This window comes from Homo sapiens, chromosome 9 (assembly GCF_000001405.40).
Source record: "Homo sapiens chromosome 9, GRCh38.p14 Primary Assembly".
In the NCBI taxonomy this organism is placed as follows: Eukaryota; Metazoa; Chordata; class Mammalia; order Primates; family Hominidae; genus Homo; species Homo sapiens.
The window spans coordinates 114,108,448-114,545,234 of NC_000009.12; the positions used below are offsets into that span (position 1 = coordinate 114,108,448).

Below are 436,787 nucleotides of genomic sequence, written 5' to 3' on the forward strand. Positions count from 1 at the left end.
AGCTTGGGACTCGAGGCCATTTGGGCTCTTGCTCCTGCTGATCCCTCCGGCTGTGGTCTCCACCACCCTGCACCCCTACCTCCCGCGCTCCAGTCCCCAAAGCTTTGCTTCCATCCTCTGCTTGTGCCGGTGGTTCTCCCTCTTTCAGGAGTGCTGTCTTCCACTGGGTGGACTCGTCCTGCAAGCTTTCCCTAGAACGCCTTCCCTGCCACCCCCTACCCGCCAGGACAGGTCAGAGCCCGCCTCTGAGTCCCCACAGTCTCCCGGGCTCCCCTCCGTTGCAGCACTGATCACACTGGGCTTCTCTCTTCCTGTCTGCTGGGCAGCAGAGACTGTGGATGCTTCATCCCTGAGGTCTATGAGCCAGCGCAGGGCCCAGCACACACTGGGAGCTTAGCAAACATGGGTGGAAGGAAAGAAAGGAGCCAGGAAGGAGGCAGGGGTGCTGGTGAGAGGCCTGCTGGGCGCTTCTCTGTGTCCTTCCTCAGCCTCCATCTCTCTTCCCTCCCTTCCTCTGGGGGCTAACAAAAAACACTCAACTCCATGATGCGAGGATTCATTTAGGGACTCATTTGTCATGGAGATCATCAGCTCCTGTCACAAAGCTGCTCTCAAATGCACCCAGAAACAGGGTGACATTCTTCTCGCTTGGGCCAAGCTGGCCTCTCAGACCAAACTGTCCGATGCAAATCTAGAATCCCCAGAGGGTGGAGGCCAGGCTCTACTAGGCCCAGGTGAGCCCCCGTGTCGCTGCTCTCTGCTCTTTCCAGCACCCCAGCAGCACATTACACAGGAGGGCTTATGGCCATTTTTCAGCTAGAGACTGAAGTCTTGGTGGGAAGAGGCAGAGCCCAGTCTGGGGCTCACCCTGCAAGGCAGCGTGGCACAGTACTGAGGTGGAGCGGAGATGAGAAAGAAGGTCTGTGAGGAAGGAGGTTCTTCTTATATCACATGACAATCATCTATCATTGCTCCACTTGTACCCCACGCAGAGGAAAAGCCAGATGGGTCCAGGGCCTGTTGTGAAATTTTTGCCAACAGAGCTTGCTGTCCATCTATAATTAAAACATGAGTGGAGGCCATAGGACTCATTACATTTCCCAAAATTCTCCATGCAGAGATCATTGAATTCACTTCTGTCTGGCTCACTACTGCATTTTACAGATGGGAAAACGAAAGGAGGCCAGTACAGGCTGGGGCAGCAGTTGCATTCGTGGGAGAGCCGAGACTCTAGGGAGAGATGGAGAGCCATAGAAACCCATTGGTGCCCCTGGGCCACCACTCTTTCCTCTAACTGCCTGCCCCCGCCACCCCCACCCCAGAGGATACTAAAGTCAGGCTTTCCACTAGACGAGGAGCTTTTTTTTTTTTTTCCTTTCTTTCTTTCTTTTTCTTGAGACAAAGTCTCACTCTATTGCCTAGGCTAGAGTGCAATGGCGTGATTTTGGCTCACTACAACCTCCGCCTCTTGGGTTCAAGTGATTCTTCTGCCTCAGCCTCCCAAGTAGCTGGGATTACAGGCATCCACCACCATGCCCGGCTAATTTTTTGTACTTTTAGTAGAAACAGTGTTTCATCATGTTGGTCAGGCTGGTCTTGAACTCCTGACCTCAGGTAATCCACTCGCCTCAGCCTCTTAAAGTGCTGGGATTACAGGCATGAGCCAATGAGCTTTTTGAGCGTGAGGATCACATCCCAATGCCCAGAACAGGGCCTGATGCAGAGCCGCATCCTCTAAATGTCTGTTTGGTGATGGGATGATGGTCCAACAAGAGGAAATGAAACATCCTAAAGCCTGGTTTTGTCTTTTAGTAAAGACAAGCCTCTATGGATGGTTGGGAAATCAAAAGACTCCAGGGTTGTTGAAACTCCCTGTCATTTCCAGGATCTAGCTCTTCTTCTAGGAATATACATAGCTTTCCCCTGAGTCAATGTCTGCCTACCATTCGCCCGGGAATGACTTACCTATGAACTGGATATTTTCCTCTAAAAATGGTAAGTCACTATGTAAAAATGTCAAGGGCCATTAAAGTCCATCTCTTGCACAATGATGCCTTCATGTATCTGGAACCTTCTGGGTCAGAGGATGGGAATTAATATTTATTGAACAATGGGCACTTCTTTACTTCATTTTAACTAATAGTCAAAGTCTGGGCCTGACACCATGATTGTCCTCATTTTACAGATGAGGAAACGGGCTCAGAGATGTTCAGTAACTTGCCCTAAGTCCAGAACCACTTTGGGCAGGTAGGCAAGTGGCAGAGCGGGGATCTTTCTCTTGCCAGTCCCTAGCTTCCATCCTCTCCTTTCTGCAGCCTGCTTCCTTGATCTGTTTTGCAAAGCTGAACTTCTTGGATAACTGAAGTTGAACTTTTAAATAGACAACTTGCCTTAGTTTAACCATCTCTGTTGAAACATGTTTCCATACCATCTTGCACACTGCCCTGCCTTCTTCACTGGGAGACCCTGAGTGATGCTTTAAGCCAGTGGATCTCTACCCTGGTGTCAGAATCACCTGGATACCCTAGCCCCAGCCACAGAGAGTCTCATTAATTGAGGTGGGGTAGGGGCATGTGCATTTTTTAACCACTCCAGGTGATTCCCTTCTTTCTTTCTTTCTTTCCTTTCTTTCTTTCTTTCTTTCCTTCTTTCTTTCTTTCCTTCCTTCTTCCTTCCTTTTTCTTTCTTTCTGTCTCTTTCTTTTTCTTTCTCTCTCTCTCTCTTTCTTTCTTTCTTTCTCTCTCTCTCTCTCTTTCTTGCTTTCTTTTTTGACAGAGTCTTGCCCTGTTGCCCAGGCTGGAGTGCAGTTACACAATTGCGGCTCACTGCAACCTCCACCTCCCAGGTTCAAGCGATTCTTCTGCCTCAGCCTCCTGAGTAGCCGGAACCACAGGTGCGTGCCACCACGCCCAGCTAATTTTTGTAGTTTTTAGTAGAGACGGGGTTTCGCCATGTTGTCCAGGCTGATCTTGAACTCCTGACCTCATGATCCACCCGCCTCGGCCTCCCAAAGTGCTGGGATTACAGGTGTGAGCCACCACAGCCAGCTTCTTTCTTTCTTTCTTTCTTTCTTTCTTTCTTTCTTTCTTTCTTTCGTCTCTCTGTCTCTCTTTCTTTCTTTTTTGTTTCCTTTCTCTCTTTCTCTCTCCCTTTCTTTCTTTTTGACAGAGTCTCACTCTGTTGCCCAGGCTAGAGTGCAATGGCACAATCTTGGCTCACTGCAACCTCTGCCTCTTGGGTTCAAGTGATTCTCCTGCCTCAGCCTCCCAAGTAGCTGGGATTACAGGCATGCATCACCATGCCCGGCTAAATTTTTGTATTTTTAGTAGGGATAGGGTTTCATCATGTTGGTCAGGCTGGTCTTGAACTCCTGACCTCAGGTGATCCACTGGCCTCAGCCTCTTAAAGTGCTGGGATTACAGGTGAGAGCCAATGAGCTTTTTGAGTGTGAGGATCACATCCCAATGCCCAGAACACTGTGCTAGGATTACAGGTGTGAGCCGCCACGCCCAGCCCACTCCAGGTGACTCTAATGCACAGCCAGGATTGACAACCTTGGCTTTTCGCTTTTCTTGATGTCCAAAGTCATTAACCCAGCATATGTATTGGGATAGCTTCTGATAGAGTAATTTCCTGGGTCCTGTGGGCATTTTTTTTTTTTTTTGAGATAGGGTCTCGGTCTTATGCCCAGGCTAAAGTGCAGTGGTGCAATCATGGCGTACTACAGCCTCAACCTCCTGGGCTCAAGTGATTCTCCCACCTCAGCCTCCCAAGTATCTGGGACTACAGGCGTGTGCCACCATGCCCAGCTAATTTTTGTATTTTTTGTAGAAACAGGGTTTTGCTGTCTTGCCCAGGCCAGTCTGCAACTCCTGGGCTCAAGTGATCCACCCACCTTGGCCCCCCAAAGTACTGGGATTACAGGCATGAGCCACTGTTCTGGCCCCTGTGGTTATTTTGAGGATTGTGTGTGTGTCCTTCCAGTTTGTCCACCCTTCTCTTGGGACCAAACTTCCTGATGAGCCATTTCACTGAGGTTCCTGGAATCCCTCTTTTCATTGCTAGCTTGGAATTCACCGAGAAAACATGAGCCAAATAGAGTGAGCTGCCTACAAGCCCTGCCTGAGGGGCCCTTGGGATCCTTTAAGAGTTTTCCAGACCTTTTCTCTCTCCTAGGTTTTTCCACCCAGATGCTGATGACCCACTGTGTTGTTTGGTTGTGAATACAGATGCATCCTCTTCCAAGAAGCCCTGCTGGATTGGGGCTGGGAGCCCTCCTCTGAGGACCAGCAGCCTCCTGCACCAACCAGCCCTATGACCTTACCCATTTGGTGGTGGGGAGAAGGTGTCCACATCTGTCTGCCTCATAGAACTCTAAGCTCTCTGAAGGCAGGGGCAAGATAATCTGATAAACCGAATAGGTTTTCTGGGCATGTCTGTGAAACTGAACAACAACAGCAGCAGCTGGAACTGAATTTTCCTGGGAGCCCAGGATAGGAACTAGACTCCTGACCAGAAAGCAAGGGATGGAGAGTCCAGGAGAGCTTCCTGGAAGAGGTGGCATTGGGACAGGCTTGAAAAGATGGGCAGGAATTGGGACAGGCAGAGGAGAAGAAGGGAAGCATTTCAGGCAAAAGGGAACAGCAGAGGTGAGACAAGTGGAAGGGTGAACTATAGTTTAGTGGGGTGGAAGGCTGGGAAGAATGGGGGGATCATACTCCAAGCCTTCAGAGGACAGAATCCCAGGGTACAGTCCTGGCTAAAAACTGATTTCTACTCCGTCTTCTGGATGAGCAGAACGTGGGGATGCTCCCTCCTTCAGGCTTTTCCTGGGAAGCCCCACCCGCCTTATCTGCATGGAGGACACCAAGTTCCCAGGGCTGGATGAGTGCCAGCCCCGGCTGCTGACTTGCCGCTCTGGCAGCTAAGGAGCTGGAACGTGGAGCTGGGACTTCCACATAAGTCCAGCATCCAAGTCCTCAAAGTTGGTCCCTCCGGAGCAGCGGGAAGCACGTCTCCCAAGCTGGAGTCACTATTCCTTGCTCTGTTGCCCAAGAGAACCCTGCAACATGCACCCAGAGCCTCAGTGTTGTCATAGGTACATGAGGAGGAGTGTGGGCTAGAGGCATCAAAAGCCCTGCCTGCTCCAGGGACCTGGGATTTCTGAGAGCAAATGCTGCCTCTGCCTCCCTGGGGGGAGACACAGCCACCCCCTCCCCCAACACCAGATGAGACTCTCATCAATCCCAAGACCGAGTCCTATCCGGCTTAGGTGGATTGATTAGCACCACTTTCTAGGGCTTTGTACCCTTCATTTCTTCTTGCCAGCTCCATCTACCTAGACCCCTCTCTTTTCCAGTTCTCAGAAACTGGACCCTCTCTTTTCTCCCCAGAATTAAAGGGGTGCTGGATTCTCTTAGTCTTGCCTCCCTCCCTTGGCACATATGCCCACTTTGGTACTACTACTACTATGACCTCTACTAGTATTGCTGCCACTGTCTTCTCGTAGTCCTTCTAGTCCTTTACTACGACCCTGCCAATGCTTCTACTATTACTGCTGGCACTTCTTACTATGACCACCACAACCAGTACTTCTACTACTATTGCTTCTACTGCCTCTACTGCATCCCCCGACAAATCTCATCTTGAATTGTAATCCCCATGTGTCAAGAGAGGGACCTGGTGGGAGCTGATTGGATAATAGGGGCAGTTCCCCCCACACTCTTCTCCTGATAGTGAGTGAGTTCTCATGAGATTTGATGGTTTTAAAGTGTGGCACTTCCCCTTTGCTCACTCTCCCTCTCTCCTGCCATCTTGTGAAGGTGGTGCTTGCTTCCCTTTCGCCTTCCACATGATTATAAGTATCCGGAGTCCTCCCCAGACATGAGGAACTGTGAGTCAATTAAACCTCTTTTGTTTATAAATTACCCAGTCCCAGGTAGTCTCTTTATAGCAGTATGAAAATGGTCTAAAACATAGTACTTCTTACTCTATTACCACCAGTATTTCTACTGCAGTACTGCCACCAGGATTGCTTCTCTTGTTATTTATACTACTACCACTTTGCTACTACCGTAATGATGACTACATACTATTTGCAGCTACTGCTAATAGCAGCAAACGTTATGAATCACACACAATGGGCCAAAGACTGAGCTAAGCACCCTGTGTCAATTGATACAATTTAAACCATGGCAACAGACATCTGTGGTGTAATATTATTGACAAAAAGAGTCAAACTCTGTAAAATGTTTATTTTATTATTAAAAATTATTATGAAATTGAAAATTATTATTAAAAAGAGATTTATTCTGAGCCAAATAAGAGTGACCATGGCCCATGACACAGCCCTCACTCAGGAGGCCCTGAGAACACGGGCCCAAGGTGGTTGAGTGCAGCTTAGTATTATACATTTTAGGGAGACATGAGACATCAATCAAATACATTTAAGATATACATTGGTTCAGTCTAGAAAGGCGGGACAACTTGAAGCAGAGTGCATGTGGGGGCTCCCAGGTTTATAGGTAGAATAAAAAAATTTCTGATTGGTAATTGGTTAAAAGAGTTATTATCAATAGAAAGGAATGTCTGAGTTATGATAAAAGGTTGTGAAGACCAAAGTTTTATCATGCAGATGAAGCCTCCAGGCAGCAGGCTTCAGAAAGAATACATTGTAAGTGTTCCTTATCAGACTTCAGGTCTGCGTTGATGTTAAATAGGGGTCAGCTTTTCCTGAATCCCAAAAGGGAGGAGGGCTACTGAGGCATGTCTGACCTCTGCTTCCCATTATGGCCTGAACCAGTCTTTCAGGTGAACTTTGGAGTGCCTTGACCCAGAGGAGGGAGTCCAGCTGGTTGGAGGGCAGGGGGCTTAGAATTTTATTTTTGGTTCACAATATCCTCCCTCCTTTATTGATGGGGAAACTGAGCTTTGCAGAGGCTAAGTAACCTGCCCAAATTCATAGAGACAGTAAAAGACTGAACCAAGACCTCAACCAGCCACCTAACGACAGGGACCAAGTCTGAGATCTAGAACCTTTCTCCTTTGTCCTTTGTCTACCTTCAAGAGTATATCCTTGTCTTCTCTTCAGTCCTCTGGAAAGAATTACTTGAAGTCAAAGAAGGAAAGGGGGCCTACCTCTACAGATGTCTAGAATGCTGTGAGCAATGTACATAGTAGGTGTTCAACACATACTGTTTGAATAAATTGGATTCTAATGATAACCTTTTGAGGTAGGAACAAGGATCTTGATGTTGCAGTTGGGGACACTGAGATTTTCAGAAACGCTGTGGTCTAGCTAAGAGGTGAAGTTGGGACCAGATGCTAGAATTCAGTCCTTTCATGACCTCGAATACAAAGTGAACTGTCCGACCCGACCACAAAGTCTTCTGTGTGCATTGTACGTCACGGTTTGCAAAGCTCACACATCTGTTATTTAATTCTCACAACAGCCCTCAGAGGGGGTGATCGGTTCCACTGTAATGATAAGGAAAACCAGATTCAGAATGCTAAGGCAGCTTTGGAAGGGCTCATGGAGAGGCAGCAGCAAATCCAGGATTGAACCAACTCCTCCCTACTAACCCAAGGGTGGGAGCCTCCCAGCGAAGACTCCAAGAAGTCTCTCTTGGGACAGCCCACCGCCACTCCCTGTCCAGCCACCTCAGCCCCTAGGGTGGGCAAGCCCATGGCCCCAAGGGGTGGAGAGAACCGGTTATTTCCAGCCTGGTACTTAAGGGCTGGCCAGGGAGGAGGGAGGAGGGTGTGAGCCGGCTGGCAGGCTCTGTGCTCCCAAGAGGGTCTGGCCTTTGGCTGCTGAGAACTGGGCAGGGGGTCAGGAACTCCTGTCCAAGCCACCCAGGCCAGCTGAAGCTGGGCAGGTGTCCCAGGAGAGGGCAGGCCACTCCCTCCCCAAAAAGGCAGGAGTATGCAGCCAATATGCACACAGGCGGCTCATTCAGCCCCTGCAGCTCCTTGGCCCTGCCCTGGGCCGTGGCCCCCAGGCTGAGGCACTGCCCCTGCTGTTCTCGGGAGATGGAAACAGACAGCAGTTCTGATCAGGACCTGTGGGTCAGTGAAGAGCAAACACATCCTGCTCTGAGCACCGATTGGGTGCCATCCATCCTCTGCAGCTCTGTAAGGTGGAAATTCCCGCCTCCCACGGTTCCTCTCCCACTTGTGTGTGGAATGCGATCACCACGCTGCCTCCCTTTCAAAGCGCCCAGTGTTTCCTAACTCAGGACCTTTGCACATGCTGTCCCTATGCTGGGGGTACCTTTCCTTTGGCTTCTCACGTGACTGGCTCCTTTGTCTTCAGGTCTGACTGTAAAAGGTCACCTTTCAGTGGCATCTTCCCTAGCTCCCCTCACTCATAATTTTCCCCACCTCCCATGCACACACCTTGTCTCTGTCACCCTCCTCTACTTTCTCCTCAGCATTCTTATTTATTTATTTATTTATTTATTTATTTATTTATTTATTGAGATGGAGTCATCTTGCTCTGTCACCAGGCAGGAGTGCAGTGGCGTGATCTCAGCTCACTGAAACCTCCGCTTCCCGGGATCAAGTGATTCTCCTACCTCAGCCTCCCGAGTAGCTGGGATTACAGACACGTGCCACCACGCCCAGCTAATTTTTGTATTTTTAGTAGAGATGGGGTTTCACCATGTTGGCCAGGATGGTCTCGATCTCTTGACCTTGTGATCCCCTCTCCTCGGCCTCCCAAAGTTCTGGGATTACAGGTGTGAGCCATCGCGCCCTGCCCATATTTATTTTTTATTGATTTTTGTTTGTCTCTCTCCCCATAGGAATAAAGAATCTATTTTATGAACTATCAGGTCCCCAAGGTCCAGCAGAGGGCTTGACACATAGAATCAACATTTATTGAATGAATAGATGGAAGGGAAGTGAAGGCTCTTGTCCACCTTGTCCATGTTCTCATTGTTAAAGAAGGCATCACCAACATTGAAACTCGGGTCTGTCCGTCTCTAAAGAGGCCCCCATTTCACCTGTGGGTGTGCTCAGTGAGGACACCATCTTCCCTGCAGTGATTTTTTTTCTCTGCCCCAAAGGCACGTTCTTTATACATGGGGCATGGTGTCTCCTCCAACTTCCCATCACACGTCCTCCCGCCTCTGCTTGCATATCTCCAAAAGACAGGGAGCTCACCCCATCCACTGCAATATTAGAAAGTCCCTTCCAAGACTCTACGACCTTCAGAACAATGGAACGGGCAGTTCTTCACAATGTTCTCAAATGCTGAAGAGGAAGAATTGCTGTCGTTAGCACAAGGCTGTGGACTTGGACAATACACTTTTCTGTTTATTCATTGATTTTCTGAGCCCCAACCATGGGCCAGGGCTGTGGTGTCGAACTAGAGAGCAAAAGAGCCTTGGTGGCCGCCTTCTCGATGATGTGTCAGGTCCACTGTGGCCTTTGGGCCCTAGAGTGGTGGTGGCAGGGGGGTGATGGAGGAGGCATGTGGAGTGGATCAGATGCTTCTTGAAGTCGATAGTGCACACAAGTCACCCAGGGATCTTACTAGGATGCAAATTCAGGGACAACAAATCTGGGTAGAGGTTCTATGTTTCTCCTAAGCTCTCGGGGGATGGTGATACCACTGGTGCATGGACCACACTTTGAGTAGCAAGGTAGAGACTCAACTGACAAAAGAAGACAGTGAAGCCTAGAGCAAGTCAGGGACTTGCCTCGGGTCACTGGTCAGGCAGCAGGAGCTGAGAAGGGACGGCCTACCTCCGCGGGCCAGGGCTCTGGAATTCGTGGGGCAGGCTGGGCTGAGTATGCCTTTGTGAGGCATGGCATACCTGGACTCACCCGAGCTGCCCGTCCCTGCCCATGAATAGTGGGCCTCTTTCCTTCCTGCATAAGGCTTGGCGGGCGCAAGCCCACGGCCGCCCCCTCCCCTGCACACACACTTACACACACTCACACACCCCTGCCGGCTCAGCTGCCCTCCCTGTTTGGGGAAAGTCAACAAGAGCATTTGAAAAGTCTTTCTGTGTGGAGAATCTGTTTGTATAGGGGGAGGAAACGGAGAGCTGGCCAATAGGTAGAAATATTAATGAAGCTTGTTATAAAGGGCCCATTCACGGCTCTCCGAGTAAATAGGGCTCTTGTCGGGCTGCCACGTTATCTGCCAAGTTCAAGAATGTGGTTTGAAAAAATAGAATTTAAAGGGGTGAGGTGGAGCCTTCAATGGCTGGCCTGCTGGAGCTGGAGCCAACTCCAGGAGGAGCCTGTGCTGTGGGGGGCTGTGGCTGGGGACACTGGAGGTGCTGGGTCTTGTGGTGAAGGCTGCCTGGGAAGAGGGGCTGGTGAGGAGCCGCTGGAGTTCCGACTTAGAGAGAATTCCTGTCCACCGGTGTGGAATGCCCCGTGCCATTCCTTCCTCCCCTTGGTGCCTGGCACAGGGCTTGCAGATCCTCTGCTTAGCCCCCCAACCCAGTCTACCTTAACTCTCCTGCCTGGGGATTTGCCTCTTGGGATGTTGGTGGAGGGGATCTCTATATGGTAGGAGGAGGGCTTTGTAGTAATTCTTAGCCATAATGCTGTGCTATTCCACAAACCTCAGCCATCTTCTCCCACGCCCTTACGAGGTCCTACTTTATACATTCTTACCAGATGCTACATAAGAAAGAGCATAAGAGACTGAGATGTTTGACTCAGAGAAGGAAAGTGACCAGCTCAAGGTCACTCAGCAAGTGTGTAGCAGAACTGGGACTTGCTTCAACCAGTTTCCTGTTGGGTCATTGTTCCCGGCACTGAAGATAGTGCCTGGCCTGAGGGGCTGTCTTGTCATTTCACATGTACAGTGTCTTACTTTTAGCCCTGGACTTAAAGCAACTTATAAGCAAGGACCGTGTCTTATGCTTAGTTTTCCCCTGGCCAGCTGTGTGGTCTTGGACAGGTGACTTTGCCTCTCTGAGCCTCAGCTTCACCATTTGTAAAATGGGGTCATTGAGACCAAGCCCTCCTTTCCAGAAGACTCAGTGAGAGGATGTTGGTGAAGTGCCCAGTGCTATGCCAGGCCCTCGGTGGGTGGCCCAGGAACAGTGGCTGAGGGCACTTCTTTTTCTGTTCCAGCCCACAGTGCAAGGGTAGAGACTCCAGGAAGACTGTCTCCTTTACACTTGGACCCTAGAAGGCTGGTCTGTGCTGAGGGTCATAAGAAGCTGGTAAATTGAGAATCAGGGGTTTCTGCCACCCATGGCATTAGGCGGCAGAGATACATGTGTGTGTGAACTATCACGAGGGTCTGTCAAACAGGCCCTGCAGGAAGCCCAGGCAAGCCCGGGTGACCTTTCATCCTTTCCCCCAGAGAGCTGCACAGAATACACCTCTGTCAGACAAGGGTTAACCTGGGTGGGAGGGAATATTTACACTGGCTTTTCTTTGCAAATAAAAGTTGGTGGCTGGGTGGGGGTGGGGGGGTGGGGAGGGTCGGGGGGTGTCCCATAAAACAAAAAGGAAATAATCTATGCAAAAACTAAATGGAAACGTGTTTTAAAAGACTCTACCAAGAGCTTGCTGAGTGACCCTGAACAGTGGGGACTTAGGGAAAAGTTGACAGCATCCCCTTTAAGAAGAAGTGGTGTAGCATAGGTAGGGCCATGAGCACAGGCTTTGGGGCTCACAGACCGAGGTTAGAATGTGGGCTCTGCTCTTCTCTGGCTATGTGACCTTGAGCAAATCGTGGACCTCTCTGGGCTTCCATTTCTTTGATTTGTACAAGAAAAGAGAAGAGAGGGTTAAAGTATGTGAAGGTCCCTGGCACTTCATGGATGCTCATTAAATGTCAATTTCCTTTCCTTTCTGGGCCTCTTGGCAGGTCGAGGGGAAGTGTCTGACAGGTCTCACCAGCCAGACTGGAGAGAGACACAGCTCTGCAGGTCTCAGTGCCTGCACACCAGCTCAGTAGCCTGATGCTGACTATGCCCCTAGAGCCCTTTACAGTTTGTAAGGCATTCACCTACTTGCCGTTAAAGCCTCCCAAGAATCCCATAAGGTGGTCATGGCAGCATTTACTACCTTATGGTGCTGTGACTGGGAAAGGGTAAGGGACAAGAACCCAGTGCTCTGGGGCGGGGCCCAAGTCTGTCTTCATTCCTTCATTCCTTTAGCAAATATTGATTGAGGACTTGTTATGTCCAGGCACTATGCCAAGCATGGGAGATACATAATGAATAAAAATCGACACAGATGGGTGGTTGATGGATGGGTGGATGGGTGGATGCTGGTCAGATTATGGGTGGGTAGATGGATAGATAGATGGATGATGAATGGATGGGTGAATGGATAGATGAATGGATGATGGGTAGATGGCTGGCTGGCTGGATAGATAGATGATGGATGGATGGGTTGATGGATGGATGGATGATGGATGGTAGATGGATAATGGATAGGTTGATGAATAGATGGGTGGATAGATAGATGGATAGATGGTTAAATGATGGATAGGCAGATAAATAAATGAATGGATGATGGATAGATGGGTAAATGGATGGATGGATGGATGGATGGTGGATGGGTGGCTATGTAGATGAATAAGTGAGCGAAAGAAGGATGACAAGTCCCTTGAGGACAGAGCCCTGGTCTATTCTTTCCACCACTGGGTCCCCAATACTGAGGATGGTGCCTGATACAGAGGGATTAACACTTGCCATATGAGTGTCTTCTTTGGTTGAGTAGACTCAAGAACCAGGCTGCCTGGGAGTCTGAGACCCAACTCTGCAACTTCGTAGCTGTGTGGTCAAGAAGAAGTTACTCAATCTTAAGTGTCCTCAGTTTCCTCATCTACAAAATGAGGTTGACAATACTTTATAGGTTGTTGTGAGGATTAAATGAGTTAATACATGGACATCCCTTAGATCAGAGCTGTGCCTGGTGCACACCAAGTCCCACGTAAGCATTGGCCACATTGATCATTTTTATGGTTTCACATCTGTGCTCCCTCCCGTCTCCTGAAAAAGATAATAAATCCTCTTAAGGCAGGGCTCTGGGCTCTGGGTGCCCTGCCTACTATGCCTCCTAGTAAAAATATGTGTTGACTCTGTGGCTTCAGAGAAAGGAAGATCTTAAATCCAAAGCAGGGGCAAAAAAACTCCAGGGTACACATTCCACTGGGGCCAAGGGCACAGCTGGCCCCTGACTGAGGGAGGCAGGATGGCAGGACAGTCAGAGCCTTGGGCTGGGAGAGGAAAGGTTGCATTTCCATGCTGGCCCTGGCATGGGCCTCCTCCTGGGGCCCAGGCTTCTTTGAGCTTGGGTCTCCGCAGCTCCACATTGACAGAGATAGTCTCCCATGAACCATTCAAGTTACAGACTGAGGAAACACAAATCAGGCTATCTTCGGCTCCTCATCCTCAATTTTCCCTTCTTTGAACAGATTTTTCCGGATCGGAAAAACTGAGCCTTTGCTAGCCTTGGAACACACATGCTCTCTCTCTCCAGGATGAAATGCTGTGTCAGCGTCAGCTAGTGGTTGAGGATGGCACCAGATGGAGCGCTCATTAACGCCCCCGAGCAGCAGCTCAGGGTCCCCCCGGGTCACCTCCCCAGAGTACACAGGCTCAGCTTTCTCTCTGGGGCCGCCGACAGTCCCACCTTGTCCTACCCCTGCGATTTACAGGAGTCAGTGGTTGACACAAGTTCCCACCCAGCGTGGGCTCGTGGGCCCGTGGGCTCAGCTGGACGCCAAGAACCACAGAAACAGCTCCCACCCGCCTACCCCCTCACTCTGCAAGTGACTCATTGGGGTTTGGAGTGGGCCACCCTAGGGGTGGCTCCTTGTTGGAATAAGACAGTCACCCTCTAACAGAGCAGGCAAAGATGGCATGCCAAACCCCTTGCTTGGCAAGGTTTCTGACCAGAGGGCACCAAGGCATCTCCTTCCAGCCAAGGAATGGCAGGCACTCGATTGGTCATGGCCCTCTGGGAGCCTGGAGCCCAGATCCCCGGGTTCAGAGCGGGAGACAGAGACACAGCCAGAGAGGGAAGTTGATGAGGTCACAGTCACACAGCAAGTCAATAGCAGAGCTAGAACCCTGCAGACCAGGTTCATGGACATCTCATGCTCCCCTAAGGCTCTGCTGCTGAAGAAACCCAGGCTGGTCTTCTGGGTGCCAGATGAGACTCCTGGACATCTGGTCTTCAAGGCAGATTGCTGGGTCTTCCAGGCTTCCAGGCAAGCCAATGAGGTCCCTTGTGTATGACAGAAAGAGAAAGGGATGTGGTGTAAGAGAAAGGCTGGGCTTTATAGTTGGGCACAATGGGCTTTATAGTTGGACACAACTGGGTCTGCCAGTTACTAACAGGATAAACACAGACAGGTTACTTTAATCTCCCTGAGCCTCAGCTTTCTCATCTGTACGATGGGGTAACTTATCACCTCTACATGTTGGATTGTTGGGAGGATTGCAGATATCAAGTGTCTGAGGCAGAGTAGGCTCTTCATAATAGCAGCTACAGCAATGGCGAGGACTTCTGCTCTAACTGGCCGGAGCAGCTTGAGTGGAGGGGGTGGCTGGGACAGGATGCAGGCCTTTCAGGAGCTGGAGCACCATCCTGTAAGCACAGACAGAAGAGCCCTAGGGCTGAAAAATGGGTGGCCTGCCCGGGTCATCAACTTGCTAGGGAATAACTGGGCAAGTCTTGCAGTTCTCCAGGACTCAACAATGGGGTGTTGGGACGGAGGAGCTTACCGCTGCAAATTTCATGTTGGCCTAGCTGGCAGAACAAGGACTGCACCCATGCTGGGGCTGCTCCCTGTCTAAACAGATATTGCTGGAGGAGGTGGAGACTCCAAGTGGGGCATACAGGCAGGAGGTGGTGGGAGGAAAGGAGCTGGCTAAGCTGGGATGGGCCTGGCAGAGCAGGGGCTACTGCCTCAGGCTTCTGGGCTGATTACCCAAAAGTTAGTGAAGGTCTAGTACCTTCAGACAAGGCCCAGATGCTCAGGACCAAGGGTCTTTTGCAGTAGCAAGGAGACCGCTTCAGCGCCTCCCTGTAATGCTGGGAGTCCTGGGCTGCCACCACCCTGGTTTGGGGTTCAGACTTGCTTCTTTGGGTGAGGCCCAAGCAGGCCTATCAGTTCTCCAGGAAGAAGGGAACACACGGAGAGGCCCTGGCTCTGTGGGCCAGGCTGTCACAGTCTCTCTGCCCAACAATTAAGCCTGCACCTCTGCATAAGCACCTTCCTAAAGTGCAGCTCCACGTCTGCCCTCTCCTCAGCCCTAAAACCTCCCATGGCTCCCCAGGGCCTGGAACCAACTTCATATCCTGGGTGTCTGTGACTTATGGAGGCATTTCAGAGGGTCCCAGAAGCCTTGACCTGGGTGCCAAACATTAGGCATGCACATTTGTCTGGGGTGAGTTCCGTGGTTTCATCAGATTCACGTGCAAAACCTCCACCCCATGGGCTGAAGTCCACACTCTTGATTGGCATTCAAGGCCCTCCCCAAGCTGGCCTCAGCCTGGATTCCTGGTCTCAGCACCTGCCTCTTCTCATGCCTCTCCCTACCCTACCCCATTCACAGACCTGGGGTTCAGCCTAAATGATCCCCTTGTACTTGCTCACACTGATCCCCCCTTCCCCTTCACTCTTCCAGGAAGTTTTCCCTGACTGCTTCTCCTTCTTCCAAACACATAACATCATCCGGGCACCCCGTTTGCAGTCTTTCTCACAACCACCCTCCCTTCAGCACCCCATTGCTTTCACTGGGCACAAACCTTTCTATCTCTTGCCTGGACCCTCACAGTAGCCTCATGTCCACTCACTCTGCTGCCCCCACCCCCACCCTACCCCTGGCTACTTGGCCAACCTCCCAGCCCTGCTTGTGTCACTCTCTTACCCTGGGGTCCCTTATCTCCTCCCAGGGAATCTGGGTGATAGGGCAGAGGGGAGAGAGGAGGAGGCAGAGGAGGGGGAGGAGGGAGAGGAAGGGAGAGGACAAAAGACAGAAACAGGGAGGGAGAGAGGGACCTCGGAAAGGAGAGAGAAATAGAGTCAGAGCCACAGAGAGGCAGAAACAGAAAAAGGTGTGGAAAGAGAGGATGACAGGAGGAGGGGGAAACAGGGAGACAGGATATAGAGGCAAGGGGAACTAGAGAGGGATGCAGACAGGAAAAGACAGCGGGATGCAGAGAAAGGCAGACAGGGAGAGGGCAGAGAAACAGAGACCACCAGAGATGATCAGGATGCAAACACAGAGACTGCTGACAGAGAGGGCCAGAGCAGGCTTTGGGCAGAGCTAGAAAAGAAGACTGAGGCTGGGATGGCCTCCACCTCCCCCAGGGAAATTTCTCTCCAGTGCCTCCCATCCCGGGAGCCCTAGCCCTCCTCTCCTTCTCTGAGCAATTGATCCTCCCCAGGGCCCAGACCATGGGCAAGGAAGCAGGGCCTGGTACCCGATCCTGCTTCCTGGTGGCTCCCTGCCCTCCCCACTCTGGAGGCTCTGGCCTGGCTCCTTGTCCAAGACAAGGCTCCAGGAATCCCCATCACCGTCTCCCCACCCCCTAAGAAGTGATTTGGGCCAGGTCAGTGGGCATAAGGAGTCACAGAGATTTAGAATTAGGGACCTCCAGGTTCAGAAAGTCCAAATGGCTGCCAGATAAGCTGTGTGATACTGACCCAGGACTTTAACCTCTCTGAGCCTCTAGGGACGTGGAAGGAAGATTCGGTGTTGTCTGGGAGGGACATTGAGAGAGCTTGTGTTACACCCTCAACCTGCCCGCTCCCATCTCCCAATACTTTCCCAATCCCAGTCGTGCTTGAAGCCGATCTCATTTCACCATATCAATGACCACTGCTCTGGAAAGTGGGAGAAGAAAGGGCTGGGGTGAAATCTCTGGCCATTTAGCTAGGGCGCACACGGCCCAGGGCCTATCTCAGGTTCCAGCTTCACCTCTGCATTGGCCTCCGCCTCTGCTTCTGGGAGATGGGAGTTAAGTTACCTGTCAACAGACGGAGCCTGTTTAACTGTTTTTCGCCTGGGAGGATGGCCTGGTCCTGCAAAGCCAGGGTCTTATTGAGAACCCTGGCTGGGGTACGGAAGAACAACAGATGTGGCCATGGTGATGATAACCATGGCTGAGCTCGCTCCGCTGTACTCTGCCCAAGCACTCTGCTTAGCATTGCGCATCCTGATCTCAGTAACAGACTGTGTGAGATAGTACACGGATCCCCCTCCCCCAACCCACAGTTAGGGAAACTGAGGCTCAGGGCCAGTCAATGGTGGTACCAGGATTCAATTCCAGGCAGCCTGACTTCAGAGCACTCATATCCCATTAAAGGATATAAGAAGAGTGACACTGGTATTGGTGCCCATCCTGGCAACCTTCCTGTGGATCCAGCCCAGTCCCGGGCACTGGGAGGCAGGAATCAGCAGCCCGACCCTAGAGGTGCTCACCACCCAGTGGGAGAGAAGAGAGTCACCCAGTGGGCAGAGGATCCACCCCTCAATGAGCTCCTTCTGCAGGTCAGGCTCTGGGGAGTGCGCACAAGTGCAGGCTCAGGCACTGCACTGCCTGGGTTTGAATCACGGTACGTGGCTTTTCAACTGTGTAACCTTCAGCAAGTTACTTAACCTCTCTGGGCCTCCATTTCCTCATCTGTAAAATGCTCCCTAAAGTTGTCATGAGGATGAAATGCACTGACTCTTAGTGGTCTTAGAGCTATGCCTGGCCCATGCCGAGGGCTTAGGTGAGTCACCCACAGCGTCTTCATCAGCCCTTTTTGGAGATCTCTTTAATTATCCTAGCAATTCTCTAAGGATGCTATGATAATCCCCATATCACAGATGAGGAAACTGAGGCTCAGAAAGGTAAAATGACTTGAGAGTCAGGTAAAAGGCAGAGCCAAGATTTGAACCCAAGACCACAGAAACAAGATCCTATATTCTTAATGATTTTTGTTGTGTAACAGAGAAAAAACTTTTTCTTTCTTTCTTCCTTCCTTTTTTCTTCTCCTTCCTTCCTTCCTCCCTCCCTCTCCTCTTTCTTTCCTTCCTTCCTTTCTCTTTCTTTCTTTCTTTCTCTCTCTCTCCTTCTTTCTCTCTCTCTTTTTCTTTCATTTTGCTCTCACTTTCTTTCTCTCTCTTTCTTTCTATACATATTTATTGAGCTTCTTCTACACACCAGGCCCTGTGCTGGGGCTGGAATCCTTGGCCTCCCCAGGAAGGACCTGAGTTCCCCTTACAGACCCTGAGGACTAGAGCAAGGTTTTCTCCTGCTCTTTCCTGACTGGCTGAACCTGGGGCTGCCTCCTCCCACTTCCTCAGCTGTAGCTGCTAAGGGAAGAAAGCTTTGATTGGGCCCCGAATGGTGGGCGGCTGGGCAGGTCTGGGGGTATCCGGTTCCGGAGACAGGCGCCCCTGTGAACACTGCCTCCCTGTTCCCCACTGGCTCTATTTTTCTTAATGCGAAAGTGCGCTGGTGGAGCCCTCGCGTAATTAGGTAAGACTTCATCTAGTGGAGCCGGTGAAAGGACGTCTGTGAGGAAGGGCTGGTGACAGGGGATGCAGAAAGAGAGCCGACCCAATTCCCAGGAATCAGAGGCCACTACCAAGGTCTGCCTGGGCCGTGGGCACCTGGCTGGGACACAGGCATCAGGGCCCCAGACCTGGTGGGGCCAGAGTGAGAAGTGCGTGTGAGCACCAGTCCTCGGGTGGTGGGAAGGGGAGTGGAGAGGGGTTGCCAAGTCCTCCAATGATCATCAGTCGCCAGCCCTCTACTCAGACCCGCCTTCCTTCAGGAGCCCTCTCAGGCCATGTTCTGTGCCCTCAGCTGGGTTCCCATAGCCCCTAGAGCCTGCATCACTTGTCATACGGATTGGAATTGCCTGGTATCTGCCTGCCCCCTTCTCACCTCTGGGCTCTGCTCTTGCTGTTTTCTCTCCTTGGCACTCTCTGCTTGCTTTCCCTCACTTTGCCCAGGCGCTTTTCGAATGTTACTTCCTCAGAGTCTTCCCTGACCACCCTAGCTAGATTAGCCTCATGGTGACTTTTAAAACATGGCTCTGAATTCTCTGACCTTCCTCCTATCAAGAGGTGGGGTCTCTGTCCCTTCCCTTTGGATCTGGGTGGGCTGTGACTGTTTTGACAGTGTGCTATGGAAGGGACACTGGGACATCTGAGGCTGTGTCATAGAAGGCCATGGAACATCTGTGGTTTTGGCTGGGACACTTGTTCTCAGAGCTCTGAACCACCCCATGGCAAAACTAACCACTCTGAAGCTGCCATTTTGTGAGGAAGCCCAAGCTACACAGAGAGGTCATGTGTAGGTGCTGTGGTCACTGTGCTGGCTGGGCTCATTTTTCAGTTATCCCAGCCAACAGACTGGCATGCCATATTAGCTTCCCAGGGCTACTATAAAAAATTTCCACAACCCTAGTGACTTAAAACAACACAAGCTTATTCTCAGACAGTTCTGAAAGTTGGAAGTCCAAAAGGAGTCTTACTGGGCTGAAATCAAGGAGCCAGCAGGGAGAATTTATTTCCTTGCCTGTTCTAGCTCCTGCAGGCCTCCTGCATTCTTTGGCTCACAGCCTCCTCCTCCATCTTCATAGCCAACAGAGTGGCATCTCCTGATTTCTCTCTGTCTATGACCTCTGCTTCTGTCATTAGCTGTTTTTCTGACTTCCCTGCCTGTTTCTTTCCCTTCTAAGGACTCTCAGGATGACTTCAGCTCTATACAGGGGATCCAGGATAATCTCCCCACCTCAAAATCCTTAATTTAATCATATCGCAAATCCTTTTTGCTGCATAAGGTAGCATATTTCATGGGTTTCAGGGATTTGACTGTGGACATCTGTGTAGTGGGGAGGGCATTATTCTATTTACTGCATGCGAATGAAGACACCTCCAAGTGATTCTAGCCCCAGCTGTCCCAGTCATCCACAGCCATTTGAGTCTGCCCAGTTGAGGCCCCAGACATCATGGAGCTGAGACGAGCCCTTCCACTGTGCCCTGCCCAAATTCCTGACCCATAGAATCTATGAGCATAGAACTGGCTGTTGTGTTGTGCTCCTCAATTCACAATTTTTTTTTATATAGCAATTGGCAATGTTAACAAGCCCCATATTTCTCTTCATATTGAATCCACTTAGCCTGCTTTGTTTTTCTTCATGGTACTTATAAAATTACATTATACATTTATGGGATTCCTTTATTTTCTGTCTCCAACTAGAATGTAAGGTCAGGGCAATCAATACTTGTTGCTGTATTCTTCTTCTTCTTCTTTTTTTTTTTTTTTTTAGACAGAGTCTCGCTCCGTCGCCTAGGCTGGGGTGTAGTGGCACAATCTCAGCTCACTGCAACCTGTGCCTCCCAGGTTCAAGCAATTCTCCTGCCTCAGCCTCCTGAATAGCTGGGACTACAGATGCATGCCACCACGTCCTGCTAATTTTTTGTGTTTTAGTAGAGATGGGGTTTCACTGTGTTTCCCTGGTCACAAACTCCTGAGCTCAGGCAATCTGCCTGCCTTGGCCTCACAAAATGCTGGGATTACAGGTGTGAGCCACTGTGCCCAGCCACTTGTTGCTATATTCTAACCAGGCATATTAGTCCATTCTTGCATTGCTATAAAGAACTACCTGAGACTGGGTAAAGAAAAGCAGTTTCATTGGCTCCTGGTTCTGCAGGTTATACAGGAAGCACGGATGGGGAGACCTCAGGAAACTTACAATCATGGCGGAAGGCGAAGAGGAAGGAGGCACATCTTACATGGCCGGAGCAAGAAAGAGAGCGAACAGGGAGGTGCTACGCACTTTTAAACAACCAGGTCCCATGAGAATTCACTATCACAAGAAACAGCAAGGGGGAAATCAACCCCCATGATCCAATCATCTCCCACCAGGACCCTCCTCCAACACTGGGGATTACAATTTGCCGTGAGATTTGAGCAGGGACACAAATCCAAACCCTATCACCAGGCCTGGCAGATATTTGTTCAATGAATAAACTCGTGTCTCCTCCATCAGGCTGTAAGCTCCCCGAGGTTAAAAACAGGTCTGTCTTGACAATCCCTGGTTCCCCAGAACACTGGCCAAGTAACAACACTGAGCAGGGACTCAGTACATGTTAAACAAGTGACTCTCTTACCTTCATTTACCCCACACCTCCCTGAGAATCATGAATTCAGGGGGACTTGGAAGGTACATCTGAGTTCATCTTTCCAGGAGTCACACACTTAAATGCCTCGGGGTCAGCTAGGAGCATAGGTACAAACTAGGTCATGACCTTGTAAGGCACTTGGGAGTGCTGAGGCCTGTGGCCAACTAACTGGTGGGCATGTTTGGATAATCAATTAAAACACATCTCTTTTGGTTATTCTTTTCTTCCTCTCTGGTCTCCCTGTATTAGTTGGTGTTCTCCAGAGAGACAGAGCCAAAAGGATATGTATATCCTATATGTGTGTAACACACACACACACACACACACATATATAGAGAAATTTATGCGGCATTGGCTCACACAATTAGGAAATCCAGGGGAGCTGATGGTGTAAATCCCAGTTCGAAGGCGAGAAAAGATGAGCAGCTTAAGTAGTGAGGGAGAGGAAAAGGTGGTGGGAGCATGGGTGGGAAATTCCTCCTTCCTACAGGTTTTGTTCTATTCAGATCCTCAACTGATTGAATGATGCCCACCTACATTGGGGAAGGGGATATACTTTACTGAATCCACTGACTTAAATGCTAATCTCACCTGGAAACACCCCAGAGACACACCCAGAAAGCAAGTTTAATCTGGGCACCCCGTGGCCCAGTCAAGTAGACACATACATTGAAACACCACACCCTCTATCCACCCTCTGCCCTTCGTCCCCTTCTCTGTGCCCCAGAGGGCTGTCCTCTCCAGGTGGGACTGCCGGACTTGGCTTCGTTGCCCCGATTCCTGAATGGATTTGGCTTACGGGAGACACTGGCCAATCCAAAGGTAGGAAAGGAGTGAGGTCAGGGTATTTGCTTCCTCTCTTTCCTGCTGTGGCTTTGGTAATGACTGCTCTCCTGAGGCCACAGGTCCTGTCGGGCACCCCCTTCCATGGCTCTTTCTCTTGCCTGGCCCCAGTAACACATTTCCTTACCTTGTCCCTCCACACTACAGTCACTAGCTCCAGGGTGCTTTACCAGCCCTGGTTGGTTCCCATAACCCCGCCCATTGTAGATGCCTTGCTTTAAATATTTCCGCTGAAAAGTTTTTATTATTATCAATAGTAGTAGCATCTTTATTTATAAGCTACTTGGTCATTTTTCCTGGAGCATTAAATGCTCTTTCAGCTGACCCCTTTGGAGTATGCTGTCTCCTGCCAGAATCCTGAGTGTGACAAACATTTGTAGACCTCATTTGGCCCTGGATTCTGGTCCAGTTCCCTAACCAGGCCAGAAGTTTCCCCTCCAGTCTCTGCCAGGGACATTGATTTCTGCTTGCCCCCTTCCCCCTCCAGTACTGGTTGTTTACCACCTCCCATTTTCACTCTTTCGTTGTTTGGCCCTCTTTCTCAGCATAAGTGGAAATCTCCCTCCAGAGGTTCCTCTTAAGGCCCCCCGACCCCATGGACTATCTTATACAGGGGTGATGGTTAACACTCCCCCATTGAGAGGATGGTTTCAGCTCAAATGCCCCTGGGACTTCACCTGGACCTTGGACCTCCCATCTCTGCCAGTCCCAACTTCCTATCTAGACTTACAATAGTTTGTCCATATCCACTGATTTTGTTCCTGGGCATTGGTATCCAAGGGTCCAGGCAGAGATCAAAAGGTGGATGATGGCCGGGCATGGTGGCTTGCCCCTGTAATCCCAGCACTTTGGGAGGCTGAGGCGGGAGAATCGCTTGAGCCCTAGAGTTCAAGACAATACTGAACAACATAGTGAGATCCTGTATCTGCAAAAAAAAGAAAAAGAAAAAATTTAATTAGCCAGGCATGCACACCTACAGTCCCAGTTACTCATGTGGCTGAGCTGGGAGGATTGTTTGAGCCCAGGAGGTAGAGGCTGCATGAGCTGTGGTCATGCCACTGCACTCCAGCCTGGCTATAAAGTGAGACCCTGGCTTTAAGAAAAAAAAAAAAAAAAGGTGGATGAGACAATTCTGCCCTTGGTCCGGGCTGTGGTTTCTGGTAATAGTAACTGAGTCAGGTTTCCATGAGACAGATTTCATGATCTTTGGTGACAACTTTCTAATGCACTTGACTTCAATCAGTGTAATCAATGAGTTCCCCACACCAGATCTTCCTCACATATTCCCCCACTACCAGAATCCCATCACTGTCCGCGTTGCTCTGCCATGACCCAGTCAAAGGGAATGGGTGCAGCTCTGGCTCTGTTCCCCTTTCTGGGTTCTGGAGAGTCCCTGTCATACCTATTTTTCTTCTTTTGAAAAAATGAGACTTTTAGATTGGGTGGTTAAAAAGAAAAAAGCCAATGACTGACTGATATCCTCTATACGTGAGCCTTCTTTTCATAGCACTTTATCAGCAGTTGTAAGTTTCTATTTATATGTTGATTATCCCACAAAAGTCCCTCTTCCTACTAAGCCATGAGGCTCCACCAGGCTAGAAGCCTTGGTATCCTCGGGGTGTGGCACATCATCTGACAATGCTGGGTGCTCAGTAAATTTTGGTTAAGTGAGTGACTGCCTGGAGGAATTAAACAACACCCTCCTCAGCTCAGCATTGAGTAGACAGCTCCCCAGATCACCAGGGGACTCTGTTCTGGCCCCCTGCCCAAACTGAGACACTCAAGAACTTCCTTTGGGGGAAAAAAAAGTATTTTTTTCCTGGTGGCCTGCCTAGCTGCCAGGCCCCCTTAAATGCCCCAAGAATATTCCTTCGAGGCTGCGCTGGTAGAACAGCCCAGAATTCTTTGAGGAGCTACATTGGGTTGCCTTTTTTTCCCTGCTGCCTCCTAATATTAACCTGGCGCTGGGCCCCTGGCCCCCACGCAGTGATGGGAGGCCCTGGATGGAGCCAGCTAACGGATCCATCTGGAAATAGAAAAATAATCCCAACACTAGCGGTTTTGTCTGGCGCCCTAGTGGGGTGTGGAGCAGGGCTGTGAAAGGGGCTTTGAGGGCCAGCCGGGGAGGGCTGTGGACGCCTCTGCCCCCAGCACTGGCTGGGTACCTGTGCCCAGTCCCCCAAGACAAGGGGCAAACCTGCGGGGAGAGGGGCCTGTGTCACAGCTGACTGCGAGATGCCTAGACTAGCCAGTGTTCTAACCCGGCCTTGAAGCTGCGTGACCTTGAGCGAGTGGCTCAGCTTTTCTAGGCCACATTGCCCCTATGTTCATAATGGGGGTTATAAGGCCTGTGCCTTGGAATTGATGTGACAGTTAAATAACATATGGTAGCTAACAGAGCACCTAACATGGCACCTGGGGCTAGAACAAGGGCTAAGCAAATATGCTATGGCAGTGACTATTATTTCTGACTTCGGGAGATGTGGCTGATAAACCACAGGGGGACCTTGGGCAATCCCATTGGGCCTCCATCTTCCCATATGGGTGGCAGGAAGTGGCCCAGGTCCCTCCAGTCCCAAAAGCCAGTGAGGCAAGGTCAGCAGCTGCTTATCTGCCCCAAGGAGAGAAGGAGATGCCTTATCCTCTGGGGAGCCTGCCGTGTGGCTAGAACCCAGACAGATCACTCAGAAGCGCGTGGAAGCTCCCAGGGGCCTGTTGCCAGCATCTCAGAAGAGTCTCTGAGCATCCTCGGGCCTCTCCTGGTGCTGCTCATTACTTCTGTATTTCCAGGGGGCTGAGCAGAGGAGGCGGGGCTGGGAGGAAGGGGTTCTTTCCAGAGACTCAAAGGGCCCAGGATGGAGGTCCCTTTTCTGGGTTCCGGAGAGTCACTGTCTGGAAAGGGGCCTCAGGCTGGCTCCCCACAGCTCTGCTGCCTGCTCTATGCACAGAAACCTGCGAGGGGAGGAGCCCTGGGTCTGAGGTCCTGTATCCACCATGCTTTGTGTGTCTTTAGGCTAGTTATGTCCTTCCTTGTTGAAGTTTCCCATTCATCCATTCAGCAAATATGTCTTGAGTGTCACCTCTACTCCAGGCTCTGTCCTTGTCATTACAAATGTAAACAAATGGCATAATGTTTATGCTCCTTGGGGACAGGAAGATTACTGTGACTGGTAACTTTTCATGACAAAGGAGAACATCCAGGATGATTTCTAGATTTCTGTCTTGTAAAATGGTTATGCCAGAAGGTGGGAGGGACACCCTGGAGAGGGAGCACGTTTAGGGTATGAGGAGATGACAGTTTCAGTCTTGGACAGGTTGAGTTTGATGTATCCAGAGGACAGCTGTGGAGGACCAAGGGGAGTTGGATGGAGGGGCATGAAGCTCATGGGAGATGACTGTGCCAGAGATAGAGCATGGGACAGAAGAAGGGCCTGCCTGGGCTCACTATCCCAGTTTCTCCACATCCCTCTGTGGTGGTGACAATGATGATGATGATAAGAATGGTGATGAAGGCAATGGTGATGCTGGTGGTAATAATGACAATGATAATGATGATGACAACTGGCATGTATTGATGGCTTCCTTCGTGCCAGACATGCCCCATACCAAGTGGTTTCCATGCCACCTTCCATTTAATGATCAAAACAGCCCTGAGGAGTCAGCCTTAGTACCCCTATTTTCAGAAAGAATTGAAGCTGAGCGGTGGTCATCTTTGGCTGAGTTTCCTAGAAACAAAGACAGAGAGAGAGAGAGAGAGAGAGAGAGAGAGAGAGAGAGAGAGAGAGAGAGAGACTGAGATTCAGATGTGTGGGATTTAAGGTCTTGCTCTGTTGCCCAGGCTGGAATGCAGTGGTGCAATCATGGCTCACTGCAGCCTCAACCTCCTGGGCTCATGTGATCCCCCGACTCAGCCACCTGCGTAGCTGGGACTACAAGTGTGAGTCACCATACCCAGCTAATTTTTGTATTTTTTTGTAGAGATGGGGTTTTGCCATGTTGCCCAGGCTAATCTTGAACTCCTGGCCTCAAGGGATCCAAAGTGCTGGGATTACAGGCATGACCCACCACGTGTGGGATTTGTTGACACAATCCGGGAAGGGTGAGGGCAGCAAAGGGGAGCAGGAGAGGGAAGGGGACAGGCGAGAGGTGAGTCTGTGGCATGAGCTGCACAGCAGGCACAGCCAGGCCTCTGATCCCCACCCCAGGCACTGGCCTCTCAAGGCATCCCCTGGAGACCAGCAGCCACACATCCACTTTGGCATGGGTGCACACAGGTACAGGGAGCAGCATCCTAGTGAGAGAATCTGCCACGTTCCCAAAGCTATGGAGGGCTGAAGCCTAAAAGACAGAGCTTGGGGTAGCCTTGCTCAGGCTGATCCTAGCAGGTATTCAGGAGATATTTGTTAAATGGAGCCTGGAACTTTCTAGGAGTCCTGACCTAAGGGGTCTCTTTGTCTTGCTTGTCCCAGAGCTTGGGATCTTCGAATCTCTGGCTGGGATGCACCCCAGAAAAAACACTTCCAGTCTGCTGGGTCTCCAGCTTCTCTCCCTGTGTTGCCTGGGCCATAGCCCAGTCCTCTGTCACGGGAGTCCTGAGTGGCTGCCTGAGGTGGGGCGTGGAGACTGTGCCTGAAGGGGAGGGGCTGTCAGGACAAGAAGCCAGAGGCAGGGGCAGCTGGACAGACTCTTCCAAGGCCTGGGAACACCCTCACCCCTAGCTGCTGAAGGGAAAGGGTCTCATTCACAGGTGTAATGTCCAAGGTCCCCTGGCTGGTGAGCGCTAACCAGGCTCTCAGCGTCTGAGGGCCTCTGAGGGGCTGTGAGGGTCATTGCTGGTCTGGCTGAGTGTGAAGAGCACTCCTGGCTAGAGGGGTGTCTCCCATCTCCTCTCTGGGCCTGTGCTTGGAGTGTCTGAGAGTGTGTGTGTGAGAATATGAGTGTGAGAGTGTGTGAGTGTGCATGTGTGTGTGAGAATGTATGTGTGTGTGTATGAGAATGTGTGTGTGTATTAGAATGTGTGTGTGTGTGTGTATGAGAATGTGTGTGTGTATGAGAATGTATGTGTGAGTGTGTGTGCACACACACACACGTGTGTTCTCTCTCTCTCTTTGGTCCATGCCTCTCTCCATTTCTCCTTCAGTCTCTTCTCCCTTTCAAAGCTATCTTTCTCCCAGCCCCATTCCGTATTACTCCTCTTTCTCTCTTTCTCCATCTTCCTCTTTTCTTCTCCATGATTCTGTCTCCTTATCTCTGTCTTCTCTCTCTCTCCTGTTTCCCTTTCTGCTTCCATCTCTTTCTCAAATTCTGTCTCTCTCTGTCTTTATCTCTCAGTTACTCTGTCTCTTTCTTTCCTTCTTTCCCATTACTGCTGATGCTGTGTGACTGGGCAACTTGGGCTTCAGGCAGGGACTAGTGACACTAGTCATAGGGCTATAAAGGTCTGATAGGGCTGGATCACAGGGACCTTTGTGGCTATGGGGTAGCGAGGCCTTGAGAGCAGCCCTCCAGGCTCTGCAGCCTTGGTTCCTTGGCTGCCCTCCTTGCCAGGCAATGCTGATTCTCCTCCAGAGGGCCAGGCTACATTTGCATGTGTGTGTGCATGTTGGGGGCTTATGTGTGTGAGGGGAGAGGCTACCAAGCTGGACCCTGCAGCTGGGAAAAAAAGAGCCAAGAGATGCAGCCGCTTCCAATGGATGTGTGCTCCACCCCATCCCCAGCCATCTTGGAGCTGTGATTCCAGACCAAACTCCACTTAAGACAACAGCCCTTGGTCTACTCTATTAAAGATGGCAGGAGGGACTCAACAAAGACCAAAGTCAAGGATGGTACCAGACAGCCAGTTGGAGATAGATATGCAGTTATGGGCATCAGGCAATCAGGACCAACAGTACAGGAGGGGAAAGCCTTTGTACCATCCCGACTGATGCACTTATTCACAGATGGAGCCAAGCCCAGAGAGGGAACTTGCTGAAGGTCACATAGTGAATTATGGCAAACCCAGGGACAGAAGCCAGTGCTCCCAACTCTGTTTTGCACAGCTGGCAGAACCTGTCTCCCACCCCTCACCTCCCACTCCTCGGAAGGTGTGGCTTTCTCTCTCCCTAGCAGTTTCAGGCCCCTTCCTAAGGCTGCAGGCAGAGCCCTGGGGATGGCTGAGCTAGTCAATCCTCCCCAAATGCCATCTCCTTTCCAGACCCCACCCTGCCAATATTGCCACACCCAGCTATTTACTTATTAATTTTGGGGGTTCTCACTCTGTCACCCAGGCTGGAGTGCAGTGGTGCAATCATGGCTTACTGTAGCCTTGACCTCCCAGGATCAAGAAATCCTCCTACCTCAGCCTCCCAAGTAGCGGGGACTACAGACACATGCCCACCATGCATGGCTAATTTCTAAATATTTTTAAGAGATGAGGGTCTCACTGTGTTGCCCAGGCTGGTCTCAAACTCCTGAGCTCAAGCAATCCTCCCACCTTGGCCTCCCAAAGTGCTGGGATTACAGGCATGAACCACTGCACCTGGCTACACTCAACTTTAATTTCCCCAAGGGCCCCAGTGCTCAGATCTTATTACCTCCTTGTTGACCCCACAACCTATCCCTCTGCTGATACAGTTTGGATGTCACCTCCAAATCTCATTATAAGTCTCATGTAATCCCCAGCATTGGAGGTGGGGCTTCGTGGGAGGTGTTTGGGTCACAGGGGCATATCTTTCATGGCTCGGTGTGTCCTCACGATAGTGAGTGAGTTCCCACCAGTTCTGGTTGTTTATAAGTATGTGACACCTCACTCCCAACTCTCTCTCTTGCTCCTGCTTTCGCCATGGCTTGTGCCTGCTCCCGCTTTGCCTTCTGCCAGAGTAAAAGCTTCCTGAGGTCTCCCTGGAAGCTGAGCAGATGCTGGCGTCATGATTCCTGTACAGCCTGCAGAACCGTGAGCCAATTAAACCTCTGTTCTTTATAGATGGCCCAGTCTTTGGCATTTCTTTATAGCAACGCAAGAAGGGCGTAACACATATGCCGTGCCCCATTCCTCCAGGGCCCAACTTGTGTCATTGTCAGCAGGGAGCCAGGCAGCTACTCCAAGAACTCGCCCAAGATCATGTGCAAATCACTGTGTATGGGGTGATGATTGTGGGTGCTCATCTGTATGCTGCTTCCTGCATCCCCAGTGCCAGCGGGTGGTCAGCCCTTTAGATGTTCTGGTTGCTGGAGTGGAAAGGGCTGAAAGCCGGAGCTGTGTGATGTTAAGTCTTTTGTGTGCTCAGTGAGAAGATGGGGGTCCCAGAGGGGAAGAAGAGAGGCCGAGCACCTCTGAAGCAAGGAGAAGAGGAAAGGGGGCAGGTCCTTAGATTTGTGGGGAACACGTAAAACCTCAGGGGAGGAGGGGATGCTCCATGGTGTTCCTAGGCAGGCTAGACCCAACATATTTATGTTCCAGCTTCAGTAGAGCTTCCAATGTCCGAGGCATGTCACCAGGTCACTGGACATAAAGGGACATCTGGCCCAATGAGCACCTCAGGGGCCACAGATGGGGGCAGAAGGACAGAGAGACTTCTAAGAACGTGGTATACTGCATAAGACCCCAGGACTTTTGCATAACCAGGGTAGGGGCTGTAAGGGCGTCTCCATACTGACCAAGATGAATTTCCTACCAGCATGGTGATAAGTAAACTCAAAGTGGAATGTTTAGCTTATCCGAAGGAAGTAAAGGAAGGTCATATTTCATGTACCCTGAGTTGTGGGCTGAGATTTAGCTCTCGGGCATGGTGAATATATGGATAAGACAACGAAAAAAAGAATGGAGAGTCCCTGTCTCCCCTGTAGCACATTAGAGTCTTTCCAGAGACCTTCACCTAAAGGAGCACCTCCTATACATGGGATTTCCAACAGAGGTAGGCCATGGGCTATTTTGAGGCCGAAAGGGCCTCTGAATCACCCAGATATGGCTATTCTGGTGCTCATTGGGTCCATCAGGATGAAAACGGTAAGGACTGAGTCCAGGGACAAGCCCACCTTCTCTGCTTTCTTGGATTCTGAGTTCCCTGGGGGGCCATTACACCCCAAGGGGACATATTTACTGCCTCCTTTCTCCTGGCCCATGGGAGTGGATGCTGATAGAGAGAGGCTGAGGCATTGGTGCCAGCTGCTGCAGCATCCCGGCCCACACCTGGTGACGCGGGCTGTGGGGAGCTGCTCAGGGCTAGGTGAGGGCCAAGTGAGTATCTGGCCAAAAAAGTCAGGAGGTGAGCTGGGCTCTGGGAGCCTTGGGCCATGGACTGCTGCCCATCATAGCTGGAGGAGCGGTCAGCTGGCCACACGGGGCTCCTCCACACGTAATCCCTGCCGGGAATGAACGCCCCCTTGTGCAAGATCCTTGTCTGCCTTGAAATAGGTCACAGAGTTGAAGGATCACAGAAATCCTAGCCTCAGAAGCATGGAATCATAGAAGCTGAAAATCAGCACCAGGCAGGATTCCAGGTTTTCTGAGCTTCTGAGCTCTGGCATCAAAAGGCATTAGAAGTCTAGCACTTTTGGCATAAAATTTTATGGCTCAAGTGATCTAGGAACCACAGACGCCATAGAACCTTGTACTTGGATGACCCTTGAAGATTCTCAAGTCAGATCGACACCCCGATGCAACATTCCCTTTTAGAAATTTCCAGAAGGTAGAGCAAGGAGGTTATAGCAAGGAAGGACAGGACACAGGAGGTTTCTGTGTGGGATGATTTTAGGAGTTCTGGGTCAAGATTCCTGACCCCGAATGTCTTTGTCAGCGGCTATCACTGAAATTCCTCCGTCGGCTGTTCTTCCTTTGGATCTTGCAAATCCATTAATCTCCAAGGATCTGCTGGGCCATAAACCCCTCCCTGGGTCAGCAGTGCTCTCAGGGCCTCTTCTGCGTGGCCTTGATGAGCAGAGCAACTCAAGATCCAGATGGCAATGCCAGGCCTCTTCCCAGCCCCCATCCTGGGGGCCCTCTCCCTGCCCCCAGCACCATCTCCCACCCCCCAGGGCCATCTCAGGGTCCTCCCTTCCTTTGCCTTGACCACCCAGCTCTGGGCAGGAAACCAGCCGCCTGGGAGAGGCTATTCCAACAGTTCTGAGGCTGGCCGTGGTGGTACAGTGTGGTCCTACCTCTAATCCCACCACCGCCTGGGGGCAGGCGGCATGGGCAGCAGCCTATAATTTGGGGGTGAGAGATGGGACACCCAGGTCAGCTTTGACCACAGGGTCCCCAGAGGAAGGGAGGGGTCCAGGGTCTTGGAGAATCAAAGCCTTCCTCTCAACTCCCTTGGTAATCATGAAGATGAAAATATTTATGGACAATTTTCCTCACTCTGGGGACAGGCTGAGCATAGAACACGGCTTTTTTTCCCCCTGGCTATGGCTGATCTCTCAGGATGGCAGGAGCTGGGACAAACACAGGTTGTTTACCAGGTCTACAGAAGCCCCAGAGAGACACGGCCACATACAGTTTCCCCTTTTTTAACAGGGACGTGAGCCTCTGGAAAGATGCCCAGAGGAACAAGGGTGAGTTTCTATCCAATGTTAGCTTAATTCTTGATGGGATTGAAGGGATTTTTTTTTTCTCCCTGAGAGATGGGGCGAGTGTGTTTTGGTGAATAACATGTTTCCCATAATTTGTCTTTTGAAAACACAAGGAAATTTGCGTATGTGGCTGAAACAGCCTGGACAGAGAGCCTTCTGGAGAGGCTGGTCCTTCATTTCCTCACCGTGTCAAGCTGCTCGAACTCAATAAACACTTGTTGACTGAATGAATGGGTCATAGAAATGGTAAGCTGGAGCTGGAAGGAAGGCCCCGTGGAGATTCTCTGGGCCAAACTACTCAGGTTTCAGGCAGGGAAACTGAGGCCCAAAGAGGAGAAAGGGACGGAGACTGCGTACAAGTACAGATGTATACAATTATAGATTACACCTTAGAATGAAGATAAGGGCAATAATGATAGTAATAAAAGTCTTTTTCTGAGTATTGGGTGTTTTCCAATTTACCAAAAGCTTTTTCACTGGCCAGACTTCCAGTAAGACTGTGGAGGAGGCAAGAGAAAGATTAGAATTATCTGCCTTATGGACCAGGAGAGAGAAGCTCAAAGATGTCAAGCAATCTGTCCGCTCAGCCAGAAAGGGGTGATGTGAGGTTCAGCAAACAAACCAGGCTGTTTTCCATCACTCCACAGACAGACACCCATCCTGTGAAATTCACTCCCCACCCTGAAAGGAGGGACCTACCTAAGCCTGAGTTTAAATCCCAGCTCTAACACATATGAGCTGTTGAAAGAGCTCACTGCACCCATTTAAGCCTCAGTTTTCCTAGCTGCCATATGGGGCTTGTACTCCGCATCTATCTCCATGGCCTCATGAACTGGCATGAGAATAGCATTCGAGAATGGATATGAACCCTCCTTGGAAATTGTCAAGCAGGGGTCGGGGGTCCTGATGCTAGAATGATGATGTGTTAGTGGATCCCTCTGTCCATCCAAGGGAGACAGTGTTTCAATTCCAGCTCTTGAGATAAAAATAGCTTTAAGGGAGGATGGGGGGAGCTCCCTAGGATATCTGGGCAGGGTAAAAATAATCCTCAAGAACAGCTGGCTCCTTTCCTCCACTTTGGTATTCACCCGCAGTCTTCTGATCTCTTATTTGGTTTCCCAAGTCGACCTACCATCCCAGGCAAACAATCCTCCTTGTTCTGGGGCCAGGCAGTGGCAAATATATTCCAAGCTCCGGGAGTAGAGGCTTTGGAAGCAAGAAATATGGGTCCCATCCCAGTTCTGTTTACAACTCACTGTGTGGCTCTAGGCAAGTCATTCTGAGTCCTTTTCCCACAGGCCTCGTCTTCCTCAGTGCAGGGCTGGCCAGTAGAACTTTCTGCGAGGATGGAAAGGTTCTATATCTGTACTGTATGCACGGTAGCTACCAGGACTATTGAGTACTTATAATGTGGCTAGTGCAACTAGGAAACTTAATTTCTATTACTTTTTAATTTTCAGGAATTGAAATTTAAGTAGCTACATGAGACTAGTGGCTACTATATTGAACAATGCAAGTCCTTAATATAAGGATGAGAAAAACACCTGCCCCCTCGTCCTGGGATGAGAAGGACCCCTAATGTGTGCATAGAGCTTGGCAGATGAGAGATGCTCACTGCTTCTTCACTTCCTTCTCCTCTCCTGACTCCTCCAAATGAGATGAGTGTCTTTGAGTGGAAGAATTTCCCTTTAGAGACATTCAACTCCCCTGTGGACACTGGCTGGAGAAGTGGATGAGTGGTAGGGGGAGAGACCCTGGGAGCTTCTGTGATGGACAGGCTCGGAGAGCAGAGGACAAGGCCAGCTCAGAGAAGGACAAAAATGACTGCATCTGCCAAATCCCACCTCTATTTTTGGTGTTTACAGGCACTAGTGCTGGAAAGGGGCCCATCTTCGAAATTCCTTTTCTTTGCATAGAGTGGTTAAGATCATGGGCTCTAGAATCAGATGGTTCTAGGTTAGTGTTTCAGTTCCATTAGTTACCAGCTGTGAGACCTTGGGCAGGTTGCCAGCTTCTCTGCTACTCATCTGTAAAAGAAGCAGAATAATGTCTACATCTGAGGATTTTGTGAGTAATCAATGAGCTAATATGTGCAAAGCTCTTTACAGGAGACCCGGCAGATATCAAGTGCTTAAAAAACAGATGCCACGGCCAATCTTATGTAAACAGAGCCTCTTAACGTCCACGCCCATGCAGACCAGAGTCCAGTGAGATGTCTGCAAAGCCCATGATTCCACATCTCCAGACAATCTCTTTTTTGGTGGTCTTCAGAGTGAGGCAGTGACCACACACAGAAACAAGTCCTGGTATCCTCAGACGGCAGCTGACCCATCAAATTTGACACTTGGAAGCCATCCTGAAGTTTCTAGTGCTTGGATCTCCTTTCCATTGCCCTTGCCAAATGGAAATCTCCTAGGACTCATCCAGAGGCAGGAGCTCTGAGGCCTGGGGGCTCAGGGATGGCTGCCTCTCTGCGACTTCTCACCCCTGGTCCTGGTGGAGTCTCCACTTTCCAGACTCATTTTCCCTTCATTGTTTCCCCAGGCTGGAGGCGTCTGCAGATCAGCCCTGGTCAAAATGCCCAGCACAGGAGCTGGCTTCCATAGGTCAGGGGCAGAGTAATCTTTGCTGAACTGGAAGAGCTAAAACTCAAAAACTAACACCTGTCCCTGGTTAATAGCCAAGGATGACTTTCATCAGTGTGTCTTATTTTGTGGGCAAAGAAACTGGGTGATTGGTTCATCCATCTGCTCATCCACTTCCTCACTGGACAATAGTTACTAAGCACCTACTGTGTGCCAAGTCCTAGGAACACAAAAATGGATTCCTGTCCTTAAACTTCACAAGTTGGTGGGGGAGACAGCTATACTGAAATTAATTGTAACAGTGTGATATGGGCTATTAGGTCAGGACTAGGATGAGAAGAGGTGAATAAGACACTTACCTCAGGGTCAAATTCAGTGTGGTGCCAAAATCCAAAATCTCAGTAAACAAGATAAATAATATTTTAATACCGTTTTTTTTTTTTTGAGACGGAGTTTCACTCTTGTGCCCCAGGCTGGAGTGCGATGGTGCAATCTCGGCTCACTGCAACCTCCGCCTCCCAGGTTCAAGCGATTCTTCTGCCTTGGCCTCCCAAGGAGCTGGGATTATATGCGCGCGCCACCACATCTGGCTAATTTTTTGTATTTTTGGTAGAGACGGGGTTTCACCATGTTGGACAGGCTGGTCTCAAACTCCTGACCTCAGGTTATCCACCCCGCTCAGCCTCCCAAAGTGCTGGGATTATAGGCATGAGCCACCGCGCCCAGCCGAGATCAAACTTTTAAATGAAGACAGGATCAGTGTTATTAATTTTTCCTTTTGCTTCAGGCTCCAACATGGCTTGGCATGGCACTGTATTATGAGGGCTGTATGGGGGTGTGGCTGCTGTGAGACAGAAAAGACATCTGATCCAGTCAGTGATGTGCTGGAATTGGCCCAGACCAGCTGGCACGCCTCTTCCCAAATTTACTCTCAAAGACTGCATGTTGTCAGCTCAAAATTGGCCACGATGGGCATCTTTACACCATGGAAATTGGCAGATGCTAAAAATAAGGACTTTTTCCCTCCCTTTTCAGAAAGTTGGCTGTTAAATATTTACCAACACACTGCTATATGCAGCCTGCAGTGGGGTGGGATGAGGCAGGTGTGGGGGATTTAAGAAAGGTTCCCCAGAGGAGATACTTTCTGACTCTTGCAGAATAAAAATCTAGAAAAGGAGAGAAAAAACATCCCCCCTACCCTAGCCAAAGAAGGAAATTAATATGCAAAGCACCAGAGGAATGGGAAAACCTGTATTTTATTTAAGAAACTGCAAGGAGCTGAGTGTAGCTGGAATGTGTGATGCTGTGGAAGAAGGAAGTTTTGAGGAGGCCACGGCACCAAATCATGACCCCAAATTGAGCAAGATCTGGGTCTATGCTCAAGGGATTCGACTGTAGATCCAGTGGAGAAGGAGGGAGGGAGCTGCTTCTGAATTGTCCACAGTACTGGCCTAGGTAAGAGATGGAAGTGTGAGCTAATAAATGTTTTTAGAAGGAGTTTCGCTCTTGTTGCCCAGGCTAGAGTGCAATGGCTCAATCTTAACTCACCGCAACCTTCGCCTCCCAGGTTCAAGCGATTCTCCGGCCTCAGCCTCCCGAGTAGCTGGGACTACAGGCATGCGCCAGTATGCCTGGCTAATTTTGTATTTTTGGTAGAGACGGGGTTTCTCCATGTTGGTCAGGCTGGTCTCAAACTCCCGACCTCAGGTGATCCGCCTGCCTCGGCCTCCCAAAGTGCTGGGATTACAGGCGTGAGCCACTGTGCCCAGGTGCTAATAAATGCTTAATACCAGGGTCTCTGGGGGGAAAAGAGCCCTAATTAATAGCATTTGCTAATTTCTGAGGTGTAAATACTCCCATCACAGCCTGTTTGAAGCTACCTTGGTGAGGTCACTAAACACCAAGTTGAGAAGAGGTGCTTGGTAGCGTGTCATTATATTGAATTTCCACCCCCACACTTACAGTAGATGTAAATAACTTCAAGCCTATAGAAAACAGTAAAATATAGTAAAATAACTTGAAAGAGATGAGTTTGGGGTATGTATCACTTTTACTTTTAATATAACTGACCTAATTGTAAGTTTACACAATTAAAGTTTTAATAATGGCTTGTTTAACAGCAGCTCACACGATTCTTGAAAATTTAGCCGTCTGTCCTCTTGAGCTTATTCCAGGTTTCTCCCCCTGGGAGAAGGGATTTTGGTCCATTTCTATGGAAGTGCTGGGGGCTCTCAGATGTCCTGGGCTTCATTTTACTAACCCGAGGGACTAGAGCAGGTTTACCATGAAGTCCTAAGGATCCCACACATCCAAGACTCTGGGTGGCTTCCTGGGATAAGGCAGCAGTCCCCAGGACACCAAAGTTAAGAGCAAATGCTTCTCAGAGAGATTTTCATCCAGGAAAAAGAACAGTGTGATGCCAGCTTTGGCATAATATTTCATGTCCTCATCAGCTGTTCACTTCAAGAATGCTGTTTTATTCGGAAGCCACTGGCACCTAAACCATCTGAGAAAACAATAATAACGATAGTAGTAATAAATACAACCTATATTTATTTGACTTTTTCCATGCACTAGACACTGTTCTAACTGCTTCATATATAATAGCTTACTTAATCGTCAAATCCTAGGCACAAGGTAGATATTATTATTAAGATACCAATGTAAAAGATGAGGATGCTATTATTATCATCACAATTCAAAAGGTGGAGAAACTTGGGTACAAAGAGTTAAACAGCACACCCAAGACCATAGAGCCAGAGATGGAAACTGGGATTTGCACCAGGTAGCCTGCTATTAGCTACTATCCACATGGACCACAAGGGCGGCAAGAGAGAAGGAAAGTGCTTTTGCAGTCCAAGGCAACCAGAGGAGACCCCATTAGCTTGAGGGGCATATTGTGCCAAGATCAGCTGGATTTGACCTGATAGCTCACCTCCCAGGGACTGGTGAAGTTGGGAGAAATGAATAGTTACCATGGACGTGCATGTCAGTTCCCCCAATTTTGTAGGTGAGGCAAAGGCTCAGAGAGGTAAAGGGAGTCTGTTTCTCAAGGTCCTATGGCTACTATAAGGTGGTGCTGTGTGTCAACTTGGCCGCACCCTGCAACCAGCCTCAGGCAATGGGCTTCATATGAAATCATAACCCCTCCTAGATATCTGGATAGGTGAGACCCCAAATAGGAATCTGGTTGCAGAAATACCCCTCAATGATACATTAGCCAATCTAAGAGGGAGAGGAGTGGTATTGCCCACCTCTGATTACCTATTAGAGCATTTGTTGTCATCTCTCTTTCTAAAAATTTTTTAAAAAAATATTTTGAGACAGAGTCTTGTGCTGTCACCCAGGCTGGAGTGCAGTGGTGTGATCTCGGCTCACTGCAATCTCCGCCTCCCAGGTTCAAGCGTTTCTCCTGCCTCAGCCTTCTGAGCAGCTGGAATTACAGGCATGCACCACCATTGCCTGGCTAACTTTTGTATTTTTAGTAGAGACGGGGTTTCACCATGTTGGCAGGCTGGTCTCGAACTCCTCACCTCAAGTGATCCACCTTCCTCAGCCTCCCAAAGTGCTGGGATTACAGGCGTGAGCCACTGCACTCAGCCTGTCATCTCCCATTTGCTTGTATAAACGCCTGAGGCTGTGGTAGGATCCTGCCCTAAGGATAGCAATTAGGGCTTGGCTGCAAGGAAGGCCCACAGGACTCAAAATGACAATGTGTACACACCTACAGTTCTTTCAGGAAAAGGGTACAACATTGCAACTGCATTAACGTAAGAATCTGCTTCACAGCTAAAGACCACCTCATAGCAAGGGGTCTGGAGAGGCCAGGCGTGAGCCCGCATTGTCCTCCCCTTGAAAGGCCATACCAATATGCACTTCCTCTCTCAGATCAGAAGCACAGACGTGAGTATGGAATACCTAGAACCCAGGAGCCCCACATGGGAGTCTCACCTGAAGTTTTTCATTCCTGTTTGGTCATTTGAGGTATATTCTTGCTACGAAACCAGCGCCAGTGGCAGTTCCCTCCAGGGGTCTCACGAAGGCCAGGTACAAATTGTTAGTCCCTTGTTATTAGAAAACAATGCTGACAAGTTGGCACGAACCACCCTGAAACTCCTCTAAGCAACACTATTTATCTGTATGTTTCATGCCTTAACAAGGTCATGCAGTCACAGACCCTTAAGCCACATATTCAATAAGCATTAATCCAGATAGGCGAAAAGGATAGATGATACTTAATAAGGACTCCACTCGGGGACAAAACTTTACTGCACCAGAGAAGGCACATGAGAAAATCTTAGGAGTTTCTAATGGTCATCAGCTCAGTGTGAATGTTGTGGTGTGGTCGTCAAAAAAGCTAACATGCACTCAGGTTGCATTAACAGGAGCATAGATTATATATGGGAGGAGGTGATAGTCTTGCTCAACTCTGTGCTAGCCAGATGCCACCCAAACCCTCGAGCTTTGCTGTGGTCACTTGGCAGTAGTTGGGTACTGACTGCAATGCGCTTGGAGGAGACAATGATGGAAGATATGAAAGGGGTACCAGATGAGGAGTGATTAGCGGAAGTGAGAATGCTGGGACTGGAAAAAGGAGGGCTTGTGGGGAAGGCAAGGGTGTTACTTTCAGAGAGTGACTGGAGCCACACAGTCAGGCTTCAGCTGATTCCAGAGTTGCATTTCTCGATAGTCACTGTAAAAGGAGCTCTAGCATGATAACAGTTGGAGATGCATCTGAAAAGCTCTTTGCAGAAATGGCTTCTTGGATGGGAGGCATAGTGGGGTGTGTGTGTGTGGCTCCTCTGTCCTCATTTTGTGACAAGGGGAAGCATCCAACTTTTCCTGGAACTACCCGCAAGCAGTAGTGTATCACATTGCGTGGTCTGGGCATGGGGTAATGAGGCAGCCAAGATCTTGGAGTGCAGATTGCAGCTAGAGGAGGGAGAATGATGTCTCTCTAACACAGTTGACTCTCCAATGTGGCTGACAGCAGATTTGCCACATAAGAGTTGACTGACCACATCATGGAACCAACCAGGCACTGGACTGGGTGAATTTTCAACTCTGAAATTCACTTAGTGGTTCCGTCACCGGCTGTCGCTGACTGGCTACTCCTTGCATTGTGAAGGGAATTCATCCCCTGCTTATGCGCGTGCGTGCACACACACACTCCCATACACACACACACGCACACACACACACACACACACACACACACAGGAGTCTTGGTATAGTGTAATGAACACTGGACTTAGGGCCACAGTTCTAGTCCCAGTTTTGTCACCTTGCTGCTGGCTGAACTTGGGCAAGACCCTTTGTTTTGGATTTGGTTTATTCATCTCTAAATCAGAGATGCAGATATCTGTCTTGTCAACCTGATGGGGTTGTTGCATGGCAACCCAAAATGCTAAATGTGACATTGTTTCAGCCATGAATGGAGGAAGGGATTATTATTTTATTATCACTGTCATTGCGATCCCCTGGTCTGTTTGGTACAGACCAAAGTTTTTGTTCCATTGATATATAAGCTAGGATGCTTTCAGCTGCCAGTGGGGAAAAGCTCAACTAAAAGTGGCATCAACAATGAGGGACACTTGTTTTGAAAAAGGTCAGTCCAACAGTGCCTAATTCAGCATCTCAATAATGTTTTTAAGAATCCCATTCTTTCTTTCCTTTTTTTTTTTTTTTTTTTTTTTTAAGATGGAGTCTCGCTCTCTTGCCCAGGCTGGAATACAGTGGCGCAATCTCATCTCACTGCAACCTCTACCTCCTGAGTTCAGGCGATTCTCCTGCCTTGGCCTCTCAGGCAGCTGGGATTACAGGCGTGCACCACCACGCCCAGCTAATTTTTGTATTTTTGGTAGAGACGGAGTTTCACCATGTTGGCCAGGCTGGTATCGAACTTTTGACCTCAAGTGTTCCCCCCACCTCAGCCTCCCAAAGTGCTGGGATTACAGGCGTGAGCCACTGCACCCAGCCAGGATCCCATTCTTTCTGCCTTTCCTCTTGGCCACCCTCAGTCTGTTGGCCATGGACCTAGGGCTTGTCACCTCATAGTGGCAAGATGACTGCAGCCTCTCCACACAGTACAATCTCATCCCCCAAAGTCCAAAGGGCAGAAAGGGACATGTCGCTGGTCTGTGTCCACTTGTAAAGGTGGGGAAAACTTTCTCAGAAGGCCTCAGCATATGCAATTCTTCTCATATCTCAGTGGCCCGACTGTGTCTAGTGTCCATGACCAAGCCACTCACTGGCCAGAGGAAGGAGGCCACCATGCTAGGCTTTGTTCAAATAGGGTTCAACCCTTGGGGTTTGGGAGGGACACGGTCTCCACTGAAGGACAAAGAGGTTGGATGAAGATGAAACTCTGTTAGCAAGGACACAACAACAGTGTCCGCCCCTGTTGCAGGGATGTCCTTGGATGATGGTCAACCCACCCCCAGCTCTGCCTCTCTTCCCTCCCTCCTTCCTTCCCTGATTCTTCCCTCCCTTCTTTCCTTTGTCCATCTAAGATTTACTGAGGGGTTCTATGGACATAAGACATAGCCGTAGCCTTGCAGGGCTCCCTGTTGTATAGGTGTGTGGTGTACCAGGCAGGATGGGGGCTGGCATGGCAGAGCGGAGGGAACACCGAGACAGGACTCCAGTGAAGAAGAGCAGGAAGGGCATTTCTAGGCGGAGGTGGCCACAGGAGCCAAGGCCTGAAATCATCAGTTGCTTTCATCCCCACCCTGGGCTGCTGGGGGTGGCCCAGAACTCATCACTAATGGCTTGTCTGGTATAGCCAATGGTTCCGGACACATTACCGGGCAGAGGCCAGAGACCTTAACTTGCCACAGTGCTCACATCTGGAAAATGGATCTAATTCTTCCAAGGATGACTAACTGTGCTGAAGGCTGGAGAGACAGGTTTGACCCTCTGCGGTTAGACACAAAGGTGGGGGGCCCTGCTTCTTCACACCAGCCCCACCATTAACTTTGTGTGGCTTTGAGAAAATCATGAATGCTATCTCTGAGACTCAGTTTCCCCACCTGTAAAATGAGGAATTTGGGCTAGGCAGCTCCATAGGTTCCTCCAGGTCTGAAAAGTCTCACGGGGCCCCACATCTGGGTCAGTGTTGGCCACCATAAGTGGGCTTTGGATCTCACAGCCCTTTGCCACTTGGCCTAGCCCTTGGGAAATAAACCCAGAGAGGGGAAGAGGCAGAAGGGCCCAGATGGTGGGACCATGTGCCTAGAAGGTGCTGCCCTCCCAATGGTGGCCTGGGAGCTTCTTTGACCTCTGCCCTTATTCCTTCTGGTAGAGTGATTGTGTTTGGAATTTTGGCAGCCACCAGGCCAGAGTGACGTAGTCCTGCAGGCAGAACCCAGGCCCTAGGAGACCAGTGGGCCATGAGGACAGCCAGCACTGACTCCAGCCACCTGCCCTGGGGAGAGAAATGGGCCCACATTGCCTGGAGGGGGTGAGAGAGACACTATTAGAATCTGCCTCACTCCAGCCTGGAATTCAGTTCATTTTACCAAAATGCTTTGTCCTGGGTGTTAGGAATACCGCCATGAGCAGGGCAGAGCAGCTCCTGCCCTCAGGGAATGTAAGGTCTACATTTAACCAAGGAATTACAGGAATGAAAAGTCAGTGGGGACCCATTCTTGCCTTCCCATGGTTCTTCTGCTGAACGTGACTCACTCGCTCATTTCTTTCCCCCCATTCTTTCTGTCCTGCTTAAACATCACCTCCTCAGAGAAGGTGATATTTAAATAAAATAGCCCCTATTTAAATAAAATGGCCCCACTCATCATTCTGCCACTCCACGCCCTGCTTAGAGGTCTTCATAGCACTCATTACAACCTGATGTCATATAACAGATTTGTGTATTTCCTCTTCCTCTGTTAAGACAGATGCTTTGTGTGTATGCTCTTCAGTATATCTACAGCACCTAAAATCGGGTCTTCCATATGCTTTGGGTCTGCACGTGCCTAACAAATATCTGTTGGTGGGTGAGGGTCATCATGGAGGAGAGGGAGGAGGTGGCAGCGGGGGTTAACCTGGTCTAATCTGCTGAATTTACTTTCTTTCATGTTTTCATTCAGGCCTTCATTCCGTCATTCGCTCAGCACTTGTGGAGAACTTCCTATGTGCCAGGCACTGTGCTTTGTGTTGTTGTCAGAAGCTAAACAAGGCAGCCGCGTCCAGCAGGGACCACAGCTTGTATTTGCCAGTGGCCAGCTCAGGGCCTGATGCGTGACAGCATCTCCCTACCAGGGAAAGAATGACTCCATGGTTAGACATGTATTGTGTGCGTATCCTTTGCTACACGCAGGGTGGGGCCGCCAAATGAAAGAAAGACCCAGCCTGGTATGCCCACAGCAGTGCAGGGTATTGGAAAGACTGGCAGACTCTAGCTCTTCTCCTAGTGGGAGGAATCTGGTTCTCCTCCAAGCCCTGCAGTACCACTTAAACAGGCTTGATTTGAGGCAGGACTTCCTGACCTGCATTTTTTATCTGTCTTTCTCTTTGCTGGCCTCCTTCCTCAGACCATAGCGCTTCTAGAGCAGAAAACCCAGCCTGGTGCACAGTGGGTCTTCAGAAGCAGCTTGGTGGGTAAACGGACGTGGATTGATACTTGGGGCAGTATGCAACCTCTGTCCTGCAGGTTAAGACTTCCTCTAGGGCCAGGTGCAGTGGCTCATGCCTGTAATCCCAGTACTTTGGGAGGCCAAGGTGGCAGTATTGCTGGAGCCCAGGAGTTCAAGACCAGCCTGGGCAACAAAGTGAGACCCTGTCTCTACCAAAAAACAAAACAAAACAAAACAAAACAAACACTTCATCTAGTGGTTCATTCATAAATATTTTGTGAGCATCTACTGTGTGCCCAACATTAAAGCTATTGCAACCAACAGCTTCTCCTAAGGCAGATGTGCCACAGAGACCGATGGGTCCATGGCTGAGCTGCTTGAGCAGGGAACAAACTATGTGTTCCCTGAAAGTCCCCACCAGGCCAGGAATTCTCATCCTGAGGCATCTACAGAGGCCTGGCAGCCCCTGCCCACCTGGTTCCCAGGCTTACTGCCTTCTGCCCCATAGAAATGGGCCCCTTAGGGCTGTTTGGTGAGTGTGCTGTCCCCTTTGAAGGGTGGGTAATGGCTTGGTGTCTTCCAGATTCAACGTCCATCAGAACAGTTCATGCCCAGTCACTGGCTCTGCGCCAAGAACCTGCCTGGCAGGAAGACTGCTTGTGGGGAGACGGCAGAGGCAGGATACAAGGCCCTTCCTTGGAATTCTCCCCAGTGTCCCTGCCTCCTCTTCTCAGCTGCCCATGAGCTCCTGGAAGGCCATGAGCCTCATTTCCCTCCCGACCTAGCAAAATGCAGTTAGCCCTCAATATTCACATACATAATTGGATTTCTTGTTGAAGGACAGTCTCATGCCTCCAAGCTCAAAGGGCCCACACAGATCATCACGTTTGATGCACCTATTTTACAGATGGGCAGAGTGAGGCTCTGAGAGGGGATGTCCTCAATCCTTTTGGGTTCTCATAGCATTCTCACGGGTCTTTTGGGCTGACCTGGGTGAAGCAGGCAGCATTCCCTGGCACTAAGCCTTGCCTATTCACATTTGTGAGTGAAATTTGGAAAGGCCTTGGTGCTTAGCCACTGACCTGCTGCCTGCCTGACCTTTCAGGAAATGCAGTCCCTTGCCTGGAAATGGCTTTGTGGACAGTGAGTCGTGTGGTATCACCCACACAATACAGTGGGGAGAACTGGACAGTTTCCCCAGTTTCTCACTGGGCCCCACCGCCTCAATCCTCCTTCAAAACCTGCCTGAAATCCAACTCTGTCCTCTTGGTCTTTTTGTGACTCTTTCACCGGAGATGTCCTTCTCCTCTGTGGCTGCACATTTATCCAACACACCCTTTAAGATCCAAATGCCACCTCCTCCTGGGGGCCTTCCTCGGTTTCTTTCCATCCCTTAATCAGCTTCACAATTCAATTGATCTGCATCTCTTTGGTGGCATTTATCACATTCTCCTTATATTATCTTACCTTTATGCAGTTGCAGGGGGTTCTCCATGACATAGTGATGTCTGATGTCTCCCATCCAGACTCTCTTCCCTACCCCAAGTTGCTGTGCGTGTCTCCTGTCCACATTACAAATGCGTGCATGACCAGAAGGCAGGACCATATGGAAATTTTTGTCCCTGCCCCCACAGTGGCAGACCCTTTTCCCCCAGAGTCTTGTACAGGGGTTTGCATACTGTAGGAGTTAAAACAAATAACTTATTTAAATTACCAACGGTTTGAGCATCTATTGTATCCCAGGCTCCATGTGTCAGGCTGGGTGTGGGGACACAGAGATGGATCTGACAATGACAGCGCCATGTGATGTGTGCTGCAATCCCGGTGTAGGGCAGAGCAGCTCACCAGAGTCAGGTGAGCTCTGGCCTGCACCTAGAAGAATAACCAGGTTGTGAACAGGCAGAAAAGGGGCAGAGGGAGAACCTGGGAGGAAACAGTATGGAGAAAGCATCGAAGTAGTCAAGCTTACCTGAGCCTGGGTGCAGGTATCAGAGAGACTGGAGCTCAGGAGGCCGGATCTGAAGCTGGGGAGGCTGCTGAGGATCTGCACAGAACCCCTTAAAGCCTAAGATTTGGATCCTTATGACAAGATGCAGAAGTTTGGAGTTAGGTTACCTGGGTTCAAATCCCACCTCTACCACCTACCCGTTTATGTCAGCTTTCCCATCTGTAAATGGAGAGAAAAAAGCAGGCCTCCCTTAAACCCCAGCACTGTGTGGGTCAGGGTCTGGACTAGGGTGTGGCACATGCAGAGATGCAGCATACCAGGAGATGCCAAGAAAACTCAGCAACGGAGGTAAATTGCCCAAAGCAGTGCCCCAAACCCCTAAGTAATCAAAATAATATTTTAATTTTTTACTTTTAAAATATTTTTAAAAGTATCAAAATTAATGCAAAACCCCACAATGAACAAAATATCTAAAATGTAAATAAAGACAGGGTCTGCATGGTACCAAGTATGCAACTAAAAAAACATCAGTTATGATTGAAGAGGGAGTTCTCAACCTTAGGGGGCCGTGGACTTCTGAAAACCGGAGGAAAGCCCACGGCCCCTCTCCCCTGAAGAATGCACAAACATGCTCAATTTGTGCACAGTTTGGGGGTGTTCCTGCACTCCCTGGGGTTCGTGCACATGGAAGTTAAGAACTCTGGTTCAACATTGGGGGTGCGGGGGTGGCGGGGGTGGTTCCACGCGCCGGCCAGCAGCCTGCCAGTTCCCCAGTCCCGCGACTGGCCTCCCTCCTGGCAGCCATGGGTGCTCTGCCCTCTGCAGGAAGCAGCGCACAGCTATGCAGCTCCCCCAACCCCCCTACCTCCCCTCTCTCGGCTTGGGACTTTTCCTAAAGTTTGTTGAAACCAGACACCTTGCTCGACCGAGCCCGCGTGCAGCCAGGGTTTAAAAGGCCGCCTTCAGCGCCCCCTCCCCGCCCCCAGCGGAGACTTCAAAAGGCCCGGCGGGCGCCGCCGCCCCAGCACCTATGAGCCGCCCCCAGCTCTCGGAGCCCGCGCCGGAGCCCGTGGACGCAGAGCTGCCGAAGTTCGAGCGCAGGCGGACCGGGTCGGCGGCGCAGTCCCGCGCGCCCATGCCCCTCCCGGTGCCGCTGCGCTCCGCGCGCCCGCGCCCCGTTTAGGGAAGGGGACCTCGCCCCCCGCCCCCGCGCCCACGGCTGCGGGGACCCATGAATACAAATGCCGTTAGGCGCCGGAGGAAGGACCGACCGGCCAGCCTCGCACGTAGGGACCCAGTAAGTGCTTGGGGGCTCCTGGAGCGGTGCGAAGTGTTATATGCCTGTGTGTGCGCGCGCCTAAAGGTGTGCGCGTATGGGGAGGTGGGTACACGCGTGAGGAGTGAATGCGTGTGTGCACATGTGCGGTGGGCACTCTCGGAGAACTGTGTGCAAGTGAGGGTGTGCGCGCGTGTGTCCACCCGGGGTGTGTACATGTGTGGGGGCGATATGGCCAGGATAGCGTGCATTTGTGCCTGTGTAAGCATCCGTGTGCATGCTTCTGCGAGTGTAGAGTATCAGCGTGCGCCTGAGCCCAGATATCTGAGGATGCGTTTCGTGTGAACCTAGGAAGGGTGCGTGGCTGTCCCAGAATGGGACCGTGTGTGAGCGTGTGTCTGAGTTTGGGGAAAGGGTGGATACGTGTGGGAGTGTGTGTGTGCACCGGTGAATAAGTGTAACTTTGCTCGTGAACGAGTGGCAAGAGGTGGTAGAGGCGGAGGGAGCTGTGGTCCCAGGGCTGGACTGGAGTTTTGGGTGTGAGAATTTGCCCGGGGGCCAAGGTGTGCAGCTCTTAGCTCCCGGATGGGATCCGAGGGAGTTTTTGTCGATTCTGGGGAGGTGCGTGGTTAGTGGTGGTGGTGGGGTGCGGTTAGATTCCAATTGCTGACAGAAGGGAGAGAGAGGGTGGCAAACCCTTAACAAGCCCACCCTATATGTTCTCCAGGGCGCTCCGAGTCTGGGAGCGCAAACTTTTGGTGGGCGGTGGGGATCACGATACTGGTTGTCGTGGGCGTCTGGACACCAAGTTCTGGTCCTAGCTCCGTCCCTGAAACTGTGGGTTTCTTCCAGGAGTAGAATTTGGCCCTTCTCCCCTACCCCAACCCCCCATTGGAGGACCCCCAGCCTCACCAGTCAGAAGTTCCTAATCTCAGAACGGTGATCAAATCACCGTGAAGCCCTGGGCAGCCCCTTCCTCTCTGTGAATCTGTTTCCCCATCTATACAAGGAGGAGGGGGGCGGGTGTCCCATCGGGGCTGTAGTGGGCCAGCTGAGGCTGTACCCTTGGCTCCGGCCGGCAGGGGGCAGCAGGGGGCAGCAGAGGGCGGCCGGGAGCGGGGAGGAGGGAAGGTGGAGAGCCACCGCGGGCCGAGACTTTAAATCGCCTTCATTTCCCCCAAATCCTTCCTTTTCCTCTCCTCCCCCAGGCCGGCGGGGAGGCAGCTTCCACCGCCCTCCGCGCGCCCTCACCCGGCCTTGCTCTGCCTCCGGGGACCGCCAGCAGCCCGCCTCCAAAAGTTTGATCATCTCTCTCTCTCTTTTTCTTGCTTCTTCTTCCTTTTTGGTGGAAGCAGAAAAGGACCGAGGCAGGGGCGAGCGCGGCGCCCGGACTCCTGGGACCATGGGCCTGGCGCGGGCGCCCGCGGGGCCCCAGCCGCGCTGCCTGCCTGCTCGGGCGCCCCTGGGCGCGGGGCTGCGCTGGGGGCGCGGGGGCCGCGCGCTCTAAGCCGGCCTGGCGCGGCGGGGCGGGGGGCTGGCGGCCCCATGGGGCGCGCCCACACTTGCCCCCCGGGCTCGGGAGCATGAAGTAGGGGCCTGCCATGGGAGCGGGATCGGCGCGGGGGGCCCGAGGCACAGCGGCGGCGGCGGCGGCGCGCGGGGGGTGAGTACGAACTCGGGGACGCCCCCTCCCTAGCTTCCTGCTGCTCCAATCTCGGGGAGGGCCGGGGTTCCCCGCCATGCGGTCGCTTCCAGCGGAACGTCAGCTTCCTGCCCCTTCCTGCGCCCCCGCGAGGCGGGACGCCAAGGGTTAATAGGGGCTGCGCCCCCGGCCGGGCGAGAGTTGGCGAACGCTGCCCGCCCTGCCGCGCCTGGCCCGGCTGCCCGATCCCGTTGGGGCGGGGGCAGAGCCAGCCCGGGGGTCGGGGGTGGGGGTGGGTGGTGGCGCCTGGAGCGGCCGGCGGGGTGCGGAGGGGGGCTTTTTGGATGCTTGGGGGAGGAGGGGGGTCTCCGTTTGGGGCCGTCTCGGTGTGTTCCGGTGTCTCAGTGTCTGCAGGTCCCAAGCCTGTACGTCTCCGTTTCTATCTGTTCTTGTGAAATTGTCCGCAAGTTTCTAGGTCACCAGGTCTCGGGTTCTGCTCCTGTCTCCGTGTCTGTGTGGCTCTGCACGTCCCCGCGTTTCTGGAAATCTCCGCGTGTTTGTGTTAGTCGGCCTGGGTCTGTGTGTCTGTGTTTCCTGCTTCTCGGTTCCTGTCCCTTTCACGTGTGTAAGAGAGAAAAAGTGAGAGCCAGCATGTCAGAGCAGAAAGGGCCCTGGGCGATCACTGTGCGGAACCCCTCAGTGTACAGATCGGGAGACAGGGCCGGAGAGGGGCAGGGACTCTCCCAGGAGCGGCTGCGCGGAGCTGGGGCCCAGAGGCTGGGATTCCCAGCGTGTGGAGTAGGAGTTGTAAGAGAGAGTGAGCCTGTGCTGGAGCCGGCGCAGCGTGTGGGTGTGTGTGGGAGCCAGCAGCATGCAAGCAGCCCGTTGGGGCCTGTGGACGGCGCTCCTCTCTTTCCATCCTGCCCCCAGGACACCAGGACACTCCCCAGAGGCTGTTAGGGCTGTAGCTGGGCCCTGCCCCCTTTGAGCTGGAGTCCGCGGGATGACACCCCCTCCTTTCTTCCCCATGTCTTGGAAAAAGCTGGCTGTTTGCGATTCCCCCGCCCCGCACCCCCTCACCACAACACACACACACACACACACACACACACATACGCGCGCGCGGCACCAGTGAGCACACTGCTGACTCATTTTCTCCAGAAGACCCTGCGCCAGGGTAGATGCCAGCAGTTGGGCAGAAAAGTGGTGCCAGGCGAGCACCCCATGGTGGGGCTCCAGCTGTGGGCAAGTGGGCAGTCAACACTGCTCGGAGGCCCAGTCTCTGCCTTCTCCTGCCTCCCTGCCTCCCTTGACATCACGTTGTCCTGCATCATGTGCGCTCTGGCGCCAGCATACCTCTGCTCTCCAGCATGCCTCTGCTCTCCAGCATGCCTCTGCTCCTGGACCCTTCTGGCCGGACCAAACTCCATGTCATGTCTATGGACACATCCCTGGCCTCTGCCTCCTTCTGTTTCCTCCCTGTACTCAGAACATTCTCCCTCTCCTGTGCCTCCACCAGCGCTGCGGACCCTCAGCAGCCAGCAGCCTCCTGGTGGTCTCTGTCCCTTTCTGAGCACACTCCCCTGTTCTTTGTTGGCATTTTCTCTCCTCCATCTCTGTCCAGGGACCCTCTTGATACCCACATGCCTGGCTTGGCTACGCAGAGTAACATATCCACTGGTGGTAGGGGACAGCAGTGAGACACTCACAGAATCATGTTGGTGGGAGGCAGGCGGCACCACAGGAGGGCCATGAGGCTTGCCATCAGGCAGGCTCGAGTTTGAATCCTAACTCTGCTGTGCCAGCTTGGGTGAGCCACTCTGCTGCTTGTTTTTCTCTTCCACAAAACCGGCACCTTATTCCTAGCTGGCTGGGTTTTGTGAAGATGAACAGGACCATGCTTGTAAAGGGCTTAGAACAGGGCCTGGCATGTAATAAGTGCTCAGTAAACGGCAGCTGGTATTTGTATTATTCCCTTCATGTTGAATGGGTGTGTGAGTCAATGGGAAAGTTCTGGGCTGCATCCTCTCCAGACGATGACCTGTCTGTGTTCCCATGGAGGACGTGGAAGCTGTGAAGAAAGCCCAGGCATAGCCGTCTGGGCACAGGGGGTCTGGCCAGTCCATGGAGGCAGGTGGGACAGGTCCACCCCACTTGATGAGCTGTAGTTCCAGCTAGCTCCCTTTTCAGCTTTTACCCCATGCGTGAACAGCCAAGCCTAGTGTCCACAGGGCCACTTTCCCTGTGTGTTTCTGTGGCCTGGGTCTCAGCTCAGAGCCCTCAGTGACTGTTGAAGCTGGTGTGGGTTTCTAAGATCCTGTGTGTTTCCAGGTAATAAGGATGGAAGAAAACTATCCAAGCAGTCTGCCGGTTCTGGCAGTGTGGTTACCCAGGAGTAGCCCCATTTGGTGCACTGGCAGAGGGCCTTTTGCAAGGGCATAGAAACACCTGGGTTTCCTCTTTGGAGGGCTGTGTGGCCAGACGATGTTTCCATGTGATGTTTCCTCGCGGCTCCCGTTTCGGCTGCCTCCTGGCCTCCCTGGCCTCTGTGCTCTGGTCTTCCTGACATTCTGGAGCCCTGGGTTTGCAGAGACAAGGCCCACAAGACAAGTGGTGAAAACAGAAGTCTGGAAGAACAAAGCCCTGAGCCAGCACAGGCACTAACCATGATTAGCAGTAGCCTAAACAGGATTGGAACGGGAGCAAAAGAATCGGCAGGGCCTCCCTCTGAGAGCCAACTTTCCAGGCCTGGAGCTGACTTAGATGGCTCGTTGGCTCCCTGGGTTGCATCTCTGTTCCTGCTGGTGAAGGCTGGGGCTCGGGTCTCTGGCAAGTAGGAAGTCCCTGCAAGTCTCCAATTTCTGCTCCATGGAGACAAGTCAAATGAAAAGGACTATCTGTTAAGTCATAGACTTGAAGCACTGTGTGACTTCGGGCAAGTAACTTGCCCTCTCTGGGCCTCAGTTACGCATCTTTTCAAAGAAGGGAGAGAGAGGACTAGAATCTGACCCCTAGATGATCTTAAATGGCCTTCTTCCACTCTGACATGCTCTATACTTGGGAAGTTTATGGGTCAAGTGCACACAGAATCCATTTCCAAGAGGGTCAGCTGCATTTGTCAGGGAGAATGAATGGAGGTTGAATACTTCTGTAATAGGCCTTCAGGGCTGAAGTCCTCAAGTTGGAAGCCATGGTGTTAGGAAGCTTAATTGAAGAGAAGATTCTGATTCCATGTCTCCTGTGGACTTCTTCTTCCTGATTTTCAGAGATTACAAGGATTTGCCCTCTAATTCTCTGCAGAGTAGTCATTTTGGTATAGCTGTAGCCAGGGAAACTGACCGAGAAGGACATGTGTCGTTTTTGTACCTTCTCTTCCCCACCTCGCCTTTCTTTATCAGTTTGGGAAACTTCCTAGGAAGTTTGGTATGTGACATAATCCAATGAAGGACTCAAGGAGTGAGGGCAGGTGCCAGACAAGGGCCAGGAAGAGAGGGGGCTGGAAGGAGATGGAACAGAAATAAATGGGATCGCAGGAACACAGGAAGGCAAGGGGTAGTCTCCTCTGAGGAGGCATTCATGGAAAAAATGATTCTAAATTTGGGGACTGCTGAATGACAGAAAGTACAGTCAACTTCTTTATTGCAGGATTTCTCCGAGCCTTTGATATACAGTTGTGCTTTCCGGATTGTCAAGACTGGGATGCAGGGTACAGCTCTTCCCTAATGTATCTGGCCAATTTCCTAGAAAGCATGTCCCTGGTGGGTGTGGGAAATACTACTGAAGAATTATGAGCCCAGACGTTGCCCAGGATGGAAGTACCTGCCTTCCCTGAGCCTTGGTATTCTCCGTTTGTGTAATTAAACAAAGCTGCCTTTTATTTCTCTCCAGGGCTCATGCTATTGCCATTTGCTTCAAGTAAGCAAGTCATGCCAGAAAGGTTGGCCCTGCCCTTCTCCCCAGGCAACCCCAGGGCAGCTTGACACTTTGACCTTTAGTCGTTGCCCATGGTGAGCTGGGGGCCTGGCCCCATGAAAAGGCATTCTCACAACAGTGGCAGCAGATTGGAGAGGATGAAGAGGAAGGACCAAGGATTATCTTGGAGCAATTCTGGAAAAAGTCAGAGTAGGGGAATTAAGGCTTTGGGAAGACACTTTTTAAAGTCTATTTTTTTTTTTTTTTTTGAGGCAGAGTCTCGCTCTGTCGCCCAGGCTGGAGTGCAGTGGCATGAACTTGGCTCACTGCAAGCTCCGCCTCCTGGGTTCACGCCATTCTCCTGCCTCAGCCTCCCAGGTAGCTGGGACTACAGGCGCCCGCCACCACGCCTGGCTAATTTTTTTGTATTTTTGGTAGAGATGGGGTTTCGCTGTGTTAGCCAGGATGGTCTTGATCTCCTGACCTCATGATCCGCCTGCCTCGGCCTCCCAAAGTGCTGGGATTACAGGTGTGAGCCACCGTGCCCGGCCGTTTTTTAAAGTCTAGAGTCCTGTCATATCAGGTGATATTAATTCATCTTATAAAAATATACTGGACACTTCCTGTGTGCCTGCCAGGGGCTGGAAATATAAGCCCGGCATGGTGGCACATGCCTGTAATCTCAGCTACTCGGGAGGCTGAGGTGGGAGGATAGCTTGAGCCCTGGAGTTCAAGTCTAGCCTGGGCAACACTGTGAGACTCTGTCTCAAAAAAAAAAATGAAAAAAAAAAAAAGAGTGAATAAGACAGGCATCCTTGCCCTTTAGAGACTTCGTCTAGACAGGGAAATAGGAGAGTAGACAATGACCACACATGTGAGACCTGCTGTAGTGTGGCATGTGCAGTGAGCTGCGGGAGGTGACACCCAAGCTGGGATCTAATGGATGTGTAGGAACTGACCAGGCAAAGGAGTAGTGTCTACATGATGGGAGTAGCATGTGCAAAAGCCCAGAGCTGGAGAAGGCGTTCAGGGGACCATCACTGGCGTCTGAGTGCTATTTCAGCTGGTTTACATTATGCTGCAAGTAACTGAAGACCCAACTCAAAATAGTTTAAACGATAAGGGGGGTTATTCCCATATCAAGAGGCCTCAAGGAAGAGCAGTACTAGGGTTGGTGAATTCAGCATCCCAACAGTGTCTTCAGACACCCACTATTTTTCTGTTCTGCTATCCTCACGTGCTCATGGGGCTTGTTACCTTATGTGCCCAAAATGACTGCAGCAGCTCCGAGCAGTATGTCCTTACTCAACAACATATAAAGACTTGAAGAAAACCTTCTCTGTCCCTTTGAAATGCTTTCCCAGGGTCCCTAACAGGCATCCCTCACCTCTTATTGGCCTCATTTGGGTCATATATGCATGCCTAAACCAGTCACTGGCATGGCAAATGAAATTCTCGGGATCAACTTAGATTTATCCAGATTCATGTAGGATCCTCTAAGTCCATGCCTACGTGAGCAAGCAGGAAGGAGGGATGCTGTGGGCATGTAATCACCAGTGTCTTCACCATGCCCACAGTGACAGAAGCTGTCGTCTAAGGTGCCCAGGGAGTCTGGGAAGAACCTAGGGTTCCAGTTATCAACCCTGGCAGACAGGTTTCCTAGATTATGTGATTCCACAGAAGCACACTATCCTAGCTTTCCTCTTGGAAATACATCCTGGGCCTGTCTGTCCCAGCCTTAGCCCTCACCACCCACCTGACACAGCTCTCTTGCCTGTGTCCCGCCTGTCTCTGGCCACGTGCCGGCCTCCCCTCTGCCTGCCTGGGGATCAGATACCCCAGGTGGCTTCGGGTGTCACTGGTGGCTGCTCCCACAGGAAGGTGAAATTGTATCATTGCCTTTGCCCATCTTGGCAAAAGCCACAGAGCAGAGCTTTAACCCTTCCTGGCCCTAGAGTGTAGGGACAGTGGGGACCATCTAGGGGAGTATTTTTGTGGCTGGCAGCAGACTGAGCCCTTGCCATGCATGAGCTTATTGAATCCTCATGCCCGGCCTGTGAGATAGGGAATATCAGCCCATGTTGCAGAAGATAAGACAGGCTCAGAGAGGCTGAGCAACTCATTCGGGGTCATACAGCTGATAAGTGACAAGGCCAGGTTTGCACGTGGCTCTGTCTAACTCCCCCTCGTCCCCTCTGTTTTCTTTCTCCCACTTTCCATTAGGATAAAGCCAAGTTGGGAGCTGCCTTCACACAGCACTGGTTCTGGTTAAGGGGTCTCCTCTCTCCTGCCCTGTGTGGGAATTGGTCTCCCAAGCAGTCCAGCCTGGTCTTCCCGCTGACCTTTCACCCCTGGCTCTGCTGCCCATTGGCTGGGGTCTGGGGAAGGGTCTAAAGATCATGAGGCTGTAGTACAGATGGGGAGACTGAGGCCCAGAGAAGGGGAGGGGCTGGCCCCTGGTTGCTCACTGAGTCAGCATCAGATTTTGAGCTGGACCCTAGATGTTCCAATGACCAGGGCAGGGCTTTCTATGCACTGCTTCTTCCCCGTTGACGTTGGCTAATTGATCTGTGAGAAGTGAGGCTGTGTTTGTCTATATAAGCAGGTCCTCACTGAGAGGCTGTGCCTGGAGGCCGGGAAGAGTGGGCTGCTGCTCTGATGGGGTCCTAGAGCCTGTACCTGGCCTCCTGCCTCCCGTGGGCAGGACTGGGGTGAGACTGGGACTGGTTTCCACTCCCAGCTTCCCCAGCCGGATCCGGGTGTGAGGGGTGGAAGCTGATGCCGCCTCTGCTTGTGTCTCCTGGTCTCTAGGGGGTTTCTCTTCTCCTGGATCTTAGTCTCGTTTGCCTGTCACCTGGCCTCCACCCAAGGAGCTCCTGAAGGTAATTCTCTCTTCTCTTTGTCCAGGGGGAGACAAAGGAGAACGGAAGGGGCCTGAGAACTCAGGGGTAGGAGACAGCCGTGCCTGTAATTGGAACTCAATGCCTCAGTTTTCCCATCAGTAGAATGGAGATGATAATTGGCAAATTCTCTTTAGGCTTGAAAGAATGACATTTGAGGCCAGGCTCAAGACTGCAGTCCCAGCGCTTTGGGAGGCCGAGGTGGGTGGATCACGAGGTCAGGAGATCGAGACCATCCTGGCCAACATGGTGAAACCCCATCTCTACTAAAAATACAAAAATTAGCTGGGTGTGGTGGCAGGTGCCTGTAGTCCCAGCTACTCGGGAGGCTGAGGCAGGAGAATCGCTTCAACCCAGGAGGCGGAGGTTGCAGTGTGCCCAGATCACGCCACTGCACTCCAGCCTGGCAAGAGAGCGAGACTCCGTCTCAAAAAAAAAAAGAATCGCATTTGAAGTTTTTGTAAAAGGGTAGGAAGGACTCTGTGCAGAAATGTGGAAGGGTGATTCTTGTGTTCCTTTCTGGGGCAAAATTTGAGTAAGTTACTCCGGTTTTAAGCCTCAGTTGTCCCTGTTTGTCCAATGAGTGCTCTAAGAACTGCTAAAAAAAAAAAAAAGGCATTAAGCATTAACTCTCATGGCCCAAGCCTGGGATCCCATCTTCCTCTTCCCGTGAGATCCTACTTTTCCCTGCTATCCCTGAGGGGCTGTCCAGGGGGCCGGGGCAGCGATGGGCTGGCTTCACATCTGCCCAGGGAAACTGAAACCTCTCCCACATCTGTTTGTCAAGCAGCCGCATGCCTCTGAAAATAGCTGCCCTTCCCCCGCCTTCACGCCCAGCCCGTGTGCTGGGGCAGGCAGCCCGGCACGCCGGGAGTCCCTGTGGCCTGACCTGGCCACTCGGCAGGGATTGGGCCCCTGGGAGGGCAGGGCTGTGCCCGGAAGAGACTTCTGCTGCCCAGCAACATTTTGTGCAAATGTCATATTTTCCAAGCTTGCTGTTTCCCCCACAAAGTAGGTGAACAGCTGTCCAGAGTCCTGAGTCAGTCACTGGGGCGGGGGGCGGGGGGAGAGGCTGGAGCTGTGTGGAGCCAGGTTTATGTAATGAAGGGATCTTGTGGGGGCCAGCTGGCAGGCTCCTTCTATCTTGGCGTTGGGCTGAATTCATTCCCCTGTCCCCCATCTCTTCACCCTTGATGGGGTGCTGGATGTGTCTCCACCCTGCTTTCCGACAAGCCTGGGAGGCCCCAGGCAGAATAGCATCATGGCTAAGCACAAAGACCCCAGAGTCAGGTGGCCTGGGTTCAAACCTTGGCTGTGCCTTTTTTAAGCTGCAAGTTATTCCCTCTGACTCTTCTGAGCCCCCTCTATAAAGTGAGGATAATAAAGAGTACCTGCTCCATAGATTGCTGAGAGAATCAAGTGAGATCATGCCTGTAAAGTATTTGGTATCTAGTAAGTGCTCAACAAGTATTAGTTTTTCTTATTGCTGTTAATTAGTTACCTGAAAAGTTTGGGCAAGAACAGCCCTTTCCTATGCCCTGCAGGGCTCACAGTGGTCTGACTCATAGCAGCTCTGTGCTGGTCACATTTGCCAGGTGTCAGGGCTTGAGACTTTGCCCTTTAGCTGCAGATGGTCTTTGGGGGACACCTGGAGACTGCTGGTTGTCAGCTTAGAAACCCACCCAGTGGATAGGGGAAACCTCACCCATGCTGCCTGGCCCAGCCAGTTGTGACTCTCTTTGGGTGAGTGCAGGTTAGCCCTAAATTCCATGTGTGGAGAAAGATGTGAGCAGGCCTGAGGGGCCCTCCGGGGGTTGTTGAGCAGGGACTAAAGGAAGGACCAAGTGGCTTCCTGCCCTTACCTCTTGTCCAACCAAATGGCTCCTCCCATTCTAAGTCCCAGTCTATAGTGAATAATAGTGAATAGTATTTCATGATAATAAGAGGGTTTCAGTGACTAAAACATATACCACTAAGAGAATCCTTAATCAGTAGTTTATTTTAGCTTAGAACCTGAGGACAGACAGATGGGAGAAAGGATGGGAAAGAGGAGTTTGAAATGAAATGAAAGCCCCTTGGGTCCTAAGGAAGAATAAAGGTCTTAAACTCAAGCCAACCTGAACCAGCAACACAGAGCTATAGAATTCTTAGAACATTGTAACACCTGTGCTATCTCAAGATCTGTTTCTCTTGTCTTACAGGCAGGGAATTGAGGCCCAAGGGTCAGTAAGACACTTAAGCAGAGTTACTCAATGTGGGGCTTGGGTGAAGATGATGAGGAAGATGACCATTTCATCCTCCTAACAACCCTATGGTGTAGGCGCACTTTATAGCCCTGTTTTACAGTGGAGGGAACTGAGGCTCACTGCTGGTCTTCTCAGGCTCTAAATTTTGGCCTTCTGACTCCAGAGTCTGCTATAGAACCATTATAACATGCTGCCAGCACTCAGGTTCTCAATTTCCCCCAGGGAACTGTCCTTCTATCCATTCATCCACCCATTCATCTGCCTATCCATTTACCCATCCATTTATCTATCCATCATCCATCCATCCATCCATCCATTCATCCATCCATCCAATATCCATCCATCCATCCATTCATCTGCCCTTTCATCCACCCATCCATCCATTCATCCATTTATCTATCCATTCACCCATCCATCCATCTATCTACCAATTCATCTACCTATCCATCCATCCATTCATCCACCCACCCATCCATCCATCCATCCAGCCAGCCATTATCCATGCATCCATCTATTCATCTATTCATCCATCCATCCATCCATCCACCCATCCATACATTTATCTGCCTATTCATCTACTATCCATTTATCCATCCATTTATCCATCCATCCATCCATCCATCCATCCATCCATCTACCCTTTCATCCACCCATCCATCCATTCATCCATTTATCTATTCATTCGTCCATTATACATCCATCCATCTACCAATTCATCTACCTATCCATCCATCCATTCATCCACCTACCCATCCATCCAGCCAGCCAGGCATTATTTATCCATCCATCCATCCATCCATCCATCCATCCATCCATCAATCCATCCACCAATTCATCTACCTATCTATCCATCAATTCATCCATCCACCCATACAGCCAGCCAGCCATCATCCATCCATCTATCCATCCATCCATCCATCCATCCCTTCATCTATTCATCCATCCATTCATCCATCCATTTATCCATCCATCCACCAATTCATCTACCTGTCCATCCATTCATTCATCCACCCACCATCCATCCAGCCAGTCATTATCCATCCATTCATCTATCTATCCATCCATCCCTTCATCTATTCATCCATTTATCCATCCATCCGTCCATCCATCTACCTGTTCACCTGCCCATTTATCCATCCATTTATCTATTCATCCATCCATCCATTTTTCTATCCATCCATCCATTCATTTATCCATCCATCCATCTGTCCATCCATCCATCCACCCATCCATCCATCCATCTATTCATCTATTCATCCATCCATCTATACATCCATCTACTCATCTATCCTTTCATGCATCCATGTATCCATCCATCAATCCATCCATCCATCCATCCATCCATCCACCCACCCACCTATCCATTTATCCATTCATCCATCCATCCATTCATCTATCCATCCATCCATCCATCCATCCATCCATCCATCCATCTCCCAGTTGTCAGCTGAGGGCCAAATGCCAAGTGTTGCATTCAGCCCCCAGCACAACCTTTGCAGGGGGTGATAGGGAGAGAGCATTCAGTACTCAGGGCCTATCTTGCTGAGCTTAGGGGAAGGGCCCTGAGGACCTGACCCAGACTCAGATTCCAGAGGCAGCTTTTCCTTCCCTGCTGAGTCAGAGCTCAGGAGCCTGCTTTGCCAACACTGGCAGCTCAGCTGACTGAAGGGGTCTAATGACCTGGGAGGGGAAAGGTCAGGAAGCCTTTCCATAAACACTCTGGAAGCCCTCCTTTTCTTTTGCTCTGGCAAGCCCTGCTGACATAATTATTGGGCGGATGTGACCTGGCCAGACCACAGTCAGATATCCATACGCTTTGCCAGGGGACAGAGGTTGCAGGGATGCTTTGATTGCTTCCTCTCCTCTCCCCAGAGTCCTGTGGGGAGAAGGAGGAGTCAGCGGAAATGCCATCACCCTTCTGATAGCAGATGGCAGCCCCGTAGCCTGCTAGAGACACCTCGGGAGTGGGAAGGGGAATGGGTGGGTCCCTGAGGAGATGGTGAAACCTGTCAGACCCCTAGGACATCTTTACCAAGCTCTGGTGACAGGTCTATTCTTGTCATCCTGGTCCCTCACTTATGGGGCTGCTTCCTGGAGGAGATGGCTTTCCAGGTGGAGAAAAAGGAGTATAACGTGTCATTGTTGGGCAGCCTCTAACACTCTCAGCAACAGCATTTGGTTATTATCATTATTTTTAGTATTAGTTATTATTTGAAAGGGCTTCTTTTGTACCAGGCACTTAAAAATAAATGTATTCATCATGTAATTGTTACATCCTTCTGAGGTTGGGACTGTTACTATCCCATTTAATAGATGGGAAAACTGAGGCACTAAAGTCACAAGATTAGTAAGTGTTAGAGGTAGGATTTGAACTCAGGAAGTTTGGCTCCAGAGTCTGTTTTTTAACCCCAACATGCAAGATTATGCAGCCAGATAAGGGGTCACAATCCCTGCCAGATAGTTCCAACGCTGCCCTCTCAGCCACCACCATGGGGCGGTGTCATTTTTAGATGAATGAACAAAGGACCAGGTAGCTGTGGGTGGACGGTCCACATTGCCTGTGCCCCTTAGGGGGTAGGGGGTGGGGTGGGCTGGAGCAGGCCCTGACTGCGTCCTCTCCCCTTTTCCCTCCCTCTCAGATGTGGACATCCTCCAGCGGCTGGGCCTCAGCTGGACGAAGGCCGGGAGCCCTGCACCCCCGGGAGTCATTCCTTTCCAGTCGGGCTTCATCTTTACGCAGCGGGCCCGGCTCCAGGCTCCCACGGGCACCGTCATTCCTGCCGCCTTGGGCACAGAGCTGGCACTGGTGCTGAGCCTCTGCTCCCACCGGGTGAACCATGCCTTCCTCTTCGCTGTCCGCAGCCAGAAACGCAAGCTGCAGCTGGGCCTGCAGTTCCTCCCCGGCAAGACGGTCGTCCACCTCGGGTCCCGGCGCTCAGTGGCCTTCGACCTCGACATGCACGACGGGCGCTGGCACCACCTGGCCCTCGAGCTCCGAGGCCGCACAGTCACTCTGGTGACTGCCTGCGGGCAGCGCCGGGTGCCTGTCCTGCTGCCTTTCCACAGGGACCCTGCACTCGACCCTGGGGGCTCCTTCCTCTTTGGGAAGATGAACCCGCATGCAGTCCAGTTTGAAGGTGCTCTCTGCCAGTTCAGTATCTACCCTGTGACGCAGGTCGCTCACAATTACTGTACCCACCTGAGGAAGCAGTGTGGACAGGCTGACACGTACCAGTCCCCACTGGGACCTCTCTTCTCCCAAGACTCTGGCAGACCTTTTACCTTCCAGTCCGACCTCGCCCTGCTAGGCCTGGAGAACTTGACCACTGCCACACCAGCCCTGGGGTCACTGCCAGCAGGCAGGGGACCCAGGGGGACTGTGGCACCCGCCACGCCCACCAAGCCCCAAAGGACTAGCCCCACAAACCCTCACCAGCATATGGCGGTGGGAGGCCCAGCCCAAACCCCGCTGCTACCTGCCAAGCTGTCAGCCAGTAACGCACTTGATCCCATGCTCCCAGCCTCTGTTGGCGGCTCTACCAGAACGCCTCGCCCTGCGGCCGCTCAACCATCACAGAAGATCACAGCCACCAAAATCCCCAAAAGCCTCCCTACCAAGCCTTCGGCCCCTTCTACTTCAATTGTGCCCATCAAAAGCCCCCATCCTACCCAGAAAACAGCTCCATCTTCATTTACAAAGTCAGCCCTACCCACTCAGAAGCAAGTGCCACCTACTTCCCGTCCAGTTCCTGCCAGAGTCTCCCGTCCCGCAGAGAAGCCCATCCAGAGGAACCCGGGAATGCCCAGGCCCCCACCGCCCAGCACCCGGCCCCTACCTCCTACCACCAGCTCCTCTAAAAAACCCATTCCCACACTAGCTCGGACTGAGGCCAAGATAACCAGCCATGCCAGTAAGCCGGCCTCTGCCCGCACCAGCACCCACAAACCTCCCCCATTTACTGCTTTATCCTCATCTCCTGCCCCTACTCCTGGTTCTACCAGGAGTACTCGGCCACCAGCCACGATGGTACCTCCAACTTCGGGCACCAGCACTCCCAGAACAGCACCTGCCGTCCCCACTCCTGGCTCAGCTCCCACTGGAAGCAAGAAGCCCATTGGATCGGAAGCCTCAAAGAAAGCCGGACCCAAGAGCAGCCCCCGGAAGCCTGTCCCCCTCAGACCTGGGAAGGCAGCCAGGGATGTCCCCTTGAGCGATCTGACAACCAGGCCTAGCCCCAGACAGCCCCAGCCCAGTCAGCAGACCACCCCGGCCCTGGTATTGGCCCCGGCGCAATTCCTGTCCTCCAGCCCCCGGCCCACGAGCAGTGGCTATTCGATCTTCCACCTGGCAGGATCTACGCCTTTCCCTCTGCTGATGGGGCCTCCGGGACCCAAGGGAGACTGTGGCTTGCCGGTAAGACTGAGTGGGGTCTGCATGCTGCTTGGAGCTCCAGTGGGGGACTGGGGCATTGGTCAAGTGGTTGCCCCTAGTAAAGACAGGAAAAGGAGCAGCTTAGAGCAGGGAGCTGGTTATGGGTACATCCTTGGCTCCAGCCAGGCCCCCGGCTCCTCTGGCTCTGCTAAATGCATCATTGCCCACCCTGCTCCAGATTCATGATCCGCTGGGACAGACTCAAGTCTGGTGGCTACCCCCAGGTGAAGAGCATCCCTGGGCTTTGGTTGGCCCAGGTCCAAGCCCGTTCTTTGCTAACCCAGCTGCAAAGCTCGAACAGCTTAAGGAAGGCCCGTAGCTGACTGGCTCCAGATCATGCAGTGAGTAAGCAGCTTCCAAAGCCCCGTTCTCCCAGCTCATGGAGCAGGGGTCCTTCTGGCCCATCAGCTTGTCTGAGAGTTGCAGACAAAGGTCACACATGGGGAGCTCTGGATATGTTTTGTTTGGCACGTGCAGTGTTCTTTTTTAAAAATCCAATAACTTACTAACATTTTAAAAATGTGAGAGATTTCTTATAAAAAGACTCAGCAACCAACTTCTCTTGGAAAGTGGGAGATGCGATGGTGCTTGAGCCACCCCGTTAGGACAAGTCCACTCCTGTCTGTGCTGGTCCCCACTTCTCCTGACTGAGTCTTCCGACCAGTCCTTTCACCCGTTTATGTTACCTGCCTGCCTGGCACCTGCAGGGGTTTGATTTGTAACCCCCGGTAGGAGTTTGGGGTGCAGAAGGTCAGCGTGGGCCAGAAGGAAGAGGAAGGGAGAAGAAAGAACACGATTTGCAGGATGGTCTCAGGGTCGATGCCTCCGGCTTGCCTGGGACCGTCTCTAGGGGCAACGACCTTCCCACAGCTGGAGGCCAATTCCTCCGGGTGGGGAATGATGGGATGGCGTTTCCAGAAGGCTCAGGGCTCTGCTCTGTTCTCCCGCCTTGGAGATGACCACCGTGTGGTGGCCTCTCTCTCTCCTTCCTGAAGCCGGCTCTCCCACTGGGCTCTGTGTTTGAGGTTAGGGCTCCCTACAATGTGGAGACAGTGGCAGATGCTGGGAATTCCCAGGCCTTCCAAACACACTTAATGAGTTTTAATAATCATTAGGAATAATATTTATCCAGCCTGTCTCCAAGAGGACGGAGAGTCTGCCTTTATTATAACCATATTGTCGAACTTATGGAAACTGTATGCATTGCTTTGCAATTATGTCAACGTTCTGCTCAAGTTCCGTGTTCTGAAATTGGCAGCGTAGAGAGTTGGGAGCCACCACTTTCTTGTGGAAAGAACGAGGAACCCTTTTCACCTCTCCAGCCAACCCAGGCCAACTCTGGCACCAGGTGCCTTGGGGCCCTGACAGCTCAGCTTCCCACGCTGTGTGCGTGCTGGGCTCAATGGCGGTGAGGTCAAAAGGGGAATTGCCCCCTCCTGACATGGTGAGGTCCATGGTCTCAATTCTGGCCACACAGCACAACCCAGCCCTGAGGAGGAGGCCGGCCCTCCCTCCCAAGAATTTGTGTGGTGTGGAGAGAGGAGCGGAGCTGGCCCAGGGCAGATTCTATAGTATCTTGGGTCTGCTGTATGTCTGAGTCAAATACTTTTTCCTGGGGCTTGGGGCTCTGGGTCAGCAGGAAGCGAGGCCTCCTTCCAAATCTCTTTGAAAAAGAGGAGGCACTGAAATGAAACTGGTCAGTCAGTGGTTGCTTGGGGATGACTTAGTTCAACTTTCCTCATTGGGCAGGTGAGGAAATTGCGCTCAGAGAGGGCCAGGACCTGCCCAAGGCCACGCAGCACGGAGGAGGTGGAGTTGAAGTTTACATTCCAGACTGTAGCCTCCAAGACTAGCACGTTCCATCCCACTGCCCTGAGTGTCCACTCTGAGGCTCTGGGACTCAGATCTGGGGGACTGGGGGCTTCAGACAGGAGTCACTACTGTCCCTGGCCTCAAAGGAAGGGCTCAACATCTAAAGAATCTTTTTCTTTTTTTTTTTAGAGACAGGGTCTCACTCTATCACCCAGGCTGCTGTGCAGTGGTGTGATCACAGCTCACTGCATCCTTAATCTCCCAGGCTCAATTCATCCTCCTGCCTCAGCCTCCCAGGTAGCTGGGACTACAGGCACGTGCCACTATGTCCGGCTAATTTTTTCACTTTTTTTGTAGAGTCTGGGTCTCACTATGTTGCCCAGGCTGGTCTTAAACTCCTGGCCTCAAGTGATCCTCCTGCCTCAGCCTCCCAGAGCGCTAGAATGACAGGCTTAAGCCACTGTGCCTGGCCTAAAGAAGCTTCCGATTCGATAACCCATCAAGTTTATGAGCTGCTTCCACAGGCGCGGTGTCTCCTTTAGGACCTCATGAAAACTGGTTGAGGAGGGCAGGCTGTGTGTGTTCATCCCTGCCCCACAGATGATCCAAGAGGGGTTGGAAAGAGATAAAGGACCCCGCCAAAGGCTCCCAGCGTGTTCCTGAAGGAGCTGGGATGCAACTTGTGGTCCCTGACTTCTGGCCAGGGCTGAGGCTCTTTCTGCTCCTTCAGCCCTGACTACTGAGGACAAGGGGAAGACACCAACCTGCCCGGGTGACATCCCTGTCTCAGGCCCCATGCTATCCCCTGTCCCCACCCTAGGAGGAACCCGGAAGCTGGTAGAATCTTTGTCCACTGTGTAGCAGATGGCAACCTGGTCACTTCTTCACCAGATACCAGAATAATGTAATGGAAGAGGCATCTTTGAACGGTGATGAAATGAACTCTCATTCTTTCTGGCCTCTGCTGTCTTCCCTTGACCCCCATATATATCCAGGATCTAAGCCCAGCAGAACAGAAGCTCCAGCTGCCCAGGAGAAGAGCTTAATTGTCCCCCATCCAGGCACATGCAGACTTGGGTTCAAATCCTGACTCCACCCCTTTTAGCTCTGTGACTGATCCATGCTGAGCCTGTTTTTGTAGAACATAAGATGATAATAGCTCCCACCTCTGGTGGGGAGGGTGGCCTGAAAATGTGCGTAAATTTTATTTGCATATAAAGCTGTAGTAGAGGCTGGGCGTGGTGGCTCACACCTATAATCCCAGCACTTTGGGAGGCCGAGGCAGGCGGATCACTTGAGGCCAGGAGTTCGCCAACATGGTGAAACCCTGTCTTTACCAAAAATACAAGAATTAGCCAGGCATGGTGGTGTGCGCCTGTAATCCCAGTTACTTGGGAGGCCGAGGTAGGAGAATCCCTTGAACCTGGGAAGTGGAGGTTGTGATGAGCCGAGATCATGCCACTGCACTCCAGCCTGGGCAACAGAGTAAGACTCTGTCTCAAAAAACAGCTGTAGTAGAAATGAAGTAATTTGGGCTATCTTATCTAGTTTTGCTGAGTGACTTTGAGGAAATTCTTTCCTCTCCCCAGGGCTCAGTCTTCCACTGAAATAGGGTGTTGGGACAGCTCTCCCCTTAGAAATGACTGTGGGACCTTTCAGTGTTTGAGAAAGGTGCAGTGGCTGTGTCTGCATGTGCAAACCTGCTCCTCGGGGTTCAGGGCACGAGAGCAACTGGCAGAGGCAGAGACAGAGTTCTGGGCCCAGGCCTGCCAGGAGTTGTAGCTGCTGAGTGAGGAAGCTCTGTGGGAGCCCCAGGAGGGGGGAACATGGAAAAATTGAGCTTGGCCCTGGGTGAGTTGGGGCGGGGAGGCCGTGGTTCACAGCCCTGCACAGAAGCTGCACAGAAGCCCCACGCCTGAGAGGAGGCGAGTCAAGGCCTTATTTATTCACGATCAGGCCACTGGCATTTGCCCGTGCTTGCACTTTTTGCAAATGTCCCCTCGGGAAGACGCCGCTAAGGGCCTGGCCCACACCACGTGCTCTGTGACTATCTATCTATGAAATGAACAAAAGAATTTGATCCTTACGAAATGCAGGTCGTCCTGACTCCCAGGCGGGGTTCCTTGAGGTTACCCAGAACTCTCCTGCCAGGGAGATGAGGAGGCCATGTGGACTGCAAAAGAACATAGGCTTTGGATTTGGGACAACCTGGATTTGAACCATTCCCTTATTCAGCCATCCATTCATTCTTTGCACAATTGTTAACTGAACGTCCTGTAGATGCCTGGTGCTGTATGACCTTTGGCAAATCACTTAACCTCTCTAAGCCTCAGTTTCTGCCTCTATAAAATGGGGATACGGTGCCACCTACCTTTCCAGGGTCGTTACATGGATTCAGTGAGATGCGGGGGTCGGGGGGAGGGGAGTAAAGCACATATGAAACCTGGGTCCTGGTAGATTGTCATGGCTGTGATTGTGGACTGATGGTGGGTGTTGAGGTGGGGACTTTGGTGCACTGAGAGAACTGGGAGGGTCTGGACATAGTCTCACATTTGCTTGGAGAACTGTGCTATGAAAATACTAACCTGGGGTTAGTCGGTGGAGCAGGGACAGCAGGGAGCCTGAATGGATAAGAGTGTCATGACACATGTCAGCTAGACAGCGGGGGTTTGGGGGAGGACTGCCCCCATTTTTTTTTTTTTGAGACAGAGTCTTGCTCTGTTGCCCAGGCTAGAGTATAGTGGTGCGATCTCAGCTCACTGCAACCTCCGCCTCCTGGGTTCAAGCAATTCTCCTGCCTCAGCCTCCTAAGTACCTGGGATTACAGGCATGTGCCACCATGCCTGGCTAATTTTTTGTATTTTTAGTAGAGACAAGGCTTCACTATGTTAGCCAGGATGGTCTCGATCTCCTGACCTCCAGGCAGGGCCCAGACTCACTGGGGAGAGTTAAAGGAACAGACTATTTACGGAGGGGTGGACAGCATCAAGGGAACCAGCAGAGGCAGGTGAAACACAAGGGGCCTGGAAACTGCAGGAAATTGTTACCACACCCAGACCAGAAGGTCCCAGGGAAAGATGTTCCCAGAACCCAATAAGAGTTAAAACCTTGAGCAGGGGTCTCCTCACAGAAGCAGGGGCCATGGGCGAATACAGCTGCAGCCAAATTATAGCACAGCAGAGAGGGCACAGGGAGAGAAATATACCCTGTCCTCCCTTCTGTGCACTCTCTTCCTGGGGTCTCCCATTGGCCAAACCCAGCTGGAAGCCAGAGGTCAAGGAAGGCCGGGGTATAATCTGTAGAAGTCAGCTTCCCAGGGCACGGCACAGATCTGGGGAGTAAATGGAGAAGAACCAGCATGCATATGCCATCTCAGAATATGGGTATTACATTCCCATTTCACAGCTGGACAAACTAAGGCCCGGAGGCCCAGGGAGATTAAGTAACTTGCTCAAGGTCATACAGAGCTGTACTGATGCCAAGAAGCTCTGTTCCAGCAGGTCCTTCCCAGGACAGAGGCTAGGGAAGTCTGGGTGCCCTGTGTGAATTCTTAGGAATAATCATGAGCTCAGATGGTCAGAGATGGGAGAGCCCTTTGAGGCCCCCTATCTACCCCCAACAGGTTACAGACACAGAGTCGAGGCCTAGAGATCAAAAGGACATTGCTCAGGGTCACATGGTAGGTAGCAGCACACCTAGGATCGGACTTTGGTCTCCTAAACCCCAGGCTTGTAAAACCTCTCATTGCTTGGCAGGCAGAGGCTCTTCCAGCTGGACACAACGGTGGACTTGTTCCGTAGGATGGGGTTCCCCTAGATCTGGCTGTCAGAGGCCAGGACCCTTGGGGGAAGCCCCGAGGGGTCTGCTTGGTTGTTTCCATGGCTCTGTTTGCGTACGCCTGGAGCCCAGGCCTCCTCCACCTCCCCCAGGCAGGCCTGAGCCCCCGCTCTGCTCCCCCTCAGCTCCAGGCCCTCTCAGAGGCCCCGTTGTTTGCAACGCAAAGTGGAAAATCCCACCCCGGCCTCGTGAATCATCCCAGAGTCACCCGCTCAGGCTTCAGGCCCTGGAAAGAAATGGCAGCGTTTTTCCACTGCGGAGAGAACAGGCAGGGTCTCGGATCAGGGGAGAGGGGCCAGGGGGCACCCGTGCTCGCCACGAGCAAAGTGGGCACTGAGTAGGGGAGGGTCCAGCCCGTGGCTAGCACTGGGCAGCCGGCGGTCCCCACCCAGGTTGAAGGTGGAGTGAAGGGATTGGCCAGGCCCGAAGCTGGGGCCGCCCCGTCAAGGAGTCCGCCTGTGGGCTGACATCACCAGGCTGGACCCTGGGTCCTGAGTGGCACTCAGAGTCTGCTCTGCAGATGTGGTGGATGAGGTCAGACTCTATCCTGGATGCCCCTATTTCTGGGGCAGAAGACATGCCAAGAGGGAGTGTCCAGGCCTCTGCAGCTGCAGCCCCACCAGGGTCCATGAAGGAGCTGCACCCACGGAGCCTGTTCCTCCCCGGAGTCCTGGACAAGCCCTTCACCCTGCTGGGTCTTTGCCTTCTCTGTGAGATGGGAAGAATCTCGCTTTTCCTCTTCACTTGATAATGTAGCAGAGGAAATTACCCCCACCTTGGCTTTCCGCAACTCAGGAAATGCCAGTGCCAGGAAGTTTCCAGGATCTTCATTTCACAGATGTCCAGAGAAGAGAAGGGACTTACTCAAGGCCATATACCTAGTTAGAGTCACACTCAACCAAGATTGTGTGGCAGCTGCCCAGGGTAGGAGAACAGGTCCAGTGGTCCTGGGTTTGAATCCAGGCTCTGCCTCTTGTTAGCTGTGTGGCACTGGGCAAGTCACTTTTCCTCTCTGAACCTCTCTCTGGTTTCTTACCTGTTGAAACGGCATGGTATACCTACAGTATGCTTCGTCTCAGCCCCCTGCTTTTTCTTTAATTCTGGGTCCACCTGGGACAGTTGGGTCAAGGAGGGCCTTCTAAGAAGGGACATCTTTTGCTGTCCCCTAGAAACAGATGTGAAGGAGGATGGCTTAAAATTTTGAGTTGAGGACGTTCCAGAAGCTTGCTTCACAGAAATAACAGCTAACATTTTTTTTGAGCATTAATTGGGTGCCAGACACCAGGATTAGCACTTGTTATAGATTATCTGTCGGCTAGGTGCTATTATTAACCTCATTTTACAGTAATAGAAAAAAGGCTTGGAGCCTGGAAATAGCTTTGCTCAAAGCCACCCAGATAGTAGGTGGGTGGGGGGGGGTGCCCTATGTGAACCCAGGCCCGTGGTGTTACACCATACTCTACTGCCCAGAGACAGCTGGAGAGGAGAAGTGGGTAAGACTGGCACCCAGAGTCCAGAACCCACAAAACCAGACAACCCCTCTACCCACCCCTGGAACTCTGCCGCCAATTTGGCCAGAGGTCTCTGGATGCTCAGAGGTAGCTGGGACTTGCCCGAGGTCACAAAACAGACCCTCCTCCTTCTGCTCAGGGCTCTTGCCCAGTGACCTTGGTACCCATATCTGCCTGTCTGGATCTCTCCTCTGATTTTTATTCATGGACGAGCAAGCACGTGGTGTTCACAGGCCAGAACTGTGAGCCGAGACTGCCCAGCATGAGATCTGGATTAATTACCAGCCAAACCAGACTGGGTTTTCAACACCGATTTTAACTCTGGGCAGGAAATCTGGAATCTCATTGATGGTTATTTGAAACAAATGAATTCCCCAGGCCTCACACATCCTCGAAAGCCTGGCTTCCTTCAAAGGCTGCAGGCACAGTTCTTCACATCAGGCGCTTAGTTAATCCTCATTTACTCCTTCGAGGTAAATGCAGTGGTAGCTATTGGACCCATCTTAACGGGGAGCATCTGAGACTCAGATAAGTGGGAGGAACTGCAGGAAGTGTGCAGCTATTAAGTGGTAAAGCCAGGATTTGAACAAAGATCAGCTCATCCTTCAGTAAGTCTGCTCGGCTGCCTCCCTTCCTGTGTAAAGAGAAAAGAGATGAGGACACACAGATGCTCCTTAAATGCTGAGCTTCAGGGTTAGGTTTTTCACTTGTGGGAAATGGGGAGCCCTTAAATGTTGTTGAGCAGGGGAGGGCTTTTGGAAGGTGAATGAGGCTGTGTGGAGGAGGACTGCAGAGGGGAGGGAGGAGAGAGTAGAGGCAGGGAGACCACTGAGGGGGCTGCTGCCGGTTCTTGGGGAGTGGTGATGAAGGCTGGACCATGCTGTGGCCATGGGAACAGATAGAAAATTTGAGTGCCAGTTACATACCAGGCACCGTGTTAACATTTATCATCTCTCATGTCATCCTTGGAATCCCATGGGGAGTGTTTTATTGCCTCCGTTTGTATGGGCACAAGCTGGCTAAAGACTTGTGCATTTTGTCAGCGGCAGGCAGGGATCTGAACCCAGGCATGTCTGATTCAAAAACCCATGCCATGCTCTGTGTGCTGTGCTGCCTGTTTGTGGGGCAGAGATACTTGGTGTGACCTTGGCCAAGTCCCTTCTCTGTTCTGATTCTGCAGAGAATTTGGCTGAGCTCTGAGGTTTCTGGCTGTTTTATTTTATCAAACGTTTGGCTGAGCCCTGGGGATAGGCAGATGACTCATATCCCCTTAGTTCCTTTGAGGAGACTGTCATCTGATGGGAGACACAGGCTTCTAAGCAGATAATTCCCCAAGTAAGATAGCGGTCTTTAAAATAGAGGAAAAGAAGGGACTTTGTCCAACTTGGGGAAGGTTTTCTGGAGAAGGTGACACCCTAAGTTAGCTGGGTGATAAATGATGAGGGCGTCAGTGACTGAATAGTAGCTATGAAAGCCCAAAAGCCCCAAAGAGCATGAATTTCTCAGGGCAGGGACCTCAGGGGACTCCTCCTCTTAGCCGCGGACTATCCATGCCCACAGCTGCAGGCGGGATTGTTGAATGACTGCTTGAGCCCATTCTCTGCTGCCAGTGGGCACTGTCTAATGCTGTCTTCTTGTTTTCTCCTCAGGGTCCCCCTGGGCTACCTGGGCTACCTGGAATCCCTGGTGCACGTGGGCCTCGGGTGAGTTATCTCACACTGTCCTTTGGAACTCTTGGTGGCTCTTTGGCCTGCGTCTCACTGCCCCTGAGGTCTCGGGTTTGCTGTGTGTCCTCAGGTTCTTCCCTCCCCCTCTCTGGCACCCATATTTGGCTTTATCCATTTGGAGTGGACTTAGGGCTCTCAAGGGTGCTATATGGACAGATATGGCATGGAACAGCAATGACCTCTTGTAGGTCTCAGTTGTCCATTGGGGATATCACCCTTTGCAGCCTGGGGTGGGGAAGGGGCTCCAGAAGATCACATCCCTTCGGCTGGTGAGCTTCAGTGTTTGGCCAGGAAAACTGCCTTGGGGAATATATGACCCTTGCATCCCTCTTCCTGTTTCTGCAGGGCTCTCCTGGAGTAGGGGTGCGGACATAGGTACCTGGAGGGGCCATGCGGGGAGGAGTTGAGTTCCTCCTGCTGGAGAGAGGCTGGGGGACAGCTTGGCAGGCTGCGGTGGCTGACTGAGCTAGCCCAAGCCCGAGAGGGAAAATAGCTCCTATGTGATGTGCCTGGCACCTTCTTTTATGCTGCCTTATTTGACCTCTCATGCCCACCCCAAGTTCCCATGGGACAGTGAGATCATTCTCATTTTAGAGATGAGGAAACTGAGTAGGAAATGGCAAAACCAGGACTGGAACCCAGGCTCTTACCCATATACTGGAACCCTTGGAGATCCCCTTAGAGGGAAACCTACCTGCTTCCCTTAGAGGGCTGAGACCAACAGCACCCGGCATCTGTGCCCAGGCTGAATCAGCCTTTCCCACGCTGGGTGCCTGGTGAGGCCCTGGCAGAGGTAGCTGCCTGGGGCATATTTTTAGCTCTGAGCCCAGCGAGTGGTTCTGGTTATGCAATTACCCAAGCCCTAGTTCCCTCCAGACCTGGCCCTGTGCTCCCTGGGCCCAGGGCTCTGGAATCTGCCATCTGAAGCGGCATTTCCTCCTGGCTTCAGAGCCTTCATGAAGCACGTGCCCTCTGGGGACCACATAGATATCACAGACGCTGCTAGCCCATGGGACCTTGCAGCCTGGGACCAGGATGAGGCCGTTGACCTAGGCAGCCTACTCCCTTCCCCAACCTCCTGAGCCCCCAAGCCTCTGCGGTTTTGCTCTGGCTGTCCTCCTTTGTAAACTTGTCCTCCATTCATGTCTAAGAGCAAATGCCACCTTTATTTCTGATGACCACTCCCTTCTTGGAACTCCCGCAGTGGTTCCCCTGTCCCCTCTGGATGGCATGGGCCACTTTCTCAAAGCTCTCATTGACCACTAAACTCTGTTTGCTGAGCCACATGTGCAGGATCTCATTCCACCTTCCCAGCCATTCTGAGAAACAGGTTTCAATCTATTCCCATTTTACAGATGAGGAAACTGAGGCTCAGAAAGGTTTAGTTACTTCAGATAAAGTCAAAGAGAGTAAATGGCAGAGCCAGGATTGAACCCAGGCAGTCTGCCTCCAGAGCCTACCATCTTTTTTTTTTTTTTTTTTTTTTTTTTGCCAGAGTCTCGCTGTGTCTCCCAGGCTGGAGTGCAATGGAGCAATCTGGGCTCACTGCAGCCTCCACCTCCCAGGTTCAAGGGATTCTCCTGCCTCAGCCTCCCAAGTAGCTGGGATTACAAGCACACGCCCCCGGGCCCAGCTATTTTTTCGTATTTTTAGTAGACATGGGGTTTCACCATGTTAGCCAGGCTGGTCTCAAACTGCTGACCTCAAGTGATCCACCTGCCTCGGCCTCCCAAAGTGCTGGGATTATGAGTGTGAGCCACTGCGCCTAGCCCAGAGCCTACCATCTTAAGCATCTATTGTGCTTATTTTTCTGAGTATTCACCTGAGCCCCTCCAGAGATAGGCCTCGGTTACCTCTCTCTCCTACGTGATGCCTGGCAGAGCACCCTGCGTGCTGGAGGTGCTGGGCAAATGATTGGTGAAGAGTTCTAATGTAGGAGTCAAGAATATTTCTACCAAGAAGTTGTGGAATCTTAGGCAAGTCCCTTCTGTCCTTCTAGGCTCAGTTTCCCCATCTATAAAGGCTGGGGTCATGGTAAGGCATTTCTAAGTTTCCACCTAGCTCTGGGTGAATGACTCTCCTGACACGCTTCTAGGCTCTTTGCCTGCACGCCACCCCAACTCTCCCTGCCCGCCGTCCCACCATCATCCTGTTTCTAGACTGGAAATTCCATAGATTATAAAATTCCAAAGATAATAGAATGCTGGATTAAACAATCCCAGCTCCTCTCTGCACAGATGGGGGCTCTGGGGCTTAAGGAGGGGCATTCTTACCTGAGGTCGCCCAAAGCTCTCTGTCTTGCCCCTTCCTACCTCCACATATTCCCCCAGCCCATGGAGGGATGTTGGGGAATCCCAGAGCCTCCCCCACCTGGCTTTCTAGGCTGCAGCATTTATAGAATTGGTCTGCTTGGCTTTCAGTCAACTATGTGCCTCGTTTCTCTGCAATACTGGAGAGGGTTGGGGACGGGGGGGCAGGGAAACAGGAAGCCCCCACCTTCAGAAGCTGCAGATGGGGGAGCTGAGTGCTCTGGCCCACCATCTGTGGGGCAGCTGGGGCACGACTGGGGAGAGGCAGCCGCCCTTGACCTTGTGCAGCCTACGCCTGGCTCTGGTGGAACTGGGTGTCAGGAACCCCTCCTTGAACACTCCCTCCCAACCTCTGTCCAATTCCCACTGAGCTTGTGGTTAGACCTGGTTAGACCCCACAAGCCTGGGCTGGGGTGAACATCGGAGGGTGTTCCAGATTCCTTAGAGACTGCTGGGTCCCAGTCACTTACAGAACAGAGGGAGAGACCGAGGCTGGGGATTATGAGGTGGGGCTCAGAATTGGGACTCAGTCTCGATGCTTCCAGGTTCTGTCGCGTGCCAGGAGACAGTGTTTGGTGGACTGCAGGGGAGGGCAGGAGGGCTGATTATTTTGGAAGGAGGGTCACAAGAGGCACTGAGAAACTCCCCAGGCTCAGTGTGCTCTGGACACTGTTCCTTGCCGGTGCATTCGGAGAAGGGGAGGGTCCCAGTTCAGGCATCAAGGAAGAGAGGAAGAGGGAGGTGCCTTGGTTGGAATGTGACAGGCTGCAGCTGGGAAGCTGGCCTCAGAGAGGGAAGAAGAAAGCAGTTCACACACAGTTAGCCCGATGAATCAAGAGGGACGGGGAAGAGGGCAGTGTGCCTAGAGGCTGGTGGGGTTGGGAGGACCACTGGACCCTTGAGGGTGCCTCTCCTCACCTCCTATGCCCCAGATTATTCCTGCTAGACAAAAACCCTCAAGTATTCCCCGGCTCTTAGGGCTCTATTTATATTACTGTGCTGGAAGACTCTAGGCCAGGGCCCTTGCTGGAGAAAGTGGACATAACAGGACCCAGCTGTTATCGGGGAACTTGGATATGGCCTGGGAAAATCCAGCGCCATGAATAAACTCTGGACTTGAAGCCACCAGGCCCTGGACCCTGATCTCACTTGGCCACAAATCTGCTGTATGACCTTGATCAAGCCTCCTGGACTCTCTGGGTCCAGTGTTCCCAGGTGCTCTGTGGTCTCTGGAAGACCTTGAAAGCTTGGAGCTTGCAGGTGTCTAAGGGTCTGATCACGTGTTGTAGCCACAGGAGAGGTGCACCTTTGTTCACAAGAGGTCAAATACATCCTTCTTGAGCTCTCAACTCCAAAGACTCATACAAAAGTCCAGTTGGGGCCAGCTGCCGTGGCTCACGCCTGTAATCCCAGCACTTCAGAAGGCCAAGGCAGGAGGATTGCTTCAGGCCAGGAATTCGAGACCAGCCTGGGCAGCATAGCAAGACTCCATCTCTATAAAATAATAATAATAAAATAATAAAAATAATAAAATAAAAATAATAATAAAATAATAAAAATTAGTGGCCCATGCTTGGAGTCCCAGCTACTCAGGAGGCTAAGGTGGGAGGATCTCTTGAGCCGAGGAGTTTGAGGCTGCAGTGAGCCATGATCATACCACTACAGTCTAGCCCAGGCGACAGAGCAAGACCCTGCCTCTAAAAAAAAAAGTCCACTTGAGACTGGAGGAGCCCTAGAGGGTTCCCCGGAGGAGATGGCACTTTGAGCCAGGCCTGAAGGATGGATCAGGTTTCAAGCAGAGGAGATGGATGAGAAAAGATGCTGCCAGATGAGGGAACAGCATGGGCAAACGCAACGAGGAGAGAAAGTACCAGATACGTGGGAGGGAAATGCATAGCTAAGTGTGGTTTGAGCCTGAAGAAGCTGGGAAGGGCTGACGGGGCTAGGCTGAGAGATGTGGAGAGGTGGTAAAATTTAGGGGTGAAGGACTTGTGCTCCGAGGTCAAGGTCCAGCTCTGCCTCTTAGCAGCTGGGTGATCTGAGACAGTTACGAACCTCTGTGAACATTGGCATCCTCGTCTTCAAAATAGTAATAACAACACCACCTACCTTCCAGGTTAACAGGATCAAATGAGATGGCACATGGGATGTGCTTCCCACTGGGCCAGGCATGGAGGGTGTACTCCCAAAAGTAGGCTGAGTGGCCACGACAGTGTTGCTAGGGCTTGGCTTGGGGAGAAGATAAACCAGTGGGTGGAGGGAAGGTGCCAGGCATTGCTGTCAGAGGCGAGATGGCCCCTGTTTTTTGTCACCTTTTTTTGTTTTTGTTCCTTGTCTCTTTCAGGGTCCTCCTGGGCCTTATGGAAATCCAGGTCTCCCCGGCCCTCCTGGAGCCAAAGTGAGTATTTGCTGGAGATGTGGCCATGGAGTGGGTGCTGGGGTTGGAGCCATGTTTGCAGTGCTTCCCAGGGGTGCCTGGTGGGAGGGCTTCAGGGGAACTGAGGGGGATTCCCGCCTAAGCCAGGGGCACCCTCTGGGCCCCTTTCCAGGGCTGGGCCCTGTGCCTGGTCCGGAGACACAGTGCTTCCGTCTGGGAGAGACTTGGGAGAGTCGGGCAGTTGGAACCCAGAGCCTTCAGGGGAGTGGGCAGAGAGGTGATTTCTTGCTAAATAGGGAAGGCTGGCCTTGAATGTCAGACTAAGAACATAAGGCTTACCGGGTTGTAAGATGCATCCTGGGGAGGGATGTGGAAAGATGACGTTTTAGAAAGCTCACTGGATGCCCTGAGGAGGATGAATGCGGGGTGGGGAACCAGAGCCAAGGCCGGGAGACCAGGGGTGATATGGGGGAGAAAGGAGGCTAGTCCGGGCCAACTTAGGGGTGTGGGAGGAGGTAGGGTGGAAAGGATGGTGGTGGGTGCAAGGTGAGAGACAGTTACAAACACCAGACAGTTTTTACCTCCCTGATGTTAGCCTTGGGGACTGAACTGGGTCCCAGGAGGAGGAGTAAGATGATGTTGCACGCAGGAACATGTAGCCCGGTCAAGTGATCATTCATGGACAGATATTCTGGAACTCAGGATTGCTCTGAGCTGGAGACAGAGCCAGGGGGAGGCTGGCGCAGAGATGCCACCTCCCCCAGGGAGTCTTCTTGGAATACTCGAATTCACTTTTAATGAGACCTTAGTGGCTGATGCTTTGATGATATGGGAACACCACTTGCTGAGCTCTTCAGTCTGTTCCCGGAGCTCTGGCAGAGGGCAAGGTTGTTGGGGCACTGCATTGGAAGTGAGAAACTCAGAGCACCAAGAGGATTGCCGGAGCCAGCAACATTTAGGTCATGGGAAAAGAAAGTTTGTGGAATGGCTGGAGAGATAGGAGGGGAAGGAAGATGCTAAAGTCCCTGAAGCTAAGAGAACAGTGCCTGTGCCGAAGGAGCTGTGGAGGGGGCAGATGGGCTCCTGACTCAGGGGCCTCCCAGCTCAGCCTGTGTCATCTGTGGGGTAACCAGGTGAAGAGCACCCCCGTGCTTTGGTTGGGCCAGGTCCCGGGTCATTCTTTGATAACCCAGCTGCAGAGGTTGAATGGCTTAAGGGAAGCCCTTAACTGATTGGCTCCAGGCCATGCACAGTGAGCTGCTGAGCAGCCTCTAAAGCCCATCTCTCCTGAGTCATGGAGTAGGGCTCCTTTTGGCCCATCAGCTTGTCTGGGAGCTTTGGACAGAGGTCTCACATGGTAGCCCTGGGCATATGGATCTGTGGTGTCAGAGTCTTGGGGCAGAGCAGAGTGCAGGAGCACTGGCCTCAGCCCCTCTAGATCTGTGACTCTACGTCCAGGGTTGGGCTGGGCTGGGTTCCTTTCCGGAAGGCAGGCAGTGGAGGCCTCAGGTGTCCAGTGCTTAGCAGCTGCCTGGAGGTGCTCTGGGCTTTCACAGGGTGAACACTGATGATAATAACAGCCATATACTGAACCCTTCCTGTGTGCCAGGCACTGTTCATGCGTTTGATGTGGCTTGTCTCATTTGATCACCACAAAGACCTAAAGAGATGGGTGGAGATACCGTACCCATTTACAGATGGGGAAACTGAGGCACGGGTCGAGTAAGACATTGTCTAGGAAATGGCAGTGGAGACTGCCCCCATGGGTCAGGCAGAGAGGCAGGAACTCATTTGGAGAGTTCTGCTTTGCAGAGGCCATGGCACATCAAGATGCCGAGCATCAGCAGCTGTTTTGAATGGCCAGGCTTGCCCCTTCCTGGCCTGCTCTGGGACCAGTGGAGCCTGTCTCCTCCCACCCCCAGACTCACTCCCTGCTCCTGTGGTAGCAGATGCTCCATCAGCCCCTTCTGCTGGCCCTGCTCAGAGCACTGTGGAACCTCAGTACCAGGCCCATGGTAGCCCACCCCAATCTTGCTAACAGATGTGCCATGGTAGGAGGAGGGCCTGCCAGCTGTTTCTCCTCGCATTTTGAACACATCTCTTAGTATGACCACTGAGGCTCCTCCCTAGCAAGTGAGTTCTCCTGCCACCACATGGAGCTGGGAACCATGGACTCAGGGCCTCATGGACAGGACTCCCATTTGCATCTGTGTATAATAGATAAGGATGTGGGTTCTATAAAATACACTGGAATCAGAGGCTGCTTCTCTCATTGGGACTTGCATAAAATGCCAGGGGGAAATGTCATGCCCTTTGCCTGGACACTTGGCCCTGAGGCCAAGGGTGAACAGAGGTGGCCCCAGAGCAGGCTGGTGGGAGGCCCAGTTAACTGGGCCAGGGCCCTAGGCTGATCTGTGGCATGGGCAGGACAAGGTTAAAGCAGAGGCCTTCCCTGGATGGAAGTAATGACTTGGCTGAGATTGGCTGAGAAAGCTGTGTGTCTGCATGAATGGGTGGGACCCTGGGAAGAGGGTCCTAGAGTCCTTACTGTTCAGCAGATCCCCTTTGGGATGGGAGGTGACCTGGTGGGACTGTAGGGCTGGCCTCCCCCAGGGCCTATGCTGTCCCGTCCTCTTCCAGCATGGTGTCTGGGGCCACACATCCATTCATCCTCCTTCAGTCAACAAACGTGTATTGAGCACCCACTACGGGCTGTTGACAGATAAATCAGTCACACTGTCAGGGCTTGCCCTGGGGGCACGGAACTGGATCAGCCCCATGCAGTCATCCCATCAGTGCATCTCCACCTTCAGGTGCTTATGGCCTTGTGGGAAGACGATCCCTCTGCTAGACTCAAGGGTGGGAGAGATGGGTGGTTTGAGGAAGACCAAGAAAGAGAGAAAGCAGAGGTGAGGGACCTCATCCCTCCGGAGGGTGCAGAAGAGTGAAAGTTCAGGAGGCCAAGGGACCTTGCCTAGATCACGGCTGGGCAGTGGGGGGACTGTATTTCAGATCCTTGGGTTTGCCTGCCAGAAGGAGCTTTGTCAGGGTGTCACAGCTGGCACAGGCCAGAGCCAGGCCACACCCCATCTTCCTCCTCCAGAGTCCAAGGCTTTGCCTATCTGCCAGCTACCCACATATCCCATGTTCCAATCCAGCAGGGAAGGGAGCTTGTCAGCTCCAGCACAGAGTTGGATCCAGGACTTTGAGAATGAGGCAGAGAAGCTAGGACCCTGAGAGGATGTGTTTCCGCTTAGAGCGGTGCTGACCCGTGGCAGGTGCTGCAGAAGGGGCAGTTGTCTGCATGTGTGAGGCACTGGGGCTACCAGGGACACAGGCAGGCATGGTCCCTGCCCTTGGGGAGTGTAGAGGTGAGCGAGAAAGCAAAACAAGCCAACCATATTGACAAATGCAGACTTACACCATGATTAGGTCTCTAGGGCTCCATGTGAGAGGCCCGGAGTGCTCGGAGACCCCACGATATGGGGATTGATCTAGTCCGGGAGGTGAGGGACACCTTCTCAGAGGGCAGGAAGGTTGAACCAAGGTCTAAAGTATAGTGGACGACTAGGCAAAGGGGCTGGAGGAGGCTGGTGAGGGCAACAGGCCTGGTAGTTTGCGGTATGATTTTCGGACTTTATCCAAAGAGCAGCTGGAAGACCTGGAAAGGATTTCAGCAGAATTGACATGACTGGATGAGGTCTGCAAACGCCATTTAGGCCATTTGAGAAGCAGAGCTTGGCTGGTGGCCAGATGGAGGGCTGGAGCTGCCCCTGGGGCAGGGTGCTGATGCTGGACCATGGTGGAGTCAGGTGGGATGCAGGTCCTTGGTGCAAATGAGGAGCTCTAGGGCAGAGGTGGGGGTCTCCTTCTGGATAGGGAAGCTAGTGCTCCCCGCCAGTGCTCCCTGCACTGGGCCATGAGGCTCCTGGTTCCACTCTTGAGCAGCCAGCCACCTTGTCTCTGGTCTGGTCCACTTGGTCTGCAGTGAACTAGCCAGGATGATATGGCCCTCAGACACTGGGAAGGAGATGTGGTCAGCAGAGGGCAGGCTCCATGGCCCAGGTGGCTGCTGGCAGAGCTAGTGTGAGCTTTACCTTTCCTCTTCCTCTAATGTTCCTTCCTTTGGGCCAGGCCCTGTGCTGGGCACTTGAGATCAGAGATGGAGTATGCAGGGGGCTTCCAGCCCAGAATATTTTAATCCTTTGTGATTTAGTGCTCATTTGTCTCAGCCCCACCCTGGGCCTCAGCCACCCAAGGAAAATATGGAGAAGTCCAGAAGATGTCAAGAAGAAAGTGAGCTATCTGTAGTGGTCCTGCCCAGTAATAAGCTCTGAGAGCACTTTGAGCAACCTTTGGGCCAGGCCCCGGCCAAGAGCTTTATGTACTTTGCAGGGCAGGTATTATTACCCCCATTTTACAGATGAGGGAATAGGTCCAAGATGCTAAATAACTTGCCCAGTGTCACATTTCTAGTAAGTGGCAGAGCACGCATTCAAACCCTCAACTGTCTGACCTCAAGGTGTCAATCTAGCCCTCAGCTCCACAGCTCTCTGGTCTTCCCTGTGTGTGTCACATATGTGAGTGTGGATCCACTTTGTAGTGGCTGGGTATCTGGCCTTCCTCACTTAACAATTATTGTGAACATTCTCCTGTGTTAGCAACTTGGCATCCATCACATATGATTTAATAGCTTCATGGCATTTTATCAACACTAATATCCCATGCTTTATATAACTTACTCCATTAGTAAAAAAAAATCAGTTCCACTTTAAATTAATATACAAATATTATCTTGATTAACATTACTGTATGTAAATGTTAGAATATCTCCAATTATTTCATTAGGATAAGTTCATCAAAAATAGAATTGCTGATGTGGTCTCAGGAGTCAGTGTGCCCAAGTTTGAATCCTGGCTCTACTGATGCAGGGCAGACAAGCCCCAAATTGGGGATTAGCCTGGGAGGGTTTTTGGCTTCACTCAGGAAAGAATTCAACAGCCAGCTGGTGGTAGAAGAAAACAGCTTTATTGATGTGGCAGTACAGCTCCGTGACTGCTCCGGCACAGCAGGGCTACCCCATAGGCAGTGTGCTGACAGTAACGGTTCAGAGGCAATTCTGCAGTCATATTTATGCCCACCTTTAATTATATGCAAATTAAGAGGCAGAGTATGCAGACATTTCTAGAAAAGTGGTGGTAACTTCCAGGTCATCAGGTCATTGCCATGGAAAGGGGCAGTCACTTTCAGGTTGTCACCTGAGAGGTGATTCTACCTCATGCCTGTTTTAGCTAGTCCTCAATTTGGTCCCAAGTCCAAGCCCTGCCTCCAGAGTCAAGTCTCATCTCCCACCTCACTACCATTTGCTGCTTGTATGACTTTGGGCAAGTTACTTAAAACTTGGAGGGCCTCAGCTTCCACTTCTGTAAAACAAGGATGATCATAGTTCATACCTCATAGGATTGTTCTGAGGATTAAACTGTGTGTGTGTGTATGTGCACACATATATGTGTATTTATATATGTATATGTAGACATATATCAAGACATATACCAAGATATATTTGTATATACATACACAGGCATACATACACATATATACAAATGATTTATAATATGCCTTGCACATGAGAGACATATAAGTGCTTAGCTGTTATTTTATTAGCAATTGCCTTCTAGAAAGGTTAAACTGATTTATGCTGCTGCTAGCATTAAAGGAAGATATTTTTAAAAGAAGATAATTTATTATCATTTTCACTTCATTGATCATCTATGAGATGTATGTTTTTCTTAAATCTCTTTTCCATTTGTACTTCACCACTTATGAGTGGGTTTATTTTGGAAGGTTGGGATGTTGCCATTTGTTATTGGTTTGTAAACATTATTTTGAGGTTATTAAGGCTTCATCCACCTTACAAATATTTTCTAGTTTGTTGTTTGCTTCTTAAGAGTATTCATGATGATTTTCACAAATAGAAATGTTATCCTTTAAAAAAAATAATGTGTCAGATAATCTCAGGAGGGCTCTATTCATCTATAAAATCTGTGGTTCTTTATTTTGCTTTTATACATAGGAATGTTTTTCCCATTTTAAGGTCAGATAGGTATTCATTTATATTCCTTGTAATTTCATAAAATCATTTGTACTCTTAAAAAATTAAAACCATCTGGAATTCATGTTAATGGGGGTGATGGAAATGAAGTTGGGCTCCAGCATTATTTCTCCTCCAACAGTTAACCACTTGTTAAACCATCTTTCCTCCACTGTTTACTCTATGATAGACATGGGTCTAATACAAGCCATTGTATTATGTTTCATTGTTTATTTATTTTTATGCTAGTAAAATACCAATTATATGACATTTACTATCTTTATTCTGTGTATCCTCCTTCTTTTCTTCATTTAAAACATTTCTGGCTATTTATTCTATCAGATGAACCTTATGCCTATCTTAATAATTTCCTTGAAAAAACGCTTGGGATTTTTACTGGAATTGTAATTAAATACATATATTAATTTGTGAAGAATTGCCGTCTTTAAAATATTACATTTTTCTATCTAAAAACATGGCATGTCTTCCTATTTGGTTGAATTTTTACAATGTCTCTTAGTAAACTTTAATGGTTTTTATTACATAAGCCCTGCACATTTCTTATTAGGTTTATACTTAGAAATTTTATATATTTTTTTGCTGTCCTGAATGGAATATTCTCCCCATTATATTTTCTAGATAGCTCTCATCTAGTGAAAATAACTATTGATTTTTGTATTTTTTTACTTTTTGTATTTAATTTATAACCATCCCCTTACTGAATCACCTTATTAATTCTATTAGTATTTCTGTTGGGTCTCCTGGATTTTATAGATAGGCATTCACATTATTTGCAGAAAAGAACATATTGTTGTCTCATTTTCCTCAAAGGTTAGTAGTTCTTATTTATTTTTCCTGCCTTATTGCATTGTCCAGAACTTCTAGACCCATGAAAATAGTCGTACTGATAGTGAGAGGCCTAGTGAAAATTCAGAGACAGTTCTGGGGCAGGAGCCAGATTTGACCCATTCCTATCCCTACCATTGTCTCTTGAGACTCTGTTCACTCATTTGCTCATTTGTGAAACATTTTATGTTGACTTCTCTGGGCCAGGCCCTGTGCCAGATACTGAGACCAAGGATGACATATATAGGAGGCTTCCAGCTCAGAATTTCTCAATATTTATTCATTTATTTGTTTGTTTGAGACAGGGTCTTGGTCTGTCATCCAGGCTGGAGTGCAGTGGTGCTATCATAGCTCACTGCAGCCTTGACCTCCTGGACTCCAGCAGTCCTCCCACCCAGCCTCCCAAGTAGCTGGGACTACAGGTGTGCACCACCACACCCAGCTAAATTTTTTGCTTTTGTGGAGACGGGCTCACTTTGTTGCCCAGGCTGGTCCAGAACTCCTGGGCTCAAGTGATCCTCCTTCCTTGGCCTCTTAAAGTGTTGGGATTACAGGCATGAGCCACCATGCCTGGCCAGAATTTCCAAATCTTTTGTGATTTATTCCTCCCTTGTCTCACCCCATCTCTGGGCCTCAGCCACCCAAGCCTTCTGTTCTATTTCCCAACCCTACCTGCAGGAAAGGTATTCACCATAGTTCCCATTCCTGCTATGTTCTTGGCACTTAAGGCTCCCATCTGTCTTCTAGTACCACCTGGCTCTGTTAACTAATCCAGGCAGAGTCTGCCATTTCACATACAGAGAGGGAAAGTGGCTTGCTCAAGGTCACACAGGCTCTGTCGTGGTCACACAAGCTCATTGGCTGGAGAGCTGGTCTGGCAACAAGATTCTTGTTTCTATGAAGGTGTAAATGGTTAGTTAGACTTTGTATATAACTTATATTTCTTATTGGAAGATTTGCAGGAGCCTGGCTGGGAAGACATATAGTGTGCTCTATCCCAGAAGTCATACCTTCACCTGTCTAGGGGTACCTTGAGCATCCCTTAAGCCGCCACTTCATCTGGTTCCTCCTTGTCTTTTTCCAGCCTCAACTTAGCTGTAACTCCCTTCAAGGATTTACCTCCGTCTAGGTGAAGTTCTCTCCAACTTCTTCCTGTCCTCCACTTACCACCGGATTGTAGTTTTTCATCTGCAGTATATCAAAATGTAAAGAGTTCAGGCTCTGGAACCAGACTGCAAGAACCTAAATCCCACTTTCTTTTTTTTAATTTTTAATTTTTATTTTAAGTTTCGGGCCACATGTGCAGGATGTGTAGGTTTGTTACATAGGGAAACGTGTGCCATGGTGGTTTGTTGCACCTATCAACCCGTCACCTAGGTATTAAGCACAGCATGCATTAACTAATTTTCCTAATGCTCTCCCTACCCCTACTCCCCTGCCACCGACAGGCCCCAGTGTATGTTGTTCATCCCAGTGCGTCCATGTGTTCTCATTGTTCAGCTCCCACTTATGAGTGAGAGCAGGCAGTATTTGGTTTTCTGTTCCTGCATTAGTTTGCTTAGGATAATGGCTTCTTCATCCATGTCCCTGCAAAGGACGTGATCTCATTCCTTTTTATGGCTGCATAGTATTCCGTGATGTATATGTACCACATTTTCTTTATCCAGTCTATCACTGATGCGCATTTAGGTTGATTCCATGTCTTTGCTATTGTAAATAGTGCTGCAATGAATATACAAGTGCATGTATCTTTGTAATAGAATGACTAAATCCAACTTTCTAATTGTATGACCTTGGACAAGTGACTTATTCCTACCGTGCCTTAGCTTCCTCTTCTGTAAAAGGGGGATAGTGATCGTTGCCAACTTATGGATTTGGAGGATTAAATGAGTTAATATGTGTCCAGGGCTTAAGGAGCACACAGTAAATATTAATGCTTATCATCATCACTGGTCTCTCTGGTTTTTCCATCATGGACATGAGTGTGTCTGTTCCCCACCATGGCATTCCCTGTCTTCTGTTCAACTTGAGATTTGGCTTGTAGCATCTGTACTTGTAGGTATCATACTCGGGCAGGCATTGCATCTTGAGCACTGTGCTGGCTGCTGAGAATGCAGAGAGACATCCATGAATAACTAAAATGCCCTGGGTAAGGACCTTGGGCAAGGGAGCAAGTCATCATTTTGGGTCTCAGTTTCCTTTTTTTGTAAGATAACAGAATGGGATACCTGAAGGCCCAGCCCTGAAAGCTTGTTAAGCCCAGCTCCTCTATCAGCTGCAGATCGAGGTGGGCACAGGCTGGCTGAGAAAGAGCTGCTGTCCTTTTTTGGCCATTGGAATCCTCGGTAGCCCTAGGTCTGGCCTTGTACCATGGACATAAAAGGCATTGAGCTGGGCTTCTGAACAGCCCAGGGTGGGAGGGTGTCCGGGAGGAGCAGCTGCAGTGCAAGGTGAATCCCAGAGGTGAGGTTCTGCAGAAGATATGACCTGGAGGGGCCCAGATGGACAGAGTTGGAGTTCTGGGGACCTTCAGCCTGGGGTTGCTGGGGGGATGGGGAGTGTGGGAGAAGCACCCAGGCCTCCCATTTGCAAATGGGGCTTTGAAGTCAGACCTAGCCTGGGGACAGACTCAGCCTTTGTCTCTTCCCTGCCAGGGAAGGCCAGCCCAGGCTGGGACTTGGCCTTCTCTGAACCCACCTTTGTCCTTCCTTGGAACAAATGGGTGCTATGAGGACTAAAGGAGTTGGTGCACAGAGTGGGGCTAGCTCAGTGTCTGCACATAGTAGGTGAGCAGCAAAAGCTCATTCCTTTCCCTTCTGGAGGCACTTTCTAGTTCAGAATGCAGTGATGTCTGGTGGAGGGTGACCGAGTCAGGATTTGGAAAATCTGAGTTCTAATGAAGAAAAGAACTGAGTGGGAATTAATTAAAGTTGCCCAAACCACCCTTCCCATGTGTTATGACCATTATCCCACTGGCTCCTTGCCTGGAAACCTGGGAAGCTGGCGTGTGTTTGTGTGTGTGTGCACGTGTATGTGTGTGCGCATGTGTGGTCCCCACTTTAAAGGTGAGGGAGCTGAGCTCAGGAAGGTGCAGTGACTTGCCTGAGGTCCCACTGTGAGTCTGGCAGGTCCAGGACTTCTGACTCTGGGCCCAGCTGAGGCAGGGAGGGGAGAGGGCTCAAGGTGGGATAGGAATGGGGACAAAGATTAAGAGCTCTTAGAAGGTGACACAGGGTGGACTGACTTTCCACAGGGCTGTTTCCTGAGTCATCTGATCAGGTTTGGCCAAAGGAGAGGAGCCGCAGCCAGGAGCACCCCGTGACAGACATGGCTGGTGAACCTGTGGGCCCTTTTCCCGAGCCCCATGCTCTCAGGAGCCAGGATCTGTGTGACAGGGACTGTCCCCTATGCTAGGCACAAAGAGTGCTTGCCTCTGATGGGGGACTCACTGCTTGTCAGTTTCTCCTCAAGTTACTGCCTGTTCTAACTCAGCAGGAGCCAGGGCATCCTGGAACGCAGGTCTGGGAGTCACCAGTCAGGATTATAATCTCAGCTCTGCCAATGCTTCATCTTGAGGCCCTAGACAGTCCCTTTCCTTCTCCTAGCCTCAGTTTTCCCAAATATATTATGAGAGGAATAATGCTTCCTTTGCCTCACTAGATTGTAGAAATCTAGTGCGGTGAGGGATAGTGCCAACTGTGAAGGGCTGTACACACCTGTAAGTGGCTGTTCGTGCATTGAACCTCATGTAGAGACCCATGAAATGGATATCAACATTCTGGAAAATCAAAAAGTATTGACACGCCTCTTGGACATGTCTCTCAGAAACCCCTGAGAGCCCCAGGGGAACAAGCCAGGAGACAGTCCTGGCCACGTGCACGGGCAGAGACTGGTCACCTGGAGGATGGACGCAGAGCTCTACAAGTAGGATGTGAAGGACACATTCCAGCTGTGAACTGAAGAATGTTTGTGGTTTGGCTAACGATGATTGGAGAAGGGGTTTCTAGGTGTGGGTGACTGCCTGAGCAACAGCCTGGTCGCAGGACAGTGTGGGACATGGCTGGGGCGTGGGCTGTGGTTTGAGGATAGAGCAGAGGGACCCTCTCTGTGGGTTTGGCTGCTGAAAGGAGAGCAGAGTCTAGATAGGGTGCCTGGGACTGGCTGGATTACAGAAGACTTGGGATAGCAGAAGGAGGAACTTGGACTTTGTCACCATGCAGTCAGGGGAAGCTGTGGAAGGTGTTAGAGCAGGGGAGTAGTAGAATTGGAGAAGACCCTCTGGAGGTGTGTGAGTGGGAGGATGGATGGGAAGGCATTTAAGCAAGGGAGCAGGGCTTTGAGCAGAGTTTGTGGGGAGGCAGACATCCTTTCTAGATGACTTGGTGGCCAAAGTGGAATTGTTTTTGTTTCAGGGACAGAAAGGGGACCCAGGGCTCTCACCAGGAAAGGCCCACGATGGGGCAAAGGTAGGTTTCCAGGGACCCCAGTTCTCAGGGAAGAGGGGAGTGGATGATAGTGAAATTGCCACACTTTAAAGCTAGCTGTCCTGCCAGAGGCCATGCATGGCAAAGGCAGGGAGGTGGGAACATCTGGAAGGGTTAGGGTATGGTTTGGTTTTTTCCTTGAAGTCCTTTAGCCTTTCCCAACACCAAACCCACCCAAGGTTATTCCCAGCCACCTTCTTTCCAGAATGCAACCAACAAAACTGACAAAAGATTTCTCCTATGGACACACGCTTGGTGAATGTCCTTTTGCCTAATGTCCTGCATGGCTTTCTGCGGGGTCTGCTAGGTGACTGTGGGCATCCAGAAGTTTCTTGGTAGCACATGGCCAGGAAGCTTCCAATAGACACTCAAAGCCTTTGCTGAGGTTAACTCCAGCAGACGGGTCTGTGGATTTCTAGGAGGCTAGAGATTCAGGGCTCCCTAACTCTGAAGGGCTATGAAACCAGGCTTGCCTGCAGAAGGAAAAACACTTTGGCTAAAGGCCTTCATCCGTCTCTGAAGCATCCACCCCATAAACTGAGCAAGGGACTTGGAGGGAGTGCAGGACAGATGGGAAGAGGGGAGCCCAGAACTCCAAATGAGATTGTCCAGTGTGTCAGTCTTCCAGGCACACACACCCTGGAAGCAATGCCCAGGTCTGCCTGACTTCCTTCTGGACACAGCCCCAGAGCCATCCTGATGGATGGAACACTGCTTCTCAGCCCAGCCTCCTGTGCTTAAAGGCACCTAGAATTGGCTGCTTTCTTTGATTTCCCCAAGACACGAGTTGCTTATTTCTTCACATCCTCACTGCTAGGTGTTTGCACTTAGCACATATTTACTGGGTGACCCAGGGTCCCAGGAGAGTGTTCCCATATACTACCACTTGACCCCCATCATACCCCATGAGCCAGGACAGACGGGCCCAGCTTACAAATGAGAAAACGGAGGCCTAGGCAGGGGTGGCTTGCTGGAGGTCATGCAGCTGATAAGTGGCAAAATGAGATCGGCACCCAGGAGCCCAGGCTTCCCTCCTGCTCCTGTGTGGCCTGTTCTCAGGTCTTGGGGTGGTGGCAGAAATGCCCCCTGCTTGGCCAGTGGCATGCCCAGCAATGGAAGGTGTCTTAGGACTGCAGGGAGAGATGGCTGATTGATATGGGACTGATAAGGCACATGTCCTCTGGAGCATAGTTTTCAAACGTGGTTTTAGTATCGGAACCCATTCTTCAAGTGGTGTCTTCTGCTGAAGCCCAGTATGTAAAATAGATCAGATGGAGCCGCTGAGTTGAGTGGGGAAGGGGCTGGGTACACCACTCACTCTTCTTGCTGGGCAGCCCCCGAGTCTCCTCTGAGGCCTCTACTTCTCTATGAATCTCATTTGGAAACAACCAGCCATTGGAAGTTACCATTCCAATTTGTAGAGTGTAGCAGAGTGTCTCTGCTCCCGTTTTCCTGCCTCACCCACCTTGTCTGTGTCTTCCAGGGTGACATGGGCTTGCCTGGGCTCTCCGGGAATCCAGGACCTCCGGGACGAAAGGTACTGTTTGGTTTTGATGCTTTGCCTTGCGCAGTGGGCCTCCTAGCAAGCCAGGTCTTCAGGCAGAAGAGCTGTGGGCCCACCTGCCTCTCCCCAGCCCCAGCCCAGCTCCCCTGGGCACAGGGTACATGGGTGAGAGGTGAGAGAGCTTTCCAAGGGTTGTGCCTGTTGAGGGCAGGGAATACCTCGGCTCGTAGTAGGTGCCTCCCACCACGGTTAATGAGGTAGCATAGGAAGTATCCTTGGTTTGCTGTCCTTCCTTTTGGGGGCCCAGCCGCTCCCAGGGAGGCCACCTTCAAGAAAGCCTGTGGTGATGGAGTAACCTGTGCTGGCCCTGGCTCCACCACCCACTGTCTGAGAGGCCGTGGGCCTGCGAGTCCTGTCTCTGCCCCTCAGCCTCCTCCTACATGAGATGGAGACAATGATCCCCGTCTCTGACCCTGCACAGTCTGGGGCTGTGTGACCAGGAGCAAGGCCTGGAGCGGAGAAGTTGAGGGAGTGGACCCTGGGGTCAGTTGGACCTGGGTCCTACTCCTGCTTCTGCCATTTCCTGGCTGGGTGACCTTGGGCAAGTCAGTGAGCTCTCAGAGTCTAATATGCGGCCCTCGCTGATGCTCTGCAGGGGAAGGGGAAGGGGAATGATCTGGAGAGGCAGTGGGTTCTCTCTATCTTGCTGGCTGTTGTTATGTCACGCCCATCCCATCCCCATTTCAGCCATGCTGGGGGAGTTACCTGTCCAAACGCCTGTGTGAGGAAAAGACTGGCATTTCCTGGGTAGTGGGTCTGTAACTTACAGTCCCCCTGGATTTCTGTGACTCCTCCAGCCTGTGTCTCCCTTCCTTCAAGACTCTACTCTAGTTGTGCCTACTCCAGGAAGTCCTCCTGGAGCACCCAGCTTCAGGCCATGAGGCTCCTCTCTGCTCAAGAACACTTAAGCTGTCTTGGCTTAGTTATTTTGAGCCACCAGGCATGCCTCACCAACCAGGGTGTGCAAATCTGGTTTATTGCTCTTCCTACTGAGCCTAGCATGAAGCCTGTGCATAGCAGGTGTTCAGGAAATGGGGGGAAGGCAATGCAGACTAAGGATCGATTGCTTTTTCCAAGAAAATCCCCAACCGCTGATGGATTGTCTGGTGAATCCATCGGCCTACCACTGTGTCTTAAGCTTCTGCCCTGGCTCCCAGCTGTGGCCACAGCTGAACTCTCTCTAGGCCATCTGGCTCTCATCTGGACAGCTGGGGTGTCTCCCAGCTCCATCCTGTTCTTGCCTTGAGAGCCCCATGACACAGGGGGCCTTGCAGGACCTCGTTCCCCCATTCCCTTCTCCATGGCCAGAGCAGGCCATACCTTCAACCTGAGAGGCCCACCCCAGAAGCAGTGGCTGTTTGTGAGCTGGGAAACATGGTCCTTTCTGGCTCACAGAACACAGAGGGACTTGCGCTCCCCACTTACTTCCTCTCTGGGCTCTAGCGCTTTCTGATGGATGAGGTGTGAGTGGAAAAGGCTCCTTCCGGTCCCAGCTCATAAAGCAGCCTCGGGTGGTCTTGTTCTGCATGGGGGTGGCAGCCTAGCAGAGGTGGCAGGAGATGGGGAAACCAGACTGGAACCAGCTCCTCCCTGGGGTGCCAGGGCTCCTTGCATTAAGCAGATGTCCGGGGAGGCCAAGGACCCCCAACCAAGAGGAGCCAACTCACCTGAGCAGGGAGAGGCAGCTTCTCCAAGTTAAGGAAAAGCCACTGCGCAGCTGGAAAACTATTTGGCAAAGCCAATTGCTCTGAGCTCCCCTCTGGCCCTGGCCTAGACATGCACAGAAGAGTTTCGTCTGTGGCAGGCTGGCGTCACCCACTTACAGAGGGTGCTGGGCGAAGTGTCGGGGAGCTCAGGTCCCAAGGCAGAGACCCCTGACCAGTGGTGGGGATCAGAGAAGAGAACCACTGCCATGGGCAATGTGCCTGGGGCCACCATTGTAGATGGTCTTTCCTATCACACACATCTTTGGTGACAATAGCAGCCACTTGGCTCTGATCTTGCAGTGTGGCTTTTCTGCATTATTTCTTGTGGGAAACCTTGAGGGGAGAAGGGAAGTGAGTGGATAAGAGGTGAGGTTAGCTTCCTCTTCGTGCTTACCAGCACATTGAATTTTTGTCATTCTGAGGCAACACAGATAATCCTATTTATTCATTTATTTAACAAGAATTATTGAATGCCTATAATGTGCCAGCCACTGAGCTGAATGGACAAAAATCCCTGCCCCACAGGGCCTGCATCCTTGTGGGGGTGTGGGGAGACAGAAGATACAAAGAAAAACAGTAAAAATAAAAGGTACACTATAAGACAGAAAGGGCTATGGAGAAAAATTAGCAAGAGAAAGGGAGTTTTGGTTGGAGGGTGCAGTCTACAGCAGTGGCTCCCAGCTGGGGAGCTCAAGCCCCATCGTGGTGATTCTGGCTCAGCTGGTCTGAGTGGGACTCAGGCATCAGTAGCTCTAAAAGGCCTCCAGGTGTTTCCCACATGCAGTCAAGAATGAGAGGCACCAATTTAATGGAAATACCTTCCATGGGTTTCTAAGCTGCAGGGCTAGGATTCGAACCCAGGTCTTCTGACCCTCAGGCCCTTTCTGTCACCACAAGGCTGATTGAAACAGTTTCTCAAACAAGACAGTGTCCATCTGGTAAAAAAAGAGGCTGCCTGCCCGAGAAGGTTTGTTTCTCTGCCACCGCCTGAGATACTTGTGGAAGGAATTTGCTGGGCCAGTTCCCAAGGTGGGGAAGACACGCAAACCAGGTCAGATAGACCTGGATGGAATCCCCGCTCTGTCCCTCTCCTGCTGTGTGAGCTTGGGCAAGTTGCCTCACCTTGCTGGGCCTCAGCTGCCTCATGAGGTGGTTGGGAGGATTAAATGAGATGTAATATCCCTGCCCTCAGCACAGGGCTGGCACACGGCTGGCACTTTGTATGTATTTGTGTGATGAATAAATAATGATCATGATGATCACGAAGAGAAGCATCTGAAGAAGGTCTTGCCAATCTGGTAGCACTAGTCATTTTGCTAGTTTCCAGCTAACCACCCTCCACTAGCCAAGAAGGCTGCCAGAACTCCATGTGCACCTCCCATGCTTTCTCTCATCTAACCCTCCTGCTTTCTTTCCTGTAGACCAGTAGTTCTCAACTTGGGGTGATTTTGCCCCCCAGGGAACAGTTGGCAGTGTCTGGAGATATTTTTGGCCATTACCTACAACTGGGAGGGAGGTGCTACTGGCTTCTAATGAGTAGAAGCCAGAAATACTGCTAAACATTCTGCAGTGCACGAGATAGCCCTTCCCTCCCATACACATACAAGATGTGTTCAGCCCACAAAGTCAGTGTTGAGAAACCTTGCTGTATAGAAACCCTGGCCCCATCCAATCCCATATACCCTGGGCCTTCCTGCCTCCCTGGCCCCCGCTGTGTAGAAACCCTGGCCCCATCCAATCCCGTGTACCCTGGGCCTTCCTGCCTCCCTGTGTTTGCTTCTGCTGTGCCCTCCCCAGGCATGCCCTCTCCTCCACACTCATCCTCATGTGCCTACTCCTTGGTTCTGTTCTTAGAGAAGAATAGCATCTTCTTCAAGAACGCTCCCCAGCACCTCCAGGCAGAAGTGACGCCTCACTTCCTGACCATTTGGCCTCCCTTCTCGGCCTCTTTGGGCTAGTGGGCAACCCACTAGTGTCAACACATTGCTTAGACTGGACAGTGGACAGAACCCAACCTGTTCATCTTTGTTTCCCACGTGGGGCTTAGCGCAGTGCTGACCACATTCAACTCCCTCGCTCCTCACCTCTGGCAAGCCTCACGAATTGATCTTTCTGGCCAAGTCCTGACACAGCCCCTGAATCTTTCTTACCATACTGCCCCAGATAGACATGATGCATGGAACAAAACTGCTACTCAAATCAAAACCTGACTTGCTTCTCTCCAGCCTGACATCCCCCCAGCTCCCTCCTGTTGCCCCCACCCTGCCCCCTAGCAGGAATGCTGCCTGAGTTGGCCATTATCCGTGGAAGCTGTAATAAAATGGGAGAGCACAGGGGTCATCTGGAAGTGTGTCTGGGGAAATGTGATGGAGGCTGCCTGAGACAATTTCCCACCTTTCTGCTGAACTCCCGGTTCTGCCTGAGTGTGGCACCCCCAATTCCATAGAGTTCCTCTCAAGAAACTTCTCCAGGCTCCCCTGCTTCTGCAGCCCATACCCACTGGCATCCCTCCTATCCCATCCTGTGTCTCCTGTCCAAGTCCTGCTCCTCCCCCAAGCCTCAGTTTACAATGTCACCTCCTCTGGCTGGGTGCATCTATATTCTTCTAGCACTCTTCTTCATTCCACCTAATATGCATTTAATGCCCACATCCCCTTGTAGAAGGTAGAGAGTTTTTTCTGTTCACTGGTGTATCTCTAGTGCCTAACACAAGGTCTTGGTCATTGCTGGGACTCAACAGACATTTGTTTGATGAATGAATAACTGGATGAATGAATGAGCCATGCAGAAAATATACCTTCCTGCCTGGAGCCGTCTCAGGCATCCACGGAGCAGAGTTGGGTGTCAGACACCTGGCTGTGCCATGATGGACTGTGCTTTTTGACTAGCCACAGACTTTGGAATCCTACAATTTCTGAGCCCACAGGACACTTGGAGAGGCCAGCTGGGGAAACTGAGGCCCGGAGAGGCACCTTGTCCAGCATCACATAATAAGACCCTCTACTCTAGGCATGTGTTTCTCACTCTTTGATTCTTTCTGTCCTGCTGATGGCCCAGTCTGGGGTGTGGGCTGCCCGGGAGGTAGCGAAGTTCAGCAGAGATTCATGGAGAGCTAAGCAAGCTTGGTGAGTTTCATGTCAACTACAAGGGGAGCTGAGGCCTTGCACAGGCGGAGGTGGAGCCTCGGTGGACAGCCGATGTCTGAGTACATATGGGTCCCTAGGACCCCCAGGCAAGGACGGGACCCCTCCCCTCCCTGCCCAAAGCCCAGAAAGCAGCCCAGCCAGACGGGGAGACGGTTTGTAGCAACAGTGAGGTGATGTCTGGTTTCTCCTTGCGCATTGTAAGCAATGATTCATCTGGCTCCCAAACCAAAATATAGACCGAGTTCTATTATAAACACAGGTTCTGTGGAGACCCGCCTGCTGGGCAGCCAGAGGCCCCTTGCAGACACCACGTTCCCTGGAGCTCCCCGAAACATTCCCTCTCCCTTAGTGCCAGTCAGGCACCGATCGCAAACTGGAAAGTCACTGCCCACGGGCCCACTTCTTGCGGTCAGCACCCGCCCCATAATTGGCGGGGCGCTGCACAAGATAATGGTTTAGATTCTTGCAGGTCTGGGGCCCTGTCATTTGAAGCTATTTGCTGGCCCCAGCTGGTAAACATTGTTAAGATGCTTCCAGGGAGCATAAGCACCTCCCACCGCCTACCTCCCGCCTTGGCTATGCTCGCTCTTCTGCTCCTGGCCATCCAGGAGAAACTGGGGTGTTCACGGCAATGTTCAAGGCCCTTCAGGGTCCCTTGATCAAGAGATACCTAGAAATTGTATATCCCAATGGGTCTGGAGTCCTAGGGAAAAGTACTGGCTTGGCCATAACTTGCTAGGTAACTTTGGACAAGTCCCTTCCCCTCTCTGAGCTTCAGTTTCTCAGTCCGTCCAGTGAGAAAGGAGATTGTCAAACTAATGGTTTGGGGCTCTTTCAACTCAGTTACTCCAGGGTTTCATGACTGACCTCTGCCTGAATAATGCTGCAATGATGTGAAGCTTTCATCCCAGGGAGGCGCATCTATAAGGGGATCTCTCCTTGAGTGGCTTTGTGGCTCTTCTAGGCAGGTCTTAGGCCTCAATGAGCATGTTTCATCCCATGCTTTTTGATGGCTAAGGATGCGGGATTGGAGTCACAGGCCAGGCGCTGCCCCTAGAAAGCTGTGTGGCCTCAGCAAAGTCTCTTTACCCCTCTGAACATCAGTTTCCTCAACTGGCAAATGTGTATGGTAATTTCTGCCTCCTAGGAGTGATAGCAAGGAGTCCATGAACTGATATGTGAAGGCTTCAGTGCTGAGCCAGGCATAGGGCCTGCCACTGTGCATGCCCGTGATGATCATTCACTTCCATTTAGCTGCATCCTGAGTAAAAGGGTTTACTTGAAATCTTCTCCTGGGATTTCACTGGAGAAATGCCTCTGCTTCCTTTGTGGGGAGGTTTGGGGGCTGAAGAATTGGTTTTCAGCAGAGTTCTTGTGGCTGCAGATGAAGCCACAGGAGCTGGTGATGGCCAAGGGCCCCCTGGACCCCACATTATGGTTCTCTTGGGGTTCTTGCCCTGTTACTCCATTGGATCTTTGCAGGCAGGTAGAATACGGCAGAGTGAGCTTCAGAGAGGATAATTACTCATACAGAGTCACATAACCAAGAGTGCAAGGCTCCATTCAGCTCTTCACTGGGAAAAAGTTTCACTTGTTCTTCCTAATCTGCAAGCTCCAGGTGGAAAAATGATGATCACGGCTGTTAGTTACATCATGTCGCGCTACCTCCCTGCTCGAAGAGCTTCTGTGGTTTTGCATCATATCACCGCCAGCATGCTCTGACCTCCTGCTTCTCCAACCACCGCCATCCTTCACCCTCTCACCCACTCTATTCCAGTCATACAGGCCTTCCTGTGTTCCCTCCAAGCCACTTGAGGGCATTCTTGCCTCAGGGCCTTTGCACTTGCTGTTCCCTCTGCCTGCACTGCCTTTCTCCATGGAGCCAGCCCTGTGTTCATCCCATTCATCTCCTTAGAGCAGCCTTTGCTTGATCCCACCCTCTCTTCACCATCCCTCCCCAATGCCGTGTTCTCTGTCTGTAACTTTACTTCCTTTTCTTCACAGCACTGATCACTACTAGACATTTTCTCTCTGTTTCTGAAAAGATTTTATTTTAATTGTGGTTAAAAAGCATATAACATAAAATTACCATCTTAACCAATTTTAAGTGTACAGTTCGATAGCGTTAGGTACATTCACATTGTTGTGCAATCAATATCCAGAAATGTTTCATCTTGCAAAACTGAAACTGTACCCATTAAGCAACTCCCCATTCCTCTCTCCTTGCAGCCCAGATGTTATTTTTGTTTGCTTTGTTTTTATACCTCCTTAATTAGAATGTAAACTCCTTTAGGGCAAAGGATGTTGTCTGTCTCATTCTTCCTGTGCCTAGAATGGTGCTGGAGCATGAAAACTCGGTAAATGTTTATCGAATGAATGAATGAAAAATGAAGATTATGATAACAGCAGCTAACCTTTTCAGCGCCCTTGAATCCAATGCCAAATACTGCGCTTTACACACTTTCTATCCTGCCATCCCTGCTCCAACTTTGTAGCCCCATGTTATAATTGAGGAAAATGAGATTCTCAGAGGTGAAGTCATTGGCTTTGGGTCACCCAGCCAGCCAGTTAGTACAGTAGTACTGGAATCCAGATGGGTCTGAAACAAGAGGTTGTATGCCCCGGTTTGCCCACTGGGGAAAAGAGTACACGCCCCAGCTAGAAGAATCACACCCAACCTTGTTGCATCAATCTCCATAGGCCCCTGAATCTGAGATACAATCATGTCACTGAGGGCTCTTGAGACATGAATAGGTGCAGAAAGAATGCTTGTAAACTCTCCAGACCTCTTAGATCAAACTGACTCTGCTGTTTATAATAAAGAGTCCCCACTTCCTGGGGGCTGATGGGGGGTGTTGAGTGTGTATGCCTGTGTGTGTCTGTGTAAGTGCATGGAGCTGTACATGTCTGGAGATGTTTGCAAGATTTCCAGCGTGTTCCCAGATGTCAGAAGGATCTGGTAGTGAGTGCCTGTGGCTTGTTAGCAATGGGACTCAGAGTAGGCGTCTTCAGTTCTATGAGACTCAGTGTTCTCTGTAAAATGGAGATGATAGTCGCCCCCGAGCCCAGCTCATCTGACTGTTGGAAGGAGTAGATGAAGTCATCTATTATGCACGTAGTCCTGGGTAAACGGCAGCACATAGAGAGGGTCTACAGGTTTGAGCGTGCATGTGCGCGTGTGTGTATTCTGGTCTTGTGTGTGTATTTTAGACTCTGGAGGAGTCTTCAAATTCTAGGGTTCTAAAACATCATAGCTGAAGAGGACTCAAGAGTTCTAACTCCCTTATCTGAAGTTCAGAGAAGGGTAGGAACCCACCCAAAGTTGCATAATAAGTTAGGGACAGCATCTAAAGCAAGCCCAGAGCTCCCTGCGTAAGAGGGTCTAACATGGATGAGTGTGGCTACCCTGTGCACAATGGAAGCCCCCCATCTGATGGAAGCTTGAAGTCTGAGGTTTCCTTTGGAGACCTTACTCTTATGAAATGGCTCAGGTGATTATACCTGGTGCCACCTGAAAGCACACAGTCAGCTTGGTTCTCTCGACTCAGAGGCCTGGCCTGGACATGCCTTTTGGCCATCAGGACAGAGGGTCAAGGTTGGTACTGGGGCGTTGCCAGAGTCCTTCTCATCAGTATCTGGATGGCCTATCCCTCCCTGGAATAGGAGCTGGGGCCGGTGGGAGAAGGGAAACAACTATTTGGGTTAATAAATGTGGTCAAGGCGTGTGATGGGGGCTTTATGAGAAGGGGCAGGTCTTGAAAGGGGAGGGAATCCCAGCATCCCGTGTGACGTGGTGGCTCAGCACAGTCCAGACCTCAAGTCCTACTCAGTTTACTCCTCCATTGACAAATCCTAGCCCTGAGAGACGGTCTCGCCTTCTCTCTTGATTCAGAAGGAATGGTTGCGATACACCATCTCTTGGTCACAGTTGCTCTGTCCCAGTTCAGCTCACCTACTCTGCCAGAGCAGTGAATGACCCTCCTGATGTCCTCTGGCCTAAGAACCACTGGGAGCAGAGAGAAAACCTTAGGAATATGTGAACCCTCACATGGTATCTGCATCCATCTGGGGAACCTTTACTGAGTGCACACTCCATCCCGGATGCAGTACATACGGTGCTGAACAGGGCAGGCCGGGAGGCTGGGCCCTTGCGATCTCCAGGACCAGATGTGTCCTCCCTGCCTGATGCAGCTTCTTCCCCCTCCAACAGGGACACAAGGGCTATCCTGGACCGGCAGGGCACCCCGGAGAACAGGTGAGGGCCTCAGCCTCAGCCCTGCCCTGGTCGCTCTCCCTCCTCCCAGCCCCTACCTGTCTCTGGCCCCCTCCCTAGATCCTGCTCTGTGAGCCAGCCCCAGAGCCAGGCTGTTTTGCCTCTCACCCTGCTGGAGCCCCCAGCCCACTCCAGTCCACCCCACCTCTCTCGCCCAGCCACATTTGCCCAAAAGAGCCAGAGTCCATGCCAGCCTGATGTTGGCATGAGCCGCACAACGCCAGTTGGAGCCATGAATAGCTGGCCTGTTCCGGGCGATGTTAGGGGATATTATACTCACCGCCACGGGGTTTGCAGGAATTTTGGCCAGCCTGGCCCAAGTGAAACAGCAGCCCTGCCAGCATGGGAGAACCAGCCAGGCCTCCTCAGTAATTTCTTATTCCTGGGCTGCAAGCAGAGGGGGTTTTGTCCCTCAGAGCTGGTCTGACCGGTTTCACAGAGGGGTGGGCTTGGGGGCCCTCCCCTTCCTCCTGTTCCATCTCACATTCCTGCCCCTCTCTTTATTCATTGTCAGCCCCAGTCTCCCAGGGTCCCCCAGACCCAGAGCTGGGCAGGGTCTTTCTTTTCCTTATGTTTCTCTCTGTTCCTTTGCAGGGGCAGCCAGGACCTGAGGGCAGCCCAGGGGCCAAAGGTTACCCTGGCAGGCAGGTGCAGTATATGGCTTCTGGAAGCTCTGTGGCCATGGTGATGTGAAGATGGCCACAGGTGCCCCGAGGCAGAGGGAGGTGGTGGGCTGGGGGCCAAGGAGCTGCACCTGCTGGGTGGACCCTAAGGAGGGGGCTTTCCAGGGGACTGGACCAAGGAAGCCTGTCTTTGCAGGCACAGGATAAGGCTGCATAGTAAGAGGAGGTCTGGTTCTGCGGGGCTGGGGCTCCAGAGGCTCCTCCTACTCAGTCTCCCTCCTACCCACCAGCCACCTCCCTGGGATCCTAGGGCTGTGGGGGTCAGGCCAAAGATCGCTGATCTAACCCCACCCCCATTCTACAAAGAGAGCAGCAGAGGCCCCAAAGAGGCAGGACTTGCCCCAGGATTGGCAGCAGGTAGAGCGTCTCCATATGTCCTTGCCCCTCTGTGTTTTGTGTTTCAGGGGTTACCTGGACCGGTAGGAGATCCCGGCCCCAAAGGCAGCAGGGTAAGTGGTTCCTGGCCAGTGCCACATGGGTGGGGTTCTAGGTGAGCATCACCTGTCCCTCCAGTGGGCTTGATGGGAGGTCAGAGCTATAAGGAGAGCCAAGGCCCTCCCACTTGAGTGCTCCCGGACAACAGAGGGGCAGCAGGAGGGATGGGTGATGGGAGACCCTTGAGCCAGGTAAACTGCTTGGTCCCCATGGCCAAGAAGTCTGGGAAGTAAAGACTCTGCTGGGGGTTTGGCCACAGTCCAGCTGCAAACAGCTAGGCATTTGTTTGCTGTGTCTCCTGGCTCATCCCAAGTTACAAGGGAGCCAGTATGGGCCACTTGAATTGCCTGTCGTCGAATCTTCAGAGGCCTCCCTCCTGCTCCCAAATGAGGGCTGGGGGGAACCACTCTTTGTGGAGGGCACCTGGTGTGGGAATGCTGCCCAAGCCTGCAGCCTGGTGGAGTTTCCAGATCTCCCCTTCCTTCAAGGCCCCCATGGAGCAGACCCCGAGTAGCGATCAGCCTCAGTTGCCTACCTCTACAATGGTCATGATGTCCATTTGTACCTCTAGTCTGGTTATGTCAAGCTGACTTGACAGCTCAGGAGGGGGCCACCAGGTGGGGACTCCCATGTGGGTTGTGGGAAGACAGAGAGGGTTCTGGGTGGACCGAATGGGGTAAATGGAGTTGGAAAGATTTAGAGCTGATGTGGTGGAATCGTTTCTTTTACACACAAAGAAACTGGGTTCATGGCGGGGCCTGGATGGCCCCAGCTTACACTGCACGCCTAAGGCGGATCTGGGATGGGGACCCAAGTCTTCCGAGGCCTGGACTTGCTGCCTCTCAAGGAATGCTCAGGAAGGGGGTCACACAGTCCTCGGTCAGGACAGATCACGTATCCTTTGCTCCTGAGCCAAAGCTATTTATATTTTGGCAGGAGGGAGAGGACAGAACAGTTGCAGTCTCAGCCCTAATCCCTGCAGCTGACTGGTGGCTGTTAGGAGAGTGTGGGGAGGCGGGAGTGGGGGCGGGGAGGTGCATTCCCCAGGAGGTTACTGTGACAGGCAGGGCCTAAGGAGGCTCTTGTCCCAGGGTGCTGTGCCTCTCTTCCTTTATTCTGCTGCTCCCATGGGCCATTCCCCCAGAGGGACCCCCTAAACCCAAGGAGAAAGGTCTTCTCAGTCCAGCCCCAGTCCTGATCTCCTGACCTGCCAGAAGGACAGGCATGTTAATGACATCTGGGGTTGCTCGACTTGCCTGCCAGGCTGGTGGCATCTCAAAGTCACATAGCAGGAGAGGACTGGTCTGGCCCCAGCACTCCTGTCTCTTACAGGCCACACAGCCCTGGGTGGGAAGCCTGGATGAGCAGTGAGTCACTCAAGCTGCCCTTCCAACCCTGCCACCACCAGCCTCATATTTCTGAAGTAGGCAGAGGGCAGGCTTTGGAATCAGGATGACAGGCTTTGAGACCTGCCCTGCCATTAGCTAGCTGTGGGAGCTTGGGCAAGTCACTGGGCCTCTCTGAGCCAATTATTTTCTCACCTGTAAATCTGGGAGATAAGCACTATTTGGAATGGCAGTAAATGGCACTCTTTCAGATTATGGATATTAATCATGCTGGATGCCAACGAGGAGGCTCAGTGGCTTCTTGGCCTTCCAGGGAAGGAGAGATGGTTGTGAGCCTCCATTGGTTGCTTGTTTGAGGAGAGGCAGTATGCAGAGTGGTTAGGAGCCCAGGCCCAGGAGTCAGAAGACTTGAATTTGAATACCAGTTCTACCACATTTCAGCTGTTTGGTCCTAGGCAAGTTGCTTCACCCCTCTGGGCCTAAATGGTCTTACCTCTACAGGGGGCTGAGTAATAATACTTCCTCAGGGCTGGGCGCGGTGGCTCGTGCCTGTAATCCCAGCATTTTGGGAGGCCAAGGCGGGTGGATCACCTGAGGCCAGGAGTTCGAGACCAGCCTGGTCAACATAGCGAAACCCCGTCTCTACTAAAGTAACTACAAAAATTAGCTGGGCGTGGTGGTGCACACCTGTGATCACCTGTGATCAGCTATTCAGGAGACTGAGGCAGGAGAATCGCTTGAACCCGGTAAGCAGAGGTTGCAGTAAGCCACGATCGCACCACTGCACTCCAGCCTGGATGACAGAGCAAGACTCCGTCTCAAAAAATATATATAAATAAAAAAATAATAAAATATAATACTTCCTCGGGGTGTGATAAGGATGGAATAAATGCTTTAATATATGCAAAGCACTGGCAGCAGGCCTGGCCTATCATTCGTGCTCAATAAACATTAGCTTTTGTTAGAGTTATTATTAAATCATTCCACCAAGAGTGGCACGCAGATAGTGGTAGAAGCCCCGGGCGAGGTTACTGCCCTTTAGAAGTTCCCAGGCTAATGAGGACGTGAAGCATGAACACAAATAATGAAGATACAAGGGAGAAAGTGGAGAAGGATGCTACCGAGGTGCAAAAATGGCACTGGGGATGGGGGGGAGAGATTGCTTCCGGCTTGGGGTATCAGGGATGCTTGCCCAAGGAGAGCGCTTATGAGAGCTGGGCTTTGAAGGATTTGGCTCAGAAGTCATGAGGGATGGGAAGGACATGCCTGGTGGAGGGGACAGAGTGAGGAAAGGCTGGGAGGGAGGAAATGAGATGCATCCTAGGGAAGAGCCCCAGAATGGTGACGAGCCCCAGCTGTGGAGTCAGCTGGCCCTGGGTGACCCTTGAACTGATTAGGAATTCCCGAAGAGAATTCACAGCTCCACTACTGACTAGTCGTGTTGCTTTATCTACAGAGCCTCAGTTTCTTTGTCTGTCCAGTGTGGGTGGTGACAATCTGGGGGGTCCTTGTGAGAGTCTAATGTGGTAGCATGCATGTGCCTGGCACAATGTTGGCACTCCGGGTTCGCAGCCGCTGTTAGTTAATGCCAGCACTCAGGCGGCCAGAGGTGGATGTAAGCCCTACATCCAGGACCTTGAAGGCCTAGGAGGAGCCATGGCAGGAGCCACGGGCACCTACCAGCATCCCTGGGGGTGGGCAGGGCTTGGTGCCGTGCTAGCATCTAACCCAGCCGCGAGCTTCCTTCTGCAGGTCCTGGAGCCCTGGCGTGGGGCGGGCCTCCTGCCGGCGAGCGCCTGCGCCCTTCCCTGGCGTGAGGGTATGTGCCTTTGGACTACATCGTGGAAGCCAGCACCATGCAGTCCATGGGCATATACACTTGCCTCAAGGCCTATGTCATCGAGGAGCCACCGGAGCTGCCACTGCCACCAGGGAGGAAGAGGAGGAGCCGGGATGTGGGATGGCAGTGGTGGGTGGGCTGCGGCAGGTTGGGCCAGCCACACCTCACTGCTTGACCGCTCTGACCCCCTTTCTTCTCTTTCCTAGGGCTACATTGGGCTCCCAGGGCTCTTCGGCCTGCCAGGGTCTGATGGAGAACGAGTAAGTTTGCTTCTTTGGTTATTCACCATCCACAGCCACCCCTGCCCAAACAGAGCAGAACCTGCCAGGCACCAGCCTGGGGAAGTCAAGGAATTCCTCCTGGAGGAGGTGCACTTGAGTCGAGTAGGAGTCTGATAAGGGGACAAGTCAAGGCAGATGCATTCCAGGCATAGGGAACAGCATGTGCGAAGTCAGGGATTTACGGTAACTTGGCGAGTTTAACACTCAACACTGCCAAAGTGCTGCGTGAGAGGGTGAGAGTGGTGGGAGTTGAGGCTGGAGAGGACCCTGGGGCAATGTCTTAGGTGCCCAGGACTAAGGTTAGAAAAGGAACTCTGTTCTGAGGGTATGCGGAGCCTCTTGAGGACTTGCAACCAATGAACACCGGGCCCACTTTATAATATAGATCAGGGGTCTGCAAACGGTGGCCCATGGGCCAAATCCAGCCAGTTGTCTGTTTTTGCAAACAGTTTTATTGAACTCAGCCTTGCTCATTTGGTTACATATTGTCAATGCCGCTTTCTCACTACAATGGCAGAGTTGAGTAGGTGTGACAGAGACCGTATGGCCCACAGAGCCAAAGATATTCACTATCTGCCCCTTTCCAGAAACCATCTGCTGATTCCTCTTTTAGACAGATCAGTTGGTTTACTTGAGTAAAATGTGTTGGTTGGGGGTGGGGACAGCAAGAGCAGGTGGCAGGAGTTCCAGCAGCCAGGGGGAGCGGCTGTCTGGGGAAGGTGGTGGGACTGGTTTGGTGGTGGGCAGTGGGTGCTAAGATTTCCTAAGACACCCTGTCCTTCCAGACCAAGTATCTAAGTCAGAGGAGTCCAAAAGATGGTGTGGGAGCTTCTCACAGACCCCTGGCCCAGCCTGGAGGTCCATTAGAAGCCCCTGGGGTGGTGGCCTCGGGATCTTCCTCCCCGCCCCCTCCCAACCTGAGCCCGTATCTATGGGAACTCACTTGTAACCTCCATAAGCTGGGTATAGAGAACCTTAGGACAGCTGGAGCCTGAGCATTTATGAAGCACCTGCTGATTACAGGAACTGGCATTTCTCTGTCTCTTAGGTCACCACAGACCCCGACCCTGCCATCCGTCTGATGTGCATGTCACTGGGGCCGCCACGCAAGTGGCACACATTCCAGGCCCTCTGTGACTTCCTGCCGTGGGTGGCTCTGGGCTGGTTTGGGGCAAGCCTGGCTGTCCCTGCTGGCATCCTGCCCTGACCTCTCCCCTGTCTCTCCCCTGCAGGGCCTGCCTGGCGTTCCTGGCAAGAGGGGCAAGATGGGTATGCCGGTAAAGATTTTCCGTGTCTATTACGCAGACTCTAGCGGGGAACCCCACCTCCCACGGCCACGCTGCCCTGGCCACCTGCTGCCTGGCATCTTCTGCTTCTCCCCCTGCTTTGAGTGTGGGGGCCGCATGTGGGGTTGTCTGGCCACAGGACCTGCTGCTGGCACACGGCGTGACTGGGGCCTGGCTGGGGCTGGGGCTTCCATGGGCTCTGGACCCCTCTGGGGTAGCTCCTGTCTCCCTGTGGGCATCAGTGGCTCTCCAGTGCAGTTCTGTGTCTGGGGGCTTCTGTCTAAGGTATTTGTGTCTGTGGGTCTGCTGTGACCGGGGGACCTTGGCTAGACCAGGTGACTCTGCTCCCATCTCAGGGAACACTCAGTCTCCACATCGTCTTGGTGTCATCCGGCTCTGTCCAGTTTGCTCATGCACACGCAAAGCCAGAGGACAATGGGGTTTATGGGCAGTGCCCACAGCAGGCATGACCGAAAGAGGGGCTCAGCGGTGACCCCCAATTCACCAGCTTTCTCTATGGCTCCCCATCATGGGAGGAAATTGTTTTTCCCTTTGTTTGGACATGTGCAGAACATGGAGAAAGAGCCAAGGCACGGAGAGATTAAGTCACTTGCACGATGAGTAAACAATGCAGCCAGGATTGGAACTCAGTTGGTTTGTTCCCGGTGTCTTTGATCTCAGTGGCTGCTTGAGGCAGCCTCTCAGGGTCCCTAGTTGGCAGTCATATTATAAAAATAGGTTCCCTAGACTCTTCGCCTGGAAGGAAGATCATTCATTCCAATTATTGAGAAGCGGGAAACTGAGGCTCTGAGAGGCAGAATGAGATACCAGGGTCCCTCTGCCACTGCCCTGCAGGTTGACTCCTTGACTTGGAACCATGGTCAGACCAAGTCTGGGCCTCCCATCGCTGGTGGTTGGTGAGGAAGGGAGTATGAAGAGGAGGCCTGGAGCATTCGAGAGTGCTCAGAGGGGCCTCTCCGTGCTTCTGCCACTGATGGGCATGTTAGCTGTTGGAGCGTTTAACCTGGGCCCTCTGGGGGCCAAAGAGGAAAAACAAAGAAAAGAAAAAAGCCTCAAAGAGCTGACAGAGGAGGTCCCTCCACCCCCAACCTAGACCCCTCTGTGGCCCGAACAGGCAGTCTTCTCTAAGGTCCAACACCTGACACCTAGACCTGGGCAAGGAGCAGCACCTGATGCTCCCAGCTTCAGGGCAAGGACCTGGAGTCTGAGAGGGCTGGGCTGGCACATGGGGTTGTCCCTCAAGCCAGCATGACCTCAGGCAAGGAGATTTGTTCATCCAGTGATTATCTGTTCATCCCATGAATATCTGTTGAATGCCTGCTATGGGCCAAGCATTTTGCTTTGTTCTGGCAGAGCAGTGGATAAGACAAAGTTCCCACTCTCTTGGGGCAGACAGACAGATACCCAATCACTGAATGGGGAAATGGAAGAATGAACAATTAAATGAAGGTTAGGTAGTGCTGAATCTAAGAGAGAGTAGGATAGGGAGACAGGGAGTACTTGAGGGTTGGGATCTTGAATAAGTTAGTCCAGAAAGTCTCCCTCGCTTTATGAAGAATCTCAATGAGGTAAGCGTGGAAGCTGTGTGCCTTTCCAGGCAAAGGCCCTGGGGAAGGAGCAGGCTTGGTTCAAATTTTCTGAACCACAGTTTTCTCTTCCGAGAAATGGGGACAATAGTATGGCTCATAAGACCATTGTGCTTGTCACATAGTAAGTGCTCAATAAATAGAGCCGCCCGGAATAAGGTTTCCTGGATGGCTGAGGGGATCTCTGTATTGTGTGACACTAAGCCAATGACTTCACCTTTGCTGGGTCTGGTTTCCCATGGTTTAAGTTGCAGAGTGGGAGGATTTGACTTGCTTAGGCGATCTCAGCTGGGCCCTGCCCCAACACTCAGGCCAGCCTCCAGGGCCACCTTTGGGGGATTTGTTCAGACACATCCTGGGAGCCTTACCAAGGGCCAGGCGTTGCTCCTTTACAGATGAGATCGCTTCTCGGAGAGGTAAATGATTAGGTCAAGGTCACATGGCTGCTCAGTGTCACAGTTGGATTAGAACACAACCAGAGCTTTCAACTCCAGTGCCAGAGTGTAGCTGTTTAGAGCTTGGGGTACGGAGTCTCCTGAGCATGGAAGAGGTAAGACCCATGAAAGCCTGGACATGTTATGGCCTCTTCTCCAACCGGACACAGCAAGGAATGTCAGCAGGGCCATGCCTCAGTTTCCCCCTTCTACTCCATCCTCTGCATCCTCCTCATCTCCCCTCCTGGCGGCCCCTTCATCCACCTTCTCCCTGCCATGTACCTGTGTTCTTCTTGGAGCACAAAGTTACCCTGTTCATGGCCTGGCTGAGAAGGCAGTCCCAGGTTTGAGGTCCCATTATCCTGCCTGTGTGAGATAAGGCCACTCATTCATTCCTCATTCAACCAAAGATTATTTGTTGAATATATTACTCTATGCCAGGCACTAAGGATAACACTGTAGCCAAAACAGACAAAAATCTCTGTTGTCATGAAGCTCAAATTTTAAGGGTAGAGACAATCAATAAACACGATGAATAACCAGAAGAAGGCATGGTTGCCACCCTAAGTCCCCTGCAAGTGAAAGGAAGCAACGAGTATTGAGGCCCTCGGTGTGCATAGTATTTGAACCACATGCGATTCTCCCAGTGAACCTTTAAGGCAAGATCGATTATCCCCATTTTCCAGATGAGAAAACTGAGGCTTAGACTGTCAAAGCCATTTGTCCATAGACACTCTGAGCCTTGCCAGACTGAGAACTTCTGTCTGCTTCCTTGCTTCTTGCCTTTAACTTTCTAAGACTAGGCTCTGATCTTCATGACAGGCGTGTTGTTCCCTGGCACTGGGGTGTCAGATGTGGGTGGAGGGAAACATCTTTTCAGCCCTAGACCTGTGCAATACCCTTGAGAGCCATGAAAATACCCTCAACTCTGTTCCAGCCACCATGGCCAGCAAATCGGCGAGATCTGCATCAGATATGATTTAATGTGTACGTAATGGGACTTCACATCGGCTGAGTCCCTACAGCTTGGTCTCTGTCTCCGCTGGGCCTCTGAGTCTGCCATGCCTCTCAGCCTAAAGACCCTGGACAGTCTTTAGGGCCATCCCTCTGTTGCTGTTGCTCCCAACCCCTTGATCTGTCTGGTAGGGTTGGGGGCTCCTGTCGTGAATGGTTTTTCCTCCTTATCCAAGCTTTAGGCCAGACAGTTTCTAGGCACTTATTAAGAAAAGGAAGTGACAGGGGAATGAGCTGAATTCCTTCATGCCAGATTGCAGCTGGCGTCATTTCTGGCAGGGCTGGTGATGATTTTGCTGTAGTCAGTCTTTCCCCAGCAGGCAAAACCTTGGGCCCGTGCATGCGGCCTCCTCAGTATCCAGTTTGGAAGGGTGATGTGTCAGAGTCTTTTACTAACGGGAGCTGAGGAAGAGACAGTGGAGGTCAAAGCACATCAGAGCTATAGGAACCTTCGTGATGGCCTGGCCCAAACTCTTTTTCAGACAGATAAGCAGACATAGCCCAGGGAGGGCAAGACACTTGCCTAAGATCTCACAGCAAGTTGTTGGCAAAGTCAAGACTTGAATCCAGAACACTTGCTTTCCAGGGCAAGGTACTCTCCACATGGCTCCCTCTTCTCTCTGCTCCCATCTTCAACCTCCAGAGGAAAGCTTGGTCCACAGCTCTCATCCCTCCTCATACCTCCTGCTAAGAGAACGTGTTGTGGTTTTCTGGCGAGGGGTCCAGGTGGAAAATGTTACCAACTTGGCTGGAGCTGAATGGCTTTCTCCTGGCCTGTCCTGGCTTGTTGGGCATGGCTCAGTATCACTCACAGTGAGAGACTGAGCCATGTTTCCCAGCCAAGGGTCTCTACGAGCAGGCTAGGAAGATGCTGCAGTGAGTCCTTCTACCTGTCTTCTCCAAATGTACTTTCAAGCCTGCTGGGATGGCCCTGCAAGGCAGGCCACCATGCACAGCTTTACTCACAGCCCCTGGCCAGGACTGCCAAGGCTGGCCTCATGCAGTGAGTCCGGAGGGAAGACCCTAAAGCTTAGAGCTGGAAGGGCCCAGCCCTGGCACCGACTCCCTGGGGTGTGGTTCAGGGATGACTGGGACCTGCCCAAGGCCGCGCAGTCCTCTGGGAGGAGGCAGGGCTTCTAACACAGTGCATTTGGGCTTCAAGTTCATGGCTCTTTCCAGTTCTCAGATTACAGGCAGCAAGCAGCCAAGTAACAGAGAATTCCTATTTCCAAGTAGGGAAATTGAGGCCAAAGCAGATTAAGGTTCTCAGCTGAGGTGATGCTGTGAGCTGGGGGTGTGGTCTCCAGTGACCCAGATGTGAACCAGAGCTGACCCAGGCTGTTGGTGCCCCTGGAATCCTGGAGAGAACTCTGCCTTCCTATTTTCTCCTTGTCCCCTGAGGCGACTTTTCTTGAGTAGATTTCCTAGTGGATTTCAGGAGGGCAGGGTAAAAACATGTTTAGACCACGAGAGAAAGGGGCTGGGAAAGTTCAGGGGTCTTTCCATGTCAGCACGCTTGGAGCCTGCACACCTAGAAAAGAATATGGCTGCTTCGAGTGCAGCAGGAAGGATGCAGGTTAGACTTAAGCAGGAACTTCCAGGCCTTGGAGAATGTCCACCTGGTAAGAAGTTCTCCAAGATCCTTTTGCGGGCTTCTCCTAGAGGTTATTAAATATTCCCACTCTTGATATAAACCCTAACTAGTGTAGTGATGGCACATTAGAGTTGACCAGGGGCTGCATTAGAAACATCTCACCGTTTCTTCAGCCCAGCCCTGCCAGGTGAGTGGGACAGTGCTGACTGTTTTGCAGGCCAGGGACCTGAGCCTTAGGAGCATGAGGGGGACTTTGGATTCTAGATGTTTCTTGCTTCTCTGCCCCTGTATCCTACCCGCTGGAGCACACGGTTGGGGTGGACACTTCCTGGAGGCAGAAGAGTGGAGGAGATGGCCTTCTGAGTTCTCCTTGGCATCCTGCTTTGGATGTGGTGGCGAGGACCGTCCCTGTCCTCAGCTCTATTCCTCTGAGTTGTTGTGGCCAAGAGAGAATGCAGAGTCTCACTCCTTAGCCTTGTTCTATCTCCTCTTGGGCCTTGTTCTGCTCCAAGTATGAAGTGTTCAGTTCTCCAGAGGGGCCCGACCTGGGAAAGTAGAGAAACCACGTGGCTGGGGCCCTGGCAGGGAGCCAAGCTCATTCCTTGGGCCTGGGGCCAGCCTGCTGCAGCCAGGAGCTCGGGCATGTGGAGGAAGGTCCCTGCTGCTGGCCAGGCTGGGCATGCATGCCATGTGGTCGCCTTACACATGCAGGCATGGCCAGAGAGAGGGAAGCAGATGGGGTTGAAGTGGGGGCTATACATTCCAGCTCAGCAGCCGCCACCCTAAGACCCAGGGAGCTCTGGGGTGACTGCTGGAAATGGCTCTGCCACTTAGTAGCGGAGGGATGAGGCAAGGTAGTGGGTGAGGGGGTCTTGGGTGTGTTCTGGGCTGCAGTCTCCCCATTGGTGTAATGAGGTGGTGAACATCAAGAACGTCTCGGGTCCTTTCATCCTTAGACCATCTGTGATTGTTCCAATCAGAGATTTGTTCCAGCACCTTTAAAGCTCTTTTTTCCAACCACTGTGCTCTTAATTACAAACCCTAGATTCCTAGAGGTCATCTGCTTGACCCCTCCATTGGAAGGGAGATTGAAGATGGAGACAGGGGTTGACTCCCGGAGGCCCTCAGCGTGTCCAAGCAGAACCAGTCCTCAGCATCAATCATGCCATTCCTTTTTGCACATTAGCTCAGGGCTCTAATGAGCCCTCGGAGAGCCTGTAGGCTGGTTCTAGTTCATCTGTTCATTCAGTGTCCAGTTGTAGCTAAGAGAACAGCTTCTGGAGTCACACTGCCTAGGTTCGAATCTCATCTCTGCTATGCCAGGGCTGTGTGACTTTGGAAACATTTCCTAGCCTTTCAGAATCACAGTTTCCTCATCTCAAAAATGCAGCCAATAATAGGACCTGTTGGGTGGTCACGCTGTTGGGGTTTACTGTTGCTATGATTGTTTCATCCCACCATCATCGCCCTCTGGCTAGACTCAGGCTGCATTTTGTCTGCAGAGGTTACTCCCCTCCAGAAACTGACTCAAAATTCTGATGACCGTCTCTCCCTTGCTTATACCTCAGAGACATTCCCTCACATGGCTGAGGCCTCCCATGTGGCAGTGAGGCACCCTCACTGAGGCACCCTTCATGTGGCATCTCAGCTCATCCTCACAGCACTCCCTTTTGGATGGCAAAGAGAACTGAGGCCCCAAGAGGCCTGTGGGTGGTGCAGTCAGGACTGTCTTGGGGCAGGCTGGCCAGCCTGGAATGGCCTCTGAATGCAGACCCATGGGTCTGAGACCTGCCTGGCAGCTGCTGTATGTGAATATATTGGGCATCACAGGGTCCTAAAGGATCCTTAGAGATCACACACCTCCAACCTGAGCAGGACAGAGGGTCAAGTGTGGGGGCCTGCCCAAGGTCAGACAGCCAGCCTAGAGGAGAGCCAGGGCTCATCTGCAGGCCATCTCCATATGCTGGACTTGGAGAACAGGGCAGGACTACAAGTTCTGTCCCTTGTAGGCCATGTGGAGTCAGCCAGGTGCCCAGCCAGACAACATTGCCCTTGTCTCAAGGAGTTGCTTTCCTCTCCTACCAGGTCCTTCTACCCCAAAGTTCAGAGGCCAGAGGTGGGAACTCAATGCCTTCAGAAGGTGCCCTGGCTGGACGCCATGGCTCACACCTGTAATCCCAACACTTTGGGAGGCCAAGGCAGGCAGATCGCTTGAGCCCAGGAGTTCGAGACCAGCTTGGGCAACATGGAGAAACCCCATCTTTACCAAAAATACAAAAATTAGCCAGGTGTAGTGGTGTGCATCTGTAATCCCAGCTACTTGGGAGGCTGAGGCGGCAGGATCACTAGGAGGCAGAGGTTGCAGTGAGCAGTTATCACACCACTGCACTTCAGCCTGGATGACAGAGTGAGACCCTGTATCATGAAAAAAAAAGAAGGATCCCCTGGACACAGCCCACCTGGCTGATTCTTGTCCCAGGAGGTGAGACGATCTACCTTCAGCATGACCAAGAAGAGCTGGTTTAGGTGAGACTGGAATTTACCAGGGGAGACCCTAAAGATGTGGGGGAGGAAGCTTGGGTAAGGTCAGATATGCCCCCACAAAGACATGATCTGGAAACACACACACACCCTCCCCTGCCACACTCCTCTGCCACCCTCTGCAACCAGTTGGACACGCGTTTGAGCAGCTTCTACATACCAGGCTTTGCCCGTGCATAGCTCATATGAACATGCCAAACTCCAGAGGTGGACCTGGGCTCTGCTTGCTTTATGACCTTGGCCATGTGATGTTGCCTAACCGAGTCTCAATTTTCCCATCTGTGAAATGGGACTGATAACTTTTCCCTCAAAGATAGATATCAAATGCAAAATGAAGTCTTGCATGCAAAGTGACTACCTTGGTCTGAATTTCATTATCGTCTTCTCGTTTCCTCCTTTTGGTGTCTGAATGAAGCCACACCTTCTATGGGGTGAATGTCAATCCAAGAGGACTTCCTGGCAGGGGAGAGATTTAAAGGGAGTAGGGCTGCGGGGCAGGGCCAGGCTAAACACCTGGTTACATACACACATTTCAAGGTGTCTTTGCCTAACCAGTAGAGACTTTGGTTTGGGTTTTGTTTGTAGGTTTGGTCTTTTGGGTTTAGTGTACTCACTGGACTCCTCCAGTAGTATTAGAAACCGAAAACAGGATCATCCTCCATGAGGAATGTTTACCATTTGAATCATAGCCCCAGCATTCACTTGGTCAGGAAAACATGTGCTTTGTTTTTTTTTTTTTTTAATTACATTTCCCTGGAAAAACAATGATTTGAATTCAAGGAGGGGAGGAGAACAGGTTTCCCCCAACTCCAAGCTTGAGGACTTTCTTTTCCTTTTGAAGTAGGAATGGAGTTCTGTCCCCGGCCCCCGAAGGCGTCCTTACAGCTGATATTTTTCCAGCTGCCTATCTCCCCAGAGCGTGGAGCGGCCTCCAGAGTGGGGTCAGGGATGGGGCGAGAGGGCCAGACCTGCCTGGGCCGGGCAGCTCAGCATCTCTCTGAGCTGCTGAACACCTATGGAGGCTGTGCTCATGTTCACTGGTGGTGTGACTTTGTGTGACCTTGCCACTTCACTCTTTCACAGCCTCGTTTCCTTTATCTGTCAAATGGGGATCATGAGTTCACTGGGTGGCTTTTGAAGAACGTGCCACAATCAGAGAAGGTCTGAGCTGGGAAATGCAACAGAGGCCTTCTCCTCCTTGACCAGTGGGGAAACAGAGGCTCTTAAAACTGGCATAGATCCAGCTTCCTGCCCCTAGTCTCTGTCTTTCCCATTCCATCAGGACCAGATCTCAGAATAGGGGATTGGCATTTTCATGCTGGGGAGCTGGGTATCATTTTCTTTTCAGAGACTTAGTAGAAAATAAAAGGATCCCTGAGAAATTCTTTATGTTCAGGTGCTTGTCGATGGTAGGGGTGACCTCAGGACCGCACTGTCTGCCCATGACCAAGGAGTGAGACTGCTTGGACATTGTCCTTGTGTCCCCCCTGGGGGTCTGGATCAAAGCCCACCCTGAAGGTGACAACACTAACCTACAGATGTTTGTTCTCTCTCATGCCCTCCAGGGGTTTCCTGGAGTCTTTGGGGAAAGAGGCCCTCCTGGACTGGATGGAAATCCTGTGAGTATTTCAAGTCTTTGGGAACAGGAGCGAGATTCTGAGTGAACACACAGCAGATTTTAGGAGCCCACGCTTTAGGGTCAGACAGACCTGGGTCAAATCCCAGCCCTGTGAAGTACCAGCTGGGCACCCTTGGACAAATTACATGACGTCTCTAAACGCTAGGCTCCTGTCTACTGCGGCTGCACCGTCGCCCCCCTGTAAGAGTCCCCAGCCCACTGAGCCCCTGGGTCCAAAGCTCCAGGCTGCACCCCATTTCCAGGACTTTGGAAGGTTCATGGGTCACTCCCCACTGGAGAGGCCCCAGCTGCTGCCATCTTACACAGCATCAGCAATGTTTATGGGCCGGCAGAGGCATGGGGAAGCAAACGGTCTGCAGGCCGTGTTTGGAGAAAAGGAAGAGCTGAGTTCCAAAGGAATCTCCACCACAGGCATGTTTATAGAGTTTGTAAATAATTAGAGGCCCAGGCTCTGTTCCCCGAGGAGCCAGGTCAGCCTGCCCTGGGGAGCCGAGTCTGTCTTTCCCTTCCCAGCTCCAGGCCCTGGTGGGAGAAGGTGTTCATGGTTCCCCATCTCCCCCTGGGGCTTCCTGCCTGAGCAGCTGTGCCAGCTGTGCCCTCTGCAGTGGTGGCTGCTGCGTTCATAACCAGCACCCGATTAGGCGCTAATTCAGTTCCACAAATGCTCCCTGAGCCTGACCCAGCCAGGCTCCCTTGGGGATTATAGCCTTGACCTCAGAACCCTGCGGACCTGGGTTTGAATTTTGTTGTACCACTTGTCAGGTGTGTGAGCTTGGAAAAATCCATTCACCTCCCTGAATCTCAGTTTCCTTGTCTGCAAATTGGGGGGATCAGAATTCCAGCCTGAGGCCGGGCGCAGTGGCTCACGTCTGTAATCCCAGCACTTTGGGAGGCCGAGGCGGCTAGATCACTTGAGGCCAGGAGTTCAAGACCACCCTGGCCAACATGGCAAAACCCCGTCTCTACTAAAAATACAAAAAATTAGCTGGGCGTGGTGGCAGGCATCTGTAATCCCAGGTACTTGGGAGGCTGATGGGGGAGAATTGCTTGAACCCAGGAGGTGGAGGTTGCAGTGAGCCAAGATCACGCCACTACACTCCAGCCTGGGCAAGAGAGTGAGACTCTGTCTCAAAAAAAAAAAAAAAAAAGAAGCCGTTGTGAGAATGACAGGAGGGCAGCCAAGGTGTTGCCTCATCACACAGGTTCAGTGGGTGAGGCTGTGTAAAATACTGGGTAATCCGGGGTATAGTCCTGCCTTTGAGGAGTTCATGGGCCATTGCCCTCCTCTGTCACACAACAGGCAGTGGGATGGGTGGGATCAGAGAGGTCCCAGGTGCCTCTTTGGAGAAGGGAACAGGGAAGTAACATTTGCATTGGGATGAGGAGATAGGTGGGGAGACATTGCAGGTGGAGGAAGGGGCACCAGCAAAGGCATGGGGTGAGGGGAAACCAGAGCCTCTCCCTCAATACAGCATTTGTTAGATTAACTATTAGCGATATGCAGTATCATTCTGCGAGTTTCCTTGGCGAGCGGCAGGGATGTCTTTATGCTGCTGGCATAGAGGAACAGAAAAGACCTGATGTCCATTTCTTCCTCTCATTTGAAGTGAAGGCTGTTGCTTACTTCTCATTGCTAATTACAATGTCTAGAGCCCTGGAGTTTTATTCTCACTTTTCCATTTTGAACTTGACTCAAACCCTTCCACCTGTCATTTCTCATGTGGGCCATGGAAGATCCATGTTTAAGACGAGAAAACTGAGGTATAGGGGGATAAATCACACACACAGCCTCGTCTCCTGACTCCCAGGCTAGAACTCTTTCCAGTCTCTGGGGGCCCCTGGAAGAAGGAAATGTGAGGGTGTGGGGTGCTGGGGAGGATTCTCCAAGGGCCACAGCACCTCCCGGCTGAGAAAGGGAAGGAGGCTGGCTTAGAGGCTCTCAGCTTGGAGCCCTCATGGCTTTGTCATTTCCTTGCACCTGGCCTTGGGTGAATCACTTAACCTCTGGAGCTTCAGTTTTCCTGTCTGTAAAATGAGCGTGAAATGTCAAGCACCATGCACGTCTGTATGACCTTGATCGCGATTCCGCTCCTTCCTTTATGCTTCCAATGGGAAGATACTGGATTTGGAAGTCCGACCTCCCCATTTGACAGATGTGGAAAGCTGATGGCAGAGAGGGGATGGCTGTGGTCCAAACTCCAGGCCAGGCTCAGGAAAGTCGCTGGAGCCTGTGGTCAGGAATAAGGAGTGTTCAGCTCTGAAAGACCCCACCAGGTGCCTGTGTGGAGGATGACATGGAGGGAGGGGCCCTGGAGGGAGATGGGACAAGTAACCACCTTGGTCTCTCTCTATCTGCAGGGAGAACTGGGCCTGCCAGGCCCCCCTGGAGTCCCCGGCCTCATTGTAAGTACATTGATGCCTGGGGCAGCAGGTGGGTGTTGAGGAGACTCAGGGTGGAGCCAGCGTGTGGGGAGCCAGGAGCAGGCCCTGCAGGGGAGGTTGAAAAGACCCTTCTCTCATCAAACCCCCAGAGGGGCTGGGGGGCCAGGAGAGACCAACCTGGGTGAGGAAGGTGGGTAGGGGAAGGTGGGTAGGGGAGGGCGGGCGGCTGAGGGAGGAGAGCCCTGCTGTGTGGCCTCAGGTGGATCACCTTCTCTGAGCCTGTTTCCTTATTAGTTAAATGAGATGAGCACTTGGAACACAAGATTGCCAAAGCCCTTTCACACCTGCTGCGTGCATGGCCGTTGCTCTGCAAGGAGGTGTGGGCAAGTGGTGATGGCATACTTATTTCACAAGCGAGGTGTTCCAGGTCCAGAGGGAGAAGGTAGCTGGCAGGGTGGTCTTTTGCACTCTTTTCCTCCAAGCAGACTTTGGAGCCAGACCACCTAGGTTCAAGTCACAGACCCACCACATCCTGGCTGTGTGACCTGGGCCAAGCCACTTACCTTCTCTGGGCCTAGTTTCCTCATCTGTGAAATAGAGGTGATAGCAGAATCATCCTGGAGTGGCCATGAGGATTAAAGGAGGCATCATATGTGTAGTCCTTGGCACAGGATCTGGCACCCAGTAAGTGCTAGTGGAAAATATTGTTATAATAATTCTTGTTATTACCTCCTGAAATGCCCAGGACTGAGAGAGGCCTATACACGAGGAGGTGGGAGGCGATCTGACCTGACTCCATCCAGGTGGTGTAGGCCTCGAGGAGTGGTTCTAGCCAAAGCCAGGGCCCCTGCTGCGCTTTCAGTGGAATGAGTGTTAACCTTGGGCCCAGCCGCAGGGGCCAGTGAGAGGTCAGAGCCTGGGAAATGACACTCCAAGTGTCCCCATAATCTGATGCCCCCTCCGCCCTGTCCATTGGGTCATTCCTCATGGGGTTTGAGTTTGGGGGCCCGTGGAGGGACACAAGTAAACTATCTGCTAGCTTGACAAATGAGCTTCCAGCTTTACCACTCCAGCAACTGTACTGAGAAATTCTGCTCAGAGGGAGGCTGGAGGAGGTCCCTGAGGGAGGCAGGGAACCCCATCGCTCAGGGAAGGCCAGTCCTGGGAAGAAGGCCCAGATGTCCCCGTGGCCATCTGTGCCTGCTCAGGTGAGTGGGAGCAGAACCTGGGTGGGGTGGGCAGGAGGTGAGAGCTCTCTGTGTCTGAATCCTGACTTTGCTACCTCCTGACTGAACTTCACCTTGGCCTCACTTCCCTGAGCCTCAGGGATCCCCTCTGTGAAATGGGATCATTGTATCCACTCTTATTAGAACCACAGAAACACACAGTCCATTCCAGTCCAGTGGCTAAGAGAACAGTTTCTGGAACCAGACCACCTAGGTTCAAATCCTAGCTCTACCACTCATGTAATCACAATCCTGAGCAAAATTTTTAACCACCCTATGCCTCGGTTTCTTCATCTGTAAAATGGGAACAATAGTGGTACCTAACTTGGAGGATTGTTGTGAGTGAGGATGTAGATAAATTAATATGTGAAGTGCCTAGTATGTAGTAAGCACTCAAGAAGTACTAGTTATGATAATAATAGCTATTGTTGGTGTTATTATATTACACACACGTGATATTTTACACCTGGTAGCAGCTATCCGGGTTACTGAATTGACAAAAATTTCACAGTCACATTGGAACTTGGTGGGAGAGAGTGCTGCAATTGATAAGTGATGTCTGCCTTGGCTGGGGTTGAGGAAGTGTCAACACATGAGTCATAAATTTGTCATCCCTGATGTCCATTCAGTAGGACTTTGCTGAGCACCTTCTTTGGCACAAGGCATTGACCTAAATGCTTTGGAAAAAGAAATATCTGCCATGGGAATTCGAGAACTCTCTAGAAGTCTTCTAATCTGACCCTCTCTAAGCCCAACAGGAATCCCTTCTGGAGCATCTTGGTCATATGGTGATTAAACTCCAAATTGAACACCTCCAGTGCAAAAAGTCCCTCCCTCTGTGGGAGCCTAGTCCATTCTACAGAGCTCTCTTTGTTTGGAGTTTTCCTGTGGATGGAGCCCGAGTCGTCCTCACTGTCCCTGAGTGAGGCTGTTTGAGGTGTAAAATGGTCTTTGTCTGTGCTTCCCAGGGCTCCTTCTTCAGGCTAAACAATTCCCATCCCAAAGCCTTTCTGAAGGGATGTTTACATATCCTGTCTGTCATCCTTGGCACATGTTCCTATTTGTCATCATCCCAGCGTTCACTAGGTTGGGTCCTGAGAGGAGCAAGAATATTGCTTAGTGGAATAAACACAGATTGTGGGGTTTTGGACTATAGCATCATAGCCCTCCTGGTTCTTTTTTTTTTTTTTTTTTTTTTGAGACAGGGTCTCACTGTGTCTTCCAGGCTGGAGTTCAGTGGTGCAGTCTTGGCTCACTGCAGCCTCTGCCTCTTGGGCTCAAGTGATCCTCCCACCTCAGCCTCCCAAGTAGCTGGGACAACAGGTGTGTACCATGATGCCCAGCTAATTTTAGTATTTTCTTTTTGTAGAGACAGGATTTCGCCACATTGCCCAGGCTGGTCTCCAACTCCTGGGCTCAAGCGATCTGCCCACCTCGACCTCCCAAAGTGCTGGTACCTCCTGGTTCTTTAAAAGGTCATTCTTACCTGTGCTCTCCGCTGCACTCCACTGTTAAGGTTGCCAGATAAAATATGACACCTAGTTAAATTTGAATGTCAGATGCAATATTTAGAACACATTTATACTAAAATGTCACTCATTGTTTATCTGATATTCAAATTTAACTGGGCATCCTGTCTTTTTAATTGTCCAGTCTGGCAACGCTATTTGCAGTGTCTCTTAGGAGAAACCCTTTCGGCAAATGGGAAAACTGAGGCCCTTGGTCAAGGTCACATACCTGGCAGGTGAGGATGGGGGCCATGAATCTCAAGTCCTAGTCCAGGGCACTCCTCTTTTTGCTTCTGAGCAGCCTGCACTGGGGGCAGAGCCCTGGGACTTTCTGCATTTCATGGTACCCCCTTTTCCCAGAGCTGATTTGTTCTGCCTTGTGGTTCCTTCATGCTGTGTCTTTTTTTGGCCACTTTCAGCCTCCTTCCTCAGTTTTTAGATTCTTTTCACTGCCAAGATGAAGTGTCCTCTCTCCTGTAACTGGGGGATCACAGGGCTGGGCCTGAGCCCATCAAATCACCTCTGCTCCCTGAGCAAATGCCTCCTTCCACCCTGGATTTTTGGGAACAGCAGCTTCTGTGCCTGGGGAAAAAAACTGTCTCCCCAAAGAGCTGGAAAGGAAAGGAATTTTCTAACCAGAAGTTAAAGAGGAAGAGGGATTGTGAGTCACCTACGGTTTTCCAGAGGATGTGGGTTTTTAGCTGAGCAAATGGGAATTCCATGTATTGATAATCATTTTAGTGGAAATTCAAATTTATTCAATGCCTCTGTCTAGTCAGTTGAAGCAATTTGCATGCAGACTGAAGCCAAACCTTCCTTCCGTCCCCCGGGTCCCTGCAGCCGGGAGGAAGGGCGTGAGAGGACAAACTAACATTTATTGAGCGTCTGTCTGCTATGTGTGCAACACATGCACTGGGCTGGGGAGGCCTTGCGAAGCCGAGGTCACCAGTTAGAGAGTGGAAGTGTCGGGCTTGTCACCTGGGTCCATATGCCTCAATTCCAGTGAGCCACCGGTGGCTCCCTGCAGCCTCAGAGGTGAGAGGGCCTCCACACAGCCCTCTTTGAGTAACTGAAACCCTTTGGCAGGCCCTCAAGAAAACTGTGCCTGATTCCAGAATCTGCTCAACAAAGACGATTTCTGTCCTTTTTATTCAGAGTGACACAGAGGAAATTTTGGCTCCTCCACAATTTAATGAGACCCAAAGAACATGTGATCTGGCCACAAACCCAGCATGTGAGGGGCAATGGATTTGTCCACCTTATTCTGCCACTAAATGATCACCTGCCTTTGTTTCCTTGTCTGTAAAGCAAAGTTAGATACCCCACCACCTGGCATGCACCAAACCCTCTTGTGCCCAACGCTGTGCCAAGTTTTTAGTTGTCACAACAGCCCTCTGAGGGTAGGAAGTGGGGCCACCAATTTACACTTAAGGAAACTGAGCCTCAGAGAGGGTGAAGCACCTGCCCAAGGTCACACAGCCAATCAGCTGGACCTGGCCTGTCACAGCTCACACTCTCCACTGTTGTACTATATCCCCAGCTCCTCAAGACTTCTGTGCTGAACAGAGATAGCGTGTATGTGACAGCATGGACTGGGCAGTGCCAGGGCTGTTCTGGTGTGACAGATGGTGCTTAGTAAGACCACACAGCAGCCAGAACTGACCACAGCTCCAGGTCCCTGTCCCGAACCCGCCTGGCATTGTTGGCCTTCAAAGGCAGTCCTCAGAGGGATTATAAGTGAGCGTGTTTAGCTTTCTTTTTCACCATCATTAAGCCACTTTTACCAAGCACCTCCTCAGAGCTGTGCCCTGTGCTAGGCACTGGGATCACAGAGGTGAGGTCCTCAGAGCAGGCACCTGCCTTTGGTCTGGGGGCAGCACAGGTGGTGGCCCCATAGGCACACGCAGAAAGGATGGTCAGTGTCAGAAGGGCCCTGAGCGAGAGGCATGGGGCTCTGAGGCCTGACAGCAGGGGCATGACCTGGTCTTGGGGTCAGGGAAGTGATGTTAGTGCTGGAGGCCGAAGGACAAATGGGCATTAACAATGCCAGTGGCGGGCATGGCACTCCGGGTATAGGAAACAGCTTGAGCCAGGGTCGGGGAGATATGTCAGTGGCTAAGTATGTCACAGCTAAGGAGGAAGAGCAGGGCAGGAAGGTGAGATGTGTGAGCAACCATCATGAAGGATGGGCACCAGCCGTTCCCCACATTAGCCTCCGGAGGTCCACTGGCTGGCAGTCAGGGGAGCACAACTCAATTTTTCTGAGTCTCCAACCTGACCTGATGCCCTGTCTCATGTGAGACATAGCAATAGGAAAGGCAACCTTGAGTGTTTTTTTTTTTTTTTTTGGTCAACAGCCAACTCAGGCCTTGTGAGCATGGACTGTGGGGTCAGACAGACAGACAGATGGATGGACAGACCTGGGTTCTGGTCCTGCCTCTGCCCCCTGTTTATTGCTCGATCTCAGGCAGGTTACATCACCTGTCCCTAAGCCTCAGTTTTCCCATCTGTAAAAGGGAGTGGGACTGACAATGGTGCTTACCTCCTGGGGTTACTGTGAGCAGCTGGTGAGGGTCCAAGCCACCAGCATCGTCCCTGGCATGGCAAAGGTGCCCAGAGTGACATTTAGCTATTGCTAAGGAGGGTTCAAAGTGGATAGCGTGCATCTGGCACACAGTGGGCGTTCTTTAAATGGTGACAGACAGGACCGATTGTGTTCTTGGTGGGAGTCAGTGAGACGAAGGGCACAGCGTGTGGTGCGGTGTCTGGGAGCTTAGAGAAAAGTGGAAACAGGTTCCAAATTAAGGGACTTACTCATTATTCTTTTTCATGGGGACATGACATTCTGAGTGGCTCCGGCCAAGCTGGCCTCGAGGGCGTCTGGTACACAGTAGACGGCTGCTCTGCAAGCTGCCCTCGGGGGATGCTGGCCTGGAGTTTTCTTTGTTCCTCCCGGAAATGCTTTTGTAGCCCAATGTGGGGGTCCCACCAACACAGGGGGACCTGTCCTATGCGAGCTGGCACCTTCTCCGGGTGTGGCCTGCAGGCAGGGGTCTCTCTTCCAGATTCCTTCTCCCCTGGGGTTGCCCATGCCCATGGGATGCCCATGGCAGGTCCCTGCCCCCACCACACACAGACCCCTTTGGAGAGCCCTGCTGAGGCAGCGAGTGGGACCTGGGGAGTGGGGTGCTGCGCCGTGACTCCCCGAGGCCCCACAAAGGTGACCATCCTGCCTGCACTGAATTCAGTCCCACACAACAAGCCACTTCAGGCCTGGAGGGAGGAAGAAAGAGCCTGTGTTTCTGAGCTGCTGGCGGCCCCTCTGCCTGCCGCCCTGCCTGGCCCCCGGCAGAGAAAGACTCCTCCAGCAGAGCCCGCCTCTGTTTATTTGTGCATCAGGGGGAACTCTGGGCGGGCCACCCTGGCTGCCTTCGTCCAGGAAAGGAGAGAAGCAGCAGCCAGAGGGGCCTGTGGACATGCAGCTCTCTGCAGAGAGCTGGCCTCCCTTCCAATCCGGCTTCTCTCCCTCCTCTCCAGAGACCACCTCAGAATGGCCTAGAAGCTCTGGAGACAGGCTGCCTAGTGTGAATCCCAGCGGTGCCCCGACTCCGTGATATCGCTGGAGCCCTAACCTCTCAGAGCCTCAGTTTCCTCATCTATGAAATGGGGACAGTAGTAGACTGATCTTCATGGGCTGTGGTGAGGAATTACTGGGTTAAAGCACGTCAAGTGCTTAGCACAGTGCTGGCAACTGGCATTTGCTTATTATTATCACCCGTTAAACTGAGCCCTCACTTTCTCAGTGAGACTGTTTGATGGGACCTGAAAGCAGAATTTCTTTCTCTCTCTTTTTTTTTCAAAGATAGGGTCTCTTTCTGTCGCCCAGGCTGGAGTTCAATGACGCTATCACAGCTCACTGTAACCTTGAACTCCTGGGCTCAAGGGATCCACCTGCTTCAGCCTCCCGAGTAGCTGGTACCACAGGCATGCATCACCATGTCCAGCTAATTTTTAAATATTTTCTGTAGAGATTGAGTCTCCCTATGTTGCCCAGGCTGGTCTTGAACTCCTGGCCTCAAGCAATCCTCCTACTTAGGCTTCCCAAAGTGCTGGGATTATAGGCATGAGCCATGGCGCCACGCTGGGCCTGAAAGCAGAATTTCTTAGCAAAGGCTCAGCTGGGAGGTTTTGTTTAATCCAATCAGATGGGAATCCTAAAGTCCAGAAAGGGGAAGCATTTGCCCAAGATCACACAGGTCAGGATGGGCCAAGGCCAGACTCCAGTTGTTCTGGGGTTGGGAGAGTGAGAATCGGCATCATCTCAGGCAGGCTGAGCTGCCATCTGCAAACTCCATGCCGTCTGTCTGTCTGTCTCTCTCTCTCCTCGGGGGCATTCCATCACATAGTCCCCTTGGCCCTTCCTCCAGGAGCCAGGGAGGAATGTGATTTTTCATTCTCTGCCTGGCCTCCCTCCGAGACGTCTCCAGGCAGCTCCGACAAGAACTCCAGTTCCCATTCTTGAGCCTGGCTACTGGGGCAGCCTTTGTTCCTCCAATGCTTCAGAGCTGTGCCCCCACCTCAGAGCACTTGCCAGGGGCCTCTGTAGAGCCTGATCGGGTAGCAGGAAACAGAGGCCCAGAGAGGTTGGGCACATTGAAACCACACAGCAGCCAGACACTCAGATCAGTCATGGAGGATGGACAAGGGAGAGAGGAGGGTATTTTCAGGGTCTCCCTTTCTCTGAGTGCAGACTTAATGTTATGGTTGTGGCTGAGGGAGTGATGGAGTGGGCAGAAGTGAGATTTGAGGGAGAAAGCGTAGGCTGGTTAAGAGAAAAGTCAGCCGCTTCTTCACTCTGTACCAGGGTTCCTGGACCTTGGCACTACTGACATTTGGGCTGGATGGTTATTCGTGGCGGGGGCTGTTCTGTGCACTGCAGCATGCTCAGCCACATCCCTGGCCTCTGCCTACCAGACGCCAATAGCACCTCTTAAGTTGTGACAACTAAAAATGCCTCCAGACATTGCTAAGTATTTACATGTGAAATCAGTTTCTCCTGGAAACAAGGCTGGCAGGTACACAGTATTGTACGTCCTCACTTGTCACATGAAGAAACCGAGGCATGGAGACATCAAGTTCCTCCAGTTCACACAATGAGTGAGTCCCAGAGGAGAGTGGGATCCAGTGGTCTGCTGTCCACTGGGTGGACAGGGAATGAAAAATCACATTCCTGCCTGGCTCCTGCTGGAAGGGCCACGGGGCCTGTGCAGTGGAATGCCCCTGGGGAGAGAGACAGAGGGACGGTGTGGAGTTTGCAGACGGCAGCTCAGCCTGGCTGAGTGCTTCCCAGAGCCTTCCTTGCAGAGGAAGGAAGGCTTTGGAAAGGACAGGAGGGGCGTCATGGGGACAGCACTCAGCCAGGCTGAGCTGTCATCTGCAAACTGCACACCCGCAAAGAGAACTTGGCTTTCTAGGTCGGGAACTCCATTTTTCTCACCTTGGACCGGCTGATCTGATCTGAAGCTGGGTCTCCAACCTGTGGTCCAGGATCTGCCAGCTGATTATAGTGTCCCACAGGGTCCACCATCAACCCTGGGATTTCTGGGATCAACAGCCTCACTCCTTACTTGCTGCCCTCCTCAGAGAGAGCCAAGCCTCTGGGAAGCAGGAGGTGCCTCCCCTCATGTAGCCAGAGGAGTCAGAACTTCCATTTATGCTGAATTTAACTCTTACAGCAGCTCCGGGGGGACAGATAGAGAGAAAGCATGAGGGTCCAAAATAGTCAAATGAAAAGCCCTTTATCCCTGATACGGGGTAAAGAATCAGATATAGGAGAGAAATATTGAATATGGAAAGGAATGGGGATAGGGAAGGGGCAGCAGTCTAGAAATGAGCTTGGGCAGGGATCTTTATGAAGTTTATTCCAGCACTTTAGTGAAGGTCTCTGGATGAAGAACATTCCAGATTCCAAGATCAATCCTACAGAGTTGCGTCTTTGGAAGCCCAGGCCCAGGGACCTTGGGGATTGTCCCCACCACCCAGGCCAGCCTCCTGTGGGCCACTGCTCACAGCACCCTCTTCTCTTTCTCTCCCCACAGGGTGACTTAGGAGTGTTGGGTCCGATTGGCTACCCGGGACCCAAGGGCATGAAGGTAAGCAAGGGATGTTCCCCCGATTCAGGCCTTGTCCAAGCTGGGCACCCCCGACCCATTTCAGCCCAGAAGGAAGGGTGACCTTAGATGATGCTGGGGGAAGGGAGGATGGCAGGATGCTCAGAGGGGTGCTAGGAGGAAGCTGGGCAGGTCAGGAGCTGTCAGCTCTGGCCTCAGAGCCAGGCATCATCTGTATGTCATTTAGGCCAGACATCCTCCTCTAGCTGAGCATGAGTCTGACAGGGTTCCAGGCCTCAGGGCACCGGAAGTCCAGTGGGGGACATCACCAGGGCCATAGAAACTACCATGGCAAACCAGTGAACTCAGCCCATCCCTGAGTGGGAAGGGCGTGCAGCAGGAAGGCAGGCCAAGACTGCTAGAGCACATCCCAGGGGCGACCAAATTTAACCAACGTGCGTGTGACACGGCTCATTAAGCCCTTCCCTCCCCACCAGTTCCTTCTTCCTCTGGATTTGCCTGCAGTGCTGTGGTGCACTGCCTCTCTCACAGCTCCTTCAGTCCACACCCTTGCCCTGTGAGATTGGAGTCATTTGCCCCCTTTTACAGATGTGAACACTGAGGTTGGGGGATCTAGCACGGGGTCTTGCAGCAAGTCGTGTTTAAGCCAGGGCTCCTGACTTCTGTGGCCTAGAGTCCCATCACAGCTGGCCTTGGGCTTTGTCTTGCAGGGACTGATGGGCAGCGTGGGGGAGCCCGGACTGAAAGGTGATAAGGTGATCTGAATACTCCCTTATTGCACTGTGGTTTCTCTGCATGCCACCCCCCTCTCCGCCCGGAGGCTGCTGCTGATTTCTCGCCAGGTCCACTCCCCTGCACTCTTCCTGCCTCTCCTCTGGCCTCCCCTAAATCTGTGCTCCCTAGCTTCTTCCTGGTCACTCTGGGTGGGGCTCAGGCAGATGGTTCTGGGAGCCCGAAAACCTCAGCAGATAGTGCAGGAGCAGCTGTTGCAGCAAGGAGGGCAGGTATGTCAAGACAGGGCTCTGAATCCAGAGAGCAGAGCTGAGGCCAGCATCTGGGATTTGAAGGCAAAGCCACAGAGCAAGGAGGGTGGCAGTGAGGGCACAGGAGGAAACAAATCTACATAGATCACCCTGGCATGAAATTGGAAACCCCAGAGAGCGTGCCGACTGGAAATGCGACTCTGAGCCCCTGACCCGCTTCTCCTCCTGCTGCCATGGGGGTGGCTGCCCTTGCCATGTATCCTCTGTACAGCCCTGCTGCTGAGCTCTCCCTATCTCACCCTGTGCCAAACCAGAGTTGGAAGTGGGAAGACAGGCCCTGGGGGCCCAGAGCAAAGCAGCATCTGAATACGAGAGACACAGGGCCCAGCACTTGTGCCCTGCTCTGTGGCCATCTTCCTGCCTAGCCTCTTCAGACCTTGGCAAACCAGGACCCCCGAAGGGGGTGCAGGAGGGGTTCAGAGCAACATTCCAAGTATCCATGAGACATCCGAAGGACTGACTGCTGCTCAGCCAGCCCCTCATGTGGTCAGGTGACACCGCACCTGTCTCTAGGTGCCTCTGCTTCCTCCTACACCTGAGTCATAAGGTCAGGTGCCATGCTGGGCGCCATCTGAGTGTACCACATGGATCCACCCATTAATCCTCCTACCCACTATGAAATAAGAAGCTTGCTTGGGCCGGGCACAGTGGCTCATGCCTATAATCCCAGCACTTTGGGAGGCCAAGGCGGGCGGATCATAAGGTCAGGAGTTCGAGACCAGTCTGGCCAATATGGTGAAACCCCGTCTCTACTAAAAATACAAAAATTAGCTGGGCGTGGTCGTGGGTGCCTGTAATCCCAGCTACTTGGGAGGCTGAGGCAGGAGAATCGCTTGAACCTGGGAGGCAGAAGTTGCAGTGAGCCAAGATCGTGCCACTGCACTCCAGCCTGGGCAACAGAGCAAGACTCCCTCTCAAAAAAGAAGCTTGCCTGAGGCCACGCAGCTGGTAAGTAGAAAGTTACCTGGCTCCAGAGACCTCAACTGTGAAGCAGAACTAAGTCAGAAGGTCAGAGCTGGTGAGACTCTGGGAGGTCACATTTCACAGTTCCTACGTCTCACAGATGGAGAAACCAAGACCCAGGGAGAGAAAGAGATTTGCAGGCCCCTGGACTCTTAGAACATTAGAATTGCTGGGTGAAAATGGACATCTCCAGATTGTTTTACTCAAGCCTATCCCTGGGTAGCCAGCTGGGTGCCATGCCAACCCCAGTCCTTTCTCTACCTGTTTCTACCTCTTCCATCTCCTCCTGTCATGCCCAAGCCTCCAGCCACAACCCACCTCTGCCCCCCTTGCCCTGCTGTCTGCTACACCTTTCTGCCAGAGCCCTCCCTCTTTGAAGGGGCTTTCTGATGGAGGCAGGGGGTTCCCCACACCTACCTGTTTATCCCAAGGTTTGAGACATCAGCGCTCTGGAAATGTTGAAGTCATGGACGAGAGAGAAAGGAAGCTGGGGAAAATGAGAGTGTAGGCAGTGAGCTCTTTATAGGCCCCTTTGCAGAGCTGGTCTCAGCTCAGCGTTGCTTCAGGAACATGGAAATAAATGTGTTACATGGAACTCGGCTGGCTTGCTGATGGGAGTTGCCTGGGACATTTAGAGATGTGAAAACTCTGGAAAAAGAAAAAGGAGGAGGAAATTATTTTCATGCCCATAGTTTTTAGGAAAATCAAATGTCTTTAGGGGAAAAAAGAGAGAGAGGGGGAGAAAGAAACCCCTTTTCCTTTGGTGGGGAGGAGCCTTAAGGCTGTGTTCCGATCAGCCACGCACACATCCGTGTCCCCTGGCCCTACCCTGGGATGACAGAGCCATCCCTTCACGTTCCAAGGTTGCTCCTGCCTCAAATCCCAGATTTTCCATGACCCAGCCTGGACTCAGTCCCACTTACAACCGCTTGGCTCCCTCTCTCAGCCTGGAGAAGCATTCTGGAAGCAAAGCTCCTGCTCCGAGCCCAGCTCCCTTCAAATTCATTGTCCTGATTTCCTAGGTGCCTTTTAAACTTTCCTTGTTTTTCTATTTTCACTCCTTTTTTTCACCCCTTCACTCCTCTCTTGGACATTAAAAAAAAAAAAAAAAAAAAAAGTCCTGTGGTTCCCCAAATACCAGGATGTTGTACAGGATTTTCCAAATTGGAAAAACCAAAGTAAGTTGAAAAAAAATTTTTTTTTTAATTCTGACTTTTGTTCTACTAAGGAAGTTCTTTTGTTAGGTCATGGCCTTAGCCATGTGTGGGTTTTCTAAGGTTTTCCATTTTTCCTGGGTTTTTCTCCCCATTCTTCCTCCTGCTCCCAGGGATGTAAATGTTTTCGGAATCCTGGGGCTGACAGAGTGTCAGTAATGTCCAACGTGGAGGGCTGGATAGAGTGAGGCCAGGGCTGTGTGAGGTGGTTTCGGCCCTAAGGGGAAGCAGCTCCCAATCTGGACTGCCTGTTCAGAATATGGCTAAAAACAGGGAGGGAGCAGAAGAGGCCTCCAGCAGCCAGAATCAGTGTCACGAAGCCTGTGCAGTACATCGTGTTAGAAGACAAACACCCAGACTTAAGTCAAGACCAATTTACTTGCTGTTTACACATAGTCTCAACAAGCCAGGAAATCTGATTTCCCATGCTATAGCTGATTAAAATAGTTAATTAGAAGTAGACCGGCCAGGCACAGTGGCTCACGCCTGTAATCCCAGCACGAGGCGGGCAGATCATCTGAGTTCAGGAGTTCAAGACCAGCTTGGGCAACATGGCGAAACCCCATCTTTACTAAAAATACAAAAAAAAAAAAAAAAATTAGCTGGGCGTGGTGGCACGCGCCTGTAGTCCCAGCTACTGGGGAGGCTGAGGTGAGAGAATCACCTGAGTCCGGGAGGTCAAAGCTGCACAGAGCCAAGATTGCACCACTGCTCTCCAACCTGAGCAACTAGAGTGAGACTCCATCTCAAAAAAAAAAAAAAAAAAAATAGACCAAAGCTGCTTGCTGGCACAGAAACTCCCACATGAGGAGGAAGTGACAGCTCAGTCTGATGGTGAAAAATTGAGCAGACACAAACGCTCCGAAACCACGTTGGTGTGGGGGCCCTTGCACACGCTGCCTTCACCCCTGTGTGACAACACCCGTTAATGATGAAGAGGTTGAAGGATCAAACACTTGATTTGCTCTGCATCAGTTCTCCAGGCAAGGCCAGTTGACACTGGGCAGTGGGCAGCTTAGCTTCTGTTAGTGGCATTTTCAGCCATCCGAGCAGCCCCAGGCAAGTCTGCACATTGGCCAGCTCACCCCCCGCCACCGCCTGCTTTCCTCGCCAGGGGCCCGTCCTTTCCTCTCACAAGGCTGCTGCTGGCCGGATCCGACTTGGGAAACAGCCTCGGCACAGCTGTACCTCGCCAGGGGGTCTGTGGGGGAGGCTTCCAGAACCCACGTGGCCTCCATTGTAACCTTCTTTGCTGGTGTGTACTTAGGGTGAACAAGGGGTTCCAGGTGTGTCAGGAGATCCCGGATTCCAAGGAGACAAGGTAATTGCATGAGATTTTCCCCTCCCCCTGCCCCTGCCCCTGCCCTGCTGTTCCCCTGGTCTTGGCTTCCTTCCTAGGGTCCATCATGAGCAAGGACCCACCTGTAAGACGGCTGCCCTCGAAATAATCCAGTCTTCTCCATCCTTGATCCTCTTGTCATCTCTTCCTTGGACTTTACAGTGTGACCTTTTAACTTATTTCTGGGCCCCAGCCTCTTGCTTTCTCTCTTTCTTCTTTACTGCTACCCAGTTGTTCTTCTGAGGGCAAAGCTCTGCTCTCCGCTCACACACCGTCCATGGCTCCCTATTGCTCTCAGAATGACACCCTGGCTCCCTAACCAGACATCAGGACCCCAGTGAGTGCATCTCTCTGATATTCTCCTGCTCCCCGCCTTACAGCTCTGCACTCCAGCCCCACTGAACCGCCTGCCGTGGGCCTCTGTACACACACACACACACAGACTGCTACCCGCCCGGGACCCCCTCCACCCAGCCTCTCCACACCACCCTGCTCAGAGCCCTTTTTCCCCACCTGCTCAGAAAGTGGCCATTTCCCTCTCTAGATGCTCTGAGAGGCATGTCCTCCCCTCACTGGTGGTGCCACCTTTCTCCTCTGATTTTGGGGGACTTGTACTGTGTCCCCTGCCAGACAGTGAGTTCCCTAAGAACAAGGCTCCAGACTGCCCTGATGGAGCTCGGCTCAGGGTCCTGTCCTTGATCATGAATATTTAGGATAAGGTTGAGGGAGTAACTGGCCTTACAAAATGACATATTGACTATGGGATCAAACTGAGGTGGCCTTGACTTCCAGAGCCCAGCTGTGGGCCTGCTGAGACTGGCTCCCCTTTGCCTGTGTCCGGCATCATGTGGCCACATCTGGAACTCTCCCGGCCAGTCAACGAGGCCCAGATGTTGGCCAGCTCTCCCTCTTCCTCTTCCCTCCCTCCTCGCTGGCCTGTCCTGACCCAGCCTTGGTATCTCCGGGTTGTGAACCACAGCAGGCCTGGCTCTTCCCTACTGGACCCTGTCTCCAGAGTTCCCCAGGAGTCAGAGGCACCACAGAGCCTGCGTGCAGCCCCAGGGTCCCTGATTCTTCCTGGTGAGGACAGGGGCTGCTGTTTCATGTTAGCATTTCCTGGGGCCCAGCCTATAGGGGTGTCAGGCAGGTGTGATCCAAGCCAGAGCCCACAGCAGGGAAAGGAAGGAAGGAGCTCATCTTCCTCCAAGGCGGGCGTTCTCTGGGCCTGGGACCAGCAGGAGGACTGGGCGGCTGTTCACCTGGCCATTTCTCTTCCTCACTAACCCCAGCCTGCTCTGGATCTCTTCCAGGGGAGCCAGGGGTTGCCAGGGTTCCCCGGTGCACGGGGGAAGCCAGGGCCTCTGGTAAGTACCTGCTCCTCCAGCACCCCCAAACCTCACACTCTCCAACTGATCGTGTAATGTGGCTGGGGACACCTTCACCTCCAAGACTTCATTTCCTCCTGCAGCAGAGCTCCTGGGGGCAAGCAGGGCAGGGCAGGAATGGGATGTGCTCATTTCACAGATGAGGATACTGTGAGAGGCTCAGTAACTCAGCCAGCTTCAGAGGCAGGCCTCATTTGCCGACAAAGCTCTGATGAGGATCTGGGGTTCCTGATGCCTTGTAAACAATAGTGATGTTATCAGTAACAGCAGTGGCTGTCATTTATTGAGTGTCACTGTGCATCCGACCCTTTCTGAACTGTTTCTTTGAAGGCTGCCAACTACCCCAGGAGTGAGGGAATTAATATTGCTCCCATTTTACAGATGGGCAAACTAAGATTCCGAAAGTTGAAGTGACTTGCCCAGGGTCCCATGGTTAGCAAGTGCAGGAGGCAGAGTTTGAATGGTAGCTCCTTCTAGTTGTCCAGGCAGATTTTATGCACATGCTTCTGAACTTTCCAACCATCCACAACCAGCGGGGGAACGCAGGGGGTTCATGGAAGGTGGGGTCCTCACCCCTGCCTCCCTGCAACCTCTTCTCTTCCACAGGGCAAAGTCGGAGACAAAGGATCCATTGGGTTTCCCGGGCCCCCTGGACCCGAGGTATGTGATGCCCCATTTCTCCGTGTCTGGCTGCTGCTGGGACTCGGTCTTGTCCTTGGGAAACTGAGGCCCAGGGATGGGGAAAGACTTGCTTTAGGTCACACAGGATATGAGAGATGAGGCTGAGAGGAGAAACTCCTAGATCAGCAATCATTTATTTTCCCCTTCTGCTCTTCTGCTCTTACTCAGGGGCTCTCAAAAGTCAACAGGGCCAAAAGGTGGCCTCAGAGTCCTCTGCCAACTTTGTGGCCACCGCAGCTTTGTGATTCATGAAAGCCCTCTGTGCGCCACTGTCTGGTCCCTCACAGGAGCTTCCCACATTCTCCACTCAGAGTTCCCTCTCCAAGCCCTGGAACTTTCCTAGCCACCCACAGCCACTCTGGAACGGTTCAGGGCTCAGAGCTTCCGGGTATGGGGAGCAAGAGGTAAATGCAAAATTCGGGCTTTTGAATGAAGAATGAGAAATAAGGATAGATTTAGCAATTAATATAATAACTCTAGTTGAGTCAGGAGAGAGCCTCAGGGTTTCTGATGTGTGTGATCATTGGCATAGGTAGGCTACACCTGAATGATCAACTCGGAATTCACATGTAATGTTGCGAAGCAAGCTGGCTGGGTTCTTTTTGACGCCCCCGTCTTTAACAGGGGTCTCGTGTCTAGAGAGCTGGGCTGAGCAGGAGCCAGGGCTGCCGTCCCTCTCAGGATCATTGGCACCCAGGCCAACCTCAGTTGGAGCCCCCCACCCACAACTCCCTAGCCTCCAGGTCTTGCTCACCCATGAGGTCTCTGCATCCAAGACAAAAGTGTGGCTCTGTGGATAGGCCGGACCCTGCCAAAGATCACTTCTGCTATCACTCGGATGGATGAGGAAATGTTTCCTAAAAGCTACAAGTTCTGACTTTCCACTCTGTTGACTTTGGCCATGACACAGTCCTATCTTTAGACAAATGGACTTGGCCTCTCCTCCATGGCCCCAATTCCCTCCTCTGGTCGCTGGAAAAAGGCTTTTCTGAGAGTCCAGCTTTCCCAGCATTCTGGCCCGTGAGGGTGGAAGGCATGCTCCCTCACATTTATTAGGCACCTCCTGGTGCCAGGAGGCTGTGCAGTGTCCTCGAGATGAGAACTTGCTGAATCGCCACGACAGCCGCATGAGGGGGATATTACCACCACCAGTTTACAGTTGAAGAAACTGAGTCACAGAGCAGGAAAGTGGCTTCCTCAGGGTTGCTCTGCTATGTAGGAACAAATAAGGTCTGCTTTGGCCCTTTCCTGGGTCCCTGGACAATTTAGCCATCAGCCTCTCCCGTCTTTGTGCTCTGTTTTGATTGGCTGACTCTGTAGCCGAGAGATAGCTCTGCTCAGCTGAAGGGGGAAGCTGATAAGCGCGGAAGCTGATAAGCGCGTCAGCACCCTGCCTGCTTCTTTCCCTGAGACCATGGGAGGGAGCTCCAGCTCTCCAGCACCCGGGTGAATTATCTCTCACTCATCAGTGGGTTATATGCAAGTGAGCATCAGGATTTGCTCAGCATCCCGACTGCTAAGTTCTCACTTAGAGATGGGCCCACCCCAGGCAGACTTCTTTTCCCAGAGTACAGGACCCAAAATCATTTTGGATGCAGATTTTTACTGAGCACTTGCAACTTTGCTGGTTCCATTTAAACTTAAGACTAGCCCTGTAAGGGAGGTGTTACGAGCACCATTTTACAGATGAGGAAGCTGAGGCCCAGAGAGGCTAAGGAACTTGCCCAGGGTCACACAGGAGGAGGGCAGGGCTCTGGGAACTGCGTAACAGGTCTCCAAATTGTGCAAAGACCACTGTGGGGAGAGGGAGTCCCTGTGCTCTGTGGGGCCCTAAGGAGGAGCACGAGGATATTGCAGGGAAGGGAGGTGATTCCGCTCCATGTGGGAAGAACCTTCTATTGTACAGTCATCCCAGGGGAATGGCCCTCACTGGGAAGCAGGGAGCCCCCATGGGTGGAGTGGGGCAGAGTCCAACACATGTGGCCAAGATGTAGGAAGGACTTAAGCTTACGATGACTGGAGCTGAGGTTAATTAAATCAGTGCTTTTCAATGCTTTCAAAGTCACAGCAAACCCAGAAAATCATCCTCTTTGCAGGATTACTGCAGTCAAAAGACAAGACTTCTCAGGGCAAGGCGTGGCTGGCTCTGGGGAGCAATGTCCCCAGACACCCATAATTCTGACCCAGTAGCAGCACCGGATTTGAGAAATAACGACCTTGAGTGTGACCTTCCATGTTACAACCTTAATGCTTTCCTGCACCGTCCGGTGTATTGTCTCAGCAACTCTCTGAGGTGTCAGGGCTGGAACCATGCACCCTGTTTTAGAACTGAGGACTGTGGGATCAAGGTGGTTAACTGACCTGCCTGGGGTCCCATCCCAGCAGGATGAGATGGAAACCCGGTCAGTCTCCCTGCAAGACGCATCCCCGTAGCACTCCCTTCACAGCCCCCGTGGGTGACCCTGCTCTCTGCTTCCCCTCAGGGATTCCCAGGAGACATCGGCCCCCCTGGCGACAATGGCCCAGAAGGCATGAAGGTGAGTACCTGCCCAGGGCAGCTCCAGTTGGAGGAGCAGACAGCTCTGCAGAAACCACAGGGGCTGGCTGCCTGGCTTGGAAGCAGGGGTTGCCTTGCCAGCCTGCGATGGAGATGGAGGTACCGCCTCTGAGACTCCCTTTTTGTTCCCTTCTCCCCAGGGTAAGCCTGGAGCCCGAGGCCTGCCGGGACCCCGTGGGCAGCTGGGGCCCGAGGTGAGACTGTCTGGCCCCCTCCACTGCCCATCCTGGCCTGATTGCAGCCCCCAGCCTGCCCTGTCCTGGGTACTGAAGGCCTTAGCTTGGGCTGGAGCCCCCTCAGCCAGGACACCACCCAGGGCTTCCCCAGACTTACCCACCAGCTCATCCTATACAGCCCTGCCCCGTGCCCCTTCCAGGGACCTTCTCTGCCCTGCTGTCACCTGGCAGGGTGGCTTCCCCGCACCCTCCCTCCTCTGCACCCTCGTCACCCTGGGGTTTTCTTTCCCAGAGCTACTGACAATGCCGTGCTCGTGGTAGCAGTTTATCAGGGCATTAATGAGGGAGTAGGAAGTGTCAGCCCCATTTTACAGATGAGGCCACTGAGGCCCAGAGAGGAAAAGAGACTCAGTCAGGTCTTATGGTTAGTAGCAGGCAGGGCTGCAATGGGAACCCAGGTCTGCTTGAGCCCAAAGCCCATGACATACGTCCTATGCTGTCAACTCTGTGCTTCCTGGGAGTGGCCTTGCTGTCAACTCTGTGCTTCCTGGGAGTGGCCTAGGGGCACCTCCAGAATATTACAATGACTTGCACAATTAGTTAGTGGCAGAGCATCGATTTGCTTATTTATGTGCGCTGGATGAAGTGGGTTGGGAGGGGTCTCTATGGGGCTGTTGGAGCACCAGGTGGGCACTTAATGGGTGGGCCCCTGATTTTGCCCTGTGCACGAGGCCATTCTTAGCCTTCCCATGCCCCACCTACCTTAGCTCAGGCGCCAGGCCCCCGTGACACACAGCCCTGGGCTGAGGGTGCGGGAAGCCCAGATTCACCGCGACCGCAGGCGGGCATCCAGCTGACATGGATCCCTTCTCGGGCTGGCTCTGGGTCTGGCGGGGTCCCAGCACTGGCTCTGGGAGCCACCACGTGGAGCTGCTTTCCTGGAAGCTGGGGAAAAGGAGCTGGGGGGTGTCTCTGGAGGGAGCCCCTTGGTCAGGCCTGGCATGCCAGAAGGAGCCAATTAGGAGGCTGCCTGAGCCTGTGGGGGTGGGGAGCACCTGGAGAGTCTCATGGGCCGGAAGCGGGAAGGAAGGGGAGAGGAGGGAACGGCACCAGCCACATGCTTCTGTCTACACTCACATTACCACTCAAGAAAGCCCTATGTATGCCTGCCACTTGTTCACATCTTCATTCATTCATTCATTCACTCACCAAACACCCCTTAGACACGGCACCATCCCGAGTGATGTTTGGGGGTGGCTGCAAGAAAGAATAAGGCATCACTGCTGACCTCCAGGAACTCAGCTGAAGCCACTTATTATATTTGAGGATGATCTTCTCCAATCTGGGAAACTGAGACACAGTGAGGCTGAGGTCTGCCAGTGAGCAAATGGCAGAACTCAGAGCCTACATCTTTGAGCTGCAGTTTGAGGCTCTGTTCCTCACAGCACACAACGGGGTTTAACTCTCATGCCCAGGGCTTCCATGAAGCCTGGAGTCTCCATTCACTGGAAGTCACTGTGTAGCCTGGCCTCTAGGCCATGGCCAGTGGAGCCTCTGCCCTGGGTGGGGCCAGGCAGGTGGGCCAGGCGTGCTGTTTCCCTTTGTCCAGGAGGGCTCTCCTCTGTCCATCCCTTTCCCTCCATACAGGACAAGATCTCTGCAAGTCCAACTGGATTAACTTTCTCCTTTTTTCCTCTCTCGTGTCTCCCAATTCTAGGGAGATGAGGGACCCATGGGGCCGCCAGGGGCCCCTGGCTTGGAGGTGAGTGTCACTGGCCTGGGGTAGGTGGCATTCATGGGAGCTGAGCCAGCTGTGCACAGGCAGGGCAACATCTGGCCAGTGCTCCAGAGGGAAGTCATCAGTGAGGGCCTTGGACCAGCCAGAGAGAGAACTAGGACAGACCCCAAAGGAGAGAGACAAGAGCCAAGAAACTGACTGTCACTGCCCACCTCCTATGTTCCAGGTGCTTCATGTCAGTATTTATTCTCCTTGATTCTCCCATGACACATGATTGCTTTCCTTGGTTTCATTAGAGAAGAGGCAAACGAGAGTGAAGGCTTTAGCTCGACATCTCACAGCCAGGCAGTGGGGACGCCCTGCCTGGGCCCTCAGCCCGAGCCCTCTGCACTCTTCCAAGCTGCCTTCCCAAAGTCACTTGTCCTACACCCCTTCTTGGTCCCAGCCATTGCATAAACCAGCAGCTCATGAAATTTCTGGTATCCAGAGCTTTTTACACTCTTGAAAATGATGGAGGACCCAAAGGCTTTTGTTTGAGTGGGTTACACCTACTGAGATTAGTAATTAAAACCAAGAGACTTTAAATGTATTTATTCATTCATTGAAGATTAATCATAAACTCATTTCCTGTTGATAAAAATTATATTTTTAGGAGAATTCACGCTATTTTCCATAGCAAAATAATTGAGTGGAAAGAGTGGCATTGTGTTACCATTTTTGCAGATCTCTCTTTAATGTCTGGCTTAATAGAAGTCAGCTGGCTTCTCAACTCCGCTTCTGCATTCAATCCACTGACAATATTGCGCGCCATGCAGCCTCGGGAAGATGCCACTTAACATTCACCAGAGTGAGAGTGACAAAGGCGAATGACATCTTAGTGTTATCATGAAAATCATTTTGACCTCCTGAACCTTCTGAAAGGGCCTCCGGGACCCCTGTAGTCCTCAGGCCACACTTTGAGGACCACTTGCATAAACTGTTCCTTCCCTGCACCCCCCGATCATCTGCCAAGTTCCTTCCTTTCCCTCACTCCCTGAAGGCAGGTGTCATCTTCCTCATTTACAACAAGAAGACCAACCCAGGGATGGGGGAGGCTTCCCTGAGTTCACGCAGCTGGAAACCCTGCCTGTATTCCAGGACAGCTGGCCACCTGGTGGACTCAGGGTTATATGCCCCTGTCCACCAGGGTATGTGGCTCTCTACAGCTGTGGATACCCTGTGCCAGGCCCTTGGAGCCCCTGGACCCCAGCCATGTTGCCCCTGTCCAGCTTCTCCCACTTACCTGTCTCTCTGTTGCAGGGTCAGCCTGGCAGGAAGGGGTTTCCTGGGAGGCCCGGCCTGGATGGCGTGAAGGTGAGGGGACCTGGAGATCCCTGGGGACAAGAGGAAAGAGGGGATCCTACATATCTGGGCCCCAAGTCAAGCCCCAAATCCCATGGCCAGTTGTGAAAAGGGAGAAAAAAATTGGTTCCTGTTTAGAACAAAGTATTGGTAAGGGAGAAAAAAATGGACACAACCTAAGTGTCCAACTGTGGGGGATTGTTCAAGTAGTGGGATATAGTCCAGCCACCCTAGATGGTGTTTCGGGCTATTTTACAAGATGGGAAGATGCCTGAATGTGGGGTGGGGGTGGTGGAGGAAACAGGTTATAAAAGGGAATGCTCAAGTGTGAGCCTGTGGCAGGGGCTGGGTTGCACCGTTTCTGTTTTTTTCTTTCATTTTTTTTTTTTTTTTTTTGAGATGGAGTCTCCCTCTGTTGCCAGGCTGGAGTGCAGTGGTGCAATCTCAGCTCACTGCAACCTCTGCCTCCCAGGTTCAACTGGTCCTCCTGCCTCAGCCTCCCGAGTAGCTGGGACTACAGGTGTGCAGCACCACGCCCAGCTAATTTTTTTGTATTTTTAGTAGAGATGGAGTTTCACCATGTTGACTGGGTGCAGTGGCTCACACCTGTAATCGCAGCACTTTGGGAAGCTAAGGCAGGCGGATCAAGAAGTCAAGAGATCGAAACTATCCTGGCCAACATGGCACCCTGTTTCTTTACGCACAGAGCAGAGGCTAGAAAGTGGACAGGGATTATCTCTGGGTGGTGGGACAATAGGAGATTTTCATTTTCTTCTGTGGGCCTCTATATTTTCCCTATTCTGCATAATAAATAGATAGTACATATATTAACAGGGTTTTTAAAAAATGTTATCAAAAAAGACCTGGCCCAAGATAGGAGAGTAATGGTCCTCAGCCCATGGGCAGCCTCACTTAATAGTTTCCCAAGGACTCCCTTAAGTTGGAGTTTTCCCAGCCATTCTGGGCAAAAGATTGTCGGGTCAAGTTTACAGATGGGCAAACCCACAGGAGGTTAGGACAGAGCCAGGGGGAGCGCAGGTCATCCATATCTCCCTCCCTTCTGGGGAAATGGCCCACTTATCTGTCCTGGCCCCTCTAGTTTTCATGAGGTCCAGGGAGGAGCCGAAGGGGGAGGAGGCTCCACCCAGGCTTGCAGTAAGCCACATCCATGTATGCGCCAAACTACTGGCTAGCCCGAGCCCATGTCCTGCCGTCTGAGGTTTCGGCCTCTCTCCCTCAGATACCAGTTGGGTTTCTGTGGTGGGAGTGGTGACATCGTCTGTGTGGATTTGTCCCACAGATCTGCTGTGGGCCTGAGGAGCAGGAGCCATCTCAGCATGGGACAAAACAGACAGACAAGGCCGAGATAGGCCACCCAATGTGAAAGTGGGACAGAGCCTTGAAGACAAATGAGTCTGATTTCCCTTTTTTATAGCTGGGGAGGCTGAGCCCAGAGCAGAGATGGGACTCACCCCAGCCACCCGTGAGCTGGTGGCAGAGCTCTAGTGTGTTGAGGTCTAGGACCCTGGTGCCCTGACGTCCCATTTCCCTGCTCTTCCTGAGATAGGGCAGCCTGATGCAGTGGGAATGTGCATTCTTGTTTTTTTTTTTTTTTTTTTTTTTTTTTTGACAGTCTCGCTCTTGTCACCCAGACTGGAGTACAGTGGTGCAATCTCGGCTCACTGCAACCTCCACCTCCTGGGTTCAAGCAATTCTCTTGCCTCAGCCTCCCCAGTAGCTGGGATTACAGGCATGCAGCACCACACCCAGCTAATTTTTTGTATTTTTAGTAGAGATGGGGTTTCTCCATGTTGGCCAGGCTGGTCTCGAACTCCTGACCTCAGGTGATTCGCCTGCCTCGGGTTCCCAAAGTGCTGGGATTACAGGCGTGAGCCACCGCACCTGGCCCAGAATGTGCATTTCAACCGGGCAGACCAAGGTTTCGGTTCTAGCCCTACCTCTGGCTCACTGTGTGACCTCAGGCAGGTCACTTCACCTCTCTGGGCCTCATTTTCCACCTCCACAAAATGCAATGGGCTTCTGAAGGACCTAGATGAGACATACACATCCAGGTGCTGAGTAAGCCAAGGCCCCCTCAGAGGGAATGGGTGACTAGAGTCATGTCTGCCTGAGGTTCTGTCCAAGTACCCCTTTGACTCTGCCCATTTGTTGGGGGTCTCCAAGGCCACACACTGGAGATAAGATCCCTGGTTCATCCCCACTAATGGCAGCTAAGGCCAGCAGGCCTGGGACTTCCCCAGGAGGTCTAGACTTTCATCTCCCATCCCAATCCATCCTCCTCTTTGTCTCTTTGCAGGGGGAACCAGGGGATCCTGGTCGGCCGGGGCCTGTGGGAGAGCAGGTTAGTTAGCAACGGTCTCTGAATGAGTGGCTCCATTTATTGGGCCCTTACTCTGTGCCAAGCCCTTTGCCCAGCACCCTCCATGCACCACCTCGTGTAATTCTCAGAACAACTCCAGAGGTAGGTTCAGTCCTCTACCCCTTTCACGAATGTGGACGGTGACCCTCAGAACGGGGAAGTCTGTAAATGAGAAAGCTGTGGATCATAGTCACGACAGCTTTTCCCCACAGCCTGACTCTACACACAGGTTTTTGGTGCATTTGCCCAAAGAGGTTATGTGACTGCTCCCCCAGGACATTAAAACTGGAGGAGCCCTTGGCAGTCGTTGCTCGTGTTCCCATCAGCTTATAGATCAGGAAGCCAAAGGCCAGAGAAGTGTTACCACTTGCCAAGGTCCCTTGGTCTAGGCATCCCTAAATTATATAGAAGATGAAATCCAAACCAGTGGCTCTGGCTGGTTGAGAAGCTGGGTCAAGGTCTGAAGAAGAGAAGAGGTTGCAACTAGTCATTAAAATGAAGGTTTGAGGATCACGACCTTCAATTAAAGTCCAGAGAAACAGCTCTGAGGGATGGGCAGAGGGACAGCTTCAATCCTTCCTGCCCAGCCCTGGGGCCTCCTGAAAGCTTAACCTCTTGGCTCCAAGGTGGAGAGGTGTTCATCTCCTCCACTCCTTTAAATATGGAGCTCATTCCTGGAAGGGGCTTCCTCAATCCGGAAGGACTGATGCTGGGGATGGCCATAGAGGAATTTGGCCGCACCACGAAACCCCGTCAGTGGCGTGAGAGTCACACACGATGGGCTTCCTCACCAGGCCTGCAACATCTGTTGGGGGAAGAAAGGAATTAAAACAGGGGGAGGCCTGGATTTTTGAAATCTTTCCAGTGTCATTCGAGCGCATTCTGTGGGAAGCCCGGGAGTTTGGAGAGGCTGCCGCGGCCTGGATATATTTCCTGATTGGAAAAAAAAAAAAAAGGCAATTTGATCAGCAAATTCAGTTTCATAGTTATGCTAATGGTAGGGCCCTCGGGAAATAGATATGCAGGGTCTTGGAAGTCAGAGCACAAAGATCCTTGGAAATCACTGTATCTAAGAGCCCTAACCATATTTTGTGCCTTGGATTTCTTTGCCAGGCTGGAAAGGCCCAGGGATCCCCTTCTCAGAATAGAGTTTATAAATGCATAAAATTAAAAACAAAGGAAACTGATTATATAGAAATGCAATTATGAAAATATGTTAAAATATAATATATTCATATATATGCTTCTTTGGCAATGCATTAAATAATGAGTTCTAGTAGCAGGTGTAACAGCGGCCTCAATTTTGAAGTAATGCCAAGCCTTAGTGATGTATTTTGAGATCTCTGCAGCAATGATTGTAATGTGCCATGTCACTTTCTGGGACAGTCCCAGGTCCTGGTAGTACTACTGTGGTTTGTTGCCTACACTCATATTCGAGGCAAATGCTAAATTTCAATTAGAGGTTCATGAAAATGAAAGAGTTTTAATTTTTTTCCATTCAAGTTGATATACCCTCTGAGTTCCATTCATAGAGACTGACAGAGACCCCGGGTTTAGAACCCTCAGATTCTAGTCCATGTTGGCAATCTGGGATTTATGGAGGAGAAGCACGTTTGACCAAGATCACCAAGTGGGATAGTGGTAGAACTAGGCCCAGGAGGGGTGGGAACCTTGCCTGGAGCAGCCCAGTCTCATTTGGTCAGCAGAACACCCGGCTTGCTGCCCAGGCAGCTTGGACAGTAGCGGGAAGGAGGCAGAGCTGGAACCCTGTGGCTGCTATAAGGCACATGGAGGTACCATGCCAGCCGTTCCCTTGGCCCCCACCCCATGTGGTCACAGTGAAAGGGGAGGCATTTTCTGTTCACTGCAGGATCAGAGGATCCCTGGGAAAGTTCTGAAGCTCACACCACAGGACCTCCTTGTAATCATAGTACTGGGTCGGTGCAAAAGTAATCACAGTTTTTAGCATTATAATGGCAAAAACTGCGATTACTTTTGCAACAACCCAATAACAGTGACATTTATTAGTCACCTGTTAGGTTCCAGACTCTGTGCCAAATGCTATCTACACAATCGTCTATGGCAGTAGGTATTACTGTCCTCATTTTGCAAATGAGGAAACTGAGGCTCTGGGAAGTTAAGTAACTTGTCCGAGATCTCACAGGCAGTAACATCACTGTCAGAGGCAAGATTGACCCTGAGGTCTGCTGGGTTCCCAATGCCTGCCTCGAGGGCTGAAAACTCTCCGACCTCCTGAGCCCTGGCCTGTCTCTAACAGAGCACAGACTGGCTGCCAGGCCCTGGCCGAGGTGCTGGGAACAGGGCATGGGTCTTGCCTTCAAGACACCCCGTCCAGGGGCAGCCACGCATATAAACACGTCACACTGAGCTGTCTAGTCCAGCTCAGGGTCCATAGCCCTCTCATTCTCAGTTGCATCCCCAGTGCCTAGCATATGAGAGGAGGAAGAAAACTTCCGGTAGCAGACAATGGCCCTTTATCTGTAGGCAATGTGAGGACCAGGCTAGCCTCCTCCCCAAAACTGGGAACTCGGATCCTGCCTGTGCGGTGCCCGCTGTGGGTAACAATGCTGCCTCCTCCCATGCCCGCCTTGCCAGCCCTAGAGGAGCCAGCCATGCCCGCAGCTTTCCAAGCTGCTTCTCCGTTGACCTGCCTGGACTTCTGGGCCTGGCCTCTCTGGACCAGCCTCAAGAACAGGCCTGCCAGGATGTTCTGGGACAGTACCCCGGGGGGGTCCCAGGGGTGCGGGTCGGGGGATGGGGCACTTGCTGTATGGCTCTTATTCATTAGGATCTTGTTTGGTTTCTTGTTAGAGGTTTATGACCCGCTTGCCTTCCAGGACCCAACATCTCATAAATTTAAAGTAGCTATGAAATTTCTGTTTCTCTGGGCCAGTCAGGCAGGGGCCTTTTAACAGAGCAGTTTTTATTCCCTTCATTCGGCATCCTCTAAATGTCTGACTGCTCCCTTGTGGGAAGCCCAGGCCTCTGTCTTACCCCTGTGCCCTTGTAAAATAAATTAAGAGGGGATGGGAAAGAGCGAACATGTATGAAGTACCTCTACGCATCGTGCACCATCTCCCGTATTCGGAACAGTGCCAGGAAGTAGGGAGGTACCTTTATTGTCTCCCATTCTGCAGATGAGGCTCAGAGAGACTGATTTGCCCAGAACCCACACACCTGAAGACTGAATGACAGTTACATAGATAAAGTGCCAGGTACAGGGCTTGGCACACAGGAAGTGCTCAATACGTTGAAGCCGTTGTTATAATATTGCTATCACTTAGAAAATGCTCTAATTAATTTTTAAAAATAAGTTGTTGCAAAAATCAAGTATTTGGTTATTTTCTGTGAAATGTTAGCTGTGACCTTATACCTAGTGCCTCATCCCTCTTACCTTATACTTCAGAAAGTTCTCTGAACCCAGGGAACCAGGGGCAGGTGCAGGATCCACCATGCGTAGTGCCAGCGTGGTGCTGGGATGTACGGGAGATCCGGGCCCTGTTCACAGCCACATGCTTTGGAGGCCTTGGGCTGGAGGGGAAGGTGCGTGGTCTTTGGAGCCACACAACCAGAGCGGACATCCCAGGCTGCAGCAGCAAGACACGTGTGGCCCTCGCTGAAGTGACCACTTTAAAACTGTCTTTAGATAAGAAAGTGTGGATCCCAGAGGTAACCCTCTCATGGTAGTTAACTGACAGCTGGGCCGGCCTTATTGACTGAGTACACAAACTCTGGCCTATTCCTGGCCCAAGGTCTCATTTTACTCTGGCCAGGGTTTGGGGGACAGGGAGCGGATTTTATGGACAAAATCCACTCATCCCTCCATCTTTCCTAATTCACCCAGAACCTCTTGGCTGCAAATCTGGGTTCTTCCAAAGCCACTTCTGCACTCCTGAACCACACAAGGCCCTCCCGGCTCAGTTTGTATTTTCCTTAGCAGGGAAGAAGGTGGGGCCTGAATAAGAAATTGATGGGCCTTCCTAGGTGACCCCTCTAGGCTGTCCACCCTCGCTGCGCGTGTGCGTGTTTGCTTGCTCAGGGAGACGGCAAGGACTGGGGCCACCTAGAAGAACCCCCTGGAACCCAGAGGCAAGTTGTCACCCAGCGGAGTTCAGCAGAGCAGCAGGAGCTGCAGCGTGTGTCTGTGTGTGCACCCTTTCAGAAAAAGGCAAGGAGGCCTTTCAGAAGACAGTAAAGAGGCCTCCGCCTCCCCGATTCCAATCAGTTCTCTTGGCGGAGGCTGTTACGGTATTTCTGTCCCAGCCAGCGGGTTTGTTTCACTCTTTGAAACAGCCCCAGAGCCCCGAAAGATGGGCACAGATGGCCTCTTCCCAGCTCAGCTTAAGCCACCCCCCGCCCAACCCCAGCTCTCCAAACGTGGCAGCCTCCCAGCCTGCTTCTGGCGCGGGAAGAATGTGTGGCGCTCCCAGGGATGTTGGCAGCGGCCCCGCTGCTTGGCTTCAAAATCAGAACCATCTGGTGGAGTGAGGGAAGTCAGAACGGTGCCCAGAGAGAGGCAGCGCTCTCCCCGGCACAACCCCATGCTGGCTGGGTGACCAGGCACGGGTGGGAGACACCTGGGAGATGAGCTTCAGGGGAAGGAGCGGGAGGGCTGGGTCCCCGGATTCACGTTGTTTCTCTTGCTTTCGGGAATGTGTCTCATAGGGATTTATGGGATTCATTGGTCTGGTCGGGGAGCCAGGAATCGTGGGAGAAAAGGTAAGTGGTGTTGAGGGGAAAAGATAAACAATTAGAGCTTGTGTTTTGAAATTGTAAAAAGGTGAAGAGGCCCTTTGACCTGGGGATTTCAGAATACCCTCCCCTAGCCTCTCTCCTGACCTGGCATTCTGAGTCTGCCAAGAGACATTGTTCCCTTTCCTGGCATCCCTTGGGGTTCTATCCCTGCCCTACTGTCATCAGCCTCAAGCACAGTTAGACTTTTGTGTGACAACCAGCAGATGCATGTGACCTGGGCTCCTCACAGCTGCCTACTGGCCCTGCACAGGGGTCGGCGAGAGCAGGGAGGAAAAGACTCATCTTTACAAAGAGGAAAGATGAGGTTGCCTTGCTAAGCCTCTGTTTTAGATGAGATAACAGAGGCTCAAATAGGGGAGGTGACTTACTCCAGGTCACCCAGATAATAAGTGGCAGTGCTGAGATTTGAACCAGGTTCATTGCCAAAGGTTAGCTACACTTTGCTCACTAAGACACTCTGCCTCATGTTGGCTCCCAGCTCCCACCAAGGGCCTTGGAGGCACTTGTCTTCCTTTGTATGGGTTTATCCGATCCCCAGAGCAGGCCCTCTGGGAGAACCAATATTATTCCCATTGAATAGATGGAGGAACTGAGGTCCAGAGGGAGGAAGTATCCCCCGCAAGTCTGGCCCCGCCTAACTCTCCAGGATCCTCTTGTGCCACACTCTATCACTCTATGTGGCCCAGACCCTCGGGCCTCTGCCTTCCTCCTCCTCCTCCTCCCTCGCTTCCCCCTCCTCCTCCTTCCCCTTCTGCTCCTCCTCCTTTTAAATTCAGCTTTTTATCTTGAAATTTTAAATTTAACTTTTTATTTTGAAATAATGACAGATTCACAAGAAGTTGCAAAAAATAGTACCCTTCACCCTGTTTCTTCCAGTGGTAGCATCTTACATAATGATAGCACAACATCAAAGCCAACTCTGGGCTTCTGCTGTTGCTCAAATGACCCATGTCCCTTCTCACCTACAAACCATTGACTGCGCCATTCCCTTAGCCAAATGCTTTCTTCCCATTGCCATCTGCCTCCACCCTTTCTGCCCAGATGCTCTTCATTATCCTTCAGCTCTTGGGTCAAGAGGGACTTCCCGAGGGAAGCTTTCCCTGACCGGCTCTGCCCCCAAGTGGGTCAAGTCCTCCAATAATAACACCTTAGCACCATGACCCCCACCCTCACTGCACTGTGTCTCCTACAACCCTCTGAGTGCCTTGCTCCATGGGAGCAGGGCTGCTCACCATTGTATATTCAGAGTCTCGCAGATAGTGTCAGACACATAGTAGGTGCTCAATAGATATTTGCTGGCTGGGTGGATACAAGAAACAGAGCCTCACGAAAACAGAGCCAAGATTCGAACCCAGAGCACCTACCTTCTGGCTGGAGCTGTCTGCTACACTGCCAACTCTGCCCAGTGTGTCTGGATTGGTCGAGAGGGAATGAGTTATGTCTCTGATTCTCTAGCATCTCATCTAGGTTTGGACAGGGAGTTTGGAGAGTGAAAGACATGCCTTCTCTTGCTGTTTCTGCCTCAGCAAGCCTAGCCCAGGGGATGCCAGGCCTAATAAGGACCAACATGATGTGGGCCAGGATCAAAGGGGACAGTGTAATTAGTGCTTCCTTAATCAGGACCATCCTTGGAGGGAAATTCACTGCGTGGCCCACTACAGGGGATGCTGAGGCCTTCCAGGGCTTGCCAGAGGTCTTGGCTTCCTCTGAGTGAAATCCCAGATCCCCACCTGGGTGATGTGGCCATGAACTAGGCAGGGACCCTCTAGAGACCTTGAGCAAACCCCTACCTCTCTTTGAGCCTCTGGATGGCCCTCTGCACCTGCCTCCCACAGAGCCACCCCACAGCCATAGCCGTGACCTGCCTGCATTGCTGTCTCCATCACAGGGTGATCGTGGCATGATGGGACCCCCAGGCGTGCCTGGACCCAAGGGGTCGATGGTAAGGAGTAAGTCTGCATCCTCTTGCCCTCTCCTGTTGCAGCCTTGAGTGACAGCTCTGCTCTCCTCCATGAACCGCTTACCCCAGACGTTCAGAATGACCAGCTCCCTCTTTGTCCAGGGGGCCTAGCTGCTGTCCTCCTGGCTTTGCACTGGGGCTGAGCCGACCGAGGTGGGACTGAAGGAGGAAGCTTCCATAGCTGATTCCTCCTTTGTCTTCTCTGTCTTGGCAGGGTCATCCTGGAATGCCAGGTGGTATGGGGACCCCTGGAGAGCCTGGACCCCAGGTAAGCAAAGCCCTCGTGATCCCTAAGCTCAAACCACTGTCAGATAAGGGTTAGGTGGCTGGGTGTGGTGGCTCACACCTGTAATCTCAGCACTTCGGGAGGCCGATCACTTGAGGCCAGAGTTCAAGACCAGCCTGACAAACATACCAAAACCTTGTCTCTACGGAAAATACAAAAATTCGCTGGGCGTGGTGACACGCACTTGTAATCCCAGATACTCAGTAGGCTGAGGCATGAGAATCGCTTGAACCCAGAAGGCAGAGGTTGCAGTGAGCCAAGATCGTGCCACTGCACTCTGCCTGGGTGATAGAGCTAGACCCTGTCTCAAAAAAAAGAAAGGAAAAGAAAGAAAGAGACAGAGAAAAAGAAAGAAAGAAAGAAAGAAAGAGAGAGGAAGGGAGGGGAGAAAGAAAGAAGGGAGTGGAGGAAGAAAGAAAGACGAAAGAAAGAAAGAAAAAAGAAAGAGGAAAAAAGACAGAAAGAAGAGGAGAAAAAAGAGGAGGGAGGGAGGGCGGGAGGGGAGGAAGAAAGGAAAGAAAGGAAAAGAAAAGAAAGGAAGGAATGAAGGAAGGAAGGAAGAACAGAAGAACAGAAGAGAAGAGAAGAGGAGAAAAAGAATAAGGGTTAGGAGTTCAAGCCTCAGAATCAGACAGACCTGGGTAGAATCCCAGCTACACCACTTTCTGACTATAATCCTGGGGCAGATCTGACTGTATTCCTGGGGCAGATCATTTAACTTCTCCAAGCCTGAATTTTGCTCATTTGAAAAACAGAAAAAAGAATCATGGTCAGGATAGTGTGATCGTGTGGGTTAAATGGAAGCGTGGGGCTAATGTTCATTACAGAATGGTGTTTGTTCCCTGGAAGCATTTTGGTTATTAGCAGCATTATTGCTTTTGTCCATTCACTCATTCACTCTGTAGTTACTGAGCGATAAGTGCTTGTGGGCAGTTTCAGGAGCTGGGTGAAGGGGCCCAATCTCCACTCACTGCAACCTCCACCTCCTGGGTTCAAGAGATTCTCGTGCCTCAGCCTCCCTAGTAGCTGGGATCACAAGCGTGTGCCACCACACCCAGCTAATTTTTGTATTTTTAGTAGAGATGGGGTTTTGGCAGTTCCAGGAGCTGGGGATGTGGCAGCAAGAAAGGTAGAAAGTGGTCCCTTCCTTTGGAGCATGTAGTCTGGTATGGGGGGGCAGGGTAGATAGAACCCAGTAAGTGATGTCTGTTCTGGAAGAGCAGGCACAAAGATGGGAAATGCTGGACAAACAGGGCTGAGGGTCCTCAGGGGCCTGGGCTTCTCATGATGACTGAGGAAGCAGGGTTGGTGGGAGGCTCTCAAGGCAGAGTGGTGGGAGAGGCTGGGAGAGCTGGGGGAAGGGTGCGGCCAGGAGCACTCAAGTTCAAGAGCCCCTTCTCCTTCCCAGGGGTGATGATGTGCAGGGGGTGGGGGTGGGCTTGCTCTCATTTGGAGCAGGTAGAACTTGCTTCAGATCCCTGTTTCTGCCAATGGAGGATGGAAACTAGGAAAGGGCACTCGCTTCAGCCAAAGCCAGGGGTCAGGGCTGGGAGCCCAGTCCGAGGTGGGCTTGGGGAAGTTGGGGAGGGTGTGGGGGTAGAGGGACCAGCCCAGGCACAGATCCGGAGGTAGGGCTGAGGGGCGATGAGCTCAGGTTGCCTGGGTGTCTCCAAAGTCCAGACTGAGGAGTTCCCTGGGGTCTGATGAGGAAGGGCCCTGAAGCCTTTCATGGTTTGAACCCAGGGGAAGCTCGCATAAACCTGTTCTCTACTGTGATTAGGGAAGCAAGGCCAACTCAGCTCCTACACTTTTTCATGCACCTGCTGTGTGCTAGCATAAGCTCCTCCCTGGAGGTACAAAAATGGTAAGAAAGAGTTCCAGCTCTTAAGACTCTCACTGTCTGGTGGGGCTGTCAAGTATAAACATTCTCTCCATCATTAACAGACTTTTATCGAGCACCTACTCTGTGCCAGGCCATGCCAGGGGCCGAGGAGGTAGAGGGGTGGACTAGTCCAAGGGTGAGAGGCCTGGATATAGGTGACCGTCACCCAGAGGAGAAGGCATCAGCACCAGGGGTCTCTGTCCATCCTCATGATTCTTTGGACAAGTTGGAACGTTCTTGAGGAGCACAGTTGGAAGCAGAAGCCAGCACTCTGGGCTCCCAGTGACATATTTTTGCCCTTTTCATGAGAAGGAGGAAAAGTCACATCTGGCCCAGGGCTGGAGGAGCTGGCAGTGTGGAAGTAGGACTGTTGGGGTAGAAGCAGGGGGTCAGAGGACCAGCATTCTGGTCAGGGGGCTAGCACGGCTGGCCGAGGCACCCAGCTTGGAATGCAAGGGCCCGGCCTCCCTCCCAGTGGTCAGAGATAGAGTGATTGGAGCCCTCAGCATGGGGGGTGCCCAGAGTAGGGCCGAAGCCTGAGTACAAGGATGCTGGGGGTACATCATCGAGTTCTATCCCTGGCACCCCTGCACCTCAGCCGTCCTGGGCCTGTCTCCCCATCTGTCTAGTGGGAGGAGGAAAGCCAGGAAAGGAGTCACTGGGACACAATGGAAGGCCAGCGGGAGATGGGGAAAGAGTGGGGATATTCAGGCCAATACAGAGAAGAAGGTGCAAGCCTCCTCTGAATCCCTTGCCTCCCTGGCTCCACTCACCTCCCCACCCCACCCCATCTCCTCAGTGCTTCCCCCTCTTCAGTGGGTTGGCTCAGGCTTGGTGAAATCAGACGGTCACTTACTGCTGTTTCTGATCCCAAGGTTGCCATGGTCCCCCACTGCTACGGTACAGGGCTGGTCCCTTGGATCTCTTGGGGTTCCTCCTGGCCAGCGACACTGGGGAAGCCGGCTAGCTCGGAGGCCCAGAAAACCACCTTCAGAATCAGATACATGGGGGTGAAATTCTGGCTCCCCGACTTGCCGGCTGCGGGATTGTTGGCAACATTCATAGCTTCTCCGACCCTCAGTTTCCCCATCTGTAAGTCAGCATGATGCCACCTGGAGTATGAGATTGTCATCGGAAATGGTGCAGTGCATGATGTGGTGTCTCACAGCCCTCCTGCATAACTGTGTGCTTCATGAATGGTGATAACTATTTGTTAGAGATGATCATTGCCACTATTATGAGTAAGGCTACTACGATTAAAAGTGACATTTCTGGTGATATTGTTCACACCTGATTGGCATTTTCCCACTTTATCAATCACTTTCACCTCCATGTTGTCCGATAGCACATTGAGATCTATCAAGATTATTATCCCCAGGCCAGGTGCAATGGCTCATGCCTGTAATCCCAGCACTTTGGGAGGCCGAGGCTGGCGGATCACGAGGTCAGGAGATCAAGACCAGCCTGGCTAACACGGTGAAACCCCGTCTCTACTAAAAAACAGAAAAAAATTAGCCGGGCATGGCGGCGGGCACCTGTAGTCCCAGCTACTCGGGAGGCTGAGGCAGGAGAATGGTGTGAACCTGGGAGGCGGAGCTTGCAGTGAGCCAAGATAGCGCCACTGCACTCCAGCCTGGGCGACAGAGCAAGACTCCATCTCAACAAAAAAAGATTATTATCCCCATTATTGGGGGTGGGAGTGAGGCCCTGGGACCTGCCTAGGGTCGCCCTGGGACCTGCCTAGGGTCACCCAGTGACCAGAGTTGGGTCTAGCATTCAATTCTGACCTCCTCCTGCCTTGCGAGAGCAGGCAGCTACCTTTTCCTGAGGACTTTGTCACTTCACCTTCTAGAAACTCTAGGGGGTAAGGACTCTTCTATCCCCATGTTATAGATGACAAAACTGAGGCCCAGTGAGTTGAAGTAACGTGCCTAAGATGGCACAATTAGTAAGTGGCCAAACTGGCATGTGAGCCCGGGTTCTCCAGTGCTACAGCCTGCTCTTTTCAGCACTCTATGCCTTGATGTAGAGACTTGGCTCCCGAAATTTCCCAGCGGTGCATTGCATGCCTTCTGAGCTCTGAGATCACTCTATAAAATGGCCCATTCTCACCCAGTCTTTCTGTTCTCCACCATCCGGGAGTCAGAACTGCCTTTTATGGGGCCAAGCCCGGGTCCACACCCTGCTTGCTCTACTGACGAAGGGTCAGCCTGGGACCCAGCCCCTCACATCAGCCCCTCCACAGCAGCTGTTGGAGGGTCTGCTGGGTGATAGCGGCTGGGTTCACACCCCTCAAAGCCATGGGGAAAGGGAAATGGGAAAGTCAAGAGTTCGCTCTGAGGCACCAGATGGGGCTGGGCCTCTCCCTGGTATTCAGAGGAGGGATGAGACTGGCTCTGCCTTGCAAAAGGAGCACGCCCAGTCTGAGAATTGCTGCGGAGCTGGGAGGCTCCTGGAGCTGGCAGAGGGTCCTGGCTGGCCGGTGGATGAAGTTGCTGCTTGAGGTCTCTCAAGCTGGGCCTGGAATCGGGGTGGGGGCGGGGGAGACATTAGGCAGAGGGGTGGCCTGCTTCCCATCTTCTCCTGTGTTCCCTCCGTTCCCACCCTCTGCCCTCTTCAGTTCATGTGCTCCTTGTTCATTCAGCAGATTCCTGAGTGTCTGTCGTGCACCTGTGCCAGGCCAGGTGCCGAGAATTCCAAGAACTAAACTGGCCCTCTCACCCTGTCTCTCTTGCCCCTCTTGTCGTCTGTTCATCAAAACCAAGATGGCTGCCCATTTGCCCGGGGCTGGGCCTTGCTCCCTTCTCATGCCACCCCACCCACTTCTCTGCCTCTGCCTCCCCTCTCCTTCTCTCTTTCTTGATCCTCTCCCACTCTGCCCTCTCCGCCTCCCAAGCTCACCCCAGGCCTGTGTTCTCAGTTCTTCCTCCTCCTCTTTTCCCTGGGAGAAAATATTCAGGAAAATATTGGGTGTCAGGGTGGAGGTGAGGGACAGAACTTGGGTCACCAGATTCTCCTTTCTGGTGGGGGAGAAAAAGGGAGATGAGGATTTGAGGAGACCTTTTGTCATACATGTCATTGTAGTCTGGATGCAGTGGCTCACACCTGTAATCCCAGCAATTTGGGAGGCTGAGGCAGGAGGATCACTTGAGCCTAGGAGTTTGAGATCAGGCTGGTCAAGATAGTGAGACCCTGTCTCCACAAAAATAAGAAAATTAGCTGGGCATGATGGTGCATGCCTGCAATCCTAGCTACTCAGGAGGCTGAGGCGGGGGGATCACTTGAGCCCGGAGCTCAAGGCTGCACTGCACTCCAGCCCAGGCCACAGAGCGAGATCCTCTCTCAATAAATACATAAATGAATGAATGAATGGCATCGTATCTTCTCATTGTTGATTTTGAGGAAAAGGAGAAGAAAATGTCATGCAGGGGGCCTTATCCCCACTCCCCAGACTCCCAGGAAAGGTCGAGGCCCATCCCCCTATAGCCCAGGGCATTGGCTGTGTTCGAGGCTGTGGCTCGCCTGCTGCTTTCCCCAGTGAGCCAGGTGCCCAGTCCTTCCATGTGGAGGCTGCTGGGGCCCCGGCAGCTTCTGAACATGCCCGTCTGAGGGCTGCAGGCCTTCAAGCTTTGCCCCACACTCCCAGCCCCCCGTGTTGCTCTCACTTCCTAAAAAGGGGCCTCTCCAAACTCTTTCTCCTCTTCCCAGGGTCCTCCAGGATCTCGAGGCCCACCAGGCATGAGGGGAGCAAAGGGACGTCGGGTAAGTCGAGCCCAGCTCCTGGGGGCTGATGCTGGTGGGAGGGGGCACACTTGGAACAGGGCCATCTGCCAGAGACTGCCTGGGCTTTGCCCCTAGCCCAGCTCTGGGATCTGTGACTTTCATAGCACAAGGCAAGGTTCTAGGCTCACCCTGGACCTGTCTCTAGGGGTGGGACCCCACCCCTCTTTCCAACTCATTTCTCAGCCTTGCTATCCACCAGGCACAGTCGGGCTCTCCGGTACTAGTTCTTTGTTCATTCATTTATTCAACCAGCACTTATTTAGCACCTACTGTCTGGCGGACACTGTTGGAGGCTCTACAGGTATAGTGGTGAACAGGACAGACATAACCCCTGCCTGCCCTTGTGAGCCAGTCAACAAGTGAATCAAACCACTTGGCAGATGCAGGTGATAAAATACAGGGTCATCAGCACATGGACTGAGGAAGTATTAGCAGCCTGGAAGCCCAGAGGAGGACCCTACCTGGGCAGGGTACTAAGGAAGGACTTTAGGAGAGGGCAGTGCTTGAGTTGATGCCAGCTTCCTGGCAGGGGACTGGCAGGGGAAGACCTGAAGGTGATACAGGAGGTGGATGCTTAGGTATCCTCAGGGTCAAAAGAGGGACGAGGGAGAGGGATGGGGCTGGGACTTAGCAGGCACCAAGCGAGGCAGGGCCTCAAAAGCCACAGCTATACTCCAAGGGCATTGGGAGGCTGCAGGGGGTTTTAAACAAGGCTTCCCTGAGCAGTCACTGGAAGTAATCGCCAGCACTTAATCTATGCCAGATACTGCCTGTCACACACATTAACTCATTTAATCCTCAACACTACCCTGTCATGAAGGTGCTATTCTCATTCCCATTTTATTATTATTTTATTATTGGATTACTTAACCTTTCTCCCAGAAAGCCTTTGATTCCTGGGATAAACTAGGTGCTATGTGATTCAGCCCAAGCCCTGAACACCTCTGAGCCTCCACTCCACTCCCAGAGAGGCACAGAAAGGTTGAGTCACTTACCTCAAGTTGCACAGCTAAAAAGTGGCAGAGCTGGGATTTGAACCCAGGGAATCTGGCTCATTTGCATACTGAATTCAGCCTTATTTTCAATCACACAGGGAGGGTTGACAGGATGGTCTGCCAGCAATAGGTATACAGGCGTGGGGCCGTGCAGCCTTATTGTAAAGAGAAAGTGAGATGGTGCAGGTGGTGCCGGCAGCCCAGGCCTGATATCCAAGCTCCATACGGGGGGATCTGTGATTATTATTCTCCTCTTGGCTGGATTTCAAGTGGTTTTACAATTTCCCCCAAACCAGATGGCCTGAGCAGCCGGCCTGGAAGAGGGAAGATTAAAAGGCATTCCTGTGGCCCAGCAGGGTCCCTCCGGTGCCCATGTCCTCTGGGTGGGGGGGGGGTCTCTTCAAATGGGCCTTGGGCCAAGGGCAGCCAGGCTCCATCCGGATCCTCTGTACCTCCCCTCCTGCCCCAGGAAGCTGGATTTCCTGGAGGGTGAGCTGCATGGGCCCAGGCCCCCTGCCCTGCCTCAGGCGCGGGGCTCAGGCCCCCTTCAACTCACTGGGCTCCCTTCAACCATCTCCACCACCCCTTCCCAGCAGTGGCTTGAAGAACGTATTCCTGCTTAGGGAAACACAGGCTTCCAACCTCGTCAGTGTCTCCCGGGCTGGGAGGGGAGCATCAGGAACATGAGCCCCTCTCCCCACTGGGTTTGTCAGGAATGCACAACCTATGAGATCGGCCCCCTGGGTCTCCTGCCAAACAGGCTGCCCTTCGCCACCTCCTAGAGGAGGTGACTGAAGGTGGGGAACCTACAGAGGCACCCACCGTGCCTGTGAAAGAGCTTGATTCTGGGCAAGTCCTGATCAGCTCCCGGTTTGCCCTGTGCCCTTAGCAAGGCCTTGTGGCGCTCTGTGCCTCAGTTTCCCCATATGTGCCACGGGGAATGGGCCTGGAGGTCTGAAAGGCCTTGCCTGCTTTCCTGCCTATGTGTAGGACGGGCCCTGCTCCCCACCCCACCGCCCACCCAAGGAAGAATGAGCACTGAGAGTTGATGGCCAGGGGCAAGGGAGGCTCTCATCCTCTGTTCTTGGTGAGGACGCTGACTAGAACCTGGGCCCACCAGCCCCAGTGAAAAGAATGAGGACTCTGGGGTCAGATGGGCCTACGGCAAGTCTCAGCACCCCCGGTTCCCAGCTGTGGAACCCCAGGCCGGTTTCTTAACCTCTCAGAGCCTTTCTCCCACCTGCTCAGGTTAGAGACTTTAATTCCTCCTTCCGAGGGGGTCGTAAGGACCCCAAGATTCCAATGCCTCGGGCCAACTCTTCCCCTGCCTGTGGGTGTTAGAGCTTAGCAGACCTTACCCAAATCCAGGCTCTTCCTCTTGGATCTTAGACCTTGGGCCACTGATTTCCCATCCCTGAGCCTTCACTTCCCCCTCCGTAAAACGGGTTGGCAACAGAACAAAGCTGGTGGGCTGGCTGTGGGGACTCAGTCACTGCCTGAGCACCTTGAACTTGCTGCAGGGTGGCAGCACGTGATGGTGTGTGCTCATTCCCGCTTGTTCATCGGCCCCTTTTTCACAAGAGCTGTGGTTGGCCAGATTTTCTGTCCCAGGCAGGAGCTCCTCCCCACCAAGCCTGATCCCCAGGCCTGGCTGGAGGGCAGTCTCCAGCGTGCCTGCAGACATCTTCCTCGAGGAGCGGATACAAGAGAGCAGACAGGTAGCTCTGATAGAAACCCAAGCTTCCCTCCAGCAGGCGGGGCGGGGGTGGGCCTGCCCAGGTTCATTTAGGGAAGGAGGCAGCAGGACTGGGGAACCTGCGGGATGAACTGTTGAGTGGCCCAGAGCAAGGGTTAGAGTGTGCGGCTGTTCTCGCCCCTCTCCCTGCCCTGTGGGGCTGGGGAGACAGGGTGGCTGGTGGCCCCACTACTGCCTCCTCCTCTCTCTTAAGCCAAGCCAGCTTCTCCCGGGTTCTCTGGTGCTCTGCTGGGATAGTGAGTTCTCTCAGATAAGAGGGATTTTAGATATTGTCTTCTCCAACACCAGGCCCCAGTGTGCAGCCTTCCTGGCAGGATCCTCTGGGTCCTGACCTGTATACCCCCGGTGACGGGGAGCTCACTCCATTTCTGAAAAACAGTGACAGGTAGTGGTGAAAAAAATGGATGTCCAGCTGACTTGGTCTCAAATTCTGGCTCCTCCATTTCCTAGCTGTGTGACCATAGGCAAGTTCACCACCATCCTGAGCCTGTTTCTGTCCCTGTGAAAGGAGGATAACAGCTTTCACTGCTCCTGCGGTGGCTGCTACTGCTCTATTATTATTTGATGACTTAAGCTTTCTCCCAGAAAGCCTTTGATTCCTGGGATAAACAAGGTGCTATGGGCTTCAGGCCAAGCCCTCAACACCTCTGAGCCTCCACTCCCCTCCCAGAGCTATCCCTTTCTAGGGAGGTGTATGTCTCAGCGAGAGACAGAGCCCAGAGCCAGAGATCATCCCTCAGGAGGGTTCAGTTGTCTGCCATCAGCTCAGCCCCTGTCCCAGCTCCCATGACCTGACACGGCCCCACCCCATGTGGCTCCAGCTCCGCCAGGCCTGTGCCCATGAATCACGGGTGTTAAGCCTAATGACGTGGTGTGACAGTGTCCACGTGAGCCTGAGACTGAGGCCCAGAGAGGAGATGGGGCTTTTCGGGGTCACACAGCAAACCAGCAACAGGCTACGGCTAGCACCTGAGCCCCGTAATGCCCACTAGAGATGGCTTGTTTAGGGGTTCATCAAACTGCAGCTTGAATCTGAAAATTCTCAACTGGTTTTACACAGCATAGTGTGAACTGCCTGAGGAAGGGACTGAGCCCAGATTCCCCAAGCCACTCCTGTGTCCCTGCCTCTGGGGAGGCTGCCCCCTCCCCTGGCAGAGCCTGGCAGGGATGGAACTAGCCATTCTTAAGCACTTTCTGCGTGCCAGGCACTGAGCTGCCTGTGGGCATCGCCTCCTGTCTTGAGGGAGAGATTTCTTGTGCCCATTTCAGAAAAAAGAAATGGAGTCTCAGTGAGGAGCAGTCACTTGTCCCCAGACACATTTCCTGAGCAGCCCGGTGCCTAGGGCTGGACCCCACAATGGGCACCAGGCCCTGGGCTTGGGGATGCTGAGGACAGCGTCTCCCAGCTGAGCCTTGGCCTTGCCCGGTGGCTCCCTGTTCCAGGATTATTTGATCAGTGGGGTGCTCTTTAAGGCTGCGGTGTGGGATTGAAGCATAGGGAGCTCCAGGCAGCTGAGAAGTGGAATTTTCACTTTGTTGGCCCAATTATTCATTGAAAATTTCCTTGTTTGATTTTTTTTTTTTTTTTTTGAGATGGAGTCTCGCTCTGTCGCCCAGGGTGGAGTGCAGTGGTGCGATCTCCGCTCACTGCAAGCTCCGCCTCCTGGGTTCAAGCAATTCTCCTACTTCAGCCGCCTGAGTAGCTGGGACTACAGGCACACACCACCATGCCTAGCTAATTTTTGTATTTATAGTAGAGATGGGGTTTCACCATGTTGGTCAGGCTGGTCTTGAACTCCTGACCTCATGATCCGCCCACCTCATCCTCCCAAAGTGCTGGGATTACAGGCGTGAGCCACTGTGCCCAGCCTTCCGCCACTGTGCCCAGCCTTCCTTGTTTGATTTTTAAATGATTTTTCTTCATTTAGTTTTCTTATTCCCCATCCTCTCCCACCTAGACACTTCCCCAGTTCCTTTTATCTGGGGGAGTATTGCGGGCTGATCCCCTGGGCTCCCGGGCCAGGATGGGCTGGCCTCCTCCACAGGACACTCCTGTCCTCCCAACACAGACTGCTTGAGACCCCCTAGAGAACACAGCCTGCTCTGTTTTCCACGGGTTTTTTCCAGGAGAGCCCAGCCCATCTGCGTCTCTGTGGGAGCGGCCCTGGAGGGGACACACGTGGGGCAGTGGGTGGAGCCCACATGGGGGATGAGAGCGGCTAATGTGTTAGGGACCTTAGCTAAGTCACTTCCCTTGGCTGGGCCTTAGTATTCCCATCTGTGCAGGGGGGATGGGGGTGGACTCCACCTGCCCCTGGGGTCTCCCAGCAATCAGGGACCAAGACTCCTGTGTCAGGGGTCAGGCCTGAGCCCAGGGCTCCAGGGAGCAGTAGCCTGACTCCCACTCCCTCGTGCAAAATCCTGCCCTGTTCCTGCCCCCACCTCATGGGCTCTTCCTCTGTGAGCTGGGCTGTATTCGTTGTACGTCTGGCTAGAGATGGGGCTGCTCCACACATCTGGGAAGGACATGCAGGTTCTTCCCAGGTCCTGCTCTGTCAGTTTCCCCTGAGGGCTGTTTCTGCCCCGTGTGTGCTCTGGGAATGGCACATGGCAGCAGAGTCTGAAGAGTTGGCCGTGTGGACGTGGCCACGTGTAACTCAATTGCGGCCCTCAGTCTCCACGTCTGTGAAATGGATTGGCTGGGTGACCCCCAAGGTCTCTCTGAACAGGGCCATTAGTGCCCCAGCCCCCTTCTGGAAGCATCAGCCTCTAGCTGAGTCTACTCATGCTGCGGCCTCTGCAGAGCTGTCTCGAAGGCGCTGCACGAGGGTGACCACCTCAGTGGGGAGTGTGTGGGAAGTGGGAGGAGGAGGGGGCCGGAGCTTGTGCAGGGGAAGGCCCCAGGCTTGGAGCAGCCCCGCCCTCCTGGTTCTCCGCCCGAGGGAGACCCCTGCTGTCCGGTGTGCTAGTCCCTTTTTCCTATTCCAGGGCCCCCGAGGACCGGACGGACCAGCTGGGGAGCAAGGGTCCAGGGGCCTGAAGGTACCGACCCCTAGGACCTGCCCTTCCTCACTCCTCCGACACTGGGTCAGGAATCGTGAACAAGGCTCACAGCTCCTCAGAACAATGCCCCTTAGGGACAACAAAGGGAGCCCCATGGAGGCTGCAGGGCTCTTTCTGAGAGCTTAGCCCTTCCACTCCTCCTGACCCCTCACTGCAAGCCCAATAAAGAGAAAGCAAGAAAGGAGGAGGGAGATCATACACGTCCTCAGACCCTTTCCCCGGACCCCAAACCCCACCAGGCCCCTGACAGCTGAGACTGCTTCTGGCAGCCCCATCCCTAGGAAGGGGTCCTTGGTTCTCCACCTGGAGCAGCTGGTGACGGTGGCGAGCCACTCCCCTTGTCAGGCCTTAGTTTTCCCATCTGCACCATGGAAAGGGGGCAGACTCTGTGGCCTCAAACGGGTTCCTTTTATCTCCCATGTGGAGGGGTCCCTTTTTGGGGAACGGTCCTCCCAAGCACCCTCTCCCACCTTCACGTGCTCTGCTTCCCACAGGGCCCTCCAGGACCCCAGGGCAGACCGGGCCGGCCTGGACAGCAGGTATGTCAGGCCAAGGCCAAGCAGGCCAGCTGCAGGCCCCCTCCCTGCTCCGTGCTTTGTGATCTGAGCCTGTAATGACCCCCACATGTGCTTCCAGGGTGTGGCTGGTGAGCGAGGCCACTTGGGCTCGAGAGGCTTTCCTGTAAGTAGCACCAGTTCTTGAAATTCTCTACATGGGGCTTTTGATGGGGGTGGGGGGCGGGTGCGGTGCTGATAATAACCACTTTTACCAAGTTCCTGTCCTTCTGTGGAAACCCCGCAGGTTCTGGTTGCCCACCTGCCCTGCACTGAAGCTCCTCCAGCACATCCTCTCTTCTCTGGGTCTCAGCCTTCCCATCTGTCACCCGGTGTGGGAGGAGGGGACCCAAATACACTAGGATGGCTTGCTTGAAATCAAGACAGGGCAGAGAAGGCCATGGAGGGCCTAAGGTCACCTTTACCTTGTCTCTGCAGGGCATCCCGGGTCCCTCAGGCCCCCCAGGCACCAAGGGCCTCCCAGGAGAACCGGTAAGAGCCCTTTCCTTCCCTCTTCTGCTTCTTTGCCGCTGGCACCTGGGGGTGTGGGCCAGGTGGTCAGATAAGGAGAAGGGTTGGAAAGGGACCATGCCTGGCCTCTAACCCGCTGTGGGCCAGGCCTTGGGGTTGGTGGCGAGCACTAAGCCAGGAGCTCTGGGTTTGAGGCTCAGCTCACTTGGCCTCCAGCCTGTTTTCTTGCCAGGAAAATGGGGGTGATTGTCTCTGCCTTGCCATTCTGTTGTGAAGATGAAATGCGAAAATGTATAGGGAGTGCTTGGCACAGGGAAAGGCAGGAGGGAGGGAGGTGAAGATAAGAGTAAACGAACAAGCTGACCGGGAACTGCAGAGTCCAGCATGGCTGAAGTGGAAAGCGGGACCTCAGAAAGGGCAGGAGGAGGCAGCAGGCTCCAGTCGCCCAAGGCCACGGGGACACTGTGCTTTTTATCCCAAGGGCAACAGGGAACCATGGAAGGGCTTGAAGCAGAAAGGGCGATCAGCTTGCCTTCCAGAAGATGTCCCTGGGAGGACAGGTGTGGGGGGACAGTCCAGGAACCCCATGAGGAGGCTGGAGAGTGGTGCTACAAGAGATGGCAGAGAGAGGACAGAATCTCCAGGGGGCTAGAAGGATGACTCCTGCACAGGGCAGGGGAGGACAGGAGGCTCCCATCCTCAAGGCCGCTGCTGCATTCCCACATCTTGAGGCCCAAGGAGTCACCCTTTTGAACAGTGGGTTGGCTGGGGGTGGGGGTTTCCAGACATGGATCCGAGGTGGAAGAGCGTTCCAGGCAGGGGCAACAGATGAGCAAGACTCAAGAGCTAGGAGGTTTCTGATCAGGGAGGGCCCCCTGGGCTTTAGGTGGGTGGATAGGAGAGTGTGCAGCTGTGTTGGAGGGAGTATGACAGATACCAGTGATGAAGAGGGGCTGCAGACACCAGGACCCTCGGTGTGGCTGGGGCGGACTAGGGGTGTGCTTCAGAGTCCCCAGTTCTGGGGGTCAGCTCCCTCATTCACCCCTCCAGATCCCAAAGAGGGCCCAGGCTGACCTCTCCCAACTGTCTGTGTGTCTGTCTGTCTTCCAGGGCCCTCAGGGACCCCAGGGGCCAATTGGGCCTCCAGGAGAGATGGGACCCAAGGTGAGTGTGAGAGACCCTTATTCGTCCCATGATGCTGCTGGGGATGTATCAGCCCTTCCCTTCCCTCCTCCCCAGGAGCCTCTTTCTGCCATTCCCTGTCCTGGCCCAGGGAGATGGTCATGTACCGTGTAGTTCAGAGAAGGGTGGACGCCCTGGCAGAGAGGGTAGATCCATCCTGGTGGCATAGGTTGAGGAGCTGGCTCCTAGTCCAGGGGCATTGGGTGGGACACAGAGGTACCAGGACCCTTGTGGGGGTTGGCATTGCCTCTTTGGGCATCACTGGAAGCATGGATGCTTCCCAACCTTGACCTTGCTGGGACTTTGCCCCAGCAGAGGTTTGACTGTCCATCCAGCCCCCAAGGGTCATGCAGCAAGGAACTTGGAAGGAGCCTCGCACACCCCTGCCTTATCCAGAGGGAAAAACCAAGCCCCAGGGTTTATGCAAGGGCTGCAGCCATGCCCACGGTGATAACTCAGGGCTGCTTCCCACCCGCCTCACGCTGGCTAAGCTGTAGAGAGAAGGGTTAGAATCACTTGGCCCTAAACACAGCATCCAATGGCTTCCTCCCCCGTCTTTTTGTGAATCATGAAATTTTCTTCCCTCTGCTTGCCAAAGGGCTCCTAGTGTGGTAAACCACACTTGTGGGGCGGGAGAAGGCTCTAGAAGCCTCTGGGTAGTCCCAAAGCTCAGCCAGCCTGGGCCCACCCCCAGCCCCCTAGTTCCAGCTCCAAGCTCCAAGAAGCTACAAGCTGCTCCCACCTCTGCATCTCTTGCACTGTGTGACCCTGGGTGTTCTCTTGCCCTCTTGGAGCCTCAGTTACCCCCTTGCTTACAACCAGGGGGCAGCTCTTGCTCTAGGAGGGACCAATGGCGTTTTCTTTCAGGGGCCGCCTGGTGCAGTGGGAGAACCGGGCCTTCCTGGGGAAGCCGGGATGAAGGTGAGGTGGGATGAAAGAAGAGAAAAATGACTTGTTGAAACCAGCTCCCAGATGGTGGCCACATCCTCTCCATGGAAGAGAAATGGGCCTTTCTTGTGGCTGGGATAATGGGTTCTCTGTGCTCCTGGCTGGGGAGTGGGGCCTGGTTAGGGCCAGAGTGGAATGTGGAGCCCCCACCAGTGCCCTCTGCGAGGTAATGTTTTTTCGGGCACCTGCCCCTGCCTCTATGCTGGGGTGGCTGTACCTCCTGGCCTCATGCGATACCATCTGCAGCTCGGTGCCAGTGCCCTTCATTACCTGCTGAGAAACAGGTGCCCATTGATACATGGACTCTGGGGAGAGCCCCCTCCCCATTCTGCTGTTGGAAGAGGACGCTGTTCCCCCTTGGAGGCCCCAGAGCTGATGAGTGATGCTGGCTAGCCCGTGGACATTGTTGAGGCAGGGCCCAGGGGAGCCCGCAGAGGGGCTGTGAGACTTGAGTCCAGTCACCCCCTTCCATGCCTAAGTCTCCCTGTCATTCAAAGAGGGAGTTGGACCAGGCCGGGGGCTGCCAGACTTGGCCTAGTCCCAAAATCCCTTGCTCAAACACCAATGAAGAAAACCACCCCACGTAGAAAACTGATAGAAGTGGGATTGTTTCCACTGGAGCAGGGCTGGGGGCTCAGAGCTCTGCCCTCCTCCTGTGCCCCTAGACACCAGCAGGGAGCATAGCTTGAAAATTCACCAATGAAGAAACCACCCCACGTAGAAAACTGATAGAAGTGGGATTGTTTCCACTGGAGCAGGGCTGGGGGCTCAGAGCTCTGCCCTCCTCCTGTGCCCCTAGACACCAGCAGGGAGCATAGCTTGAAAATTCTCCAATGAGAAAGACCCTTTTAGGGCCTTTATGCAGGGGGCAGGTGACATTTATTCCGGCTCATTTAGGGCTTCCTCCTCGTTTGGGTTTCTCTTCAAGTCTCTCAAGGAAGAATAAAGTCACATAATTGCCATTGCTGCATCCAAGGCTCCTGGAACCAGACTGCCCAGGTTCGGATCATGAATCTGTCACTGAATAGTCTCACGAGAGCTTGGGCTCCTTACCGAACTCCCCCAATGCCTCTGATGCTTCACCTCTAAAATAATGCCTTTCCTTGCAGGGCTGTCTTGAAAGTCAGATATGTTAATATAAAAACTGATGTCCTCAGCCTGGGCAACGTAGTGAGACCCCATCTCTACAAAAAATTTAAAAATCTGCCGGGCATGGTGGCGCATGCCTGTGGTCCCAGCTACTTGAGAGGCTAAGGTGGGAGGATCACTTGAGCCTGGGAGATCAAGGCTGCAGTGAGCTGTGATTACCCCACTGCACTCCAGTCTGGGCGACAGAATGAGACCCTGTTTCAAAAAACAAACAAAAAAAGTCCTTAGAACAGTACAGAACAGTACAGTTAGTTATTAATAGGATGATGGTGTTGGTGCTAATTGTCCTCCTGTCCTGGCGTGGGAGAAGAAGTCCGTGGACAAGGCTTACTTGGAACAGGAGCTCTGGTTGGTGTTTTACGATTTCTCTGTGGTCCCTGGGAAGAAGGACCTTCCCCAGCTCCTCCTCCCACACCCCAAAGTCAGAGCTGGTGGAAACAGGAAGGGGTGTCGAGAGCTGGGGCTGGCCCTACCCACCCGCAAGGACTTTTGTTCGGCTTCTCCTAGGGTGACCTTGGACCCCTGGGCACTCCTGGGGAGCAGGGCCTCATTGGGCAACGGGTAAGTTGAAGCAATTTATTCTTCCTGAAAGCCCCCAGGGTGTGTGGGTGCCGCAGGGGAAGAGACCGGCTTTTCTCAATCTCCCTAAGCCTCAGTTTCCTCAGTTACAGAAATAGACTATGAATGTCTACAGCCTCGCCCAGTCTCTCTTGGTAGGCCAGCATTTCCACAGTGTAGAGAAAGGCATTTTGTGGTCTGTAGTCCCAGCTACTCGGGGGGCTGAGGCAGGAGAATCGCTTGGACCCAGGAGTTGGAGGTTGTGGTGAGCCAAGATCATGCCACTGCACTCCAGCCCGGGTGACAGAGGAAGACTCCATCTCAAAAAAAAAAAAAAAAAAAAAAGAAGAAGAAGGATGTTGAGGTTCAGTCGAGTCTCGGCAGTAAAGAGAATGATGAGCACGCATCCTATGCCCACTGTGTGTCGAGCACTTTTCTCGAGGCACAAGGAGCACAGCAGTGAGTAACGGAGGCCTGTCTCTGGAGCTTGCATTCCAGCGGGTTGATAAGTGATACCTGCCATGGGTACAAGAGGAGCATGGACCACCCAACTGGCACATCGTTGCCATCCTGCACCTGACGGCCCCTGAGGCCCTTTCCAGCTCAGACTCTGAACAGCGATGAATTCTAAAAGCAGAGAGAGACCCAAACTTAATTTGATGGCCATTTCAAGAACTGTTGTCCAGGGGCGTCTCTAGAGCTGGAAGGGCAAGCCTGGTTGAGGTTCAGCCAGGGACTCTGTTCTTGCTGTCATTCCCGAGCTTGCTGGGAAGAAAAGTCGAAAGACTGGCCTCCCTTTCCTCATCTGAGAAGTAGGATTCCACCAAGGAGTTCCATGCAGGCTTACTCCAGCTCCAGTAATAGTATCTCACATGGTTGCCAGGTATGGGGCGCTTACACCATGCCTTACAGCAACCCTTGAAGAAGGTGGTGTCAGCCCCATTTTTCAGATAAAAAAACAGATGCCAATGAGACCTAAGTAGTTTGCTTGCGGTCAAACAGCCAGTGAATGAGAAACCAAGAAGTAGCATTGACGTCTGGCTGATGTCAAAGCCTGTCTTTAACTACTAGGCCACTCTGCAGCCCAGCCAACCAGCCTAGAGATGATGTTCAGGACAAATCCATGACAAGCACCTTCTAAATTCGTGACCTCATGTAGCCCCCACCCCACGTCACCCTGCAGAGGGAGCTGTCGGTAGCTTGGGGGTCTGCTCCCCTTTTCTGGAGAGCTGAGGGTGGGCACCTCAACCTTCCTGTTCATTTGCTAACTCAGCCCCTGGCTACCATGCACCCACTGTGTGCCAGGGCCCCCAGGGTCCCACTGCCTGGAGATCCATGGGTCAGGGTCCTGCCCCAGGGAGGGGGAAGAGAGGAAAAGCACACCGGGGCCTCCTCCCCAGTAACATCTCCTCCTCTTTCTCCATCACCTTTTCCAGGGAGAGCCAGGCCTTGAGGGTGACAGTGGCCCCATGGGACCTGATGGGCTGAAGGTAAGTGCCCTTTTAGGGCAGGGCCTGGGGACCCCGGCAGGGCATTGCTTTCCCATCCAAGACCTAAGTCTCCTCCCAGAAACACTGTGTTCCCATAGAGATCTGAGATGACAGCTCCAGCTCCCATTGACAGCAGCTTGGGGAAGGGTCAGCAGTGTCCAGCAGCCACCTCCCACCCTGCCCTCTGCACTACCTGCTCAGGTGGGACCAGGGCCATCACCACCTTCCAGTCTTTCCTGCTACCCTTCTTAAAATATCAGCTTCTCTTGGCTAAGGGTGATTCCTGAGCACCGGCACTACGCCAGGCCCAGAGCCAGAGTCTTTGGTCTCTGTTATCTTCCAAATATTCTAGAAGGTCAGGAAAATAATAATTACCACCAATGACTTATAAGCCACAATTTAGGGAGGACTAGTCACACACATACCAGGTACAACGCTAAGCCCTTTACCAGCTGGATCCATAGGACAACGGAAGTTCTGTCTTTAGATGAGGAAACTGAGACTCAGAGTGGTGAAGCAACTTGCCCAAGGACACACCGCTAGCAACTGGCACATCCAGGACCCAAATCTGGGCCCGTTTGGCTCCAAAGCCTCTGCTCACTCTGCTGTACCATGCACCCATTCTAAAGGCGAAGAGGCTGAGGCTCAGAGGAAGGCATAGATACATTCAGGACCTATGGCTATGAGTGAGGATCCAAAATTCAAACCCACGGCTCACAGGTGCCAAAGCCTGCTGGCCCAACTTGACCCTGCTGCTCCCTGAGAGACTCCTGTCAGCCACAAATGTCAGGACTCTGAAGAGACACCTTAGCTCACCTGAATTGCAGGTGGGCAGGCGGGCACCTCCCTCTGACTCTCCAGACCCATCTCCAGGCCAGTCCCTGGCCTCCGTCTTGGGCCCCGCTCTGACCCCACAGGTGGGCTTTCCCCGAGGCTGGCCGGTCACCCTGTGCAAGTCAGCTCCCCAGCCCAGGTTCCTAAGGGCCATGCCCTCTCGCCCACCTACTCTCCAGGTGACCTCAGAGAAGCAGACCCCTTCTCTGAACCTCAGTTTCCCCATCCACAGGCTTCCGCCCACCCTCGTTACCCCCTCCCCACAGTCTCCCAGGGTGCCTTGGCGACCGGCCCCTGCTGACTCCTCACATTTTCTTGCAAGAGCGAGAGCACCCCCTGTCTGTCATCTGCCTGACTCCTCTCCCCCAACCCTGCTGCATCCAAGCGTACAGCCGAGTCCCAAGACCCGGAGCATTTGACAGCTGCTCCACACCCTTTGCCAGTGCCTGCTACACTGGGTGGTGATGCTGATGAAGGTCATGGCTAAAATGCTTTGGGCACTTGCCATGTGCCCAGTGCCACCCACCCAAAGGGCTTTATGTGAATTAACCCATTTAATAATTAATGTTCCCAGCAACTCTCCCAAGCTTGATACATTACCATCCTCACTAGACGGATGAGGAAACTGAGGCACGAAGCAGCAGCCTTCTCACTCCACTCTGGGCGGCCACCTTTCTTCTTGGAAAGTCCACTGAGGTGGGCGGGAGGGGGTCTTCCAGCCTGGGTGCCTCATGCAGTCTTCTGCCTCCACCTTGCATGGCTTTTTGGCCCTGACTTCATCCTCTTCCCCTCCCTTCAAAGCCAATTCTACCTGAGTCCTTGTGCTCAAATGCACAGCATCTTCCCTGGTCTTTACATGAATCCCAGGAGAGACCCATTTTCTTAAGGTGTTTGTCCAGGAATCACCCCTCATGGTGAAAACTGCGTCTCGAATATGCACAGCACTTCATAGTTTATAGAGTGCTTTTACACCCGTTATCTCTTCGCTGATGTCCAGCTGACAGTGATGATGGTGGTGGTGACCAATAATAGTTAGCTTTTATCCAGCATTCACATGCCAGACACACTGCTAAGCTATTTACATGGTTTATCTCTTTCAATCCTTGCAGTAATCCTTTGATCCTGATTTTACAAACGAGGAAACTTGCCCAGGGTCACACAACTATTCAGTAGCGGTAGCAAGATTTGAACTTAGGCAGCATAACCCGAGGGTTGAGGGAGGCATCGTCCCCTGAGCAGAGAATCTTGGAATTAGAAGGAGCCAGAACCCCAGGTTCACACAGCACTGACTCACTCGGTGGTATTAGGGAGTCTCCACCTGTCTGCACTTCAGTTGTCCCATCTGTAACTGAAGAGGGTTAAGGAAGGTGACTTGCAAGGCTCCTCTGAGCACTGGCAGATGTCTGAGGATTTGGGGCATCTCTAGGAACCCCCAGAGACTGTTCTGCATGAGATTCACAAGGACGCCCACCCCAGGGGTCCAGTTAGCCCCTGGAGTGTGGTCTTAGGCAGAGCCCAGGTGAGGGCCCTTTGTTGAAAACCCGACTAGCCACCTGGAACAGGCTGTCTGCCTCTGAGAGGAGAACAGGTGGCCAGGACGACAAGCCAGAAATGGAATCCCAGAGCCAGAGGAGTCTGCAGGAGAGTTATTCAGGCCAGCCCCCTGTCTTCATGCCAGGCTGTGCTTAGAAGCTGAGGCTCCCAGCAGGAAGGGATCCGGGCACAACTTTGTGCCCAGATCTGCTCTACATTGGCCCACGCCTCAGCTCGGAGTCTTCTGCCTTTATCTGTGCCATCTCTGGACCGCTCCATTGGAAAATCTTCCCAACTGAACTAGAAACTGCCCCAGCAACTCCCTCACACCCACCTCCTGCCCCAGAGCTCAGGCCTCAGCAGGCCCAGCTTGAAGCAATGAGCAATCATGAGTTGCTTTCTTGAGCCTCTCTTCTAGGCAGGGCCAAGCCCCAGGCTCCAGCTTCATGCCCTCTGCTTCCTGTGCTCTCTCTCCTCTGGATGCACACCAGTTTATCAGTGTCCCTCGTAAACCTTGGCACTGGGGGACAGAACTGGTAAAGACACACTATGCTTTTCCAAGCCTGCTCTTCTCGCCCATCCCTTCCTGATGGACGCCGCCCCTCAGCAGCCATGCCCGTGCTGCACTCCACACCTGCTCTGCTCACGGTGATGAGGGTGACAGCCCACGCCCCATCCTGGAATCCTGCATGCCCCATCCTGGAACCCCACCTGCCCCCAATCTCTCTCAGAGTACGCAAAGATTACCGTGATGAGATAAGGCAAGCTTAGAGTGACACTGATTGCTTCAAAACCATAAAAAGCCCATGCCAGCCTGGTGCAGTGGCTCACACCTGTAATCCCAGCACTTTGGAAGGCCAAAGTGAGTGGATCATCTGAGGTCAGGAGTTCGAGACCAGCCTAGCCAACATGGTGAAACCCTGTCTCTACTAAAAATACAAAAATTAGCCAGGCATGGTGGCGCGTGCCTGCAGTCCCAGCTAGTTGGGAGGCGGGGGCACTTGAACCTGGGAGGTGGAGGTTGCAGTGAGTTGAGATCATGCCACTGCACTCCAGCCTGGGCAACAGAATGAGATCCGTCTAAAAAAAAAAAAAAAAAGCCCATGCCAAGGGTTGCCTTTCCAAGGAAATAACCTCAGGTGCCCCAAAGGTCCGAAGCCCCAAGAAGACCTTGGTTACAGCCCTATCACTGTAAAGAGGATACGCTCAGGATCCTGCTTCAAAGTCCAGCTCCACCGCTAGCCAGTTGTGGGCCTCTGGGCCAGACCACTTGATTTAGCTCTGCCTCAGTTTCCTCTTCTGTAAAATGGGACTAAAAGCGGACCAGCCTTAGAAAGCTTTTGTGGGGATTAAGTCAGTTAATAGATGTTAAAGGACTCAGACTATGGTCCTGACATGGTTAGTGCTATATAAATGTTAGCTCCATCCACTCCCCAGAGAAAGTATTCTGCAGCCAATAAGAATGATCGCCATGCAGAGCCCAGAGCGATAGGAGGGCACGTTCACCATAGAGCAAAGCAGTAACTATAACAAACAAAGATGGAGACCAGCAGTCCAGTGGGATTGTGCCTTTAGAGCTTAGTTTACTGCTGTCCGATTCATTGCCTTGGGAGAGTTGCTTCACTGCCCTGAGCCTGGTACATACCATCCAAACTGTTACCTACCATTTATTATTATTATTATTATTCACTGTGTTTTTGTCATCGAGGATTGAAAATACAACTCAGAAAAATGGAAAGAGTGGTTCTGAGAAGGAGAATTGGGTGAATTTTCTTTCTTGATGAAAATTTCTTTCAGCTAGTTGCAGCAGCTCATACCTGTAATCCCAGCACTTTGGGAAGCTGAGGTGGGAGAATTGCTTGAGCCCAGCAGTTGGAGACCAGCCTGGTCAATGGTCTCCAACTGCTGGGCTCAAGCTCTCTTGTAGCAAGACCCCATTTCTACAAAAAAAGAAATTTTTTTTCAATTAGCTGGGCATGGTGGCATGTGCCTGTAGTCCCAGCTACTTGGGAGGCTGAGGCAGGAGGATTGCTTGAGCCCAGGAGGTCGAGGCTGCGGTGACCTATAATTGCGCCTCTGCACTCCAGCCTGGGAGAGAGTGAGACTCTGTCTAAAAAATAAAAAAAAAAAATCTGCTTCATAAGACTCTTGTTCTCCCAATGTGTCTAAGTTGGAGAGAAATTGCCCTTGTCTCCTGTGAACTCCATGGGGTGGGTGCAGTCAGGACCCCGGCTTATCTCTGAGTCACTCTGCCCTTCGCAGCCCAGGCCCAGGCAGGGACACATGGGAGCCTCTACGTCTGGGATGCATCCTTGTGCAAGCTTAGAGCTACACTGGGCTTGGCAGCCGAGTCACAGCACCCTGCCTTTTTGGCTGCAGAGGGAACTATCGAGAATCTAGGGACCAGTTGGCTGTGGATGCCTGAATGGAGCCCTGAGATTTGGGGCCTCTGATGCACTTGGCAACTAACTTATTCTCTCTCTCTCTCCCCTCTTCATGCCCTGCCACCCAGGGGGACAGGGGAGACCCAGGGCCTGATGGAGAACATGGCGAGAAAGGCCAGGAAGGGCTGATGGGTGAGGACGGGCCCCCCGGCCCCCCTGGCGTCACTGGTGTCCGGGTGAGTGTGCAGGCCCCTTGCAGCGCCTGGAGCTCTGGGGTACCCTGAACTCTCATGCCTGTGCAGGCGGCTGGGCGGGAGGGCTTTTGGTCGTGCCACTGAAGGATCTTCTGCTGTGGTCCTTTCTCCACCTGGCAGTTTGCCAGAGAACCAATCTGCTCAATGCTCCATGGCTCTGGAGAACAACCTCGGTTACTCATCCTCCTGGCTGCCCTGCCCTGTGCAAACCTGGTCCCTGCCGACCTCATCTCATCCATCCCCCATATCCAGACACACTAAACTTTTTTCAGTTTCTTGGACAAGCTGTGGCCCTTACCCCTGGGCCTTTGCATGTGCTCTGTCTAGGACACTCTCCCTTCTTCACTCCCCTGTCACCTGCTTAAGTTCTATTTGGCCTTCAGGTATCACCATAGACATCACCTGCTCCAAAAAGCCATTCCTGCCCCCAGGCTGGGCCATGAGCCCTCAGGGACATGCATAACCTTCAGTGTATGTCTTGGCTCCATGAAGACCAAGACCTTTTCTGGCCTTCATTTACGTCTTTAACAGTGCCTTGGCCAGGTGCGGTGGCTCACGCCTGTAATCCCAGCACTTTGGGCAGCCAAGGCGGGTGGATCACTTGAGGTCAGGAGTTGGAGACCAGCCTGGCCAACATGGTGAAACCCCGTCTCTACTAAAAATGTAAAATTAGTCAGGCATGGTGGCGCATGCCTATAGTCTCAGTTACTCAGGAGGCTGAGGCAGGAGAATCACTTGAACCTGGGAGGCGGGGGTTGCAATGAGCTGAGATTGCGCCACTGCACTCCAGCCTGGGCAACAGAACAAGACTTTGTCACAAAAAAACAAACAAACAACAACAACAACAAAACCAGTACCTGACACATAAGAGGTGACCAAAGTCTGTTTGTTGATTGAGAAGACGGAGGAACTCTGCTCTTCCACCCTAACAGAAATGTACTTAGTCAGTCCACAGACCCTCACGAGCATCTTCCCTGGGCCAGGTCCCCTGAGATTGAAGAGGTAAATCAGAAAGCATCCCTGACTTTGAGGGACATAGAAGCCAGTAGGGAAGGGAGCAGAATTCTCCTGTTTCAACATGTACAGACAAGTTGCCCAATGCTTTCTCGAAGGTTCCCTCTTTGATACCGATAGCAACCCCTGAGGATTGGGAAAATCGGAGAGGTAAAGGAAACTTCCCAGGCTCACACAGTGAGAAATGACAAAGCTGGAATTTGAACTTAGGCCTGCATGACTCTACGCATACTGCCCCTGTGCTCTGGCAGAGTTGGAATCCAGGGCTTGGCTGTGGGGCTGTGAGGATGAGCTGGAGGCAGGTGGAAGCTTGATTTTTGAGTGTCGCAAATACTGGACTGATGACTCGGAACTTGACTTGGTAGTGGGGGGCAGTGGTAGTCTTGTACAGTTGAGCAGGGTTTGTGTGACCCAGGAGTGCTGGGTCGGTTCAGTTGAACTCCTTGGGACCCGTGGATTAGGTGGCCTCGTAGACAAAATGCCCAAATGCACAGGCCTGCTGGCATCTACCTTGAGCCAACCAGGTGGTGAGAACTCATGCCTCTGCTGCCATCCCAGTCTCCCTGGGGTGTCATTTTCACTCTTCATCCCTCAAGCGGAGAGACTGACGTTGTTACCTAGGCAAAGCAGCCCAGTTTGATTCAGGCCTGCTCTTGACACTGTTTTTCCCCCCTGAAGTGTTTACATGACTAACCTAGGACAGATCCAAGTTAGCCTGCAACAAACTATGGTTGTGGGAAAATATTTGTTTCCTAAAAATAGCACTGAAGTGCCAATCCCCCTAAACAGCTGCAACAGAATGAACTCACCAAACTAGAGAAGAATACGAGGGCGCTGAGTCAGCCAGGAGGCTTCCCCCAGGCTTGACTCAGTGGCGGGCTTGACTCAGCGGCGGGGAAGTAGGCCAAGGGGAATTTAGCAGGAGGGTCCCGGGCCAGGATTCTGCATTAGGAACTTGGTCTGCGACCTTTCACCCGCCCCCTGCCCTCTCTGGTTTTGCCCTTGGAGGGTTTGGAAGGAATGTGTGCTAAGATTACTTTGAGCTCCAGCGTTCTAGGGACCCTTTTTTAGTGAGTGTTGAGTATCATGGCTGTGGAATGGGCAGGAACACATGGCAGAAATAGCCTTGGAACCAGAGTCCTGAGGTTGAACTTGAGTTTCTGGCTCTAGTAACCCATTCTCTGTGTGACTTTGGGCAAATCACTGCCCCTCTCTGAGCCTTGGTTTTCTTATCTATAAAGAATAAATAAAACTTAGGGTAGGAAAGCACTTTATAAAATGCACCAGAAATATAGAAGATTGTCTTTATAAATTTAGAGGAGAAAGTGACTAGAGGCTGGTGGTGGCTGGTGGTGATGGTGAGTGGATGGTGTGGGTGGGGGCAGCAGCAATGGTAGTGGTGGTAATGACGATAATAATGATGGTGATGGTGGTAGTACTGATGATGGTGTTGGTGGTGGTGATGATGATGAAGATGATGGGGGTGTTGATGGTGGTAGTGGTGGTAGTGGTGACTGTGATGAGGTGGTGATGGTGGTGCTGGTGCTGGTGGCGATGGTGATAGTGGAGTGGAGGTGAGGGTGATGATGGTGCTGGTGGCGATGGTGGTGGTGATAGTGATAGTGGTAATGATAATGATGATGATGGGGCACTGATGATGGTGGTGGTGATGGTGGTGGTGATAATGGTGGTGGTGGTACTAATGATAGTGGTAGTGGTGGTGATGATGGGTGGTAGTGATGGTAGTAGTGATGGCAGGGGAGTGATGATGGTGGTCATGGCAGTGGTGGGGGTGGGAGTGGTGATGATGATGATATGGTGGTATGGCGTAGGTAGTGGTGATGATGATGGTGATGATGATGATAGTAGTGGTGTGGTGGTGGTAGCTGTGTTAATGTCAATATTTTGCCATCACTCCCATTTCTCATATGCCGGGATTGGAAGGAGAGTCACTTGGGCCAGACGAAGTGTGTGCCAAGTGATAAGGCAGTGAGGGGCCTTACTTGAGTCTCTTTGGCATCAGGATAAATACCTCCCACTCTGTGGCCTGGAAACAGTTGAGTATTTAAAAACAGAATTTTATGAGCCATCGGGGCCTTTCCAGAAATGCATCTATATGGATGGGGCCCAGCAGAAATATTCATTCCGGACCCACAGCCTCACCCACTGTATGTATGCTCTCGGCTGGAGAGGGCACGTCCCAGCAAGTGGCACCCTGTCCCAGGGGAGACGCAGCCTCCCGTCTCCCTGCCCCTGTACCGGATGCTTCAGCACTGACTCATCTCGCCTTCTGCAAGGGATCAGTCAGCCATTGCCGCCACCTCAGTGCACTGGAAAATGCCACCAATCACTGTGACATGGCTTCCCCATTGCCTGACCAAGACCAGCCTGGAAGGAGAGGTGCCCCAGAAGTGGAGGAGCTGCTTGTCACTTCTGACCTGGCTGGGAGGCCCACAGAGGGCTTCCTCTCACTGAGCCTCAGTTCCTTTAGCTCCAAAACGGGATAAATAATCCCTTCCTCCAAACACTGGCGAGAATTGAACAAACATTTATGTGGAATGAGAACACAGCACATGGCCCGTGGTGAGGGTTGTAGGGATTGTTGGTGTTTTATTACCGGAGGAGCTGGAGACTTTGAGATTGCCTAGTGCAGTCCGATAGAAATGAAATACAAGCCATATACAAGCCACTCCTTTTAAATTTTCTAGTAGCCACCTTTAAAAACAGCAAAAAGAAACAGGTAACTTCAATTTTAAGGGCCAGTGCAGTGACTCATGCTGGTAGTCCCAGCACTTTAGGCAGCCAAGGTGGGAGGATTGTTTGAGCCTAAAAGTGCAAGACCAGCCTGGGCAACATAGTGAGAACTTGTTTCTATAACAATTAAATTAAATTAAATTAAAAAGTTAGCTGGGCGTGGTGGTGCATGCCTGTAGTCTTGGCTACTCGGGAGGCTGAGGTGGGAGGATCACTTGAGTCCCAGAGGTTGAGGCTTCAGTGAGCTGAGATTGAGCCACTGTGTTCCAGCCTGGGCAACAGAGAGAGACCTTGTCTCAAATTTAAAAAGGAATTAATTTTAATAATATAGTTTATTTAGCCCAATATATCCAAATATTATCATTTCAAAATATAATCAATATAAAAATCATTAATAAGATATTTAGCACTCTTTTTGTAGTAAGTCTTTGAAATCCAGTGTATAGTATATTTTCATAGCATACTCAATTCAGATGTGAATTTTCATTGGAAATACCTGATCCGTGTTTAGATTTTCATTGTATATAAAATTTCATTGGAAATACTTGATCTGTATTTAGATTTCATAAAATTTACAGTTGACAATGTAGGTTCATATACCCAAGTTACTCCAAACAAGTTTTGTAGCAACCTAATTGGGTGTGTCAACTTTTAATTTTTTTTTTTTTTTCTTTTGAGACACAGTCTCACTCTGTCGCCCAGGCTGGAGTGCGGTGGTGCTCACTGCAATCTCCACCTCCCAGGTTCAAGAAATTCTCATGCCTCGGCACTCCCAGGTAGCTGGATTACAGGCGTGCACTACCATACCTGGCTAATTTTTGTATTTTTAGTAGAGACAGCATTTTGCCATGTTGGCCAGGCTGGTCTTGAGCTCCTGGCCTCAAGTGATCCACCCACCTCAGCCTCCCAAAGTGCTGGGATTACAGGCATGAGCCACCGTGTCCAGCCTTAAATTTAATTTTAAATTAATTAAAGTTAAATAATATTAAGAATTCAGTTCCTCAGTCATAGTAGCCAGATTTCAAGTGTTCGGTAGCTGTATGTGGCTGGAGGCCACGGGGCTAGTCCCATACTAGAGGTGGGGAAACTAAGGTTCAGAGAAAGAGCAGGATTTGTCCAGGGGTACATGTAGACTCAGGCACTGGGTTGCAGGCAGTCTGTGCTGAGGTCCTTCCCGGGCCACTGTTCCTGCCTTTCTGAGGACCGCAGGGTGGTCTGACTGGTGCATCTCTTTGGGATAGCGTCATCTTTTCTGGCATCATAGTTGATGCCGCATTAGTCTTTAGAGCAGACATTTCTCCCTTGTGCTGAATCAAAGCCAGCCGCCCCATAATTTTCATGCGCTGGCCACCCTAGAGAACATGGCTGGCCCTGCCTCCAGAACAGCTGCAGAAATCTGCAGACAGGAACCAAGTCCTCTGGGTTGGTCCAGATGTTTCCTTGTTCCTCTAGGACCTCCTCTTCCTGTCCCTCTTCTATCACAATTAGTCAGTGCCTCTTCTTAAAGTACAATACCTATTCCCAAATGGGACATCACCTCCTTCATTCTACATCTGGTGCCTCTGTTAATGCAACCAGAGGGATTACATCAAAGCAGCTCCTTAGTGCTTACCAAGAGCATAGACATTCTTTCTAGATCCTTTGAGGCTTGCAGTCAAGAAGTCCTTTCCAGGCCAGAAACGCTGCCTGCCCCACTCCCTCCATCCTGACCTAGTATGGCCCAGGATTGATTCTCTCTCTTCTCTTTCTCTCTGTGTCTGTCTCTTACTGTCACATTCACACTTGCACACACTCACTCACCCTTGCTGTGCAGTTTCTCTGACAACTGTGGACACAAAGCTGGATTTGCCCTCCCAGGGCAGGGCAGGGCAGATCAGGCCGGAGGATCTCTTTGGGAAGCCCTGTGGGGCAGGGGCAGAGTGGCCTGTCAGAGGGAATGGCCTGGGGACTCCAAGGAAAGTGGGAGAAGGCAGCTGACCTTTCCAGCACAATTCCCTACTGTGAGGAGGCTCCTCCAGCCCAGTCCCTGAGAGAGGAGGGGCCCGTTCAAGGGACATGCCCACAGGAATTGCTCGCAAGTGACGCACAACATCTCAGAGATAGGGAAGAACCTATAAATCCTCTCCTGCCACCTCATGTCATCAGTGGGGACCATGAGCCAGGGGTGGTAAGAGCCCTGGGCATGGAGCCAGAACAGCTGGGATTGATTCAGGGCCTGCAAGGCGCAGCTGGGACCCTGGGCAAAAGTCACTGTATCTTTGGGAACTTGGCTGCCTCAACTGGAAGCGGGTCTCATTGGGGCCTAATGTTCAAGGTCGTTGGGAGGGTGGAACAGCACTTGGCGCTGGAGAGAGCTCAGTGCAGAGAGTTGCTCCCTGTAGGACACCCCTGGATGCCTAACAGTAACCATGACAACAGCAAAGCCAGCAATTGCAGAAGCCGCACCCGCCATCCACCCCTGCACCCAGGCCTCACTGTCAGCACGTTCTTACATCGCCAGGTCGAATCCCTAAGTTCTGTGACACTGTCCCCACTTCACAGCAGAGGATGCTGAGCCTGGGAAATTAGGTCAGGCTCAAGGTCATGTGGGTACTGGGTGGCAGAATCAGTTTCGAACCTGGCCATCTGCCTCCAGAGCCGACAGTCTGACCGCCTTGCGGATCCGCCTCAGTTTCCTCTCTTCTCTCATCTTTCTCTTGCTCTGTCCCTCCTCTCTCTTCAGGGTCCTGAAGGAAAATCAGGGAAGCAAGGCGAGAAGGGCCGCACTGGAGCCAAGGTAGGTGTCCCCTTCTGACTTGATAGGCCTGCGTCCCTCCCCCGCATCCCTTCCCCACATCCCTCCCCTCCCTGGACCCTCCGTCCTGTTGGGCCTGGTGACAGCTTGTCTTTCCTCCTGTTGCAGGGTGCCAAGGGCTATCAAGGACAGCTGGGTGAGATGGGCGTCCCTGGAGACCCTGGACCCCCTGGCACTCCAGGCCCTAAAGGGTCCCGGGGCAGCCTGGGACCAACGGTGAGGACTCTCTGGCTGGGGTGGGGGAGTCAGATGTGGAATAGAGGGAACCAAGGGCAGGAAAGGAGACACCAGGCTTCTCTGTGCTGTTATCACCCACCCCAGCTATTAGCTGAACACCTGGTGCTCATTGCCCCAGCCACCTCTCTGAATCATGAATCGCTTTGGTAACCTGCAGAAAGCTGCAGCCCCGCCTCCGGAACAGTATACACCACACAGAATACTTCCTGCAATTTGAAGGGGTGTGTGGGTCCCCTGAAGCCCTCTATGGACCCAAATTAATAAGCCTTGTTATTAGCATCGGGGGAGAAAGGACCAGATTCTTAGAACTGTTTTTATCAAACAAGGAGATTTCCCACTGGAAATAGATTCAGGAGGAATGGAGTGATGCTGCTGCAGGTCCCTGGATGACTCTGAGGGTGTCCCAGCATTGCTGGGCTGCTCTGAAGGAAGGGGCCCAGAGGGCTTTGATACCTCCAGGAGATGAAGACCCCAGGGGGAAGCCAGGGAAGGAGGCTGAAGAGGGTGACACAGCAGCTCCGATCTGGTTGTGTGTAAGGTTAAGCAACCAGGCTGGTTTGTGGTATTTGCCAGTTTCTGCGGTGTAAATGCTCCCTCCATGTCTGGTTTCAAGCCACTGACATGACGTCACTGAATGCAGAGTGGGGAGGAGTTACACGGCAGCCCTCCCTTAGGCAGTATTTCCACCAACACGCACAGATGCAATAGACCAAAATAACCTCATGAGTGTAGGTAGGAGGAAAATGTAGTAAAATGGCTAGGAGGAGATGAGTTTTGAGTATCCTCTATCTTTGTTTTTAATAACATTAATTTAACTGTAAGTCCATAAAATTGAATTGTTAATAACGGCTCTGTTTCACTGGCTTGTAAAAGTCCTGAAAATTTAGCAATCAGCTGTCTCGAACCCCTGGAGCCAGGAGAAGGAGGGCTGGGGCAGGGGTGGGGAACTCCAGGGAGGAGGGATAATGTTACTGGCTTTCCGCCTTGTTCACACACTTTGGTTATGGGCGGCATGGATGTGCCAGGCTGCTGGGCGGAGCGGGGCTGGAGCCTGCAGGGAGACTGCTGTGTCCCCGCTGTGAGAGCCACACTCCATACCAACGAGGGTCTCCTCCTCTTGTAGGGTGCTCCGGGACGCATGGGGGCCCAAGGAGAACCGGGACTGGCTGGTTATGATGTAAGCAGATATCACCTCACCCCACCCCCCGACTCTGTCCTGCAGGCCTGGAAACACAGGCCCATGCCAGCCTCTGCCCCACCACCTCCCAGCTGAAGGCTGACCCCTGGAATACTGAAGATGTGGGGTCTCACCTGCCCCAGGGAGCGCTGGGCCCAGAGCCGTGGTTGGGGTGGAGGATCATGGATGGGACAGGTGTGGTTGGGGCTGCCAGAGCGAAATGTGCCACCCCAAGCCTTCTTGGGTATTTCCTGCCCAGGGTGGGCGCTCTGCATGCCTTGTCTGCTGTCTGGGGAAGGGACCATTTCTGCATCCAGGTTGGCACCTTCTTAGACATGGCTGAGCCAAACCCATGTTACACATCTGGAGAAACCAGGGCTCAGAGAGATATGGTGCCTACTCAGAAGGGGAAACCAGGGCTCAGGAGGATAAAGAGCATGCACGAGGCCTGACCACTTCAGTTTGGAGGTGGGATCCTAGCCCTGGTCCTTGTGGCTCTAGATCCAGTGTCTGGAAGAAATGCAGCAGGGAAGGGAGGAGGAGGAGAGGAAAAGAGGCGAGACAAGACCTGGAGGGGTGTTGCGAGGAGCCCACAGTGGGTGTCCATACCTGCAGGCCTAGCCAAAGCCTGGGAAGGTCTGTTGAGGCAAGCATTTTGCCCCTGTCCCTGGTTCTGGCTGGGAGAACAAAGCTGGTTCTCCCGAGTCACCCTTCCAGGTCTGCTCCAGGGTGGGGCCCCCAACCATCCCAGCTGGAACACCCCTTTGGGGTGTGTCTGGGACCAGCACGGCACATCTGGAAGGCCAGGGCCCAGACAGGCACAGACTTACTCAGAGCCACACAGCCAGCTGGGGCAGAGCTGGGACCCAGTTTTGCAGCCCAGTATCCCCATCTTGGAGTCCATGTCCTTTGTCCTTCCTGAGTCCTCATTCTCACTTCCCTCCTTCTTGTTTGCCTGCAGGGACACAAAGGCATTGTGGGACCCCTTGGACCTCCTGGACCAAAAGGCGAAAAGGTGGGTGTTTGCTCTGGGGAAAGCAGCTGCACCCTCGTGTCTGAGGCTGAGGTCAGCTTCAGGGCCAGCAGGAGAAAGCCCCTGGGGTACCCATGGCTGGAGAAGCCTGTGGGGGCTCACCCCCTGCAGCAGCCGAGGCTGGTGTCACTGCCACTGTGCCCAGCCCGCAGGAGCTGTCAGATCCACATTCAGCACTATGTGCTGGGTATCATCTTTGTACCCAGCGCTGGAACGAAAACATGCAATCCCTGCCCTCACGGGGCTTATAGTCAAGAAGCAGAAATGGACATCAATCTTGTAATGACTAAAACTGCGACTCCATCATCTGTGTGGACATGGGAATTGAAGTCTTGCCCATGAATAAGATCACCCAGTGAAGAGTGGGGAGAGGATGCTGAGCAGGAGAGGCTTGGGACAGAGAGCAAGGAACCCCAGTGGTTAGTGGTCAAGGAAGGAGCCACCAAGGCAGAGGGGAAGGCATGTTCATTCCCCACGCCTTGGCTCAAGATTCAGTAGAGGAGAGGAATTGCTGGAAGGATCCTCGCTGATCCCTGGACCCTGCCCCCCCATGCCAGTGGGGATGTGGAGGGCCAGGAGTGCCAGAAGGTCCAAGGTGTTGGTGTGGTGTCACGTCCAAGGCAATCCCAAACTGGCCCCAGAACCCACGTGTCTAAGTCCTACCTTCGTCGCCTGAGTCCCTCCTGTCTTTCCTCCTCCTCCCCTCCCCTGCTGGCTCAGCTGGAACGCTTCGCTTGCCCCCTGCCTCCCCAGCACGCCTTTCTTTTGCTGAGTCAGCTCCCCACTAACTAAATCCTGCTGTTGGTGACTCACGCTGGCCCGGCGTGCTGCCCAGCCGACCCCTTCCTCCTGCTGGAGGAGGACAGCTCAGCCATGGTAGACGGCCACCCGCCCCAGCCGATTCCACAGGAAGCCACAGAAGGTGCCACTCAGTACCCCGGGTCCCTCCTGGGCCCTCGCAGCCTGCCAGGGCTGGCACAGAAGGGGTTAACACAGACTCTGAAACAAGGAGGCCCTGGTGTGCCCCAAGGCCTCTGCGCCGGAGCATCTGCAGCTCTAGAAGCAGTCTCTGTGGCTGCTGAGAATGGGACCCTAACACCAAATCTGCCCTAAGGCTGCAGGGGCCTTGTGGGGGTCCCCAGGATTCCCTGAGCCTTGAGTGCCTCATCAAGTGGTGGGGTCCTTGGGAATGAGAGGTCAAGGTGGGGGCAGAACATGTTCATCAGCCAGATGCCTTTTCTCACTTAGAAGGCATTATTAGATTCGTTCATTCCTCCAGCTCTCCAACAGGTACTTATGGAGGATTTAGTGTGTTCCAGGCCCTGAGCTAGAGGATGGAAATGATGCCCTTAGAGGTCTCAAAAATAGGGCGAGTCCCATGAATGAACAGCCACCCCGCAAGCTGGACGGTGCTAGGGAGGAGAGAGCAGCTTCCTGGGGTGACCCATTGAGCACACGCCCACGTGCAGAGTTCTTTCCCTGCCATTCCTCCTGTAATCTTCACCACAGCCCCAGTGCAGAGGTACCATTGTTCTACAAGACAGGCGGGGAAACTGAGTCCCCATAAGGCTCAGAGACTAGCCCAGGATCTGTAGTAAGAGGGTGGCAGGGCCAGGATTTAGACCCCATCTGTCCGATGCCAGACCCTGCTTCCCTAACCAAAAGCAGACCCAAGATAAGGAAGCCATATGCAATTTAACTTGAACCGCCCATCCCTGCTCACCGTGGGGGTGAGCTCACTACAAAGCTGGTGGCCAGAGAGAGGGGATGAGACTCTGGGACTTGGACAGGGCAGGGAAGTATCCTACCAGATTTCTGGTGCTAAAAAATGATATACCTAATGCTAAATGACGAGTTAATGGGTGCAGCACAGCAACATGGCACATGTATACATATGTAACAAACCTGCACGTTGTGCACATGTACCCTAAAACTTAAAGTATAATAATAATAGAATTAAAAAAAAATGCATCCCCAGACTACAGTCACATTGCGGGGGATCAGTATAGCTGGCTTTGGGCCGAGATTGCCCCCTGATTCCTGAGTGGCCTTGGCTAAGACCTTCCTTCCTCTCAGTTTCCCATCTTTAAGTGTGGACAGTAGTCCCAGCGGCATAGTTACTGTGCAGATCGGATGAAACAAACCTCACAGAGTGCCTGGCACATGGAACACGCTAGGTAGACACAGGCAGGCCCCTTCCCCAAAGCCGTCAAGTCCAGCTGCCTCTATCCACAGTGGGACTTGAGCACTGGATCCAAGAACCATAGAGAGTGGGCAGGGTCAAGAAGGAATCCCCGCTCCTTGGGCCACCCCTCTAGACCTCAGGCCAAGTCCCTGCCAGCCTTCAGCCTCCACCCACCAGAACCACAGAGGCCCAGGCTGGTGGCTGATCACCACCAGCCTTTAGAACTGCCTCCCACCAGGGATGTGTCCCAGCCCCAGGGACGCTTTGCCTCTGTCCAGCCTCTTCCGGCCCCCTTTCAATCCCTATGAACAAAGGGGCTCAGGGGTGCCTGGCTTGAGCCCTGTGCCCAGGGGAGTGACACCAGTTTCTGGGGCTGGAGTCTTCTGAGCCCTGAGATTCTGCCATTTGCCGTTCCGCTTACACCTTCCTTGTAGTTGAAAGGTGGCGTCTACACCTGTCCTGTGGGTGGACCAGGGCCTGGGGTGGCCATGGCATAAGGACCTCACCTCTAAACTCTGTTCCGCCCCCCCCACCCCAGTCTCTGGCCATGTCTATATGACACAGTCTCACTGCTGCTATTGTTACCGGCTACGGCAATTTTAACGCCATCTGCTGAGCCCCTGCCACGTGTGCAGCAGCCTGCTGAGTGCTTCCTGTGCCTTTCCTCACCGAGTCCCCTGAACAGCACCGGGAGGCGCTCCAGTCCCGCTCTGCACATAGGAACCTGTCTTATGGACACAGCCCCCATGCTGACTGGCTGCCAAGTGCCACCTGGGGCTACCATGGAGGGTAGGAGGTTCATCCTAAAGCTGGTTCCTCCCAGCAAGGATCGGAGACAGGGACTCTCGGGTTGAGGGTGAAAACTCTGAGCAGGTCCCATCATCTCTCCGAGCCTCATCTGTGAATTGGGATAATAATCGCATCTGCTTCACAGCACTGCACTGCGGATGTCATGAGTCTGCCTGTGACTGGCCCAGAGCAGTGCCCATGCGTGCCAGCTGCTGGAGTTGGTGTTACTCCCTGCCGGGCGTCGCGCATCATTCCACGGAGTCCTCACCACTCCTTGATGGGCATCACATGCTGTCCCCTTCACCCCACCCCACTCCGCTCTGTTCTCCTATTCCCCAGCAGAGGAGAGAGCTCCGAGACAGGAAGGGAAGTGTTGCAGGCCACACGGCTGGTCCTTTGCAAGCCGGGATGTGAATCCAGCTGTCTGAGCTCCCTGACTTCCTGCAGGATCCTACAGCTCAAGGGCGTCTGGAGGGCACAAAGCACTGTTCTGTGTTCCACAGTCCTGGTTCCACACCAGCCTGAGTCTGGCTCAGACACACCTACCCTTCCCTCTCTAGTTTGTGTCCCCATCTGTAACCCTAAGCAGGCTAGAATTCATCTCTGACGAAGCGCTTTCCGTCTGGAATTCCCCACATTCCCCAGGAGCAGGCGGTTTGCCCTAAAGCTGGTTCTGTGTCCACAGGGGGAGCAGGGCGAGGACGGCAAGGCTGAGGGGCCCCCTGGGCCACCTGGAGATCGGGTAAGCCCCCTCCCTCCCCTGGACCATGTGGCGTCCTAGGTGGAATCTGAGCCTCCCGCTGCATGGAGAGGGGTGGGCCGATCAGGGGCCAGGTCCCTGAGAGCTCCGCAGAGGTCGCGGCCAACAGGGCCCAGGGCTGGCATCCTTGGCACCTGGTGGCCCAAATTTTGCTGTTGTCTTTGTCATTCAGGGCCCTGTGGGTGATCGAGGAGACCGCGGGGAACCGGGAGACCCTGGGTACCCTGTAAGTATCAGAGCTCCTACCTGCTGGCAGGATCGGGCATGTCAGGGAGAGGGGGGATGACACATGTCTAGAAAGAACAAGAACTTCCCAGGCTTCTGTGCTGCCTCCCAGCCCTCTGCAGGATGGGCCCCCCTCACCTGTCTCTCTTTGGCTTCCAGGGACAGGAGGGTGTGCAAGGCCTCCGTGGAAAGCCAGGCCAGCAGGGCCAACCCGTGAGTGGTGCTTCGTGTCCCATCCCTGCCTCCCACCCTGAGTGGGGCGGAGCAGTGGGAATTAAAGAACTAGGCCCTTTAAAGCTTAAAGGGACCCTCCCTGCAGGAGGGTCTGGGGCAGCCATTTCTGTTTCTCCTGCCCTGACCCTGGGGATGCCCCCAGAACCTGCACCCCCAAACCCCTCCCCACCCCTCCCCCTCCAGGCGGAGACTGGCCACCCTCCCCGGGAGAGAATCCTGGGGCTGCCTTGCGTCATCTCACCTTGGTTTGCAGGGGCATCCGGGACCCCGGGGGTGGCCGGGACCCAAAGGATCGAAAGGCGCAGAGGTAAGAGGGCCGGGGGTTCAGCAGGGAGACTGAGTCCCAGGAAGGGGGAAGCCTGACCCACAGTCACACAGCAAACCAAACGCAGGCTGCAGAGGCTGCGAGGCAGGGTAGGGAGGGGCGGCCCACCAGGAGCCCGGCAGGCTGCTTCTGGCCATGACCCCATCTCCCTTCAAATAGCCTGAGTGAGGAGGGACAATCAGCCCCATTTCACTGGGGCTCCAGGAGGGGAGCCAACTGCCTGAGGCCAACCAGAGTGACTTGAACCCAGGGCTCACCACACTGTAGAGAGAAAACTGGGAGAAGTCAATTGAGGGGGTCTGGAGGAAGAGGAGGCAGAGACAGGGTGCTTGAGCAGGAGCCACTTCCTGCCTCTGCCCCAGGGCCCCTGCCTTCCCCCAGCCCCCAGACTGGGCCAGTGCTCTCTTAATGCTCTTTCCCTCCCCCGGGTGCGCCCCCCTCACCTGCCTGCCTCGGTGATACCTAGTCTCTAAAAGATCCAGTGGAACTGTGGCCTCTGGCTCCTCCCAGAAAATTGTCAATGCCAGTGAGGGGACACCAAGGCCCAGAGCAGGCTCAGTGACAGCCCCAGGAGGTTCCAAGGCCAGCTCTGGCCCCAGGCTTCCAGGCCAGAGTGCTTGGGTACATCTGTGGCATCAGATGTTCACCCAGGGGCCCACAATCCTCTCAGTCCCTCCTTCCAGAGCCCCTAGGGTCCCACACCTCTACCAGGCAGCCTCCATCATGTGGCCCTTGATTTTTCAGGGACCAAAGGGAAAGCAAGGCAAGGCAGGGGCCCCAGGCCGGAGGGGGGTCCAGGTGAGTGACTACAGCTGCTGTTTCCAGCCAACCTCCCTGCCCGCCCCCCACACCCGCCCTCCTCCCACTCCCTGCACCAAATGCCCTCACCAGCTTTTTATGTACCCCCCAGGGCCTGCAGGGGCTGCCAGGGCCCCGGGGCGTGGTGGGGAGACAGGGCCTCGAGGGCATCGCTGGACCAGATGGGCTTCCTGGCAGGGACGGGCAAGCAGGACAGCAGGTGAGCGGGAATTGGCATTAACAGATGGTGGCTCCATTTGGGACCAGGTGTAGGGGAACTTCCCCAGGCCATGGGCCAGAGGAGCCCGTTTGGAAACTTGGATGGGCAGAACCAACACATCCAGAAGTTCTCTGGGGTGGGCAACCATCTCCTCCCCTGGCACCTGGGAGTGTGGACCTTCTGACTGTCTCTCCTGGATGCCAGCACCCAGAAAGACCTTCCTTTCCTCCCCTGCCTGGTGGATAGGGTTCCTCTCCCGCCCCTTCCTCACTCAGAATCCCGCCCTTCCCCACTCACAATCCTCAGCTCCTCCTGTCCTCCTGGTCCAGCCACATCACACACAGGCCGTCTGACCTCCATCCTGGAGTGTGACCCCTTCCTCCAGCTTCACCCAGGGTTTGCCCAGGCGTTGAGCCATCTGCTTCCTTGGCTGTATCGTGAAACACAAGAGACCCTCCTCTGCCTGCTTTCTTAACAGGGGGAGCAGGGAGACGATGGGGACCCTGGCCCCATGGGCCCTGCTGGGAAGAGAGGAAATCCAGGTGTGGCCGGCTTACCTGGAGCACAGGGACCCCCAGGATTCAAGGTCAGATACCTCTTAATACACTTACCCACCCTCTGCCCTTTCTGCCTTGATGCAGACTCTAGTGGTTCCGACCCTTTGGGCACCCATGTCCCAGGGCCTGTGTGAAAATGGAGTCCACATTGTTGACCTTTCTCCGTCAGCAGTGCTTGGGGGTCCTGCCCCAAGCTTGAACCAGAATGATAGTTCATCTGGGGAGCTGTAAATATCGCCCCTACCAGGCCCTTGAAACCTTCAACTGGTTTTTGAGTTGTCCACGGGCGCCCTCTCGTGGACATTTGTGGAACAACACGTTGCTTGCAGCCGGGATCCCCAAGGCATCCTTAGAAAGCTTCCCAGTGCCGCGTGGGAGGAGGGGGCCCCCATGAATCCGTCAGAGCCAAGGGCTGGACACTGAAGGGGAGATGTAGATGAATGACTCAGATGTGGTTCTTGCCCTCTCTGAGCTCGAGGTTTAATTGGGGGAAAGATTGGAACCCTCTGAGACACAGGAGGCGGAGGGAGCGATGGCCTTGACCCAGGGAAGATGTGAATGAGAATAGAAGGGGAAAAGGTGGCCACACAGTGGCTCACACCTGTAATCCCAGCATTTTGGAGGCTGAGGCTGGCGAATCACTTGAGGTCAGGAGTTCGAGACCAGCCCGGCCAACATGGGGAAACCCCGTCTCTACTAAAAATACAAAAATTAGCTGGGCATGGTGGCAGGCACCTGTAGTCCCAGCCACTCGGGAGGCCGAGGCAGGAGAATCGCTTGAATTGGGGAGGCAGAGGTTGCAGTGAGTTGAGATCGCACCACTGCACTCCAGCCTGGGCGGCAGAGCGAGACTCTGTCTAAAAAAATAAAAATAAATAAATAAATGGGGAGGAGGCATTCTACGAGTGTGAGCTGAGGTTTGAAGGAGGGAACTGCATGCTGTTGGGGAAAAGCAATAAGGAGGAGAGGAATTGTGGGAGAGGAGAGGGGAAGGCAGGGCCCGGAATGCGAGAGGAGAGACAGAGACCTTCCTCTTTGGGAGGTGAAAGTCTTGTCACCCCTACCCCACCAGGCCTCCATTTGTTGCCCCAGCATTCTGCAATCTCGGGTACCCTGTGGAATCACTGTTCTGGCTCTCCCAGGCCCCCTCCGCCTCCTCCTGCCTTAGAACCCCTTCCCACTTTGACTGGTAATTTTTTGTGTGTTTCTTTAAGGGTGAGAGTGGGTTACCCGGACAGCTGGGTCCCCCTGGCAAGCGAGGAACAGAGGGCAGAACGGGGCTCCCTGGAAACCAGGGGGAGCCTGGGTCCAAAGGCCAGCCGGTGAGTGAGCGCCAAAGAATACACATGCCCACGCACTCACACATGCACACACTCACATACACCTACATGTACAAACACATGCACACTCATACACACACACAAACACACTGACCCAGAAGCCACCTCCTTGCTCTGTGACAAGGTATAAAATCTGGGTACCAGATACCATTCTGCCACCCCTCAACCAGGTGGTGGGGGAGGCTGAGGAAAGAGACCTGAGTGGTTCCTTCAGAATGAGGAGAGGGTGATCACAACCAGAAGGTGGGCGCTCCTGACTCCCAGTCCAGTGCTCATTCTGTGCCTCACTGCCTTCATCCCCCTGTCCCAGAGGCTGCATTCAACTCACCCTTGCCTGGAAAAAGAAGGAAGAATGAACAGAGAATAAACAGGGCAAATAGAAAACACACAACAAACAGTTTCAATACCCCAATTAAAGCTGAGATTGTCAGAGTGGATGAAAAAGCAAGACCCAACTACATCTGCTGCTACAAGAAATCCACTTCAAATATAAAGATATAAGTAGGTTAAAGATAGATATAGAAAAAGACATACTGTGCTAACATTCATCCCAAACAGCTGGAGTAGCTATTTTAATATCAGATGAAATGAATTTCAGAGCAAAGACTACTAACAGTCATAAAGAAGGTATTTTCATAATGACAAAGAAGCCAACTTTTCAAAATAGCATAAGAATCATAAATGTTTATGCACCTAAAAATAGATCTTCAAAATAATCAGGCAAAGACTGATAAAGCTACAAGGAGAAATAGACAAATTCACAATTATACTCAAGGATTTCAATATATTTCTCTCCTAATGGGTAGAACAGAAGCAAACAGAAGATCAGTAAGGATGTCTTGAACTGCATTATCAACCAACATGACCTAATTGACATTTATAGAACACCACATCCAATATCAGCAAGATACACATTCGTTATAAGTTCATTCAGAACATTTACCAAGACAGACACTATTTTGAGCCTTAAAATCAATCAATAAATTAAATTATAAATCAATAACAGAGAGATCTGAAAGATCTCCAAACATCTGGAAACTAAGTAACAAATGTCTAAATGACCCATGGGTCAAAGAAGAGACCAAAAGAGATGTTAGTATTTTGAATTGAATGAAAGTAAAAAACAGCATATAAAAATTGGTGAAATGCTGTTGATATATAGGGAGATCTTTATAGTAATAACTTCTGTGTTAGAAAAGAAGACAGGTCTCAAATAAATGGTCTCGGATTCCGTCTTAAGAAACTGGGGGTTGGGGCTGGAGAAGGCAAATTTAAAACAAAGTGAGCAGAGGGAAGGAAATAATGAAAATCAAAAATAAACCAAAAAAAAAAAAAGGAAAATCAAAAGTTAGCTTTTTGAGATCTGTAAAACTGATAAACCTCTTGCCAGACTAATCAGGAAACAACAAAAACAACAAAAAGGATACAGAAGTTACTAGTATCAGGGATAGGGGAGCAATGTCACTACAGATATGACAGAAATTAAAAGGCTAATAAGGGAATATTATAAATGATTTTATGACAATAAATTTAAAGACTTAGATGAAATGGACAAATTCCTTGAAAGACAAAACTACCAAAGGTCATCAAGAAGAGACTGATAACCTAAATAGCCTTATATCTATTAAAGAAATTGAATCTGTAGTTAGAGCTTCCCACAAAGGAAACTCTGGGCCCAGATGGCTTCACTGGTAAATGCTACTAAACATTTACAAAAGAAATAATAACGGCTGGGCGCGGTGGCTTACGCCTGTAATCCCAACACTTTGGGAGGCCGAGGTGGGTGGATCACGAGGTCAAGAGTTTGAGACCAGCCTGGCCAAAATGGTGAAACCCCATCTCTACTAACAATACAAAAAAAAAAAAAAAATTAGCCAGGCGTGGTGGCGCACACCTGTAATCCCAGCTACTCAGGAGGCTGAGGCAGGAGAATCGCTTGAACCTGGGAGGCGGAGGTTGCAGTGAGCCAAGATCGTGCCATTGCACTCCAGCCTGGGCGACAGGGAGAGACTCTGTCTCAAAAAAAAAAAAAAAAAAAAAAGAAGGAATACCAATTCTACATAACTTTTCCAGAACATTGAAGAGGAGAAGAATAATTCCCAACTCTTTCCTTGAGGCTGATTCTACCCTGATGTCAAAGCCACACCAAGATATTACAAGAAAAGGAAACAATACACCAATATGCTTCATAAATATAGCTACCACAGTTCTCAATAAAATTTTAGTTAGAGGAACCTAAGAATATATAATAAGGATAATACATCAAGACCAAGTGGAGTTTATCTTAGGAACACAAGGATGGTATAACATTTGAAAATAAATCAGTATAATTCACTATATTAACAGACTCAAAAAAGAAAACCCATTTGATCATCTCAGTAGTTGCAGGAAAAGCATTTGAGAAAAATCTAACTCCACTTCTGATAAACTCTCAACAAACTAGGTATAGAAGTTCCTCAACTTGATAAAGGACATCCATGAAAAACCTAGTCAACATCATACTTAGTAGTGATTGACTGAATGCTTTTTTCCAAGGAGCAGAGCAGAAACAAGTCAAGGATATCTGTTCTCACCACTTCTATTCAACATTGTACTGGCAATTCTAGCCAGTGCAATAAGGCAAGAAAAACAAATAGGAGGTATTCATATCAAAAAGGAAGAATTAAAACTTTTCATTTGTAGAGGAAATAATGTCTATGTAGAAGATCCATTGGCATCCACAAGAAAGCTACTAGAATAAGTGAGTTTAACAAGGTCACAAGACACCATATCAATATGCACAAATGAATTGTGATTGTATATACTAGGCAATATGCATAAATGAATTGCATTTCTATACACTAATCAATGAGCACAAATGAATTGCATTTCTATACACTAATCAATGTGCACAAATGAATTGCATTTCTATACACTAGCAACAAACAATTAGAAATGGAAATCTAAAAAGCAATACTACTTATAATAGCATAAAAACATGAAATACTTAGAGATACATCTGACATTAAGTGTGCAACATATGTACACTGAGAACTATAGAACACTGGTAAGAGAAATTGAGGAAGACTTAAATAAATGGAGATATATACTGTGTGCATATTTCAAAAGACTCAATATTAAGATGTCAAATTTCTTCAAATTGGTGTATTGATTCAACACAATTCCAATGTAAAGCTTATCGGGTTTTCATGTAGAAAATGACAAGTTGGTCCTAATATACATATGAAATATAAAGGACTTAGAATAACTAAAACAACATTGAAAGAGAAGAGCAAAGTTGGCAGACTAATGGCACTTGATTTCAAGACTTATTACAAATCTGCAGTCATCACGAAACTGTGGTATTGCCGTAAATAACTAACAGATCAAAGGAACAGAATGAAAGGTCCAGACATATACCATACATATACGGACAACTGGTTTTTTTTTGTTTTTTTGTTTTTTTTGAGATGGAGTTTCACTCTTGTTGCCCAGGCTGGAGTGCAATGGTGCAATCTCAGCTCACCGCAACCTCCGCCTCCAGGATTCAAGTGATTCTCCTGCTTCAGCCTCCCCAGTAGCTGGGATGCACCACGATGCCCGGCTAATTTTGTATTTTTAGTAGAGATGGGGTTTCTCTATGTTGGTCAGGCTGGTCTTGAATTCCCAACCTCAGGTGATCCACCACCTCGGCCTCCCAAAGTGCTGGGATTACAGGCATCAGCCACCACACCCGGCCTGGACAACTGATTTTTAACAAAAGTGCAAAGACGATTCAGCAAATACAAAATAGTCTTTCCTAACAAATGGTGCCAGACAAGTGATGCCTCATAACATGTACAAAAATTAGCTCAACCTGGATCATACACCTAAATGTAAAACTGAAAATTAAAACACTTCTAGAACATAGAAGGACATCTTCAAGAACTTGGATAAGACAAAGATTTCTTAGATATGGTACCAAAAGCATGACCCAGAAAAGAAAATGTGATAAATCAGACTTCATCAACATTTAAAACTTTTGCTCTTCAAAGGACACTATTAAGAGAATGAAAAGACAAGCCACATACTGGAAGAAAATATTTCTAAATCATGTATCTGATTAAGGATTTGTATCCGGAACCTAAAAAGAACTCGCAAAACTCAATAATAAAAATAAGCAGCCCAATTTTTTTAAATGGGCAGAAGATTTGAATAGACACTTCAAAGAAAGTATACTGATAGCAAATAAGCACATGAGAAAAAGATTAATATCATTAGTCATTAGACAAATGCTCATTCAAACCACAATAAGATGCTATGGCATACCTATTAAAATAGTGAAGAGTTTTAAAAGACTAACCATACCAAGTGTTGGCAAAGACATGGGGAAACTGAAACTTTCAAATGCTGATAATGGGAATTTAAAGTGGTACAATCACTATGGAATCAGTTGGGCAGCTTCTTTGAAAGTTAAGCATATCCCTATTGTATAATCAAATCATTCCACTCATAGATATTTACCCTACATAAATAAGGACATTCAGCCACATGAAGACTATACTTGAAGGTGCTTAGCAGCTTTATTTATAATAGCCCCAAATTGAAAAAAACCTCAAATGTGTATCAGCCGGTGAATAGATAAAGTGTGGTATATTTTGCAATGAAATACAATTCATCAGTAAATGGATTGAACTATTAATATATGCAACAACATAAGATGATTCTCAAAATAATTAGGCTGAGTGAAAGAACTCAGATAAAAAATAGTATAGACTGTGTGATTTCATTTATATAAAATTATAGAAAATGCAAACTAATCTGCATTGAAAGAAGATAGATCAATGGCTCCTGGAGATGGGAGGGTAGGCAGGAAAGAAAGATTACAAAAGGGTGTGAGGAAAGTTTCTGGGGCTATGGGATGTTATTGTCTTGGTTGTTGTGACAATTACAAGGGTGAATACAGACAGATATGTCAAAACAAATCAGATTATACAATTTAAATAGTATAGTTATTATCTTCAGTTTTACTTTAGTAAGACTGTTTTTAAAATTACCCCTTCTTTGCACCTGATGGGTGTATAGGAGACAGCCATCAGAGTGCAAAAATGAACAGTTAGGACATCACGCAACTGGTTCTGTGAAGCCAGTATTATCCTGATACCCCAACCAGAAAAAGATGTCACAAGAAAGAAATCAACAGACAAATATGCCTTATGAATACAGATACAAAAATCTTTAATAAAATATTAGAAAACCAAATTCAGCAATATGCCTAAAGGAGTCTACACCATGACAAAGTGAGATTTATCCTAGAAATGCAAAGCTGGTTCAACTGTTGGAAATCAATCAATGTAATACACCATATTAATAAAATAAAGGACAAACATTATAGAGTCATCTCAATAGATGCAGAAAAAGCATTTGACGAAATCCAACACCCTTTCGTGATGAAAACACAACAAACTAGGAACAGAAGGGAACATCCTCAACCTGATAGAGAATATCTGTGAAAATCCCACAGGTATCATCATATTTAATGGTAGAGGACTGAACACTTCCCCCAAGATCAGGAGCAAGCCAAGGATGTCCACTGTTACCACTTCTATTCAATATTATACTGAACAAAATTAGTAGAACTAATAAACCAAAGTTGCAGGATATAAGATCAATATACAAAAAATGTCATTTCTATATATAACATACAAACATCAATTATATGTCTATACACTAGCAATGAACAATTCAAAAATGAAATTAATAAGACATTTCCATTTATAATAGCATCAAAGAGAATAAAATAGGAAGAAATCTAACAAAAGAAGTGCAAGAAGCTGGGCATGGTGGCATGTGCCTATAGTCCTAGCTACTCAGGAGGCTGAAATGGGAGAATCTCTTGAGCCCAGGAGTTCAAGTCCAGCCTGGGCAACATCTCAAGACCCCATCTTAAAAAAAAAAAAAAAAGTACAAGATATGTTCAGTGAAAATTTCAAAATGTTGATGAAATAAAAGAAAACCTAAATAAATGGAAAGACATCTCATATTCATAGGTCAGAAGACTTTGTGTGGTTAAGATGGCTATACTTACCACAAACAGAGCTACAGATTAAATATAATCCCTATCAAAATCCAAGCTGACTTTTTAACGAAATCTGACAAATTGATCCTAAAATTCATATGGAAATGCAAGTGGCCCAGAATAGCCAAAATTTTGATCTTTAAAGAAGATCAAAGTTGGACAACTCACACTTCCCAATTTCAAAACTTATTACAAAAGTATAGTAATCAAGACAGAAATAAAACCTTACATTTATGTCTGTTGTTTTTAGCAAGAGTGCTAGGGCAATTGAATGGGAAAAGAATTTTTTTTCAATAAACAGTGCTGAGACAATCACACAATCACATATCACGTACCAGAGAAGTAATTTGGACCTCTGCTTCACACCACATGCAAAAATTAGCTAAAAATGAAGTATAGACCAATGTAAAGGCTAAAACTGTACAACTGTTAGAAAACATAAAAACACATTTTTATAACCTTGTGTTAGGTAATAGTTTCTTAGATATGACACCAACAAAAGCGAAGTACATAGATTGGACTTCATCAAAATCAAACACTTTTGTGCTTCCAAAGGCACCATCAAGAAAGTGAAAAAACTCACAGTAGGGGAGAAAGTATTTACGAATCATATCTCTGATAAGGAACATGTATCTCTAATATATAAAGAACCCTTACAACTCAAGAATAAAAAGACAATCCAAATTTAAAACGGACAAAGTATTCAAGTAGACATTTTTTCCAAAGGAGATACACAAATATCCAATAAGCATTGATAAGACAAATGAAAACCACCAAGAGAACCACCAATAGCTCAATAAAGCTATTATCTTTTAAAAATGAACAGGTAGAATTTAGATTAAATGGGACCCTCCCGAAGCCTGACCCCTCAGCCTACCTCCATCAGCACTGGGTCTTGACCTGCCTGGTCTCATTGCATCCTTCCAGCCCCTTGGGAGGGAGATGACGTATTATCCTATTTTACAGATGAGGAAACTGAGGCTCAGTAAAGGGAGGTGACTTGCTCCTGGTCTTATAATATAAGGCTAGGAGATTCTAATACATGGCTTTCTGCTTATGAGCTTGAAGGCCAAGCCCCAAGAATGTGTAATAATGGCAGGCTCTTCTGCCTCCAGGGGCCCCCAGCCCTCCCTTCTTGGCTCAGACCCCAGCATGCCCCCTTGCCAATTGCTCTCCTAACCCTTTACAAGATTGGGAGCAGAGGTCAGGAAAGGAGGCCAAAGGTTCCTGGAATCGTTCACACTGGGTTTGAATCTAGCACAGTCCACAACATGGTGTCTGCGTGACTTTTAGCAAGTTCCTGCCCTCTCTGAGCCTGTTTCCTCATCTGTAAACAGGGGATATGGTGTGTCCCTGGGTTGATGTGGGAGCATGGAAGTGTGGCGGTCCAGGCAAAACATCCGGCACCTAACAGGCCCTCAGTGAACTGGGTTATTTTTAGTTTTTAGGGGAATCCTTCCTTAACAGAGCTTTTCAGAGCTGTGGGAGGAGGCTGCAGGCCCTTTTATTCTGTCCCTTGAAGACCTGGGACAGGAGCTCCTGAGTGTGGCAGAGCCTCCTCTGTGGAATCCCTGAGCCGGGCTCCTCTTTCTCATCTGACGGAGAGCACAGGCTCCCCTCAGAGCCCAGGCGGACTGGCATCTAGTTTGTGAGCTGTTCACACTCACTTGGTCGCTTCACAGAGGAGTCACTGATATCCCTGGAAAGGCTGGGAGGGAAAAGGCAGGCCCTGAGGTCCCAGGTGGCTGGCGGGACACGCTGACCATGAGCTCACTCGCTCCATCACTTCCTGTTCTTCCTGCAGGGCGACTCTGGCGAGATGGGCTTCCCAGGAATGGCAGGTCTCTTCGGACCCAAGGTATGGACTCCCACGGCTCACTGTTCCTGTGGGGTCCCATCCATTCACCCCATTCATTCATTTATTCATTCAACAAATATTTATGGAGCACTGAAAACATTGGCTGGAAAACAGCCAGAATCAGGCATGAACACCCTCATCCCCCAGTACTCCAGAAGATCTAGGTTCCAAGCCCAGCTACACAATTACCTGCTCTGTGCCTTGCAAAGTCACTTAGTCTCTCTAAGCCTTGGTTTCCTCATCTGTAAAATGGGAGCAATGACAGTAGAAGACTGTTGCAAAAATAAAGACCAGGGGCATATGCCACACAGCACTGAGCCAACACACTGCTGGTACCTGCTGAATAATTGTAGGTGTTTCTTACTCCTTCTGGGGCCTCTCAGGTAAGGCCTCTCTTGACAAGAAGGGCAAAGGTTGACAGACCCCAGGGGTGAGGGAGCTGTGGGGGCCCTTTACCCAGTGGCTGCCAAGTACAGACAGCCCTTTCTCTGCCTCCCACAGGGCCCGCCTGGAGACATTGGCTTCAAAGGCATCCAGGGCCCTCGGGGGCCACCTGGCTTGATGGTGAGTTCCCTCCCTGCTGTCGGAGCAGAGATGATTGTCCTAGGCCCAAGGTTGGCCAGCCATCAGCTGGCCTGTCTTCATCCTCCTCTTGCTCCTTGACTCATGAGCCCTTTCTGCCCACAGGCCTGGTTCCCACCTTCACTCCTGCCGTTCCCACCAGCTCAGCCCCCATCCTTCCCCGCTTTCACTCTTGCCCCCATCGCCCCACTCTTGAAGTCCACCCCTAGGCACAAATGAGGGGCTCAGGAGATGCATGGCCTGGGCCCGCTTCAGATGGTCTCCCTTCTACTCCCTTGCGACGCTCGGGCTGCCCTCCACCCCGCTCCCCGTGTCTGTTCCCCAGGCCCTGGAACAAGGACACATGAGCCTTTCTGTCTCCTTTAGGGAAAGGAAGGCATCGTCGGGCCCCTCGGAATCCTGGGACCTTCGGGACTCCCGGTATGTGTGGGGATTGGACAGGAAGACTCCGGGGTCCCCTTGCCTTCCTGGCTCCAGATTGTCTCTGTGACTCAGTGCCAGTCTGAGCCTCAGTTTCCTCATCTGGAAATGGGGCTTCACCTCTGGGCCCTGTCTCACTGGGCCGTGGTTTGTTGCAGGGTCCGAAGGGTGACAAAGGCAGCCGTGGGGACTGGGTAAGTGGATGGGCTGGGGCTGAGGGATGCAGCACTGCAGGGGCGGGGGAGGGGTGGGCTCCCAGAGTTGGGCCATGGCTCAGCCAGGTTCCCTAACTCTCTCCCCTGCTTCTGTCTCCCTCCAGGGATTGCAAGGTCCGAGGGTGAGTGGGCTGGGCATGAGGGCTGTGGGGCGGGGCGTGGGGCGGGCACCCTGCATTCTCCTCCCGGTGGTACATTCTCTCCCTCCGGACCTCCGTCATCCCGTCTGTGCCAGAGGAACCATTGTCCCTGGGTCCCAGGTCTGCTTGAGGAGGGACTGGGTTGGGGAGAGATGAAGACCCTGTGGACCAGGGCTCACTCTTCTTCTCTTGTTCCCCCAGGGTCCTCCCGGCCCCAGAGGGCGGCCCGGCCCCCCGGTAGGTAACTGAGTGCTGGGTGCATCTTGGACTCCTGGGGGGTTCCTTTGAAGGAGATTCAAGGCTTCACCGGCAGACTAAGCCTTGACCCTGAACCCCACAGGGGTTCTTGTAGCCCACAGACTCCTAGGAGAGTATAGGGCATCCCCCGAACATTCACTTTTGCCTACGTGGGGTAACACCTAGGGGCCAGGCCTCCAGAAAAGCATAGACCAGCCCACTGGGGCCCACCAAGCCTCCGGGAAAGCAGAGGCCAGCTTGGCAGGTCCTGCATGCTTTGATGGTCTCCCTGGTCTCCTGACACCCTCTCAGATTCCAGCACACTGTCCCTGTCATTTGACTGACCCGCAGTCTTCTTTTGCAGGGTCCTCCAGGGGGTCCTATCCAATTGGTAAGTTGGAAACCTTCTCTTTTGCCTACTTGGGGTAAGGCCTGAGGGGTTTGGGGGAAGAGGCTGCTGGCCCTCTCTGGCCCTGGTGGCTAGAGCCCTAAGCTGGGTCTAGGGACGCCCATGTCCTTTTGTCACTTCATACTGGAGACTTGGACCCGGAAGCAACAGAACGAGCCCTGGGCCAGGAGGCAGGAAACCTAAGTTTTTGAGTTGCCTCTGACTGAATCCGGGAAGATGCTCCAGCCACCGGGTTCATGGCCCTATCTGTGTACTCCATACACGTGGGCTGATTGCAAGGGTCTGTACATCTCAGATTCTGAATCCAAAGAGAGTTGGGGCCGGGCGCAGTGGCTCATGCCTGTAATCCCAGCACTTTGGGAGTTCGAGGCGAGCAGATCACCTGAGGTCAGGAGTTCGAGACCAACCTGACCAACATGGTGAAACCCTGTCTCTACTAAAAATACTTAAGTAGTTGGGTGTGGTGGGTGGCACCTGTAATCCCAGCTACAGGAGAGGTTGAACCCGGGAGGAGGAGGCTGCAGTGAGCCAAGATCGAGCCACTGCACTCCAGCCTGGGAAACAGACCAAGACTCTGTCTCAAAAAGAAACAAAAAAAACAAAAAAAAAAAAAAACAAAGAGAGTCGGGCCAGGGGGGCAGATTGGGGCCCCTGCATTCTTCCCTATTGGCCACTGTGGCCCTATCTGAGAGCATGACTCCTCCCAAGCCCTATGACGAGTCCATCCACATTGTACTATTGCACGGTGGCTACACGACTATTACCATCAGGCCCCAACAGCATCCCAGGGCACAGCCTCGAGGAAAGACTGAATGGGCCAGGAGCCCTTGAGCCATGCGTCATTCAGAACCTCTGCTCTCCTCATGCCTGCTCTCACTGCCACTCCCTCTGCACCATCCTCAAAGACAGAGTGACAGCCCTGGCCTCTCCTCTGCAGCCTTCCCTTGTCCTTCTCATCAGTAAGAAAGGCAGGGAAAGGAAAGTGAAAAGATCCAGGAAAAACAGAAAATTAGAGGATTTTGCATTTTTTTGAATAATCACTACTAATGCTAATTGAGTGCTTGCTCAATGCCAGACACCATTACAGGTGCTTTGCTTTTCTTTTTTTTTCTTTTCTTTTTTTTTTTTTTGAGACACAGTCTTGCTCTGTCTCCCAGGCTGGAGTGCAGTGGCACGATCTCATCTCACTGCAACCTCCTCCTCCCAGGTTCAAGCAATTCTCCTGCCTCAGCCTCCTGAATAGCTGGGATTATAGGCGCGAACCACCACGCACAGCTAATTTTTGTATTTTTAGTAGAGATGGGTTTTCACCATGTTGGCCAGGCTGGTTTTGAACTCCTGACCTCAAGCCATACACCCGCCTCGGCCTCCCAAAGTGCTGGGATTACAGGGGTGAGCCACCGTGGCCGGGCTACAGGTGCTTTTCATGTATTCACTCATGTGTTCCTTTCAGCAGTTCTTGTGAGGAAGTTTTATTATCAGGTCCATTTTCAAGATGAAAGAACTGAGAAAGAGTTAAGCAGCTTTCCCCAGATTATGCAGTTAGTAAGTGGCAGGTCTGGAATTTGACCCTGAGGAGTAGCCCCAGAGTCCCCCGTTCTGGACCCCAGGCCTCAGCTTTTGCTGTTTTCATGGCAAGACCACGGCTATGTCTCTGCCAAGCCCAGTGGTAGGGTTGGGAGTGCAAAGTTATATTAGACTATTAAAGTGCGAGCCAAAGGAGAAACACGGGGACTGGGGGCATAGAGAAAGGGGGCCTCCCTCATCTTAGCCTGGAGTCAGAAGCTTCGGGAGAGGCTTCCCATCACAACTGACATCTATAGGATGAGTCTAGGGCAGGTTTTCTGAGACACAGTGCAACTGACATTTGCATAATTCTTTGCTGTGAGTGACTGTCCTGGAGGATGTTTAGCAGAATTCCTGGCCTCTAACCACCAGATACAAGTAGTACCCCCTCCCCCGGCTTGAACAACTAAACTGTCTCCAGATATTGCCAAATATCCCCTGGGGGGCATTGTCGCCTCTCCTTGAGAACCACTGGTATAGGAGATAGCCAGATGGTGCATTGAAGGGAGGGAGAGGTCCTCCAGGCAATGAGAACAGCATGTGCAAAGGCCCCATGGCCAGATGGATCATGGCGTTTAGGAACTTAGAAGTACTATAGTGCGGCTGGTGCCAGAGCACATATGAGGGAGAGGAAGGAGACATGGCTCAAGACCACAGTGTTCAAACTGGGTCTTATAACCATGTTGAGGAGTCTGAACTTAATCCTGAGGGCCATGGGGAGCTATTAGTACCTGGGGAAAGGGAATGGCAGGGTCAGCTTTGACTGTCTGCAAAGAGAGGAAGGACCGAGAGTTCTGCAGAGGGCATATGACTTGGCCAAGATCCTGCCAGGGAATGTGGCCCTGGGGCTCCCACTTGATGGGTGTGGAGAACCCTGGGGGGCCACGATACATACCCTGTCTTTTCCTTGCCCAGCAACAAGATGATCTTGGGGCAGCTTTCCAGACGTGGATGGACACCAGTGGAGCACTCAGGCCAGAGGTATCTCCAGGGGCTCTCCCCATGTGGGATCCCTTCCTGGGAGAAACGCAAATAGATAATGGCCCACATGTGGTCAGTGCCTTCCATGTGGCCTGCATGGAGCATTTCAGAGTCCTGGTCTTGGTGGCATCTCGCATCCACAAATGGGGGTTTGTACTGAAACTCAGAATGGGCAGTGAGTCCAAGGTCCCATGGCCAGTGCAGGCAGAGCAAGGCCAGAAACAGGCCCTGAACCCTTGAGCTTTCTCCGGAGGCCTCTCAGAGTCTCCAAGCTCTTGCTGGCTGGAGTCAGGGGGAGAAGCTTGCCTGGGCCCAGAGCCCGCAGCAGCTTCCCAGTGCTCATCCCCACGTTTCTTCAGGAGTAAGAAGCTCATGGTTAGCTCGTGGGGCTCTGCTAAGAACCTGCCCTGTGGTTAACTCAGCTGTAAGACTCCAGGCTGAGAAGGGAGTCCCATGTCCTCTAGTCCAGCCTCGGTCAGGAGCCCCCTTTGCAGCCTTGCCTCCTTCACATGACAGGGAACTTACTGCCCCCAGCTCAAACCTCCTATGAACATTTCGGTTTGTTCCCTGTGCTGGATGCTGAGACAGATGGATGGCCAGTCACAGCCTTGACTTTCAGAGGGCTCACAGTCTAGGGTGGAGGACAGCATGGATGAGCCCCTTACCATCTGTCCGGGGAGGTCAGTGGAAAGAGAGGGGAACACTCAGGATCCAGTGCGGCTGGAGAAGGGAAGCGTTTCCTTCCATCCCTAGAAGCCAGTGATGCCGCACAGGAGAGCGCTGACCTGCAACATCCTTAACATGATGAAGGAAAGTGGCTCCGTTTATCAAGCACCTCCTACCCACTCTGCATTGGCGGTAGAATAGAGGCTTATTTCTCGTGCACGTAAAAGTTAATTGGCTTGTTGATGAGAGACCTTGGCTACCTGCCAGGGGCTCTGCCCTCTTCCTCTCCCACACGTGGCTCCCAAGGTCACTCCACACCAGGGGGAGGCACCACCGGGGAAAGAGAGTGTAGAGAATTGTGCAGGAGGGTCTCTGGGCCAGGCCTCTATGGGGCTAGCATCGCTCCACTTCCATCCCGTTGGCTAGAGCACAAATAAGGCTGAAGATGTAGTCTGTCCAGGCAGAAGAAATGGATTGGGTGAGCGGCTGCTGGTCTCTGACACACGTTCACACATGCGTGCACACACACACGTGACCTCCGCCACCCCCAGTGGAAGGAGGGTTTATTTAGCTCTGATTTGTAGCTCTGGAAGCTGAGGCTTAAGGGAGAATTCTGGCCAGGGTAACCCTGAATGGCCGGCTGTTTAGCATCTGTGGTCCCCTCCTGCCCCCTAGTGGAGATCTGCTCCTTCTCTGAGCTGAAGTCCTCCTCCCAGCACTTGTGCCTGCTGGCCCCAGTCCCGTCTCCTGGTGCCTCACAGAGACCCTGGCTCCCACCCTAGGGGAGCCCAGTGGGGGCTGTGTGACCCCCAAGTCAGCTCCCCCCAGCACCTCCCCTTCCTCCACAGGCTCTTTGCAGATAGAGATTGGGCCGCTGCCGAGTGTCCCACGCACCCTCGCCTACCTCATTCACGGGGCTCTGCCTGTCCCATATCAGAGAACATGGTCTGACCCTGAGCTCTTTTCAAGCCTCTGAGCCATTGTGATAGCCTCTCCTCCTGCACTTTGTCCCTGGCCCGTTTTCTTGTCTGCAAAATAAAGAGAAACCCAACCCGTGCTCTAGCCATGACCGTGGAACCGAGATACCTCCCAGGTTGTGAGAACTGGGGGCTGTGGAGGCTTGAACCCCAGGCTGGACCAGGACCCTAAGGTCCCAATGACCACCCTCTCCTCGTGACAGAGTTACAGCTATCCAGACCGGCTGGTGCTGGACCAGGGAGGAGAGATCTTTAAAACCTTACACTACCTCAGCAACCTCATCCAGAGCATTAAGACGCCCCTGGGCACCAAAGAGAACCCCGCCCGGGTCTGCAGGGACCTCATGGACTGTGAGCAGAAGATGGTGGATGGTGAGAAGGCTTCCTGCCGGGGGTGGGTGCGCCTGGCGGTGGGGAGCTGGGGCAGGTGGAGTATTTGATTTCCGCCGCATTTTGGCTGAGTTTTTGTCCTCAGCAAGACAGATACACTGGCAGTCATTTATTCACTCAGCAGTCACAGAGCCTCACAATATACCAAGATCCGCATGCTGGGGATGACCATTTCAGTGCAAAGAGACAAGAGCTCTGGCAGAAAAAGCTCCTGAGGCTGTAAGAGTCCCCACCCCTGGGGCCCATCCTGTCACAGGCTCCCGGGTGAGCCAGGATTTTCCCCCTTTCTGAGCATGAGGACTCTGCTCTCTCATCTGTGAGCTGATGTGGTGCTGTGAAGGACAAGCTGCGGAGCCAGACAGACCTGAGTTCCAATGTCAGTTCTGCCTCAGACTTGGTCTGTGAGCTGGGGCAAGCCACGGCCCCATCCCGAGCTGCCCTTGCCTCCTCTGCACAAGCGGCTGGGACTAGATGGCTGGTTGTTCCACTCTTGAGCTGCAAAGGTTTTGGCTTCCTGAGAAGCCCAGTGGGGAAGCTAGATGTAAGCAGCAGCGCTGGCTGATGGGGTGGGAGACCTGACTCCTACCCTCCCCCGGCAGGCCCTAGGAGGAGCCCTAGGCCTCGAAGAATCCATTCAACTAGGTGATCCCCCAAACCCTTGTGCAAGTGACCCAGCCTCTCTCAATGTCAGTTGTCTTCTCTGTAAAATGGATACATCCCAGTAGCAACATAGGCAAGTACTTAGCCATGTGACCCCTCCTCTGGGGGCTCTGCCAGTTGTGAGCTCTGCCCAGAAGGTTTCCTTCCATCTCGGTTGGAGGAATCCCTTTTCTGCTCACCCACCCTGACTTCATGCTCACCTGGGGCTCGGCAGGTCACAAGATGCAGGGTCCATCTACAGAACCAAGGAATGGGCTCATCCCCCAGATACATACATCACCTCCATCCCACGCTGCCTGCAGGTACCTACTGGGTGGATCCAAACCTTGGCTGCTCCTCTGACACCATCGAGGTCTCCTGCAACTTCACTCATGGTGGACAGACGTGTCTCAAGCCCATCACGGCCTCCAAGGTACCCATCAGCTCCCACACTGCCCACCAGGCTGTCTGCCTCTATCCCCAGCCTGCCCTGGGCCACAACCAACCCAGGTTCTGTTCTGAGCTGTGCCTGTCTTACTGCATGCCCTTGGGAAAGTTATCGCCTCCTTCCGAGACTCAGTTTCCTTATCTATAAATTGGGAGTGAGTAGGACTAATTTGTAACCACAAACCCTTTCGAGTCATATGATGCTGATGATTCTTTCTTCAAATAGAATCTTCTGCCTAATATCTAAAGCAGAGCAGTTGGCCAAGCTGGCCTGGCTTGTGGAACTATGAATCATCAGCATGAAATAAAAGAGAAAACTAGCATGATGCTCATCTGAAGCATGTTGTGTGAATTATGTATGCGAATACTTAACTCATGTTCAATGCCTGCGTACCACGTGCCTGTTTCTGGGTTGAGCATTTTAGGTGGTACAGGGCCACTCAACAACAAACCAAGGCAGGTGGCAGCATGAGACCTGACAGCTCCCTCGCCCAGGGATCCTCAGTGGATTGTGGGTCTGTAGTTCCACTAAGCCTTCCGAATTTGGGGGCAATTTATGCCACAGTGAGAAGCTGCTCCGACTGCGGGGGAAAGGAACCCTCCCATTTCATCAGCCACATCCCCTAGGAGATGCCTTGTGCTGACTGGGTCAGACTGGCAGTTTGAGAATCTCTAGGAGAGGCAGCCAGCCAGTAGCCAGGTCTTTGTTGGGTCCCTATCATGTGCCAGGCCCTGAGCCAGGACGGGGAGGTCAGACTCGAAACTCCCCTGCGGCCAGAGCTCACAGTCCAGCAGGGACTTGGTGACCTCCACAGGCTCTCTTCCCTGGTGACTCGAAGGTTTTGGGATCACGCAGCAAACCTGCCTAGCAGAGGGGTGAGGCTGGAGTTGGCGCCTGGGTTGGTGGCATGAATGCCCAACTGGGTCACCTTCTCCATCAGAAACAATGGCAGGGAGAGGCCCTGGCTCTGTGTGGGAAAGTGCTGAAGCCACAAATCCTGCCGTGTTGTTTGCTCTCAGGTCTGCCATTTCCGGCAGCACCCCATCGCACCTCACAGGGATCTTGGGACTTAGGAAGGGTCTCGAAAACACCTCTCATTTCCTCTGCATTCCATGAGCCTCTTAGTCTTGGGCAAAACCCTCTCCCTCGCTGAGCTCCTGGATCCTAGCTCAGCCCAAAGACCCCCCATACAGTAAGGGAGTGGATCAGATGGCACCAAGATCTTTGAAGCTCTGGCTCTGGAGTCAGGCAGGCCCTTCCCACTTACGCAGCCAAGAACCTGTAAGACCAGCTCACGCAGACCTCAGTTTCCCCGTCTATCAAGTGGGCACATGTCTGGGAGCATATCAGGAAATGCTTGCCAGGAAGGGGCCTATCCCTGTTCCCTCCATAGAGAGGCAGGGAACCCTCGGTGTGGGGGGTGTGGGGGGCAGCCTGAGCCGCTCACTGCCGTTGCTTCTCTATAGGTCGAGTTTGCCATCAGCCGGGTCCAGATGAATTTCCTGCACCTGCTAAGCTCCGAGGTGACCCAGCACATCACCATCCACTGCCTTAACATGACCGTGTGGCAGGAGGGCACTGGGCAGACCCCAGCCAAGCAGGCCGTACGCTTCCGGGCCTGGAATGGACAGATTTTTGAAGCTGGGGGTCAGTTCCGGCCCGAGGTGTCCATGGATGGCTGCAAGGTAACTCTCAGAGCCCCTCCTAGGCCCTTCATGTGGGGACAACTGGAAAAACACTTGTTTGGAAAAATGTGTTTCTATTATAAGATTATATCTAACATTTTAATAGTATACTATATTAATGTGATAGATATGATTTCATCTTTGTGTAATATAACAGTTTTCTAAAATCGTTTTTACTCACTTTCCTCTCTGGGAAGCTATGAGGGGAGGTCTGGGCTGGTAAAAATTCTTTGGGCTAGTAGATGTTGTACTTACTTGCAAGGCTCTTTCAAAGAAGATACATTTCTTCTTCCTGCTCCCACCCTAGTCAGGCTAATTTCTTCTCATTATATTTTTTGGTCATTTTCAAATGTCCTGAACAGGGTGGGTTGTCAGGGGAGGGGAAGACAGAAAGTTGAGAAAAGGCAAAAATCAGTTTTATAAGACTAAACAAAACTAATAATACTACACAGTGTTCATGAGGATGTGGGGAAACCAACAATCTCGCATGAAGCTGTTGGAAGAAAATAAATTGGTAGAGGCTTTCTGGATAGCAGCTCTAATATATATCCAAAACCTTAGAAATGTACTTATTTTCAGGGGAGCTAAGCTATGAAGACACAAAGGCATAAGAATGGTACAACGGAATTTGAGGACTTAGGGAAAAGGGTGGGAGAGGGGTGAGAGGTAAAAGACTACACATTGGGTACCGTGTACACTAAAGAACTTATTCATGTACCCAAACCCCACCTGTTCCCCAAAAACTTATTGAAAAAATAAATTAAAAAATATATATATATGTATATGAGATGTACTTGTTTTTTGGTCTAGCAATCTAGAACAATCCTTCTAGAATTTGTTCTAGGGAAATAAGAATGCACACAAAGGTTTAGTTACAGTGATGTTCATGACAGCATTCCTTACAAGAATAAAAAGAGTGGAAGCAATCTAAATGTGCCATATAGGTCATTGCTACAATGAAATACAGTATAGCCATTAAAAATTGTGAGGAAAGATGGAAGGGAAAATGCTCATGATGTATGATAAGAATCACGATGGATGTACGTGTGCACTTTTCCTTCTGCCTTCAGGTCCAAGATGGCCGCTGGCATCAGACACTCTTCACCTTCCGGACCCAAGACCCCCAACAGCTGCCCATCATCAGTGTGGACAACCTCCCTCCTGCCTCATCAGGGAAGCAGTACCGCCTGGAAGTTGGACCTGCGTGCTTCCTCTGACCTCTGACCTCGTGGCCACTCTAGGCCTCACGGAGGAGGGAAGAGGAAGAGGCAAGGGGAGGGTACTGAGGGGCAGATGGCTCCAGGAGAGGCAGCTCCCCTGCCCAAGGGTCCTTGGGCAGACCCCAGCTGTTGTCTGCCCAGTAGAAGTGGGTGGGGGTAGGAGGGGATAGGGTGTCCTTGGGAACAATGGATCCCAGCTTAGCCCCAAAGACCAACCAAAGAGCCAGCCAGAGTAAGCTGGACCTGCAACCTGCCTGAGCCCCGTGGCCTCTCAGCTCTGCGGCCACCCCGTTCCCTCCCCAGCTTCCTGCCCAAAGAGCCCCACATTCAAGCCAACTTGAGGGAAGGGGGCGTCTCGTCAGCTGGTCCCTGCTAGGGAGCTATTGATGTGCAATATTAGAAAGGAGACATGAAAAAAGGAGAAAAGGAAAGACAGAAGTGTATATATATATTATTTAAACAAACAAAAAGAAGGTGCGTTACTATTTTTTTTTCACCCGGGAAAGAGGTGAGAGGATGGGAAGGAGCAGCCAGGCGTGGGAAGCGGCGAGATCCTCGGGCTGGGGGTGCCCACGTTTGCTACCTCCCACTGTGAAATCGCTGGTGCTCACAATTGTCTCTCACAGTGTATGTGATTTTTTTAAGGAAAAAAAAAAATCCCTATTTAAGATTCTGAAGGTGCTACCATTATTTTGCCACAGACTTTGAAGAAACTTTTGGATGTGGGGCATCATCCGCATCTTTCTCTCTCCTCCAAATGACAAAGTTTGGGGAATTTTTGAATTTTCCTAGCATCGCCCTTGTGCTCATCAGGTAATCTGCTAAGGAGGAAAAAAGAAAAGAAAAAAGGAAAAAAAAAAAAAAAAAGCAAAACAAAAACAAAAACAAAAACCCTACCAGAAACCAGAAGTAGAGAGATTTACCATATAACTTATGGACTTTGAAATGTCTGTCCTTTTAAGGCAGCAGGGAGGCCTGGGTGCGAAGCATGTTGGCTTGGCCCTTCACGGTCCTGGAGGGAGGTGAGGCTGGCCTTGGAAGGCGTGCCCTGGAGAGGTCTTGGGTGAAAACTTGACCTTGAAGAAACCAATCACAAAAGCGGCGTTGGGTCAGGGCTAGGCTTAGAGGTGAAGCATCAACATGGAACCATCTCAGGAAGCCGCATCGCCTCTTCCGAGGTCCTCACTTCCAGGAGCCTGTCCTTGCAAGATGCAATCATCGTTCCTGCTTTTTCATTGTCATTAAATTCTGTAGAAACCCATTGTCATTAGCTCCAAGTGTAAATTTGGGTCAAGGAGACAGAATAATAATGGGAATCTCGGAGTTCGACACCATAGTGACGTTCAGCGTCCTCTGAATTGTGCTACATCAGCGAACAAGTCGGCGCTTGAATTGGATTTTGAGGTTATTTTAACCATGGAATTATTTTTATAGAAGGGGAAAATGTATGTGAAAGTCTCTATTTGTGTATTTCTCTCCTAAAGTTGTGTCTCTTTGGGAATTGGATTTGATTTTTATTATTTAATACCTCACTTTGGCCCGTCCCCCCTCCCAACACTTCTGTATCCTCGCCCTGCCGCCCCAGCCTGGACGCTCTGCGTGGAAGTGCGTGTTTGTAGCAGCTCGGGCCTCATCTCAGCGCTCGGATCCCTCCTGCTGCCAGAATCCACTGGCCTCTGTCTCATTCTTGGGTTTTCCTGCTGTCTTCGTTTACGTCTCTGTCCACATGTCAGTGTATTAAAACCCCAATGGGTTCCGTTTCTCCTTTTCCCCTCTGGATTTTAAATAAATATTTAAAACTGAGGCAATGGAATGACACGCCTGTGGTCCCGTGCTGCTTCTCAAAGCTCAGGGGGGCAGTTTCTGGCTGGGCTGGGATAGGGAGTGGGAGGAGATGCTCAGAGGATGTCCTCCTTACGCTGTAACAAATACCACAAACTTGGTGGCTGCAAACAACACAGAACCGTCTCTCTCGCAGTTCTGGAGGCCAGAAGTTCACACAGGCAGTGTTGGCAGGGCCACACTCCCTCCAAAGCCTCAAGGGGAGGATCTTTCCTTGCCTCTTCCCGCTCCTGGTAGCCCCAGTCATTCCTTGGCTTGCAGCTGCAGCACTTCGGTCTGTGTCCCTGTGGTGACACGTGTTCTGATGTGTCTCTCTGCTCCATCTTCTCTTTATGAGGACCCCAGTCATATTGGATTAGAGCCCACACTCATGACCCCACCTTAACTTACTTTCATCTGCAAAGGCCTTATCTCCAAATGAGGTCACATTCACTGGTGCAGGGGGTTAGGACATATCTTTTGGGGGGACACGATTCAACTCCTAACACACAGGGAGGAGGTACACTGAGGTTAACATGAGCAATTTGTTTTTATTATTATTGTGGTTAATTACACATAACATAAAATTTGCCACTGGTGATAGTACATTCAGAATGGTGTGCAACGTTACCATGATCTAATTTCGTATTATTTTCATCACCCCTAAAGGAAACCTGTACCCATTTTAGCAGTCCCACCCTCCCCCAACCCCTGGAAAATCACCAGCCTGCTTTCTGTGTCCACGGCTCTGCCTACTCCAGACATTTTATATTACATTGGTGCCAAAGTAATTGCGGTTTTTGTCATTACTTCTAAATGGCAAAAACCGCAATTACTTTGGCACCGACCTAATACAAGTGGAATCATACAGTATGTGGCCTTTTGTGACCCCGGCCTCTTTCACTCAGCGTGATGTTTTCAAGATTCATCTGTGTCGTAACGTGTATCAGTACTTCATTCTTTTTATGGTTGAATGTACTCCATTGCATGGATAAACCACATTTTGTTTACCTACTCATAAGCTGATGGATATTTGAGCCAAACTGGTGGACATTTGGGCTGTTTCTACCTTTGGCTATTGTGAATAATGCTTCAAAAGGAGTGATCCCTGCCTGTCACATTCTTGAGAGAAGTCACAATAGTACCTGCCACGGAAGAAGTGAGTGGGTGTGAGTCTGGGAGATGGCGTTGCCAGACTTAAAAAATAAAACTATAGGATGCCCAGATCAATTTGAATTTCAGATAAACAATAGCTATTTTTTAGTACAAGTATGCTCCATGCAATTTTGAGGAAATGCTTATGCTAGAAATCTTTTTATTTGTTATTTATCTGAAATTTATACGTATCTGAGTATCCTGGCCTGGAGCCCACATTTCCTGACCCTTGTTTCAGATCTCTTTCTTCCTCAGCTTATTCCTCCTTCCCTGGGACAATGAATAATCAGAACTTTTCTGCCATTCTCATTGAGGAGAAAGAGCACATCACTAACAGTTGAGTTTATACCCAGGATTTTATATTTTAAAAACTTGCAGCCGGGCGCGGTGGCTCACGCCTGTAATCCCAGCACTTTGGGAGGCCGAGGTGGGCGGATCACGAGGTCAGGAGATCGAGACCATCCTGGCTAACACAGTGAAACCCCGCCTCTACTAAAAATAGAAAAAAAATTAGCTGGGTGTGGTGGCGGGTGCCTGTAGTCCCAGCTACCCAGGAGGCTGAGGCAGGAGAATGGTGTGAACCTGGGAGGCGGAGCTTGCAGTGAGCTGAGATGGCGCCACTGCACTCCATATTAAGGGATTTATTATATGAAATTGGCTCATGCAATGATGGAAGCTGACAAATCTTAAGATTGGCTGCTGGCAGCTTTGAGACCCAGGAAAACCCAACGGTTCAGTTCAAGTCCAAAGGCAGGGAAAAAACCTGTCCCAGCTTGAAGGCAGTCAGGCAGAAGGAATTCGCTCGTACTCAGCCTGTTTGTTCTATTCAGGCCTTCAACTGATTGGATGAAGCCCAGCCACATTGGGGAGGGCCATCTGCTTTACTCAGTCTCCCATGGGATTACCCAAATGTTAATCCCATCCAAAAACACCTTCACAGACACACCCAGAATAGTGTTTGGCCAAATATCTGGGCACCCTGTGGCCCAGTCAAGGTGATACATAAAATTAACCATCACACTCCTCAAGCTGAGGTTGAAAGAGAAGGAATAGAAGTGAGCCAGATGGGGAAGGGCACTTGGGGTAGAGGGAACAGTGCCTGCCAAGGCCCAGAGGTAAAGGTAGCACTTTGCATTTGGGAACGGTAAGTGTTCCCATGTGGGGCTGCAGGAAAGGGTGAGGAAGCCTGCGGTATGGAGCTGGGAACATGACAAGTCACAGGTTTGCACAGATGAGCAGAGGTCTGAGTTGGCAAGTTGGGTTTGACTGCCATGGGGCCCTGGAGCAGAGCCATCCAGGAGGCAGCTGCCTGCGCTGCGAGGAAAGGAGAGAGGTCTGCACTGCACTCAGAGCTCTGGAGGCATCAGCAGTTTCTGCTAGGCCTGGAAGACATGGGTAGAGATTGAAAAAGCCAGCCAGAAGGGCCAGAGGGGGAAAGCAAGAAGAGCCATGTTAGAACTGTGACACTCACGACTCTCGGCCTGGTCTCCAATCCCAGGTGGGCCAGTGAGGATGCTGGAGCTGGGCCAGCTCATTCCCAGCAGGGGCAGATAGGAGGTTGTTGGGGACAGAAGGAAACTTTTCCTAAACTGGCAGTACCCACAGTTCCCAATCTCCTGTTGCACAACTGAGTGTCAGGAAACAGTCAGGTGGACTTCCCAGGCTGGGCCAACTCCAGGGGAAAGCCCAGGCCAGCCTGTTTGCCCTGTTCACAATGAATCAAACCCTAGCTATGGTCACAACCCATAATGGCCGGCAGCCCAGGATTGGAAAAATGAGGAAAAGAAGAGCGAGAAAAAGAGAGGCTGGCAGGCAGATTCCAGTTCCTGACTGGGACATGGCCCTGGGTAGGTCATTCTTTCTCTCTAGGCCTCAGTTTCTCTCTCTGCAAAATGGGGCCGATATGCTCTGCCTTTCTTGCCAGCCACAGAAAGGACTATTGTTCAATAATAGTAGAGTGAACGGTATGAAATAGAATAATATCCAATGCTTTTGGACCTGCAAAACCCAGTTTCATATGGTTCAACCCAAGAATAGCACCATTCAGAAGAATAATGGCTACAATTTCTTGTGCATGGACGGCACACCAGGTGGCATGCTCGGTGCGATCTCATGCGCATGTGCATGTGATCCCACATTTTCATCTCATACACAATCTCGTGGGACACATGTTGTAACCCTGGCTTTTCAGATGAGGAAACTGAAGTTCAAAGAGGTTTCTTAAGTTGCCCAAGATCACAAAACAGGATTTGAACTTGAGAAAATCTTTTTGGGTCTTTCCTCAGCCCAGTCACAGAGTTCCCCATGAGGACAATTTGCTCAGCCTATGTATTCTCATGTGGAAGCAGGTCACAGGTTGGTCTTACACAGACCTTGGCTCTGGCCTTGATGAAGAAGGGTGGAATGTGACTTTTTCAGGAAATGAAGTGTTTCAAACAGGTGCATTTCCCTGATGACTTCCAGCTCACCTGCTGTGTGACGTTTCCCACACTGCCTCGCCTCTCTGGGCCACTTTTTTCCTCATCTATATAATGGGGGGAATGTCTTATTTTCTTGAGCCTAGGATAGACACGTTTTCATGTTTTGATATCTTTAAAAGAGAGATGTAGCTTGCAATCACTGAAGTACATATGCAATGCAGAAATTTTTCTTCCCTCCTCACCCCAGCTTGTCTGGGGGATGGTTAAACTGACAGCGATAGTTATTATAATCAGAAGACCCTTAGGAGCAAATTTATTTTATTTAACAAGCATTTTATGGGTGTGGTAGCTCATGCCTGTAAACCCAGCACTTTGGGAGGCTGAAGTGGGAGGATCACTTGAGCCCGGGAGTTCGAGACCAGCCTGGGCAACATAGTGAGACCTCCCATCCCTACCAAAAAATTTTAAGAACTTTAAAAAACCAAGCATTACAACTATGTACCAATTTAATCTTCATAACAACCCAATGAAGTAGGTACCACTATTATTCTCATTTTACAGGTAGAGATACTGAGGCACAGAGAAGTTCACCAACTTGCGCTTCACCACCAGCCTGTACTGCCTGCCCTGAGGCCTTTTCTCTCTCTTTTGTTCCTGCCTAACTTCTTTTGACATCCTGCCAGGGCCAGATGGAGGATAGGGCCAGACGAGCTAGAAGGACTACTTAAAGCCTCAGTCTTTAGAGGCATTCATGCATACCTGAAATGTTAGGAGACAGAGAAAATTGTACTGTGGTAGGGTAGGTGCCAGATGAGCTTGGAGGAATTACTTGGATAGTCTAAGGTGGAGAGTGAGACCCCCAAGCGGCAGCCTGAGGGACAGTGAGGACACTGAAGACCACTTACTCCTGCCAAGGAGAGGCACTCGGAAGCGCCTCTGTACTGCATTCACAGTGCACAGCTCCGCTTTGAATGGTGGTAGCTCTCCTTATTCACCCTTCCCCTACACAGGCTGCGCCTGGGATCTCTACACTCGAGCAGACGGAGACCCCAGACCCCATTGGCCTAAGTGCCTGAACGTTATAAATCAAAAGTATTTTAAATGAAGCTGACATGTTTACATTTAAGTTTTAGAAATTTAATTAATTATCCCAGCACTTTGGGAGGCTGAGGCGGGTGGATCACAAGGTCAGGAGATCGAGACCATCCTGGCTAACCCGGTGAAACCCTGTCTCTACTAAAAAAATACAAAAAAATATTAGCCGGGCATGGTGGCGGGCGCCTGTATTCCCAGCTACTCAGGAGGCTGAGGCAGGAGAATGGCGTGAACCCAGGAGGTGGAGCTTGCAGTGAGCTGAGATTGTGCCACTGCACTCCAGCCTGGGCAACAGAGCGAGACTCTGTCTCGAAAAAAAAAAAAAAAGAAATTTAATTAATTAATTAAATCATGTCCAAAAGATTTGTACAACTGAAAATTATTCACGAGGCTAGCATGCAGCCTCTACATGCCCATGTCAAGAACCAGATTCAATTGTCCTGATGCAGTGACTCACAACTGTAATCCCAGCACTTTGGGAGGTCGAGGCAGGCAGATCATTTGAGGTCAGGAGTTTGAGACGAGCCTGGCCAACATGATGAAACCCCGTCTGTACTAAAAATACAAAAATTAGCCAGGTGTGGTGGCAGGCGCCTGTAATCCCAGTTATTCAGGAGGCTGAGGCCGGAGAATTTCTTGAACCTGGGAGATGGAGGTTGCAGTAAGCCAAGATTGTGCCACTGCACTCCAACCTGGGTGACAGAGCCAGACTCTGTCTCAAGAAAATAAAGAGAAAAAGAACTAGATTCAGGCTGTATGTGGGCACCATCTACAGACATCAGACACACACATTTAGGAGTAATAATGATGCAATATTGCCAAATGTTTCTCAGCAACCATGTGCAACTGTTGCATGTACTGTTTATTTCTAACTCAGGAGGATCTCTCTAACCACACATTGCAAGAAAATAGACTTTCAGTGTTTCTGGCAAAACAAAGAGTTTTTTTGTTGGCATTTATGCTGAAAGGGAAGAGTTAAAATGTTAATTTGTCTTTTTTCTTACCTCCAAGTTCACTCAAATCCTCTCTTGAAGCAGTGTCTGTCTCCTATGTCTGCGGTGGCATCATCCACGAAGTATCAGGACATTTGACCTGTTGTTTTCAGAGTCGAGTGCCACATGTAGAGATTGTTTCCTGGGGCCTAAACAGTGTTGGTTGTGAAAGAGAATAATCAGTGATGTGGGTCCCACTGTGCCAGTACCAGGCACCAGATCCCAAAGGACAGAGGTGCTTATCTGTTATTTAATAAACTGTTGTGTGTGGGTGGGTGTGTGGGTGGGTGTGATATGTGGGGCTCTCTAAATCCCTGGGCCCCAATAGTCCAGGTCTAATGGTGGTGCTGTCCCCAACAATGCTCAGCTTCTCCTCAAAATACATGGTATCTGGGCTGGGCACGGTGGCTTACACCTGAAATCCCAGCACTTTGGAAGGCCGAGGCGGGTGGATCACTTGAGGTCAGGAGTTCAAGATCAGCCTGGCCAACATGGCGAAACCCTGTCCGTACCAAAAATACAAAAGAAATTAGCCAGGTGTGGTAGTGACACCTGTAATCCCAGCTACTAGGGAGGCTGGATAGGAGAATTGCTGGAACTCGGGAGGCGGAGGCTGCAGTGAACTGAGATCGTGCCACTGCACTCCAGCCTGGGCGACAGAGTGAAACCTTGTCTCAGATAGATAGATAGATAGATGATAGATAGATAGATAGATAGATAGATAGATAGATAGATGATAGATAGATGATAGATAGATTAGATAGATAGATAGATAGATAGATAGATAGAGATAGATGATAGATGATAGGTAGGTAGATAGATGATAGATAGATAGATAGATAGATAGATAGGTAGATAGATGATAGATAGATAGATGTTAGATAGATGAATGGTATCTGGAGTCTGTCCCCATCATCTCACCCCTGGACCACTGCATCAGCTCCAGCTGGTTTCTCAGGTTTAATCTCCTTCCCTAGCCCTCCCCATTCTTCCCATTCAGACAGAGCGATCTTTCTGAAGAACCAATCTGGTTATGCCTTTCCAACCCCTTTGAAATCTTTCCATTTCTCTCCTACACCTCCTAAGTCTAGCGAACCCCTCAGCCTGGCTTCCATGCCCTGCAGGCTCCATCTCCTGCCAACCTCTTCAACATAAAGTCTGGCCACTCCCACTTATCATGTGCTCCAGCTGCACAGACTTTCCAGCTCCCTGATACACCCACTCTCTCACCTGCGCTCTTCCCTCTTGATAACTCCAATCATTGTTTCAAGCCTCAAATTAGAGCAATGCAAATTCAAGAAACAAACCAAGCTGGCAAAAACACAAAAAAGAAAGGAAAAAAAAAGGGTCATTTCTGTTCTGACAAGGATGGGGATAAGGAGACTCACTTGTACACTGCCAAACTGACATTCAAAATCCTTAGTGCTTTTGGATTTGTCATGTTTGGGAGGAGGGTTTTTAAATCATCGGCTTTCTTGAGGTTGAATAAATAAAAGAAAATGCACACATTTTAGGTTTACTGTTCAATTAGTTTTTACAACTATACGTGTGTGTGTATAATGGCCACCACGATGACAACCTGGATCGTTGTCATCCACTTCAGTGTTCTCTCATATGCTTTTGCAGTCAAATTGCCCTCTTTTGCCCTTGGCAACCACTGATCTGATTTCTAAAATTATAGATTTGTTTGAGCTGTTCTAGAACAGAACCGTACAGTATATAAGCTCCTTTGTATCTGGCTTCTTTTGTTCAGCATAGTGTTTTTGAGATTCATCCATGGTGTTATATGTATCAATAGTTTAACTATTTTTATTGTTAAGTAATATTCCTTTGTAAGAAAATGCCACATTTTTATTTACCATTTTCCTGTTGATGGGCATTTGGATTGTTTCTTTCTTTTTTTTTGGTTTTTGTTTTTGCTTTTGTTTTTGTTTTTTAGACAGTCTTGCTCTGTCACCAGGCTGGAGTGCAGTGGCACGATCTCGGCTAACTGCAAGCTCCACCTCCCAGGTTTGAGCGATTCTCCTGCCTCAGCCTCCTGAGTAGCTGGTACTACAGGCGCATGCCACCACACTCAGCTAATTTTTGTATTTTTAGTAGAGACGGAGTTTCTCCATGTTGGCCAGGCTTGTCTCGATCTCTTGACCTTGTGATCCGCCCACCTCGGCCTCCCAAAGTGCTGGGATTACAGGCGTGAGCCGTGGTGCCCCACCCTTGGATTATTTCTAATTTTGGCTATTTTGAGCAATGCTGTTATGAACATTAATATGTAAGACTTTGTGCATAGCACGTGGTTTCCTTTCCCTTGGATACTAAGGTAATTTTAAAAGGGAAATTGGCTGCTCTCTGACACTTATCATCAGAGGAAAAATCACAATATGAAATGCTGTTAGATAGGCTGGGAGTGGTGGCTCACGCCTATAATCCAGCACTTTGGGAGGCTGAGGCAGGAGGATCACTTGAGGCCAGAAGTTCAAGACCAGTCTGGGCAACATAGTGAGACTCTGTCTCTACAATTTTTTGTTTTTTAAATTTAATTAGCCAAGTGTGGTGGTGCATGCCTGTAGTCCTAGCTACTCCAGAGGCTGAGGTGGGAGGATTGCTTGAGCCCAGGAGTTTGAGGCTGCAGTTGAGCTATGATTCATACCACTGCACTCCAACTTGAAGAGCCTGAAAAAAAAAAAAAAGTGCTGTAGACATAAAGGACATGACTAAGTAGGTTAGAATATAGTAAGCGGGCCAGGCGCCGTGGCTCATGCCTGTAATCCCAGTACTCTGGGAGGCCGAGGTGGGCAGATTGCTTAAGCTCAGGAGTTCGAGACCAACCTGGGCAACATGATGAGACCCCCATCTCTACAAAAGTACAAAAAGTTAGCCAGGTGTGGTGGCACGCACCTGTGGTCCTAGCTACTCGGGAGGCTGAGCTGGGAGGATCTCTTGAGCCTGGGTGGCAGAGGTTGCAGTGAGCCAAGATCCCACCACTACACTCCAGCCTGGGCGACAGAGTGAGATGCCATTTCAGAACAAAAACAAAAACAAAAAAAGAATAGAGTAAGTGAATGAAAAGTTGTGCATCCATTACACTTTTATTTATTTATTTATTTATTTATTTTTGAGACAGGGTCTCTTGCTCCATCATACAGGCTGGAGTGTAGTGGCAAAATCACAGCTTACTGCAGCTTTGAACTCCTGGGCTCAAGCAATCTTCCAGCCTCAGAGTCCAGAGTAGCTAGGCTTTCAGGTACATGGCACCAGACCTGGCTAATTTTTTTGTTTGTTTGTTTGTTTTCCTTGAGACGGAGTCTCACTCTGTCACCCAGGCTGGAGTGCAGTGGCGCCATCTCAGCTCACTGCAAGCTCTGCCTCCCAGGTTCACGCCATTCTCCCATCTCAGCCTCCCAAGTAGCTGGGACTACAGGCGCCTGCCACCACGCCCAGCTAATTTTGTTTTTGTATTTTTAGTAGAGATGGGGTTTCACCATGTTAGCCAGGATGGTCTCCATCTCTTGACCTCATGATCCGCCCGCCTCAGCCTCCCAAAGTGCTGGGATTACAGGCGTGAGCCACCGCGCCTGGCCGACCTGGCTAATTTTTAAATATTTTTGTGTAAAGATAGGGTCTCACTATGTTGCCCAGGCTAGTCTTGAACTCCAGGACTCAGGTGACTCTCCCATCTTGGGTCCATTAAGCTTTTAACTACAAACTACACTGAAATATGAAAGTTATTCAGAATGAAATGAATAAGAATGCAAAATTATAATCATACCGTAAGAATACTTTCTGAGTAATCCCAGCACTTTGGGAGGCCGAGACGGGTGAGTCACCTGAGGTCGGGAGTTCCAGACCAGCCTGGCCAACATGGAGAAACCCCATCTCTACTGAAAATAACAACAACAAAAAAAATTAGCTGGGCGTTGTGGAGGGCACCAGTAATCCCAGCGACTCAGGAGGCTGAGGCAGGAGAATCGCTTGAACCCAGGAGGCACAGGTTGCAGTGAGCCGAGATTGAGCCATTGCACTCCAGCCTGGGGGACGGGAGTGAAACTCCGTATCAAAAAAAAAAAAAAATGAATACTTTCTGAAAGTATTTATTCATACAAATAAAGACTTGACCCGTGAGGTAGGAACACAAATGGGCCACGGAATCACTCATTCCACAGAATATACCGAGTGCCCTTGAAGTGCTGGGCACTGCTCCAGGATTGGGGGCGTATTGGTGAAAGAGAAGCAAGCTGCCTGCTCAGATGGCAGGGAATGGGGGAAAACAGGGAGACAGTTTCCTGTTTGAGATGTTGGGAGATGCTTCGAGTAGTATATTTACTGGAAATAGACATTCAACTTGGATGTCCCTTTTTGGAAATGTGCCTGCGTCCAGGGCTGGGTTGGGGCCCCAATGAACTTTGGCTCTGACACAGCTGTTGCCACACTCAGTGGAACTGAATCTATGTTTGTCTTCCCCGGCATCCTTCACCCCAACTCTCCCCGCCACAACATACATCCCATGCCAGCCTGGGGACCCTCAAAGGTGGCTTCATCATTAGGTTTGTGGCTGGGTCCCACTGAAGTAAGTCTTGGCACTCAGAGGGATAGGAATTGAATGAAGACATGAGATTCCTCTGCGGGAGGCCTCTCTAGGAAATCTGTGGACTCACACGTTTACTAATGTTGCTGCAGCCCCGCACCCACCTTGGCCTTGGGCAGCCATACTCTAGGGCTTTTGTAACCTCTCCATGTGAGGAACTCAAATTAGACCTGGGTTTGGAGGCGGTGCTCCGAGCTGGCCTTTGGGGGAGGTTTTGTGCGAGGCATTTCCCAAGTGCTGGCAGGATTGTGTCACAGACACAGAGTAAACTTTTGCTGGGCTCCAAGTGACCGCCCATAGTTTATTATAAAGGTGACTGCACCCTGCAGCCACCAGCACTGCCTGGCTCCACGTGCCTCCTGGTCTCAGTATGGCGCTGTCCTGGGTTCTTACAGTCCTGAGCCTCCTACCTCTGCTGGAAGCCCAGATCCCATTGTGTGCCAACCTAGTACCGGTGCCCATCACCAACGCCACCCTGGACCGGGTGAGTGCCTGGGCTAGCCCTGTCCTGAGCACATGGGCAGCTGCCTCCCTTCTCTGGGCTTCCCTTTCCCTGCTGGCTGTGGTCGGACCCCCACTCCCGGCTCTGCCTTTTTCTCTTCTGGGTCCCCAGGGTGAAATTCTCACCAGCCCAGGGGACTCTGGAGGCACCCCCTGCCTCCAAACACAGAAGCCTCACTGCAGAGTCCTTCACGGAGGACGGTTCTGTGCTGGGCCTGGAGGGGCTGCCTGGGGGGCAATGACTGATCCTCAGGGTGAGCTCCTGCATGCGCACTGCCCACCAGGGGCCTCATCTCCCCATCTGCAAAATCAGGGAGAGATCTGCCTGAGTCTCCTCCCAGCTGACAGTCAAAGATTCAGCATCAAGCCCCCATCACCAGCTCCCACCTTCTCCCCAGATCACTGGCAAGTGGTTTTATATCGCATCGGCCTTTCGAAACGAGGAGTACAATAAGTCGGTTCAGGAGATCCAAGCAACCTTCTTTTACTTCACCCCCAACAAGACAGAGGACACGATCTTTCTCAGAGAGTACCAGACCCGGTGAGAGCCCCCATTCCAATGCACCCCCATCTCAGCTTCTGGCCAGAAGACCTGAGCAAGTCCCTCCTTCTTCCTGGCCTTGGCCTTCCCATGGGTGGAACCGGGAGGGCTGGCTTTAATCTCCACCAGACTCTTGCCCCAGGACTGTGATGGGCGATTGGCCACTTCTCAATAATCTTCCTGTTTTCCTTCCGCCTTCTGTTTGGCTTTAGACAGGACCAGTGCATCTATAACACCACCTACCTGAATGTCCAGCGGGAAAATGGGACCATCTCCAGATACGGTGAGGGCCAGCCCTCAGGCAGGAGGGTTCACTGTGGGAACAGGGCAGGCCAGCATAAGGTGGGGGCTGGATGTAGAGCCCTGGAGGCTTTGGGCACAGAGAAATAACCACTAACATTTTTGAGCTCTAACGATGTGCTCAGAAACAACTCTAAGAGGACACTGAGAGAATTAGAGGAGGAAAAAGAAGAACAGAGACCTCAAATAGTTTCCCCAAGGTCACACAGCTTATAATTAGAACTAGAATTGGAACTCCAGGCTGGCTTCAGATCTGCCTCTCTCTCATGCCCTCTTTAAGATCCTTTGCAAACCAATGGTAGAAGCCTGTATGTTGGAGAGGTGGTACCTTCAACTATGTCCCCCATCACCGCAGAGGTGGCACATGGCAGGGAGCTGATGGAGCTGAACTGACACCATTTAGCATCCCGAGCCTCCTCTCTGGGCCTCATTTTCCTCATCTGTAAAACGGAGAAAGGCCCTGACAGCCACGGTCTGTGTGAGGCTCCTGAGATCTCATGTACAGAAAGTGCTTGGCGTGGAGCTGGGCATGCAGCAGGGGCTGGGCACACGGTGGCCCAAAGGAGCCCTGGGCCTTCACTGATGGGCTGTGTGGCCACTGACACACCTAGGCCTCCTCACCTGTAAGACAGACACCATTGTGCCATCCCATGTTCTCACCCAGAGGCTCCTTTTCTCTTCCAGTGGGAGGCCAAGAGCATTTCGCTCACTTGCTGATCCTCAGGGACACCAAGACCTACATGCTTGCTTTTGACGTGAACGATGAGAAGAACTGGGGGCTGTCTGTCTATGGTAGGCATGCTTAGCAGCCCCAAACTCATGCCCCTCTCAGGCCTCACCCCCCATTCACCCACCCCTGGGCTGGCCCCTAGAACCCCAGCCCTCCCTGGCCTCCCGCCGGGCCCCACCATGTCCCCAGTCAGTCTCCTTGCTCCCCCTGCAGCTGACAAGCCAGAGACGACCAAGGAGCAACTGGGAGAGTTCTACGAAGCTCTCGACTGCTTGCGCATTCCCAAGTCAGATGTCGTGTACACCGATTGGAAAAAGGTAAACGCAAGGGATTGGACAGTGCCCACCTTGTCCATGGCCCAACTTGGGCAGCCCCAGAGGCCCAGAGCAGGAGAGCTGCCAGGCAAGGCTGCACAGCTAGGCAGATCTTCTGCTTTTAGGCACCTGCCTCACTGTAGGGACAGCTGAGCTCTACAGAGGCCCAGGGGTGGTGGATGAGAGCCCAGGAGGGAGAAGTCCCTGTGAAACCAGGGAGGACCTGAAAGCTAACAGGAGGGAACAGCGTGAGCCACGGGGTTGGGGGATTGGCAATTGGAGGGGACGTAATGCGGGGAGTTACCACCTACAGACGCGTCCCAAACCCCAGGCTTTCACCCCACCTCCACTCCCCACTCATTTTTAATACCCGTGCAGTGGGGAATTGATACTGTGGTTTTCAATGTCACCCACACTGCAGCACGGCCACAGTCACCATCCCGATTTTTGCTACAAATGAAAATTACTTTATAATGAGCTCCTTAACACTTTTCTTTAAACCTGTGTTTGGAAGACTTGCGTTGGTGTGGCCCTGTGCCCAATACCTGTGAAATCACAGCACCGATGAGCTGGTTCCAATTTTTAAAATATATACATGCAGTACTTCCATGACTATTCAAAGAAAAACAATTCCTTCCATTTGCCATCTGAGATGACCACCAGTGGTGTGAACTACCTCCTGCCCCCATCTGCAGTCCCAGGATCCTGGGACAGGGCTTATGAACACAACCACTGTAGTCAGCTCACCTGATCCACAGCCTGGCACCCCCACTGTCTGGCTAGGGAGCCTCGAATGGGTCCCAAGGCCACCCTGCTCCTCAGTTACATCATCTGCATAGTAGTGGTGGTTGTGAGGAATTCAGGAGCTGCAGCATAAGGGCTCGGCAGGTCCTAAGTGCACAGTAAATGCCAGTGATTCTTAAGAGTCTGAGCTCCCATTGTAGAGGCAAGTAAGCTGAGGTTCAGAGACAGAAAATGACTTGCCCAAGATCACCCAGCTGGGAAGTGACAGTGCCAGGGTTGGAGCCCTGGTTGAGCTGGTTCCACAGGCCAGAGCTCATTCTGCCCTCTCCCTGGAAGACCTCCCACCCTGTCCCCATGCCTCTGCTTCTCCCTCACCCCAATTCCCCGCTGCCTTCTAGGATAAGTGTGAGCCACTGGAGAAGCAGCACGAGAAGGAGAGGAAACAGGAGGAGGGGGAATCCTAGCAGGACACAGCCTTGGATCAGGACAGAGACTTGGGGGCCATCCTGCCCCTCCAACCCGACATGTGTACCTCAGCTTTTTCCCTCACTTGCATCAATAAAGCTTCTGTGTTTGGAACAGCTAAGCTGTTAGTCATTTGTTCATTCATTCATTCTGAAGCCTGCCCTGAGTTCAACCCTGGCTGGGCACTGGATAAGACGCTGTCCCTGGTGGGAAGAGCCCCACACGTGCCAGGATGGAGGATGACAGGCACCGAGTGCTGTGGGAGCCCAGCACTGTGGGAAGACATTTTCTTCTGCAGGGCGAAAATCTGGGAAGGCTTCCTAGAAGGGGCATCTGAACCAATCTAGAAAGATGAGGAGCATAATACAACCTGCTGTTCTGTGTACAATGTGTGATGATCAAATCGGGGTCATTTCCACCACCTCAAACATTTACCATTTCTTTGTGTTGGGAACATTATCACACAGTTCCCCATAAATATGTACATTATGTGTCCATTTAAAACAATACAAGCAAACAAATGTGAATTTCTAAACTGAGACTACTGTAAGGCCTTTCTCCTAATAGCAAGATTGTAATAAAACTTCAACTAGTCATAAAAAAAAATCCTTTTCTGTTTCTGCTGCAAGCAAGGAAATGAGAGGATGCATTTGAGTAACCTTGAGGCAGAAGACCCTAAACAGGAGTGGAGGTGTGATATTGTTTGGCTCTGTCCCCACCCGAATCTCACATGGAATTTTCAGCCCCATGTGTTGGAGGCGGGTCCTGCTGGGAGGTGATTGTATCACGGGGCTGGTTTCTAATGGTTTAGCCCCACCTCCCAGGTGCTGTTTCTCACAAGGTCTCATTGTTTAAAAGTGTGTAGCACCTCCCCCTTCGCTCTGTCTCTCCTGCTGTCTTGTGAAGAAGGGACTTGCTTCCTCTTTGCCTTCCACCATGATTGTAAGTTTCCTGAGGCCTCCCAGCCATGCTTCCTCTGAAGCCTGCGGAACTGTGAGTCAATTAAACCTCTTTTTTTCATAAACTACCCAGTCTCAGGTAGTTCTTTATAGCAATGTGAGAACAGACAAATACAAGGTGGATGGGGTGGGGAGAGTTCAGGCATGTGGTGCCTATCACAAGGACCTTATTCCAGTATTACCATGGCCATCGGGGGAGGCACGTTGTGGGGACCAGGCTGGAGGCAGGAAGGCCTGAGTGAAGGCTGCTGTGGGCAACTAGGCAAGAGGCGGTTGCCTGGGCCAGGACAGGGCAGGGCAGGGAAGGGCTGGGGTGATGCAGAGGGCTTGGGGCCCAGGCCAGAGGGGCTGGGTGTCTCCATGGACGTGTCCTCAGGGTGCTCACCTGGGAGACCCAGAAGAAGGAGACAACACGTAAGGGTGAGGCTGGTCCCTGGAAATCAGTTGACATCTTGCAAATGTGGAGCCCTGAGGTGGAGCCAAGCCCGAGGCACAGCCCACTCAGTGGCACAAGCCACGAAGGGCCGGCCTCACCCAGACCTGGGGGCTCATGATTGACAGCCTCTTGTTACGTGAGGGAAGCAGCACTCCTCCCGTGGCAGAAAAGTTGGGCCTGAGTTGTTCCATCTATTCCGTATGTGCAGCTGCGTACACCATACAGGGTGATAAGACCATGAGCCTGAGGCTCTGACACCCCAGGGTCCAGTCCTGTGTCCTCAGGCACCACTCCCCTTTGTACCTCCTGTCCCAACAGCCAAGCTCCACAGGGCCAAGACTACAGCATCCTTTGCTCAGCACCCAAACCACTGCTGTGCCCACAGCACGGAGGCTGGGGACACCGAGCTGATGTCCTCAGAAGGCAAGTGGACAGGACAGCCTCTGGGGTCCCACAGTGGCCTGGAACTGAAGGCTCAGAACCTAAAAGAAGTTTCCCCATTTCAATGTTACTTTCAGTAAGACACCATTTTCAACCATACTGAGGAGGATCCGCTGAAAAATGAAACAGAAATGAGTCGTGATGGGCAGGGCAGGGAGAAGCAAGGGAGACGAGAAGTGGGGAACATGGAAGGAAAAGCCACGTGAGGAAGAAACCAGAGGTCAAGAGAAAAAGAATCATGGAGGTAGAGGAAGCAAAAAACACACATAACAAAGAATGTGGACTTTGGAGTCAAACTAATGTGAGTCCAAACCCAGGCTCTCTCCCAAACCAGTTTGGGCAGATGGCCCAGTGGAACCTCACTCTCCTCATCAGTAAAAAGGGGGCAGAGTGAGGGTCCTGAGAGCTAGTACAGGGACTGTGTGAAGTAGACAATGCCCAGTGTTTAGCGTAAGAATCAGGGTCCAGCTGGTGCTCCCTAAACAGCAGCTGCTGTTCACTGTTGAAAGGCGCTCTGGAAGGCCAGGCGCGGTGGCTCATGCTTGTAATCCCAGCACTGTGGGAGGCCGAGGTGGGCGGATCACCTGAGGTAGGGAGTTCGAGACCAGCCTGACCAACGTGGAGAAACCCCATCTCTCCTAAAAATACAAAATTAGCCAGGCGTGGTAGCACATACCTGTAATCCCAGCGACTCGGGAGGCTGAGGCAAGAGAATTGCTTGAAACCAGCAGGGGAGGTTGTGGTGAGCCAAGATCGAGCCATTGCACTCCAGCCTGGGCAACAAGAGCAAAATGGCGAAACTCCATCTCCGAGAAAAAAAAAAAAAAGAATACTTTCTGAAAGTATTTATTCATACAAATAAAGACTTGACCCATAAGGTAGGAACGCAAATGGGCCACGGAATCACTCATTCCACAGTATACACCGAGTGCCCTTGAAGTGCTGGGCACTGCTCCAGGATTGGGGGCATATTGGTGAAAGAGAAGCAAGCTGCCTGCTCAGATGGCAGGGAATGGGGAAAAACAGGGAGACAGTTTCCTGTTTGAGATGTTGGGAGATGCTTCGAGTAGTATATTTACTGGAAATAGACATTCAACTTGGATGTCCCTTTTTGGAAATGTGCCTGCGTCCAGGGCTGGGTTGGGGCCCCAATGAACTTTGGCTCTGACATAGCTGTTGCCACACTCAGTGGAACTGAATCCATGTTTGCCTTCACCCGGCATCCTTCACCCCAACTCTCCCCGCCACAACATACATCCCATGCCAGCCTGGGGACCCTCAAAGGTGCTTCATCATTAGGTTTGTGGCTGGGTCCTACTGAAGTAAGTCTTGGCACTCAGAGGGATAGGAATTGAATGAAGACATGAGATTCCTCTGCGGGAGGCCTCTCTAGGAAATCTGTGGACTCACACGTTTACTAATGTTGCTGCAGCCCCGCACCCACCTTGGCCTTGGGCAGCCATACTCTAGGGCTTTTGTAACCTCTCCATGTGAGGAACTCAAATTAGACCTGGGTTTGGAGGCGGTGCTCCGAGCTGGCCTTTGGGGGAGGTTTTGTGCGAGGCATTTCCCAAGTGCTGGCAGGATTGTGTCACAGACACAGAGTAAACTTTTGCTGGGCTCCAAGTGACCGCCCATAGTTTATTATAAAGGTGACTGCACCCTGCAGCCACCAGCACTGCCTGGCTCCACGTGCCTCCTGGTCTCAGTATGGCGCTGTCCTGGGTTCTTACAGTCCTGAGCCTCCTACCTCTGCTGGAAGCCCAGATCCCATTGTGTGCCAACCTAGTACCGGTGCCCATCACCAACGCCACCCTGGACCGGGTGAGTGCCTGGGCTAGCCCTGTCCTGAGCACATGGGCAGCTGCCTCCCTTCTCTGGGCTTCCCTTTACCTGCTGGCTGTGGTCGCACCCCCACTCCCAGCTCTGCCTTTTTCTCTTCTGGGTCCCCAGGGTGAAATTCTCACCAGCCCAGGGGACTCTGGAGGCACCCCCTGCCTCCAAACACAGAAGCCTCACTGCAGAGTCCTTCACGGAGGACGGTTCTGTGCTGGGCCTGGAGGGGCTGCCTGGGGGGCAATGACTGATCCTCAGGGTGAGCTCCTGCATGCGCACTGCCCACCAGGGGCCTCATCTCCCCATCTGCAAAATCAGGGAGAGATCTGCCTGAGTCTCCTCCCAGCTGACAGTCAAAGATTCAGCATCAAGCCCCCATCACCAGCTCCCCCCTTCTCCCCAGATCACTGGCAAGTGGTTTTATATCGCATCGGCCTTTCGAAACGAGGAGTACAATAAGTCGGTTCAGGAGATCCAAGCAACCTTCTTTTACTTTACCCCCAACAAGACAGAGGACACGATCTTTCTCAGAGAGTACCAGACCCGGTGAGAGCCCCCATTCCAATGCACCCCCATCTCAGCTTCTGGCCAGAAGACCTGAGCAAGTCCCTCCTTCTTCCTGGCCTTGGCCTTCCCATGGGTGGAACCGGGAGGGTTGGCTTTAATCTCCACCAGACTCTTGCCCCGGGACTGTGATGGGCGATTGGCCACTTCTCCTCGATAACATTACTGTTTTTCTTCCGCCTTCTGGTTGACTTTAGCCAGAACCAGTGCTTCTATAACTCCAGTTACCTGAATGTCCAGCGGGAGAATGGGACCGTCTCCAGATACGGTGAGGGCCAGCCCTCAGGCAGGAGGGTTCACCGTGGGAACAGGGCAGGCCAGCATAAGGTGGGGGCTGGATGTAGAGCCCTGGAGGCTTTGGGCACAGAGAAATAACCACTAACATTTTTGAGCTCTTACCACGTGCTCAGAAAAAATCCCTAAGAAGACACTGAGAGAATTAGATGAGGAAACATAAGAACAGAGACCTCAAATAGTTTCCCCAAGGTCACACAGCTTATAATTAGAACTAGAATTGGAACTCCAGGCTGGCTTCAGATCTGCCTCTCTCTCACGCCCTCTTTAAGATCCTTTGCAAACCAATGGTAGAAGCCTGTATGTTGGAGAGGTGGTACCTTCAACTATGTCCCCCATCACCGCAGAGGTGGCACATGGCAGGGATCTGATGGAGCTGAACTGACATCATTTAGCATCCCGAGCCTCCTCTCTGGGCCTCATTTTCCTCCTCTGTAAAACGGGGAGAAAGGCCCTGACAGCCACAGTCTGTGTGAGGCTCCTGAGATCTCATGTACAGAAAGTGCTTGGCGTGGAGCTGGGCACGCAGCAGGGGCTGGGCACACGGTGGCCCAAAGGAGACCCGGGCCTTCACTGATGGGCTTTGTGGCCCCGGACACACCTAGGACTCCTCACCTGTAAGACAGGCACCATTGTGCCATCCCATGTTCTCACCCAGAGGCTCTTTTTCTCTTCCAGAGGGAGGCCGAGAACATGTTGCTCACCTGCTGTTCCTTAGGGACACCAAGACCTTGATGTTTGGTTCCTACCTGGACGATGAGAAGAACTGGGGGCTGTCTTTCTATGGTAGGCATGCTTAGCAGCCCCAAACTCATGCCCCTCTCAGGCCTCACCCCCCATTCACCCACCCCTGGGCTGGCCCCTAGAACCCCAGCCCTCCCTGGCCTCCCGCCGGGCCCCACCATGTCCCCAGTCAGTCTCCTTGCTCCCCCTGCAGCTGACAAGCCAGAGACGACCAAGGAGCAACTGGGAGAGTTCTACGAAGCTCTCGACTGCTTGTGCATTCCCAGGTCAGATGTCATGTACACCGACTGGAAAAAGGTAAACGCAAGGGATTGGACAGTGCCCACCTTGTCCATGGCCCAACTTGGGCAGCCCCAGAGGCCCAGAGCAGGAAAGCTGCCAGGCAAGGCTGCACAGCTAGGCAGATCTTCTGCTTTTAGGCACCTGCCTCACTGTAGGGACAGCTGAGCTCTACAGAGGCCCAGGGGTGGTGGATGAGAGCCCAGGAGGGAGAAGTCCCTGTGAAACCAGGGAGGACCTGAAAGCTAACAGGAGGGAACAGCGTGAGCCACGGGGTTGGGGGATTGGCAATTGGAGGGGACGTAATGCGGGGAGTTACCACCTACAGACGCGTCCCAAACCCCAGGCTTTCACCCCACCTCCACTCCCCGCTCATTTTTAATACCCGTGCAGTGGGGAATTGATACTGTGGTTTTCAATGTCACCCACACTGCAGCACGGCCACAGTCACCATCCCGATTTTTGCTACAAATGAAAATTACTGTATAATGAGCTCCTTAACACTTTTCTTTAAACCTGTGTTTGGAAGACTTGTGTTGGTGTGGCCCTGTGCCCTAATACCTGTGAAATCACAGCACCGATGAGCTGGTTCCAATTTTTAAAATATATACATGCAGTACTTCCATGACTATTCAAAGAAAAACAATTCCTTCCATTTGCCACCTGAGATGACCACCAGGGATGTGAACTACCTCCTGCCCCATCCCCAGCCCCAGGATCCTGGGACAGGGCTTATGAACGCAACCACTGTAGTCAGCTCACTTGATCCACAGCCTGGCACCTCCACTGTCTGGCTAGGGAGCCTCGAATGGGTCCCAAGGCCACCCTGCTCCTCAGTTACATCATCTGCATAGTAGTGGTGGTTGTGAGGAATTCAGGAGCTGCAGCATAAGGGCCCTGCAGGTACTATGTGCTCAGTAAATGCCAGTGGTTCTTAAGGGTCTGAGCTCCCATTGTAGAGGCAAGTAAGCTGAGGTTCAGAGACAGAAAATGACTTGCCCAAGATCACCCAGCTGGGAAGTGACAGTGCCAGGGTTGGAGCCCTGGTTGAGCTGGTTCCACAGGCCAGAGCTCATTCTGCCCTCTCCCCGGAAGACCTCCCACCCTGTCCCCATGCCTCTGCTTCTCCCTCACCCCAATTCCCCGCTGCCTTCTAGGATAAGTGTGAGCCACTGGAGAAGCAGCACGAGAAGGAGAGGAAACAGGAGGAGGGGGAATCCTAGCAGGACACAGCCTTGGATCAGGACAGAGACTTGGGGGCCATCCTGCCCCTCCAACCCGACATGTGTACCTCAGCTTTTTCCCTCACTTGCATCAATAAAGCTTCTGTGTTTGGAACAGCTAAGCTGTTAGTCATTTGTTCATTCATTCATTCTGAAGCCTGCCCTGAGTTTAACCCTGGCTGGGCACTGGATAAGACGCTGTCCCTGGTGGGAAGAGCCCCACACGTGCCAGGATGGAGGATGACAGGCACCGAGTGCTGTGGGAGCCCAGCACTGTGGGAAGACATTTTCTTCTGCAGGGCGAAAATCTGGGAAGGCTTCCTAGAAGGGGCATCTGAACCAATCTAGAAAGATGAGGAGCATAATACAACCTGCTGTTCTGTGTACAATGTGTGATGATCAAATCGGGGTCATTTCCACCACCTCAAACATTTACCATTTCTTTGTGTTGGGAACATTATCACACAGTTCCCCATAAATATGTACATTATGTGTCCATTTAAAACAATACAAGCAAACAAATGTGAATTTCTAAACTGAGACTACTGTAAGGCCTTTCTCCTAATAGCAAGATTGTAATAAAACTTCAACTAGTCATAAAAAAAAATCCTTTTCTGTTTCTGCTGCAAGCAAGGAAATGAGAGGATGCATTTGAGTAACCTTGAGGCAGAAGACCCTAAACAGGAGTGGAGGTGTGATATTGTTTGGCTCTGTGTCCCCACCCGAATCTCACATGGAATTTTCAGCCCCATGTGTTGGAGGCGGGTCCTGCTGGGAGGTGATTGTATCACGGGGCTGGTTTCTAATGGTTTAGCCCCACCTCCCAGGTGCTGTTTCTCACAAGGTCTCATTGTTTAAAAGTGTGTAGCACCTCCCCCTTCGCTCTGTCTCTCCTGCTGTCTTGTGAAGAAGGGACTTGCTTCCTCTTTGCCTTCCACCATGATTGTAAGTTTCCTGAGGCCTCCCAGCCATGCTTCCTCTGAAGCCTGCGGAACTGTGAGTCAATTAAACCTCTTTTTTTCATAAACTACCCAGTCTCAGGTAGTTCTTTATAGCAATGTGAGAACAGACAAATACAAGGTGGATGGGGTGGGGAGAGTTCAGGCATGTGGTGCCTATCACAAGGACCTTATTCCAGTATTACCATGGCCATCGGGGGAGGCACGTTGTGGGGACCAGGCTGGAGGCAGGAAGGCCTGAGTGAAGGCTGCTGTGGGCAACTAGGCAAGAGGCGGTTGCCTGGGCCAGGACAGGGCAGGGCAGGGAAGGGCTGGGGTGATGCAGAGGGCTTGGGGCCCAGGCCAGAGGGGCTGGGTGTCTCCATGGATGTGTTCTTAGGGTGCTCACCTGGGAGACCCAGAAGAAGGAGATAACACGTAAGGGTGAGGCTGGTCCCTGGAAATCAGCTGACATCCTGCAAATGTGGAGCCCTGAGGTGGAGCCAAGCCCGAGGCACAGCCCACTCAGTGGCACAAGCCACAAAGGGCCGGCCTCACCCCAACCTGGGTGCTCGTGATTGACAGCCTCTTGTTACGTGAGGGAAGCAGCACCCCTTCCGTGGCAGAAAAGTTGGGCCTGAATTGTTTGAGCAATTCCACGTGTGCAGCTGCGTATACCATCCAGGGTGATAGGACCATGAGCCCGAGGCCCTGATGTCCTGGGGTCTAGTCCTGTGTCCACAGGCACCACTCCCCTTTGTACCTCCTGTCCCAACAGCCAAGCTCCACAGGGCCAAGACTACAGCATCCTTTGCTCAGCACCCAAACCACAGCTGTGCCCACAGCACGGAGGCTGGGGACACCGAGCTGATGTCCTCAGAAGGCAAGTGGACAGGACAGCCTCTGGGGTCCCACAATGTCCTGGAACTGAAGGCTCAGAACCTACAGGAAGTTTGTCCATTTCAGTGTTACTTTCAGTGAGACACCATTTTCAACCATACTCAGGAGGATCCGCTGAAAAATGAAACAGAAATGAGTCATGATGGGCAGAGCAGGGAGAAGCAAGGGAGACGAGAAGTGGGGAACATGGAAGAAAAAGCCACGTGAGGAAGAAACCAGAGGTCAAGAGAAAAAGAATCATGGAGGTAGAGGAAGCAAAAAACACACATAACAAAGAATGTGGACTTTGGGTCAGACCAATGTGAGTTTAAATCCAGGTTCTCTCCCAAACCAGTTTGGGCAGATGGCCCATTGGAACCCCACTCTCCTCATCAGTAAAAGGGGGGCAGAGTGAGGGTCCTGAGGGTTAGCACATGGACTGTGTGAAGCAGACAATGCCCAGTGCTTAGCACCGGAATCAGGGTCTAGCAGGTGCTCCCTAAATGGCAGGTGCTGTTTGCTACTGAAAGTACTGGAAGGCTGGGCGCCATGGCTCACGCCTGTAATCCCAGCAATTTGGGAGGCTGAGGTGGGTGGATCACCTGAGGCTGGGAGTGCAAGATCAGCCCGACCAACATGGAGAAACCCTGTCTCTACTAAAAATACAAAATTAGCCAGACGTGGTGGTGCATGCCTGTAATCCCAGCTACTCGGGAGGCTGAGGCAAGAGAATCACTTGAACCCGGGAGGCGGAGGTTGCAGTGAGCCGAGATTCCACCACTGTACCCCAGCCTGGGCAACCAGAGCAAAACTCAGTCTCAAAAAAAAAAAAAAAAAGAAAAAGAAAAAAGAAAAAAAAAAGAAAGAAAGGAGCACTGGAGAGTCCAGGTGCATACTCTTGTAGACAGCAACTTGCTGTGTGCCTCATTTACATCTCTGGCCTCAGTCAAAAGGGACTTGGCTAGGCAGCCCCACCTCAAGGCCCTCCGCAGTTGAAAGATTTATGGTTCTGAGATAGGCAAAGGGGGAAAACTGGAGAAACAGAAGCCACCAGAGGGAGGCAGGCAGAGCACCCAACAGGTCCCCTGGGAAAGGGCTTGGCTGGGCATCAAACCTACCACCCCATAAACTTGACATTGAAGGCAAAAGTTAATGACATACAGCAGAGACACGGATGGCTTTGGGTATTTTTTTTGTCTTCTTTTCTTTTTTTAAGATCAATATTCATTCTTCATTTGCCCTCGTAACGAAAATAGATTTTTAAATGCCTCAAATATACAAACATCATTGATGCACACACATTCCAGAAATGCAGAGGTATGCTGCTGCCACGGGGTAGGGGTGCGGGAGGCGGCCTGGCCTCATGGCCGCAGACCGTGCCCCAGCCCGGGCCTGGCAGGTAGCTGGCCACTGATAAACGCCACTGGGATCCTAGGAGAAGCTGGGGACCATGCGTGAGGTACTGAAGGGGACCATGGTGGATGGCATCCTGGGCACTTTGTAGCTTGTCTGAGGGAAAGGCCTCTGCTGCCATAGAAAAGCTGGACACATGTCACCCTGGGGCCCTGACATCCTAAAATGCCCCACTGACTACCAGTCACTAGGAGAAAGGTCTCCGGCTATGCCCTTCCCAGTGATGCTTGCCCCAGAGTGACTGGTCACAGGTGGGGGACAGGTTTGCTCCAGAAACCGTAGGCCTTTCTTGTCTGGCCCCCTAAAGAGGACCCAAGATCAGGAAAACTCCCCAGTTTAAAAAAATATCTGTCCATCTGTATATAAAATACCTATTATTAGCTGGAGTTGCACACATGCAGGACCAGGAGAGACTGCCTGAGGTTCTGCCTGGACCGAAGGAGGCCTCGCTCACAGCACCTCTGTGAGGGGACTGGTGCTCCTGGGAAGTCACTTCTCTTGGTGACCGAGCTGACACCCCCTCCACTTGGAAAGCACAGGGACTGAGCAGGCGGGACCTGTGCTGGAGGGAGACCCTCCTGGTGAGGAACTATGCGGGCCTTCTGGGCCTCAGCAGCTCCAGCCCACTCCTGGCCTGGCAGGCCACCTGCCCACCCACCCACCCATCTGCCTCTGGGCCCCCAGTGAAGTCAGAAGAGGCAGGAGCCCCGCAGGCTGTGAGCCTGGCGCAGGTCGGCTGACAGCGAGCTTCTCATCTGCCTGGTGGTAGAGCGGACGCTCTCGGCAGCCTGCACGGCCCGGCTCAGGGCCTTGTTGAGCTCCTCTAGGTCGCCCAGGTCGAGCTGGATGGAGTGCCGGTGTCTCCGGGCTGGTGGGGGAGAGGCTGTGGGCGGCCACTTGGCAGCTGGTTGGGCTGAGGTAGGTCCTGCAGGCGCATAGTACCTGAGGAGAGAAGTGAGTGGGCTCGTTACACATGGGGAGGGCTGGGGACAAGCCGAGGAGCACCGTGTGTGGGGTCAACCCCCTTCTAAATCCCAGCTGGGCCAGTGGCTCCTACTCTCTGGGTCTCAGTTTCTTTACCTCTAAAATGGGAATAATGGGCACACATCCAGGGATTTCTTAGAAAGATGAAGGAAGATAACAACATGAGTGCCTGACCCAGAACAGGTGTTCAAGGACAGGAAGTTCAATCTACCTGTTCATCTGATTTACTGCCCATCTAGTACATGCCAGCCAGCGTGCCAGGCTCTGGGGTTACAGTGGGACAAGAAAACATGGACTCCTGCAATCTTCTTGGAGCCGGATCTTGGGGAGGCCAGGATCACCCTAGGCTTGATAGCAAAACCCCCTCATGGAAGAATATCTGGGGGTTCCATTTGCCAAGCAAGGGGTGCTGGAGAAAGGCAATAATTAATAATTAATAATAGTAATAATAATAATAATAGGGATTCTGCAGGAGTGGGAGGGTCTGGCCCCATGTCCTGGGAAGTGGGTAGAAGAGCATCCTTCCTAGCCCAGTCCTATAGGAATGTGAGGTGTTGTTTTAAAGTGCTGTGGGAATGGGCTGACAAGCCCATTGAGATGAAGCACGGATTTCCCTAAGAGGTGACAATGGCATCCATCAGGGCCACTAAGTTTAGGGTTCAAGGAAACCAGCAGTGGGCAAGAGGGGGTGTGGCCTCAGCACTGTTAAATAAAGGGTGTGTGTGGTGGAGGAGGGAGATAAAGAAGCATGGACCTAAATCAGGAATAAGTTTAGGAGGACGCAGCAGAGTCATTCATTGGCATCTTGCTTGGCACACTGTAAACTCTGGCTTTATTCCTGAGCCCCTGCTGTCTAACTTGCATTGTTATACAGTGTGTAGAAACAGATGATCCAAACAGACATTTCTCCAAAGGAGCTATTCAAATGGACAATACGTACATGAAAAGATGCATATCCTTAGCCATCAGGAAATGCAAAGTGAAACCACTGCACACCCTCTAACATCAAAAAGGACAGATAGCAACAAGTGTTGACAAGAATGTGGAGAAACTGGAATCCTCAGCACTGCTGGTGGGAATGTAAATGGTGGAGCCACTGTGGAAAACAGTCTGACAGTTCCTCCAACAGTTAAACCCAGTGCCTAGCCCAGGGCTGGCATCCTCATCTTTGGTACCCATGTACCAGTTGGTGCCTTTATCTTTATTTTACAGATGAGCAAAGCGGAGCTCAGAGAAGCTAAGTGATTCAGGAGGCAGTAGAATGCACCAGCCTTAGCAGCTCAGGCCCTGGAGCCCTGCCCCAAATCCCAGTCATTCTGCTGGGCTACTCATGGGACTCTGGACAAGCTAAGTCACTTTGCAAGGCCTCTGTTTTCCCACCTAAAACGACCACAGTTAGCAACCTCTCAGCTTAGAGCTGATGGAAAATTCAGGTAAAAAGCTGGCACTGCCTGGCTCCGGTAAGTGCTCCATAAACGTGAGCTCCTAAGACCCAGAGTCAGACAGCTGGAAGGGGCAGCCATGGGTTCACACCTGGGCCCGACTCTCCCCACATATCTAATGTGTGCTAATTGGCAAGCAGCAGATGCTGATAAAATAATCTGAACTGTATGAACGGGCTTCTTGCATCCCCAAAACAGCAGCCTGCACTCCCTCCTCTAGGGACCGTCTGGTGTAAGTAACTACAGAGGCTCCTCAAATTACGATGGGGTTATGCCCCTATAAACCCGCTGTAAAGTCGAAAAATCATAAATCGAACCATTGTAAAAGTAGGGACTGTCTGGGCTGGGTTTTCATACACCCCCACCTTCTGTTAATTTGATGACCAACTTGGCCTGAAAGTTACCCAAAACTCTCCCTAGGGCCAACACTGAAAAAGTCCCTCTGGGCTGGAAAGTCTCGGCTGCAGGGGCTATGGGACGGCTGCCCAGCAGGGGGCAGCACAGGCCCACTCCGCTTTCCAAACTACACTGGTCTCAACCACTGGGCCCGTTCAGTCCTGCTGACCAGCAGCTGGAGAAATTTCAGGGTGTCACCAGCGCAAATTCTAGCAGCATTAGAAGCACCATCATTATTGGCAACTTCTATGTACTATGGGCTTTCCATGCATTAATTCATTCAATCCTCAGCACAACCCATTTCGCAGAGAAGGAAACTGAGGCATAGGTATAACCCGCCCATCCTGAGTTGGAAACAGCAACCTGGTGAGTTCTGCCCACAGGCCTGAGCCTGGAAGAATGTGAAATGGGGCCTCAGGAGAAGTAAAGACTCCATGGCTACCGTGGGGTCACCAAATTCTGGGCAAAACCTTTCCCGATCAATGAGTTGGAACACTGGCAGGCGCTTTCCCCCGTGTCTGCTGGAGGTCTGAGCATGCAGCATTGGTTCTCATCTCTGCTGGAGTGGAAGATTCCTTAGCGACTTGCTTAGACTCAGCTGAGAGGGCAGCAAGAAAGCAAATTTACATACCGGGCGCGGTGGCTACACCTTGTAATGCCAGTGCTTTGGGAGGCCAATGCGGGCAGATCACCTGAGGCCAGGAGGTCAAGACCAGCCTGGCCAACATGGCGAAACCCATCTCTACCAAAAATACCAAAAAAATTAGCCGGGTGTGGTGGCACACTATTGTATTCCCAGCTACTTGAGAGGAGGAGGCATGAGAATAGCTTGAATCTTGGAGATGGGGGTTGCAGTGAGCCAAGATGGCGCCACTGCACTCCAGCCTGGGCGACAAAGCCAGACCCTGTCTCAGAAAACACATATACATAAAAAATTTTTAAAAGCACATTTATAGGCCTGGTCCCCGAATAGAGGACCAGGGCTGGATGGCGCCTTGGGTCCCTGCTCCACCAAGCACCAGCCCTCACAGTGACGCAGGCCCTCACTGCCTACACACCCAGGCTTCTGGCAACACAGCCACTGAAGACATCCAGTCCCAATCGACTCATTTCACAGCAGGGGAAGCAGGCAGAGAAGTAGCTGCTGACAGCTGAGACAAGAAGACAGGTTTCCTACTTCTGGGGACTGGGCTTTTGTCCCTGCACAATCCTATCATGTTGAACCCACTTTTACTCCTTCTTCTTCCTACTAGTGACAACACTGAGCAATAGCAACATTCTCTGTGATGGCGAAGCTACTGTTTGCTCAGCAATGAGCACGTGACCAAATGGCACCACAAACTCCACACACTTCTCATTTGGTTCCTGCCACGTGCCACACTTAATCCTCACGCACAGGATTAAGTACGTGGTTGAGACTCTTCCTCCATTTAACAGATGGGGAAGTGGAGGCTCTGAGAGGAAGTTAGTTTGCCAAGGCCACAGTGCTACTAGGGGGCAGATGGGACTCCACGGTAGCTCTGGCCAACTCCAAACCCAAGCCACTTCTGTCTCGGCTGCCCTGCCTCTCCTGGCTTGACTGATGTTACGTCCAGAATCTGTGCAAAAAGTCCTACAATATTCCCGACCAGGACTCCCCAGAGATGTCCAGGTCATCAAAAACAAGGAAGGTCTGAGGATCTGTCACAGCCGAGGGGGCGTAAGGAGGCATGGCAATCGCATACCACATGGGATCGTGGATGGGATCCTGGAACAGAGACAGGACTTTGGAGGAAAACGGCCTGAAGGAACTACGAACTTCAGTTACCAATAATGTATGGATATTGCTTCACTAACGTGGCCAATGTGCCACATTATTGTAAGATATTAATAATAGGGGAAACTGTTTGTGCAGGAGTGAGGAGGATTGTGGGAATCTCTCTGGACTATCTGCTCAATTTCCCTATAAATCTAAAACTGTCCTAAAAAATAAAGTCTATTAAAAAAAACCCAGTGCTCATCACTTACTTGCGGAGAAAACCCATAAGGAAAATGGAAGATGGTTAGGATTCTCAGTCTCCACAAAGTTATAAGCTCCCAGAGGGCAGGGCCCTCTTGCTAGTCCCCTTCACTGCTGGGTCCCAGGGCCGAGCACTCTCCTTGGTACATGGGTTTGTTGAGTGCCTATATGAGTGTTGGCTTTGTTGAGTGACTATATGAGTGTTGGGCTCCTACTGCATGTTATCCACGCAGGGATAAAACACAGGAGGAGTATACTGCATCTCAGCTGCCCCACCCAGGTCTGAATGCTAACATATTCAGTGATCTATAGAAAGAGGCTGGGAAGGTCAGAATGAAGGCTCTTACACAGCGGCAGGTGGATAAGGCATGATGGGAACCGAGGAGATGTAGGCAAAGGCTGGAGGGGCTGGTGCTGGGGGCGCTGTTGCCAGATACCACAGTCCGGGGGGTGGGCGTGGCGACGACCCCGCCTGCTTGCTCCTCTGCTTGGGGCTGGGAGTTGAAGATGCTTTTCTCCTCGTGGTGGCCTTCTCTGCCCCTATCAGGGAGGGAACAGCACAGAGAGACAGAGTCTGACCACTTGGCAGATCCAGCCAAAGATGGAGGGTCCACCCAGCCCTTCCCCTATGAGAGCTGGACAGGCCCTACCCTGTGAGACTCCATGTCGGGGAGGTCTCTCTTTGGGGAACAAATCCTCTGCCCCAGTTGCTCTGTCCCAGACTGGAACAACAGCTGCTCCAGTTAAACTCACCCAGGTCTAATAACCCTGGTCAAGGAGAGCTGAGGGTCTGGCTAAGAGAAGAAACAGTATTTGTCCCTACCAGAGGTGGCTGAGCCTGGACCATCTGCCTCTGGGGGAGACCCAACTTGACCACACAGGGGACACTGAAGGGTATCAGCGGGAGGCGGTCCCAGTGGGTCCCCTGTGACAGCACCACCTAGAAGAGGAGGAAGAGATGTCAGGGGAGGATTACATCTAAATCATCAGATCAGGAGCCCCCATGCAGGCCTTCTGCAGCACTGAGCTCTCCTCGGGACCCACTGCGGAGGGGACAAGCTGCCTCCATCTGGGTGATGACATTGACAACAACCATGACAGTGAGAGCAAGCATTTAGTGAGCCAGGCCCTCTGCTAAGGGCCTTCCTGCATTATTTTATCAAATCCAACAAGCCACTGGGCTAGCCACTGTCCTCACTCCCCCACTTTACAGATGGGGAAATTAAGGGTCCAAGACGTCAAGTAATTTGCCAAGGGTCTCAGAGCTGGGAAGCAGTGGTCCTTGGATCCTAAGCCCGGGCTCTCCCAAATGCAGCCCAACCCCCCGCCCCAACCACAGTGAGACAGAGCCATTCTCCATGTGGGAGTGGCCCAGAACAGTCCCCTGGGGAACCAGGGGGGTCAGTAGAGGCAAAAGGGAACAGGAGGAGAGTGGGTGCCATTGTTCTCTTCCCACATACATCCCCAATGCCACACCTGGGTGAGTTCCAGGGCTGGTCTGTTTCTCTTTCAGGCCTTGGCTCAACCACCACTCCCTCTGGGAAGCCCTCCCACCCACCCCGGCAGAGTCAGGCACCCCCCAGCCCCACTCGTGCTCCCCTACCCCAGCTTTGGCCACTCTGCTTTGTTGTGTGTTCCTTGGGGACGGGGCCCAGGGCCCCATAGGGGTAAGTGATGAATGAATGAATGAATGAATGAATGCATGCAGGCATGAACGGAGAGGCCTGTCAGGACTCTAACACTAGCACAGGAAGAGCATAGTGGTGAAAAGGTGGGACTCTGGAGTCACAAAGACCTGGGTTCAAATCCTGCTTCTACCACTTGTAAGCTGTGTGCCCTTGGGCAAGTTACTTAATCTCTCTGAGCCTTGGTGTCCTTGTCTATAAAATGGACGTAATAGTACTGCAGTACTTAGTTCATAGAACTGTGAGGATTAATTTATGCAAAACCCTTAACATGACACCCTCTACAGAGAGGGACTTAATAAATGGCAGCTCATTATCATCAGTCATTATCATCACTATTGCTTGAAAAGTCCTAGAGACCATCTCTTCCAATCCTTTCATTATAGATGTGGTGACTGAGGTACAGAGAAGTCAAGGAACTGGCCTAAGGTCACACAGCAAGTCAGTGGCAGAACTGGGACTAGAACCCATTGCCTGGATTATCGGGCCACTGCTCTCTCTGCCACTCCTGTGGACTTGGGGGAAAGTATGAGGGGTGAAGGGAGGATGGAGGGGAGAATAAGACATAATCACTGATGCCAGGTCCCCTGCTGCCTGGAGGCCACCTATCAGGACCCTTCAGGAACTTCTTAAATCAAGGAGGGTGGCTTCAGGCAGCAGCACCTGAAGCAACAGATGTGACGGCAGGACACCCAGAAAAATCCTCTTCCCTGGTCTGTCCCTATAACCCACTGCTAAGTTCAGGGCAGGCCAGATCTTGTCAAGTACACACTCCCCTGAGGGCAAGAAGCTGCAGCCACAGCTGCCTGGGCCAGTTTTCCAGGTGCCATTCCTTACCCGCATCCTGGGTCCTAATGGGCCGGCAGTGGGGACAGGAGACTGTGCCATTGCCTTTTGGGACCGCCTTAGGGGACAGAACATGGTATTCGTGGCCTGGGGAAAGAAACCAGAACTGTCAGTATCAGCCCTGTGGATGGATGCAAAATAGAGGAAGATTCTGGAATAATGATCTCCTCTTCCTCCAAATGGTTTTAATAGTCTCTGTCTCTCTCTCACGTGTGCACACGGTGAGTGTGCATACACACATCATGTGTAAAATATGTACATATTTAAGTATGACACACATACACACATATACGTCACCGAACATCTTTGTGTCTGTTTATTGTAAGCTTTCTCCAGACTCCTATTCTGTTTCATCTCAGATCCTAGAACCAGCTGACATCCAGTAGCAACCAACACACCCAGGCTAAGTCAGGATTTGAAAGCAGGCCAGGAAGAAATGATAAGCAAAGCAACAATAAGAAATGAACAAGTGATGCTATTCCCCACACCCCGACTTGCTGGTTTGGTTCTGAATGGCTCGGGCACAGGGTCAGTGGTGTTTTCTCCCCATGCTCTGAGCGGCTGTAACATGGGGATAAACATAGCGCCCATTTCACAGGCTTGTTGGGAGAACTGAACGGGGCCGTATCCGTGTCGTGCTCCGCCCAGTGCCTGGCAGATGGAAAGCAGTTGATGTTATGAGAAAGCTGGGCGGACTGTGGCCTCCTCACCCAGCCCCACCACCTCCTGCCTTACCCACCCCTGAGTTTCAAATAAGGCCTTCTGGGTGACACCTGAAGCCACTGTGGAGCGGTCTCATCATCTCATTTCCCTCCTGTGCTGTTCTGGCTTTGTGTATGTGGAGCTGAACGTAATTGCTCTTATTTTCCCGACGCGACAGATGAGGAATCTGAGGGTCAGAGAGGCTCAGAGCCATTTTCTGTGAGACTGACTTCAGAGTCTTTGGTTTTGACTTCTATACTCTCTTCCTCTCATTGTGTTGGAAGCATTTCTCCAGGTTAAGCTCACTATTAAGGGTTAAGATCACCTTTAAAGGCTACAGAAAACCTCATCCAATGATATCATCTCTTTCCTTTTGCTAGTAAGTCCACAGAGAGATTGTCCGGTGAGCTTGGAGGTGTTCCTGCTACTGTCGTTTCTAACTCCTTGGCCTCTGTCCACTCCCTCGTTATGGTCCATGGAGCAGAATGTGCCTCTGGCCTCTTGCCTTGTCCCCAGAATCTGAGGTCAGCAGCCCTCCCTCTTCTGCAAGGTGTCTGTGAGAGATGATGCCTTTACTATAATTACCTATTGGTTATCATCTTCTCTGCTACAGTCAGATTCATGAAGGTGAGAACCATATCCATATATATATATATATATATATATTTATGTATTTTTGAGACGGAGTCTCACTGTCACCCAGGCTGGAGTGCAATGGCATGATCTTGGCTCACTGCAACCTCTGCCTCCTGGGTTCAAGAGATTCTTGTGCCTCAGCCTCCCAAATAGCTGGGATTACAGGCACCCGCCACCACACCCAGCTAATTTTTTTTGCATGTTTAGTAGAAACGGGGTTTTGTCACATTGGCCAGGCTGGTCTTGAACTACTGATCTCAGGTGATTCTCCCACCTCGGCCTCCCAAAGTGCTGGGATTAGAGGTGTGAGCCACCACACCCAACCCATATTTTTGTGTTAATGTTATAAGCACTTGAAATGCTACCATGTGTCATCTCAAGTCTTTACTCTGTGCCAGGTCCTGTTTCCTGAGACACAGGGGCCCTCTGGAAATGAGAACCTGAAGGAAGCCAGGTGCAAATGGGACATCCAATTCAGTGTCCACCCTGTATGCTCCGAGCCGGAAAAGCACAGGTGATCAGAACTTCTTTAGGATTGACCAGCTGAACAGACTTCCCAGAACCAAGCATGGGCCCTGGCAAAGGGGAAGCATCAGAAAGTGTTTGCTGAATGAATGAATGAATGAATGAATGAACAAGTGCACCGAGATTCATGGAGGCAATGCTCCCTGCTGGTTTTCATATCACAGAACTGATAGAAAATGATATTTGAATGGCCCACTGGGTATATGGAAAGGGCTTCTCATAACAGAGGAGCCCCCGCTGACACCAGGAGCTGCACCCATCCCGGCCCTCCCTCCTGACCTACCTGTGTATTGGCCCCGGAAGGTGACCCTGTCTGGCCATCCAGCACTGCCCACCCCTCTCTTTCCATCCCGAGCTGCCTGTGGACTGTCCTTGGTGGTCTTGCTCTTCTCAGAGAACAGTGGTAGGGAGGGCAGCTCAGATTCTGAACCTGGGGTAGAAAAAGTGGGGCATCAGAGGGGGCAAGGGGTGGGGGTCACATTTCTCAAGGAGTGGGTATGCCATGAGTTTAGGCTCTGGGGTGGATGCCTGGGTTTTAATCCCCAGTCTCCCCCTTAGGAGTAACAGCTGGCATTTCCAGAACCCTGCCCCCGTGCCAAGCGCTAGTCTAGACGCTCTGTGTGTGCCGTGTTGGGCACCTTCACAGCAATCCCACGATGTGGACACTGTTATAACTACATGGTGAGCTGTCCCTTTAACTGCTCAGAGCAGGTAAACAACTCGGCCAAGGACAAGTGGAGGGGAGCTCGCTGATCCCGGCTACTGACTCCAGAGCCCTGATCCTTTAGCACATCCCCTGCGCTCATTGGGCTTCAGCGCCCTTATCTGTGAAATGTGGATAATATGACCATCTTGCAGTGGAGGTTAAGCAAGACAGCAGCTACAAAGCCCTTACAGACACCCTACACGCAGTAGGTGTGCAGGACTTTAGAAGTGCTCTGTGCTTCACAGCACTATAATATCCTAAAACAGATGCACAAAAACCCTTCTCCAAGTTTCCTTGAATACTGTTGCTGTGGTCCCTGACCACTGAGCCAACATGCTCAGACTGTGGCCTCTGGAAATCAGCCTTTGCAGGTGGTCACTTACTCAGGGACAGTCGGAGCACCTCCCGAGGCACTGAGGAAGACCTGGCTCGCTGCCTTCCTGGAGGGACAATCTGCTCTTCACCTCTAGGCTCACCAGGCAATCTCTCTGTGGATTTACTAGCAAAAGGAAAGAGAGATGATGTCATTGGATGAGGTTTTGTGTGGCCTTTAAAGGTTATTTGTGAGAAGTTCAACCTGGAGAAATGCTTCTAACACGATGGAAGGAAGAGAGTATAGAAGTCAAAGCCAGACTCTGAAGTCAGTTTCACAGAAAATGGCTCTGCGCCTCTCTGATCCTCAGTTTCCTCATCTGTCAAGTGGGGATAATAACAGCAATTACCTCAGAGGGTTATAAAAAGATTAATGAGAAAATGTTCATAAAACCCTTCATCAAGTGCCCTCCCATAGACTCAAAAGAAGCCAGCTGATTTTATGTCATTGTCATAAATGAACAAACACCGAATTAATGGGTGAGAGTGAAGGCATGCTGGCAATGTTCTAACTCTTTGGTTGGGTGGTGGGTCTAGGGATATTCATTGTATTATTCTTTATTATTATTATTATTATTTTGAGACAGAGCCTCTCTCTGTTGCCCAGGCTGGAGTGCAGTGGCACAATCTCAGCTCACTGCAACCTCCGCCTCCTGGGTTCAAGCAATTCTCCTGCCTCAGCCTCCTGAGTAGCTGGGATTACAGGCGCACACCACCACGCCCAGCTAATTTTTGTGTTTTTAGTAGAGACAGGGTTTCACCATGTTGGTCAGGCTGGTTTCGAACTCCTGAACTCGTCATCTTCCCGCCTCGGCCTCCCAAAGTGCTGGATTACAGGCATGAGCCACTGCGCCCGGCCTATTCTTTATTATTAACATAGAGGTTTATATATTCTTTTGTGCATCAAATACTGCACAGTGAACAAGCTCAACAGTGAATGAATGAATGAGTGAGAGAGGGATGTGGCAGTGCCTGAGTCCATATGTCTGGGGAGAGCCAGAGGCCAGCCAAGACTATCTTCTGTAGCTGCCACCAGGACAGAGGTGGGAGTTTTGAGGTCACCCACCTGCCATAATGGGAGCCCCAGGTGGCTGGGGAGTCTGCTGGCCGGCCGCGGGTCCGGGCGGGGCGGTCAAAGGCAGATGCTGGGCGTGTCGGGCTGCCCTGGAGTGGCTGGTGCAGGCTGTCTTCCAGCCGCAGACGAAGCCGGGACACCTCTTCTTGCAGCTCACAGATGGCCTGGCTGGGGTTGGAGTGGAGACAGAAACAAAGAACAGAGGCATGAGGAACAGAGCTGCAGCCACCCGAGTATGCCAGGATGCGGCAGCCTTTGTCCCTTCACAGCAGGCACAGGGTCTATCTCTGCTGTCAAACGATTCTAGAACTTTCCTGTGCGACACTTTTCTTGCTACACAACTTGACACCTTTCTGAGTTCATGTCCCTGTGCAGTGAACAAAACAGAACTTTTCTTTGAAGTTTTCTCTTCCTAACACATGGGGTCTGAGTGGCTGTTCAGGAACACCAGTGACAAATTCTCGAGATGGAGACAAGGATGCAGCATAGAGAGGGCCCTAGCTACAGTTCTGCCATAAAATACCAACCTTCACTCTCTGTCCAGGCCCAGCTCCTCTCCCTACCACTGTGCAAGCCCATCTCTCCAGACCTGGCAGAAGATGCTTGTCCACCATCTCCCCACACAGACAGTGAGCCGCCAGCAGACAAGAAAGAAGCGGGCTTCCTGTCTTATAACCCCTGAGGCCCTGCACCTTGTGGATGCTCAGGAAACAGTACTGCAGTGGATCTGGGCTCTGAGACGGAGCAGAATAAAGCGCTGTGAGTGGAGAGCGGACAGGGAGACACCTCGATGCTTCCTAGCACCACCTGAACCGGGAGGGCTGACTAAGAGCAGGCTGGAAGCTGTCTGCAAGACTATAGTAAATCCTGGTGAAACCCCCAACATGGTCCAACCTCCAGCCACCAGCACTGAGGGAGTAAATCCTGTCTGTGTTTCTCTCCAATCAGTCCCTGCATCTTCAGGGTCTTGTTTTGTGGGCATTGCTGACACCGCAGCAGACAATCCTACCCAGATACCCCTCCCCACAAGACCCCCTCAACCACGGAGCAGCGTTAGAGCCAGGCTCAGCAAAGCCACCCTCCAGGCGGATGCAGGCTCCACATCTACTTGGTCTGGCTTCTGGGGTGGGAATTCCCACTGGGGCCGTTCTTGCCTGGTGGCCCCTGGACTCCTGGGTGAGTATCCCCTGGTGCCGCCTCCAGCAGACATGAGCGCTCAGATGACTGTGTCAGAAGGAGTGGAGGCCTCTTCCTGGCTGTGCCCCAGCGCTGAGTGTGTGTGTCTGAGGGCAGTGGGTTCCCTTGGTAATCCCCAGGGAGACGCTTGCTGGTGTTTCTGAGGCAAAGCCACGAGGGCAAGTGTGGGCGGTGGCTACTGGAGAGTGACATCTCCCCACCCCCAGTTAACTCCTGAAATGGAGAGCTCCGCCTCCTAGTCAGAAGGCACTAAAAAAAAAGACTTACCAGGCCGGGGGCGTGAGTCAGCCACTTGGGTATCTCAGTCTCTCTGATGTAACTCTTTAGTTTCTTACTGAGTGCCAGCAGGCACTTAACATTCATCTTTCTCTGCAAACTTACTTCCCTGTCTCTGCACATGGCAGCAGCATCTACCTGACTAGCCAGACAGAACTCTGAGTCACTCTAGATCCCCTCCTTCCCTGAACATCCCTGAAGTTAATTAGTTACCAAGTCTCATGGGCCCAACTTCCAAAATACCTCTTCCCAAATGAATCCCTTCTTCCCCTCTGTAGGGGCCCTCCCCGAGAACCCAGTCCCCATCATCTCTCTCCTGGATGTGGCAGCCTTCTCAGCAGTCTCTTGGTCTCCGTTCTCACCCTGCCGGTGGCCAGAGAACTCTAAAACATAAACCTGCCTACGCTACGTCCCTGCTTAAAATCCCCTTCCCTGTCCTCTCAGCCTTTGTGCACTCATGGAATATGCAGTGAATGTCTCCCCTTACCCATGGCCTTCAGGCCCTGTAGGATCTCCCATAGGTCTCTCCTCTCTACCCCTCTCTTCCTTTACTGCTCAACACTCCACCCCCTCACACTAGAGGATCTGGCTGACCGTTTAGCTCCTCCAAGGTGATGGGCACTCTCTCACCTTTAGGACTTTGCACATGCCATTCCCTCCACTGAAGATACTCTTCTATCTCTCTTCCTTCTGATGTCTGCTGAGATACCACTTCCTCCAGGAAGCCCTCCCTGAAGCCTCTAACCGGACCAGATGCTCCTTCGCTGTGCTCCCACAGTCCTTTAGTCCTCTGCCATCATGGTATTTATCACAATGGAGGGCACTACTGCCTGTTTCTTTGTCTGTTCATCCTACAAGATGGTAAGCTTTAAGAGGCCTAGGATAGAGTCTTGTCCACTATTGTATTCCCAAGGCCTGGCATACCCTAGACAAACAAGCCTCTAATTCCTCCACTGATGTCAGGGGAGGCTGCAGGGGTAGACTTACTAAACTCAGACAAGGAAGCCAAACACCAGCAGCTGGACACAACTTTGCACGTAGGCAACATGACAGCCTCATGCCTGTTCGAGCCAAAGAAACCTTGGCTGGGCCACCACCGAGCAGTCTCCCCAGCGCATCCCGGGACAGACACCCACTCCAGCAAGGGTGTGTAAGTGATCACTGGCCAAAAGCAACTAAGAGGAGGTGTGAGAGAACTGACCAAGCGATTTTACCATTTCTGTTCAACCAAGGAAGTGGAACTTTCTTAGTAGAAAAAATGCACACGAACCAAAAAAAGAAAAGAAAAACTCAGAAGGCAGTAGCTTCTTGGTCCATACAATCAATGGTCAAATTGCAGAAAAGATAGCCCTAGAAAGGACAGGCTTTTCTCGGAAAAGAGATGATGGAGAGAGAGGGCATAAGTGTCAGCACCAGAAAGGTGAATCTTTAGGTCATATTCCACTGGCTGGAGAAGTGTGTCCTCGATGTCTAGATCAATGAGGTCCCACAGAAACGCTGGGAACTGGGAGGCAGGACACCTGGGTCCGTCTGCTCCTACCACCACCATCTGTGTGAGCTGGGCAGGTCTCCACCTCCACCTGCTAACACGTCGCATCACGCTCCCGTCTGTATGATGAGCTTGAATCCCCAGGATCCAAGTGTCTAACTTACTCTCGCCCTGCCCTGGTGAGCAGGAAGCTGGGGATGGTCTCTGTTGGTCCACAGGGTAGAGGCGCAGCGGCAGGGGCGGGGGCTGGGGGTGGGCTGATTGTCTTGTTGGGAAGGGGCTGTTCAGAAATCCGTTTGTGCCCCTCAAACTCTGAGCCAGGAACCGCTAGGGAGGCAGAGAGAGAACCCAAAGTGAGTTTAAGCAGAGAGAACTTCCAAGCTCACACTTGTGCAGGTGGAATGATGGGGGAAGTGAAGAGACGGTGCCTAGTTCAAGGTCACAAAGGAAGTTCCTGATGAGGCCAATGACCCACACTGACCTCCAAACCAGAAGATCTAGATTTTGCTGGGAGTGTGGGGTGCTGAGCTGGGCCTGCCCCGCTGTTTCTAACCAGAACCCCTCCTCCCACCCACCATGACACCATCCGAGTCTTCAGGAACTTCCCCTGCAAAGAATTAATCACTTCTTCACTTGGGTTCCTCAAGACTTGATCACCTTCTCACCATGTTTTTGTGGGGCTGGCTTCAGAGCCTCCTCTGAAATTATAGTCACCTCTTTCCACGTATGCATGTTTCTGGGGAGAGCATTAATAACTTTTAACGAATCTCCCAAAGGGATGGGTGACCAAAGGTTAAAAACCACTAATCCGTCCCCTGCATTAAAAGCAATGAACTGGCCAGACATGGTGGCTCACGCCTGTAATCCCAGCACTCTGGGAGGCTGAGACGGGAGGATTGCTTGCGCCCAGAAGTTTGAGTCTAGCCTAGGTAATATAGAAAGACCCCATCTTTGCAAAAAAAAAAAAAAATTATATATATAAAAAAATTAGCTGGATGTGGAAGTATGCCCCTTTGGTCCCAGCTACTTGGGAGGCTGAAGCAGGAGGATCGCTTGGGCCAGGGAGGACAAGGCTGCAGTGAGCCATAATGGCGACACTGCACTGCAGCCTGGGTGACAGAGCAAGACCCTGTCTCAAAAACAATAAAGAAATAAATAAAAAATAAAAGCAATGAAACCCTTGGAATACTACTCAGCAATATATAAAGGAGCTAACTATTAATACACAGAATAATCTAGATAAATCTCCAGAGAATTATGCTGAGTGAAAAGCCAATCCCAAAAGGTTACATAGTATATGATTCTATTTATAGAACATTCTTGAAATGATAAAATTATAGAAATGGAGAACAGATTAGTGCTTACCAGGGGTTAAGGACAGGCTGGGGGCAGGAGGGAAGTGGGTGTGCCTATGAAAGGGTAGCATGAGGCTCCTTGTGGTGATGGAACGTTCTGTATCTTGACTGCATCAATGTCAACATCTGGCTGTGACATTGTACTACAGTTTTGCAAGATAGTCTCACTGGGGAAAACTGAGTAAAGGCACATGGGATCTCTGTGTATTATTTCTTATAACTGCATGTGAATCTACAATTATCTCCAAATAAAAAGTTTAATTAAAGGCCGGGCGTGGCGGCTCACACCTATAATCCCAGCACTTTGGGAGGCTGAGGCGGGCGGATCACTTGAGGTCAGGAGTTTGAGACTAGCCTGGCCAACATGGTGAAACCCATTTCTACTAAAAATACAAAAATTAGCTGGACGCAGTGGTGCATACCTGTAGTCCCAGCTACTCGCGAGGCTGAGGCTGGAGAATCACTTGAACCTGAGTGGTGGAGGTTGCAGTGAGCTGAGATCGTACCACTACATACCAGCCTGGGGGACAGAGTGAGACTCCATCTCAAAAAAAAAAAGTTTAATTAAAAACGTTTTTAAAATAATGAACCAGCTGGGCGTGGTGGCTCATGCCGGTAATCCCAGCACTTTGGGAGGCCGAGGCGGGCGGGTCACAAGGTCAGGAGTTCGAGACCAGCCTGACCAACATGGTGAAACCCCATATCCACTAAAAATACAAAAATTAGCCAGGCGTGGTGGCGCGTGCCTATAATCCCAGCTTCTCAGGAGGCTGAGGCAGGAGAATCTCTTGAACCCGGGAGGTGGATGTTGCAGTGAGCAGAGAGTGCACCATTGCACTCCAGCCTGGACAACAGAGCGAGACTCCATCTCAAAAAAAAAAAAAGATGAACCTTTTAGGCAAAGCTAATCTGAGGTGTCAGAAGTCAGAACAGTGGTTATGTTTGGGAAGCAGGTAGTGACTAAATGGGACTTCAGTGAGGTTCTGGGGTTCAGATCATACTGAGTTTCTTGGTGTCTGTTCACCTTGTAAAAACTCATCAATTTAAGTTCTTTTTGGTGGTTTTTAATTTCAATAAATAATTCATGTGTATTTCTAAAGGTCAAAAACTGAATCACATATAGATTTCATAGACATGGAAAGTGTTTATAGTACAATTTAGTGAAAAAAGGAGGTCGCCAAATATTCACATATAAAATGATCTTATTTTTTGTTTTTTTTTTTTATGTTTTTTGAGATGGAGTTTTGCTCTTTCGCCCAGGCTGAAGTGAAGTGGCGCAATCTCAGCTCACTGCAACCTCCGCCCCCGGGTTTAAGCCATTCTCCTGCCTCAGCCTCCTGAGTAGCTGGGATTTTAGGTGCCAGCCACCACGTCTGGCTAATTTTTGTATTTTTAGTGGAGATGGGGTTTTGCCATGTTGGCCAGGCTGGTCTTGAGCTTCTGACCTCAGGTGATCCACCCGCCTCAGCCTCCCAAAGTGTTAGGATTACAGGCGTGAGCCACCGTGCCCAGCCTCATTTCTGTTTTAAGTATAGTCACGCATCACTTAATATTGGGTATAAGCTCCCAGAAACACATTGTTATTCTGTTTCACCATGTCACAAACATCATAGATTACCCACACCTATTACATATGTGAGGTAGATGGAATAGCCCATTATTGTAGGCTACAAACCTCTACAACATTGCCTGCTGAATACTGTAGGTATCTGTAACACAATGGTAAGTATTTGTGTATCTAAACATAGAAAACAGACCATAAAAATATGGTATAAAAGATTTTAAAAATGGTACACCTGTAAAGGGTCCTTACCATGAATGGAGCTCGCAGGACTGGAAGTTGCTCTGGGTGAGTCAGTGAGTGAGTGGTGAGTGAATGTGAAGGCCTAGGACATTACTGTACACTGCTGTAGACTTTATAAACACCATACACTTAGGCTAAATTTACAACATTTATACAAAAGTTTTTTCTTCAATAATTAATCAAGTTTAACTTACAGTAACATTTTTACTTTATAAGCTTTTTAAATGGTTTTTAACCTTTTGACTCTTTTGTAATAACATTTAACTTAAAAATACATTGTAAAGTAAAAAATATTTTCTTTCTTGATATCCTTATAAGCTTTTTTCTATTTTTAACTTTTTTTTAAAAAACTTTAAAAACTTTTCTGTTAGAAACTAAGACAAACACACACACATCACAGACACACACACACATTAGCCTAGGCCTGTATAGGGTCAGGGTCATCAATATCCCTGTCTTCTACCTCCACATCTTGTTCTTCTGGGGCAATAATAGCACTGTCATCTGTGATAACAACACCTTCTTCTGGAATACCTCTCGAAGGACTACCTGAGGCTATTTAATAGTTAACATTTTTAGGCTGGGCGCGGTGGCTCACGCCTGTAATCCCAGCACTTTGGGAGGCTGAGGAGGGCGGATCACGAGGTCAGGAGATCGAGACCATCTTGGCTAACACGGTGAAACCCCGTCTCTACTAAAAATACAAAAAATTAGCCAGGCATGGTGGTGGGCGCCTGTAGTCCCAGCTACTTGGGAGGCTGAGGCAGGAGAATGGCGTGAACCTGGGAGGCAGAGCTTGCAGTGAGCCGAGATTGTGCCACTGCAGTCTGGCCTGGGTGAAAGAGCGAGACTCTGTCTCAAAAAAAAAAAAAAAAAATAGTTAACATTTTTAAAATAAGTAGAAGAAATACACTCTAAAATAATGATAAAAAGTATAGTAAATACATAAACCAGTAACAGAGTCATTAGTTATCAAGTATTAGGTACTGTACATAATCGTAGGTGCTATACGGTACTTTTTTTTTTTTTTTTTGAGACAGAGTCTTGCTCTGTCACCCAGGCTGGTGTGCAGTGGTGCGATCTTGGCTCACTGAAACCTCTGCCTCCGCCTCCTGGGTTCAAGCAATTCTCATGCCTCAGCCTCCTGAGTAGCTGGGATTACAGTCGTAAGCCACCACACCTGGCTAATTTTTGTATTTTTAATAGAGATGGGGTTTTGTCATGTTGGCCACAGGTGATCCTGGCCTTAAGTGATCCTCCCACCTTGGCCTCCCAAAGTGCTGAGATTACAGGCATGAGCCACCATGCCCGGCCTGTACTGTACTTTTTTTTTTTTTTTTGATACAGAGTCTTGCTCTGTCACCCAGGCTGGAGTGCAATGGCACGATTGCAGCTCACTGCAACTTCCACCTCCCGGGTTCAAGCAATTCTCCTGCCTCAGCCTCCCAAGTAGCTAGGATTACAGGCACCTGCCACCATGCCTGGCTAATTTTTTGTATTTTTAGTAGAGACGGGGTTTCACCACGTTGGCCAGGCTCGTCTCGAACTCCTGACCTCAGGTGATCCACCCGCCTCGGCCTCCCAAAGTGCTGGGATTACAGGCACGAGCCGCTGCACCCGGCTGGGACTGTACTTTCATGTGACCGGCAGCGCAGTAGGTTTGTTTCCACCAGCATCACCACAAACATGTGAGTGAAGTGTTGCTCTGCAATGACTGCAACATCGCAACCAAAGGAATTTTCAGCTCCATGAAAATCTTATGGGACCACCGCCGTGCACGCTGTCTGTCGTTGAACAAAACGTTGCTATGCAGTGCATGACAGTATGTGTAAACAAACACACATTTATATCGGCACAGAGAACAGCTCACAGGTTCTACACCAAAACGTCAGCACTGATGGTTTCCAGAGTATTTTTTTTTCTTTTGTTCCCTTTTGTCCACGTTATCTGTAATTTCAAATTTCAGTACAATGAACCTGGCTAATATGTCATATCCTAAAGGGTTCTGCAAGTTTTTCTATTTGATTTTTCAACCCATGCAGTTCTGTCCAAGTCAGACTCCTGCACTCACCCATCTCGGCTGCCAGTGTCCGCTCCAGGCTGAAGTTGGGTGCCCTCTGCCGGAGAGGCCCACTTGGGCTGGAGAGGTACCTCTGTGCTTGGCTCCGGGGTGTGCTGGGCTCTGTGGCTCTTCTGGGAATCAGAGAACCCCTGGCCTTGGGGTAGGAAGCTCCATCCCTGGGCACAGATGCAGCAAAGGGCTGGGCTAATGTTCCTGCTGTGCTGGGGGACCGTGGAGGAAGGGACACACAGGGGTCACACAGAGTGAGACACTCAGGCGGCAGCATCTGAGCCCCTCCACATGCTAACCCAATAAGCTCCCACCCTTTGTAACTTTGCATCTCGGGTGGTACAATATTTCCAAGGACACACACACATTAGATGCCCAATTCTTTGTAAACTGTTCACTGGCCAACCCAATATGCAAAATAATAAAGCTCAGTTTATGTGTAGAATACATAAAAGAGAAATAGGATTTCTAATCCTTCCTTTGCATGCACCCTTGGGTTGCCATGTGGGCCTCCTGAAGGGCCTGCACCCAGCTTTGGAGGCTCCATCCCTCCACTCTTCACCCCTGTCCCCTCCGCCTTCTCCCTTCCCTTTGGGTTCCATGTAGCCACCCTGAGTGCCCTTTGCCCTTGTCTTCTGTTCACCTCACAGTGCCCTCCCTGTAGTTTTTATTCATTCATCCATTCATTTGCTCAACAAAAATGAATTTCCCAGTCTGTCGCTAATTAGCTATGTGAGGCTGGACTAGTTACTCCCCTCTCTGAAGCTCTGTTTCCTCTGTCCATAACACAGGAACAAGAAATCACGGTTAGGGGATGAAATGAGGGCCTACGAATGGACAGACCATCCTCTCTTATTCTGGGCCATCACAGGCACTGTGATTCCCAGGCTGTCCCAGGAATGTGGCACTGACGGGACAATGGCGGGATCCCGGGATACCTGATGTGGGAGAGCCGGTGCTCTGGAGTCTGGGTGAGGGGTGAAACTCTGCTTGTTTCTGAGCCCACAAAGCCACTGTCTGTCTCTGGGGACGCCATCCAGGTCTCCTGAAAGAGGCAGTATCCCTTTATGTCTGAGGAATGTGTCCAAGGCACACTGGGAAGCCCTTCCCAAATCGTGGCCTGGCCTCACCTCCCAGAGGCTCACACCCCAGGGTTGCTGGCCCAGCTCCCAACAGCCAGGCCCAGGAGTGAGGGCTCTCAGGCTCTCAGGCCTCAGCACAAGAATCTGGCTACCAGCAGGGACTCTGCACCCCAGGAGGACCCTCAGCAAGTGCTGCCTCCCTGAGGGGTGGCAGCCAGAGCCCTTGGGAGAGACAAGGCCATGGACAAGGACTAGCAAGGGGAGAGGGAGAAAGCCTTATTTCCAGTGTCTCCTGGCTTAGGCCTGGAATACTATGGTCTTATCTGACAGTGGAAATGCTCAGGCCCAAGGCATTGGAAAAACGAGACCATCAAATATGTACAGGTCCTACCCGCTGGGTTTAACACACGGCACAGAGAACACAAACAGAGCAACACAGGTGCCTGCCCTCGCTGAGTTCATGTCTAGTGCAGAGAATCCTGACCATGGGCTCGTTAGGACTACAGAAGTGTGTGTGTGTGTGTGTGTGTTTGTGCATAAGTGCACATGCATGCATATATATGCATTATTCTATGACAGTCACATTTCCATAGTGGCCTGTGACTTTGCAGCAGTGATGTCTACTCTAAAGAGCATAGAACTAGTCTCTCCAGCTGTGATGGGCAGGCTCAGAGAAGTATAAGCAATGGGTTGCAAGCTCTCAGAGGAGGAACAAGAGCTCCGGAAGAGGGACAGGTTTGGGGGGTGACACTGAGCATAAGTCCTGCATGTCAGGTGGGATTGTGGCTGGCAGGGACAGGAGCAGCAAGTATTCCAAGAAGGAATAGCACAAGGAAAGACCCAGAAGCAGAAAGTTGAGAAGACCCAGGAATGACCCTGAGGTTCTGGGCCCATTCCCCCATGTGGAGACTTACCTCCAGGTGGGGCCCACCGCCTCGGTGCAAAGGCTTCTGTGGAAGGCGCTCAGAGATGCCGCTTCCCTCCAGGCTGGTCATACTACTTTGGTGGGATGCTGCGGACTTGGTGCCTGGAGGGTGGGGTGGCACGCCAGGGCCTGGAGGGGCTGCCTCAGCCTTGCCCAGGCCTGACATGTGCCCGTCTCTAGCCAGGGATGCCTGGAAACCTGGTGGCTTCATAGATACCATCTTCTCCGTGGCCTCCCTGGCATGGGAAGAGAAGACCATCCTTGAGTTCTGCCAGGCAGCCCTGACGCAGGGGTTGGCCTGTCCTGGGAGCCAAGCAGCCCAGGGCACAAGCTCTGGAGTCAGACATCCCTGGCTGCCCAGCCTGGTTCTGCCACCTTCTAGCTGTGTGACCTAGGGCAAGGCACTTCCCCTCTCTCAACCTCACTTTTCTCAACTATAAAATATGGATGCCAACAAAACCCACCCAACACCAAAGAGGAAATGTTAAAGCAGCATTTCCCAGACTTAAGGAGTTTGCATACCACCTTCCCTATTTCAGTCATTTCCATAAACTTCCATCTACTCCAAAGATTTTAGATCACTATTCAAAACAGAAGATCAGTGTGTCATGTGACAAACAGAAACTAACTTTGAGGATAAATATAAGAAACCTGAATATTATCATATACTAGATAGATCCACTTGCCTGCTAAATGCTCTAGGCCTTGTGTGCTCTCATACTGTCTCTCTCTCTCTTTTTCCACAGAAGTTCAAGAGAGGCATTAAAGACACCACAGCTCTCAGTAAACTATCACAAGGACAAAAAACCAAACACCGCATGTTCTTACTCATAGGTGGCAATTGAACAATGAAAACAAATGGACACAGGAAGGGGAACATCACACACCGGGGGCTGTTGTGGGGTGGGGGGAGGGATAGCATTAGGAGATATACCTAATGTTAAATGACGAGTTAATGGGTGCAGCACACCAACATGGCACATGTATACATATGTAACAAACCTGCACGTTGTGCACGTGTACCCTAAAACTTAAAGTACAAAAAAAGAAAAATAAAAAAGACACCACAGCACTAACTGAGACTTTCTCCTTGGCATCATTAGAAGGTCAGAGACAGAAAAAGAGAATGATATTCTTTTTTCTTTTTTTTTTTTTGAGACAGGGTCTCACACTATCACCCAGGCTGGAGTGCAGTGGCCCGATCTCAGCTCACTGCAACCTCCGCCTCCTGGGCTCAAGAGATTCACCTGCTTCAGCCTCCCAAATAGCTAGGGCTATAGGCGTGTACCACCATGCCTGGCTAATTTTTGTATTTCTTGTTGAGATGGGGCTTTGCCGTTTTGCTCAGGCTAGTCTTGAACTCCTGGACTCAAGTGATCCACCTGCCTTGGCCTCCCTCAATGCTGGGATTACAGGCATGAGCCACTGTGCCCAGCTGAGAATAATGTTCTTTAATACTGCATGTGTCCTACTGAAAATCATGTCCCACACTACCCAAAATCATTTCAAGGGCTATCAGTGGTATACATTCCACACTTGAAGAGGCAGGACAGGTAAGCCATGTCTAAACTGTGAAGCGCTGTCTTATTCACTCTGACAGTGATCATCCCTGTGGTTTTAGGGTGGAAACAAACATTCTGCAGGAAAGGCTCAGTGACTTACTCCAGGGGAGCCCCATGACTTTTCTCAGCCTGCACCGGGCACTGCCTTGGGAGGACCCTGGTGGCCTCTGCTTTCCCTGGAGTTGCAGCCACCCCATCAACTTCCAGGGAGTCACCTCCCCCCTCTTCCTCCTCCTCCTCCTCTCCTTCTTCCTCCTCCTCCATTCTCATGGCTTCTGGGAGAGACTTCACACTGAGGTACCTGCAGAAGAACACACAGAGGGGCATGACCTCTGCCCAGTGGGGGACAGCCAAGATCCAGCTGCTGGCCAGACACCCTGGTCAGGTCCAGGTGGCACTCACCGCTCCATGAGGCCATGGTAAACTTGCTCCATCTGCAGCTCCTTGTGCCTGAGTCGGGCCAGGGGGTCCTGTGGCCTGTCCTCCACCTCACTGTTGCCAGAGCTCACCTCCACATTTACGTGCAATGGGCAGGGGCCAGTGCTGGCGGCGGCAGTGGTGGTAGCAGGCTGGGGTCAGAAAGATGGACAGACAGAGATTCAGCAGATAGTTAAACACCACTTTTAAGCACTTACCTCCTGCCAGGCTCGAGCTGTGGGCTGCGGGGTAAGAAGCACATTAGACTCACTAAGCCCACCACCCTTTTATGTATGTGTAAACTATGGAGACTGGGCTGTGTGGTCTTCGATACTGGCTGCCATGAATTGAGCACCTGCTGTGTGCCAGGCACCATACAGATACCATGTCACAACAATCCCACCAGTACCTACGATTATTACAAACCATTTTATAGACAGGTAACTCACGCTCAAATGATTTGCCCAAAGTCAACAGAAACAAGGAGCAGAGTTGAGATTTAAACCTAGATTTCCTGCCAGAGTTAACTCTCCTGACCCCCATCCATTCCAGCATGGCCACCCCAGCCCCCTGCAATACCTTCAACTGCAGGAGCATGAGGGTCCCTTAAGATATTGTACTCAGGTTTTCTCCCCATTCAAGTGTGTAGTGGCACCTGGTAGAGTTTTCCTACCCTCTAGGCCAGAGCACAGCACAAGATTTTCCCCAAACCATAGGGCCAGCATGACCTCAGCTGTCAGGGATGTCCTACCAGTGTCCCACCCTACCCAGCATGCCAGGCTCTCTTTCCTGCTCCCATCCTCAACAGACAAGTCTTTGCAGCACAGGCAACAGGAGTTGGGAGGCATAGAGACCCCACTACTGTCATCTGTGTGAACGCACTACACTCAATTTGCTCGCCTGCAAAACGGAGATAGTGATTGTCTCTCAAGGGGTTGTGGTGTGGGCCAGACAGCCTTCTACAAAGCCCCTTTTGTGTAGGGCTCTTGTCTAGGTTTCACCCCATTATCCATGCAGTACTACAAGCTAGAAACCTGGAGCCATCCGTGTCTCCCTTCCTCCCTCTCACGGCCACTCCAAGTCCACTCAAACATACCTTCCCAACCTCTCTTAAGTCCACACATGCTTCTCCATTTGCCCTGCCACCTCCCCAGCCTCAGACTGGCCTACCCACAAGTCATCTTATGTCATCCCCTGCCAGAAAATCCAGCAGAGTTTAAGGCCATGCTCTCTACGTGACCCACAAGCCCCTACATCATGGGGCCCCTGCCTGCCTCTCCAGCCACATCTCAGACTATTTTTCCTTTCTCTTCCCATACTCTAGCCACAGGGCCTTTGCACAAGCTGTTTTCCCTGCTGGATGGGTTTTCTCTTTCTGTCTCTAGTAATTCCTACTTAGTCTCAGGTCTCATTTAAACATGACTTCTTCAGGGAAAGCTTCTCTGACCTCCTCCTCAAACTCAGTCATGTTACTCCTGCTACTCTCACAGAACCCCATAATTCTCCTTCAGTGCACTGACCAAAATTATAACTAAATCACTGTAACCAGTTCAACTCTACAGAAAACTCTGTGAAGGTAGACGCCACCTTCCCTGCCACCTCCCATCCCACTGAATCCCTACCATGTGTCATGGTACATGGCACACACTTCATAAATATGTAATATTTACATATTTGGCACACACTGGCATATGGCACACACTTCATAAATATGTAATACGTATTGAAGAAATGAATTAACGAAGAAATGAATGCACGAGGGAACAGCCCAATATGGTTGAGCCAAGAGGTACCTCAGGGCAGGAGGTCTTGATGGCTGGCATGGGGGCTTGTCCAGAAGGAGCAGGCAGGTGCGTTGGCTGATGGAGGCAGGGCAGGGCTGGGGTGCTGTCCAGAGCTGAGTCTGACCCGGGCGGCTCAGGCTCTTGCTGGGTCTGGTCTATGTGTTCCTTCAGCTCTTCCAGGCAGCTTCCCAGACGGTATATCTCTGCCTCCAGCTCCCTGGAATGCAGAAACATTACCACCAGGAGCCCAAGATGGCAGCTACATCAGGCAGGTCCAGGAACAGAGTATCAGAGCAGAGACTCCAGGGGATGCCCCCTTAGGGTCCATTTAATATCAGCCTTTAGATGATGGTGAGAACTCAAAATAAGCAAGATGAAAGAAGGTTCCATTGGGAATCAGGAGGTCTCAGCCCAAGTCCCCTCTGCCATCCACAGGCTGTGGGACATTAGAGAAATCCCACCCCCATCTAGCCTCAGTTTCCCCATCATCCAATAAGGGTTTCAAGGCATCTTCTCAGCACGTGGGTCCAAAGGGACTCAAATCACAGCTTTTGATCGTGCCACCATTTGGATATGTATACTAATTAGGATAAGATTTCTCTCTATTCCCCGTGTACAAATTATAAGGACAAAGTGCCTCCCTCCTGGAGACTGAGGGACCCCAGGGGCCCATCCCATCTGTCCTTCCAGGCCTTCCACCCCAGCAGGTACCTGCGAGGATCAAATCTTCCAGGCGTCCCCTTGGAGCCGGCAAGCGGCTGGGCAGGGTGTTGCTCCCGACAAGCCTTCAGGTACTCCTCCTCTAGGGCCGCGTGGGCAGCCTTCAGCCGCTGGAAGCCCTGAAACCAGACCAGGCCAGGAAGACTTGAGTGCTCAGTCCCCGCGGGGCCTGTCCCTGAAGACACAGTGGATGAGACAGCTTGCGGGAGGCCATGGGATGCACCTGGGCCCCTGGGTTCATGCAAGATACAGGCTGAGGTTGAGATCTCTGGAGGCTGCCTGCCCTGGAGAGCTGCCGTGGTCAAGCTCTCTGCCATCAGGCTGGCACAACAGAGACACAACTCAGAGACTTGGCACCAGCTCCAGAGGGCACCAGCCCTTCCTGCATAGACTTACAAGGACCCCAATGTACCACAAACTGTCATAGCTGTCACAGTGTCAAATACACTCTCACTATTATCTCCATAAGGACCCTTTACATGAGAGACTCTGGATCCTCATTCTTGATTTGCAAAACTGTGGGCTTCAGAAAATTAGCCACTCTTTCCCCAAATCCTTATAGACTATCGACACCGATAATGTTATCATCACCATCACATTATTGAGAATGTTTACTGAGCATTGAGGCTCTGGGCTAAAGCACTTTGCATTTATTTAATCTTCAATATAATCATAATGAGAGGGGTGATTTATCATCTTCATTTAAAAAGGATGAAACTGAGGCACAGGGAGGTCACTTAAGTTGATGAAGGTCATGGAGTGAGTGAGTTGTAGAGACAGGATGTGGGCCCAGGCCCTCTGGCCCCAGAGCTCATGGTCCTAGCAATTCTGCTAGGCTCCCATAGGAGGATCACAGGTAATACATGGCTAAAGCTGCAGGAATTGGGGTTGGTATCACTGTCTTACTACCATCCACATCCCACTCAACTCTGAGGAGAGACAGAAGCCAAGCACAACCTAAAACCCATTCCCTGGTCACATCTAATCTTCTGACAGCTCTCAACTTCCCTGTATATGGGGGGATTAGAACAGAGAGCAAAAAAATGAATGGTTTTAGTTTATAAGGTCCTTGGTCATCCACTGGATGATATTACATGATACATATGACACATTTTGTGATTGGAAAATGTACATGACATCTATGTAACCACACAGGAAATATCCTGCCATAACATTTTTTTAGAAACTAGGTGTTTTGAATTTGCCTCTCCAGACCTTCTCTCAGCTCCTCTCCCACCCTGCTCTGTGCTTTGAGCATCAGGGCTGTCTACCTGCTGGCTTCTGGTTGGGTCTGTCTAGTGGGAGGGACCTATGAGAGATCACAGGGTGGGAAGAGAGAGACTTGAGAGTGGGCACAGCTCCCGGCTAATGCTACTACCCGGGGATTCCTCAGTCTTTGTTGGGTCCCCTGATGCTGCCCACACCTTTGCTGACAGTTCTCTCCTTTGACGCCTACACTCCCAGACTTGAGAGCCCCACCTGTCCCTTAATGGGACCCTGGCTGATGCAGCAGGAATCTAAATTGTATTTATGACCACCGTTATCTAAAACTCCAAATTCCAAAGGATATACACCAATAGGACTCTATAAAGGGTCTCCCCTCCAGCCCCCACTTTTTTTAACAGGGTTTCCAAACTTTTGGCAACTATTTTGTAATTTTGTTTAAAGGCGATAAAAAAGAAAAGGCCTTTTTCTGCTTGCTGAGAGGCAGGATAATTTGTGGAAAGTAGTGCAGGGCAGTGATTATGACCCTGGATTTGAAAGAGAGACAGACCTGGCTCCAGGTTCTCCTGCCTACTAGCTGTGGGGCCTTTGAGTCACCCCTCTGAGCTTCAGTTCCATCCTGGTTAAATGAGGGTGATAAATGTAACTGCTTCACTGGGTTTTGATGATGACCAAATAAAATAACATACTCTAGGGTTTACCACAGTCCCTGTACACAACCATCCTTGCTTAATAATGGGTAACTATTGTGAAATAATGATCGTTATCATGGGAAGCTACTCAGGAACTGTTTGCTCTAAAAGAGACCCTGTGTCTGGGATTCTCTTTTCTGTCTTGCAGCAAAGAAGGCTTCAGAGACAGAGTCATGGGAGACAGTGGTTGTCTGGCAGTTCCATGGGTGGCTCCTGAATTGGGCAGTACCTTGACTTGGTCCTGGGGCATGAGACGTCCTGCCTGTATCAGTCTTTCAAAGGACTCCACCTGGACATTGGGAGGGGAAGGAAATATGCTCCATTAATCCAGTCCTGTAGACTCCCACACCCAGCCACATCTATGCCTTGGTAAGAGGAGCTGGGTCCGTCCTCAGGATGTGGGGTTTCTGCCAAGCATGGAGACGTGGGTGCTGGGAACAGCTTCTACCACCAGCCCCAGGCATGGTAGCCTTGAGAAAAATTGAAGTGAAACCTGCAGGAATTTACTGACAACAAAGCAAGTCACTCATGTGCATCAAGACTAATGAGTCAGGATATTTACTGCAGCATGAACAGTAGGGAGGGGACAAGAAATTGCCTAAATGCCTGTCGGTGGAATAGTATTCAGCCATCAACAAGAGGAAGGCACACGTGTATGTTCTGAGCTATTAATGCCTCCAAGACCTATTTTTCAGTGTCAAATCAAGGTACAGGGCAATGTTTACGGTATGCTACCATCTGTATAGAATATGTGGAGAGTAAAAAGGAAAACGATAAATACATTGCTTATATACGATATACTATCTCTAGAGGAATTCAAGAAACTAAAATATGAATTGCTTCTGGGAAGGAGAACTGGGTGGCTGGAAGACAGGAATGAGAAGTAGATTTTTCTACTACATGTCCTTTGCATCCTTTGAAATCTGAACAATGTGAATTCGTTGCCTACCCAAAAATAAATATTCAAATTTAAGACTTCAAAAAGTCAAGGTACAGTAGCTTATGCAGCCATTTCTATAAATGCAAGTGTGTGCATTGAACATTTTTGCATGGGTTGGAGGAAAGATTTAGTTTTTGCTCAATATGCCCTCTGTACTGTGCAAAGGTCCTTATCATGGGCATCTATTACCTGCTCAAAAAAGTTTAATTACAAAAAAAGGCAAGGGATGATGTAAGGTTCGGTTTTAAGAAAGCTCTAGATCAGTGTGAAATATAGAAATGTATATTATATAATCATATTACATAATTTTATAATATATAAAATAGAACTATAATGTGAGCTACACCATCTATAATTTTCTCATAGCCACATTGAGAATGTAAAAAGAAACAGGTAAAATTAATTTTTATATTTTATTTAGCCCCAAATATCATTTCAACATGTAATCAATACTAAAAAAATAGGGAGACACTTTATATTTCTAAGTCTCTGAAATCTGGCATGTGTTTCATACCCACAGCACGTCTCAATTCAGAGCAGCCCATGTCAAGTACTCAACAGTCACATGTGGCCAGCAGCTTCTGAATTGGACCGTGCAGCACTAGACATGAGGGGTCAGCTAAGGCCCCAGCTCCTGCTCAGTGTGATGATTTGACATTGCTTTATTTTGTGGACAACATATAGGACGAAGAAGAAATGTGTCTCCGGCTACGGAACCAAGAATGGTGGTGGCAAAAGGAAACGAAGCCTGTAATCCCAGCACTTTGGGAGGCCGAGGCAGGCATATCACCTGAGGTCAGGAGCTCAAGACCAGCCTGGCCAACATGGTGAAACCCCATCTCTACTAAAAATACAAAAATTAGCCAGGCATGGTGGCGCGTGCCTGTAATCTCAGCTTCTAGGGAGGCTTGAGGCAGGAGAATTGCTTGAACCCGGGAAGCGGAGGTTGCAGTGAGCCAAGACTGCACCACTGCACTCCAGCCTGGGCAACAGAGTGAGACTCTGTCTCAAAAAAAAAAAAAAAGAAGAAAAGAAATGAAGTACTTGTATGTGCTACTCCAACAAGGATTAACTTTGAAAACATCATGGTAAGTGACAGATGTCAGACACAGGACAAATATTGCGTGAATCTATTGCTATGAGACATCCACAATAGGCAAGCCTATAAAGACAGGAAGCAGAAGAGCAGCCGACGGAGGCTGGGGAAAGAGGGGATGGGGAGTGACTGCCTAATACAGATGAGGTTTCTTAGTGCGTGATGAAAATGTTCTAAAACTGACTGTGGTGATAGTGGCAGAACTGCAAATATACTAAAAACCGCTGAAGCAAGCAAACACTTTAAATGAGTCAACCGCATGGTATGTGAATTATATTTCAGTAAAGCAAGGGAAAGAAGGAGAGATGGGAGGGGAGGGAAGAGGAGAGGAGGGGAGGGGAGGAGAGAAGAGAAGAGGAGAGGGGAAGGGAGAGGAGAGGAGAGGAGGGAAGGGAAGGGAAGAATAAAATGGTGGTGCTTCTGAAAGAATTTGTTTTATGGGCATGGTAGTGCATGTAACTATTGCATTTCTCTTTTGGCATTGGCAACTAGGAAGCTCAAAGCTAAATGTGTGACTCTAATGTGCTTAGGGTCCAACAGAACATTTTATTTACTCACTCCACGTATTTTATTTTTTTCTACCCTTACTTCCTCTCTGCCCCAGTTTTCTCACTTCTGTTTTCAGAATGTGGCTAAAACGTATGTATTTTCATAAGGTGCTTTAAACCACTTCTGGAATAAAGCCAATGTACAGTTATAAACAGACCTGCAAACAATTCACGGTTACTTGGACTGTTTCATGAAGATACGAAGACCCTTGAGAAGTAACTAGGAATTGATTTATTTAATAAAATGAACTAAGAAAGTGAGGCAACTTATCCTGAAGAGGAAAAGGTAGAGTGGAGATTCTGTTACCCTTCCAGAATCCTGAAAGAGCTCAGAGTTTCCCGGGAGCCAGCCTAGAGACACTTCCAAGCACAAGTGGAGGGATTTGGATGAGATGCATTGCCAAAAAGGGGGGTGAGACCTAGCACTGGTGACAAGGAGGAGGCTGGAGCTGTGTGGCCTCTAAAACCAGGGAGGGGCTCATGTTTTGGGGATGGCTGAGTTAACTCGGTGCAGAGGCAGGGGAATGACAAGTGAGACTCCCAGAGTGCCTCTCACCCAAGCAGGCAGAGGTTCTGTGTTCTCCAGGTGAGTTAAGTCTCTCGGGGGCAAAGCTGGGAGTCCACTCACCTTGGCCAGGAACTGGCTGGCCTGAGAAGCCAGTGCCTGGGTCTGCTCTGCTGAGGACTGGTCCTCAGAGATGTCCCGGTTCTCCGGAAGCCACCCCAGGGTGGGCATGCTGGTAAGCGAGGAGGGGCTCAAGTCTCCTCGAGCTGATGGCCACCCTGGAATACACAACTGCTGAAAGCTGGGGCCAAGAACAGTCCTTCCAGGAGCTGAAGGACTGAGGCTGAACGTCAAAGCCACCACCTCCATCATCAAGTTATAGCTCAGTCACCATGTGCGATCTTCACATCAGCCCCAGGAAGTGGGCTGGGTAGAACATTGTCCCCCATTTACAAGGGAGAACAAGGTCCAGATCTGCCCCAGGCCACATGGTTGGCTGGAGCAGAGCTACGCTAGGCCTCTGGGTTCCCAGTCAACAGCGTGGGCTCTCACACAGGGAGACGTGAGTTCCAATCCAGACACTTCCCCTCCATAGCTGTATGAACTTCAGCGTGTCCTCACCTCTCCAATTGGTCCCCTTGGCTGTCATGGGTGTGACAACAGTGCACACCTCAGCGGGTTATTGTGGGGATTAAGTGAGGTCACATGTGTCAAGGCTTAGCACAGGGCCTGGCTGAGATATGGGCTCCCCAGGGACAATGCTCTATGTTTTCAACTCACCCAGGGTCACCAAGATGCCAAGTGGCAGGGCCAGGGCTGCCCCCAGGCTGCTGTGGATCAAAGCAGGACACTTTCCACATCTCTGACCCTTTTGAGTCAAAGTGCCCAGGGTGGGGCCTTGCCTCCCTCCTTCCCCTGGCCTGAGGCCAGCGCCATCCCCAGGGTGAACCAAGTCAGTCCCACAGAGCAGAATCCCAGGCAGAAGGAGCCTCCAGCTGCAGCTCTTCTCCCGGACTCACCTGAGGCCGCAGAGGCCTGGGGGTCCTCGGCCGGGCCCGGCCACCACTCTGCAGAGCGGGGCTGTGGGATGGTGAAGGACAAGACCTTGGTCCCCTGGGGCACCATTCCCGTGTGGATGCTGTGGTTGGGCTGGGGTGGGTCAGAGAACAGGTTCACCTGTGGAAGCAGGGAGGCACAGCACAGCCAAGTCAGGGTAGGGGCAAACCCACCTGAAACGCCTCATCTTCATTCAGGAGCTCAACACACATGCCCTGTAGTAATAAATACCATCTTTCAGTGCAGCCCTTGGCTAGGCCAAACACAGGTGAAGAACTGCATGCCTTTTCATTTACTCTTAATGGCAGTCCTGAAAGGAAGACAGGGTGGGGACCCCAACAGCCCATTATATAGAAGAAAAAACTGAGACACAGAGAGGTTATTAAGTCAGTTACTCAAAATCCCCAGCTGATAAGTCCTTGGATGAGGATCACAACACTGCTCTATCTGACCCCAACACCTATGGTTCTCCTATTAACAGTAATTTTTTATTAATAATGTGTGTTATAATTATATCATAATTAATATACCATATAACATATAATTATTTCTTAACAAATATAAGCATTTCTAATAATTATTATACTGATAATAATAGCAACTAATAGCTATTCGAATGAATGAGTGAACCAGCAAGTAAACAAACTAATCTGCCATTGGTAGCGGATCTCTATCATTTGAGGATGGATTTAACATGGCAGCCAGCCCAGTTGGTGAGGGAGCAGTCTGGAGTCAGGCAGGTGACCAAGGAAGGCCTCTTGAAGCTGGAAAGCAGAGGGAAACCACAGGCTGTTCAACAGCTTAAAGCAGAGTTGAGAGAACTATGTTCTGTTTTTGTAAAGAAGGTTTTATTGAACACAGCCATGCCTGTTTGTTTATGTGTTGTCTATGGCTGCTTTCACACTCTGGTGGCAGAGTTGAGTAGTTGTGACAGAGACTATATGCTCCACAAAGCCAAACATTGTCACAATCTGGCCCTTTACAGAGAAAGTTTGCCAACTCTGGCTTAGCATGTGGGCTCTGCAGCTAGAGCCCAGGTTCCTGTCTAGGCTCTACCACAGCACACCTCTGAGTCCTAGTTGGTTTAATAACCTCTCTGCGCACAAAATAAGTGCTCAATAAATAGTGGCCACCACCCTGACATTCATCACCATTATCTTCACCACCACCGTCATCACCACTACCATCATTAGCATCACCATCAGCATCACCATCAGCATCATCACCATCAGCATCATCACCACCACTGTCATTACCACCACCATCATCACCGTCAGCACCATAACAATCACTATTACCATCACCATCATTCACCATCATTACCATCACCATCACTATCACCATTATCACCAACACCATCACTATTACCACCACCATCATCACCATTTTTACCATTACCGTCATCATCATAACCATCACCGTCATCATCGTAACCATCACCATTATCACCATCACCGTTATCGTCATCACCATCATTATCTGCACAGCCACCATGGAGACAGGCCCGTGGAAAAGCAACACCCCTTAGTGGGATTTGCTCATCATGATGTTGGGGGGTTATCTTAACTGCCCCCACTGCACCAAGGTCAGGAATGAGCAGTTTAGGGTGGGCCTGGTGGAAGGGGCTCCCTGGCCCCCAGGCAAGCAGGCTCTCTTGCTTAAGCTGTATAGGTCCCGGCTGTAGCCGAAAAATCAACTCCAAGTGTGGCATGGTCCCCGCCGCCTCCCCCTCTTTCAGGCCCAGCCTCCCCAGATGAGAACAAAGCTGGATTTTAATAATCCCCTCAGCCATCTGCTCAGACTCCCCTGTGGGGGCCTTTCCTATCAGCACCCCTCTCCTGAGGTGACCCAAATCCCAGGGGAGGCCCAGCCCTCTGACATGTTTCCCTCCCCAGACCCCTCTCTCAGCCTCAGGCCCCACCTAGGGAGTGACAGGGAATGGGGATGGGCCAGGGAAGCCAGGAAGCCCTTTTGTTTCAGGGACCGATAAGGAGTTTGAAGCAGAGAAGCCCAAAACCTGAGCAGATGCCCAGGCAGAGCGATGAGGTGGGGAGTGGCGGTGGGGGTGGGGGTGGCAGCTGCAGCTGCTCCGGCCAGGCCCTCCCAGGGCTGGTCTCTCTGGACACAGCCAGGGTGTCCCGGGTGCTCCCCAAGGCTGGATTCACTCCCTTGGGGGATTCTGTGAAAGGTGAATCAGGATTCTGTGAAGGGAGGACTAGTGAATTTGGGAAACATTGGGTTAAACAAATGAATATTCTCTGCACAGATGGATTTCTCTCAGCCTTTAAAATGCTAATGGGCTTTATGAATGGGGAGGGAGGGGAGGAGGAAGAGAGAGAGGAAGATGTTTCCCCAACTCATCTGCATACAGAAGCCTCCCCCTCCCCCCATCCCCACCCAGGGGCTTCTAGACCAACTTGCAGCCATCAGAACACACTGAAAAGAGGTGGTTTTACATCATCTCCGTAATTCCTTCTTGGGTAATTTCTGGTCACCTCAGCTCTTCCAGATCCCTCTTCAGCTGAGATGGAGGAACAGGGGCTGGGGGGGAGGTGGCAACATGGCAGCAAATGCAGTGAGATCACTATAAACCCTGGCCAGAGGCCAGTGTAGAGAACAGAGCCCACCAGTGACTCCTGACCAGTCCTGGCTCCCTGCCCCACAGCTGGGCTCCCTGGTCCTGCCCCAACCCCAAGGCTCCAGACCCATCGGTGTTCCTGGGCCAGGCCTCCCCAGCTGCAGATCCCGCAACTACCAAGTCTAGTTCTGCTAGAGTGTGGTGTCACTCGTGGGCTTCAGAGCTAGGCTGCCGAGTTCCAACTCCTGCTCTGGCACCTACTTGTTGAATGATCTTGGTCAAGTTATTTAACCTCTCTGTGCCTCAGCTTCCCCAACTGCAAATTATTTAAGAGAGTGGTCCATAAACATCACCTATGACCATTCTTATTACTATAACAGTCATCAATCCACCTCATCCCTATGCCTGTCTCCACACCCAGTGCCAGGGCCTGAGTGCCAGGGCTTACCCAGGCATGAGGAAAGAAACACCTGTTCTGGAATCAGGGAGATGTAGGTTTCAGTCCCAGCTTTGCCTGTTGCACCAGCTGTGGGATGTTGAGCAAACCATTCCACCTGGCTGTGCCTTGGTGTGTGTGTGGAGGGGCTCAAATATGACCCTGAAGCTGGGGTGGGATACCTGTTGCTGCTCAGTGAATGTCAATCTCCTTCCTATGGGTCCCCATCCATTGCTGTCCACCTACCCACCATGCCTAGCCTGGGTGTCCAGCGCAACATCCCCAGCGCGGCTCCCTCCCAGGTGGGTCCAGCCCTCCCCCGTGGGCTCTGAGCAGAGTGAAATGGCTCGGTGGGTTCTGAGGACTGCCTCTGAACTCGTGGGTTCTGAGCAGAAGACCATCCTGGGGTCTCTCCAGCCTTCGGGGTAGAGTGCACAGAGGTCCAGATGGAGTGAGGCACTGGCCAGCTGGAATCTCAGCTCCCCTCAAGCCCCATGGACCCAGAGTGAATCCCCTCCCTGTTCCGGGGCTCTGTGTTCTCTTCTGCACATAGGAGCTGCAAGCCTGCCATGTACTGTTCCTTCAGGGCAGCTGTGAGATGGGGTTGGGCAGGAGATGATAGTATCATCCTGCTTCCTTCCGGTAGAGCCCTGAATGGTGCTCACACTTCTTGAGGCTGAGAGAGGGGTTGGGGGAGGGAGCAGAGCCCTCGGGCCAAGCAATCATTTTTCCAGAAAGCGGGAGTGAGTGAGCTGGCACAGAACCATTTCTGGCCTCTCCTGTGACACCCTCACACACATGAGCCAGGGGTCTGGGTGCTGGCCAGGGCAGGGTGACTACACATGGGGGGGACCCTGAGTCCTACTGGGTCAAGGGAGCACCCACGAGAGGAGATACCCCAGCTGTGCTCCCCCGTGTCCACCCCCGCCTGTCACTGTGGCTGGCACACAAGAGGCCTGGCAGTAAACACCTTTATAATATTCCCTAACTCTTACAAAGTGCCTGCCTAGTGCCAGGTAAATGCTTTCTGTATACTGACTCATGCCCTTAAACGAGTGCAGGAGGAAGGAAGGGAGGAGGGAGGGTGCAGACGCTCCACGCCTCCAGCCCCCGCCACTCCATGACCTTCAGAGGCCCCTATCCCAACGGGAGCCCCAGTTTCCCAATCTGCCAAATGGGGAAGCCCAAGTGTTTGGGTCTGATGACCAGTTCCTTTCTCCTTGGACCTACTTGGAGTCTGCAGCCATGGGAATGTGGTTTCCCCAGAGAGGATGACCTAACAAAGCCCCTTCCCTCCCTTTCCCAACTCCCCCGTCTCTTCCAACCCTGGATCTGGCTCAGTGGTTCAGAAAGCTGGAAGGAGCCTGCTTGGCTCCCAGGAGGAAGTCTGATTAGCCCCTCTTTTACAGATGTGCCCGATGAGGCCAAGAGGGAAGGGTCCTGCCTGTGCCAGGCAGCAGGTGTGGGGACGCAGCGGGGGGGGGGGGGGTCCTGGTCCTAGAACAGGCCCCCTTCCATTTCCTCACCACAGTGGCCTCCGCCCACCTGCCCCGGAAGTGCCTCTCGACATTGAGAGCAGCAGCTGTGGCAGGGGCAGGGTCCTGGAGCATGACAGGGGGAGGCACTGGGGCATCTGCATCTCTGCACCTCAGCTCCCACATCCTCCTCTACTGCTGCCTGATGAGGCAAGAGGAGGGCACAGCAAAAGCAGGAAGCCACGAGGGGCCGCACAGGTCCCACTTCCTGCCTCACTCAGAAAAGAGGAAGGTGCAGAATTCACAGCCTCCTCCGAAGACGGGGTGGGGGCTGGGGTGGTGGGTTCCCCCTCTGCTCTCCTCCTGCCCCATACTGCTGTTCAGGGGAGGGGAGAGGCTGTGGTGAGGTGGTGGGGAGGGAGAAAGGCAAAGGTGTGATCCAGGAAGATTCAGGCCCAAAAAACAAGCACCAGGGGCTGAGCAGAAATTCTGTGTTACTCTTTTGAGGCTCACAGAGCCCAAGTAACGTCCTTAAGGTCACACAGCTGGTTAGCAATGGAGCCAGGAGTCGAACCCAGGTGGTCTTACTCCAGAACCCATCTAGAAGGAGAGAGATTCTCATGAAATTCCTGGGCTCATGGTAGCTCAGGCCTGTAATCCCAGCAGCACTTTGGGAGGCTGAGGCAGGAGGATCACTTGAGCCCAGGAGTTCAAGACCAGCTTGGGCAACAAAGTAAGACCCCGTCTCTACAAAACATTGAAAAAAAAAAAATTAGCAGGGAATAGTGATGACTGCCTGCATTCCCAGCTACCAGGGAGGCTGAAGCAAGAGGATCCCTTGAGCCCAGGAGGTTGAGATTGCAGTAAGTTACGACCATGCCACTGCACTCCAGCCTAGGTGACAGAGCAAGACCCTGACTCAAAAAAAAAAAAAAAAAAAAAAGCCCAGGGAAGGCAAGGTCACTGCCCAAGGTCACAGAGGGACCTTGGGGTAGAAGAAAACTGGCGTTCCACTATCTCCAGGGCCTCAGTAGATGGAGGAGGCAGTGGCCTTTCTCTAGGACTATGGAAAAGTGTCACCTCCTCGGGGACTTGGGCCCATGCCTCCACCCCATCCCGGCCTGGTACCTTGGCCCCGAGGCGTAGCTGGTCAATGGTGTTCTCGGCCTCAGCGTACTTGGTGAGGAGCCTGTGGTAGTCTTCCTGCAGAAAGCGGGAGCAACACGGTCACATGCGCAGGCACACAATGAACCCCTCCTTGCTGGGAGACCCTGATAGCAAACCCCCTTCCATAAGGGCTTCTGGGTTCCTGAGAGGAAAGCATTCAATGGTGGGATCCGAGCTGAGCAATCTTCAGGCTTGTGTGCAACACAGACCCACCACGTTCAAGTTCTGGAGCATGAGAGGGCAGTGGGACAACTCTTCTACCCCCATGACAACGGGTCTAGACTGAGGGCCTCTGGCTGGTTTACCTTGATACATAACCCATGTCGCAGATGGCTGCCACTGTTTTATTTCTCCAAATGCCCTGCCCACCGGTTGGCTCTGTGGGGTGAGGCCCATATCTTTCTTTCCCCCTGCTGCACTGTCGGTGTTTAAGAAGCATGTGCTTAAGAAGTACCTGATTTTCAATGGCTAATTGAATGAATCACCCAAGAGTCCCATGGCAGAGAAATAGAAGACTTAAAATCACTGTTCCACCTACTCAGAGTCACTTATCTTAAACAAGTCCAAAGAACTTTATAAAAACAAGTCATTGCAGGAAAAAAGGAAAAGCATGTCACCTTTGAAGGATGTGAGGAACTGACTCCTTCTGAAAACGGGTCGGTAACTAAGTAAGTACCATTATGGGTCAGTAACGGTAACAGTAAAAGGACAGAACGGAACATCTCGCTGGCCCTTCCCATAGGAACAAGAACTTGGTAACCAAGTAGTTGATGAGGGACACTTTTACTTTTTAGCATATTTCCAGCAATTAATGCAGGAATGAGAGCATTAGCATACTACCACTTTGTCACCTCAAATGAAAGACTAGCCCAAGACAATGACCATCAGAGGCTGTCAAAATCACCAACAAGAGAGCAGCAGGCATCCTGTGCTTACTGAAGGAGGCACTCACGTGCTCTTGCCAAAACTCCCCACGCCCGTGGAGCTCATGGTCTGGAAGGGAAATGGTCATGTTTCTCCTCCAGACCACCAAAGCCTCTAGCTCAAAACCTAACAATATTCAAGAAAAAGAGGACAATGGGACGCATGAAAAGAGACCACAGCACATCAGCAAAGCCCAGACTGCGGACGACTCTGCAGGACAGACTGATTTCCGCAACAAATGAATTGCACGGCAGAAGTAAGAAGGAGGACGGACTAAGAGAGTAAAAGAGATCTGAAAAAGTAAATGCAAGAAAGAAAGAAAGAAAAAGACAAAGGGAGAGGACAGACTTGAAAGGCACCAAATGCAATATACAAGCCATGTTTGGATCCTGAGGCCCATGGACGGGAACGAATAAGCCATTTATGAGACACAGAGAGATCTGAATGCGGGTGTGATATTTGTTCATATTTAAGGACCTGGTGTTAACATTTAGGTGACCATGGTATGTGGTTATGTTTAATATAAGGTCTTTATCTTTAGACATACACACACTAACACATTTTTAGATAAAAGGATTGGATGCCTGAAATTTTGCTTCAAAATAATCTAGTGGGGGTGAATAGGGGAGAGGTAAGGCCACAGGCGAGAAAGGTTTTCGGGGCTGCTAATTGTGGATGCGGGGGGTAGGTACATGGGAGTGTATTCTACGATCTTCTCTCTTGTATATGTTTTAATTTTTTTATAGCAGAAGTTGAAAAGAAGCAAACAGATCATCCTTGAAACACGAGTACAATCACTGGTCTTTTTGAGCAAAGGGCTTGGGTGTATCTCAGGGCTCCAGGTACACCCTCCCTCCACCAGCAGGGAGTTCCTGGCCCAAACCCCAGGCCTCCCTACCGCAGCCAGCCTCTACCCCAGGGCTTCCTGCCCAAGCCAGCCTCCACCCCAGGCCTCCCCACCCCACCAGCCTCTATCCCAGGGCTCTCCACCTCAGCCAGCCTCCACCCCAGGCCTCCCCACCCCACCAGCCTCTATCCCAGGGCTTCCTACCCCAGCCAGCCTCCACCCCAGGCCTCCCCACCCCACCAGCCTCTATCCCAGGGCTTCCTACCCCAGCCAGCCTCCACCCCAGGCCTCCCCACCCCACCAGGCTCTACCCCAGGGCTCCCCACCCCAGGCCTCCCCACCCCACTGGCCTCCATCCCAGGGCTTCCCACCCTAGCCAGCCTCCACCCCAGGCCTCCCCACCCCACCAGCCTCCGTCCTAGGGCTTCCCACCCCAGCCAGGCTCTATCCCAGGCCTCTCCACCCCAGCCAGCCTCTACTCCAGGCCTCCCCACCCCAATTAGCCTCCACCCCAAGCCAACAGGGGCCTTGGTGACACATCCACAGCCATGAGTCCCACTAACCTGGAGCTGATGGACCAGCTCAGTGGCTTGCTCAGGCGTCTGAAATTCTTGGGGTACCCTGGTGATAGGGTGGGCAGGAGGCGTGTCCTTTGCCAGGGCTGCTTCTCCACTGCTCAACAGCACCTCCTGCACAATCTCAGCTGGAGACTTGAAGATGAGGGGCCTGGCAGGGGCCTGAGGCTTCCTGTTGTGGCTTCTGGACTTGGGGGGACGGTAGCTCTCATCTTTGGGGAATCTCACCCGGGGCCCTACCTTGGAGAAATCAGGGAGTGGGTAGTTCAACTGCCCCCGGCCATACTTGGGGGCATTAGAAGAGGAGCGGCCAGCCAGAGTGGCTCCCTGTCTGGGCAGCGGCCTGCCCTGCCGCGTTGGCCTGGGCTGGGGATTCAGGGGGCTGATGGAGCCAATGAATCGGGAAGGGAGTGGCTTAGGTGACGTCTTTGTCTGCTTCCAGATGTGTTCCTTGGGCTGAGGGCAGAAGAATCTGGTCGTTTCTCTCCTCCATCTATCTGTGGCATGCTGCGGACTCTGGGCTGGGGGAGCTGAGGAGTCCTGGAATTCCATGGGGGTTGCCCGAGCAACACTGCCTCCAGTTCTGCCATCTGGGCTTAGGAGGTGGTGGCTGGGGCCCTCTGGCAAGGTTTCTGCCAGGGCAGTGGGCTGGGGGCCATCGGTCTCTCCTTCCCAGGTAGAATCAAGGCTGTCACTAGGGTGGTCGAGGCTCACTGTCCCACTGCTCCAGGACCTTGCCGGGCTGAGTTCAACGGATGGGTTGACCTCGGAATGTTCAGAAAGTTTGTCCCCACTGGCTTGTTCGCCAGAAGCCACCCAGCCCCTGGCCTGACCATGCCCAAGAGCCATGGGGCTGGTGTTTCCATGGCCTTCCAAGCTGAGACCAGCCTCATACCCCAACCTTGAGGAGCTCTCTCCAGCCTCCTCAACCTCCAGACTTCCGAGGGTCCCATCTGGCTCCTCTTCAGTCATGTCCAGCTGACGGCCCTGCTGGGGGAGCCAGGCAAGAGGCTCATGGGAACTTGCTGGGCTGTCCACATCCTCTGCTTCAGCCTCTGGAAAGACAGGCCATTCACTTCTTAGCATATACCAGCTCTGCACCCACCTTGTAACTTACCCTAAGTCACTTCAACTCTCTGGCTTCCATTTCCTCATCACGTGGGGATGGAAAGAATCCCAAGGTGGTGGTAGACTTAGCCAAGTGCTTGTCTGATACCTGATCTGATTATCTCAGAGGTCCTTCAAACTCAAACTCAAACCCAAACCCGGTGGATGGTCCCTCCAGTGTCTCCCATCTCAGCAGACGGCAACACCATCCCCTCTATGCATACAGGCCAGAAGGCTGGGAGGCATCTTTGCCATCTCTCTCCCTCTAACCCCCTGAATCCATTCTGTCACTTGGTCCTGTCCAATGGGACCTCCTATAAAGATCGCAAACTCATCTACTGCTCTGAAGTCTACCACCACTACCTTAGCTCGCGTCCCATCCTCTCATCTGGCTAACTGCAGTCAGTAGCCACCTAACCATCTCCTCTATCCTCACCCACATCCCACATCTGAAAACTCATCCATGTCTTCCTGTGGAAGAAAAGCAGAACCTTCACTATGGTCCTAAGGTCGCTGCCACCCCGGCCCCATTAGCTCTCCTGATCCATCTCTCTCCATGGCCCCTCAAGCTCCCCCTGCTCCTGCTATGTGCACACAACGCTCCTCCCACCATGGGGGCTACGCATGTGCGCATCCCTCTGCCGAGGGATTCTCTCCCCTCCTTGGCCTAGTTAACTCCTATCTGTCCTTCAGGCGTTCGCTCAACCTCTGCCTCCTCAAGGAAGACTTAGCTCTCCCTGACTAGGTCAAGTTCTCCCTTTTACAGGCCCTCATAGGACTGGCTCCCTCTACTTTGTAACACTTATCATAGCAGCAGTTTTCCATTTATTTGTGCAGTTGTTTCATTGACATTTGTCTCGCCCACTACACTGCAAGTTCTATGAAGCCAAGGATGCTCTCTGTTTTGTTCATGATTATATTTGCAGTGCCGGTACCTGACACTATTTGTTGACTAAACAGAAGGAAGGAGAAAAGGGAGGTGAGTGAGGAAGAGAGGGAAGGAAGGAGGGAGAGAGGAAGATAAGGTATATAAAGCCCCCAGGAAATAGATAGTTATTGTAATTATTACATAGTGGGTACTCAAGAAATATTTATCCATCTACCCACCCATCTATCCCGCCATCCTTCCTCCCAACATCCATCCATCTACCCACCCATGCACCCATTCATCACCCACCTGTCCATTCATCCATGCATCTAACCACCATCCATGCAGTCATTGTTTATGGAGCACCCACTCTGCTCTAGACCCCGTGTTGACCTCAGGGATAAGTCCAAAGTTTCATGAGACATAGTTTGGGTACCACCAGGCATAGACTCTCTGTTCAGGCAGATGCACCTTTGTCGCACTCTCTGTTCCTCCATGCTCTTTCCCCTACCCTTGATGCCTCTACGTCTCTTAACCACTTAACATGTCCTTCAGCAAGTTACTCTTGCTTACAGCAGCATACTTGAAGCCCAGGGAGGTTACGTAAGTTGCCAAAGATCACCCAGTGGTTCCCTGGACCTAGGACCCAGGCCCCAGCCATGCAGGTGAGTTTGCTTCCACCACTAGGGGTCACGTACTAGGGGTGAAGGGGCCTGGGCTTTGGAGCTAGGGAGCCCTGGGTTCAATCCTGGCTCCTATCACCCCTCACTGGGGCCACGGGCAAGCTGCTGACCTCTCTGGCAATCCATAGTCAAACTTGAGGATAGTTCCTCCTACCTGACAGAGGGTGGTGAGGAGGGAACAAGAGAGGGCCAGACCCTGCCCAGCCCTGTGCCTGGCACATAGTAAAGGCACAGGACAAGGTAGCAGCTGTTACATCATAGCAGGGGGTTACCATGTGACCCCAGGAAGAGATGCCTCTGCCCTGTCGACCCAGTGCATCTCAGTCACCATCCCCTGCTGGAGAGAGAGCTCAGAAATGGCTCCTCAGTGGGCAGTGCCCACTTTGAGCAGATCAGGTGTGTGAAACTTTGAGTAATGGCACAATCCACTACCAGAGGAGGCTTCTCTACCAACCACACCAGCCTGCGGGAGTCACAGGACCCTAAAACAGGGGCATCTTGCTCATAATCTAAGTGCAATAGTTACCATATATTCAGCTCTTACTATTCTCCACGATATGATTCCTCTCATTTTATAGATGGAAAAAGCAAGATTCAGGCAGAAGGAACTTGCTAAGCAAAGCTAGGAATTCAGTCTAAGTTGGTCTGGATGCAACCAGAACACAGCTATTGTAGAAAACAAGAAATGCCAACGTTCCCATTGCTAATTGGGATTTTAAAAAACCTTAAAAATGTCCAGGCATGACGGCTCGCATCTGTAATCCCAGCATTTTGGGAGGCCAAGGTGAGAGGCTCACTTCAGGCCAGGAGTTTGAGACCAGCCTGGGCAACACTGTGAGACCCTGTCTCTACAAAAAATACAAAAATTAGCTGGGTGTGGTGGCATGCACCTGTAGTCCCAGCTCCTCGGGAGGCTGAGTTCTGAGGATTGATTGAGCCAGAAAGGTCGAGGCTGCAGTGAGCCATGATCATGCCACTGCACTCCAGCCTGGGCAACAGAGCAAGACTCTGCCTCACTAAAAAAAAAAAATAAAGTCAAAAATGGACATAACCCCGGGACTAAGTAATTCAAATTACCAAAGATATGATCAAATCAAGTGTGCAAAGATATATTAATGACATTCATCACTGCATTATTTATAACAGCAAAATCTAGAAACTACTAAAACGCCCAGCAGTAGGAGACTGGCCAATTAACCATGGAATATCCATGGAAGTCTAGGAATCACTTGTGGGAGAGGATTTGATGAACTACGAAAATGTTCACATCTATTAAGTTAACCAAAAAGCAGGTTACAAGGAAGCATGTAGAATACTGTTCCTTATTCACATTACATTTGCATATCTACACATATGGAAAACAGTGGTTATCAGGGGATGGAGTGGGACAATGAGTAATTTTAAATTTTACCTAATTTTGTGCTTATACTTTCCGGTTGTTCTGCAATGAATGGTATTATGTATACAATTTAAATCTTTAAAAATTTTTAATTACAGACTTTGTAGAATTTAATTGAAAATGCTGAAGCAGCGTCCACTCCCTTCCTCCCTGGAAGAATGTGTGATGGCCGGGCTTATGCCTGTAATCCCAGCACTTTGGGAGGCCGAGGCGGGCGGATCACGAGGTCAAGAGATTGAGACCATCCTGGCCAACATGGTGAAACCCCGTCTCTACTAAAAAAAGAAAAAAAAAAAAATACAACCGGGCATGGTGGCGCATGCCTGTAATCCCAGCTACTCGGGACGCTGAGGCAAGAGAATCGCTTGAACCCAGGAGGCAGAGGCTGTAGTGAGCCGAGATCGTGCCACTGCACTCCAGCCTGGCAATGAAGCAAGACTCTGTCTCAAAAAAAAAAAAAAAAAAAAGAACGTGTGATGTTTTGGGGACAGGACACCACTGTAGGGGGAGGGGTGTCAGTCTCACCTTCTCCCGAAGTCTCTCCTGACTCGGAATCCTGATGCCCATCGGGCTGCGGGTGTGGGTCCCACTCCAGGGGCGGCAGGTGCTGCTGGGCCAGGCGGAAGTCCTCTAGGAGCTCGGGGCTGGTGGCATTGGGAAAGAGTCTCTCTTCTTCCCAGCTTTGTGAACTACTTCTATCCACATCCCTCTTGTCCTCGGCCCAGGCCCAGCGCCGCCGCTGGGGGCCCTTCCCCAGGCCAGGCTCAGCCCAGCGGATCTCAGTCTCCGAGCTGGCCATTGGGGCTGGCCTGGGCTTCACCTGGGCCACTTCATCTTCAGGAGACAGAGCTGCTGCCAGGGGCCCCAGAGTCACCGCTGGTTCCTGTCAGCATCGGCCATCCTGCCTGTGCCCTGTCAGGGACACATTCAAGAGAGAACATTAATCAATCCTGATCCCCTCTTTTATTCGGAACAAGAAGTTACCAGCAGGAACTCTGGAATTAGCCCCAGTTCAACTCCTGGTTGTGTCCTCCCGAAGCTGTGTCACCTTGGGCAAGTCACTCTGCCTTCATTTTCTTCATCAATAAAGCTGGGATAATAATTCCTCTCTCTCTCCAGGGTTTTTTTTTTTTTTTTTTTTTTTGAGACACAGTCTCACTCTGTTGCCCAGGCTGGAGTGCAGTGGCACAATCTCGGCTCACTGCAACCTCCGTCTCCCAGGTTCAAGCAATTCTCCTGCCTCAGCCTCCTGAGTAGCTGGGACTACAGGTGCACGCCACCACACCCGGCTAATTTTTGTATTTTTTAGTTTCACTGTATTGGCGAGGCTGGTCTCGAACTCCTGACCTTGTGATCCACCCGCCTTGGCCTCCCAAAGTGCTGGGATTACAGGTGTGAGCCACCATGCCCGGCCCCCTCCAGGGTTTTATAAACTAGATGAGACACAGGATGAGGAGCCCAGTGGCCAGTGCACCAACGAACAGGTGTTGAATGCATGCTAGCTAGTGTTACTGCGTACTGGCTCTTCGTGTGGGCATGGGGCACAGGCCCTGCTCATGGGAGAACTGATGGCCCAGGAGGAAGCAGACGATCACCAGGCAACTACAAATCCAGGTGAGATGTGCTGGAGGAGGCACGGGGGCTGCCCTGACACAGGCCAGGGAAGTCTGGTGATCCCAGTTTAGAAGCCGGTTCCTCCAAGAATCCTCTCTGACCTCACTGGGGTAAGAATTCAGATTGAGAGGTGGGGGAGGATGATGAAAAAAGCATTCCAGGCCAGGTAGGAGAGCTCACGCCTATAATCCCAGCACTTTGGGAGGCTGAGGCGAGTGGATCACTTGAGTCTAGGAGTTCGAGACCAGCCTGGGCAACATGGTAAAACCTTGTCTCTACGAAAAATTAGCCAGGTGTAATTGTGCACACCTGCAGTCCCAGCTACTCCAGAGGTCGAGGTGGGAGGATCACTTAAGCCCGGGAGGTCGAAGCTGCAGTGAGCCATGACAGCGCCACTGCACTCCAGCCTGGGCAACAAAGTGAGACCCTGTCTCAAAAGGAAAAAAAAAAAAAAAAAGGTAGCATTCCTGTACCCAACATAATTGAAAAACAGGTGCTCAAATGAAAAGGCATGAAGTCCCAACACATGCTACAGTATAGATGAACCTCAAAAACATTATGCTAAGTGAAAGATGCGACAAAGGTCACATATAGTGTGATTCTATGGATAGGAAATATCCAGGCAAGGTAACTCCTTGGAGAGTGAAAGCAGGCTGGTATTTGCCAGGGGCTGGGGGAGAGGAGAGCGGGCACTAAATGCTTGCTGGGTATGGGATTTCCTTCTGAAGTGATGAAAATGTTTTGCAACTAGATGGAGGTGGCAGTTACACAACACTGTGAATATACTAAATGTCACTGAACTGTTTACCTAAAAATGGTTAGTTTTATGTTATGTGAATTTCACCTCAATTTAAAGAAAACGCCTTCCGAGTGAGGAGTGAGGCGAGCTGGGGGCGGGGAGCAAGCCTACCAGGGGCTTTCCTGGACCTGGGAGTGGTTTCGCCGCCGATGGCTGGGGTATTGAACACAGGGAAAGCCCATCAGAGGTGTGGTTTAAAAGTTCCCCTTGGGCTGCTCTGGGAGAATGAACCAGGGAGGCTGGCCACACGGGGGACCCGTCAGGCGGCTGCTGCAGGAACAGGGTAGCCAGAGAAGGGCTCCTCCGCTGCCTTCCCTCAACCCTCTCCTTCTTTCCCTCTTTCCTTCTCCCTCTCATCTCCTTTTGCCTCTTCCTTCTGACGCTCCTGCTATTTCCCTAAGCGCTTCCTCTATGCCAGCACTGAGCCAGGCCCAGGAAGTGCAAAGCTGACCCAGAGTGGGCACGGTCCCCCAGGGAGCTCCCTGCCATGGAGGGTTCAGAGAACTGCAGCCCATCAGTGCAGCGGCCCCCAGAGCAGCTCACACAAAGGCCTTCTTCCACAGATGGGGAAACTGGGATCCAGAGAGGGGAGAGGCCTTGCCTAAAGCCACACAGGGGTCAGGACAAGGCAGGGGTGAAAGTCAGCCTCCTGGCCCACAGTCTGGGCTTTCTCCCCTGCATGCTGTGTTGAAGGCAGTATGACTCCAGGCCTCCCAGGACAGAAGGTCTGTGTTTGTCCCTTTATCCTCATGAACACTTGGATCCTGCTTGATTTGTGTGGCTGAGAAAAGTCAGCAGGCAACTATTTTTGGACACAAAGTTCCCCAGGGAACAGTGCAGCCCGGGAAAGGCTGACTTCTCAAGGGCTGGAGGAGGGAGGTGCAGGGAATACCATTCTTCCCTCCTTGGCTGCGACTCCTGCTCTGTGGATGGGTGTTCGGGGCTTCTATCCTCTGTCCCCGCCCAGTCTTCCTCTCTACCCCCAAATGCAGAGCCCTACAATTTCCTCCAGATCACCCTGTGTATTGTCCTCCAGCCCCACAGTCCCTACCACATGTGAAGAGCCCACTCGGCGCCAGCCTGGGTTGAAGCTTTACTTTTAAATTCTCAATCTGCCCTCCTACAAACATGAGGGTAGAATTTGGCTAAGATCACCCAGCTACTTCCTGCCACAGCAAGATTTGCAACTGTCAATTCTGGCCTAGTGGTACCCCAATATTTTTTTAATCACACAATCCATCAGTAAAAATATATTTGCTCGAACACATCACGCTAATATATTACATGTATTGGAAAGAGTATTTTCAAAAGTGATCTTCTAAAAAGATGCAATCGAAAATGGGCCAGGTACAGCGGCTCACACCTGCAATCCCAGCACTTTGGGAGGCCGAGGTGGGCAGATCACTTGAGCTCAGGAGTTTGAGACCAGCTTGGGCAACGTGGCAAAAGCCTGTCTCTACTAAAAATAAAAAGGAAAAAGAAAATATATACAGGTGACCCTTAATGACAGTTTGAACCACACAGGTCTACCTATATGTGAATTTTCTTCTGCCTCTGCCACCCCTAAGACAGTAGATCAATCTCCCCCTTAACTCCTCCTCCTCAATGTGAAGATGACAAGGATGTAGGCCTTTATGATGATCCACTTCCACTTAATGAAAGTAAGTAGATTTTCTCTTCCTTATGATTTCCTTAATAACATTTTCTTTTCTCTGGCTTACTTTATTGTAAGAAAACAGTACATAATACATATAAGACAGAAAATATGCATTAACCAACTGTTTATGTTATCAGCAAAGCTTCCAGTCAATAGCAGGCTATTGATAAAGTTTTGGGGGAGTTAAAAGTTATAAGCAGATTTTTGACTGCATGAGGCACTCCTAACCCCTGTATTATTCAAGGATCAACTGTATTTTATTTTATTGAGACAGGGTCTCACTGTTACCCAGGCTGGAGTACAATGGCAATCAGAGCTCACTGTAGCCTTGACCACCTGGGCTCAAGCGATCCTCCCACCTCGGCCTCCTGAGTAGCTAAGACCACAGGTATGCGCCACCATGCCTGGCTAATTTTAAAAATTTTTTTTTGTCGAGATGGGGTTTTGCCACGTTGCCCAGGCTGGTTTTGAACTCCTTGTTTCAAATGATCCTCCTGCCTCGGCCTCCCTATGTGCTGGGATTACAAGCATGAGCCACCCACCCAGCTGGTCAACTATATTTTAAATAGAAGCTCTAATCCTTGCTTCTCATACCTTCTGCAGGGCCTGTACCCTTCTTGGAAATCCCTGCCAGGGATCTTAAGCTTCAGTGTGCTTAAGAATCCTCTAAGCGTGCAGTTTCCTGAAACAACCTGCAGAGAGCCTGACTCAGTGGCCCTGGGATAGGGCCCAGGAATCTGCATTTTAAACCAGGGCCTCAGGCAGGGCCTGCCCTTTGAAGTTCACTAGGCCTCCTGGCTCCTGCTGTTATGGCAGGTGGAGAAGAGGCTACAATTTAGCTGTTGCTTTTCTGATTCTGAAGCCTCTGCTGAGGAAGGGGCCGGGGGAGGTGTGCGGTTTTTTGACTTTTTAAAGGGCTTTTTTTCTAGCTCTGCCACAGAGCAGCCTGCCCAATCACAGAGCCCTCTGGGTGCACAAAGAGGAACATCCTGTCTTCTGGGATGACTCAGTCGTGGCAGAAATCTCACTGTAACCAGGGGAAGGTGCACGTCAGAGGCAGCTGCAGTGACTGACTAGAGTTTCGCACTTGCCCCCAGGCGCCTAAACCAGTGAGCCTTTCCTGAGCCAGGCCTCTGCCTTCCATGCGAGCCATGGCCCTCCTCACCACAAAGCCCCAGAACTGGCCAGTCAGCTAGTCAGTCAACAAACACACGTTAGTGCCAACTACCTGCCAACCTCAGGCTGGGACGATGCTGTGATAGAGAAGCAGGCTGGGCATCAGGAGACAGGTGCTAGTCCTGGCTGCTGTTACTCACTGTGTATAGCTGGGCTTGCATTTTCCTCACTGTAAAATAGAGAAAGTACCACCTGCTCTTGATATCGCAAGGGGATATCACCCTGCTAGGGTGGGTTGGGAGGCAGGGTATGGGACTCAAAGAGCTTTGAAGTCCCTGATTGACTCAGCTTCTAAGGGCAACAGCCTCAGAACTGTTAACCTCTCTCCTCCTCCCTGAGGTCACATTTCAAAGTACAAAGATACATACTGAGCACCCAGTGGGCGCAAATTAACTTTTTAAAAAAGCCCTATGACTTCCTACTATATACCAGGCGCTACGTAAGATGCAAAGAATATAGAAAAGAGTAAAAGTGTTCCAAGATTTTAAACGGTGGGGGGTAGTACAATACAGAAGTGTTACCAAAGGAAGCTTTAAGGTGGGCTTGAGAAACAATGAGGATTTGGGGGAGAAGACTGGGGAGGGCATTCCAGGCAGCGGGAACAGCACGGAGGCAAAGGCACGTAGGTCTGAAAGTATGGCCTGACCTTGAAGGAGAGCTATGGGCAGGTGTCCCTGCATGCCAGATAAAGGCAGAGTTGTTCCAGCCAGCCCTCGTTAGGGCAGCAGGGCTGCTCCTAAAAGGCAGTGAGTGGGGTTTGGTGAAGACTCCAGCAGTGTGAGCTGGGGAGGGCTATGGAGTTCAGGGTCCCCGCCATCCCTGGAGAAACTGGCCCCACAAGGAAGTAGCAGCCACTGCACCCTCCTTCTGCACATCTCCTTCTTACACCCAAGCCGCCACTGCCCCTGCTCTCTCAAGGGTCTAACAGACCCCTGAGGTGTCTATCTTCAGTTCCTGGGTGGGATGGACTCTTCTTCCCCACCACCCACACAGGGCTTCTCCGCCCGCTCAGTCATTCCACAGCCAGGGACCCTTCCCTTTATGGCTCAATCCCTCAGAACTGCCCAGACGCCCAGGCTCTCCTTTGCCAGCACAGCTACGCAGCCCGCACAGCCTCCCCGTGCCCTCTGCAGCCCCTTCCCATCCAGCCAGAGCTGTCCAGGGTGCCACCCTGCTTCTACCCCCACCCACACCCTGACACCTCCCAGATGAAGACACTGAGGCACAGAGACATGGCCTGCTCTCACAAGACCTCACAGCCAGGAAGCGCAGACAGAGGATTCAAAGCTGGGGTACCGCAACTCTGAAACCAAGGCTGTCAGATGTGTCAGGGAGATGGGGAAGGAAGACCACCCCCCAAATCAGTAACCAGACCTTCCAAAAAGGCTCAACCATACCCCCACCCACCTGCTGGCAGGGCACAGACTTGCTGTTCTCAAGGGGTTCCCACCAGCTGTGTGGACTCTAGTCCCACAAGGAAGCACCAGCCACTCCCTCTCTGTGTCCTCCCTGCCCCCAGCCCGCTCCAGCAGCAGAGGCCGAGGAGAAAGAGAAACGGTGCCCTGGCTGTTGCCAGCTCTGGTCTTGCCATCCTCAAGAGCTGAGCTGGGTCTGCTGGTCCTCGGACTGTCCTTGGCTCCTCTCCTTGCTCTTACGCAGCTGGCATAAGGGGCCACTCCTTCAATAGGGACCACCCCCCGGCGCCGTCGCTGCCTCCTGGCCTGCTGCCCATGCCTGCATCGTCTCTGAGACCCCTTAGCAACCAAGGACACTAACTCTCCAGGTGCAGACGACGACACCCCAGGCACAGAGATGGACCCGCCTACCCAAGTTCACAAGAGATCAGAATCAGAGCTAGGACTGGAATCTAGCATCCTGAGGCTTGACGAAATCCTCCTTAAATCCACCCTTGCCCTGGAGGCCGGGATCCCCTAAGCCAAGAGAAAAGCGGTGCAGCTCCAGCAGCTGCAACTTCCTGGCTGGGCTGGTCCGGCTGCCTGGACTGTCCCGGAGAGTCTGTGACTGGCCCGTCCAGAAGGAAAGCGGCCTCCCGGGCCCTCCTCCGTTCCAATCCCTTACCTCTCTCGGGCTCCACCACCGTCCTGCCGACCCAGTTTCAGGGGACCTGCCTGTGAATTCTTTGTTCCAAACCCAGGGAGCCCCCTGTCTCCATTGCGCCCTGGCCCACCTCCAGGCCGTTCTGCCAGCCCAAGCTGCTGCTCACAGACCAGCATCGCTCCCCACCTCTCCCCGCCCCTGCCGTGGTTGAGGCCGCCTCGCCTCGGCAGGAAGCGCCCAGCCTGATTTCCTACAAGTGTTTGTCAGAAGGAGGGGGTTTGTCTGCGTGCAGAGCAAGAGCTGGAGGAGCTTAACCCCTTGCAAGCCCTCCGCAGTCAGCGCTGCCCAGGAAAGGACTCAGGGAACAAACTCCTGACGTCCTGGGCTTGGGATCATCTCAGCCCAGGCCCTGCAGGTACAGATGGGGAGACTAAAGCACAGAGAAGGTCAGAGGCTTGGCCAAGGTCACACAGCATGCTGTAGCTCCTACCCTCTAGGCCCTCTTCAACCACGGCCTGACCTTAGCCGAGGCTCCTTCCCTCACTAGGCCTCAGGGCCCATGTGCACGGTGAGAGCTCAGACTCAACACCACTCCTGCCCTTCCAGCTCTGACTCTGCCAATGTGCAACCTGAATCTCAGGGAGACCGTGGTGATTCCTGCCATCTCAACCCACCGTCCTCACCCCGAGGTGGTCCTGCAGCCAGAGTGGGATGTTCGGGGCAGCATGGAGGTGTGAACCTGGCGGATCAGGTAAACTTTCCCTTGTTGTAAGAACCCTCCAAGGGTTCACCAGATGTTGGGAACAGATCGATCCTGATGGTCAGTCGAGCTATCTTTCCTCAAGCCCCACCATCCCATTCCTTCATTCGTAGGTACTCACTGAGCTCCTACTGTGTGGCGGGTGCTTTTAAATCACCTGGGAATATGGCAGGGCCGAAGACAGGCCAGTCCCCTGCTCTCCACTCTAGCAGAGACATGGACAATAAGCAAGCACATGTATAATTTCAAGGAGAGAGCTGTGAACAATGAGACTGGGTGACGATCCGTGTCCCAGGCCAGGTGGCACTGAAGCCTGGGGCTCACCCCAGGCCAACAGAGTCAGTCTCTGGGCATCAGACATTTTAAGTGTCCCAGGTGACTGGCCCTGGTAGAGAACACATGGGGCCAAGAGTAATGGGTTGGAGGAGAAGGGTTATAGGACGGTCAGGAAGGTCTCTATGAGGAGGTGACATTCAAATAAGGCACTGGAAGGAAGAGGGGTCAAAAGCAAGCCACAAGAAGGTTTGGGGCAGAGTGTTCTGGGAGGGCAAGTGGAAAGGCCAAGGTGGGGGAGCCAGCGGGCTTTCCCTGAGAACAGCAAGGCCTGTGTACCCGGGGCAGAGCGAGTCAAGCGGGAGAAGCAGGAGCTTCACAGAAAAGCGGGCACAGGAGCACAAGAGGCTCCCAACACTGGCCCCACCCAGGACCCAGAGACTCTGAGTCAGGAAACAAAAAGAAAGAGGAAAAAAAACAGGCCTCTGTATTGTCCAAAAAGCCCTCCAGGTAATTCTGATAAGCAGCCAGATTTGGGAACCACCCATGTAGGAGAGAAAAAAATCTCAGAGTCACTGTGGACCTGGGTTCAAATCCCAGCCCCATCTCCTGCTGGCCCTGACCTTTGAGGCTTCACGTCTCTAAGCCTCAGTTTCTTCATCTGTAAAACAGGGATAAGAAGAGTAGCCACCCCACAGGGGCTGCTATAAAGATTCAATGACATGATGCCTACCAAGGGTAGAGCGGGGGAGCCAGAACACAGTCATGTATTGAGCTATTTTATTATTGCTACTACAACTATTGCTGCTACTTAGGTATAAGTCTCTGGTCTCCTCTAAAGGCTAGATCTTAATATCTTTCCTGAAGCCTGGCACACTGTTTATGGCTGATGAATGTGTTCTGTGAATGAATGAATGAATGAATGAGTGGACGTTCCCAAGGTCAGCTTGTGAATATCTGGCGTAGCCAGGGCTAGAACCAGGAGCCCTCATCCTGGTAATCGCCCACCCCTCTATCCCCTTTCCTGCCTTTTACCCACATCTGGGTGGCAGGGCTCTCCCTGTAGCCCCCAGCCCCACATGGAGCAGAGCCAAACCCTAATGAGGCCCCTCCCTATCAGCTCTGGAGGCCATGTGTGCCATTGTGCAAGGGGCGGGCTCCCCTGACACCCTGTCACTCACTCACCCTCCCTCCCTGGTCATTAACCCAGGCAGCATTAACCCAGGTGGCTGCCATTGCTGGGCATAGCCTGTGGCCCCTGGATAACCCCAAACCCATCTCAGGGGCAGCCACCTAACACCAAGGAGAACCGCCTGCAGTGCAGTCTGTTCCATTTCCTTGCACCCCCAAGCATGACCAACCCTCCTCCCTGCCTTTGCTCATGCACTGCCCCCTCTTGGATCACTGTCCCCACCCACAGGCCAAATTCTACCAAACCGAAGCAGCATGTCTAAGACTGAGCTCCTAGTATTGCCACCCTCCAAACCCACCCCTCCTTAGTTTGGCCCATCTTTCACCCAGGTACACACTGAGAATCAACTGTGACCCTGGACACTTCCTTTTCCCTTACATCCCATAACCAATCCATCGTCAACTCCCAGTGATTTCATTTCCTAAATTTCACCAGAATCTGTCCCCGTTTCTGCATCCCCACGTGGGTCCCTGGATCGGCCTTGCCTGGAAAGCTCTAGGGTCCACTAATCTGTTCCCCACACTGCACCGATGTGGTCTTCCAAGATAAAAGTTCCAAACAAGACCCTTCCATGCTTCAGACGCACAGCTAGCTACTATGGCTCTGAGAAAGAAGATGAAACTCCACAAGCTGGCCGCTGCTGCAGCCTCTTCTCCCACCACCCTCTCTGCCCTTGCTCAGCATGCTCCTGCCATACAGGCCTCCTTGCTTTTCCTGGGACAGATGTGTCCTGCTCCTCCCCTCACCCAGTCCCACTTCTTTTCCCTGTTAACTTCTAGGCAACCTCCAGATGTCAGCTCCAGCGTGCCCTCCTTGGGGACTCCCCATTTGGAACTATATTTCATATGTGATTATTTGATTAACATCTGTCTCTTCACTCAGTTGGGAGCTCTGTGAGGCTCTCATCATCATATCCCCAGGACCCAGCACACAGGCCCTGATATACAATAGAAATACAATAAATATATCCTGGATGATCCACTCAACCTAGCTACTTGCCCAAGCCTGACTCATAGCCCTCATAACAACCCAATGAGGCTGATGTGACAACCCCATTTCACAGTTGGGTAAACAGAGGCCCCTAGAGCCCAAGCAGCTTGCCCAAGGTCACAAAGGTGATGAGCTGCAGTAGAGTTTCAAACACACAAAGACCTGGCTTCTAATAACCAAGCTTGGTGCTCACAACATTGCAGCCCGCAGAGATAATTAATACCTGTGCACAATAAAATCGAGAGTGGAGCTTCTTACCAACTAATTGCAATTCACAAAGCCAATGTTCCAATTTTATAGTGAGGCCCTGGTTCCACACAGAGCCTTTTGGTTTCCCAAAATGCTTTCTTCTCCTTTATAGCACTAGATGCTCAAGAACAGAACGTTTAAGTGGGGAGAACACGAGTATTATTCCATTGTATAGGTGAGGACACTGAGGCCCAGAGAAGAGAAGAGAAGAGATTCGTTCCTGGTCACCCAGAAAAGAAACAACAACAAAAACCTCTGACTCCTGGCCAGGTGCAGTGGCTCACGCCTGTAATCCCAGCACTTTGGGAGGCTGAGGTGGGCGGATCACCTGAGGTCAGGAGTTCGACACCAGCCTGGGCAACATGATGAAACCCCACCTCTACTAAAAATACAAAAATTAGCCAGGTGTGGTGGCAGGTGCCTGTAATCCTCCCTGTAATACTTGGGAGGCTGAGGCAGGACAATCACTTGAACCTGGGAGGCGGAGGTTGCAGTGAGTCGAGATTGCACCATTGCACTCCAGCCTGGGCAACAGAGCAAGACTCTGTCTCAAAAAAAAAAAAAAAAAAAAACACCAAAAACAAAAACAACAAAAAAAACCTCTTACTCCTACTGCCAGGGCTTGATGACTTTCACCCTTTTACCAGCAACAGTCATGTGCATGGCTGTGTCTGCAGAACCCTGCCAGCCCTTCCCACGAGCCTGAGGCACAAGAATCACTTGAACCTGGGAGGCGGAGGTTGCAGTGAACCGAGATCATGTCACTGCGCTCCAGCCTGGGCAACAGAGTAAGACGCTTGTCAAAAAAAAAAAAAAAAAAATCCACAGGGAGTCTGAGGGAAAGAGGAGGCAGGTGAGGATTTCCAGAGTGAACCAAGAAGAAATGATGAAGCCTGGCTAGGGAAGTAGAGAACCAAGTTCCAGCCTGAGTGACCAGGAATAAGCACCTTCCTTTCTCTGAGCTTTGGAACCTGCGGCTTAATGAGATTGTCTCTGAGGTTATCAGAGATTATCTTCTAATGCTAAACCTCCTGGATTCTTTATTCCATTTGCCCACCCAGGCAGAAATGCCATGCAGACAGGAGGCTGCAGAGCACAGGTGTTAAGGCACATGGGCTTTGTGGGCAAACAGAGAACTCCATGTTCTCCCTTGGAAGCTGTGTGGCCTTGGGCAAGCTGCTTAACCTCTCTGAATCCCAGATTCCACATCTGTAACATGGACCAATAATTATTTTACTGGGTTCTTGGGATGACGGATGAGACTATGTGCCAAAAGTTCTTGGCCCCAGTGCCCAGCTGGCACAGAATGACTGTTCACAAATAAATGGCCTTGCCTTTTCCGTGAAACGCCCTACAACCTGCTCCCTGCAGGACTGAGTTTAATTTTCCTCATCCACAGCTTCCACAATATCAACCCCAGGTCTAGCGATGAGTCCTGGACACAAAAAGGGAGAAGCAGTTTTCCCAAGTGGAGGGAGGTGCTGACATTTCCCTGTGACCCTCTTCCCTGCGACCCTTAAACCAGTTCCAGGGCTCACTGACCCAGCTAGAAACTCTGTCCTCACTCTGAGTAGTTAAGGAGCAGAACAAACAGCCCCTTCTCAGCCAACTGAGATAAGGGTTATGAGGAGGGTGTGGCCATATTGAGGAAAACACATACATAAATTCAAATTCATGCTCTTTTCAAAGAGTCAAACAAACCGTGCACGTGCCAGGAAGGGACTGCTAACAGCAAAACTATACTGAACACCTATTATGTGTCAAATACCTTATAAAAGCCTTTCCATGGACTCAGATCTCATTATTTAATCCTCATACTAATCCAAGGAGGGAAAAATTATGATGCCCATTTTATTTTATAGGTGAGGAAGCTGGTTTGAACCAAGCTGTTTGAATCTGGACAGTATAATCTTTTTTTTTTTTTTTTTTTGGAGATGGAGTCTCGCTCTGTTGCCCAGGCTGGAGGGCAGTGGCGCGATCTCAGCTCACTGCAAGCTCCGCCTCCCGGGTTCATGCCATTCTCCTGCCTCAGCCTCCTGAGTAGCTGCAATTACAGGCACCTGCCACCACGCCCAGCTAATTTTTTTTTTTTTTTTGTATTTTTAGTAGAGACAGGGTTTCACTGTGTTAGCCAGGATGGTCTCGATCTCCTGACCTCGTGATCCACCCGCCTCGGCCTCCCAAAGTGCTGGGATTACAGGCGTGAGCCACCGTGCCCGGCCCTGGACAGTGTGATCTTAATCACTTTGCAACTGAAACTTGCAATAGGTAAAATGGTTGGAAACAATAGCAGTGTCCCGTAACAGGTGATCATTGAAAGAAATTGTGATAGTTCCACTCAAAGGAATAATATTAGCTGCCGTTAACAGTCATGCTATTGAAGAATATCAAATAATGTAAAAATTTTGTTATGTTAAGTGGACAAGCCAGTTATAAAATAATATATATCTAGTTTGAGTCCACTTAAAAAAAAAAACAGTAAAATATGGAGGAAGAGGAGGAGGAAGAAAGGAAGGAGACAGGATAGGAAAAAGAAAGAGAGAGAAAGCAAAAGAAAGAGAAAGACATGCTTTAAAATGTTTACAACAGGCCATGCGCCGTGGCTCACACCTGTAATCCCAGCATTTTGGGAGGCTGAGGCGGGAGGATCACCTGAGGTCAGGAGTTCGAGACCAGCCTGGTCAACATGGCGAAACCCCGTCTCTACTAAAAATACAAAAATTAGCTGGGTGTGGTGACGTGCACCTGTAATCCCAGCTACTCGGGAGACTGAGGCAGGAGAACTGCCTCAACCTGGGAGGCAGAGGTTGCAGTGAGCCAAGATCGTGCCACCCCACTCCAGCCTAGGCGATGACAGTGAAACTGTCTCAATTAAAAAAAAAAAAAGTTTACAATCATTATCACTAGGTAGTAGAATTATAGGCAAGTTTTTTTGATAGGGAAGTTTACCATTTTTCCTTTTGGGTATTTTTCAAATATAACAGTTGCTTTAAAAATAAGAATGAAATGAACATGTACTATTCTTAAAAACAAAACAAACGAATACCACCTCACCTCTGTGTGGTGCTTCCTTCTGACCTTGGGCACCTCCGTCTTCAGTTGCCCCTCCTGTGAAAGGCGAAATGTATCGTTGGGTTCTTTGAGGCCCTTTACAGCTCTGACATCCTATAACATTCTGTAACCCCCACACCTTCTCCTCCTCTGTTTAAACTCTAATACAATATGTTGTTTTCTGCAATACAGCCATTATGCAACATGTGGGAACACATGAAAATCACTAAAAGGAAAGGAAGCAATCAGCGCCCAGCCTCAGCCACTTTTTGCATTTGGAGGCATGGCATGTGTTGCTGGATTGGATCCTCATAAATAATTAGGCATTTAACAGATGAAGAAAGGTTCAGAGAGGTTACACAACTTGCCCAAAGTCACACAGCATGTTAAGGCACAGTTGGGTCTGTACCCACAAATAAAGCATTATCCTCCAGATGAATCCTTAGTGGGGGACTGAGTGTGCCTCTTAGACCCTGAGACCTCCCCTCCTCAGTCCTGGTCCTTGGCTGTGGTCCCAAGACCCCGAGGAGACTGACAGCTGGACATCCCACTCTGGCCCTGATCCCAGGCTCCTTCCCCAGAAAAAGCTGAGCTGGCAGTGGGGGGGCTGGGGGGAGAATGCTGGCAAGGACCTAGGGGCTGGTGTGGGAGCGGCACTGGGCGCAGAAGGTCTCACTCGGCAATGGAGCTGGAGTTCGCCTGACATTTGGCAAGGAAGCCCAGAGCCAAGATGGAACAGCAAGCTGGGGTGCAGGAGGGAGGGAGGAGTGAGAATGTGAGACTTTGGGGGCAGGAAGCCTGGGTAGATCAGCCCTTTGCTGTTTTGTTTCAGAACTTCTCTGATATCCTCATCTACAGACAGAGGCTTCTCCTTCCCTCAGGCATGCATGTGTAAAGTAACAAGATAATGTGTTTGTACGCAGGACACACTCAGAAAATGAGGAGCTTCTGTTAGCCTCCTGGCTCCCCTGGCCAACTGCCGCACCTCTTCCCTATCACCCACCCTGACTTACCCCCCAATCCCTTGGCACAATGACAAATCTTAGGGCACCATCCTGTCAGGTTTTTCCCCTGCTTAACGACCATCCGTGGCTCCTGTCACTTTCAGGTTAAAGGCCAGACATTTTGGCCTGGAATTCAGGCTCATACCAACCTGTTCCCAAGTCAGGGGCTGCTGCACTGCATAACTCACACCGTACACTACAAAAGCCATCTCATAAAGGGTTTCTTCCCAAATCGCATACTTTAGGGGAGCTGCAGTGGGGCGCAGGCCTTCTGGCCTGGCTCCACTTGGCTCTGCCAAAAAGCCCCCAACTCCAGGCTGCCAAGCAGAAGCAAGGCTGGTCTTCCATCCCCCAACACCCTTCACCTGCAGCTGTCTTTAAAAAAAAAAAAAAAAAAAAAAAAGTAAGAAAAAGCCCTGATTTGTGGTGGTTACTAATTTTGATGGTGTTAAATACCCTTACTGAAATTGGCCATGCCAATTTCAAGCTATTGATATCACTGAATGCTGCACTGGGAAGAGATGGGCACAATCCACTCTCCCGAGCTGACACCAGCACACCCTGCACACCCCAAAGTAAGGATGCGCTAACACCAGTGAGAAGCTGTGTGACTCTCGTCAAGTGGCTTTACCTCTCTGAACCTCAGGCTTTCTATCTGTACAAGAGGGACAACAATAACACCCACTTCGACAACATCACGTAACTGATATAATCTAGATGATCAACAACAATGTTTTGAGCACCTACTCTGTGTAGGGCTCTGTACTAGGTAGACACTAGGGAATAACAATGGTGACAAAACAGATAAGAGCTCCTGCCCTCCCAAACCTCACTTCTTGCAGTAAAAGCCCTGGCACAGCGGCTAGAATGTCGCACTCAATAAATATTACCTATGATATTAGCTAATAATACCAATGGTATTATTGTTGTCATTATTCCTTCCTTTCTTTGAGCCTCAGTTTCCTCATTTATTTAGAATGTGGACTGAGCAAAAGTTTCTTATGATGCCACCTCACTCAAGCCTTAAAATGGTGGTAAAGTAGATGGGCGCGGTGGCTCACGCCTGTAATCCCAGCACTTCAGGAGGCCGAGGTGGGAGGATCATGAGGTCAGGAAATCGAGACCATCCCGGCCAACATGGTGAAACCCCATCTCTACTAAAAATACAAAAATTAGCCAGGTGTAGTGGCACACGCCTGTGATCCCAGCTACTCAGGAGGCTGAGGCAGGAGAATCGCTTGAACCTGGGCGGCAGATGTTCCCGTGAGCCGAGATCGCGCCACTGCACTCCAGCCTGGAGACAGAGCTAGACTCCATCTCAAAAAAAAAAAGAAAAAAAAAATGGTGGTAAAGTGGGCATTACCAACCTCATTTTGTGGAAGGGAAAACTGAGGCACTCAGAACTGAATCCAGGCTGGGGATCTAAACTCAGGTCTTCTTACTCCTGGTCTCCAGATCATTCCCACCTTCCAGGACTGAGGAAACATAAAAAGGACCAGGAATTCGACTGGGGATGTGAATGCTTTAAAAATACTTTTCCTTCTCCACGCCCCCACGGGGGGAAACTGAAGTGTCCATGTTGTGCACCAATTTCCAAAACACCCTCTCAGTATGACGGCCCTGTAGCTGGGACCATTCCCAGTCTCTCTGGAAACCCCTATCCTAGCGCCTCTGGCAGAGTCTGCAGGACGGTGGGAGCTGATGAAATCCCCTTGCAACAAACAGCCCCAATCACATGTTTTAAATGCAAACCGGCTGGACTTTAGGAGGCAAAGGCCCCACGTGGACATCGCCTCCCTCCTGCAGAAGAACTGTGAGACGACTGCCCCAGGAATAAACCCAGAGTCCCAAAACACCATAGGTTCCGCTCCCCTGTTTGTTAGTAAGTAAACCAGACTTAGGCCCTCTCTAACAGATGGGCAGCCATTGTTTTATTAACAAAACAGCCCCCAAATAAAACCCACCAATTCCAGAGAAGGCGCCTGGAAAAGTCGTTTGGGAAGTCCCTGTATGTATCTAACTTTAGTCTTTCATGCTTCAGTTCCAGCCCATTTCTTCTCCTTCTGTTCTAGAGGACAGGAACAATGTCTCTTTTCACTGCAGCCTGTCTCAGCTTCTCTCTGCTCCAACATAGCCCAGGTTTGTTATCAGCAATTTTCCCTTCCGACTATCTCAGAAGCAGGTCTTTAAACATAGGTAATGATGGACTCCAATCCGTCATTTCTTTCAACAAAAGCCCGGGAAAGGAGCTTTGGAAGTGTCGTCTAAGGTCACGCAGCAAGCAGACTCTGGTTCTGCCTGTGCCAGCCCCATCACACTGGGGAGAGCCCAGCTCTGCGCCTCCCTGCTGTGCACCCTTGGGCCAGTCGCGCCCCCTCTCTGGACCTCATTCTCCTCCGCAGGTGTACCAAGAGGGAACTGGACTTATTTTTGCAGCCCGTTCAGTTCCTACCATTGTCAGGGCTGCCTACCCGACACTGGCCCTTGTTCTACCTTCCCCCCCGCGACAAAAAGAGGAAAAGAAACTTGCGTTAGGCGTCCGGGAAGCGCGCGCGGCTCCGAGGGCCGCCAGGCTGCGCGGATTGTTGCTGGGTGAACGAATCTCACACAAATCCCAGACAGAAAGCCTCACCTCCCCAGTAACCACAGCAACCCGGGCCACGCCTCCAGCCCAAACACAGCCCGAGGCCCCGCCAAGGCCCACCCCCGAGCTCCCCCGGGACCCCTCCCCTCCCTGCCACCAGCCCCAGCTGGAAAGAGAAAAAGCCAACGCCCCCATTGTGCAGAGGTGGAGACTGAGGCCGGAGGGTGGAGACTGAGGAACCCCGCGGCCGGCACGGTTTGGACTGGGGCCCATACCGCCCGTCCAGGGCTCCCTCCCATTCCCGGAGCGGTGATGCGTCTCCTTCCCCGTGCGCGTGGGGTTTCCACGTGGAAAAGACCGAAAGCAGCGCCGTCCCAGTGGAACGGAGCCCACTGGCGCTGTCCACTCTCCCTCCCCATTCTCCCGACGGAGAAACTGAGTCCCAACGAGGGACAGGGACCACCCCGGACGCCCCGCGAGCCCCTCCCCGAGTCTCACCTGCTGGCGGCCGCCGAGCGCGGGTGGTTTCCTGGAGTTGAGCGGCAAACAAAGGCCTCCAATCCGGGCGCGGGGCGGGGCGGTGGCTCCTTTGCATAATCCCTGAGGCCCGCCCGCGACAGCAGGGGGCGGCCCGGGGGGGGCGGGGCCTCTGGGAGCGCACCAATCACCGAAAGGCCGCCGCCACGGCCCGCCCCCAGGAACTCGGACATAGGGAGCGCAAACCCTGCTGCAGGATGAAAATCTCAGACCTGGGAGGCTGTGTGTGCCTACTGCAATCAGCCCCACCGCAGACCCGGAGATCGAGGCCCGGTCTGCGGAGGGTAAGGCATTTACGCAAGATCGCACAGAGTGGCTCACGCCTGTAATCCCAGCACTTTGGGAGGCCGGGCAGATCACCTGAGGTCAGGAGTTCGAGACTAGCCTGGCCAACATGGTGACCGTCCCCCCACCCCCACCAGTCTCTACTAAAACTACAAAAATTAGCTGGGCGTGGTGGCGCATATCTGTAATCCCAGCTACTTGGGAGGCTGAGGCACGAGAATCGCTTGAACTTGGGAGGCGGAGGTTGCGGTGAGCCAAGATTGCGTCACTGCACTCCAGCCTGGGCGACAGAGCAAGGCTCCATCAAAAAAAAAAAAAGAAAGAAAAAAGAAAAAAGAAAAAAAAAAGATCGCACAGAGCCACAGTGAGGAGGAAATCACAAACTTCCATGGCTGAAACGGCCTGCTTAGTAACAGTAATAATAAACTTTTCTTGATCACAAATTATGGGTCAGACCTGTTGGAAGCTCTTCTGCTGTTCAGTCGTCTCCTATGAGGTAGGTAGGTATTATCACCACCGCCCCCAAGTATATTCTTGTCCAACTCCCCATCAGGCAAGCATGGAAACCCAGCCCGAAGACGGACAAGAACTTTTCCAAGGTCCCGCTGTGAGTGCAGCACAGACATCATACCTTGTCCACCACACACACACCTTGAAGGATGCACGGTGTCCAACTCACCTGGGCTCTTTGCCCCAGCTCTGCCACTTGCTGCCAGTGAGCCTCAGGCAAATGGGATTCATACCCACATCTTATGCGGTTGTTGAGAGTAAATAAATAAACATAATGGCAGGCCCGTCAGAAATAAATCAGTGGTACTAATTTAAAGAGCACCTTGACCGACCCTATTAACACAAGAGGGTTAATAAGTCCTGATGCAAGAAGAGACTTGCCCAAGGTCCCTCATCCAGCTGCATCCAAAGTTGAATGCTTTGGAATTTTTCCTCCAGGTAGAAAGCACTTGCCAGTTCCCCAGGTTGCCTGCTACTCCCTAGACACATATTTAGTAGTAAGTTTAGCAGCAGCTTCTACCCACTAAGGGCCTGCTCTGTGAAAGGGGCAAACATTTTAGCTAATCCTTCTGGGCTCTGGCCCTGGAATGTCAGTGTAGGAAGGGCCCAAGGTGTTTTTCCACACAGGTCATGGAAGTGAAGTGTTTTTCTGGGTTTGAGCAGCATGGCGGTCCTGACTCTTGAACAGAATGGGGAAACCGAGGCTTGGTGCATTGTGTAACCTGCCCAGCATTCTCCAGCAAGGGAGAAGCAGACCCTGAGACTCCATTCCCCCCAACCCCCACATTGGCATCATGAGTAAAAATGTCAGGGTCACAGGTACATGTGGCCAGGATGGACCTCTGACAACCCTCCCCCCACTCTCCCAGTACTTGAAGCTGCCTTAGCCTACCACACTGGGCCCTTCAAAAGACACCAGGACAGGTGCAGGAAAGAGCAGACCCAGGCTTAAGGCAGCTGTGGGTCCAAACTTGTCCTCCTTAGCTGTGTGACTTTGGACAACTAACTGGACCTTTCTAAGACCACTTGCAAAGGAATGTTTTTAGGTTAAAAGTTCTACTGGGAGGGGAACCCATACACTCAATGGGCTACAGCCTCAGAGTCAGGCCCAGGAATTCCAGAAGCAACAAGTCCAGAAACTCATTCCTGTCCTACTCCTTCCAAGTACAGACATGGGGCTGTGACTAACAGCTGCTGGGGGTGGCAGCTCCATTGTTAGTTTCCTATGGCTACTGTAACAAATTAAAACGGCACAAATACCTTCTCTTACAGAGGGCAGAAGTCTGAAATGAGTCTCTGGGCTTCAGGTCCAGGTGACAGTAGGGCAGCTTTCTTCTGGAGGCTCTTGAGGGGAGAACCCACTGCCTTGCCTTTCTCTGCTTCTAGTGGCTGTCTACATTCCTCAGCTCGTGGTCCCTTCCTTCATCGTCACAGCACATCACTGCAGCAACCTGTTTCCATCATCACACACCTTGTCTTCTTCTGTTAACATCTTTCTCTGCTTCCCATTTATAAGAGCCTGGTGATTATACTGGGTCCACCCCATGTCAAGACTTTAATCATGTCCGCAAAATCCCATTTGCCATATAAAGTAACATTCCAAAGTTCCAGGGATTTGAATCTGGGTATCTTTGGGAGCCATTATTTAGCCTACCAAACCCATTTTATAGATGGGGAACTAGAGGCTCAGAGAGGTAAAATTACTTGCCCATGACCACACAAGCTTTGGAGTTGAATGCCAGGAGATCTGAGGCCTAACGAAGCCCTCCTGCTGCTAGGTGGGAGGGTCATTCCCTGCAGAGGGTCAACAGCACCCTGTCAGGGGATGGCAGGGGTGCCTTCTGAAACACCAGCTGCCTCAGGGGAATCCATGGCTCAGGTCTCAGGTGGTCTGCCCAGGCTGGAAAGAGAACAAGGACAGCCAAGAACAGGATCTGGGACAAGAGCATGGAACCAACTGTCCCTAACCCACCTCTGGCAGAACTCTGGACACAGAACTGGACAAAGCAGGATTTCTCAAACTCTTCCATCTTCCAGACAAATATTGAGGACAGAAGGAATAAGCACTGGGGCCGGGACTGAGGCCGTACAGTAGACCATGTTTGCAACCTTTTCCTCCGAGCCCATCCCATATGTTTTGCTCTGACACCCGCTGTCCTAGGCTACTGGAACAGCTTGACCCACATAGGTAGAGAGCAGGAAGTGATTGGGAATTTATGGCCTCTCTCTGTAGGCTTTGTCTAAAGACTGACAGGCATCAAAGTCCAGCCCTCTGGCCTTGAGTGGAGACAACTCTAGGCCTAGTGTACGCCCTGGGATCCTCCTGGGATCAGGCTGAAGCTGCCTTCTGCAGACTTTGCCTGAAATCTCACCTTCGCTTGGCTTCCTCCCCTTCCCTGTCCTGCTTCCCCACTTCCTTGCTGGTCTGCCCTGAGGGCACTTCTTGACGATTGATTGGGTACAAATCCTTATCTCCAAGGCAGCTTCTGGAAAGGAATGGGCTGCATCTGAGATTTAAAACATTCATGCACATTGTGCATTCTGCCTCATAATATACTTGTGGGTTTTAATCTAAAAATATTATCTGTAAATAGTCAAGTTTTGCCTTCAAGCCTTCAATTAAGAGGCTCCAAGATGTGAGTGTGGCTCAAGCACCCCTGCACGCCCCACCGTGTATCCCAATTGGAGCCATGCGGGCAGTCGGGGTGGTGGTCTGTGGTGCTCTGACTGCCCCCACCTGTCCTGCCCACCCCTCCCCACATGGAAACCCCAGCCACCCAGGTAAACCACACAGCACGCTGACGTCTAACCTTGTTCAGATTTCTTTATTGAAAAATTAAAGTCATAAGCTCTGTATATAAATACAATGACACTGCTGGTCACCTGCAAGGCCTCTGGGATAGGCTGGGGGTGCAGAGGGAAGCTGGGGCCTTGGGGTCCCCAGGGGCATGGGGAGGGAAATAAATAATAAACACCATGGGGGATAAGGAGCCAGGAGGAATGGGGGTGTGAATGGGGAGGTGCTCGATGCTTATTTGTGGCACTAAAGGTCTTGCAAGATGCCCCCTGACTGGGGGCCGTGTCCATGAATTCTCGAGTGACCTCACTTTGGACAAAGGCTCAGGCATCTGGGGATGGGCTGGGTCCTAGCTGGAGGGGGGACAGCAGTGCCCCCAACCCAACCTGGAGAAACCAGCACTCTGCCCTTCCTTTTCCTTTCTTCCTGTCTTGCAACCCACTTGTCCTGGGCGCCTACTGTGTACCCAGTACAGCACCAGTTCCTGACCTGACCTTCTGTCTGCCTTGTCCTGCTCTCTTCCTCTCCCAGTTCTGGTCCAGTGGGCTGGGATGGAGGGGGGATGTCTTCCTGCCACCCTGGCCATGCAGCCCCAACCCCGCAAGGAGCTTGATGAAGCCAACGGTGGAAAGGGACTGGGACCAGGGGCTGGGCAGTGGTGGGAGGCCCTCAGGCCTTGGCCTCTAGAGCATCACATTGAACTCAGTGACCAGAAAGTCAATGTAGTCACGGTCCTTAGTCTTGAAGGCCTCGGCGATAATGCGGGCGGCCTCCCGGTGCTCCTTGCCCCGAAGCGTCAGCCCATTCACTTCCAGAATCACGTGGCCCACCTTGAGCTGCCCACAGTTGTGAGCTGAGCCGCCTCTCTGCAGGGAGGAGACACAGGGCATGGGGTGCCCAAGGGTTAGACAGGCCTGGCTTTGACCACCAACTGGGTCAGTCCCAACACTGCCAAGCAGGCAGCTACAATCTGAGTGTCCACTTCTCGGATTAGGAAAGCTGAGGCCCGGAAGAGCAAAGGTGACATAAGCCTAGGTCTGCCCTTGAGTGCCGTGTTACCCATGGGAGTCGCAAAACCCTGGAGATGCTGAGAAAGGGCCTTTCAGGGGTAGGGAGAGATGGCAAGTGGGGCCCCTGGGGACATACCTGAATAGTGACAATCCTAGGCAGGGGCTGGCGGGTGTTGGCGCCACCCTCGATGGCGATGCCCAGGGTGGCCGCACTTTTCTTCACACGGACCAGAGTGGACGTGGGCTCCAGAAGTCCAGGCTGTGGGTATTAGGAAGGACACCACTGAGGCCTTCGCAGTTGGCAGGCCTGGCCAGGGGGCTGGGCCGGGCCGTGACACCACCCTGGGTCAGCAGAGCTCAGGCTCCAGCCCTGTGTCGGGAGCCTCAGGTGTGCAACGCACTAAGCCAAGCACTTGTGTTCTTGGCTCTTTAATCCTCACCAAAATCCCCGAGGCTCAGGAGGTTAAGGAGCTTGCCTAAGGCTGTCTGGTGGTGGCATCAGGACTTGAATCGAAGCCTGACTCCGAAGACTGTCTCAGCCACCTGGCCATGTCAAAACTGAGAGGAGCTTAAAGATTCCCAAGACCAATCTCAGCCTCAGCCCCTAGTGTCAGTGCAAAGGCAGAGCTGAAACTGGGCCTCCAGATTCCTAATCCAGTGCTCCTCCAGGACGTCCAAATCCCTCCAGTTATAGGGAGCTCACTACCTCCCTTTGTGGTCACTTGCCAAGCTGAGCCCTGGTCCCGGGACCTCCCATTCTGTGCCTGGGGCCCGTGTTCCTCTCAGCCCTCTGCATCCTCCTCCTCCTGGCTCACCGGTTTGTTGGCCCCATCTGTGGGCCTCTCGTTCCGAGGCAGCTCCTTGCTACTCCTGCTCTTGGTGGACACCGACTGCCTTCCTCGGCCTGGGGCGCTGGCCTCTGCCTCGCCAGCATCCACACCACTGTCCTCGCTTAGAGTCTGCCCGCTGTCCGAGAGCTGGGAGAGCGTAGAGGCTGCTGGAGAGGGGAAAAGGAAGAGAGAAGCAGCTTATATAGCTGGGGTCAGGGAGGGCTGCCTGGAGGCAGTGACGGAGATGGAGGCTGGAAGGCTGGGGGAATTCCCCAGGCAAAGATGGGGGAAGGAATGAAGAGATCGTGGGGCCAGAGGGCAGGTCCACTCCCTGCCACCCTCTCCACCTACTCAAGACCTGTCCTTTCAACCAGACCTGGTCTTGAAGGCTGTGACTTCCAGGACATCTGCCTGGATCTCCCAGTTCCCAGCCACTGGCATAATGATAAAACAGAGGTCAGGAGGCAAACCTAGCCCACAGATGTGGGTGTTTTCTTTGTTTTAAAACTCACATAATGCTACCAATTTTTAATGATGAACCAACACATTCAAATTAGAAGATTTCATATAAGTAATTTCTAGTTTCCCAAGAATAAAAGAGAAATTCCACCACACCTAGCCTGAACCCCTGCATGGCCCCTGCCTGAGCCGAGTGGTGGGCACATGCCCTCCAGCCACCAGTCAACTTCACTATGTGTGTAACAGCCTGGCCCCTGAGTTTGAGACCCTAACTTAAGAACACACACTCTGGAGTCTGGCAGGTCAGGTTTGAATTCCCACTGACCAGCTGTGCAAGCCTGGGCAAGTAACAGAGCCTCTCTAAGCCTCCTATGTTCTCCTTCTAATACAGAAATGATGGTGCCTAACCACTGGGGTGATTGTAAAAACTCACAGATCTGATGTATAGAATGGAGCAGTCCAGGGAATAGACTTGTGCTAGACTGCCTGGCTCCAGGGTGTGGGTTCTTAACCTAGGGTTTCAAACTCAGGGGCCCGGCTGTTATACACATAGTGAAGCAGCGTGGGTTGACTGGTGGGCTGGAGGGCATGTGCCCACCACTCAGCTCAGGCAGGGGCCATGCAGAGGTTCAGACCAGGTGTGGTGGAATTTCTCTTTTTCTCTTGGTAAGCTAGAAATTACTACTTTCTCTCTCTCTCTCTTTTTTTTTTTTTTTTTTTTTTGAGACAGATTCTCACTCTGTCATCTAGGCTGGAGTGCAGTGGTGCAATCTTGGCTCACTGCAACCTCTGCCTCCTGGGTTCAAGTGGTCCTCCCACCTCAGCCTTCTGAGTAGCTGGGACTACAGGTGCCCACCACACCTGGCTAATTATCGTATCTTTAGTAGAAATGGGGCTTTCAGCAAGTTGCCCAGGCTCCTGAGGTCGAAATCCTGACCTCAAATGACCTGCCCGTCTCCGCCTCCCAAAGTGCTTGGATTACAGGCATGAGCCACTGCACCTAGCCAGAAATTACTACTTTGTATGTCTCAGTTTGTTCATTTGTAAAATGGAGATAATAATAGTACCAACCTCATAGGGCTACTGGGAGGATTAAATGAGTTAATACTATAGGCAAGGCCCTTTGAACACTGGCACAAAGTGCTTATTGTTAGTACGGCTGTTAGCTCTTATTATCCCTGCATGTCCAGCTCAGTGCCAGCTCTAGAGACAGCAGTGATCCATCTGTGACAGCCCTGGGTCTTCTCACCACGTCTGCCTGCTCTCCCTCAGCTGCCTCCCCTCACTAGGCTGCGAGCGCCAGAGCCCTGCATTTTGCATCTTGGTCTGTGCAGGCGCTCAGGGAATGTCCTACGGGGCCTATGTATCACTGTAGCCGCAAGATGGCAGCAGAATCCAACAAAATGCTCCCAACTCACTCACAGGCGGGAGCTCCACAGCTTTCAGGGTGGGGAGGCAGGCTCTGCCCTTCCCTCTACCCCACAGCCCATGTCCTCTAGCAAACCGGGGCACAGCGTCAGCTGGCCTCCCCAAGATTCTTCCTGCACCCTGACCCTAGACCTGCCAGGGGTCCAGAGACTGCCACTTCAGTTTCCAGCATCTACTCCAGGCCAGGCCATGGCGGACAGGAAGGGAAGCCACCCCTGCCCTCCACGAGTTCAGTCCTCCTGGTGAACACAGGGTGGCCAGGGTAGGGGGAGCTGGAGAAGGCACCCCGACGCTCGCAGCAACCTGGCAGGACTGTCACTGTTATCTCCATTTTATGATGGGGAAAGCAAGGTGTAGACGGCAGCTTGTCCACAGTCACACAGCCAGTCAGTGGCAGAGCCGGGATTCAAACTGGGGTCTCCAACTCCCTTCGCCACTCTGGCCCTGAGCCCCCTCAACAAGTAGCTGGTCCCCCCCTTCACTGTGTCATCAGGTAGACTGACCTGAAGAGGACAGGGACCCCCAAGGACCACAGAGCCTGGCCTTGCTGTACTCACTGCGCGTCTGGGGCAGCGCCCTCACTTCATTGACGTCTGGCTCGCTGTCGGGGCGGTGGACCTCCACCATGACAAAGTGCTGGTTTGTGCCTGTCTGGTCTGGGTGGCCAGAGGGTGATGGGGGCAGAAGGCAGCCCCCAGCCACTGTGGCCTCTGCAGAGGGGCTTTTCAGGTGCGGGGGTGACTGGACCCGTGGGAAGGGGCCGATGGGGTGTTGGTTGACCAGGGCCAGATGGGCGTCCAGCGGCCTCTTGGAGCTGGGGTTGGCAGGGGAGACGGAGGCATAGATGGGGGAAGAGGGCAAGTCCTGTGCAGAGGAGGTCCCTGGGGTGGGTGCGGTGCCCGCTGGCGGGCTGCGGTTCTGTGGAGCCGAGAAGACAGTGCCCGAGCAGGAAGGCATGGAGGAAGGTGGCTGGAGGTCCTCTCTCCCCAGCTTCCTTGGCTGGCCTAGTGGGAGGTCGTTGCCTTGGGCCAGAGGTGGTGGGCGAGGCAGTGGCTTGAAGCTTGACAGCCCCTGGGAGGTGGATCTGACATCATCCTGCCAAAAGACCCAACAGGCGGAGAAGGAGTCAGACCCCATCACGCCTGGAAGAGGGGAGGCCGAGCAGCTGAGTGGTGCCAGGCCCAGCTGGAATTCTGTCCCCACTCTAACTGCTCTTGGCCACACTGCTCTGAATAATGCAACACCTGAGTGGAAAACTTCTCCCCTGCATCTCGGCAGCTGATAAGCGTTGGGATCTTGGCGGGTGTCTCTGGGGACAGCATCATTACCTTTGGGAACTGAAGTTCTTGGCATCAGCCAGAGCTTGTCACAGGGAACAAGACTTCATTAGAGACACGATGAAGAGGATGGAAATACAAAAAATGCATTTATTTGGCTTTTCTTTTTAGGGGGTGATCTTGAGTACTAGAGGCAAGAGGTATGAAAGGACTGGAGAGAGAATGGACAGGAGGAGATGGATACATGGGCTGGGGTGCTATGTGGCCCCAGGCAAGGCACAACACCTCTCTGAGTGCACCTCTGGGCAATGGGGAAAAGCACATCTACCCAGCAGAGGTGGTGTGGTGATGTCAAAAGCCACGTGAATACTGTTAGCACAGTGCCTGCGCCACAGCAGGTGCACAGTGAGGGGCAGCTATGGACACTGTGACTACCACTCCCCTCTGCCTAGGTCAACACCGGACACCTGCACAGCTCCAACAACCTTCCAGTCACCATCCTAAAGGCTTTACTTAATTAATTTACTCCATGCCACGAACTTATGGGGTAGGTATGCTATGATCATCATCCCCACTTTACCGACGGGGAAACTGAGGCACAGAGAGGCTAAGAAACTTGGTCATACTGTGGCCAGCCAGCCTGAAGGCCCCGCCTGAAGTCACCAGAGGCAAGTGATCCTGGTGCCTGCTAGAGATACTAGAATGGTGAGCTTGTGCACAGACCTGTAGCTGGGTGTGAGAGCTCATGGCAGAGGCCTCTGTCTCCTTTGCCACCCTGTGCCCTTTCTCCGTGGCTGTCATGGAGAGGAGAGAGCCACCAGGACCTGAGCACACCAGGGAGAGCAGAACCAAAGGGCCAGCCAGGGCCTTACCACGGACACATCTGGGAGGGCGTTGATATTGCCCTGGACAGCCTCGCCAGTTTCCTCCAGGTCCAGAGTGTTCTAGAAATGGACGAGAAAGCAAAGTGAGCAAACAGAAGCTGAGAAGGGAACACTGGTTTGTTCTCCAGCACACCAAAATTGAGGAAGTCTTAGGACACCTCCATGTGGTTCATGTGAGCCCTGACATACCTCACTTCATCGAAATTCACTTTACCCATTAAAATGAAGGTCAATTTGCCTGCTGGTCACTTTGAAGTTAAGTTTTCTTTGGGACTTTCTGATCATTTTCAGGCATCCCCTGAACTGCCAGAGATGCTGGGGCATCTCTAGCCTGGGCTGGGAATTCCTGGGTTTGGCCACGAGCGCTGTGCTCCACAGTCATGCCTCCAAAAGCCAAGGCCTCTCTCCACCACTTGCTGATGAATCCCAGGAAGGTGTGAAAATGGCAAGAGAGAAGTGGATGGGGAAAGTCTCTCCCTTTTTAAAATTCTAATGGTTTTAATCCCAAGGTGGTGGTTTAAGGTTTAAATGGACCTTATTTTGCAAAAAACGTCTATTTCTTTCTTCCCTTCCCAATTCACAAGAAGAAACCCAATGCCTCCTTAAGTGACACTGGGCTGCCAAAAGGCCATTTGTGGGCCGTCTATGGGGGGCCCATCGGAGCTCCTCTCTGAGCTGGGCTCTCTTGAGGGCTAAGGGAGCCAGTTCTCTCGGCCCTAGAGCCCAGAATGGAAAAGAGCTTCCACCACTGTGATGATTAGCTTCGCGTGTCAACTTGACTGGGCTAAGGGATGCTGAGATAGCTGGTAAAACATTATTTCTGGGTGTGTCTGTGAGGGTGTTTCCAGGAGAGATCAGCATATGAATGGGTGGACTGGGCAAAACTCACCCTCCCCAATGTGGGTGGGCCTCATCCAATCCACTAAGGGCCTGAACAGAACAGAAAGGCAGAGGAAGGGCAAATTTGCGCGCTCTTCTAGAGCTGAGACATCCATCTCCTCCTCCCTCAGACACCGGAGCTCATGGTTATTGGGCCTTTGGACTTGGACTAAAACAAAACCACCAGCTTCCCTGGGCCTCCGACTTGCAGATGGCAGATCAGGGGACTTCTCAACCTCCATCATTGCGTGGGCCAATCCCACACAATATAGTATAACTGATTGCTTCTCTTTCTCTGGAGAACCCTGCTGGCTACATCAACACTTGGCTGAGGTCTCAACTGCAGTGCTCATCAGTACTGAGCAGTCTCTGAAGCTCCAGGCTGATAAGGGGCTGGGGACACAGAGGTGGGACACCAACCCTGCCATTGGTAGCTCAGAGACAATGGGGTCAGTCGACAAGCAAACAAGCAACAGGGAGACTGCAGAGAGAGCATCCAATGGGCAAACACAGGCATATAATGCAATCGGGGGAGGGGTTACCACGGAAGGCTTCCTGGAGGACGGGGCACAACTCAAAGCTAGGTCTTATGAGTGAGCAGAGCAAAGAAGGGAACGATAGGTGTTTCAGACAGAGGAAAGGGTGTAAAGCAGGAATGGAGATAGGATGTTTGAGAACCCCCGAGCAGCTCCACAGAAGTCAAGCATGGAGCTCTTGCACTTAAGCCTGAGGGCAGTGGGTTGCCATGGAGATGTGGTCAAGTTTGCCTTCTACGAAGATCCCCTTTGCTCACATCCTCTCCAGCCAGGCTGGAACACCACGGATGTGTCAGCCTTCACACTGGCTGTTGTCTCTGTCTGCGACTCTTCTGCTTGGCTATCCATCCACAAGGCATGCTGTCGCTCACCTCCAAAACCTAACCCACCTGTCACCTGCTCGACAAGGTGTACCCTCACCACCTCAGCTAAAATCGTAACCTTCCCCTCACCCCACTCCACCTTGCTTTATTTTTCTCCTTCTCATTGATCACCATCTCCACCCAGCAGCTAGGGAGTCATGCCAGAAACACATGTCAGGTCTCTCTGCAGCTCAGGACCCCCAAGGGCCTCTTCATCTCAGTTGGAGGAAGTTCCAAACCCTACTCATTGTGCCTACATGACCGGGCCCTTTCCTGCTACTCCAACATCACGAGCTCATTACTGCCCCAGGGCCTTTGCACCTGCCGCTCTCACTCTGCACCACACTGTGGTTCATTCCTTCACTTTGTTTAGTTCAGACCTCAGCGAGGCCCTCCCAGAGAAGCCCTGTCTAAAACAGTACTGCCCCACCCCCATCCCTGTCTATCCCGTTCCTGCTTTGGTTTTCTGTGTAACACCTATCACCATCTGACTTTATACTCTTTGCATACTGTCTGTCTCTCTCAATAGGATATAAACTCTGAGAAGGCAGGACATGCAACTACTCGGTCCTCACTCTCTCCTCACTTTTCAGAACAGTGGCTGCTGGATAAATGTTTATGAAGCAAACTGATGAATCCATGAATGAATGGCAGGATGGATGAATGAATGAATCAATCACTCTAGCCATCATTGGAGGAGGCCAGAGCAGGCAGGGAGTTGAGGGGGGTGGTGCTGCAGGTCACTGCAGTGAGCAGTAATGAATGTCTGAGTGTGAAGGCAGCAGGTGGGGACAGAAGGCACTCCTGACGCCATACCCCTAAGACAGAGAGAGGCCAGTCATGCCACACATATCCCCATCTCGACCCACAAGATGCTGGCTCGGGCCTTCCGGGTCAGAGCCCTGCAAACCCAGAGCTCCTCATCTGGTCCCATGATGCTTCAGGGGCATAGTCAGGCAGGGGCAACTGCCCCCATTTCCCCACAAAGTTGAGGTTTACATGCAAACCTTGGTCCTGACCTGTTAACTGCACACTGCCTCACAGGAATCTGCTGCTGACAGCCCCTGTGATGCAAGCGCGGTATGTGGTGGTTGGGGGGATTCTTTCAAAAGGGCGAGGGTGATTGGGCTGCTCTCTCACTCACTGATTAGTGACACTGGTTCTGGCTCTGCCAACTCTGAGGCTTCTTTGAGCTCACACCCAGTTCTGCCGCTTGCAGCTGAGTGATGGTAGGTAAATCCTTCCTCTGTAAAATAGGTTAACAGCAATACCTGCCTTAGGCAGTGGACATGTTAACACTTACAAAGCACTCAGAATAGGGCCTGGCACAATGTACGAGGAAGGTGACTGTTACGTGCATTGGGAGACTGGGAGGCCTTGCAATCTGCCCCAGCAAGAGAATGAACCGCGAGACGTGTCCTGGCCCATATGACAACTAGGATGGAAAGGAATGGCAGCCCTCTCACACCACCTCCCTCCTCCAAGACCATAATGAGTCCAATGCTCCCTGGAAGTAGTCCAGCCAGGCGCGTTAAGGTGAACAGTGAGGCAGTGATTGACATGCATTCACTTCCTCAGGCTCAACATTCATAGTCCTGGTGTCAGCAGGAGGCACAGAGAGGGGTCAGAGCCTCAGAGGTATCTACAGCAAAGACAAGGGGAGCCTCTGCCACATTCAGGTGGAGCCACTGCCCCCTGCCCCAGGAATTCAACCTGCAGCTGATCCTGGGGGAAGCTGGGGTTGGACTCAGATGACAGTACATGGTAGGACCAATGCCGTGGGATCCTGCCCTGCTCTGGCGCATCAGGGGCTTTGCACATTCAGCTGTGCAGGAAGCTCTTATCAGGCAGCCATGACTTTCCAGGGAAGCTCAGGGAGGGTGTGACTTTTTCCCAGAAAGGGTATTAGAGAACTACAAAGGACCTACTGTGCGCCAGGCCCCGTGCTGGGTGTTTTACTTATATTATCTCATTTGATCCTCCCAATGACCCTGTGAGGCAGGCACTAGGACTGTCCCTTGTCACATCGATTACACCTGAAGTTCAGAGAGGGAAGAGACTTGTCCAAGGTCATCTGACCGTTCTACAGAAGGTAAGGTTTCTAACCCAGGTCTGGGTCACCCCAACGCCCATACTACACTGTCCCAACCCCAGAAATGAACAGGGCCTTGATGTCATAGGAACCTGAGGCCCCCATGAGCAACCCTCTTGGAAATGAGAGAGAAGGCAGCCATAGCTGGCCCTGTCCTCAGCCTCATTCCCTGCTACTAACTGCATCCTGGGGACATGGCAGGTGGAGGTGGAGGGTTGGGAGGGTGAGGGGTAGACGAGGGATGAATATCCAGCCCTGTCAGGGAGGCCTGAAGTGGAGCAAATGGCAGACGGGTCGGAGCCCAGCCCTCTGAGCCCAGCCCTGCCAGACTCCATCTGCTGAATCCAGACGCTCAGGAGTCCCAAGTCCCCGAGCCATGTTCCTTATGCATCTGAAATAGCTGCAGACAGCCGGCTAAGAACCCGGGGGATGCATCAGCAGAAATGCCTGCGGAACAGGCTTCCAGAGGAGGCTCAAGGTCAGAGCTCATGCAGGAGCTGGGCCTGTTCACTTTCACCACCACCCACACACAATCACAGCCACCTGGGCCCCCTCCCCCTGTACCCACTGAGGCCAGAGCCTCAGTGAGGGCATAGACCTGGCGGCTCCATTAATCCTGCCAGATGGGACCCTTCACCCACTCTACAGCTGAGGTGACTGAAGATCAGAGCGGGAAGGTCATCTGTCCAAGGTCACACAGCAAGGACAGGGCAGAAAGCTGAACTCTATTCAAGGCCCGACTCCATATCCCCGACAAAAACCTGCTTCCCATAAGAGCCAAGATGACCTGCTGTCATTGTTCTTCCACCTCCTTCCTCAAACCTGTGGCAGTTCAGCAAATTCCCTTTTTTTCAGAGAAAAGAACCCCTTATTTCCTGAGTTGGCCCAATCAGGGCCCAGGTATCACAGAAGTGTGGTCTTGGGGAACTGTAAGGGGATGAAATGAAGAGGGGCAACCTTTGCGGGGTGGACTCAGGGGCAGGTAAGGCTCCCCTGCATGATGTCAAAGCCTGAGGCTGCCTGGGCACTGCGGGGCCACCTCAGCAAAATGCAGCTTCTCCCTCCTAGCCCTTCTCCTCCCCTCAGCCCAATTCCGGGTTTCTAGGCCTCCTTCCCCTCATTACAATGGGAGGGCTGTTACATAAAGGTGCTATTTCCAGCTCTTTGTTCGTTGGGCTTCTGTACTTCTGTCAAGCCAACAGGGTCCCCCAACTCCCATCCCAAAATGCACCAGAGGCCTAAGGCTGAGTGGTTCTTTCTTCATTCTGTATGTGGGGAAACTGAGGCACTGAGTCACAAAGGCCTCTGGATATTCGCCAGTGGGGGCCTAGATTTTGCCTGAAGGGGCTGCTGACAGGAAGGGAGATAAAGGCAGAGGGAGAAAGAGATTAGAGGGAGAATAACAGAAAAGAGAGAAAACAGAAGATTCAGCAGAAAAGGCACAGGCGGAGAGCAATGTAGAGAAACTGAAGAAGCAAAGAAAAGAGCAGGGCAAGTCCGGTGGCACGGCCAGAGCTGGGCTGGGAAGAGGAGCTTGTGATCCCAGGAAAGGCTACGGGGGTAGGGAGATGGAGGGACAGGGATGTGAGCCAGGGAGAGCCAGGAAGTCCTGGCATTCCTGGGGGGCAGTGGGGCTCCCCAGAGTGAAGGGTCAGGGGCCAGGGAGCCAGAGATTTGTGGGACAAGACCCTGGAAGTGTCAGTCATGCAGGTGGCGACGGGGAATCATTGGACCTGCAATCTCTCCAAGCACAGGGTAGGGGTGTAAGTCTGTGGGCCAAAGGGAAAGGTCAGAGGTGCAGAATGGGAGAGAAATAATCCTGAAAGCAGCTAACTGGGCCCCGCACTGGCTGGTGTGGCTGAGATCACAAGAACAACCTCAACACTGGGCCAGCACTGTGCTTTTCTACCAGCCTGTCTATTCTGGCTATCATATTTGACCACCAAATCACAACATTAGGGAGCTCTCTGGGAAGCTTCTGCATGAAGCCTTCCTGAGATGGGGCAGAAGTCACTGCCTCCTTGTAACCAGGCCTGTGCCCTGCTGAACAGACCAGGCTTCCTCCTGCTAAGCTGAAACCTGCTCCACGCCTCCCTCCCTGTGGTCTTAAGAAAAGGACGTCAGTGGAAAGAGAGAGTGACCCAGAATCTCTAGAAGGTTAAGGCAAGCAGAGCCCTCAGGATAAGGCTGGAAACCAGTGCTCCTGGGAGGGAATGCAGGCACCCGAGAACTTGGCTGGGGGAACTGTTACATCTTCATTTCCATTAACCTCTAACTGAAAGGCCACGTTTCCTTTCATTGCTAACAGAAGCAACAAAGCCTCAGAGGAACTGGTCATGGTCACCCACAGAGAGCACTGATCTTTCACGTCACATTCCAGCTGCTACAGATGTCACAAAATCCCATTTATGCACTTCTTGGCTTCACAGTTACAGCAGTTACTGACTCACTGCTCAACCCTGTTATTGCTGTCCTAAAGTAGCATGTTTTACGTTGTGTTTTCATATTCTGAAAATTATATCAGGTATTTCCTGATGTAATTTGTCATCCTATGTATTGTGTTTTATTTTAAACATTTAAAGCTTTATTCTAAGAAGGGGTCCCAGCACTTCACCAGCCTGCCAGAGGGGTCTATGGCACAGAAATGAGGAAGACCCCCAGTCCTAAGTCAGTGCTTTGTCCAAGTTCCCCTTTGATAGCTTGGGAAGTCCTCACTCAGAGGGCAGCTGGGGCCAGCCCATGTTCAAACAGGCTCTGACCTCCATGGGCTTGGCTCTGTTTGGTGGAAAGAGCTTCCAGCAATCCCAAGTTGTCACAGGGGAAGGCAGGTGTTCCATAAACCGCTACAGAGACAGCAAAGCACTGGCTGAGAGGAATGGTCCTATTCAGGCTCCAGGTAAAGCTGTGGCCGGCCTGAGAGGCTTTAATGCCTCTGGGCAAACTGATGATTCTGGAAGGTGCAGGGGGCACATGCTGAGGCCTCCCTGGGATGGAGTGGGCTCTTCTACTCAAGGAGAAGACACCTATCATCCTCGATATGCCCTCTCTGGGCACTCAGCAGCTTCCTGGGGTGGGGGACAGGAGGTCATCTGGACAGGAACAACAGCCTCTCCTGGTCACCCGCATCCACCTTGCACCTCTGGGCTCTCTCCACACAGAAGAGGCAGCTTAAAAAATGTAAACAGAGGGCTGGGTGCTGTGGCTCACACCTGTAATCCTAGCACTTTGAGAGGCCAAGGCGGGAGGATCCCTTGAGGCCAGAAGTTTGAGACCAGCTTGGGCAACATAGTGAGACCCCCATCACTACAAAAAAATGTAAAAATTAGCTGTGCATGGGAGCATGTGCGCCTGTGGCCCCAGTTACTCAGGAGGCTGAGGTGGGAGGACCACTTAAGCCCAGGAGTTCAAGGCTGTAGTGAGCTACCCCAACAGAGACCCTATCTCTTAAAAAAAAAAAAAACACAAACAGGATCACATCACATCCTTACTCAAGATTCTCCAGAGTATCCCATGGTTTTAGGGTTAAACACAAACGCCTCCCGCTCCTGACCCTCGCCCCTCTACCCCTCACTCCTGACACTCCAGCCCTACTGGTCTCCTTCCATTCTTCTGAGTGGCCATGTGCCAACCTGCTCAGGGCCCTCAGACATGCCCCACCAGCTCCTCAGCTGTCTCACCTCATCTATTGCCTGGCTGTAGCCAACAACTTCAGATCTTAGCTTCAACCTCTCTCCCCAAGTACCCCAGACTGGTCGGGGCCCATGTATGTTCTCACACCACCCTTCAGCCCGCTTTATCAGAGTGTGAGTTATGGAGATGATTTGAGTTGAGGTAGCCTCCTCCACTGGACTTGATCAGCTTCAAGAGCACAGGCTCAGCCCCTGGCAGGCAGGAGATGCTCCACAAAGGCTGCTGCATAGAAGAAGGAGTGGCTGAACGCATGACTGAAGGAATACATGGAGTTCCTCTCTTACCCCGCTCATGGATGGAGAACGATTCTCTAAACCATCCAGGTTGGACCAAAGTCAGGATGCAGGAGGAAAAATAAGGCCCTTTGACAGTTTTCTACTTGTTTCTGAAAAAAAAAAGCTGGTTTGACAGTGAGGGGTCCCTGCAGCTGGAGGGGCCTGAGACAAGCCTGAGCTTCTCCCAGTTCACTGTGCTGCAGACAAGGAGGGAGGCACAGAGGCCACAGAAGGAGGCCAATGCAGAGAAGCACTGACAGCCACATCTACTGCCCCCTATTCACCTTCTTTTTGGGGGACAAGAGGAGGGAAGAAGGACAGTAAGGCCTTCAGGGGCAGGGATCCTGTCCCCAGCATCCTTGGGCAGGGGCTGGGAGCCTCCTTCCAGGCATATGACAGGGCTGGAGCACAAACTCTCTCAAATCCAGGTGGAAAAAGCCTGAGGTCAAGTCCAGGGCAAATCCCAGCTGCTGCCACCTGACCTCAAGGGCATTTGCTCCTTGAGTACAAGGCTGGCCTTGACCTCTCCAATCCCCTTTTCTCTACAATGCTCTGCAGTGCCTGAAATGCTTTGGCTATGTATCCTCACCCAAATCTCATGTTGAATTGTAATCCCCAGTGTTGGGGGAGGAATCTGGTGGGAGGTGATCGGATCATGCGAGCAGATTTCCCTTTTGCTGTTCTCGTGATAGTGAGTAAGTTCTCATGTGATCTGGTTGCTTAAAAGTGTACAGGACTTCCCCCTTCTCTTCCTCCTCCTCCAGCCATGTAAGATGTGCCTGCTTCCCCTTCAAACTTCCACCATAATTTTAAGTTTCCCGAGGCCTCCCCAGCCATGCTTCCTGTACGGCCTACAGAACTGTGGGTCAATTAAACCTCTTTTCTTCATAAATTTCCCAGTCTCAGGCAGTTTCTTACAGTAGTGTGAGAACGGATTAATACAGGGCCCTTTTCCAACCTTTGGAGTAGAAACAGAATGGGCTCCTCCACACTCCACACCTGCATATCCACTCCTGATCTCACTGAATCTTCAGAACAACCCAGACAGCTGGTCTTATCAGCCCACCGTACAGATGCAGAAATGGAGGCCCAGAAGACACAAGTCATCTGCCCAAGGTGACAAAGCTACTACTCTGGAAAGCAGAACCCAGCTGGTAGGATCCCAGAATCTGTGCAATTAAGCCCCTCTGCCACAGGCATGCTGGCACTAGATGAAGAATTCAAGAAATAACAGGCAGGCCTTTCTTCTTTCACTCTGCTCTCTCGGCCAACATCTTTATGGGGGAAATGATATTGTGTGAAGGCAGCATAAAATGCTCAGGGCTGGCTCTCTGTTAGACAAATGGAAAATCAACACAGTTTGTGAATGGGGGAAAGCTGGATCTGATTTCCTTTGATTGACTGTGTCTGCTTTGAGGGGAAATGGCTGCAGAATGAGCCACATTTAACCTGGGATCAATAACCACACAGCATGATCCGAGGAATTCAGGCTAAATGGAAACTGGCTCCATTTGGGGCCAGTGTCTGGGGCATCTCGGTCATCGATAGCCAGCCACCTGATGTCATCTTGCCCAACTGAACACTAGAACAAAGAACATTTTCCTACCATGTGGGAGGCGAATGTTTAGAAGGCCGCATAGTAGAAGATAATCCTGCAAGTGGCCGGGGAGTGTGTGCTTTCCTTCCAGTTTCTGTTCCACACTTTCTGGGCCTCCATTTTGCACCAGCTCTCGCTGTTTATTGGGGAAGGGAAACCCACGAAGAGGTTAAAGCAATGTGACAAGTGATTTAGCAGAGGTATGAGGAGTGTGTGAGCTCCATGCAGGAAGGGATTTTGGCCATGTTATGTTTTGGGTTGTTGTCCACATTTTAGGGTTATTACTCAGCATTACTGCAGCAAAAGCTTACTAATATGTGGTGTTGTAGACCACACAGCGGCACTTAGTGGTGAATAAAGGTGATTATTTCAAGCTCTTTCTCTCTCTGGAGGAATGCTGCAGTCCTTGTTCAAATATACACAGAAGAGGTGGGAATATAGAGTTGTCATTCCTTGCTGTGCCTCCCCCAAATATTTTCCAGCACCTCCTGATGCAGAGAAGACTCTCAGAACTGGAGGAGCCATGGGGGTCTTCCGTGGTTGTACAGATGGGGAGACTGAGGCCAAGAGTGAGTGAGGGGCTTTCTTGAGAGCACACTGCCTGGGAGAGACAGAGTGGAGTACCGGTGTGGGGGTCCAGACTCCTAGGATGGGTCCCAGTGCCCTGCGTACTCTGCAGGAGGGCTTCCACGTGGAGGAGGTTTGTCCTGTGGCCACACATGCAGCCAACATGGGTGTGCATGGCTAAGGGACTCCCACAGTCCCCACCGGCAGGAAGGGTGGTACCTCCATCAGGTCTATAAACCACAGCAGTCGCTCCTGAGGAAGGGTGAGCAAAAGGCAGTCGCTCCTGAGGAAGGGTGAGCAAAAGGGCCTCCAATCTGAGACCTGCTGTGTGTGGGGGTGGGGAGAAGAGGGGTTCCCAGGAGACAACAGGGCAGGGGCTGACCCAGCCACAGGAGGAGCTGGTGCCTGCAGAACCCATCATCACATCTTTAGCAACTCAGGCTGCATGACCTTCCCAGGCCCTTCGTGGCCCACAGACCTCTGGGTGTGGCTGGTTCCTAGGAATTAACCAGTTCACCTTGGTACAAACCCACTCTTACCTATTCTCAATAATCAGGGGGACCCTGTTAAATCGAAGTCAGACCACATCAGTTCCCTGCTCTTACCTGCCAAGGACTCCCATCTCACTCAGAGTCAAAGTCCTCAGCATGTCTGCCCCCGTACTCCCTCTGCTCTGGCCTTATTGGCCGCCTGGAATTCTCTGACATTCTCTTACCTCAGGGCCTTTGCACATGCAGCTGCTTCTGTTGGAAATGCTCTTCTCCCAGATGTTGGCATGGCTCTCTCCCTCACCACCTGCAGGTCTTGACTCAAGGGTCACTCCCTAACCACCCCACCCCTCTCCAGTCTCCCTTGCCTGCTTTATTTTTCTCCCTAGCACTTGTCATCATTTAGCTTACTGTGTATTTCAGTTATCTATATCCTGTGTTATTGCCTGGCATTCCTGCTGTCTGTTCAACTCCATCGTGGAAAGGATTTCTTTGGTGTTCACCACTGTATCCCCAGAACCTCAAAATGTACATAGCACACAGTAAATGCTCAATATTTGTTAACAGAAAGGAAGGACAAGAAGAAGGAAGGGAGGAGAGAGGCAGATAGATGACGAAATGATGCTTAACAGGGAGCTGGTGAGATCCTTCAGGGAAGAATCACAGCCAGATGGCAGGGGTAACAACAGAGCTCAGAGTCAAGCAAGCCTGGGTTTGAATCCTGGCTCCATCACTCACTAGCCATGCAACCTTGGGCAAGTTGCTTCTCCTCTCTGAGCTTTGGTTTTCTTCTTTGTAAAATGGGGATCACAGCAGTACTCACAACTCCTAGCTCCTGGGATGGTCAAAGAAGATACGAATGGAAAGCACTACCACAGTGTCATAGAGAACATTCAACAAATCTCAGCCACTATTGTTATTAATAAAGGCCCAAATTATGGGCTAGGGTCTGTGCTGAGCACTAGGGATAGGGACTCAATGGTAACCGCACGTGCGATCGCTGCCCTCAAGCAGTCAGCAGTCACATTGGGTAACTGGGAAACCTGTACAGGCTTTTATAATAGGACATAATGAGGCAAGAGCTGTGACCAAAGGAAGCCCGGGGGCAAGAGGAGCCGTGGCCTGAAAGTCACTCCCCTTGGGAGGATCAGGGAAGTCTTCTTGGAAGAGGCAGCTTCTGAGCTGAGGGCTGAAGCACACATAGGAGAAAGTCAGGTCATATGAAGTGGGGAGAAGAACATTCCAGACAGAAAGCACATGGCATATGCAAAGGCCAAGGGGTCTCTCAACATCACGGGACAGAAATTACCATCCTCATTTTACAGATCCTAAAACTGAGCTCAGAGAGGTGAAACCACTTCCTGAGGTCTCACAGCAAGAAAGTGGCAGAGCTGGGATTTGAATGGACGGGATTCTCACTGCAGAGCTCAGGAAACCTGATGACCTGGAAAGACAGTCAGCACCAATAAGAACCCCTGGTCCCCACCAGGACTGGGTGCAGACATACGGGGGTGGCAGAAAAGGCCACAGCCCCCTACCCCGGCCCCTGGTTAAGGGACTCCCACAGTCCCCACCGGCAGGAAGGACGGTACCTCCATCAGGTCTATAAGCCACAGCAGCCGCTCCTGGGGAGGAAGGATGAGCAAAAGGCAAAAAGAAAAGATACATCAAATAAATATTTAGGGAATGGGTGGGTGCAGCAACAACCCCTTCCCCAAATGCACACGCGCACACACACATGCAAAATCCACACGTTCTCCAAACCCCTTTTCTATTTACCTTGAATGCTTTGGGCAGGAATAATGGAGAGAGGGGAGGGAAAGACCCCACTGCCATGACCAGCATCCCTTCATTCTGCCTGCCTCCTTGAAGGAAACAGGCGAGTCCCCACTGCTCTAAAGAAAAGACATTTGTCCCTGCTAAAGGGCCTTCAGGAGACAGTCATTTACTTTGGGGCGAGGCTGGGATCCGTATTCCCAGAGAGAGAAACAAGCTCAGAGAAGGGAAGTGAATTGTCTGAGGTCACACCTGCTAATGAAATGCAGAGCTTCAAGGAGGGCCCTGTTTGGAAGCCTCGGTTGGAGAAGGCCTGGACTTCAGGGAGGCCCAAGCCCTGTGATGTCAGAGAAGCTGAATCTGTGGAAGGGAGCTCTGGACTGTGCATGTGGAGGGTACCTGGGTGGGATGAAGGTCAGGGGGGCGGTGGCAGTCCTTCAGCCTAGCACTTTCCAGACCCTCCACGAGTCCCCAAGGCCCTGGGTACAATCTCCAGGTAGTTTTCCCCAGCCAGGTGGGCTGGGTCCAAAAGAACCGAGGCTTCACCTGCCCTCAGGGTGTGGCCAGCATTTCTGGGATGCTGGTACTAGCAGGTTACTCACCCTGGGCCCACAGGCATCCTCTCATTTAATCCTCCCAACAAGCTGGAGGAAGTAGTATCACTGTCCCTCTGCAAAAGAGGAAATCAAGGCACCGCGAGCTCAAGTGCCCCTTCCACGCTGCCTTTCCTGCTTGCACAATTTTCTCTTAGAATCACTTCCAGGGGCTCACCCTGGTCTAGGAGAGTCCTAATCCTGACATGCATGTGCCACCTGGTGGGCCATGGACTTTCACAGTCACAAATTCTGAGTCCTTCCCACCTCAGAAACTTGGGGAAAACCTTTAGGACCACTCTTTTCATCTGTCCCAAAAAACTCCCTGTATAAAACCACCCTATGGCCTTTCTGAGGCTTGCCTTCCCCAGGGTGCCCCAATTTGCAGTGAGAGCCCCTCTGGCAGAGCAGGGCCAACTTCCACAGCTGGGATCTGGACTGGCCCCAGATGGTGCTTCTCAGGTAGGGGAGAGCCCCCTGAGCTGGGACAAGGTTGCTGTGGGCCAGTGCCGAGCTGGGGGCTCCTGACCCCTGCCCCAGAGCCCTTGCCAGGCAAGATAGTCACCTGACTCCTGGCACTCCAGCCTGATTTGCCCTCAGGGCTTCGGGCTGCTGAAGTCAGAGCCAGCAAGGACCCCAGGCCATTTTATCCAGAAACTGAAGACCAGAAAGGCTGGGGCTCAAACCTAGACCTCCTGCCTCCCAGACCAAAACACATCCCACCCCATTCACTGGATATTTCATCTCTGATTCTAAAGGGACCACTGTAGAAGCACAGTCTGCAGTTTCCCAGGTTTTAGAGCAGTGGCTCATGGCTGCTGAGGCCTGAACATTATCAAGGCCAATCTCAGTGGAGCCTATCTTAGAGAGAAACAGTCATCAGGCCAAGGACCTGCACCCTTAAACCAGATCCTCACCTAAATGCCATATCAAAGTATGTGCTCAGAGCCTGGGGTGAAGGACAGCCTCTTCCCTGCCCCAGAAGTGATCTGCTTGTCCCAGAACATGGAACTGCCTCTGCTGCAGCCATGTCCAGCCCTAGAGGAATGCAGGGCGACTTGTGGGGACATCCCAGGAAGGGGATGAGCACCCTTGGAAATGATGGCAACTCAGGATGGGAGGGATAGGGGTAAAAGAGTATAAAGGAATCACCCCCAGAAACCCAGAATCCCAGGGCTAAAGAAAAGCCACACTAGGAGTTGGAGCTTGCAAAAGAGAAGGGTGCATGCTCCTGGGCCATTTTCTGGTGGCTGCAAGCTCATCCTCACTCATTAACCATCTGTGTTTATAACCATGGCCATCACTGCACACCTCTGAGCTCCTGCTCTCCCACTTAACAAGACAGCTAATACCGTATCTACCTCCAGTCTGAGATTCCTCCAGAAAGAGCTCTCAGTTCAGCATCTGGGAGCAACCGCCTGCTTAAGAAACATTACTCTCCCCACTGCCTTTCCATAGAAGAGTGGTGATGAATGACCTAACGGTGAGAAACAAGGGCATAGAGGAGAGCATGGGGCCAAGCCAGCTCTCCTGACCTCCAGCCCTGACTTTTCCACTGCATGGACCTTAATAACCAGTTGTTTCCCAAGACAGGTAACAATGCATATGCTCCTGCTCCTTCCTTGCAAACGTCTCCTGGGATTCATTTGCCTCCAAGCATCCAGGGGGCAGAACCATATCTTGAGATGGCCAGATGCTTTGCTGGGGGGCTGGTGAGTCTGCAAGAGAGTCACGCTGGGGCCACGCATGGTGATTCACACCTGTAATCCCAGCACTTTGGGAGGCTGAGGTGGGTGGATCTCCTGATGTCAGGAGTTCGAGACCAGCCTGGCTAACATGGCAAAACCCCGTCTCTACCCAAAAATACAAAAATTAGCTGGTTATGGTGGTAGGCACCTGTAATCCCAGCTACTCAAGAGGCTGAAGCAGGAGAACTGCTTGAACTGGGGAGGTGGAGGTTGCAGTGAGCCAAGATTGCACCCCTGCACTCCAGCTTGGGTGACAGAGCAAGAAGCCATCTCGAAAAACAAAAAGAAAGTCAAACTGGGCTTGGGCTCCAGAGACAAAAGGGTGGCCTCTTGGGGAAAATAAAAATCACAGTCCAAGTTACCATGCCCACTACCATCTACTGAGTGCCCAGCGGGAGTGGGCACCATGCCAGAGGCATTCCCAAGGATTCTAATGATCTTTTTCTATTTGCCTAATTTACCTACTTTTTTTTTTTAACCTTTCTCCCCCAGCTTCCCAGACTGCAAGCCCCAGGAGGCAGGGCCACATCTCTCCTGTTCACCTGTTGTCCCCAAGAGCCCATGCCTAGCATGCAGTAGACATTCAACAACTATTAGGTTTTTACAGAGGAAGAAACTGAGGCTCAGAGAGGCAAGGCACACAGCTGGTAAGTGGTGGTGCTGGGATTCGAACTCAGGCTGGTCTCACTCCAAAGCCAGCATCTTAACTCTGCCCTGGCTACTAAGCCAGGGACAAGGCAGAAGAAGCTCACCCTGGCCGAGCTGACGGTGGTGGAGGTGCCGTGGCTGCCTGTGGATGAACCCGTGTCACTGTAGGAGACCATGGAGTAGGTGTCCCCAGCCCCGGGGCCTGGGGGCTGCCGCGCCTTCATGGACTCAATCTCACGCCTCAGCACCAGGTGGTCGAAGCGTTCTAGGTCTTGCGGGGAAATGGTGCCTCTCACCTCAGAGAGGAGTGAGAACTGGAGGCGGGGACAAAAGGGGCACTCAGCAGGGAGCGCTACTAGAAGGTGGAACAGGGGCCCTGCTACCCCCAAAGGACTGGCATGCAAACTTGACCCTGCCTCCCCTCCTTAACTGTCTGGCTCCCCAGTGCTCTCAAGAGAAAGGCCAAACACCGTCACCTGGACACCAGGCCCAGCATCATCTCACTCCTGCTTCCCTGTCATCTCCTCAGCAAGCACATGTAGCTGTGACTCCCTGGACACACTGCAACATTTCATGCCACAAAGCCTCTGGCTGTCTGAACCTTCCACCCAGAATACCCTTTCCAATACTCATCTCCAAATCCTATTTCCTCTGTTAAGTCTTCCGAAACATAACCCCTCCCAGTGGATTTCACCACCTCTTCCTTTGTACAGTTTCTGGACCTCAAACAGTTTGGAGCAGAGTTCTCAAAGCTGGTGGCACAGCACAGTCACCTGGAGGGCTTGTGAAGATGACTGACAGCTGGCTCCCATCCCCAGATATGAGGCGTTAACCAGCCTGGAATGGGGCCCGAGCACTGCTTTTAAGAGCAATCCAGGTGATTCTGTGCACTCAGCGTTGGAAGCCACTGCGACAGGGACCCAATCACAGGGCGCTTTAAATGTCTGTTTCCCCCAGGAGTCTGTGAGCATCCTGGGGGCAGGAGGCTGCCTCAGTCCCAGGTCTCTGCCCAGTGTTCAGTTCAGGCCTGACCCCTTGTAGGTTCTCAGCAAAGGAGCGGGGGCAGGGCAGGATGCAGAGCCCTGGAAATGCTGAAGCCAGTTGGGAGGCAGGGCACGGGTCACCTTGGCGTGGGTGTTGAGCAGCTTGAACAGGGCCATGACGAGGGCCTCCACAGAGACGCTGCCACCACGGTACTCATCCAGGTAGTAGGCCATGGTGGCGTGTTCCTGCTCGTTCAGCAGGTGCCGAGCCTGCTCCTCCAGCAGCACTCGTGTCTGGTTCCCCAGGCTGCTCAGGGTCACCTGGGAGCCGGCTGGGCCCTTGTAAAATCCTGGCTGCAAGACAGAAAGATAGAAGCCCAGGAATTCTTAGCTGCTCTAGAGCTGAGTGGCCATGCCACTCCCCCTCTGCCCTTCCATCCTGTCTAAGTGTGGTGTTTCATCTGTTATTCTCCCTCATAACCCCCAGCACCTTGCCTTGATAGTACTATCTTTCTTAATTAGAATTTGTTTTGTCTTTACATCTCCTTCACTGAGTAAAACCCGCATGAGGGCAGGGACCTGGTCTGCTCTGTTCATTGCCATCAACCCTGGTGCCAGAGGTAGTGCCCAGAACCTAGCAGTCAGTCACAGATAAGTGGGCTGGGGGGTGGGCAGATAAGGGGCTGCCCAGTTGGAATGAGGTAGTGTAAGTCACTCGGCACCCTCTGGCTGGCCAGACCTCCTCACTCAGGGAGCTGTGAGGAAGCAGAGAATACCCCTTAGAGGATGTCCTACCTTGTTTATTCCTTCTGTTGTGAGATCGCCAAGAAACCTGTGGGGAAAGACACACATCTCCAGTTGTGCATTTGAGCAGATCAAATGGGCGTGGGCAAGGGACAGGGTGACTTGGGGCAGGAAGAGCAAAGCTTCAAGAGAACCATGCATCGTGGCCTCCACTCGCTGCCAGTTCAGTCTGGGGGCTACTCAGGGGTAAAGGAAACTCCGGACAGACTGGCAGCGTCCAGCCTCCCAATCAGCAGTGTGCACGGCACCTCCAAAACCACCCGAGGTGGGCTCCTGAGTTGTTGCCAACCCCGCAGGACCAGGCAGGTAACACAAGGAGTGGAGGGAAGAAATGGTGATTGACAGGCAACCTCAGGGTCAGGCCAACCCTCAGGAGCTTAGGGGCCGGTGAACTGGAGATCCCAGATGCAACTCGCAGGTGCGGCTCAGCTCCAGCCGATGTGGGCTCAGGCTGCCAGACTTCCTGATTTTTAAGAAGCATCCAGAAATCCAGTTTTTTTTTTTATAGAAAACCTGGTATCTTTCTAGATGTTGGCAAGTAACTTTGAAAATGTTTAATACTATGCAGGTGAAAGGAAGGGAAGGGGGAGACACACACACACACACACACACACACACACACACACACACACACAGAGAGACACAGACAGACAGACAGACAGACATGCTCTGCAGTGTATTTGGCCAGGTGGCCACCAGCCTGAGATTTCTGATGAAGATCAAAAGGTGACACATTACACTGTTGGCAACTATGCAGCCACCTGGCAACTGGATCTCAGTTTATGACTTTAAGACCCTCTCACCCAGATTTCTTCATGGGATCCAGCCTGGTGGCCTCTGGCCAAATACACCCCAAAGCATCTCTCTCTTTCCCTCTCCCTCCCTCTCTTTCATCTGCACAGATCTGGGATGAGGGCAGGGTTATGGTCCCCACTTTTTGGATGAAGCAACTAAGGTCTATAGAATGAGTTAAGTAATTTGGGGACAAATAAAGAATGAGACAGTTGGATGGTGTATTTCAGCTTTCCATGGGGAAACTGAGGCCAAGAGAGGAGAGGGATGTGCCCAGGTCATGTCCTGCCAATGGAGGGCCCTGGTGTGGGGACTGCAGGCTGAGAGGAGAGCCAGGGCGGTGGAGGGATGGGAGGCAGCTATCACTGGCTTTCAGAAATGGCCCTGGGGTCTGGAGATTGGAGCGAGCAGAGTGGCCAGACCCTGCCGAGTTCGCCATGGTCTCCCTGATCCGGGAACTGGCGATCCACTTGGTCTCGTCCACAGTGGTGCGGGCATGGGGCAGCCTCCCGACGTCCTTCACTGTCAGGATGAGGTGCCGAGATGACTTAAGCAGCCTGACAGCCTCGTCGTGTAGGATGTTGAGAAAGCTCCGCCCATTCACTTCTAGAATCTGGTCCCCAACCTGCCAAGATCACCACACAATACAGTCACCTGGGCTGTTTGCAGGATTCACACTAGGGACTTCACAGCCCAGATCCCAATTCTCCTCTGGGCCAGCCTGTCAAGGAGGTCATCCAGGATCAGAGAGGATGTGAGGATGCCTGAGGGTCACACAGCAAGTCAATAGCAGTGCTGGCCTTCTGATCCTGACCCAGAGTCCATGCTCTTGTCATCAAAAGGGGGCATGTCCCCATGACTCAGCAATGGCTTTGAGGGGTGGGTCTACGATGACATTCCAAGGGTCCCCTTATCTAGAAACAACAGTCATCTCAGGGCCAAGGTGGGCGTGAAGCTGGGGTAGGATGAGGCAAGCCATGAAGGTGGACATCCGTAATTTTCCTCCTACACTTGTACTTTGTTGAGGTTTTTACCTCAACCATGCATTCTTATATTACCTTAAAATGTAAACAAAACTTTAATCTACTAAAAGAAACAGCAATAAATGAGAAAATTAGTTTTCCGTTAAAGCAGTACATATGGCTTAGATTCTTACAAGGAGGCAGCTTTATTTTGTAATTAAAAAAATATTTCTGGCAGGTACAGTGGCTCATGCCTGTAATCCCAGAGCTTTGGAGGAATAAGGTGGGAGGACTACTTAAGCCCAGTAGTTGCAGACCAGCCTGGGCAATAGTGAGATTCCATTTCTAAAAATAATAATAGCCGGGCACAGTCGTGTGTGCCTATAGTCCTTAGCTACTTGGGAGTCCGAGGCAGGAGGATTGCTTGAGCCCAAGAGTTCGAGGCTGCTGTGAACTGTGATTGCACCACCATACTCCAGCCTGGACAACTGAGCAAGATCCTCTCTTTTTACAAAAATACTTTTAATGAAGGAATGTAAAAACAGAGGCAAAAAATAAAACTAGCCTTCCAATAAAAACAAATATGTGACAGAAATAGAAGGGGTTGAAAGGGAAGATGCTGCAGGGTATGATGGGACCGCACCTTTAAACTCGGGGTTCCTTTCACAAATGGGTCAACTGAGGTCCAAGGACGGGAAAGGGCTGCCCAGGGTCATGTGCCACTGAGGCCTTGAAGGGCAGCCTCACAATGCTGGTTATTCTTGGCTGTTTTTCCTTTTCCCCAGTTTCCCAGCCTGCTGAGAGCACATGATCAACTCCTGTAGGTTTATCCAGCATTTTTCAAAGATTTGGAAAAGGTAAGACAAATGGGAGCTTGGGAGAAAAGAAGATGGGATTACCAGGCTGAGAACCAAAACCCTGCTCCCCAGTTCCCCGGCTTTTCTTGAATGCCTCACCCCAGTTGGGAGTTTCCAGTATAGAAAGTGGTTACAAAGACAGACTTTACCTCTCTCCTCTGCACCGGCTTTGACACTCAGGGGAGGCTTGCTGCCTCTGCCTCCATGACTCTAACAGAGTGGGGTCTGTGCTGCATTTCAAGCATTCACCACCATTTACTGCAATGCCTACTGTGTGCTGGGATGTTGTGCTGAGCAGGATAATCTGCTCCTGTTCCATTTAGCTCACGATCAAGGGTGAGCTCAGCTTTGCGTGATGACTGAGTTTCCCCATCAGCCTCTCCACACTGTATCCCCAGGGCCCAGCACACAGTAGGAATTAAAAAAATCATCAGATGAGGCCAGGCATCGTGGCTCATGCCTGTAATCCCAGCACTTTGGGAGGCTGAGGTGGGCAGATCACTTGGGGTCAGGAGTTCAAGACCAGCCTGGCCAACATGGCAAAATGCTGTCTCTACTAAAAGTACAAAAATTAGCCCGGCGAGGTGGTGCGCCTGTAGTCCCAGCTACTCGGGAGGCTGAGGCAGGAGGATTGCTTGAACCCTGGAGGCAGAGATTGCAGTGAGCCGACATCGTGCCACTGCACTCCAGCCTGGCTGGGTGACAGAGCAAGACTCTGTATTAAAAAATAAAATCAGATTAATAAAAAGACACGCATTTCCATCTATTCCAACTCCAGGACCATCTCTGCTGCAGCTCAGAGATGCACATTACACCAGCCTTCTTTGTCCCTTTATATGTTTTCTCCTTAATATCACCAACATCCTATAAAGTAAGTATCATAGCTCTCCATTTCACTAGAGAGGAAACTGAGGCTCAGAAAGGTTAAGCACATAGTTTGTGGTCACAGTGCTAGTGAAAAGGAGTGCTGATTTGCACATCCAGGTCAGGCCAGCACCAAGGCCCCTCTGCTTTCTACTGCTGGGCTGCTGCCCGGAGCGCTGTTTGGGGACCACGTGATATCGCTTCAAATCCAGCGTGTCCAAAGCTACTGTGCTGCCATCCTTTCCCTGACCCTGCCTGCAGCAGCCAGATCTGAAAACTTCATCTCATCATCAACTCTGCCTTTACCCCCCTGAGCAGATCCTTCAGCAAATCCCGTCCTCCACCCCCATCAGCCCCCTGACCTCGGTTCCTACCTGCTCCCTCCCACGTGAGCGAGCTAGCATCCTCATCACTGTGCATTTACATCTAAACTGGCCAGACATAGTACCAGATTAATTTCTTTTTTTTTTTTTCTTGGAGACTGAGTCTCCCTCTGTTGCCCAGGCTAGAGTGTAGTGGCGCAATCTCGGCTCACTGCAACCTCCACCTCCTGGGTTCAAGCAATTCTCATGCCTCAGCTTCCTGAGTAGCTGGGACTACAGGTGCACACCACCACGCCCAGCTAACTTTTTGTATTTTAGTAGAGGTGGGGTTTTGCCATGTTGCCTAGACTGGTCTCAAACTCCTGAGCTCAGGCGATCCACGCGGCTTGGCCTCCCAAAGTGCTGGGATTACAGGCGTGAGCCACCGCGCCCCGCCAGTGTCAGATTAATTTCATCAACTTTTTGCTTTGATGACATCTCTCCCTGCTTAAACACCTCCCATGACCCCTCATAATCTAGGAGGAAGCAAAGCACTATGGCTAATGGTTTCAAAGACAATCAGATCTGGGTTCAAATGCTAACTCTATCACTTCCGTGCCACATGGCCCCACAAAACCCACAATAGCTTTTGTGCCTCACTTTCGTTGGGAGTAAAAAGGGAGTCCTAGCCCAGGATTGTCCTTCTCCAAATACCTAAAGTCAGCAGCATCTCAATGCCACATGCTTTCACCATGCCCCCAGCAATATCTGCAATTCTCTTTCTCCCTTTTTATGTCTCTGAGCTCCCCGGTTGAGAAGCCAGGGCCCCTGAGAACTTCGGCAGCCCTGGCTGGTCTCCCTGTAAAGAGCGTGAGACAAGACCCAACACCTGGCTCGGGGCTTGGTACTCAGCAAGCACTCAATCAGTGCTTATGCATGCAGGTGTGGATACTGCCCTTCCCTATCTCGCCTCTGCAGCTCCCTCCTCCCCTCTCTCTCCCAGCTGGCTTTCGCTGATGCTAAGAGGCAGAGCTGTGCAGCTCTCCCAGGTACTCAGGCCTTACTGAGAGTGGAGGAGAAACTCATTCCTGCTGGGCTCACTGGCACCCAACTTGCTAAACCACCTCCCCACGTGGCAGCTCCATCTCTCATCTCTGCTGGGCAGGAATCTTCTCCATTTCCACCTGCTGCTCTGAGCTGGAGCTGGCTGCACTCTTCATCGCGCAAGGGCTTTGTTTCCTTAAGTATGCCCCTCAATAGCTTTCGCTTTCGTTGCGCTAAGGGCATCAATTTTAATCTTCCCTTTAACACACTTTATATCATCCCTGCAGTTTAGTTAAAGGAACGGGCATCCAAGAGACCAGCTACGGAAGGGCATCCTTCTGTATGCAAGCCTCTTTCTATGGGTCCAGGCCAGGAGGGCAGTGAGGGGAGGGAACAACTCAATTCTATGAGCATCGACGTGGCCTTCTATGAGGCTGGGGGAAGGTTGCCGGATAAAATATAGGATGCCCAGTTAAACTTGAATTTCAGAAAAACAAATGCTTTAAAAATATACATATGTCCCAAATATTGCATAGGGCATATACATACTAAAAAACATATTCATTGTTTATCTGCACTCAAATTTAAATGAGCATCCTGTGTTTTTATTACTGAAAATCTAGCCACCCTGGGGTGGAGGTATCAGTCACCTCTGGGACCAGTGGCTCTTATGGGGGCTGATTTAGTGTTGTGGCTTCCAAACCTAGGTCACTTCCCTCACCCTGAGCCTGGCACCTGGCACTTATGCAACCTGAGTCGCAGGAATTACCCAGCATCCCACTTACTTCAGCCTCATCCTAGGCATTAATATGCGTGAAATCCCAGGTTGGCTGTGCGAGTCACATTGTCCTCATGCCTGTTAAGTAAATATATCCCTACCAGATTTGAAGAGGCAGCATAGATTCCTGTGCAATCTGCCTGGGGAACGGCTGTGAAATGGGAGTCACACTTGGGAAACCCTGACTTACTGGGGACGTGTAAGCCCATCTTCCCAATCTCTTTTCAATCCTCTCCTGTCTCTTCTTCCTCCAGAGCCTGTGTTCAAACCAAAGTGCTAGGTAGGACTGGCTTCAGGGTCTCCACAGGGCCCTCCGCAGCATGTGAGTTGGTTTTGAGTGGCTCCCATTTTTCTGTGTCCAGCTCTCTCCCTTTTCCTCTACTTGTTGGAAAGCTTCCCCAGGTCTAGGAGCCCTGTCAGAAGAGCTGTCTACACGATCACTGTGATGTAGAGTCCACAAACCACTTTCAACCAAGTCTGGTGTCTTCTCTGCTGCTAGTGTCCTAGTGTCACCCCGTGTGGCCAGTGGAGTGTGGAGTCCCATCCCTACATTGCAGCCTCTAGTTTTAAAGCCAGGCAACCGTGACATAGTAGCTGAGTGGCCCCGCACAGCTCTCAAGTACAACCTGAGTCTCAGTTTTGTCATCTATAAGATGGGCATGATACTACCACTAGTTCCCAGGTAGCTGTGAGAATCAAATGGAACCACCCTGCACAGAGCCTGAGACACATCAGGCTTTCCATGGCTTCTCATGTGCTTCTCTTCCAGATACAGGAGACAGGTTCAGAGATGTTGAGGGACTTGCTCAAGGTCACTGGTCGTACTGGAAGTAAACAAATGAACCAGCCTTTGAGCCTAATCTTCTCATCTTCTTCCTACCAGCCTATGCCACCTTCACCCCAGCACAGCACTGGCATGCGGGAGATGCTTAGGAAATAGTGAATGGATGGGGGGACCCGGCCTTCCTCCTCTCTTGTTCTCACTTCTGTTTGTTTCCCCTTTCCCGTCAGTTGGTGTGAGTGAATTTGGAGGCAGCATGTTTAAAGATCTTACTCTCACTCTTTCCCAAAGAAAACTAAGAGCTCTGTTTGTTTGTTCATTGCAATGTGGCTTTTTCCTACCCACTGAAACCAACTCAGAGTTAGACGGCACAGGAAAATAAAGCAGAAAATAGAGGCAAAGATGCTGTATCCATCGGGGCCTTCCAAGGCGTCTCTTATAGATGCAGAATCCAAGGCTCAGAAAGGACAGGAACATGTCTAGGGCCACAGAGCAAGGCAACAGCAAAGCCCAGACCCACAGCTAACCGTGGAAACACTCATATCCCTCCACCAGAGCTCACTGGGACAGGACGTGCTGGAGATAGGAGAGACAGGTGCCAAGTGTGATCGAGTGTCTAATATTGCTCAGCTTGCTTGCAGGGCACTGATGGGGAGGACAAGGAAAGATAAACGAATAAAGGCAGCTTTATTTTATTTGTCACCATGGGAATCCTATTTGTCACCACTGATGGAGGAGTGGAGGGTGGACCATGGAATGCCCTTCATTTTAAGGCAGAGGAAAGACTCCTCCATCATCCACAGCCCACTGAGTGACTGGCTCATGTTCAGACACTTTGAGAAGAGCACGGCGGGGCTTCAATAAGGGCAGGATACCGATTTCCCTGAAATTGGCCAACCACCAGTAAGCAGAGAATTCAATTCCCTTAGGTCTGGGGCAGGCGCAGGAGCCCCAGGAGGAGAGGGGACCCTCGTAACAGCGGAAACACTCAGTGGACCTTGCTGGGTTAACGGAGCCCTCTTACTCTCCAAGAGACCTGAGGAAAATAATTTCATTGTTCTAAGCCTTCCTTCCCAAAATGGGAACAAGACCACTAACAGCTAGTGTGTTGTGCAAAGTACACCAGTGGCCATCTGGTGTGTGTTTCTGAGCACAGACCCAGGAGTCTCTGACTAATTCTACACTCTGTCACTTACTTGCTGTATGACCTTGGGTAATTGACTTCACTTCTCTGTGCCTGTTACCTCCTCTGGAAAATAGAGATCATATCAGTACCTGGTTGACAAATGAGTTAATACATTCCCCAGTGTATCACCAACACTTAAAACAGGGTCTGGCACATAGTAGGTGCTCAATAAATATTTACTGAATGAACAAGTATAAAGCACATAAACAAGTAGCTAACATACAGTAACTGCATGGGTCTCCATGGGGCCATAAATGCAATAAATGCATTTTTGAAAGCCATGCTTATCCCTGAATTCACCTGTTGATCACTCACCAACCAAATCTAGCAATTCTACCTCCAGGGTGTCTCTCAGCGCCACCCTCTACCTTTCCACCTACCTTCCCCAGGGCCCTGCCTCTGGCTTCCACTGACCTACACACATTGACCACACCCATGAAACTCATATTTTAATCCCATTTTACAGATGAGGAAGCCGAGGACGGGAAGTAGAGTCATTAAGAGCTGGGATCTGGCCTTCATTCTACCAGCCAGCAAGGCCCCTGCACGAACCAATACCACACTCTCCTTTAAGAAAAGCCAGCCTGCCCTTCCTCTACTTCTTACCCCTCCCAGCCCTGGGCTTTAGGCCATGCACTCAGTAGGTGCTGTATTCGTGCCCGATGAAGGGAACTGGCAGGAAGAACCTGTGGCGGAATGGCAGTAGCTTCGAGCTCCCTCGCCAGAAGTTGTTAGGAGAGAAGGCTGCCAACAACCTGATCCCGAGGCTGAGCTGGGAGACGGGAATCCATCCTCTCAGGCCGCGCGTGCACCTGTACCAGCCACGCTGGGAAGGGCCCGAAAGAAGCCGATTTCAGAGTTGCCTTCAGCACCCTCCCAAGCCTGTGTTAAAATGGATCTTGCGGCTTCAAGGGAGGTCCCTGTTGGCTACAGCATTATCACAAGGAAAATTCAAATTCTATTAAAGAGTTTTATTGCAATTATGAATCTTTAATAGTTTTCCATGTCAGGTGTAAAACTTTAATGGGCTGTTTTTTTTTCTTTCATTACAAGTAAGCAATACAGTTTTAATGAGACATTAGTTTTTCCCAACAGTTCAAAAGTCAGTAAAGCTTGTCCATATTTTGAAAAAGAAAATAAAAAGATGCAGGTAATTGCTAAGACAGTTCCTGGAGCAAGCTCAGGGTATGGGCTGGGTCTGGGTGAGCTCTTCACCCAACCCTCTCTGGTTTAGAGCTCTCACAAGGCAGAACCTAACCAGAAATGCTGTGGATGGACCCGGCAAGGCTAATGCACACTGACTCCCAATATGGTCTATGCTTCCTTCCGGTTCTCTCTTCTGACATTGGCAGATCCGTTGTTAGTACCTGCTTACTCTATTCACCACACAGGAAGCCTCAATGAAGGCCTGCTCTAACCCAGCCATCAATCAAAACTGAGGCCAGAAAGGGGAAAGAACTTGCCCAAGGTCGTACTCTGAGTCAAGGTCAAACCTGAGTTCTTCCCAAAGGAAAATCTGGCTTCCAAAGTAAACAGAGAAATTACAGAGGTCAAACACAGAAAGAATAACAATTACCAACCCCAAGTGCCTTGCTTAGGCCAGCTACCTTGTACAGTTTAGCTCTAAACTTAATAGGCACCGCCTGAGACATGGAAGGGTCCGTGTTTCATAGATGACAGCAGTGAGGCTCAGAGAGGTGAAGCTACTTGCCCAAGGACACCCAGCAAGCAAGTAGCAGAGTGGGATTTGAAGCCAAACCAATTGCTATTCTGAGACCCAGACCTGCAATAATGGAAATGTTCTATAACTAGGCTGTCCAACAACTATTATTTACATTTAAATTACAATAAAATTAAAAATTCACTCCCCCAGTCACACAAGTTCCACTTCACTAGCCACATGTGACTAATGGCCACCATCCTGAACAAGCCTAAACACAGCCCCAGATCAAACCCCTGACCTTTCCTCCAAGCCTGGTCCTTCTCCGGGGCTCCTCATCTCATTGCTCAATCCTAAAATTCCAAACCCACTGGATCTATCATCAAGCCCAATGCATTTTACTTTCCCTTCCAAAAGGACCCTCCATCTTCACTAACTCCACTCGGATCCCAGCTGTCCTTGTCTCTCACCTGGACCATTACCACAGCCTCCTAAGGGGCCTCCCTGCTTCTACTTTCACCACCTTGCCCGATACTTTCCTTATGTAGAAGACAGATTCATTTAAACTGCAAACCTGATCTCGTCACACCCTCCTTTAAAATGCCCCAGTAGCTTCCAAGCTCCTCTGCCTACCCTGAGAGGGGCATTAGCATCCGAACCAATCTCGCACCTTCCTCCCCTACTGCTTTTTTTCCGATCCAACCATACTTGCCATCTCTCAGTTCACTCAACAGATGGAGCCCTTTCCCCACTCCAGACCTTGGAGACCAGACCATTGTTCCTCTGCCCAAAACGTATTTCCCTTCATTCCTCACCTGGATAACACCTACTGAACGTCCAGGTCTTGGCTCCAATGACACCTCCTCCAAGAAGCCTTCTCCAGCTCCAAGGCAGATATCACTAATCCCCCTCGCCCAGGGCACCGTGCAGCACTCACTCCCCACAGTTTGAGATCGTACTAGACTACAGACAGAGAGTTCAAAGTCAGTGCGCTGCACCCCCTTGAATGGCACATGGGAAACACCTGACAAATGCCTGACGGAATCCATGAATGAATGAATAAACAATTAAATAAATGGATGAGCAGGCATACAAACAAGCTAGTCCCCTCCCCATTCTGGTTCCTGCAGACAGGCCGGAGACATTTCCCATTTATGTAAAGGTTGCATTTGACAAGGCCAGGGCATGTAGGGAGGCTGGGTACATGCAGCCCAGCTCTACAGGCTGCAGCAGGGAAGGAGCATTTGATTTTTACAATCAAAGGGAAGACAAAGAGGTAAAAACACAAATCAGTTTTGTTTTTACAGGAATCACACTCTGGGAAATGGTGTACATTTAATCCAGCCCCTCATTCTGAAAGAAAGAAAACTAGGGTGAGAGGTAGAGGAGGGGTGTCACTGGTCCAAGGCTTCCTGGGCAGTTGGGGCAAAGCTGGACCAGAATCCAGTCTACCACCTGCTTCAAGCTGCTCTGTAGACCTGCAAGAATCAAGTTCTCAAGCTCAAGTCCACAGCCTTCACAGACACAAACAGTGACCAGCTGGAAGATAAGATGGAAGGAAGGGGAAACCTCATTTATAGTAGCAACAGAAGAGAAAAAACTACCAAGGAATAAACTTAACAAGAAATGTTAACAACACCTATATGAAGAAAACTTCACACACTTCTAAAACACTCTAAAACACTCAAAATTACTCAACAAATAAAATATCCCCTTTTCTTGGAAAGGGTTCAGCATTATCCAGACATCGGCTCTCTCTCAGCTCACTTATGTATTTAACATTATCCCAACAAAAACATCAACAAGCTTTTGTTAGAAAAGTCAGCAAAAATTCATGGGGAAAAATAAAAATGCACAGGGAAAAGCCTTAAATGCATACTGCTAAGGGGAGGAAGCCAGTCTGAAAAGGCTACACACTGCATGGTTCCAACTATGTGATATTCTGAAACAGGCAAACTGATAGAGACACTGTAAAGATCAGTGGTTGCCTGAGGCTCAGGGAAGGATGAGAAGTAGAGCACAGAGGATTTTTAGAGGGGTGATACTCTTCTGTATTACACTATAATGTTTGATACATGACATTATGTATTGATCAAAATCCAATGAACTGTGAACCCTTATATAAAGTATGGACTAATAAAAATATTATCCATATTTGCTCATCAACTGTAACAAATGTACCCCTTGTACACTAATACGAAATGTTAATAATAGGGGAAAATGTGTTGGGGACGGGTTGGGGCAGAGGAGGTATAATGGGAACTCTGTAGTTCCCACTCAATTTTTCTGTAAACCTAAAGCTGCTCTAAAAAAATAAATCTATTGGTCCGGCGCAGTGGCTCATGCCTGTAATCCCAGCACCTTGTGGGGCCGAGGTGGGTGGATCACCTGAGATCAGGTGTTCGAGACCAGCCTGGCCAACATGGTGAAACCCCGTCTCTACCAAAAATACAAAAATTAGCCGGGCATGGTGGTAGGCACCTGTAATCCCAGCTACTTGGGAGGCTGAGGCAGGAGAATGGCTTGAACCTGGGAGGCAGAGGCTGTAGTGAGCCGAGATTGCGCCACTGCACTCCAGCCTGGGTGACAGAGCAAGACTCCATCTCAAAAAACCAAATAAATAAAATAAATAAATCAATTTTAAAACATAAAATAATTTTATTATTTAAATATAATGAAAAATAAAAAACTTTTTGCTATTTAAAAATAAAAACAATTTTTAAAATCTAAAAGTATAAAATGCACGAATGGCTATGAGAAACCCTGATACAGAAAAGCTACTAGAGAAGCTACCAGACACTAAAGCCTGCTCTAAATCCTCCGTAATTACACCAGTGTAGCACTGACTCATGAGTAGACAGACAGGCGGTGAAACAGACTAGAAATAGGCCCAAGGACACACAACATTTTAGTGTATGATAAAGGTGGCACTACAAATCACTGTGACAAAGACAGACTTTTTAATATGCAGTAGTAGGATAAATGAGTAGCTATTTAGAAAAAGATAAATCATGCCCTCTATAAGACTAAATGCCAAACAGATCAGAGGTCTAAAGGAAAAATGTATTTATAGGCATTAAGAGAAAAAATAGATAAGTTCATCTATACCCTGGGCATAAGGAAACATGTAACCTGACTCAAATTCAATAAAAGAAAGGATTAATAATTAAATTAGATTTAAAATGTATAAAACTTTTGTATTAAAAAAACTCTATAAGCAAAGTCAAAAGAAAATGACAACCAGCATGTTATGGGCTGAATGTTTGTGTCCCCCCCCAAATTCCTACCCTAACCCTGAATCTGATTGTATTTGAAGATAGGGCCTGTGAGGAGGTAAATACAGTTACCTTCTAATCCAATGGTGGGGTCCTAATCCAAAAGGGTTGGTGCCCTTTATAAGAAGAACAAGAGACACCTGAGTCCTCTCTTGGCCATGTGACAACACGGTAAGAAGGCAAGCCATGAAGATAGCCCCTATCAGGAACTGAACTGGCCAACACGTTGACCCTGGCCTTCCCAGCCTACAGAAATGTGAGAAAACAGAGTCCTATTGTTTAAGCCACCTTGTCTTTGGTATTTTAGTCAGCCTAAGCTGACTAAGACACATGGAGAGAACACTTGCAATATATACCACAGATAAAGGGCCAGTTAGCTCTAATATTTAAGGAATTCTTAAGTTTTAGAGGAAAAAAGATCCAAAATCCTGAGAGCAAAAGGATAATAAAAGACATGAACAAGTTACAAAGAAGACATTATAAATGGCCATTAAATATATGAGAAGATGTTCAACTTCACCCATAATAAGAAAATTGCCCAGCCTGGGGAATATGGTGAAACCCCATCTCTACAAAAAATACAAAAAATTAGCCAGGTGTGATGCTGCATGCCTGTAGTCCCAGTTACCTGGGAGGCTGAAATGGGAGGATCACTTTAGCCTGGGAGGCGAAGGTTGCAGTGAGTCGAGACTGTGCCACAGCACTCCAGCCTGGGTGAGTGAGTGAGACAGATTGGGTGCTGGGTGAGTGAGACAGATTGAGATCCTGTCTCAAAAAAGAGGGGAAAAATTGCAAAATAAAGCTACATCAAGGTACCATTTCTCATCTATCAGATTGAGAAAAAAATTTAAAACTTTACAGTGACCGTCAGCTATGGAGAAACAGGCACACTTTTACACAGCTGGTGGGAATTCAGGATGGTCCAACACTTAACGGAATCCCACTTTCTTTTTTTTCTTTTTTTTTTTTTTTTGAGACAGAGTCTCACTCTGTCACCCAGGCTGGAGTGCAGTGGCGCAATCTTGGCTCACTGCAAGCTCTGCCTCCCGTGTTCACACCATTCTCCTGCCTCAGCCTCCCGAGTAGCTGGGACTACAGGTGCCCGCCACCACGCCCAGCTAATTTTTTGTATTTTTAGTAGAGATGGGGTTTCACCTGTTAGCCAGGATGGTCGCTATCTCCTGACCTCATGATCCGCCCGCCTTGGCCTCCCAAAGTGCTGGGATTACAGGCATGAGCCACCGCGCCTGGCTAACGGAATCCCACTTTCAAAAATTTACCCTGAAGATATATTTCCCAAAGTGATAAAATACATATGCACACAGTTACTCACTGAAGCACTGTTTGTGACTGTAAAACACTGAAAATAACCTAAATGTCCATACAGAGGAGAACGGTTGGATAACGTATGGTACAGCCACACAGCAGAGTACACACGGCTGTCGAAAAGAATGACAAAGACCTCTGTGCACTGACATAACAGGATTTCCAGGATACGGTGAAGAAAATTAAGTGCAAAAGAGTATCTATAGCATGCTATCTTTTATAGAAGAAAGAAAGCATATAGATATAAATCTGCTTATTTTTACAAAAAGAAACAGAGGAATAAACCAAAAACTTATTTGGTTGCCTTTAAGGAGCAGGTGAGAATGGGTAGAAGGGACATGGGGAGTCGTACTCGGAGTGTACCTTTTTGTATAGTTTTGATGTTTTAGTACTTAGAAAGTAAAATTAAATCAATAAAGATGGGGGAAACCCTATTCAATGCCAGCAAAAACAAATGAACCTTGTTCATATGAATAACATAATTCAGCTGAAGTGGGAAACAAAATAACTAACCCAAGTAACAGACTGCTTTGACCATAAACCCTCAGTTTAAGGACAAAATAAACTGCAAACAAATCAGAAGCTCTACTTCACATGGCAATTCTGAAACTACTTTTGTGTCTTGTAAAATTGGGCAAATGGGTAAACACTTAAGGTAGGTTCTTGATTTCTCACTGTTGAAGAAATGGGAGAAGCTAGGAAGAACCATGTAATGTTGGCCTAGAAGAGGAGGTATCAGTATGAGTGAACTTACGTTTTAGACAAATATTGAAATATTTATATTTCATGTATATCTGTATGTACACACACATAGATATATGTGTGTACACACATGTATGAATATGAGTGTGTATTATATGTATACAGTTGACCCTTGAACAATATGGGTTTAAACTGTGTAGGTACACTTATATGCAGATTCTTAAATATACTGGAATTTTTTTGGAGATTTGTGACAATTTGGAAAAACAGATGAGCCATGTAGCCTAGAAATATTGAGAAAATTAAGAAAAAGGTATGTCATGAATGCATAAAATATGTGTAGATAGTCTACTTTATAATTTACTATCATAAAACATACACAAATCTATTATATTTATTTATTTATTGAGACGGAGTCTCTCTGTCGCCCAGGCTCCAGTGCAGTGGTGTGATCTCAGCTCATTGCAACCTCCGTCTCCCGGGTTCAAGCGATTCTCCTGCCTCAGCCTCCCAGCCAGCTGGGATTACAGGCATGCGCCAACATGCCTAGCTAATTTTTGTATTTTTAGTAGAGACAGGGTTTTACCATGTTGGCCAGGCTGGTCTTGAATTCCTGACCTCAAGTGATCCGCCCACCTTGGTCTCCCAAAGTGCTGGGATTACAGCCGTGAGCCACTGCACCCAGCCACAAATCTATTATTTTTAAAAGTTAAGAAGAAATTTTTTTTTTGAGATGGAGTCTCACAGTGTTGCCCAGGCTCAGTGCAGCGATGCAATCTTGGCTTGCTGCAACCTCTGCCTCCTGGTTTCAAGTGATTCTTCTGCCTTAGCGTCTCGAGTAGCTGGGACTACAGGTGTGCACCACCACACCCAGCTAATTTTTTTGTATTTTTAGTGGAGATGGGGTTTCACCATGTTAGCTAGGCTGGTCTCAAACTCCTGACCTCAGGTGATCCGCCCACTTCGGCCTCCCAAAAAGTGCTGAGATTACAGGTGTAAACCATCCTGCCCGACCTAAAAAATTAAGATTTATCAAAACTTACATACACAAACCCTTGCAGATAATACATGGCACCATTCACAGTCAAGAGAAATATAAACAAACATTAAAATGCAGTATTAAATCATAACTGCATAAAATTTACAGAAGTACACATGGTAGTACTGTAATAATTTCAAAGCCACTTTCTGTTGCTAGTTCAGTGTGCTCAAGTTTTGAAAGTATCAGCTTAAAACGCCGTGTGCCGCTCATCATCTCTGCATGAGCAGTCTGTCTCTACAGTAAATTGCATATCATAGTAAAAAGTGGTCTCTCGTGGCTCTCATATATTTTTCAACATATTTTGTGCACTACCATAAAGCTTGAATAACACCATAGGATCCCTATGAAGTGCCACTAGTGATGCTGGAAGTTCTCCCAAGAAGCAGAGAAAGTCATGACATTATAAGAAAAAGTTGCATGGCTTAATATGTGCCACAGATTGAGGTCTGCAGCTACACTCGGGCACCATTTCAGACAGACGATTCATCTGGTAAACAGATGATGTAAACTTACGGAATCAATAAATTCAGTAAGGCACTATAAATGTATTTTCTCTTCCTTATGATTGTCTTCATAACATTTTCTTTTTCTAGCTTTATTGTAAGAATATGGTATATAGATATATAACATACAATATATGTGTTAATTGGCTATTGGTAAGGCTTCAGGTCAATAGTAGGCTATCAATAGTTAAGTTTTTGGAGAATCAAAAGTTATATGTGAATTTCAACTGTGTGGGAAGGTTGGCACCTCTAAGCCCTGCATTGTTTAAGGGGTGACTGTATGTACAAATGCAGGCATGTATATTTCCTAGCTTTGTCCACTAAAAGCCCTGTTAGTAATGACACCTCAGTAGCAATAAGCCCATCTAGCCCCCAGATCTTGATATCTAAATGCCATTCCCCATTGAGAAATATCATGGCCTAGTGGAGAATGGCTGGTTCCAAGGCTGGGCAGGAAAAGTACAAGATGAGCCTGAACCATCTTCTTGAGTCAGAAAGTAAGGAAATTCTCTAAAAATGACAGATGCATGTCAAATGGACACAGAAGCCAGGCTGAAGGCTCTGCCATATCCAAATCTGGGACACTCTGAGTATCAAAGTAAATAATGCCAATCATAAATAACAAAGTAAGAAGGCATGAATCCATATTTGTACTAAATAAATAAATCACAGGATAAAGCTCCTCTCTACAGTAAAATAGCAAGTGAGTTTTTTAAAATTTTGCAAAACAACTGAATCAGGGAAAACTAGTAGGTAAATTTTGACACAGAACAGAATATTTACAGTCTCAAAATATCACCTGCAAATACGTTATTATAAAAGGAAAAACAGTACAGAAACCTGGCAGACATTACTTACCCAAGTGATCAGTGTTACCCTCACTAATAACGGGACAAACTAACATCACGGGACCCACCAAGGACCTGACATCAAAGCTAGCATGATCCTGCCAAAATGCATAAACTAATCCAATCATAGCAACCATCAGATATCCCAAATAGAGAAACATTCTACAAAATAATGAGCCAGAATGTTTCAAAAATATCAATGTCATAGGAAGATAAAGGCTGAGGAACTGTTCCAAATTAAATGAAACTAAACAATCATAAAAACAAAATGCAACACGTGATCCTGGGTTGGCTCCTGGACTGGGAGCAGAAAGAATTGCTACAAGAGGACATTATTGGGACAAATGGCAAATGCTGGGGCTATGCAGATTGGATAATAGCATTGTACTGATGCTAAATGTCCTGATTGTGACCATTGTTCTGTGATTATGTTAAGTGAATGTCCTTGTTCTTAGAGAAAAAAAATACTGAAGTATTTAGGAATAAAGAGGCATGAGATAGACAACTCCAATGCTTTAGACGGGAGAAGAGAAAAATAGATAAAGCAAATGTGGCGAAACATGAAAAACTAGTGAATCTGGGTGAAGGGCTGATATGGTTTGGATATTCGTCCCCTACAAATCTCATGTGATCCCCAGTGTTGCAGGTGGGCCTAGTGGGAGGTGTCTGGGTCATGGGGGTGGATCCCTCATAAACGGCTTGGTGCCCTCCTCACGGTAATGAGTTACCAGGAGATCTAGTTGTCAAAAAGAGTCTGGGACCTCCCTGCTCTCTCTCTTGCTCCCTCTCTTACCATGTGACAAGCCTGCTCTCCTTTGCCTTCTGCCATAAGTGGAAGCTTCCTGAGGTCCTCACCTAAAGCAGTTGCTGGCACGGCCTGCAGAACAGTGAGCCAGACAAAACTCTCTTCTTTATAAATTACCCAGGCTCGGATATTCCTTTAGAGCAACGCAAAACGCACAAATACAAGGGTATATGGGAGTTCTTTGCAGTATTCTTGAAATTATTTCAAAATAAAAAGATTTAAACAAAACAAAACAAAAAAAAACTTCTAGGTCCAGTCCTTTGTGAGGAGTATCAGACATCAGAATCTAGAGTGTGTTTCCACTTCTGTGCTTCATAGCCATAAAGAAAGAAATTGACCTGCTCTTCCAAATACATGGGAATCCTCCAACTCCTACCAAGAAGAAAGCAGTACTGTTGCGGCCAGCACCAAACAATGGAAGAATATTAGACAAGAGCCAAGTGCCTCCCAAGGGGAAGAGCTATAATAGGTGTTGGCAATATTGTACACATCATATGAGTATTCTACACTGCTGGACCAATCACCACAAACTCAGTGGTTTAAAACAACACGAATTTATTATCTTACAGTTCTGGGGTCAGAAATCTAACATAGGTCTCACTGGGCTAAAATCAAGATGTCAGCAGGACAGAGTTCCTTTCTGGAGAGTCCGGGGGACAATCCAATTCCTTGCCCTTTCCAAGCTACCAGAGGCCTCCTACTTTCCTACTTTGGTAGCCCCTTCCTCCATCTTCAAAGCCAGCAACCTCGCACCAACAAGGCCTTCTTATACAGCCACCTCTCTGGTTCCCTCCTTCTGATTCCCACCTCTACTTCAACAACCCTTGTGATGACACGCGACCCACCAGGATAATCCAGGATCATCTCCCTACCTCAAGGCCAGCTGAATAGGAGCTTTTATTCCCTCTGCCATATAACCTAACATAGTCACAGGTTCTGAGGATTCGGATGTAGACATTTTGGAGGGTCCATTAGTGTGCCTCCCATATTTGTGGTAACAAAAACATGGTGGGCATTCATGAATAGCCAAACAGAACAGAATACCAGAAGGTCCCTGTACTAGTCCATTTTCACACTGCTGATAAGGACATACCCAAGACTGCATAATTTATAAGGAAAGACAGGTTTAATGGACTCACAGTTCCACGTGGCTGGGTAGGCCTCAAATCATGGAGGAAGGTGAAAGGCACGTCTTACATGGCAGCAGGCAAGAGAGAAATGAGAGCCAAGCAAAAGGGGAAACCCCTTATAAAATCATGGGCACTCATGAGACTTACTACCACGAGAGCAGTATGGGGTTTCCCCCCACCACCCGGTTCAATTATCTCCCACTGGGTCCCTCCCACAGGACACAGGAATTATGGGAGTACAATTCAAGACGATATGTGAGTGGGGACACAGCCAATCCATATTAACTCCCGTACCCCATCTAGATGAGGAAGGGTTAGTGGGGCATCTGGCACTTCACCAGCTGGAGCATAACTTGGTTGAAACTTGCTAAGAAGCATTTGACAAAATGGTGCAAAAACTTTTGCAATTTTACTGCTAGGAATTAACCCCAACCAAATAACCATGGTTATACAGAATTTAAATTTACAAAAAGAATTTGAACCCCCTCCAAAAAGTCTATGAATTAATGTTAGTCAAATACTGCATGGTATATCCATACAGTAATTATTATACTGCCATTAAAAATGATATATAATATTTAATCACATATAATTATTTTTTCCAATTAAACTTAAAAAAAATTACAAAACCAATATAATGACATAGTACAAATAGTCAAACAGTAAAAAGGGGGGTATATACAAACTGTAAAAATCTCCCCTCCGAAACCCCCTTCTCTTAAAAACGCATCTCCATTCCTGAAATCTAAAGCCCCAGGATCAGTTTCTTGGTCATTTTCTCAGGGATTCTCTTCACATATACAAGTATGTACAAATAAATATATTCCTCTTTTTAAAAAAGCAAAAATGGAATTACATAACCATACTCTGTAACTTGCTTTTTTTCACTTAATATTTTGCAAAGGTCTTTCTCACATGAAGGATCTGAATGCTATATATATAATATATATATATATGCACACCTCTACTGGCAGGATAAATGCTAAAATGTTATGGAAGGTGGGGGAAAGAAAACAGTCTGATCCCAGTTTTGCTGAAATATTTTATCCATATTATATTCCATGTAGACATTACACACTGAAAGGTTATACAACAAAATTGTGGCACTAGTTTTCCCTAAGTGTAGGGTTTTCTCTGTTTTCTACAGTGAACATACTTTACTTTTGAACTCAGGTTTTTTAATGTTATTATTATTATTATTATTATTAGACAGAGTCTCACTCTGTCACCCAGGCTGGAGTGCAGTGGTGTGATCTCGGCTCACTGCAACCTCCACTTCTTGGGTTCAAGCGATTCTTGTGCCTCAGCCTTCCAAGTAGCTGGGATTACAGGCGTGCACCACCATGCTCAGCTAATTTTTGTATTTTTAGTAGAGATGGAGTTTCACCATGTTGCCCAGGCTAGTCTCAAACTCCTGACCTCAGGGGATCTGCCCGCCTTGGCCACCCAAAGTTCTGGGATTACAGGCGTAAGCCACCACACCTGGGCTCTAATATTATCTTAATATTGCCTATCTAATGTGGTCTTCAACTGTGTTGAAGGGACTGGGAAGAAATAGGCCAAACTGTTCATAGGAGTTGCCTCCAAGTGATCAATTCCAGGCAATTTTAATTTCAAGTTCTTTATTCATGTTCTGCACCTCTTCAAATTGTATACAAAGACCAGACTGTCAAGTGTATAAAGAAAAAAATTCCACAACTAAATGAAAAAATTGTGGGGAGACAAGCCATAGCACAGGCCACCATCATCTCTCCCACCTTCTCTAACACCTCCCTCTATGTTTGGGGGTCTGGGGTAGAGTGGGTCTAGGCCCTCGGTAGATATGCCGTGCCACGCTGGAGAAGAATCTTCTTTATCTCACCCAGTCCGTTCCATGCCTCTTAGTAATTTGGGATAAATCATTTCTGCCCCACACTGGGCTCTGAAGCCTGCTGGCATAGATAGGCTTGGAGGCGTTTAATCTCCTCTGGAAAGGTCCTCTGAGGTTTCTCTCATTTGTTGCTCCTTTTAAATCCTGATTTCAATTAGAAACAGCTAAATGCCTGACTTCAAGGGAATGGTTAGGTAAATTATAATTTAGCCCCAAGATGGAATATGATTATGCAACTATTACAAGTTGTACCCATAAGTTTTTATTTACATGGGAAAATGCAGATAAGAATGTGAAATGCAAAGCAAGCTATATGATAGAAATCATGTCAAAGAATACAGAGAAGAGAATGACAGAAACTACATCAAGATGCCAACAGATGGAAACAACCCAAACGTCCATCAACTAATGAATGGATAAACAAAATGCGATATCACCATACAACAGAATACTATTGTCATAAGAAGGAATTTCCTGGTAGATGCTACAATATTATGCTAAGTAAAAGAAGGCAGACACAAAGGCCACATATTCTATGATTCATTGATATGAAATGCCCAAAATAGGCGTATCTAGAGAGACAGAAAGCAGATTAGTAGCAGTTTTCAGGGAGTGAAGGGAGGGAGGAATGGGGAGTGATGACTTCGTGGGTACAGAGAGTTTTTCAGGGGTGATAAAAATGTTCTGAAATTATATAGCAGTGATAGTTGCACAACCCTGTGAATATCCTAAAAACCACTGATTTGCACACTTTAAAAGGGTGAATTTTATAGCATATGAATTGTATCTCAAAAAACAAACGATGGTAATAAAGGCTGGTTTTAGAAGGTAGGATGTCTGGGTCCTTCTACTTTCTGCATGTGTTTGTGTGTGTATTATGTATTGAACTTATTACTTTAGTAGCTGGAAAAATAAAACTCAAAACAAACAAAGGGTCTGGCTCAAACCCTTTGAGGTTTTTGGGCCAAAAGCTCTAGTGCAGAGCACCACTCAGTTCCCTGGACATCCCAAACTCTGAAAGCTCTTGCCTCCTTCCATCTGCCTTAACTCATAGCTCCTTGACTTTGGAAGTAATACCCTCACTCACTCCTAGTGCCACGTGCATCCCTAGGTGCGTCTAGCCAGCCAGGAGCTCTTGGAAAAGCTGTTGGAGCATGTCTCCTTCCCTACCCCTTCCCCCTCCCTCCCCAACTCTCCTCTCTGTCAGCCCCTCAGTCCCTCTCAGCCCGCCTGTCCGTCCCTGACCCCCATGCTTCTATGTCTGTGCTCCTCCCAATTCTTCCTGGAAGAGCTCTTCCTTCACTTCTCTGCCTGGCATAATCTTCCACATTCAATGCCCCAACCAGACCGCACTCTTCACAGGGGCAAAAATCATGTGTTTTCTGGCTCATGTTTACATGTCAGGCACATAGAGAGGCTCAGCAAGAACCTGCTAACCAAGAGAAGTCCAGCTCAAGATCCACTTCCTCTCTGCAGCCACAACCAGCCCCCCTCACCTGGACTGACTGCTCCCACCTGAGGTCCCAGCACAGGAAGGGCCGTGCAGTGGCCACAGGGACTTGGAAGCAGCCTGCCTGGCTCCACACGCCCTGGCTGTGTCACCTTGGGTAAATCATTTAAACTCTCTGAGCCTCACATCGGTAAACAAGGGATGAGCACCCTTACCACAGGGTTGCTGTGAGGGTAAAAGGACTGATATATACAAAGTGCCCAGAATACTGCCTGTACATCAGAGATGTTAATTGTTATCCAGTTATCAGGTAGTACTCCTATTAAGAGCATGGTACTTCTTAACAGGTCTGACTTTATTACAGTTTGCTATTTCCTCCTCCCTCTTCCTCACTAGACTGTCAGCAATTTGAAAGCAAGACCCCATGTGTTGTCCATGGACCAACTGTGCTGTGGTTTGAATGTGTGTCCTCCACTAAAACTCATGCAGTATTAAGAGATGGGACCCTTAAAAGGTGATTAGGCCACAAGGACTCCACCTTTCCAACTTTGTCTCTCTCTGTCACTCACTTTCTCTCTCACACACTTTCTCTCTCTCTCTTTCTCTCTGTCTCTCTCTCTCCCCCAGCCTTCAGAACTGTGAGCTAATAAATTTATATGCATTTTAAACTGCCCAATCTCAGGCACTCTCTTATAGCTGCTAAAATGACAAAGATGAGTACTATCAGCAAAACCTAGGAGCCTGTGAGAAACGCAAACTCTCAGGCTCCATCCCAAATCTACTGAGGCAGAGTGTACTTTTCCAAAAATGGCCACAGCAATATTTCGAGTTTCATGTGCCCCCTAGGGCCCTGTCATGCCATCACAGAGTAGGTCAAATTGTGTTCCCCCAAAAATATGTCCAAGTTCTAGCCCCCAGTACCTGTGAATGTGACCTAATTTGGAAATGGGGTCTTTGCAGGTGTCATTAAGTTAAGGATCTCAAAAAGAGATCATCTTGGATTTAGGGAGGATTCTAAATTCAGTGACTTCTGCCCGTATAAGAGAACGGACAGGGAGATTTGAGCCACAAAGAAACATGCAGGGAAGAACACACGAAGACAGGGGCAGAGACTAGAGTGACACTGCCACGAGCCGAAGACCACCAGGAACCAGCAAAAACTGGAAGAGCGGTTGGAGGGATGAGTGTGATCCTGCTGTCACCTTGATTTTGGACTTCTGGCCCCCATAACTGAATACATTTCTGTTGTTTTAAGCCACCCAGTGTGTGGTCATTTGGTATAGCAGCCCTAGGACACTCACATAGAAAGAAGGGCCTAGTCCCCTCTCCCCCTTGAAACTGCCTGGACTTGTGACAGCTTTAAACAAGAAAGCCCAGCTGAGGGATACTCTGTGCCTTCTGAAACTGGGCCATCAAAAGAATACAGCCTCCACTCACCTCTCTCCCAGCACCTATCCCCTGGAAAGCCCCCCTAAGCCACCATTCTTAGAGGCAGCCCAAACTAGCACTGTGGAAAGATGACAGGGAGAGGTCCATGCAGGAAGCACTAGGGCCTCCAGCCCATAGCCAACATCAACTTCCAGGCACAGGAGGAAACAGGCTTCCAGATGATTCCAGCACCCAGATGTTGAGTGTTCCAGCTGCGGCTGCAGACATCATGGAGCAGAGACACATCACCCCTGCTGTGCCTTGTCACTTCCTCACCCACAGTACCTGGGAGCATAACTTGTGGTTACTATACATCCCTAAGTCCTGTGGTGGTTATGCGGCCACAAGAACCACATTTGCTGAATCATAACTGGCACTGGAAAAGGTCCCTTGGGAATCTGTATGCATGGTCAAGTGCCCAAAGCACTGCCCCATATAGTTACCTACCTCTCCCAAAGCCCTTCATGTTTCTATCCCACAGCAGAGGCTGAAGAAATGCTCACTGGTAATCATTTCCCTTATGAAAGAGGGGACCGTGCTGACCTCAGATTCAGTAAACCATATGTACCCACAAGCAGGCATTTAATTTGGCATGACCACATGTAAAGCCAGAAGGGCAACCAATGACATTTCCGGGGCCAGTCAGCTCTTCATGCCCCTACCCTATTCCAGGACCTTTGTTCAGCCACTTGGGAATGAGATGAGAAGGAAAGCCCACAGACATCCCCAGCTAGTAGCCTCTCTCTGGTGGACAGAATGGTTCACAGGGACCCTGAGCACACGAACAAATGATCTCACCTTTTCCTGTGGCCAAGCTGCAAGTGAGCTCTGCTCTAATGGGCGTGCCCAGAGAAATTAAGTCTTTTTGGCAGCAGCCTGCCTTGGCGCAATTACCACCCTACCAAGGGCCGCTGTAAAGACCAGGCCAGAGGACTAAGCATCTCGAATTTCTGCAATTGATTAAACACTCATTCAGAGAGGCCATTTCAAAAATCCAACTAAGAGAGTATCATAAGGAAGGACTGAGAAGGTGGCACAGCTGGGGGCGGGTGGGGAGCAGAGGCTACAGCAATCACTCAGCCTGTGGCAGGTTCTTGGGAAATAAATCACCTTCCGGCTCCTTGGGAAAGACGTTCATCATCAATGTCAATTCATCAGCTATCTGAGCATCGCAGATGTAACTGCAGATCAGTCTTGCCACAAGCCAATCGCTTAGACAATTACAGCTACCATTTCTTTTTGGTTGCTTATCATGTGCCAGGCACTGGGCTAGGGATTTTATATGCATTAGCTCATGTTGTCTTGACAATATAGTACCTAGGATATAGGTGGTACTATTATTATCATTATTATCAAAAACTGGAATCTACAGGAGCTTGGGAAGCACTGCTCCTCTATAGTCTCTACGAAGGAAGCAAGAGCCAACTCTGAGGCTTAGGACTTGTGGACCCGCCCAGGAGTGAGAGGTGGCTACTGCACCTCAGGGATAGGCACTCCCGAGGGCATGGCTCATTAGAAAAAACCCACTCCAGCAAAAGGGGCTGGTGGGGAGGCAAAGCCCAGTTATCTGAGCTGGACCTCAGCAAGGACAAGGAAATTGTCATCCTACCTTCTGCTGAAAAAGCCTGGGGATTTTTGAAGCCCCAAAGCAACCAGGTGCTGGAGAGGTTGCTGCTCTGCCACAAGTCCTCGAAAGCAGGGGCAGTGTGGGGCCAGGGCTGGAGTGCCAAAGAGGGACAGGCAGGATTAGCCTCGAGTTTATTCCATCCCAGAGGGACAATACAAGACTGTCCCCTAGCCTGGGAGGAAGGCCCCACTGTGAAACTGCCCTGGCTGGGTGTTAGAGGACAGAGCCAAGCCTGCAACCTTGGCCAGCCCCTTCCTGGTAAGTGGCCATGGGCAAATCACTTCCACCTTCTGAGCCTCAAGCAAGACTCATGCGGTTACCTTACAAGGTTATACTGAAAATCAGGAATAATTTTTAAAGCTAATTAAAAAAATACTTTTATCTGCATCAAGTGCTTGCTAGAGATTCTCTGGCTACATCTTCACCATGTCCCAAGAGGTATTATTACCCCAGCTTTACAAATGAGGAAACCGAGTCTCAGGGTGATAAAGTGACAAGACAGGTTTTACACACCATGCAACACCACCAGGGAATGTCATCACCGCCCCGGCACACAGTAGGTGTCAGAAGTAGCTGCTATTGTTATTATTATTAGTTTCCCCCCCCGCAAAAAAATACTTTCTGCTGAGATACAGCTTTAGTCATACATTCTCAATTAAATAATTTTAAAAGTTGAGCTAGGCCCATGCTCTCATGTGGGAATGACAGACATTGAATCATCTGGGCCACGGGTCCCCCTTTTCTGCCCCATGGCAGACACAGCGCTAAGTGACTCTTAGCATTAGCTAACTATCCCTTCTTGCAGAGCCCGGCTGCAACCACACAGGTACAAACATGTGTACAGGCGCACTAATGAAATGGCATTGGCATGCAAGAGATCGGTGACTTGCTGCCCTTGGGAATGGAAAAAGCACTGGATTTGGGGTCAGAAAAACGTGGGCAAAGCCCATCCAAGGTAAAATAGAAAGTCCTTTGCCAGTCTGAGGCACTGTGACTTTGTGCTCAGCTGTCCCTGTTGGCATCAGCACAGAGGTAAGGCATGTGGCCTTAGGGAGGCCTGCCTTTGAATCACAGCTTCTCTGCCAACTAAAAATATGTTTTGGGGCAAGCTGCTTAATCTCATTGAGTCTCGGGTTCTTTATCAGTGAAATAGGCATGATGAAACTCAGGAGATCCTCCTGGGGCTGCCAAGAGGACGGAGCAAGATGATTTCAAGGAATCACCTGGACAGGGCTGGGCCTGCAGCAAATCATCAATAAATAGTTGCTTTTATGGCATTGTTATTATGGAGACATCAGAAATATCACTGTGGGGGTGTGTGCGCATGAACGCACACACCACACACACAGGAAAACCCCAAGTGAAGACCATTCGCTCCTCCCTAATTTTCACAAAGCAGTAAATTCAAGCTGCCTACAGGGGAAGGCCCTGCCCTGTGTCCCTCCCCCAGTCTGCCTGAGAACCACTTCACAAAGAGAGGACCCATCTAAGTTCTGTAAGAACCTCTGGGGTTCACCAGAGAAGGTATGAGGAGAGGGAAGAGATGAGAATGGGACTTCTGTGACTAAGTGCTAGACCCACCTGGGTTTGAATCCCAGCTCTTCTTCCTATTAACTGTGTGACCTTGGGCAAGTTACTTAACCTCTCTGGGCTTCAGCTGCCCATCTGTAAAATAGGGATAATACCAGAGCCTCCTTGCAGGGATGCTGGGAGCATTAAATGATTCACTGTAGGCACAGTACTCACTAAGCACCATGGTGGGACAGAGGGCGGACTCCCAAAATGCTGGCAATTGCTGTTGTTATTCCTGCATGTTAGAAATAACTAGAAGACTGCTCACCCTAATGACTTATTTCTGTTACTACTATTTCCTCAGCAACATAGGAAAGGTAAAGAATAAAAATTAAAATTAAAAAATGTATCATTACTGTTTCCTGTTATCACCACTACCCTCATGCTGCTGTATCTTCTGCCATTTTCACCATGCTTTTACTTAAACACATCCTGAATGGCCAGAAGAATCCTCCGGGTTCCAAATCTAAAAAGCAGAGTGTGCAGAAACATCGGGCAGGTGTCACCAACATGCTGACGGCAGAGAACCGGGCAGAAGTGGGGAGAGCTGGCTGGCCGGCTGCCAAGGGGCGTCAGCCTGAGTTTCCATCACGCAAATTCAGGGTTATAGGGCTAACAAGGACAGCACCTGGCACACAGTAAGTATCCGGGAAATTGTTCTTGTCTTGAAGAAGTGACTGTGGAGAAGGCAGGCCCTGAGCCAGGTGTCTTTGACTCCAAAGCTCCTATCTTGAGCACTATCTCCTTTGCATCCTGGCCTGAACACAGCACAGAGCAGGCATTTTTGTTTGAGAAGTGTGAGTGGTTTTCCCACTCACCTAGGTTGTGCATTGAGCAATCAGACCCTGTCTCTCAGAGATGCTTGCCTTTGGGCTAAAAGAGGCTGGGTAGCAGCCTGGCCCACAGTGAGGTTTGCTCATCACAGGTGCTCTCTGGACATTAGGTGCCATCTTCAGCTCCTCCCTGATGGAGGGCAGATGGCGGGAATCAGTCTACACTCACAGATCTCAGCTGCCAACCCTCCATTTCACACATGGGGATGCTGAGGGCCAGAAGGAAGGAAAGGACTGGCTGAGAGAAGGGCCCAGAGCTCTGGGCCCCCAGCATAGAGCCCCGTTGCCATCAGGCAGTTTGGCTTTGTCTGCTGATTCCATCCTGATGCTTCTGCTGGGAGGCGAGAGCAAGCCTGACAGACTCTCCACACCTGCTTCCTGTTTCTTCATGGAGGAAGGGGTGTGGTTACTGTGTTTGTTTTGCATTGCTATAAAGGAATACCTGAGGCTGGGTAATTTATAAAGAAAAGAGGTTTATCTTGGCTCATGGTCCTGCAGGCTGTACAAACAGCGTGGTGCTGGCATCTGCTTCTGGTGAGGCCTCAGGAAGCTTTTACTCATGGCAGATGGTGAAAAGGGAGCAGGTGTGTCACAAGGTGAGAGAAGGAGTAAGAGAGGTCCCAGGCTCTTTTAAACAACCAGCTCTCACATGAACTAATAGAGCAAGAACTCACTCATTACCTCTGGGAGGGCACCAAGCCCTTCATGAAGGGTCCACCCCTGTGACCCAAACACCTCCCAGTAGGCCCCCTCCAACACTGGGGATCACATTTCAACATGAGATTCGGAGAGGACAAATATCCAAACTACATCAGTTACTATATAATATTTGTTTAATAAGGATCCTTTAAGTGTATTTCATTCTGTGATTATGGCTGATTTTATGGTAGTCCTAATGAAGGTGACAAAAATAATGTCTTAATATTTATATAATTCCTGACAGTTAAAAAAAACTCACATAATAAGGGCACCTTACAAGCAATTCTCTGCCTTTAAATTCCACAACTTGGATGAATGGACCAATTTCTTGAGAGACGCAAACTACTAACACTCAAGAAAGAAAAATAGATAACCTATAGATATCCTATATATTACATGTCCAAAAAATGGAGTTTATAGTTAAATCATCTCCCCCAAAAAAACTCAAGCCCAGACACTTTCATGAATGACTTCCCAACTCATTTTGTGAAGCCAGCATTATATAATACTAAGACTAGATACATTATAAGAAAAGAAAACCCAGACCACTATCCTTCATGAACACAAATGGAAATATCCTCCACAAAACATTGGCAAATCAAATCCAGCAATCTCTATAAGGGATAATTTATCACAACCAAGAGTGTTTATACAAGGAATGCAAGGCTGTTTCAACATTTGAAAATCAATGTAATTAACAGATTAAAAGAGAAAAGCCATATGATCAGAAAAATACTTTAAAAATTCAACATACATTCAGGATACTCTCTAAACAAAGTAGGAATCAAATCTGATGAAGAGTATCCACAGAAAATCCCACAGCTAACATACTTCATGGTGAAAAATTAATGCTTTCCTTTAAGATAGAAATAAGGCAAAATTTTTCTCTCAACTGTTCTACTCAGTATCATACTAGACATTGTAGTCAGTGCAATAAGTTAAGAAAAAGAAATAAAAGGCATACAGATCCAAAAAGAAAAAATAAAACTCTGACCATCTGCCTAGAAAATTTCAGACTCTGCAATAAACCTCCCAGAACTAATAAATGAGTTTAGCAAAGTCAAAAGATACAAAAGCCAACATATAAAAATCAATTCTATTTCTAACAATGAACAACTGGAATCCAAAGTTAATAAAAACAGTACCATTTATAATAGTGCTGAAAATACTTAGGTATACATAGCTAACAAAATATGTGTAGTTTCTTCAGGCTGACAATTACAGAACAAAAAAAAACCTAAATAAATGGAGAGATCTGTATTCATTGATTGCAAGACTGAATAGTATGAAGATGTTAAATCTTCTAATTTGATCTAGATTCAACACAATTCCAATTCCAATCCCAGGAAGCTATATTTTTTTTTTAGGTATTTACAAGCTGATTCTAATTTTTTTTATGGAAATACAGAGAAACCAGAGGAGCCAAAACAATTCTGAAATAAGAACAAATTGGAGGACTCTGTACCCAACTTCCAGACTTACTGTAAAGCTACAGTAAACAAGATAGGGCAGTGTTAATGAAAGGCTGGGTGCGTAGATCAGTGGAACAGAATAGAGTCCAGAAATAAACCCACACAAATATACCCAAGTGATTTTTGGCAAAAGAGCAAAGGCAATTCACTGGAGATAGGGTAGTCCTTTCAGCAGATGGTGCTAGAACAATTGGCTGTCTATAATGCAAACAAATGAACCTCAATCTCACACTTTATATGAGAACTCAAAATAAATCATAGACTAAAATGTAAAATGCAAAACTATAATACTGTTAGAGGAATATATAATACAAAATCTATGTGACCTTGGGTTAGACAAAATATGGCTAATAAAAGATTGACAAAATAGACTTTATTAAAATGAAAAATTCTTGCTCTGCAAAAGATACTTTTGTTTGTTTGTTTGTTTTGAGACAGGGTCTCACTCCCGTTGCCCAGGCTGGAGTGCAGCAGCTAGATCTCGGCTCACTGCAGCCTCTACTTCCAAAGCTCAGGTGATCCACTTCAGCCTCCCAAGTAGCCGGGACTATAGGCATGCACCACCATGCCTGAAAAGATGAAAAGATACTTTTAAGAGAAGACAAAGACAAGCCACAGAATGAAGATATTTTCCAGCCAGGCATAGTGGCTCATGCCTGTAATCCCAGCACTTTGGGAGGCAGATTGCTTGAGCCCAGGAGTTCAAGACCAGCCTGGGCAACATGACAAAACTCTTTCTGTACAAAAAATACAAAAAAAATTAGCCACATATGGTGGTGCATGCCTGTAGTCCCGGCTACTAGGAAGGCGGAGGTGAGAGGATCACTTGAGCCCAGGAGGTCAAGGCTCCAGTAAGCTATGATCATGCCACTGCATTCCAGCTGGGGCAACAGAGCAAGACCCTGTCTCAAAAAAAAAAAAAAAAAAGAAAATATTTTCCAATCACATTTCTAACAGAGAACTTGAAAAGATGCTCCTCAACTTATGATGGTGTTATATCTCAATAAACCTATAGTAAGTTGAAAATATTGTAAATCAAAAATGCATTTAATACACCTAATCTACCAGACATCACAGCTGAGCCTAGCCTGCCTTAAATCAGAACACTTACATTAGTCTACAGTTGGGCAAAATCATCTAACACAAAGCCTGTTTCATAGTGAAGTATTGAATATCTCATATAATTTATTGAATACTATATTAAAAGTGAAAGAATGGTTGTATGGGTACTTGAAGTATGGTTTTTATTGAATGCATGAAGTTGAAAAATCGTAAGTTGACCCATGATAAGTCAGAGACTGTCTGTATTGAGAATGTGTAAAAAAAAAAACTCTAAAAAAAAAAAAACATCTCCAAATGGGCAAAAGATCCAGGAAACTTTTGTGTTGGAATTGCAGTGGTGGATGCATAACTCTGCATTTGTCAAATTCGTAGAACTGTACATCACAGAGTGACTTTATATAAATTTGTAAAACTCAACCAGGATGTGTATGGGAGGGGGCACGTGTCGGGCACAGGGAGGAAGACAGAATGCAGACTGAGATGAATGAAGACAGCAGAACTCTTACAAATGATTTCCATAACCACACTGCAAGGGGATAGAAGAAGAAAGGAACCGACTTAAGTAGCTGGGAAACATTGGTTCAACCGATCTTATAAGACAGAAACCAAGAAGAGTCGTATATAAACACTGTACTTCAGCTGGGAATTTTTCTCCCTCCTCAAAAGTATATGGGTTAGGGGCCAGGTGTGGTGGCTCACGTCTGTAATCCCAGCACTTTGGGAGGCTGAGGTGGGCGAATCACTTGAGGTGGGGAGTTTAAGACCAGCCTGGTCCACATGAGGAGACCCAGTCTTTACTAAAAATAGAAAAAAATTAGCTAGGTGTGGTGATGCATGTCTGTAGTGTCAGCTCCTTGGAGGCTGAGGCAGGAGAATCGCTTGAACCCGGGAGGTGGAGGTTGCAGCGAGCCGAGATCGTGTCACTGCACTCCAGCCTGGGTGACAGAGCAAGACTATCTCAAAAAAAAAAAAAAAAGTATATGGATTAGGAATTCTGAAATGACTTTGTTTCTCCTAGGGTGGAGAAAGTATGTAACTATGTTTTAGGTGATTCTTACTCTGGGAAAAAGCTATAAGTAAGGAAAGGGGAAAGATAGAATAAACCCTTTGATTCTGGGATTAGAATCAGCCTTATTAGTGTGGACTCATTTACCAAAAGAAAAAAATACTGTGTATGTATATACACAGAGATGAATACATACAGATACGGGTATGTGTGCATGCATGAGTCATTATACATATTTACTGTTCCTCTATCCATTGAGAAGGAACTGTAGGCTGGGACACCCCAATAAAAATGGGTACACCTAGCACCTGGATCTTGGTTTCTAAATACTGTTCTTCAAATAAAAGGAACCAGTGCTCTTTGTAGGGGTGGTGGATTCCAGGTCTAGGGCAGGGAAAACAAACAAGGTGAACCTGGGATTTCTTGTGCCAGAAAGTAAAGACATGCTGTAAAGTAAACAAACAAATAAATAAGCATATCAAATGTGCACAGAAGCCAACCTAAAAGCACTTCCTATAGGCAAAGGAGAATAAAATAAGCATCCATGAGGCCATAATAGTGTCATTACGTAATTAACTGAATAAATAGATAAATGAGTGAGAAGGGACAATTCTTCCTTAAGGAAGAATGGGAATTTTCCTTTCCCATTAATAAACATAGAAGGAACATGGGAATAGAAAATCACCCTTAGAACATTACATTTTGGTAATCATTTCTGTGGGCAAGAATCACAAGTAGATGCTAAAAAGTAGGCATCAGTTGGCCAGGCGCGGGGGCTCACGCCTGTAATCCCAACAGTTTGGGAGGCCGAGGCGGGTGGATCACTTGAGGTTAGGAGTTTGAAACCCGCCTGGCCAACGTGGTGAAACCCCATCTCTACTAAAAATACAGAAATTAGCCAGGCATGGTGGCAGGCACCAGTAATCCCAGCTACTCGGGAGGCTGAGGCAGGAGGATCGCTTGAACCCAGGAGGCAGAGGTTGCAGTGAGCCAAGATGGTGCCGCTGCACTCCAGCCTGGGCAACAGAGCCAGACTCTGTTCAAAAAAAAAAAAAAAAAGTGGGCATGAGTTTAAGCAGAAAAAGGATTTTCTGTGTGTGGTTTCAAAATATCTCTATCAGTGTACTTCATAATTATAAAGGGAAAATAGTAAGTTTACAGTGGCGGATTCTGGCTGTCACCCTTAGCAGAGCGTAATACATATTTTTTAAAATCTTTACTGTGTTTTCCAATTGCAAAAATAATACTTGCTAGTTGTAGAAAAGAGAAATAATTTACCGGGATGTGACAGCTGCCAGCAGGTGTCATGTCCTTCCAGATCTCTTTTGGTCTGACCTACTGTACACAGTGGCTTGGGATCCTTCTTGTTTGTTCTGTTCCTTTTATGATTCAACCATCGAGTTCTTAGATAGTTGCTTCCCTTCTTCAAAACCTGACATCTCTAATTTATAAGATTTTGACTAAGTTGTTGCCATTTTAGAGTATTGAGATGGGCCTTCTCAAAAGTAGAAGCACAAAAATGTAGCAAATGTGTATTTTTGCGGGCTTCATATTATCATTTTTTCCTATTGTGATTCAAAATCTATAATGTTGTCCCTTCTGCTGTCAGAGAAAAAAATGCGGGAAGGAGAAACTACAAAATGTCTCCTGAGCATGCTTGTGTTTTCATTTTCCTTGAGCAGCGGGGCTTGGAGAGAGCTGTTTGATGGCGGCAGAGGGGGTGGCCCTGTCCCTCCCTGGGTGCCCCAGGGCCCAGTGAGTCTTTCCTGTTGTTGGAGCACTGCAGGCACTTTGGTGGGCACCAGGTGCTGGCAACCCATGGACAGAGCGAGCATCAGCACCTAGATCTGTGTCTGCATCATGCTCTGCATGGAAATTATGTTGAATGGGGAGGGTGGGAGTGGGAGACAGAAGGCAGCAAAGAATCCTGGTGCCCCAGGTGTTGTGCTGGTAAGAGAAATGGTGGCAGCCAATATCCACTGAGTGATTATTCTAGGCTGGGCACCCTGCTAAGCACTTTTTATGTTCCACCATAACAAATCCCTGAACAGTCTCCGTGGTAGGTGCCATACCATCCTTCACTGAAAGATGAGTAAACTGAAGCTCAGAGAGGGCATCACTTGCCCAAGGTCACACAACAAGGAGGTGGTGGAGCTGGGATGGGGATCTGGCTCCAGAACCTCCCTTGGGCAGGGGATATGATGTGAAAAGAACATTCATTCTTTACCTCATGTAGCCATGATCTGGGAGAAGAGACATTCACTAAACAAGTGCTCCCAATTTATAGATGGGTTAAGAGTTTCAGCCAGGCATGGTGGCTCACATCTGTAATCCCAGCACTTTGGGAGGCCAAGGCGGGCGGATCACTTGAGGTCAGGAGTTTGAGACCAGCCTGGCCAACATGGTTAAATCCTGTTTCTACTAAAAATACAAAAAAAAAAATTAGCCAGGTGTGGTAGCAGGCACCTGTAATCCCAGCTACTCAGGAGGCTGAAGCAGGAGAATTGCTTGAACCTGGGGGTGGAGATTGCAGTGAGCTGAGATCATGCCACTACACTCCAGCCTGGGCAATAGAGCGAGAGTTCATCTAAAAAAAACAGAGTTCCTACCTCCTAGAGCTGGGTAGACAGAGATGGCACATATAGATCACCTGCTGCTTGGTACATACTTAGCACAGGGGTGCTGTCCAGAGACTCAGTCCAGAGAAGGCAAGTGGGGAGAACAGACCCTGGCAGAAGCCAGTACGTGGAGGGAGCAGCCCCAGCTTGGCTGGCTTCACCAATGAAGTCGATATGGTCAGGCTCCTGGCAAAGTCCAGCACCCGTGATAGACCTGTAGAGCAGCAGGTCATCCACACAGTCACTGAAACATTGTTTCTGCACCAGACACTCGATGGGCCTTCATTAGGACTGCCATAAAATCAGCCATAATCACAAAACGAAATACATTTAAAGGATCCTTATTAAACAAATATTATATAGTAACTGATGTAGTTTGGATGTTTGTCCCCTCCGAATCTCATGTTGAAATGTGATCCCCAGTGTTGGAGGTGGGGCTGGGAGGCTACCATAGCCACAAGCATAGTAGTGACCCCAAGATTGGGACATTCATGAGAACAGAGATCCTGTTCCAAGGAGCCTCAGCCAGGATGGCAGTTGGTCCCCAGGAGCAGAAATGAAATGTGCTCCCACCCCTGGGGAAACTCAGGTGTGGAGGCCGTGGGCCAGGCAAGATCCAGGAACCACACTGGGCTTGGGAAACTTGGTGATTTCTAAGAAGACTCAATGTCCTTTATTTCCTCTCTCTGCAGCCTTTTGATATTTAATCAAGTTAGGGGTGCTAGGAAGGTGGCAGAGCAAAGCGTATGACCTTTGGAGGGCCTTAAAAGGCCAGGTACTAGATCCCTGTGTAATCCCCGGGAAGCTACTTCACCTCTCTGAGCCTCAGTTGTTCATGTATTAAATGATGTTATTAATGTCCGCCACAGGGCTACCGGTAGGATGAAATAAAAGTGTATCTAATGTGTTGAGTACAGTGCCTGATTCATAATAACTGGTTAATAAATGGCAACTGCTATCATTATGATTAATTTCAAATGCTAGTCAATCTCAGTTGTCCTTAAAGGAACAAAGGAGGTTTTGTGGTCCATTCTTTGGTGGGGTTTGAAGCTGGGGGGCAGGTGCAAAGAAATAAGAGATCCGAAGATAAACTCTCAAAGGGCTGTTAGCCCCCACTGGGGGAGTGGGAAGGTGCCAAGTTCCATGGGGCCTTCCCAGGGCAAATGCTGAGAACCTGCCTGACCCCCCAAGTGCTTCTCCACTTAGGGCAGTGCCGTCCTGACATCCCCCGCCCCAGACTCAAACCAGGCCCTTCAGGAGCTAAGTGGGCTGAGCAGCTGGAAGCAAAGCAAAAGGCACATTTTCTCTCCAGGGAAGCTCTGCACAGCAGCAAGGAGCCCTATTTACAAATAAAACCTTTTCTTGGCTCCACTGCCCACATAGCCAAGCCCCTTTATTCCATTTCAATATGCCTAATTCCACTGAAAGTGCATTGGCAATAAACAGAATTAATCAGTCCTGGATGCCCAAGTGAGTGTAGGCAGGTGTTAGCATATCCAAGGGGCCCTGGAAGGGAAAGTACAATAAACAGCAGGAATATAAAATGCTTTACTGCGGAGGGGATTGAAGATAGAAAGGACTTTACTGAAGGCGGGCATTTTATGAGCAAATAAAGCCTTTGATTGCCTGCAACTGAGAGGCAAACTAAAGTGAGTGGACACTTCTACGGAATATTTTTTCTCTGCCTTGTTTCCGAACGGAAATCACTTTATTGTTGCTGTTTTTAAGATTATAAAAGGAATATTTGCTCCATTCAGACGCCGCCTAAGGACATAAACAAAGTGAAAATCATCCCTCATCTTACCACCTGAGATAACCAGTGTTGACACTGTGGTGTGTGTCCGGCATAGATGTTTCTCTATGCATATTTTTGCATTCATATAGAATACAGATGAAATCCTGTTAGCTATGTGGTTTTGCAGCCCACGTTTCCCACTTAATAACAGCCCACAGACATCTTTCCACATTAATAACTGCAGATCTTGATCATCGTCTTTTCACAGCTGCACAGTCTTGGGTGCATTACATCTCCCGTGCAATCAGGCTGTTTCCTCAGCAGCATTGCTAAGGCATCTTCTCCCCACCTGGCTTTCCACGTTCAGCCACATGGGCCTTCCTCTGCACACTGGAACACTTCTTTCCACTTCAGGGACTTGGCATTTGCTGTTCTTTCTGCCTGGAATTCTCACTTCCTCTTTCACATAATTAGTTTTGTTCTCTTTTAAATTTCAACCGAAATGCTTCCTCCTCCAGGAAGTCTTCCCAGATATCCAAGACCAGGTTTGGTCTCCCCTGGCATACACTCAATTGGTTCCATGTGCTTTGCCATCTTGGTATTATTACAATTGTAACTAAATACACAGTTGTGTAATTTGTTTTTGTTTTTCTTACTAGAATATAAGCTGAGGAGGTCAGAGACTGTGTCTGTCTTGCTCAGAAGCTGCAAAGTACAGTGTTAGCTTATAGGAGTCATGAGTATATATACTCACAGACTAAATGGAAAGAGGAAAAGCAAGGGAGAGCCACAAACACGTGCTTACATGGAATGTCCACATCCTTCCACACAAAAGAGGGATCTATCAGCTGGTTACTGGTTTTGGCATCTCTTTGTAAATATGAAAACTATAGGTGAAACAGAGTGAAGAACATTCCTGGTGTCTGGGCACCCTCTTTGTGCTGGCTGCCAGGAAGCTCAGAGCCAAGTCTGTGTCCTGCCTGTAGCTGGGTCTACAGTCCCACAGAGCAGGGTGTTCTGGAATATCACTCATCCAGGCTTCATCTCTTTTCCTGTCCCCCATTTTCCTTCGCCCCAATTTCCTCCACTCATTCAAAATTTTTGCTCTATGTAAAGAGAACTCTCTGCAACTTTTCAGGCCAGGAAACTGTACAGATCTAGGAGAAGTCCTCGGAGATCATCTAGCCCAAGTGTCCAAGCAGGGAGACTGAGGCCCAGGGAGAGGAAGGACATGCCCACCTTCACACAGCCGGTCAGTGGAGGCCCCAGGGCTCCAGTCCTTCCCTGCTCAAGGAAACCCCAGGCTCTGTCAGGCCTCGGTTTAAATAACAGCTCTGATAACAGAAAGAATTTGATCTTGGGCAACTCAGTTTAAGTCTGTAAGTCTTGGTTTCTTCAGCTGTAAACTGAGGACTGACAGGCGCTATACCATAGTAGTTAAGAACGTGGACTCAGAGTTTGCTGGAGTGAGTTAAAATCTCAGTTCTAGCACTTAGCTGGGTGGCCTTGGACAAGTTGCTTAACATTGCTCCTAAATCTATCGTCTATAAATTGGCGAGAAGAACATTCTTTTTTAAAATGTATCATTGCAAAAATTGTGTAATAATGAATAAGAAGTATTTAGCTCAGTATGTGACATAGTAACTGCTCAATAAAAGGGTAAGAGGATAATAAAAGACACTACTCATCAGTAATCAGAGAGAGAGGGCGAGATGCTCAGTGCTCGCAGGCCAAGACCTAATGTGTTGTCTCTCTGGAATGCTCCCTCTCTCCCTTTCTCTTAATGTGGATTTAATCAGAGGGTACTCACCACCAACAACGTTACGTAAGCTGTTCATGCATTTATGTCACCAAGGACACTATGGCACCACACAACACCTCTCAAGGAGGGACCAGAGGAAAACTGTTCTGAGGCCTCCGAAGGAGGAATAACTAGGCTTTTCAAACACAGCTGGTCTGTTTTCCTCTTACAGACATCACTGACTTGCTTCACTCTCTGTGTTGGCTGCCAGGAAGCTCAGAGCCAAGTCTGTGTCCTGCCTGTAGCTGGGTCTGAACCCCCATGCAGCAGGTGTTCTGGGAAATCACTCATCCTGCTTCATCTCTTTTCCTCTGCCCCCATTTTCCTTCTCCCCAGTCTCCTCCACCTATTCAAAATCTTTACTCTGTGTTTAGAAACTGTCTCTAATCTTTACGTTTCTGGGGAAAATAAATGGCATTTAAACTTCATACAGACTAAATGCAATGTGGTATGCTGGATTCACTGGATCCTGGAACAGAAAAAAGACATGAGTGGAGAAACTGTGAATAAGGCCTGTAGTTTGTTTAACAATATTGTACTGATGTTAGTTTCTCGGTCTTGACAAATATACCACGGTTATACATGATGTCAACACTAGAGGAAGCTGGGTGAAGGATAAACAGGAACTCTCGGCAACTTTTCACTAAGTCTAAAATTATTCCAACATACATTTATTAAATAAAAATTCCATACAGAATATTATCAGATTATTTCCCCCTGGAGTCCAAACAAAGCATCACTCCTACCTGCTAAAAGCAAAGCAAGCACCTAGATCCAACACATTTCAGAATCAACTAGACCTGGCCGACACCGTGGAACATCTCCTACCCATCTGGCTGGCCTGGTTATGGGCACAGTTCTAGAACCAGACTCCTCATTCCTGGATGGGAATCCTGGCTTTCCCTCTCATTGGCTGTGCAACTCTCCGAGCCTCACCTACTGAGCCTGTAAAATGGTGCTCACCAAAGGGTAAATGCTTGAGGGGATGGATACCCCATTCTCCACAATGTGATTATTACACACTGCATGCCTGTATCTAAACACCACATGTATCCCACAAATGTACACACCTACTATGCACCCACAAAAATTAAAAATAAAGACATAAAATGGTGCTAACAACAGAACCTACTTTCACGGGAGTATCATGAGGTCAAACAAGTTAATGACATAAAGCACTTGGAAGAGCATCTGGGAAAGAAGACACACGATCCATGTAAATTACCATGTCTATAACAATGATGATAATGATGTTTGTCTGAGTCAATCTGGGCTGCTATAACAAAGTACCACAGACTGGGTGGCTTATAAGCAACAGAAATTTACATCTCACAGTTTTGGAGGTTGGAAGTCCAAGATCAAGACGCCAGCAGGTTCAGTGTCTGGTGAGGGCCCACTTCCTGGTTCATAGACTGTGCCTTCTTACTGTGTCCTCACATGGTGGAAGGGGCGAGGCAGTTCTTGGAGCCTCTTTTATAAGGGCACTAATCCCATTCGTGGGGCTCCACCCTCATGACCTAATCATCTCCCAAAGGCCCCACCTCCTAATACTATCAGCTTGTGGGTAAGGATTTCAATACATGAATTTTGGAGGAACACAATCTGTGGCAATGTTTACTATAATAATAAGAATTCCCCATTTGATCTTTGCAATAACCCTGAGAAAGGAATGTTACCTATTATTATTATATAGTAAAGGGAAGCAAGGTTAAACAAGTTAATGATGTAAAACACTTGGAAGAGTAACTGGGAAAGGGGAGATATGGTAGATGTTAATGATTATGTCCATAATGATGATGATGATGATGATGATGATGATGATGATGATGATGATGATGATGTCGTCTGTCTGTCCCTTTGGGCTGCTATAACAAAGTACCATAGACTAGGTAGCTTATAAACAACAGAAATTTATGTCTCACAGTTTTAGAGGCTGGGAAATCAAAGATCAAGATGCCAGCAGGTTCAGTGTTTGGTGAGGGCTTACGTAGTGTTATTATACAGGAAAGGGAAGCCCAGACAGGTGGAGGGACTCTCCAAGATCACACAGCTATGAAAGCAAAAGCAGCAAAACTGGGACTTGAACCTAGTCTTCCCTACTGCAAACCCAGAGCTCTTCCCACAATGCCTGTTTCCTAAGAGAACCTGACAGACGTATCGTCTCTGTACTCCAGCCTGTCTGCCATGATGTGGCTTGGTGGCCACATGTGACCTTTTCTTCTTGTCTGCATGGAAAATGAAATCTCCTGATATTAGGGCATGCAAGGAAGGCCCTTTGTTACAAAGATACAACCTCATCATGTGCTTCATTCCCCTGGCTTTGCACACAGACTAGGCATCCATCTAGTCAGTCACCAACAGTCAGACACGCATGGTCCTTTGGCCAGCCACTCCCATCCTTCCCCTTTACCCATCCCTCTCTCTCACACTCCCCATGGCCTGGCTCAAAGGCCACCTGTGCCATGGTCACCACTCCACATCACTGCTGCTGTGGCATCCCTGGCATCAGGATTTAGCCCAAACACATGGTGCTCTTTAATTTGGTGATGGGTGTCCTGGGTCCAGCATCCTCGTGAGCAGTCTTGTCTCTCTGAGCAAGTTCCCGGGCTACCCTGCAGCGTGCTAAGTGAGGGTTTTGAAATTCAGACTGCCTAAGTTCAAAGTCTGCTCTGCAACCCACCAGTTGTGTGGCCTGGGACAAGTCAGTTTAACCTATGTCTCAGTTTCCCCAACTGGAAAATGTGGGTAGTAATACCCTACCCCTCAGGGTCACGTGAGGAGTCAACTAGATGACATGTGAAAAGTAGATCACAGACGCTGGGCACACAGTTAGCCCTCTTTAAAATGGGAGCCAGTAATATTTCAATAACTGCTGGTTGTCTGGATTGAATGCCAGGCCTGAAGCTGCCCAGGGCACCCCCAACCCAGCTTATCACTTTCTCTCCTCTATCCTCTCCACGCATCGTAACAAACCCTGAGGTCAGGGCCACCACAGGCCATCAGCAGTGTTTGCAAAACAGCAGCACGACAAGTTCGGGCTGGCCTGCTGCCCACACTGCGTAGGCGGCCACCCCGCTGCTGCTGTGAGCTGTGAATTTAGAGGTACAGCAGCCAGGGAGGGCTCCCCAGCTGGGACCAGTCCTCAAGGTGGAGTGCTGATTGCTCTGCTGGAGGTCTATTTAAAATCAGCAGCAAAGAGCTCCATGCACAGAGTTTTCCCTCCCTCAGGCCCTCCCTCACCTTGAGCCCGCTGCCTTCTGCTTCAGAGCCTGGGTCCACGCCAGTGATGTAAATGCCAAGGCCGTACTCAGCTCCCCCACGGATCGTGAGGCCCAGGGACCGGCCGTCCCCCAGCACCAGGTTCACCTGTCAGAGGGAGAGGATAACATTAGAGGGACTGGAGGAGCCATCCCTTCCGGGGACAGCAGGCTGCAAAGCCCCCTCTCGTACTTTGAAGAGCGCATCTTATCCGACTGGCAAGGAGGCCCAGGCCAAGGCCTGGAAGATACCCTAGAACATTCCAGTTCCTGCCCCAGCTCTGCCTCTGACTTGATGGGTGACCTTGAGGAAGCCCCTCACCCCCTCTTGGTCACAGCTGCAAGTGTAGTGGGGGGAAGGTGCTGAGGGAGATGGCCTCCGGGATCCCCTCAGGGCCAACACCCGGGACTACTCAGACACTTTGCTCATGCTCTTCACGCCACAGTGGCCACGTTCACCTGAGGCTTCAGTCGGGGGGTGACTGTTCGCGCCCCGGGGTCTCAATTAGGCTCCATCTGCCCTCCTTAGGATCAAGGCTCAGGCCAGGTCACGGCAGCCACCACCCTGCTTCCCCAGGGGTCTCCTGTCACCTCAGGGGTCTCCCGTCACCTCAGGGGTCTGCCTCCCCAGGGGTCTCCTATCATCTCAGGGGTCTCCTGTCACCTCAGGGTCTCCTGTCTCCCCAAGGGTCTCCTGCCTCCCCAGAGTTCTCCTGTCACCCCAGGGGTCTCCTGTCACCTCAGGGGTATCCTGTCACCCCAGGGATCTCTTATCACCTCAGGGGTCTCCTGTCACCTAAGGGTCTCCTGTCACTTCAGGAGTCTCCTATTTCTCCTGGGGTCTCCTGCCTCCCCAGGGGTCTCCTATCACCTGGGGGGGTCTATTTCTCCTGACGTCTGCTGTCTCCCCAGGGGTCTTCTGCTCTGCCATCCATCCTGAGGGACCATGATGGTCCCTGGCTCTACATACATAGGGTGCACCCACTAAATGCAGTCCCGGTGCTGGGGCTTGGAGATGAGACAGACACAGTCCTGCTCCTGAGGGGCCCGCAGTCTAGTGGTACAGACAGTCAACAGGCCTTCACGGTACAGTGTGAGCAGCGCGTGACAAAGTGGCTCGAGGGCCACATGGGTACAGAGAAGGGGCAATGGTCCTGACTGGCGTGGGGGGGTGCTTCCTGGAGAAAGTGGCATCTCTGATGAGACGGGAGGGTGAGCGAGAGTCAGCCGGCGGGGGGGAAGGGAAAATGGAACATTCCAGAATATGGGACGGCTCAAGTCAGTGCTCAGGAGAGCAAGTCCCGCCCGGGAGGAGGTGAGTCGCAGTGGCCACAGCAGGTGCTGGGGGACAGGGTGGGGCTCACAAGGACACGCAAGGGGTGGCTGCGGGCAGATTCTAGAACGGTTCCTAATCCATGAGGGAAGCTGCAGGAACATGCAGGTTAAGTGTGTCTCCGGTATGAAAGAGGGATTCATGGAAAAGAAAGCAGGGGACCAGAATAGCTGAAACCTAGCCCAAAGAGACGAGAAACACCTGGCCACAAGACCCAGTGACAGGTAAGGGATCCAAAGAGAGCACAGTGTGACTGCCCACGGGACAGGGAGCGGTGGGAGAACCTTCAGGCACCAGGAAAGACACATTTCATTAGGGAAAGCCATCCAACCAGATTTCTATTTCGGAAGTTATTCGTCCAAGAGTTATCAAGTGTTCTGTGCCCTTTAAATGTGTTATCTCATTGAATTCTTCAACCACCTTGGGCAGAGGTGGTGAACAAGAGAGACTCAAGTCCCAGCTTCCCAGGGGAGGGCACAGCTGTGTGACCTTGAGCAAGTTACTTAACCTCTCTGTGCCTCAGCCTCCTCACCTGAAAATGAGGACAATAATATCTGCCTGTCTTATAAGGTTACCATGAAGAAGATCAAATTAAGAGACAAGTGAGAGCATGTGGCCACTCTCTGGCCCCTAGCAGATGCTCAGTAAGTATGAGCTACTGTTGGTTCTGTTGCACACATGACAAGTCTTGTTGGGAAACCTGACAATGTCACACAGTCGCAGCCAACTCATGGCCAAGTCAGACCTGGGTTCTGCCCACCTCTGGAACTCTGAACTCTTTAATTTGCTGCTTCTCTCTGGGACCCTATCTGGGACCACTGCTTGGGAACAAAAAGCGGTGGCTTTGCTCCTACTGGTTGCCAAATGATGTCAGGAAAGAGTCCAATAGACAGTGACTCTCCAGGGTTTCGTTCCAAGATGGCAGACTCTGCGGTTTGTCAGGGTGGTCTATCCCATGTGGGATGGTGCCAGGAGGGCACTGCTCTGTGGGATGGGCCCAGCTGCCTTAGTCCAGGACCAGCCCCAGTTTTCTCCTCAGACAGAATGACCACATTAGTAAGGAGGGCCCTGGTGAGGCCCACAGGGCTCTGCAGGAAGCAAGCAGGAGACCCACATGCAGCCACTGGTTAGACAGATGTTCTGGAAACAGCAGGCTCTGCGGACACTTGGGAACAGTAACCCAGCCCCCATGATCTGACCCATCCTGCCCCAGTGCTGTGCCAGCTCCAAGGCTTGAGCAGATCTGAGGGCACCTGGGTTCAAGGCCCACCCTGGTCCCTTGTCACAGGCAGCTTTGCATATTTGGGAGGAAACCACATGGTGGTTAATGCATGTTCAGGCTCCGGAGCCAGACTGCCAACTTGCTAGGTATGTGGCCCCGGCCAAGTTGCTTCACCTCTCTGTGCCTCAGTTTCTTCATCTAGAAAATGGGGAAACCAGTCACGCTCACTTCCTTGGGCTGCTGTGAGGGATGAATGGGTCCATTTGTGTAGAGTGCGTAGGGTCGTGGCTGGCACAGGGAAGCACTAGGAAACAGTGGCTGTCGTTATCCTCACAGTGGCATCTCAGCCAAGCCAGCAGGTGCGACCTGGAAAGCAGGTGTGGCCTTCCTCAGGGGAGATGATGACTGTGGGCTGCTGTGCAGGCTGGGACCACCATGTGGACGTGAGCCAGGCTGGAGTTCCATCTACAGGCTTTCGAGCCTGGAGTCTGTGCTAGGCCTTGTGCTGGGTCACTCCAGAAGCTCAGGAGTCACCGGGTGGTAAGAGAATGCTGAGAGGAAAGAACAAGGCCACCCAGGACGGGACACTGCTCCCCCTCCAGGACCAAGGCGCTCCTCCTCAGGGCAGCGAGTCTCTCCTCAAGAACTGCCCTAGGCCAAGGGAGCACCTCACCAGGGTCACAACCCTCCCTGGAGGCAGCTCTGTGGCTAGTGGCTGATGGCGGTGGGTAAAAGCCAGCCCCAGCCTCAATTCTGGACACCTCTGCAGGCCATCCCAGCTCCAGAGCTCCCTGTGGGACCTGCCGAGATCCGTGCTGAGAAGGCACGGCAGCCCTGCCCTGTGTCTCTCACTCCTTTGCCAGTGTTGACCCCAGGGCACTGCCGCCGCTGTAACAAATCACCACAGTCAGAGCCTAAGAGCAACATAGATTTGTTATCTGACAGTTTGGGAGGTTGGAAGTATAAAGTGTGCCAAAAGGACCACACTTCTCCTAGAGGCTCCAGAGGAGAACCCGCTTCCTTGCCTCTTCCAGCTTCTAGGGGCCACCTGCATTCCTTGGTTCATGGCCCCATCCTCCATCTTCAAGGCTGGCAGCACGGCATCTTCCAATCAGTTGCTCTCTGCTTTTTGCATCACGTCTCCCTTTCTCTGACCTCCTGATTACATCTTGCAAGGACCCCCGTGATGACACGGGGCCCACCCAGACAATCCCCCACGTCAAGACCATCACGTACTCACATCTGCAACATCCCTTTTGCTATATAAGGGTTCCACTCACAGGTTCCAGGGAGGAGGAGGTGGATACCTTCAGACTTGAGGATACACTTATAATCCTTTTTCAGGCAAATCTTTGTCTCAGAGTCTATTCCCAGGAGCCCAGCCAAAGGCAGAGCTCCCCAGAAATACGACCAATGAGACTTGAAGGCTGGGGCGGGGTGGGGAGGCAGCCAGGGACAGAAGAGGGAAGATGCCATTCCAGGAGCAACAGCATGTGCTAAGCCCACACACAGGACAGCGTGCAGCCCCGAAGAGTCACCACACGGGTCCTGTATGGCCAGAGCGTGGCAGGAGAGTGGGGGAAATGGCTGAGATTCACCTCCCTGGTGAGGGTGCCATGAGCCAGGCTAAGAGGCTGGGCTATGAGCAGGACAGTGACAGGCTCCAAAGTGGACTGCAGGAAGACTCCTGGAAACGGGAAGCAGGAGAGGGGTGACTTTGTAGAGATCCCCCATGAGAAGTGGTGGTCTTACGATGGTGGTGATGTAGGAGGAAGGTGGGGTTCAGATCAGGGACAGAACAGAGAGGCTGGCTGAGGACACAGTAGGCAGCTCCTGCCTTGATCCCCATTCCTGCCACGCCTGGCAGAGCCCCCACTCCATGCTGCACCTTAAGGCCTTGGAACAAGCCAGGCCCGGCCTGGGGTCTACACACCCAGGATCTAGCCCAGCTCCTTGGGTGACCTGCAGTCAGTCCCCCGCCCCACCCCACCCCGGGGCCCTTCCAGCTCCAGGACATGAAGATCCCAGCAGGGAGAGAGCCAAGAGAAGCTTGGGCATCTTTGCAGTCAAGCCCAGGAACACGCAGATGGCAGCCCATGTCTGCAGCAGCCCACTCTGAATACTAAGGATGAAAACAAACCTCCCCACCTCCCCGCCACCTCCCCATAAATTCTTTACATCAGAATAAAATGAGTCTTTATCACAGAACTGTAATAACAGTTCTATCAAGCACAGGGTAATCTGCCTCTATCACTTGCTGAAAATTCAACCACCATTTGGCATGAATCGGAATTCATCTATGGGAAAGCAAATGACACTGTGAGAAGCAGCCGGGCCCAGTGAAAATAACACCACTACTGCTAATAATATTAATAGAATAATAACTCAGGCAATTGGTCACCAAATGTACTGTTTCCTATGTCCCAGGCACCGTACTCAGCCCTTTATATGCATTACCTCATTGAATCCTCACTCCTCCTCTATGGTTTTGTTGTTATCCCCACTTTCCAGATGAGGAAACTGAGGCTCAACTCTCACTGAGGGATGAAATGATGGGGCTAAGATTCACATACCCAGCCACTTGGCTTGCCTGCAGTGCCTGGGCATTTAACCAATGCACCACACTGCCTCTCACCGGCCTGAGTTCAAGTCTTGGTTCTGCCCCTCACTCTTGGGCACCCTTGGGAAAAGCCCTGTTGCTTCTCGGATCTTCAGTTGCCCAGTCTATAAAAAGAATTGTGCAACCTGCCGGGGGCCAGCACTGCCTGTGGCCAAGCCAGCAGCCATCTCCCTTCCTGCCTTGCCACGGAGCCTCGACTAGGTCCAAGAGGCAGCCGGAGCAGCTCCAGGAGATGACACCAGCCTAGGTTATCCATTCCCTTATACCAGGAACTGGAATGCATGTAGGTAATTCTGGGCCAGTTTTGGCCAAGAGGCATGGTGGGGGATGTCTGCTAGGGGATTCTGGGTAAGATTCCCCACTCTGAAAAGACAGGAACACAGGAAGAGAAGGGCCTCCTGCTCCCTTCACCCACTCTGCTTTGGGCACGGTTGTGAGAGGCTGTGATGGCAGGTGCAGTGGCTGCCATCTTGCAGCTGTGAAGCAATGAGCCCAAGGCAAGAGCCAACAACAGGAAGGAGAGACTCACTCCCTAGCAAACCAGAGCTCGGGCTGCCCAGCCCTACACCTCTGAAGAGAACAGCGAACACCTGAATGTGTGTGCTCCTAAAATACAGGCTTTCTGTGATCCACAGCCAAAAGCACCCCTAACTGATAGCGCCATCCAGGGCTGTTGTGAGGATGAGGATGCGTGGGCTCCCAACTTCCACCCTTGCTCCTGCCATCTACCCTCCATCCAGTAGCCTGGACAGTCCGGCTGGAACCTCATATGCACCTGGTCCCTCCTCTGCTCAAAGCTCTGCCATGGCAGCCATCTCACTCAGAGGAAAGTCCCCAGACTCGGCCTGGTTGCCCATGCCTGCTGCCTCACTCCTCTGTAATCTCACAGGTCTTGCTGCTGCTCCTCAAGAGGCCCTGCTCACCTGCCTGAGGCCTCCAGCCACCTGGAGCACTCTGCCCAGATAGGACGGATCCGTGTATGATCATTTCCTTGTCAGCTTCAGATCCTTTCTTTTGTCACCTTCTTAGTGAGGCCGTCCCTGCCCCTTCTCTAACACTGCCCCACGCACACACCACCCTCCCATGCCCTTTCCTTGCTTGGTTCTCCCTCATTTTACAATAGACTGTATATTATTTCTTTTCATGCCCGTTACGGTCCCCCCACAACACACTAGAGCGTCAGCCCTTGACAGTGGCTAAGGTGTTGTCTGTTCTTTGTCTGTTCACTGCTGTATCCCCAGTACACACAGCAGGCCCATTATAGGTACTTGGTACATATTTTGGGGGAAAATACCAGTACCTAGTCAGCATTTAGTAACTGACGGTTGTTGCTGGAATTCATTACTATGTCCAGGCACTGTGCTCTGTGCTTATAAGCCTTGATTATTAATCCTCGAAACAGCCTCACATGGCTGGCATGACCATCCTCCAATCATGGATGCGGAAGCTTAAGTGACTCATCCAAGGTTAAGTGGCTTGCCCAAGGTCACACAGTCACGAAGTTTCAAAAACAAGCTTCAAACCCAGTGCTGCTGAGCCCAAAGCCCCTGCTCCTTGTGTTCCAGGCTTGTAGCAGCCTGAGCCGAAGGGCAGGTCCCATCTTGTTTCTGTGGCTGCTGGAGACACATGAGCTTGGCGGAGTGGCTGCTTCTGCTGCAGCAGGGTCTAACTGCTCACTGCAGAGTAAGGGGCCGTGGGACAGGGACACTGTAGTGGAATAAGACTTAGGAAGTTCTCAATAAAGCTCATGGGCAAATGACCGGGGAGGGGTGAAAGGGGCATCTGAGTTCTACAAATAGCTGTTCCTGCCCGCATCATTCCTCCGAGCAGATTCCAGATGCTGACCAAGATGACTGGTGCTGTGTGCAGGCAGGCTCTGCTGTCTCTCCTGGATGGAGCCACCACTGTGGCTGTGCGAGGGCCGGACCCAAAGAGCCAGAGCCAGGGGACACTGAAGGGACCAGGCATAAGCCTGAGATATGAGCCTGACCTGTCCCAGCCACTCTCTAGCTGTATGACCTGGGATAATTCATGCAGGCTCTCCAGGCCTCCATTTTCATCTCTGGAAAATCGGAATAATGACACTATCTGTAAGTATTTTATAGGACTTGCCTGCCAGTCAAATGACTCTACAAAACCACAGTGAAATCTGAAAACTGCAGTGAAGAGATAAGCCCCTGGGAAGCTGTGCTTCTATCACTCTGGATACTGGTTCATTGCCACATTAACAACCCCATCTCCAATAAATATGGGTGATAGAAGTGTAAGTGTGGTATGTGGAAGCAATAGAAGCAGGAGACGCAGGCCGCCTTCTGAAAGCCCATCTGTGAGTTTCTGTTGGATGCTCTGCAAGGGCCCCAGGCTGAGCCATGACACCTTCACAGTCAGAACTCAAGAACAGGTGATCAGTCCTGCAGCTCAGACTGGATCCTCTAGCCTGCAGGAGGCATGGAGAAGGGAAGGCGCCTGCCTCAGAGGAGGGTCTGGAAACATCATGCTTATTCCCTCCACCCCAAAGACCCCATGGCAACACACTCGCCCTCCCATCCTGATGCAGCCTCCTCCCCTGGGTCTTCCTTCCTTCTCTCCTGCCACCCCTGGCCCTGTAAGCTGACTCAACCCATCCTCCATTTCAAGCCATTTCAAAGAAATGAGTTCACCCCACTCAACTCAGGAACAATCTCATCCTGAATATGCACACAGGAGGGAGTACTGGAACCTTCCCCCAAGGTTCATTTTCCACCTTTGAAGTTCACCTTAACTAAAACAAGAAACATCATTACTGGCTCCAGAAGTTCTTTGTGTTTTTACTTAGCCATCCTCACCCCTCTTGAAAACGAGCTTTGCACACCTTCTTTTTCATGGTCTTGCTAAAGGTCTTTGCATACCTAGAATTGATTTTGCCTTCTTCCCTCGCCAGCTAAGAGAATGCCCAGCAAGTCTCTGTTGTCTACAGAAAAAAAGTGTCCCCCACCCACACACATTCCCAGCCCAGCATCTCAGCCTGCAGGAGCTAACTCCATTCTACTTCTCCAACCTTGTTTCACAGCCAAAGGAATCGCTTAGGAGCTGTCTTGCTCTCTCTAACCTCTGGATACTGTCATGCTGTACCCTCTGTCTGGGTCACCCTTCCCTTCCACTGCCACATGTCCAAACCTAAAATGCTGCCTCCTCCAGGAAGCCTTCCCCAATTTCTCTAGTGGGCAGGACCTCCCTTCTCTGCACACTACAGCACTCTCCCTGTCCCTTTCAGAGGACATGTATCACATTTATACCTCATAGAATGTGCCAGAACAAGTCCTGTGCCACAAACTTGCCTCCTCACACTGGGGAGGTGAAATAGGGGAATGGTTAGGATCAAGAGCTTAATAAGACGCAGAATTGACCTTGACCCTGGACACCGCCACGTCCCTGCTGTGACCTTCAGCACTGTCATCATGTTGCTAAGGCATCACATAAAGGCCCAAAGTGAAGACAGATCAGGAAAAAACTCATACTACCTCACACCCACGAGGACAGCTACTCTCAAAACAACAGAATAACAGGTGCTGGCCAGGATGTGGAGGAAGAGGAACCCTGGTGCACTGTTGGTGGGAATGTAACATGGTGCAGACACTAGGGAAAACTGTATGGTGGTTCCTCCAAAAATTAAAAATACAACCACCATATGCTCCAGCAAGCCCACTTTGGGGTATGTATCCAAAAAAATTAAAAGTAAGCAGAACCAAGGTTTGAACCCAGGCAGCCTGGGACCCAAGGTCTTACCATCCCTGCCACACTGATGCTATCCCACTTAGCCGCCCCCCATGACAAATTGATTCTAGTTTATGAGAGCTATAGAGGCTGCGGGTTAGAACAACATGGGAAGCCATACAGTGAGCACTCTGCACCCTGCCCCGTTCACTTCTGAGGATTTGACAGTGATTTAAGAGCAGCCACGTCTGACTCCCTAAGCACTACATCTGTTCTTCCCTCTGTACTTTGTCTTCAGCCTCACGGGACAGGTCTCATACCACGGCACAGAGAAGGACACTCCTGAAAAGGGCTATAAAACTATAACCAGCTCCAGGGGATGGCATAAGGATTTTCAGGGGTAACTTGGCTACATGTGTGATTTTTATGCTACTATTGCCCTGAGAACCCACTTCCTGAGAGGTATACTTCCTCTGTGGAGGTTATGGTTACGAGTCCAAGAGTCTGGCCGTGGCTTTTTGGACTATCAGAAGATGGGACCAGGCTGCTGGAGAGAAGAGAATCAGACCCCACCAGGCCCCTTACCCAGGATCCAGCAGCCAGGGATCCAGAGACATCAGCTCATGCCCCTTCCCAATAGGGAAATGGGGTTTCCACACTGTGTCAGGAAGAGGAGGAACAGGGAGGAGGGTAGATGCGCCAGTCTGGGGCTGTGGAATCTGGGACGGCCTGTCTCTGGGATGGTTCAGGGTGTCTCCTGCCTCCTTCGGTATCTGGGTCCTCCCTGGAGTATGATTCATGCAGCCTTCACCTCTGCATTATTTTATTCTTGAGACAGGAGCTCACTCTGTTGCTCAGGCTAGAGTACAATGGGGCAATCACAGCTCACTGAAGCCTGAATCTCCTGGGCTCAGGTGATCCTCCCATCTCAGCCTCCCAAGCAGCTGGGACCACAGACACATGCCATCATACCCGGCTAATTTTTTTAAAAATACTTGTAGAGACAGGGTCTCACTACGTTGCCTAGGCTGATCTCAAACTCCTGGGCTCAAGCAACCCTCCTGCCTCAGCCTCCCAAAGAGCTGGGATTACAGGTGTGAGCCACTGTGCCCAGCCCCACATTCTTATATGAGTTATTGAGACTCCCAGAGGCACCTTACCTAACCCCCACCCTCCCATCTGCTCAATCCTTGCAGACACTGGCCTCAGTCTTACTTCAGGGCCTTTGCACATGCTGTCCTTGCTGCTTGGGATTTTCAGTCCCCGAATGGCACATGGCAGCTCCTTCTCCCTCTCTAGGTCTCAGCTCGGAAGCCGTCTCCTCAGAGAAGTCCTCCCTGATCACCTCAATCAAAACAGCCCGTACCTCCCTGGCACTTTCTACCCGGCTCCTGATTTCACTTCCTCCCATCAGTTTGCACTGTCTTAATTATCTTGCTCACTGGTGCTCATTTTGGGATTATTGTCTCACTCTTCCCACCACCTCCAAACTCTGGATGCTTCCCAAGAGCAGGGCCCCAGTGCTCTTGTCCACTCCCATAACATCGTCAAGCACCCAGGTGCTCAGCAAACACTAGGAGACTTGCTGGCTGGGCTGTGGTTGCCACAGCGCTGAGCCTCAGGTTCCTCATCTGCAAAATGGGGATGATGACACCTACCTCCCAGTGTGGCTGCGAGGAGGACTCAGGAAGACACTGTGAGCACAGGGCTGGGCACACAAGGGCTCTCCATCAATGATAAGCTCAACTCACCCCATGCCCTGCATAGAAAAGGGACTGAGAAAAAGATAAAACAAGTTCTGTGCCCAACACTAGACAGCTGCCCTTGATCATGACTCAATAACCACTGGCAGCATTCTCTCAAGATTGTCAGAGAACAAGTTCCCTGGTGGGGAGAGGGTACGAGCCCACCCAGCCCTGGCAACCTTGACGCGGCCCGGGCTGCTGTGGTGCATACCAACAAGCTACCTGCTGCCGCTCACCTCCAATAGAAGCTGCTGTGATCTCTGCCGCGTCCTGCATATTGACGTTTCAGCAAAGAACACAAAACACATTAAATAAATGTTACAGTCTTATCGACAGGAAAAGGAGAGCTGAGAAAGAGTTTCCAGAGGCATGGCACTTGGCCCAGAGCCCCAAGCCATGTGGCCTCCTGGCAGTCAGTGTCAAGGTCCTACACACCAGGGAGCTGCCTGCAGGAGCTATGTTCTTGGTTCCAGGAGTAACCAAGGGGTGCAATGCAAACAGCACCCAGAGAGAAGGGTAAGATATCAGGGACCATTTCAGCCTTCCTGTGTTTCAAGAAACAGTACAGGTCTGGGGTCAGGAGGGCTCCATAGGGGACATCTATTGGTGTCCCTGCCCCCTTCTGCAAGTTAGAACACCCCACAGTGCTTTGGGCAACCACCCCTCTCCCACTGGCTACAGTCTTGGTGGTCTTGTCAATCAAAGTCCCTAGACATCCCTGCCAGCCCGTGAGGTGCTCCCTCTTTGGGAATCTTCAGGGGAAGGACACTGAGAACGGAATGGTGGACATCCCCCTACTGCAGGCTGCACCCTGAGATTCTCGGCTTCAATTCTGGGACTGCCCCTGTCCTTCCAGTACATCCCTGCTCTGTAAAATGGCCAGGGCTGGTTTCTGTTACTTATGCCCAAGATTCACACTGCACAAGATTCCCTGTGGAGCAGCAATCCTGGCCACATTCCTGGCAGCTATGTGTGGCCATGCACCTGGGTCTAGGCCAGTGGGAAGTTTGGTGATCTTGAAATTAAAGAGATGCCTCTCTTTCCCTTTCCTGGGAGGTAGAAAGGGGACCTGATGTGGCCCAGCTTCAACCACGAGAAGGGGCAAGACCCTGGGGGATGGAAGATGGAGGGAATCTGGGTCCCAGGATAAGTCCTGGAGCAGAACTGTCCCCCAGATGAGACTGTCCCTCTATTCTGTTACATGACGGAGAAAAAAAAAAACTCTCATTTAAATCACAGTATTCAGCCAGGCATGGTGGTGCACGCCTGTAATCCCAGCTACTCAGGAGGCTGAGGCACAAGAATTGCTTGAACCCTGGAGGCAGAGGTTGCAGCGAGCCAGGATCTCGTGACCGCATTCCAGCCTGGGCGACAGAGTGAGACTCTGTCTCCAAATAGATAAATAAGCCAATCAATAAATAAATCACAGTATTTAAGCTCTTTTATTGTGGCAGCTTAGCCTGTATTATAACATACACTACACAGGTCAAAAAGAAAAGCAAAGAAAAAACACCACCCTTCAGTACAGACTTGAGGGAAGACAGAGCCTGGACAGAACCAGCCTCTTCTTGCGGCCTCCAAGCAGCTCTGCTGTTCTGGGTTCGGAGGGAGAATACGGTGTCTGAGAGGCTGGCCTCCTTTCCCCACCCCACTCACCTTTTTCTCATCCCCTCCTTGCAGGAGGTGCAGGGTGCTCCTCCGGTCACCCTCCTGCTGCCTCAGGGCACCACCGTGGGGCTGGGGCAGGCCCGAGGGTGGGGAGATGCTGCGGCCCTGCGGGTCCACCCAGGTGTAGATGTGGTTGGTGACGTAGCCCCCAGGGATGCGCCCTGCTGAGTACACAGACAGCACCAGCTTCTTGGAGCCCTTCAGAGCCTAGGGAGAGAGGGATACAAAGGTTAGAGGAAGGGAGGTGCCGGGGGTGTGGAGGAACACCCTCCCCTGGCCCAGACCTTGGTTTTTCTCAGGAGCCCCACATGGAAGAAGAGGCCAGCCCTGAAGTCCCTTTCCTTCTCTAGCCCTCGATTTTGTCCTGTGAAAACAAGAACATCTGTCCCACCCCCATCCTGAAGTGGTCCAAATACAAGAAATATGATCTTTTAGGATACCTCTGCGGAGGAGTTTGCATTGCAGGCCTGACACTGTTATCCTCAGGAAGGCTCGTTTACAAGGCCGGCCTTTGGCTGGCATCTCGGAACTTGGATTTGGGGAGTGTCCCACCATTCCCTGACTGAGAAATGCGGCTCATGTGCTTAGACTGTCTGTAAACAGTAATGGTTTATGCTCAGCCTGCTTTCCTCCTGGGAGTCTGGAAGGTGGGTACAAGTAGACAGGGTCTATGTCTACCAGCCCCCAATAAAAACTGTGGGTGCTCTCTAATGAGCTCCCCTGATAGACAACATCCCACACCTTTGTCACCATTTGATGCTGGAGGAATTAGTGTGTTCTGTGGAACTCACAGGGAGGGGACCCGTGGAAGCCTGTGCCTGGTCTCCTCTGGACTCTGCCCAATGCACCCTTTCCCCGTGATCATTCTGCTCTGTATCCTTTGGATGTAATAAACCCTAGCCACAGGTACAACCATATGCTGAATCCTGTTAGCCTTTCTAGAGAATCACTGAACCCAGGTGTCATCTTGGGGACTCTGATAAAATACCAAGCACAGAGTCGACAGATAAAAACAATGATAGCAATCGCTTAACATTTATAAAGGGCTTGTATGTGTCGGCCACTCTGCGCTGCACCTGATATGCATTATCTCATGAAATCCTAATGAAATCCAATGGGGGAGGGGGACTGCAGAGGGGAAGGAGGATCTCATTTGTCAGATGAAGAAATGGAGGGAAACTGCCTGCCCACACAGTGAGTAAGAAGTTCCTTTCTCAGCCGGGCGTGGTGGCTCACGCCTGTAATCCCAGCACTTTGGGAGGCTGAGGCAGGCAGAGCACCTGAGACCAGGAGTTCAAAACCACCCTGGCCAACATGGCAAAATCCTGTCTCTACTAAAAATACAAAAATTAACTGGGCGTGGTGGTGGGCACCTGTAATCCCAGCTACTTGGGAGGCTGAGGCAAGAGAATCACTTGAACCCTGGAGGTGGAGGTTGCAGTGAGCTGAGATCGTGCCACTGCACTCCAGCCTGGGCAACAGAATGAGACTCCTTCTCAAAAAAATAGTAATAATTAATTAAAAAAAAAGAAGTTCCTTTTTTATAGCAACTAATTCTGAGTGTGGAACACCATCTTTATTGTACATTTCCCAGTCTTCAGATGGAACCACCGTGAGGAGAGGCAAGCCCAAAACTCTACAGCCTGGGGTGGAAGCTGAGGTCTGCCATATTGCTTCACCACAAGACGCTTGCAGCTGAGATGAAGACATTGACCCAAGGAGACACTCACTAAGCACTAGGATTAACAATAAACATAGCCTGTGTTAGGGACTGAATGTATTTCCCTCCAGATCCATACGCCGAAGCCCTATCCTCAATGTGATGGTACTTTGGAGATGAGGCCTTTAGGGGGTAACTGGAGTTAGATGAGGCCATGAGGGTAGGAACCTCATGATGGGATCAGTAGCTTTGTAGGAAGAGAGAGTTCTGGTCTCTCTTCATGTGGGGACACAATGAGAAGATGGAAGTTTTCAAGTCTGAAAGTGGGCCCTCACCAGAACCCGAGAACAATGGCACCCTGATCTCAGACTTCTGGACTCCAGAACTGTGAGAAATTAAATGTCTATTGCTAATGCCACCCAGTCTATGGTATTTTGTTATGGCAGCACCATCTGGCTGTTTGAATAAATGATAGAATTCACACACACTGAAATTTTATGCTGCCATTGAAATCCTATTTACAAAGGTTGTAATGCCATGGAAATGTGATATATTTTAATGTTAAGTGGGGTTAAAAGGCTATAAATCATGTCTTATAGTATGAAGTCAGTTATGTTAAGAGAAAAATCATACTGGAAAAACAAAATGAAACAAAACTGAGAAGTAATGTGCCAAGATGCTAGCAGTGCTTCTCTCTGGGTGCTAGGATTATGGGTGATTATTATTTTGCTCTTCCTGTTTCTCAATATTTTCTAAATGTTCCACAATGAGGTCACATTGCTTTCAATATCAGAGAAAAAAAAACAATATGCCTAAGAAGGGGGGTGAACACTTAGCTCTCTGCGTCCCCCAAGCTTGCCCCAATTTGCACATACAGCTCTACCAACTCCCCAACACTCTCAACAGACAAACTAGACCCTGGGCTGAGCTTTCAAAGACAGGAGGGAGCCCTGGCTAGGCAAGGCCTGCGGGAAGAGGCAAGTCCCTGACATTTGAGCCTCTCTCAGCAGAGGAAGGGTGAGCCAGGAGGCACCCAGGCCCTCAATTCTACAGCTAAATCCCAGTCTCCAGTGGAGGGATAACGAGGATGGCGTCTCTCCAAAATTCTGCTTTTATAAAAGATTTTTGTGAAGATGCACAGGGTAAGATTTACAGTATTCTTTTAGCATTCCCCAGGGCTCCCCTGGCAGAACAGTCAGGAAAATCAAATCCCTGTTAAGGTGAAGAGGCAGGATGGAGAAAGCCTGAGACCAAGTGGGCTTCCCCCAGAGCAAAGTGGAAAGTGGTTCAGGGCACAGGAGACGTCAGCAGAAGCCTCTGAGGCCACCACATCCTCCATGGCCCCTGTCTTCCTGACCTCTCTTTCCTCTCCCTCTCGTCTCTGCCTCCTGCTCCCTCTTCCATGAGGGCACAGCTCCCTGCTCCAGTGCTGTTCCGCCCGGCCTGCCTCCTTCTCTGCTCCTTCCTAGACAGACTGCAACACTACACCACAGCATTCATTCAACAAGGGCTGACCAAACGCCTACTGTGTGCCAAGCCTAGAGGAGACAAAGTGGGTCTATCCTCATGACAGGCTGCAGCCTGGTGAGAAACAAGGAGGCATCACCCAGCACACATCAGGTCCTCATGACACTTATGCCTGGTGAGGAACAAGGCATTGCCTGGCACACAGTAGGTCCTCATGACACTTGAGCCTCGTGAGAGACAAGGCATTGCCTGGTACACAATAGGTTTTCATGACACACGCCTGGTGAGAGACAAGGCATCGTGTGGCACACAGTAGGTCCTTATGACACTTGAGCCTGGTGAGGGATATAGCATTGTCCTGCGCACAGTAGGTATTTGTGAAACTTGTGCATAGTGAAGAGCAAAGCATAGCCAGGTCCATAGAAGGTCTTCACGACACATGCCTGGTGAGAGACAAGGCATCATCTGGTGCACAGTAGGTCCTCAATGATGCTTGCAGCCTGGTGAGAGATAAAGAATCATCCGGCACACAGTAGGTCCTGAAAAAAGACTGCCTGATTGATTAAGAAAGTAAATATTGCCCCCAAAAGAAACCGTTAACATCCACAGGCATTCTCCTGCACCCACATCTAGTCTGGAAGGTTATGCTCAGGTCAGGAACAGAGGAGTGCAAGTGGAAAAATCACACGTGGATTGTGGAGACAGAGAAAATGGGATTCCAGTCGCACTGGTGGGATTCCAGTCGGCTTACCAGTGGACAGTCCTTGGGCCGGTTGCTTCCCCTTGCAAAGCAGCATGTGTGAACTGGGGAGAAGGACAATGCTCACCTCCCAGGGCACCGTGGGTTAAATGAGACAATGTGCATAAAGTTCAGAGCCTTCTTGGCCACACAGTAGGAGCTCAGCAAATGGCAGAGCCCACTCCCCTCCCCCTCAGCATGTCTGCATGGAGATCGAAAACCATGCGGTAGCAAAACGTTGACCAAGGAGTTTAAAAAAAAAAAGGGAAGGAAAGAATAAAGAACAATGCGCAGAGCATCATTTGTATTCTTTATCACCAGCAACAGTAGAATCCTCTTGGTCAGTTCTATAAATAGGCCAGCAGCAACCTTGCGAACGGAGAGGTTAATGCCCTTGATGAGAACACCACAGAGAGCCAGCGCCGGAGAGGGCCTGGGCCAAGTCGCTGAGTCTCCCACAGGCTGCCCACCCCCAGTATTTTACAGAAGGGGACCCTGAAGCCCCAAGATGGGAAGGGAAACATAGGGTTCAGGAGTACAACAGGCACAGCCCAGGACGCAGGAGGCCAGCCCTGGGTCTCCTTCCCCTCTGCACCTCAGTTTCCCCATCACAGGACTCTGAGATTAGAAACTCAGACAGCCACTCAAGCGTAGACCATTCATCTACCTCTGATAATGACTATTCTTTAGGGATAAATATGGGCTTTTTCTGGGTGTTGGAGAGCAAGAAAATCATCATCCTCTACTGCTTTTTTATATTTCTGGCGAAACTGATGATAAACAAGATTCCTGAGACAGACTTTCAATATCTACGCAGGCTCTTGGGATATGGTCTTGGTGCAGTGGCCATCAGAATCCTGCAGGAACAGCTCCATCCATTGCTGTTTAATGCCACTAAAATGTGTGTGGGTCATGCAGGGAAGGGGAAGAGGACGGTCTCTGCTCCTACTGCCTTCTTGTCTCCATTTCTACAAACCATTGCTTGCTTATTTTAACGGGCATCATTCAACAGGAGAGTTATTTCCTAAACAAAGCTGGTCATGTTTTTTCCCCTGTAGCCACCCTGCCAGCCTTTCAAACTCACCCACCATTGCTACCTTGATCCCTGAGGCTCAGGCCACCTGGGGGATCGCGAGATCCTCACCCATGGTTACGTGCACCAGACCACTCATTTTACTTCTCTCACCAGAGCAGCCTACAGAGTGAGTAGCCTCAGGCAGCAGAGCTTGAGCCTGTGAGACAGAGACCCAGCAGGTCCCTGTTGTGCCATTAGCTTGGTGGGTGTCCTAGGGTTACTTCTCCCCTTGCTAGGTCTTGGTTTTGCCCTCTGGCAATGAGCAGGTTGGACCTGTTTGCTAAGATCCTGTCCCAAGTTAAACTTCTATGTCTTTCTGATTCAGGGCTGTATTTAGAAGGAAAGACTGTATTTGCTCTCATGGTGGTCACAGGTCATTAAAGCAGAGAGATCAGGGGCTCTGGGACACCCAGGGATAACTCCAGGCAGGCTGAGGGTTGCACCTATGGGCACCTGACTTCTGGGCCTGGAAAACTGTCCTCAGTTTCTCCCATCCCAGCAGTGAGCACTTGAGCTATGCTGGCTGGTGTTGCTACCAGGTCACTGAACCAGATCCAGAGCCTGGGGGCTCTGAGGTTCCACAGGGTTTAAGAAAACACCAGAAGGACAATTGGAGCATCTCAGTTATGGCAGGATACGCACCCCAACTCGGCACTATCAGCAGCAGCAGGAGATTTTGACAGGACTTGAAGGCCAGAGGGCTGCCCCTCCGAGGCCACGGCTGTGTCCTTGCTCTTTGTAGGAAGCTGCCTGCAGGTGGTAAGTCACATCCAACACATCCATCTGCACGCTAGTGACTCTCCATCAACCACACCCCTCTCTAGCCATGACAGCTCCACAGGATCCACCAGTCTTCCTGAATCAATGGCATATTAGCTGTGCCACCTCACACAAGTTACCAAACCTCTCTGTTCTTCTGTTTTCTCTCCTGCAAAATGAAGATCACCATTCTCCTTTCTCTTTACTTAGAGGAGCCCTATTAGCACAATGCCTATCACTGAGGAATTCAATGAGCTACGGCTGAAAAGGAAAATTGCAAGATCTGGGGAGAGCCCACCGCATGCAGGGATGGTCATTAGAGTGCTGTGTTCCCATACCTGTTATCACGTGTTTACTGGTGAAACTTGACCCTGGGGCATTCCACCAACTCAAATCATAGAGAAATCTCGATCTGACCCAGCAGATGGCACGACTAAGATACTATCCATCACCAGATGACTATTCTGGCAGCACGTTATGATTATGGAAATGTAAATTATATGTGTATGTCTTCAAACTTAATAACTTGCTACTTGGATTAATGCTCTCAGGAGGCAAATTTGCCTCACTCAGCTCTTTGGAGCCAACTCTGAAACCCCAAAATCATAGACCAGGCTGACATGATTCTCTGCTTAGCAGAGGAGTGAGAAATAGACTGGAGAGGGTCACAGTGTAGGGGGCTAATGGGATGTGTTAACATGGCAGACGCACACATGCTTCTGTGTTCAAAACCATACACCAAAGGCAAGCATGGGGTGGACCTCAAGGTCACAAGACTATCAGATCACTGTGCTGAGGAGCACGTGCAACAGAGGTATTCCAAAAAAGTCTCAAGCAAGGACACGTAATGATGAGTCACCCAGCTTATTTCAGGGTGCAGACCTCAAAGGGCAAGGTTTTCTCTTTTCGGAAACAGAGACTCAACAACAGGAAGGAGAACTGGTCTAAGACCCATCTTAGTGACCCAGAAGGGAGGAAAAAATTATGCATGCCTGCTCTTCGCAGCCGCACCTTGCCTAGCTGGGGCTTTGTGTGTTCAGACACACCGGACAATGGTGTTGGCTCTGTAGATGACTTGCTGTGTGACACTGAGCCAATTGCCTAAACTCTCTGTGCCTGTTTCTATATTTAAAAAGCAATTGCTGGTCAGGCGCAGTGGCTCAGGCCTGCAATCCCAGCACTTTGGGAGGCCGAGGCGGGTGGATCACCTGAAGTCAGGAGTTCAAGGCCAGCCTGGCCAACATGGTGAAACCACGTCTCTACTAAAAATACAAAAAATTAGCCAGGCATGGTGGCGGGTGGCTGTAATCCCAGCTACTCAGGAGGCTGAGGCAGAAGAATTGCTTGACCCCAGGAGGCGGAGGTTACCATGAGCCAAGATTGCACCACTGCACTACAGCCTGAGCTACAGAGCGAGACTCCGTCTCTAAATAAATAAGTATATAAATATCAATTGTTGCCTGGGCACAGCAGCTCAGGCCTGCAACCCCAGCACTTTGGGGGACAGAGGCAGGAGGATTACTTGAGGCCAGGAGTTCAAGAGTAGCCTGGACAACATGGTGAGACGCCACAAAAAAAATTTTTTTTTTAAAATTTAAAATTATCCAGGCATAATGGTGTGCACCTGCAGTCCTAGCTACTCAGGAGGCTGAGTTGGGAGGTTTGCTTGAGCCCAAAAGATCGAGACTACGGTGAGCTATGATCGAGCCACTGCACTCCAGCTGGGGCAACATCGCAAGATTCTGTCTCAAAATAATAATAAAATTAAAAGCAACTGTTGAAAAGATTTAAGAAACTGTAAACTGCGTATACAGTACCTAGCACATGGTAGGTACTAAATGCATGCTAATTCCCTTCCTGAGGCTGCCAGTTCCTTCTCCCAAACAGAGGTCCCAGAAATTCTCTAAACCTCGAATCTATATGGACACAAACACGTGTCCCCCAACTTTCTTCTTTTTAAGAAACATCCTTCTTTAATCCACATTTCCTCGTATCTGCGCTGCCTTCAACACTCAGCTCCTTTCCCACGACCTCCAGAAAAGCTTCCCAGATTGTGGCTGACTCTGTCCTCCAAGAGCATCCAGCACACTTCTGTGATTGTGCTGCCGTCTATACCACAGGCTCTGAGTCACATTCGTGATCTTGTCTTTAAGACTACAAGACAAGTTCCTTGAGGCACATTACATGTTCTGTTTCCTTTAGAACCTCTCCCTGCTCCTTTTCACTCGTTTAGCCAACCATCCATTCATTCATCGTTGAACAAGATATTCAATGAGTTTTCTATATGCCAGACAGCCTCAGGAATCTGTTCAAATTAGGACACAGAGCAGTGCTCTTTCAGATCAGTAGTCAGGCAGTCCACACTTCTCCACTTTAATGTGAGCATAGACACATTAGATACACATGGAATTTGGAGAGACAAGTGAAGAAAGTGTGGTTAAGAGCCACAGCCCTGGAGGTAGGCTGTGGGAATTCCATCCTAGCTCTGCCACCTGCCAACAGTAACCTTGGGCAAGTTACTTACCCAATCTGTGCCCCAGCTTCCCAGGCAAAAAAAAAAAAAAAAAAAGAGAGAAATAACATAGGTATTATCTCACAGGGTAGTTCTGATGATTAAATTAGTGTGTGTGTGTGTGTGTGTAGAGTGTGTGTGTGTGTGTAGAGTGTGTGTGTGTGTTGTGTGTGTGTGTGTGTGTATATATATATATATATATATATATATATATATATATATATATATATATAATATATATAGTGTTTAGCACCTGGAACCTAGGTAAGAGATACCAAAAAAAAAAAAGAGAGCGAGAGTGAAAGAGATAACAGAGGTATTATCTCACAGGGTAGTTCTGATTATTAAATTAGTCAATATATATATAAAAGGTTTAGCACCTGGAACCTAGGTAAGAGATACCAAAAAAAAATTTTTTTTTTTTTTTTGTCTAACAAGAAATTCTGGGTACTGTAGAGAACTCAGTACCCAGAACCCAGAGTGGAAGTCTCAACCCACCACCCATGGTAACGACTGATATGTGTTGATGTCTGCCCTTCCTGACTTGCTCTTGTACTTTATAAACACGTATATATACATATACAAGCTTATCATCTGATTACATAAATCAACTCACAACTGAACATTTTCTGCTCCATCTTTTTTTCCACTAAAAATGTATTTTGAAGATCTTTTCTTACCAGTTCAATGACATAAAGCTCATCTCTTCCAATACTCCATCCCATTCCCTGGAAGGGACTCACCACTACCGAATTCTCATTCTCCTATCAATGGACATTTAGGGTGTTTCTCATTTTTTGCTAGCACCATCACCTGCGATGAACATCCTTGTATGTGCCATCTTGGGGCATTCATGCATCTAATTCCCTAAACTAGAGAAAAATGGAATTCCTGAAGCCATAGGCAGTGAGTCTTTATTCACAGACAATCACATTTCCTTGCCAGTGTCCCCTGGGGCATGCCTTATCCCTTTTGTAGTTCCTGTATCTACCTGCAGGGGGAAGCACTATGCCATCTGGGCCTACAGAGGACCTGAATTCCCCTGACAATGTGGACAGGGCTGGGTGGAGGCCTCGCAATGTCCTTCTCCCAAGGGAGTGCTCACTCTGGTGGAGAGATCCACACTCCTTCGTGCTTTCTTCCACAGTTTCCAAAAAGCTCCCAGTTTAGGCAGATCTTGGCTCTATCTTCCAATCATCTGGGGGCTAAATCTTGGGCCCTAAAGCACTGCAAAGCACCAAAATGAAAACGGTAACCTGGTGGTGTCTTAGGGTGCGAACTCCCTCAAAAGTGTTTTCCAGTGGAAGGTACAGTTGCTAGAAAGCCATTCTCAAACAGTGTTCAACCCCTTCCTAGCTATGAGACTTCAGACAAGTTACTTAACTTCTCTGGCCTCAGTGTTCCCACCTATTAAAAGGGGCCATAACGCCTATGCTCATGGAGCTGTCATGTAAACTGAATGAGGGCCAATGAGAAAATGTGCATAAAGCATCTTGCACTGGGCAGGGCGCACAGGAGGTGCTTGGCAAATAGTGGGTAGCATTAGTAACAGCAAAATTACAGCGATGATGCCACATTTTATTCTTCCCACTGCACAGATGAGGAAAGCGATTCTAGGTGGTGAAGTGTCTATGCACGGTCACAGAAGATAAAAGGCAGGGCTTTTATACCTCTCTCCTCGCTTCTCTCCATTGCCCTCTCACCAGCAGTTTAAGGGGATTCACACCCCCTTAAACACCAGGCCAATCCTACACCTTGGCCCAAGACAGACAGGGGAGGGTTTTTAAAAAGGACATGGGCCTCACAGGATGTAAACAAAAGAAAGTCCCTTAGGGTCTTGAACCCCGAGCAGGTGCTGTGTCCAGCCACATGGACTGGAAAGTCCCTTCCCATTTAGCCCTGCTTTGAGGGAGGACAGAAATTGGTGATGCGGACTCTGCCCCAGTAGCTTATTTTAATGTCATGAGAAAGTAAAACCCTAATTAGCACTCTGTCTTCCAAGCTCCTTCCATCTGTACCATTTTCATCTGTGTTAATTACCTCTTACAGGGACCACTAACTGCAACAGCTTCCCAGCCTCCTCTCTCAGCCCAGTCACTGCAGAGCAACCAGAGAATCCTTATAAAACATACGTGGACTCTGACCCTTCCCTGCCCCAAACTCTCCCCATTGCTTCTGCTATAAAACTCCCCACAGTGCATCTTGGGCCTGTGCGCCTGGTCCTGATGCCTGGCCAGCCTCATCTCCTGCCCTGCCACCTGAGCTGTCTTATAGGATCAAGTACTCCAAGCTCTTCTCCACTTCAGGCCTTTGCACGTGATGCTCTGTCCCTGAAAGTACATATCTCAACATACTTACTTATGCAAATGATTATTTTATTATCTACACTCTTCTCAGTTGACCAGGAAGGCAAGAAATTGTTGTGGCTTGATCAGAGATGTATCAATAAATAGAAAACATAGGAGATGGTAAGAGATTCCACATAAAGAGACAGTGAAGAAATGAAAGGATGCTTTCTTCTTGGAATTGAACACCAATAAGGAAATTTACCTCTCCTGAAGTTACCAATGATTTCTCTAGTAGAATGGAAATAATCCATTAATTTCTCCTTTTGCCTTGGTTGCTAGGGGGCTCAGAATTCAATTTCAATATAAATACTGTTCCTATCAAAGGCACCACACACACATACACACACACACACACGCACACACACGTACACACACACACGCACACACGCGTGCACACACACACACACACACACTTTCCAAGATCACTTCTGATTCCTCTACCTTTTTAATGAAGTGCTTTTCAGGTTAACTCACTCCATTACTTTTGACTTAAGTAAGAATCTTAATTATAAATGTATTAGTAAATAAGCAAATGAGATATGTAAAGTTTAAAGCGGGGGTTAAACTACACCATTCACATGGTAGATGCTCAATAAAACCACTGCTGAGTGAATAAACACTAAAATCTAAGCACATTTCTAGAATTAGATACCTTTTCTATGCAGCTGGAGATGGAGATCCTTTTTACAGATGCTTGGGCAATCATTCTGCTTTCTCCTCCTACCTCTCTCCCTCCACTCTATAGAAAGGCTCTGCAGCTACTGAGTTTGGTCTAAGAACACATGTCATTTGTAAACATTCTCTTAAACAAAAGTCCAAAAATTGTTATTCTTATATTATTTTGGAATGATGACATAACTGGGCAATGGTGTGGTAAGAATTCTGTTTCTCAAAGAACTGTGGCTTCACAGTAGCATCCTCAACATCTGTGTGCTCATCAGGGAGCCAGGACCCGCGACACAGCCATGCCACGACACGGTCCATCTGCTCCGGCTCTGTGCGGCCACCTCGCTTCCTTGCGCTGCTGCATCCCAGGGTAAATCGAGTGGACCACAGAGCATTGGTGTGAACTCATCCAAGACCCCATCCCTGAAATGCAGCCCAACATAAGGATCATTAAACGCAATGACAACATACGTCAAAAAGAAATGCAAGGAAGCAGGTGATTCGACAATTGAGGAAATGTGAATACACAAGGATAAAGGCCAGGGGAGATGGCAGAGAAATGTATGATGTCCAGTTAGAAGGATGGGAACGTGGGTGTCTTCTCCCCTTTTCTGGTTTTCTTTAGTGCTATTTAGATATGCCTTTAATTTGGGCCTCACGAAGTAGGTTTTTAAAAACCAACGGCTGGATAGGAGAGTATTTAAGGAAAGAAGAACATTTAAAGAAAAAGTTTTTTTTAAAAAAGATATAAAAACCAACTGTTCATTCCTTCCACCCTCTTTTAAGAGTTTGACCTTCTCTGAGGGTTCAATGTAAGGATGCAGAAGGAAACCTTTGCTTCCATGCTGCGAATGCCGGGATCTCAGAGGCTGGAAGAAAGACCTGACATTTTAAAGTCCCTGCTCTCCACTGTCATTGCTTCTAAATGTTTGGGTGAGTTAAGGCTGTGTGAAAAGAAAAAAACATAAACCTTCAAAGAGAGGGATAAAATCCTGACCTTGGGAATAATGCTACAAGAAATTTGCAACAAAGTGACAGATAGGCTGTCCACCCCTTTGCAAAACAACTCATAAGGACAGAACAGATTCCAGAAAGATATTGATTCCTCTTTAATGCAATTCTTCAATTATCCTCAAAGCCTGGCTTTTAGTCTGTTATAATTTAAGTAAATTGCTTTATAAATGTTCTTTTAAGTTTTGTCTGTTTATTCTTTTTTTTTCTTTAAGGAAGAACAAGATTCTCAGAGTCATAAATATATTCACTCAAGATGAGCCCCAATGGGTTTGCAATGGCACATTTTGTTGTCTGGGATCGATGTCCGAAGCACAGAGATCCATCAGGAATATCTGTTTATATCCATATCGTTTTCTCATTCCATGAATAGATACGTTGATGGGATTTAGTCTCCTCCCAGACTCTTGACATCCCTGTGCCTCATCACTTTTTGACAATTCTCAGTTGAAAAGGTGATGGGCTTCCAATTTAATTCAAGCTCAGATGAAAAATCTGAATTCAAGGTGGATTAATCAGCCATTTCCTAAAAACCTACTCGGCCGATGTCTGAAAAATAATGATAGATTTGATGACACTGAAATGCAAAACTCTTGTGATAAATGGGCACAGGATATCAGTCAGTTATGCACGAAATATATACGTGTAAATACATGAACACACACACAAACAATAAACATGCAAAAGAGTTTAACTTCACTGCAACATGGGACAGAATGAGGGGATGCAACGGAGGCAGGTCGGAGCCGCTGCCATCACCATGACCTGTGGTAACCAGCAAGAGCTCCCCACCAGAAGAGTATGAAAAAGCAGAGCGCGCCTCGGTTAAGGGAAAGCACCAAGATGACAGGCTTTTTGCCGCCACCCGCAAGCAGAGGGACTTGGAGATCATGCAGCAGAAGGAGAAAAAGGCAAACGAGAAGCAGCAGGAACCCAAGTAGCTTTGTGCTTCGTGTCCAACCCTCCCGCCCTTTGCCTGAGTGCCTGGAGCCAGTCCCACCATGCCCACGTCTCCTCCTGCAGGGCCCACAAGTCCCAGCCCTGATGGCTTCCCTTTGCCCTGAGTCTGCAGCGGGTCCCTTTTGTGCTTCCTTCCCCCATCAGGTGGCCTCTCTCCTCCTGGGTCACTCCCGGGGTGACAAGGTTACCCCTTCCCAGTGTTTTTTATTCCTGTGGCGCTCACCCCAAAGTATTAAAAGTAGCTTTGTAATTTGAAAAAAAAAAAAAAGAGCTTAACTTCACTATTTAAGTTATGTAAATTAAAACAGGATACCTTTTTGTCTAACAGATTGATAAAAATGGAAAAGAAATATAATACCCAGTGTCGGCATGGCTGGAGAAAAATGAAGAGCATCAACTGCTGTTAAACGCTGGTGGGAGGGAATATACAAAACAAATTCCGTCCCAGGGGCAGTCTGGCAACAGTTAATCAGAAGCTTTAAAATTGCGCCTCTCCCCCGAGCCAATGCCACCTCTAGAAAGACAGCCCAAGGAATTATTAGAAATGTGCTTAAAGATGAATGTGCAGGGATGTCTAAAGCAGCAATATGGATAATATTAAAAAACAAACTGTCTAACAAGAAGAAATTAGTTAAATAAATCATGTACCTCTTCACTACGATATATTATGCAATCATTAAAAAATCACAGTGTAGAAACATTTATCAAGGTGGGAACACAGTCATCATACATCGCTTGGTGTAACGAATAGGCTAGATAACGATGCTCAGAATGGCAGCTTTGGGAAGAATTCCCAATACAAATGCATACACAGATGCACACAGGGTACTCTAATTGTCAATAGTGATTATTTCTGGCAGGTGAGTGGGTACAATTATTACTGACTTGGGGAGGGTCTTTTGGCGTTTTTCTGAAGTTTTCAAGTTTTAAAAATTAAGTCCAGGCTCAGCGTGGTGACTCACACCTGTAGTCCCAGCAGTTTGGGAGGTGGAGGTGGGTAGATTGCTTGAGCCCAAGAGCTCACGACCAGCCTGCGCAACATGGTGAAACCCCACGTCTACAAAAGAAAAAAAAATACACACACACACACAAATATATATACACACCATGCTGGGCATGGTGGCGCAAGCCTGTAGTCCCAGCTACTCGGGAGGCTGAGGCAGGAGAATTGCTTGAGCTTGGAAAGTTGAGGCTGCAGTGAGCCAGGATCGCATCACAGCACTCCAGCCCGGGTGACTGAGCAAGGCCCTATCTCAAAAAAAGAAAAACAATTAAGTCCATATATGTTAGGTAATTAAAATAAAGAGGCTAGGCACAGTGGCTCACGCCTGTAATCCCAGTGTTTTGAGAGGCCGAGGTAGGAGAATCGCTTGAGCCCAGAAGTTTGAGACCAGCCTGGGCGACATAGTGAGACCTCATCTCTACCAAAAATAAACACAATTAGCCAGGTGTGGTGGTGCACACCTGTAGTCCCAGCTACTTGGGAGGCTGAGGCAAGCAGATCACTTGAGCCCAGGAGTTCAAAGCTGCAGAGAGCTGTTATCGCGCCACTGCACTCCAGCCTGGCCAACAGAATAAGACCCTATCTTTTTTTTAAAAAAAAAAAAAAAGTGGGGGTGGGGGGGTGGGGAGAAAAAACGTTTTATTTAACAGCCTAGACAAATTCCTCTATTCCATTTGTTTCCTATGACCAAACAAAATGCCCCTTTAACTTGTCCAGTCTGTGACAGCAGAGTTAATGACCACCAGCCTTTCACATGAGGCCCAGGAGAGAGACCCTCCTCTCATCCTTGAAGTGTGCTGATCAGGCAGTGTAGACAAATTCAGAGACTCCACCATTCAATGAGATAATTTCACAAGTCACCAGTTATCTATCAGGGAATTTCCACAGACAACGTACAAAATAAAAACCTGACAAAGGTCAAGGCATGGTGAGAGAGATAAGAGAGAGGAAAAAGGAAAAAAACAAAAAGGAAAAAGTGCCCAATGCCACCTCTGTCCCTGAAATCTAGTCAATAAAATGCATACAGTGTGCCCAGGGGAGAACAGGGAAGCTGCAGCCTAGGTTTTCTCATCAAATAGCTACAAAGCCATTTCCACAAGGAAAAAACTCAGGGAGGAAACGCACATTTACTGAACTCCTGCTCTTGCCAGCACCACGCTGGGCTGTATGCCGTGCTTCTCCGTTAGCAGCCAGCCGAGAGCCCTGGCAATGAGCATGCACTTTGGAGGCCAGAATACCTGGGTTCAAATCCTAGTCCCACCACCCCTGACTGTGTGCCCCTGACTGTGTGCCCGTGATGGGTCACCTCCTCTTCCAATTCTCAGAGTCCTCTCCCGGGGGGGTATGGTGAAGTGTCAGTGGGGGATTTACATGAAACCCACACAGAGCTTGTGATGTCACAGAAGATTCCCAGTGGTGGTGATATTTTTTAGTGCGCTAAGTACTGTAAACATCTTGTGCGTGTTATCTGTTTTGTACCTTCTACACTGCCAGGAAGAGCAGCATCTGGTAGGAAAACAGATCCCAACACAGGAGTTTGAACATGGTAAATGATCATCAAATGTTCAGACCAATAGATGCACCCAGTGCTTTAACACATTGTCTGCATAATCATCAGTATCCCCATTTTAGAGATGAGGAAACCTGAACAGAGAAGGTAAGTAACTTGTCTGCTACTTTACTATTATTCCCATTACAATTTCACTGAAGAGGAATCTGAGAATCAGAGACGTTAGGAAGCTGGTTCAAGGCCCCACAGCTAGAAAGTGGCAGAGCCAGTCTTGGAAACCCAGGGCTTCGGAGCTCAGGCTCGAGCACTGTGGGGCATCCCTTCTCTCTGCTGTTGGGGCAAAGACGCAACCCCTCAAGTCAACAAAACCTAGGTGTAAATCCTGGCTCTGTCACTTTCCACCTTTGGGATGACTGGCAAGTGACAAACTCTTGGCAATTTTGGAAAACAAAGTGATGAAAATGATACCTACTTGAACTTCACAGGGTGATTATGAGGCTTAACTGAGTTTATACACGTACACTGAAAACAGTGTCTGGTTCATTCTAAGCCCTCTATCAAAGGTTATTATCATACAATGAGCAACAAAGAAAAGAAAACACCAAGAAATGCATTATCTGTGTCATGACAGAAGTGAGAAAGGCCATGACACTGGGGGGGGGAGCGGGTTTCAGGAGGGAAGAGCAGGCTCCTCAGGGTGGGGACAGCGGCAGAGGTGAGCAGGCAGGTCCTCTGGAGAGGACGTACTGAGGTTGCACCTAACAGGATAAGTGGTGTCAACAGGTGGAGAGAGTGAAAGCCTTGCTTCAGAGGAGGGTATGTTGCTTGCTTGGCCAAGAGTGGACACAACTTGGGGAACAGGACTGCTGGTAAAGATCAGAGCATGGGCAGCCCAAACACCAGGTTGAGGAGCTTGGCGTCTGCCCTGCAGGCTCCCAGCTCAAGAGCAGGGTTGTAGACAGGGCACAGCTTGATGAGATATGTATTTAGAGAGTGTACCCGGTCAACAGGATGGACATCAGACCGGTGGGCAGACGAGCAAGACAGGAGACAGACAGGCTGGCCAGGAGGATGCTACAGTTCGGCAGTGCTGGTGGCAATGGTGGTGACGGGGAAGAGGGAGGTGTGGTCTGAGAAGTGCTGGAAAGAAGTAAAGCCTGGAGAGTCCAGCCTCCCTGGGGCTGGTGCAATACTCAAGTGGGAGAAAGTGGGGAACAAGAGCAGGGGAAATATCCACAATTTAAGAGCGAGAGAAAGCACAACGAGAAGGCAATTAAAAAATAGATAAATACACTAAAAGGAGGCACAGATCCTGTGCAGAGACAACAAGGCTAGAAGATGGGTGGAGATGCAGACATTTGGGGAAAGAGGAATTTGAGGGAGAGCTGTACATGTATATGGACCTGAGAAGCAGACTTAAAAATCTCAGGATTGGAAGGACTTGCAGGAGGAGAGGGGCTCAAGAGAGTCAGGGAAAATTTGGGAGAAATGTATGATTCTCTAAAGAGAAAGAAGAGGGAGGCAGAAGGAAAGAGATGAAGAAAAGGAAAAGGGTACACTGGGTCCAAACACTACAAAGGATGCCACCCCTCCGTCCAGGGACAGGAGGATGGACATGGCAGAAGGAAAATCCCTCCCCTGACTTTCAAAGTTTTCCTATCCACATGGGAGGTTAATTTCTGAAAGCTGGACCACGTTTCTTTTCTTAATCAGAAACCTCTTAATGAGACTTTGTACACCTTTTCAGATGTAGCTCAAATAAATTACAGGGTTTTTTTTTTAAGTGCAGAAGCCCATGTTAACAAATCACCAATTTCACCTGCATTAATTGCTTTAATGGGCTCTAAAAACAGCCACCTCCTCTCCCTCCTCATCAGGGTCCCTGGGGAGGCCATCAGGGAAGGTTGCTGGGAAACGAAGTTATGGATGCAGCTGATCCAGGGGACAATGCTGTCACACTCTGGGTCATGCAACTGTCTGGTATGCCACCCACATTGCTATAAGGCCTCACAGATCATCAGAAGGGACGGTGGGGGGACACAGAATTCTATTCAACCACCAGGCTTTATTACTGCTATAAAGCAAAAATGCCGATGCCAAAAGCCAGATAGGAGCAATTACGTTTTTAAAGAAACTCTGTCTATGTGGGGATATTGACTACATTCAGTAAATGACTCTGCAATTCAAACAGCTACAGTGGATCACATGGGCCCTGAGTCCAGTATTTTCTTCCAATGCCACCTAAAAAAATCCAACCAACCAACCAAACAAACAAACAAAAAAACTAAGCAGGCATAACAGAAGACTTTCAAAGACAAGCGAAGGCAGTCCATACCATTTTTCATTACAATGCTTGCAGCAGGACCTCCACTGCCATATTTTCCAGATTTCTGATGTTCAACAGCAACAATGACATGTTTGTGAGGACTATGGGCCAGGTTTGGTGGTAGGATATCTGAGTAACAGAAAGGCAAAGGGACCTGCCCAAGGTCACAGCCAAGTTACACTGTCAGATGAACCCAGGTCCATCTCCAAAACCCATCTCTAACCTCTTGGGTACATACCACCCTTCCTCAGATTTTCCAGTACGTCAGTTGACCTTACACAAGTGGAATCTTGCTGCAAGATAGTTAAGGATGGGGACAGGAAAGGTTCACCTCTCTGGTCAAGCCTTTATGGGGATAAACAGTGTTGGGGATGGAGGAATCCTAAAGGAAGACAGTGTTTCCCAAACTTTAGCATGGTTAAGGCCTGGCTGGGGAGTTTGTTAATTCCTAAGCAAGCTAACATTGTAAATTACCACTTCTAAGGCTCTAACACACAGGTATTTGGGAATATCCTTTTTTACATCATTTTACTCTGTTCTTCCCTGCAGCCTACAGCTTTAGAATCCAGGAAAGAGGACATTTGGGGACCTGTTTATGGAAGGCTGATATATTTGCTTTGCATACAGAGTTGAGAGGATGCTGATATTAGGAAACTCAGGTGGAGAGAAAAAAAATCATGACGAAACTGGCTGCTAACTGAAGCAAAGCCACAGCCAATTTAGCAAAAGGAACACAAATTCTCAAACGGGGAAGGAGCCAAAGGTGCTGGGACTGTAAAGGAAGAAAAAATAAATCCATTTATGCATGCTCAGAGAATAAAGCAGCTTTTAAGCATATGTGTGGTTACTGGAAACTTGGCCTTCACCCAAAATGCTGGGTTTCTAGAAACCTGGACAGTTTTTGTTTTTTGTTTTTAAAAAAAAAAAGAAAAGGAAAAAAAAAAGAAAGAAGCCCAAAAGCCAGAAGATATATCTCACCCAAAATTGGTTCATTGATTGCTTCAGAATGCATAAATAATTCTATTTTGGAATCAAAGACACAATCAGGCTGCTGAAATAACCCACTTCTGGGGATGTGGTTTGAAAATTAAGAGCAAAGTGACAAATGAACTAGCTGAAAGGGTCTTGTAGAGTGGCTCTGGGCTTCAGGGGAGGAGAAAAGCCATTGAGTATCCAGGCACAGACCACATTTTTTTTAAAGGCTTTACACTCAAATAGCAGAGGGTTCCAAATGTTGCCACACCTAGTAGTCATTTGCTCCCCACAGCCACCTGGGAAGGAGGCAGGTGGGAGGTAGTTATGCCCATTTCACAGCTCCAAAGACTGAGGTTCAGAGATGTCACGTGAACTGCCCACGGCCACAAAGCCAGCTTGGTGGTAAAGCACACACTAGAGCCAGTGGCTTTTTTCAGTGTTTTTGTCTAGCACCCACAACGCTGCCATACACAGACTTCCATCAGATCTCACTCTCAGGAGCTGGGGAATTCTGAATTCACTAGCGCTGGATTAGGAGCAAGATCATTCCATTCATTCGGCAAATATTTATTTATATATTAAAGCACCTACTGTGTGCCGGGAGCTGGGGATGCGTGAATAAGCAAGGCAGATCAAATCTTGGTTATCCTGGAGCAAACTTGTAATGGGGGAGGCAGACCATAAAAAGACATACAGAAATTTCCTTTTAGCAGTGACAAATGGGCTGCAGGACACTAAAGCCAGGCAAAAGGATAGAGGAGTGGGCAGGTAGGGGTACTACTTCAGAGAGGGTGGCAGGGATGCAGAGGCATGAGAATGTCACAGCACTGTAAATGCTGGGTGACCTGTGGCCACGGATGGGTCTCTATCCCCCAAGGACAGAGGTCATGTCCTATTCATCTCTGATGTCCAAGTATCAGCCACAGGCCTGTGTGTGGTAAGCACTGCTCAGAGAATGTATGGATGCATGTCTCTACTCGACGATGGAACAGGCTGAAATACACCACTCTCCCTTGATATGTAGGTCTCAGACCGCCCCCCAACCTTAGTAAGGTGAAGTCTCTGGGTGGTTCTTAAAAGGCCCTCAAATGTCAAGTACAAAATGTGACATCTGCCACACTTTCTAGTAAGCGGACTGGCTGGCATTGTCTTCCAGGAGGCTGACTACAAAATCCTTGGGCTGGGGTCCAAGCAAGGAGGCCACTTGGTTCCTAATCCCAATGGGGACCTTAAGCTCCCCAGTTCCATCTCCTTGAGCATGACCCTCCTCGCCTGCCTGCCTCCCCTGGGGAAGGTTAAAGGGAACAGGAGGGACAAAGCACCCAGCACATAGTAGGTAATCGTTAATGTCAGTCTCCCCTGTTCCCAACAGGCTTCCAATAAAGTAAAGTGCAAGTGCAATGTAAATTACATACTCCAGGTGACAATGATGTGTCAATGTAGGTTCATCAATTGTTGATAATGGGGGCGGCTAGCATGTGTCCACTATATGGGAAATCTCTGTATCTTCTGTTCAATTTTGCTGTGAACCGAAAACTGCTTTAATAAATAGTCTATTGAAAAAATAAATAACCACAAGTGCACTTGCCCCATGATGCTGCTTCCTGCAGCTGACATCAGGAATGCACGGAAAAAGAATGGAGAGAAAGTGATTCCTATTCTCTGCACCCTTTCCGCTTGCCAGGCTTTAACAGTAAAAGGCCAATGTCAGCAGCACAAAATCTTAAAAATCACCCCTACCCTGGGGCATGATTAGAAGTCTGCGTGAGTTCAGAGTTAATATCAGATTCTTCCTCAGGAATTTAAAAAAGAAGTCAGTTTTGAAAGATTTGTATTTCAACCTCCAGATACCTCCAGCCATTTAATGTCATTCTTTCCAATCAGATTCGCTGGTCCTGGCTGAGGATTAGTCTGGGGTCCCTGAGAAGGGTAAACCAAAGGCTTCCCTTCCAGGTCATAAAAGAACCTTGCAAGAAATCACCAGTTGGAGCCTAATCCCCTATGGACGCCTGCTTCGGTGCAAAGCCCTTTGCAGGATGGAGGGGGGATTATGACTCTGAGGAGACTGTACATGTGATTCAAGCTTGAGCAGTCAGGCACATGAGCGAGGGGCTGCAGGCACTGACAGGTGCAGGCAGGCTGTGTACCGCTGGTGCGGCTGCCGGCAGGCAGAGTTGGAAAGCAGCAACACACGGACAATCCAATTGGTCGGGGGGTTAAAGAATCACACTTATCTTTGCAGCTCCAACCAACTGATGAATTGATGGCAAGTAATAAACAAAGCTGGGTTTGTCAGCAGAGGAGAATGACAGGAAAACAAGACACTAGCGCTGGTGTGGTTCTATATCTCTTTCATGTCCAGCTTCAAGTCAGGAGGCAATAATTTTCTATAAAAATACCGATTTTTTTAAGGGCATTCTCTTCCATCCTACAAAATGCTTCTTTGATTTAAAGAGTAAATAACCAGATGAAAGAGGATTTTGTCCTACCTAGGCATTAAATTTTCTAAAACCTTGAGCGTCAGCTTGAGCCTACTAAATATACAAGACTAAATTAAAGAAATGGATATGCAGCAGCCACAAATCTACTCAATAATGGGCTTATTAATAAGTGAGCTTTTCTACATGTCATTGCTGGCAGGACTCACAGGACCCAAGAGTGAAAACAGGGCCAGAGGAAGGTCTGTGCATGCCATGGTGCCACGGTTTCCAAACTGGACACAGGAACAAGACCGGGGCAGAAGCTACATTTCAGACATAAAGTTGGAAGAGGTAATAATTTGCAATGGCTTCAGCTAACCATGCACAATGGGAAAAGGACAATTGTGTCATTTAGAACGTGCTGGACTAAATATAATGTCTTATATTAACATGGACAGATTCTTTCCAGGTTATTATGCAAAGGGAGGGAGGGTGCAATCACTCTAATTAAATGAAATTACCGGCAACAGTTTTTAACTTCTGGAATATTTCAATTCTAATATGCTCCTTGAATCCACCCATGGGGGTGCTGAGGCCATAAGGAAGCCGTTTAATTTTTATTGAGATGAAACACACACATATATGCACATATCCCAGCAGTGCCCCGCTACCCTGTGTTCTGCTACCGCATAACCAGGAGATTCAGAAGGCAAGTGAGCAAGTGAATTTGATTTTGAATGCTCCCAGGGCGGTGCTGTTTGTGCCAGAATCCTATTGTTTCCTCATTTGCTCCGAAACAGCACCAGGGTTGGTGTTTGTGGGTCAAGAGACAGCAGTCAAGCTCTCGTCAGTACAGTGTATAACCCATCAATTTCCTGATATAGTAGGATGCTACACAAGAGTGCCAAGATCCTCATCTCCCAATCCTTAGCCAACTTTCCTTATTCTGCCTTAAATGAAAGCAATTTCAAAAGAACAAGAAGACATCAGATTAGACATTCTAAATGCCTCCTGTGTAGCACATACCAAGCAAATCACAGACTGTCCAAGCTGGAAGGGATCTTGGACAGCTCCTGGCCCATCCACCCTGGAACCCAGAGAGGGTCAGTGACTTGCCCAAGGTCACACAGGAAGTATGCAGCAGGGCCTAAGGCAGCATCCCTGGTCTGTGGACTCTCTGGCCAATTTATCAAGCACATTTGGCTAAAAACCTTTGAAAGGTCTACTTTTTTATTATTATTAGTTTGGCTCCTGTTCAAGATATTTTTTCAAAAATCAAACATTTCAACATAATTGCAAATAGTCCATGGCTTACCTTATCTGGACCTGTCACTGCTGATTTTGCAAATGGGTTTCAAGAGAGGGGTGGAAGCCCCAATGGATATAGGATCAAATCCTCACTGAACTGCTTCAGGTAACAATGGATGCTTGATTTATCAGAAAGAGAAGTGGAAAAAACTTTGCTCGACCCACTCTTTAAAAAGCTGCAACTTTCCTTTATTCATAAATTATTAGGTAACTTGATTCCTAAAATTTAATTTAATTTAATTTTTATTACACACACACACACACACACACACACACACACACACTGAATCTCTCCGTTTGGGAAGCTCAGAGGATCTCCTCCCCCTCACCCCACCTTCCATCGCAGGAAAAAAAATATTGTTAAGACTGAAAACACATCTTCTACTAAATGCAATGTGGTATCCTAGAATAAAATAAGGACATAGGCAGAAAAACTGGTGAAATTTGAATGAAGTCTGAAGTCCAGTTAACAGTAATGTACTTTTACCATAAAATCCCCGACATGGTGACTCGCAGCACTGCAGTTTACAAAGAACGGCTCCCCGTGGAGAAATCCTGGTTAAGGGCAGTCTGTGCCTAGTAGAAAAGCTGGGGCCTCTTTCAGCTTTCAGTTAAGGGGCTTTTCGCTCTTAATTTTGTGGAAATGTGTCAACAGTTCTCCAGGTGTTCTTTTAAACTGTCCCTGAAACTACACGAGGAGTGCCATGGCCTCAGGGAAGAAGTTCCGCCTCCTCCATTTTAAAATTCCACCCACCAAAGAAAAGTCTGTCCTCTTTTCCTCCTGGGGTTAATGTAACACAAAGCAGCCATCATTTTGCCTGTTGCTTCTGAAGGGTCCAAAGGGTCCATGTCAGGCAGGTTATGTGTCCCGCCATGGCTAGAAGTGGGGTGACCCTGGGGCAAGAGCTCATTTTGCCAATGTAGCCACCTCTGTTGGGAAAATGACAGTCAAGAGACAGAGCTGCTCAGCTCACACAGGCTCCTGCACCACAGGCTGCCACACTTAAAGGACAGCTCTGCTCCTATCAACCTCTCCCTTGCCAGCAAGGGTTTATTCTCAGGCTTCAAAAACTATGACATGGAGAGTTTAGGTTTTACTCTGGAAGCAGCAAGAGTAAACAAACAAGCTAAAGGCTGGTGCTGCTCTGAGTCACAGTTTAACAGCACCATGGTGTTACTGAGGGAGATTCAGAGAGAAGATCTGGAGCGGGCTCAATGAAATGGTGGTGGGGGAAGGCGGGGGTGGCAGGCGGGGAGCACTGCTGGTAAACTGAAACTCACAGCCAAGCAGCTTGACCTTTATGGCACAGCTGAGTCTGGGGTGCAAATTGAAGGGACAGTCTGCGTTTTGAATGCCCAAGGTAACTGACAGCCTTTCCAAAGCATATCACCTTATCACCTTGTGACCGTTAAGTTACCCAAGTCTTTTTAAATTGCCACTAAAACTGAATCCACATTTACAAATGATCATTTGCCTCAAGTATCTTTAGTGCATAAATTTATCATCTGGGAACTCCAGACCATTTAAGGCCAAGGCTAATGGACTACTTCTTTATAAATATATGGAATGCTAAACAAAGGGAAAAGATTGATAGAGGGGGAAGAGGAATTGTTGCATGGAAACTCACAACGAGCTTTGCCCACTGCACCCTGATGCAGTATAAACCGATCGGCCTTTTTCCAGAAGCTACAAAGAAGTTTCTGAAAGCCTCAAGGGCTTCCTCCAAAGGGGTTGATGGGCTGGGAAGCAAATGAGGGAAGCCAACATCAGGTGCACAGCCAGGGAGACGGCTCAAGACTCACCTGGACACAGGCCACTGAACGGCACTCAGGAGGAAGTAGTCGTGGGCCTCTGCTGCCTAGGAGTTTCCCAGCAGCCAGCAGGCCCTCAGCTGGAGTTCAAAACACCTGCGCTGGCGGGGAGTGGGGGTTTACAGAACAGTCCAACCCCCTGAGAAGCATTTCTCTGCAGAAGCAGAGCATGTGTCCCTTTTCCCCCAAACTCTTCACTTCTTGTACGCAAAGGAGGTCGGGGGAGGGGGGAAGGGGGAAAAATGCCTGCAAAGGATCCATGAATCCACCCTGGACCCAACACTATCCATCATACTCCAACTGGTTTTCAGTAGCCCTGGGCTGTAGATCAGTAAGCACACACACTCCTTTAAAAAGCATGATTAAATCCCTGGAAGCCTGTTGTCATGAGGTTATATTTCTCAATTAACAAATGGCAGAAAGGACAAACACTCTCAGGGGCTAGGGAATTTATTTTTTACATTCAGGCAGGAGTCTCATTTCCAAAAAGGTTAGGGACCGCTTATTTGGTCCAGTGGCCCCATTTTCCAAGTGGAGAACAAGAGGTCCTGAGAGGGCAAGTGACTTGCTTCAGGATACACAACCTGGTCCAAAAACAGCAGCGTCAAGCCAGTGCACTGTGGATCACACAAACGGCCTCCTCAGGCCACTTAAGAGCTAACAAAACTGTTTCAGGGAAAAACAAAAAACAAAAAACCACAGAATGGCAGTAGCAAAGGCCACCTAATTATGCCAAGCAGAGATTTTATCTCTTTTAATGCTCATAAGAATCCACAGCCCTATTCACACATTGTAACCACACATTTGCTCAAGTATTTGTTACTATCACCTGCACTAGCTTTTAAGCCTCACAAAGGCAAGGGCCATGTCTGTGCAGAACTACGTTCCCAGTGCCTGAGAGCTATTTGCTCTGTAAGCTATACATTCCTGTTTTAAAGTATTAAAAAAAAAAAAAAAGCCCAGAAAGGCCAAGTGATTCATCTAAGGACACACAGCATGGAGTTACTGAAAAAGCTGTGCCACTCTGTCCATACTCTGCCCCAGACTCTCTCCAAACCACAGCCTTACCTTGACGGCCTCCGCGTGGGTCACCCGGGCCAGGGATTTGTCGTTGACGCGCAGAATCTGGTCCCCGACCCGCAGTCCTTCCTTCTCAGCTAGAGAGCCTGGTTCCACCAGAGACACGTAGATGCCCACGCCGTGCTCCGAGCCCCCACGGATGCTGAAGCCCAAGCCCTCGTGGGCCTTGGCACGCCGCAAACTCACCAGGCGCACCTCCCCTGGCCCCGCGCTGTCGGGGCCGCCCCAGGCGGGCTGCCTGTAGGGGGTGGTGGCGGGCAGGTAGAGGCCCTCGGCCGTGTATTGGTCGAAGAGCAGCTGGTCGGAGCGCGGGATGACCAGACGAAGCATGGGCAGCAGGCGCCGCTTGACCGGACTGTCCAGCAGCACGCGCAGGGTGCGCACCAGGTCGAAGACGTTGCGGCGCGCGTGGTAAGCGTTCAGGCAGTGGGTGAACTGCTCCCGCTCCGCCTCGCTCAGCAGCGCGGTCAGCGCTTGGTGCAGCTGGCGCACGTTGGCAGACAGTAACCGCAGCCCCGCGCCCCCGCCGCCGCCCGCCCCGGCCGCCGAGCCCAGCGAGCCGGTGGAGGACGAGCTCACCGACAGGCCGTCCAGCGGCGCGTTCATCTCCACGCCGAGGCCCGGCCGGGCTCTGAGCGCGCGGGGTGTGGGCGGTGCCGCTGTCCTCGCGGGTACTGGCGCGACAGCTGGATCCCCGGGAGCGCGGAGACGACGGCTGGAGCCTGGGTTTGGGGAGCACGGGTACAGTGGCTGGATCCTAGGGGGTCGCGGAGACCGCTGCTAGAGTCCCGGAGGCGCGAAGACGGCGGGGGTCGCGAACCTGGAATCCGGGGGACGCGGAGACGTCGGCGGGTTCCTGAGAGACACAAGAGTTGGCTGCTGGAGCCCGGAGGTGGCGGAGACTGCTGCTGGAGTCCGGGGGGCGCGGGGTCAGCAGCTACATTCTGGAGGGCACGGAGACGACGGGTGGCTGGAGTTTGGGGGCGCCGCAAAGCTGACCTGACTGCCCCGTCACACCATGCCCGGGGCTCCCCCAGCCGGGCGCCCGTTCCTCTAGGGCTGGGGGACCCCAAAGTCAGAAGTTGGGGCGGAGGGCGCTCTAGTCCCAGAGCACTCCGGGGAGTGGCAGCCGGTGAAGCGGCGCGGGCGTCCGACAAGGGGTGCGGGGCATGTCCGGGGCAGCCCCGGGATGCAGCCGCCCGGGGAGCCTCCGCGCCTCTGCGCCGCCCGGCCGCAAGCCCGGACTTTGCGAACTGTTGAGCCACCCGGGCCGAGTCTTCCAGCGAGTTCCGACGCCGTCTCGTTGCCAGCCCGGCCCGGGCCCCGCCCCCTCGTCCCTCCTCCTGCCCGCCCCCTCCCCACGGGCTCCTCAGGAAATGACGTCCCGCCCGGTGCGCCTGGCCGTTGCCTGGAGACGGGGTGAAACAGTCCAGCCCCAGGGAAGAAAGGGGTGAACGCGGCGGTAGGGGTGGGAGGAGCCCCCGCGTCCCCTACCCCGCCGGCAGAGCCGGGAGCGGGGCTCAGAAACAGCGCTCTTCGGCGGTCGCAGCGAGTGCCGACACCAGGATCGCTTTGGAGTAATTAGCCGGCTAGCTAATTCACAATTCGGGGGGAAATCGTCAAGTTTTTTGTTTGTTTGATTTTTGCTTCCAAAATACTGGGCACTTCAGTCTCGGTTTTCTTCCTTACAATGTGGCGCTCCCCTCCTGCACGCGCCCTGACATGACAAATTCCAGGGTTTATGTGGACGGTCGTTGGCCACCTACTGTGTGCGAGAGACGAATACAAGCATAGACTGCTGTCTGCCGGAGTCAACTCCGTGGCAGGGATGGATCAGGCTGGACCCCTTCCCAGTCTCCATTGCAAGGGAAAAGCCACTTTCAGAAATATTATATAAAGTGTACACCCCACGCTCGCGCACACACGTACAAATGAGCGCATATAAAACTGGTGAAATCTGAGTAAGGTGGGTGGATTTTATCAATGTCAATGTCCTGGTTGCCATCGTGTCAACATCGGGGGAAACTGGGTGAAGGGTACATGGCATGTCTATGTATTATTTCTTAGAACTGCATTTGGATCTACAATCTCAAAATAGAAATTAAAAATATACATATTTGAAGTGGCTTGGAGAAAAATCTCTTCTATGCTCTCCCATCCCTAGGCAAAATGGGAAGATACACCCAGGTGTGCCCTGGAGTCGGTCGTCACCCACCCAATCCCCCAAATAAGATTTAAGTAAAATCCTGTGCTTTTATTCTAATGGGGAGCTTCATAGTGCTACACACACACACACACACATACACACACACACCCTACCTCACACACATCCCTTCCAACCTGAGCTGCCTCTCCTAAGCTACTCTTCTATGTATTTTTCGTAAAAGTCTTCCAGAATTTCCATTGCAGAGCCAGCTGACATCTATCCAGGGTAGGGCAAGATGGAGGATTACCTGGAGGATTTGGTTTGTGGTGGACCCAGAAGGATAGATCATTCATTTATTTATTTATTTATTTATTTATTTATTTATTTATTTATTTGGTCGCTTTTCATTCAACGTTTTTGAAGCATCTGCTCTGTGCTGGGTCATGTGCTGGGTGCTGGAGACCCAGGGGAGAAAGATCAAATAAATAGAGTTAAAAACCAGTGTGATACCTGTTGTAATGGCGAGGGAGCCCAGGTTTAGGAGAGGAGAATATGGTAAGGACTTTACTGAAGAGGCGACACCTGAATGAAGAACCTGTAAGGAAAACGGACTTTCTCCTCTAGACAATGGGGAAGAGTGGAAAGGTTTTCAACACTGCTGACTTAATGCATTGAGGCTAGGAATGGAAGCTGTGTTTTCCCTAAAGATCTTCAATTCTTTACTTCCCTAAAACAGACATAGGTTAAATTAATGCCCAATAAACATATTTAACAGTGTGTCTGAGGAAGATTTTTTAAAAAATAGCCAATTAGGCTACCTTTGGCCATCTGTCTTAAAGCTCTAATCTTAGCAGTTAATGGTGTCTATCCTTATTCCTCCTTTGTAACTGTTGTTGAAGCCTTTCATGCAACTAGACCAAGATGTTTAAGGAAAAAAAATCAATCTTCTCCACCCCAAAAATGTATTAATGACATACCTCAAAATGCCACCAAGCAGGGCTTAATTGTATGCAGTTCAGGTTTCCTGCTAATGTGTTTCATGCTCAGCTCTCACTTAGTTTGTTTTAATTATAATTACTGTGATTGGTTTGATAAATGCATCCCAGGAGCTAAGATCCCCAGTCCCAACATTTTATTTCTGTGCAAAGGATGTTTTCAAGAAGGTGTTTTGCTTTAGGCAGCAGAAACCAGGCTGCATGCAGTCTTAGTAGAAAAAGAAACACTTTCTTCTGCAAACATCAGAGACCGTCTGAAATGCTGTGCTGTTGTTTAATTTCATAGAGGACGGTTTGGGAGGGCAGATGATAGAAAAAGAAATCGTTGGAGTTTCTTCCATCCATCTTACATAACCACCTTAGTATCAGTTTGCACTGTGTCCCCTCAGGCAAGAGGCAGTGTGTAACTGTGCTCAAACCTCCAGAATCCTATTTCATGTATGAAGATGTTTGTCATTCAGAAATAAGCTCTTGGAAATAAATGCTTCAGCTTCTGAGGGCTGCACTGCAAGACCTGGGAGAAAAACCTGAGTACACAACTTGCCCTTGGTTGCATACTGCCCTCTTCAGAGGGAAAATATTATTCTCCCATGCATGCAGCAGGCTTCCGTTTGCTTTCTTCACCAAAGCCACTTTTAATTGTTCATTAACGCTCCCCAGCTCTGGCCAGTGAATGCCCTTCCCTTCCCTTAGGAATGTTCCTGGAAACTTGAACACACTGGAGCAGTTGAAAAGACAGAAGGAAGAAGAATAAATTGTGTTGGGCGTTTTTCTTTTTCTTTTTTTTTCTAGACGGTCTCATTCTGTCACCCAGGCTGCAGTACAGTGGCATGATCATGGCTCACTGCAGCCTCCACTACCAGGCACAGTATCCTCCCACCTCAGCCTCCTGGTTAGCTGGCACTGCAATGCCTGGCTAATTTTTTGTATTTTTCATGAAGACAGGATTTCACCATGTTGCCCAGGCTGGTCTCGAACTCCTGGGGTTAAGCAATCCATCCACCTTGGCCTCCCAGGGTGCTGGAATTACAGATGTAAGTCACCACAGCAGGCCAGTGGTTTAGTTCCTATGTGTTGATTTTAACCAAGAAGTTGAGCTGCACTCTGGATACCAGGCAGAAAACCATTATTCCAGTCTCAGAGCTTCCCTTTAACTAGTTGTGTGACCCCACAGCAAGTGGCTTCACCTTTCATTTGTAAAATAAGGCTCCCAAACGTCCTGCCTCCCCAACATCCTGCCTCCCCAGAAGACAACTGCAACCTGTATGTTTCATGTTCTGTGCAGCAAATGAAAACATGTTGCAACTCATGGAGTAACATAGAGTTATTTTCCCTCTTTGTTATGTCAATCTTAAAAAGTCTTTTGCTAATAAATATTTCATAGTCATTGGAAGTGTCTCTCCTTTCCCTTTATCTGCTGGAATGTACCTTTAAAAGCAATGGAGATGAATTTGAGGTGCCTTTGCCATGGGACATACAGAAAAATAAAGCTAATGTTTATTGAGTGTCAAACTGTTTTAGACGCTTGTATTTTAACTCATTGTGTCCTCCCACTACTCTGTAAGGGAGATACCATCATCATCACCACCATCATCATCATGCTCCTGGTGAAACAGACAGGACATTGAGACATAGGGAAGTAACCATACCCAAATTTACAGAAGTAGTGAATGGAAGAGTTGGGATTTGAACCCAAACAGTCTGGCCGCAGAGCTCCTACTTTGAACCCCTGTGCTGTGCGATCCCCCCAATGTTTGGCTCAGAAATGCTGAACTGTCTCAGTATCTCTGCTGGGGCTGGTATGAGGACCACATTTTCCCATGGATGGGAATGGTATGAGGGTCACTCTTTCTCTAGAAAATTTGGCTGGGAATATCAAAGGTTAAAAACAAGCTACATATGAACGATTCCTGTTTCATAAGCTGACATTTTGTGGTGGAAGGAATGAACAGGGGTTTAGTCAAGAAGATGTCACTGGGAGAGATGGAGAGGATCTGGGGATGCCTCAGGGTTCTTAGCCTGATAGCAGGAGGAAGAAGAGGCTCAAGGTTGTCTAATGCCGGGTGTCATAAGGAACCTTTTCCAGCTCTGGGATCCCTGGAGAAAGGATGTTAGCAACTGGAGTTATCACTTCTGCTCCAGGACCACAACCTTCCTCTTCCTTGCAATGTCAGTGGGAATGATATCAGCAACGAAAAGAGAAGCAGTCGCCTCTATGAGTAGTAGATAATGCAGACAATATTGATGGAAGTGCAGGGAGATAAAAGAAAGGCGAGAAAAAGAGAAAGCACAAAAATATCGGGAAAAGAGGAGAGATACCGGTATTTATCTTGGCCTAAGTGTAATCTCCTGAGTCTGTCTCATCATTATGGAGAATCGTATTATGTTTGTGCAAGAAAGGGAGTTAGAGCACAGAGTTGATCTCCAGGTTCAAATCCCATCTCTGCTATTCACAACCTTTGTGACCTTGGGCAAATCACGGAGGGCTTTTTTGTACCTGAATTCCCTTACCTCTAAAACAAGGACAGTTGTGCTGTCATCAGTGTTATTGCAAATATTGATTTTGCTCTTATATGGAAAGTGTTTTTCAATATGACTTGCACATACCAGGTGCTCCTACAATGCTTGACACACTTCTCAAAGCTCTTACCACACAAGAGCACCTCAAGGGCGAAGCCACAGCTCCTTTATCTCTCTGTGCCCAGTGTTCAGCCCAAGGATGAGCCCACAGTAGATCCTCAGCAAGTATTTGCTGAATGGTTCCTTAGACTCCTCCCTCTCCCATTCTTGTATTACATATGGGACGCTCAGGGGCCAGAGAAGGTTGCTGTCTTGCCCATAGCCCTGCCGGTAGCCAGTGGTGCCTGTCCCAGGCCTTTTCCTCCAGGAAAATGTGTTGAGTGATTGCAGAGGGCTAAGCACTTTATAGGCATTGTTTCTCTTAATCCCCAGAATCCTGTGAAAAGAATACTATTATTACCACCACTGTACAGATGAGGAAACTAAGTGTCCAAGCTATGAGTTGTTTCTCCAAAGTCTGCTCTCACTACATCTTATAGTAAGACAGGTGGAACTGATGCCAATTTCTCTTATACAGCTTTGGGGGAAATAGCAGACTATTATGATAGCAAAAATAAGTTGCAGGGAGCTGATTTGTGGGCTGGAAAGAGGCAGAGCAGTGGAAGCGACCTTATCAGGCATGTCGTGCTGTAATCCAATTGCTACGAAGTCTGTTAAGAGCGTCTTAAATCAGGGGATTAGGTATTGGTTACACTGGGACACTCACTCCAACACCAGCTCTGTTCTGATTAGAGAAGCCCCTAGCAAAATCATCCTTGCCATGTACACATCAGCATGGTTCACTGGGGCATCCATTCATGCATTCATTCCTTTCATTCATTCAGATGGTACTTAGGTCCCTCTGCTCTGCCAGACTACATTCTGGGGATTCAGCAGGAGCAAGACCGCCATGGTCCCTGCCCTCCTGGAGCTGATGGTCAGGAGCTGTCTCATTGTGTGCATCAAATGTGATGATGGGTGACTGGATGCAAGCCCTGTGAGGTGTGAGGTAAGGGTCCCAGGCAAGGCTTCCCAGCTGGCATCCTCTTATCTGAGCCTCAGCCTCCAACCCATTTCAGCATCAGAGCACTATGGTCAGTACTGCAGATGGACTTGGTTAAATAATCCCTGCTTATTAACCTTGGAGGAATCGAATAATCTCCCTGAGCCTCAGTTTTTTCATCTATTAAAAAAAAAAAAGAGCTTGGCCGGGTGTGCTGGCTCACGCCCGTAATCCCAGCACTTCGGGAAGCCAAGGCGGGTGGATCACCTGAGATTGGGAGTTCGAGACCAGCCTGACCAACATGGAGAAACCTCGTCTCTACTAAAAATACAAAAATTAGCCGGGTATAGTGGCACGTGCCTGTAATCCCAGCTACTCAGGAGGCCGAGGCAGGAGAATCACTTGAACCAGGAAGTCAGAGGTTGTAGTGAGCGGAGATCACGCCACTGCACTCCAGCCTGGCGACAGAGTGAGACTACTCCATCTCCCCACAAAAAAAAGAGCTTAAAGGGGGTGGATGGAAGGTTAATGAAGAGAACACACGTAAAGCACATTGCACAGTGGCTAGGAAGTGCTTAATGGAAACTTGGAAAAGGTGGGAACATGGAACAAGGGGCAGCTCTGGGCTGGTTATAAGAAGTATGGTACTTTGAGAAAATCGCTCCTTTGCTTTGCCTTTCTATATAGCTCCCATCAAACATTTTTTTAATAGTGAGATGTCTCACTTTCCATGGAATTGCCTCATTTTCTCACTGATCCTTAAGGAAGCTTTTTTCTTTGTTTTGTTTTTAACTTTAGCCTTCAGGGCATTATGAAAATGTAATGCTGTTCTCGGACCCTCTGTATAGTGTTGGTCAAGTTCATTCTCTCCAGCTTCAGCCTTCCCATTTGTACAATGAGGGGATTGGAGGTGGTGGTCTGCAGGCCTCTCTTGCTCTAAGGATTATGTTTTTGTTTCTATAGCAGAGGAAGAGGTAGGGGAAAGGAAGAAGAGGAGGACAGGAGGTGGGGGGTATGAAACGTTTTCTGGGAGTTCTGGGCTGAGACAAATTGAGAATTCTGTCCCTGGCTCCACAGCTGACTGATGACTCTTCCTTTGACTGGTTTGTGGCTCTTAATGTCTCTTTGTCTCTGGGTTTCAAATAGCAGCTAATGGTCCTAGCTGCCTTTCAGCCAGTTGGTGATTTTTGCTTTTGACTTTGACCATCTTCAAAGACACTCGACACACATTTTTATTACATTTACAGGGCCCGGCACGCCCAACTACTTGGCAAATTGTGTCAAAGAATCTATAACTGTTACGGAAGAATGCTTTCTGTCTGCATTCTTCTTCATTCTTTGGAAATATGATATTCTCATTGACCTTCTATGAAGGTCACAGTAAATGACGTTTCAACATCCTAAAATTATAGTCTTTTTTTCAAAGCCATGTGGAACCTTAAAGATCTATTCATCTTTTTCATTCGACAAACAGTTTATCAAGTGCCTACTGTGTGCCAGGCACTGTGTGTGGGCTGAAAAACTGAACTCTAGTCATTGTTCTTATGGCTCTCATCTAATTGGTAGTAACATATAAAGAATAATACTGGCTGTGTGCTGTAATAAAGTGTATTAGTAACCTGTTGCTATGTAACAAATTGTTACTCACTTGATTGCCTAAACAATATGCATTTATTACATCCTGGTTTCCATGAGTTAGGAGTCAGGGCAATCGTTAGCTGTTTCCTCTGCTCAGGATCTTGCAGGGCTGCAATCAAGGTGTTGGCAGGGCTCTGTTCTCATTTGAAATCTTCACATGGGGAGGATCCACTTCCACGCATGCAATCAATGGCAGAGTCCATCTCTGTGACAGTATGACTGAGGGCCCACCTTTTTCCTGGCGGTTGGCTGGAAGCCTCTCTCTATTTCAAGAAGTTACTCACGTTTCACCATGTGGTCCACCCACGTTAGTTGACACCTCGAAAACCACAAGGGGGTCTCTCTATCTGCTAAGATAATGCCTTGTACAACATATTGTAATCATACGAACAACATCCCATTGTTCTCATTGACCTTCTATGAAGGTCACAGTAAATGATGTTTCAACATCCTAAAAGTATAGTCTTTTTTTCAAAGCCAGGTGGAACCTTAAAGATCTATTCACCTTTTTCATTCAACAGTATATCAAGTGCCTACTATGTGCCAGGCACTGCGTGTGGGCTGAAAGAGCTGAACTCTACTCAGTCTACTTTATGTGGCAAAGATGCATAAAGTAACCTAAGCAAGGGAGGGCCATCCCATCACCTTTACTATATTCTATGGGTTAGAAGCCTGTCTGTCTACACTGAATGGGAGGAGAATACACATGCGTGTGACTCACTGGGCGGGGGGGGTCCCCTTAGGGTGTGTCCATCACACAGAAAATGTCAAAGTATAACAAGTGACCAGAGGAAGAAGCAACAGATTCTTCCAGGAGAGGTCAAAAAGACTTTCTGAAAGAGGGAACACTTGAAGGATGACACCTGAGTGAGTAAAGGGTCACCAGGTGGGCAAAGTGGGAAGGACACTCTAGGCAGAGGAACAGCGTGAGTGATGACACAGAAGCAAGAAAGAATGCAGTATGTTCAGGAAACGAAGGAAGTCCGGCATAACTGAACATAGCAAGTAAATGGCCGGAGATTTGGCTGTAGAGGAAGTGGATTATGACAGACATGGAATGCTGGGCTAAGCAATTTTGACCTTATTCTAAGAGCAACGGAGAACCATCAACTGGCAGGTGCAGGTTCTGATTTTTCCTGGAGGAGTATCAGGCACCTTCTCTAACAGCCCTGAAAGATTTATAGATGCACTTGGACTCCATAAAGATCCACAGTGACAGTAGCACTTCTTCAACAGCATGATAGACATCAGAGCTTGCTAAAAATATGTCTGAGCCACCACAGCGTACCAAACCACAGACTGTTTATGTAGGAAGGGGCTGTCAAAATCCATATAGGCCAATGACTGCCTTTTCTCCTCACTGCAGTTTGATGCAGTTTGGCAGATGTGGCAGGCATCAGAGTCACACTGCCGGGGGTTTAAATCCTGGTTCTGCCACTTGCCAGCTTGAAAGACCTTGAATGACTGACCCCTCTGGTTCTGTTTCCTCAGTCATTCAATGAAGGTAACAGAGGATGCAGTGAAGAGGAAATGCAGTTATATATGCCAAGCACTCATTTGGCATACAGTGTGTGTGTTAGTTTGCTAGGGCTGTGTATTAGTCTGTTCTTGCACTGCTATAAAGAAATACCTGAGACTGGGTGATTTATAAAGAAAAGCGATTTAATTGGCTCATGGTTTTACAGGCTGCCCAAGAAGCATACTGGCTTCTGCTTCTGGGGAGGCCTTGGGAAATTTACAATCATGGTGGACAGCAAAGGGGCAGCAGGCACATCTTACATGGCTGGAGCAGGAGGGAGAGAGAGGGGGAAGTTGCTACACATTTTTTTTTTTTTTTTGAGATGGAGTCTCACTCTGTTGCCCAGGCTGGAGTGCAGTGGCGTGATCTTGGCTCACTGCAACCTCCTTCTCCTGGGTTCAAGCAATTCTCCTGCCTCAGCTTCGTGAGTAGCTGGGACTACAGGCACACGCCGCCATGCCCGGCTAATTTTTTTTGTATTTCAGTAGAGACAGGGTTTCACCGTGTTGTCCAGGCTGGTCATGAACTTCTGAGCTCAGGCAATCTGCCCGCCTTGGCCTCCCAAAGTGCTGGGATTACAGGCATGAGCCACCGCACCTGGCCAGTGCTACACACTTTTTAACACCCAGATCTCATGAGAACTCTATCACCAGAACAGCACCAAAGAGATAGTACTAAACCATCTGCGAAGGATCCACCCGGATGATCCAATCACCTCCCACCAGGCCCCACCTCTAACATTGGGGATTCCAATTGAACATGAAGTTTGGGTGGGGACACAGATCCAAACCATATCAGGCTGCCGTAACAAAATACCATGGACTGGGTGACTTAAACAACAGACATTTATTTTCTCACAAATCTAGAATCTTGAAGTCCAAGATCAAGGTGTCAACAGGGTTGGTTTCTTCTGAGCCCTCTCTCCTTGGTTTGTAGACAGCCTTCTCCCTGTGTCTTCACATGGTCTTTTGCCTGTTTATGTGCCCATGTCTGTGTCCAAATTTTCTCTTCTTATAAGTCATATTGGATTAAGGCTCACCCTAAAACATCATAACTACCTCTTTAAAGGCCTTATCTCCAAATATAGTTACATTCTGAGGTCCTCAGGATTAGGACTTCCACATATGAATATGAGGTAAGGGAGGACATAATTCAGCCCATAATAGTATGTATATTCCCAACTAATGTTAGATGCTTCCTCCTCCAGCTCCAATTGGTGAAAATCTTTATGTCCCAATTCCAGGCACGACTTCTCAGGCTCTCCTATCCTAACTATTCTATGAGAACTAGTTTGTGTCATGAAAAACCTTCCATAAGGACGTGCATTTGTTCCTTGCTCTGTGCATGACAAAAAACAAAAAAACAAAAACAGCAACAACAGCCCTGGTGCTATCCTAACACTGTTGGAATGTGCCTAACGAGTCACTTGAATAACCTTTCTTTAATTTAATCCAATGGCAGTAATTTTCTGGAACACACCGTTACAAGGGAGCAGTATGATCTCCAGGGCTTTTTGTTGTCTAATTAAAAGGCACTGTAGCAAGAAGGAGTTTGCAGTTGCCTTTCAGAATCTGATTTTGGAGTTGGAGAAAATGAGGATTTTTTACTGGACTGTGAGGAGGTTAGGAAGGGTGGCCGGCCCAGGGAGACTGTGGAAGCTTTTGCTGGTCATGTGGCAAAGGCTTTGTGCCATTGTTTTTGCTTGTCAGAAAAAGCCAAGGTCACTCCACTGTCTGGGAGTCCTCTTTCCTTTTAGGTGATGGACAACGAAAGCCTGACCATGGGCTAAGAGCCTCACTGGCTGAGGAATTTCATGGGGCAGGGGTGGCTGCTGATCCATTTACAAAATTAACTCATTCATCAGCACTGTCTTACTGAACATTTATTAGGTGCTAATGGTGGGCATAAAGGTAAAAATAATTGACATTTATAAATATCTATAGATTACAGGTTCTTAATGTGGGGATCATGACTTCAGAGCACCTGTGACGTCTCAGAAATTGTGCACCGTATCTGTGCTTGTGTGCGTATCAATGTTTCATTTTTCTAAATTCTGTGGTCCATGACCAAAAACATTGAGACCTCCTTATTCTAAATAATACTTGCTTCAATTTACTGAGAGCTTACTTTATCAGATACATTATGTTCCTTTCTTCATTTAAGACTCATGTCAATTCTCCAAGAATTCCTGTATCATCCCCATTCAACAGATGAGGAAACTGAGGCTGGGAGGCTAAGCTTTTAAAAGGCAAAGCTTGGGTTTCATCCAGTCATACAACAAACTTTTATTGAATATCCCTGCTCTAGAGGAAGAGTTAGACAACTGCAATACAATGAGGTGGGTGCTCCAATAGAGGAAGGTAGATGGGGCACAGAGGGAGCACCTGACCCAATGTGGAGGTTGGAAGTCAGGAAAGCTTCCTGGAGGAGTGAATGCCTGCACTGAGTCTTAAGGAGAAGGCAGGTAAAATAGTTGGGAAGGGGACTCCGGAAGTGAAGACTAATTTGTGTCTGGGAGTGTGCCAGTTCAAGAAGGGAGAGAAACACAGAAACACAGATCTGACCAAGGTCTTCTTTTTTTTTTTTTTTTTTTTTTTTTTCAGAAACCTCATTCAACCAGTAAACCTCAGAAATGATATTCAGCCTCACTTGTGATCAGAGAGTTGCAAGTTAAAACAACATTGAGATACCATTTCGCACATACCAGATTGGCAAAATCAAAATAACTGACATTACCAAGTATTGGCAAGGTTGTGGTGCAAAAGGAATGTGCTTACAGGGCTGGTGGGAGTATAAATTGGCAGGACCACTGTGGAGAGCTGCTTGGCAGCATCTAGTAGGCTTGAAAAAATGCCAACTCTAGACCTGGTGGCTCCGTATCTTGGTATATTTCCTGGAGGAAACTCTTACACATTTGTACCAGACATGTGTCCGTTGGTTTCTGCTATGTAACAAACCATCCCAAAATGCACTGTCTAACCATCACCGGTTTAGCTCACACTTCTGTGAGTCAGCTGAGCTTTTTCATGGGTCTGCGGTCAGTTGGAGGCTCAGCTGGTAGCTGAATGATCTAGGAAGCCCTTACTCACTTGCCTGTCAGTTCGCTGGCAATTGGCTGGGGCTACGGGAGCAATTGGTCTACACATCCCTTGTCATCCAATTGATGTCACAATTAACACCTTTGCCTGGGAGATAGGAGATGCCTCGAATAAATGGGAGCTGAAATCACACTTTCTGCAGGATGAACTGATAACATGAATTAGAAAAACGCAGCCTTCAATTGCTTTTCTTTTCCTTGTAACAGTTTTATTGGAGTATTGTTCAAGTACCATACAATTTACTCACTTAAAGTGTATAGTTATATGGTTTTTGATATATTCCCAGTTGTGCAATCAATTCTAGAACATTTTCATCACCCCCAAAAGAAGCCCCATACCCTCTAGCCATCATCCCCCATAATCAACCCCCAGCCCTAAAATGCCACTTACTTACTGTGTCTAGAGATTTGCTTATTCTGGACATTTCATACAAATGGAGTGATTCAATATGTAGCCTTTTGTGACTGGCTTGTTTTTTTTGTTTTGTTTTGTTTTGTTTTTGTTTCTGTTTCTGTTTGTTTGTTTTGAGATGGAGTCTTGCTTTGTAGCCCAGGCTGGAGTGCAGTGGCATAATCTCAGCTCACTGTAAACTCTGCCTCTCAGATTCAAGCCACTCTCCTGCCTCAGCCTCCCATGTAGGTAGGATTACAGGCCCCTGCCACCACATCTGCTAATTTTTGAATTTTTTTATTAGAGATGGCTTTTCACCATGTTAGCCAGGCTGGTCTAGAACTCCTGACCTCAAGTGATCCCAAAGTGCTGGGATTACAGGTGTGAGTCACCGAGCCTGGTCTTTTCCTTTTTTTTTTTTTTTTTTTTTTTTGAGACAGGGTCTTGCTCTGTCACCCAGGCTGGAGCACAGTGGCACCATTATGGCTCACTAGCTCACTGTAGTCTCTACCTTCTGGGCTCAGGCAGTCCTCCCGCCTCAGCTCCTTGAGTGGCTGGGGCTACATGTGTGCACCACCACATTCAACTAATTTTTTTACTCTTAGTAGAGCCAAGGTCTTGCTATATTGCCCCGACTGGTCTTGAATTCCTGGGCTCAAGCAATCCTCCTGTCTTGGCCTCCCAAAGTGCTGGGATTACAGGTATGAGCCACTACATCTGGCTGTGACTGGCCTCTTTCACTTAGCATAATGTCTTCAAGATTCATGCATGTTGTAGTATGTATCAGAACTTGTTTCTTTTTCATGGCTGAATAATATTCCATCATATGTCTTTGCCACATTTTGTTTATTCATCAGTTGATGGACATTTGGGTTGTTTCCACCTTTTGGCTACTATGAATAATGCTGCTATGAATATTTATGTATATGTTCTTGTGCAGACAAATGTTTTCATTCCTCTTAGTTATATACCTAGGATTAGAACTGCTGAGCTGTTTAACCATTGATAACCATAGACACCTCTATGGTTAACCATTTGAAGAACTGCTAGACTGTTTTCCAAAAAGGCTGCAATAAGTCTTAGAGTTTATAGCCTTCAAGAGTCAACCTTTTGAGGCCTTTCAATCTAACATCTGCTTGTGTTACTTTCAGTTTCTTCCTTGTTGTTATTGATGGTTTCATTTCTTTGTCAGCTTTCTACCAACCAGCATTCAGATGCGATGTGGCTTCAGGCCCAGAAAACTCACAGTTTTGGGGCAGCTCTGTCTATTCCACCCTTTGGACTCTGAGGCCCTGACAAGATTGAGGAACTGCAGCTCCCTCGCCTGCACACTTTCGCTGGCTCATGGGGAATCTTTCTGTTCCCAGTTCCATTTCATTCCTGTTCCCTCTACTGTAGAGCCTTCCTTAGCTCCGCCCTCTCCTCCACCCAGCCAAGGGAGGGGGGTTCCTGGGGGTCATCCAACCAACTCTCCATTTCTTGCTGGGGACTCTGAGGCAAGATAGGGTGGTTGTGGTGTCCTAGGTTAGAAAATAAGTTGATGGCAGAATTTGACAGAATTCCAAGTTTCTTTTTTTCTTCTTATTATAGAAGTAATGTGTGCTTATTGTACAAAAATTTGAAAATAGATGTAAATAGATGCAAAAAGAATAAAAACACATTTTTTGGAAAAAGATCACCCCTAATTCCCCCCACTATAGAAAATAAATGCAAACGTTTTGGGTGTATAGCTTTTATTTATGTAATTATCCATTCATTTATTCAGTGTGATATTGTGATTTATAATAAGAAATATATTTTTTGGTCTTTGACCCCAATTCCTGACACAGAGCTGCTAATCCCTTGGAATTTCCTGGATGATAGAAGCATATTTTGTTCTAATGAGGCAGCTCTTAGTGGGTTCCTGAATGGAGGTGGTCGCCAGAAACATGAAACCGTGATTAGAAGCTCAGAACTTTCAGCCTCACACTGCCTACCCGTATCCCCCAGGAAGGGAAGAGGAGCTGGAGACTGAATTAATAATCTACCATGTGATAAAACTCCAAAAAATCCCTGAACTATGGGGTCCAGAAAGCTTCTAGGTTGCTGAACACAGGAAGGTTCTCAAAGGGTGTCAAGCCCACAGAAGACGTGGAAGCTCTGCACCCCTTTCCCACATACCTTGACTTGCGTACCTCTTCCTCCACTATTTGTCTATATCCTTTGTACCATCCAGTATAATAAACTGGTAAGCATAAATACATGTTTCCCTGAGTTCTGTGAGCTGCCCTGGCAAAGATCAAAACTAAGAAGGAGGTTGTAGGAACCTCCGATATACAGCTGGTTGGTCAGAAGCGCAGGTGATGGCGTGGACTTGTGATTGGTGTCTGAAGTGGGTGGCAGTCTTGTAAGACTGCACCCTTAACTTGTGGGGCTTGTGTTAACTCCAGGTAGATAGTGTCAGAATTTAATTGTATCGTACGACACCCAGCTGGTGTTGGAGAATCCGTCTGTGTGGGAAAAAAACTCACATATCTGGGGCCACAGAAGTGTTAACTGTGAGTATAAAGAAAAATTCATTTTTCCTATATACATTCAGTAAAGGTTTATTGGGTGTCTACCAATTGCTAAGTACTTTATCAAACCCTGGGGACTTTTTTTTTTTAATATACGTAGGTATGTAAATATATACATCTTTCCCTACAAAAATGGAATCATCATTATATAGATATTATATATAATTTGAATTTCTCTATCATACCAACAATATGTGGTCAGTCTTTTTCTATGGCAATGCAAATAAATCTACGTCATTCTTAATGACCATTTAGAATTTACCATGATTTCTTTAAGCAATCCTCTGTTATCAGACACTTCAATATTTTAACTTTCTCTTATTGTCAGCATAGCTATAATAAACAATCTTTTGTCTTCTTAACTCTTCAGATAAATTCATAGAGACATAGTAGCTGGCCAAAAGTATATTCTTTTCTAGAGGCTATTATTGATACTTTTTGCCAGCACCTATCAAAAAGACTTCATAGGTAGCGTCTCCCATCAGGAGTATGTAAGAATGCCTATTACCCACTCCTTGTGAACATTCTGCTAAGCCCTGGGGAACTTATTCTTTTTATTCTTTTCCAATTTGAAAAGCAAAAAAATTGGTTGTATGTGTTTCCTTGGGCTACTGTAACAAAGTATCACAAACTGTGTGCTGAAAAGAACAGAAAATGTATTCACAGTTCTGGAGGCTAGAATTCTAAACTCAAGGTATCAGCAGGGCCATCCTGCCTCTGAAACCTGCAGGGAAATCATTCTTGGTGTCCTTCTGGCTTCAGGTGTCTTCCTAGCTTCTGGTGGCTTGCTGGCAATCTTTCGTGTGCCTTGGCTTGCAGCTGCATTGCTCCAATCTCTGCCTTCATTGACATTCGGCTTTCTCCCTGAGTGTCTCTGTCTTCACATGGCCAGCTTCTTATTAGACACCCATTGGCCAGGCACGGTGGCTCATGCCTGTAATCCCAGCACTTCGGGAGGCAGAGGCAGGCAGATCACCCAAGGTCAGGAGTTCAAGCCCAGCCTGGCGTACATGGAGAAACTCTGTCTCTACTAAAAATACAAAAATTAGCTGGGTGTGGTGGCACATACCTATAATCCCAGCTACTTGGGAGGCTGAGGCAGGAGAATCGCTTGAACCCGGGAGGCAGAGGTTGCAGTGAGCCAAGATCAAGCCACTGCCCTCCAGCCTGGGTGATGAGAGTGAAACTCCTTCTCAAAAACAAAAAAACAAAAATCAACAAAAAATAAAAAACACGAAACCCATTTTGTTGGATTAGGGGCCAGTTCTACTCCAGTAGGACCTCATCTTAACTAACTGCATCTGCAATGACCTTATTTCCATATTTCCAAATAAGGTTACATTCTAATAAGATACTGGGGGTTCGGATGTCAACATACCTTTTTCTCTTTTTTTGGCAGAGGAAGACGCAATTCAATCCATAATATTGGTAATGCATGACTTTAACATTTGTTTTCTGTCCCAGCTACTCAGGAGGCTGAGGTGGGAGGATCATTTGAGCCCAGGACTTTGAGGCCAGCCTGGTAACGTAGCGAGACCTTGACTCTTTAAAAAAATGTTTTTTGATTCCTGAAAAGATTAAGCATTTTTCCATATATACCTTTGTTCATTTTTCTACAATAATCTTTGTCTTTATTTACTTTTAAGAACTCTTTACAAAATAAAAATATTCACAACTAAACCCTAGGCTCTTTTCCTCTTTTACTCAATCTCAAACACAGCAAAATGTGTCCAGACTTTGGAGTATTTTTAAATTGTCAGAGTATAGCTTGCCTTGGGTGCTGCTCTCTGCCTACTGGCATGGGGAGAGAATCCTCTTCTTATGGCCCCAGCTGGGGAATGTGACATTTGTGACTTCTGTATTAATCAAAATAGGCTAGATTATGCCACATTAAAAAAATGACCCCAGAAATCTTGGTGAGTCACAGCACAAATATTTATTTCTCACTCAGACCACATGTTCACTGCAGGTTGGCTAAGACCCTGCCCTGCACCATTACTCCAAGACCCAGGCTCCTATTGGAGCTCCCATCTGGGACATTAGCATCAGGAAAACAGAAACTATACTGTGACTTTAACAGAGAGAATTTAATATAGGAAATTGTTTTCATGAGCACTAGAGGAATGAAAAGTCAACAGAGAACAGTGAGGGAACACTAAGAGTTAACTGCAGGAAGGAAAGACCAATCCTAAGCAAAGGCCACCCCTAGATTTGGGGGAATGAAGGGAATAAATTGGGATTATCAGAACCTAGCGACTTAGAGGCAGGGCTGGCCACACAGAGCTGGTACCCAGATCTCTGAAGAGGTGGAGCTGCTCAACTGGTCTCACAGGAGGTGCAATAAGGCTGGCTTTGGGAGGGCTGGGAACTGGAACCAACTACTAGTGCCAGGAGCAAGGGCTGTTGCTATGGAGACACTGACAGGATCGGCAGGCAAACAGGAGTGAACAAGACCCTTCTCCCCTCTCCTTTGCTTGCAGCCTCTCCCCATGCTCACTGATGGCAAAACCAAAAGGAACATCAGACAAAAGAGCCTCAGCATGGCAGAGTAGAATATAGAAGAGTGGACAGAACTAGCTATATGGTGGAGGGAAGGGGAGTGTGATGAACCAGGCACTATTCAGCAAGTGTCATCAGAAGTGACACCATCCACATCCCCTTGGCCAGAATAAGTTAGGAGGCTAAGCCCTGTTGTCATTAGGCAGGAGAGTATTATCCTCCTCCATAAAGGGGCCTCTAATATTACGAATGGTAAATACAGAACGGTCTACCAAGATTTCAATTCGGCCCCCAGATTCAAACAGGCTTTCACCTGGTGAACATCTATCTGGTCAGCTGTAGTTGGAGCTTCCTCCTTTGGCCAGTGCCTGGTCAAAAGTACTCTAAGGTTTTGTCACTCAAAATATGGTCCAATAGCAGCCGCCTTACCTGGAATCTCTTGAGAAATGCAGATTCTCAACCCCACCCCAGATCTGCTGAATCAGAACCTGCATTTGAACAAAGTCCACAGGTGATTTGTGCACATTCAAGTTTGAAAAGTTCTTCTCTCTTGAACCTGAACCAAAAGGAGAGTATGCCTTGCACATAAGCCTGGGTAGGGTTTCTTTGTTTGTTTGTTTGTTTGTTTTCCAACCACCTGTATCAGCAGCCTTGAATTACACTCAGTCTCTGTTAGGTTCTGGAGTTAACTTGAGGGCCCATCTTAGTTTCCTACATTAACGAGAATTTTCTTTTTCTCTTTTTTTCTGCCTAGTCATAAGGATTTAGTGAAAAGCTGGGAGGGACCACATCGGGGGTTGCTAGTCATTTGCCACTTTTTTGCAATTTCTCAACTTCCAAGTCCATGGCTGTAACTTGCCTGGTCCCTGGTTTGTAACTTCACTTGAATGCCATTCCTTTAATCCTTTGAAGAGGCTCAGGGTTGTGTTAATTTCCTAGGACTGCTGCAACAAATTACCACAAACTCAGCCACTTAACACAGCAGAGATTTATTCTTTCACACTTCTGAAGGCTGGAAGTCCAAAATCAAGGTGTCAGCAAGACAATGCTTCCTCTGAAGGCTCCAGGGAAGAATCGTTCCTTACATCTTCCTAGCTGGTGGCTCCTGGAAATCTTTGGCTTCTCTTGGCTTGTAGTTGCATCCCTCTCATCTCTGCATCAATGTTTACATGGTCATCTTCTCTATGTCTCTGTGTGTGTCCTGTCCTCTTCTTATGAGGACACCAGTGATTGGATTTATGACCCACTCTAAATCCAGGGTGATTTCATCTCTAGGTCTTAAGCTAATTATATCTGCGAAGACTATATTTCCAAATAAGGCCATCTTCTGAGGTTCCAGGTGAACACAAATTCTGGGGGTCCCTATTCAACCTGCTACAAGGTTGAATGCATGTAAGTCCTAGGTCCCTATTCAACCTGCTACAACGGTGAAAGCATGTTGTCACTGGGACTTTCTCCAAGACCCAAACCCCAATGTTGGCACCATGGTTCCACCATAGGGATGCCTCTGAGTACCCTGACCTCTCACTGTAATTCTATGTGAGGCATGGCAGTGACAAGAGCCAAATGTTTCCCCTGCAGCTGGGATTGCACTAACCACAAATCCAAATGCTGTAAAATAAGTCAGAACAAATCTCTTCGCCTTTACAGCACACGCAAATCCACGGATGTCTGCAGCAACTGACTGTACAAAACCAATTATTCTGAAACAGTGCTTTCATTTTTCATATGCTGTGGATTCTCTTCAACGCAGCAGCCTTAGGCAACTTATAGTAGCAAGGCAGTTGAGGCCAGTGATTTGAGCATTAGGGTGAACTTCTCCCTTCCTCAGGGCTACACCCAGGGAGACACAGTTATTTGCAGACAGAGGGTCCAAACCATGTGGTCCCACCAGACTGTGAGCTCTTGGAGAGCAGAGACCGTGACTTATTCTGTTTTGTATATGCAGAACAGTTTCCAGGACACAGTAGTTACTCCGTCATGTTTGGTCAGGTTTCCCATAAATGAACCCTGAGTTGAAGACTCGCCAGCACGTGGTTTATTATAGAAGTGTTCCCAGGGAAACCCACAAAGGAATAGGGGAAGCAGACAGGAAAGAAAGGGGAGACCAGCCAGCAGGGCCAGAGCTGGAGGTGGGGGGGAGTCAAGTGAGGGGCCTACAGTGTGAAATGTAAGGAGGTTTGTGCCTGAACCTGAGTGTTAAGCGTCTCCTTCAATTTTGTGCCCTGGTTGCCTTACTCGCCTCTCCCTGCCTAGTCCCAGCCCTCTGGTCACGGATGTGATTTCAGACAAAATCCCTCACAGGGCAGCTTCAGCCTGATCCTGGGGGAACCCTGGAGTGTAAGTTATGCCTTAGACTTTTCCTGGTTAGGGGCTAGAGGCCTGGGGCTTTCTGACTCCTGTACTCCCTGGGCACTGGTTAAGGACACCTTGAGAATCAGGATAACGTAAATTCCCAAGAACAGACCTCCTAAAAAGAGCCACAGGTGCTGGCTGTTGGAAGGGAAAGTGCACCTAAGGAGGGGGACTTGGGGCACATGATCAGTAGGAAGGGATCTGGGTGAGCATCGATAATACGTCTCACCAGTGTTTGTTGAAAGAATGACTGAATGAAGGAAGAAGTATATAGGTGAATGAACAATTGAATTAATTGAACAAATGAAGGAATGAACTAAAAGTTGAGAGCATTAAAGTCTTGTCTTTGACCAACTTTGAGCTCCCACCCCACCCAGCTTGCATGCGGATGCTGGATGACGAGCATGGTGGTGGATGTCCTCATAGCAAAGTTCATCTCTCCTTCACCAGGAAGTTTCCCATCAGTAGTGGATACATAGAACGTCCACCGACATGATCCAAATGCTGGTAGACCTAATACCCAAAAAGAGAGCAGAGCAGAATGTCCTTCTTTTCCCTGGAAACATCCCCTAAGAGACAGCAGGGAAATGAAGAAGAAAGTCATTGGTTTACTAGTGACCTGGCTGACAGGCTCTTGCTCTCCCAATCCCTCCATCCTACCCATTAACCAGAGCTCCCCAAAGCAGCCCAGTATACGGTGTCACTGCTTAAATCCCATCACATCTCCCTACTGACTCTTATTACATTCCAAAATATTTACGCATTTGATGACTCAGAATAATCATCTCTGTCCCAAGCCTCTGAGACTGGCAGTAAGAGCAGCAGAGAATTCTTACCTTGCCTGGCTTTCCTGCTACCAAGAGAGATATGGTGCTAACACCGGTCATGGGGACAACATAAAACACTCAACACTGCCCAGCATGGCCCCTCTCACCCCAGAGGACTTTCCTTGTTCACACTCTCATTTTCTGTTGGGGGAATCATCATTGTCCTAGGAACCCAAGCTTAACACTCAGAGTCAGGCCAGGCTCATACCTGTAATCTCAACACTTTGAGAGGCTGAGGCAGGAGGATCACTTGAGATCAGGAGTTCGAGACCAGCCTGGGCAAAATACCAAAACCCTGTTTCTATCATATTAAAAATGTAACATGTTTAAAAAGCTCAGAATCATCTATTTATTCATTCACTTATTGAGCACTAACTTTGGGTGAAGCCTTGTGCTGAGTCCTGATCCTTTAGCAGTTTGATAGATGACCTTACATGAATATCTGTACAGTTCTAAGCATATAAGCTCCAAGGAGATGCTTGTTAGATGGACAAATGGGTAGGCAGAGCTCTGGATGGATAAGTGGGTGGATGGATGAATAGATGACTGGTAGATGGATGAATGGATCTGTGAGAGGTTGAATGTATGGGTGGATGGATAGAAAGATGGATGGATGGATAAATAGATGAATGGATAGATAGATAAATGAATCTGTGGGAAGATGAATGGATGAGTAGATGAATGAGTAGAACAGTGGAATCTATCAGTTATGTTTCTTTGGTATCCTTTCCCCCTCTTCTGGGAATAGAATCCTTCTTTTCTAAAGAGTACACATTTCCTGTGACTGTGTGGGGCTGAACTTGACTTCTCACACTCTCCACCCTGGCCATGTGTCCTAGGCCTAGCTAATCAAACTATCCAAAACCTCTGGCCACAGAAATTAGTTTTAGTCCAGGACATGCAAGCCAGACCAGCGTTCTCCCTGGGACTTTTTGGCTGGTGCCAGCAGTAGACACCCTCTCTTGCCTGGGTTGCTAAACTGTTAAGAGACTTGTTTAAGGCTGCTGGAGGCTGTTTTACCTGCCACAAGGAGAAAGCCTAAATGAGGATGGGAAGATGAGAGGTGGGAGAAGGAAAAAAGAAAATGAGAGAAAGGGGAGGAGGGAAAGGTGGAAGATGAGAAAGAAGATGAGAAGTAGGAGGAGGGGTACTAGAAATAGTCAGAGACGTAATTTAAGCCTCCAGTGTGGGGAGCCAGTTGAACTCTTGGACTTTCCAGGTACATAAGTCAATTTTTCCTTTCTCTGACTTAAGATAGCTTGAGTTGTATTTCTTTTACTTATAACCAAGAGAATCTTATCAGTGCAGAGTGAGGGAGTAAATAAATGAGTGAATGCATGATCAAATGAATGAATGAGTTCCATAAATATCAAACTAGTCGATGTTTTTTCCTCCCTTAAGAGCTAGACCTGCAAATATAAGGATTTAATGAGATGTTCCTGGTTTCTACTGGGGCCTGTCTGATTGCTTCCGTTATGTCTGGTGTTGACTCTAACTCTTGAAATGTAAATGAAAAATGAAAAGGAAAAAACAGCCAACTAAAAATAATAAATCTCTGGAGCTGACATTCAACTGTGGCTGCAGATTTCAAGCTAGGAGTTATTATACAAGAACGACTGAAACAAAAATCAATACAATTTAAAATTCTCCCAAAGTCTTCTTCTCCACCTTCCCATCCCCATTCAAGCTGAAGTAGTGGGAGCAGGTGGGCACGCAAGTCTGACTACACATACATATTCCCCCTCCCTTCCCCATCTCCTAGAGCTTTCCCTTTATCCAGAACTTTCCAACAGCTTTTCAATGATTGATAACAAGTACCACCTGGGGGTTCATGGAAGTCTTTCCAGATGAGGTGGATGCCTGAGCTGCATCCTGTAGACTGGGAAGGACCCAGGTACAGAAAAGTGAAAAGGACTCTCGGGACGTGGAATCAGCATGAGTAAAGTCACCAAACAGTTGTGGGCAAATATAGGCAGTGGGAATGGTCATAGTTGAGGTTGAAGAAGTTGCAGAGGTCAATTATAAAATTCCTTGTAGGCTGGGCACAGTGGCTCATGCCTGTAATCCCAGTGCTTTGGGATGCTGAGGTGGGAGGATTACTTGAAGCCAGGAGTTAGAGACCAGCCTGGGAAACACAGAAAGACCTCATCTCTACAAAAAATATAAAAATTAGCTGGGGAGTTGGGGGTGGCTGGGTGCAGTGACTCACAACTATAATCCCAGTACTTTGGGTGGCTGAGGCAGATGGATCATTTGAGGCCAGGAATTCAAGACCAGTCTGGCCAATATGGCGAAAGCCTGTCTCTATTAAAAATACAAAAATTAGCCAGGTATGGTGGCAAATGCTTGTAATCCCAGATACTTGGGAGGCTGAGGCATGAGAATTGCTTGAACCCAGGAGGCGGAAGTGCAGTGAGCCAAGATTACACCACTGCACTCCAGCCTGAGCAACAGTGAGAATCAGTCTAAAAAAAAAAAAAAAAAAAATTCCGCTGGTGGTGGTGGTGCACACATGTAGTCCCAGCTACCGAGGAGGCTGAGGCAGGAGAATTGCTTCAGCAATTCAGGTGTTCAAGGTTACAGTGAATTGTGATTGCGCCACTGCACTCCAGCCTAAATAACAGAGTGAGGCCTTGTCTCAAAAAAAGAAAAATAAATAAAAATAAAAGTATTTGTAAATCCAGAATTTGTGTGTTTCTCTAACTGTCCTCCGTGGAACATCTATAAGGGGCTCTACAATGGGCTTTTAAACAATACCAGTCACAGGACCCCACTGCAAACCCACTTAGGAGAGGATCTGTTGGGGCGGGGTCACAGCTCTGAATTTGCATTAAGTGTCCCGAGGTGATTCAGATGCTCCTCGAGGTTTGCAGGAGGCTGAGGCTGCTCCTGTAATGAAATAGAGATTTCTTTTCCCAGCATTAACAAGAAGTGTGGGGCTAGACAGTTCTGAGTTACTGTTGGCTGCTCGAGGAAGTCCTCAAAAAAACAGAGTCCTTCTAGCTTACTCTTCCACCAAGCTTAATGCATGACTTTCAACTTCCTGGTGTCAAGATGACTTCTCCAAGTATCAATTTGTGTGTCAGACAGAAAGAAAGAAGGATGCACAAAAGGGGCTGTGTTCTGGTTCAGTCCATCCCTTTTTATCAGGAAAACCATAAGTCCCAAGAAGCCCCAGACAGTAGATTTCTGCTTACGTCTCACTGCCCCAAGTAAAATTGGAAATCTATTAGAAAATAAAAAGGAGAGATTGGATATAAAGTGAATAGAAAGGAGGTGGTATAGGGAGCTATGAATGGCAGGCCACGGATGGATTTCATTCATCTCCACTGCTGATAGAGGTTCGACAAGGAGCAAGGCAGAAGCAGAGGGAGCAGTGGGGGGCTGCTGCAGCCCATCAGGGAAAGATCATGATGACCTGCAGACAACGACCTGCGGACGATGACCTGCAGACGATGACCTGCACAGGGTAGTGGCTGTGCTGAAGGATTCAGGACATACTTAGCAGGTCAAACTGACAAGATTTGATGGATTGTACGAGAACAGAATGAGGGAGGGAGCATAATGGGGAAAGATGCACAGTGAAGAAAAGGAGGAAGCGGTGACCTTAAAGATGTCTGTAAGATTCTGGCTTCAGTCCCTGGGAATATGATGCCATTCATAAGTGAGCTTGTAGCTAGAGAGAGAGAAGGAGCTGGAATTGCTGTGTCATCTAGAAATATGAAATATCAGCATCTCATGTCAGAGCTCAAACTACAGGGGTGAATGTGACAGTCGAGAAGTGTAAGGTGGCTGGGTGCAGTGGCTCACGCCTGTAAATCCCAACACTTTGGGAGGCTGAGGCAGGTGGATCACCTGAGGTCGGGAGTTCAAGACCAGGCTTACCAACATGGAGAAACTCCGTCTCTACTAAAAGTACAAAATTAGCCAGGCATGGTGGCACATGCCTCTAATCCCAGCTACTCGGGAGGCTGAAGCAGGAGAATCACTTGAACCCGGGAGGTGGAGGTTGCGGTGAGCCAAGATTGCACCATTGCACTCCAGCCTGGGCAACAAGAGCAAAACTCCGTCTCAAAAAAAAAAAAAAAAAAAAAAGTAAGGTAAGACAAGCAATGGACCACAGAGCTCTGTGTGCCCCACACCACAGCTGCTCAGGTCACCAGATAGATGAAAGTAGAACCATTTCAAATTTTCCTTGAAAGCTTTCACCTGCTGGAAGTAGAAGTAGAATGCTCCAGTTTCCAAAGCCCACCCTTTCCCTGGTCCAGGGAGCCACTGAGTTGTTCACTACCACCCTCTCCCTGGAACACCATCTAAGATCTTCTCCTCTGGACTAAAAAAACAATTAATAACAATAGCTAACACTGATTGAGTGCTGACTCGGAGCAATGTATTGAGTATTTGCAAATCACATCTCATTTAATTCACACAACTGATCTCATAGCTCCATTTTACAAATGAGGAAGCCAAGACTTGGAAAACACAGCTAGTCAAGGTCAAAACCAGTAGGCAAACCCAGGAGTGACTCCAAAGTTCTAAATCTCAACCACTATGTGATACCACTTCCTAGCTTCTAGCATTTTCTGCCCTGAGTTTCAATTATTTACTGCTTGTTTTATATCCCCTATTTAACTGCAGCCCTCTGAGATTAGATTATTTTAGACCTTTTCTTAATAACTGTTGAATAGGCTAGGTGCCATGGCTCATGCCTGTAATTCCAACACTTTGGGAGGTCGAGGCAGACAGATGGCTTGGCTCCAGAAGTTCGAGACCAGCCTGGGCGACATGGTGAGACCCCCGTCTCTACAAAAAAAATGTAGCGGGGTGTGGTAGTGGCACGCAACTGTAGTCCCAGTTACTCAGGAGGCTGAGGTGGGAGAATCACCTGAGTGCAGGAGATTGAGGCTGCAGTGAGTCGTGATCGCGCTACTACAATCCAACCTGGGCGACTGAGTGAGACTCTGTCTCAAAAAAAAAAAAAAAAAATTACTGTTGAATAAAAGAATTAATTCAGGCCCCAAATTATGGCCCTAGGTTTAAGCATAGACATGCTCCCTGATTGTCATGAATCCTTTCCTAGTTGATCAACCTTAATATTCCCTTTAGGACTAGACTTAGTTCTTTTCAGTGTATAGATATTTGTGAAAATTCCGTTGGTGGTGATCTTGATTTCAGAGATGACAACAGAGCAAATGTCAATCGTTAATGAACTGCAAGTACCATTATGAGAAACCGGTGTCCGAGTGGCTGCTGCTGATTTGGTTGTAAGAATTTTTGTTCTTCATCTGTAATCCCAGCACTTTGGGAGGTCAAAGTGGAAAAATTGCTTGGGGCCAAAGATTCAAGAATAGCCTGAGTAACATAGTGAGGCCTTGTCTCCACAAAAAAAATAAAAAGAAAATGCTGGGCACGGTGGCTCATTCCTGTAATCCCAGCACTTTAGGAGGCCAAGGCGGGAGGATTGCTTAAGCTCAGGAGTTCAAGACCAGCCTAGGCAACATATCAAGACCTCATCTCTACTAAAAATCAAAAAAATTAGCTGGGCTTGGTGGCAGGCACCTGTGGTCCCAGCTACTCAGGAGGCTGAGGCAGAAGGATTGCTTGAGCCTGGGAGGCAGAGGTTGCAGTGAGCCAAGATCTCGCCACTGCACTCCAGCCTAAGTGACAGAGTAACGTCCTGTCTCGAAAAAGAAAAAGTTCTTTATGACAATAAAACTACTTCTCTTAAACAAGATACAGCAGTTGAATAAACACAAGTAGACTCCTGCTTCTAATGACAGTGTTAGGGACATTAATGAGCCTCTGAGACTAAGTCCTTGCACTATCCAGGCAGAGATGGACCAGTGGGAAGCAGACCCTCTTTCTGTTTATGGAAATCAGGGGAAGGGAGAGATAAGGAAACTGAAGTGTAGACTTTGTAGGAAGCTGCCATGGAGCACATCCTACTTGTTCAGGTGACTCTGTAAGCCTCAAACCACTGGCTTTCTCCAGGCCTCCAGGAGAACCCAGGCAGATGTCTGGACCACAAAGAGTGGTGAACATCTGATACCAACTGCATCCATCCCGAGGGAAGATGTCTGAAGGCAAGAGTAGGAAATTAAGTGGATTGAGGGACTAGGACCACCATTTCTTTCTTTTTGACGACATATTTCAGATAGGTTTCTTTCTTTCTTTAGAGAACTGAGTTCTCTGTCTTATTTGCGCAGATGGTTAGCCTGCGGGAAAAAAAAAATTGGAATAAGCTTTCTTTTCTGCCCTGAATTTCTTCAGCAGACCCGCAGACCAGCCTCCAGATTCATATGAATTAAACTCCGGTTTGCTCTTCAGGATACCCTTGTTATATTAATTTAGGGAGCATAATAAATCTGGAGTGAAATATATTTGCTGCAAATGCTAATTCGCTCGATGGGCATATCAATTAGATCTTTGAGGCATAGAAATTACGGCTGTTAAAGATCTCAAAGGTCATTCTTAGCCCTCTCCAAAGTAAAAAGGCAAGTGATTATCTGCTGAAGGGGTTGGCTGTAGAGGGGTTAAGGTACAAATATTTAACACCAGTGAAGTGTTAGGCACCGTGCAGGGGACCGAAAATTCTGGAGTCCCAGAAGCTCATCTATAGACCCAAAATTATTTGCTGACAATAATAATAATAACAAGAAAATAATGTCAATAACAACAATGATAGCTTCTATTTATTGAGCAATTACCATATCCTAGATGCTATGCTAAGGGCTTTACAAATATTAATTTATTTAATCCTTGCAACAACTCTATAAGGTACTAGGTACTATTATTATTCTCATTTTGTAGGTGAGGAAATTGAATCATAGAGGATTTAAATAACTTTCTATTTCTGGCTAAACTGAAAGAATAGGGATTGTATTTACTCTCCCTCCCGAAACAACTGAAAAACTAAACAACAGTTCCCAAGACATTGGACATGAGTCAACAAAGGACAGTGATCCTTGAGAGGTGGGAAACAAATGAGGCAAGTCTCATGATCATCCCGGCATAATTCCTGGAGAAAGTTTTCAGTTCTCACTGCTGACGGCGACGGCGGGGGCGGGGGGCGGGGGGAGGGCGGGAATGCAGGAAGAGCCCAGCCTACCCCTTGAGTTGAGGATATAGAACTGGGTGTCCGAGGAAGTCAAGGCAGCCAGAGTTTGCAAGGCAGAGCACCACAAAGAAGAGAGCTTAACAGAGAACTCTGGAACTCTACAGAAGGTCACTCACAATTATTCAGATTACTGATCCGTGCGTGGGGAAACCACCCAAGGCCAGGGAAAGAACCACCTGAAAGAATTGGAGGGAACATTGCTCGGAGTTCACACAGAACTAGGAATAGTGCCTTTCCCAACAGCCAGAGTGGAAAACACTCCTAATTTATTAGTTTAGAGGACCACTATGGGTCCTGTAATACCAGTAAGGATATTTTTAGTGTGAAAAATTAACTCTAGCCTAATGCTGCTCATGCCTAACAAAACTTAAAAGGAAGCCCTGAAATGATCAAACATCCCTCCAAAACAGCTCCAGAATATATCTGAGAAATATAAACTGTGACCTGGCCAGATAAAATGTTTAAGTGGATGAGCTAGATGTGTAAAAAGTTAAGAAAAAAGATATACATTCTATCATTTTTGTTTATAAGTAACAGTGTCTTAGTTCATTTGGGCTGCTATAACAAAATACCATACTCTAGGTAGCTTATAAACAACAGAAATTTATTTCTCACAGCTCTGGAGGCAGGGAAGTCCAAGATCAGGGCATCAGCAGATTCAGAGTCTGGTGAGGACCTGCTTTCTGGTTCACAGATGGCACTTTCTTGCTGTGTCTTCACATGGTGTCTTCACATGGGGCTAGCTAGCTGTCTGGGGTCACTTTTATAAGGGCACTAATCCCATTCATGAGGACTCTGTCCCATAACCGAATCAACTCCCAAAATTCTCGCCTCCAAATACTACCCCCTTGGGAGTATTTCAGCACATGAATTTTGGGGGGTAAACATTCAGACCATAGCATATATGAAATTAAAATGGTCTCTTATTTATTTATTTTTTATTTGTTGAAGGAATACAACAATGTACAGCACACAGCAAGGGAAAATTTAAAATGTCTAGCATTCAATTTAAAAAAATGACCACACATGTAAAAGCAGGAAAATAATGAGAAAAACCAATCAAACCTGACCCAGAAATGACATAGGTGATAGAATTAGTGGCTAAGGATTTTAAAGCGGTCATTATAATTCTATTCCATATGTTCTAGAAGATAGAGAAAAAAATGAACATGTTAAGTAGATAGACAAAAGATTTCTTTAAAAAAACAAATAAAAGTTCTAAAGATGAAAACTGTAATATCAGAGATAAAAGAACATCAAATGAGACTCATGGCAGATTAGGCAGCAGAGAAGATTAATGAACTTAATGAAATAGCAATAGAAACTATCCAAAATTAAACACAGTTAAAAAAAATCCTTTTGGCCTGGCACAGTGGCTCACACCTGTAATCCCAGCACTTTGGGAGGCCGAGGTGAGCAAATCACAAGGTCAGGAGTTCGAGACCAGCCTGGCCAACATGGTGAAATCCCGTATCTACTAAAAATACAAAAAATTACCTGGGCATAGTGGTGGGCGCCTGTCATCCCAGCTACTTGGGAGGATGAGGCAGGAGAATTGCTTGAACCCTCGAGGTGGAGGTTGCAGTGAGCGGAGATCGAGGCACTGCACTCCAGCCTGGGCAAGAGAGTGAGACTCCGTCTCAAACAAAACAAAACAAAAAACCTTTTAAACATGAACAGAGCATTAGAGAACTGTGGAATAATTTTAAGTGGCAAAATATACATGAAATTCTAAAATCACAATAAGATACCACTTCATACCCACTAGGATGGCTATAAAGTATTACTTAGGAGGAATCTATAGCATTAATACCTATATTAGAAAAGAAGAAATGTCTCAAAAAACATTTCAAGAAAATAAAGCTATAGACCAATATGCCTCAGAAACATAGATGCAAACATTTTAAATAAAATTTTAGTAAACTGAATCCATTCACAAAAAAAAATGGCAAATAGATCATGACTAAGTAGTAAAAATAGTAAATAGATCATGACTAATCTCACGGAAATGCAAGATTAGTTTAACATTTAAAAATCAATCAGTGTAATTCACCAAATTAATAAACTAAAAAAGAAAATCATATGACCATCTCAATGCATACAGAAAAAAGTATTTGACAAAATCTAACATCATTTTCCTTTTTTTTTTTTTTTTTTTTTTTAAAGAGATGGGATCTCATTATGTTGGCCAGCCTGGTCTTGAACTCCTGGGCTTAAGCGATCCTCTTACCTCAGCCTCCCAAGGTCCTAGGATTACAGGAGTGATCTGCCACCTAGCATCCATTTCAGCCTAACATCCATTCCTGATTTAAAAAAACAAACAAACAAACAAACAAAAACCTCAGGAAATTAGGAATAAGTGAGAATATCCTTGTATGAGTCTGTTACCATGCTGCTGTGAAGAAATACCTGAGAGACTGGGTAATTTATAAAGAAAAGAGGTTAAATTGACTCACAGTTTTGCATGGCTGGGGAGGCCTCAGGAAACTTACAATCATGGCTAAAGGCACCTCTTCACAAGGTGGCAGGACAGAGAATGAGCGCCAGCAGGGGAAATGCCAGGCGCTAATAAAACCATCAGATCTCATGAGAACCCACTCACTGTCAGGAGAACAGCATGGGGGAAACTGCCCCCATGATTCAATTACCTCCCACTGGGTCCCTCCCATGACACATAGGAGTTATGGAGATTACAATTCAAGATGAGATTTGGGTAGGGACACAGCCAAATCATATCAGTTCTCAACCAGAAGAAAAGGGCGTCTATTAAAAAACCTTCAGCAAGTTAAAACTGAAATCAGTAACATTTACAGACTTCTCAGACAGAAGGCTTTAGAAGAGGGTGAACTTGTTTTAAACTAAATTTCTTTTTGTTTGTGTGATCTATGGATTTTGTTTATTCAGTTTCCTGCCCCTGCAAGCACAGAAAGCTGAAAACTAATTTGATTCACTTTTCCCAGATGCAATCTCATGTGTATTTTATGTTAGTTTTTAAAGTTTTAGAATTTTAACCAAATTCGGCACAAAGTGACTATGTTATATGCTCCCTGAACAAATATGCATTAGTCTGAGATTTTTCTTTTTTGTAAAGCAATTTAGACCTCTGTGTGTCTAATAAAATTCCATCTAGATTAAAAAAAATACCTTCAGCAAATATTGTACTCAATGATGAAAATATAGGACTGGGTGTGATGATGCACACCTGTAATCCCAGCCACTCAGAGGGGTGAATTGCTTGAGCCCAAGAGTTCTAGGCTCCAGTAAGGCATGATTGAGCCACTGCACTTCAGTATGGACAACAAAGTGGGTCAAAAGAAGGCAAGAAAGCAAGAAAGGAAGGAAGGAAGGAGAGAAAGGAGGGAAGGAGGGGGGAAGGAAGGAAGGAAAGGGAAGAAAAGGAAGGAAGGAAGGAAGGAAGGAAGGAAGGAAGGAAACATTTTTTTCTGATAATACTACAAATAAGACAAGTAAGTCTCTTCACTTCTACCCAACATTGTTCTAGCCAGTGCAATAAGGCTAAAAATAATAGGGGGTCAGATTGGAAAGGGAGAATTAAAACTGTCTTTACTGACAAACATCATGATTGTTTAAGTAGAAAATTCCACGGATTTTTAACTAAAAAAGTTTTTTTCTACCAAAAAGCTATAGAACTAATGAGTTTACCAAGGTTGCAGAATACAAGATCAATATACAAAAGTCAATGGTATTTCTACATATTAGCAATCAACTGTGAGAAACTGATTTTTTTTTTTTTTTTTTTTTTTTTTTTTTTTTTGTAGAGACAGGGTTTCTCCATGTTATCCAGGCTAGTCTTGATCTCCTAGACTCAAGTGACTTGTCCACCTTGGCCTCTCAAAGTGCTGAGATTGTATGTGTGAACCACTGCACCCAGCTCAAGAAATTGAATTTTTAAAATTACTGTTACAATATCATAAAATATGAAATAAAGACAAACCTGATTAAAAAATATGTAAGATTCATACAATGTAAGCATTGCCAAGAGAAACTAAAGACTTAAAAAAAAGAAAGCTGTACTATGTTCATGGATCAGAAGACTCCATATTAACATGCCAATTTTCGCCAAAATTGATCTGCAGGTTCAATTCAACCCCAGTAAAAAATCTCTTATTTTTTTAAATTTACAAATTGACAGGCTTACTCTAAAATTCATATAGAAATACAAAGCACCAAGAATAGCAAAACAACTTTTTAAATGAAGAACAAAGTTAGAGAACTTACACTACCTGACTTCAACATTTACAAAGCTATAGTAATCAAAACAGAGTGACACTGATATAAAGACAGACAAATCAATGAAACAGAAAGCACAGAAACTGGCACCTATATACAGTTAATTGATTTTTGACAAAAGTGCGGAGGCAATTTGGTAGAGAAAGGGTCATCTTTTCAGCAAATGTTCCTGGAACAAATATATATATATGAAAAGTGATGAACTTCAATCCATACCTCATACAGTATACCAAAATTAACTCAAAGTGAACTATAGACCTAAATATAAAACCTAAAACTACATAATTTTTGGAAGAAAACATGGGAGAAAATTTTTGTTTCTTATTGTATTGGATTGAGTAGTGTACTCCCCAAAATCATGTTCTTCTCAGAACTTCAGAATGTGACTTTATTTGATATTGGGCCATTGCAGATGTAATTAGTTAAATTAAGATGAAATCATACTGGAGTAGAGTGGGTGCTTAATCCAATATGGCTGATGTCCATATAAGAAGAGACACAAGACACACAGGGAGAATGCCATGTGAATATAGAGGCAGAGATTGGAGTAACGGGTGTATAAGCCAAGAAATGCCAAGGATTGCAGATAACCACCAGGAGCTAGGGGAGAGTTATGGAGCAGTTTCTCCGTTAGAGCCTCCAGAACCATGAGAGAATTAATTTCTATTGTTTTAAGCCACCTGATTTATGGTTCTTTGTTACAGAGAACCCTAAGAAATTAATGCACTTATCTTAGGCAGGAAAAGATTTCTTAACTGTAATACCAAATGCACGATTCTTTTAAAAAATGATAAATTGGTGTTCACGAAAAGTTAGAATTTCTGCTTGTTGAAAGACATTCTTAAAGCATAAAAAGATATGCCACAGACTGGGAGAAAATATTTGCAAATCACATATCTGATAAAGGACCTACAGTCAGAATACATAAAGAACACTCAAAAAGAAAATTAAAACTCAAATGTTTAAAATGAATGAAGGATTTGAACAACTGCTTCACTAAAGAAGAAATACAGATGGCAAATGTGAACATGAAAATCTACTCAACCTCATCAGCTATTAAGCAAATGCAAATTAAAACTAAAATGAGACACCACTACACTCCTACTACAATGTCTAAGATTTAAAATCCTGATTGCTATGGTTTGAATGTGTCCTCTCCAAAACTCAGGTGTGAAAACCTAATGCCCAGTGTGGTAGTATTAGGAGGTGGCGCCACTGAGAAGTGATTAGGCCGTGAGCTCCTCCCTTGTAGATGGGATTATGACTCTTATCAAAGAGGCTTCCTGTAGTGTTCAGCTCACTTGCGCTTCTGCTTTCTGCCACGTGAGGACATAGCGTTCCACTCCTCCAGAGGGTGTAGCCCTCACCTGACAAGTGAACCTGCTGGCATCTTGATCTTGGACTCCTCAGCTTCCAGAACTGTGAGAAATTAAAGTTCTGTTCTTAATAAATTACCCAGTCTCAGGTATTGTGTTTCAGCAGCACAATATTAAAGAAGACGCTGACCATATTGCTATGGTCTGAACGTTGTGTGCCCCTGCAAAATTCCTACTTTGAAAACTGATTTACCAATGAGTGATATGAGGAGGTGAGGCCTTTGGGATGTGACTAGATCATGAGGGCTCTACCCTCACAAATAGGATCAATGTCCTTATAAAAAAGGCCCCAGATGCCGGGCGCAGTGGCTCACATCTGTAATCCTAACACTTTGGGAGGCCAAGGTGGGCAGATCACCTGAGGTCAGGAGTTCGAGACCAGCCTGGCCAACATGGTGAAACCCTGTCTCTACTAAAAATACAAAAATTAGCTGGGCGTGGTGACACATGCCTGTAATCCCAGCTACCTGGGAGGCTGAGGCAGGAGACTCGCTGGAACCCAGGAGGCAGAGGTTGCAGCGAGATGAGATTGCACCACTGCACTCCAGACTGGGCGACAGAATGAGACACCATCTCTAAATAAATAAGGATTGCTTGAGCCCAGGGGTTCAAGACCAGCCTGGGCAACATAATGAGTCCCGATGTCTACAACATTTTTTAAAGAAATTAGCTAGGCATGGTGGTGCATATCTATAGCTATTTGGAGGCTGAGGTAGGAAGATTGCTTGAGCCCAGGAGTTTGAGGCTGCAGTGAGCTAGGATTGTGCCACTACCCTTCAGCCTGGGTGACAGAGTGAGACCCTGAAAAAAAAAGTTTCAAAAACAGACAAACAAAACAGGTTCTCCAAGGTCATATATCTAATAAATAGCAGTCTGCCTCCACATGCTAAACACTCAAGCACTACTTTATTTATGCAAGGTACATATTATCATTCCCATTTTATAGATGAAAGAGTGAGAATCCAAGGGATGATGTGACCTCTCCAATGTCACTATTAAGTGACAGAGCTGAAATTTATAGCCATGTCTCTTTTACTCCAAATCCAGTGTTCTTTCTGTCACATGCACCAAGATTTTGCTGTTTATTTGAATGCTTTGGACACCATGCACACAGCCTCTGCTCTCCCAAGGGGGTCTGGCTACCTCCTCCTCACTCCACACCTCTTCCTCCAGAAATAAAGCCCATTCTGGACTCCCTATCCTCACCCATGCATTATTACTCAGCTGCTTACCTTCTATACCTGATGACATGGGAACAAATCAATTTGTAAATGCCTAGAAGAGAACAGGACTCTCAGTAATTGCCAATGCATCTTTGTGAAAGCAAGAGCTTGCTGGGCACTTGGAATGCAGCCCCTGCCTGTTTTAAAGAAATAGGCACTTCGAATGGAGACTAATAGACCAGCATGCAGGCAGCACTTAACAGTTTCAGAGCCCTTTCTTCTCTCTCATCTCTTTACAACGACTCAGTAAGCTCCGTGTTTTTACACCCTTCCCCTACATTTTTTTTTCAGATGAAGCAACTGATGTTTTGAGGCTTGAAAAAAACTAAATAGCTGAGCCTGCATTCAAACTCATCCTTTTGGGAGGAGGGAGGTTGTTTTGAATTCTGGGTCTTATTTAGGTCATGGCAGAAGGAACACCTGGCCACTTTGTTCAATATGAGCATGAACTTTATACAGTCAGCGTTGTTGAAGAAAAAAAAAAGCAAAACACCTGGGTTTCTCAAGGGAGTGGTTTCTGTCATAAGAGGGTCCCAGCAGAGGTCAGACGGCTGCTAACCAGAATTATGCAAAGGAGGCCGGGTGCGGTCGCTCACGCCTGTAATCCCAGCACTTTGGGAGGCCAAGGTGGGCAGATCACCTGAGTTCGAGACCAGCCTGGCCAACATGGTGAAACCCCGTCTCTACTAAAAATACAAAAATTAGCCGGGCATGGTGGCGGGCGCCTGTAATCCCAGCTACTCTGGAGGCTGAGGCAGGAGAATCACTTGAACCCGGGAGGCAGAGATTGCAGTGAGCCGAGATCGCGCCATTGCACTCCAGCCCGGGCAACACAGCAAGACTCTGTCTCAAAAAAAAAAAAAAAAAAAAGAATTATGCAAAGGAGACCACTACACAAGGTAGAAGCTGGGCATGACAACTTCTGAGGTTCAGTCCAGATCTAAAGGTCTTTGAATAATAGGGGTACTAGGTTCACTCTTATTTTATTTTATTATTTTTTTTAAGATGGAGTCTCACTCTGTCACCCAGGCTGAAGTACAGTGGCACAATCTCAGCTCATTGTAACCTCCACCTCCCAGGTTCAAGTGATTCTCCTGCATCAGCCTCCTGAATAGCTGGGATTACAGGTGCCCACCACCACGTCTGACTAGCTTTTTGTATTTTTAGTAGAGATGGGGTTTCACCATATTGGCCAGGCGGGTCTTGAACTCCTGACCTCCAGCAATCCACCCGCCTTGGCCTCCCAAAGTGCAGTTCACTCTTTAATATGAGTTGGACGTTTGTCCTCTCCGAATCTCACAATGAAATGTGATTCCCAGTGTTGGAGGTGAGGCCTGGTGGGAGGTGATTGGATAATGGAGGCAGATCCCTCGTAAATGGTTTAGCGCCGTCCCCTTAGTGATAAGTGAGTTCTCACTCAGTTAGTACACAGGAGGTCTGGTTGTTTATTAATAAAATCTGGGGCCTCCCCCACCTCGCTCTCTTTCTCCCACTGTCACCATGTGACATGCTTGCTCTCCCTTCTCTTCTGCCATGATTGGAAGCTTCCTGAGGCCCTCACCAGAAGCAGACAGCGGCACTATGCGTTATATAGAGCCTGCAGAACCATGGGTCACTGAAACCTCTTTTTGGAGGTTGCAGTGAGCCGAGATTGCGCCACTGCACTCCAGCTTGGGTGACAAAGCGAGACTGTCTCAAAAAAAAAAAAATTAAACCTCTTTTCTCTAGAAATTACCCAGTCTCAGGTATTCCTTTACAGCAATGGAAGAACAGCCTAATACATGCTTAGAGCACTGGTGCTGTGAAGTGTGAGGTTAGGGCTGAAAAATGATCTCTGCTTTGTCCCCTCTCCTGACTAATTCAGCATTTCTCAACCACTGGACTCTATTTACGTGTGTGGTGCAAACCTTTAATCATTATGCAAAATTGTTTTTGCTGCAGCAAAGAAAAGATGGCAGTCTATGTTGTCCACTGGATAGAACGTTGAGATGCAGGGCAAAGCAGGGCACAGCTCTCCCTCTACACCAAGGACACGTTTTACGTAAGTCTGAATTTTGTAAACTATAAATAGAGTGATATAAACCATATTAATTAAGCATTCATTTTGTGTGCAAAATTTGAAATAATGCAAATTGTCCTAAATTTAAAAAAAGAGGCTGGGCATGGTGGCTCATGCCTGTAATCCCAGCACTTTGGGAGGCCGGGGCGGGTGGATCACCTGAAATGAATTACTTGAACCCGGGAGGTGGAGGCTGCAGTAAGCCAAAACGGCGCCACTGCACTCCAGCCTGGGTGACAGAGGGAGACTCTGTCTAAAAAAAAAAAAAAAAAAAAGGGCATTGTGAAAAGAATCACTTCTAAACTGGCTGGAAAGGGGCTGAAATGAATTGCATGCTGGTTTTATGCTATTGACTCATGGCTGTGCCTCCGAGCAGGTAAGCTGAAGTACCCACTTTCCCTGGTCAGGGCCTGTCTTGAATCATGTGATGTCTTCAAAACCTTGCATTGCCCTGTTAAGGGGTAGGGAGCAAAGGAAAATTAAACCAATGAGGCACATGGGAAAACATGGCCTCTAGAGCAGTGCAGTCCAATAGAAATATAATGTGAACTACATACGTAATTCTTTCTTTCTTCTTTCTTTCTTCCTTTCTTTCTTTCTCTCTCTCTTTCTTCCTTTCTTTCTCTCTTTCTTTTTCTTTCTTTTTTTTTTTTTTTTGAGATAGGGTCTCACTTTCTCACCTGGGCTGGAGTGTGGTGGCACAACCATGGCTCACTGCAGCCTCGACCTTCTGGGCTCAAGCAATCTTCCCACCTCAGCCTCCCAAGAAGCTGGGACTACAGGTGCATTCCATCATGCTTAACTACTTTTTAAAAAATTTTTTTTGTAGAGACGGGGTCTCACTATGTTGCCCAGGCTAGCCTTGAACTCCTGGGCTCAGGCCATCTGCTCACCATCTGCCCACCGCAGCCTCCCAAAGTGCTGGGATTCAGATGTAAGCCACTGTGCCCAGCTTAATTCTACATTTTCTAGTAACCACAGTTAAAGAAGTAAAAAGAAACAGGTGAAATTAATTTTAATATATTTTATTTAACCTAATGTACCCAACAAGTTATTTCAATGTGTAATCAATAGAAAAAATATTTTTGAGATTTTTTACATTCTTTCTTTTAAACTAACTTTTCAAAATCTTGCGTGTATTTTACACTCACAGCACATCTCATTTCTGACCAGCTATGTTTCAAGTGCTTAGTGGCCACATGTGGCTCATGGCTACAGTATCGAACAACACAAGTCTAGAATATCAAGGGACACAATCAGCACAATGTAGAAGTTACTTTGTAATCCCAGCACTTTGGAGGCCAAGGTGGGCGGATCACTTGAGGCAAGGAGTTTGAGACCAGCCTGGCCAACATGGTGAAACCCCATCTCTAATAAAAATGCCAAAATTAGCCGGGCATGGTGGTATGCACCTGTAATCCCAGCTACTCAGGAGGCTGAGGCGGGAGAATCGCTTGAACCTGAGAGGCAGAGGTTGCAATGAGATGAGATCGCCCCACTGCACTCCAGCCTGGGCAACAGAGCGAGACTCTGTCTCAAAAAAAGAAGAAGAAATTTACTTGTGAGGGCTTAGTTGAGGGAGTGGCTTCTTCCCAGGAAACAGTATAATACCTGCCTCCTATAGTGATGCTCTAGAATGTTCCCCCATCCTCGCAGCCCTCAGACCATACTTATTGCTCCCTTTATCTTCTTTTTTTAAGTCTTTTAATTCCCCAACCTCTGTAAAACTCAAGTATTCAAAGGCATCTTTTCACTCAAGAAGGCTGAGACTGTGCGTATTTGGACAAGTCATAATATTGAACATTTAACTAGTTTTTACAATAAATTCCCCATTTTTAGAATATTGATATACAGGAATACCAAGAGGATAAAATGAGACAGCCAATGTGAAAGTATTCCAGGTAATTTTTATTCTTTATCATCATCTTGGAAAGATATGAGTGGTGTAAGTTGATTATTGTTATGAATGGTTAGAATTATATTTCTTGGCTATATTGCTATGTGTATGTCTGTGTATGATTTTATTTATTTATTTATCTATTATTTATTTTGTTGAGACAAGGTCTCACACTGTTGCCCAGGCAGGAGGGCAGTAGCAGATCATAGCTCACTGTAACCTCAAACTCCTGGGCTTAAGCAATCCTCCCGCCTCAGCCTCCTGAGTAGCTCGGACTACAGGTGCATGCCACCATGCCTGGCTAATTATTTTTTATTTTTGTAGAGATGTGGTCTTGCTGTGTTTCCCAGGCTGGTCTTGAACTCCTAGACTCAAGCTATCCTTTTGCCTGAGCCTCCCAAAGCTCTAGAATTACAGGCATGAAACACTGTGACTGGCCTGTGTATGACTTTAAATTTCATCCTATCTTCAAAGCAGGTATTTGAACTTAAAGCAAGCAAAACAAACCTCAACAAACAAACAAATGAAAATAAACTACATGTATTTGTTGAACCTCCAGCAAACCAAATCCAAATACTTTTTAAAGTTTACCTGAAAACTAAATGAATCCCAAGCAAAACAACAAAATAAGCCAAAGACTCAGTGAGTTATTTCTAACTAGTCTGGTATTTTTTGGTCCATCCTCTTTGGTGCCTGACCACAGTTTCAGATCCCAGCCCAGATTCTCTGTAGTCATCACAGGGCTTCTCTAAAACACAAAAAACATGGCTCTTGGCGGGGGAAGACAGAAGGAAGATGCAGAGAGGCACGAGACAAACAATCATTGTGTGTTTCCTTATGATGTCAATGCAAAGACAATGAGGCTTGAATGTTTATTTTACAGAATGTGCGAAAGGGAATCATTTACAATGAACTTCCAAGCTGCCAGGACAGGGCAGTCTGTCCCCAGTCAAGCATCACAACATGCCCACGTACTCTGATTGAGAACTTGCTTAAAGAAAATTGCCCTGAGAATCCATTCAGGAACCTGTTCCACTGTGTCCCGCTTGGAATCAGATGTTTTTCCCCTCATTTGAATGATAGTTTATTATTATGTACCTGGGGAAACATTTGAGGCTACTGAATGTGGATGTCACACAATATTTCACTCAATGCAGTTTAATGAAGGGCAACCAGAATCGCTGTGCTTAACCTCCTTTGCTTAAACAATCAATGGTTCATCCAAGTGCAAAGCTGTTAAGGACTCGTTTACCATGCTGTAGTGGAGATGTTCATGGGCTTTGGAATGGAGCAGACATGGTTCGTATCCTAGTTTTGTTTCTTACACTGTACCTTAGTTTTCCATCAGAAAATAGGGATAATTATGGCTACCCAATGAGAGATAAAATGAGATCATATAAGTAACTTCTTGGCATATAGAAGGTGCTCAATAAAATACTTTCCCTTCCCACTTGGCAAGCCAGGATTCATCAATCAAGCCAGGATTGATCTTTTCAGTAACTGTTGGGTCTTTTCCAAAGTGGACAGCAGAT

At 50.0% G+C, this 436,787-nt stretch overlaps 5 protein-coding genes, 5 long non-coding RNA genes, 1 other non-coding gene and 1 pseudogene across 73 annotated transcripts, besides 56 other annotated features; 6 read left to right on the forward strand and 6 right to left on the reverse strand.

The window, feature by feature from the left end:
* Positions 4,461-4,961: an enhancer, noted in NCBI's record as "H3K4me1 hESC enhancer chr9:116875188-116875688 (GRCh37/hg19 assembly coordinates)". NCBI's record gives its function as "activates a minimal SCP1, AML or CMV promoter by ChIP-STARR-seq in primed H9 embryonic stem cells {active_cell/tissue: H9 hESC(primed)}" and the evidence as "EXISTENCE:reporter gene assay evidence [ECO:0000049][PMID:30033119]".
* Positions 4,962-5,462: an enhancer, noted in NCBI's record as "H3K4me1 hESC enhancer chr9:116875689-116876189 (GRCh37/hg19 assembly coordinates)". NCBI's record gives its function as "activates a minimal SCP1, AML or CMV promoter by ChIP-STARR-seq in primed H9 embryonic stem cells {active_cell/tissue: H9 hESC(primed)}" and the evidence as "EXISTENCE:reporter gene assay evidence [ECO:0000049][PMID:30033119]".
* Positions 11,222-11,516: an enhancer, noted in NCBI's record as "tiled region #2704; HepG2 Activating DNase matched - State 5:Enh". NCBI's record gives its function as "activates a minimal TATA promoter and a strong SV40 promoter by Sharpr-MPRA in HepG2 cells {active_cell/tissue: HepG2}" and the evidence as "EXISTENCE:reporter gene assay evidence [ECO:0000049][PMID:27701403]".
* Positions 36,134-45,821, reverse strand: LOC105376225 (uncharacterized). Its single transcript, XR_930256.3, has 5 exons — positions 44,648-45,821; positions 44,393-44,550; positions 44,146-44,240; positions 38,054-38,166; positions 36,134-36,608 (listed from the first exon to the last, which is right to left on the reverse strand). It is a non-coding gene; the product is annotated as an uncharacterized LOC105376225 (long non-coding RNA).
* Positions 44,897-45,418: an enhancer, noted in NCBI's record as "H3K4me1 hESC enhancer chr9:116915624-116916145 (GRCh37/hg19 assembly coordinates)". NCBI's record gives its function as "activates a minimal SCP1, AML or CMV promoter by ChIP-STARR-seq in primed H9 embryonic stem cells {active_cell/tissue: H9 hESC(primed)}" and the evidence as "EXISTENCE:reporter gene assay evidence [ECO:0000049][PMID:30033119]".
* Positions 45,651-204,064, forward strand: COL27A1 (collagen type XXVII alpha 1 chain). Of its 15 annotated transcripts, none has more exons than XM_011519138.3 (61): positions 45,651-45,923; positions 54,268-54,338; positions 59,242-61,016; positions 69,844-69,897; positions 74,575-74,628; positions 85,957-86,010; positions 87,512-87,565; positions 96,655-96,699; positions 97,312-97,365; positions 97,805-97,849; positions 101,228-101,281; positions 102,535-102,579; positions 111,344-111,397; positions 113,776-113,820; positions 122,632-122,685; positions 123,375-123,419; positions 127,152-127,205; positions 128,534-128,587; positions 129,215-129,268; positions 131,773-131,826; positions 131,987-132,040; positions 133,740-133,784; positions 135,060-135,113; positions 137,419-137,463; positions 142,168-142,221; positions 144,146-144,199; positions 144,432-144,485; positions 150,094-150,147; positions 155,908-155,961; positions 156,477-156,521; positions 156,619-156,663; positions 156,975-157,028; positions 158,118-158,171; positions 159,057-159,110; positions 160,794-160,847; positions 162,281-162,334; positions 167,214-167,321; positions 173,830-173,883; positions 174,010-174,117; positions 175,262-175,315; positions 176,277-176,330; positions 180,008-180,064; positions 180,255-180,308; positions 180,467-180,520; positions 180,795-180,848; positions 181,611-181,664; positions 181,777-181,884; positions 182,363-182,470; positions 183,656-183,763; positions 191,623-191,676; positions 192,178-192,240; positions 192,625-192,678; positions 192,837-192,872; positions 192,998-193,015; positions 193,235-193,270; positions 193,635-193,661; positions 196,161-196,226; positions 198,073-198,241; positions 199,222-199,331; positions 200,813-201,031; positions 202,102-204,064. In XM_011519138.3, exons 1-61 carry the CDS (start codon positions 45,868-45,870, stop codon positions 202,246-202,248), a joined length of 5,577 nt encoding a protein of 1,858 aa, XP_011517440.1. In that variant the 5' UTR covers positions 45,651-45,867; the 3' UTR covers positions 202,249-204,064. The 15 variants fall into 15 exon arrangements, 14 of the variants coding, with proteins under 14 accessions (XP_011517440.1, XP_047279948.1, NP_116277.2 ...); NM_032888.4 differs by lacking the exon at positions 45,651-45,923 and adding an exon at positions 47,090-47,565; XM_047423992.1 differs by lacking the exon at positions 85,957-86,010.
* Positions 46,955-47,074: a silencer, noted in NCBI's record as "silent region_20209". NCBI's record gives its function as "represses an Ori minimal core promoter by ATAC-STARR-seq in GM12878 lymphoblastoid cells {active_cell/tissue: GM12878}" and the evidence as "EXISTENCE:reporter gene assay evidence [ECO:0000049][PMID:35858748]".
* Positions 47,962-48,256: a silencer, noted in NCBI's record as "tiled region #14358; K562 Repressive non-DNase unmatched - State 20:ReprD". NCBI's record gives its function as "represses a minimal TATA promoter and a strong SV40 promoter by Sharpr-MPRA in K562 cells {active_cell/tissue: K562}" and the evidence as "EXISTENCE:reporter gene assay evidence [ECO:0000049][PMID:27701403]".
* Positions 54,701-55,217: an enhancer, noted in NCBI's record as "H3K4me1 hESC enhancer chr9:116925428-116925944 (GRCh37/hg19 assembly coordinates)". NCBI's record gives its function as "activates a minimal SCP1, AML or CMV promoter by ChIP-STARR-seq in naive H9 embryonic stem cells {active_cell/tissue: H9 hESC(naive)}" and the evidence as "EXISTENCE:reporter gene assay evidence [ECO:0000049][PMID:30033119]".
* Positions 100,987-101,082, forward strand: MIR455 (microRNA 455). Its single transcript, NR_030255.1, has one exon. It is a non-coding gene; the product is annotated as a microRNA 455 (primary transcript).
* Positions 107,429-107,929: an enhancer, noted in NCBI's record as "H3K4me1 hESC enhancer chr9:116978156-116978656 (GRCh37/hg19 assembly coordinates)". NCBI's record gives its function as "activates a minimal SCP1, AML or CMV promoter by ChIP-STARR-seq in primed H9 embryonic stem cells {active_cell/tissue: H9 hESC(primed)}" and the evidence as "EXISTENCE:reporter gene assay evidence [ECO:0000049][PMID:30033119]".
* Positions 110,257-111,255: an enhancer, noted in NCBI's record as "H3K4me1 hESC enhancer chr9:116980984-116981982 (GRCh37/hg19 assembly coordinates)". NCBI's record gives its function as "activates a minimal SCP1, AML or CMV promoter by ChIP-STARR-seq in primed H9 embryonic stem cells {active_cell/tissue: H9 hESC(primed)}" and the evidence as "EXISTENCE:reporter gene assay evidence [ECO:0000049][PMID:30033119]".
* Positions 115,653-116,205: an enhancer, noted in NCBI's record as "NANOG hESC enhancer chr9:116986380-116986932 (GRCh37/hg19 assembly coordinates)". NCBI's record gives its function as "activates a minimal SCP1, AML or CMV promoter by ChIP-STARR-seq in primed H9 embryonic stem cells {active_cell/tissue: H9 hESC(primed)}" and the evidence as "EXISTENCE:reporter gene assay evidence [ECO:0000049][PMID:30033119]".
* Positions 123,504-124,005: an enhancer, noted in NCBI's record as "H3K4me1 hESC enhancer chr9:116994231-116994732 (GRCh37/hg19 assembly coordinates)". NCBI's record gives its function as "activates a minimal SCP1, AML or CMV promoter by ChIP-STARR-seq in naive H9 embryonic stem cells {active_cell/tissue: H9 hESC(naive)}" and the evidence as "EXISTENCE:reporter gene assay evidence [ECO:0000049][PMID:30033119]".
* Positions 124,006-124,505: an enhancer, noted in NCBI's record as "H3K4me1 hESC enhancer chr9:116994733-116995232 (GRCh37/hg19 assembly coordinates)". NCBI's record gives its function as "activates a minimal SCP1, AML or CMV promoter by ChIP-STARR-seq in naive H9 embryonic stem cells {active_cell/tissue: H9 hESC(naive)}" and the evidence as "EXISTENCE:reporter gene assay evidence [ECO:0000049][PMID:30033119]".
* Positions 126,435-126,935: an enhancer, noted in NCBI's record as "H3K4me1 hESC enhancer chr9:116997162-116997662 (GRCh37/hg19 assembly coordinates)". NCBI's record gives its function as "activates a minimal SCP1, AML or CMV promoter by ChIP-STARR-seq in naive H9 embryonic stem cells {active_cell/tissue: H9 hESC(naive)}" and the evidence as "EXISTENCE:reporter gene assay evidence [ECO:0000049][PMID:30033119]".
* Positions 126,936-127,436: an enhancer, noted in NCBI's record as "H3K4me1 hESC enhancer chr9:116997663-116998163 (GRCh37/hg19 assembly coordinates)". NCBI's record gives its function as "activates a minimal SCP1, AML or CMV promoter by ChIP-STARR-seq in naive H9 embryonic stem cells {active_cell/tissue: H9 hESC(naive)}" and the evidence as "EXISTENCE:reporter gene assay evidence [ECO:0000049][PMID:30033119]".
* Positions 162,788-162,957: an enhancer, noted in NCBI's record as "experimental_106356 CRE fragment used in MPRA reporter constructs". NCBI's record gives its function as "activates a minimal promoter by MPRAs in K562 erythroleukemia cells, with activity observed for the introgressed 9:117033600 variant allele {active_cell/tissue: K562}" and the evidence as "EXISTENCE:reporter gene assay evidence [ECO:0000049][PMID:34662402]".
* Positions 168,151-169,350: an enhancer, noted in NCBI's record as "BRD4-independent group 4 enhancer chr9:117038878-117040077 (GRCh37/hg19 assembly coordinates)". NCBI's record gives its function as "activates an origin of replication core promoter dependent on BRD2, P300/CBP, MED14 and CDK7 cofactors, and independent of BRD4, by STARR-seq in HCT116 cells {active_cell/tissue: HCT116}" and the evidence as "EXISTENCE:reporter gene assay evidence [ECO:0000049][PMID:35650434]".
* Positions 172,842-173,654: an enhancer, noted in NCBI's record as "H3K4me1 hESC enhancer chr9:117043569-117044381 (GRCh37/hg19 assembly coordinates)". NCBI's record gives its function as "activates a minimal SCP1, AML or CMV promoter by ChIP-STARR-seq in naive H9 embryonic stem cells {active_cell/tissue: H9 hESC(naive)}" and the evidence as "EXISTENCE:reporter gene assay evidence [ECO:0000049][PMID:30033119]".
* Positions 175,518-182,366, reverse strand: LOC124902252 (uncharacterized). Its single transcript, XR_007061741.1, has 3 exons — positions 182,182-182,366; positions 176,146-176,270; positions 175,518-175,604 (listed from the first exon to the last, which is right to left on the reverse strand). It is a non-coding gene; the product is annotated as an uncharacterized LOC124902252 (long non-coding RNA).
* Positions 179,266-179,892: an enhancer, noted in NCBI's record as "H3K27ac-H3K4me1 hESC enhancer chr9:117049993-117050619 (GRCh37/hg19 assembly coordinates)". NCBI's record gives its function as "activates a minimal SCP1, AML or CMV promoter by ChIP-STARR-seq in naive H9 embryonic stem cells {active_cell/tissue: H9 hESC(naive)}" and the evidence as "EXISTENCE:reporter gene assay evidence [ECO:0000049][PMID:30033119]".
* Positions 179,266-180,959: a biological region, named in NCBI's record as "MED14-independent group 3 enhancer GRCh37_chr9:117050487-117051686".
* Positions 179,760-180,959: an enhancer, noted in NCBI's record as "MED14-independent group 3 enhancer chr9:117050487-117051686 (GRCh37/hg19 assembly coordinates)". NCBI's record gives its function as "activates an origin of replication core promoter dependent on BRD2, BRD4, P300/CBP and CDK7 cofactors, and independent of MED14, by STARR-seq in HCT116 cells {active_cell/tissue: HCT116}" and the evidence as "EXISTENCE:reporter gene assay evidence [ECO:0000049][PMID:35650434]".
* On the reverse strand, positions 195,015-210,864 carry LOC105376224 (uncharacterized). 2 transcript variants are annotated; one of them, XR_930255.3, is made up of 3 exons: positions 209,747-209,996; positions 201,287-201,385; positions 195,015-197,920 (listed from the first exon to the last, which is right to left on the reverse strand). It is a non-coding gene; the product is annotated as an uncharacterized LOC105376224 (long non-coding RNA). The 2 variants fall into 2 exon arrangements; XR_001746906.2 differs by lacking the exon at positions 195,015-197,920 and adding an exon at positions 210,656-210,864 and having other exon boundaries at positions 201,027-201,385; positions 209,747-209,883.
* Positions 198,163-198,663: an enhancer, noted in NCBI's record as "H3K27ac hESC enhancer chr9:117068890-117069390 (GRCh37/hg19 assembly coordinates)". NCBI's record gives its function as "activates a minimal SCP1, AML or CMV promoter by ChIP-STARR-seq in primed H9 embryonic stem cells {active_cell/tissue: H9 hESC(primed)}" and the evidence as "EXISTENCE:reporter gene assay evidence [ECO:0000049][PMID:30033119]".
* Positions 198,664-199,164: an enhancer, noted in NCBI's record as "H3K27ac hESC enhancer chr9:117069391-117069891 (GRCh37/hg19 assembly coordinates)". NCBI's record gives its function as "activates a minimal SCP1, AML or CMV promoter by ChIP-STARR-seq in primed H9 embryonic stem cells {active_cell/tissue: H9 hESC(primed)}" and the evidence as "EXISTENCE:reporter gene assay evidence [ECO:0000049][PMID:30033119]".
* Positions 209,422-209,716: an enhancer, noted in NCBI's record as "tiled region #10745; HepG2 Activating DNase matched - State 7:EnhWF, and K562 Activating non-DNase unmatched - State 22:ReprW". NCBI's record gives its function as "activates a minimal TATA promoter and a strong SV40 promoter by Sharpr-MPRA in HepG2 and K562 cells {active_cell/tissue: HepG2 | K562}" and the evidence as "EXISTENCE:reporter gene assay evidence [ECO:0000049][PMID:27701403]".
* On the forward strand, positions 214,651-218,032 carry ORM1 (orosomucoid 1). The gene is made up of 6 exons (NM_000607.4): positions 214,651-214,800; positions 215,216-215,358; positions 215,571-215,641; positions 216,343-216,450; positions 216,602-216,705; positions 217,845-218,032. Exons 1-6 carry the CDS (start codon positions 214,687-214,689, stop codon positions 217,908-217,910), a joined length of 606 nt encoding a protein of 201 aa, NP_000598.2. The 5' UTR covers positions 214,651-214,686; the 3' UTR covers positions 217,911-218,032.
* ORM2 (orosomucoid 2) lies at positions 221,422-224,804 on the forward strand. Its single transcript, NM_000608.4, has 6 exons — positions 221,422-221,571; positions 221,987-222,129; positions 222,345-222,415; positions 223,120-223,227; positions 223,379-223,482; positions 224,622-224,804. Exons 1-6 carry the CDS (start codon positions 221,458-221,460, stop codon positions 224,685-224,687), a joined length of 606 nt encoding a protein of 201 aa, NP_000599.1. The 5' UTR covers positions 221,422-221,457; the 3' UTR covers positions 224,688-224,804.
* AKNA (AT-hook transcription factor) lies at positions 222,057-290,025 on the reverse strand. 19 transcript variants are annotated; one of them, XM_005252244.3, is made up of 24 exons: positions 289,993-290,025; positions 288,278-288,385; positions 285,910-285,963; positions 272,613-272,999; positions 268,019-269,085; positions 265,646-265,720; positions 259,992-260,148; positions 259,096-259,250; positions 256,113-256,172; positions 253,959-254,086; positions 253,257-253,464; positions 251,449-251,615; positions 251,147-251,347; positions 249,474-249,720; positions 248,416-248,522; positions 247,478-247,689; positions 242,412-242,574; positions 239,277-239,453; positions 238,222-238,337; positions 237,416-237,562; positions 235,261-235,356; positions 233,562-233,678; positions 233,086-233,278; positions 225,709-228,859 (listed from the first exon to the last, which is right to left on the reverse strand). In XM_005252244.3, exons 4-24 carry the CDS (start codon positions 272,884-272,886, stop codon positions 228,607-228,609), a joined length of 4,320 nt encoding a protein of 1,439 aa, XP_005252301.1. In that variant the 5' UTR covers positions 272,887-272,999; positions 285,910-285,963; positions 288,278-288,385; positions 289,993-290,025; the 3' UTR covers positions 225,709-228,606. The 19 variants fall into 19 exon arrangements, 18 of the variants coding, with proteins under 18 accessions (XP_005252301.1, XP_047279878.1, XP_005252302.1 ...); XM_047423922.1 differs by lacking the exon at positions 289,993-290,025 and adding an exon at positions 288,875-289,526; XR_929844.4 differs by lacking the exons at positions 285,910-285,963; positions 288,278-288,385; positions 289,993-290,025 and adding an exon at positions 279,413-279,535 and having other exon boundaries at positions 222,057-226,639; positions 228,289-228,859.
* Positions 225,595-226,095: an enhancer, noted in NCBI's record as "H3K4me1 hESC enhancer chr9:117096322-117096822 (GRCh37/hg19 assembly coordinates)". NCBI's record gives its function as "activates a minimal SCP1, AML or CMV promoter by ChIP-STARR-seq in naive H9 embryonic stem cells {active_cell/tissue: H9 hESC(naive)}" and the evidence as "EXISTENCE:reporter gene assay evidence [ECO:0000049][PMID:30033119]".
* Positions 258,408-258,467: an enhancer, noted in NCBI's record as "active region_28855". NCBI's record gives its function as "activates an Ori minimal core promoter by ATAC-STARR-seq in GM12878 lymphoblastoid cells {active_cell/tissue: GM12878}" and the evidence as "EXISTENCE:reporter gene assay evidence [ECO:0000049][PMID:35858748]".
* Positions 258,488-258,577: an enhancer, noted in NCBI's record as "active region_28856". NCBI's record gives its function as "activates an Ori minimal core promoter by ATAC-STARR-seq in GM12878 lymphoblastoid cells {active_cell/tissue: GM12878}" and the evidence as "EXISTENCE:reporter gene assay evidence [ECO:0000049][PMID:35858748]".
* Positions 258,685-259,633: an enhancer, noted in NCBI's record as "H3K27ac-H3K4me1 hESC enhancer chr9:117129412-117130360 (GRCh37/hg19 assembly coordinates)". NCBI's record gives its function as "activates a minimal SCP1, AML or CMV promoter by ChIP-STARR-seq in primed H9 embryonic stem cells {active_cell/tissue: H9 hESC(primed)}" and the evidence as "EXISTENCE:reporter gene assay evidence [ECO:0000049][PMID:30033119]".
* Positions 259,105-259,404: an enhancer, noted in NCBI's record as "active region_28857". NCBI's record gives its function as "activates an Ori minimal core promoter by ATAC-STARR-seq in GM12878 lymphoblastoid cells {active_cell/tissue: GM12878}" and the evidence as "EXISTENCE:reporter gene assay evidence [ECO:0000049][PMID:35858748]".
* Positions 260,627-261,331: an enhancer, noted in NCBI's record as "H3K27ac-H3K4me1 hESC enhancer chr9:117131354-117132058 (GRCh37/hg19 assembly coordinates)". NCBI's record gives its function as "activates a minimal SCP1, AML or CMV promoter by ChIP-STARR-seq in primed H9 embryonic stem cells {active_cell/tissue: H9 hESC(primed)}" and the evidence as "EXISTENCE:reporter gene assay evidence [ECO:0000049][PMID:30033119]".
* Positions 270,398-270,567: an enhancer, noted in NCBI's record as "experimental_106363 CRE fragment used in MPRA reporter constructs". NCBI's record gives its function as "activates a minimal promoter by MPRAs in K562 erythroleukemia cells, with activity observed for both the introgressed and non-introgressed 9:117141210 variant alleles {active_cell/tissue: K562}" and the evidence as "EXISTENCE:reporter gene assay evidence [ECO:0000049][PMID:34662402]".
* Positions 273,144-274,125: an enhancer, noted in NCBI's record as "H3K4me1 hESC enhancer chr9:117143871-117144852 (GRCh37/hg19 assembly coordinates)". NCBI's record gives its function as "activates a minimal SCP1, AML or CMV promoter by ChIP-STARR-seq in primed H9 embryonic stem cells {active_cell/tissue: H9 hESC(primed)}" and the evidence as "EXISTENCE:reporter gene assay evidence [ECO:0000049][PMID:30033119]".
* Positions 274,260-275,075: an enhancer, noted in NCBI's record as "H3K27ac-H3K4me1 hESC enhancer chr9:117144987-117145802 (GRCh37/hg19 assembly coordinates)". NCBI's record gives its function as "activates a minimal SCP1, AML or CMV promoter by ChIP-STARR-seq in naive H9 embryonic stem cells {active_cell/tissue: H9 hESC(naive)}" and the evidence as "EXISTENCE:reporter gene assay evidence [ECO:0000049][PMID:30033119]".
* Positions 277,108-277,177: an enhancer, noted in NCBI's record as "active region_28858". NCBI's record gives its function as "activates an Ori minimal core promoter by ATAC-STARR-seq in GM12878 lymphoblastoid cells {active_cell/tissue: GM12878}" and the evidence as "EXISTENCE:reporter gene assay evidence [ECO:0000049][PMID:35858748]".
* Positions 277,198-277,247: an enhancer, noted in NCBI's record as "active region_28859". NCBI's record gives its function as "activates an Ori minimal core promoter by ATAC-STARR-seq in GM12878 lymphoblastoid cells {active_cell/tissue: GM12878}" and the evidence as "EXISTENCE:reporter gene assay evidence [ECO:0000049][PMID:35858748]".
* Positions 277,368-277,427: an enhancer, noted in NCBI's record as "active region_28860". NCBI's record gives its function as "activates an Ori minimal core promoter by ATAC-STARR-seq in GM12878 lymphoblastoid cells {active_cell/tissue: GM12878}" and the evidence as "EXISTENCE:reporter gene assay evidence [ECO:0000049][PMID:35858748]".
* Positions 278,198-278,347: an enhancer, noted in NCBI's record as "active region_28861". NCBI's record gives its function as "activates an Ori minimal core promoter by ATAC-STARR-seq in GM12878 lymphoblastoid cells {active_cell/tissue: GM12878}" and the evidence as "EXISTENCE:reporter gene assay evidence [ECO:0000049][PMID:35858748]".
* Positions 279,162-279,897: an enhancer, noted in NCBI's record as "H3K27ac-H3K4me1 hESC enhancer chr9:117149889-117150624 (GRCh37/hg19 assembly coordinates)". NCBI's record gives its function as "activates a minimal SCP1, AML or CMV promoter by ChIP-STARR-seq in naive H9 embryonic stem cells {active_cell/tissue: H9 hESC(naive)}" and the evidence as "EXISTENCE:reporter gene assay evidence [ECO:0000049][PMID:30033119]".
* Positions 279,368-279,497: an enhancer, noted in NCBI's record as "active region_28862". NCBI's record gives its function as "activates an Ori minimal core promoter by ATAC-STARR-seq in GM12878 lymphoblastoid cells {active_cell/tissue: GM12878}" and the evidence as "EXISTENCE:reporter gene assay evidence [ECO:0000049][PMID:35858748]".
* Positions 279,538-279,827: an enhancer, noted in NCBI's record as "active region_28863". NCBI's record gives its function as "activates an Ori minimal core promoter by ATAC-STARR-seq in GM12878 lymphoblastoid cells {active_cell/tissue: GM12878}" and the evidence as "EXISTENCE:reporter gene assay evidence [ECO:0000049][PMID:35858748]".
* Positions 279,603-283,622, forward strand: LOC124902253 (uncharacterized). The gene is made up of 3 exons (XR_007061742.1): positions 279,603-279,806; positions 279,998-280,142; positions 282,396-283,622. It is a non-coding gene; the product is annotated as an uncharacterized LOC124902253 (long non-coding RNA).
* Positions 289,592-289,681: a silencer, noted in NCBI's record as "silent region_20210". NCBI's record gives its function as "represses an Ori minimal core promoter by ATAC-STARR-seq in GM12878 lymphoblastoid cells {active_cell/tissue: GM12878}" and the evidence as "EXISTENCE:reporter gene assay evidence [ECO:0000049][PMID:35858748]".
* Positions 289,992-290,291: a silencer, noted in NCBI's record as "silent region_20211". NCBI's record gives its function as "represses an Ori minimal core promoter by ATAC-STARR-seq in GM12878 lymphoblastoid cells {active_cell/tissue: GM12878}" and the evidence as "EXISTENCE:reporter gene assay evidence [ECO:0000049][PMID:35858748]".
* WHRN (whirlin) lies at positions 293,633-397,026 on the reverse strand. 30 transcript variants are annotated; one of them, XM_011518485.2, is made up of 14 exons: positions 396,748-397,026; positions 395,737-396,604; positions 370,106-370,324; positions 357,820-357,945; positions 317,764-317,966; positions 316,541-316,577; positions 315,887-316,099; positions 314,867-315,076; positions 311,590-311,622; positions 299,500-299,571; positions 297,908-298,445; positions 295,449-295,630; positions 294,770-294,892; positions 293,633-294,489 (listed from the first exon to the last, which is right to left on the reverse strand). In XM_011518485.2, the coding sequence occupies exons 2-14, from the start codon at positions 396,352-396,354 to the stop codon at positions 294,307-294,309; spliced, it is 2,757 nt and encodes a 918-aa protein (XP_011516787.1). In that variant the 5' UTR covers positions 396,355-396,604; positions 396,748-397,026; the 3' UTR covers positions 293,633-294,306. The 30 variants fall into 30 exon arrangements, 22 of the variants coding, with proteins under 22 accessions (XP_011516787.1, XP_047279119.1, XP_047279117.1 ...); XM_047423163.1 differs by lacking the exon at positions 311,590-311,622 and having other exon boundaries at positions 295,449-295,627; XM_047423161.1 differs by lacking the exon at positions 311,590-311,622.
* Positions 296,981-297,030: an enhancer, noted in NCBI's record as "active region_28864". NCBI's record gives its function as "activates an Ori minimal core promoter by ATAC-STARR-seq in GM12878 lymphoblastoid cells {active_cell/tissue: GM12878}" and the evidence as "EXISTENCE:reporter gene assay evidence [ECO:0000049][PMID:35858748]".
* Positions 296,981-297,511: a biological region, named in NCBI's record as "H3K4me1 hESC enhancer GRCh37_chr9:117167737-117168238".
* Positions 297,010-297,511: an enhancer, noted in NCBI's record as "H3K4me1 hESC enhancer chr9:117167737-117168238 (GRCh37/hg19 assembly coordinates)". NCBI's record gives its function as "activates a minimal SCP1, AML or CMV promoter by ChIP-STARR-seq in naive H9 embryonic stem cells {active_cell/tissue: H9 hESC(naive)}" and the evidence as "EXISTENCE:reporter gene assay evidence [ECO:0000049][PMID:30033119]".
* Positions 297,371-297,480: an enhancer, noted in NCBI's record as "active region_28865". NCBI's record gives its function as "activates an Ori minimal core promoter by ATAC-STARR-seq in GM12878 lymphoblastoid cells {active_cell/tissue: GM12878}" and the evidence as "EXISTENCE:reporter gene assay evidence [ECO:0000049][PMID:35858748]".
* Positions 301,141-301,190: a silencer, noted in NCBI's record as "silent region_20212". NCBI's record gives its function as "represses an Ori minimal core promoter by ATAC-STARR-seq in GM12878 lymphoblastoid cells {active_cell/tissue: GM12878}" and the evidence as "EXISTENCE:reporter gene assay evidence [ECO:0000049][PMID:35858748]".
* Positions 312,858-313,358: an enhancer, noted in NCBI's record as "H3K4me1 hESC enhancer chr9:117183585-117184085 (GRCh37/hg19 assembly coordinates)". NCBI's record gives its function as "activates a minimal SCP1, AML or CMV promoter by ChIP-STARR-seq in primed H9 embryonic stem cells {active_cell/tissue: H9 hESC(primed)}" and the evidence as "EXISTENCE:reporter gene assay evidence [ECO:0000049][PMID:30033119]".
* Positions 326,382-326,881: an enhancer, noted in NCBI's record as "H3K27ac-H3K4me1 hESC enhancer chr9:117197109-117197608 (GRCh37/hg19 assembly coordinates)". NCBI's record gives its function as "activates a minimal SCP1, AML or CMV promoter by ChIP-STARR-seq in naive H9 embryonic stem cells {active_cell/tissue: H9 hESC(naive)}" and the evidence as "EXISTENCE:reporter gene assay evidence [ECO:0000049][PMID:30033119]".
* Positions 326,447-326,566: an enhancer, noted in NCBI's record as "active region_28866". NCBI's record gives its function as "activates an Ori minimal core promoter by ATAC-STARR-seq in GM12878 lymphoblastoid cells {active_cell/tissue: GM12878}" and the evidence as "EXISTENCE:reporter gene assay evidence [ECO:0000049][PMID:35858748]".
* Positions 380,246-380,305: an enhancer, noted in NCBI's record as "active region_28867". NCBI's record gives its function as "activates an Ori minimal core promoter by ATAC-STARR-seq in GM12878 lymphoblastoid cells {active_cell/tissue: GM12878}" and the evidence as "EXISTENCE:reporter gene assay evidence [ECO:0000049][PMID:35858748]".
* On the reverse strand, positions 382,528-384,453 carry LOC124902254 (uncharacterized). Its single transcript, XR_007061743.1, has 2 exons — positions 384,421-384,453; positions 382,528-382,903 (listed from the first exon to the last, which is right to left on the reverse strand). It is a non-coding gene; the product is annotated as an uncharacterized LOC124902254 (long non-coding RNA).
* Positions 383,058-383,566, forward strand: LOC100131877 (small EDRK-rich factor 2 pseudogene; annotated as a pseudogene).
* Positions 385,642-385,936: a silencer, noted in NCBI's record as "tiled region #12257; HepG2 Repressive non-DNase unmatched - State 23:Low, and K562 Repressive DNase matched - State 5:Enh". NCBI's record gives its function as "represses a minimal TATA promoter and a strong SV40 promoter by Sharpr-MPRA in HepG2 and K562 cells {active_cell/tissue: HepG2 | K562}" and the evidence as "EXISTENCE:reporter gene assay evidence [ECO:0000049][PMID:27701403]".
* Positions 395,515-396,405: an enhancer, noted in NCBI's record as "H3K27ac-H3K4me1 hESC enhancer chr9:117266242-117267132 (GRCh37/hg19 assembly coordinates)". NCBI's record gives its function as "activates a minimal SCP1, AML or CMV promoter by ChIP-STARR-seq in naive H9 embryonic stem cells {active_cell/tissue: H9 hESC(naive)}" and the evidence as "EXISTENCE:reporter gene assay evidence [ECO:0000049][PMID:30033119]".
* Positions 396,406-397,296: an enhancer, noted in NCBI's record as "H3K27ac-H3K4me1 hESC enhancer chr9:117267133-117268023 (GRCh37/hg19 assembly coordinates)". NCBI's record gives its function as "activates a minimal SCP1, AML or CMV promoter by ChIP-STARR-seq in naive and primed H9 embryonic stem cells {active_cell/tissue: H9 hESC(naive and primed)}" and the evidence as "EXISTENCE:reporter gene assay evidence [ECO:0000049][PMID:30033119]".
* Positions 396,821-397,120: a silencer, noted in NCBI's record as "silent region_20213". NCBI's record gives its function as "represses an Ori minimal core promoter by ATAC-STARR-seq in GM12878 lymphoblastoid cells {active_cell/tissue: GM12878}" and the evidence as "EXISTENCE:reporter gene assay evidence [ECO:0000049][PMID:35858748]".
* Positions 405,434-405,635: a silencer, noted in NCBI's record as "fragment chr9:117276161-117276362 (GRCh37/hg19 assembly coordinates)". NCBI's record gives its function as "represses an EF-1alpha promoter that drives an FKBP-Casp9 reporter gene in an ReSE screen in HepG2 liver carcinoma cells {active_cell/tissue: HepG2}" and the evidence as "EXISTENCE:reporter gene assay evidence [ECO:0000049][PMID:32094911]".
* Positions 410,148-410,317: an enhancer, noted in NCBI's record as "active region_28868". NCBI's record gives its function as "activates an Ori minimal core promoter by ATAC-STARR-seq in GM12878 lymphoblastoid cells {active_cell/tissue: GM12878}" and the evidence as "EXISTENCE:reporter gene assay evidence [ECO:0000049][PMID:35858748]".

Coding starts and splice junctions, on each gene's coding strand:
- ORM1 (NM_000607.4), top strand. CDS start 214,687: ATGGCGCTGTCCTGGGTTCTTACAGTCCTGAGCCTCCTACCTCTGCTG. Junction 215,642..216,342: donor TGGGACCATCTCCAGATACG/GTGAGGGCCAGC, acceptor TTTCTCTTCCAG/TGGGAGGCCAAGAGCATTTC. Junction 216,451..216,601: donor CTGGGGGCTGTCTGTCTATG/GTAGGCATGCTT, acceptor CTCCCCCTGCAG/CTGACAAGCCAGAGACGACC.
- AKNA (XM_006717294.2), bottom strand. CDS start 272,886: ATGGCCAGCTCGGAGACTGAGATCCGCTGGGCTGAGCCTGGCCTGGGG. Junction 269,086..272,612: donor AGGAGAGACTTCGGGAGAAG/GTGAGACTGACA, acceptor CTGTCTTTCCAG/AGGCTGAAGCAGAGGATGTG. Junction 248,523..249,473: donor GCGGTGGGCCCCACCTGGAG/GTAAGTCTCCAC, acceptor TGCCTCTTTCAG/GAGACCTGGATGGCGTCCCC.
- COL27A1 (NM_032888.4), top strand. CDS start 47,504: ATGGGAGCGGGATCGGCGCGGGGGGCCCGAGGCACAGCGGCGGCGGCG. Junction 129,269..131,772: donor CCGGGCCCCCTGGACCCGAG/GTATGTGATGCC, acceptor GCTTCCCCTCAG/GGATTCCCAGGAGACATCGG. Junction 167,322..173,829: donor CTGGCGTCACTGGTGTCCGG/GTGAGTGTGCAG, acceptor CTCTCTCTTCAG/GGTCCTGAAGGAAAATCAGG.
- ORM2 (NM_000608.4), top strand. CDS start 221,458: ATGGCGCTGTCCTGGGTTCTTACAGTCCTGAGCCTCCTACCTCTGCTG. Junction 222,416..223,119: donor TGGGACCGTCTCCAGATACG/GTGAGGGCCAGC, acceptor TTTCTCTTCCAG/AGGGAGGCCGAGAACATGTT. Junction 223,483..224,621: donor TGTACACCGACTGGAAAAAG/GTAAACGCAAGG, acceptor GCTGCCTTCTAG/GATAAGTGTGAGCCACTGGA.
- WHRN (XM_011518485.2), bottom strand. CDS start 396,354: ATGAACGCGCCGCTGGACGGCCTGTCGGTGAGCTCGTCCTCCACCGGC. Junction 317,967..357,819: donor CAGAAGGCAGCGGGCTCAAG/GTGAGGGAGGGC, acceptor TGATCTTGGCAG/GTTGGGGACCAGATTCTAGA. Junction 316,100..316,540: donor CAACAGAAGGAATAAACAAG/GTAGGACATCCT, acceptor TCTGTCTTGCAG/CCAGGATTTTACAAGGGCCC.